This window comes from Bufo bufo, chromosome 5, assembly GCF_905171765.1.
Source record: "Bufo bufo chromosome 5, aBufBuf1.1, whole genome shotgun sequence".
Lineage (NCBI taxonomy): Eukaryota > Metazoa > Chordata > Amphibia > Anura > Bufonidae > Bufo > Bufo bufo.
In genome coordinates, this window is record NC_053393.1 from 460,740,214 (window position 1) to 461,316,929 (window position 576,716).

General features: G+C 44.6%; 2 protein-coding genes and 1 long non-coding RNA gene across 3 annotated transcripts; all 3 read left to right on the forward strand.

The window, feature by feature from the left end:
- Positions 1 to 56,298: 56,298 nt before the first annotated feature.
- LOC121002310 lies at positions 56,299 to 70,670 on the forward strand. Its single transcript, XR_005779281.1, has 3 exons — positions 56,299 to 56,441; positions 64,574 to 64,579; positions 70,660 to 70,670. It is a non-coding gene; the product is annotated as an uncharacterized LOC121002310 (long non-coding RNA).
- LOC121002305 lies at positions 58,376 to 62,205 on the forward strand. Its single transcript, XM_040433706.1, has 2 exons — positions 58,376 to 59,279; positions 61,416 to 62,205. The coding sequence occupies exons 1-2, from the start codon at positions 58,523 to 58,525 to the stop codon at positions 61,931 to 61,933; spliced, it is 1,275 nt and encodes a 424-aa protein (XP_040289640.1). The 5' UTR covers positions 58,376 to 58,522; the 3' UTR covers positions 61,934 to 62,205.
- An 81,213-nt stretch (positions 70,671 to 151,883) lies between the features above and the next one.
- Positions 151,884 to 459,894, forward strand: LOC121002307 (ATP-dependent translocase ABCB1-like). Its single transcript, XM_040433708.1, has 28 exons — positions 151,884 to 151,990; positions 175,869 to 175,950; positions 176,044 to 176,131; positions 187,732 to 187,795; positions 206,282 to 206,426; positions 223,067 to 223,118; positions 246,965 to 247,156; positions 256,029 to 256,200; positions 256,272 to 256,396; positions 261,169 to 261,346; positions 296,318 to 296,431; positions 308,724 to 308,834; positions 308,912 to 309,046; positions 319,083 to 319,286; positions 330,848 to 331,018; positions 331,108 to 331,269; positions 332,961 to 333,209; positions 336,721 to 336,870; positions 365,177 to 365,254; positions 379,538 to 379,621; positions 391,342 to 391,545; positions 400,867 to 400,967; positions 417,358 to 417,498; positions 421,992 to 422,148; positions 447,357 to 447,554; positions 452,602 to 452,808; positions 452,896 to 453,042; positions 459,405 to 459,894. Exons 2-28 carry the CDS (start codon positions 175,917 to 175,919, stop codon positions 459,603 to 459,605), a joined length of 3,864 nt encoding a protein of 1,287 aa, XP_040289642.1. The 5' UTR covers positions 151,884 to 151,990; positions 175,869 to 175,916; the 3' UTR covers positions 459,606 to 459,894.
- The last annotated feature ends 116,822 nt before the right edge of the window (positions 459,895 to 576,716 follow it).

Here is a 576,716-nt window from a genome sequence, read left to right on the forward strand (position 1 = left end):
GACAACAATGACATCACTAGTTCTGAGTATATTGTGAACAGCATGATGCAGGTGGTCCTAATTAGAGAAGAGCGAAGTATTCCAAAATTCGATTTGGCTGCTTCGCTGAACTTTAGAAAAAAAATTGCTCTGTGACTAATTACTTTGTAAGTAGTGGGTACAAGGACAGGGAACTGCGATTGCGCCACTCCCTGTCATTGTAACCCCTCGGATGCCACGTTCATACATGATCTCGTGTAAAATAAGAAAAAAATAAAAAAATTCAATCATACTTACCTCATCCATTTGCTAGCGACGGACCGGCCGCCACCATCTTAACGTAAGATCTGGCTTCAAATTTTGCATGGCCCGTGGTGACATCATACGTCACCACACCCAGGACTTTGTGCAAGATCTTCAAGCAAGTTGACGGTGGCGAGCAAATAGATGAGCTAGGTATAATTTTTATGACTTTTTTTTTTTTTTTTTTTTTTTTTTTACAAAATCGATTTGCTACCACTAATCATGAGGAAATTCTGCTTCTCGGCAAAATGAATTTTCCCTGAAATTCGGAAGTGGACTGATTCGCTAAAACATTAGTCCTGATGATACCACTGGTCAAATTCTGCAGAGGTGAGTTGTGGCCAGGAGAACTCATCATGGAGGTCTAGGCTGAATAGAGAAGAACACGGAAAGTGAACGACTGCAACCAGAGAACATATTACTGCACCTCTAGTATGCAAAACTGGTATCTGACTACTGTATGGTTACTGTATAGTAGTAGTTTTATTATTAGTAATACTGACTGGCCTTTGGATAGTGTTTTTAATTCAGTAACTGTATGGTGCTATTAAATAATTGTAATATGTGGTAAAAGTGTGGAGGTATTATTTAGTCTTTGTATAGTGGTATTATTTAAAAACATGCATGACTGTATTATTTAGAAGTATACTATTCTATATACAGTAATGTTTATGATGAGACAAATTATTTTGGGCTGGGACACATTTGTAGATGAGTGTCTGCCAACTCTAGTATTGACTATTTGGTTAATAGATTATGGACTCAAGCAGCTGAACAAAGCTTATTTTACTCCAAGAATGCTCAAAAATGTAGTGGTTACAAGAAGTACTGCTACAAGGCTTCAAAGTGAGGCAGTCACAAATGAAACTGCTTGATCGATTCAAGCTTAACAGATACCATGTCTCTCAGTTTTCCTGAGGGCACAGTGGTTGCACAATTTGACTAGAACTGGATGGTGGCTCTTTAAATTCTATGGAGATAAGTGTGATTCCTGGGATCTACTGCAGTCAGCTGCTTCCAGTCCCCTACAGTGTCCTGAACCCTCCACACCTTTCCATGACTGTTGTGTGGCCTTTGAATTGATTTATCTCTGCATCAACTCAGAAGCCACCATCCTTCTCTCATACTTTCGGACTCTTCAGGATGTCTGGCAGGAGGAACCAAAATCCTCTGTTCACAACTATGGATTCACATCCACCACACACTACTACTCTTTTGGTGGGAGAGATCCCCTTTTACAGCCCCACTAACAGCTCTGCCTCCTAGAAGCAGTTTATAGCGGCTAGTGGTCCTCCCTCCCCTATCTTACCAACTCCAACCTATTGACAGGTAATTAACTACAATCATAAAAAAATAAACAATGAACAGAAAATGTATAAACCCTTCCCAACCCATTATGTTCATCTTAAAAGGGAAAGTAACCTATAAAATGTTCCTTTTAACACATCAGTAAAGTCACAGAGCACCTTCACCAGTATAAAACGTAACCTTTAATGGTATTTGTTAAAAATACCCCAATTTGTGCCTAAAATCTCTATTTACTTAGGCTGGGTATATATGGACTATTACTGGGGAAAGGAAAAATATCTGACCCTCCAGCTTGCCCTATAATCTATTAACCCTGCCTACAAAAAAACGGAATAGCCGCCCCGATAGGGACAATCCTGTGTCAGTAACCTCCTAATCACCCTGTATAGCCCTGAAAAGGGATAGATACCACCACCTACAGAGACTCACTATACAACTGTCAGGTGTCAAATGTCAGTGGTCTAAATATATGTATTAAAAACAAAAAAGATGAATAAAGATATTTTATCAATAAATAATAGTTTCACACAAACTCCATGGATATAGTATTATATATACCAACTTACTGGGCAGTTGGTGTCCTCTAGCGGACTTCGGTACTGGACCTACGAGGTCCATAGCTATTCGCTTAAACGGTACCTCGATGATCGGGAGAGGTACCAAGGGACTGCGGAAAAGTTGCTGGGGGCTAGTTGCCTAGCAGATCGGGCAAGACTTACAGAATTCGTCCACCTCCTTAAATACATTGGCCCAGTAAAACCATTGTAGTACCCGATCTTGTGTTTTCTGCATTCCCACATGTTGGTGTGCTAACTAACACAAGTTTGCGATATGCCTGGGGCACCACCAACTGTTCAATGGGTTCACACCACGGCTGCTTTACTCGATACAACATATCCTGCTGAACCACAAAATGGGGGAACACTGACTCTGCCCCAGCTTGCTGTGGTTCACCATCTACTATTAATTCATTTTCCCAGGCTTGAAATAGAGTGGGGTCCCGGTATTGTGCAGTACCAAAATTATCCCCGGAGACTTTGAGGTCTGCCAGCTCAGGCCCCAGCGGCAAGTCCTCCACATCTCCCACCAATACACTCAGTGGGGTTGTCTCCCCCTCTTACACCGAAGTGGTGGTCACCCTTACCGCTGGCCCTTTGGCCTCGGGTTCTCAGGGTTCTGGCCTCCCCCTGGAGCAAGGCCACTCTGCTGGGGTTACCCCTGTCTCATAGGTCTCAGTCACTTTCATAGCAGACCACAGTGCCGGGAAACCAGGGAAATCTCTCCCTATTATAAGTAGTGTTCACGAATATTCAAATTGCAAATTTTTATCTCGAATATTGGCACTTCAAGAATTCGCAAATATTTAGAATATAGTGCTATATATTCGTAATTTCGAATATTTAAGATTTTTTTTTTTTTAACAGTACACATGATCCCTCTCTGCTTCTAGCTTCGTAATGCAAATCAATGAGATTGGGAAAACTCAAATCTGATGGTATATTCTAACCCCCAGGCGTAATATTCAAAAACAAGAATATATAGCAATATAGCGAATATTCGAAAAAAAACTGGCCACCGATGCTTTTAATACTGGGGAGAGAGGGGGGGTCTGGCCCCTGCTGCCTGGCAGCACCCGATCAGGGGGCTGAGATCCGCACAATTAACCCCTCAGATGCGGCACCTGAGGGGTTAATTGTGCGGATCACAGCCCCCTGTAAGAGATCGGGTGCTGCCAGGCAGCAGGGGGCAGTTATGTACACAGTTCTTACTATATTCTAACTTGAAGCGTCCTCATCACTATGGGAACGCCTCTGTGTTAGAATATACTGTCGCATCTGAGTTTTCACGATCTAACTCAAATCCGATGGTATATTCTAACATAGAGGCGTTCCCATGGTGATGGGGACGCTTCAAGTTAAAATATACCATCGGATTGGCGAAAACTCTGATCTGATGGTATATTAATAGGGACTCCTGACTTTACATTGAAAGTCAATGGGGGATGGATCTGTTTACAATTGCACCAATATTGTGTCAATGTAAACGGATCCGTCCCCATTGACTTACATTGTAAGTCAGGATGGATCCGTTCGGCTCCGCACCGCCAGGAGGACACCAAAACGCTGCAAGCAGCGTTTTGTTGTCCGCCTCCAGAGCGGAATGGAGGCGGAACGGAGCCAAACTGATGCATTCCGAATGGATCCGCATCCATTCAGAATGCATTGGGGCTAAACTGATCCGTTTGGGACCGCTTGTGAGAGCCTTGAAACGGATCTCACAGGCGGACCCTGAAACGCCAGTGTGAAAGTAGCCTTAGTGAAGTGCGCATGCGCGGCGCACAAACCAATCAGCACACACTCCACACACACACAGCAGGGATCACCCAAAGCACCGCGCCGCCAGCCAAGAAAAACACGGCGCATCACATGCAGCCCGAACAGCCCACAGCAGAGCGGCCGTCCAATCAAAGTCTCCGCCCGGACCGCCCACAATTGTGCCAGCCAATAAACACACGGCGCACCACACTCTGTACGGACCGCCCACAGCATGGAGCCATCCCATCACACTTTCCCCACAACTGCGCCGCTGGCCAATAACAGCCTCTTATGGTGTGTGGTGTCAGTTGGAACAGAGTGCATAAGAAGCGCTGCCATTACATGCACAGTGACAGAAATTGCTCTCAGATACACACTAAAGCTGCTGCCAGCAGTATTAGCCAGCACCACCAATCAGTGCCAGCAATAATTGCCAGCCATCAATCATTGCCACCAGTCACAGTAACAGCAGTCAGTGCCAGCCCTATCAGCCACCAGTCACAGTGCCAGTGGTCTCAGCACCACCAGTTAGTGCCAGCTCTATCAGCCACCAGTCACAGTGCCCGCCGTCTCAGCACCACCAGTCAGTGCAAGCTGTATCAGCCGCCAGTCACAGTGCCAGTGGTCTCAGCACCACCAGTCAGTGCCAGCCGTATCACCCACCAGTCACAGTGACAGCAGTCTCAGCATCAACAGTCAGTGCCAAGCGTATTAGCCACCAGTCACAGTGACAGTGGTTTCTGCACCACCAGTTAGTGCCAGCTCTATCAGCCACCAGTCACAGTGCCCGCCGTATTAGCACCACCAATCAGTGCCAGCTGTTTCAGCCACAGTGCCAGTGGTCTCAGCACCACCAGTCAGTGCCAGCCGTATTAGCCACCAGTCACAGTGCCAGCAGTCTCAGCACCACGTGGTACTGCCAGTCGTCTCAGCCACCAGTCAGCGCCAGCTGTTTCAGCCATCAGCTGCAGTCTCAGCACCACCAGTGTCAGCAGTTTGTGCCAGCCATCTCAGGCACCAGTCACAGTGCCCACAGTCTCAGCAACACCAGTCAGTCCTAGCAGTCAGTGCCAGCTGTATCTCAGGCACCAGTCACAGTGCCAGTGGTCTCAGCACCACCAGTCAGTGCCAGCCGTATCAGCCACCAGTCACAGTGACAGCAGTCTCAGCACCATGTGGCACTGCCAGTCGTCTCAGCCACCAGTAAGTGCCAGCTGTTTCAGCCATCAGCTGCAGTCTCAGCACCACCAGTCCGTGCCAGCCATCTCAGGCACTAGTCACAGTGCCCACAGTCTCAGCACCACCAGTCAGTGCCAGCAGTCAGTGCCAGCAATCAGTGCCAGCAGTATCAGCCACCAGTCACAGTGCCAGTGCTCTCAGCACCACCAGTCAGTGCCAACCGTATCAGCCACCAGTCACAGTGCCAGTGGTCTCAGCACCACCAGTCAGTGACAGCTGTATCAGTCACCAGTCACAGTGCAAGTGGTCTCAGCACTACCAGTCAGTGGCAGTCATATCAGCCACCAGTCACAGTGCCTGCAGACTCAGCCAAAAGTCAGTGCCAGTGACGCATATTACAGCTACATATAAGTCAGTATTACAGTAAGAGAAAATATTCTAAAATTATAAAAGTACAAGCCTATAGTACTTGGACTTTTCACTAATAACATGCCACCCAAAAAAAAGGACACATCAAGCAGGACAAAAGACACAGACAATGAAACCCTACATAACCAAATTCTCCTGGAGAAACAGTCAAGTCAGCAAGTAAAAATCAAAAAAAGAAAGGCTGAAAAACAAAGAAAAAAACTAGCAAATAGATCAATTCAAGAAAAAGAAAATGTCGCAAAAACGCTAAAAGAGAAAGATTCAGAAGAGCAAAAAGATCTATAGAAGAACAGGAAAATCAGTGTAAAAAACAATCTCTAAGAGAAAGACAAAGACGAGCAAATAGATCTATTGAAGAAAAAGAAAATGAGCGTCAGAAAAATGTGAAAGCACACAGAGCTAGGAGAGCAACACTACGTCAGCAACAAGCAATAAAAAGAGGCAGGATAACAGATCTACAAAAAGACACAACACATTTATCAACAGCCACACAGGAGAGGATAAATGATATAAGAGAAAGACAAAAACGTAAGAGACATGCTGAAAGAGAAAAAGCTAGGAGAGCAAGACTTACATCAGAAGAACGACAATTACAATGTTTGCGGCAAGCACAATTACAGAGACTGGCCCGAAGTAAACGAGTGGAAAATAACTAATCCCGGGCAACAATAGAAAGAATGGCAATGATAAATGATATAGTTAATATTAATGAGGGTAACATTATACCCCACACATGTGGAGATTTAAATCAGATATGCAATTTTTGTCAAGCAAAACATTTTGAAGGAGAAAGACCATCTGATCAAAAATTTACACAGTGTTGCTCAAAAGGAAAAGTAAATCTTCAACCAATTCAAACAAATCCGTTTATACAGCAGCTCATGATGGGTCAGCATCATTACAGCCAAAATTTCATGCAACATATAAGGTCAATAAATATTGCTCTAGCATTTCCATCTATGGGAGCTAACATTAGTCCACCTTCTGGCTATGGGCCATACTGTTTTCGAATCCATGGTTCAATTTGTCACAGAGCAGGAACACTGCATCCTCAACAGGGTGAAAACAGACAGTTGCAGAACAAAGAATACACATTTCTGCCAACTCAGGAATAAATACAGAGCTTATGCAAACATTAAGTAAATTTATGGCACTATTCAATCCTTTTGCCGAGGCCTGAAAAATGTTGTACCAAGTTGAAAAAGAATATGAAGAGAATGCCGCCAAAAATGACCATGTTATTAAGGAAGTGTCCATGACAATAGTACAAGATCACAAAAATGACCATTTTTCAAAATGATGGAGAACCACCACTTGAAAGAGATCTTCTTATACACTGCAAACCAAGTGAAGATTATACAAATAAATAAAAAAACACAAAGAATTAGTGTCCTTGATCCTAATTTGGAACCCATGGTTTATCCATTGTTATTCCCCTATGGGGATCAAAGCTGGGGAATTGACATTCCATTGCAAAACAGACCACAAGCTTTATTAAATTTACCAAACCAGTCACACAATCCTAGAGTTAGAGTCACTCAAATGCAATACTACGGTTACCGTCTTTCCATTAGAGAGGATTTTAATCATTTTTTAAATGCAGGCCGCCTTACACAGCAATATATAGTTGATGCATATGTAAAAACAGAAGCCAACAGACTCAATTATATATGTCAAAATCAGCCTAAATTGTGTGCAGAAAAATACTCTGGATTAATGGATCATTTGTTTAATGAAGCCAATGAAGCAGGCCTGAGTCCTGGAAAAATGTATATTTTGCCTTCTTCATTTGCAGGGAGCCCCAGAAACATGCAACAAAATTATCAAGATGCTATGGCAATTGTCAGAAAATATGGAAAACCAGATCTTTTTATTACAATGACATGCAATCCCAAATGGGAAGAGATTGTACATAACCTACAACATGGACAAACTGTTGATGGACAACCACATTTAGTTGCAAGAGTATTTCACCTAAAACTCAAAGCTCTAATTGATTACATCAGTAAAAAACATATTTTTGGAGTCCCAAAAGCAATGGTCTATGTCAGGCATGGCCAACCTGTGGCTCTCCAGCTGTTGTAAAACTACAACTCCCACCATGCCCTGCTGTAGGCTGATAGCTATAGGCAGTCTGGGCATGCTGGGAGTTGTATTTTTGCAACAGCTGGAGAGCCTCAGGTTGGCCATCCCTGGTCTATGTGATAGAATTTCAAAAGAGAGGTTTACCACATGCTCACATACTTCTCATTCTTAAAGAAAGCTGTAAACCAAAAAATGAAGAACTGATAGATAAAATAGTTTCTGCTGAAATCCCTAACATAGAAATCACTCCTCGCTTACATGCAATTGTAACAAAGCATATGATTCATGGACCATGCGGGGCACTCAATCCCAATTCTCCATGTATAACAAATGACAAATGCTGTAAGGATTTTCCGAAGGAATTCCAACAAAAAACTATTGCTAATAGCAATCGCTATTCAAAGTACAAGAGAAGAACTACTGGCCAAACTATAATTCTTAACGGAAAGAATATTGATAATTCTTGGGTTGTACCATATAATCCTTACTTAGCGTTGAAGTACAATTGCCACATTAATGTGGAAGTTTGTGAATCAGTGAAAAGTGTCAAATACCTTTTTAAATATGTGTACAAAGGTCATGATTGTGCAAATGTTGTCATTCAAGAACAAGGTACTTTGAATCATGATGAAATAAACACCTTTATAAATTCTAGGTATGTCAGTGCTCCAGAAGCAGCATGGCGTTTGTATGGGTTTGAAATGCATTATCAATCCCATACCATCCATAGATTAGCAGTGTTAGCAGTGCATCTGCTTGAAGAACAATCAGTTTTTTTCAACCCAAATGACATTACCACAGCGGTACAGATAGCTTTAAACCGTGATACTCAATTGACAGCTTGGTTCAAATTGAATCAACAAAAAGAGGAAGCAAAGAATATATTATATTCGGACATTCATTTGCATTATGTGTTTGACTCTCAAAATTGTTGTTTGAAATAGAGATGTCGCGAACATAAATTTTTCCGTTCGCGAATGGCAATCGCGAATTTCCGCAAATGTTCGCGAACGGGCGAACCGCCATAGACTTCAATAGACAGGCGAATTTTAAAACCCACAGGGACTCTTTCTGGCCACAATAGTGATGGAAAAGTTGTTTCAAGGGGACTAACACCTGGACTGTGGCATGCCGGAGGGGGATCCATGGCAAAACTCCCATGGAAAATTACGTAGTTGACGCAGAGTGTGGTAAGTTAAATTCGCAATGCGATTAATATAACCTGTATTAATCGCATTGCGATTACAACTTAGATCTGAGTTCCTAATGGTTGTATTGCTAGAATATAACGAAGATTGAGAATATAGTGCTATATTCGTCAATTCTAGCAATACAACCATTAGGAACTCAGATCTAAGTTGTAATCGCAATGCGATTAATATAACCTGTATTAATCGCATTGCGATTACAACTTAGATCTGAGTTCCTAATGGTTGTATTGCTAGAATTGACGAATATTGCACTATATTCTCAATCTTCGCTATATTCTAGCAATACAACTATTAGGAACTCAGATCTAAGTTGTAATCGCAATGCGATTAATATAACCTGTATTAATCGCATTGCGATTACAACTTAGATCCAGTGGCGTTGCGAGGGGGGTGCGGTGGGTACGAGCCGCACATGTGTGACACCACTCTCTGATGGGGTGTAACCCGCGGCCCGCCGGCGCAGGAGTTCTCATTCACAAGTTCAACTTCTAAACTTCGCAAGCAAGCAAGCACGTCGCGCCGTCACGTGGTAAAGGGGGGCGGCGGTGTGACTCACTGCAGCCTGGTGAGTGGTGGGGCGCCGACAGTATATTCTAACACAGAGGCGTTCCCATAGTGATGGGGATGCTTCTAGTTAGAATATCCTACGAACTGTGTACATGACTGCCCCCTGCTGCCTGGCAGCACCCGATCTCTTACAAGGGCACAATTAACCCCTCAGGTGCATAGCCCCCGGTAAGAGATCAGGGGCTGCCAGGCAGCAGGGGGCAGACCCCCCTCCCTCCCCAGTTTTACTTTCATTGGTGGCCAGTGCGGCCCTCCCCGGCCCCCCCTCCCTCTATTGTATTAATATCATTGGTGGCCAGTGCGGCCCCCCCCAGCCCCCCCTCCCTCCCTTTATTGTATTATCATTGGTGGCCAGTGTGCGCCCCCCCGGCCCCCCCTCCATCTATTGTATTAATATAATTGGTGGCCAGTGTGGCCCCCCCAGCCCCCCTCCCTCCCTTTATTGTATTATCATTGGTAGCCAGTGTGCTGCCCCCCTTCCCTCCCTTTATTGTATCATCATTGGTGGCCAGTGTGCGCCCCCCCGTCCCCCCTCCCTCTATTGTATTAATATCATTGGTGGCCAGTGCAGCCCCCCCGGCCCCCCCCTCCCTCCCTCCCTTTATTGTATTATCATTGGTAGCCAGTGTGCGGCCCCCCCGGCCCCCCCTCTATTGTTTTAATATCATTGGTGGCCAGTGTGCGGCCTCCCCTCTCCCCCCCCCCCCGATCATTGGTGGCAGCAGAGAGTTCCGATCAGAGTCCCAGTTTAATCGCTGGAGCTCCGATCAGTAACCATGGCAACCAGGACGCTACTGCAGTGTGACCGGCTGAGAGCTCCTCCTACTGGTAAGTGACAGGTCTGTGCGGCGCATTGCTTAATGATCTGTCACTTACCAGTAGGAGGAGCTCTCAGCCGGTCACAGACAGCGCAGCAGGTAAGTATGATGCTTCTAATATTGCTAAGTAACCATGGCAACCAGGACTGCAGTAGCGTCCTGGTTGCCATGGTTACCGATCTGAGCCCCAGCAATTAAACTGGGACTCCGATAGGAACTCTCCGCTGCCACCAATGGGGGGGGGGCGCACACTGGCCACCAATGATATTCAAACTGGGGAGGGAGGGGGGTCTGCCAGCCCCTGATCTCTTACAGGGGGCTATGATACGCACAATTAACCCCTTCAGGTGCGGCACCTGAGGGGTTGATTGTGCTGATCACAGTCCCCTGTAAGATATCGGGTGCTGCCAGGCAGCAGGGGGCAGTCATGTCCACAGTTCGTAGTATATTCTAACTTGAAGCGTCCCCATCACTATGGGAACGCCTCTGTGTTCGAATATACTGTCGCATCTGAGTTTTCACAATCTAACTCAAATCCGATGGTATATTCTAACATAGAGGTGTTCCCATGGTGATGGGGACGCTTTAAGTTAAAATATACCATCGGATTGGAGAAAACTCCGATCCTATGGTATATTAACTCCTGACTTTACATTGAAAGTCAATGGGGGACGGATCCATATTGTGTCAACGTCAAACGGATCTGTCCCCATTGACTTGCATTGTAAGTCAGGACGGATCCGTTTGGCTCCGCACGGCCAGGCGGACACCAAAACGACTTTTTTTTCATGTCCGTGGATCCTCCAGAAATCAAGGAAAACCCACGGATGAAAAAACGGTCACGGATCACGGACCAACGGAACTCCGTTTTGCGGACCGTGAAAAAATACTGTCTTGTGCATGAGGCCTTAATAGCATTGCGATTACAACTTAGATCTGAGTTCCTAATGGTTGTATTGGTAGAATTGACGTATATAACGAATATAGCACTATATTCTCAATCTTCGTTATATTCTAGCAATACAACAACCATTAGGAACCCAGCTCTAAGTTGAATTCGCAATGCGATTAATATAACCTGTATTAATCGCATTGCGATTACAACTTAATCAAATTTGTGACACTGCAGCTTCCGAATGAATCTAAAATGGATGCTGTCCAGGAGGTGGGAGGGTCTGGGAGGGAGGGTATGATGCTGATTGGCTGGAATGTGTCTGCTGACTGTGAGGTACAGGGTCAAAGTTTACACAATGATGATGAATAGGGGGCGGACCGAACATCGCATATGTTCGCCCACCGTGGCGAACGCGAACAAGCGATGTTTGCCGGGAACTATTCGCCGGCAAATAGTTTGGGACATCTCTAGTTGGAAATTGCATCAACGTGGTGCAGAAAAAATTATTGGACGAATGTATTCTGTCAACTTAATATCAGATGCAGAGCGTTACTGTCTGCGTCTACTATTGCTGCATGTGGCTGGTGCAGTATCCTTTGAAGATCTGAGGACAGTACATGGTAATGTCTATCCCACTTTCCAAGAGGCTGCAAAAGCAAAAGGACTTATTAATGATGACGATGTGTGGGAGAACACTCTGGAAGATGCTGTCCACTTTACATTGCCTAAACAACTTAGGGAATTATTTGCATATGTCTGCGTTTTTGCATCATTACAAAATATGAATGCACTTTTTCTAAATTATGAGCAATATCTCATTGAAGATTTAGTTCACAAACATAAACAACACGATGATTGTACAGTCATCCTGATGTTTTTTTTGGAGAGAAGTGGCTTCTTTGCTGCCCTTCTTGACACCAGGCAATCTTCCAAAAGTCTTCGCCTCACTGTGCGTGCAGATGCACTCACACCTGCCTGTTGCCATTCCTGAGCAAGCTCTGCACTGGTGGCACTCCGATCCCGCAGCTTAATCCTCTTTAGGAGACGATCCTAGCGCTTGCTGGACTTTCTTGGACGCCCTGAAGCCTTCTTAACAAGAATTGAACCTCTTTCCTTGAAGTTCTTGATGATCCTATAAATTGTTGATTGAGGTGCAATCTTAGTAGCCACAATATCCTTGCCTGTGAAGCCATTTTTATGCAACGCAATGATGGCTGCACGCGTTTCTTTGCAGGTCACCATGGTTAACAATGGAAGAACAATGATTTCAAGCATCACCCTCCTTTTAACATGTCAAGTCTGCCATTTTAACCCAGTCAGCCTGACATAATGATCTCCAGCCTTGTGCTCATCAACATGACTGTACAATTTGTCGTAAGATCGCACTTAAAGAAATAGCCAACATTCTGGTACTACATGGCAAAAACTGTGAAGATTTTGGATTGCCTTCCACAATGCCAAATACTGATCAACTTTGGAATATGTATGATAAGGAATTACAAAAATACAGAGCTGAAGAAATTGAGAAAACATTAAACAAAGTAGTTCCTCATGGTGACTGGACAAAAATTGTTGAAGCATGTATAAAGTATAATAAACTGTGGCAAAACTTCCAAATACTTAACCTTACAAACAATATCCGTTCAGTTGATACTGAATTCAGCAATTAGTTGATCCAAGTTGGCAATGGTGACACACCACACATTGACGGTTTGCCTGAAGACATAATTGAAATCCCTTCAAAAATTTTATGTACAGAAAATATTGTCAACAACTTTTTGGGAGAAAAAATTTTAGTTGCTGATGTCTCAAAGACAACAAAAAAATGTATTCTTTGCCCAAAGAACTCTGATGTTGATAGCATAAATGAAGAGGTGCTAAACATTTTGGAAGGAGATACTGTGACATTCCTTAGCTCAAACTCAATTGATGACTCAACTGAGGAAGATATGCAGAACTATCCTATTGAGTTTCTTAATGAGTTAACTCCAACAGGAATGCCGGGGCATAAACTGAACATTAAAAAGGGAGCAATAATTATGCTCCTCAGAAATATAAACACTATAAGAGGATTGTGCAATGGAACCCGCCTCTTTGTTAAAGACTTGAAAAGAAACCTCATTATTGCTCAATTAATAACAGGTTCAGCAGAAGGGGACATGGTCTTTATTCCATGTATTGATTTAGCTCCATCCTCTACTAATTTGCCATTTACCTTAAGAAGAAGAAGACAATTTCCAGTTGCATTAGCCTTTGCCATGACAATTAATAAAGCTCAGGGGCAAACCTTAGAAAAAGTTGGCATTTACTTGCCAGAACTAGTATTCTGCCACGGTCAGTTATATGTTGCATTATCTAGAGTTAGAACTTTTTCAGATGTGGTTGTAAAGGTTGTAGATGGTCCTGAACAAGGCAAACTGTTGCCAAATTCAGATAGAATATTTACAAGAAATGTTGTGTATAAAGAAATTTTATCGAAAAATTTCAAGAGGATAAAAACTACCTTTTTCCTGAATATCTGATTCAGGTATTGTATATTGCAGATTGTTACAAACTATACTTACTGTATTGTGATATATACGTTTCAATTAAATTTTTATTATTCATTTACTTTTGACTTCTTTCCAAAATATTTTTGACAAAAGAAAATAAAACAAGAAATACAATGTGGTTAAATTATCTTACTATTTAATATAGACTGTTTCTACTAATGTTTATACACTACTGTTCTAGCGCCCGTTATTATAACGGGCTTAATGTCTAGTAGCACTATATTAGCTAAATTGTTCTACATTCGTTTTTTTTTCGAATATTCGCAATATTGCTACATATTCTTGTTTTTGAATATTACGAATATTCGAAAAACTAATATATGGCAATATATCGAATATATTTGTTTTTTTAGAATATTCGTCTTTTTTTCCATCTGAAGTCATGATTCCTCCCTGCTTAAGTAACTTAAGCAGGGAGGAATCATGACTTCAGATGGAAAAAAAGATGAATATTCTAAAAAACAAATATATTCGATATAGTTTATATATTCGTTTTCTAGAATATTCGTCTTTTAAAAAAAAAAATCTGTACAGTTGTTCCACTTTGGCATACTCCTCCCCGACAAGCGTCCCCGTCACCATGGGAACTCCTGGGGGTTAAAATATACCATCGGATCTGAGTTTTCACAATCTCATTAATTCTCATTATGAAAATTCTCATCACGAAAATTCGCAACCAACACTACTCCTAACGAATTCGCAAATATTCTACTAATATTCTACGAAATATTCGCAAAATATCGCTAATTCGAATATGACCCCTGCCGCTCATCACTAATTATAAGTTCACAGTGTAAGTTTGTGGCAACCGCTACTTTGTGAGTCCACCTGCCGGCCCCCGTGGTTTGAGACACCAGGGCGGTGGGATAGTCTTTTAAGTCCCCATGAATGCACATAACCCCAACTTTCCAGCCAGTATACTCAGCGGACTGTACCAGGGGAGCCCTTACTAAGGACACCAGACTCCTTGAATCCAGCAGGGCCTCCGCTGGACTGTCTCCCACTTCCACCCGGCACAAGTGATTTAGAGTTTCTGGGGTGCCTGCTGCACATGCAGTATGCCAGACCAAACAGGGGAATTACACGTGAAGTCACGGGATGAGCAATAGGTGGGCCGAGGTAAATACAGTTCTGGTTACTCACGATTACGTCATCCCTGGGCAGGCTCGCTTAAGTGAAGAGGAGAACGGCACAAGAATTCTCTGGGGCACACTCTGGTGTAAGGGACACAGGCCAGATGGTGGTTCGAGGTGCCCTTGATGGTCTGTATTAATGTGCCTTTGGCAAGGTCCCTTGTAGTCATGACGCCAGTACCTTTTGTGGTGGTACAACCATTTACTGTAGTGTTAATTGAGGAACTGAAGACTGAGACAAGGATGGTGTAATTCAACTAATAACTTTTACTGAACGTTGCTCCTGGTAACAGTAACATCCAAGTATAGTACAGTCTCTTTAAGATGAACAGAGGTAACGCTGCTACAGGTCCACTGCTGACAGATGTAGTGACTCTCTAGCTCTTAAATAATACAGATTTATGTGCTTACTGGTAAAGGTCTTTTATGCTGGTCCTTGCTATCCTAGTGCAGACTAGTGAGGCTGCCCGAGGCTGGTGAATCCTTCAATTTTACATAAAGGTCCTAAGGCGCTTGTAAAGATGTCCGTAACCGTTTGGGGTCTCCTTTTTAGTATTCTCTGAATTAATATCCTGCTGCGTGAATGGAGCACTTCAACTCAGGGATCAAGACTCCAGACGGAACTGAACATAACTGGTCTGGAACTAACTGGCTAGGCCTGAGCTGAGCTATATATATAGGAGGTGTTATCTCCCCCTAGTGGTAGGCTCAGTGTAATGCAATCTAAATACACCTGTAAGCAGGGATTATACATAAAGATGCATTGCAGCATAAAAACAGGCTACATAAGGAATGCAAAGCAATACACAACAACTTTGCAGTACCCACGAGGGTAGTGGGACACTACATACTCTTTGTTTACCCGTGTCGCCCTCTACACGAAGATGAAGGTCTCCTGAAAAATACAAAAAGAGAACAATCCTGCAGGCATGAAGAACAGTACCGTAACCCGTAACAATACTTTTTCTTGAGATCTGAAAAGCAATTGGTTAGGCACAATTGTAAATATCAGGCAAACATCAAGAATGGTGGTAAACAAGTGAAAAGGTGCGTTGTTTCTTTCCTCTGGAGATTGATGAACAGGGGCGCTGTCTGGCACAGTGGAACAATTATAAACCAGGATAGTCCATAATGGGGAAATAATGTACAGGGATGAAGGTCAGGAGGCTCACAGGGCATGAGTCTGTTCCCTGAGCATAGGGGAAGTAAACGCTCTCAATAACGAGCAGGTGGTTGTCCCTTGGTAATCCGACTGGATCTGCGAAGTGGTAGTCCTTCTTCTGGCCTTGTCGCAAGGGGACTTGGTACTTCTGGAGTTTCTTGCACTGCTGAAACTTCTTCTTGAGGTGGTTCCTCTGGCTGACGTGACACTGGACTGACTGGAGCAGGCACAGCAATGTTTAACCATGGTGTAAGGAACCATTTTAGAGGATCTGTTTCCGTCATTAGTTTTTCAACAGTCTGCATAGGCTCTACAGACTTAACTGGTAGTTCAGGCACTTGCTAATTCTAGCAATCATATAGGAAAGTTTACTATAGAGACAGCTAAGTTTAATTCGCTATGCGATTATATTACTTTGCTTTTTTTTATAAATAGAATAATTATAATAATTATCAGGTATTATAATTATTCTATTTATTTTTTTAAAAAAACAGTCATATAATCGCATAGCGAATTAAACTTAGCTGTCTCTATAGTAAACTTTCCTATATGATTGCTAGAATTAGCGAAGTTGATGAATAGGTAGCTAAAACGAAGATGCAGAATACTTTGTTATCTTTGTTTTGTGGAATATGACGAATACATTAGTTATTTTCGTTTTGTGGAATATGACGAATACATTCGTCATATTCGCTAATTCTACCAAGCCAACCATAGTAAACCAGGTCCAAGTTGAAATCGCAATTCGATTAATTCAAGTTATAATAATCTAATTTCGATTTTAACTTAGCACTGCTATATTCCATATTAGGCTAGAATTAAATATAGCAGTGCTAAGTTAAAATTGAAATTCGATTATTATAACTTGAAATAATCGAATTGCGATTTCAACGTAATTCTCAAATCCGACAGTACATTCTAGTATATGGAGACGTTCCCATGGTGATGGGGACGCTCCATGAGCACGGAAGGCGGCAGAAGCAGCAACGGGCACTGACTGGAGCAGCCAGGAAGCCAGGAATCCAAAGGACAGGTAAGAACAACTTTAGGGAAGTGGGAAAGAAAAAAATATAACAAAAAAAAAAAAAAGAATATTCAAAATATCGAATTTTTATCACTACAGGTCCTTTTAAAAAAATTAGCATATTGTGATAAAGTTCATTATTTTCTGTAATGTACTGATAAACATTAGACTTTCATATATTTTAGATTAATTACACACAACTGAAGTAGTTCAAGCCTTTTCTTGTTTTAATATTGATGATTTTGGCATACAGCTCATGAAAACCCAAAATTCCTATCTCAAAAAATTAGCATATTTTATCCGACCAATAAAAGAAAAGTGTTTTTAATACAAAAAAAAGTCAACCTTCAAATAATTAAGTTCAGTTATGCACTCAATACTTGGTCGGGAATCCTTTTGCAGAAATGACTGCTTCAATGCGGCGTGGCATGGAGGCAATCAGCCTGTGGCACTGCTGAGGTGTTATGGAGGCCCAGGATGCTTCGATAGCGGCCTTAAGCTCATCCAGAGTGTTGGGTCTTGCGTCTCTCAACTTTCTCTTCCCAATATCCCACAGATTCTCTATGGGGTTCAGGTCAGGAGAGTTGGCAGGCCAATTGAGCACAGTAATACCATGGTCAGTAAACCATTTACCAGTGGTTTTGGCACTGTGAGCAGGTGCCAGGTCGTGCTGAAAAATGAAATCTTCATCTCCATAAAGCTTTTCAACAGATGGAAGCATAAAGTGCTCCAAAATCTCCTGATAGCTAGCTGCATTGACCCTGCCCTTGATAAAACACAGTGGACCAACACCAGCAGCTGACATGGCACCCCAGACCATCACTGACTGTGGGTACTTGACACTGGACTTCAGGCATTTTGCCATTTCCCTCTCCCCAGTCTTCCTCCAGACTCTGGAACCTTGATTTCCGAATGACGAGCAACAGTCCACTGCTGTTTCTCTGTAGCCCAGGTCAGGCTCTTCTGCCGCTGTTTCTGGTTCAAAAGTGGCTTGACCTGGGGAATGCGGCACTTGTAGCCCATTTCCTGCACACGCCTGTACACGGTGGCTTTGGATGTTTCTACTCCAGACTCAGTCCACTGCTGCCGCAGGTCCCCCAAGGTCTGGAATCGGTCCTTCTCCACAATCTTCCTCAGGGTCCGGTCACCTCTTCTCGTTGTGCAGCGTTTTCTGCCACACTTTTTCCTTCCCACAGACTTCCCACTGAGGTGCCTTGATACAGCATTCTGGGAACAGCCTATTCTTTCTGTGTCTTACCCTCTTGCTTGAGGGTGTCAATGATGGCCTTCTTGACAGCAGTCAGGTCGGCAGTCGTACCCATGATTGCGGTTTTGAGTAATGAACCAGGCTGGGAGTTTTTAAAAGCCTCAGGAATCTTTTGCAGGTGTTTAGAGTTAATTAGTTGATTCAGATGATTAGGTTAATAGCTCATTTAGAGAACCTTTTCATGATATGCTAATTTTTTGAGATAGGAATTTTGGGTTTTGATGAGCTGTATGCCAAAATCATCAATATTAAAACAAGAAAAGGCTTGAACTACTTCAGTTGTGTGTAATGAATCTAAAATATATGAAAGTCTAATGTTTATCAGTACATTACAGAAAATAATGAACTTTATCACAATATGCTAATTTTTTGAAAAGGACCTGTATATTCGAAATATTCGCGAATTAGCGAAGTGCCGATATTCGCGTCAAAAATTCGATATTCGAATATTCGCGCTCAACACTAGCAATTACCCACTCCCGACTCGGGGAAGTAGTGACGACAAAAAACAATACTGGACTCTTAAGATGCCCTGTTATTCGAATGATTATTAAAAAATTATAGGGAATGTCACTGTGATATTTTGCATTTGGAAACGTTAGCTAGGAGAGGCCCTGCTGCTGTTTGTTGACTCTAGATAACTTCTGCCTGATCGCACGTCCCTGTGACGTCAACAATCCATTTGGATATCTTCTCTATCAACTTTCGATGTTCTTTTCTGAGCCTACCATGTTGATCACGGTTATCGGCGAATCAGGGTTCCACGCCGGAGAGGGAGCGTGAGAAAGAGAGACCACATCCAAGGGAGGTTAATTGTTTTAAATTAAATATGATAGAGTGGAAATATGGGACAAAGTATTAAAGCGCAAATGTGGGACAACTTTTTAAAGTTTAAGCATTGAATGAAAGGAGGTGGCACGCACCAATTAATTAAGAAATTCTTAAATTTTATTCCCTGTCAACTATGCAGAGCAGGGGTTTCTATCCGGCAAAATTTGAAAAATGTCACCTGACAATGTAACAGACGATGTTTTAAAAATTATGTTCCAGTCACCTATGCAGAGGTGCCCCAGTGACATCCACCATCCATTTGGATATCTTCTCTATCAACTTTCGATGTTCTTTTCTGAGCCTACCATGTTGATCACGGTTATCAGCGAATCAGGGTTCCAGGCCGGAGAGGGAGCGTGAGAAAAAGAGACCACATCCAAGGGAGATAAATGTATTAATTTTTTTTGTGATCAAGTGGAAATATGGGAAAATTTATTGAGGCGCAAATGTTGGACAAATTACTGAAGCGCAAATGTGGGAAAAGTTATTGAAGTGCAAATGTGGGACAACTTGTTAAAGTTTAAGCATTGAATAAAAGGAGGTGGCGCGCATCAATTAAAGAAGAATTTCTGAAATTTTATCCCATGTCACCTATGCAGAGCAGAGGTTTCTATCCGGCAAAATTATAAAAACGACACCTGACAATGTAACAGTAGAGATGTCGCGAACATAAAATTTTCCGTTCACAAACGGCGAACATGAATTTCCGCAAATGTTCGCGAACGGGCGAACCGCCATAGACTTCAATAGGCAGGCGAATTTGAAAACCCACAGGGAATCTTTCTGGCCACAATAGTGATGGAAAAGTTGTTTCAAGGGGACTAACACCTGGACTGTGGCATGCCGGAGGGGGATCCATGGCAAAACTCCCATGGAAAATTACGAAGTTGACGCAGAGTCAGGTTTTAATCCATAAAGGGCATAAATCACCTAAAATTCCTAAATTGTTTGGAATAACGTGCTTTAAAACATCAGGTATGATGTTGTATCGATCAGGTAGTGTAAGGGTTACGCCCGCTTCACAGTGACAGACCAAACTCCCCGTTTAACACACCACAAACAGTCCATTTGCACAACCGCAAACTCCCCATTTGCACAAGGTTGGATACCAAGCTAGCCATGTCCCGTTCCTTGTCCTCACTGACGTCATTGAAGGTCTCTTCCTCCACCCAGCCACGTACACCACCAAGGGTCCCCAAAAGGTGACAACAAACCCCCTGGGACACCTGCTGTGGTTGGTTTTCCACCTCCAAAAAGCCACCTTCCTCCTCTGACTCCTCTTCTTCAGACTCCTCTCTCTCTGCGTTGCCGCAGGTCCAGCAATCAACGACGACAAGGCTGCTTCTGGTGGTGAAAAAGACCACAACTCTTCCTCTTCATGCTCATCTACGGCCTGATCCAGCACTCTTCGCCGGGCACGCTCCAGATAAAATCCATATTGGATGAGGTCGTTGATGTTGCCTTGGGTTTGACTGACCAGGTTTGTCAACTCCGCAAAAGGATGCATGAGCCTACAGCCATTCTGCATGAGCGTTCAGTAACGTGGCCAAAAAATACCCAGCTCCGCAGAGTCTGTCCTCTTTTTTTTTTTATTAAAAAAATCTGTTCTTACCAGTTTAATCTCTGTTTTGTCCCCTATTAGGGGCCAGTGTGGTGTATGGAATAGATTTTAGGAATCGGGAGATGGAAAAAGATGCTTGGTCGGTCCTCTTACTTCCAATTTGGGGCACTGCGCATGCGCCGTGCAATGTACTATGCAATCCCAATATGAGTGGTATGTTAAGTAGTACTATTCCTATCAGTTTAATCCCTGTTACGTCCCCTATCAGGGGCCGGTGTATGGAATAGATTTTAGGAACCGGGAGATGGAAAAAGATGGTTGGTCGGTCCTCTTACTTCCAATTTGGGGCACTGCGCGTGCGCCATGCAATTTACTGTGCTACCAGATATGAGTGGTATGTTAAGTAGTACTATTCCTATCAGTTTAATCCCTTTTATGTCCCCTATTAGGGGCCGGTGTATGGAATAGATTTTAGGAACCGGGAAATGGAAAAAGATGCTTGGTCGGTCCTCTTACTTCCAATTTGGGGCACAGCGCATGCGCCGTGCAATTTACTGTGCTACCAGATATCAGTGGTATGTTAAGTAGTACTATTCCTATCAGTTTAATCCCTGTTACGTCCCCTGTCAGGGGACGTGTATGGAAAATTTATGTTTTCCAGGCAGAAAGTGCACTAAAACATTTTGGCTTGAACCCTAGTTGGTGGCGGAGAAGTCACGCAAGTCATCCGGAAAGCAGAGATAAAATACAGCAGCGTGTGGACCATTTTTAGCCCAAGGCAGCTTATCTCAACACCAGGCCTTTTTTAGACAAATTTATTTCCCACTGTCAGTCCCTTTGGGATCCATGCCTCATTCATCTTAATAAAAGCTCTGCATGTCCTCCATCAACAACACGTCTGTAAAGCGTCCTGTCCTTGCCGGCGTGGTCGTGGTAGGAGGAGGATTACTTTCACCTTTTCCCCTGTTAGATTCACGTTGTGCTGTGACATCACCCTTATACGCTGTGTAAAGCATAATTTTTAACTTGTTTTGGAACTGCTGCAATCTTTCCGACTTCCGGTAATTCGGTAACATTTCACGCACTTTCTGCTTATACCGGGGGTCTAGTAGCGTGGCCACTTAGTACAGGTCGTTCTCCTTCAGCCTTTTTATACGAGGGTCCCTCAACAGGCACGACAGCATGAAAGACCCCATTTGCACAAGGTTGGATGCTGAGCTACTCATGTCCCGTTCCTCGTCCTCACTGATCTCACTGAAGGTCTGTTCTTCCCCCCAGCCACGTACAACACCACGGGTACTTGAACTTTTCCAAATTCAATGCCGCCAACAAATTGCTTCCGTTGTCACACACCACTTTGCCGATCTCCAGTTGGTGCGGAGTCAGCCACTGATCCACCTGTGCGTTCAGGGCGGACAGGAGTGCTGGTCCGGTGTGACTCTCTGCTTTCAGGCAAGTCAACCCAAAGACGGCGTGACACTGTCGTATCCGGGATGTGGAATAGCCCCTGGGGAGCTGGTGGGGTGCAGTTGATGTGGAGCAAGACGCAGCAGCAGAAGAGGACTCAGCCGAGGAGGTTAGCGAAGAGGATGGAGTAGGAGGAGCAGAGGAGATGGCAGCAAGCCTGCCTGCAAGTCGTGGCGGTGTCACCAACTACTCTGCAGAGCCACGCATTCCATACTTGGCAGCCGTCAGCAGGTTTACCCAAAGTGCAGTGTACGTGATATACCTGCCCTGACCGTGCTTTGCAGACCAGGCATCAGTGGTCAGATGGACCCTTGCCCCAACACTGTGTGCCAGACATGCCATGACTTCCTTTTCCACAATAGAGTACAGGTTGGGGATTGCCTTTTGTGAAAAGAAATTTCGGCCGGGTACCTTCCACTGCGGTGTCCCAATAGCTACAAATTTTTTGAAGGCCTCAGACTCCACCAGCTTGTATGGTAAAAGCTGGCGGGCTAAGAGTTCCGACAAGCCAGCTGTCAAACACCGGGCAAGGGGGTGACTCTGTGACATTGGCTTCTTACGCTCAAACATTTCCTTGACAGACACCTGACTGTGTGCAGATGAGCAGGAACTGCTGAAGGCGAGAGGTGGAGTGGCGGATGGTTGAGAGGGGGCAAGGAGGACAGCAGTGGTTGACGTGGCTGAAGATGCTGGACCAGGAGGAGGATGGCGGCTTTGAGTTTGTGTGCTGCTTGGGGTGGCCTGCCTCTGCCTGTCATTTTTTTCCGATTAGTTGTACTATGCGTGCAAGCTACTGTGACACCAGGTATGAGCGGCACTGGTGGCACTGTGCACTGGCAGTAGTTGGCACAGTACACGCTGTAGGTCTGACACACACGGTTGCAGGCAATTAACTGCAATTATATTACAGTCCAAAAAGTTTTTTTTTTTTAATGTAATCTACTGTGACACCAGATATGAGTGGCACTGGTGGCACTGTGTACTGGCAGTAGTTGGCACAGTACACGCTGTAGGCCTGACACACACGCTTCCAGGCAACTAACTGCAATTATATTACAGTCAAAAAAGATATATTTTTTTTAATGTAATCTACTGTGACACCAGATATGAGTGGCACTGTGCACTGGCAGTAGTTGGCACAGTACACGCTGTAGGCCTGACACACACGCTTGCAGGCAACTAACTGCAATTATATTACAGTCAAAAAAGTTTATTTAAAAAAAAAAATTAATCTACTGTAATACCAGATATGAGTGCTGGCGCTGTGCACTGGCAGTAGTTGGCACAGTACACGCTGTAGGCCTGACACACATGCTTGCAGGCAACTAACTGCAATTAGATTACAGTGAAAAAAGTTAGCTACTGTGACACCAGATATGAGTGGTGGCACTGGGAAAGTGGGCACAGTATACGCTGTGGGCCGCGTGACACACACGCTGGTAGGCAACTGCAATTAGATTACAGAGGGGAAAAAAAGCAGACTGATGTACTGGCCCTAAAAAGGGCTTTTTGGGGTGCTGTCAGGACGCTGTCCTTACAGCAGATCAGATGAGTCTTTGAGGACTGGAGTGGACACAGAACACTGGCCTAGCTATCGATTCCCCTCTTAAATTAGCAGCAGCTGCACTGTTCCTCCTCTCACTAAGACTGCAGCTTCCGAATGAATCTAAGTTGGATGCTGTCCTTGCTTTTTGCTAGGAGGTGGGAGGGTCTGGGAGGGAGGGTATGCTGCTGATTGGGTGGAATGTGTCTGCTGACTGTGAGGCACAGGGTCAAAGTTTTCTCAATGATGACAAATAGGGGGCGGACCGAACATTGCATCGGGAACTGTTCGCCGGCGAATAGTTCGGGACATCTCTATGTAACAGACGATGTTTTAAAATGTATGTTCCTGTCACCTATGCAGAGGTGCCCCCGTGACGTCCACCATCCATTTGAATATCTTCTCTATCAACTTTCGATGTTCTTTGCTGAGCCTACCATGTTGATCACGATTATCGGTATACCTGTCTACTAGGTATAGCAGTGGTACATCACACCCAAAAATTGGTGAATCTTACCCAAAAATGTAACAGACAAAGTAGTAAAATGGCATAAAATAAAATGAAATACGTACAAAAAAAAACCACATTGATTTATGAGGCGGAGTTCCATATGGAGTAGGAGTTTGAGGAGATGGTGGACGTAGTGGTGTAGGTGGAAGTGGCGGTGTAGGAGGACGAGGTAGACAACACTGGTTTTTGGTTTTAATATATATATATATATATATATTTTTTTAAATTAGGGTACACTCCAAAAGAGTGTGAAATATCCAAAATACAAGAATGAGCAAATGCGCTGTAGTATAACAATGGCTGGTTAAGGCTGGTATACATGTCTATTCTGCACAAGGTACGGACAAGTCCTGTGGGATCCATGCCTGGTTCATTTTAATGAACGTGAGCTTGTCCACATTGGCTGTGGACAGGCGGCTGCGCTTGTCTGTGATGACGCCCCCTACCGTGCTAAACACACGTTCAGATAATACACTGGCTGCAGGGCAGGCCAGCACCTCCAAGGCGTAAATGGCAAGCTCAGGCCTTGTGCCCACTTTGGAGACCCAGAAGTTAAAAGGGCAGACCCATCATTCAGTACGTGTAGGCATGTGCACACATACTGCTCCACCATATTGGTGAAATGCTGCCTCCTGCTAAGACGTTACATATCAGCTGGTGCTGCTGGTTGTTATGGCGTGCTGACAAAGCTTTTCCACATTTCGGCCATGCTAACCCTGCCTTCTGAGGTGCTAGAGGTGCCCCAGCTGCGTTGGCGACCTCTTCGTCTTCCTTCGCCTTGTGCCTCCACTGTGCCTCCGCTGTCAGGTGGGAATGCCACCAGCAGCACGTCTACCAGCGTGCGCTTGTACAAAAAGCTGTCCTCTGTGGGAGGTGTATCGTCTGTGTCCTCTGTCCAGCCACCCACCAATGATGGCCATGAGCTGGTCTGGGTGCCACCCTGCTGTGAACATGGTTCCTCCTCATCCTCCACCTCGTCATCCTCCAGAACTGTGCCCTGGCTGGGCAATTGTGTACCTTTGGTTTGTGGGTGCAGGAACCCACCCTCGGAGCCACTTGGGAATGACTGGCCGGAAACCCTACAAAATTATCCCTTTTCCACATAATCTTCCATCATCGCCAGCAGCGTTTTTTCAAGGAGGCATAGAAGTGGGATAGTAATGCTGAGAACGGCGTTATCGGCACTGGCCATGTTGGTGGAGTACTCGAAACAGTGCAACAAGGAAAACAGGTCTTGCATGGAAGGCCAGTCATTAGTGGTGAATTGGGTTCACCGCTGCAGCGTAACTTCGGCCTTCCCGCTCACCGCCTCATATGCGACGTGCCCACAAGGGGGAACTCCACCTTGCACATGCTGGCCAGACTGCCAGCATGTGCGAGTAGCAGCAGGCAATAGTGGAGTTTCAGCTGCAGCACATACGGGTGAGTCGCTCTGTGGAACAGCACCACTTCACCACCAATGACTGGGCCTCCATGCAAGACCTGTGTTCCTTGTTGAGCTGTTTCGAGTACTCCACCAACATTGCAAGTGCTGATAACGCCATTCTCAGCGTAACTATCCCACTTCTATGCCTCCTTGAAAAAACGCTGCTGGTGATGATGGAAGAGAATGTGGCACAGGAGGAGGAGAAAGAGGGATCATTTCGTAGGGTTTCCGGCCAGTCATTCACAAGTGGCTCCGAGGGTGGGTTCCTGCACCCACAAACCCAAGATACACAAAGGTCCAGCCAGGGCAAAGTTCTGGAGGATGAGGAGGTGGAGAATGAGGAGGAGAAGATGGAGGAGGAGGAACCATGTTCACAGCAGGGTGGCACCCAGACCAGCTCAAGGCCATTACTGATGCGTGGTTGGGGGTATACAGAGGACACAGACGATACACCTCCCACAGAGGACAGCTTTTCGTTGCCTCTGGGCAGCCTGGCACACATGAGCAATTACATGCTGCAGTGTCTCCGCAAAGACCGCCGAGTTGCCCACATTCTAACTTGTGCTGATTACTGGGTGGCCATGCTGCTGGATCCCCGTTACAAGGACAACGTACCGTCCTTAATTCCGTCACTGGAGCGTGATCGTAAGATGCGCGAGTACAAGCGCACGCTGGTAGACGCGCTGCTGAAAGTGGGGGCACAGTGGAAGCACAAGGCGAAGACAGAGGAAGAGTTCGCCCACGCAGCTGGGGCACCGCCAGCACCTCAGAAGGCAGGGTTAGCATGGCCGAAATGTGGAAAAGCTTTGTCAGCACGCAACAACAACCAGCACCACCAGCTGATATGGAAGGTCTTAGCAGGAGGCAGCATTTCACCAACATGGTGGATCAGTATCTGTGCACACGCCTACACGTACTGAATGACAGGTCTGCCCCTTTTAACTTCTGGGTCTCCAAAGTGGGCACATGGTCTGAGCTTGCCCTTTACGCCTTGGAGGTGCTGGCCTGCCCTGCAGCCAGTGTATTATCTGAACGTGTGTTTAGCACGGCAGGGGGCGTCATCACAGACAAGCGCAGCCGCCTGTCCACAGCCAACGTGGACAAGCTCACGTTCATTAAAATGAACCCGGCATGGATCCCACAGGACTTGTCCCTACCTTGTGCAGACTAGACATGTATACCTGCCATTGTTATACTGCAGCGCATTTGCTCATTCTTGTATTTTGGATATTTCACACTCTTTTGTAGTGTACCCTAATAAAAAAAATTAAATTAAAACCAAAACCAGTGTTGGCTATCTCGTCCTCCTCCAACACCGCTTCCACCTACACCGCTACGTCCACCGCCTCCTCAAACTCCTACTCCATATGGAACTCCACCTCATAAATCAAATTTTTTTTTTTTTGTATGTATTTTATTTTATATAATTTCACTATTTTGTCAGTTACATCTTCTGGTGAACTTAACCAATTTTTGGGAGTGATGTACCACTGCTATACCTAGTAGACAGGTAAAAAAAAATAATTGTCTGTTACATTTTTGGGTGAAATTCACAATTTTTTTGGGTGAAATATACCCCTCCTCTACCTAGTTGACAGCTTAATAAATTTCAATAATTTTTCATTTACATTTTCAGGTGACAAAAAACAGATTCATCCTTAATACATTTGGGTTACATTCAGAGATTTTAAATACCGCCATTTGATGCACAAATGTTGAATTCAGGCATACACTGTTTCAGGCCCTATGAGATACACCCTCTACATACAGGGGTTTGAATCAGGGATTTGAAATACAGCCATTTGAAATACAGCCATTTTGTGCAAGGATATATTTACTTCAGGCCTACACTGGTTCAGACCGTGTGAGATACTCCCTCTACATACAGGGTTTTGAATCAGGAATTTGAAATACAGCCATTTGAAATACAGCCATTTTGTGCAAACATATATTTACTTCAGGCCTACACTCGTTCAGTCCGTGTTAAATACCCCCTATACATACAGGGGTTTGATTCAGCGATTTGAAATACAGCCATTTGAAATACAGCCATTTTGTGCAAAGATATATTTACTTCAGGCCTACAGTGGTTAAGACCGTGTGAGATACCTCCTCTACATACAGGGGTTTGAATCAGGGATTTGAAATACAGCCATTTGAAATACAGCCATTTTGTGCAAAGATATATTTACTTCAGGCCTACACTGGTTCAGACCGTGTGAGATACCCCTTCTACATACAGGGGTTAGAATCAGGGATTTGAAATACACCCATTTTGTGCAAAGATTTATTTTCTTCAGGCATAGACTGGTTCAGGCCCTGTGAGATACTCCCTCTACATACAATGGTTTGATTCAGGTATTTGAAATATAGCCATTTGAAATACAGCCATTTTGTGCAAAGATATACAGTATTTACTTCAGGCCTACACTGGTTCAGGCCCTGTGAGATACTCCCTCTACAAACAGGGGTTTGAATCAGGGATTTGAAATACAGCCATTTGAAATACAGCCATTTCGTGCAAAGAAATATTTACTTCAGGCCTACACTGGTTCAGACCGTGTGAGATACCCCCTCTACATACAGGGGTTTAAATTAGGCATTTGAAATACAGCCATTTGAAATACAGCCATTTTGTGCAAAGAAATATTTTCTTCTGGCCTACACTGGTTCAGGCCGTGTGAGATACTCCCTCTACATACTGGGGTTTGATTCAGGGATTTGAAATACAGCCATTTTGTGCAAAGACATATTTACTTCAGGCCTACACTGGTTTAAACCGTGTAAGATACCCACTATACATACAGGGGTTTGAATCAGGGATTTTAAATACAGCCATTTGAAATACAGCCATTTAGGGCAAAGAAATATTTACTTCAGGTCTACACTGGTTCAGGCCCTGTGAGAGACTCCCTCTATATACAGAGGTTTGATTCAGGGATTTTAAATACAGCCATTTGAAATACAGCCATTTTGGGCAAAGAAATATTTACTTCAGGCCTATATTGGTTCAGACCGTGTGAGATACCCCCTCTACATACAGGGGTTTGAATCAGGAATTTGAAATACAGCCATTTTGTGCAAAGATATATTTACTTCAGGCCTACACTGGTTCAGGCCCTGTGAGATACTCCCTCTACAAACAGGGGTTTGAATCAGGGATTTGAAATACAGCCATTTGAAATACAGCCATTTTCTGCAAAGAAATATTTTCTTCAGGCCTACACTGGTTCAGACCGTTTGAGATATCCCCCTACATACAGGGGTTTGAATCAGGCATTAGAAATACAGCCATTTGAAATACAACCATATTGTGCAAAGATATATTTATTTCAGGCCTACACTGGTTCAGGCCCTGTGAGATACTCCCTCTACACACAGGGGTTTAAATCAGGAATTTGAAATACAGCCATTTGAAATACAGCCATTTAGGGCAAAGAAACATTTACTTCAGGCCTACACTGGTTCAGGCCCTGTGAGATACTCCCTCTACATACAGGGGTTTGAATCAGGGATTTGAAATACAGCCATTTGAAATACAGCCATGTTGTGCAAAGAAAAATTAACTTCAGGCCTACACTGGTTCAGACCGTGGGAGATACCCCATCTACTTACAGTGGTTTGAATCAGGCATTTGAAATACAGCCATTTTGGGCAAAGAAATATTTAATTTAGGCCTACACTGGGTCAGACCGTGTGAGATACTCCCTTTAAATACTGTTGTTCTATTCTACTATTAATTAAACACCCATTTAGGGCAAGATCCTAAATTTGAAAAATATGAGGAGAGAGTCAAATAAGGGACGTGGCCCAGGTCATGGTTCTGCTGGTGGAGCTTCTGTTGCAGGGAGAGGACATGGTGGATCTGTGCCAGCTACACACACAAGTGAAACCCCTTCCTCAGGTGCGAGTAGGCGACAAAACCTGCAGCGGTATTTGGTCGTGCCTAATGCTGCTCTACGAATGCTGAGGCCTGAACAAGTACAGGCGATAGTAGATTGTGTTGCTGATAGTGGATCCAGTTCCTTCACATTGTCTCCCACCCAGTCTCCTGCCAAAAGGCCACAGTTGGCACCTGCAGCCCATGTCCATCAGTCTTTTACCTCACCCCCTTGCAAATCAGCCAAGCAGTCTGAGCCCCAAGTCATGCAGCCGTCCTTTCTGTTTTTTGATGACTTTGTTAGCAGGGTTTCCCAGGGCCATCCACCTAGCCCTGCCCCAGAAGTAAAAGAGATTGAGTGCACCTATGCCCAACCACTTATCTTTCAAGATGAGTACATAGGAGGACCATCGCAGCACGTCTCGGATGATGACGAAACACAGGTGCCAACTGCTGGTGCTTTCGAAAGTGTGCAGACAGACAAGGAAGGCAGGGGTGAAGACTGGGAGGAAGATGATGTGGAGGACGATGAGGTCCTCGACCCCACATTGAATCAAGGTCATGCGAGTGACCAATGTAATTCGGAGGAAGAGGCGGTGGTCACACAGAGCCACCAGCACATCAGAAGAGGGAGCAGGGTGCAAAAGCGGAGTGGCCGTCCTCTAGACAGTACGCCTGCTACTGCCCACCGCAGCAAGGGACCGAGCACATTAAAGCCAGCTCCAAGGAGTTCCCTGATGTGGCAGTTCTTCAGACAATGTGCTGACGACAAGACACGAGTGGTTTGCACACTGTGCAATCAGAGCCTGAAGCGAGGCATAAACGTTCTCAACCTGAGCACAACCTGCATGACCAGGCATTTAAGTGCAAAGCACGAGCTGCAGTTGAGTAGACGCCTCAAAAACCAAGAAAGGTCTCTGGCTCCTCCTGCTCCCTCTTCTGCTGCAGTCGCGACCTCTTCATCCACCTCTGGACTTACAGTGCCACCTGGCACCTTGCAAAAAAAAGATCTGCCAGCAACACCAACACCTGGGTCACCAAGTATCTCCACAATGTCCCACGGAAGCGTTCAGCTCTCCATATCCCAAATGCTGGAGAGGAAGAGGAAGTACCCCCCCCCCCCCCCCCCCCCACGATCCCTAGCCCTGAATGCCAGCATTTCTAAATTACTGGCCTTTGAAATGCTGTCATTCCGTCTGGTGGAGACGGATAGTTTTAAAGGCCTTATGGCGGTGGCTGTCCCACAGTACGTCGTGCCCAGCCGAAACTACTTTTCAAGGCGAACCATCCCTTCCCTTCACAACCAAGTAGTGGACAAAATCAGGTGTGCACTGCGCAACGCCATCTGTGGCAAGGTGCACCTGACTACGGATACGTGGACCAGTAAGCACGGTCAGGGCCGTTATATATCCATAACAGCACACTGGGTAAAAGCAATGGCGGCTGGGCCTGAGGCTGATAGCAGTTTGGCGCATGTCCTTCCACCACCGAGGATTGCAGGGCGCTTCAGTTTGCCTCCTGTTGCTTCCTCCTCCTACTCTGCTTCCTTATCCTCTCCCAGCTCCTCATCCGGTCAGCGTAACACCTTCACCACCAACTTCAGCACAGCCAGGGGTAAACGACAGCAGGCAGTTTTAAAACTTATCTGTTTGGGGGACAAACCCCACACCGCGCAGGAGCTGTGGACGGGCCTTGAACAACAGACCGATGAGTGGTTTGTGCCAGTCAGCCTCGAGCACGGCCTGGTGGTGTGCGATAATGGGCGAAATCTCGTAGCAGCTCAGAGACTAGCCGGTTTGATGCACATCCCTTGCCTGGCGCATGTGCTGAAATTGGTGGTGCAGAGATTCCATAAAAATTACCCCGATAGCTCAGAGCTGCTGCTTAAAGTGCGGGTCGTCTGTGCGTGCTTTCGGCGTTCTCACCCTGCTGCTGCTCGCCTGTCAGCGCTGCAGCGTAACTTCGGCCTTCCCGCTCACCACTTCATATGCGACGTGCCCACAAGGTGGAACTCCACCTTGCACATGCTGGCCAGACTGTGCGAGCAGCAGCAGGCGATAGTGTAGTTTCAGCTGCAGCATGCACGGGTGAGTCGCTCGGTGGAAAAGCACCACTTCACCACCAATGACTGGGCCTCCATGCAAGACCTGTGTTCATTGTTGCGCTGTTTCGAGTACTCCACCAACATGGCCAGTGCCGATAACGCCGTTCTCAGCTTTACTTTCCCACTTCTATGCCTCCTTGAAAAAACGCTCCTGGCGATGATGGAAGAGGATGTGGCACAGGAGGAGGAGGAGGAAGAGGGATCATTTCGTAGGGTTTCCGTCCAGTCATTCACAAGTGGCTCCGAGGGTGGGTTCTTGCACCCACAAACCCAAGGTACACAATAGTCCAGCCAGGGCACAGTTCTGGAGGATGAGGAGGTGGAGAAGGAGGAGGAGGAGATGGAGGAGGAGGAACCATGTTCACAGCAGGGTGGCACCCAGACCAGCTTATGGCCATCACTGGTGCATGGATTGGGGGATACAGAGGACACAGACGATACACCTCCCACAGAGGACAGCTTTTCGTTGCTTCTGGGCAGCCTTGCACACATGAGCAATTACATGCTGCAGTGTCTCCGCAACGACCGCCGAGTTGCCCACATTCTAACTTGTGCTGATTACTGGATGGCCACGCTGCTGGATCCCCGTTACAAGGACAACGTACCGTCCTTAATTCCGTCACTGTAGCGTGATCTAAGATGCGCGAGTACAAGCGGACGCTGGTAGACGTGCTGCTGGTGGCATTCCCACCTGACAGAGGGGGCACAGTGGAAGCACAAGGCAAAGGCAGAGGAAGAGGTCGCCAACGCAGCTGGGGCACCGCCAGCACCTCAGAAGGCAGGGTTAGCATGGCCAAAATGTGGAAAAGCTTTGTCAGCACGCCACAACAACCATCACCACCAGCTGATATAGAACGTCTTAGCAGGAGGCAGCATTTCAGCAACATGGGGGAGCAATATGTGTGCACACGCCTACACGTTCCGAATGACGGGTCTACCCCCTTCAACTTCTGGGTCTCTAAATTTGGCACATGGCCTGAGCTTGCCCTTTACGCCTTGGAGGTGCTGGCCTGCCTTGCAGCCAGTGTATTATCTGAACGTGTGTTTAGCACGGCAGGGGGCGTCATCACAGACAAGCGCAGCCGCCTGTCCACAGCCAATGTGGACAAGCTCACGTTCATTAAAATGAACCGGGCATGGATCCCTCAGGACTTGTCCGTACCTTGTGCAGAATAGACATGTATACCGGCACTAAGCAGCCATTGTTATACTGCAGCGCAATTGCTCATGTTTGTATTTTGGATATTTCACACTCTTTTGGAGTGTACCTTAATTTTACAAAATTTAATTAAAACCAAAAACCTGTGTTGTCTATCTCGTCCTCCTCCACTGCCGCTTTCACCTACCTCGCTACGTCCACCGCCTCCTCAAACTCCTACTCCATATTGAACTCCACCTCATAAATCCAATTTTTTTTTTGTACGTGTTTTATTTTATATAATTTCACTACTTTGTCATTTACATTTTCGGGTGAAATTCACCAATTTTTGGGTGTATAGTACCACTACTATACCTAATAGACCGGTAAAAAAATAAATAAAAATTGTCAGTTACATTTTATGGTAAAATTAACAAATTTTTGGTTGTATAATACCACTGCTATACCTAGTAGACAGGTTAAACAAAAAAAATAAATAAATTGTCATTAACTTTTTCGGGTGAAATTAACAAATTTTTGGCTGGGTATAGTACCACTGCTATACCTATTAGGCTAGTTTAAAAAAAATATATATATTGTCATTTACATTTTAGGGTGAAATTCACCAATTTTGGTGTGTATAGTACCATTGCTATACCTAGTGAACCGGTAAAAAAAAATGTAAAAAATTGTTAGTTACATTTTCTGGCGAAATAAACAAATTTTTGGGCGTATAGTACCACTCTTATACCTAGTAGACAGGTTAAAAAAAATAAAAATTGTCAGTTAGATATTCTGGTGAAATTCACCAATTTTTGGGTGTGATGTACCACTCCTATACCTTGTAGACCGAAAAAAAAATAAAAAAATTGTCAGTTAAATTTTTTGGTGAAATTCACCAATTTTTGGGTGTAATATACCCCTCCTCTACCTAGTTGACAGCTTAATAAATTTCAATAATTAAGTGAATAAACACCTGCTATGCATAGGTGACAGGGAATAAAATGTAATAAATTGTTCAGTAATTAATGCGCACTACATTCTTTCATTCAATGCTTAAACTTTGAAAAGTTGTCACACTTTTATGCGTTAATAATTTCTCCCATATTTCAAATCTAATTTTAAAATTGAAAAAATGAATCCTCCCTTGGATGTGGTCTCTCTTTCTCACGCTCCCTCTCTGGCCTGGAACCCTGATTCCCCGCCACCCATGATCACCATGGTAGGCGCATAAAAGAACATCGAAAGTTGATAGAGCAGATATTAAATTGGATGGTGAACATCACAGGGACGTGCGACATGGTGGGGCAGTAATCGTGCACACGCCTACACGAACTGACTGACAGGGGTAAGCCCCTGCAACTTCTTGGTCTCCAAATTGGGCACATGGCCTGAGCTTGCCCTTTACCCCTTGGAGGTGCTCGCCTGCCCTGCAGCCGGTGTATTGTCTGGACGTGTGTTTAGCACGACTGGAGGGTTTTATTTCCCAATGTTTTGGGGTGTACCCTAATTTAAAAGAATAAAAAGAAATTTTAAACCAAAAAGCAGTGAAGGGTACCTCCTCCACCGCCACTTCCACCTCCACCGCCACCGTATTTTGTTATTTTAAGTCATTTCCCTATCCACATTTGTGTGCAGAGCACATGCTCTTAACCACATTTTGACGCCATTTGCAGCCCTCTAGCCCTTTCCATGACATTTTTACAGCCATTTTAGTGCTCAAAAGTTCGGGTCCCCATTGACTTCAATGGGGTTCGGGTTCGGGGTCAAGTTCGGGTCCCGAACTCGAACTTTTTTTCGGAGTTCGGCCGAACCTGTCGAACCCGAACATCCAGGTGTCCGCTCAACTCTAATCATTCCAATAACAGGGCATTGTCATGGTTTGAATCTCTTTGTGACAATGGCCACACCATCTGCCTCCAAGCCAAGCTCTTGAACTAATCCCTGCTTACCTCATTTGCATAGCCAATCAGAGGGGGTTTTACAATTTACCAATTGAAAGAGGTGTTCCAATTGTCAGTATAAATATATGTGATGCATTCAATAAAGAATTTAGTCAGTTTGAACTCCAATACAGCCTGACTGGTGTTAGTTCTGTGAGAATTAAAACGACATGAGCGGTCGTTTGAGGCCGGATCATCAACGGCGGAACGAGCAGATATTGTGGTCACTTCAGGGAGTGCCGTGAGAGCAGAATAGAGCGAGCAGGGGCTTGTTACATTGGTGGCAGCGGTGGGATTGGCTCTCCAGTTACTGGGACACTCCAAATCACAACTAGGAATGACCAGCTATGCAGCCTGCAGGAGAGACACGCTGAAAGATTTACTTGAGAGCCGAGGAGGGATCGCTGGGACAAAGAACAAAGCCACCTTGATCAGTGAGTTAGCTGAGATGGATCAGAGGGATGGTGATGCTGACCTCGGTCCGTGGAAGACTTGTTTCAGCAACGAGTTAGAGAGCGGCATTATATGGTGCCAACCCATCCGAGACCGCCATACAGAATGCCATCAGAGACATCCAGCGGCAGGATGAGCGGCAAGAGAGAGAACTAGAGCGACAAGAGAGATAATTGGAGCGACAACATGAGTGGAGAATGGCGGAAATACGGCTATCAGAGACAGCACCTAAAGATACAGCACCCTGTCCGTAAGTTGCCCTTTCGCTCATTCAAATTATTTAAAGGAATGAGAGGAGGAAATAGAAGAGTTCCTCCAGGACTTTGAGAGACTGTGCCAGATACATAAAGTGCCGTCCCAAGATCGGGTCGCCTTACTAGCGCGTAACCTAACTGGCAAAGCTGTGGATGCGTATTGGGCCATGGAGGATGAGGACGCCATGGATTATGACCGGGTAAAAGAATCCCTGCTAGCCCAATTTGCCATTACCCCTGAAGCCAGCCGGATTAAGTTTCGAGAATCCCGGAAACAAGGCAACCTAACCTACGTGGAGTGGGCACATCGTCTGCAGCGGAATCTCAAGAGCTGTTTCCAGGGAAGCCATGCTCATACCATAGAGGACATCACCCAGCTAGTTTTCTTAGAGCAGTTCTTTGACCACACCCCTCCGATAGTACGGGATTGGGTGCGAGATAAGCGGCCACAGACGGTACAGCAAGCAGCGACTTTGGCCGATGAATATCTGGACTCTTGGAGATCCATTGTAGGCCAGCGCTATCCACTACCGCGGCCCAGTTTACCGACCTCGAGCCCAACTCCAGTATCTCAGTGGGCTGCCTCTAGACCCTTAGCCCGATCAAAACCTTCTACCGGGCCTAAGTGCTATACATGTAATCAGACGGGTCATCTGCAGCGTTATTGCCCTAACCGATCCCAGAGGTACCAAGAGACTGCCCAGTTATTCAGGTCGGTGACTTATCGCCTCCAGAACGAGGCCAACCCTCTAGATGTTCAGGAAGAGTTTTGTGAGCTGTTCGAGGCTGATCCCGTCCAGGCCGCAGCTGGAGATAATTGGCAGCACCATCGTCAGGCGGTATGGGTTAATGGGCAGCTGGCCCAGGGACTTCGTGATTCCGGGGCTACGATTACCCTTATTCAGCCTCACATGGTTCCTCAGTCGGCCTGAACCGGCCAGACTGTGGCAGTCAGGGTAGCAGGGGGCAAGGTGCTGCGTTTATCCACCACCAGAGTTCACCTGGATTGGGGCTCAGGGAAGCGACAAGTGCAAGAAGGGATACTCCGTGAGTTACCCGCGGAAGTACTTTTGGGGAACGACTTGGGGTATTTGACTTCTTCATTTGCACTAGAGAACGCCATGGCCGTGACCAAACAACAACAAAGCCACCTACAAGGCAACTCCACTCCTATGGGGACCCAGGTAAGACCAAATCCTCCCACGTTACCCCGACTTGACAACCCCATGTCCTGGGATTCTCCTTCCGACGTTAGGCAAGAAACCCGGAGAGACCCTACTTTAGCGTGGTATCGGGACAGGGCGGGCAAGGATCCAGGGGGGTTAGGGGAAGACAGAATAGAGTGGGAGGGAGGGCTTCTTTTTTCGTTACACTGAAGGGGTCGGCAACGGGAAGCGTGAGGGCCCCCACAAACAGCTAGTCGTACCCCAGAAGTACAGACAGGAGCTATTGAGGCTGGCTCACGGTATCCCCTTGGCCGGACATTTGGGGATAGCTAAGACCCGGAGTCGGTTGTCTCGTGCTTTCTTCTGACCTAGGTTACATGCAGAGGTACGAGAATACTGCCGGACCTGTGAGACTTGCCAGAGGGTAGGAAAGGCGGGGGATCATCCAAAAGCCTCTCTGCACCCCATGCCGATAATTAGGGAACCCTTTAGCCGGATAGCAGTAGACATTATTGGCCCATTGGCCCGCCCCAATGCCACTGGGAAGAAGTATATTCTTACAGTGGTGGATTATGCCACCCGCTACCTGGAAGTTATTCACCTATCCAATATCCAGGCTGACACGGTAGCTGATGCCTTACTGCGGGTGTTTACTAGGGTAGGATTTCCCCAGGAGATATTGTCTGATCAAGGAAATCAGTTCACAGCTGAGCTGACCCAGCAGCTCTGGCACCTCTGTGGTATAAAAATCCTCCAGAGCGCACCCTACCACCCCCAAACGAACGGGCTGTGCGAGAGATTTAACAGGACCCTAAAACAGCTACTTCGGGCCTTCGTGGAGAGTAGGAAGGATTGGAAAAAATATCTTCCCCACCTACTGTTCGCCTACAGGGAGGTACCTCAAGAGTCCACAGGGTTTTCACCATTTGAGCTGTTGTATGGGCGAAGGGTTAGGGGACCCTTAGACTTAGTGAGGGCCCAGTGGGAAGGGGGAGAGGATCCGGAAGGCCTCCCCATCCTTAGTTACGTCTTGGAACTCAGGGATCGACTGTGGGAACTTACCAAGCTAGTCCATGAGAATATGCAATCAGCCCAGAGTCAGCAGAAGGTTTGGTATGATCTGTACGGAATCGCACTTTTTGTGTCGGACAGAAGGTCCTAGTACTAAAACCCTTGAAGCAAAATAAATTACAGGCCTCGTGGCAGGCCCCTATCAGGTGGTAAAACATCTGTGCGACACCACCTACGTGGTCGCCAGCTGTGCAGACATAACAATTAAGAGGACATTCCACATCAATATGATGAAGGCCTATTATGAGAGGGCTGAGGCAGTAGCCGCCATATGCGCTCCTGCCACCGGGGACTCTGAATACCTGCCGATGCTGGAGCTTCCTGCAATCAGTAACCGTTCTGGGGGGGTGGAAGATGTTCAGTTAGGAGATCGGTTAGGACCCCAGGAACAAGAACAGGTCAGGGAATTACTCCAGGACCGGAAAGAGATGTTCTCAACACTCCCTGGATACACTCACTTGGCAGTGCACAAGGTGGAGACCCTCGGGCAGAAGCCCCTGAGACAATCAGCCTATAGAATTCCCAGAGCTGTGCAAGAAGGGATGAGAGCAGAGATTAGGGAGATGCTTGAGTTAGGGGTGATCGAACCATCAGCAAGCACCTGGGCTTCCCCTGTAGTATTAGTCCCAAAACGGGATGGCACGACCCGATTTTGTGTGGACTATAGGCGACTGAATGACTGTACTGTGACAGACGCCTACCCCATGCCCCGAGTGGACAAATTGTTGGACAAAATAGCTCAGGGACATTATCTGACGACTGTTGACCTGTTTAAGGGCTACTGGCAGATTCCCCTGGAGGCGGATGCCATTTCAAAGTCGGCCTTAATCACCCCGTTTGGCCTTTACCAGTTCCGGGTAATGCCATTCGGGATGAAAAATGCTCCGGCTACCTTCCAACGAATGATAGATCAACTCCTCGGTGGTCTGCAGGATTTTGCATGCGCATATCTTGATGACATCGCAATCTATAGCCAGACATGGGAGGAGCATCTCAGACACCTGGGCATAGTGCTAGACAGAATCAGAGTTGCAGGCCTGACCCTGAAGCCAGACAAGTGTAATATTGGGATGTCTGAGGTACAATATTTGGGACATACAGTGGGATGTGGGAAGCAGAGGCCGGAGCCTGCAAAAATCGAGGCCATCCTAAACTGGCCGGTTCCCAGAACCAAGGCCCAGGTACTTGCATTTTTAGGGACAGCCGGGTACTACAGAAAGTTTGTACCCCACTATAGTGACATAGCCAAACCACTGACGGACCTGACCAAAAAGAATCTTCCTAGACAGGTCCTGTGGTCCCCGGAGTGCGAAACAGCATTTCAACAGTTGAAAACCACCCTAACACAAGCTCCCATACTGGCGGCACCCGATCCTAACAAACGCTTTGTCGTACATACAGACTCCTCCATGTTCGGACTGGGAGCCGTACTAAGTCAAGTTGGCGACGACGGGAAGGAGCACCCGGTGGCGTATCTCAGCCTCAAGTTGTTACCCCGTGAAGTTGGATATGCTGCCGTGGAAAAAGAATGTTTGGCTTTAGTCTGGGCTTTAAAGAAATTGCAGCCCTACGTGTATGGACTCTCTTTTAACCGTCATGGCGGACCACAATCCCTTGATATGGCTAAACCGGGTGGCGGGAGAGAATGGCCGATTACTAAGGTGGATCCTGGCTTTGCAACCCTACAATTTCACCATACAATATCGGCCAGGGCCTCAAAACGGGAATGCGGATGGATTATCCCGGCAAACGGACCTGGAATCTTAAGACTACTTCTCCAACATCCTCGAGTTGACCAGGTGAGGGTCCCACTATGGCTGTTGGACTGTTTCCTGGGAGGGGGGTAATGTCATGGTTTGAATCTCTCTGTGACAATGGCCACACCCATCTGCCTCCCAGCCAAGCTCTTGAACTAATCCCTGCTTACCTCATTTGCATAGCCAATCAGAGGGGGTTTCACAATTTACCAATTGAAAGAGGTGTTCCAACTGTCAATATAAATATATGTGATGCATTCAATAAAGAATTTAGTCAGTTTGAACTCCAATACAGCCTGACTGGTGTTAGTTCTGTGAGAATTAAAACGACACGAGCGATCGTTTGAGGCCGGATCATCAACGGCGGAACGAGCAGATATTGTGGTCACATCAGGGAGTGCCGTGAGAGCAGAAAAGAGCAAGCAGGGGCTTGTTACAGGCATCTTAAGAGTCCTGTATTATTATTTTATCGTCACTACCTCCCCGAGTCGGGAGTGGGTAATTGCCGCGCGTCACCTCCTTAACTTGGAAGCTTATGCTTCAATACTTTGTCCCACATTTCCGCTCGATTACATTTAATTTCATCCATTCACCTCCCTTGCATGTGGTATCCTTTTCTCAGGCTCCCTCTCTGGCCTGGAACCCTGATTCCCCGCCACCATTGATCACCATGGTAGGCGCATAAAAGAACATCGAAAGTTGATAGAGCAGATATCAAATTGGATCGTGAACATCACGGGGCCGTGCGATATGGTGGGGCAGTAAGTGTGCACACGCCTACATGAACTGACTGACAGGATTCAGCCCCTGCAACTTCTGGGTCTCCAAATTGGGCACATGGCCTGAGCTTGCCCTTTACGCCTTGGAGGTACTGGCCTGCCCTGCAGCCAGTGTATTGTCTGAACGTGTGTTTAGCACGGCAGGGGGCGTTATCACAGGTTATATTTCCCAATGTTTTGGGGTGTACCCTAATTAAAAAAATATATATAAATTTAAAACCAAAAAGCAGTGTAGGCTACCTCCTCCACTGCCGCTTCCACATACACCGCCACATGTACCGCCTCCCTTGTTTGCAGAGCAATTGCTCATTTTGATGCCATTTGCAGCCCTCTAGCCCTTTCCATGACATTTTTACAGCCATTTTAGTGCTCAAAAGTTCGGGTCCCCATTGACTTCAATGGGGTTCGGGTTCGGGGTCAAGTTCGGGTCCCGAACTCGAACTTTTTTGTGAAGTTCGGCCGAACCCGAACATTCAGGTGTCCACTCAACTCTAGTGGTGAAGTTGTGCTGTTCCTCAGAGCAACTCACCCGCGCGTGCTGCAGCTGAAACTCCACTATTGCCTGCTGCTGCTCGCACAGTCTGGCCAGCATGTGCAAGGTGGAGTTCCACCTTGTGGGCACTTAGCATATGAGGCGGTGAGCGGGAAGGCCAAAGTTACGCTTGGCTGTATTGAGATGCGCCAGTGGGTTGTTATTGGTGAAAGCTATTTAGGGAGTTGCTGCCAAGTAGTCCTTACATTTTTCGGTGACAGCCCACACAAGTGTGAGGAACTCTAATTTGAAAGAGCTGTAGTTCCGGTCATTTTTTTTCAGCTCCTTTCAGGGATCTGCTAGCATAAGCAATTACTCTCTCTTTACCTTCTTGCACTTGAGACAGGACAGCTACCATGCCTTTCTGGCTGGCATCAGTGTAGAGATGGAAGGGCTGTTGGTAATCTGGATATCCCAAAACAGGTGGTTCAGTCAGCTTCATTTTTAAGAGCTGGAAGGCAACTTCCCTGTCTTCATTCCACTCCACGGGTATCTGTGTCTTCTGATACTTCTTTGGGTGTCCTCTTAGGAGTTCTTGAATTGGCTCAGCAATCTGGGCAAAGTGAGGGATGAAGAGTCTGTAGCACCCTGCAAAACTAAGAAAACTTCTCACCTCTTTCACTGTGGTAGGAGTAGGCCAATTCTGGACTGCAGCTAACTTTTCCGGGTCTGGTTTAACACCTTCTGCACTGACAACATGTCCCAGGTACTTGACTTCTGGCTTCAGCAGGTAGCACTTAGATGATTTGATCTTAAGTCCATGTTTAATGAGGACTTGGAAGACTTCTGCAAGGTGTTTCAAGTGGTCTTCGTAGGATTTGGAATAAATAATAACATTGTCTAGATAGAGTAGGACAGTATCGAAGTTTCTATGGCCTAAACAGCGTTCCATTAGTCGTTGGAATGTTCCTGGTGCATTGCAAAGTCCAAAGGGCATGTAATTAAACTCGAATAGGCCCATGGGGGTTGTAAAAGCTGTTTTCTCTCGGTCTTCAGGAGCCATGGGTACTTGTCAGTATCCACTTGTCAGATCAAGAGTAGAGAAATAGGCTGATGATCCCAGTGCTGTCAGGGATTCTTCAATTCTGGGTAAGGGATAGGCATCCTTGTGGGTGATTTGATAAATTTTTCTGTAATCCACACAGAACCTGATATTGCCATCCTTTTTCCGGACAAGAACTAGGGGTGCAGCCCATGGACTATGGCTGTCTTGTATAATATTGGAATCCTTCATCTCTCGGATCATTTGTTTCACAGATTGGTACATCATTGGTGGTATAGGCCGGTACCTTTCTTTTATTGGATGGTGAGAGCCGGTAGGGATATTGTGTTTGATCCCACGGACTTCTCCATAATCCGTAGAGTGCTTACTGAAGGCTTGGTGATGTTCCTTCACAATGTTCAAAACGCCTTCAACTTGGTTTTTCATAGTAGAGCTGTCTACCACGTTAAGTTCTTCCCACAATGAGGCAGGAGGAGCAAGTTCTGGAGTACTGGAGCTCTGCGTAGATTGTTCTATTTTAATTGCGGGCACGCTGATAACATCCTGGAAAGAGATTTGCAATAACTGAGCAAAAGGATAATGTTTCGTGAAGGTAACATGGTGATCATTCAGGTTTATGAGACAGACAGGCACTTTACCTTGGCAAACAGTCACTAAGCTTCTTGCAGCTCTGACTAGGGGATGATCGTCTAGCGCGAAGGGCTCTACCATGGCTTGGTAGTCTTAATCTTGAATTCCAAGGGTGGCATGGCACCATAAGAGTGTCGGTATTTGATTTAAGGATCACAGGTTGGTTACCCCGGATTACGGACACATCAGATTTCTCCCTTCTCATTAGTGAATCTCTGTTGTGCGCTTAGCACACAGATGGTCTGTTGTATGACCCTTTTGGAGGCAGGTGAAGCAGTAGGCATTGATTGGCGTAATGCCTCAAGCATCTCAGTGTAACAATTTCTAAGGACATTTATTCCTAAGATTACTGAAGAGCCACCTTTGTCTCCATCTTGTACAACAATAATACCTTGTCGAGGTACGGTGGTTTCTCCTACTTGCAGAGTTGGCTCCCAATAACCATGTATTGGCACGGGTCTCCCGTTGCTGGCTGTAAAATCCAATCAGGATTCTGGTAGTTGCGTAAGTTGGCTCTGGTCCCAGTATTTATCAAATGCAGGCCATAGGAAGGTAGTGACCTGAGATCCGGTGTCCAGTAAGGCGACAAAGGGAATTCTGTTAATTCGGATTGCTACTTCCGGATGGGATCCTACATATCTGGGCATCCAGTTGGGATCTTGTGGACCTACTAGTTTATCTCTCAAGGGGTGGTACTTAGCTTCGAGGGTCTCTCTTTTAACCGCCAGCACATTGTTTCTGTATGTCCTGACTTATGACAGTAGGTGCAAACAGGTCGCCTGCGGACGTTGGAGTGGTCATTTGGGCACCCGCCAGGACTTCTGGGATATATATCTTTGTAGTCAGGAGGAGAAAGTTATTTTCGTATAGGTGTTTTTTTAAAACCAGAATGTTATTGCAGAATTTCAAGCTTGTATCTCACACTGAAAAACAAGGGTAAGCAGGCACACTCTAATCTGGGTACAAACAAGTATTTTATTTGTAGTAAAATAAGATGGGTCGAGATATAAAATTAGTAAATATAGAGATGGTGGAGATAAAAATATATAAAAAGATAGTCTTTTAGTAGAAAAATATATAAAAATGTAGTCTTTTGGTAGAAAAATATGAGTAGAAAAATATGAGTAGTGGGTGATCACCACTGGGTAATGAATACCCTGTAAAATATCTGGAAAAAATATATGAAGAAAAATCTGGAAAAAAGAAGGAGATCTTAAAGTCTTTCATATACTGTTATGCATATGATGGTGGCCACTGTTTTAGAGGTAAAATTGAATAAAAGATATCTTATAAGATAGCGTAGTCCTTTATGAAGGTGAAGAAACGCTGAGCAGAGGATGATGGCTCTGTATAAATAGTTTATGTAGATGTCAGTTGCCGCACAGTCCAGGATAAATATTGCACTGGTTCAATATATTTCTAATAAAGCAGCAGGCATGTATATGTAGTTGTACTTCAATACTTTAGACAATATGTACTTTGAATTTCATATGCCGAGCTGTGGAGGGAAAAAGGAGCTCTGAGCCTGAGTGCGGCGTCCCGCACTGTCTCTGGCTGCAGAGGTCACTTACCCTTCCTAGCGCTGTTTGTGTGTAATCCTCCGGCAGTGATCGGCGGTTCCTGGAAGGCTGTGTTGGTTCAGTCCTGTTCAGAGTCGATAGCGTCCCTCGTGTTGCCTAGGATGCGGGGGGGGCGTGGTTCGCGCGTCTGGTGGATGACGTCAGCGGTCCCGTGATCGCGGACTTTTCAGAGTTTGTACTCCGTATTCCTCCTGCTCTGCTTCAAGTGAATGATCCAATAATCCTCAGCTGCTTAAACGCGTTTCGGGACGCTGGTCCCTTCATCAGTAAGTGGAGGATTATGGTGGGTGCTGTAGTATTTATAGGTATCACGGTCGGCGTGGCTATCACATACGTGACACAGAGGGAGGGAACGAGGAAGGCCCTGCCCAAGTGAGAGGGAAGATGGTGACCCCTGACTCACCTGGCGGCTGGCACCTGGCTGCCCTGACGTCCCTAGACGGGTTCCTCACCCGTACGCCGATCACGTGCCTAAAGCCCTGGCTTTCCCTGAGCTGAGCCCTAGGTAGTGAACAGGGCGATGGGAACACTAGTCCGCACCACTAACTCTAAGGGAAAACACCAAGGGGAGGACAGACAACACAGACTCAACATATATTCCCAGGTGGACGACAACAGGAGACAACAATAAGCCCAACAGGGATCCGGAGGGTAGCACTCAGGAACGACAAGCAGGATTCACCACTCCAGTGGGTCAGTATAGATGTCCAGGCAGGAAGCTCTATAACTGGCAACTAGAGAAGTGTGAGGGGAGAATATAAGGAGGTAGGGAGTGGCAGACAAGAAACAGCTGAGGAGGAGAAGCTACGGATCCCTGAGAGAGACAAAAAGGATAGCAAGGCAAACACAGAAAACAATCACTAAAAAACAACGTGATCTTTAGATATAGAGCGCGCAGCCACCCGCTGCGACCTCCTGACCCCGGGTATAACGGAGTCAGACGTGGCTCTTGATACCCTCGTGACAATAGGGCAGCAATGATCAGGCTAATTATCATTACTAATAAAGTTAATGCGTTCAATTAGTTGCTTTATAGCAATCTTATTTGGCACAATTGGTTTGAAAGAGGTGAAAATGGTGAAGTGAAAAAATATAGTAAGAATGAAATGAAAATTAGACTGGAAGAGTCAAAAAATATATATAGATGTTCTGTATAAGAATAATAATGGCACAAAAACATAGGTAGAGATGCTTAATTGGGACCAATCCCTCCTTATGATGAGGTGATTGTATTTGTAAATCAGTTGATTCCATCGGTATTCCGATTTTGTCTTTATTTTACCTGTTTCGTAGGTCAAACACCTTTCTTTTGGTGGTGTCAGGGACTAATAGCTTATTTGGTTGGATATGTCTCAGATGGGTTTCTATAGTGTGGGTGTTTAATAGTATTTGTGGTACTTGTTTTAATTCCTGATGTAAACTGGGTATATGGTGTATCCTAATAGTGAGCGTGCAATGGTCCTGATGTTTCCTGGTTGTAGGTACATGGTAGGATGAGCCCCTTATGTTGCTGGTCCGTAGTGTGAAAGACCCAGCAAATCTTTTGGGTTCATCATTCCGTATGTACCAATTGGAGGAACAGCATGGGCCATAGTAAAGCACTGGAATTTAATATTGTAGATTTATGCAATGTGGAAAGATAATTTATTTATATAGATGTTCACTAGTTCTGGTAGAGAAGTAGTGGTTGTTGATACAAGCTATAATTGATAATTCACCAATGACACCGTATGTATTCATTGTGGTGTCATTGGTAAATCCTGGCGCCCCTACATCATCTATAAAAAGAACTGATAAACCCACTACATGAAACAAAGAGAGAAGTTACAAGGAGAAACTGACCTCTATTAGGACTCCAAGTTTACCACATTCAAATCACCATCATATTAACAAAGCTCCATATGCGCCAAATTTACAAAGTCCTATATGCGTCAAACTTTGGACGTTCCTATCACATTGACCCCATACTGGACCTATAGGTTAATATATGTCATAAATCAAATCAGACATCTTTCTCCCTCTCGCCGTACCCTGTGTTGCATCCTCTCCCTCCCCCCTACCCCCCTGCAAACATCCAGGGAGGGTAAATCCGGGTGGTCACTGGGTCTTTCATATTACGGACCAGTGATACAATGGATTCCTTCCACTGTGTGTCGGTGGTCGGGGGGGCGCCAGGATTTACCAATGACACCACAATGAATACATACGGTGTCATTGGTGAATTATCAATTATAGCTTGTATCAACAACCACTACTTCTCTACCAGAACTAGTGAACATCTATATAAATAAATTATCTTTCCACATTGCATAAATCTACAATATTAAATTCCAGTGCTTTACTATGGCCCATGCTGTTCCTCCAATTGGTACATACGGAATGATGAACCCAAAAGATTTGCTGGGTCTTTCACACTACGGACCAGCAACATAAGGGGCTCATCCTACCATGTACCTACAACCAGGAAACATCAGGACCATTGCACGCTCACTATTAGGATACACCATATACCCAGTTTACATCAGGAATTAAAACAAGTACCACAAATACTATTAAACACCCACACTATAGAAACCCATCTGAGACATATCCAACCAAATAAGCTATTAGTCCCTGACACCACCAAAAGAAAGGTGTTTGACCTACGAAACAGGTAAAATAAAGACAAAATCGGAATACCGATGGAATCAACTGATTTACAAATACAATCACCTCATCATAAGGAGGGATTGGTCCCAATTAAGCATCTCTACCTATGTTTTTGTGCCATTCCTATTCTTATACAGAACATCTATATATATTTTTTGACTCTTCCAGTCTAATTTTCATTTCATTCTTACTATATTTTTTCACTTCACCATTTTCACCTCTTTCAAACCAATTGTGCCAAATAAGATTGCTACAAAGCAACTAATTGAACGCATTAACTTTATTAGTAATGATAATTAGTCTGATCATTGCTGCCCTATAAATACTACAGCACCCACCATAATCCTCCACTTACTGATGAAGGGACCAGCGTCCCGAAACGCGTTTAAGCAGCTGAGGATTATTGGATCATTCACTTGAAACAGAGCAGGAGGAATACGGAGTACAAACTCTGAAAAGTCTGCGATCACGGGACCGCTGACGTCATCCACCAGACGCGCGAACCACGCCCCCCCGCGTCCTAGGCAACACGAGGGACGCTATCGACTCTGAACAGGACTGAACCAACACAGCCTTCCAGGAACCGCCGATCACTGCCGGAGGATTACACACAAACAGCGCTAGGAAGGGTAAGTGACCTCTGCAGCCAGAGTACGTGCGGGACGCCGCACTCAGGCTCAGAGCTCCTTTTTCCCTCCACAGCTCGGCATATGAAATTCAAAGTACATATTGTCTAAAGTATTGAAGTACAACTACATATACATGCCTCCTGCTTTATTAGAAATATATTGAACCAGTGCAATATTTATCCTGGACTGTGCGGCAACTGACATCTACATAAACTATTTATACAGAGACATCATCCTCTGCTCAGCGTTTCTTCACCTTCATAAAGGACTACGCTATCTTATAAGATATCTTTTATTCAATTTTACCTCTAAAACAGTGGCCACCATCATATGCATAACAGTATATGAAAGACTTTAAGATCTCCTTCTTTTTTCCAGATTTTTCTTCATATATTTTTTCCAGATATTTTACAGGGTATTCATTACCCAGTGGTGATCACCCACTACTCATATTTTTCTACTCATATTTTTCTACCAAAAGACTACATTTTTATATATTTTTCTACTAAAAGACTATCTTTTTATATATTTTTATCTCCACCATCTCTATATTTACTAATTTTATATCTCGACCCATCTTATTTTACTACAAATAAAATACTTGTTTGTACCCAGATTAGAGTGTGCCTGCTTACCCTTGTTTTTCTGTGATTGTATGCTCCTGACTGGGTGAGTCAGACTAAGCAGTTCTGCACCTCTATCATAGAGGTAGAGCCGTCTATCCCCTTGATTTACCTTGTATCTCACACTGACAGATGCAGCCAAGGCTGCAAATTTAGTATTTGGCCCAAAATGGCAGTTTTTTAAAACTCTGAATATTATTGCAGTATTTCTAGCTTGTATCTCACACTAACAGATGCAGCCAAGGCTTAAATTTTGTATTTTGCCCAAAATCAGTGTTTTTTAAAAAACAGAATAGAACACCAGTATCTAACGCGTGTATTTCACACTGACAGATGTAGCCAAAACAGCATATTTAGTATTTGGCCCAAAATGGGTGTTTTTTGGATACTGAAGCTGTCCTGAGAGCGGCTAGGGAGAAAGGAGATCCCTCTTTGGACGGTCATAAAGTGCAATTATTTCAAGATCTGGCGGCGAGCACACTAGCCAAGCGCAGGAACTTGCGCCCATTAACCGCGCTCCTGAGAGAGAAGAAATTACCAGTAAGATGGCTGTTCCCTTTTGGCCTCAGCACCGCCATAGGAGGGAAGCAATACACAGTAAGACTCCCGGAGGCCATTCTGCCTATATGGCAGGCATTGGGATCAGAAGCTCTGGACATTCAGTCATGGCTTCCTTGTAACCCGACATTAGACCTTCCAAAACTGCCGCAGGCAGAGGAATGGCGCCTGGCGCAAAAGAAGAAATCTCCGAAGAAAAGAATTCCTTAATCCATCTGGATCTATCTGAATTGAGACCCCAGAATTCGCCATAAAGGGGATCTCAGTGAACGCTATGTTCCAGCCTTATAGGATCCAGGTTTTATGTTACCCGTCTAACTGACCCTCCATTGTCCCTACTGTTTGTTTTTTCAGCTCACTTCCCTTAATCTATGTCTGTTCACCTTTAATCTTTGCTGCTTTTTCCCTCATAACTCTATTCCCCCTTCCTTTCCCTTCTCTTCTTGTCTCATCTTGTGCTCCATTAACAGGCCGTCATAGGTAATGCAATGTCTGCTGTTTGGTCGCTCATGGCTGATAGCCCTACCTCCATTTGCTCCTATGGCGCTGACACTGCGCAATAATTTAGTGAGCTTGTTACATATACCGTGTCCCTACATTGTAGAATGTTTATATATGCCCACTGTCTTTTTCTCTCCATTGGGCTTAGTGTGTGAGACCTGGCTCAAGGGTGTTTACACACTAATTTCCCCTCCAGTCGGGGTTTATAATCCCTCAGGTAGTTATTACATACTTAGTAACTGCCTCCATTTTCATTTTCATCAGATGTTTTGTTCATGTATTTTTTGTCCCATTTGTTGCCCTGTGTCGCCCTCCTATGGTCATTTAGATCTTCTGCTCAGGCTCACTCTTGTTTATAATGACTGACTTAAAGGTATTGTCTTTTAATGTAAATGGTATGAACACCCCACAGAAAAGGAGTCACGTTTATCATTTGCTCCGGAAAGAGGGAGCAGACTTAGCTTTCCTGCAAGAGACCCATTTTAGGCACTTACATATCCCAAAAACAGTTAATAAGCATTTTGCGGTATGGCATCATGCCTCCTATTCCTCAGCTGCTAGAGGTGTTTCTATAGCCCTAGGACCGAAGGTCCCATTTACTTTAGAGGCCAAATTAGCTGAGCCTGATGGTCGCTTTCTATTTTTAAAAGGTAAAGTAGTAAACACTAAGTACACTCTAGTGAATTTGTACGCTCCAAATAGTGGACAAATCACTTGGCTGCTACACACCCTGGAGACTCTAAAAATGTTTAGAGAGGGATACCTCATCATAGGAGGGGACCTTAACCTCACGCTTGATCCTCTGATCGACTCGACCTCCATAGGTCGCCCTACCTCAAGAAGACAGTTGAGGAGACTACTTATTGCTCTCAGAGACTTGGGGGTCTCGGATGTCTGGCGCCTCCTCCATCCTGAGGAAAAAGACTACACCTTCCACTCACAGGCGCAGAATTCATACCAGCGCCTGGATTATATTTTTGTTGCAAACCATCTGCTGTCCTCGATTTCTGAGGCAAAGATAGGGAACATAGTCATCTCTGACCATGCGCCTGTGAGTGTGGGGGTGAGGATTCACGCCCTACCTCCGAGATCCTGGGTCTGGAGGTTGAATGAGACGCTCCTGGAAGAGGAATCCCATAGGAAGGCAGTTGAGCTATGTCTCAAAAATTATTTTCAAGAAAATACTGGGAACCTCGCTAATGGGACATCACTCTGGGAAGCCCATAAAGTTGTAGTCAGAGGGGAGCTCATCAGCTTGGGCTCCAGTGCCAAAAAGCGTAGGCAGAAACAATTTGATTCCCTTCTCCAGCAAATCTCCACACTTGAAACCCTTCACAAAAAAAATAGGACGGAAGAGGTCCTGTTGTCACTCAAGTGCTTGAGACATAAGCTCACTGACCTTTTGAACATTAGAGCAGCAGGGGCCTTGAGGACATTGCGCTTTAAGCAATACCTTCACGGTAATAGGGGTTCCAAGTTGGTATCCAGCCTTATTAAGGGCCAAAGGAATAGGTCTTTTATCCAGGCTATCAGGTCAGCCTCGGGCCCCCGACTTATCAACACCCCAGCGATTGCCCAGGAGTTTTGCTCCTTTTATTCGAATCTGTATAACCTCCCCGTACCCCTTACTTCTCAGCAAATTGAGGCACGTACATCGGATTTCCTCAAATCCATCAATATTCCGAGACTCTCAACAGATGATATACATCGGCTGCTACAACCATTCACAATAGAAGAGGTAGAAAAGGTCCTAATGTCTATCCCTACAGGTAAGAGCCCCGGGCCTGATGGGTTCCCAATCTCTTATTATAAAAAGTATAAAGATATTTTAATCCCGCACTTTGTTGATGCATGTAATCTCCTCCTCACAGGTAATTCCCTGACCCCACAGGTCCAGGAAGCACACATAACGATCATCCATAAAGAAGGAAAGGATAAGGAGGTATGCGGTAGTTATAGGCCGATCTCATTATTGAATACTGATTTGAAGTGGTGGGCCAAGTTGCTTAATAGCAGGATGTCTAAATTGCTTCCTGGGCTTGTGGGCGAAGAACAGGTGGGATTCGTGGCGGGTAGGGAAGGTAGACATAATGTCAGCAGAGTGAAACATGCGATCACTCACTCCATCAAATTTAGGTCCCCTCTTGTACTATTAGGCACGGATGCGGAGAAGGCGTTCGATAGGGTCAGCTGGGCATATATGAGTAAGGTACTAAATGCCTTTGGTTTTCCTGAAAACTTCATTAAAGCAATTTACACCTTATACTCTGCACCATCTGCGAGAGTACTGGTTAACGGCACCCTATCGAACGCCTTCCAAATTAGAAATGGCACGCGTCAGGGATGCCCTTTGTCCCCTACTTTATTTGTACTCACCCTAGAGACGCTTCTTCTTAAGTTCCGACAATCCCCCTTGATCAAAGGTGTGAAAATAGGCAATTACACCCACAAGATGGCCGCCTTTGCGGACGACTTACTGCTTCTGATGACTAATCCTGAAGAGGCTCTACCGGAGGTTATGCAGATTTTCGAATCCTTTGGGTTATATAAAATTTTAAGATTAATCTTGATAAGTCGGAGGCCCTTGGAGTTTCCCTTTCGACTGCTTTACGTAATAAAGTCAAAGCCCTCACGCCATTCAAATGGCCTTCATAAGCAATAAAATATTTAGGGGTGATGATACTGATGGATCCCAAGCTGTTGTTTAGGCTTAACTTTCCTCCACTGCTCTCCAAAGTCACCTCTGTTCTCTCTAAGAGCAGTTCTCCTTTCCTTACCTGGCTAGGCAGGAAAAATGTTCTCACCACCTATATTCTGCCGTTGATTATGTACACCTTAAGAGCCCTTCCCATTTCAATCCCAGCTAGCTTCATTAATAAATTGCAATCCACCATGAGCAGATATTTATGGTATAAGGGCCGTCCTAGAATGTCCTTTCGCCTTCTTTCCCGTAGGAGGAAAAATGGGGGTATCTCATTACCTGATCTACCGACTTATATACAGGCTATCAGTTTGGAGAGATGGCTTAAATTGACCAGGCAAGAGACGAACTGTATGCATATAGACTTAGAATTGGCTCTGTTGGGTAAAGAATCTTTTCACAGATTGTGGACACCTGAGAGGACAGGGGAGAGACCCAAAGTGGAGAGTGAGCTAACCAGAGGAATGCTCCATGTATGTCATAAGGCTACGGCTTTAACCTCTACTCAGGGTAAGATATCTCCACTTGCTCCTATTTCAGTTATTCCCACACTCCTGTTCCCACAAATTAAGTCTCCTTCAGATATTTGGCTAGCACTTTCACATCATAGAATAGGAGACATGAAAAAGTTTCAAACCTCATCCGACTTCTACACTGCCCTCTCAGGTGACCCAGCCCCTGGCAAAGATTTCATCCAGAGAAATGACTTTGAGAGTATCTGTAGACAGTTTTTGACCTCTAAGTTCATCCCAATTCCAGATCCGTCGTGGTTGGAGAATTATGTATTACTACCAAGTTTACCCCATAAATGTACCACTCTCATTTATAGACAGATTCTATGCGCAAGAGACTCTAATGTGCCGCCATGGGTAGCCGAGTGGGGAAAAGAGCTCCAACTTAAGTTTGATGAAGCTGATATTAAGTGGATTCAAAAATCTTCGCATGGCTTCTCCAAATGTATAAAAATTCAGGAAAATTCTGTTAAGACAGCGCTGCGGTGGTATAGAACGCCCAAGTACCTTTTTAAAATCAGGATACTTTCCACGGATCTTTGCTGGCTGTGTACTGCCGCCACTGGCTCCCTATCACACATCTGGTGGTCCTGCCCGGCCATCAGACCCTTCTGGGAAGGTATTGAGTCTGCTATTAATGTAATTTGTACAATGACCCTGAAGCTCTCAGCCCAGCTGATCTTACTCTGGTTACCTACTCCAGACTTTCGTCCGGGGAAAAACAACTTGGCCACACATCTGCTCATGGCCGCAAAGCTTTTGATCCCAGTAAAGTGGAGATCAATTGATCCACCATCACTAGGGATGTGGCGCGATAGGGTCCACCAGATGTGCCAGATGGAAGAATTGATAGGTTGGACGTATCACAGCAGAGACAGATTTTTGCAGCTCTGGCAACCTTGGTTAAAATATAGATCAGATCTTCTCAACTCTCAGCAATGGGACTCTGAGTAAGATTTGTGGTAGATGGCCATTTTTTCTCCCCTCCTACCCGTTCTCTGTCCAGCCCATTATAGAGACCTACTCTGGTGACACACAGTCAATATATGTTTGTACCATACCTCAGACAATACGAACAGTCCTACCTCCACTAATGACCTGAGCGAGTTACACAATATACTTAGGGTTGACACAATGTTGGGGCTTTGTTTTTTCCCCTTCCTTTATTGATATGTAACTGTTGTTATGTATATTTGTACTGTAAGATCGATCGCTTTAAGGGCCTTTTAGCCCTAGACAAGTGGTGGTCACATCCTAGCTTGCATTGTTAGGCAATGCCTTTGATGCTTTATACCTAAATTTGATTATGATGTGATACACGCTATATTACGCTTTATACTATGTGATTATCTTTGTTTATTTGATCAATAAAAAGAGATTTCAAACAAAATGGGTGTTTTTTTTATAACAGAATAGAACATTAGTATCTAACGTGTGTATTTCACACTGACAGATGCAGCCAAGCCCGCAAATTTAGTATTTGGCCCAAAATGGGTGTTTTTTTTTAAACCCAGAATATTATTGCAGTATTTCTAGCTTGTATGTCACACTAACAAATGCAGCATAGGCCCCAGATGTAGGGTATTGGCAAAAATGAGTGTTTTTTTTAAACCCAGAAAATTTGTGAAGCATTGCAAGCTTGTAATTCACACTGACAAATGCTGCAAAGGCCCCAGATGTAGGGTATTGCCAAAAATGGGTGTTTTTTCTGTTCTGTTTCGGGTCTGGGGTCCAAAAATCCTAAAGTTTGGTACGAACCCGAACTTTACATTTCGGGTTCGCTCAACCCTACTGATAATGGTTACATTCAAGTATAAGACAGTCTCTAGTACATTTAGATATGAAATAAAGTCTCTTTAAGAGGGACAGAGGTGAAGCTGCAAGAGGTCCACTGCTCACAGGTGTGATGTCTGTCTCTCAGGCTATTAATGATATAGGTTTTATGCTTACTGGTAGAGGACTTCTACGCTGGTCCCGGTTATCCCAGTGCAGGTTAGTGAGGCTGCCGGAGGCTGGTGAATCCTTCACTTTTAACTCCAAAGGTCCTAAGGCACGTATAGCGATGGCCGTAACCCTTTGGGTCTCTGTTCCTTTAGTGCTTTCTGGATTAATATCCTTTTCTGAAGCTAAACTTCTAGCTGATGTCCACTAACTCTTAGCAGAGTTCTGAGCAGAATGTGGACCACTTCAGCTCAGGGCTGAAGACTGAAGACTACACTGCGTGCAGAATTATTAGGCAAATGAGTATTTTGACCACATCATCCTCTTTATGCATGTTGTCTTACTCCAAGCTGTATAGGCTCGAAAGCCTACTACCAATTAAGCATATTAGGTGATGTGCATCTCTGTAATGAGAAGGGGTGTGGTCTAATGACATCAACACCCTATATTAGGTGTGCATAATTATTAGGCAACTTCCTTTCCTTTGGCAAAATGGGTCAAAAGAAGGACTTGATAGGCTCAGAAAAGTCAAAAATAGTGAGATATCTTGCAGAGGGATGCAGCACTCTTAAAATTGCAAAGCTTCTGAAGCGTGATCATCGAACAATCAAGCGTTTCATTCAAAATAGTCAACAGGGTCGGAAGAAGCGTGTGGAAAAACCAAGGTGCAAAATAACTGCCCATGAACTGAGAAAAGTCAAGCGTGCAGCTGCCAAGATGCCACTTGCCACCAGTTTGGTCATATTTCAGAGCTGCAACATCACTGGAGTGCCCAAAAGCACAAGGTGTGCAATACTCAGAGACATGGCCAAGGTAAGAAAGGCTGAAAGACGACCACCACTGAACAAGACACACAAGCTGAAACGTCAAGACTGGGCCAAGAAATATCTTAAGACTGATTTTTCTAAGGTTTTATGGACTGATGAAATGAGAGTGAGTCTTGATGGGCCAGATGGATGGGCCCGTGGCTGGATTGGTAAAGAGCAGAGAGCTCCAGTCCGACTCAGACGCCAGCAAGGTGGAGGTGGAGTACTGGTTTGGGCTGGTATCATCAAAGATGAGCTTGTGGGGCCTTTTCGGGTTGAGGATGGAGTCAAGCTCAACTCCCAGTCCTACTGCCAGTTTCTGGAAGACACCTTCTTCAAGCAGTGGTACAGGAAGAAGTCTGCATCCTTTAAGAAAAACATGATTTTCATGCAGGACAATGCTCCATCACACGCGTCCAAGTACTCCACAGCGTGGCTGGCAAGAAAGGGTATAAAAGAAGAAAATCTAATGACATGGCCTCCTTGTTCACCTGATCTGAACCCCATTGAGAACCTGTGGTCCATCATCAAATGTGAGATTTACAAGGAGGGAAAACAGTACACCTCTCTGAACAGTGTCTGGGAGGCTGTGGTTGCTGCTGCACGCAATGTTGATGGTGAACAGATCAAAACACTGACAGAATCCATGGATGGCAGGCTTTTGAGTCTCCTTGCAAAGAAAGGTGGCTATATTGGTCACTGATTTGTTTTTGTTTTGTTTTTGAATGTCAGAAATGTATATTTGTGAATGTTGAGATGTTATATTGGTTTCACTGGTAAAAATAAATAATTGAAATGGGTATATATTTGTTTTTTGTTAAGTTGCCTAATAATTATGCACAGTAATAGTCACCTGCACACACAGATATCCCCCTAAAATAGCTAAAACTAAAAACAAACTAAAAACTACTTCCAAAAATATTCAGCTTTGATATTAATGAGTTTTTTGGGTTCATTGAGAACATGGTTGTTGTTCAATAATAAAATTAATCCTCAAAAATACAACTTGCCTAATAATTCTGCACTCCCTGTAAAGACACACTAACTAGGCCTGAGCTGGGCTATATATGGGATGTATTGTCTCCCCCTAGTGGTAGGCTCAATGCAATGGAATCTAACACACCTGTAGGCAGGGATTATGCATAAAGATGCACTGCAGCATTAAACAGGTTATATAAAGTGTACAAAGCATAACACTACAACTTTTCAGTACCCACGTGGTTAGTGGGACACTGCACAAGTGCCATGCTCCACATGCGCCATTGTTGATTCAGCCCTGAATACATGCTACCAGTCACCTCAATTATGCCCTTACAGAGATCCCATGAAGTCCCCTACTAGGAGCAGCTAAAGCTTGTGCTCCCATAACAAGGGAGCAGTGCCGGCCTGAGCCACCTCAGGCATTGAAAAAAATATAAGGGCTCATGCACACAAATGTATTTTCTTTCCGTGTCTATTCCATTTTTTTTGCGGACCGTATGCGGAACCATTCATTTCAATGGGTCCACAAAAAAATTGGATTCCCTTTCTGTATGTCCACATGTCTGTTCCGCAAAAAAATGGAACATGTCCTATAATTGTCCGCATTAAGGACAAGGATTTGACTGTTCTATTAGTGGCCAGCTGTTTCATTCCGAAAATACTGAATGCACATGGATGTCATCCGTATTTTTTGTGGATTTGTTTTTTGCGGAAATACATAGGGTTGTGTGCATGAGCCCTAAGAATGATGACTGCAGGATGCTAACTGTAGCTTGAATAAAGTTACAGTGTAAAATGACCTCAGTCTCTCAGGCTCCATGACACATCATTTCTAACTACCAGTTTCACATTATCACCTCTGTGTTAGGGGCTTAGCTGTGAGCGTCATCCACTGACATGTATGTATGGATACTTAATTGCTATACAGCTGACTTATTTACTAGCCTTGGAATCTAAACCCGTTCACGTGATGTATTTTGGCTCTGTTTTTCATGTGGAATCTGTGCAAAAAAGCCTCTAAAAAAACTCCCATTCATTTTAATGGGAGGTACAAGTTGCAGACGGGTCCGTTATGCTTGCCCAAAGACTTCTATTGTGACGGATCAAAACGGAATGCGTCTTAAAGGCTTCTGTTTTGCATTCCGTCCTGGAATTCCGTTATATTCCGTTATAAACTGATCCTATAATGGAATGCCATAACGCAAGTGCGAACCCTAACATGAAATAAAATGTAGTAGAAAGCCTGAACCTTAGGGTACCTACACACAATGTAGAATACCTGCACACAATTTGGATTACGTGCAGCTTTTCTGCACAGATTTGCATGCGGTGCATAATATAGTACCAGAAAAGTGAATTTGACAAATCTCATGTATACTTCGCTTTTTAAAGTCTGCAGCATGTCATTTGTTTGTGTGATTCTGCACCTTCTGTAGAGAGGTTTTCACCATAGACTTCAATGGGGTTGTTTACATAAACAGAATATCTGCGCAAAAATCATAAAAAAAAAAAAACGCATTAAAAACACACAAAAAAAAAGATAAATAGAGCAAATTAAGAGTGCACTCCACATACTGTAGCGGTGTCCGTTTTGCAGAAGGGCTTCCATGTGCTTCTGGGTCCATGTGGCCATACTGCAAAAGATAGGACATGTACTATCTTTGGCCACAATATGCTTATCTAAGACACACAGAATTCCATGTGTCCACAACGCAATGCGAAATGCACACGGTTCGTGTCTGTGTTTTGCGGATCCACTGTTTGTGGTCCGCAGAATGGGCACGGCCGTGTAAATGCATCTGTATGTGCATTTTATTGTGCGGATTTCATGCAGATTTTCTGCATACAAATCTGCACCATGTTCTGGTACACTTATGCCTCATTCACACAGTCATGTTCAGTCATTGATTTTCATCACTGATTTTGAGTCAAAACCAGATGTGGCTCTAAACACAAAACCGGTGCAGATCTTTCCATTATACCTTATGTCTGTATAGCTCAAATCCTGGTTTTCACAATCACTGATGGAAATCACTGACCAAAACACTGATGTGTGAATACCAGCGCCACAGTGTATAACGCAGGCGCGCCGGACTGCAGACACTGCTGGCAGTTTGGGAGTTAATTCCCACTGTCGTCCTGCTGTAGGAACATAGCTGGTAAGTGCTCGCTCCCCCCCTCCCTTGGGGGGGCAGGGTAATAGGTGAAGTCACCACCCCTTAGAGTTAATAAAAAGGAGGGTCATCCCTGTGTCCTGCCTCTCAGTTTCCGGCACCTCTGGAAGGAAGCTTCCTAACAAGGTATGGCCGACGACAGAGCCCTCCTGGCAGCCCTAGCTGCTAGAGTCCAGGAGAACCCAGCTTTCCTAACATCCCTCATTGCTGGCTTGCAGGAGAGCCCCCTCCTGCTATGCCTGCAGGGGACTCTTTAGTTTCTGGCCGCCCTAAACGGCGTACTAGAGCCCCAGCCAGACTCAGCTCTCCCTCCCTCCCTCCTCCACGTGTGAGAGGTTCAAAGCGGGGGGGGCGCAGCCTCCAGCGTGTGTGCAGGAGTGTTATCAGCTCGGCCGGCAGCACGTTCTGGTCTCCCGCCCCCTGCTTCTTTCATTAACCCCCGAGCTTCCTCTGTCCCCTTGCCCGAGCTAGTGCCTAGTAACAGGGCTAGTGTGCACACATCTGCTGTGATCTCTGCCCCCACTCTGGCACTGAGTGCCCAGGCATCCCAGGTCCCTGCAGCGCAGCATACAGCTGCGCTCACCTGTGTTAATGAGCGGGGTAGCGATGTTTCCAGAGAGCTGGCCGGAGTGCAGTCAGTGCTTCCGGCAGCGTGGTCTGTGGCCCCGCCCCCCTCCAGTACTCAGCAGTTTCCCGCTCCCTGGCAGGCAAGCTCCTCTCTCCGCAGCTCCCTGCTGCAGACTGTCACCCCTGGGATTATGGGCAATAGAAATTCTAATGTGTCATCTGCAGATGAGCCCAGGGATGCCCCCTCTACCGAGGTACAGGCTCCTGGGAGTGCCAACAGTTGCACTAATGCCCCTGCCAGCCCACCCCTCCAACCCCCCAATCCCTCAGGCCACCCTGCCTGACTTTATTGTAGCCAATCCCACCACTTCCTCATCGCTTATGGCACATTTAGGTCCCCCTACTGGGGTCCCTGCCGCTATTGCGCATATGGGGGAACGTCCCAATTCCAGACGGCGCTCATCTTCAAACTCACCTGATGTATCCGTCCGCCGTTACCGGCGCAGGTCGGCAGCTTGTCATCAACGTTGTTCCCGTCATCGGTCACGGTCTGCGCGGCGGTCCCACAGAAGTGCCCGCTCCAGATCGTCTCGCTGGCGGTCACCTTCATCAACGGAGGTCAGCTCCTGCAGCGATACCGCTGGCAGGTCTCATTCACAACGCAGAAGGGGTGCCCATTCATCTGCTGCACGGGCTTCTCGCGGGGCCAGCCGGGCCAGCGCGGTGCAGGATCCGAATCCTCCAATCGCCCCAGTGGAACCTCCAGGTCCTTCTACTACCGGTGAGTTGAATTTTACGGGGGCTTGGGGGGCCTCTTTGGGTCCCCAGTTGGTCCCGGTACTTAAATCTTTATTGTCGCACTTGGACGGGAGTAATGCTGCTGCAGGTAAGCCCCCTCCTGCTGCCCCGCCTAGGGCAGGTGATCATAAAGAATCGCTGTTTTGCGGCCTGTCTCCTTTGGGGGCGCACTTGGACATGGACACTAAGGAGAAAATTTGGTCTAACCAATACATAGACATCTGGTCATTAGTTACTGTAGACCAGCATACGATAGATAAAGAGCGGCTCCCCAATTCAGACAGGTTTACCGATCGCCGGCCCAAAGTGGCGCGCACCATGGGTAACTGGCTACAGGCCTTCTCGGTCTTAGGTCATGTTATGGCACAGAGGCACCCAGAGCTCTGCGGTGAATTATTTCTGTATTTGGAATCTGTTTATAGCGCCTATAAGTCCCACGGCGGTTCTGCCTGGTGGCGCTACGACGAGGAGTTCCGTAGGCGTTTGGCACTGCAGCCGGATATCGGTTGGGGTGTCAAATCCACAGACCTCTGGTTGCGACTGATGCTGTCACAAAAATCTGTGCCCTTTCAGTCAGCGGCCCCCGGCCTCACTTCCAGTGGTCAGGGGCCGGTGTCAATCCGCAGGCCAGGATCCTGCTGGCTGTATAACGAAGGCCACTGCAGGTTCTTCGCCCTATGTAAATTCAAACATGAGTGTTCCATCTGTGGGGGATCCCATTCGGCCATTCGATGCCCTAGACAGCAGCCGGCCAGATCCAATGCTTCCTCTACCGCAAAAGAGCCCAGTGAGTGTAGCAGAGATGTCCCCATGGTTAGAGCTCTACCCCAATAAAAGGGCTTCCGTCCCCTCCTTTTGATAATATCCGGGTTTCTCCATTGGGCCTGGTACCGAAGCGGGAGCCAGGTAGTTTTAGACTTATCCATCACTTGTCCTTCCCCAAAGGCGAGTCTGTTAATGACGGTATTTCTAAGGAGGACGCTACAGTCTCTTATGTTTCCTTTGACAGGGCTGTCTCTTTACTGAGAGCGGCAGGCCGGGGTGCCTTATTGTTAAAGTCAGACATTGAGTCCGCCTTCCGCCTTCTCCCGGTGCACCCGGATTGTTACCATCTGCTAGTCTGCATGGTTGATAATTGCTACTATTATGACACCCGGTTGCCCATGGGATGCGCAATGTCTTGTTACTTCTTTGAATTGTTCAGTTCGTTCTTGGAATGGGTCGTCAGGTTTGAGACGGGGTCTAGTTCCATAATTCATTATTTAGATGACTTCTTGTTCATAGCCCTCAGGTGATTCCCCCAAGTGTAAGTTCCTGTTAGACACTGTCTGTTTCCTAATGTCCAGATTCGGGGTCCCCCTGTCTCCTGATAAAACGGTAGGCCCGTCCACCAACATTGTGTTCTTAGGCATTGAAATTGATTTACTAGCTATGGTTTTCCGGCTCCCTTGTGATAAGCTTGCCAAGCTGTTAGCACTTATTGAAGGTTTTTGCTCTGTTAAATCTGTCACGCTCAAGCAGTTGCAGTCCCTACTGGGTCTCCTTGTTTTTGCGTGCCGTGTCATGCCGATGGGCAGAGTTTTTTCCAGGCGTTTGTCCTTGGCGACTCGGGGCATCACTAACCCGCGGCACCATGTACGCTTAACGCGCAAACTTAAACAGGACCTTCAGGTGTGGCGCAGTTTTCTGTTTTCTTATAACGGCCATACGTGCTGGCAGCTCTCGGAAATTTCCAGCCACGACCTGTCTCTGTTTACTGACGCGGCGGGTTCTGCCGGTTTTGGCCATCCTAGGTACCCAATGGTGCGCATCCCCTTGGCCTCAAGAGTGGCGCGCAGCGGGCCTTTGTTCCAATATTACTTTGTTGGAATTTTTTCCCATTATTGTGGCCATTGAATTATGGGGTCCCTCGCTACAAAATAGGCGGGTATGTTTTTGGACGGATAATATGTCTGTTGTTCATTGCATTAACCGGTTGTCTTCCTCATCCCCCCCTGTTTTGGCGATGTTGCGCCACCTGGTGTTGAGATGTTTGCAGGATAATATTTATTTTCGTGCCTCTCATGTTCCAGGTACCCTTAACAGTTCTGCTGATGCGCTTTCTCGCTTCCATTGGCAGGAGTTCCGGACCCTAGTGCCAGCAGCTTCACCGGACGGATCCATGGGCCCGGCCCATCTCTGGGACATCCCGCTGAACGATTGATGCCTCTCATTAGAGCCTCAGTGGCTCCTAGGACCTGGACGGGTTATGGTAAGGCCTGGGCTGGCTGGGTAGCGCTAGCAGGGACTCATCCGGTCCATTCCTCAGTGTCGGATCGGCTGCGCATAACCATCGACTTTATTTTGCAGGCAAGGGAAGCAGGCGTTTCGGCGGCGGTTATCCAACGCCGCTTAGCCGGGGTTAGCTTTTATTTTAGGTTATTGGGTTGCCTGGCGTTTTTCGGGGCTTTTCGGATAAGCGAGCTCCTCCCCCCGACCAAGTTCCGGCCAGGTGGTGTTTTGCAAGATGATGTCCTTATTACAGATTCCTTGGTGCGCATTCGCCTCCGCCGGTCAAAAACAGACATTTTTGGCCGGGGTTCTAGTGTGTCGTTATATCGCATCCCCGGCCCGGCTTGCCCAGTCTCGGCAACCTAGATCAGAGAGCTGAAACAAGACCCGGCGGTCGGAGCTTGGGTTTCCGGAATGTGGAAGTCATTTGGCGTGGCATCCGTGGCCTTCGCTGGTCGCAGGTTTTGCCGGAATCGGTTCACCTCAGCACATTGGCACGCCCCCCTGTGATCCTTGCGATCCATGCTGGGGGTAATGACCTCTGCTTGCTTATAGTAGCGGAGCTCATTACCCTCATTAGAGCAGATTTAGAAAGAATTCCAACTTTCTTTCCTGAAGTCATTATTGTGTGGTCAGAGATGATTGTCTAGAGCTATAGCTCAGTGGTAAGACACTTGCTTTGCATGCAATGTTCATGGGTTCAAAACTCCTTCCAGGCTATTAATACAATTTATCCCACAAAAAAAAAAAAAAAAAACAACCAGCGTTTGATGCGGCCCGATGGTGTGCACCTTAATGATATCGGTTTAGATATTTTCCTCCCTGCCTACAGGATGGTGTTGAGCAAGCCTTGTTTTTGTTGGGTGGGGGTCGGAGCGCCGTGTAGAGTTACACGGGCTCCTCCGTGGAGGTCGGAGGATGACAAAAGTTACAGCGGAGGGGAAGGCGGACTTGCGCACCAATGTTTGGTGTGGCATAGCGCTTCTCGCACTCCGGGGACCGGCTTTGGGCCGGGCAGTTATTGTTGGGTTATTCTTAAAGGATTGAGCTAAAATAAGAATAAAGCTGTGACCGACCTTTCACCCACAAAAACTTGGCTGTTTGTGTCGTTTTTCCAGGCAGAGAGACAGGAGTTTGTGTGAGGTGTGTCAGTTGTCTGCAGTCTACCAGCGCCACAGTGTATAACGCAGGCGCGCCGGACTGCAGACACTGCTGGCAGTTTGGGAGTTAATTCCCACTGTCGTCCTGCTGTAGGAACATAGCTGGTAAGTGCTCGCTCCCCCCCTCCCTTGGGGGGGCAGGGTAATAGGTGAAGTCACCACCCCTTAGAGTTAATAAAAAGGAGGGTCATCCCTGTGTCCTGCCTCTCAGTTTCCGGCACCTCTGGAAGGAAGCTTCCCACCCTCCCTCCCTTTGGTTATTGTTACGATGTTTTTGTATTGTCTTTTCAGTTCTGATTCAAGTCACAGCTGGAGGTCGGAGGATGACAAAAGTTACAGCGGAGGGGAAGGCGGACTTGCGCACCAATGTTTGGTGTGGCATAGCGCTTCTCGCACTCCGAGGACCGGCTTTGGGCCGGGCAGTTATTGTTGGGTTATTCTTAAAGGATTGAGCTAAAATAAGAATAAAGCTGTGACCGACCTTTCACCCACAAAAACTTGGCTGTTTGTGTCGTTTTTCCAGGCAGAGAGACAGGAGTTTGTGTGAGGTGTGTCAGTTGTCTGCAGTCTGAGGCTTTAGGCTACCTGGAAAAAGTGCAGATTTGTATGCACAATTTGCACCATAGTCTATGGGGAAACTGCTCTACAGAAAGTGCGGAGTCCTGCAAACAATTGATAGGGGATAACTATCTGATCAGTGGGGTATGACTACTTTGACCCCCGGCTATCCCAAAAAAGAAGGTCCCATTCCCTGTCTGAATAAAGCCTCTTCGACACGTACAGGGGCAGAAGAGCTGCCATTACCATGAACTGTGGTCAGTACATGCAGTTGCCTTGTCTTTGTACTTAACAAAGAACGTGTTCTTATTGCAAAGAGCCCTGTTGTCATCCTTTGATTGCCCGAGTGGGGTTCTAGGGAGGCCTCTGATTTTTGCGTGCAGTGCCACAAGGTACAATAGGGACTTAAACAGGGTTATGCTGGTGTAATAGTTATCCACATAGAGGTGGTAGCCCTGGTACAGTAGTGAGTGCACTAAGTCCCACACTATTTTCCCACCAACTTCTAGTATGGAGGAAATGTACCCAGAGGTACTCTTGCACAGTTTATACATTTTAATGCCATACAGTACTTTTGCTGGGTAGGTATTGACTATTTAGGGAATTGTATTCTCCCTTTCAAATGTATTAGGAATTCATGTACATGTACACCTGTGTTTTTTTTTTTTTGCGATTTACACCAAACTTGGTGCTAAAGTGGTCGAGAACTGTCCTAATTCTAGAAGGTCAAATCTTGGGCCATTTTGTGGCGGGCATTGTGCATCCAAAAAAATAATTGCTTTAAATTGTGCCCTGCTCATGGCTATACAGTAAATTGGAGTGTGGTAAAAAACATCTCCATATGGGATCTCTCTGGGTGTATGCCTCAGCTGTTTTCCTGGGTTGCTTTCTTGAGGGTTCCTCGTCAGTAGATGATGATGAAGAAGAGGACAAGAAGAATGCAGGATCTTCTTTTTCCTTGCTGGCTGTATCTGTACCTGAGGCAATGGAAATTTGCCTCCCCACGGATGATTGTAACATTTTGCAATGCAAATATATTAAACACATAAAGTGTGTATTACTTTTATTTATTCAGAGAAGTGTGTATATAGAGCTTCTACATGTCAATGTGTTGTAATTAATTTGACATTCAATTTAGGGGAAAGAAAAAAAGAAAAAAGATTAAGCTAAAATGTAGTTACAAATAAAAAAAAGTAGTATTTCCTACAGCAAAAAAAACCAAAAAACTCAAAAACACAGTAGATGTGTCAGTTTTGAAGTATCTTTACCTGTTTATTAGATAAGCAAGGTCAACGTTTCCTAAAGTGCTTTACATAACATGTTCAATGAGCCCACCATTGTGTCAGGTGTGTTTAATCCAGTCTTTGTGAACACGCTGAAGGACTACAGGTGATACTTCTTCACAGCACTGTAGCTTTCAGCTAGTGTTGAGCGAAGCAAGGCATTCAAAGCAGAATTCGGTCTGAAGTTTAGCAAAACTTTGATTCACAACGGATCCGAATTTTTTCACGCTTCATGGTAACAAATCAGGTTTTCCTAAAATGGCGGCTCCACGTGTTACAAAGTTAAACTAAGTGTAGAGGAGACAAGCCCGGGAACACAAGATTACCCATCATGCTATACAGCCAGCCAATCCGCAGATAGTCATCTGCTGTGATGTCACAGCCCTATAAAACCCTCATCCCGTAACGGTCTCCGCCATTGTTTTAGGGACAGTGTTGCTGAAAATTATTAATAGAACATTGGAGAGGGAGAGTGCAGGGAGACTGCAGGGAGAGTGCAGAGAGACTTATTCTGCGTCAGTTTTATTTATTCATTCCTACATTTACTTATTCCTACATCAGCCATAATGTAATGCAATACCAATAAGATGGAAGCCTTTATTATTCCACTGCCATCATGCCAACCAATACCATCCAGTCTGCACCCCTTAGGGTCTTAATGATGAACATCCTCATCTTTTGCTGACTTTGCTTCTTCCAAATCATCCTTCAAAGTCTTCATGTCCTAGAAAAGTCAGAAAGATGCAGAGAGAGGAGGAGCTGGATGTTTCTGATGACATATTCTCATTGATGTTAGATGATGTGGAAAAAGAGGAAAAGCAGATGGCAGAATAAGGGCTCCCACAGGAGGGCAGGAGAGCGCTGGGGATGGAGAAGTGTGTGTGCCAGAGCTAATTAATATTCAGTATTTACTGTCAAATAACCTACAGGAGACTGGCAGCCAGAACAGCAGTAATATGCATATAACCAGCCAAACCCCATACCAACAACAGCCCCTGTTTAAAGGTGCAGCAGCCATTAACAATGAAGAAGGACTAGACAGTGTGGCCTTAAATAAAAAGCAGCTCTGGGCTAATAGGCAATACGGTTCTTCACTGCAGCATGGCTGCAACTCGCCCTCAGCAAAGCTGCTCCGTGTGGACGTACCCTAAGGCCCCTTCCACACAAACACGAGTTTGCATGACGCGAACCCATAGCACCCGCACTGAATCCTGACCCATTTATTTCAATGGGTCTGTGCACATGAGCTTTTTTTTTCACGCATCAGTTCTGTATTGCGTGAAAAACTCAGCATGTGCTATATTCTGCGTTTTTCACGCAGCTCTGGCCCCATAGAAGTGTACGGGGCTTCAGTGAAAAACGCATTGTATCTGGAAGCAAGTCAGGATGCAATGCGTTTTTCACTGATGGTTGCTAAGAGATGTTTGTAAACCTTCTGTTTTTTATCAAGCACGTGAAAAACGCGACAAAGCGCATTGCACCCACGCAGAAAAAACTGAATGCAATCCCAGATAAAACTGACTGAATGTAAAGGGGGAATAATAATCACCAATATTTATTCAAATATCGATAATTAATATTCATAAATGGGAGGAGCCGTCTATTGATAACTCCGCCCATTTATGCCTTTATATAACAACAATACCTTCGCTATGCTTTACACTAATCACTAAGCTAGCTGCATGCGCCTTACTATCACTATACTACGGCGGCGACTACTAAAAACACCATACACTGCATTATGAACAATAAGGAATATTTATTACACAATACAATTATATCAGTCTAGCAATACGTTATATCTATATATATTCATAGATCAATGGATATGAATATATATACATATAGACGTACACACCGCAGTACAGAAACAGTACTACAATAAACACAATACAAGCCTAACTACACTACACAATCCCAAATTCCACCCCACATACTATCTATACATTACAATAATACATTCGCATACTCACAAATATCAGTAACCCACCCGCCTGACAATATACTATCCTTACGGGGTAAAAGGGGTTAAACACAATGGTGGCTCAGCAGGGGTTTATAACTGCAGGCCAAGGAACACAGGGTTCTGGGAAAGGCCGGGCAAGGGGTAACCCAAGAAAGGGTTAACCCCTGGTATGGTAAGGGTTAACAGGGCAGCAGTAGCAGGGAGGGGTTAATGGTCAGGGCTCTGCAGGGACAGGGCAATGCAGAGGTTAATGCTCTGCAGGGACTTGCAGGGCAGAGCAGGGCATTGAAGGGGTTAACAGTCAGGGCTCTGCAGGGACTTGCAGGGCAGACTGCAGGGGTGTCAGGGCAGAGCAGGGCATTGAAGGGGTTAATGCAGAATGCTCTGCAGGGACAGGACAGGGCAGACTGCAGGGGTGTCAGGGCAGAGGTTAAGGGCAACAGCAATGCTGCTGGGATTACAGGGTCCACTGGGGGACTGCTGGGAAGGGGTTAATGGCAGGGGGCAGTGAGATCCCAGGGTGAAAGGATTAGGGGTTCAGGGCAGCAAGGGTTAAGGAGGAGGCAGAACAGGGAAAGCAATACTTAGACTGTATAACTTCTGCTCTCCTCCTCTGGGCTGCTCTGGGCTCAACTGCTCTGGGCTCTCCAACTCTTCTCAGCTCTTGTTCCGGGTGCAGGGCTCAGGGCTGCCTGCTCTCTCTCTCTCCTCTCTGTGGGGGTGGCCGGTCATTTCTTCAGAGCGCAGCACATCGCTGCCTGCGCTCTCCTGTATGGAGGGGTCCCGTTCTGAGCACCGGATCCGCTCATCTTCAGGGGGGGGGGGGGGGTGCCGATCTCTCAGCGCTGGATGCGCTCACCTTCAGGGGGGGGGTGCCGAACTGCCCGAGCGCAGTGCTGCTGGGGTATTTAAACCCTGCAGTGCTCGCGCCAGTTTTACCGCCCTGCCTGTTAGGCATACCATCTCCAGCGCTGCCGGAGATGGTGACAAAGGGCAGAGAATCTTTTTGATCCTCTGTCCTTTGTAGAGGCCGACGCTGGACATAATTGTCCAACTGTCGGTCTCCTCCACCCACCCAGCAGGCGCATATGAGCGGGATTCCGGCCATATATGCCCATAGATGCTTGGGGCACATCTATAAGCATATATGAACGGACATTATTCACATAGGGGCAGGAATAAGCCCTCCTATATAACTGTATAGGGGCACATATATATAAGGAGGCACAAGCCCCTACATAAGGGGGCACAAGCACCTACATTATAAGGGGCCACAAGCCCCTACATTATAAGGGGGCACATTATTATATGAGGGGGCACAAGCCCCTACATTATAAGGGGGCACAAGCCCCTACATTATAAGGGGGCACAAGCCCCTACATTATAAGGGGGCACAAGCCCCTACATTATAAGGGGGCCCGGCTCCCAGGGGGTACATATTTCCCACAGGGGCCACCATGAGCCCCTGGGGATCACCATGGGCAGACGTGCGCAGATGCTGGGCACATTTGCGCACATCGTCCCATGATGCTGTGGTTAAGGCAGGGATGGGCAAACTGCGGCCCTCCAGCTGTTGTAAAACTACAAATCCCATCATGCCCTGCTGTAGGCTGATAGCTGTAGGCAGACTGGGCATACTGGGAGTTGTAGTTTTACAACAGCTGGAGGGCCGCAGGTTGCCCAGCCCTGGGTTAAGGTATGCACATATATACCATACATGCCCGCACGTGCAGGCATGCATGCATATATATGCATACGTCTCAACCGTTCCTCAACACTGAACTTGCTTGCAAAATGATGCATCCTGAGCCAATCCGTATCGCTCATGTGAAAGAGGCCTAAGGCAGAGTGGCCTGGGAATACCTGATTTATAGCTATTTGTGACAAGTTAATTCAGAATGAATCAAAACTTTTATAGTACTTTGGCAAAGCTGCCAAATAAAATTTTCCCAAATTTTGCTGATCTCTAGTTTCAGCATTGAAAGATGAGCCATGTTGCTCACTACCTGGGCCAAAAATTTAGCACAGAAGCAGTACAGTGATGTGCGTCACTGATCAGTGATCAGCGGCCACAGGATGCACATAGAAAAGTTGGAGGAAGCCTTGGAAAAAACGTGCATCCGCCAAAAGTGCATAGGGGGAGGGGGATGCATGGGAGAGAGGTATAGGGATATGGAATGGGATCAGGGAACCTGGAACTGCTGCAAGTGATGATCATGCCAATTTGATGTTGATTACACTGTAGCAGATCCCAGGGACAGCACAGTATAGCACAGCACAGTTTCTGTCATTTGTCATATGACTAGTTGCTTCAATGTCTAGGTTTTGATGCTTTTAAATTAATAATAAAGGCAACTTCAGTACTTGGAGTGTTACTTATTTCACTGACAGTACTGTACTTTTAACTCTTTGTTGATCAGTTTGCCTTTTGATTCATTCTAATTTTACAAACTCTGCAGTCAGCTTTCAGCCTTCTATGTTGGGTTTTGCTATGGAGCCTTTCCCAAATCTGACCGCAGATTTTACACTTTGCATTGCAAAGTCTAAAATCTAAGGCCAGATCTTAAGGAAAATTCTGCAACATATACAGCATTTGCTCTACATTTTCTGACATGGACATTGTAAATCTAAAACAGTGGCAATGTGTTTGTGTGTGTATGTATGCGGGGGGGTAATTTAATTTTTTACCTCAGGCAGCAGAAAAGCTAGGTGGACCTGTTCCAGATATAAATGTAAATCTGTTGTGTCACTTTGTGCGGTAATAACTTTGGAATGCTTTGAAAAAACATAATAACAGGACTTGAAGTTGGTCTCCCTTTAAAAGAGCAATACGTATTTGGAATTAATACAAGGAGAAGAAAAGGGGAAAAAGAAAAGGGGAGAAGCTGAAGAAAACGAGCCCTAAACAGAATAGGCGGTCAATGGACCTTTCACTGTCTAAAACCGGTCAGAGATCTGCAGAGTCCGTAAAAATTGATCAGTTATTGAAATCGCCAAATGTAAATACAAGAACAGGACAAAAAGGGAAGCAGGATGCAACATAAAAAAAAAACACTGCTGGGCTTACACCGGAAGAAGGAAGTGGATATTCCTATGGTAGACCCCTCTACATTAGAGGAGATTCTAGTCACGGTCAAAAATAATGGAAGGGTGATACAAGATATTGCATGCCAGCTGGGTGTAGTCCAGTCGGACTTGTCTTTAATAAGAGATGACATAACTAAGATACGAGATAGAGTTTTGGTTATAAAAAAATCTGTGGGCTCCCTGGAGTATGAATCAAAAGCATTAAAATCTGAAAATTGCCATTTTGAAAACAGACTATAATAACCTACAAAAAAAAGTTGTGGATTTGGGAGACAGGTCCAGACGATCTAATGTGAGAATCCTGGGGCTATCTGAGGGTGCAGAGGAAAAAAACCTTGCTGGAATGATTCAGTCTTTGATCCTTAAGAACTTTAGAAAATAACATTTCTCACCTCTGTTTTTAGTAGAAAGGACCCATCGGATTCCCAGGGGCAAAACAAATCCTGGAATGCACCCACTGGTTCTCCTGGCAAAGATTCTTGTTTCCCGGGATAGAGACATGATCTTAAAGATGGCCAGGGAGTTCCCCCTATTGTTCATAATGGTAGCAAACTGTCCTTTTTTCCGGACTTCTCGAAAGAGATTCAAGAAAAGAGATGCAGTTTTTTTGCTGTAAAAAAGCGCCTACAGGCTAAAGACATTAACTATTTGTTTCTGTATCCAGCTAATTTCCGGATAATTTTTAATGGAGTGACTCATTTTTTTGATACTCCAGCCATTGTCGCAGACTGGTTGGACTGGAATAATGTTTAAGCAGTGGCGTATTTTCTCCTGTTTATCCTTGTGATGGGGGTAGGTTAAGGATAGGGGGAGGAATGGTCTAGTTGGAGAGATCTGCTTCTTGATAATGGTGGACCATGGGGGGTTGGGGGGTAGGGTTGGTTCTTTTTGGGTGAGTTGTGATGCGTCTCTTTAGATAGATAAGTGGGGGGTTGGGGTTCAGGGGGTCCTTTATTTTATTTTTTTTCTAACAATTTATTAGCTGATTATATGTCTGTAAGAATTCTCACCTGGAATGTACGGGGACTTGGGGATAAGCTAAAAAGACAGGCTGTGTTTGACTTAGTTCAGAAACATCTACCAGTGGTTGTCTGTTTATTAGTAACATAGTAACAATTTATAAGGCCAAAAAAAGACATTTGTCCATCCAGTTCAGCCTGTTATCCTGCAAGAAACTTATTTTACTGAAGAGGCTGTAATGTGGATTAATAGAGGATGGGCCTCGCAGGCATTTCATTCAATCTTCACCAGCCACGCCAGTTTATATATAAAAAGATCAATTTTGTCTGCGAGGCGTCCTGTAATGATAAGCAGGGGAAATTTGTTTTTCTTTATGGGAAACTTGTTGGAATATCATGCATTCTAGCTTTTATCTATATTCCACCCCCTTTCTCCTTTCATGTACTTAATTGTTTATGGAAAAACGGCCAGATTGCCTTACCCTAGTAAATGGGGATTTTAATTGTGTGATCCATCCCAAGACAGACCGAACTTCTACAGGCGGAGACTCTAATCACTTTGCATCTAACCAGGGGTCCCCCTTGGCGTGATTTGTAGATGCCTGGAGTTTTCTAGGATGGGGGAGAAGAGTCTATTCCTGTTGACTAAATCTGGGAACTGCATGTCCAGGATCGATCTGGCTTTAATAAATGAAAAATATTTGAGCTATATTAAACAAATTAAATATGAAGCCAGGTCGCTCTCGGACCATGTGCCAGTATTCCTTGAGCTTTGTATGCTTGATGAAAGGCACGGGGTAGTAACTTCCTTTAGACTGAACCCCTATTGGTTATTAGTAATAGACAACCATGATTGCTTGAAACAAGAGATGGTGTATTTTTGGGATGTTAATTATAAATCAGCTATCATTTAACTGGTTTGGGATGCATTTAAGGCCTTTGTTAGGGGGCTATTTGTAAGTAGGGGGTATGGGATGAAAGAGAGGGCTTTAAAAGCTGCTGCTCTATGTGGGATGAATCAGTTCTCTAGGAATAAAACGGAGGAGAAAGGGTGCTCAGCAGAGACTTTTCTTCAAGGGACAAAAACAATTCTGTGAATCTGGTCGTCCAGGAAAACTCCTAGCTAAGGTGATATCTAATTAGGATTAAAAAAAAGAAATACTTAGTATTCATCTAACCGAGGGTATAGTTACTGATAACCAAGATAAAATAAGGGGAGCCTTTTTAAAACATTTTGCAGAAATATATAAAACTAGTAATAATACTTTGGATAAAATGATGGATTCCTGGATGGACTCCTATTTTCCCTGTTCTTACTGACACACAGAGAGAATCCCTTGAAGTATAATTCTCACTTCAGGAGTTAGAGGCCGCGATAACTTGTACGGGAAATTCTTCCCCTGGATCGTAAGTATGATGACGTTATTTTTCCAAGTTTTTTTAAGGTAATTGCTGAGTCACTGAAGGACGTTATTTTACCTGAGTCAATGACAGAAGCTGTAATTGTATTAATATTGAAAAAGGGGAAAGATTGCTTAGATATGGGGTCATATAGACTGATATCTGTCACGGCTGTATGTGAGCAACAATAGTATACACAGTAAAAGAGCTACTGACCGGACCCAAATTAGGGAGGATAAAGAGTGACCCCTGTCCGACCCTCAAAGCTCTCCCTATGCTGCTAAAGCACATGCCCGGATCCAAATGGCGGAACGAGGCATGCCCACGTGCCTAAGACTGATGACCACTGTAACCCCTACAATAGTGGAAGGGGCACGGCCACCGGTGCCCTACTCAGTATATGGAGGGAACCGTGGCAACCTCAGATCCAGTCAGAAAATAATCAGGTACACAACAATGTCTGTACACTTAGCTGAAGGTGTTGCAGCCGCAGAGAAGACGGATCCAAGGAGAGCTGGTAATATCCGGAGTGCTTGCTGCAGCAGAACACAGGTCCAGTGAACTGATAGCTACAAGTGAAGATACTAAAGCAAGAGCTACAACTGAAATTAGAACTATAATCCACGCCCTACAATAGGAGGAGGGGTGATATAAAGAGAGGGAAATCAAACGCATGAGGAACAGCTGGGAGGAAGGAAACCAAAAGTAAACAGAGCAGTGAGAACTCCTCCCAGCTCTAGTAGTGACATCATCACAGGGGTGGAGAAACAGAGCTGTGAGAACGTTCCAAAGCTCTGGTAGTGACAGTACCCCCCCCCCCCCTCTACGGGTGGACTCCGGACACCCAGGACCCACCTTCTCAGGATGAGCCCTATGAAATGCCCTGATGAGGCGAGTGGCTTTAATGTCCGACACCGGAACCCACATCCTCTCCTCAGGACCATAACCCTTCCAATGAACGAGGTACTGAAGAGAACCGCAGACAATGCGAGAGTCCACAATTCTGGAAACCTCAAACTCCAGATTGCCATCAACGAAAATCGGAGGAGGAGGCAAAGAGGAGGGTACCGTGGGCTGGACATATGGTTTTAAGAGAGATCTGTGAAATACATTATGTATCTTCCAAACCCGTGGAAGATCAAGACGGAAGGCAACAGGATTGATGACTGACAAGATTTTATAAGGCCCAATAAACTTGGGACCCAATTTCCAGGAGGGAACCTTCAGTTTAATGTTTCTTGTAGACAACCACACCAGATCACCCACATTCAGGTCCGGACCAGGCACACGTCTCTTATCAGCCACACGCCTATACCTCTCACTCATCTTTTTAAGATTACTCTGAATCTTTTGCCAAATGGTAGACAAAGACGAGGAAAATCTCTCCTCCTCAGGTAAACCAGAAAGAGCCCCTCCCGAGAATGTCCCAAACTGCGGATGGAACCCATATGCACCAAAGAATGGTGACTTATCAGAAGATTCCTGACGACGGTTGTTCAGAGCAAACTCAGCAAGAGGGAGAAATGAACACCAATCCTCCTGGTTCTCTGCCACAAAACAGCGCAAATATGTCTCCAGATTCTGATTGAGGCGCTCAGTCTGACCATTCGACTGCGGGTGAAAAGCAGAAGAGAAGGACAGCCGAACCCCCAGGCGAGAACAGAAAGCCTTCCAGAACCTGGACACAAACTGCGTGCCTCTATCGGAAACAATATCAGAGGGAATGCCATGCAATTTAACAATATGGTCGACAAAAGCTTGCGCCAACGTTTTAGCATTGGGTAAACCAGGGAAAGGTACGAAATGAGCCATCTTGCTAAAACGGTCCACCACCACCAGGATCACCGACTTCCCCGAGGAACGAGGAAGATCCGTGATAAAGTCCATGGACAGGTGTGTCCAAGGACGGGAAGGTATGGGTAACGGGAGAAGGGAACCTGAAGGCCGTGAACGAGGGACCTTAGCGCGAGCGCACGTCTCACAAGCAGCCACAAAACCCTCCACCGACTTACGAAGAGCCGGCCACCAAAATCTCCGAGCAATGAGATCTACCGTGGCTCTACTCCCGGGGTGACCAGCAAGAACCGTATCATGATGCTCCTTAAAGAGTTTGTTACGTAGCTCAGGAGGCACGAACAACTTCCCAGAAGGACAACGGGCAGGTGCCTCAGTCTGGGCAGCCTGGACCTCGGCCTCCAAATCGGAAAATAGAGCAGAAACAACTACCCCCTCCGCCAAAATGGGAGCCGGGTCCTCGGAGTTTCCTCCTCCCGGAAAACAGCGAGAGAGAGCATCAGCCTTCACATTTTTTATCCCAGGTCGAAATGTAACAACAAAATTGAATCTGGAGAAGAACAGAGACCATCTGGCCTGTCTCGGATTCATACGCCTGGCCGACTCCAAGTATGCCAGATTCCTATGGTCGGTAAAAACGGTGATAGGGTGCCTGGCCCCCTCCAACCAATGGCGCCATTCCTCGAAAGCCAACTTGATGGCCAACAACTCCCTATCTCCCACATCATAGTTTCTCTCTGCCGGGGAGAGTTTTTTAGAGAAAAAGGCACAGGGTCGCCATTTGGCAGGAGAAGGGCACTGGGACAAAACCGCACCCACACCCACCTCGGAAGCATCCACCTCAACAATAAAAGGTAAGGAAACATCGGGATGCACCAAGACGGGAGCAGACGCAAAACTCTCTTTAATCTTAGAAAAGGCTGCGAGCGCCTCCTCCGACCAAGAGGAAAAATCCCCCCCCCTTTTTTGTCATGTCAGTGAGGGGTTTGACAACAGAGGAATAATTCAAAATGAACTTTCTGTAATAGTTCGCAAAACCCAGAAAGCGCATCAATGCCTTCTGATTCTCAGGAAGCTCCCACTCAAGTACAGCACGGACCTTCTCCGGATCCATGCGAAAACCAGAAGCAGAGAGGAGAAAACCCAGAAATTGAATCTCCGATACCATAAAAAGACATTTCTCCAGCTTGGCGTACAATTTATTTTCCTGCAGAATCTGCAGAACCTGAAAAAGATGATCCTGATGGGTCTGAACATCAGGGGAAAAAATCAAAATATCATCAAGATACACCAATACAAATTTCCCCATTAAATGGTAGAAAATACTATTAACAAAATGCTGAAAGACGGCCGGAGCATTCATCAGGCCGAAAGGCATAACGAGATTCTCGAAATGCCCGTTAGGGGTATTAAAGGCCGTTTTCCATTCATCCCCCTCTCTGACCCTGACCAGGTTGTACGCGCCTCTCAAATCCAATTTGGAAAACACCTTGGCCCCAACAATTTGGTTGAAGAGGTCCGGGATCAGAGGAAGGGGATAGGGATCGCGAATCGTGATACGGTTCAGCTCCCTAAAATCTAGGCAAGGTCTCAGAGAGCCATCTTTTTGTTTAACAAAAAAAAAACCCGCGGCCACAGGTGACTTTGAGGGACGAATATGCCCCTTCTCGAGACTCTCGGAGATATAAGTTCGCATTGCGATTCTTTCTGGTTGTGAGAGATTGTAGAGGCATGCTTTTGGCAGCTTGGCGCCGGGAATGAGGTTAATGGGACAGTCAAACTCCCGGTGAGGAGGTAGCTCCTGAACACCGCTCTCGGAAAACACGTCCGAGAAATCAGAGAGAAAGGATGGCACAGTTTTAGTAGCCACCTCTGCAAAAGTCGCTGTGAGACAATTCTCTCTACAAAAGTCACTCCACTCATTTATTTGCCTTCCTTGCCAATCAATAGTGGGGTTATGTCTAGTGAGCCAGGGTAACCCCAAAACTAGAGGAGAAGGCAATCCGTTAAGGACAAAACAAGATATATCCTCCACATGAGTGTCACCTACAGCTAGCCGGATATTGTGAACAATGCCCTTCAGAGATCTCTGTGAGAGTTGAGCAGAGTCAATAGCAAAAACAGGTATATCCTTTTCTAATGTGCAAACCTGAAAACCATGCATGGCTACAAATTGAGTGTCAATAAGATTGACGGCCGCTCCACTATCGACAAAAATCTCACAAGAAATGACTTTGCTCTCTAGCGCCACCCTGGCAGACAGGAGAAAACGGGAACTGCAGGTCAGAGGAAAAGCATCAATTCCTACATCAACTTTGCCCAAAGTAGCAGATGAAGCAGAATTTGATGATTTATCTTTTGAGGTTTTTCTCTTATTATCGCTCTTAGTACAGTTCAAGAATCTCCTAGACGGACAAACATTTGCCAAATGACCTATGCCCCCACAACAAAAACACACCATACTCTGAGGACTAAATCCTCTTTTATCAGGGGCAAGTCGACCTAGCTGCATGGGCTCCTCCTCAGAGGGGAGCGAGACAGGATGAGGCCCCTGCACACTGAATGAGTCCGCACCACTGCCCCTAGACTGACAATGGCTGGACAGAGAGGTCTCGTTTCTTTCTCTTAGACGCCTGTCAAGGCGTACCGCCAATGACATGGCAGACTCTAAGGACGTTGGTCTCTCATGGAAAGCAAATGCATCTTTCAATCTCTCTGAGAGACCATGACAGAACTGACTCCGGAGTGCAGCATCATTCCAACCCGAATCAGCTGCCCATCTCCGAAATTCAGAACAATAAAGCTCCGCAGACAGTTTGTTCTGGCATAAAACACGTAAGTTAGATTCGGCCAGAGCAACACGATCCGGGTCATCATAAATCTGCCCCAGGGCCACAAAAAATCTTTCCACGGATCAAAGGGAGGGATCCCCTGATGGCAGCGAAAAAGCCCAAGTCTGAGCATTACCCCTGAGCAGGGAGATGACAATCCTCACCCTCTGCTCCTGATTACCAGAGGAGTGGGGACACAAGCAAAAATGGAGTTTGCATGCCTCTCTGAAGCGAACAAAATTCTCACTGCCCCCGGAGAACGTTTCTGGAAGTGAGACCTTTGGCTCGCAACAGACTCCATGAGCCGGAGCAGAGCCCAATGCTTGAAGCTGAGTCATAGATTGACGGAGATCCGCTACTTCCAAAGAAAGACCCTACATGCGGTCAACCAGGCCAGAAAGCGGATCCATGTCAAAAAAGGACGGTTTTGGTGGATTATAATGTCACGGCTGTATGTGAGCAACAATAGTATACACAGTAAAAGAGCTACTGACCGGACCCAGACTAGGGAGGATAAAGGGTGACCCCTGTCCGACCCTCAAAGCTCTCCCTATGCTGCTAAAGCACATGCCCGGATCCAAATGGCGGAACGAGGCATGCTCACGTGCCTAAGACTGATGACCACTGTAACCCCTACAATAGTGGAAGGGGCACGGCCACCGGTCCCCTACTCAGTATATGGAGGGAACCGTGGCCACCTCAGATCCAGTCAGAAAAGAATCAGGTACACAACAATGTCTGTACACTTAGCTGAAGGTGTTGCAGCCGCAGAGAAGACGGATCCAAGGAGAGCTGGTAATATCCGGAGTGCTTGCTGCAGCAGAACACAGGTCCAGTGAACTGATAGCTACAAGTGAAGATACTAAAGCAAGAGCTACAACTGAAATGAGAACTATAATCCACGCCCTACAATAGGAGGAGGGGTGATATAAAGAGAGGGAAATCAAACGCATGAGGAACAGCTGGGAGGAAGGAAACCAAAAGTAAACAGAGCAGTGAGAACTCCTCCCAGCTCTAGTAGTGACATCATCACAGGGGTGGAGAAACAGAGCTGTGAGAACGTCCCAAAGCTCTGGTAGTGACAATATCGCTCCTGAATACAGATGTTAAGCTCTTATCAAGGATGTTGGCCACGAGGCTCTCTAGAGTTATTTCCTCGATTATACACCCTGATCAGAATGGGTTTATACCTAATAAAGGTACTCATCACAACCTTCATAGACTTTTTGCGAATATACAGTCTTACGAGGGCATTCTCGCTCCATCCTGTCTTTGGAATCCTTTAAGGCAGGGATGAGCAACCTGAGGCTCTCCAGCTGTTGAAAAACTAGAACTCCAGCATTCCCAGACTGCCTACAGCATTCAGCCTACAGCAGGGCATGATGGGAATTGTAGTTTTACAACAGCTGGAGAGTCGCAGGTTGGCCATTCCTGCTCTAAGGCGTTCAATAGCGTGGAGTGGAAATTCCTATGGAAGGTGTTTGGAAGGATGGTATTTGGTACGAGGTTCATAAGTATGGTCAGGCTTTTGTATAATTCCACTATTGCGAAGTTGAATCTTAATGGCAGCCTTACCTCAAGCTTTATGTTGACTAGAGGTACTCATCAAGGTTGCCCACTCTCTCCGTTATTGTTTGATATTTATATTGAGCCCTTGGCACTTAGTATTAGGTAAGATAGAAGGATTAAGGGTTTTAGAGTACTGGATTAGAGGATCAGATTTCCCTATATGCGGATGATGTCCTATTCTTTATAAATCGTACAAATACAATCCTCCCAAGAATCATTCGTATAATTAACTCTTTTGGGGAAGTCTCAGGCTTAGATATTAACTGGTCAAAGACTACCCTTATGTTATTGGATAATTTTTAGTATTTGAGCGAGAAGCCCTTGACGACGTTAAAGGTGGTTGATTCATTTGAGTATCTTGGTATGATGATATCCCCTAGGATTGAAGACTTCATCCAACTTAACTTCATTCCATTGATAACTAAATTGAGATTTAAAAAATCACTATATGGCTTTGACTACTTCTAACTAGAGCTGACAGAATTTCCTTGGTTAAGATGGTGATTCTACCCCAACTTCTATATACCCTCAGAAATTCCCCAATCTGGATTGAGGACAAGTTTTGGAAAGCTATTTTCTAGGCCAGAATGGCAAGATCTTCTAATTCTATAAATTATTAAAGGGAGTCTTTCACCTAAAGTAACCATTATAGAACACTAACATCAGGATCTTCATTACATTCCCCATATTAGAATGCTACCTTCCATATTGCTATCCATCGCCGATTTTCTTAGAAAAACACTTTTATTCATTATATTTATTAGCTTCTGAAGGTGCCCAGGGGAGGTGTTCATGCAGCCATTGCCCAGGCCCCTCGTTGCTTTTCATACAAAACTCCTACCCTTTCACCCCTCTGGCCCGCCCTAGGTTCTTCTGATTACGTCGTCCTCTTAGTGACAAATCCAGTACCAGCACCGTTCAACAGATTTGCCGCACCTGCGCACTTCATTCCCCATTATGGGCAGAGGAACAAGGCCGGCTAGATCGGGATGTACGGGCTGGCACATGCGCATTAAATGCTCTTGTGCCTCTGCACATAATGTTGAATGGCTCTGGATTTCTAGGTTTTCTATTTGTCTTAAAAGCAGAGAAATTCAAATTTTGAAAAGTGAAATATTTTCAAAAATTTCTGCAATTTTTTTTATTTTTTAAACAAATGAAGGTAAAATATATTGACTGAAACCACATAACATCAGGTATGATCTGTCAAGAATAAAAACCTCAGAATGGCTTAGATAAGTAAAAGCATTCAAAAGTTATTTTTAATAAATTTTTATTTAGGAAACAACAAAGTTAAGACAAATGCATAGTTAATCAATAGCATTATATTTCTTGTCCCTCATTTTTTCTCCATTCCCAACCCACTTAACCCACAGCCGCGGGCTGTCTTCTGTACAGGTTTCCCTATCTTTCCACGGTTTGAGTAAAGTACCTCGTAGGGCCCCTGCCACCTAGCCAGGAACTTACTGTCCACGGTCGGCACCAGAACCAAAACCTGATCACCCGAGTTAAAGATCCAGACTCGGGCCTGCCGATTATAGACACGTCTCTGGCCTCGCTGAGCTGCCTCTATATGCTCCCTAACAAGAGGCTCTGTCTGATCTTGCATCTGGGTAACGTACTCAATGATACTTGTATGTGGAGTGGGTTGTTGTTCCCATACCTCTTTGGCCACGTCCAAGAGACCGCAAGGGTGTCTGCCATATAGCAGTTTGAAGGGCGAGAACCCAGTAGAGGCCTGGGGTACCTCTCACACTGCGAACATGAGATAGGGCAGAAGGAGGTCCCAGTCCTTTATATCTTTAGACACTACCTTTTTCAACATATTTTTTAATGTTTGGTTAAACCGTTCTACCAGACCGTCCGTTTGTGGATGGTAAACGGACGTCTGTAGTTGTTTTATTTGCAGCAACTTACAGAGTTCCCTCATCACCTTGGACATAAAAGGGGTCCCTTGGTCGGTCAGAACCTCTTTAGGTAGTCCCACTCGGGAAAATATCTCCATTAACTCCTTAGCTATGAGTTTGGCCGAGGTATGTCGCAGTAGCACCGCCTCCGGGTACCGAGTGGCATAGTCTAGAATGACTAAGATGTGTAGATGCCCTCTGGCGGACTTCGGTACTGGGCCTATGAGGTCCATAGCTATTCTGTCAAACGGTACTTCGATAATCGGGAGAGGTACTAGGGGACTACGGAAATGTGGCTGGAGGCTAGTTAAGTTTGGTCAAGACACAAAACTCTTTCACTTCTTTGAATATGCTGGGGCAGTAAAACTGCTGTAGAATACGATCTTGAATTTTCTGCAGCCCCAGGTGACCCCCGAGAACATGTTGGTGGGCTAGATCTAACACAAGCTTGCGATAAGCCTTGGGGACCACCAACTGTTCAATAGGCTCACCCTGTAGTTGGTTTACCCGATACAACATATCTTGATGAACCACAAAATGGGGAAACACTGACTCTTCCCCAGGTTGTTGTGGTTCACCATCTACTATAAGCACATTTTCCCAGGAGCGGAATAGGGTTGGGTTCCGACAAATTATCCCTGCAGACATTGAGGTCTGCCAATTCAGGACCCAGCGGCAAGTCCTCCACGTCTCCCACCTTCACACTTAGCAAGGGTTGTCTCCTGCTGTCTGCAAAGCCATCACAAGTTGTAGCAGCAACTGGTTAGTCTCCTGTTGCTGCTTATTAGCCTCGCATTGCTGCAGGTTTGTCTCTCGCTGCTGCAGATTAGACTCCATGAGGGCCTTCACAACAGCCTCCATTTTGTCATGGGTCACTGGTTGCAATACAGCTGGTTTAATGTCTGACATACAACTGTGCCTGAAAAATGCAGAAACCAAAAATATCAGCGTTCATGGCAGCCTCACTGCTCTTGCCCACATCCTCCACCAATTGTGGGGTTTCGCTCTGCTAGATAGGGTAAGCGGGCGCAGTACAGAGGCAAAATACAAGATCTTAACTCAAAACGTCAGTGTTTATATACACTTGAGGCAATTGCACAAAACAGTACGTAAGTTTGCAGTCTTGGTGTTAATTCACACACAATCGAAAGCTCATATAACACAAGCAGGGCCGGTGCCACCCATAAGCAAGGTACGCCACCGCGTAGAGCGCACTCTTGCTGGAGGCGCTGCCTCCTAGCTAATTTATTAACTTCACTTGCCTCTGTGTAATCTCGCACAGGCGCACTGGCAGAGGCATCGTCGAGCCAAGTGCGCATGCGCCGTCTTTCAGCGCACCTCGTTCGACGATGCCTCTGCCAGTGCGAGATTAAGGCGCTTCTCTGCAATTACACAAAGGCAAGTGAAGTAATTAAATTAGCTAGGAGGCGGCGCTGGGCGGGGAGGGGATCTGTGGATGACATTTATGGGGATCTGTGGTGGATGACACTTTTGGGGGATCTGTGGTGGATGACACTTATGGGGGATCTGTGGATGACACTTATGGGGGATCTGTGGATGACACTTATGGGGGATCTGTGGATGACACTTATGGGGGATCTGTGGATGACACTAATGGGGGATCTGTGGATGACACTTATGGGGGATCTGTGGATGACATTTATGGGGATCTGTGGTGGATGACACTTATGGGGGATCTGTGGATGACACTTATGGGGGATCTGTGGATGACACTTATGGGGGATCTGTGGATGACACTTATGGGGGATCTATGGATGACACTTATGGGGGATCTGTGGATGACACTTATGGGGGATCTGTGGATGACACTTATGGGGGATCTGTGGATGACACTTAAGGGGGATCTGTGGATGACACTTATGGGGGATCTGTGGATGACACTTATGGGGGATCTGTGGATGACACTTATGGGGGATCTGTGGATGACACTTATGGGGGATCTGTGGATGACACTTATGGGGGATCTGTGGATGACACTTATGGGGATCTGTGGATGACACTTATGGGGGATCTGTGGATGACACTTATGGGGGATCTGTGGATGACACTTATGGGGGATCTGTGGATGACACTTATGGGGGATCTGTGGATGACACTTATGGGGGATCTGTGGATGACACTTATGGGGGCTCTGTGGATGACACTTATGGGGGCTCTGTGGATGACACTTATGGGGATCTGTGGAGGACACTTATGGGGATCTGTGGATGACACTTATGGGGATCTGTGGAGGATACTTATGGGGATCTGTGGATGACACTTATGGGGATCTGTGAATGACACTTATGGGGGCTCTGTGGATGACACTTATGGGGCTCTGTGGATGACACTTATGGGGGCTCTGTGGATGACACTTATGGGGCTCTGTGGATGACACTTATGGGGCTCTGTGGATGACACTTATGGGGGATCTGTGGATGACACTTATGGGGATCTGTGGAGGACACTTATGGGGATCTGTGGATGACACTTATGGGGATCTGTGAATGACACTTATGGGGGATCTGTGGATGACACTTATGGGGATCTGTGGATGACACTTATGGGGATCTGTGGATGACACTTATGGGGGATCTGTGGATGACACTTATGGGGGATCTGTGGATGACACTTATGGGGGATCTGTGGATGACACTTATGGGGGCTCTGTGGATGACACTTATGGGGGCTCTGTGGATGACACTTATGGGGGCTCTGTGGATGACACTTATGGGGATCTGTGTAGGACACTTATGGGGATCTGTGGATGACACTTATGGGGATCTGTGAATGACACTTATGGGGATCTGTGAATGACACTTATGGGGATCTGTGAATGACACTTATGGGGATCTGTGGATGACACTGATGGGGATCTGTGGATGATATGGTATGTAGTTGGAGGGAAAAAACGTAGCCTTACCACAATGAAGGGTACAGTCTGTATAAATAGGTTGCCGACAAAAAGGGGCGTGTCAAAGGGAGTGGTCAATAGGCAGAGTCAAGGGGGGCGGAAAAATTAGCTTTTGCCTAGGGTGGCAAAAATCCTTGCACCAGTCCTGAACACAAGTCACCTTTCTGGCAGTTCTGCCTCCAGTAGTCCACAGCAGACTTTAAGGGGCCTGCTTCCCCAGCATACAGCTCTCAGCCCTCCAGCACGGCACAAAGCCTCATATTCCAAAAACAGAGACATCTCTGCTGAGCCCAGCTGCCTATTTAAGGACAGCCAGGTGCTGCCAAAACCTGGACCGGCACTTAAACTCCGGTCCGGTATTTGACCTCACCTGGCTGGAAACCAGCCCAGCCACACATTCTGGGAGGAAAATACCTGCCTTGCCAGACACAACCCCTCACTGTGTCACATTAGTTATTAATTAACATTCACCATTTGTCTACTTTATGTTGTCATCATTTTGTAAATGTCATTTTATATTTTTAGGATGTTAGAAGGCTTAGAATTTTTAAAACAATTTTCAAATTTTGAAGAAAATTTCTAACAGACTTAATTAAGGACCAAGTCAGTTAAAAAGTCACTTTAAGGTGCTTACATAATAGAAACCACCAATAATGGCACCATTTTAGAAACTAAACCCCTTAATTTATTCAAAACCACTTTTAGAAACTTTATCAACCCTTTAGGTGTTGCAAATGAATTAAAGAGAAATGGATGTGAAATTTAAAGATTTCATTTTTTTTGCAGAATTTTTATTTTGATCAATTTTTCCTGTAACATGGCAAGGGTTAACAGAAAATTAAATCTCAATATTTATTACTCTGGTTCTGCAGTTTACAGAAACAACCTATATGTGGTTGTAAACCACTGTATGGGCACAGAAGGAAAAGAGCACCATATAGTTTTTGGAGGGCAGCCTGAAGTACCCATACACTGAAAACCCTTCAAAAATTAACCCCCATTTTGGAAACTACATCCCTCAACAAATTTTTTAAGAGGAACAGGGAGTGCTTTGATCCAACATGCACGTCATAGATTTTAGAAACAATTTGCTGTGAAAATAAAAAAAATTACAATTTTTCCAATAAAATTTTCATTTTCATAAGAAGTAACATGAGAAAACGCTCCACTTCTTGTTACCCATTATGTCCTGAATACGGCCACACCCCCAATGTGGTCATAAACTACTGATTGTGTACATTGCAGGGTTCAGAAAAAAAAGAGCACCACATGGATTTGAGGCCTAGTTTGGTAATTTATACAACTCTGACAACTGCAGAGGCTTTGAAGATAAAATAAAGAAAGCCCCAAAAAACTACCCTAGAATGTATCATATGTGTTTTTCAAAAATATATTCACAGCTGATGGAGCAAATTGAACTGCAATTTTCACACAGATATGCCATTTCAGTGCCCAATATGTTGTGCCCATTGTGCGCCAGTAAGCCCTCTTATTATTATGCTGTGCTTCTTGGTTTTAGAATCACCATACACTCTAATATAATGGCTCTAATATTTTGGTGGTGACTTATGCATCTTGTCCTGACAACTATAGGGGCTCTGGAGTGATATAAGAAATGGAACCTCGAGAAGTTACCCCATTTTGGAAACTACACCCCATAAGGTATTTATTAAGGGGTGGAGTGAGCATTTTGAGCCCACAGGTGTTTTGAAAAAAATACCTCACAGCAGATGGTGTAAAGTGAAAATTGTAATATGCCATTTTTAGTGGCCAATATCTTGTACCCTTAATGTGAAAAGTAAGCCTTCTTGATATTATGCTATATTTACTGGTTTTAGAAACACCCTACATGTGGCCCTATTCTTTTTCCTGAAAGTATGAGAGGGCTCGGGAGTAAAAAAAATCACCATGCACATTTTGAAGCCCAGTGTGGTGATTTACACTGCTTGTGCTGACAATTGTAGGGGCTTTGTGATGAAATAATAAATAGAACCCTGAGAAGTGACCCCATTTTGGAAACTCTGCCCCTCGAGTGGTGGAGGCATCATTTTGTTGCTATAGTAATTTGCAGAAATGAATGCGCAGCAGACCGTGCAAAGTGAAAATTGCTAGTTTTCCACAGCTATGACATTTCACTGACCAATATGTTGTTCCTAGCTGGTGCCATGTGAGTCACACAACGGCCCTTAAGTTGGTAGATGTGTTCTAATGGATACGGAAATGCCAAAAATGTGGACATAATCTGCTGTTTGGGTATAGCACAGGGCTCAAAAGGAAAAGACCACCTTTTGGCTTTCGCAACTCAGATTCTGATGGATTGGTTTACGGGTGCCGTGTTGCTTTGGAACAGCAATGGGGCACCGGTACAGCTATTTTCTGAGAGCCACACATTTTTTATTATTCTCTCAATGGATCTGTGTAAGGGCTTATTTATTGCAGGATGAGTTTCCATTATCATTAGTACTATTTTGAGGTACATATGCCTTTTTGATCATTTTTTATTTATTTTTGGGAAGCAGGATAATGAAAACTCACCAATTCTATCACTGCTTTTTGGGTTTGTTATTGCGGCGTACAGCGTGCGTACAAATGACATGTTAACTTTATATCCGCTGGTCAGTATGATTACAGACATACCAATTTTATATATATATATATATTTTTTTTGGCTGTTCTGACATCATTTTTATGTATTTCTTTTTACGGCGTTCACCTAATGGAGTAGATCATGATATTTTTGCAAAAGTAAATGGCTTGACGGGGAAAAGCGGTGCTTTCTTTTCTTTTTACTTCATGCTTTTATTTTTATTTTTTTTAAACACTACCACTAGCGAACGTCAGATTTTTTTGTACTGCATTGAACCTAGGAGACCCAGCCTGGCTTCTACAGCTGGCAGACCCCTGAAGCCTTTGCATCCGGCTACCATGGCAACCACTGGCACCCCAGGATCCCATTGTAGAGCGCACATGGGCTTAGAGAGGGACCTCTGTAAAACCCTTAGATGCAGCGGACAGCATTGACTGCATTATCTAAGGGTTTACTCTGCTGGCATCATAATTTTCAGCTATACTGGAGGAAACAGCATAGTTCTGGCTGTCAGTAACAGCCAGACCCCTCATCCTGTAAGAACAGCGCCTGTTGCGCCAGTGTTTGCATGGGTTTATTCCGGGTTCTCTTGCTAACTGGATATGGTATATAGTAATATTATTCAGTGATACGCACCCATAAAGCTGTCTACATACCCTGAGGTCATCTTGTTAGTATTTCAAAAGTTCTCATTACAGAAAGAACACATTCTAAAGCTGGTGTAAAGGCAGATAGACAGCATTCTCTTAACCAGCAGAATGTAAGGTATTTGGGTGGTCATAGGGTGGAGTTCATGTAGGCGACTGAGCCCAAGTGAAGCTCTGGGAATCTATATCTCTTTTCCCTGCCACCCCTGGATGAACAGCTCTTACCTCAGAGAAACGTAAGTTATATCATGTCTGTGGTTTCTGTGTATGCATAATGTCTGAGTAGACTTTATATGTGTACATATAGATTGCAGCCTGTATCCCATTTACATGGGAGTCGGTGAATTATGTAGCCAGCACGTGTTTATGGATGTGTAGTATATATGAATAGGTTTCTATATGTACATGTACTAATGGGCAGGTATTGGATATGAGTTGATTAGATGTATAAATCCAGGAGATGGTATGTTGTTGGGATCTTGATATCTGCATACCTCCCAACAGTCACGCATCCGGTGGGATAGTTCCAGATTTAGGCAGGTCCTGGGGTCTTGGGACAGCTGAAGTATGTCCCACTTTCAGCTGTCTCTGTGTCCTGAGGACACAGAGACAATTGAATGCACTGGTGGAAGCAGGAAGCCGTCAGCCCCATGTTCCACTATTTACCCAATCTCATATCTCTCCCTAGCAGCAGGCACGATGAAGTAACATCATCACGCCTATTGGGCTAAGCATCTGAGCACACAAGCCAGGGAGAGAGGTCATCTCCCTGCCTGTGTGCTCTTGTGCTTAACGCAGCAGGCATGAGGATGTTATGTATCGTGCCTGGTTCTGCGGAGAGCAGGAATAGCTTCCTTCAGTGGGGGCAGTTGAGAGTTACTTTTTCCTTTTTTTAACAATGCGGGCTTCATTATTTCTAAAAGAGCATCCTATTGTGTGTGGGTAAACTAAGGAGGCATAACTACTTTGTCGGGGCAGTAAAGGGGTATAATTATTGTGAGGGGATATTAATGTGAAAGGGGGACTACTGAGCAGGTGCACTAAGGGGCATAACTACTGAGTGGGGGCACAAAGAGAAGTGTGCGGGACTGGGTATACTGTAAGTTGGCAAGATAGTTGGTTCTATCAGTTTGTGATTTGATCCACATGAAACCGAACTTTTGGTGGTTCATTTCAGGTGAACCAATGAGAGATAGAGAGAAAGAGAGCTTTGTGGGATCCTGTAATTCTCTTGTCTCACTTTCAGCTGAATGTTACTTTGGAGGTTTCTCTGGTTCATCTATTGAACCAAAATGGTGAATTAAAATTGCTGAAGGTGTTGTCTGTTTTTTGCAATACTGATGATATATCCTCAGGTGAATTGGAAGGTTCAGTCCCATTGAAGTGAGATAGCACGAGCTAGAATTATACCTATTTGCCACTGCACAGCAAGTAGGTAAACAGTAGTGTTGAGCGAGCATGCTCGGCCAAATACCTGTTCGGCTGGAGCATCGGTACATGGCGGTACTTGGCCGAGTACCGCATGCGCTTGAGCGCCATGCTCGAGTCTCCTCCCCGCACGTTTTGCAGCTGCTAAGCAGTCAATAAACATGCAGGTAAGTACTACCATCACTGTAATGCCAGTAGCCATGTTGGCTACTGGAATTACAGTGATTGGCTGGCCGTAACGCGTCATCTGGTACTATATAGCACCCGGTGACGCGGGTTCGGCTTATTGTGAGTCAGGGAGAGCTGCGCTTAGGAAGGGACAGATAGTGTAGGGAGTGTAATCGCAATATATTCAATAGAAAAATGTTTCAAAGACCCAAAAGTCCTTTTAAGGACTATTGTGTGTGGTGGCAGCAATATAATATAGCCAGAGAATTTATTTTTCCATACTTTGCAATACTTTTTCAATAGAGGGTGTCTGCAGTGACTTGTGACATCTGTGCTGCAATACCTTCTGTGTGTCAGGGCCAGAGATGGCAAAAATATAATTAAAAACAATTATATTTTTTCCATAATTTATCCACACTTTGCCAAACGGTGTCTGCAGTGAATTGTCACATCTGCGCTGCAATAGCATGTGTGTGTGCAGGGCCGGCTCCAGGATCATGTGGGCCCTTATACAGATAATACAGTAGATATCACCTGCAGTCCTATGTAACAGCATAGATAACACAGTCATGCCTATCTGAGTACAGAAAATGTAGTAGTGTTACCTGCAGTCCTATGTAAAACCATAGATAACACTAGTGCTGATAATATGGTAGTGTTACCTGTAGTCCTATGTAAACCACAGATAACACTAGTGTAGATCATGTAGTAGTGTTACCTGCGTCCTTAGTGTGCCTCCCTGTGCCTCTACCACGGACTCCATGCTGGCAGCGCTGCCTCCTCTTCCATCTTCATCTTGCCCCGCACAGAATGTCCTCATGCAGCTGTGTCAAGACAAAGGGAACACTGTGGGCATGGTGATGGTGACACACACACAGGGACAGAGACACACACAGACACAGACACACACACACACACAGGGACAGAGACACAAACACACAGGGACAGACACAGATACACAGACACAGACACACACACACACAGGGACAGACACACACACACACACAGGGACAGACACACACACAGGGACAGACACACACACACACACAGGGACAGACACACACACACACACAGGGACAGACACACACACACACACACACACAGGGACAGACACACACACACACACAGGGACAGACACACACACACACACACACACACACAGGGACAGACACACACACACACAGGGACAGACACACACACACACACACAGGGACAGACACACACACACACACACACACACACAGGGACAGACACACACACACACACAGGGACAGACACACACACAGGGACAGACACACACACAGGGACAGAGGGACAGACACACACACACACACAGGGACAGACACACACACAGGGACAGAGGGACAGACACCTACACATGGACAGACACACACACACACAGGGACAGACGCACACACAAACACACAGGGACAGACACAGACACACACACACAGGGACAGACACAGACACACACACACACACAGGGACAGACACACACACACACACAGGGACAGACACACACAGACACACACACACACACAGGGACAGACACACACACACACACAGGGACAGACACACACACACACACAGGGACACACACACACAGGGACAGACACACACACACAGGGACAGAGGGACAGACACACACACACACACAGGGACAGACACACACACAGGGACAGAGGGACAGACACACACACACACACACAGGGACAGACGCACACACACACACACACACAGGGACAGATGCACACACACACAGGGACAGACGCACACACACAGGGACAGACGCACACACACAGGGACAGACGCACACACACACAAAAAATGCGGTCGTGTGCATGGGGCCTAACTTCGTCTTTTAGAATATTACGAATATTCTAAAAAACGAAGTTATAGCAATATAGAGAATATTCATTAAATACACATATTAGCCTAGCCATAGCCATAGGAAAGTTGCCTTATACAGTTAAAAGAAAATTTGCAATACGCGAATAATTAAATCGCATATTTTTCGCGCTAAATAGAATAATGACGAATATTCGATTTCGACGAATATAAGTCGAATATTCAATCGAATATTCACGAAATATCGCAAAATCGAATATGGCAGCTCCCGCTCATCACTAGTGACAAACAGCACACCGCCACAGAGATGTGGCAGGGAATAAGAGACCAGACTGAACTGTGGCTCTCGCCACTCAACCTAGAACCAGGCATGGTTGTGTCTGATAATGGCCGTAACTTGGTGGCGGCTTTGGAGCTGGGCAACCTTAGACACATCCCATGCCTTGCCTACATATTCAACCTTGTGGTTCAGTAGTTTCTAAAAACATACCCCAATTTCCCTGAGCTACTGGTGAAGGTGCTCCGCGTGTGTGCACATTTCCGCAAGTCACCGACATCTTCAGCCGGTCTGTCAACACTGCAGCAGTGCTTGAAATTGCCAGCTCACCGGCTGTTATGCGATGTGAGCAAGCGCTAGAACTCCACGTTCCACATGTTGGCCAGGCTTTGTGAGCAGCAGAGGGCAGTTGTGGAATACCAGCTGCAACATGGTCGTCACCTTATTAGTCAGCTTCCGCTATTCACAAGTGAGGAGTGGGCATGGATGTCTGACCTCTGTGAGGTTTTACGCAACTTTGAGGAATCAACACAGATGGTGAGCTGCAATAACGCTAATATCAGCGTTACCATCCCACTACTATGTCTTCTCAAACGCTCGCTGCTTACAATTAAGTACGACGCTGTGCATGTGGAACTTCTCATTTTTCATTCCTCTGGTGGAGAGGACGAGCAAAATGGTGCAAAACCAGAAGATCCTTGTTGGAAAATTGCTCCAAAACTTTCTATCTGACAATGCTGGCAGCAGAGTCCATACTTCCTTGGCCAACAGAGGAGGGGAGACAAGGGGAACACACAGCAGTTCCAACAGACGCAGGGCAACACTCTATAAAGCCTGGGACAGTATCATTTCACCCCGCCAGCACCCTCACCCTGATGTGCGGCCTACTGCCACAAGGAGAGAAAAAGTTTGGAAGATGGTGAAGGAGTACATAGCAGACGGTGTCAGTGTCCTCAATGATCCCTCAATGCCTTACAACTACTGGGTGTCCAAGCTGGACACGTGGCACGAACTGGCGCTCTACGCATTGGAGGTGCTGGCCTGCCCTGCCGCCAGCGTTTTGTCTGAGCGTGTATTTAGTGCTGCTGGTGGCATTGTAACAGATAAGTGTATCCGCCTGTCAACTGAAAATGCTGACAGGTTGACTCATAAAAATGAATAAGGCCTGGATTGCCCCAGACTTCTCGACTCCACCAGAGGAATGCTGATGAACCTAAAGGCACTTTACATGTGTTTTTTTTATGTAGTTAATAGACTGTATTCCCATGCACCCCTTCCACCACAAACATGGCTATATGGTTGAATCTTTCTTTTCTCCTCCTCCTCCTCCTCTTCTATCATATCAACGTGTTTATTCGTCGCATATAATGCCCTTGCATATATGCCCTTTGCATATAATGTTTTACAGGGTCATCTTAGCTGCAGGCCCTCACATATAATTTTTTAGATTGTCCGCTCACCAGCAGGCCCTCAGATCAAATTTTTTACAGGTTCCGCTCACTAGCACGCCCTCACATCTAATATTTTAGAGGGTCCGCTCACCAGCCGGCCCTCACATCTATATTTTTACAGGGTCCGCTCATCAGCAGGCCCCCACATCTAATTTTTTAGAGGGTTCACTCACCAGCAGGCCGTCACATCATATTTTTTACAGGGTCCGCTCAACAGCAGGCCCTCACATATATTTTTTTACAGGGTCTGCTCACCAGCAGGTCCTCACATATAATTTTTTACAGGGTCTGCTCACCTGCAGGCCCGCAACTCAAATCTTTTACAGGGTCAGCTAACCTTCAGGCCCGCAACTCAAATATTTTACAGGGTCAGCTCACCTACAGGCCCTCACATATAATTTTTTTACAGGGTCCGCTCACCTGCAGGCCCGCAACTCAAATCTTTTACAGGGTCAGCTTACCTGCAGGCCCAAACCTAAAATCTTTTAAAGGGTCAGCTCACCTGCAGGCCAGCAACTCAAATCTTTTACAGGGTCAGCACACCTGCAGGCCCGCAACTCAAATCTTTTACAGGGTCAGCTAACCTGCAGGCCCCCAACTCAAATCTTTTACAGGGTCCGCTAACCTGCAGTCCCCCAACTCAAATCTTTTACAAGGTTAGCTCACCTACAGGCCCGTAACTCAATGTGAATGAGGCCCTCCTTTATGTGATATACAGGTTGTATCGGAGTGCCTCTTCCTTGTAAATTTTGGCAGCACTTGCACTTTATATACAAGTAAATATACAGGAAAGAATGTTTTCAATCATTTTTTCCTATAAAATCGATTGTTTACTTTGGTTTTGTGCATAAAACCTTAATTCGATTGTGGGCCTGGTGATCAGTTTAAGCAGCATCAGCAGCATGATGATAAAAATGAGTGTCAAGGTGACTGTGGAGATGGCAGCATGAGGAGGCCACATAGTGGCACAATGACTGAGTCTGGATAAAAGACTAAGGCCACAGATTGTTTAAAAAGATGCAGATGGAAAGAAATCCGTGGAGCTGTATGAAGGTCACCTGCAGAATAATGCAGACCAGGGTAGGAGCTATAGGGGAACAGTGGAAACTGCAGCTTTGGGGTCCTGACCCAGAAGGGGCCCATCCAGGAGGAGGAGGACTAAAAGATTTTGTTAGGGCCCCCTCAACAGTATTACACAATGAAATTATATACAGTGACAGTATAGACAGTGTATAAAATGGATGGAACAGCTGCCGACCCTGGTCTGACAGAGCGATCTTTACTAGCCACAGAAATGTGGGCGGCATGAAAGAAAGGGGTCGCTAAAAAATTACTGTGGGATGGAGCCCCATTCAAAAATTTGCTGTGGGGCCCAGTCATTTCTAGCTACGCCACTGATGCAGCCCACAAAAGCAAGTTAGGTTTATCGATTCCAAAACCTTAACTAGATTGTGGGCCTGGTGATCAGTTTAATGCCTTTTAAGCAGCATCAGCAGCAGCATGGTGATAAAAATGAGTGGCAAGGTGACATATTGTGGAGATGGCATCATGAGTAGTGATGAGCGGCAGGGGTCATATTCGAATTCGCGATATTTCGCTAATATTTTGTAGAATATTAGTCGAATTTTTGCAAATTCGAATATTCGTTATATTCTATGATTTTTTTACTCGAAAAATCGGCAAGGTAATGATCGTGTAATATGCAAATTTTCGTAATGCAAATTTTTATCGCGAATTTTTAAACTTACAACTATTAGACAAAGAAGATTATAGCACTATATTAGCTAAATCGCTCTATATTAGTTTTTTTTTTTGAATATTCGCTATATTGCTATAACTTCGTTTTTTTGAATATTCGTAATATTCTAAAACAAGAATATATAGCAATATAGCGAATATTCGAAAAAAACGAATATAGAGCAATTTAGCTAATATAGTGCTATAATCTTTTTTTTTTATAGTTGTCATTTTTTTCCAATCTGAACTTCAGATGAGAAAAAAATTACAACTATTAGGCCCCTTTCACATGGGCGTTGCGGATTGGGGCCGGATGCGTTCAGGGTGCGTTCAGTGAAACTCGCACCACTTTGAAAGTAAGTTCAGTCAGTTTTGTCTGCAATTACATTCAGTTGTTCAGTTTTTTCCGCGCGGGTGCAATGCGTTTTGATGTGTTTTTCACGCGCGTGATAAAAACTGAAGGTTTACAAACAACATCTCTTAGCAACCATCAGTGAAAAACGCATCGCACCCGCACTTGCTTGCGGATGCAATGCGTTTTTCACTGAAGCCCCATTCACTTCTATGGGGCCAGGGCTGTGTGAAAAAGGCAGAATATAGAACATGCTGCGTTTTTCACGCAACGCAGAACTGATGCGTGAAAAAAAACGCTCATGTACACAGACCCATTGAAATGAATAGGTCAGGACTCAGTGCGGGTGTTATGCGTTCACGTCACGCATTGCACCCGCGCGGAAATCTCGCCCGTGTAAAAGGGGCCTTAGGCTGGTTTCACACGGGCGTTGCGGATTGGGGCCGGATGCTTTCAGGGTGCGTTCAGTGAAACTCGCACTATTTTGCAAGCAAGTTCAGTCAGTTTTGTTTGCGGTTGCGTTTAGTTGTTCAGTTTTTTCTGCGCGGGTGCACTGTGTCTTGATGCGTTTTTCACGCGCGTGATAAAAAACGAAATGTTTACAAACAACATCTCTTAGCAACCATTAGTGAAAAACGCATCGCACCCGCACTTGCTTGCGGATGCAATGCGTTTTTCACTGAAGCCCCATTCACTTCTATGGGGCCAGGGCTGCGTGAAAAACGCAGAATATAGAACATGCTGCGATTTTCATGCAACGCAGAAATGATGCGTGAAAAACAACGCTCATGTACACAGACTCATTGAAATGAATGGGTCAGGATTCAGTGCGGGTGCTATGCGTTCACGTCACGCATTGCACCCGCGCAGAAAATTCGCTCGTGTGAAAGGGACCTTAGACAAAGAAGATTATAGCACTATATTAGCTAAATTGCTCTATATTATTTTTTTTTCTAATATTCGCTATATTGCTATATACAAAGTTATAGCAATATAGCGAATATTCAGAAAAAAACTGAATATAGAGCAATTTAGCTAATCTAGTGCTATAATCTTCTTTGTCTAATAGGTGTAAGTTGAAAAATTCACAATAAAAATTCGCATTACGAAAATTCGCAAACAACACTATTTCTAAAGTCAAATATACTGCAGCCTTCTCATTGGCCCACAAGCTAGAAGCAGGGAGGGATCATGTGTACTGATTAAAAAAAATGGAATATTCAAAATTACGAATATATATCACTATATTAGAAATATTCGCAAATTTGCGAAGTACCTATATTCACGCTAAAAATTCAAAATTCTAATATTCGTGATCAACACTAATCATGAGGAGGCCACATAGTGGCACAATGACAGAGTCTGAATAAAAGACTGAGGCCACAGATTGTTGAGAAAGACGCAGATGGAAACAAATCTGTAAAGCTGTATGACAGTCATCTGCAGATTAATGCAGCCATGAAAATCAAGTTGGGTTTGTCAGTTCCACCTCAGCTCACCAGCAGGCCGCACCTAAAATCTTTTACTGGGTCAGCTCACATGCAGGCCCTCGCATAGAATTTTTTAGAGGGTCAGCTCAGCTGCAGGCCCTCGCATATAATGTTTTACAGTGTCAGGTCACCCGCAGGCACTCAACTTACCGTATTTATCGGCGTATAACACGCACTTTTTCCCCCTGAAAATAGGGGGCAAATCATGTATGCGTGTTATACGCCGATATTCATTGCACTGTATGAGCCGGGAGAGAGGAGGGGCTGGAGTCCGTAACTAGGGGCGGGGCCCGGTGCAGTCACTGTACTCTTACACCGGGCCCCGCCGCTCACCAAAGTATTTATAAACGTGAATCCTTATCCTGGTTTTAAGCTGCCCTCTCCCATGTTCCCATGTCCCCCCTGTATCCCCATAGCACTTACTTAAGCTTCAATAGCAGGCAGAGCGGACGGCAGCAGTAACGTCACTCACTGACGTTGAGCGCCTGCTCCGCCCCCTTTATGAATGAAGCAGGCGGAGCAGACGCGCGACGTCAGTGAGTGACGTTACTGCTGCCGTCCGCCCTGCCTGCTATGGAAGCGTGTGAATCGTAAGTGCTGTGGGGATACAGGGGAACATGGGAAAATGGGAGAGGGCAGCTTAATAACAGGATAAGGATTCACGTTTATAAATACTTCGGTGAGCAGAGGCCCGGTGTATTGGGGGACACTGTTATGAGGGGGATCTGTGGATGACATATAGCAGTGTCATCCACAGATCCCCCCCATAACAGTTCCATCCACAGATCCCCCCACCCCATAGCAGTACAATTTGAAATGGACACTGTTATGAGGGGGATCTGTGGATGACATATAGCAGTGTCATCCACAGATCCCCCCCATAACAGTTCCATCCACAGATCCCCCCACCCCATAGCAGTACAATTTGAAATTTAATTTTTTTTCCTGAAATTTCCCTTAAAATGAAGGGTGCGTGTTATACGCCAGTGCGTGTTATACGCCGATAAATACGGTAAATCTTTTACAGGGTCAGCTCACCTGCAGGCCCGCAACTCATGCTGCCTTGCTTTGGAGTAGTAGCCATAGCCGTTTATCAGGCTCCATCTCCGAAATCGAATAATGATTCCCCGTTACCGGTGGTCACCATGCATAAAAGAACATCGAAAGTTGATAGGGAAGATATCCAAATGGATCGTGGACGTCATGGGGACGTGCGATCAGGCAGAAGTTATCTAGAGTCAACAAAGCGGCAGCAGGGCCTCTCCTGTGTAATGTTTCCTCATCCAAAATACCGCAGTGACATTACCTGTAATTTTTTATTACTCATTCCAATAACAGGGCATCTTAAGAGTCCTGTATTGTTTATTTATCGTCACTATCTCCACGAGTCGGGAATGGGTAATTTGCGTGCCACCCGCCCTGGGGCCGCTTTAAGATGTGCCTGCACTTTCGGACACATAATATTATTTCTAGCCTTGTCCTATGGCTGCGCAATCTCTAACGTAGGACAGGGTTATCGTTCAGCTGGGTGGATTGTGAGGCGGAACTGAAAGTCATGAGGATCATTTCTGCCGGAAGACATCACCGGTGCACCTTACCAATGTGAAGCCGCTGCTTTTGGTTTTCACTTACTGGATCAGTCGTGTCATCAAGCCGGCGAGAGGTGAATGTGCGTGCTGTGTGACGGGTGACGGGGCAGTGGTGTGTGAATAGTTAATAGCCGCTCCGTTATGGGGGATGGAAGGTCTTGTGTGCTGAGAGCCGGGCACCTCCTGGCAGAGAGGGCAGTGTGCAGGAGGAAGGTCACAGGAGCCAGCCTCACACGCTGGGCACACTGTCAAAGCATGGATAAGGCGGCCATAGTAATACTGCTGCCCTTCTATGTAACAGACCTCCCAGGTGGCCCTCTTTTGGACAGACAGTCCCTATTTTTGACCCAAGTCCCTCTTTTCTCCTGAAATGTCCCTCTGAGGGATAGATTTGTATTATTACATTTACAATACTGATGCAGAAAGTGTTTGTCTGGTTCTTTCTGTACATTACACCTTACGCCTTGTATATTTCATTTTGTTTTCCACCTCAGAATCGGCACCAAAAGAAGACTTCAAGCAGCATCTCATTCGCTTCAATATTGGTGCAGAATGTGCACCGAATCTCCTATGAGCTCATTTTTCTTTGCATGCTTTTTAGCAAAACCACAATTTAGAAAAAGCATCTCCAAAAAGTGTAATAAAAACACGCCTTAAAAAGCTCACTTTTAAAATGGGCATGGATTCCGCAATTTTTGGAGGCAGATTTTCAAAATCCCTCGTGTGAACGTACCCATACAGGGAGTGCAGAATTATTAGGCAAGTTGTATTTTTGAGGATTAATTTTATTATTGAACAACAACCATGTTCTCAATGAACCCAAAAAACTCATTAATATCAAAGCTGAATATTTTTGGAAGTAGTTTTTAGTTTGTTTTTAGTTTTAGCTATTTTAGGGGGATATCTGTGTGTGCAGGTGACTATTACTGTGCATAATTATTAGGCAACTTAACAAAAAACAAATATATACCCATTTCAATTATTTATTTTTACCAGTGAAACCAATATAACATCTCAACATTCACAAATATACATTTCTGACATTCAAAAACAAAACAAAAACAAATCAGTGACCAATATAGCCACCTTTCTTTGCAAGGAGACTCAAAAGCCTGCCATCCATGGATTCTGTCAGTGTTTTGATCTGTTCACCATCAACATTGCGTGCAGCAGCAACCACAGCCTCCCAGACACTGTTCAGAGAGGTGTACTGTTTTCCCTCCTTGTAAATCTCACATTTGATGATGGACCACAGGTTCTCAATGGGGTTCAGATCAGGTGAACAAGGAGGCCATGTCATTAGATTTTCTTCTTTTATACCCTTTCTTGCCAGCCACGCTGTGGAGTACTTGGACGCGTGTGATGGAGCATTGTCCTGCATAAAATCATGTTTTTCTTGAAGGATGCAGACTTCTTCCTGTACCACTGCTTGAAGAAGGTGTCTTCCAGAAACTGGCAGTAGGACTGGGAGTTGAGCTTGACTCCATCCTCAACCCGAAAAGGCCCCACAAGCTCATCTTTGATGATACCAGCCCAAACCAGTACTCCACCTCCACCTTGCTGGCGTCTGAGTCGGACTGGAGCTCTCTGCCCTTTACCAATCCAGCCACGGGCCCATCCATCTGGCCCATCAAGACTCACTCTCATTTCATCAGTCCATAAAACCTTAGAAAAATCAGTCTTGAGATATTTCTTGGCCCAGTCTTGACGTTTCAGCTTGTGTGTCTTGTTCAGTGGTGGTCGTCTTTCAGCCTTTCTTACCTTGGCCATGTCTCTGAGTATTGCACACCTTGTGCTTTTCGGCACTCCAGTGATGTTGCAGCTCTGAAATATGGCCAAACTGGTGGCAAGTGGCATCTTGGCAGCTGCACGCTTGACTTTTCTCAGTTCATGGGCAATTATTTTGCGCCTTGGTTTTTCCACACGCTTCTTGCGACCCTGTTGACTATTTTGAATGAAACGCTTGATTGTTCGATGATCACGCTTCAGAAGCTTTGCAATTTTAAGAGTGCTGCATCCCTCTGCAAGATATCTCACTATTTTTGACTTTTCTGAGCCTGTCAAGTCCTTCTTTTGACCCATTTTGCCAAAGGAAAGGAAGTTGCCTAATAATTATGCACACCTAATATAGGGTGTTGATGTCATTAGACCACACCCCTTCTCATTACAGAGATGCACATCACCTAATATGCTTAATTGGTAGTAGGCTTTCGCGCCTATACAGCTTGGAGTAAGACAACATGCATAAAGAGGATGATGTGGTCAAAATACTCATTTGCCTAATAATTCTGCACGCAGTGTAGAGGTCAGACCTCCACCAGTGATAAGGCCATGGCATATCCTAGCAATATGCCATCACTTTTAAGGGGCTATTTTTTTTTATTTATTTATTTTTTTTTTTTTTATGAAGGGCTCCTCATGGTATGAAATAAGTCAATACACACTGTGGGGAGGGAGATGCCCAGGGGGCACCCAAAACTCTCCTTATGGCCTCTGTCTAGGTACATAATGATCTGATGCTCTCAGCATTACTTAATGCTAGGAGCTTCAGGTACTTATGCACTTGGCCAGCAGCTGCGGGCGCTTTCCTGAATTCAGCCGTATCACTGCCCTCAGTATGGGGAAAGGGCAGTATTTTGTGCTGCACTGTAATAATTGGTTTTGCTAGGGAGGTATTTTGTGCTGCACCATGCTATTGCTGGCCCCACCTACTTCTGTTGACCCCACCTACTTGTAATGCCCCGCCTCCTGTCTCTGGACCCGCCTACAACTTGGGGCCACTTTTAGTTTTTTTTTCCAGGGCCACTTAAAGTTCCCAGTCCGCCCCTGTTTGCAATGGTTTTGAGCTGACAATTACATCAAAAGTTGATAGGCCAGACATCCGAATGGATCGTCGCCATCACACGGACGTGCCATCGGCCTCAGGTTAACTAGAGTCACCAAAGTGGCAGCAGGCCACCGACCATAATGTTTTAGATGGTCAGATCAGCAGGCCCTTGCCCCAAATGTTTTTGAGGGTCACCAGCAGGCCATCTATCATAATTTTTAAAGGGTGTGTATGACGCCCTCCTTTATGTGTAACTAAGGGTGTATCAGAGTGCCTCTTCCTTGTAATTTTTGGCAGCACTTGCACTTTATATACAAGTAAATATTTAGGAAAGAAAGTTTTATATCAATTTTTCCTCTAAAATCGATATTTTTTTCGGGGTTTTGTGCGTATTATTGTCATTATGTAAAAGTGGCTTACTATTCAGACAACATAGTTCCCAACCGCGACCAGCGAGTCCAAGATGCATCCATACATCCTCCCCATGCTGTTACAGAACCATTTCGGTGGTGTTACCAACAAGTTCTGACATTTTCTTATGAACCAGGCACCCTCCCTTCTTCAGAGCAGGGGGTACCTGGTTTAATGCTCCGATTCTCCCATTGACTTCCATTATACTCGGGTGCTTGGTCGAGCATCCGAATATCACGATGTGTTCGGCCCGAGCCACCGAGCACCCGAGTACTGCGGTGCTCGATCAACACTAGTAAACAGTAACGAGAACAAAGCAGCAATGTTAGCACTGCATTATTCTCACACAATGGATTGGCAGAGATGCCTTCCTACCTTTTAAACATTCATATGTAGCAAAGCTAAAAAAAAATAGCTACGCCAGCCTCACATCTACAACTAGCTCTTTCAGGACAAATCCCCTTTATCAGAGTAAAGCAGATGAGAACAATGTTTCAAGTTGCAAGTCCTTTAAAATTTAATTTGAATATGTTTCCCAGTAACCCAGAGGGGCATCATCTGGCCTACAACATTGCATACACGTACTTGGCATACTAGGGGCTCTCTAAATTGAGAAAGAGTTTCTATCTCTCTCACCTCTATCTCCCTGAACCAAATTTTTTAAAATATTTGTGAAATGAACCAAATCTTGCCTGGTTCGCTCATCTCTAATATAAATATTTCAATTTTGGTCTGCAGCACTATCATAACTCCTGTGCAACATGCCCGCTGTCTTGGGGCCATATTTGACTCTGATCTTTCCTTTGTTCCCCATCCAATCACTGACACGCTCTTGTCGTCTGCACCTCAGGAATATCGCCAGAATCCGCCCTTTTCTTACGGTGGAAACGGCAAAAACCCTTGTTGTTGCCTTGATTCATTCTCGTCTTGACTACTGCAACGCATTACTAATCGGTCTCCCTCTCAATAAACTCTCCCCCTTCAGTCTGTTCTAAATGTTGCAGCCAGGCTCATCTATCCATCCAACCGCTACACTGATGCTACTAGTCTGTGCCAGTCACTTCACAGGTTGCCCACCTACCACAGAATACAGTTCTAACTTCTCACCCTCACCCACAAAGCTCTCCACAGTGCTGCACCTCCATACATCTCCTCCCTCATCTCCTTCTACCACCCTACTTGTGCTTTCCATTCTGTTAGAGACCTAAGATTAATAACCTTTATAATTCGTACCTCTCACTCCCGCCCACAGAAGTATATGCCAATCGTCCACCAGCAAGGCAGCTGGCACTGGGATCTCCATGTTATTGGTCAGTTAATACATCAGGGACCCCCTGGCATGGGGCCTGGGCATAGCTAAGTGCACACTGGGTGATCCATAGGCAGGACCGGGTGGCTGCCCTCATCCACCAGCCCGTCCCTAATGCCAGTCAATACCCCCTTAGGAAATCTCTCATCAGATGTGAGAGCAGCAGCGATCGATCAGCCAGGATTAATGTGCACTGTGGGAGGCCCCCCCCTTAGGCAAGTGACAAACTGCCCCCCCCCTCAGTCTTAGGCAAGTGACAAACTGCCCCCCTCAGTCTTAGGCAAGTGACAAACTGCCCCCCCCCCCCTCATTCTTAGGCAAGTGACAAACTCAGCTCTGCTACATCTACAATGAGCAACTACAACAAATGTAATGCCAAACTGCAGTTCCTCTATGTGATGCCTTGGATATATTCCACTGGACCCACAGCCCGTGGGTCCAGTGGAAGCTTTCCAATGCATCACATAGAGGAACTGCAGTTTGGCATTACATTTGTTGTAGTTGCTCATTTCAGATGTAGCAGGGCTGAGTTTGTCACTTGCCTAAGAATGAGGGGGGGGGCAGTTTGTCACTTGCCTAAGACTGAGGAGGGGCAGTTTGTCACTTGCCTAAAACTGAGGGGGGGCAGTTGGTCACTTGCCTAAAACTGAGGGGGGGCAGTTGGTCACTTGCCTAAGACTGAGGGGGGGGGGCAGTTTGTCACTTGCCTAAGACTGAGGAGGGGCAGTTTGTCACTTGCCTAAAACTGAGGGGGGGGCAGTTGGTCACCTGCCTAAGACTGAGGGGGGGGGGCAGTTTGTCACTTGCCTAAGACTGAGGGGGGGGGGCAGTTTGTCACTTGCCTAAGGGGGGGCCTCCCACTGTGCACATTAATCCTGGCTTATTAATCGCTGCTGGCCTGCTGCAGTCACATCTGATGAGACTGAGATTTCCTAAGGGGGTATTGACTGGTCTGGGCTTATCACAATCTCACCGGCGCTCTGAGTCAGCCACCAGGCGGGTCAGGGGACTCACTCAGGCCAGGGACAGTCACTTACTGGACCGGACCAGGACCCCGGTCGGATGGTCCAGTAGTTTATCATGCCGCCGGCGCCACGCTCACCTCAGTATATCAACACAGTCAGTCACTGTCTCGCAGTCGCAGGATAGTAGAGAGGAGTCAGTCGCAAGTTGGCAGCACCTCTGCTTTCTCTTCCTGAACTGAAGCCGCTCCCCCTCCTCACTTCGCCTGCCCCGCACAGTCAGGGCTCGCCTCTCAGCCTCCGCTCCGCCCCCTGTGAATCTGATTTCAGTTATCAGCTGCGGGCCGCGTTCTCCTGGCTTGAGGGGGCCCCGGTCGCAATTGCGACCGCTGCGACCCCTATAGCTACGCCAGTGTGAAGCAGTCATAGTACATTATGGGGCTGCAATGGTCACTGACATCTCAGGAGTGCCCAAGATTCTTTGCCAAAACACAGTCTTAGGACACATTACTGGCCATTCAAGAAAGCCACAGCATGCAAAGGATGTCCTAACCCAACACTTTGAAACCAATTTAGTGGTACATATGCAGTCCCCAAAAAGGGCTACTGCTAAGGGTTAATTACTATTGACAGAGGTAATGCAATGTTTCTTCAGTTAAATGTTGTGATGTTGTTATGTACATGCTGTTAATGACACAGTATGGACAACATATGGTTAATAACTTGGCACAGTGACGCCCTCATTACATCCAAATACAATACTTACCTATCCCATGTTCCCACGATGAATGGTGGTTCCGCTAGGGGAAAAAAAGACAAGAAAGGCCTGAAACAACTGTCCAAACGCTGTCCAAACACCATCTAAATACATCTAGTGCTGTACAAGGCAAGTGGCAAACAGACAATAGAAGGAGCCTTAATAAGATTTAAGGTTATACCAGATTGTGGGACCACCTTTACCTTACCCGATGACAGCGTCTAAACAGCAACTGTGAGTATGAAGGACTGAATTCTGCCTTTGGCCAGTACACACCCATTTAAACCCCAGCATTGGAAAGAGTTGTCATTTAATGTATTCCTGTAACAGAAAGACCAAAAGTCCAGCTGAAGATCATAAAGGTTTGTGTCATCAGAAAAATCGCTATGTATCTGGCAGACATTAGCAATGTGCTAATGTCAGCATAACATAACTGTATGATTTTTAACTCCCTGCCTGCCGCCGTTCCCTCAAAATAAAGACTTTTATAAAATGATAATGAGCCTCTAGGTGCTAGAGGGGCGTTGCTGCAGCACCTAGAGGCTCTGTGTTCTCAGCCTTTGTCACACCGATGTCCAGTGGATTTACGTCTCTCGTCAGTGCCCCGTAAATCCTGCGACTGCGCCGTCCCGTTTAGTATTCGGCGCAGGCGCTGTGAGTGTAGGACGCTCTGCTGCTGCCAGCTTCACTCACTGCGCCTGCGCCGAATACTAAACGGGACGGCACAGGCGGTGGATTTTACAGGCACAGAGGAGAACTAGGACGTCAATCAACTGGACATGGGCGTGCCAAAGGGTGATAAGACGGAGCCTCTAGGTGCTGCAGCAACGCCCCACTAGCACCTAGAGGCTCATTAGCATATTATAAAAGTATTTATTTTGAGGGAACGGCAGCAGGCAGGGAGTTAAAAATCATACAGTTATGTTCTGCTGACATTAGCACATCGCTAGTACTCAGCTGAGCAAAGCATGTGCTCGAGCGCCATGCTCGAGTCTCCTCCCCGCAAGTTTCTTGGCTGCTACGCAGCCAATAAATGTGCAGGTGTGTGCTCCCCTCACTGTAATGCCAGTAGCCATGTTGGCTACTGGCATTACAGTGAATGGCTGGCTGGAACGCGTCATTGGGTGCTATATAGCACCCGATGACGCATGTTCGGCTCATTTGTAGTCAGGGAGAGCTGACCATAGGAAGGGACAGAGAGTGTAGGGAGTGTAAATGAATATTTTTTTGGTAACAAAATGTTTCAGAGACCCCAAAGTCCTTGTGTGTGACAGCAGCAATATACACTGCCCTTCCAAAAAAAAAGTCGCCACCAAAAATATTTTGTTGGACCGCCTTTAGCTTTGATTACGGCACGCATTCGCTGTGGCATTGTTTCAATAAGCTTCTGCAAAGTCACAAGATTTATTTCCATCCAGTGTTGCATACATTTTTCACCAAGATCTTGCATTGATGATGGTAGAGTCTAACTGCTGCACAAAGCTTTCTCCAGCACATCCCAAAGATTCTCAATGGGGTTAAGGTCTGGACTCTGTGTTGGCCAATCCATGTGTGAAAATAATGTCTCATGCTCCCTGAACCACTCTTTCACAATTTGAGCCCGATGAATCCTGGCATTGTCATCTTGGAATATGCCCGTGCCATCAGGGAAGAAAAAATCCATTGATGGAATAACCTGGTCATTCAGTATGTTCAGGTAGTCGCTGACCTCATTCTTGGAGCACATACTGTTGCTGAACCTAGACCTGAACAACTGCAACCCCAGATCATAGCACTGCCCCCACAGGCTTGTACAGTAGGCACTAGGCATGATGGGTGCATCACTTCATCTGCCTCTCTTCTTACCCTCATGCACCCATTACTCTGGAACAGGGTAAATCTGGACTCATCAGACCACATAACCTTCTTCCATTGCTCCAGAGTCCAATCTTTATGCTCCCTAGCAAATTGAAGGCTTTTTTTCTGGTTTTCCTCACTGATTAGAGGTTTTCTTACGTCTACACAGCTGTTCAGTCCCAATCCCTTGAGTTTCCATTGCATTGTGTGTGTGGAAATGCTCTTACTTTCACTATTAAACATAGCCCTGAGTTCTACTGTTGTTTTTCTTCTATATTATTTCACCAAACATTTACGTGATCGCTGATCACGATCATTCAGGATTTTTTTCCCGACACATTTCTTCCTTGAATACGATGGGTCCCCACTATCCTTCCAGTTTTTAATAATGCTTTGGACAGTTCATAACCCAATATTAGTAGTTTCTGCAATCTCCTTAGATGTTTTCTCTGCTTGATGCATGCCAATGATTTGACCCTTCTCAAACAGACTAACATCTTTTCCACGACCACAATATGTGTCTTTTGAAAAGGTTGTTTAAGAAATGAGAAGCAACTCATTGCACCAGTTGGGGTTAAATAACGTATTGCCAGCTGAAAGATAGTCTCCTATGCAGTAATTATCCAATAGGAAGCTCATAACTATTTGCTTAGTTAAATCCAGGTGGTGACTTTTTTTTGGACAGGCAGTGTATGTTTGTAGTGCAAACTGTGCTAAATTGCTCACTGTTACGGAGAGCTGTGCATAGGAAGGGACAGACAGTGTAGGGAGGGTAATAGGAAGATTTTTATACAAAAAACTTTTCAGAGACCCAAAAGTCCTTTATTGTGTGTGACAACAGCAATATATATTTTTAGCGCATCCTGCGCTAAATACCGTATAATAGGCCGCAGTTAAATTATTCACGCCACATCTACGGTGTAAAGTGTGCGTATCCCTAAATTATCAGTGACATCCAGTGCACTTTTTCCGTAGACAGTGTACACTGTGGACAGTAAAATTATCCGCGCCACATCTCCTGTTTAAAGTGTGCGCATCCCTAAATTATCAGTGACATCCAGTGCACTTTTTCCTTAGACAGTGTACACTGCGGACAGTAAAATTATCCGCGCCACATCTCCTGTTTAAAGTGTGCGCATCCCTAAAATATCAGTGACATCCAGTGTACTTTTTCCATAGACGGTGTCCGCTGCGGACAGTTAAATTATCCGCGCCACATCTCCTGTTAAAAGTGTGCGCATCCTTTGCTGTTTTCTAGTAATAGTTCATGTTGAGAGAGCAAACGTGACACTATGACTTACAATATCCTACACCCTCCTCCCCTCAGGCCCCCCCCCTTCCGATAATGTTTCCCCAAGTTCATGTTCTACCTGACAATGCGATATATCATTATCTGTATAACTAATGTATTGGTTGTTATTTAAGCATACCGATATATCTATGTTCTAGTCATTGTTAATCTTCTCACGCCTATCGGTGTATATTCATATTTATATGAAACAATAAAAACATTTTGAAGTAAAAAGTGTGCGCATCCCTAAAATATCAGTGACATCCAGTGTACCTTTTTCCGTAGACACTGCGAACAGTGACATTACCTGTGGTACCTGTCCTGTATAACGTTTCCTCATCACAAATACCTTTGTAAATTTTTTTGCGCATACACTTCCAAATTTTACGCTACTGTACGTGTGACATACTTTCAAGCCTATATCACATTTAAAATGAAGAAGGCGAACAGTAAGAAACGGGTAAGTGGCCGTGATGCTGATGGTGCACGCAGAGGCTGTGCATTCTCAATGGAAAAGGATCCGCTCAGAATGCATCAGTTTGCTTCAGTTCGTCTCCATTCCGCTTTGGCGTCAGTCTGCCGAAACTGAGCCAAACGGATCCGTTCTGACACACAATGTAAGTCGACGGATACATTTTTTATGACACAATAGAAAACGGATCCGTCCTCCATTGACTTTCAATGGTGTTCAAGACGGATCTGTCTTGGCTATGTTAAAGATGATACAAACTGATCCGTTCTGAATGGATGCAGACGGTTGTACTATCTGAACGGATCCGTCTGTGCAGATCCATGAGGGATCCGCACCAAACGCGAGTCTGAAAGTAGCCTTATGGCTGCAAAACACCAGATAGTAATTGTTTACTATATACTGTAATATATTATGTTTTATGTATCTGCTGTATGCTTCAGCAACGGTAAGGTATGGTTGACTTTAGGAATGGAACTTCATCAATCTTTTCCTCTCTTCTCTTGGTAGAAATGGGCTGTTCTGACTTTCATCTAGGAGGTGGATCTCTAGAGAGTTCAAAGGAGAGTTAGCTTAGCAAGCCTGGAGTGGGGGAGCACGTCCATCTGCCTTCACTTCAAGGTCCCTGTTACTATGAAAATAGCTTGTCTGTGAGGACCACTACTCTAGGGAGACAGCGGTGTCCCAGGCCACCAGAAGAGCTGCAAACTACAGCATTTAAGGTCTGCACTACATCTATACAGGTTCCGCTGCAAGGTGAGGGGATAACAAGTTAAGACACCTATCACCACAATTCAGGGCAGACACAGGCAAAAGCCTCCATATCACAAGTGGACACCTTATCACAAGTACCAACTTATTGCTGTTAGTAAAAGTAAATCAGGAGAGAGAGAAGAACTACTCTAGAGTGCTATTGTCTGCCATCTTTCCTGCCACAATACCTCATCACCTGCATCTTGTACGGACTACATATGGATGTACTTTAACTCATCGCTTGCACTCAGTAATGAAAGACACTTGTCTGCTTGAGCCTTTTACACCACCTTTTCATTGCCCAGAACCCCAGGGAGCAGTGGCCTGAGGGAGTACACTGTGAAACAACATCTCATCAAGGCCACTACCATTACCATCCTCTGCACCGGCTCCTCAGGGGCTCACTGCATGGCCCCTTTTTTAAATATTCTTGGAAAACCCACTTAAAGCTATGCTAAGATCAGCAGACATTAAATATCAGACATGCTCAACCTGCGGCCCTCCAGCTGTTGTAAAACTACAACTCCCACAATGCCCTGCTGTAGGCCGATAGATGTAGGCTGTTCGTGCATGCTGGGAGTTGTAGTTTTGCAACAGCTGGAGGGCCGCAGGTTGAGCATGCCTGCTCTATGTGGTTTCCTTTGAAGTTAGGAAACTGTGAGGGCAGCAAAAAGTCAAGACAGACACAGTTCAATGGTCTGTCACCCATAAACTAATATTATGCTGCTGCCAAGAACCTACTACACATTACATAATCATTGTACCCTTTACCAGGGAAAAGTCACTTGCTGTCTGAGAAGAGTCATAGTTATTCATGAGCTCCCACTCTCCCCACCCACCCACTGATGATTGACAGTTTGTTCCCAAGGCGACAGTCAGTTCATAAGTGACAGACAGTGGAAACCAACATGCCTGTCATTACTTTACCTTGAGTCTTGACGGCAGCATACAGTTGATAAGAGTTTCCCATTAGGGATTCATTTTATTTTCATTCTTTCCACCTGACACTGTTCAGTGGCATGGTTCGGAACGCTACTTTGGTAGAAAGTAATACTTTGCATCTCAAACGTTTATTTTGTGTCTTATGACACATTGTAGTGTACTTTGTTCAAACGATAGCGCCATACTACAGTATTTACATAGTTAAATAGTTACATAAATAGTTACATAGCCTTGTCGCCTCCACAGACTGAACTTTTTTCTTCTGCAAATGGAGGCAGTGCTCCTTGTCTTTTGAAAAGATTTTACATGGACCAGCTTTTCACCATAATTTTTGTATGTGCCATTTGTTCATTTGTATATGTTAATCATATCGCTTCTTAGATGCCTCTTGCCAAGAATAAATAAATGATCAGTTTAGTCACTCTTTATGGACATCTTCCATATATGTACTGCCTAGCTTGGTATCAACTGGAAAAATAGAAACAGCGCTATTAAACTCTCATACAAATAAATGGAGCAGCCAGATGTATGCCTGACCATCATTTCAATGGGGCCCTGAAAGGTGTGCAGGGCCCCATTCTTATGATTGGTGGGAGTACCAACAGTAGGACCTCCACCAATCTAATAATTATCCCCATTCTGTGGATAGGGGATAACTTAATATAACTGGAGTTCTAGATTCTTAAAGGTTCTTAAAAATCCTCCCTCTACTAGGTATTCTGTCATTGGTTCTAACATCGATCATAACAGCCGGGTCATTACCAGCCCATGCCAGTTCCCGTTCTACTACAGCAGCAAACCATTCAGTTGAGGCAGTCTTGAAGATTAATTATTCTAACCGTCTTCAACATTATAGAATCCCCTATAACTAGCTTTCTTGGTCTACCTATTCTACCATCTCTCTGGCTTCTAGTTGGACTGTCCTTCCAGCTGTTAAGAAGACTAGTATAAGTTAGGGCTTCCATTATTGACCCTAACATCCTTGCATCATTACCCATTGGCAATTTTTTTGGAAGCATAAATACAGGAGAGGCTTTCCTTTTTTAAGACCCCTTTTTACTCCCCCTGCCTACATGAAACCACTTGCCTGCTCCTCTTGATCCTTATTTCCATTCCCCATTCCTACCCCCCAACTGCATGCTTAGTGAGCATGTGTTTCTCAAAATTGTCAGTCACTATTTTTGAGTGAATCGAGCTTTAGATCAGAGAAGGTTGTAATGCTATCTCCATGTACAGCATTAAAATGTATTACCTCGTTTCTGTGTCTTTAAAAACATTTTAAAATAGCAATCCGAAGTCAGGGTTGGTAACTGCTGGTACCTCGTTAAGTCTTGCTCAACTTCGGCTGAAACAAATTTTGCCTACATGGAGGCAATACATTTTAATGCTGTACGGAGACAGCATTAAAACCGAAGTGTTTGAATAAATTCCCCCTGGATCCCCGACTCCAATTGTGTATACATATGGTAAAGTGTGCACTGAAGAGAACCTTCACATCCTGCTAGCCAATACCCAAGTTATAAAAGTTGGCAGTAGTGGGAAAGTAGAGTACTTACAGGGACTTTGACTTTTGAATTTGGCTCCTATCCTTTTTATGCCATTTTTTTTAACGACCCTAGTTAGAAGCCACTTTGCACACAGAAGACACTATAGCACCTGTGGCGATTGCCACCATCCCCTAAATAAGGTGCAGAGCAAAGGAAAACTTATTTTTTTTGGTAGTTGTACACAATCTGGATCTGTGCAAAATAAAAGAAGCTTGCTATATTCTATAAACAATCACTAAACCAGTCTACAGACGCACTCTCAGCACCAACTATGCCCTTCACATCTCAGTGCAACAAGCTCATTTGTACCATATGTTTTAGCTATGGTAAGAAGTTCTCTGCAAGGCAATTGAACTTTTTTATTTTACGCACTTATATAGTGCTACTATATTTCGCAGCGCTTTCCAGACATTAGTATCACACTGTCCCCAATGGAGTTCACAATCTAAGTTCCCTATCAGTATGTCTTTGGAGTTTGCAACAGTATGTTTCCATTTTAGGGCAGAATACAAGATGTAATTTGGTATATGTACATGGTTATTACATTTCTGTTACTATTATCATATGGGCTATGGAGGATGTAAATCGTCAGCTTACCTAGGTCAATTTTTCTTATTGGTCTGGGGTTAGGGTTGGTGATGGGAGGTTGTTGCCAGCTTGTTAGGCTGGCCAATTGTAGAGATGAACGAATTTATTGAAATACTGTACGATTCGGGTCTGATTCAAAAGAATCAGTCAGAAAATTTGATTTGAGTCAAATCGATTCAACCCAAATCAAAAGGCTCCAATTGGCCTGAAAATTGGTGAATGGCATGGTGAGATTTCTTAGGACTCTAAGAAGGATTTTATTCTCTCTTGTCTTTATATCTACCTTTTTTTTTTCTCTCTCTCGCTCTTTGTCGCAAATGCAGCAATAATAAATAATGCCAGAGTGACACTAACATATATAGCTATGGGAAAATGCATGGTTATTGTAATTGTTATGCTTTTTTTAATTAAATAATATTCCGTAAATGTCCCTTATTGGGGGCAGATGCCTGCCCATGTTTATACACACACAGTAGTATCAGAAGAAAAGGTAGATTTTTCTGAACAAGCAGTCCAAAATTATGCCTGAACAGGGGCAGATGCTTGTCCATGTTCATGTACAGTACAGACCAAAAGTTTGGACACACCTTCTCATTCAAAGAGTTTTCTTTATTTTCATGACTATGAAGGCATCAAAACTATGAATTAACACATGTGGAATTATATACATAACAAACAAGTGTGAAACAACTGAAAATATGTCATAGGTTCTTCAAAGTAGCCACCTTTTGCTTTGATTACTGCTTTGCACACTCTTGGCATTCTCTTGATGAGCTTCAAGAGGTAGTCCCCTGAAATGGTCTTCCAACAGTCTTGAAGGAGTTCCCAGAGATTCTCAGCACTTGTTGGCCCTTTTGCCTTCACTCTGTGGTCCAGCTCACCCCAAACCATCTCGATTGGGTTCAGGTCCAGTGACTGTGGAGGCCAGGTCATCTGGCGCAGCACCCCATCACTCTCCTTCATGGTCAAATAGCCCTTACTTTCAAAGTTTTCCCAATTTTTCGGCTGACTGACTGACCTTCATTTCTTAAAGTAATGATGGCCACTTGTTTTTCTTTACTTAGCTGCTTTTTTCTTGCCATAATACAAATTCTAACAGTCTATTCAGTAGGACTATCAGCTGTGTATCCACCTGACTTCTCCTCAATGCCACTGATGGTCCCAACCCCATTTATAAGGCAAGAAATCCCACTTATTAAACCTGACAGGGCACACCTGTGAAGTGAAAACCATTTCAGGGGACTACCTCTTGAAGCTCATTAAGAGAATGCCAAGAGTGTGCAAAGCAGTAATCAAAGCAAAAGGTGGCTACTTTGAAGAACCTAGAATATGACATATTTTCTGTTTCACACTTGTTTGTTATGTATATAATTCCACATGTGTTAATTCATAGTTTTGATGCCTTCAGTGTGAATCTACAATTTTCATAGTCATGAAAATAAAGAAAACTCTTTGAATGAGAAGGTGTGTCCAAACTTTTGGTCTGTACTGTATATAGCTATGGGAAAATGCATGGTCATTGTAATTTTAATGCTTTTTTAAATTAAATAATATTCCGTAAATTGTCCCTTATTGGGGGCAGATGCCTGCCCGTGTTTATACACACACAGTAGTATCAAAAGAATAGGTAGATTTTTCTGAACAAGCATTCCAAAATTATGCCTGAACAGGGGCAGATACTTGTCCATGTTCATACACATACTGTAGTATTGAAAAGGGTTGTGTTTTGTTTTGAACAAGTGTCCAAAAATTCTCCCTTTTTTGGGAGCAACAGCAGTATGGTGTGGATGTGTCACCTCAGGGACAAGACATGAGGTGGGCAGCTGTGTAAAGATTACAGTAGTGGCAGCAGCAGCAGCAGCACAGTATGGAACCTGATAGACAAGGAAGGAGATGGCTGTGTAGGGGTAATAGTAATGGCAGCTATTGCCATGGCGGAAACAGCAATACAAAATGGAACCTGATGGATAGCAGATATGAGGCTGTGTAGGGGTAGTTAGTAATGGGAGTAGACAGAGTAGCAGCTGCAGTGGTGGTAGAATATGTAACATGATGGACAGGCGGACAGCAGCAGTGGTACAATTGGAATGGCAATAACTATCTACTCCTGCAATGGCAGATATATTTATTGGCCTAAGCCAGAGGTGTGTAAAAATCCCCATTGATCTATGCCTGATTCATTTTGACAAATATGATGTTTTATACTCTTGTGGGGGGGAATTTAATCTACTTCTGTGTGACAACGTCATTTGCCATGCCAAATACTCTGGCATGTGCCAGAGAAAGGGCACAGTCCAAGTTTGACTGACCTGGTTGTTCAGGCGGTGCGTATCAATTTGCTCATGTGCGTCAGCTTAGTGCAGCATTTGAAAAAAACTGCTCCATCATGTTCATCAATCTGAATTTGCTGCTGGTGCTGCGGCTTCTGCCACTTGTCATACCAGAGGTCGATGACTCAGCGGGGTGTGGAAAGGAACCTGGTCAGACATGCGGGTGGCAGGCGTCTGTCCCGTAAAAGCTGTGGCAAGCTGTGTGCAGAGTGTATCCTGGTAATTCACCAATGTTGCCTTCCTTTCACCATCAGGAAAACATTCCCCCGTTTTGCTTTGATAGGGTCATTTTTCAAACGGGTGTAAAATAGAACTGGCTTAGTTGCTCATAGCAACCAATCAGATATAACCTTTCATTTTCCAAAGGAGCTGTGAAAAATTTAAGGAGGAATCTGATTGGTTGCTATGGGCAACTAAGCCAGTTCTACTTTCCACTAGTTTGATACGAGTGTGTTCCAGCCTGACATATTGTTGAGCATTACAGTTGCATTATATCACAATTATTGTGGAATCTGTTCATATGACCATTTAAAAAATTAAATAAATTCTGTTCATCATAGTCTGCCTGACATTTTGTTGGCTGTCAGTTATATAAATCAATTATACTACACTCTGTCCAAGTCACCATTTTTTGTTAAAGAAATGCTCAAAATTAAATAATTCAGTCGATCACATTGTGCCTGATGTATAATTGTGCATCACATTTATGTAGCAACTATCCCAGACTCTTTCAAAGTGACATTTTTCTTCTTTAAAAAAAAATCCAAATTTAATTCAATAAATTTAGTTCATCACAGTACACTAGACACTTTATGTGGCGTCACAGTCAAAAAGCATTTATACTCTATCCAACAATAACGTTCACTTTTAGTTGATAGAGTCTTCTGATCTTTTCTCTTCATAGCTAAATTAAAATATAAAATATCTGATAAAAACAGATTTATCAGAACTGGTGTAAAGGAAAAGTGTTTTTGCTGCCCATATCAACCAATCAGATTCTACCTTTCATTTTTCAGAGTTCTTTTGGAAGATGAAAAGTGAAATCCGATTGGTTGCTATGGGTAACTAGGTGGTTTTCCTTTTACACCAGTTCTGATAAATGTATCTCAGAGTGTTAATGGATGGTGTAATGTAAAACAAAACACCCCCCATGCCACATCATCCACCAGCGAGAATGTGAGTGGGCGAAGTGCAAGGAGCAGCACCAGCACTGTCGGCACCTGTTGCCTGACCAGTAGTAGCCGGACATTGTTTTGCCTCTCCTCTGGTAGTCAATGGCATATTATTGCAGAGGATGCAGATGTCATTGTGGAGTGGAGGGCTTACTTATCGCCTCAGTCACTGCAGAATTATGTTGTTACGTCTCTGACACAGTGTAACTCTGTGCTTTTAAGCCATTGTTCAGCACATTCTGCCTTCTCCTCCTCTTTTGCAGTTAATTTGAGGCCCAAATGTTTCTTTTCCATCATCTATATGTTCACTGAGTTCTCCTAGTAAGGCACCTTCTTTTCTACTAATAGAAAACAACCTGGGTGTTTCTGTTGATGACTGTCATAAGAAAGAGCTTCAGCTAGAGGTAGACACGTGATTGAATTCATAACGTTTTTGGTGGTGGCAGTAGTGGCACTTGTAGCCATGGTGGTGGTAGTAGGGAAACTGGTAGCTGTCATGGTACATGTTACAGTCTGACATAAGTGGTGCAGATGATGATGAAAATGATTGTGTGTTGGACAAAACCGGGGAACCGCATCAGGATAAAAAATAAGTAATGATGGCATCAGAGGAGGATGATGGCGGTGGCTAGGGAGGAGCAAAGTGAGCTTCAGATCCGAAGTTCGGTTTGCTCATCCCTAGTGGTGGCGATAAAGAGCTTCTACTGTAGTCAGCTCGGGAGCAGGTGATGCCATTGCTGCTGTTGGTGTAGACCCAAAAGCTGTCAAAGTTAGGGCAAGCTCAGATGGTTGAGTTGGTGGTGGCAGAAATGTTGTGAGCCGTGTTATTGGCAGCACTGTGCAGGCAGCTCCCATGTGGTATCTTTTTCTATATTGCCAGCCAACAAAGACATCACAATGTGCAAGACATGACCGTTCAGCACATAAATTAGCATTACAGGCACATGTGGGAAAATCTAACTGGCCGCAATGTGAGCAAGACTATTCTCCAACTCCTAGTAGTCACTTTAGTATACAGACCACATCCTCAAGTAGTAGTGATTGTTGTCATCAACATCAGCAGCATCATCGACTGCTTCTCCTGCTCTGACTACGCATCCTGCTCTGCTCCATCATCAGTCATACAAACTGGAACTTGTGGGCAGGAAACAATGGTACATCCCTAGTAATCCACTTGTGTGCCAACTGAACTCTCACTTGGCTAGGTTACTGGAGGTGCGCTCGCTGCTATAACACTTAGGAAACTCATTCAGCCTAAATGGAGTATATCTAGTCACCATTATCTCTCACAAATAGCCATACCTGCCTTGTAGTCTCACATTGGTGGAGAACATGAGCTGCTCCTTGAAATCTTCTGGCACTATAGATAGGTAAAGCAGTAGTTACAGCCAGGGACAGTCTTTCATAGTCTACTAGGTCAATGTTTTGTGCAGCAGTGAAGACAATGCACTACTGCATCAAGTTCAGGTGCTACTGACACCTCTATGGTTGTGCAGGTCTGGTTCCCACACCAGGCACCCGCAAATAGAGGAAGAAGTGGGCAAGGAGCTAGTATTGGAGGAGAAAAAGTAGTGGTGGAAGGGAACATGGAGGTTTCACAGTCGCAACTAGGGGACGAAGATAAGTCATCACTATCAGATTGACAAGTGTCCAAATCACGGCACCCCCGCCAATCAACTTTTTGAGGAAGCCATGGTGCTCCTTGCAGCTTTCCAAGCACAGTGTTGTCCACTGATTGGCATCTCTTCTTGGTATTTTAGATCAACCCCATTCACTTGAGAGGATAACGGCATTCGTGAAGAGGTGCTTCCTCTTTAAAATTACCTGCACTTTCTGTTTTGTTTAGGCAGTGCAGTCTAATTAAAACTGCTCTGTCCCATTCAAGTGATATGGACAAGCAGTTGTAAAGGTAATTTTATGAGCGCCGCTATTCCTTTAAACAACTGATCGGCGGGGGTGCTGGGTGTCGGACCCCTACCAATATGAAATTGATGACCAGTACTGAGGATATGTCATCATTAGTGTTGAGCGAAGAAAGCATTCAAAGCGGAATTCAATCCGAAGTTTATTCAGAATTTCCTTGCTCTTCATGGTAATGAATCAAGTTTTCCTAAAATGGCAACTCTACATGTTACAACGTGAAACTAAGTGTAGAGGAGACAAGCCTGTAAATGCACGATCTCCCATGATGCTGTGCAGCCAGCCATTCTGTGATGTATCAGCCCTCTAAAATCTTCATCCCGCGCGGTCTCCACCATTGCCCTGTGAGCTGAGCATAGGGAAAAACGTGGCAAGCGCTCATGCGCTAGGGACAGTGTTGCTGAAAATGATTAATAGAAGAATATTGGAGAGGGTGAGTGCAGGGAGAGTGTAGAGAGACTGCAGGGAGATTGCAGGCAGATTAATTCTGCGTCCGTTTTATTAATGTATTCCTACATTTACTTATTCTTACATCAGTCGTAAACTAAGATATGTAATTCAATATCAATAAGATGGAAGCCTTTATTATTCCACTGTCAGTGTGCCATCCAATTCCATCCAGTCTGCACCCCTTAGGGTGACCAGATCTTAATGATGACCATCCTCATCTTTTACTGGCTTTACTTCTTCCAAATTATCCTTCAAAGTCTCCATGTCCTAGAAAACTCAGCAAGATGTAGAGATAGGAGGAGCTGGATGTTCCTGATGACATGTTCACATCGATATTAGATGATGTGGAAAAAGAGGAAAAGCAGGTGGCAGAAGAGGGGCTCCTACCTGTAGGGCAGGAGAGCGCTGGGGATGAAGAAGTGTGTATGCCAGAGCTGATTAATATTATGTGTTTACTGTCTACTAGCAGGAGATTTCAGCACAGAACAGCAATAATTTGCATATTGTGCCCGCACCTAACCAGCCACACCCCATACCAGCTACAGCCCCTGTTTAAAGGATTAACAATGAAGACTGAGTATACAGTGCGGTCTACATTATTAAATGAAAGGCAGCTGTGGGCTAATTAGCTGATCGGTTCTTGACCGCAGCATAGCTGCAACCCGCAAGCAGCACGGCAGCTACGTGTAGCCATATCCTAAAGCAGAGTGGCCTGGGTATACCTGATTTCTAGCAATTCATGACAAATTAATTCTGAATGGATCTAATTTCTTGGCGAGCTTTGGCAAATTGAATTTTTCTAAACTTCGTTCATCTCTAGTCATCATTATTAAGCCACTGCACAACCCCTTTAAATAAGCATAAGCACAACCCTTTTATATAAGTGTGTAACGGTCAAGGTATAAAAGACTATAAGCAATTGTTCCATTAACCTGTCTCCTGTCACATCACTAAGAGGATGAAGGGGGACTGACTAAGACCCTTCTCGTACTATGAAAAACATACAGTATAAAGTCAGATTCAAAGGATCCAATCAAGATATTGAGAGAGGTCTGTTATTTGCCTATATACTGTATGTATATAATTGTTATTTTATTGTTTTTGTAACCTTCCTTTAAGTGGTTTTGTCACTTCAGCAAATAGCATTTTTTATGTAGAGGAAGTTAATACAAAGCACTTACTAATGTATTGTTATTATCCATATTACCTCCTTTGCTGGCACCCACAGTCTAGGCCATCAGAGAGGCCAGCAGTTTTTCATATAGTGTGCAAGCAGGCACGACCACCACTGATGAATTGCAGGGTGGTCATAACCATGGAAACAAGCAGTGTATAATGTTATGGAAAAATGAGTCCAGCAAAGGAAGCAATAAGGACAATCACAATATATTAGTAAGTGGCTTGTATTAACTTTCTCTACATGATAAACTCCACTTGCTTAAGTGACGCAACCCCTTTAACCCGTAGAGGACCTCCGCCGTACATGTACGGCGCTTGTGGACGTGACTTAAGGACCACCGCCATACATGTACGGAGGGCTGATCGGGCACTGACAGACAAGCCCCTGCTGCATACGCCAGCATCGGTGAAAACACTGATGCCGGCGTATTAACCCCTTGTATGCCGCTGTGAAATCTGACCGCCGCATGCAGAGAGTTTGCGTAGGGTACGGGTACCCTCTGCATCTCCATCGGGTCTCTGCACTACAGTGATGGGGACCCGATGGCAGAGAAGGCAGCCCGATGCCTTCCATAAGCATCTGGGCTTGCCTTTTACGGAAGCCTGTGAGATCCAGCCCCTTAGGCTGGGTCTCACAGGCAGGCTGTCAGCATAAAAGATGACAAGCAATGCATTGCAATACAGGATGTCTTGTTTAGCTGTTAACCCTTGCTTTATTACCAGAAAAAATTGGATTAAAATGGAAAAACTGCCAAAAAAAGTGAAATTTTGGAATTTCATCTACATTTTCCTTTAATTCTTGTGGAACACATGAAGGGTTAACAAAGTTTGTAAAATCAGTTTTAAATACCTTGAGGGGTATAGTTTCCAAAATGGGGCCATTTATGGGTGGTTTCTATTATGTAAATCCCACAAAGTGGCTTCAGACCTGAACTGGTCCTTAAAAAGTGGGTTTTGGAAATTTTCAGAAAAATTTCAAGATTTGCTTCTAAACTTCTAAGCCTTCTAACGTCTCCAAAAAATAAGATGGCATTCACAAAATGATCCAAACAGAAAGTAGACATATGGGAAATGTAAAGTAATAACTATTATATGAGGTATCACTATCTGTTTTAAAAGCAGATAAATAGAAATTTGGAAAGCTGTGAATTTGTCAAATTTTTGGGTAAATTTGGGATTAGAAAAAAAATTAATTAAGAAAAATATTGACTGAAATTTACCACTATCATGAAGTACAATGTGCCACGAGAAAACAATCTCAGAATGGCTTGGATAAGTAAAAACGTTCCAAAGTTATTACCACATAAAGTGACACGTCAAATTCCCCAAAAACGGCCTGGTCCTTAAAGTGAAATATGGAAGGGTTCTGAAAGGGTTAACCCCTTTACTACTGAATATTAAGTCTTAAAATTAAGATTTATCTCTGCTGCTCTCTTACCCACAGCTTTGAATAGTAAAAGTATTGCTTGAGGCTAGAAACCAGAATGTGGTGACAGTGTGCTGTGCGGTCTAGTATTTGGGCGTGTTTAACTTGTTTGGAGACTTGTATGAAAGGTTTGTGTAAGAATGAATGTGGGAAGCAGAGTCAAGTTACATCCAAGACCTGTGTGTAGGGAGCGGCACACGGAACATATACTATAATCGAAAGATTCAGCAAAACTTTAGTAATTTAATGCAATCATTTACATCTTATTCTGGGCTTAGAAGTCTTGTGGGCTATCTTGTTGTCAATCACTGAGTAGGACGGCCAACATGAGTCCAAAGTGGAGAAGAACGAATTTTCCAAAATTCTAATCGATTGTCCTTTTCAGTATCGAAAGTATCCCAGAATCTATGACACTATGAGGTCTCCTAGGACTGTATCCAATGCTTTTCAAGCTCTTTAATGCCAAGACAGCATTAGTAATATCAAAGTGACAGCAACATATATGGCTAGGGGTAAATGGATGTAGACTTTAGTAACAAAGAGCTCTGTTTAAAAACATATTACACTTTTGCAAACTGAAGATTCAATGGCTACACTTAGCAATTGCTGTAGATACATTTAAAACAATAAGTGACATAATATCTGCAACTTCTGTATCAGTAGGCAGTGGCACATTATCAATACCAGGATTTAAATTTAAATTAAACGAGTTATTAGCTTTTTTTATATTGATGTTGTGCTGTGTTCTCTTCTCCATTTACTTGCTCACTGTCGACATTGCACCATCCTATCCCTTTCACTTCAATGGAACAGCTCCATTATATTCACTTGAAGTGATAGGGGCACAGGATCTGTGATTTCACCTGCTCACCACTGCCATGTTGGTGGCGAACAGGTAAACAGTGAGGAGAGCACAGCACTCGTATGACATACAGTAAACAGATAATAATCAGTCAGCAACAAACGAAAACTATGAGAAACAGCTACTGAATAATGCTCATGATGAGCCTTGATGTATGGGGAAAAGGTTCTACCAAATGTCTGAGCCACGTTAAAATTATTTTCGACCCTGGAGGACTGTTTGCACCTACAGGTATGCAACTGGCTGCAGGGTTTAAACACACTCAACATCGAGCAGTTATGGTATAGTCACACAGTCAGGTTTCTACATGCAGTTTTGGAAGCCAAAATCAAGAGTGAATAAAAAAATAAAAAAAGAGAAAGGATTGCATCTTCCCGTTCTGATTCTGGCTTCCAAAACTGCATGAAGAAATATGACTGTGTGGTTGCACCCGCAGGATCAGTAAAGAAAGGCTAATGTTTCAGAGCCACTCAATGAACTTAATAGTCTGGGGCAAAAAAAAAATGAAATCCACCATGTTAGGGCTCTATTAGGGTACATCCACACTGTCGGATTTCTGCATGCAGTTTTGGAAGCCAAACTCAAGAGTGAATTCAAAAACAAGGAGAAGTGGTATCTGTCCTTTATACTTTTTCTCCATGATTCACTCCTGATTTTGGCTTCCAAAACTGTATGGAGAAACATGACCATGTGGTGGTACCCTCAGGATCAGTAAAGAAAGGCCAGTATTTCCGAGGCACTCAATGAAGTCAACTGTAACATAGTAACATAGTACATAAGGCCGAAAATAGACATCTATCCATCCAGTTCGGCCTGTTATGCTGCAAGTTGATCAAGAGGAAGGCGAAAAAACCCCTGTAGAGTACAAGCCCATTTTTTTTCCCACTTAGGGGGGAAAAATTCCTTCCTGACTCCAATCAGGCAATCAGAATAACTCCCTGGATCAACGACCCCTCTCTAGTAGCTATAGCCTGTAATATTATTACGCTCCAGAAATACATCCAGGCCCCTCTTGAATTCCTTTATTGTACTCACCATCACCACCTCCTCAGGCAGAGAGTTCCATAGTCTCACTGCTCTTACCGTAAAGAATCCTCTTCTATGTTTGTGTACAAACCTTCTTTCCTCCAGACGCAGAGGATGTCCCCTCGTCACAGTCACAGTCCTGGGGATAAATAGATGATGGGATAGATCTCTGTACTGCCCCCTGATATATTTATACATATTAATTAGATCTCCCCTTAGTCGTCTTTTTTCTAAAGTGAATAACCCTAATTTTGATAATCTTTCAGGGTACTGTAGTTGCCCCATTCCAGTTATTACTTTAGTTGCCCTCCTCTGGACCCTCTCCAGCTGTGCTATGCCTGCCTTGTTTACAGGAGCCCAGAACTGTACACAGTACTCCATGTGTGGTCTGACTAGTGATTTGTAAAGTGGTAGGACTATGTTCTTATCTTGGGCATCTATGCCCCTTCTGATGCAACCCATTATTTTATTGGCCTTGGCATCAGCTGCCTGACACTGGTTTTTGCAGCTTAGTTTGCTGTTTATTAAAATTCCTAGATCCTTTTCCATGTCAGTGTTACCCAGTGTTTTACCATTTAGTATGTACGGGTGACTTGCATTATTCCTTGCCATGTGCATAACTTTACATTTGTCAGTGTTAAACCTCATCTGCCACTTATCTGCCCAAGCATCCAATCTATCCAGATCCCTCTGTAGTAGTATACTGTCCTCTTCAGTGTTAATTACTTTACACAGTTTAGTGTCATCTGCGAAAATTTATACTTTACTATGCAAACCTTCTACAAGATCATTAATAAATATATTGAAGAGAAGTATTTTGTGGAAACAGGTACGGTATATAGAACACCTGAATCAATATTTGGTGGAAGCAGGTATTTCGCACCCCTCAATCTGTATTTTGTGGAAGCAGTTATATTAAACCCCTTAATCAGTATTTTGTGGAGACAGGTATATAGAACCCCTGAATCAATATTTGGTTGAAGCAGGTATATCGCACCCCTCAATCAGTATTTTGTGGAAGCCGGTACAGCAAACCCCTTAATCAGAATTTTGTGGAAGCAGGGATATCGCACCCCTCAATCATTTTTTTTTTTGGGGCAACAGGTATATCACACCCGTTGCAAATAGTTGATCCTATAACGCTTGTCCCTCTGTATACGTGCGGTATTGCAGCAGAACCGCACACAACTGCTGAACAACACAAATGCACTACAAATATTTTCTGTGTTAGAAAGTACTGTATATTATAGGTATATAACACTCCTCAATCCGTTTTTTTTGGGGCAATAGGTATATCACACCAGTTGCAATTAGTTTCTGCCGAGTGCTGACTCATTGACTTCAATGGCTCCATGGTCCGCTTTTGCGGCCAAGAATAGGACATGTTCTATCTTTTGCAGAAGGAACATACAGATGTAGAAAGTACATGGATGTTAACTTCATTTTGCTTGTCAGTATGATTACAGAGATGCAAATTTTATATATATATTTTTTTATTTTGTTAATTTTACATGATGCATTAAAAATTATGTTTTTTTGCCGTCTTTTTCTGAGAACCATGGGTTGTTTTTTGTGATTGTCTTGTACAAGGGTTCTTTTTTTGCGGGATGAGTTGATATTAATTTGAGGTACATAAGATCTTTTGATCACTTAATTTTATGTTTTTGGAAGGCGAGGCGACAGAAAAATGGCTGTTCCGGCATTGTTTTTTAATTTTCTTATTACAGAAATGTGTGGTCCTTCAGGGGTAATACTTTTAGACCTGGCTCCAGCTAAGTTATGTGTGGCCCTCTAATGAAGTCAGCGTTCACATCTGAGACCTCAGCATTATGCTGGGTTGACAGCCAATGATCTAGACATCTGTTGCTATAAAATGTGTATAAAGTGCTGTCAATATACATTTTGAGAAAAAGAACAATGAACATTTTGGTGAAACTTTTAGGCTCAGTTCACACCTGAGCGTTTCTGAGACGCGCGTTTCACGCGCATATTTGTCGCGCGTTTTACGCGCGTTTTTATGCGCGTTTTTTGCAATAGTAAACGCGCGTTTGACGCGCGTTTGTGTGATTGACTGCAGTGTTGTCCAATGAGCAAATATCCCTGTCTATATGAAGTTTGGCCAATCATAGGGCATTGTAGGTGTGCAATTCCATGTGTGTTGGTAGAGTGTGTGGTTTGAAGTCATGGAATGCTTTAGACGGCGACGTGTTGCGGCACTTGTTGCAGCTATCGAACTGGAACGCTTGAGGAGAAGGCGGGACAGCGGGCGACGCTTCTGGGTCCATCCTGTCATTGCCAATAGACCGGAGAGGGGCCAGTTCTGGGCACTGTATGCGAAACTCCGTGGCCATGAGGACAAGTTTTTTGACTACACCAGGATGTCCATCCACAGGTTAGTACGTATACGTTGTTGCAATGTTTTTTCAATGGTTAAGCTAAGTGTTTTGTGCTTTTTGTATTGTTAACCCTGAACATTTTATTGTTTCCCAGCTTTGACGAGCTCCTGGTGCTGTTGTCCCCTCATTTGCAGCGTCAGGACACCTTCATGCGGGACTGCATCCCACCAGTGGAAAGACTGGTCATTACTTTGCGGTAAGTCGCCTATTATTGTGGCCATTTTAACCATTTGCAGTGTGTTGTGCCAGGATCAGAGTTTCGCCGTGTTTCTCTTGTTGTTTGGGATGTATGAGTGTTTGTGCGGGGGGTATGTGATGTGTATGTTGACAACGTGTGGCATACATATCCCATACATGCATCATGTATCCACATTTGCCCATGTTTTACCCCTCACTTTCCAAAAATACTCCAAACATTTCCTTCCATTTTTTTTTCGTCGGTGAATGTATTAACATCATGCATTTCAAAATTAAACAAAGGAGCAATTTTTTGGTATCAACATAAACATATTACAAAGCATTTTCTACATATGTGACCGTTTTTGTCACCCAAACCCTTGAGGCTGAGAATTTCCCTCTTCTCATTTTCACAGGGTTTCATATTGCGGGCCAGAAAACTCTGCCTCGGGATCCCGCCGTGTCTCTCTGGCTCCGCGAGACTGATTGGCGGGTGGCATTTCAGTGGTGGTGGTGGTGGAGGTGCTTGGGCCCGTGCTTGAAGAGGGATATGGGTATGATGTGTGTTGTGTCTGCCATGTGTCAAGAGGGTGTTGTATGTTACTTTGTGTGTATGTGTGTGCTGGGTATGTGTGAGGGTGTTGTTGTGCTTGTTGGGGATGTAGTGGCCCATATTGTGGCCCATATTGTGGCCCTTATTGGGGGCAATATTGTGGCCCATATTGTTGCCCATATAGTGCTGGCTGCTGTGGGGCCTGCTGTGGGGCCTGCAGTGGGGCCTGCAGTGGGGCAGTGCTAGATGTTGCGATCTCATAAGGGATGCAATATTTGTCTATGGTCTTCGTCAACTCATCCCTTAGTTTTGTGACCATATTTCTGGGCACATGAAGCATTTTCTCCTCTAGACTGAGGAGAAAATAGGCATCCGAAGAAAGTTTTGGCACAGGATGTGCCAGGGCATCCAGGCAGCCTATTAGCCTGTCCTGTTGCCTCTCTGTTCTCCTCCTTTTATGTCTGGGCTGCTGACTTGCTTCTGGGATGGCTGGGACAGGCTGCATGGGGCTCACCAAACTCGGAGTGGGTGGGGGGCCTGGAGGACTCATTGGCCCCATAGATGGTCCGGGCTCACTGTCCATTGTTGTGCCCTCGTCCTCTTCTTCGTCAACTCGCGCCTGGCTGGGTTCCCAGCTACTATCGGTGCTGTGAAGTGGAAAATCTAGGTAAGTATGTTCCCCATATGAAATTGAATGTATGTCATGTCATACCACAGCCTCTCCTCAATGTGTATGGCCTTGACTCACCTCCGCATTTCCGTGCATGGAATCAAAAAAGACAGCTGCTGGGCATGCACGTAACTGGAGCGTGCGCTTGGGGACGATCCGCTCCTCTGCTCCCTTTGTTTGCGCCTATGGCGGATAAAGGCGTCTTTCAGGCTTTTCCATTTGCCTTTCATAGTGGTGACTTAGGAAAAAAAAATACACAAATTAATAATGTCTCTTTATTTTCTTACATTTGTTTCAGATATTTAGCTACCGGACAGTCATTGACCAGTCTACACTTCGCCTTTCTCATCGGGAAGTCCACAGCCAGTATGGTCGTCCGGGAAACCTGCGTGGCAATTTGGGACGTCCTTCATCCTGCTGTGATGGCCCAACCACAGAAGGAGGACTGGCTGCAAATTGCGGATAATTTTTTAGAATCCTGCAATTTCCCAAACTGTGTCGGCGCAATAGACGGCAAACACATCCGCGTTCAGAAGCCCATCAGGAGCGGGAGTCAATTTTTTAATTATAAAAAATATTTCTCGTTTGTTCTTTTTGCGGTGTGTGATGCAAACTATTGCTTCAGGTACATTGACGTGGGGTCCTACGGCAGCAGCTCAGACTCAGCTGTTTTCGGGCATTCTGCCTTTGGCCAAATGCTCAATAATAATGAGATGGACCTCCCGGGGAACACCACACTGCCTGGGACCACTTATCCGGCTATGCCCTTTGTTTTTGTGGGGGACGAGGCGTTTGCGCTGGGGGAGCATGTGATGAGGCCGTACTCCAGCCGGGGACTCTCCATTGATAGGCGGGTATTTAATTACCGGCTGACAAGGGCACGCAGGGTGGTGGAGTGCGCCTTCGGCATTTTAGCAAACAAATGGCGCTTTCTTCATTCTCCGATTAATTTAAAATTGGACACCGCCATCTCGGCCGTGAAGGCAGCATGTGCTCTGCATAATTTTGTACGTGTACGGGATGGCTTTAATTTTGAAGATTCCCTCAGCCATTCCTTGGAGAGTCCTAATCCGAGCGGTGTGCGTGGGAGCAGACACGGTGTGGCTGTCCGGGACCACTTCACCGAATATTTTTTATCACCACATGGGGCGTTACCCTGGCAATTGGAAGCCATCTAAGTTTATGTTAATTTATATTTTTCGTCTGAAAAGAGTGTTTCAATTGTATTTTATTTTGCATTTTGGTGGTTTATTACTATGCCTAAATGACCAAATTTGAAATGCACTTTTGTGCATTTGTGTTTTTTCACCTATATAGTGCCCCTTGTGGATGCCCCTATAGTGGCCATCAATAGTCGTCTGTTAACACTGGTAAAAAATGTGGGCGAAAACATGTGTCCCATTTAAGTGCCCCATACTCGGCCAGTAGAATATAAGCCCATGTGGGCGAAAGAACGGATTCCATCAAGGTGCCCAATACTGCCACGTTATAAACAGAAGCACCTAAAATATGCCAGCCCACCCATAGCCCACAATCTGTGGATTTGGAAAATGTACACAATATCAATAACAACTTAGGATTCCAATCCCTCAACCCAAAATTAGGCCTACATTTCAAAATGCCACTACATTTGCGGATTGAAAGAGCGCAGTCTGACACAAGACAGTGGAACCACTGCAAATTGAACATACTGGGCCATTGCATTGTACCAGAATGTGGGGGAGGGTGAACCAGGACAGTACTAAAAACTAAAGGGCTGAGGGGACACTATACAACATGTAATGTGCACATCATTCTTTGTAAACTAAGGCCACTGAGTGCCCATATACAAGAACAGGGATGGTGATGCTGTGTCCCTCTCACTGTTGCTAAAATCCAACTCCATGCATGCCTGCACAGGCTCCAGCAAGTAAAATACAGGCCAGCATTTGTGGAGGTGGCGTTTGACAACAGCTGGAGGGCTGCAGGTAGAGCTGGCCAGGGCTATTACATATAGTTGGTACACCACTGCACACAAGGAGTTTACTTTTCACATTACAACACACATGGAAATACCTTTTCCCTTTTTCACTGTCTTTGTGAAAGTTGCCCAATCTGGCCAGATTCTTTTACCTATATCCTCCCAGGCCTGCTGCCTGCTGTTCCTAATTTTATAGTTGCCATCCTGTGTGTCATACAGGCAGCGTTTGGCTTGCACCAGCCTGATCAGGGTCTCAGTGTCACATACAGACTCCTCCATTCTGGCTTCTCTCCAAAACTGTGCTTTGCACCTGGTGTTGTGCCTTTTCCAGCATGTTGCAAAATCCTAAACGCGCGTTCGAACGCGCGTTTTTGGTGTAAAAAACGCACAAAATACAAGCGTTGCGCGTTCCCATTGAAGTCTATTGGGCCAAAACGCGCGACAAACGCCCATAAAAACGCTCCCGAACTTGTGTATGCGTCTGGCGTTTTACAGCGCGTTCGAACGCGCTGTAAAACGCGAAAATGTGAACCAGTCCCATAGGGAAGCATTGCTTTGCATCGGTTATGCCTTTTACAGCGCGTTCGAACGCGCTGTAAAACGCTCAGGTGTGAACTGAGCCTTAAGACTTGATATGAGATATTTTAAAGAGTTGAGGCTTATAGTCTATACAATCCATGTATTATTCATAGTCTATTTAACATATTTTTATATTCATTTACACAAAGCATCATATATCATATGATGGATACTCTATTTACACTGGAGACTAAGCACACAAATGCCTTAAGGAAGATCATTAATATTCACTAGGCAATAAATCAGCTTTTCCACAGTTCGGCTGTGTCATGAGGTTGGAACTGGTAACAGTATTAATAGTAATAATTATACATGGTGCTCATATTGTTCATGTTCTTGTCACTAAGCAAGTATTTGATCCAACACGAACATAAAGTGCAGAGTGATGGGACAAGGGTACTGTAGCTAGTTGAGGACAGAATGGAGTAGAGATACTGTATTTGCATCTAGGTCAGGCTGTGTATGGTGCATAGACTACAGCAGGGGTAAAGTGCCAGATGCGTGCAGTGCAGTGTGTGATGATAACTTATTCCAATTATAGTTAGTGTTGAGCGAATAGAAGTATCCAATCCGGATTTCAAGAAAAATTTGATTCACAGTGAAACCTAATTTCCTTGAGCTTCATCGTAACAAATACATTTTCCCTGAAATGGTGGTAAAAACTATTAAAAATACATACTCGCCTCATCCATTTGCATGAAATGAGGTTGCCGTGGTCATCTTGATTGAAGATACAGTGCTAAATCACGGACGTGGTGTCGTTTGACATCACCATGCTGGCTGGCATGATGACATCATCATGTCACCGCTCGAGATTTCACGCTATGTCTTCAATAAAGATGACCGCGGCTGGCTCCGAGTAATCAAATTAATAAATTGAGTATTTTTTTTTCACCAGATTAACTCCTGAAAGGCCTCAATGTTAATATCAGATGCCGCTATCAGCGATGAACGCGGGGTTCAATTATGGTGGGTGGGGCCATTGCCATTTCCCGCCATTGCAACCACTGCATACAAAGAAGTAAATAGTCATAAAGCAAATTCCTTTCTGAATTTCGGCTGAGCAGCCAAATTGAATTTTCCATAACTTCGCTCATCTCTAATTATAATAAACATATAAACTTATTGACAAGTAAAGTTAACTTTTGTAGCATGTGAAACTTCAGCTCACAGTATGAATTGAACGATAGTAAGGCATGCTTGAAGCTATTGTTTCATATGTAAGCATCAACCATCATCTTGCATCAGACCAAACAAACATGAAACTAATTTATTGCAGTCACCGGCAGAACAGAAATTTACATTCAGGTGACGTTGCTCTCTTTCCCTTTTCTTTCTAATTTTGCTTAGACTATCATAATGATTCCAAGTAGTGTACATCTAGCCTCTGCAGAGTTTGTTACCTACTGTAGACAGCTTTGACATCTCACTTTTCCAGAAGGTCCTCACCATCTATACTAAGACAAGTTCCTCATGGTTCCACCACACTGTGTCTATGAAAAGAATAGCTCCACACATTTTGCTCCCTGAAATAAATAACCTACACTATGTTACCTGAAATAATCTGTATACTATGGCTAGAAAATTGCTCTATTCAAGGCTCTCATGACTGGGGCAGGACAGAAGGAATTGGATCCTATGTGAAGCCCCAGCAAAGACCATTGTAGGAAAACCTCCTACTGTATGTGAAGAAAATAATAGAGGAAACAAATAGCTCAGTTTTTATAAGATTATGTTTGAGATGAGCTATATAGAGGAAATGGCCATGGCAGTCACCCAATTAGTGATTTTATAAGCAGCAGGAAAAATGTCCCAGGAGGATGTATTTGGTTGGGTGTCATCACTATAAAAATGGTACTGAAAATCAAACCTGCTGATATTCTAGAACGATGTAGAGAGAAAACACGAGGGGGAAACAGTGACACTAAACCTCGGTTAACCCAGTCAGAGAGAACTGGAGAGGAAGGAGAGGCAGCAAAGGCCATTATGAAATTCCCTATCTCTCACCCTATCTCTCACCCTATCAGGGGCGTTGCTAGGGTCTCAAAAGATTTGGGGCACAAGCCCCAATAAATATGTTGCCCCCCCCCCCCACTTTGCTGTACTTGCTATACAGCACTACCTACCTGTCACATCCAGGGCCTCCAGGTGACGTCTCCTCTCTGTCATTATCTTCTCTGTAGATCTTCTCTCTCATCATCTTCTCCACTCGGTCTGAACAACTTCTCTCAGTCGCCTCGTCTCTGCAGAGTGTGACACACAGACATCTTAGCTTCCTCACATTCTATCATTATCCCCCAACTGGAGTCCCCACAGTGTTATCCTGCTGCTTGCTGTGCCCCCCCGCCCCCCCCCCCAATACCCCCAAATACTATCCTGAAGAAACATTACTGCCCCCTATAGTAATAGTCCTCCTCATAGTCTCACCAATTTGTAATTCCCTTCTAGAATGCCCTCATTAGTAACACTGCCCCAACCGTGATAATGCTCCTCAACAATGCCCCCATTATTAGAAGAGCCCTCCCATATTAATAATACCCTCACAGAGTCCACAGTAGAAATAAGGCCCCCTATTGTTCCCCCAGTGGTAATAAAGCTCCCTACAGACCCCTCAGTAGTAATAAGGCCCCCATAGTGCGCTTAGTAGAAATAAGGCGGATCTATATGACCCTCCTATATAGCCCCCAGTAGTAATAAGGCCGCCTATAATGTCCCCTGGATCTGCAGTGCCCCCTGCAGTTATAATCCTCCCTCCACCATACAGTCCCATGTAAATAACATCACGCCCTCCCCAGCCGCCTCCAACGCACAATCCCATGTAAACATAACCCCCTAAGGCTACTTTCACACTTGCGTTTGTGCGGATCTGTCCTGTACTTGTACAGCACGGATCCGCACCAATAATACAAATGAATACATCCGTTCAGGACCGATTTGTTTGTATTAGATTTGAATTTCTAAGTCCCAATACGGATCCGTCCTGACTTACATTGAAAGTCAATGGGGGACGGATCCGTTTACAATTGCACCATTTTGTGTCAATGCAAAGGGATACGTTCCCATTGACTTACATTGTAAGTCAGGACGGATCCGTTTGGCTCCGCAAGGCCATGCGGACACAAAAACGCTGCTTGCAGCATTTTGGGGTCCGCCTCCAAAACGGAACGGGGGGCCGTACGGAGCCGAACGAATGCATTCTGAATGGATCCGCATCCATTCAGAATGCATTGGGGTTAAACTGATGCATTTGGGGCTACTTGTGAGAGCCTTGAAACGGATCTCACAAGCGGATCCCCAAACGCAAGTGTGAACGTAGCCTAAACATTAAGTCCCATGTACATAAACATCATTCCCCCCACCATCCACTTTCAACATACAGTCCCATGTAAATAACATCACTCCCTACCCCAGCCACATCAAGCACACAGTTCCATGTCAATAACATCCCTCCCTTCAGCCCTAACATACATCCCAGTTAAATAACTACAACTCCCAGCATTGCTCTGCCTCTCCCTTCACTTACCTCTCCTCATGTACAGACATCACCATTAGGCTCCTTCTCCTCTTCACTCAGGTCCAATCCTGCTGTAATGACCGGCGTCACGCACAGGGAGGGAAAATGGAAAGCCCTGCCCAAGGGAGAGGGTAAGGTGGTGACCCCTGACTCCCCTTGCAGCTGGCACCTGACTGCCCTGATGTCCCTAGACGGGTTCCTCACCCGTGCGGCGATCACGTGCCTAAACCCTGGCTTTCCCTGAAATGAGCTCTAGATAGTGAACGGGCCGGTGGGATCGCTAGTCCGCACCACTGAACTAAGAGGGAAACACCAGGGAGAGGACAGACAATACAGACAAACACATACACCCAGGTGGGCGACCACAGCAGTCCACAAAGGTCCAACAGGGATCCGGAGGGTAGCGTTCTGGATCAACAACCAGAGAACGCAGCAACACAACTCCAGAGGGTCAGAATAGATGTCCAGGCAGGAAGCTCTATATCTGGCAACCAGAGAAGTGTGAGAGGGGAATATAAGGAGGTTTGGGAGTGCTGGACAAGGAACAGCTGAGGAGAAGGAGCTACGGATCCCTGAGTGAGCCAAAAGGGTTTGCAAAGCAAACCCAGAAAGCTACCATAAGGAAAACAGCCCTATCTTACATAGAGCGCGCAGCCAACCACTGCGACCTCCTGACCCCGGGTACAACGGAGTCAGGCGTGGCTCTTGACACCCTCGTGACAGTACCCCCCTCTCTACGAGGGGCCTCCGGACACTCAGGACCAGGTCTCTCAGGATGAGAGGCATGAAAAACCAGAACTAGCCTGTCGGCGTTTACCTCAGACGCAGGAACCCACATTCTTTCCTCGGGACCGTAACCTCTCCAATGCACCAGATATTGAAGAGAGTGGCGGACCCGACGAGAATTAATAATTTTGGATATCTGAAATTCTAGATTACCATCCACGACAACAGGAGGGGGTGGCAGCGGTGACGGTTCTAGAGGTGGAACATACTTTATGAGTAACGACTTATGAAAGACATCATGGATTTTAAAAGTCTGAGGTAACTCCAGGCGAAAAGCCACGGGGTTGATGATGGCTACAATTTTGTAAGGACCAATAAACCTAGGACCCAGTTTCCAAGAGGGAACCTTCAATTTGATATTCCTAGTAGACAACCACACATAGTCATTCACTCCTAGGTCCGGACCTGGCGACCGTCTCTTATCAGCCATGCATTTGTATTTACCTCCCATATTTTTCAAGTTAGCTTGCACCTTCTGCCATACCGATGAAAGAGATGACGAAAACCGTTCCTCTTTGTGAACCCCAGAAGACCCCCCCTCTTTGAAAGTACAGAATTAGGGATGAAAACCATATGCACCAAGAAATGGTGACTTGCCAGTGGATTCCTGACGACGATTAGTTATGGCAAACTCAGCTAATGGTAAATATGATGACCACAACTCTTGGTTTTCAGACACAAAACATCTTAGATATGTCTCCAGGTTTTGGTTGGTACGCTCAGTCTGTCCATTCGACTGAGGATGGAAAGCTGAGGAAAAGGACAAGTGTACCGCCAAACGGGAACAAAAAGCTTTCCAAAATTTAGAAATAAACTGGGTACCCCGATCCGAAACAACATCGGAGGGGACCCTGTGAAGCTTCACGATCTCACTGACGAATACCTGAGCAAGAGTTTTAGCATTAGTTAGTGCGGGTAACGCAATGAAGTATACCATTTTGCTAAACTTGTCCACTACTACCAAAATAACTGTTTTACCCGCAGACAAAGGTAAGTCAGTGATAAAATCCATTGACAGATGTGTCCATGGTCTATTGGGAATGACAAGTGGTAATAGAGACCCTGCAGGACGTGTATGTGAAACTTTTGCGCGCGCACAGGTAGAACAAGAAGACACAAAATCCAATACATCCTGACGCAACCTTGGCCACCAAAAACGACGAGACAATAGCTCCAAGGTTGCTTTACTACCCGGGTGCCCAGCAAGTGCCGAATTATGATGTTCCTTTAATAATTCGAAACGTAGGTTCAACGGTACAAACAATTTCTCTGAGGGGCAAGAGACCGGGCGTCCCCCTGGGCCTCTAACACCTTCCCCTCCAGAACAGAGTGTACCGCAGAAACAACCACTCCTCTTTGAAGAATGGGCACCGGATCACTCACATTACCCCCTCCAGGGAAACAACGAGATAGTGCATCAGCCTTGGTATTCTTTGCCCCAGGACGATAGGTAATCACAAAATTAAACCTGGTAAAAAATAGCGACCACCTAGCCTGTCTAGGGGTGAGACGCTTAGCTGATTCGAGGTACAGAAGATTTTTGTGGTCCGTAATCACAGTGACGGGGTGGACTGTCCCTTCTAAAAAGTGACGCCACTCCTCAAACGCACGTTTAATAGCTAACAGTTCCCTATTGCCAATATCGTAGTTCTTTTCTGCTGCAGATAGTTTTTTAGAAAAGAAAGCACAAGGACGCCATTTGCCAGGAGACGGACCCTGAGACAGTACAGCCCCCACTCCCACCTCTGATGCATCGACTTCAACAATAAAAGGCTGAGAGACATCAGTTTGGACTAGTACAGGTGCTGAGGTAAACCTCTCTTTTAGAGAGGAAAAAGCAACTTTAGCGGCGTCAGACCATTTAGAAAAATCAGTCCCCTTCCTAGTCATGTCAGTAAGGGGTTTTACAATAAGTGAATAATTTTTAATGAATTTCCTATAGAAATTCGCGAAGCCCAAGAACCGTTGCAGTGCTTTGAGGTTCTCAGGAAGATCCCAATACAAAATTGCCTAGGATCCATACGGAAACCTGAAGCAGATAAAAAATAACCTAGGAATTGTATCTCCTGAACGGCGAAGACACATTTTTCAATTTTAGCATATAATTTATTCGTCCGTAGGACCTGCAGTACTTGTCTGACATGCACCTCATGTGTTCTCAGATCAGACGAATAAATTAAAATATCATCTAGGTATATTACCACAAACCTGCCGATTAGATGACTAAAAATGTCATTAACGAAATGTTGAAAGACGGCAGGAGCATTGGTCAGACCGAAAGGCATAACTAGATTTTCATAATGCCCCTCAGGGGTGTTAAAAGCTGTCTTCCACTCATCCCCCTCCTTAATACGAATCAGATTGTAGGCCCCCCTAAGATCAAGTTTGGAGAACCACCTAGCACCCGCAATCTGGTTAAACAGGTCAGGAATGAGAGGAAGAGGGTATGGGTGTCGGATGGTTATCCGATTTAATTCGCGAAAATCTAGGCAAGGACGCAGGCCCCCATCTTTCTTTTTAACGAAGAAAAACCCTGCAGCCACGGGTGAAGAAGAGGGTCTGATGTGTCCCTTAGCCAAACTCTCGGAGATATAATCTTTCATGGCTTGTCTCTCTGGACCTGAAAGATTATATAACCTGGTCTTGGGTAATTTTGCGCCGGGAATAAGGTTAACCGGGCAATCATAAGGACGATGAGGTGGTAACCTCTGACAACCCTTTTCAGAAAAAACGTCCTCAAAATCCGAAATAAATGTAGGTAGGGTAGTTATGGAGGCGACTAAGCAATTGCTATTTAAGCAATTTTCTCTGCACTGCTCACTCCACTCCAATATCTCCCTGGCCTGCCAATCCACCACTGGATTGTGCGTTACCAACCAGGGAAGACCCAGCACTACCGGAGTGGGAAGCCCCTCCAGAACATAACATGAAAGCATCTCGTTATGGTGGTCCCCTACCCAAAGGTGTAAATTATGAACAATGTGGGTGAGGTTTCTCTGAGACAGAGGAGCAGAATCAATAGCAAATATGGGAATAGGTCTCTTGGGCGTACAGAGAGACAAACCCATATTGCGGGCAAAATGGGCATCTATCAAATTTACCCCTGCTCCACTGTCTAGAAAGAAAGAAATAGTCTCTGTCTTATCACCAAAAACAATAACCGCTGGCAACACAAATTGCGATGTACGAATGGAGGAAACGTATACCCCCCGGCTGACATCCTCCACACAGCCTGGGGTTAGTAGTTTTCCGACAGTCTTTTGTTTCTGAGGAAAGAAGGACAGACATTAATGAAATGACCCCTCTCCCCACAAAAAAAACAAACCCCACGCCTACGGCGAGCCTCAGGAGGGTGGACCTGACGAGTAGTTCCTCCTAGCTGCATAGGCTCGTCTAAGTCCGTACAGACTAACTGCTGCTTGGGAGGGGTTACCAATTGCTCCGGTTTTTTCAACCTGTCCCTAAGGCGTCTATCTATTCGGATAGAGAGGGACATAACCGCATCAAGGGAAAAGGGGGTCTCATATAATGCAAGCGCATCCTTAACCCTTTTGGATAACCCAGAGCAGAACTGACTCCTGAGAGCCGGGTCATTCCATTTGGTATCCGTAGCCCACCTACGGAAGTCAGAGCAATATTCCTCTACCGGCCGCTCTCCTTGTAGGAATCTCCGTAATCTTGATTCAGCCAGTGCGACTCGGTCAGGGTCGTCATATATGAGACCCAAGGCCCCGAAAAACTCATCCACTGACCGAAACGCCTGGGAATCAGTAGGTAAAGAGAACGCCCAGGACTGCGGGTCCCCCTGCAGCAGGGAAATAACAACCCCCACCTGCTGTTCTTCATTACCAGAGGAGTAAGGGTGCAGTTTAAAGTATAATTTACAGGCCTCACGGAATGTCAAAAACTTGTCCCTTCCCCCAGAAAATCTGTCAGGGAGAGGGACCTTGGGTTCCGCAACAACCTGGTTACCAGTAGCAACCGCTGGGCTTGCGGTCTGTTGTAATTTCTGCTGTTGCTGGAGGACCGACGCCTTCAATCCTGCCACCTCCAAAGACAGGCCATGAAATTGTTTGGACAGAGCAGCAATTTGATCCATACTGGATTCTAAGTAGGTAAAAAATTTAATTTTTTTATTTTTTTTACCTACACAAAAATAAGGGCCAGATATAATGTAATGACCGGCGTCACGCACAGGGAGGGAAAAGGGAAAGCCCTGCCCAAGGGAGAGGGTAAGGTGGTGACCCCTGACTCACCTTGCAGCTGGCACCTGACTGCCCTGACGTCCCTAGACGGGTTCCTCACCCGTGCGGCGATCACGTGCCTAAACCCTGGCTTTCCCTGAAATGAGCCCTAGATAGTGAACGGGCCGGTGGGATCGCTAGTCCGCACCACTGAACTAAGAGGGAAACACCAGGGAGAGGACAGACAATACAGACAAACACATACACCCAGGTGGGCGACCACAGCAGTCCACAAAGGTCCAACAGGGATCCGGAGGGTAGCGTTCTGGATCAACAACCAGAGAACGCAGCAACACAACTCCAGGGGGTCAGAATAGATGTCCAGGCAGGAAGCTCTATATCTGGCAACCAGAGAAGTGTGAGAGGGGAATATAAGGAGGTTTGGGAGTGCTGGACAAGGAACAGCTGAGGAGAAGGAGCTACGGATCCCTGAGTGAGCCAAAAGGATTTGCAAAGCAAACCCAGAAAGCTACCATAAGGAAAACAGCCCTAGCTTACATAGAGCGCGCAGCCACTACCCTACCTGCTAAATTGAATAGCTACTAAGCCCTACCTATAAACGGAATAGCTGCCCCGATAGGGGCGATCCCGCATCAGGAACCTCCTGCTCACCCTAATAGGTCCCTGACAAAGAAAAAGGTCCTATCACCAATTGTTGCATACAAAGGTCCGTCTGTCAGGTAGGGTATAGTCATACACCTTATAGTTGGCTAATATCAAAACAAAAAAGCAAAAGAACAGAACACACAAACAAATCCTCAGAAAGATATGTATAAAAATGTATCAATGCACAATTATATCTATAGTATGTCTCAATTAGGTATCAAGTCCCAACATTGCACTGGGCTGGTGGGAGGATACAGTTGTTTTCACGGATGATATATTAATATGGACCCAATTTATTCTCTTATTGGTATGCTAATGTATATTGACAATATTTTGTTATTTTGGACAGGGACTACCAGTGAATTTAAACAATTTATGGATATAGCTAATGTAAAACATGTTGGTTTGCGTTTCACATCTGAGATTAACAATTGTGAGAAGGCACAAGGTGCCATAATAGATGATAGATACGTGTCACCGAGGCGCCTGGCCTCAGTGAAATGAACCGGTAATGTTTTGTCAGTAACCCTAGGTTACTGACAGTTGCTAGAAGTAGTTTAGCTGCTAGCTGCAGCTGATCTGGGCCGGGTTTCATTGGAGTAGTCAATGAGCAGGGTGGGATGACTACTCCCACGTATCCAGGCCAGGTGTTGGCTGGCCTATTTAAGCAAGGAATCCCAAGAGAGCTGGGGGGGGGGATGATTCCTAGTCTGGAAGTGTAACAGACTGGGAGTAAAGCTGTGTGGTGTGTTGCTGTGGATAATCCTGCCATTGCCTACTCTTTTCCCCCTCTCCAGCGGGTGGTGGAACTCTGGAACTACAGAGTACTGTAAGTTGTACCATTTCATATGGACTGTGTTTCTTTGTGTTTACCCGCTGAAGTAAGCGAGCATTTGTTAAGTCTGTGTTGAACAAAATAAAAGACTATTGTTTAAATGACACCTGAAATCACTGTTTGAGCTGATCCCCACACAATGTATCGATATCATTTCTTGAACTAAAAATCAATAAGGGAGAAGACCAACAATTAAAGACCACGCTTCATCGTAAACAAACTGCAACTAATAGTTTGCTGAGGTGGGAAAGTTATCATCCTAAATCATTAAGAAAAGGCATCCCAAAGGGTCAATTTTTAAGGATGAGACACAATTGTTCCACATTGGATAAATTTGAACTCGAGGAAACAAAGCTCTTTTATAGATTTAAACAGAGAGGTCATCCTGACGATTGTTTGAAACAAGCTTGGCTTCATGCACATGAAAGTGATTGTGCATCTCTCCTTCAATCACGAGACAAGAAAGAGGACGGCCTAATACGTATTATTAGGTCTTTTGACTCTCAACATAACCAAGTTAGGGACATCCTTAACCGATATTAGGATATTAGTCCCTTCTCAAAACAGATCCTAATTTAAAAGATCATTTGGCAGACACTCCCTCTATAACGTTTCGTAGAGGAAGAAATTTCGGTGACTCCCTAGTACATAGTCATTTCGACCCCCCCCACCCAAAAAAAAAGAAACCTGGCTCCAGAACCGTAAAAACTGTACTTTTAAGTGCGGTAGATGTAAGGCTTGCCCCTTTATTAAGATAGGGGACTCCTTCAGAGATAGTATGGATACAAAAATCTGTAAAGCCCGGAGTTTTGCAAATTGTAACACCACAGGCGTCGTTTACCTAATGCAATTTCATTGCGGAAAGCTATATGTGGGTAAAATATGAATTTTAGAATATCTTGGTGACATTAGGAATAAACGTGACAAACCCACAGCCAGACTTATTCAATTATACCATCGGGGGATGTCACTGATATTTCTTTCTCGATGATTGAAGTAGTGAGATCTTCCATTTGGGGTGGCAATATCGATCGTATATTAAAATTAAAATAATCTCAATGGATTTTTCGTCTGAATACAGTCTCACAAAACGGCCTGCTTCATTTAAACTGTACCATATAATTTTTTCATTTTGTTTTGGTTGAGGTATACACATCTTTTTATTCTTTGTAATTTCATATATAATTATGTCTAAATGCCTCTCCCATAAAAAAAATAGTGTATCCTTATTTCCCCTACTTTATTTGCTATATTTATTATTTTGGCCATTTTCGATAAATAGATTGTTTAATTATTTGCTTACATCCCCCTCTTTTTGATATAATAATCTCCCCGGGTTGGTAATAAAAATGTGGTTCAGACTTCAGAGGCCATCTGGTGCTCCTGATGGGATTTAAGATAGCAACTGTTCATTTAAATAAAGCTATTCAATTCTCTGGATCATGGCTGGGCTTTGGAGCGCAACGCTGGAGGTCATGACGTCATGTCGACGCAGCGTAACGTCACTAGCCGAGTTCTCGCGAGACAAGTCCTGTGAGGGCATTTAAAAAGCCATGCTTCATTCAGTGACGTCGCTCTACACCTGCCATCCATACTGCACTCCGATGTATTGCCATCACATCGGTACCTACTCAATCCCCTTGAGGCATATTGATTGCCTTCTGCTCTCCAGTATCGCAAGTATTGGACCATGTTTTGGTCCGGTGTTAACCCTATACCTATTTATTCATCCATGCATTATTCTGTAAATTCAATTTTATTGAAATTTGTCATAGAATAATGAATAACAAATTGTATGAATACAAAGGGTACAACCAGAGTTCTACACTCCATTGAATTACAGCATATCACACCTGTATATCTGAGATTATACAACTTCAATTCAAAGCATCAACATGGTCTGTGTGAAATCATAATCATAAGATATCACATCTTTTTAAAATTTTAGTACTATTTTCTAGTTATGTCTGTACAAGACATAAAATCTTTGTGAAGGTCCATATGTATAACTAAGATTCAGTAAGCCCATATAAAGAGACCTATAAATAAAGGCATTCAAATTCAACTGTGAATTATTTTAATTAGAGCAACTGTTGAAAATCTATATATCCTGTAAATACAGGAATGAGTCTTTTATTGAATGTGTCAATATTCTTCCTGAAGATTAAGAAGGTAAGGTATTGAATGCAATTTGTTCAAACGTATGAAAGGATAACTTCCCTTCAGAAAAACTTTTCTGTGTAATCAATACAGTCTCAAATATGTCAAATATTTGATGAGTGGAGGTATTGTAAAGAAATCTGGTTGAAAGTTAGATAGGGAGAAGGGGGGGAGAAGGGGGGAGAGGAAGGAAAAAGGGGGGGGGGAGGGAAGGCGGAGGAAAAAAGGGGTGAAGTGAAGGAAAAGAAACGAAAACAGAAAAACAAACAAAACATAGTCACATGTTTACGTAGTGAATTGAAACCTAATTGTGGACGAACCCTTCAATCTAGGTATTTGTTAATTTTATCCGTTATAATATACTTGTTCCATTTGGACCAGATCCTTAGGTACCTTTCGTATTTTCCAAGTGAAGTCCACTTAATTTTTTCAAAGGTGTTCGCATTATTAATCTCATTTAACCAATCTTTGATTGCTGGAATATCTTCCTTCATCCAATATTTCGGAATTAGGGCTTTAAAAGTAGTAAGTAAGAAGGGGAAGAGCCTATCTTTGAGAATTAGATTGCTCGTGTTGTGAAGGCCAAGTAAGATTCCTATCAATTTGTACTGAGGAATCATAAATTTCTGTTATTATGGAATTAAATTTATCCCACAGTGGAGTAATTTTCCTACATTTGACCCAAATATGGGAGAATGTCCCCTCTCGTTCTCCACACCTCCAACAACTATTAGGTATGTTAGCATTAATTCTGTGTAGAACCACCGGAGTTCTGTACCACCTAGTCACAAATTTAAAATGGGCTTCTTGCAGTCTCACTGATGTGACATAAGGTATAGATTGTTGCAAAATGGATTGTTTTTCCTTCTCATTGAAGGGTTTCCCTAACTCTTTGGCGCAGCTTTCGAGGTATGGGGGAGGAGGGGTCCCCTCAATAAGAATTGCATATATAATTGAGATACTATGTGCAAGTGGGTTTTTAGAAATGGTTAATTTGGTGAGGCCTTTATAGCTTGGTGAATATAGTAAGTCACTAGATAGGCTTTGGATGTGGACAAGTAATTGTGCATATTTTTTTTTTCAGAATTGAGGGAGAGTTTGTCATACTGTGAGGGACTTTAGGTCGGTCAGTGTATTTCCCGTCAGGATATCTCTAAGAATGATATTGTTTCCGAATTTAGTGTTGTTAATTTTGCGTCGAATAGATCTAAATCTTTTGGGGATGAGTGTGTAAAGCGGTAGGTCCTTAAAGCTTGGTGTTTGACATTTTCCATTTCTTAACCTCCTGTGCCATATTTTAAGTGTGTGTGAAGTGAAGGGGGAATTCCCTATCCCCTTGATTATGTCTTGATTAAATGTGGTCTTCCAGATTGCAAGGTTGAGTTGAAAAGTTAAACAGCTTTCTTCTAGATCAACCCATAATTTGCCTAAGGGTCTGACATTCCATTCCAACACTCTTGAGATGAGGGCAGCGTTTCTATATCTCTCGAAATCCGGAAGACCAAGGCCACCTTTTCTTTTGGAATAAGTTAAAATATTATGTGCGATTCTGTTTTGACCCTTATTTCAAACGAAGGCTAGTATTGTTTTCTTCAATACCTTGAAAAAACTGCTTGGAATTTGCATAGGGATACTCAGAATAAAATAGAGGATTCTAGGTAAGACTATCATTTTAATTAAATTAACTCTACCATTCAAAAAATATATGTCGTTCCATTCGGTAAAGTCGTATTTAATTTTCTTGATAAGCGTTGTAAAGTTATATTCATAAATGTTTTTGTGTGTTGAGGCTATCTTAATCCCAAGGTAAGTGAAACAAGAAGAGGAGGTTTTAAGACTACTTAGTATCTTTACATGGTTCCAAGATTGCTCTTCAATATTTACATTAAAGATGGTGGATTTATTTAGGTTTACTTTGAAATAGAATAAATTCCCATATATTTCAAATTCCTGGAGAGTTATAGGGATTGATTCAGCTGGGTCTGAAACATATTAAAGTATTTCATCCACATAAGCGGCTATTTTATGAACTCTTTTAGGGGTCACTAAACCGTGAATATTTTCATTTTGCCTTATCTTGGATAGAAGAGGTTCTAAAGAGATGATGCAGAGTAAGGGCGATAGAGGGCAACCCTGTCTGGTACCATTTTGGATATTGAAGGGCTGAGAAAAGGCGCCATTTACTATTACTGATGCAGATGGATTAGAGTAAAGTGCTTTAACCTTGAAGTCTTCAGGAAGCCCAAATCTGGTCAGAGAAGCCAGGAGAAAGTTCCAATTTAAACGGTCAAACACTTTTTCAGCGTCCGTTGATATCATAGCAGTTTGGATACCCTTGTTTTTACTATATTCTATAGCGAATAGGGTCTATATTATCCTTGGCCTCTCTACCAGGGGTGAAACCCACCTGATCTAAATGGATAAGATCCAGTAGAATTTTTTGGAGTCTATTGGCTAGAACTTTCGTAAATATTTTTACGTCATTATTTAGAAGGGAAATCGGTCTGTAATTAGGGCATAGAGTAGGATCCTTTTCTTCTTTTGGTATTACTGTGATATTTGCAGAAAGGGTTTCGTTTCTGAAATTTAGGCCTTTACCAATATGATTAAAATATTTAGTTAAATGGGGGACAAGGATCTTTTTGTATTTTTTATAATAGGCCAAACTGAAACCATCCGGTCCAGGGCATTTACCATTGGGAAAATTATTTATGACTTCTTCTATTTCCTCCTGGTTAATAGGGGCCGATAATGAAAGTTTCTGTGTATTGTTGAGTCTGGGCAGATCTATTTTATCCAGGTAATTATTAATATCATCAATGGAAGGAATGTTGTTTGAATTATTCGCATCAATATTGTATAGTTTTTCGTAATATTTGCGAAAAGTGTTTGCTATGTTATTTGGTATTAACTCATAATTAACTGAGTCATTCCTTATTTTTTGAACTATTGTTTTTTGCCTTTGCTTTTGGACCAATCTGGCAAGTTCTTTGCCACATTTGTTTGCACTTATAAAGTGCTTATATTTATTAAAAAAAGAGGAATCTCTCCGATTCTTTATTTAAGTTGTCTTTTAGTTCGTTTCTAAGCATTATCAAATCCTTTTCCAACCCCCTTGATCTATTTAATTTATGTGATCTTTCAATTATGCGAATTTTAGTTATCAGCTCTTCAATTTTGAGTCTTTTTTCCTTTTTTTTCCTGGAGCCTAGTTGAATTAAATACCCTCTGATAACCGCTTTATGGGTTTCCCATATCGTTGCCCAATCAACTTCAATTGGTTTGTTGTCCTCAAAGAAATATTTAATTTGGGACGCGATATAGTTAACGTCTGCATCTAATTTTAAAAGTGAGTCATTCAACCTCCATGTAAATTTCTTATGAGGTTCCTGGATTATGTTTAACTTAACTATTAAAGGGGCATGGTCAGAATGTAAAAACACATCGTAATGTGCTTTCTGGAGAGATTCTAGGTTATTTTGTTTTAGAAAGATGTAATCTATCCTTGAATATTGGTTCAGGGTAGAGGAAAAATAAGAGTAGTCCCTATCTCCAGGGTTATCGTACCTCCAGATATCTATAAGTTGCCTTTCAATAAGCAAGTTTTTAATAGCCCTGAACTTCTTGTACGGGAAAGATGTTTTACCTCTTGAAGTATCTATACTCGGCTCAAGTGAAATATTGAAGTCCCCCCCTAAGAATGAGAAACCCTTCCTGAAATGAATCTAATATTTTAAAAACATGTTTAAGAAAACCTAGTTGATTAGTATTGGGAACGTATAGGTTTGCTAACATGATGGGTCTTCCGTCTAGACGGCCTTTGATAAGAAGATACCTCCTTTCCTCATCAATAATTTTGTCTGTTTCCGTGAAGTTTAGATTTTTATGTATCAATGTGGCTACACCTTTTCTCCTTTTAAGTGGAGTGTTAGAGTAAAACCAATGTGTGTAAGCAGATTTTTTAAGTTGAGGGGTATAATCTTTTTTTAAATGGGTTTCTTGAATAAATGCGATTCCCACCTTTGTTTTTCTCAGGTAGCCCAGGATCTGGTTCCTTTTTTGAGGTATGTTCATACCATTGACATTGTAGGAGGCTTTTGTCAGGTCCTGCATGGTAGTGAACCTAAAGGAGATACATAATGTGAGCATGTGACATAAAACAATAAACCAACCAATAACAGCTGAACAGTAGAAAAATAACAAAGCTTTGGTTGCTTAAAGCTGCACATCTCGTAAAAACTAGCATGAAAGTACAGCAATGAGTCAAGCAAGAAGTCGCCAGCTACACGTGGGCTAGCCCTTAGAGCCCAAAGGAACCCCGGTTTATATTTGGACTTGTAATGAAGGGGTCCTCTGGGGGGAGAAGACTTGCCCCTCAAAATAAAGTATAAGTAAGGCACAGTGCCGTCGACTAAGGAAAACCCATCGACGACATGGGGCCAAACCTGGTTTTGACTTAATCAACAAGCAGTAAAGTGGCAGGTGGACATTAGAGTCCCCAGCGCCTGCCAGTTCAAGACAATTAGATATATGTAATGAGCTGTAACAGTAACTGTTTAACAGATTGCAAAGTGTAACTAAAGTTTTAGTAAGTACATTGACCTTAAAAGTTAGAATTGACAGAAAAAATCTGAAGATACAAGAGAGTACTTGGAATAGTCAATCTCCTGGGGGGGGGGCGTGTCCGGACGCCGACAGTGATGGCTGCTTGAAGGAGCTGCTCCCGCCTGCACAGCAACTTTCTGGCCAGCGACACATCTCTCTTGGATCCTATGGGGAAGAAAGTGGCTCTGAAAAAGACCCCTAACCCTCCCCGATCCCCCTCACCTACTAGGACCCATGAGCAGTGCTGGGATTGCACTCCGGGTCCGGCGCTTCCACCTCGCAGCACCAAGGCACAGAGGGCCTCCCGCCATTCCTCCCTCCCCCCGCCGGATTCCCGTGCCCTGACCAGGGAGAAGGACACAGTGCTACTTACCCCTGCTGGATTTCTTCCAGGAACCGGGCCACCATCCACAGTGTCCACACGCGGATCCTCAGACCTGGGGCTCTCATCGGCCGCCCCAGACTTTCGGCCTGCTGCTGCTGGAAGGAGGGATCCCGCCATGATGGCTCCTGGACCCACTTCTAGGGGGCGACTGCAACTAAAGGTACTGTGGCCACTAGGGGACGGGATATTATCCCAGAGGACCCTGCATCCAGCCTTCCTGGGACCCCCCCGCATGAGCCCTGGCGAAATAAGCATCCCCAGCCACTCCATTGCTGGACCAGGGGGACAGCAGCTCTCCTCTCCCTTCTGACATCTGGGCCAGATCCCCAAGCCCTCCATCACTTGCCGTTATGGACCCCCCACCCCTGCCTGAACCTCCACAGCCCTGGGCGAGCTATTTTAGCCGCTTTCCTACAAAAGAGGACTTTCGGGTTCCTATTTCTGAAGTCACGGACACCTGCAGAGCTGAAATTGCGGCAGTTCGCACCGATATTAAACATGTGGTGGTCCGGAATAATATCCGAGTACGAGGTCTTCCGGAGGCTACCGGTGACGAAGATCTCTTTGCTATGCTGGAAGCCATCTTTAACATGATCATGGGGCAACCATCCTCGCACAAGATCAAGTTGGACAGAGCTCATAGAGCACTCAAACCTAAGGGATCTGCTGCGCGTCCTAGGGACATAATTTGTTGTGTCCACGATTTTGCCCTTAAATAATCCATCATGGCTAAGGCGAGATCTCTACGCAACTTTGACTTTGATGGCGCTCCAGTTCAATTGTTTCCTGACCTATCCTGGTTCACACTCCAGAAAAGGAGACATCTCCAGCCTCTCCTCACACTACTCAGGGACCGCCAGATCGCCTACCGCTGGGGATTCCCTTTTGCCCTGACAGTCCGTCATCAAGGAAGAACTGAGACTCTCCGTTCCTTTTCGGATCTTCGCCCTTTCTGCAAATCACTTGAAATTCCTATCCCTGACATGTCGGATTGGGAGTTTGAGTCTCCAGCGCTTCCATTTGGTCTCCTGTAACCAGGAAAAGAAGGCCTGGTCCAAGTGCGTCCTCTTCCCCGCGGTCTTTTCCGTTATCAGGACATCGCCCATCTGCTTGATCGCCAACGGCTAAGGGGACTTGGTTGTCCAGAACTTGCCCTTAACCCCTTTCGCCCTCAGGATTGATGGTCCCTGAAGGGTCCCCATATCGATCACTTATTTCCTCTGTTAAGCCAGTCATTGTTTTCTTGTTGCTACATCACGGTGCAGGCTCTCTGAAGGCTCCACCTAGTTGTAACCTGTTTTCGTTTCTCTCAGATAATTGTAGTTGGCACCCTGGTCAGCCTTATCCTGTTGGTCTCCGACACTTACACCCCCGAAGGGGCTTCTTATTTGCCCCTAGCAGGGATTACATCCCTGGGAAAAGCTGTTTATTGCTATCTGTTTGTCTGTCTTTGTGTTGTCCCGTCCTGTCTCTTCCCCCTCCCCCTTGTGTTCTCTCTCCTGCTGTAGGTGCCTGAACTTCCTTGCCTATGGAGATCATGTACCTCAGCTCTGCCTTTGATCCGTTGTCCGACTGGTGCGAACCTGCTGACATATACGGACCTCCTCGGTGAGCTGTACCCTACATACATTGTGTATCATCTCATACTCACACGATGCGGTGCATAACCTTTAATGTCAAGGGGCTTAACTCCAACGTCAAGAGGAAACTCTTGCTTTTGGAATTGAAATCCCTTAAAGTGGACATTGTGTTCTTACAGGAAATACACTTTGATGGCAGCTCCTCCTTCCGTTTTGCCTCTCACCTTTATCCTACCGCTTATTCGGCTACTCATAGCCGTCGGAGGGAGGGTGTTGCCATCTTGTGTCTGCACAGTGTCCCCTCAGGATTGAATCTTCAATATTAGATCCACAGGGCCGTTACATTATTCTCCGTGGCCGTTTGGCGGATAGACCTATCACCTTATGTAACATTTATGCACCAAACACCTCCCAGATTCGCTTTCTCGGCGGAATCTTCCGCAAGGTGTTTGGTGAGGGAGCGGACTACTCGGAGCCCCTTGTTCTCCTAGGTGGGGATTTTAATGCAGTGTTCTCTGAATCCATGGATCACCTGGCCCTTCCAGGTAGACCAATACACTCGACACAGCAGCGCTTAGCCAGAGATTTTCGTAAACTAGTGCGGAAATACTCCTGTATGACCTCTGGCGTCTCACTTATCCCACTGATAGGTCCTTTACCTTTTACTCTGCCCCACATGGTTCACACACACGTATTGATTACCTCTTTGGTACCATTTCGACCCTCAGACTATTGTAGGGAGCAGACATGGGCCGAATCACCTGGTCAGACCATGCTCCTGTACTAGTTGACATTAGTAGTGAGTCGGGCCATGTACGCCATTGCCACTGGAGACTTAATGACTCCCTCCTGAAACAACCTACCATAAGGGAGGAATTCCGCGAACGTCTGAAAACGTACTTTGACCTAAATGAGGGATCAGTAGGGGATGTCCGTCCTTTGTGGGAAGCGCATAAAGCGGTCATGAGGGGTCATTGAATTGCAATAAGCTCAAATTTAAAAAAGGACTCGACTGCCTTAGTCAAGACCCTTACGTCCCGCCTTCAAACACTAGAAGACAAGATGGCTGCTCATCCCTCACGCTGCACACTGAGACGAATTGTAGATACTAGGGCCCAATTGAAGAGTCTAGCTTTAGGTCGTGTCAGCAAGTTATTACTTTACACACGACAGCGCTATTATGCTTGGGGGAACAAACCCCACACTTTGCTGGCCAGACAGCTTAGGAACCACAGCTCCCAAATGGGGCCGAGTGCTATTAGGGGATCTGACGGAACAATCCACTATGACCCCCGGGTGATAGCGGAGCGGTTCTCAGCCTATTAGTCTTCCCTGTATAACTTACCCTCCGACCTTCCCACAGATGAGGGACTGAGAGATAGTACACTTCGGTCTTATTTGGCATCCTGTCGCCTTCCTATCCTATCGACTTCCGTCCTTGCCGCCCTTAATAGTCCGATCACGCCGGAGGAGATTGGGGAGGTGGTGGAACATCTACCTGAGGGTAAATCCCCAGGGCCTGATGGCTTTTCGTACAAATATTATAAGACCTTTAAGACTGAACTAACCCATCACTTAGTAACCCTATTCAATCATTTCCTAGCTGGCAATGCAGTACCTCCCCCAATGTCTCACTCATATCTCACAATGATTCCGAAACCTGGGAAGGATCCGCATGAATGCCCTAACCATAGGCCCATTGCCCTACTTAACTCAGACCTTAAGATTTTCACCAAAACCCTAGCTACCCGACTAAACGTCTTTCTCTCCTCCCTGATTCATAAAGACCAGGTGGAATTTGTCCCAGGCCATCAGGGGGCCGACAACACACAAAGAAACATTGACTTGATAGATGTCATATCTCGCTCGGGTGAGGAGGCGTTAATTGTTAGTTTAGATGCGGAAAAGGCATTCGACCATTTAGGTTGGCCTTTCCTCTTTGCTACCCTCCAGGCTTACGGCCTTTCTGGCCCATTTGTTAGAGCCATTCATAGTCTATACTCCTCCCCCACAGCAACGATCAGACTACCTCATGCTCAATCTTGACCTTGCCATTACAGCCCTGTATGCAGGTGCACATTGCTATGGCGAAATACAGATACAAACGCAAAAGCATAAATGCAATCGCACTCTGCAACCAGCACTCTGCCCTGCCTCTATGCTGGATGTTGAATGGGGCATTGGTGTACATTTTGGCCAAAGCGTAATAAGCCATGTGCACCTGCATACAAGGTTGTGCTGGTTGAATCCCACACATTTTTTTCTTTGTAGTATATATTGGAGGCGTGGCGATCTCCAAGCAGCCATGCACACCTGACCAGTTAGTCTGCCCTGGAGGCTGGTTTTAAAGTCAGTATAAAACTGAGTCTGCTTATATAGCACCTACCAGTAGCCATTTGGCTCCAGGAGAAGTATACACTCACCTAAAGAATTATTAGGAACACCATACTAATACGGTGTTGGACCCCCTTTTGCCTTCAGAACTGCCTTAATTCTACGTGGCATTGATTCAACAAGGTGCTGATAGCATTCTTTAGAAATGTTGGCCCATTTTGATAGGATAGCATCTTGCAGTTGATGGAGATTTGAGGGATGCACATCCAGGGCACGAAGCTCCCGTTCCACCACATCCCAAAGATGCTCTATTGGGTTGAGATCTGGTGACTGTGGGGGCCATTTTAGTACAGTGAACTCATGGTCATGTTCAAGAAACCAATTTGAAATGATTCGAGCTTTGTGACATGGTGCATTATCCTGCTGGAAGTAGCCATCAGAGGATGGGTACATGGTGGTCATGAAGGGATGGACATGGTCAGAAACAATGCTCAGGTAGCCCGTGGCATTTAAACGATGCCCAATTGGCACTAAGGGGCCTAAAGTGTGCCCAGAAAACATCCCCCACACCATTACACCACCACCAGCCTGCACAGTGGTAACAAGGCATGATGGATACATGTTCTCAATCTGTTTACACCAAATTCGGACTCTACCATTTGAATGTCTTAACAGAAATCGAGACTCATCAGACCAGGCAACATTTTTCTAGTCTTCAACAGTCCAATTTTGGTGAGCTCGTGCAAATTGTAGCCTCTTTTTCCTAATTCTAGTGGAGATCAGTGGTACCCGGTGGGGTCTTCTGCTGTTGTAGCCCATCCGCATCAAGGTTGTGCGTGTTGTGGCTTCACAAATGCTTTGCTGCATACCTCGGTTGTAACGTGTGGTTATTTCAGTCAACGTTGCTCTTCTATCAGCTTGAATCAGTCGGCCCATTCTCCTCTGACCTCTAGCTTCCACAAGGCATTTTTGCCCACAGGACTGCCGCATACTGGATGTTTTTCCCTTTTCACACCATTCTTTGTAAACCCTAGAAATGGCTGTGCGTGAAAATCCCAGTAACTGAGCAGATTGTGAAATACTCAGACCGGCCCGTCTGGCACCAACAACCATGCCACACTCAAAATTGCTTAAATCACCTTTCTTTCCCATTCTGACATTCAGTTTGGAGTTCAGGAGATTGTCTTGACCAGGACCACCCCCCTAAATGCATTGAAGCAACTGCCATGTGATTGGTTGACTAGATAATTGCATTAATGAGAAATAGAACAGGTGTTCCTAATAATTCTTTAGGTGAGTGTATAGTGGGCTCAGCATGCATGTTGGTACTTGCATCCCTGGATCCGATGAAAGCTGTAATGGCACCGGACGGGGTTAAAAGCAGAGTGTGCTTGGCGTGCATGCTGTACCTGCGCTCCCTGGACTTTGTGTGGCTGTCATGGCCCATAACAGGTAGGAACTAGTGTTAGGGACCACTCATGGAGGCGACCTTGACGTGGTGAGTGGCTTATTACGCTTTGGCCAAAATGTACACCAATGCTCCATTCAACATCCAGTATAGAGGCAGGGCAGAGTGCTGGTTGCAGAGTGCAATTGCATTTATGTTTTTGCGTATGTATCTGTATTTCGCCATAGCAATGTGCACCTGCATACAGGGTTGTGCTGGCTATATCCCCCACATTTTTTTCTTTGTAGTATATATTGGAGGCGTGGTGATCTCCAAGCAGCCATGCACACCTGACCAGTTAGTCTGCCCTGGAGGCTGGTTTTAAAGTCAGTATAAAACTGAGTCTGCTTATATAGCACCTACCAGTAGCCATTTGGCTCCAGGAGAAGTATATAGTGGGCTCAGCATGCATGTTGGTACTTGCATCCCTGGATCCGATGAAAGCTGTAATGGCACCGGACGGGGGTTAAAAGCAGAGTGTGCTTGGCGTGCATGCTGTACCTGCGCTCCCTGGACTTTGTGTGGCTGTCATGGCCCATAACAGGTAGGAACTAGTGTTAGGGACCACTCATGGAGGCGACCTTGACGTGGTGAGTGGCTTATTATGCTTTGGCCAAAATGTACATTATATTCTGTGGTTCTTTGCTGAAGAAAAGATGTAGATTTGAGAGGATGGTGACCCTAATAGATTTGTGTTCATTTTTTTTAATTAAAAGTCCCTTTTTTTTTTTTGTAAGGGTTAAAGATCTTTTAACAAAGACCCTTATGTTGTCATCAAGTAGCTAAATTCCCAAAAATGATGCTATCAATTCAGTTGTTTTGGGGATATTGCTGACCCTTTGTGTAGCTTGTTGTCACCTAATTTGATCTCCTGCACCAGTATTGATGTAGTATGGCGTTTTGGTGCCACAGATATACTTATAGATGTAAGACAGAGGCCTACCGTGTAACCGGGCTCTGTGTCTCTTTATTACAGAGTAGAAGCTTTTTGAAGGGGAGGCAGCCGAAGATTTCTTGTCTGAGTCTTAGTTTCTGCCCTCTTCTGGATTCTTGCTGGCGCACTACTGGTCTCAGCCAGCCGAGTGTGCGGCTCTGGGATCCTGTGTATAGCTCCTCTTTACTCTGCTCTGTGTTCTTAGGTCCCCTTGAGTGGTTTGTCTCAGGGTCGGGTGATCGGAGGCCTCCTTTGCCTTTGATAACACTGCGAGCGGTGCACTCGCGCCGCTCCGCTTCCTTTCTTCCGACTGTGAGTTTAGTCCGGCGCCTCAGAGCTGCATGTAGGCCTCAAATTAAAAAGTTGTCAGATCTTTGAAATTTTAGTATCGATCGACTCGGTAGGTCCTCCGGTTTCAATAAATGAGAATTTCGCCGGTCGATTAGCCAGAGTTTTAGCTGGTTATTTGAATTCAGTGAGGAGAGCTTTAGAATTTGCGTCCTCTCTGCTCTGGTGCTGACTCCGCGCCCGCCTCCCCCGCCCCCTTCCCCATCCATGCATTATTCTATCATTGAATATTTACTAGGGAGTTTATTTATGCTGGCATGTATTGATTGGCCTGTTACTTGTTTTTATTATCCTTATGTGACTGGTAGAATAGCACCATATGTTGATTGGCATAATGGCAGTATAACATCTTGAACCACTTTACTATATTTCGCATCTTTCACGAGCTATATCTCATTGTATTACATTTATGTATCTTATCCCCTGATGTGCTGGTGCCTCCTAAGGCACAGTGAAATGCATTGGGACTAATTGGGACATACTATAGATATGGTTGTGCATTGATACCTTTTTATACATATCTTTCTGAGGATTGGTTTGTGTGTTCTGTTCTTTTGCTTTTTTGTTTTGATATTAGCCAACTATAAGGTGTATGACTATACCCTACCTGACAGACGTACATTTGCATGCAACAGTTGGTGATAGGACCTTTTTCTGTGTCAGGGACCTATTAGGGTGAGCAGGAGGTTCCTGACACAGGATCGTCGCTATTGGGGTGGCTATTCCGTTTATAGGTAGAGCTTAAATAGACATAGGGTGAGAGATAGGGAATTTTTTCCTAATTTATCCTGCCTTATCTATAAAGCATTGGTAGGAAATGGCGTTTAATTATTTTATAATTGACCATACCTCTATTATGAAAGTGCAGTCTTAGAGGTAGGAGAAGTAATGTCCTTTAGGTCAAAAGAGCAGATTCAGTACAACTTACCGTACAGTATTACGTTATGTTTTATTTTAATCTCTGGAAAGATGTTATTAGCAAATATATGTTTGGAGTTTCCTTTTTTATTTTGTTTAAACAAATCCCCAGAATAAATAAATCATTTAATATATATAGTGTATCTTTGTGTGCAATGGGAGGACTTAATCATGTACAAACAAAGTGTTTGACACATTCTAATGCATTCGGTGCAAACATTCAATTTTCAACAGAAGCACAGAAGAGGGACTGAATGATTCTTTGGGATTATATTCGCTGCATCATTTTATTTAGAGGAGAAACATTACATTGAGAATGAAGAGATAACAAGGTTGGTATATTTTTGAAACATTTTTATAGTATAACACAGATAATATTGTCTCCAAACAATGTCTATAGTGCCAATGCCTGTTTCCGGGATAGTCTAGGCTGGTGGCGAGGTTAATGTCAGCTTCCCTGATGGTCTAGGTTTGTGGACTGGTTAATATCTGTTTCCCTGGTGGTCTAAGGTAGTGGAGGCAGTTAATGACTCCTGTAGGGGTCTAGAATACATTAAAGGGTTAATGTCAGTTCCCTTGCAGGTTTAACGTAGTGGAGATTAATATCTGATGTACAGTTACTGTTATTCACTCAACTCCTGAGAATCCAGCGCTGCAGCCTCTTCAGCGGCTATTGACAGAGGTTCTGGGAGTCAGACCCTCACAGATCAGATATTGATGACCTATACTGAGCATAGTTCATCAGTATAAAACAGTTGGACAAACCCTTAAATTATATGAATAGTGAATAATGAGATACACAGCTGGTCAGTAAGCAGGGAGATGCTGTGCTACTTGTTCTGCTTATTGGCCAGCTGAATTTTTGGCACCGCGACCTGTCCTTTTCTCTTGGCTCTGCTGCTTCGCCCTCCTGATACAGCTAACGTCATTATCGTTTTAAGGCCCTATTACATGGGAAGCTAGAGCAGACGATTGTCAGGAGGTGTTCCCTCCCATTAATCGCCTGCTCGCTAGAGGAGCGATTGCTAATGCATCACTCGTCCCTATACTGACTCATTTTATGCAACCTGTTAAAAGATGCTGATTACTCAATGAATGAGTGTTTGCTCTCGGCGGCAGTAAAACAATGCCAGATGATCGCTAACGAACATTTATATGAACACTCATTAGTGATCATCTTAACAATAATCTACCCATGTAATAGGGCCCTTACAAGCAGCAGGGTACTGTGATCGAGAGAGAGGGCCTGTTAAGTTCAGCAGTTCTTCAGTGCTCTGACCTCCTCCTGACCTCCCGACCACTGTGACCTGGAGACCAACTGGTTTGGAAAGTTATGTAGTGTCTAAACTTCATGAGCCATCGCAGCCATGTGGGTCCCACTTCCGAATCCCACACTCAGATGGCAAAGACACAGCAGACGGTTAGCACATTCATTGTGCAACTGTTAATGTAGTCACTCATGTAGTCACTCATATGATAACTGCTGCTTCTACTCTGCTGGTTGTGGCTAGATGTGTGATGCAAAAGTGAATTTCCTGTGTGGTTTTGTGTAGTGGACCCATAAGTGTGCCATCCACAGTGCCCCCATAACAGTGATATCCACAGCGCCCCCATAACAGTGGCATCCATAAACTGTCCAATAACAGTGACATCCACAGTGCTCCCATGACAGTGATATCCACTGTGCCTCATAACAGTGATATCCACTGTGCCTCTATAATAGTGAAGAAATGGCTGGGTTGTTATGGAAACCTAGTGTAAAACTGTGTTTATGTCAGTGAAGTGAAGGCTTAAGGACTTGTAATTGTCTATTGGCTAATGGGGGTCATGTGACTGTGTGCATATCAGTTAGTCAAATAATGAAGGACCTGTGAGCTTCTGTTGGCTGGTCTAAAACTTTTTGGTCTAAAACTTTTCTAAGCACATGAGTTACTCATTTGCCAAATTTTGCACAGATTGATCCAGTCTTTTGACTGTGCATAAAGGACAGACAACAGACAAATTGTGGACAAAATGGTGGGTATCCTTCCATTAAAGAAAGAAAAACCAACAATGGTCAATGAAATAATTTGAAATGGACAAAAGTAATAATAAATTAAAATATGCTGAAAATTAACTAATAGGAATCAGACTTTGCTTTTGAATTGTGTTTCAGCAGATTAATTTATTAAGCAACTAATGAAACTGGCCTGGACAAAAATGATGGTACCCGGGCCCTAGAAAAGATTGAAAATTATTTGACCATAGGGACATGTTAAACTAAGGTATATCCTGTAATTAGTAATGTTAAGCAAAGCGTCCAAAGCAGGATTTGGTCTGAAGTTTAGGAAAACATTGATTCTAAACTAATCTGGAATTAGTGATTTGTGAGGAGGACTATGACATAGTGGGAATAACTGAGACATGGCTGGATGATAGCTATGACTGGGCGGTTAATGTACAGGGTTAGAGTCTGTTTAGAAAGGATCATCAAAACCGGAGAGGAGGAGGGTCTGCCTTTATGTAAAGTCCTGTCTAAAGCCAACAGTCCGAGAAGATATAAGTGAGAGACATGAACATGTGGAGTCACTGTGGGTAGAAATACATGGAGGCAAAAATAATAATAAATTACTAATAGGAGTTTATTATAAGCCACCTAATATACCAGAGTCCACAGAAAATATACTACTAAATGAGATAGACAAGGCAGCAAATCATAATGAGGTGGTTATTATGGGGGACTTCAACTACCCAGATATAGACTGGGAAACTGAAAGCTGTACATCTCAAAAAGGAAACAGGTTCTTGGCAATAACGAAAGACAATTACCTTTCCCAACTGGTTCAGGACCCGACTAGAGGGATGACCTTACTGGACTTAGTATTAACCAATAGGCCTGACAGAACAACAGATGTGCAGGTTGGGGGACACCTGGGAAATAGTGACCATAAATTAATAACTTTCCAATTATACTTCAAACGAGCATTTCTACAGGGAGGAACAAAAATACCAAACTTCAAAAAAGCTAACTTTAGCCAACTAAGAGAGGCCATAGGCCGAACTAACTGGGACAAAGTCCTCAAAAATAAAAATACAGCCACAAAATGGGATATTTTTAAAAGCATCCTAAAATCTAATTGGGATAGGTACATACCTTATGGGAATAAAAGGTTAAGGAACCAGAAGAAACCAATGTGGATAAATAGAACTGTAAAGAAGGCAATAAATGAAAAAAATAAATCATTTAAAATCACTAAAACAGGAGGGTGGCGAGGAAGCACTGAAAAACTATAAGGAAAAAAATAGAATATGTAAAAAACTAATAAAAGCCGCCAAACTAGAGACTGAGAGATTAATTGCCAAAGAGAGCAAAACTAACCCTAAAATGTTCTTCAATTATATAAATAGTAAAAAGTATAAATCTGAAGCAAGGGCTGTAAAATGTAGTATTTTGTCCAAAAAGGGTGTTTTTTAAAACCCAGAAAATTATTGCTGTATTTCTAGCTTAAATTACACACTGACTAATGCTGCAAAGGTCACACACAGCCCTGTCTTTCCAAAAATTGGTAATTTCTTTAAACCCAGAATATAATTGCAGTAGTTCATGCTTCTATTTGACTGTCACAAATGCACATATGCTGTGCTTTTGCACAGAACTTGTATACAGAGCAATGAGGGGGGAGTTGCAGAGAGCGACGAGGAGAAAGCAAAGCTATAAAATATTTTTTATCCACTGTATTCACTGAGGAAAATAAAATCAGATGAAATGCAGAATGTAAAAGTAAATTCCCCATTAAAAGTGCCCTGTCTGACCCAGGAAGAAGTACAACAGCGACTTAAAAATATTAAAATAGACAAATCGCCAGAGGCAGATGGCATACAACCCCGTATCCTAAGAGAATTAAGTAATTTCATAGCCAGACCCTTATTTCTGATATTTGCAGACTCTATAATGACAGGGAGTTTTCCACAGGATTGGCGCATAGCAAATGTGGTGCCAATATTCAAAAAGGGTGCAAAAACAAACCCCGGAAAACTATAGGCCGGAAAGTTTAATATCGGTTGTCGGTAAACAGTTTGAAGGTTTTCTAAGTGATGCTTTCTTGGAGGATCTCAATGAAAACAAGCAAATAACATCATATCTAGGGTTGAGCGAACCCGAACTTTAGGATTCTTGGACCCTGGACCCGAACCCGAACATTTCAGTAAAAGTTCGGGTTCGGTGTTCGGCGAGTTAATGTCGCTTTTTGAAAGGCTGCAGAGCAGCCAATCAACAAGCGTTTAACTCGTGTACCCTTAGAAGCCATCACAGCCATGACTACTAATGGCATGGCTGTGATTGGCCAGTGCAGCATGTGACCCAGCCTCTATATAAGCTGGAGTCACATAGAGCTGCACGTCATTCTGCTCTGATTAGTGTAGGCATAGGATGCTGCTTCTGTGAGGAAGAGAATAGGACAGAATCTTTAATCAGGAGTGCTTGTTAACTCAGCGATCTACCTAGATTTAGTTTTGTGGGTGCAGTGCACAATCTTTTTACCCTGTCCTGAGATCAGTGACCCAGAAAAATAACTGTTATCCGTCTGTTAGTTAGGTGGGCGGCGACCATTTTATACAAGTTCTGTGCAAAAGCACAGCATATGTGCATTTGTGACAGTCAAATAAAAGCATGAACTACTGCAATTATATTCTGGGTTTAAAAAAATTAGCAATTTTTGGAAAGACAGGGCTGTGTGTGACCTTTGCAGCATTAGTCAGTGTGTAATTTAAGCTAGAAATACAGCAATAATTTTCTGGGTTTTAAAAAACACCCTTTTTGGGCAAAATACTAAATTTTACAGCCCTTGCTGCATCTGTCAGTGTGAAATTTAAGCGTTATATACTGCTGCCATATTCTGTTATTTAAAAAAACACCCATTTTGGGCAAAGTACTTAATATTGCAGCCTTTGCTGCATATGTGATTGTTAAAAACAAGCTTGAAATACTTCAATAATTTTCTGGGTTTTAAAAAACACCCATTTTTGGCAATACCCTCCATCTGGGGCCTTAGTCAGTGTGCAATTTAAGCTATAAATATGGCAATAATTTTCTGGGTTTTAAAAAAACACCCTTTTAGGGCAAAATAATAAATTTTACAGCCCTTGCAGCATCTGTAATTGTGAGATACACGCTTTAAATACTGCTGTGCTATTCTGTTATAAAAAAAACACACCCATTTTGGGCAAAATACTTAATTTGCGGCCTTGTCTGCATTTGTCAGTGTGAAATTCAAGCGTTATATACTGCTGTCATATTCTGTTATTAAAAAAAAACACTCATATTGGGCAAAGTACTTAATATTGCAGCCTTTGCTGCATCTGTGATTGTTTAAAACAAGCTTGAAATACATCAATAATTTTCTTGGTTTTAAAAAAAACACCCTTTTTGGGCAAAATACTAAATTTTACAGCCCTTGTTGCATCCTTCAGTGTGAAATACAAGCGTTAGATACTGCTGTCATATTCTGTTATTAAGAAAACACCCATTTTGGGCAGAAAACTAAATTAGCTGCCTTGTCTGCATCTGTCAGAGTGAGATATATACTGCTGTTCTATTCTGTTATTAAAAAAAACACCCATTTTGGGCAAAAAACTAAATTTGCGGCCTTGTCTGCGTCTGTCATTGTGAGATACACCCTTTAGATACTGTTGTTCTATTCTGTTATTAAAAAAATACCCATTTTGGGCAGGATCCTAAATTTGAGAAATATGAGGAGAGCGTCAAATAAGGGACGTGGTGCTGCTGGTGGAGCTCCTGTTGCAGGGAGAGGACGTGGTCGATCTGTGCCAGCTACACGCACAAGTGAAACACCTTCCTCAACAGAACCTTCAGCGGTATTTGGTCGGGCCTAATGCGTCTCTACGAATGGTGAGGCCAGAACAAGTAAAGGCGATAGTAGATTGGGTTGCTGACAGTGGATCCAGTTCCTTCACATTGTCTCCCACCCAGTCTACTGCTGAAAGATCAGAGTTGGCACCTGCAGCCGATGTCCATCAGTCTTTCACTTCACCCCCTTGAAAAATCAGCCAAGCAGTCTGAGCCCCAAGTCATGCAGCAGTCTCTTCTGCTTTTTGATTACTCTGCTAGCAGGGTTTCCCAGGGCCAATCACCTAGCCCTGCCCCAGAAGTGGAAGTGATTGAGTGCACCGATGCCCAACCACTTATGTTTCAAAATGAGTACATGGGAGGACCACCGCAGCACATCTTGGATGATGACAAAACACAGGTGCCAACTGTTGTTGCTTTCTGCAGTGTGCAGACCGACAAGGAGGGCAGGGATGAAGACTGGATGGAATATGATGTGGAGGATGATGAGGTCCTCAACCTCAAATTGAATCAAGGTCATGCGAGTGACCGATGTAGTTCGGAGGAAGAGGCGGTGGTCGCACAGAGCCACCAGCACAGCAGAAGAGGGAGCAGGGTGCAAAAGCCTAGCGGCCATCTTCTAGACAGTATGCCTGCTACTGCCCACCGCAGCAAGGGACACGAGCTCCAAGGAGATCCCTGGCGTGGATGTTCTGAGGACAAGACACGAGTGGTTTGCACACTGTGCAATCAGAGTCTGAAGCGAGGCATAAACGTTCTCAACCTGAGCACAGCCTGCATGACGAGGCATCTAAGTCCAAAGCACGAGCTGCAGTGGAGTAGACACCTCAAAAACCAAGAACGGTCTTTGGCTCCTCCTGCTTCCTCTTCTGCTGCAGTCTCGGCCTCTTCATCCACCTCTGGAGTGACAGTGGCACCTACCACCCCACAAACAGAGGATCTGCCAGCAACACCACCATCTGGGTCACCAAGCATCTCCACAATGTCCCACGGAAGCGTTCAGCTTTCCATCTCCCAAACAATGGAGCGGAAGAGGAACTACCCGCCTACCCACCCGCGATCCCTGGCCCTGAAAGCCAACATTTAAAAATTACTGGTCTTTGAAATGCTGTCATTCCTTCTGGTGGAGACGGATAGTTTTAAAAGCTTTATGGCGGCGGCTGTCCCACAGTACGTCATGCCCAGCCGCCACTACTTTTCCAGGCGTGCTATCCCTTACCTGCACAACCAAGTTGGGGACAAAATCAGGTGTGCACTGTGCAACGCCATCTGTGGCAAGCTGCACCTCACTACGGATACGTGGACCAGTAAGCACAGTCAGGGATGTTATATCTCCATAATAGCACACTGGGTAAATGCAGTGGCGGCTGGGACTGAGGCGGATAGCAGTTTGGCGCATGTCCTTCAACCACCGAGGATTGCAGGGTGCTTCTCTTTGCCGCCTGTTGCTTCCTCCTCCTACTCTGCTTCCTCATCCTCTACCGGCTCCTCATATGGTCAGCGTAACACCTTCACCACCAACTTCAGCACAGCCAGGGGTAAACGACAGCAGGCAGTTTTAAAACTTATCTGTTTGGGGGACAAACTCCACACCGCGCAGAAGCTGTGGAAGGGGCTTGAACAACAGACCGATGAGTGATTGGTGTCAGTGAGCCTCAAGCCCGGCCTGGTGGTGTGGGATAATGGGCGATATCTCGTAGCAGCTCTGGGACTAGACGGTTTGCCTGGTGCATGTGTTGAATTTGATGCTGCAGCGGTTCCTTAAAAATTACCCCGATATGTCAGAGCTGCTGCAGAAAGTGCGGGCCGTCTGTGCGCTCTTTCGTCGTTCTCACCCTGTTGCTGCTCGCTTGTCAGCGCTGCAGCGTAACTTTGGCCTTTCAGCTGCAGCACGCATGGGTGAGTCGCTCTGTGGAATAGCACCACTTCGCCACCAATGACTGGGCCTCCATGCGAGACCTGTGTTCCTTGTTGCACTGTTTCGAGTACTCCACCAACATGGCCAGTGCCGATAATGCCGTTCTCAGCCTTACTATCCCACTTCTATACCTCCTTGAAAAAACGCTGCTGGTGATGATGGAAAAGGATGTGGCACAGGAGGAGGAGGAGGAGGAGGAGGAAGACGGATCATTTCATAGGGTTTCAAGCCAGTCATTCACAAGTGCCTCCGAGGGTGGGTTCCTGCACCCACAATTGCCAGGTACACAATTGTCCAGCCAGGGCACAGTTCTGGAGGATGAGGAGGAAGAGATGGAGGAGGAGGAACCATGTCCACAGCAGGGTGGCACCCAAAACAAAAAAAAAAAAGAGACTTCTGCTGTATAGGAATATTTACTAGTAGTCTAATTTTTTTTCTTTTAAGTAACTGTCATGCAGCTCTATAGTGTAGTGGTTAAAGGGTTTGTCCCTGTTCAGAGCTGAATCTGGACATACCCATATTTTCACCCAGGCAGCCCCCCTGAGGCTAGCATTGGAGTATCTCATGCTAAATCGCGCAGGACAAGGTCTCTTTTGTTTTCAATAACACACTGCCGGGCGGAAAATTCCGCCCGGCAGTGTGTTCGGTGACGTCACCGGCTCTGATGGGCGGACTTTAGCGCTGCCCTAGCCGTTTTACTGGCTAGGGCAGTGCTAAATCCCGCCCATCAGTGCCGGTGACGTCACCGGGCTTTCTGACAGCCCCATTAAGAGCCCCGGTACGTCACCTGATCTCTAAAAAATGCCTTTGCCCTGCACGATTTAGCGCAGGGCAAAGGAGAGCATCAGAGTATGAACTGCTCCTATGCTCAAGTGAGGGGGGCTGCCGCAGTGAAAATGGAGGTATGTCCTGGTTCATCTCTGAACCCGGACAACCCCTTTAACATTCTGGGCTGTAATGTAGAAGGTTGTGAGTTTGAATACCATCAGAAACTTTTCAGAAATAGAGGCTAAATTTAATTTAAACATATATATAAGTTTTTAGCCATAATATGTTTAAATATATAATTCTATATTTTGAATATATAATATATTATAATATATGTAAATATATTATGGCTAAAACATCAGTAGTAGTTTCCCACATATTATGCATTCATATATATCAGAAGTATGATTTTATCTATCTATATATATATATATATATATATAAATATACACACACACTCACCTAAAGAATTATTAGGAACACCATACTAATACGGTGTTGGACCCCCTTTTGCCTTCAGAACTGCCTTAATTCTACGTGGCATTGATTCAACAAGGTGCTGATAGCATTCTTTAGAAATGTTGGCCCATATTGATAGGATAGCATCTTGCAGATTTGAGGGATGCACATCCAGGGCACGAAGCTCCCGTTCCACCACATCCCAAAGATGCTCTATTGGGTTGAGATCTGGTGACTGTGGGGTTCATTTTAGTACAGTGAACTCATTGTCATGTTCAAGAAACCAATTTGAAATGATTCGAGCTTTGTGACATGGTGCATTATCCTGCTGGAAGTAGCCATCAGAGGATGGATACATGTTCTCATTCTGTTTACGCCAAATTCGGACTCTACCATTTGAATGTCTCAACAGAAATCGAGACTCATCAGACCAGGCAACATTTTTCCAGTCTTCAACAGTCCAATTTTGGTGAGCTCGTGCAAATTGTAGCCTCTTTTTCCTATTTGTAGTGGAAATGAGTGGTACCCGATGGGGTCTTCTGTTGTAGCCCATCCGCCTCAAGGTTGTGCGTGTTGTGGCTTCACAAATGCTTTGCTGCATACCTCGGTTGTAACGAGTGGTTATTTCAGTCAACGTTGCTCTTCTATCAGCTTGAATCAGTCGGCCCATTCTCCTCTGACCTCTAGCATCCACAAGGCATTTTTGCCCACAGGACTGCCGCATACTGGATGTTTTTCCCTTTTCACACCATTCTTTGTAAACCCTAGAAATGGTTGTGCGTGAAAATCCCAGTAACTGAGCAGATTGTGAAATACTCAGACCGGCCCGTCTGGCACCAACAACCATGCCATGCTCAAAATTGCTTAAATCACCTTTCTTTACCATTCTGACATTCAGTTTGGAGTTCAGGAGATTGTCTTGACCAGGACCACACTCCTAAATGCATTGAAGCAACTGCCATGTGATTGGTTGACTAGATAATTGCATTAATGAGAAATAGAACAGATGTTCCTAATAATTCTTTAGGTGAGTGTGTATATATATATATATATATATATATATATATATTTTAGTAATTACAAATTTTTTACAATTACTAAAACAAAATATAAAATATATAAATTTAATTTAGCCTCTATTTCTGATGGGATTCGAACTCACAACCTTCTACATTACAGCCAAGAACCTTAACCACTACACTATAGAGCTGCATGGCCAGTTACTTTAAAAAATAATAAAAAAAGAGACTTCTGCTGTATAGGAATACTTACTACTAGTAAGCATTCCTATACAGCAGAAATCTCATAAAAAAATGTTTAGGTAACTGGCCATGCAGCTCTATAGTGTAGTGGTTAATGCTTTTGGCTGTAATGTAGAAGGTTGTGAGTTTGAATCCTGCCAGAAACATTTCAGAAATAGAGGCTAAATTAGATTTAAATACACTGACTCGAGCACATGCGATATTCAACCGATCATAGCGATGCTCGAACTGAACTGGTGTTCTCCCAAGCATGCTCGCTCATATTCTTTAAATATGCAACCTGACCCAAAATAAATTATTATAATTAGTTCCCTATTTTAAGTAGGCCGTTTTGTTATATGTATAGTTTCACATGAATGTGGCAGTATTGGTGACGATTTTGGTTGGTGTGGGTGTTTTTTCTTTTATGAATTTTATTCTTTTTTTAATCTTTTTTAAACTTAATTTTTAATATATTTTTGCTACATGATATGTCCCCCAAGAGGTCATAAAAAGACCTTTGGGGGACAATGAACATTCTTATTTTGCACTTTTTCCTTAAAATTTTTTATTTTATTCACATTTTATTTATTTTTATTTTAATAAATTCCTTTTTATTTTAGTTGTATTTTTTCCATAGAATTTTCTATTATTTTTTTAAATATATTTTTTCCACATATGTTCCCAAAATGGTCATAAAAAGACTGTTGGGGGACAGTAAACACTCTTTTATTTTGTACTTTTTTCCTTTTTTTATGGTATTTTTTTATAATATTCTATTTTTTTGCCACAAAATATTTTATTTCTTTTTTATTTTATTTGTATTTTATTATATTTTTTATTTAGTTTTCAATTTTTTTACATATTTTATTTTACATATTTTTTTAAATATATTTTTTCCACATAATTTGTCCCCAAGAGGTCACTGGAAGACCTTTTGGAGACAATGAGAGACTTATTTTTGTACTATAACCACTGTAACTGGGGCATCCAAAGTAGCCCCATTTACAGGGGAAACCAGCCTCCTGTGGGAGTGTATAGAAGGCAGAGCAGATCAGGGTTTCCTGACCCTGTAGCACTGCGGTCCTCTGCCCCAAGCCGCTCATCTAGCTGTTTCATGACCAATGTCACGTTTAGCCCTAACCTAACAGCTCTAGTTCTTATTGCAGGCTTCTGCTTTACTGCTAGCATTGGAGGAAGGTCTGATTCTAGCTGTTAACACTTTCATTGCTGCAGTCCATGACCATGGCATGATCAAAAGGGGCTCCCACAACATTTGGGTCACCGGGTTTCTCAATGAACAGATGAGAGACTATAAGAGCCATCTTCAGTCAACTATCAGGACCTACAAAGGACCCTGGGGCTTCTATCCAGGTATCCTGCTGTTAGGGCATACTGGTCTTGCTCTAACAGTAGCCTGTTTCATAGAGAGGAGTACTACTAATACAGTATTACTAATACATTATGTCCCAGATTTACTAATCTGTCTGCTATCAGAATCTGTCTAAAAAGTGCACAAATAGGCACAGTTTTGGAGCAATTTGGCACAACTAACCTTTCTATACCTTTTCTGAATTGCTCAAAAAGGGTGTAGTGTTTAGTGGAGATTGGGCTTCATGGCATGACCTAAAGTGAGTCATTTTGCACCAAATATGCACCATAATTCTGGCATGAAATTCTGTCCTTGAACTCATGTACACGGCTGTTGCCATTTTTTCCGTTATGCAAAACACAGATACCGGTCGTATGCATTCCGCATTTTGCGGGACGGAATATCCTGCCATCTATAAAACAGCCCTATCCTTGTCCATAAAATGAAAAGTATAGGACATATTCTATTTTTTTTTTGTGGGTGCCACGTATCGAACATACAAATTTGGACAGCACACGGTGTGCAGTCCACATCTTTTGCAGCCTCATTAAAATAAATGGGTCTGCATACGACCTGCAAATTCGAACGGATGTGGGAAAAAAACACAGTTGTGTGCATGAGCCCTTAAAGTAAGCCAAATAATAGTTGCTATACTGCCGAACAAAATTGTCTATCCCTGAGCCATTTGGTTTCAGCTAGAATCTGAATTTTATAAGACATTTCGAAACACATTCAATTTGTTTAGAATAAAATTGCTCATCTCTAGTTGTAAATAAATGAATAAAAAAAAATAAAAAAACAAAAAGACATTCTCCTCGCCCATGCTTGCTCTTTTCTGCTAAAAGCTCTGCATACCACACCAGTTCAGGGTCTCCAATGTGGTATGCAAGGCTTTTAGCAGAAATGAGCGAATGAAGGCAGGCATTCTGCATTTCAGGTGTCTATTTCATAAGGAAAATGTGAAAAAAAAAATATTGTCATTAAGGCATTTAGAGAATGTTTTTTTTTTCAAGTATACTCAAAAGTTTTGAGGGTCTATGAAACTCACTGAGTTATCAGAAATAGTCAAATTAAAAAGACATTCTGCACATTATGCCCATCTATGTTTAATCAGTTGGAACATAACTCCTAAGGCCCCTTTCACAAGGGCGTTGCGGGAAAAGGTGCGGGTGCGTTGCGGGAACATGCGAGATTTTTCCGCGCGAGTGCCAAACATTGTAATGCGTTTTGCACTCGCGTGAGAAAAATCACGCATGTTTGGTACCCAAACCCGAACTTCTTCACAGAAGTTCGGGCTTGGGATCGGTGTTCTGTAGATTGTATTATTTTTCCTTATAACATGGTTATAAGGGAAAATAATAGCATTCTGAATACAGAATGCATAGTAAAATAGCGCTGGAGGGGTTAAAAAAAAAAAAAAAATAATTAAACTCACCTTAATCCACTTGCTCGCGCAGCCCGGCATCTCCTTCTGTCTTCATCTGTGCTGTGAGCAATAGGACCTTTGATGACGTCACTACGCTCATCACATGATCCATCACCATGGTGATGGATCATGTGATGGACCATGTGATGAACGCAGTGACGTCATCAAAGGTCCTATTGCTCACAGATGAAGACAGAAGAGATGCCGACTGCGCGAGCAAGTGGATTAAGGTGAGTTTAATTTATTTATTTTTTTTAACCCCTCCAGCCCTATTTTACTATGCATTCTGTATTCAGAATACTATTATTTTCCCTTATAACCATGTTATAAGGGAAAATAATAATGATCGGGTCTCCATCCCGATCATCTCTTAGCAACCGTGCGTGAAAATCGCACCGCATCCGCACTTGCTTGCGGATGCTTGCGATTTTCACGCAGCCCTATTCACTTCTATGGGGCCTGCGTTGCGTGAAAAACGCAGAATATAGAACATGCTGCAATTTTCACGCAACGCACAAGTGATGCGTGAAAATCACTGCTCATGTGCACAGCCCCATAGAAATGAATGGGTCGGGATTCCGTGCGGGTGCAATGCGTTCAACTCACGCATCGCATCCGCGCGGAATACTCGCCCGTGTGAAAGGGGTCTAAGAACCTCACCATTCAGAATATTGAAATTCGAATGTCTTTTATTTCTTACTCACGTAGCAGTAGCTGCAGTAAGGGGCTGTGCTTTTGCAGCATTTTGATTGTCCAGCTGTAGATCATTAAAGGAGTGAATGTACTAAGTGGAGATATTTAGCGATGAGTGAATTCCTTGAAATTTATTTTGTGTCCGATTCTCAGACGTTCATCGATCACGTAGCCTAGGAGCAGTTCAGCCCCACTCAAGTGAATGGGGCACAGCTGCAATACCAAGCATAACTACTATACAATGTATAGTATAGAATGTTCACACAAACACAAAGCAATTCATATTCTGAAAGATTATATATTCATAAGGCCATTTAATCATTTCCCCACATTTTCGGTCTCAGGTGACCTTTATTAAGGGATATCAGATATGCTGGCTACCCTTTTGGCCAGACACCCCTTTTTTATGGAGCAGCAGCTGTGCAGTATGAAACCTTATGGCAAAAGCAGGAGATGTGTGCCCCCAAGGCGGCGGAGACGCTGCCAGGCGGAGCAAGGGGACCGCCATGCCAGGGACCCTGTGGTCCACACTAGTACCAGCAGCTCTGGGGCTCGTACTAGTTTTTCTGCCCACCAGGTAAGTCCACCTGAGCCCCCTGTCGGTGAACCTGTCTGGTGTACCCCAGAGGATTTTGAGCCTGTGAATCCTGATTTTGTTGGCCAACCAGGAATCCAGATTCTCACAGTGGGCTTCACTGAATATGACTATTTTTGTCTTTTTTTCATTGACCACTTTGTAAATCTGATGGTGGAGCAAACAAACTTGATCGCCCAAAAGTTCATTGCTCAACACCCAGGCTCCTTTTTGGCTAGGTCCGGTGGCTGGATTCCGGTCAGTGCAGCCGAGATGAGGACGTTTTGGGTCTCGTGCTGCACATGGGCCTAGTAAAAAAAAAAACTGTGTCAGGCTGTACTGGAGTGGGGACGTCCTCTCCCAGACCCCACTTTACAGTACGGCCATGACACGCTCCCGTTTTGAGGCCATTCGGAAATGCCTGCATTATGCAGATAATGCAGCATGTCCCCCCCAAGGTGATCCTGCCTATGACCGCCTGTACAAAATCAGGCCGGTCATCGATCACTTTGTGGCCAAATTTTTGGAGGCCTATTTACCTGGAAGAGAGATCGCGGCTGATGAGTTTAAGGGGAGACTCATTTTCCGCCAGTATGTTCCCTCTAAGCGGGCGAGGTATGGCGTGAAGCTGTACAAACTTTGTGAGAGTACCTCAGGGTACACTTACAAGTTTTGTGTGTACGAGGGGCGAGATTCCCGTATTAAACCCCCAGAACGTCCCCCCACTCTGGGTGTTAGCGGGAAACTTGTGTGGGACCTTATGCACCCACTGCTAGATAAGGGTTACCACCTGTACGTGGATAACTTTTATACTAGTATCCCCTTGTTCCAGTTCCTCACCGCCAGATATACGTCTGCGGCCTCCCTACCCACCCCCTCCAGGTACCTATCCCTAGGGGTGCGACCCGTGCCCTTTTACCAGTGGAAACCTGTTACTGGTCAGATATAAGGACAAGAGGGATGTCCTTGTACTGTCCACAGAAACGGCATCACCCCTGTCGCTGTACGAGGTACCGCGGCAACGGTCCTCAAGCCCGATTGTATAGTCGACTGCAATCGGTATATGGGAGGAGTTGATCTCTCTGATCAAGTCCTCAAGCTGTATAACGCCATGCGCAAGACCAGGACATGGTACAAAAAAGTTGCGGTCTACTTGGTACAGGTTGCCTTGTACAACTCTTTTGTGCTGTCCCGGAGCGCTGGCAACACAGGGAAATTCCTCCAGTTCTATGAAGCAGTCCTCAAGGCCCTGATCTTTTCTGACCGGGAAAGAGCAGGCTGGAGTACCTTGGGAACTGGAGGCGCCCGGATCGTCCCTGGCCAACACTTTCCAGGTGTGATCCCCCATACTGGAAAGAAGGGACGGTCCCAAAAAAAGTGCAGAGTGTGTGTCACAGGAGGGGCATACGGTAGGACACCACCACTCAGTGTGACTTGTGCCCCGATAATCCGGGCCTCTGCATTGACGGTTGCTTCAGGGAGTACCACACTTCCATTGAGTACTAAATTTATAATCCTCTTTTAATTCAATTTTTTAATTCAATTTTTTTAATCCAATTTTAATTCTATTAGCTATTCTATTTAGCCACTGACAATCGAAAAAAAAATAAACTATGGTTCTCAGACTTAAGACACCAAAAATAAAAAATACATTTTCAAAAATGATATTTTGTAAAACTAAAATAAATAAAAAAGTAGACATATAAGGGTACTTTCACACTTGCGGCAGAGAGATCCGGCAAGCAGTTCCGTCGCCGAAACTGCCTGCCGGCTCAGGCAAAACGTATGCCAACTGATGGCATTAGTAAGACTGATCAGGATCCTTATCAGTCTTAAAAATGCCTGATCAGTCGAAAAAATGCATTGAAATGCCGGATCCGTCTTTCCGGTGTCATCCGGCAAAACGGTTCCGGCATTTATTTTTTTCGCCTTTTTTTCAGTCTGCGCATGTGCAGACCGGAAGGACGGATCCGGCATTCCAGTATTCTGAATGCACTAATACATTCCTATGGGAAAAAATGCCGGATCCGGCATTCAGGCAAGTCTTCAGTTTTTTTCGCCGGAGATAAAACCGTAGCATGCTACGGTTTTCTCTTTTGCCTGATCAGTCAAAATTACTGAACTGAAGACATCCTGATGCATCCTGAACGGATTACTCTCCATTCAGAATGCATGGGGATAAAACTGATCAGTTATTTTCCGGTATAGAGCCCCTGTGACGGAACTCTATGCCGGAAAAGAAAAACGCTAGTGTGAAAGTACCCTTAGTTATTGTCGCGTCCGTAAGAATCTGCTCTATAAAAATACCTAACCCTCAGATGAACACTGTAAAAAAAAAAAAAAAAAAACGGTGCAAATAAGGTATTTTTTTGTCACCTTACATCACAAAAAGTGTAATAGCAAGCGATCAAAAAGTCATATGCCCCCCCAAAATAGTGCCAATAAAAACGTCCTCTCCTCCCGCAAAAAATAACCCCCTACCTGAGACAATCAGCTAAAAACTAAAAAAAATTGACTTAGACTATGGAGATACTAAATTATTATTTTTTGTTTAAAAAAGGATAATATAGTGTAAAACCTAAATAAATTTTAAAAAAGTAGACATAATAGGTAAGGCTGCGTCCATAAGAATCGGCTCTATAAAAATTCCCCATGACCTATCCCCTCAGATGAACACGGTCAAAAAAATAAAATAAAAACTGTGCCAAAACAGCTATTTTTTGCCAAAATTTCCATTTTAATCCATTTTTTCCAGTAACAAAGCAAGGGTAAACAGCCAAACAAAACTTAATATTTATGACCCTGATTCTGCAGTTTACAGAAACTTTCAGAATTTCAATTTTTGGTAACCTTGCCTCACAAAAATGTAATATAGAGCAACCAAAAATCATATGTACCCTAAAAATAGTCCCAACAAAACTGCCCCCTTATCCCGTAGTTTCCAAAATGGGGTCAATTTTATGGAGTTTCTACTCTAGGGGTGCATCAAGGGGGCTTCAAATGGGACATGGTGTAAATAAACCAGTCCAGCAAAATCTGCCTTCCAAAAACCACACGGCGCTCCATTCCCTCTACGCCATGCCGTGTGCCCGTACAGTGGTTTACGACCACATATGGGCTGTTTCTGCAAACTACAGAATCAGGGCAATAAGTATTGAGTTTTGTTTGGCTGTTAACCCTTGCTTTGTTACTGGAAAAAAATAATTAAAATGGAAAATTTTCCAAAAAATTTTAATTCTTAAATTTCATCTCCATTTGCCAATAACTCTTGTGGAACACCTAAAGGGTCAACAATGTTTGTAAAATCAGTTTTGAATACCTTGAGGGGTGTCGTTTCTCAGATGGGGTCACTTTTATGGAGTTACTACTCTAGATGTGCATCAGGGGGCCTTCAAATGGGACATGGTGTAAATAAACCGGTCCAGCAAAATCTGCCTTCCAAAAGCCACACGGCGCTCCTTTCACTCTACGCCCTGCCGTGTGCCCGTACAGTAGTGTACGACCACATATGGGGTGTTTCTGCAAACTACAGAATCAGGGCAATAAATATTGAGTTTTGTTTGGCTGTTAACCCTTGTTTTGTTACTGGAAAAAATGGATTAAAATGGAAAATTTGCCAAAAAGATAAATAAAAAATTCTGAAATGTTATCTCCATTTGCCATTAACTCTTGTGGAACACTTAAAGGGTTAACGACATTTGTAAAATCAGCTTTGAATACCTTGAGGGGTGTAGTTTCTAGAATGGGGTCATTTTGGGGTGGTTTCTATTATGTAAGCCTCACAAAGTGACTTCAGACCTGATCTGGTCCTTAAAAAGTGGGTTTTAGAAAATTTGCTTCTAAAATTCTAAGCCTTGTAACATCCTCAAAAAATTCAATTGCATTCCCAAAATGATCCAAACATGAAGAAGACATATGGGGAATTTAAAGTAATAACTATTTTTGGAGGTATTACTATGTATTATAGGAGTAGAGAAATTGAAACTTGGAAATTTGCAAATTTTTCAAAATCTTTGGTAAAATTGGTATTTTTTTATAAATAAAAACGATTTTTTTTTTTTACTCCCTTTTACCAGTGTCATGAAGTACAATATGTGATGAAAAAACTGTCTCAGAATAACCTGGATAAGTAAAAGCTTTTTAATGTTATTCACACATAAAGTGACACTGGTCAGATTTGCAAAAAATGGCCTGGTCCTTAAGGTGAAATATGGCCGTGTCCTTAAGGGGTTAAGCCATACACTACCAACTCCTCCTCCTCCTCTTCCAGTCATAGCTCCTCATTGCAACTTTGTCACTTTGTCCATGCAGGTCCCCAACAGCTATAAGGTGACAAACAAGATGTGGAAGTTGTCCATTTTCCATCACCCTTTGTTGCATCAGCATGATAATTTGCTGTAATTTAAATATCAGAGAGATGGCATTGGTGATGACCCTGTGGTCCCTATTCACAAAGCTTGTGGCCACTTTGAAGAAACTGAATATGGAATATGCATTCCTGATGAGCTGCCACTTCATGAGCTCAGAATAACACATGCTCACTGCTGTGGTGGTCTTGTGCATGATGTAACCATTGACTGCTTTAGGCTGCTTGTACAGGATAAACGAGGTGAAACTCCAGATCAAGAAATGTACATGCAGACTGTTGCATCCCGAGGGCTTGCTTAGCCACATTTCTCCTGAACATGGTCAATACCTGATACGGCAGCAACTGCATCTTCAGTTTTCCGGTGAGGTAGGAGTTCAGTTTGCACACATTGCTGGGCCCATATACCGTAGTTTTTTATACAGTAGTTCCTTCCTGGCCACACATTAATTTATGTATGATTGAAAATGGAGCAGAGGAGAACAAGTCTTTGAAGTAGTAACTGATGATGGTGATGATGATAAAGACACTGTACAGCTTGTGGATGTGGCCTGGCTGCCACAAAAAAAGAGATGGAGGACAATCTTATTCTGATTGCTGACCAGTTCTATTTTCCCACTGGATTTGTTGATGCAATTTCACGTGCTGTAATATAGCCGTGGTGCCTATGTGGAGAAAAATTGCCATACAGGAGATAAACACACAGAGCTAACAGTAGCCAAGCTTGGCATAGGTATGGCACATTTTGAGTCTGCACTTATGGTGTAAGCAGCATCATGTCCCAAGTGCCTCTGTCACCATTGAATTTATCTTTTGATCCCGGTAAAACAGGAGGGGAACAAAACAACACCTAATTGCCTCTAAGTGAGAAAAAAACAAACTGTAATAACCCTGTATCCATTAGAGCATGGAACATGATCATGTTTCCTGATGCAGGTTTGGAAGTCAAAACCCGTAATTGAAAAATGTGGAGAAGTAGTATCTATCCTTTATATCTTCTCAACTTTTTTAACCCCTTCCCGACTGCAATCCGTCTATATACGTGCTATTTGCACATGCCCCGTGTAGATAGCACGTGTATAGACGTCAGGCAGCTCTTTAATCCAAGCGCTGCAAAACGCTTGGATTAAAGCTTCTGCCCCTGCACTGCTGCTGTCACGGACAGCATACAGTGCAGTAATGCCAGCAAGGGACCAGAGTGGTCCCTTGCCGGCAATCAATCCGATTGGTTAGTCTATGCAGACTAACCATACCGGATCTAGGCAATGGAAAAATGCCTGTTTCAGGCTCTGATCTGCACTCTCTGATCTGCACTCTGCAGATCAGAGCCTGAAATCAGGTAGTGTCCTCGTGCCCCCCGATCTGTGCCCCCTTCCTGTGCGCCTCCAACCCCCCCATCCCCGCTTGCCCCTGATGCAGTTCCCCCCCATCCATATTCATGCAGCCTTCTAACCCCCAAAATAGTACCAATCAAACCATCACCTCATCCCGCAAAAAATGATATCCTATTTAAGACAATCTCCCAAAAAATAAAAAAGCTATGGCTTTCAGACTATGGAGACACTAAAACATAATTTTTTGGTTCATAAATGCTATTATTGTGTAAAACTTAAATAAATAAGAAAAAGTATACATATTAGGTATTGCCACGTCCGTAACGATCTGCTCTATAAAACTGTCACATGACCTAACCCCTCAGATGAACGCTGTAAAAATAAATAAATAAATAAACGGTCGGCAGAAAAATAAAAAAAACATATAGCGTTCAGAAAATGGACACACAAAAACATAATTTCTTTTTCAAAAATGCTTTTTTATGTAAAACTGTAACAAACAAAGAAAGTAAACATATTTGATATCATTGCATCCGTAACAACCTGCTCTATAAAAATAGCACATGATCTACCCTGTCAGATGAATCTTGTAAAAAAAAAAAAACGTGGCAAAACAGCCATTTTTCAGTTACCTTGCCTCACAAAAAACGTAATATAGAGCAATTAAAAATCATATGTACCCCAAAATAGTACCAATAAAACTGGCACCTTATCCCCTAGTTTCCAAAATAGGGTCACTTTTTGGGAATTTCTACTGTATGGGTGCATCAGGGGGGCTTTAAATGGGACATGGCATCTAAAACCAGTCCAGCAAAATCTGCCTTCCAAAAACCATACGGCGCTCCTTTTCTTCTGCACCCTGCCGTGCGCCCTTACATCAGTTTACGACCACATGTGGGGTGTTTCTGTAAACCGCGGAATCAGGGTAATAAATATTGAGTTTTGTTTGGCTGTTAACCATCAATGTGTTAAAGAAAAAAATGTAATAAAATGGAAAATCTGCCAAAAAAGTGAAATTTTGAAATTTCATCTCCATTTTCCTTTAATTCTTGTGGAACACCTAAAGGGTTAACAAAGTTTGTAAAATCAGTTTTGAGTAACTTGAGGGGTGTAGTTTCTACAATGGGGTCATTTATGGGGGGTTTCCACTTTGTAAGCCCCACAAAGTGATTTCAGACCTGAACTGGTCCTTAAAAATTGGGTTTTGGAAATTTTCTTAAAAATTTTAAGAATTGCTTCTAAACTTCTAAGCCTTCTAACGTCCTAAAAAAATAAAATGACATTTCTAAAATGATGCCAACATGAAGTAGACATATTAAGACATGTTAAGTAATAAATATTTTATTAGGTAGGACTTTCGGTTTTAGAAGCAGAGAAATAGAAATTTTGAAAATTGTGAATTTTTCTAAATTTTTGGTAAATTTGGGATTTTTTCATAAATAAAGGTGAAATATATTGACTCAAATTTATGACTATCATGAAGTACAATGTGTCACAAGAAAACAATCTCAGAATGGCTTGGATAAATAAAAGTGTTCCAAAGCTATTACCACATAAAGTGACGCTGTCAGATTTGTAAATTTTGACCTGGACACTGGGGCATCAATGAACCTTGGTCATGAAAGGGTTAATCTGTTCCTGACTTTGGCATCCAATGCTGCATCAGGAAACCTGACAATGTGGAAGTATCCTAACTAACTGTCCACCCCACTTGTCGCTGGGGTTATTCTCCACTGTATAGCTCCCAGGGATGGACTAGCCTTAGACACTACAGGGAAATCTCCCAGTGGGATGATGCCCAAGGAGCTTCCTGAACCCCCCCTCAAGACCACACTGTTCGTCACAGTTGCCCTCCTGAGTTCAATGGTATAGCCTTCCTCAGGACAGGGACACAGTTGAATACTACAGTGGGGGCCGAAGTATTTTCTGCTGCACTGTGGTATTTGGTTCTGCTGGGGTGGTATTTTGTGTTGCACTAAGGTATTTCTAGCCCTTGTCTACTTCTGTTGTCCCTGCCTACTTGCCTTGCCCTGGCTTCTTTCAGTTTGGATTTGCCTACAACATAAGGCTACTTTTAGGGTTTTTTTCCATGTCCTTTTTGAGCTTGCAGTGCACTCCTGATGGTGCCTACATTTTGTGTACATATACCATAAAATGACACTGGCGTACTATCTCAACCTTTTCTGTGTGTATGCTGCATACTATACATTTAATGTGGTGATTTGGCAGCATATTACTTTGAGCATAGTGTATATATACTAAGAATGTGACTGGCTCCTATGTTCCATGTGTATACAATTCATGTGTTACTGGTGGAATTCATCAGCATTTTGTTTGTATGGTCTGTGTGTGTATATTAATATGTTAGGCCGGGTTCACATTATATTTCCATTCTTCTGCTCTGTTAGAAAAAAAGAGTTCTGTCTCTTTAAAAGCTCAGGTGTCTCGTCTTGTGCAGTGCAGCACATGAAGTAATGTACAGCTCCAGCAGCCCTGACTGTAAGGCCCCTTGCAGCATTATGTCAGTGTTATCCAATACATTCCAGAACTGTAAGGCCCCTTTCACACGGGCGAGATTTCCACACGGGTGCAATGCATGAGGTGAACGCATTGCACCCGCACTGAATCCGGATCCATTCATTTCTATGGGGCTGTGCACATGAGCAGTGATTTTCACGCATCACTTGTGCATTGCGTGAAAATCACAGCATGCTCTATTTTGTGAGTTTTTCACGATACGCCGGCCCCATAGAAGTGAAGGAGGCTGCATGAAAATCGCAAGCATCCGCAAGCAAGTGCAGATGCGGTGCGATTTTCACGCATAGTTGCTAGGAGATAATCGGGATGGGGACACGATCATTATTATTTTCCCTTATAACATGGTTATAAAGGAAAATAATAGTATTCTTAGTACAGAATACTTAGTAAAATAGGGCTGGAGGGGTTAAAATAAAAATTAAAAATTAAATAATTTAACTCACCTCATCCACTTGTTCACACAGCCCAGCTTCTCTTCTGTGTTCTTCTTTGCTGTCCAGGAGGAAAAGGACCTGTGGTGACGTCACTACGCTCATCACATCACATGGTCCATCGTGATGGATCATGTGACGGACCATGTGATGAGCGCAGTGACGTCACCACAGGTCCTTTACCTCAAAGAAGAAGAAAGAAGAGAAGCCGGGCTGCGCAAACAAGTGAATTAAGGTGAGTTTAAATTTCTGTTGTTTTTTTTACCCCTCCATCACTATTTTACTAAGCATTCTGTATTAAGAATGCTATTATTTTCCCTTATAACCATGTTATAAGGGAAAATAATAAAATCTACAGAACACCTAACCCAAACCCGAACTGTGAAGAAGCCCGGGTTTGGGTTTGGGTACCAAACATGCCGATTTTTCTCACATGCGTGCAAAACGCATTCAAAAACGCATTCAACTTGCGCAGATAAATCACGCATTTTCCTGCGACGCACCCGCATCTTATCCGGCCCAAATCCATGATGCCCGTGTGAAAGAGGCCTAAGGGTTACATAGCATCATAAATCAATATAATGCTATGTGACCCCCGACAGCACTGGGAGTTCAGGCCAGGAGCAGCATGACAAACGCTCGTCTGCAAGGGGCCTAAGGCACACAGTACACAAACTGCTGCTATACTGTCCCTAATGTTAAAACTTTATTTTTTACCTAGTAATTCAATTTACCTAACTAATCATATCTTCTTCATAATCCCTAACCTGTCCCTGAAACCCCTCATATGGCTAGCTTCTTGTATGTCTGTTGCAGATAGGACAGACATGTCTTGCCCCATCTGTGGTTGATGGCACAATGGGGTGTGTGCTTCAGAACTAGCCTAGAGCCTGACAGACAAGCCGGCATCCTCCCTCCTGATTGGCTGACTGCAAAGCATTGTGGGCTATCCTGCTGGCCAGGGTCCTGGCCAACGTCATGCGATCCTCCATCTTCTTCCTTCATCTTCCCTGTTTCCCTCAGTAGTGTACTGAATTTGTAATGTAAAATGGTGTGTGCCATTTTGCATGATTAAATCCACAGAGAATCTGCAAAACTTTGAATTTGTTTGGAAATAGAATTTTGGTGAAATTAGTGACAAATCTGATTAGTTTAGTATCAATTTGTTCATCTCTAGTAGAAAGCATTCTTAATCAGTGCCTTAGTTACTGTACTTATATGAATTGGTTTTCCTATGTCTTGCAGTCATCTCAATTTTTCCACGTTTAAACCTGATTGAATCATTTCATTAGAATGGGCCAAACTCAAACAGCTGCATCTAAAACTGGTACGTTTTCTGACTTTTCTTTCCTAGTCATATTTACTTTCTGGGATTTTTGTATCTAATTTGTATCTCATCTCATGCATTTATAACCCACAGGAAAAGCTACTGATTATATTAACATCTCTGATCATCAGTGTAATGAGAAGATAAATGGGAAGATAAAAAATAGTGATGCTTCTGAAAGGTAAAACACATATATATATATACTGTATATATACACTGCTCAAAAAAATAAAGGGAACACTTAAACAACACAATGTAACTTCAAGTCAAACACACTTCTGTGAAATCAAACTGTCCACTTAGGAAGCAGCACTGAGTGACAATCAATTTCACATGCTGTTGTGCAAATGGGATAGACAACAGGTGGAAATTATAGGCAATTAGCAAGACACCCCCAATAAAGGAGTGGTTCTGCAGGTTGTGACCACAGACCACTTCTCAGTTCCTATGCTTCCTGGCTGATGTTTTGGTCACTTTTGAATGCTGGCGGTGCTTTCACTCTAGTGGTAGCATGAGACGGAGTCTACAACCCACACAAGTGGCTCAGGTAGTGCAGCTTATCCAGGATGGCACATCAATGCGAGCTGTGGCAAGAAGGTTTGCTGTGTCTGTCAGCGTAGTGTCCAGAGCATGGAGGCGCTACCAGGAGACAGGCCAGTACATCAGGAGACGTGGAGGAGGCCGTAGGAGGGCAACAACCCAGCAGCAGGACCGCTACCTCCGCCTTTGTGCAAGGAGGAACAGGAGGAGCACTGCCAGAGCCCTGCAAAATGACCTCCAGCAGGCCATAAATGTGCATGTGTCTGCTCAAACGGTCAGAAACAGACTCCATGAGGGTGATATGAGGGCCCGACATCCACAGGTGGGGGTTGTGCTTACAGCCCAACACCGTGCAGGACGTTTGGCATTTGCCAGAGAACACCAAGATTGGCAAATTCGCCACTGGCGCCCTGTGCTCTTCACAGATGAAAGCAGGTTCACACTGAGCACATGTGACAGACGTGACAGAGTCTTGAGACGCCGTGGAGAACGTTCTGCTGCCTGCAACATCCTCCAGCATGACCGGTTTGGCATTGGGTCAGTAATGGTGTGCGGTGGCATTTCTTTGGAGGGCCGCACAGCCCTCCATGTGCTCGCCAGAGGTAGCCTGACTGCCATTAGGTACCGAGATGAGATCCTCAGACCCCTTGTGAGACCATATGCTGGTGCGGTTGGCCCTGGGTTCCTCCTAATGCAAGACAATGATAGACCTCATGTGGCTGGAGTGTGTCAGCAGTTCCTGCAAGACGAAGGCATGCTATGGACTGGCCCGCCCGTTCCCCAGACCTGAATCCAATTGAGCACATCTGGGACATCATGTCTCGCTCTATCCACCAACGTCACGTTGCACCACAGACTGTCCAGGAGTTGGCAGATGCTTTAGTCCAGGTCTGGGAGGAGATGCCTCAGGAGACCGTCTGCCACCTCATCAGGAGCATGCACAGGCGTTGTAGGGAGGTCATACAGGCACGTGGAGGCCACACACACTACTGAGCCTCATTTTGACTTGTTTTAAGGACATTACATCAAAGTTGGATCAGCCTGTAGTGTGTTTTTCCACTTTAATTTTGAGTGTGACTCCAAATCCAGACCTCCATGGGTTGAAAGATTTGATTTCCATTTTTTTATTTTTGTGTGATTTTGTTGTCAGCACATTGAACTATGTAAAGAACAAAGTATTTCAGAAGAATATTTAATTAATTCAGATCTAGGATGTGTTATTTTTGTGTTCCCTTTATTTTTTTGAGCAGTGTATTATATCTGTCATGTATCTATCTATCTCTCTGTCTATCTATATCAGTGATGCCCAACCTACGGCCCGCGGGCCAAATGCGGCCTGCGAAGCCGTGTCATGCGGGCCGCGCAGCGACCGGACTTTATCAGCGCAGGGCGCGCTGCGAACGGCACAGGCAGCAAAGCGATGCTGCCTGTGCCTGCAATCTCCCCGCCCAGCGCCGCCTCCTAGCTAATTTATTCACTGCACTTGCCTCTGTGAAATTGAAGAAAAGGGCCGTAATCTGGCACAGGCGCACTGGCAGAGGCATCGAAGTGCGCATGCACCGTCTTCCTGGCCTCTGCCAGTGCACCTGTGCGAGATTACGGCTCTTCTCTTCAATTTCGCAGAGGCAAGTCCAGTGAATAAATTAGCTAGAAATTGGCTCTGGGTGGGGGGCATATCTGTGGAGGACACTGAAGGGGGGGGTTCTTTGGAGGACACTGAAAGGGGGGGATCTGTGCAGGACACTGAAGGGGGGATCTGTGGAGGACACTGAAGGGGGGATCTGTGGAGGACACTGAAGGGGGGGACCTGTGGAGGACACTGAAGGGGGGAATCTGTGGAGGACACTGAAGGGGGGGATCTGTGGAGGACACTGAAGGGGGGATCTGTGGAGGACACTGAATGGGGGATCTGTGGAGGACACTGAAAGGGGGGGGATCTGTGGAGGACACTGAAGGGGGGGATCTGTGGAGGACACTGAAAGGGGGGGGATCTGTGGAGGACACTGAAGGGGGGATCTGTGGAGGGCACTGAAGGGGGGGATCTGTGGAGGACACTGAAGGGGGGGATCTGTGGAGGACACTGAAGGGGGATCTGTGGAGGACACTGAAGGGTGGGATCTGTGGAGGACACTGAAGGGGGGGATCTGTGGAGGACACTGAAGGGGGGATCTGTGCAGGACACTGAAGGGGGGATCTGTGGAGGACACTGAAGGGGGGGATCTGTGGAGGACACTGAAGGGGGGGACCTGTAGAGGACACTGAAAGGGGGATCTGTGGAGGACACTGAAGGGGGGGATCTGTGGAGGACACTGAAAGGGGGGGATCTGTGCAGGACACTGAAGGGGGGATCTGTGGAGGACACTGAAGGGGGGATCTGTGGAGGACACTGAAGGGGGGGACCTGTGGAGGACACTGAAGGGGGGGACCTGTGGAGGACACTGAAGGGGGGATCTGTGGAGGACACTGAAGGGGGGGATCTGTGGAGGACACTGAAGGGGGGGATCTGTGGAGGACACTGAAGGGGGGATCTGTGGAGGACACTGAAGGGGGGAATCTGTGGAGGACACTGAAAGGGGGGGATCTGTGGAGGACACTGAAGGGGGGGATCTGTGGAGGACACTGAAGGGGGGGATCTGTGGAGGACACTGAAGGGGGGATCTGTGGAGGACACTGAAGGGGGGGGATCTGTGGAGGACACTGAAGGGGGGGATCTGTGGAGGACACTGAAGGGGGATCTGTGGAGGACACTGAAGGGTGGGATCTGTGGAGGACACTGAAGGGGGGGATCTGTGGAGGACACTGAAGGGGGGGGATCTGTGCAGGACACTGAAGGGGGGGATCTGTGGAGGACACTGAAGGGGGGGATCTGTGGAGGACACTGAAGGGGGGGACCTGTAGAGGACACTGAAGGGGGGATCTGTGGAGGACACTGAAGGGGGGGGATCTGTGGAGGACACTGAAGGGGGGGATCTGTGGAGGACACTGAAGGGGGATCTGTGGAGGACACTGAAGGGGGGGATCTGTGGAGGACACTGAAAGGGGGGGATCTGTGGAGGACACTGAAGGGGGGGATCTGTGGAGGACACTGAAAGGGGGATCTGTGGAGGGCACTTAAGGGGGGATCTATGGAGGACACTGAAGGGGGGGATCTGTGGAGGACACTGAAGGGGGGGGATCTGTGCAGGACACTGAAGGGGGGGATCTGTGGAGGACACTGAAAGGGGGGGATCTGTGGAGGACACTGAAAGGGGGATCTGTGGAGGGCACTTAAGGGGGGATCTATGGAGGACACTGAAGGGGGGGATCTGTGGAGGACACTGAAGGGGGATCTGTGGAGGACACTGAAGGGTGGGATCTGTGGAGGACACTGAAGGGGGGATCTGTGGAGGACACTGAAGGGGGGGATCTGTGGAGGACACTGAAGGGGGGATCTGTGGAGGACACTGAAGGGGGAGGGATCTGTGGAGGACACTGAAGGGGGAGGGATCTGTGGAGGACACTGAAGGGGGAGGGATCTGTGGAGGACACTGAAGGGGAGGGATCTGTGGAGGACACTGAAGGGGGGATCTGTGGAGGACACTGAAGGGGGGATCTGTGGAGGACACTGAAGGGGGGGATCTGTGGAGGACACTGAAGGGGGATCTGTGGAGGACACTGAAGGGGGGGATCTGTGGAGGACACTGAAAGGGGGGGATCTGTGGAGGACACTGAAGGGGGGGGATCTGTGGAGGACACTAAAAGGGGGGGATCTGTGGAGGACACTGAAAGGGGGATCTGTGGAGGGCACTGAAGGGGGGATCTGTGGAGGACACTGAAGGGGGGATCTGTGGAGGACACTGAAAGGGGGGGATCTGTGGAGGACACTGAAGGGGGGGATCTGTGGAGGACACTGAAAGGGGGGGATCTGTGGAGGAGACTGAAGGGGGGGATCTGTGGAGGACACTGAAGGGGGGGATCTGTGGAGGACACTGAAGGGGGGGATCTGTGGAGGACACTGAAGGGGGATCTGTGGAGGACACTGAAGGGTGGGATCTGTGGAGGACACTGAAGGGGGGGATCTGTGCAGGACACTGAAGGGGGGGATCTGTGGAGGACACTGAAGGGGGGGATCTGTGGAGGACACTGAAGGGGGGACCTGTAGAGGACACTGAAGGGGGGATCTGTGGAGGACACTGAAGGGGGGGATCTGTGGAGGACACTGAAGGGGGGGATCTGTGGAGGACACTGAAGGGGGATCTGTGGAGGACACTGAAGGGGGGGATCTGTGGAGGACACTGAAAGGGGGGGATCTGTGGAGGACACTGAAGGGGGGGATCTGTGGAGGACACTGAAAGGGGGGGATCTGTGGAGGACACTGAAAGGGGGATCTGTGGAGGGCACTGAAGGGGGGATCTGTGGAGGACACTGAAGGGGGGGATCTGTGGAGGACACTGAAGGGGGATCTGTGGAGGACACTGAAGGGTGGGATCTGTGGAGGACACTGAAGGGGGGATCTGTGGAGGACACTGAAGGGGGGGATCTGTGGAGGACACTGAAGGGGGGATCTGTGGAGGACACTGAAGGGGGAGGGATCTGTGGAGGACACTGAAGGGGGAGGGATCTGTGGAGGACACTGAAGGGGGAGGGATCTGTGGAGGACACTGAAGGGGAGGGATCTGTGGAGGACACTGAAGGGGGGGACCTGTGGAGGACACTGAAGGGGGGATCTGTGGAGGACACTGAAGGGGGGGATCTGTGGAGGACACTGAAGGGGGGGATCTGTGGAGGACACTGAAGGGGGGATCTGTGGAGGACACTGAAGGGGGGAATCTGTGGAGGACACTGAAAGGGGGGGATCTGTGGAGGACACTGAAGGGGGGGATCTGTGGAGGACACTGAAGGGGGGGATCTGTGGAGGACACTGAAGGGGGGATCTGTGGAGGACACTGAAGGGGGGGGATCTGTGGAGGACACTGAAGGGGGGGATCTGTGGAGGACACTGAAGGGGGATCTGTGGAGGACACTGAAGGGGGATCTGTGGAGGACACTGAAGGGTGGGATCTGTGGAGGACACTGAAGGGGGGGATCTGTGCAGGACACTGAAGGGGGGGATCTGTGGAGGACACTGAAGGGGGGGATCTGTGGAGGACACTGAAGGGGGGACCTGTAGAGGACACTGAAGGGGGGATCTGTGGAGGACACTGAAGGGGGGGATCTGTGGAGGACACTGAAGGGGGGGCTCTGTGGAGGACACTGAAGGGGGATCTGTGGAGGACACTGAAGGGGGGGATCTGTGGAGGACACTGAAAGGGGGGGATCTGTGGAGGACACTGAAGGGGGGGATCTGTGGAGGACACTGAAAGGGGGGAATCTGTGGAGGACACTGAAAGGGGGATCTGTGGAGGGCACTGAAGGGGGGATCTGTGGAGGACACTGAAGGGGGGGATCTGTGGAGGACACTGAAGGGGGATCTGTGGAGGACACTGAAGGGTGGGATCTGTGGAGGACACTGAAGGGGGGATCTGTGGAGGACACTGAAGGGGGGGATCTGTGGAGGACACTGAAGGGGGGATCTGTGGAGGACACTGAAGGGGGAGGGATCTGTGGAGGACACTGAAGGGGGAGGGATCTGTGGAGGACACTGAAGGGGGAGGGATCTGTGGAGGACACTGAAGGGGAGGGATCTGTGGAGGACACTGAAGGGGGGATCCGTGGAGGACACTGAAGGGGGGATCTGTGGAGGACACTGAAGGGGGGATCTGTGGAGGACACTGAAGGGGGGCCAGTCATTTCTAGCTACGCCCCTGATTGTTAAGATTGGGCGGGCACTGGAGCGATAGAGCGCCCTGCTGTAGGAGAAGCCGGCGGGAGATGAAAGGAGGAGGGGCCAGTTCCTGGTGGTGTCGGGCACACGGCGCAAGCATGGCGGTGGAGGATCTGACTGAAGCCTAAAGACCAGATATCAAGGTAGACCTGCAGAAGAAGGTGACAGCGCAGTATGTGATGTATACATGTGTGTAATGTATGTAGTGCAGTGTGTGATCATCACATACTGCACTACATACATTACACACATGTATACATCACATGTCCCCTCACAGTAATAATGCCAAGATATGTGCCCTCTTCACAGACTTAATGCTCACACATGCCCCCTCACAGTAGTTATGACCAGATATGTGCCCCCTCACAGTAATAATGCCAAGATATGTGCCCTCTTCACAGATGTAATGCTCACACATGCCCCTTCACAGTAGTTATGCCCAGATATGTGCCCCCTTACAGTAGTTATGCCCAGATATGTGCCCTCTTCACAGTAGTTATGCCCTGATATGAATGTGCCCTCCTCACAGTAGTTATGTGCTGATATGTGCCCTCCTCACAGTAGTTATGCCCTGATATGTGCCCTCCTCACAGTAGTTATGCCCAGATATGTGCCCCCTCACAGTAGTTATGCAAGATATATGCCCTCTTCACAGTAGTAATGCTCACTCGTGCCCCCTCACAGTAGTTATGCCCTGATATGTACCCTCCTCACAGCTCACAGTAGTTATACCCTGATATGTACCCTCCTCACAGTAGTTATGCCCTGATATGTGCCCTCCTCACAGTAGTTATGCCCAGATATGTGCCCTCCTCACAGTAGTTATGCCCAGATATGTGCCCCCTCACAGTAGTTATGCCAGATATGTGCCCTCTTCACAGTAGTAATGCTCACTTGTGCCCCCTCACAGTAGTTATGCCCTGATATGTACCCTCCTCACAGCTCACAGTAGTTATACCCTGATATGTGCCCTCCTCACAGTAGTTATACCCTGATATGTGCCCTCCTCACAGTAGTTATGCCCAGATACTGTATGTGCCCCCTCACGGTAGTTATGCCAGATATGTGCCCTCTTCACAGTAGTAATGCTCACAAGTGTCCCCTCACAGCGTTTGCATTTCTTTCTGGCAAAGCTACCTGGTTCTGGCCCGCAAAATTTATACCAAGTCTAGTGCGGCCCTCAGACGAAAAATGGTTGGGCACCACTGATCTATATAGATCAGGGATCAGCAACCTCCTGCACTACTGCTAAAACCATTGTAAGTCAATGGCCACTGGATCGGTTTTCTTTTGTGTCCAAGAAAACATATTTGGCACCATTGACTTACATTGTGTTCATGCCGGATCCGTCTTCTTCATATCCCATAACGTATTCAAAAACACTGCTTGCAGCGCTTTTATGTGCATCATGGGAACCAGGGCCGGCTCCAGGTTCATGTGGGCCCTTGGGCGAAAAATCTCAGTGGGCCCCCTTGTGGAATTTGTCAAATGCCACCAAGGCATCTGAGTGTTACAAAACTGAAGCGCAGGCTTCTTGCTCAGTCACGCCTTTCCTCAGCAGGGATCGGGGAAAAACACCCTGTTCTAAAAATGAGCCGCAGCCTGTACTAGGCTTCCAGGCTCATTATTAGTATATCCCAGTTCAGGCCACTAGGCGGCAGCACTAAACTGTTATATAGTGATTTCTATGCAGAAAAATTGAGCAATTTCCATTATTATGTATAAGTTGCAATCTGATGAAAAGTAATAAAAAAAGTAAAAAAAAAAGTTTTGAAAAAAACCTGAAAAAGTTAAATCACCCCACTTTCCCTAAAATCAAAATAAACAAAATAAATAACATTATGGGCATCGTCGCATGCAAAAACACCCATACTATTAAAATATTAAAAAAAGTTAGTGAAGGATGTAACAATAATAAAAAAAAGTCTGATTTGCCATTTTTTTCATCACTTTATGGCCTCATGCACACGACCGTTTTTTTTTCTGGTCCGCAAAAACGGGTAATGTAGTTCTGTGATCCGTGTCTGTTTTTTCTTCCGTGGGTCTTCCTTGATTTTTGGAGGATCCACGGACATGAAAGAAAGTAAAAAAAAAAAGTCATTTTGGTGTCCGCCTGGCCGTGCGGAGCCAAACGGATCCGTCTTGACTTACAATGCAAGTCAATGGGGACGGGTCCGTTTGACATTGACACAATATGGTGCAATTGCAAACGGATCCGTCCCCCATTGACTTTCAATGTAAAGTTCCTATTATACCATCGGATCTGAGTTTTCTCCAATCCGATGGTATATTTTAACTTGAAGCGTTCCCATCACCATGGGAACGCCTCTATGTTAGAATATACCATCGGATTTGAGTTATATCGTGAAAACTCAGATCTGACAGTATATTCTAACACAGAGGCGTTCCCATAGTGATGGGGACACTTCAAGTTAGAATATACTAAGAACTGTGTACATGACTGCCCCCTGCTGCCTGGCAGCACCTGATCTCTTACAGGGGACTGTGATCCGCACAATTAACCCCTCAGGTGCCACACCTGAGGGGATAATTGTGCGTATCATAGCCCCCTGTAAGAGATCAGGTGCTGCCAGGCAGGAGGGGGCAGACCCCCATCCCTCCCCAGTTTTAAATTCATTGTTGGCCAGTGCGGCCCCCCTCCCTCCCTCCCCTGTATTACATTCTTTGGTGGCCAATGCGGCCCCCCTCCCTCCCTCCACAGTATTTAATTCATTGGTGGCCAGTGCGGCCTCCCCTCTCCCCCCCTCCTAATTAAAATCCCCCCCATCATTGGTGGCAGCGGAGAGTTCCGATCGGAATCCCAGTTTAATCGCTGGGACTCCGATCGGTAACCATGGCAAATAGGACGCTACTGCAGTCCTGGCTGACATGGTTACTTAGCAATTTTAGAAGCATTATACTTACCTGTGCTGTCTGTGAATGGCCGGGCGCTCCTCCTACTGGTAAGTGAAAGGTCTGTGCGGCGCATTGCTTATAGCACAGACCTGTCACTTACCAGTAGGAGGAGCGCCCGGCCGGTCACAGACATCGCAGGTAAGTATAATGCTTCTAAAATTGCTAAGTAACCATGGCAGCCAGGACTGCAGTAGCGTCCTGGTTGCCATGGTTGCCAATCGGAGTCCCAACGATTAAACTGGGACTCGGATCGGAACTCTCGGCTGCCACCAATGATGGGGGGGATTTTAATTAGAAGGGGGGGAGAGCGAAGGCCGCAATGGCCAACAATGAATTAAATACTGGGGAGGGAGGGGGGGCCGCACTGGCCACCAATGAATTAAATACAGGGGAGTGAGGGAGGGGGGCCGCACTGGCCACCAATGAATTAAATACAGGGGAGGGAGGGGGGCCGCACTGGAAACCAATGAATTTAAAACTGGGGAGGGAGGGGGGTCTGCCCCCTCCTGCCTGGCAGCACCTGATCTCTTACAGGGGGCTATGATACGCACAATTAACCCCTCAGGTGCGGCACCTGAGGGGTTAATTGTGCTGATCACAGCCCCCTGTAAGAGATCGGGTGCTGCCAGGCAGCAGGGTGCAGTCATGTACACAGTTCGTAGTATATTCTAACTTGAAGCGTCCCCATCACTATGGGAACGCCTCTGTGTTAGAATATACTGTCGGATCTGAGTTTTCACGAAGTGAAAACTCAGATCTGAAAAAGCTTTTATGCAGATGGATCTGCGGATCCGTCTGTGTGAAAGTAGCCACGGACACGGATCACGGACGCGGATGACAATCTTGTGTGCATCCGTGTTTTTTCACGGACACATTGACTTGAATGGGTCCGTGAACCGTTGTCCGTCAAAAAAATAGGACAGGTCCTATTTTTTTGACGGACAGGAAACACGGATCGCGGATGAACAACGGTGCATTTTCCGAGTTTTCAAGGGACCCATTGAAAGTCAATGGGTCCGCAGAAAATCCCGGAAAACGGAACAATGGACACGGATGCACACAACGGTCATGTGCATGAGGCCTATCTCTCAAGAAAATTGAATAAAAAGTGATCAAGTCATACACACCCCAAAATGGTATTGTCAAAAAAGACAGATTTCCCTCAAATAGGCCCCCACACATCTCTGTAGACATAGCTATAAAAAACAGTTATGGGTGTCACCGGGGAGCAGGGGTAGTGTTAGGGTTGCCACCTTTCCCAGCAAAAAATAATAGTTATACAAATTAAAGAGGTTTGTGTGTCTATTTAAGTTTCATTAAGCCTCTATTATTTTAAATGCTTCTGCTTGGATTCAAACTCACAGCCTTCTACATTAAAGGTAATAACCTTAACCACTGAGCTATAGAACTTCGTGTTAACCTACTCTAACTATATTTTGGCTAAAAACCTCAGTAGTAGTTTCCCACATATTATGCATATATATACTGTATATATCAGAGGTATGATTTTATATATATATATATATATTTTTTTTGCAATTACATATTTATTTTGTGCCATACATTTTTTTACAATTGCTAACATTTTTTAATGATACTTCTTCTGTATAGGAATACCTAATACATGAGAAACTACTATAAGGTTTTTCTGGCATAGCTTAGCATTGAGCTCAATAGCTCAGTGGTTAAGGTCTTGCCTTTAATGTAGAAGATTGTGCATTCAAATCCCAGCAGGAGCATATTAGAAAGTGGGGGTAAGGGTCCATTCACACGTCCGCATTTTGCGGAACGGAATTGCGGACCCATTTATTTCTATTGGGCAGCATGATGTGCTGTCCGGATCCGGAGTTGCCGATCCGCAATCCCGGGTTCGCAATTCCGATCCCGAAAAAAATAGAGCATGTCCTATTCTTGTCCGCAATTGCGGAACGCACATCGCCGACGTCCGTGTTTTGCGTATCCACGGATCCGTGGATCCACAAAACACATACGGACGTGTGAATGGACCCTAATTTGACTTAAATACACAGGGATACCCCCTTCATGGTCATAGCAATGATTCCATATATGGACATATCCATATATGGAGTCAGAGCAGGGACTCCTAAGCCAGGAAGAGACCCGACTCTTCAGGATTCCCCACTGTTCAGCGACCTGAGTGGGCCCCAGCACCTGCCATGCTTTGCCGGGTGCTGACTCTGGCCCTGATGGGAACACTTAGAAATGAAACGGAATGCATTCTGGTGCACTCTGTTTCATTCAGTTCAGTTTTGTCCCCATTGACAATGAATGTGGACAAAACTGAAGTGTTTTCCCCTGGTTTTGAGATCCTATGACGGATCTCAATACTGGAAAGGAAAGCACAGATGTGAAAGTGGCCTTAAAAGAGCAGCCAAGCATGTTTGATAGATTTATATATATTTATCACTAGCTTATTTTTAATAAAGAAGCTAAATAAAATCAGGAAGATGACTTATTTGTATTGTTAATATAATTACTATTCTTATTTTAATTTATTTTAGTAAAGAAAGAAAGAATTCCCATGTCAAGGTATTCACTAAGGAGATGGTGGGAATACTCGAACTGGTCAGTTTTTCTTATCTTTATGTATTGATGAAAAAAATTTTTTTAATACAGTAAAATGGGTATTCTGTATTCAGAAAATGAAAGGGTTTATGTCACGGCCACGGTTATGGCCGTGACTCCTTGGGAGCCGCATACTGTTGCCCGCGGTTTTGGGTTGTAGTGTCAACCGCAGCTTGAGGCATAATGTTGTTAGCCTCAGGTGCGGTTGCCGCGGACAACAGCTATGTGTGCGGTTCCCTTGGAGTTATGTGCACGTTTGTATTGCACTTTTGTATGTCTGTGTGCACTCTGTTTTGTGTGTGGTGTGCACTGACATCTTCCCTTCACTGTGGTTGCCCGTGGCAACGTTTGGTTGTATGTGTACATGTGGTGGCAGTGTCCCGGCCTTCGGGCTGACTCCCAGGACACGCTTGCCACCCATGTCGTTGCCTGCGGCAACAGCCACAGTGTGTTTGTAGTTTTGACACTTCCCCTTTTAGTTATGTTTTCCTTTCTGTGGTATTGGAAGGGTTAACTCCCTTTCTGTGTGTCTGAGTCACGGGGTGTGTCTGACTGTTGGGTGTGGCCTCTTGGCCCTATAAAGCCTCAGTTGTAGGCAGTAGCCAGAGAGGGTGTTTCAGCCATGCTGGCTGTAGACATCCTCCTGGTTACTTACCAACTGCCAGTGGGGGCCAACCTTCTGGTCATAAGCTAATATATGTCCTTTGGTGTCTGAAGATGTGTTTGCTTTATGTTGTCTTATTGCACCTGTGGTCCTGGGTTCCCGTGTGTTGTATGTTTGTGTGCTGAGTCCTGCTGTCTGTGGGCAGTACACCCACATGGGTTCCAGGCTTGGTTGTCTGTGGCAGGTCAGTGTGATGTTTGTGGCAAGTACCTGCCACTGCCACAGGTTGCACTTGTTCTCCCTTCCTTGCAGCTTGGCCAGTTAGACTCCTGTTCCTCCGTATCCAGAAGGAACAGGATGTCTTACTCTGACTCCTAGCCTAGGGACCGGCGGAGGGCGAGTAGGGATCCGAGGTTCCTGCGCATGGGTCCTCCTACCTTCAAGGTCGGCCCATGCAGGTAGGAGTTAGGGTCAGGTTAGGGACGCTGTTAGGTGGTGACCTGCTCCCTAATCCTGTTCGTCCTGGTCAAGCAGCGACCATCATCCTCCGGCACACGGCTGAGGGTTTCCCCCATCCTCAGCCGTGACAGTTTATCTAATTTAGGGGGCATTCCACAGATCCACAAAACACAGATACCAACCATATCACGGTATGGATCCATTGTCTTCCACGATTCCTTAGGGTGAATGGGTTCATCTAGGAAGGAATTGCTCTTCTGAAGAGATCTTTTCTATATAACAGGTTATTAGCCCGGGGTTATTCTAGTGATGTTTTGAATGCCATGTATCATAGGGCAGAATTTCTGGATAGGGAAGATCCATTTAACCCCTTCCCGACCAGCACCGTACTAGTATGACGCTGGCTGGGTCTTTAGAGATGGAGCTTGCTCCTGAGCGGAGTACGTTCTATAGCCTCGTGGTGCCTGCTGTTTCATACTGCTGAGAATTCCGTTCATGGATATTTAACACTTCTGAAAGCGTGCAAAAGTGGACTCTCTCATAGGGCTCATGCACATGAACGTATTTTCTTTCCATGTCCGTTCCATTTTTTTTGCAGACCGTATACGGTACCATTACGTCAATGGGTCAACAAAAAAACGTAAGTTACTCCATGTGCATTCTGTTTCCATATGTCCATATTTTCGTTCCGCAAAAAAATGGAACATGTCCTATTATTGTGCGCATTACGGACAAGGATAGTACTGTTCTATTAGGGGCCAGTTGTTCCGTTTCACAAAATACCGAATGCACACGGATGTCATCCGTGTTTTTTGCGGATCCATTTTTTTCGGACAGCAAAATACATACGGTCGTGTGCATGAGCCCATACAGGTAGCTATAAATGTGGCCGACACCTTTTCCTATTGTGTGCAAACACAGCCACTGCAGCTGGATTGCAGGGTGGTCATAACCTCTGGATATGAGCAAAGTATAATGTGATAGATAAATGATAGAGTTGAGCGAACACCTGGATGTTCGGGTTCGACGGGTTCGGCCGAACTTCGGAAAAAAGTTCGAGTTCGGGACCCGAACTTGACCCCGAACCCCATTGAAGTCAATGGGGACCCGAACTTTGAGCACTAAAATGGCTGTAAAAATGTAATGGAAAGGGCTAGAGGGCTGCAAATGGTGTCAAAATGTGGTTAAGAGCATGGCAAGTGCTCTGCAAACAAATGTGGATAGGGAAATGACTTAAAATAACATAAAATACGTAAAAAAAAATAATAATAATCTTGATTTAGAAGGACCAGGTCCATATGGAGTAGGAGGTTGAGGAGGCAGTGGATGTGGCGGTGGCAGCGGCGGTGGAGGAGGAGGTAGCCAACACTGTTTTTTTGTTTTAAATTTTATTTTTAAAATTAGGGTACACCTCAAAACATTGGGAAATATAACCTGTGATAATCCCCTCCAGTCATGCTAAACACACGTTCAGACAATACACTGGCTGCAGAGCAGGCCAGCAACTCCAAAGGGTAAAGGGCAAGCTCAGGCCATGTGCCCAATTTGGAGACCCAGAAGTTGCAGGGGCTGACCCCTGTCAGTCAGTTCGTGTAGGCGTGTGCACACTTACTTCCCCACCATGTCGCACGTCCCCGTGATTTTCACGATCCAATTTGATATCTGCTCTATCAACTTTCGATTTTCTTTTATGCGCCTACCATGGTGATTACGGGTGACGGGGAATCAGGGTTCCAGGCCGGGCGAGGGAGCGTGAGAAAAATAGAGAAAAATAGACCAAATTTAAGGGAGGATCCATTTTTTCTAATTTAAAATTAGAGTTGAAATATGGGAGAAATTATTAAAGCATAATAGTTTGACAACTTTTCAAAGTTTAAGCATTGAATGTAAGGATGTGGTGCACATTAATTACTAAATAATTTATAAAATTTTATTCCCTGTCACCTATGCATAGCAGGTGTTTATTCACGTCTAAAATTGTATAATGTCAACCCAAGAATGTAACAGAAAAATTATTGAAATTTATTAAGCTGTCAACTAAGTAGAGGAGGGTATATTACACCCAAAAATTGGTGAATTTCACCAAATAATGTAACTGACAATTTATTTATTTTTTAACCTGTCTACTAGGTATAGCAGTGGTACTATACACCCAAAAATTGGTTAATTTCACCCGAAAAAGTAAATGACAATTTTTTTTTGTTTAACCTGTCTACTAAGTATAGCAGTGGTACTACAGGGAGTGCAGAATTATTAGGCAAGTTGTATTTTTGAGGATTAATTTTATTATTGAACAACAACCATGTTCTCAATGAACCCAAAAAACTCATTAATATCAAAGCTGAATATTTTTGGAAGTAGTTTTTAGTTTGTTTTTAGTTTTAGCTATTTTAGGGGGATATCTGTGTGTGCAGGTGACTATTACTGTGCATAATTATTAGGCAACTTAACAAAAAACAAATATATACCCATTTCAATTATTTATTTTTACCAGTGAAACCAATATAACATCTCAACATTCACAAATATACATTTCTGACATTCAAAAACAAAACAAAAACAAATCAGTGACCAATATAGCCACCTTTCTTTGCAAGGACAATCAAAAGCCTGCCATCCATGGATTCTGTCAGTGTTTTGATCTGTTCACCATCAACATTGCGTGCAGCAGCAACCACAGCCTCCCAGACACTGTTCAGAGAGGTGTACTGTTTTCCCTCCTTGTAAATCTCACATTTGATGATGGACCACAGGTTCTCAATGGAGTTCAGATCAGGTGAACAAGGAGGCCATGTCATTAGATTTTCTTCTTTTATACCCTTTCTTGCCAGCCACGCTGTGGAGTACTTGGACGCGTGTGATGGAGCATTGTCCTGCATGAAAATCATGTTTTTCTTGAAGGATGCAGACTTCTTCCTGTACCACTGCTTGAAGAAGGTGTCTTCCAGAAACTGGCAGTATGCCTGGGAGTTGAGCTTGACTCCATCCTCAACCCGAAAAGGCCCAACAAGCACATCTTTGATGATACCAGCCCAAACCAGTACTCCACCTCCACCTTGCTGGCGTCTGAGTCGGACTGGAGCTCTCTGCCCTTTACCAATCCAGCCACGGGCCCATCCATCTGGCCCATCAAGACTCACTCTCATTTCATCAGTCCATAAAACCTTAGAAAAATCAGTCTTGAGATATTTCTTGGCCCAGTCTTGACGTTTCAGCTTGTGTGTCTTGTTCAGTGGTGGTCGTCTTTCAGCCTTTCTTACCTTGGCCATGTCTCTGAGTATTGCACACCTTGTGCTTTTGGGCACTCCAGTGATGTTGCAGCTCTGAAATATGGCCAAACTGGTGGCAAGAGGCATCTTGGCAGCTGCACGCTTGACTTTTCTCAGTTCATGGGCAGTTATTTTGCGCCTTGGTTTTTCCACACGCTTCTTGCGACCCTGTTGACTATTTTGAATGAAACGCTTGATTGTTCGATGATCACGCTTCAGAAGCTTTGCAATTTTAAGAGTGCTGCATCCCTCTGCAAGATATCTCACTATTTTTGACTTTTCTGAGCCTGTCAAGTCCTTCTTTTGACCCATTTTGCCAAAGGAAAGGAAGTTGCCTAATAATTATGCACACCTAATATAGGGTGTTGATGTCATTAGACCACACCCCTTCTCATTACAGAGATGCACATCACCTAATATGCTTAATTGGTAGTAGGCTTTCGAGCCTATACAGCTTGGAGTAAGACAACATGCATAAAGAGGATGATGTGGTCAAAATACTCATTTGCCTAATAATTCTGCACGCAGTGTATACACCCAAAAATTTGTTAATTTCACCATTAAATGTAACTGACAATTTTATTTTTATTTTTTTTAACCGGTCTACTAGGTATAGCAGTGGTACTATACACCCAAAAATTGGTGAATTTCACCCTAAAATGTAAATGACAAAGTAGTGAAATGATATAAAATAAAACACATACAAAAAAAAAATGGATTTATGAGGTGGAGTTCCATATGGAGTAGGAGTTTGAGGAGGCGGTGGACGCAGCGGAGTAGGTGGAAGCGGCAGTGGAGGAGGACGACGAGATAGCCAACACAGATTTTTGGTTTTAATTAAATTTAGTAAAATTAAGGTACTCTCCAAAAGAGTGTGAAATATCCAAAATACAAACATGAGCAATTGCGCTGCAGTATAACAATGGCTGCTTAGTGCCGGTATACATGTCTATTCTGCACAAGGTACGGACAAGTCCTGAGGGATCCATGCCTGGTTCATTTTAATGAACGTGAGCTTGTCCACATTGGCTGTGGACAGGCGGCTGCGCTTGTCTGTGATGACGCCCCTGCCGCGCTAAACACATGTTCAGATAATACACTGGCTGCAGGGCAGACCAGCACCTCCAAGGCGTAAAGGGCAAGCTCAGGCCATGTGCCCAATTTGGAGACCCAGAAGTTGAAGGGGCAGACCCGTCATTCAGTACGTGTAGGCGTGTGCACACATACTGCTCCACCATGTTGGTGAAATGCTGCCTCCTGCTAAGACGTTCCATATCAGCTGGTGGTGCTGGTGGTTGTGGCGTGCTGACAAAGCTTTTCCACATTTCGGCCATGCTGACCCTGCCTTCTGAGGTGCTGGCGGTGCACCAGCTGCATTGGCGACCTCTTCCTCGTCCTCTGCCTTCGCCTTGGGCTTCCACTGTGCCCCCGCTGTCAGGTAGGAATGCCACCAGCAGCGCGTCTACCAGCGTGCGCTTGTATTCGCGCATCTTACGATCATCCTCCAGTGACGGAATTAAGGACGGTACGTTGTCCTTGTAACGGGGATCCAGCAGCGTAGCCACCCAGTAATCAGCACAAGTTAGAATGTGGGCAACTCGGCGGTCGTTGCGGAGACTTTGCAGCATGTAATTCGCTCATGTGTGCCAGGCTGCCCAGAGGCAACGAAAAGCTGTCCTCTGTGGGAGGTGTATCGTCTGTGTCCTCTGTATCCCCCCCATCCAACCACCAGTGATGGCCATGAGCTGGTCTGGGTGACACCCTGCTGTGAACATGGTTTCTCCTTCTCTATCTCCTCCTCCTCCACCTCCTCATCCTCATCCTCCAGAACTGTGCCCTGGCTGGACAATTGTGTACCTTGGGTTTGTGGGTGCAGGAACCCACCCTTGGAGCCACTTGTGAATGACTGGCCGGAAACCCTACGAAATGGAGCGTTTTTTCAAGGAGGCATAGAAGTGGGATAGTAACTCTGAGAACGGCACTGGCCATGTTGGTGGCGTACTCGAAACAGCGCAACAAGGAACACAGGTCTCGCATGGAGGCTCAGTCATTGGTGGTGAAGTGGTGATGTTCCGCTGAGCGACTCACCCGTGCGTGCTGCAGCTGAAACTCCACTATCGTCTGCTGCTGCTCGCACAGTCTGGCCAGCATGTGCAAGGTGGAGTTCCACCTTGTGGGCACGTCGCATATGAGGCGGTGAGCGGGAAGGCCGAAGTTATGCTGCAGCGCTGACAGGTTAGCAGCAGCAGGGTGAGAATGCCGAAAGCGCGCACAGACGGCCCACACTGTATGCAGCAGCTCTGACATGTCGGGGTAATTTTTAAGGAATCTCTGCACCACTAAATTCAGCACATGCGCCAGGCAAGGGATGTGCGTCAAACCGGCTATTTTGCCCATTATCGCACACAACCAGGCTGGGCTTGAGGCTGACTGGCACAAACCACTCATCGGTCTGTTGTTCAAGGCCCGTCCACAGCTCCTGCGCGGTGTGGGGTTTGTCCCCCAAACAGATGAGTTTTAAAACTGCCTGCTGTCGTTTACCCCTGGCTGTGCTGAAGTTGGTAGAGAAGGTGTTACGCTGACCGGATGAGGAGATGGTAGAGGATGAGGAAGCAGAGTAGGAGGAGGAAGCAACAGGAGGCAAACTGAAGCGCCCTGCAATCCTCGGTGGTGGAAGGACATGCGCCAAACTGCTATCAGCCTCAGGCCCAGCCGCCATTGCTTTTACCCAGTGTGCTGTTATGGATATATAACGGCCCTGACCGTGCTTACTGGTCCACGTATCCGTAGTCAGGTGCACCTTGCCACAGATGGCGTTGCTCAGTGCACACCTGATTTTGTCCACTACTTGGTTGTGAAGGGAAGGGATGGCTCACTTTGAGAAGTAGAGGCGGCTGGGCACGACGTACTATGGGACAGCCACCGCCATAAGGCCTTTAAAACTATCCGTCTCCACCAGACGGAATGACAGCATTTCAAATGCAAGTAATTTAGAAATGCTGGCATTCAGGGCTAGGGATCGCGGGTGGGTAGGGGGGTACTTCCTCTTCCTCTCCAGCGTTTGGGATATGGAGAGCTGAACGCTTCCGTGGGACATTGTGGAGATGCTTGGAGACCCAGGTGTTGGTGTTGCTGGCAGATCCTCTGTTTGTGGGGTGCCAGGTGGCACTGTCACTCCAGAGGTGGATGAAGAGGCCGCGACTGCAGCAGTAGAGGAAGCAGGAGGAGCCAGAAACCTTTCTTGGTTTTTGAGGTGTCTACTCCACTGCAGCTCGTGCTTTGCACTTAAATGCCTGGTCATGCAGGTTGTGCTCAGGTTGAGAACGTTTATGCCTCGCTTCAGGCTCTGATTGCCCAGCGTGAAAACCATTTGTGTCATGTCGTCAGCACATTGTCTGAAGAACTGCTACGCCAGGGAACTCCTTGGAGCTGGCTTTAATGTGCTCGGTCCCTTGCTGCAGTGGGCAGTAGGAGGAGTACTGTCTAGAGGACGGCCGCTCCACTTTTGCACCCTGCTCCCTCTTCTGCTGTGCTGATGGCTCTGTGCGACCACCGCCTCTTCCTCCGAACTACATCGGTCACTCGCATGACCTTGATTCCATGTGGGGTTGAGGACCTCATCGTTCTCCACATCATATTCCACCAAGTCTTCACCCCTGACTTCCCTGTAGGTCTGCACACTTTCGAAAGCCCCAGCAGTTGGCACCTGTGTTTCGTCATCATCCGAGACGTGCTGCGATGGTCCTCCCATGTACTTATCTTGAAAAATAAGTGGTTGGGCATCTCTTCCACTTCTGGGGCAGGGCTAGGTGGATGGCCCTGGAAGACCCTGCTAACAGAGTCATCAAAAAGCAGAAGAGACTGCTGCATGACTTTGGGCTCAGACTGCTTGGCTGATTCGCAAGGGGGTGAGGTGAAAGACTGATGGACATCGGCTGCAGGTGCCAACTGTGGTCTTTCAGCAGGAGACTGGGTGGGAGTCAATGTGAAGGAACTGGATCCACTGTCAGCAACCCAATCTACTATCGCCTCTACTTGTTCAGGCCTCACCATTAGTAGAGCAGCATTAGGCCAGACAAAATACCGCTGCAGGTTTTGTCGCCTACTCGCACCTGAGGAAGGGGTTTCACTTGTGCGTGTATCTGGCACAGATCGACCACGTCCTCTCCCTGCAACAGGAGCTCCACCAGAAACCCCACGACCTGGGCCACGTCCCTTATTTGACGCTCTCCTCATATTTTTAAAATTTATGATCTTGCCCTAAATAAGTGTTTAATTAATAGTAGAAAAGAACGACAGTATGTAAAGAGTGTATCTCACACGGCCTGAACCAGACTAGGCATCAATTAAAGATTTCTTTGCACAAAATGGCTGTATTTCAAATGGCTTTATTTCAAATGGCTGTATTTCAAATGGCTGAATCAAACCCCTGTATATATAGGGGGGAATCACACACGCCCTGAATCAGTGTAGGCCTGAAGTAAATATATCTTTGCACAAAATGGCTGCATTTCAAATGGCTGTATTTCAAATGCCTGATTTAAACCCCTGTATGTAGAGGAGGTATCTCACAGGGCCTGAACCACTGTAGGCCTGAAGTAAATATATCTTTGCTCAAAATGGCTGTATTTCTAATGGCTGTATTTCAAATGGCTGAATCAAACCCCTGTATGTATACTGTAGGCCTGAATTAAAGATTTCTTTGCACAAAATGGCTGTATTTCAAATCGCTGTATTTCAAATGGCTGAATCAAACCCCTGTCTGTATAAGGGGGATCACACACGCCCTGAATCAGTGTAGGCCTGAAGTAAATATATCTTTGCACAAAATAGCTGTATTTCAAATGGCTGTATTTCTAATGCCTGATTCAAACCACTGTATGTAGGGGGGTATCTCACACGGTCTGAACCAGTGTAGGCCTGAAATAAATATATCTTTGCACAAAATGGCTGTATTTCAAATGGCTGATTCAAACCCCTGTATGTAGAGAGGGTATCTCACAAGGCCTGAACCATTGTAGGCCTGAAGTAAATATATCTTTGCTCAAAATGGCTGTATTTCAAATGGCTGTATTTCAAATGGCTGATTCAAACCCCTGTATGTAGAGGGGGTATCTCACAAGGCCTGAACCACTGTAGGCCTGAAGTAAATATATCTTTGAACAAAATGGCTGTATTTCAAATGCCTGATTCAAACCCCTGTATGTAGGGGGGTATCTCATACGGTCTGAACCAGTGTAGGCCTGAAGTAAATATATCTTTGCACAAAATGGCTGTATTTCAAATGTCTGTATTTCAAATGGCTGATTCAAATCCCTGTATGTAGAAGGAGTATCTCACAAGGCCTGAACCATTGTAGGCCTGAAGTTAATATATCTTTGCACAAAATGGCTGCATTTCAAATGGCTTTATTTAAAATGGCTGATTCAAACCCCTGTATGTAGAGGGGGTATCTCACAAGGCCTGAACCACTGTAGGCCTGAAGTAAATATATCTTTGCACAAAATGGCTGTATTTAAAATGGCTGTATTTAAAATGGCTGAATCAAACCCCTGTATGTATAGGGGAAATCTCACACGCCCTGAATCAGTGTAAGACTAAATTAAAGATTTCTTTGCACAAAATGGCTGTATTTCAAATGGCTGTATTTCAAATGGCTGTATTTCAAATGGTTGAATCAAACCCCTGTATGTATAGGGGGGATCACACACGCCCTGAATCAGTGTAGGCCTGAAGTAAATATATCTTTGCACAAAATGGCTGCATTTAAAATGGCTGTATTTCAAATGCCTGATTCAAACCCCTGTATGTAGAGGAGGTATCTCACAGGGCCTGAACTACTGTAGGCCTGAAGTAAATATATCTTTGCACAAAATGGCTGTATTTTAAATGGCTGTATTTCAAATGGCTGAATCAAGCCCCTGTATGTACAGGGGTATCTCACACGGTCTGAACCAGTGTAGGCCTGAAGTAAATATATCTTTGCACAAAATGGCTGTATTTCAAATGGCTGTATTTCTAATGGCTGTATTTCAAATGGCTGAATCAAACCCCTGTATGTATAGGGGGGGATCTCACACGCCCTGAATCAGTGTAGGCTTGAATTAAAGATTTCTTTGCACAAAATGGCTGTATTTCAAATGGCTGTATTTCAAATGGCTGAATCAAACCCCTGTATGTATAGCGAGATCACACACGCCCTGAATCAGTGTAGGCCTGAAGTAAATATATCTTTGCACAAAATCGCTGTATTTCAAATGGCTGTACTTCAAATGGCTGAATCAAACCCCTCTATGTATAGGGGGTATCTCACACGCCCTGAATCAGTGTAGGCCTGAAGTAAATATATCTTTGCACAAAATTGCTGTATTTCAAATGGCTGTATTTCTAATGGCTGTATTTCAAATGGCTGAATCAAACCCCTGTATGTATAGTGTAGGCCTGAATTAAAGATTTCTTTGCACAAAATGGCTGTATTTCAAATCGCTGTATTTCAAATGGCTGAATCAAACCCCTGTCTGTATAAGGGGGATCACACACGCCCTGAATCAGTGTAGGCCTGAAGTAAATATATCTTTGCACAAAATAGCTGTATTTCAAATGGCTGTATTTCTAATGCCTGATTCAAACCACTGTATGTAGGGGGGTATCTCACACGGTCTGAACCAGTGTAGGCCTGAAGTAAATATATCTTTGCACAAAATGGCTGTATTTCAAATGGCTGCATTTCAAATGGCTGAATCAAACCCCTGTATGTATAGGGGGGATCACATACGCCCTGAATCAGTGTAGGCCTGAAGTAAATATATCTTTGCACAAAATGGCTGTATTTCAAATGCCTGATTCAAACCCCTGTATGTAGGGGGGTATCTCACATGGTCTGAACCAGTGTAGGCCTGAAGTAAATATATATTTGCACAAAATGTCTGTATTATAAAATGGCTGTACTTCAAATGGCTGAATCAAACCCTTGTATGTATGGGGGGGATTTTACACGCCCTGAATCAGTGTAGGCCTGAAGTAAATATATCTTTGCGCAAAATGGCTGTATTTCAAATTGCTGAATCAAACCCCTGTATGTATAGGGGGGAACGTACACGCCCTGAATCAGTGTAGGCCTGAAGTAAATATATCTTTGCACAAAATGGCTGTATTTCAAATGCCTGATTCAAACCCCTGTATGTAGGGGGTATCTCACATGGTCTGAACCAGTGTAGGCCTGAAGTAAATATATATTTGCACAAAATGTCTGTATTATAAAATGTATTATAAAATGGCTGTACTTCAAATTGCTGAATCAAACCCCTGTATGTATAGGGGGGAACGTACACGCCCTGAATCAGTGTAAGCCTGAAGTAAATATATCTTTGCACAAAATGGCTGTATTTCAAATGCCTGATTCAAACCCCTATATGTAGGAGGGTATCTCACACGGTCTGAACCAGTGTAGGCCTGAAGTAAATATATCTTTGCACAAAATGGCTAATCCAGATGTTGTAGATTGCCAAAAAAGTCTTTTTTTGGTAACAGAATATGAAAGCTGTATATATTAAACTTGAATTTAACACTTGCAGATCTGGAAAATGCTGTTTTTTGATAGAAAAAGTGTGTTTTTCAAACCTCAGAAAATGCTGGGTGTATTTCTACCTTAAATTGCACACTGACTAATACAGATGTTTTAGATTGCCCAAAAAGTATTTTTTTGCTAACAGAATATGAAAGCTGTATATATTAAACTTGAATTTAACACTTGCAGATCTGGAAAATGCTGTTTTTTGATAGAAAAAGTGTGTTTTTCAAACCCCAGAAAATGCTGGGTGTATTTCTACCTTAAATTGCACACTGACTAATACAGATGTTGTAGATTGCCAACAAAATCTTTTTTTGGTAACAGAATATGAAAGCTGTATATATTAAACTTGAATTTAACACTTGCAGATCTGGAAAATACTGTTTTTGAAAAACAAAAGTGTGTTTTTCAAACCCCAGAAAATAATGGGTGTATTTCTACCTTAAATTGCACACTGACTAATCCAGTTATGTTGTAGTTTGCCGCAAAAAAATGGTGATTTGCAATGTCCCAAAAGCTCAGATGCAGTGCTGGTGCACTGAGCATGCATAAAATGGCCGCCGCCAGCCACCAAACTAACAGAATTATAAAAGTTTTGTTTTTTTTTGGTCAATCGCCTCGGGGCAGGGTAAAACGATTGTGCCCTGCACCCACACAACTATTTGATTGTAGATCGCTGAGTTAGATTCTCTCCTATTCTCTCCCTGAAATCACAAGTCCAGCAGCACCCTCTCCCTACACTTGTAACAGCAGTGTGACGTGCAGCGCTACGTGACTCAAGCCTGGGTCACATGCTGCTCTGGCCAATCACAGCCATGCCATTAGTAGGCTTGGCTGTGATGGCCTCTTGGGGCAAGTAGTATGACGCTTGTTGATTAGGTGCTGTTCAGCCTTTCAAAAAGCGCCAAGAAAGCGCCGAACACCGAACCCGAACTTTTACGGAAATGTTCGGGTTCAGGTCCGGGGTCCAAAAATCCTAAAGTTCGGTACGAACCCGAACTTTACAGTTCGAGTTCGCTCAACACTAATAAATGAATCAAAACAGCTTCAGAATCAAACCAGCTTCTGAACCTCTGCATCATAACTCCAACCATAGTGTCATACATTGGTGTTGCAGCGCAGGCCCATTCACTTGAATGGGAATCAGCCACCCCTTAACCACCTCAGCCCCTATAGCTTAAACACCCTTAAAGACCAGGCCACTTTTTACACTTCTGACCTACCATAATTTCACCGTTTAATGCTCGGTCATGCAAATTACCACCCAAATGAATTTTACCTCCTTTTCTTCTCACTAATAGAGCTTTCATTTGGTGGTATTTCATTACTGCTGACATTTATACTTTTTTTGTTATTAATCGAAATTTAACGATTTTTTTGCAAAAAAATGACATTTTTCACTTTCAGTTGTAAAATTTTTCAAAAAAAACGACATCCATATATAAATTTTTCTCTAAATTTATTGTTCTACATGTCTTTGATAAAAAAAAAATGTTTGGGTAAAAAAAAAATGGTTTGGATAAAAGTTATAGCGTTTACAAACTATGGTACAAAAATGTGAATTTCCGCTTTTTGAAGCAGCTCTGACTTTCTGAGCACCTGTCATGTTTCCTGAGGTTCTACAAAGCCCAGACAGTACAAACACCCCACAAATGACCCCATTTTGGAAAGTAGGCACCCTAAGGTATTCGCTGATGGGCATAGTGAGTTCATAGAACTTTTTATTTTTTGTCACAAGTTAGTGGAAAATGATAATTTTTTTTTTTCTTACAAAGTCTCATATTCCACTAACTTGTGACAATAAATAAAAACTTCTATGAACTCACTATTCCCATCAGCGAATACCTTGGGGTGTCTTCTTTCCAAAATGGGGTCACTTGTGGGGTAGTTATACTGCCCTGGCATTCTAGGGGCCCAAATGTGTGGTAAGTAGTTTGAAATCAAAATGTGTAAAAAATGACCGGTGAAATCCGAAAGGTGCTCTTTGGAATGTGGGCCCCTTTGCCCACCTAGGCTGCAAAAAAGTGTCACACATGTGGTATCGCCGTACTCAGGAGAAGTTGGGGAATGTGTTTTGGGGTGTCATTTTACATATACCCATGCTGGGTGAGATAAATATCTTGGTCAAATGCCAACTTTGTATAAAAAAATGGGAAAAGTTGTCTTTTGCCAAGATATTTCTCTCACCCAGCATGGGTATATGTAAAATGACACCCCAAAACACATTCCCCAAATTCTCCTGAGTACGGAGATACCACATGTGTGACACTTTTTTGCAGCCTAGGTGGGCAAAGGGGCCCATATTCCAAAGAGCACCTTTCGGATTTCACCGGTCATTTTTTGCACATTTTGATTTCAAACTTCTTACCACACATTTGGGCCCCTATTTTTTTAGACATCTATATTCCAGACTTCTTCTCACGCTTTAGGGCCCCTAAAATGCCAGGGCAGTATAACTACCCCACAAGTGACCCCATTTTGGAAAGAAGACACCCCAAGGTATTTCGTGATGGGAATAGTGAGTTCATGGAAGTTTTTTTTTTTTTATGTCACAAGTTAGTGGAATATGAGACTTTGTAAGGGAAAAAAAATATATATACATATCATCATTTTCCACTAACTTGTGACAAAAAATATAAAATTCTAGGAACTCGCCATGCCCCTCACGGAATACCTTGGGGTGTCTTCTTTCCAAAATGGGGTCACTTGTGGGGTAGTTATACTGCCCTGGCATTTTCCAGGGGCCCTAATGTGTGGTAAGTAGGTAAATGACCTGTGAAATCCGAAAGGTGCTCTTTGGAATGTGGGCTCCTTTGCCCACCTAGGCTGCAAAAAAGTGTCACACATGTGTTATCTCCGTACTCAGGAGAAGTTGGGCAATGTGTTTTGCAGTGTCATTTTACATATACCCATGCTGGGTGAGATAAATATCTTGGTCAAATGCCAACTTTGTATAAAAAAATGGGAAAAGTTGTCTTTTGCCAAGATATTTCTTTCACCCAGCATGGGTATATGTAAAATGACACCCAAAACACATTGCCCAACTTCTCCTGAGTACAGCGATACCACATGTGTGACACTTTTTTGAAGCCTAGGTGGGCAAAGGGGCCCACATTCTAAAGAGCACCTTTCGGATTTCACCGGCCATTTTTTACAGATTTTGATTTCAAACCACTTCTCACGCATTCGGCCCCTAAAATGCCAGGGCAGTATAACTACCCCACAAGTGACCCCATTTTGGAAAGAAGACACCCCAAGGTATTTCGTGATGGACATAGTGAGTTCATGTAAGTTTTTATTTTTTGTCACAAGTTAGTGGAATATGAGACTTTGTAAGGAAAAAAATTAAAATAAAAAAATCATCATTTTCCGCTAACTTGTGACAAAAAATATAAAATTCTAGTAACTCGCCATGCCCCTCACGGAATACCTTGGGGTGTCTTCTTTCCAAAATGGGGTCATTTGTGGGGTAGTTATACTGCCCTGGCATTTTTCAGGGGCCCTAATGTGTGGTAAGTAGGTAAATGACCTGTGGAATCCTAAAGGTGCTCTTTGGAATGTGGACCCTTTTGCCCACCTAGGCTGCAAAAAAGTGTAACACATGTGGTATCGCCGTATTCAGGAGAAGTTGGGCAATGTGTTTTGGGGTGTCTTTTTACATATACTTATGCTGGGTGAGAGAAATATCTCGGCAAAAGACAACTTTTCCCATTTTTTATACAAAGTTGGCATTTGACCAAGATATTTATCTCACCCAGCATGGGTATATGCAAAATGACACCCCAAAACACATTGCCCAACTTCTCCTGAGTACGGCGATACCACATGTGTGACACTTTTTTGAAGCCTAGATGCGCAAAGGGGCCCACATTCCTTTTATGAGGGCATTTTTAGACATTTGGATCCCAGACTTCTTCTCACGCTTTAGGGCCCCTAGAATGCCAGGGCAGTATAAATACCCCACATGTGACCCCATTTTGGAAAGAAGACACCCCAAGGTATTCAATGAGGGGCATGGCGAGTTCATAGAAATTTTTTTTTTTGGCACAAGTTAGCGGAAATTGATTTTATTTATTTTTTTCTCACAAAGTCTCCCTTTCCGCTAACTTGGGACAAAAATTTCAATCTTTCATGGACTCAATATGCCCCTCACGGAATACCTTGGGGTGTCTTCTTTCCGAAATGGGGTCACATGTGGGGTATTTATACTGCCCTGGCATTCTAGAGGCCCTAAAGCGTGAGAAGAAGTCTGGAATATAAATGTCTAAAAAATTTTACGCATTTGGATTCCGTGAGGGGTATGGTGAGTTCATGTCAGATTTTATTTTTTGACACAAGTAAGTGGAATATGAGACTTTGTAAGAAAAAAAAATATAATTTCCGCTAACTTGGGCCAAAAAAATGTCTGAATGGAGCCTTACAGGGGGGTGATCAATGACAGGGGGGTGATCAATGACAGGGGGGTGATCAGGAAGTCTATATGGGGTGATCACCCCCCTATAAGGCTCCATCCAGATGTCCATATGTGTTTTGCGGATCCGATCCATGTATCCGTGGATCCGTAAAAATCATACGGACATCTGAATGGAGCTTTACAGGGGTGTGATCAATGACAGGGGGGTAATCAATGACAGGGGGGTGATCAGGTAGTCTATATGGGGTGATCACCACAGTCATTGATCACGCCCCTGTAAGGCTCCATTCAGACGTCCGTATGCGTTTTGCGGATCCGATCCATCTATCAGTGGATCCGTAAAAATCATGCGGACGTCTGAATGGAGCTTTACAGGGGGGTGATCAATGACAGGGGGGTAATCAATGACAGGGGGGTGATCAGGGCGTCTATATGGGGTGATCACCACAGTCATTGATCACGCCCCTGTAAGGCTTCATTCAGACGTCCGTATGCGTTTTGCGGATCCGATCCATCTATCAGTGGATCCGTAAAAATCATGCGGACGTCTGAATGGAGCTTTACAGGGGGGTGATCAATGACAGGGGGGTAATCAATGACAGTGGGGTAATCAATGACAGGGGGGTGATCAGGGAGTCTATATGGGGTGATCACCACAGTCATTGATCACGCCCCTGTAAGGCTCCATTCAGACGTCCGTATGCGTTTTTCGGATCCGATCCATCTATCAGTGGATCCGTAAAAATCATGCGGACGTCTGAATGGAGCTTTACATGGGGGTGATCAATGACAGGGGGGTAATCAATGACAGGGGGGTGATCAGGGAGTCTATATGGGGTGATCACCACCGTCATTGATCACGCCCCTGTAAAGCTCTATTCAGACGTCCGTATGCGTTTTGCGGATCCGATCCATCTATCAGTGGATCCGTAAAAATCATGCGGACGTCTGAATGGAGCTTTACAGGGGGGTGATCAATGACAGGGGGGTAATAAATGACAGGGGGGTGATCAGGGGCTAATAAGGGGTTAATAAGTGACAGGGGGGGTGTAGTGTAGTGTGGTGCTTGGTGCTACATATTGCTGAGCTATCTGTGTCCTCTGGTGGTCGATCCAAACAAAGGGGACCACCAGAGGACCAGGTAGCAGGTATATTAGACGCTGTTATCAAAACAGCGTCTAATATACCTGTTAGGGGTTAAAAAAAAATCACATCTCCAGCCTGCCATCGAACGATCGCCGCTGGCAGGCTGGAGATCCACTCGCTTACCTTCCGATCTTCCGATCCTGTGAACGCGCGCGCCTGTGTGCGCGCGTTCACAGGAAATCTCGCGTCTCGCGAGAGGACGCGCCGGCGCGTCCAGGCGGAATGAATCAACCACCTCCAGGACGCGTAGCTGCGTACGGCGGTCCGGAGGTGGTTAAAATCGTTATCCAAGACCAATAATTCCCCACATCCCCCAAATGCCCGGGCCCCTCACACAGATTGTACTTACCTCGCTCCCCGACAACCTCGTTGCTTCTGATGCCGGCACGACCACCGCTGCATCTACCCGTCTCGCGGATGAAAACATCTGGCGCTGGGGGGTGGGCAGTGGTGGCTATGCCAGCATCCGGTGCTGGTGTCGGTGAGCCGGACTGATGTGGACAGCACATGGATGCCATTTGTGTGCTGTCTGCATTTCTTGCAGCCCCATAAATAGTCCTGCGTGTGATCATTAAAAAATGTCTCGCCGGCCGGAAAAGAGCGGAGCGCTGTGGAGCTCACTATTTCAGTGGCTCCCATTACTGTGCATGGAAGCTACAGAAACAGCATGTGACATAACCCTTTTATGTAATTTTGTAGGTACGATATATTTTACAGTAAGGGGAAGCAAGTCAGCATGACAGGTGACAAATGTATATGAACATAAGGAACATGGGGGTCATTTATCAAACTGGTGTAAAGTAGAACTGGTTTAGTTACCCATAGCAACCAATCAGATTCCACGTTTCATTTTCCAAAGGAGCTGTCAAAAATGAAAGGTGGAATCTGATTGGTTGCTATGGACAACTAAGCCAGTTCTACTTTACACCAGTTTGACAAATGACCTCATATATCTATAAGAGTCAGAGATATAACTAAAGTTTACTAAACCCTATGATGATTTTCTTTTTGTGCTCATTTCTAGTTGCAGTATGCAGATAAATGGGATATTATCCTCATGGTAATAGGAATTGTGTGTGCTGTTGGAAATGGAGCCGGGATTCCCCTCAACACTGTTGTATTTGGACATGCGGCAGAAGGTTTGGTCGTCAGCGGAAATAACGTAAATGGTAAATTCATTTCTTTAAAACTATAGCATTAAAAGATATCATTAAGACCACTTCACCTGGTCAGTATTTGGCTAGTATTTTTCATTAGTATTTTTCCGAAAACCCGGTGTGAATCGGCAGATAAGGGGGCGGGTCCTTTATCAAACTGGTGTAAAGTAGAACTGGCTTAGTTGCCCATAGCAACCAATTGCCCATAGATTCCACCTTTCATTTTTGAAAATGAAAGGTGGAATCTGATTGGTTGCTATGGGAAACTAAACCAGTTCTACTTTACACCTGTCTGATAAATGACCCCCAAGTAGTATAAGATTTGAGTCGGTGTTGTGAACCTACACTTCGTTTTAGAGTAAAGGGAACCTGACACAAGGAATATGGTGTTTGATCTGCAGGCAGCATGTTATAGAGCAGGAGGAGCTGAGCAGATTGATGTACAATAAATATGGCAAATGAGGATGAAAATATGAAAAAAGGAAGCGGCACTCACCACTGCTGAATAAAAACCGTCCTTTATTCTTCACTTAAAAAGGCAAAGCCGAACAACAAGCAGACACTTAAATGAAAGCAGTAAGGCCCCTTTCACACGAGCGAGTTTTCTGCGCGGATGCGTTGCGGGAGGTGAACGCATTGCACCCACACAGAATCCTGACCCATTCATTTCTATGGGGCTGTTCACATGAGCGGTGATTTTCACGCATCACTTGTGCGTTGCGTGAAAATCGCAGCATGCTCCTCTTTGTGCGTTTTTCACGTAACGCAAGCCCCATAGAAATGAATGGGGTTGCGTGAAAATCGCAAGCATCCGCAAGCAAGTGCGGATGCGGTGCGATTTTCACACATGGTTGCTAGGAGACGATCGGGATGGAGACCCGATCATTATTATTTTCCCTTATAACATGGTTATAAGGGAAAATAATAGCATTCTGAATACAGAATGCATAGTAAAACAGCGCTGGAGGGGTTAAAAATAAATAAAAATCATTTAACTCACCTTAGTCCACTTGTTCGCGATGCCGGCATCTCCTTTTGTCCCCTTTACTGAATAGGACCTGTGGTGAGCATTAATTATAGGTCACGGACCTTTGATGAAGTCACTCCGGTCATCACATGGTACGTCACATGATCTTTTACCATGGTGAATCACCATGGTAAAAGATCATGTGACGTACCATGTGATGACCGGAATGACGTCACCACAGGTCCTGTTGCTGCACAGAGATCAGATGAAGCAAGAAGGAGATGCCGGGCCGCGAACAAGTGGACTTAGGTGAGTTAAATTTTTATTTTTATTTTTTTAACCCCTCCAGCGATGTTTTACTATGCATTCTGTATTCAGAATGCTATTATTTTCCCTTATAACCATGCTATAAGGGAAAATATTACTATTTACAGAACACCGATCCCAAGCCCGAACTTCTGTGAAGAAGTTCGGGTTTGGGTACCAAACACGCGCAATTTTTCTCACGCGAGTGCAAAACGCATTACAATGTTTTGCACTCGCGCGGAAAAATCGTGGGTGTTCCCGCAACGCACCCGCACATTTTCACGCAACGCCCGTGTGAAAGAGGCCTAAGGATTACATCAAACAAATACACTCAAGTCATTCCTGTCATTTAGTCCAAGAGGACCGAGTGCGGCTGCCTTCATATGGTCGGCTTTGAATTGTGGCAACGCTTGGTTTTATGTATCCTGGATTATTGGACAAGTGTCCATGTTGCTATGACAACTAAACACTTTGCCAATAAATACTGACGCACACTAGCGCAGTGAAGTCAGAGGCCAGACGAAGCGCGAGTTAGCGCGAAACAGACATTTCCGCTCTTGCATCCGTGGAGCTTGCATGTTATGCTCCTGTCGTTATTCCTTTTTAAGTGAAGAATAAAGGACGTTTTTTATTCAGCAGTGGTGAGTGCCGCCCCTTTTTTCATATTTTCATCCTCATTTGCCATATTTATTGAGACTTTAAATTTTTGGGCAGAGCACCACGATCACTAGCTGTCGCATCGACGGAGTGTTCCAGTGCCTGGTGCAAATTTACATCACACACAGCAGTGCCACCCATTTCTTCTTTTTCAATGCCATTTGCTTAAGATTAATGTACAGTTTTATGGGAAGAGATTTACTATAAGTCCTCATGCACACGGCCGTTGTGCGGCAGTTCTGTGCATTGTTGACCACAATTTCCAATGGGTCCGTGATCCATCTGCACCGTAAAAAAATAGAACATGTTCTATTTTTTTTGCGGTTCAGAGGCATGGACAGAAACACCACGGAAGCACTCCGTAGTGCTTCCGTGGGGTTCCGTGCCTCCGTTCCGCATCGCAGCTCCGGATTGCGGATTGTCGGGCAACAGCCATGTGCATGAGGCATAACTTGTATTTCATTAATTTAAAGGGGGTCTTGCACCTATCTCTAGACTGCTGGTACTAAAATGAGGATGGGGCAAGGGAAACCGGGGGGGGGGGGGGGGGAGGAAAGGAGGCCACCGGCCCTTTTAACTTCAACCAAATAAAACTCAGACAACTTAGTTTTATGAACCAATCTTTTACTGGGTGATGATCGGCCACAGCAAATTGTTTCCTTATTAACAAAAACTGTATCAAAACCCCACCTCCTCCACGAACCATTCCTCTGATGCGGTATACCACCCTGGGTCCTCAGGGCGTACGAACGCCAATAACTCTTTACCACGAGCTTTCATTTTCAAATGCCGCCAGCTGTGACTTCACTTCCTCCTTAACCGAACCTCAAAAGAGAGACATAATGAACCAAACTGGTCTTTCAACCAGAAACCACCATCATTATTCTTCTTCTTATTATTATTATTATTTTTTTTTTATATGAATTGTATAAAAATAAACCTGATATAAAATAAATCTGAAACCTAAGGGCGGGAGGGAGGGCAACTCGGCTTACCCTGTCAAGAGGAAGTGCTACACACTGCCCTCCTCTATATAAGCCTACCCTTATTTCTCCTCCCACCGTCTCACCCCTCCTTCCATACTCCACCTACACTTCTTTTAACCCCTTACCATCCTCTCAACTACCATCAACCCGGGGCCTATTCCTTAACCCCTACCCAGGGAAACATAAGGGGAAGGGGGACCAACAGTCCCTCATCACCCTCCTTACCCTGTCGGGTGCTCTCCAGAACAGAGCTTGCAAAGTGAATGAAAGCACTCCATGCATATGTAGCCGCCTTCATTCATTTCTATAGTACTGCTGAAAATAGCACTGGCTTGGCTATTTCTTGGCAACCCATAAAAGTGGCGCAGGTCTTGTCATAAATTAGACGTATCCTCCAGCAGTCAGAGCATCTTAACAGAAATCTATGACAGCTGAGAGCTGCCATACATTTTTGGCGCCTGAAAAATAAAAGAAGATACATTTGTCTCTTTTTTGGGCCACGCCCCTTTCCTGCCCTTGTCTCGCCACCCTTTAGGAAAAAAGTTTTCAAAATGTCGTATTTTAAAAAGTCACGAACACAGTTTGTGACTGTTTAAAGCCAATTTTCTGGCACAAGAGAGATGATAAAACGCTTCAACTTTACTTATTGTGTCACCCCTATCTTCTTGTACATTGTAAGGTTTTGTGAGCAGGGCCCTCATTCCTCTTGATTTAATTGTTGACTTGTTGAATATGTAAAGTATGATTTTGTTTTTACATGAACCCCCGATTGTAAAGCACTGCAGAATATGTTGGTGCTATATAATTATTATTATGTTGTGTGGTGTAGCGCCACTGTATCCACACAGAACATCGATCTAGTGAGCAGTGAAAGACTTGTAATGTCCCTGCCCATTACAGCTAGGGTTGAGCGAACCCAAAATGTAAAGTTCTGGTTCGTACCGAACTTTCGGATTTTTGGACCCCAGACCCGAACCCGAACTTTTCAGTAAAAGTTCGGGTTCGGTATTCGGCTATTTTATGGCGCTTTTTGAAAGGCTGCAGAGCAGCCAATCAACAAGTGTTTTACTTGTGTGCCCTTAGAAGCCATCACAGCCATGCCTACTAATGGCATGGCTGTGATTGCCCAGTGCAGCATGTGACCCAGCCTCTATATAAGCTGGAGTCATATAGCGCTGCATGTCACTCTTCTCTGATTAGTGTAGGGAGAGGATGCTGCTGCTGTGAGAGAGAATAGGACAGAATATTTAATCAGAAGTGCTTGTTAACTCATTGATCTACCTAGATTTAGTTTTGTGGGTGCAGTGCACAATCTTTTTACCCTGCCCTGAGCCCAGTGACCCAGAAAAATTACTTTTATCCGTCTGTTAGTTAGGTGGGCGGCGGGGGCCATTTTATGCAAGTTCTGTGCACCAGTACAGCATATGTGCATTTGTGACAGTCAAATAGAAACTTGAAATTCTGCAATTACATTCTGGGTTTAAAAAAAAATCACCCATTTTTGCCAATACCCTACATCTGTGGCCCTTGCAGCTTTTGCCTGTGTGCAATTTAAGCTTGAAATACTGCAAACATTTTCCGGGTTTTAAAAAACACCCTTTTTGGGCAAAATACTCAATTTTACAGCCCTTGCTGCATCTGTCAGTGTGAAATTCAAACGTTATATACTGCTGCCATATTCTGTTATTAAAAAAACACCCATTTAGGGCAAAATCCTAATTTTGCGGCGTTTGCTTGAAATACTTGAATAATTTTCTGGGTTTTAAAAAACACCCTTTTTGGGCAAAATACAACATTTTACAGCCCTTAGTGCATCTTTCAGTGTGAAACACAAGCGTTAGATACTGCTGTCATATTTGGTTATTAAAAGAAAACCCATTTTGGGCAAAAAACTACATTTGCGGCCTTGTCTACATCTGTCAGTGTGAGATACAAGCTTTAAATACAGCAATAATATTCTGGGTTTAAAAAAACACTGTCATTGTGAGATACACGCATTAGATTCTGCTGTTCTATTCTGTTATTAAAAAAAACACCCATTTTGGGCAAGATCCTAAATTTGAGAAATATGAGGAGAGCGTCAAATAACAGACTTGGCCCAGGTTGTTGTGCTGCTGGTGGAGCTCCTGTTGCAGGGAGAGGACGTGGTCGATCTGTGCCAGCTACACGCACAAGTGAAACACCTTCCTCAGGTGCAAGTAGGAGACATAACCTTCAGTGGTATTTGGTTTGGCCTAATGCGGCTCTACGAATGGTGAGGCCAGAACAAGAACAGGCGATAGTAGATTGGGTTGCTGACAGTTCCCTTCAGTTCCTTTACATTGTCTCCCACCCAGTCTCCTGCTGAAAGATCAGAATTGGCACCTGCAGCCGATGTCCATCAGTCTTTCACCTCACCCTCTTGCAAATCAGCGAAGCAGTCTGAGCCCCAAGTCATGCAGCAGTCTCTTCTGCTTTTTGATGACTCTGCTAGCAGGGTTTCCCACGGCCATCCACCTAGCCCTGCCCCAGAAGTTGAAGAGATTGAGTGCACTGATGCCCAACCACTTATGTTTCAAGATGAGTACATGGGAGAACCACCGCAGCACGTCTCGGATGATGACGAAACACAGGTGCCAACTGCTGTGGCTTTCGAAAGACCGACAAGGAGGGCAGGGCTGAAGACTGGGTGGAAGATGATGTGGAGGACGATAAGGTCCTCGACCCCACATGGACTCAAGGTCATGCGAGTGACCTGTGTAGTTCAGAGGAAGAGGGGGTGGTCGCACAGAGCCACCAGCCCAGCAGAAGAGGGAGCAGGGTGCAAAAGCGGAGCAGCTGTCCCCTAGACAGTACGCCTGCTACTGCCCACCGCAGCAAGGGACCGAGCACACCAGAGCCAGCTCCAAGGAGTTCCTTGGCATGGCAGTTCTTCAGACAATGTGCTGACGACAAGACACGAGTGGTTAGCACGGTGTGCAATTGCAATAAGCAGGACACCGGGTCAGTGGGCATGCTATGCAGTGGGTCAGTTTATATGTATATAAGTTTGTGATGCCAGTTGCAGCTTGTTCAGGTACTGTAGCAGGGCCCTTTAAGATCTTATGAGCTCACGTACTAGGTAAGGAATGCCAGAGGGGGATATTGTCTCTGTATAGCAGATTTGGTAGTGTCAACGGTGTCTCCTACCTGTGGTACGGCTGGACTCCTGTATCCCGGCTCACATGCAACAAAATGAGTGCTGTTAATAGGAGTAACTGAGGAATGATGGAATTCCACACAGATAATAGGGTCCAACTTGTCTTTATTTAGTGGTTTGCAGCTTTGATCCATACAGTGTACAGCTTCAGTCTAGGATCCCAGCAGGTATTGGCAATATGTGGCAGGAATTTAGTATTATGCATATGATCATACACCTATTAGAATCTGGCAGGTATCTATCTTCTGCTCTGTCTTCAGTCTGCTTGGTATGGGCCTGACTAGCTGAAGAGGTTCTTATCTTCTCTTGGTTTTGGGATCTTTACTTACAGGACTGCTCGCAGGGTATGATGGTGGCTTCCTGGAGATCTGATAGTTCTGTAGATGGCTGCTTTCTCTGTTCACCCTGAGGTAAGGGACTCAGGCTGGGAAGGTTGATCTTGGGCCTCAGCAGAGGCTTGAATCCTTGGTTGGGGTCCCTGTTTCTGGGAGCTCCTACTAACACAGCCTACCCCAGCAGGGGGGTGGCTCACACTCACTTGAACTTTCTTTCCTCTCACTGAAGTAGGATGTGGGAACATTCCACTCCTCCTCAGAAAGGGGGGAGCTATCCTGGAATGGACTATTCCAGTCTAGGTCTGTTAACTAACTATGGTCTGCTTACATATTGCTGCCACCTGCTGGTGTACATTAAGAATTACAGCAAATATATAAAATACAGGCAAAGAAATACATACATTGGTAATGCACGGTTATATTACATCAGATGGAAATACACATGTACACCTATCATGATGAAGCAGGGTGAAAGATTTTAGTGACATACTCTGGGATGTTACATACCCGCTTACTTTAAGTGAAGCCGTCCTCGGCGCATGGTAGATGGTTGAGGAATAAGCTCTGGGTACTCAATAAATACAAAGTGCTGCATGAACATACATAAAATGACGTACAAAGACAAAACATTTACCGGTTTCCTCGAGGTTCCTGCCCGCTAGCATAAGGTGTCCAACACACAGTTTACTTATCTTGGTATAACCAGGTAACCTATAACTGCACAAAGCAAACATTACTGACTGACTTTTGGGATATCGTCCACCAATATCAAAGAAAGCATGGGGGTGTCTTTACTCCGTAATCCCACCATTATGTAATGCAAAGCCCGCAAATGAAAGGGTGGCTTTATCCTGTATTCCCTTCCCTGCACCATAGCCTGAAGAAATTTGGCTTATAGCACGATCACTATGATGTCTAAGAGGAAGCTAAATATAAGGCTCTAAGGCTTGAGGTACCATACCTTAGGCAAATGCTCAGAAGGGGAGGTATTTATCTTCTCCGTGTCTTCTGTCAAGTCACAGGAGGAGGGCAGTACGTTCCCATGGATCTCCTGGAAATGAGACACCTCCGGATGGGAACAATCCGGAACATTTAACGAGCGGGAAGGAGCAGCCTAGGGCTTCTAACGATTCCCGAAGCAACAGGGTGTAACTAGACCTGTCAGGACTTACCACCTTGTCCTACCCAGGTGTAGGCCATTACTATTCAATGTCCATATGAAGACAGTCCGTATGAAGGGGGGAAAAAACAAGAGCTGTAAAAAGGCACACTTTAAGTAAATTGCGACATTTTTAGTTAAGTGCAACGGTTAAGTGCAATCATCATAAACAGTGCATAAATTCACATTGTGGCATCTAGGAGAGAATACACACAATGGGCAGGTTATCTTGAACGTTGCATAACACTTGTAAACTGGTTACAATGACATAAATTATTAAATAGCATGACAATTGAGTGCAAGCTTTTATGTTGCAAACATTTTATAAAATAGTGCAAATTTTATAAGTGCAAGAATAGGCTCAACAATAACTTGAGTCCTTATTCCTGGAAGTGCTTGAAGTTGCAGAATCCTCTGGAAACTGACAAAAGTTATTTGCAATCCACAGGGCAAAAGGGTTAAAATGTCATATAATAATAGCAACAGGCTATCAAGTAACCTGAGAAAGGGGATAAAACTTTCAACTTGGACATAAGGGGTTAAGTGCTGATGGGGGGAGTCCTAACTGGCATGACCATCTGGATGAGGACAAACAATGACAACCTGGAACAAAACGGTTAAAAGCACACAACATGCCAAACAGGTCCTCACCCGTCAGGTAGCAGTCCACGGAGTGGCTCCCAAAACAATGTCATTTGTTGGATATTCTTTGTAGTGGGGACACCTTATAAGTAGGTGTCCAGCTCCTCATCACTACTAGAGCTGCTAAACCTCATCAGAGGATGTTCTAGCCTCTGCTGGTAGCTGAGGGTAGTGTTGGTAGTGGTGCACCACTGCCCTCTACCGGTTGCTGTAGGAGTTGGCTGTGCAGACAGCCTGGTGAATGCTGCAGTTGCTTGCCGCAGACCGGAATCCACAGCCGGTGCAGGTAGTGGCAGAATCTCTGGCTGCAAAGGTTCAGGAAGGCCTGGAGCAGTTTGTGAAGGCTGCTTCCTGGGCAGCATGTAAGGTGGCATAAAACATGGCTGTACTTTAGGGTTAAACGTGAGCACACTGTTATTTATCTGTCCCTCCCTCAGGGTTGGTGGTGGTGACAGGTCCGGTATTAGTGGTGCCGGTGCAGGTTGTGCCTTTTCTTTGAATAACAAGCGGCCATCAGGGGTTTCTTGGAGGCACCTGGTCCTGCCCACAGAGCCTGGGTCCTCCTGACAGGTCTCTGGGGTGACGGCAGGGGAGAGTGGCTTTTGTAACAGGGTGACTGCCGCAGCAAAGAGTCCCTGCATGGAACGCATGGGGGTGTACTCCACCTGGTCCCCAATATACAAATTTTGCCTTTCCTGGGGCAAATAATGTCTCTTCACAGACCGGCGGCCTACAAACACCTCAGTCCCAGAATAATTGTCCTGGAGGAACCCCACACCATAGAACTGTTCCGGTTCTCCTGGCTAACTTGGGGTTCGCCTGGTGGGGGGTCATCGATCACCTGCTTCGCCCATTCCTCAACAGCCGACTTGTACTCCCACGCGGTCTGGGCAAAAGCAGTAATCTCATGTGGGACATCTGGGTTTAGGCTGCGGAGCTTGGCGTAGCTGGGCGGCGGAGTGGAATCCCAAGCCCCCTCCGCCGCACCAGTAGGTGGCTGTGGCTTTGCGGGCCTAAGACTGATGCGGGAGCTGGAGTTTCTGGACGTGACGGTGGGACGGACGCGGACCGGGCCTGGGCCTCAGGGAGCGGGGTTGCTCCTACCTGATGACGCGGCCGGGCGGCCGGTTCCGGTGTCCTCTGGTCACGGTTCTGCAACTCCATCTTCGACTGTGCCACAGTCTGGATACTGGCTTCAGCAGCGACGGCCCCTGCGGTGGATGACTCGACGTCCACTTTTATCTGTATGGTTGCGTCGCCTTCCGCGGGGGTCCTTGCGTCAGCGGAGGGATCCACGGCCTCCGGGAACTCAATCAGGCCCTGGCTCTCCACATCAGGGATCGGGGCTTCAGCGGCGGCCTTCTCCGACTCCTCTGGGATGCTAGACAGGACAGGGGATGTCGGGTCTTTGGGCACGGAGGGATCCACTGCCTCCGGCCTGGAACCAAAGGTCGACGGTCCACGCTTCTGCATAAGCTGGGAGACCTGAATCTCCAGCGGCTGTTCTGGATACACGTCCTCTCCTCCGATGGACATTTCGCTCCACCTGGGACGCGGGCAGGCCATGCTTTCTGCTCTCCTACACACACTGATCTCCAGAACTAAGGGAGGGGTGCAGAGGGTGGAGTCTTTATTACCTCGGGCCAGGTCAGTGACAAGTTCATGGAGGGCGTTCTCTATTTTTCCCGCTCCTGAAGGGGCGTATTCGACATCTTTGCGCCTTTCTTGAGGGGGTGTCGCTAGATTTTCCCGCTTCTGGGGGGCGTAGACAGCATTTTCGCGCTCCTGGGAGGGCGTTTCTTTGTTCCTTTGTTCTTTGGCATGAAGATGAAGCGCCATTTTAAAACGAATATGGCGAATTTCCACAATGTCGAATTAACTCTTTGAATGCTGTAGCGCACGTGCAGCGCTTTCTTGGCACAGCAATACAAGTAAGAAAGTCACTTTTTTAGCGACCTTTGCACAATCTTCAGCCCTTATTATACTGTGAAACATGCGGTTTTAAGTCCGTTTTTAGTGCACAATTAGATGCGGTTATGTTTTTAGGGATGGACACACAATTCAATCCGATCCTGTTCGTGACGCCACTTGATGCAATGAGCAGGACACCGGGTCAGTGGGCATGCTATGCAGTGGGTCAGTTTATATGTATATAAGTTTGTGACGCCAGTTGCAGCTTGCGCAGGTACTGTAGCAGGGCCCTTTAAGATCTTATGAACTCACGTACTAGGTAAGGAATGCCAGAGGGGGATATTGTCTCTGTATAGCAGATTTGGTAGTGTCAACGTTGTCTCCTACCTGTGGTACGGCTGGACTCCTGTATCCCGGCTCACATGCAACAAAATGAGTGCTGTTAATAGGAGTAACTGAGGAATGATGGAATTCCACACAGATAATAGGGTCCAACTTGTCTTTACTTAGTGGTTTGCAGCTTTGATCCATACAGTGTACAGCTTCAGTCTAGGATCCCAGCAGGTATTGGCAATATGTGGCAGGAATTTATAAGTATTCTGCATCTGATCATATGCCTATTAGAATCTGGCAGGTATCTATCTTCTGCTCTGTCTTGAGTCTGCTTGGTATGGGCCTGACTAGCTGAAGAGGTACTTATCTTCTCTTGGTTTTGGGATCTTTACTTACAGGACTGCTCGCAGGGTATGATGGTGGCTTCCTGGAGATCTGATAGTTCTGTAGATGGCTGCTTTCTCTGTCCACCGGCTGAGGTAAGGGACTCAGGCTGGGAAGGTTGATCTTGGGCCTCAGCAGAGGCTTGAATCCTTGGTTGGGGTCCCTGTTTCTGGGAGATCCTACTAACACAGCCTACCCCAGCAGGGGGTGGCTCACACTCACTAGAACTTTCTTTCCTCCCCCTGAAGTAGGATGTGGGAACATTCCACTCCTCCTCAGAAAGGGGGAAGCTAGCCTGGAATGGACTATTCCAGTCTAGGTCTGTTAACTAACTATGGTCTGCTTACATATTGCTGCCACCTGCTGGTGTACATTGAGAATTGTAGCAAATATATAAAATACAGGCATAGAAATACATACATTGGTAATGCACGGTTATATTACATCAGATGGAAATACACATGTACACCTAACTTGATGAAGCAGGGTGAAAGAGTTTTAGTGACATACTCTGGGATGTTACACAATCAGAGCCTGAAGCAAGGCATAAACGTTCGCAACCTGAGCACAACCTGCATGACCAAGCATCTAAGTGCAAAGCACGAGCTGCAGTGGAGTAGACACCTCAAAAACCAAGAAAGGTCTCTGGCTCCTCCTGCTTCTTCTTCTGCTGCAGTCTTGGCCTCTTCATCCACCTCTAGAGTGAAAGTAGCACCTACCACCCCGCAAACAGAGCATCTGCCAGCAAAACCACCACCTGGGTCACCAAGCATCTCCACAATGTCCCACGGAAGCGTTCAGCTCTCCATCTCCCAAACACTGGAGCGGAAGAGGAAGTACCCCTCTACCCACCCACGATCCCTGGCCCTGAATGCCAGCATTTCAAAATGACTGTCCTTTGAAATGCTGTCATTCCGTCTGGTGGAGACGGAGAGTTTTAAAAGCCTTATGGAGTTGGCTGTCCCACAATACGTTGTGCCCAGGCGCCACTACTTTTCCAGGCGTGCCATCCCTTCCCTGCACAACCAAGTGGGGGACAAAATCAGGTGTGCACTGGGCAACGCCATCTGTGGCAAGGTCCAACTAACTAAGGATACTTGGACCAGTAAGCACGGTCAGGGACGTTATATCTCCCTAACAGCACACTGGGTAAATGGAGTGGCGGCTGGGACTGAGGCGGATAGCAGTTTGGCGCATGTCCTTCCACCACCGAGGATTGCAGGGCGCTTTGCTTTGCCACCTGTTGCTTCCTTCTCCTACTCCGCTTCCTCATCCTCTACCGGCTCCTCATCCAGTCAGCGTAACACCTTCACCACCAACTTCAGCACAGCCAGGGGTAAACTACAGCAGGCAGTTTTAAAATGTATCTGTTTGGGGGACAAATCTCACACCGCGCAGGAGCTGTGGACGGGCCTTGAATAACAGACCATTGAGTGGTTGGTGCCAGTGAACTTCAAGCCCGGCCTGGTGGTGTGCAATAATGGGCGAAATCTCGTAGCAGCTATGGGACTAGCCGGTTTGACTCACATCCCTTGCCTGGCGCATGTGCTGAATTTGGTGGTTCAGAGGTTCCTTGAAAATTACCCCGATATGTCATGGCTGCTGCGGAAAGTGCGGGCCGTCTGTGCGCGCTTTTGGTGTTTTCACCCTGCTGCTGCTCGCCTGTCAGCGCTGCAGCGTAACTTTGGCCTTCCCGCTTTCCGCCTTATATGTGACGTGCCCACAAGGTGGAACTCCACCTTGCACATGCTGGCCAGACTGTGCAAGCAGCAGCAGGCGATAGTGGAGTTTCAGCTGCAGCACGCATGAGTGAGTCACTCTGTGAAACAGTACCACTTCGCCACAAATGACTGGGCCTCCATGTGAGACCTGTGTTCCTTGTTGCGCCATTTCGAGTACTCCACTAACATGGCCAGTGCCGATAACACCGTTCTCAGCGTTACTATCTCACTTCTATGCCTCCTTGAAAAAACGCTGCTGGCAATGATGGAAGAGGATGTGGCACAGGAGAAAGAGGAAGGGGGGGGAGGGATCATTTCATAGGGTTTACGGCCAGTCATTCACAAGTGGCTCCGAGGGTTTGTTCCTGCACCCACTAACCCAAGGTACACAATTGTCCAGCCAGGGCACAGTTCTGGAGGATGACGAGGTGGAGGATGAGGAGGAGGAGATGGAGGAGGAGGAACCATGTTCACAGCAGGGTGGCACCCAAACCAGCTCATGGCCATCACTGGTGCGTGGCTGGGGGGATACAGAGGACACAGACGATACACCTCCCACAGAGGACAGCTTTTCGTTGCCTCTGGGCAGCCTGGCACACATGAGCGATTACATGCTGCAGTGTCTCCGCAACGACCACAGAGTTGCCCACATTCTATGTGCACACCTACACGTACTGAATGACGGGTCAGCCCCCTTCAACTTTTGGATATCCAAATTGGACACATGGACTGAGCTTGCCCTTTACGCCTTGGAGGTGCTGGCCTGCCCTGCAGCCAGTGTATTGTCTGAACGTGTGTTTAGCACGGCAGAGGGCGTTATCACAGACAAGTGCAGCCGCATGTCCACAGCCAATGTGGACAAGCTCACATTCATTAAAATGAACCAGGCATGGATCCCTCAGGACTTTCCGTACCTTGTGCAGAATAAACATGTATACTGGCCTTAACCAGCCATTCTTATACTACAGCGCAATTGCTCATTTTTGTATTTTGGATATTTCACACTCTTTTGGAGTGTGTACCCTAATAAAAAAAAATAATTAAAACCAAAAACCATTGTTGGCTACCTCGTCCTCCTCTACCACCACTTCCACCTACTCCGCTACGTCCACCGCCTCCTCAAACTCCTACTTTATATCGACCTCCGCCTCATAAATCAAGTTTATTTTATTTTTTATTTGTGCGTATTTTATGTCATTTCACTAATTTGGCTGTTAAATTCACGAATTTTTGGGTGTGATATGCCACTGCTATACCCAGTAGACAGTAAAAAAAAATTCACTAATTTGTATGTTACATTCTTGGGTGACATTTGACCTTTTTTGCAGTGATTAAACCCCTGCTCTGCATAGGTGACAGGGAATTACATTTCAAAAATTATTCTTAAATTGATGAGCGCCGCCTCCTTTCATTCAATGCTTAAACGTTAACAACTTGTCCCACATTTGCGCTTCAATAATTTGTCCCACTTTTCCCCTCGATCATATTTAATTTCAAACAATTAACCTCCCTTGGATGTGGTCTCTCTTTCTCACTCTCCCTCTTTGGCGTGGAACCCTGATTTGCCGATAACCATGATCAACATGGTAGGCTCAGAAAAGAACATTAAAAGTTGATAGAGAAGATATCTAAATGGATCGTGGACGTCACAGCAGAAGTTATCTAGAGTCAACAAAGCGGCAGCAGGGTCTCTCCTGTCTAACGTTTCTAAATCCTAAATACCCCAGTGACATTCCCTATAATGTTTTATTAATCATTCCAATAACAGGGCATCTTAAGAGTCCTGTATTGTTATTTATCGTCACTACCTCCCCAAGTCGGGAGTGGGAAATTGCCGCGCGCCCCCTCCTTTCCTTCAATTCTTTAGTTTTAATAGCTTCTCCCACATTTCCGCTCCATCACAATTAAATTTCATCCATTGATCTCCCTTGGATGTGCTATACCTTTCTCACGCTCCCTCTCCGGCGTGGAACCCTGATTCGCCACTAACCGTGATCAACATGGTAGGCGCAGAAAAGATTATCGGAAGTTGATAGAGCAGACATCCAATAGGATCGTGAACATCACAGGGACATGCGACATGGTGGGGCAGTATGTGTGCACACGCCTATACGAACTGACTGATGTGTCTCCCCCCTGGAACTTCTGTGTCTCCAAATTGGGCACATGGCCTGAGCTTGACCTTTACGCCTTGGAGGTGCTGGCCTTCCCTGCAGCCAGTGTATTGTCTGAACGTGTGTTTAGCATGACTGGAGGGGGTTATAACAGGTTATATTTCCCAATGTTTTCTGGTGTACCCCAATTTAAAAAAATATAAATAAATTTAAAACCAAAAAGCAGTGTAGGCTACCTCCTCCACCGCCACCGCTTCAACCTACACCGCCACATCCACTGCCTCCTCAACCTCCTACTCCATATGGACCTTGAGATTATTATTTTTTATTTTTACGTATTATATGTTATTTAAAGTCATTTCCTTATCCACATTTGCTTGCAGAGCACTTGCCATGCTCTTAACCACAGTTTGCTGGCATTTACAGCGCTCTATCCCTTTCCATAAATTTTTTAGAGCCATTTTAGTGCTCAAAAGTTGTGGTCTCCATTGACTTCAATGGAGTTTGGGTTCGGGGTCAAGTTCGGGTCCCAAACCCGAACTTTTTTGTGAAGTTCGGCCGAACCCGAACATCCAGGTGTCCGCTCAACTCTAGTTACAGCTGCTCCACGTGTTTATGGTGGTGAGGACCTTGCCACACGTTGACACTTCCGAAGAGTGACCCACGTTCTCGGCCATGTGAGAGTACAAGGCAGGGATAGGTATCTTCATTGAGGTTGAGCACATGCTCTTCCGACTTCAGTATGTACACAAATGAATTGCTGGGCAGGTATTGTTGTTTCCTGCCCACACATTCTGTTATGGTTTACTGATGATGAAGCAGAAGAGGTGCAGGAGAAGTTGTAGCTGATGATATTGATGGTGATGGAGATGGAGATGACTGTTTGACCTGGCTTCTAGAATGACGAGGAGGAAAAGGACAGTTTTGTTCACGCTGCTGGCAAGTTTGATTTTCCTATGTTAGACTACTTTAACACTTGCGTTACCTGAGAAAAATGCTTTTGTTTTGTCCCCATTCATTGTCAATGGGGACAAAACTGAACTGAACAGAAGGGAATGCACCAGAATGCATTCCATTCCATTTGGTTGTGTTCCCAAACCGGAGCAAGCTGCGGTTTTCTGTTCGGCATGGGATGCGGAGCAAAACGTTTTCTCGGACACAGCAGAAATCAGATCTGGCACCCATTGACTTTCTATGGAGTTCATGATGGATCCGTCATTGCTATTTTGAAGATAATACAACCGGATCCGTTCATAACGGATGCAGGCGGTTGTGTTATCAGAAATGGAAGCGTTCTTGCTGATCCTTGCCGGATCAGGCAAAAACTCAAGTGTGAAAGTAGCCTTAGGCCTAATGCACACGGCTGTTGCAATATGCGGGCACCGGCTGTGTGCTCCCCGCATCACGGATGCAGACCCAATCCGGAGCTGCAGTATAGTCTTTTTAGAAGACAACACTAATTAAAAAATTTTGGAAAAAATAAATAAACCTTATTGCAACGTCACTCATCTCTAATATAGTATCCATTACTTAATATTTCCTCCAAAGCTGCTTCATATCAATGCTACTCTGATATCTCTAACAATGGATATTAAACCATGGGTTATTGTCACCAAGGGATACCGTAATCCTCGGTGCTTTAATCTGCATTACAACTAGGTTTAGGATTTATTTACTTAAAGGGGTTGTGTGTCCAGTACATATTGATGGGTCAGATATTGATGGCCTATCCTGAGGATACTGTAGGTCATCAATATGTACTGACTGCACATTGCCTTTAATATAATGTGGATTTATTTTAAATTATCATTATGATAATCATTATTTTTGTCTATGTGGGGAAGTCATAAAAAAATGTTCTCTAAATGGTCTTGCGTTTTTTAAATGCATACCCATGTAAAATAATACCTTTATGAGGCTTGTTAACTATGCTTAATATACGTCCTTCTTTCCTTTCAGCTTCAAGTAACATTTCTGGTTGTTCATCAGGCTTTGAAACTCAAATACCCAGGTAGGTGATGGGTGATGACTAGAGTTGAGAGAATCGAAGTTTAAAGTGGTAACGAATCAGATTTTTTCTAAAATGGTTGCTGCACGCGTTAAAAAGAGGAAATAAGAAGCTCTGGAATGAGGGAAGCTATTCTATTACACCTTGCTGCACTAATTGGGGTTAAAAAGTGTTATAATACTACAGATTTTAGGTTATTCACATTCTTTTATACATAATTCAATTCGTTTTGATTGTGTAATTGGAGTGAAATTGTAGCTTGATACTACAGATTTGATGGTGTTCACATTCTTTTATGCATAATTCAATCCTCCTTAAATGTTGAATTGGGGTGAAATTACGGTATGAGACTACAGATTTTAGGGTGTTCACATTCTTTTATACGTAAGTAAATCCATTAATCCTTAATTGTGTAATTGGGTTGAAATATTGGTCTGATACTACAGATTTTGGGGTGTTCACGTTCTTTTATACATAATTGAATTCGTTTTAATTGTGTAATTGGGGTGAAATTGTGGCGAAATTGTGGCTTCATACTACAGATTTTATGGTGTTCACATTCTTTTATACATAAATTCAATCTCCCTTAAATGTGTAATTGGGGTGAAATTACGGTTTGATGATACAGATTTTGGGGTGTTCACATTCTTTCATACATAAGTAAATCCATTAATTCTTAATTGTGTAATTGGGGTGAAATTGCGGCCTGATACTACAGATTTTAGGAGGTTCACGTTCTTTTTCACATAATTCAATCCTTCAATCCCTAATTGTGTAATTGGGGTGAAATTGCGGCCTAATCCTACAGATTCCAGGGTACTCACATTCTTTTACATATAAGTATATCCATTCATAATTGATCCTGGGGTGAAATTATGGCTTGATACTACAGATTTTATGGTGTTCATGTTATTTTTCACATAATTCAATCATTTAATCCCTAATTGTGTAATTTTGGGTGAAATTGCGGCCTGATATTACAGATTTTAGGGTGCTCACTTTCGGAGGCATCGCTAAAGGCTCCTGGGCCCTGGTGCAAGAATTCAGCTTGCCCCCCCCCCCCCCTCTTCATTCAGCACTTTGTGGCATGTGCAGGGTGCACCTAGCCTTTCTACAGCCTGAGGTAAAAATTAAAACACCCCCCCCATGCCAAATTCTCAACCTATAGGGCTCATGCACACGGCCGTTTCCGGGCCGTGGACATATTCCGCCCCGCATACGGCAGGTCCGCAATACACGGGCACTGGCCGCTTGCATCCCGCGGAGGCACGGAACGGAAGCACTACGGAGTGCTTCTGTGGGTTTTCTGTCCATGCCTCTGCACCGCAAAAAAGTAGTGCGTGCACTACTTTTTTGCTATGTGGACAGATCATCGACCCATTCAAGTTAAATGGGTCTGGATCTGTCTGCGGCATCCGCACAGTCGTGTGCATGAGCCCTAACCCATTCCCTCCAGTCCTACTGTTAAAGGTGTTGTCCTTTTTACTACTGATGACCTATTCTCAGGTCCCCCGGCACCCCAGTCGATCAGCTGCTTGGATAGGTCAGCGCTCATATCAGAGCTGCTTTTTCTGCTCTGTTTACCTGTTCGCTGCTGCAATGGCAGTGGTGAGCAAGTAAACAGAGCAGCACTCGTACGGAAAAAAAAATGAAGTGGACAACCCGTTTAAAGACATACTTGGAAAACATTACATACAGCCCTACAGAACATATAGAGTAATACATCCCCACATATGTACCTCTTACATCCAGTGACATCTCCTCTAATGTAGATATTCTTTCATTATCTTCTCCTTTCAGACCAGACTTCTTTCAGCCATGTCTCGTCTCTGCAGAGTAGTTTCCTACTTTTCCATCATCAGCCCCTCATCACCAAATCCTGCCCCCCAGTACTGTGCCTCCCAATACTATCCTGCAGAAACAGTCCCCCTGAAAATACTGGTACTGCACCAGTACATAAATACCCCTTAATATTATGCACCAGTACAAAAAATATACCTCTATGTCAGACCCCATATAAGACACCAGTTTTAGACCTCAGATCACGCCCCCATTAGATCTGTCAGACTCCAGCCCGAATATATGACCTCAGATAAGAACTCCATTAGACCTCTTAGATGCGACCCCATTAGACATTCAGACCCCCATATAAGACCCCCATTAGACCTCCAGACCCCACATCAAACCTCAGACCAGACCTCCAGACACACATTTAAACCCCCAATGAGACCTCTATTAGACTTCCAGACCCCCACTAGACCTTCAGACCACCAATCAGACCTCCAGACCCCCAATCAGACCTCAAGACCCCCAATCAAACCCCCATTAGACTACCAGACCCCAATCATACCCCCATTAGACCTTCATATCGCCAATCAGATCCCTATTAGACCTCCAGACCCCAAATCATACCTCCAGACCCCCAAACAAACCTCCAGACCACACATATCAAACTTCAGATCAGCTCACACCCCCATTAGCTCTCCATGTCAGACTCCGTCCCAATATATGACCTCAGATAAGACCCCCATTAGACCTCCAGACCCCCATTAGACCTTCAGACCCCCATATAAGACCCCCAATTAGACAGCCAGACCCCTAAATCAGACCTCAGACCAGATCTCCAGATCCCCATTAGACCATAGACCAGACCTTTAGAACCCCAATCAGACCCCTATTATACCCCCAATCAGACCCCTAATAGACCTCTAGTCCCCCATTCAGCCCCCTATTAGAGCTCCAGACCCCCAATCAGACACCCATAAGACCTCTAGACCCCCAACCAGACACCCATTAGACTTCCAAACCCCCAATCCGACCCCCATCAGACCTCCAGACCCCCAATCAAACCCCCATTTGACCACCAGACCCACATTAGACCTCCAGACCCCTAATAAGACCTCCAGATCCCCAAGAAGACCTCCAGACCCCACATATCAAGCTTCAGATCACACCCCCATTAGTTCTCCATGTCAGACTCCGCCCCAATATATGACCTCAGATAAGACCCCCATTAGACCTCTTAGATGGGACCCCCATTAGACCTTCAGACCCCATAAAAGACACTCATTAGACCACCATTCCCCCACATCAGACATCAGACCAGAACTCCAGATCCCCAATCAGCCCCCCATTAGACCTCCAGGCCGCATTAGTCCTCCAGACCCCCAATAGACCTTCAGATCCCCAATCAGCCCCCCATTAGACCTCTAGACCTGCAATCAGCCCCCCATTAGACCTCCAGACCCCCAATAAGAACCCCATTAGAGCTCTAGACCCCCAATCAGCCCCCCATTAGACCTCCAGCCTCCCAAACAGACCCCTATCAGACCTCCAGACCCCCAATCAGACCCCTATTAGACTTCTAGAACCCCAATCAGCCCCCTATTAGAACTCCACACCCCACAATCAGACCCCCAGACTCCCAATTAGACCAGCATTAGACCTCCAGTCTCCCAATCAGACCAGCATTAGACTTCCACACCCCCATTAGTTCTCCAGACCCCCAATAGACCTCCATACCCACAATCAGATCTCCAAGAAAAACCCCATTAGACCTCCAGACTCCAAGCAGACCCCCATTAGACCTTCAGACCCCCAATCAGACCTCCAGACCCCACATATGAAACCTTAGATCAGATCACATCCCCTTTAGATCTCCATGTCAGACTCCGCCCCAATATATGACCTCAGATAAGACCCCCCATTAGACCTCTTAGATGCAACCCCCATTCGATCTTCAGACCCCCATATAAGACTCCCGTTAGACCGCCATTCCCACACAGACCTCAGACCAGACCTCCAGAACCCAAATCGGAGCCCCATTAGACTTTCGGACCCCCACCAGACCCCCATTAGATCTCCAGACAACCAATCAGACCTCAAACCAGACCTCCAATCAGACCCCCATTAGACTTCCAGAACCCCAATCAGCCCCCATTAGACCTCTAGACCCCCAATCAGCCCCCCATTAGACCTTCAGACCCACATTAGTCATTCAGACCCACAATCGACATCCATACCCCTAATCAGCCCCTCATTAGACCTCCAGATGCCCATTAGTCCTTCAGACCCCCAATCAGACCCCCATTAGATGTCCAGACTCCCAATCAGACCCCCATTTGACTTCTAGAACTCCAATCAGACCCCCATTAGACCTCCAGACTCCCAATCAGACCCCCATACCCCCAAATCAGACCTCCAGGCCTCCAAGAAAACCCCCATTAGACCTCCAGACCCCCAAACAGACCTCCAGACCCCAATTATCAAACCTCAGATCACACCTCCTTTAGATCTCTGTCAGATTCCGCCCCAATATATGACCTCAGATAAGACCCCCATTAGACCTCTTAGATTCAACCTTCAGACCCCCATATAAGACCCCCATTAGACCAGCATTCCCCCACATCAGACCTCAGACCAGACCTCCAGACCCCAAATCAGCACCCCATTAGACTTCCAGACCCCCAATCAGTCCCCCACTAGACCTCTAAACCACCAATCAGCCCCCATTAGACCTCCAGACCCCATTAGTCCTCCAGACCCCCAATCATACCCCCATTAAACCTCCAGACCCCCAATCAGCCCCCATTAAACCTTTAGATCCCCAATCAGCCCCCTATTAGACCTCTAGACTCCCAATCAGACCCCCATTAGACTTCCACACCCCTAATCAGACCCCCATTAGTCCTCCAGACCCTCAGACTCTCAATCAGACCCCCATTAGACCTCCATACCCCTAATAGGACCTCCAAGCAAACCCCATTAGACCTCCAGACCCCAATTAGACCTCCATACCCCCAATAAGACCCCCATTAGACCTCCAGACTACCAATCAGACCTCCAGACCCCACATGTCAAATCTCAGATCAGATCCCACCTCCATTAGATCTCCATGTCAGACTCTGCCGCAATATATGACCTTGTTAGACCTCCAGACCCCCATTAGACCACCATTCCCCGACATCAGACCTCCAGACCCCCAATCAGACCCCCATTAGACCTCCAGACCCACAATATGCCCCCCATTAGACCTCTAGACCTCAATCAGCCCCCTATTAGACCTTGAATCAGGCCCTCATTAGACTTCCACACCCCCAATCAGACCCCCATTAGTCTTCCAGACCCCCAATCAGACCCCTATTTGGCCTACAGACTCCCAATCAGACCCCCATTTGACCTCTAGACCCCCATTAGACGTCTAGACCTCCAATCAGACTTCCAGACCCCCAATGAGACCCCCATTAGACATCCAGACCCCCAATCAGACCTCGAGCCACAATCAAGCCCCTATTAGACCTTCAGTCCCCCAATCAGACCTTCAGACCCCCATTAGACCTCTAGACCCCCAATCAAACCCCTATTAGACTTTTACACCCCCAATCAGACCCCCATTAGACCTCCAGACTTCCAGTCAGACCCCCATTAGACTTCCACTGACCAAATACTGACCGTGTGAAAGTGGATTCTCAAAAGACAGAATCTGTTTTTTTGGGTTTGTTTTTGTGATGTGTAGTGTACGGGAACTGTAATACCCGTCACTACAAAAGTGTCACTTGGTGTGCTGTCGTCCCTCCTTAATTATGGGGATGTTGGTATATGTCAGTTTTATAAAATGTCATGTAATGTAATGCTATGTATTTCCCTATTGCTGTAAGGCTTGCATGTACAGGCCTGCTAGGGGTGTCATTCCAGCTTCTAGTCACTAGAGGGAGCTAGGGAGCCCTAGTATATATAAGGCCCAGTCAGGGAAGTGAAGGGAGACGGAGTCTAGTGTCTGTAGTCTACAGTTGGAGATTAGACAATGTCAGAAACCAGTCCAGGCCTGAAGCCTGCCTTCAGGAGAAGGTCCCCCTCCTGAATTCCCTTATGCAGAAACAGGAATACTGAAGTTAAAGAGCCTGAGGAAGCTGAGAGCGAGACAGAGGCAAAGATCAAAGGGAGCAAGAGGTACTCAAGAGAACAGAGGAGGTACTCTAGAAAGCTAAAACCAAGGATATAAAGCCAGAGCTAGGTTATTGGGCCTTGGAGAAGATTTGCTATATTCCAGGATCAGTCAGAGATAGAGTGCAAGCTCCTGTACTGCAAGTCCTGTGTTTAACACTCTGTAATCACCTTGCTCAATCTGTATTGCCTGCATCAACCGTATTGCAAAATCGACTGTATGCCAAGGAACTGCGATTCCATTATTGTCTCTATGAAACCTACTAAAGTTGGAGTTCTGCTTTAACCTCACGGTGTTCCTCATTTATTCCTGCTATCCGCAAACGGCATGCCACCGTTTAATTGGCACTGGCGTCACAAACAATTTCTTACCATCACCTGCCTATGCAGAGAGTCAGCCGTCTCAGGTTAGTGTCATTGCACTACTACACCCAGAAACTCTATTACACACAACTTGAGTACGCTGCAGATGGATTAGAAGAAGGGAGAAATAAACAGTGACATCAACACAAACTTACCTCTCCACTGTGTCATGGGGCCACTACTTGTATGAACATGTAACAGAACAGCTATTGTAAAAATCTATGTGGAATCAGCTGATGATGGTGTAAACGGAGTATGTTCTTTCACTCACTTCCCGCCCACATTACACCCCTTCCCTCTATGCAAACCAGCCCCCCATCCCCCACCGACCTCGGAAAAGTGTCGTGAGTGAGGAAAAGGTGCAGGTTTTGCCGCATAACCCTTTTGCAACAAAATATGCACCTTAAATATGCAAACAAAGTGGCCTATATTTCTTTAACCGCCTCCGGACCGCCTAACGCAGGATCGCCGGCAGCTCTGCGCACAGTCACGCAAGACGCAAGATTTCGCTCAAAGCCGGCCCGCGCATGCGCATCGCGGGCCGGCAAAAGTTAGAGGGGCTTGCCAGCCAAGCTGATGATTTTAAAAAAATCAAATCAGAAGCCAGTTAAGGCCTCTTTCACACTTGCGTTGTCCGGATCCGGCGTGTACTCCATTTGCCGGAGGTGCCCGCCGGATCCGTAACAACGCAAGTGAACTGAAAGCATTTGAAGACGGATCCGTCTTCAAAATGCGTTCAGTGTTACTATGGCACCCAGGACGCTATTAAAGTCCTGGGTGCCATAGTAATAGTGGGGAGCGGGGGAGCGGTATAATTACAGTCCCGTCATCCATGCGTGTGGGGCGCCCTGACGTCATTCTGGAGCGCCCCGGGAGCCGCACGGACTGTAAGTATACTGCTCTCCCGCTCCCCACTACTACTATGGCACCCAGGACTTTAATAGCGTCCTGGGTGCCATAGTAACTATTCAGAAAAAGCTAAACGTCGGATCCGGTAATGCGCCGAAACGACGTTTAGCTTAAGGCCGGATCCGGATTAATGCCTTTCAATGGGCATTAATTCCGGATCCGGCCTTGCGGCAAGTGTTCCGGATTTTTGACCAGAGCAAAAAGCGCAGCATGCTGCGGTATTTTCTCCGGCCAAAAAACGTTCCGTTCCAGAACTGAAGACATCCTGATGCATCCTGAACGGATTTCTCTCCATTCAGAATGCATGGGGATAATCCTGATCAGGATTCTTCCGGCATAGAGCCCCGACGACGGAACTCTATGCCGGAAGAAAAGAACGCAAGTGTGAAGTATGATGTGTTAAATGGCTTCTCTGCTCCTCTGCTGGTCCTTTTCGTCGGTTGGTTCCAGCAGAGGAGCAGACATCACTGTGAGTACCCACCAACACTACACTTAGCCCCAGATCACCCCCCATCACCCCAATTAACCCCTTGATCACCCCTTGATCGCCCCTGTCAATCACCTAGTGAAAGGAAAAAAGTGATCAGTGTAAACTGTCACTTTTTTTTTCCACTGGTATTGACTGATAGGTTTTAGGATAGTTTAGGTCCCTTGGTTAGGTAGTTTAGCGTCAGTTAGCGTCCAGCCCAACGCACCGCAGTCACTGATTCGCTGATTAGCGTATCGCTAATCAGCATTTGTACTTTTATAGTATCTGTAAGTGATCAAAACTGATCACAGTCAGATCTATAATTGTATTAGTGTCACCTTAGTTGCCCTCCACCTAAAACGCAGTGTTTGCCCGATCAGGCCTGATCGGTCGCCCACACGTGCGTTCACCCACGCCCGCCCCGCCGCAGTGACAAAAAATATATATTTTTTTGATCACTGCACAATCACTTTCCAAGCGCTGCGGCGATAAAAATACAGTTTTGATATTTTTTATCAATCGCAGCGGCCTCCGGTACTTCGCTAGCCTCCCCTTTGTAAGACAGGCTTGCTTTTTTTATTGGGTAGTCTCAGGGAATACCCCTAAATTTAGTAGTCCAAATGTCAAACAGGGGGTATTCTTCTGAAGAGGCCTACAGGATTCTGACCCAGTCGGATGAGGAATGGGAACCCTCATCTGACGAATCTAGCGGGTCAGAATATGAATCTGTAGAAAGCAGTGGCAGTCTGACCCAAAGTTCGGACGAGGAGGTTGAGGTCCCTGATAGCACCAGGCGTACCCGGCCCCGTGTCGCTAGACCACAGGTTGCGCATAGTGGGGCTGGCGCTGTCGGATCACGTGGTGAGGCTGGGACTTGGTGTCACCCTTATTTGGCAAGGGGTACCATCTTTATGTGGACAATTTCTACACAAGTGTGCCCCTATTCAGGCATTTGTTCCTAGAACAAATTGGCTGCTGTGGAACCGCGCGAACTAGTCGCGTGGGCTTCCCCCAATGGCTCGTTACCACCCGTCTTGCAAGGGGGGAGAGGGCTGCCTTGTGTAACGAAGAACTGCTCGCGGTGAAATGGAGAGACAAGCGTGACGTTTACATGCTCTCCTCCATTCACGCAGACACGACAATACAAATTGAGCGAGCAACCCGTGTTTTTGAAAAGCCCCTCTGTGTCCACGACTATAATTTGCTCATGGGAGGGGTGGACTTCAATGACCAGATGTTGTTTCCGTATTTAGTTTCCAGACACACCAAACGCTGGTATAAGAAGGTGTCTGTATATTTAATTCAATTGGCTGCATATAATAGTTTTGTTCTCTACAGTAAGGCTGGGAGAACACGATCCTTCCTCAAATTTCAGGAAGAGATCATCGAGAACCTCCTGTATCCAGAAGGTTCCGTGGCCCCATCCACCAGTGTAGTTAGCCGTCTACACGAGCGACATTTCCCCAATGTCGTTGCCGGTACCTCAACCCAACCGTCACCTCGAAAAAGATGTTGTGTCTGTAGCAGGAGTGGAATAAGGCGTGACACCCGCTATTTCTGTCCTGACTGCCCTGACTACCCTGCCCTATGCTTTGGAGAGTGTTTCCGGAAGTACCACACACAGGTACACTTAGCATAGGGATTGCATCTCACAGGACAGGCACACAGGGCTATTAGGGCCCTTTCCCTTACAGCTGCTGCAAACCTCTCCTTTCACCTGGGATAAAGTGCATAATGTACTTCGCCACATCTTTGGGCGATTTGCGCTTTGCACATTGTTCCATGGGGAAGGAGAGGTTTGTCCTATAAAAGGTAAAAAAAAAAAAAAAAAACACCAGTAAGCAAAAAAGTTAACTTTCAGTTCAAAAAGTTAAATAAAGTTTATATGTTCTGTTCAAAAGTTATTATAAAGTTAATAAAATTGATTGCGTTGCGGCCTGGTTTTTTCTTTTTTGATTAGTTTTTTTTACCTTCCAGGTGGACCAACCGATCGACTAGCTGCAGCACTGATGTGCATTCTGACAGAAGCATTGCGCTGCTGTCAGATTACACACAAGTCGGTGTATGCGGTGTTGCAAGACGAGATTTCTCCTCTGCAGTAAAAGATATGTTTGCCGAGGCATATGAGCTGAGGAGGCGGCGGTGTTCATACACTGCGTGCAGAATTATTAGGCAAATGAGTATTTTGACCACATCATCCTCTTTATGCATGTTGTCTTACTCCAAGCTGTATAGGCTCGAAAGCCTACTACCAATTAAGCATATTAGGTGATGTGCATCTCTGTAATGAGAAGGGGTGTGGTCTAATGACATCAACACCCTATATTAGGTGTGCATAATTATTAGGCAACTTCCTTTCCTTTGGCAAAATGGGTCAAAAGAAGGACTTGACAGGCTCAGAAAAGTCAAAAATAGTGAGATATCTTGCAGAGGGATGCAGCACTCTTAAAATTGCAAAGCTTCTGAAGCGTGATCATCGAACAATCAAGCGTTTCATTCAAAATAGTCAACAGGGTCGCAAGAAGCGTGTGGAAAAACCAAGGCGCAAAATAACTGCCCATGAACTGAGAAAAGTCAAGCGTGCAGCTGCCAAGATGCCACTTGCCACCAGTTTGGCCATATTTCAGAGCTGCAACATCACTGGAGTGCCCAAAAGCACAAGGTGTGCAATACTCAGAGACATGGCCAAGGTAAGAAAGGCTGAAAGATGACCACCACTGAACAAGACACACAAGCTGAAACGTCAAGACTGGGCCAAGAAATATCTCAAGACTGATTTTTCTAAGGTTTTATGGACTGATGAAATGAGAGTGAGTCTTGATGGGCCAGATGGATGGGCCCGTGGCTGGATTGGTAAAGGGCAGAGAGCTCCAGTCCGACTCAGACGCCAGCAAGGTGGAGGTGGAGTACTGGTTTGGGCTGGTATCATCAAAGATGAGCTTGTGGGGCCTTTTCGGGTTGAGGATGGAGTCAAGCTCAACTCCCAGTCCTACTGCCAGTTTCTGGAAGACACCTTCTTCAAGCAGTGGTACAGGAAGAAGTCTGCATCCTTCAAGAAAAACATGATTTTCATGCAGGACAATGCTCCATCACACGCGTCCAAGTACTCCACAGCGTGGCTGGCAAGAAAGGGTATAAAAGAAGAAAATCTAATGACATGGCCTCCTTGTTCACCTGATCTGAACCCCATTGAGAACCTGTGGTCCATCATCAAATGTGAGATTTACAAGGAGGGAAAACAGTACACCTCTCTGAACAGTGTCTGGGAGGCTGTGGTTGCTGCTGCACGCAATGTTGATGGTGAACAGATCAAAACACTGACAGAATCCATGGATGGCAGGCTTTTGAGTGTCCTTGCAACGAAAGGTGGCTATATTGGTCACTGATTTGTTTTTGTTTTGTTTTTGAATGTCAGAAATGTATATTTGTGAATGTTGAGATGTTATATTGGTTTCACTGGTAAAAATAAATAATTGAAATGGGTATATATTTGTTTTTTGTTAAGTTGCCTAATAATTATGCACAGTAATAGTCACCTGCACACACAGATATCCCCCTAAAATAGCTAAAACTAAAAACAAACTAAAAACTACTTCCAAAAATATTTAGCTTTGATATTAATGAGTTTTTTGGGTTTATTGAGAACATGCTTGTTGTTCAATAATAAAATTAATCCTCAAAAATACAACTTGCCTAATAATTCTGCACTCCCTGTATGCTTTGGCAAACACTTTGTATATATAAAAAAATACCGGCAATGATTTATTCATCCACATCAATTTGATGTGAATGGAGAAATCTGGTTTGCCAGGGCATACGGGCTAAGTGGGTATGGATGTTGGGCGGAGCTCCTATGTCCTGGCAGATGCCTTTCCCCTCCTTTTTTTTTTTTTGGCTGAGATTTTTTCATCCACATTGATCGATGCGAATGAAGAAATCTGTGCCATTCATTTTTTCTTTCAGCCCAGAGGCTGAACGAAAAAAAAAAAATCTCATTACCCCGATGCTCAATATAAGGAGAATAGCAGAAATGCTGGCCATACATGTAATGATTGCGGAGACCCTCAAATGCCAGGGCAGTACAAACACCCCATTTTGGAAAGAAGACACCCCAAGGTATTCGCTGAGGGGCATATTGAGTCCATGAAAGATTTAAATTTTTGTCTCAAGTTAGCGGAAAGAGAGACTTTGTGAGAAAAAAAATAAATAAATCAATTTCCGCTAACTTGAGTCAAATTTTTTTTTTTCCATGAACTCGGCATGCCCCTCATTGAATACCTTGGGGTGTCTTCTTTCCAAAATGGGGTCACATGTGGGGTATTTATACTGCCCTGGCTTTTTAGGGGCCGTAAGGCGTGAGAAGAAGTCTGGGATCCAAATGTCTAAAAATGCCCTCCTAAAAGGAATTTGGGCCCCTTTGCGCATCTAGGCTGCAAAAAAGTGTCACACATGTGGTATTTCCGTACTCAGGAGAAGTTGGGCAATGTGTTTTGGGGTGTCATTTTACATATACCCGTGCTGGGTGAGATAAATTTCTTGGTCAAATGCCAACTTTGTATAAAAAAATGGGAAAAGTTGTCTTTTGCCAAGATATTTCTCTCACCCAGCATGGGTATATGTAAAAAGACACCCCAAAACACATTGCCCAACTTCTCCTGAGTACGGAAATACCACATGTGTGACACTTTTTTGCAGCCTAGGTGGGCAAAGGGGCCCACATTCCAAAGAGCACCTTTCGGATTTCACCTGCCATTTTTTACAGATTTTGATTTCAAACTACTTCGCAAGCATTTGGGCCCCTAAAATGCCAGGGCAGTATAACTACCCCACAAGTGACCCCATTTTGGAAAGAAGACACCCCAAGGTATTTTGTGATGGGCATAGTGAGTTCATGGAAGTTTTTATTTTTTGTCACAAGTTAGTGGAATATGAGACTTTGTAAGAAAAAAAAAAAATCATCATTTTCCGCTAACTTGTGACAAAAAATAAAAAGTTCTATGAACTCACTATGCCCATCAGTGAATACCTTAGGGTGTCTACTTTCCGAAATGGGGTCATTTGTGGGGTGTTTGTACTGTCTGGCCATTGTAGAACCTCAGGAAACATGACAGGTGCTCAGAAAGTCAGAGCTGCTTCAAAAAGCGGAAATTCACATTTTTGTACCATAGTTTGTAAACGCTATAACTTTTACCCAAACCATTTTTTTTTTACCCAAACATTTTTTTTTATCAAAGACATGTAGAACAATAAATTTAGAGAATAATGTATATATGGATGTCGTTTTTTTTTGCAAAATTTTACAACTGAAAGTGAAAAATTTCTTTTTTTTGCAAAAAAAAATCATAAAATTTCGAATAATAACAAAAAAAGTAAAAATGTCAGCAGCAATGAAATACCACCAAATGAAAGCTCTATTAGTGAGAAGAAAAGGAGGTAAAATTCATTTGGGTGGTAAGTTGCATGACCGAGCAATAAACGGTGAAAGTAGTGTAGTGCAGAAGTGTAAAAAGTGGCCTGGTCTTTAAGGGTGTTTAAGCTAAGGGGGCTGAGGTGGTTAACCACCTCCGGACCGCCTAACGCAGGATCGCGTTCCGGAGGTGGCAGCCCTGCGCACAGTCACGCATATATGCGTCATCTCGCGAGACGCAAGATTTCCTGTGAACGCGCGCACACAGGCGCGCGCGCTCACAGGAACGGAAGGTAAGAGAGTGGATCTCCAGCCTGCCAGCGGCGATCGTTCGCTGGCAGGCTGGAGATGTGTTTTTTTTAACCCCTAACAGGTATATTAGACGCTGTTTTGATAACAGCGTCTAATATACCTGCTACCTGGTCCTCTGGTGGTCCCCTTTGTTTGGATCGACCACCAGAGGACACAGGTAGCTCAGTAAAGTCCCACCAAGCACCACTACACTACACCCCCCCCCCCCGTCACTTATTAACCCCTTATTAGCCCCTGATCACCCCTGATCACCCCATATAGACTCCCTGATCACCCCCCTGTCATTGATTACCCCCCTGTCATTGATCAACCCCCTGTAAAGCTCCATAAGACGTCTGCATGATTTTTACGGATGCACTGATAGATGGATCGGATCCGCAAAACGCATCCGGACGTCTGAATGAAACCTTACAGGGGCATGATCAATGACTGTGGTTATCACCCCATATAGACTCCCTGATCACCCCCCTGTCATTGATTACACCCCTGTCATTGATTACCCCCCTGTAAAGCTCCATTCAGACGTCCGCATGATTTTTACGGATGCACTGATAGATGGATCGGATCCGCAAAACGCATCCGGACGTCTGAATGAAGCCTTAAAGGGGCATGATCAATGACTGTGGTTATCACCCCATATAGACTCCCTGATCACCCCCCTGTCATTGATTACCCCCCTGTAAAGCTCCATTCAGATGTCCGCATGATTTTTACGGATGCACTGATAGATGGATCGGATCCGCAAAACGCATCCGGACGTCTGAATGAAGCCTTACAGGGGCATGATCAATGACTGTGGTTATCACCCCATATAGACTCCCTGATCACCCCCCTGTCATTGATTACACCCCTGTCATTGATCAACCCCCTGTAAAGCTCCATTCAGATGTCCGCATGATTTTTACGGATCCACTGATAGATGGATCGGATCCGCAAAACGCATCCGGACGTCTGAATGAAGCCTTACAGGGGCATGATCAATGACTGTGGTTATCACCCCATATAGACTCCCTGATCACCCCCCTGTCATTGATTACCCCCCTGTAAAGCTCCATTCAGATGTCCGCATGATTTTTACGGATGCACTGATAGATGGATCGGATCCGCAAAACGCATCCGGACGTCTGAATGAAACCTCACAGGGGCATGATCAATGACTGTGGTTATCACCCCATATAGACTCCCTGATCACCCCCCTGTCATTGATTACACCCCTGTCATTGATTACCCCCCTGTAAAGCTCCATTCAGACGTCCGCATGATTTTTACGGATCCACTGATAGATGGATCGGATCCGCAAAACGCATCCGGACGTCTGAATGAAGCCTTACAGGGGCATGATCAATGACTGTGGTTATCACCCCATATAGACTCCCTGATCACCCCCCTGTCATTGATTACCCCCCTGTAAAGCTCCATTCAGACGTCCGCATGATTTTTACGGATCCACTGATAGATGGATCGGATCCGCAAAACGCATCCGGACGTCTGAATGAAGCCTTACAGGGGCATGATCAATGACTGTGGTTATCACCCCATATAGACTCCCTGATCACCCCCCTGTCATTGATTACCCCCCTGTAAAGCTCCATTCAGATGTCCGCATGATTTTTACGGATGCACTGATAGATGGATCGGATCCGCAAAACGCATCCGGACGTCTGAATGAAACCTTACAGGGGCATGATCAATGACTGTGGTTATCACCCCATATAGACTCCCTGATCACCCCCCTGTCATTGATTACACCCCTGTCATTGATTACCCCCCTGTAAAGCTCCATTCAGACGTCCGCATGATTTTTACGGATCCACTGATAGATGGATCGGATCCGCAAAACGCATCCGGACGTCTGAATGAAGCCTTACAGGGGCATGATCAATGACTGTGGTTATCACCCCATATAGACTCCCTGATCACCCCCCTGTCATTGATTACCCCCCTGTAAAGCTCCATTCAGACGTCCGCATGATTTTTACGGATCCACTGATAGATGGATCGGATCCGCAAAACGCATCCGGACGTCTGAATGAAGCCTTACAGGGGCATGATCAATGACTGTGGTTATCACCCCATATAGACTCCCTGATCACCCCCCTGTCATTGATTACCCCCCTGTAAAGCTCCATTCAGATGTCCGCATGATTTTTACGGATGCACTGATAGATGGATCGGATCCGCAAAACGCATACGAACGTCTGAATGAAGCCTTACAGGGGCGTGATCAATGACTGTGGTTATCACCCCATATAGACTCCCTGATCACCCCCCTGTCATTGATTACACTCCTGTCATTGATCAACCCCCTGTAAAGCTCCATTCAGCTGTCCGCATGATTTTTACGGATCCACTGATAGATGGATCGGATCTGCAAAACACATACAGGCGTCTCCCTGGAGCCTTCCAGGGGGGGGTGATCAATGACTGTGGTGATCACCCCATATAGACTCCCTGATCACCCCCCCTGTCATTGATCACCACCCCTGTCATTGATCACCCCCCCTGTCATTGATCACCCCCCCTGTCATTGATCACCCCCCCCTGTCATTGATCACCCCCCCTGTCATTGATCACCCCCCCTGTCATTGATCACCCCCCTGTCATTGATCACCCCCCCTGTCATTGATCACCACCCTGTAAGGCTCCATTCAGACATTTTTTTGGCCCAAGTTAGCGGAATTTTTTTTTTTTTTCTTACAAAGTCTCATATTCCACTAACTTGTGTCAAAAAATAAAATCTCACATGAACTCACCATACCCCTCACGGAATCCAAATGCGTAAATTTTTTTAGACATTTATATTCCAGACTTCTTCTCACGCTTTAGGGCCCCTAGAATGCCAGGGCAGTATAAATACCCCACATGTGACCCCATTTCGGAAAGAAGACACCCCCAGGTATTCCGTGAGGGGCATATTGAGTCCATGAAAGATTGAAATTTTTGTCCCAAGTTAGCGGAACGGGAGACTTTGTGAGAAAAAAATTAAAAATATCAATTTCCGCTAACTTGTGCCAAAAAAAAAAAATTTCTATGAACTCGCCATGCCCCTCATTGAATACCTTGGGGTGTCTTCTTTCCAAAATGGGGTCACATGTGGGGTATTTATACTGCCCTGGCATTCTAGGGGCCCCAAAGCGTGAGAAGAAGTCTGGTATCCAAATGTCTAAAAATGCCATCCTAAAAGGACTTTGGGCACCTTTGCGCATCTAGGCTGCAAAAAAGTGTCACACATCTGGTATCGCCGTACTCAGGAGAAGTTGAGGAATGTTTTTTGGGGTGTCATTTTACATATACCCATGCTGGGTGAGAGAAATATCTTGGTCAAATGCCAACTTTGTATAAAAAAAATGGGAAAAGTTGTCTTTTGCCAAGATATTTCTCTCACCCAGCATGGGTATATGTAAAATGACACCCCAAAACACATTCCCCAACTTCTCCTGAATACGGCGATACCACATGTGTGACAATTTTTTGCAGCCTAGGTGGGCAAAGGGGCCCATATTCCAAAGAGCACCTTTAGGATTTCACAGGTCATTTACCTACTTACCACACATTAGGGCCCCTGGAAAATGCCAGGGCAGTATAACTACCCCACAAGTGACCCCATTTTGGAAAGAAGACACCCCAAGGTATTCCGTGAGGGGCATGGCGAGTTCCTAGAAATTTTTATTTTTTGTCACAAGTTAGTGGAAAATGCAGATTTTTTATTTTTTTTTTTCATACAAAGTCTCATATTCCACTAACTTGTGACAAAAAATAAAAACTTCCATGAACTCACTATGCCCATCAGCGAATACCTTGGGGTCTCTTCTTTCCAAAATGGGGTCACTTGTGGGGTAGTCATACTGCCCTGGCATTCTAGGGGCGCAAATGTGTGGTAAGGAGTTTGAAATCAAATTCTGTAAAAAATGACCAGTGAAATCCGAAAGGTGCTCTTTGGAATATGGGCCCCTTTGCCCACCTAGGCTGCAAAAAAGTGTCACACATCTGGTATCTCCGTACTCAGGAGAAGTTGGGGAATGTGTTTTGGGGTGTCATTTTACATATACCCATGCTGGGTGAGAGAAATATCTTGGCAAAAGACAACTTTTCCCATTTTTTTATACAAAGTTGGCATTTGACCAAGATATTTATCTCACCCAGCATGGGTATATGTAAAAAGACACCCCAAAACACATTCCTCAACTTCTCCTGAATACAGAGATACCAGATGTGTGACACTTTTTTGCAGCCTAGGTGGGCAAAGGGGCCCATATTCCAAAGAGCACCTTTCGGATTTCACAGGTCATTTTTTACAGAATTTGATTTCAAACTCCTTACCACACATTTGGGCCCCTAGAATGCCAGGGCAGTATAACTACCCCACAAGTGACCCCATTTTGGAAAGAAGAGACCCCAAGGTATTCGCTGATGGGCATAGTTAGTTCATGGAAGTTTTTATTTTTTGTCACAAGTTAATGGAATATGAGACTTTGTATGAAAAAAAAAAAAAAAAAAATATCATCATTTTCCACTAATTTGTGACAAAAAATAAAAAATTCTAGGAACTTGCCATGCCCCTCACGGAATACCTTGGGGTGTCTTCTTTACAAAATGGGGTCACTTGTGGGGTAGTTATACTGCCCTGGCATTCTAGGGGCCCAAATGTGTGGTAAGGAGTTTGAAATCAAATTCTGTAAAAAATGACCTGTGAAATCCGAAAGGTGCTCTTTGGAATATGGGCCCCTTTGCCCACCTAGGCTGCAAAAAAGTGTCACACATCTGGTATCTCCGTACTCAGGAGAAGTTGGGGAATGTGTTTTGGAGTGTCATTTTACATATACCCATGCTGGGTGAGAGAAAGATCTTGGCAAAAGACAACTTTTCCCATTTTTTTTATACAAAGTTGGCATTTGACCAAGATATTTATCTCACCCAGCATCGGTATATGTAAAATGACACCCCAAAACACATTCCTCAACTTCTCCTGAATACAGAGATACCAGATGTGTGACACTTTTTTGCAGCCTAGGTGGGCAAAGGGGCCCATATTCCAAAGAGCACCTTTCGGATTTCACTCGTCATTTTTTACAGAATTTGATTTCAAACTCCTTACCACACATTTGGGCCCCTAGAATGCCAGGGCAGTATAACTACCCCACAAGTGACCCCATTTTGGAAAGAAGAGACCCCAAGGTATTTCGTGATGGGCATAGTGAGTTCATAGAAGTTTTTATTTTTTGTCACAAGTTAGTGGAATATGAGACTTTGTAAGAAAAAAAAAAAAAATTAAAATCATCATTTTCCGCTAACTTGTGACAAAAAATAAAAAGTTCTATGAACTCACTATGCCCATCAGCGAATACCTTAGGGTGTGTACTTTCCGAAATGGGGTCATTTGTGGGGTGTTTGTACTGTCTGGCCATTGTAGAACCTCAGGAAACATGACAGGTGCTCAGAAAGTCAGAGCTGCTTCAAAAAGCGGAAATTCACATTTTTGTACCATAGTTTGTAAACGCTATAACTTTTACCCAAAGCATTTTTTTTTTACCCAAACATTTTTTTTTTATCAAAGACATGTAGAACAATAAATTTAGAGCAAAATTTATATATGGATGTAGTTTTTTTTGCAAAATTTTACAACTGAAAGTGAAAAATGTCATTTTTTTGCAAAAAAATCGTTAAATTTCAATTAATAACAAAAAAAGTAAAAATGTCATCAGCAATGAAATACCACCAAATGAAAGCTCTATTAGTGAGAAGAAAAGGAGGTAAAATTCATTTGGGTGGTAAGTTGCATGACCGAGCAATAAACGGTGAAAGTAGTGTAGGTCAGAAGTGTAAAAAGTGGCCTGGTCTTTCAGGGTGTTTATGCACTGGGGGCTGAGGTGGTTAAAGGGTTTCTGTCACCCCACAAAACTCTTTTTTTTTTTTTTGGATAGTTAGATTCCTCATACCGCGATATAGGAGAATATAATAGTCTTACTTACTTTCATGCGGCCGATTATTTATAAAACGAAGTTTTATAATATGTAAATGAGGGCTCTACCAGCAAGTAGGGCGTCTACTTGCTGGTAGCCGCAGCAGAAAACCGCCCCCTCGCCATGTTGATTGACAGGGCCAGCCGTGATCTCCTCCTCCGGCAGGCCCTGTCAGTAATTCAAAAATCGCGCGCCTCTGGGCATTCGGCGCAGGCGCTCTGAGATGAGGAGGCTCGTCTCCTCAGCACTCCCTCAGTGCGCCTGCGCCGATGACGTCTTCTCTTTCGATGATGTCATCGGCGCAGGCGCACTGAGGGAGTGCTAAGGAGACGAGCCTCCTCATCTCAGAGCGCCTGCGCCGAATGACCAGAGGCGCGCGATTTTTGAATTACTGACAGGGCCGGCCGGAGGAGGAGATCACGGCTGGCCCTGTCAATCAACATGGCGAGGGGGCGGTTTTCTGCTGCGGCTACCAGCAAGTAGACGCCCTACTTGCTGGTAGAGCCCTCATTTACATATTATAAAACTTCGTTTTATAAAGAATCGGCCGCATGAAAGTAAGTAAGACTATTATATTCTCCTATATCGCGCTATGAGGAATCTAACTATCCAAAAAAAAAAATATGAGTTTTGTGGGGTGACAGAAACCCTTTAAATGCCCCCTTAAGTTATTGTATGACTTTATGGGGTCACAAAGTATAAAAAAAATTTAAAATTAAAATCACACGGATCTAGTTTATAGCCCTGCTCCCTGCGACCATAACCCATGCAACCACTTTATCAAAATGACTGCAATGAAAGGGTACATAATTTTAAAAAAGTACATTCAGGTGCCTTTTTGCTAATAAAATCAAAATGGAAAAAAATATGTGAAAATCAGATTATCTTTCATTTTTAACATAGTAACATAGTACATAAGGCCGAAAAAAGACATTTGTCCATCCAGTTTGGCCTGTTATCCTGCAAGTTGATCCAGAGGAAGGCAAAAAAAAAAACTGTGAGGTAGAAGCCAATTTTCCCCACTTTAGGGGAATAAAAAATTCCTTCCCGACTCCAATCAGACAATCAGACTAACTCCCTGGATCAACGACCCCTCTCTAGTAGCTATAGCCTGTAATATTATTACTCTCCAGAAATACATCCAGGCCCCTCTTGAATTCTATTATTGTACTCACCATCACCACCTCCTCAGGCAGAGAGTTCCATAGTCTCACTGCTCTTACTGTAAAGAATCCTCTTCTATGTTTGTGTACAAACCTTCTTTCCTCCAGACGCAGAGGATGTCCCCTCGTCACAGTCACAGTCCTGGGGATAAATAGATGATGGGATAGATCTTTGTACTGACCCCTGATATATTTATACATAGCAATTAGATCTCCCCTCAGTCTTCTTTTTTCTAAAGTGAATAACCCTAATTTTGATAATCTTTCAGGGTGCTGTAGTTGCCCCATTCCAGTTATTACTTTAGTTGCCCTCCTCTGGACCCTCTCCAGCTCTGCTATGTCTACCTTGTTCACAGGAGCCCAGAACTGTACACAGTACTCCATGTGTGGTCTGACTATTGATTTGTAAAGTGGTAGGACTATGTTCTCATCACGGGCATCTATGCCCCTTCTGATGCAACCCATTATCTTATCCTGTCGGATCCGTCCTGTCGCTTTTGTGAAAGTACCCTAATCCACATTAAAAACAGAATTGGTCGGCTCACATTCATTTGCAAGTGACTTTTCTAATTTAACAATCAATAAAACACATAAACACATTTCACATAATGCATACTTCGTAAAAATAAACTTCAAAAGTTCAAATTAGTGATCCCAGTCTTTTAAATGCGGAGCTCATGCATACATTTATTTAATCTTCTTTGATATAGTAGCAGATTTTAGTTGTACGGTTAGTCCGTGATTAATATGTTAGTGAGATATTAGTTTCAGCCACATATAGTCTGTTTGACCACATATGTCAGGATATAGTAGGGTAGTTACTGCATTTATGGAGCACTTAGTATATTCATATATCACTCGTGCTGCTCCCAACGTTTTCTGTGCGGCACTTGGCATGTGTGCCTAGCACATACTTTGTTCAGACAGCGCTCAAATTATGAATGTAGTGCTTAGTGCTACGGCACTTGTCTACCCTGAAGTTTGACAATATGTCCGTGTTACTCACTGTTCGAATATACCCATTCAGCTTACTCGCTCACGGCTCAGCTGCACAGGTCTTTGTTGAGGCGTTCCCCGCTAGACCAACATCTTCGCTGGCTGTAATCTTCTCCATCGAATTTTCCCTGGTGCATGCGACCTGAATCTTCCGGGACGCCGGTACTTGATCATAGATCATGATTATAGTCGTGCTTCTAAGTTTCCGTCCACACTGTCTTCATATAAGCCAACACAACCGCCACCAGACACGTTTCGGACAAAGTCCTCCCTTAGGCCTCCTGCATACGACCGTTGTGTGCACCCGTGGCCGTTGTGCCATTCTCAGTTTTTTTTTCACGCTGTCTGTGACCGGCCGGGAGCTCCTCCTACTGGTAAGTGATAGGTCTGTGCGGCGCATTGCCAGTAGGAGGAGCTCCTGGACGGCCACAGACAGCGCAGCAGGTAAGTATGATGCTTCTAATATTGTAATATTGCTGAGTAACCATGGCAACCAGGCATGCAGTAGCGTCCTGGTTGCCATGGTTACCGATCGGAGCCCCAGAGCGATTAAACTGGGACTCCGATCGGAATCTCTGCTGCCACCAATGATCGGGGGGGGGGGGGAGGGGAGGCCGCACACTGGCCACCAATGATATTAATACAATAGAGGGGGGCCGGGGGGGCCGCACACTGGCCACCAACTATAATATAATAGAGGGAGGGAGGGGGGGCCGCACACTGGCCACCAATGATAATACAATAAAGGGAGGGAGGGGGGGCCGGGGGAGGCCGCACACTGGCCACCAATGATAATACAATAGAGGGAGGGAGGGGGGGGCGCACACTGGCCACCAACGATAATACAATAAAGGGAGGGAGGGGGGGCCAGGGGGGGCCGCACTGGCCACCAATGAAATTAAAACTGGAGAGGGAGGGGGGTCTGCCCCCTGCTGCCTGGCAGCCCCTGATCTCTTATAGGGGGCTATGATATGCACAATTAACCCCTCAGGTGCAGCACCTGAGGGGTTAATTGTGCGGATCACAGCCCCCTGTAAGAGATCAGGTGCTGCCAGGCAGCAGGGGGCAGTCATGTACACAGTTCGTAGTATATTCTAACTAGAAGCGTCCCCATCACTATGGGAACGCCTCTGTGTTAGAATATACTGTTGGATATGAGTTTCACGACCTAACTCATATCCGACAGTATATTCTAACATAGAGGCGTTCCCATGGTGATGGGGACGCTTCAAGTTAAAATATACCATCGGATTGGAGAAAACTCCGATCTGATGGTATATTAACTCCTGACTTTACATTGAAAGTCAATGGGGGACGGATCCGTTTGCAATTGCACCATATTGTGTCAACGTCAAACGGATCCGTCCCCATTGACTTGCATTGTAATTCAGGACGGATCCGTTTGGCTCCGCACGGCCAGGCAGACACCAAAACAACTTTTTTTTCATGTCCGTGGATCCTCCATAAATCAAGGAAGACCCACGGACGAAAAAACGGTCACGGATCACGGACCAACAGAGCCCCGTTTTGCGGACCGTGAAAAAATACTGTCGTGTGCAGGAGGCCTTAGTGGTATAAAATTCTGAATTGAATAAAATACTGGAACCTAATACTAGATCTTTAAATAGTGTTAAGTAAGATCAAATATCTGGGCTGGATCACTACTAGACGGAGTATCATTACTTCCATTGTTTAATCAGGGTCTTTCATTTTTCCTTTTTCTTTGGTTCTGCATAGATTTATAAAAGATTTTTATAATAGAAATAATGACAAAAACTATAGAATAAAAACTTTAAGATAAAAAATTGAAACATAGTAACAGTGATAGTAATATGTATATAAAAATATGTCTAAAAAAAATAAAAAATAAACATTCTGGAAAACTTGTTCATTGCGTAATGTGGGCGATTATCTTTTTCAGATATCCAAGAATTATTATTTTATTTTTTATAGACATAGCTTTGTATACATATTACTATATTCTGTTTATATATAAAAAAAATATATATATATATTCTGAAGGGTGGAAGGCAGGCCAGGCACCAATTACTTGGTGAGCGTCCTCCAATCAGAAATTACCTAATTCACATTAACCTCAAAGTAATTGTTTGTGATAGATTAAGAACCCACTCCAAACAACTAGGTTACTGGAACCTATTTACTGTTTATTTTGTATTAGTAAAGAACATTTAGAATACAGCTTGTAAGATACAGTATGGTGACATCAAGTGCATACATTAGAAATGGGCCAGGAAGATTTTTTGTTTTCATGTGAAATCTTTATGCTTTACATTGATACATATTTTTATTTCTTTTTACTTTTTTAGATTTACCCAGAATTTTCTTATAATTGGTTTTGCCTCATTCATCTTCAGTTTTTTTCAAATGTGGACATTTACAATCTCTGCAACAAGACAGACTATGAGGATTCGGCAAATGTGTTTCAGTTCTATCCTTCATCAGGAAATGGCTTGGTTTGATTCATATCACATTGGGACTCTGAACAGTAGACTAACAGAGTAAGTAGGTGAAATGTTTTGGGATGTTTAGTTGTAGTTGAACAGTGTCCAACGGTATTAATATAAATGTCTCTTATAATCAATACTCTGTTGATGCACGAACCTTGTAATATCTGATCCTCAACAAGAACAGAATACCAAAAGTCAAACATGATGGTGGTAGTTTGATGGGACCAAAATTTTATTTGAGTAGCCAACCATTATAATAAGACAGCCAGTACTTATACTGAGAAACAGTACTGGTAAGGCTACTTTCACACTAGCGTTCGGAGCGGATCCGTCTGATGTTTCATCAGACGGATCCGCTCCGATAATGCAGACGTTTGCATCCGTTCAGAACGGATCCGTCTGCATTATAACTTAGAAAATTTTCTAAGTCAGAAAGTAGCCTGAGCGGATCCGTTCAGACTTTACATTGAAAGTCAATGGGGAACGGATCCGCTTGAAGATTGAGCCATATAGTGTCATCTTCAAGCGGATCCGTCCCCATTGACTTCCTTTATAAGTCTGGACGGATCCGCTCGCCTCCGCACGGCCAGGCGGAAACCCGAACGCTGCAAGCAGCGTTCAGGTGTCCACTCACTGAGCGGAGCGGAGGCTGAGCGATGGCAGGCGGATGCATTCTCAGTGGATCCGCCTCCACTGAGAATGCATTAGGGCCAGACGGATGCGTTCGGGGCCGCTCGTGAGCCCCTTCAAACGGAGCTCACGAGCGGACACCCGAACGCTCGTGTGAAAGTAGCCTAACACATCTTAGTTTTATGCAACATGCTCAACATTTGAAAGATAACGCTACATGTGATTCATTAGGAGGTAAGAGTACAGATATGTAAAAACATATACTGTGCAATGCATTCAAAAAGTCTTCAGGCCCTTTCACTTTTTCTAAGGTTCATCTCTGTGCTGAAGGAGATGTGGTGACGCCAAACTTACCAAGTTGTTCTTCGTCAGCGTCCAAAACATCACTTTTGTCACAAGGAATCGGGAATGGATCCAGGAGTATTTTCACACTCCTCTGGCTTGAGCTGATGAATAGATCTGACCTTGCTGATGGTGGCCCATCTTCCCACTGCAGCTGTCTGACTGCCTACCAGCATGTTTCATACCGTATGGCTGCTGCCACCATCAAGCCATTGTCGCTGTCTGCCTGCCTGCTAAGGCTACTTTCACACTGGTGTTTTGAATTCCGTTTGTGAGATCCATTTCAGGGATCTCACAAACGGTTCAAAACGGATCAGTTCAGCCCCAATGCATTCTGAATGGATAAGGATCCGTTCAGAATGCATCAGTTTGGCTCCGTTCCGCCGCCATTCCGCTCTGGATGTGGACACCAAAACGCTGCTTGCAGCGTTTGGATTTCCGCCTGGCGCTGCAGAGCCAAACGGATTCGTCCTGACTTACAATGCAAGTCATTGGGAGTGGATCCGTTTTCACTGACACAATATGGTGCAATAGAAAACTGATCCGTCCCCCATTGACTTTCAATGTAAGTCAGGACGGATCCGTTTTGACTTTGTTCTTCATAATGCAAACGGATCCATTCTGAACAGATACAATCGTTTTATCCGTCTGTGCCGATACCAGACAGATCCGCACCTAACACAGGTGTGAAAGTAGCCTAACATGTACTGTATGGCTGCTGGTGCTTCTACCTCTGCAACTGCTCTTCCACACTGCTAATCTGGAGTTATGTACCAAGTTTCAGGGCAATTAGAGAAACTCAGATAGAACCAATTCTTCCAAATTGTTTGAAAGACTTGGCAAATCTGAAACTAACCGAATCTCAAATCTGAAACTAACCGAATTCCTCTGCTGGGCTCAAGGAACTCCACACCAACACTGCCTGTTGGCCTACTGCATTGTCCCCCAAGTTAGTTTGAACACTGGCTTGGGATCTGGATCCAAAGAAAGTGATGGGGGAATAAAAATCAACAGAGTCACTTTTTTGAAAATTGACAAAGAGAAAAAGCAGAGCAGACACCTCGTGTGTACCTATACATCATTACTGAACAGAACTGCTTGAGAATGTAAGTTGTTAATTCAGGGACTACCACTTGGGAGTATCCATATGAGCTTCAGGAGAGTCAAAGTAAAAAGGTTCAAACTAGGGAGTTAAAACAAACATAGAAACATAGAAACATAGAATGTGTCGGCAGATAAGAACCATTTGGCCCATCTAGTCTGCCCAATATATATGAATACTATGGATAGCCCCTGGCCCTATCTTATATGAAGGATAGCCATATGCCTATCCCATGCACGCTTAAACCCCTTCACTGTATTTGCAGCTACCACTTCTGCAGGAAGGCTATTCCATGCATCCACTACTCTCTCAGTAAAGTAATACTTCCTTATATTACTTTTAAACCTTTGCCCCTCTAATTTAAAACTGTGTCCTCTTGTGGTAGTTTTTCTTCTTTTAAATATGCTCTCCTCCTTTACCGAGTTGATTCCCTTTATGTATTTAAAAGTTTCTATCATATCCCCTCTGTCTCTTCTTTCTTCCAAGCTATACATGTTAAGGTCCTTTAACCTTTCCTGGTAAGTTTTATCCTGCAATCCATGTACTAGTTTAGTAGCTCTTCTCTGAACTCTCTCTAGAGTATCTATATCCTTCTGGAGATATGGCCTCCAGTACTGCGCACAATACTCCAAGTGAGGTCTCACCAGTGTTCTGTACAGCGGCATAAGCACTTCACTCTTTCTACTGCTTATACCTCTCCCTATACATCCAAGCATTCTGCTGGCATTTCGTGCTGCCCTATTACATTGTCTTCCCACCTTTAAGTCTTCTGAAATAATTACTCCTAAATCCCTTTCCTCAGATACTGAGGTCAGGACTGTGTCAAATATTCTATATTCTGCCCTTGGGTTTTTACGCCCCAGGTGCATTATCTTGCACTTATCCACATTAAATTTCAGTTGCCAGAGTTCTGACCATTCTTCTAGTTTTCCTAAATCCTTTTCCATTTGGCGTTTCCCTCCAGGAACATCAACCCTGTTACATATCTTTGTGTCATCAGCAAAAAGACACACTTTCCCATCGAGGCCTTTTGCAATATCACTTATGAAGATATTAAACAAAATTGGTCCCAGTACAGATCCCTGTGGAACCCCACTGGTAACATGACCTTGTTTTGAATGTTCTCCATTGACTACAACCCTCTGTTGTCTGTCACTCAGCCACTGCCTAATCCACTCAACAATATGGGAGTCCATGCTCAATGACTGCAGTTTATTGATAAGTCTTCTATGTGGGACAGTGTCAAAAGCCTTACTAAAATCTAGATATGCGATGTCTACTGCACCTCCACCGTCTATTATTTTAGTCACCCAGTCAAAAAAATCTATAAGATTTGTTTGACATGATCTCCCTAAAGTAAACCCATGTTGTTTTTCATCTTGCAATCCATGGGATTTTAGATGTTCCACAATCCTATCCTTTAATAGGGTTTCCATTAATTTGCCTACTATTGATGTCAGACTCACTGGTCTATAGTTGCTCGATTCCTCCCTACTACCTTTCTTGTGAATGGGCACGACATTTGCCAATTTCCAATCTTCCGGGACGACTCCTGTTACTAATGATTGGTTAAATAAATCTGTTAGCGGTTTTGCCAGCTCACCACTAAGCTCTTTTAATAATTTTGGGTGTATCTCATCAGGCCCCTGTGACTTATTTGTCTTCACCTTAGACAGCAAACTTAGAACATCTTCCTCTGTAAAGATACATGCATCAAATGATTTATTAGTCATCCTTTCTAGTGGAGGTCCTTCTCCTTTTTCTTTTGTAAAAACTGAACAGAAGTATTCATTAAGGCAGTCAGCTAGCCCTTACACCACTCATTACTACAGCAAGAGCTTCATCTTGTTCTCAAACAGAGATATATTTACAGTAGAGGTTGAGGTGTCTTGAGCTTTATCCTATGCCCTCCTCACCGGTGAAGTAAGTGCAACTTTTTATCAAGATAACAATAGTGTATTCCACTATAACTGCACAATTTTATTAATAGCAGTGGAGTTTTTGTGGCGCCCCCTGGGTATCATCAGGACACCTGTGATACCCGGCTCACCAGCAACCTCATTCTAACTTCAGTCCACCAGTTGGTACTGAATTTCCCCCCTTTTTCTAGGGGGTCTTTGGGGAGCTGCCTATTTCTCTCCATCCTATATACATTCCTCTCAATCCTGTTCTTTTTTTTTTTTTTTTTCACCAATTTGTGGTTATCCCTTGGCGCCTTATTCATTTCCCTCTCCCTCAACCCCCCTATTTTTGTACATCTGTGCAGAATATTCCGTCTCCAAAACCTTTTTTCTCTTTTACATAAATACCCCATTGACAGGAAATATGTGACACTTGCACCAAGCCTGATTGGTCCAGTGTCTCTACTCTCTAATAAGCCAACCATCCCCACTGTCAACATGTCTGATTACAATAGTGACTAAGCGATGTCGGAAGAGGTGCTGGGTTTGCAGACAGGTAGGAACATGACACAGGCAATTCTGAATTCCTTTATTTGGGCTAATTAGCTCCTGAGAACATAATCTTCTATTTTATCAAACCAAGTGTGTTATGAGGGATCAGTACTCCATATGTGAAGGCATACTATTATGTTACTATTCTAGATCAAGCGCTGGTGGAAAGAGGGGAAACTATGAAATAAAATCATTTGGAAGATCCAATGTGGGGAAAACCTTATTCTTTTTACTAGGAATTAAAATTTAGGTGAAGGTGTGGAAGTACACAACTGTTCCCGAAATTTGAGTTTAGGCGAAGGCACGTAAGTGTGCCAAATTTCCAAAAATGTAATTTAGGCGAAGGAGCAGAAGTGTGCCACATTTCCAGAAAATTAATTTAGAGGAAGGTGCCACATTTACTACAACTAAGTAAGGCCTCTTTCACACTTGCGTTGTCCGGATCCGGCGTGTACTCCACTTGCCGGAATTACACTCCGGATCCGGAAAAACGCAAGTGTACTAAAAGCATTTGAAGACGGAACCGTCTTCCAAATGCGTTCAGTGTTACTATGGCACCCAGGACGCTATTAAAGTCCTGGTTGCCATAGTAGGAGCGGGGAGCGTGGGAGCGGTATACTTACAGTCCGTGCGGCTCCCGGGGCGCTCCAGAATGGCGTCAGAGCGCCCCATGCGCATGGATGACGTGATCCATGCGATCACATGTTCCATGCGCTTGGGGCGCCCTGACGTCACTCTGGAGCGCCCCGGGAGCCGCACGGACGGTAAGTATGCTGCTCCCCCGCTCCCGGCTACACTTTACCATGGCTGCCAGGACTTTAGCGTCCCGGCAGCCATGGTAACCACTCTGAAAAAGCTAAATGTCGGCTCCGGCAATGCACCGAAACGACGTTTAGCTTAAGGCCGGATCCGGATCAATGCCTTTCAATGGGCATTAATTCCGGATCCGGCCTTGCGGCAAGTGTTCCGGATTTTTGGCCGGAGCAAAAAGCGCAGCATGCTGCGGTATTTTCTCCGGCCAAAAAACGTTCCGTTCCGGAGCTGAAGACATCCTGATGGATCCTGAACGGATTTATCTCCATTCAGAATGCATTAGGATAATCCTGATCAGGATTCTTCCGGCATAGAGCCCCGACGACGGAACTCTATGCCGGAAGACAAGAACGCAGGTGTGAAAGATCCCTAATACGGGAGTAACTGAACCGCCAACAACTTTGTCAGGGGGAGTTCAGCTTTCCCATAAGCTGGTTGCGAATCATTTTCACAGGGCCACACATTCCTTTAAGAAAGTCTCATGAAGGAACAGAGGACGAGGAGGAAGAGGAGTCTGAGCAGGAGAAGAAGCAGCTGATGATGACAAGGACACTGTACTGCTTGGGGAGGCAAGCTGGCTTCCACAAAGAAGACCAAGAGAAGGAGCACGTGTTCTGATTGAGAATGCTGATCTTTTCTATTTATCCATAGGATCTGGTGATGTCGCCTCATGTGCTGCAATAGAGCCCTGCTACCTATGTTTGTGTTTGAACACACACATCATATTTTAATCCTGCAAATCTTGCGCACAGCGGTGGTTTTGTGTGCTGGCCTTGTGGAGAAAATAAATGCCTTATGGAAGTTGCTCGCACAGAGCTAGAGGCAGCCAAGCTTGGTGTAGGTCTGACAAATTTTGAGCCTGAGCCCACAATATCGGCAGCATCACCAGTTCCCGAGCTGACCACAATAGAAGCAGCTCTGGTCCTGCCAGTTCTTTTGGAGGTTTTGGCTATATACACTGCTCAAAAAAATAAAGGGAACACAAAAATAACACATCCTAGATCTGAATTAATTAAATATTCTTCTGAAATACTTTGTTCTTTACATAGTTGAATGTGCTGACAACAAAATCACACAAAAATTAAAAACTGGAAATCAAATTTTTCAACCCATGGAGGTCTGGATTTGGAGTCACACTCAAAATGAAAGTGGAAAAACACACTACAGGCTGATCCAACTTTGATGTAATGTCCTTAAAACAAGTCAAAATGAGGCTCAGTAGTGTGTGTGGCCTCCACGTGCCTGTATGACCTCCCTACAACGCCTGTGCATGCTCCTGATGAGGTGGCGGACGGTCTCCTGAGGGATCTCCTCCCAGACCTGGACTAAAGCATCTGCCAACTCCTGGACAGTCTGTGGTGCAACGTGACGTTGGTGGATAGAGCGAGACATGATGTCCCAGATGTGCTCAATTGGATTCAGGTCTGGGGAACGGGCGGGCCAGTCCATAGCATCAATACCTTTGTCTTGCAGGAACTGCTGACACACTCCAGCCACATGAGGTCTAGCATTGTCTTGCATTAGGAGGAACCCAGGGCCAACCGCACCAGCATATGGTCTCACAAGCGGTCTGAGGATCTCATCTCGGTACCTAATGGCAGTCAGGCTACCTCTGGTGAGCACACGGAGGGCTGTGCGGCCCTCCAAAGAAATGCCACCCCACACCATTACTGACCCAATGCCAAACTGGTCATGCTGGAGGATGTTGCAGGCAGCAGAACGTTCTCCACGGCGTCTCCAGACTCTGTCACGTCTGTCACATGTGCTCAGTGTGAACCTGCTTTCATCTGTGAAGAGCACAGGGCGCCAGTGGCGATTTTGCCAATCTTGGTGTTCTCTGGCAAATGTCAAACGTCCTGCACGGTGTTGGGCTGTAAGCACAACCCCCACCTGTGGACGTCGGGCCCTCATATCACCCTCATGGAGTCTGTTTCTGACCGTTTGAGCAGACACATGCACATTTGTGGCCTGCTGGAGGTCATTTTGCAGGGCTCTGGCAGTGCTCCTCCTGTTCCTCCTTGCACAAAGGCAGAGGTAGTGGTCCTGCTGCTGGGTTGTTGCCCTCCTACGGCCTCCTCCAAAAGTGACCAAAACATCAGCCAGGAAGCCTAGGAACTGAGAAGTGGTCTGTGATCACCACCTGCAGAACCACTTCTTTATTGGGGGTGTCTTGCTAATTGCCTATAATTTCCACCTGTTGTCTATCCCATTTTCACAACAGCATGTGAAATTGATTGTCACTCAGTGTTGCTTCCTAAGTGGACAGTTTGATTTCACAGAAGTGTGATTGACTTGGAGTTACATTGTGTTGTTTAAGTGTTCCCTTTATTTTTTTGAGCAGTGTATTTCCTCTGCTCTTTATTGTCACCGTGGTGGCATGTATTGCATCACTCCATCTGACATTGTGCTTGGTGAGGTAAGCTTTGCATGCCTATGCTTAACCATGGAAATCTAAGTCACTAAGCGTCTGGAACACAGTTTTTGTGCTGATGTTAATGCCAGAAGAGTTTTAGAACTCTGCAGTTATTCAGTTATGTAGAGCATTGGCGACTTTTATACACTATGCACCTCAGTGCTTGGCGACCCCAACCTGCTCTGTACCTTTAGAGTACATGGTCTGTCACTTCATGGTAGAGTTGCTGTGCTCCCTAAGCGCTTCCACTTTTCAATAATACCAATCACAACGGATCATGGAAAACGTATCTAGAAGAGAAGAAACTTTACAACATGACTTGTTGCAAGCATCCTATTACAGCACCATGCTCGAATTTAGTGAGCTATTTTGAACAACCCATTCTTTCACAAAAAAGGCAGTCTGCAAGGATAGATGCTGGATTTTATATACCTGTTGAAATGGGACAGAATGAAACAACCTTCAATCATTTAGAGGTGTGTCCCAGTTCTACTGTCCATAAAAGACTCTGCCTAAAACTCTTTATATGTCTGCTAAGAAATGGACATTACCACCCTGTGACATTTTATATCAGGGAAGGCCAGACGGTTACTGTCACACTCTGATATAAAAATGAAGACCATGTCATTTACATTTACTTACTTTAAAAGTGAGTACTTTCTGACTGTATACCAAACCATAATATACCATATCATTGATAACTCTTAATCACAAATGTATTGATTCATGCCTCCAAATGTAACTTCTGCAAAAACTACTTTGGCATCCCATCAGGTCAAGGACAAGATGACATATACGGGGGCACACAGGCGAAACGTTCATTCATTGGGTGAAATGATGGGAGGTGCAGACGCCTCAATCATCGTTCCCCTGCAGCAGACGGTGCTGTCTAAACAGTACTCTGTTACCCAGGAGCAATAATTTTGTATCGCTCGTTCTCATACTGTGGAGGTGATCGCTGCATGTAAGTGCAGCGCTTCACCTCAACTTAACGAACAGCTGACTTTCGGGAAGGAATGCTTCCTTCCCAACAAATGTCTTCACCTCGCTCCTTGTAAATCCGCCTTTACTTTCCAAAGTAAACTATTGCACTATTTTATAACATATAATAAATTCACAAGGTTCACCTCCTGCGCTATGCTAATTATACATTTATCTTTCCTTTTATAGGGACATTAATACCATATATGAAGGACTATCCATTAAATGGGGCATATGTGTGCAATCTATTTCGTCTGCTATATTTGGCATTTCTATAGGATTTGTCCTAGGCTGGAAACTGGCACTAGTGATCTTAGCATCTGGTCTATTAATCAGTTTTTTTATATCACTATGGATTAAGGTAAGTTTCTAAAACTCAGTAACCTAATTATTGGTGAATGGCTGCACAATTTAAAAATCTTGTTTTTGCAGCTTTCTTCAGTATTTACAATTAAAGAGTTAAAAGCCTATGGGATGGCGGATGCAGTTGCAGAAGAAATCTTGACAGCAATAAGAACAGTCGCTTCATTTAATGGACAAGAAAAAGAAATGGAAAAGTATGTCATGTTTACCTGTAGTTTGGTTTTATGGTTCCACTGCATAGACTGCATACTGGACATCTTGCCTTATTAATTTGCCATCTATAATGGAGAAAGAGTGTGATTCAGGACCATCACTAAAGTGCTGAGAGTTGTTTGAAGTCACTTTCATATATGAAGCACAAAACAGTCCAACTAGACAGTAAGAAAAAGTATACATTAACAGAATCCCACAACAAACAACTGAAATACAGACAACAAAAAGACTAAGGGTGGCATTTATTATGAATTATACTCCACTTTTTGGAGTATTAATGTCATAAATGTTGACACAATGGTCTCACACAACACTTTCCCCAAGTGCCAAGAAAATGGGGCATGGTGTGGGCGGGGAAGAGGGCGGGACCATCTCATTTATCATTTTCCATTCCAGTTTTTGGCATGAAAAATTACTTGAATCTACGCCAACAAGGGAGCTGGCATAGATTTTAGTATGTTGCACGGCCTGCTGGAGGAAGCACCACTAAAGTTATGTAGAGGCCTGTACCTCCACATAACTTTGGTGCATCCAATGGCATTGCAGAGGTACTAAGATCGGCGTCTAAATTGCTGGTCTTAATATATGTCCCCCTAAGTAACTGCAAATCCCAGGATGCTCTCAAACAAAGCCAAAGGACTAGTTTTCAAGACTCTGGAAACAAACTGAACAGAGCTATCGCTGTACCCTGAAAAGAGACACCAAAAAAAAAAAAGGCATTTAACGGCATAACAATCAAAAAGCCCCTTCCAGCAAACACCAGACTAAGCAAGTCGATAACAGAATCAGATTGAAGTGTAAGGCAGTTACATCTGACCCTTGTGGCTCATACCATATGGTTGCTTTTTTCCAAGAGTCACACTTGTCCAAAGGATGTGTGTAGTATTGCAACTCAGCCCCATTCGCTTCAGTGTAGCTGAACTGCAATACCAGACACAACCCATAGACAGAAGAAACGCGCCACACCTGAAATGGCCATAATGACCAGACTCTTTTTCGTGATTTAGCGCATAGTGGTTTAACCGTGCTAAGTAGTGTTGAGCGAACCTGAACTGTAAAGTTTGGGTCCATACCAAACTTTGAGAGTTCGGGTATCCGGACCTGAACTTTGCAGCAAAAGTTTGGGTTCGGTGTTCAGGCATTTAATACAGCTTGTTGAAAGACTGCAGGGCAGCCAATCAACAAGATTTTAAGCTGTGGAATGGCTGTGATTGGCCGTTGCATCATGTGACCCAGCCTCCATAAAAGCTGTATCACATGTAGCACCGCCCATCAGCTCTGAGTATTGCAGGAACAGGAAGCAGGCAGCTGAAGTGAGTAAAAGTGTTAGTAATCTCATCTGGCTATTTATTCTGTGGGTGACCTATAGCGATTTTTTTGTGGGTGCAATGCTCCATCTTTGTACCCCTGACACAAAAATATAGTAGTTTGTCTGTTAGTTCGGTGGGTGACATACTGTATACCCATTTTTTGTGTGAGGTACACCTGCACTGCATCCGTGACAGGGAAATTAATATAGTTAATCCATCTGTTAGTTCGGTGGGTGACATATACCAATTTTTTGCGTTAGGTACACCTGCATGGAATCGAGGTCATGCGAGTGATGTGTCCAGTTCGGAGGAAGAGGTGGTGGTCACACAGCACCAACCGCACTGCAAAAGAGGGAGCAGGGTGCAAAAGCAGAGTGGCCGTCCACTAGCCAGTTCGCCTGCTACTGCCCACCGCACCCAGGGACTGAGCACACCAAAGCCATCTCCAAGGAGTTCCTTGTCATGGCAGTTCTTTAGACAATGTGCTGACGACAAGACACAAGTGGTTTGCATGCTGTGCAATCGGAGCCTGAAGTGAGGCATAAACACCTCAAAAACCAGGAAAGATCTCAGGCTCCTCCTGCTCCCTCTTCTGCTACAGTCTCGGCCGCTTCCTCCCCCTTTGGAGTGACAGTGGAACCTGCCACCCCGCAAACAGAGGATGTGGCAGCAAAACCACCACCGTCACCAAGCATCTCCACACTGTCCCATGGAAGCTTTCAGCTGTCCATCCCCCAAACACTGAAGAGAAAGAGGAAGTACCCCCTACCCACCAGTGATCCCTGGTCCTGAATGCCAGCATTTCAAAATTCCTGGCCTTTGAAATGCTGTCATTCCGTCTGGTGGAGACAGAGACTTTTAAAAACCTTATGGCGGTGGCTGTCCCACAGTACATGGTTCCCAGATGCCACTACTTTTCCAAGTGAGCCATCCCTGCCCTGCACAATTAAGTGGCAGACAAAATCAGGTGTGCACTGTGCAACACCATTTGTGGCAAGGTCCACATATTCACTGATACGTGGACCAGTAAGCACGGGCAGGGACGTTATATCTCCCAAACTGCACACTGTGTAAATGCACTGGCGGCTGGGCCTGAGGTGGATAGCAGTTTGGCGCATGTCCTTCTGCCACCGAGGATTGCAGGACCTTTCCCATTGCCTCCTCCTCCTCCTACTCTGCTTCCTCCTCTAATGCTTCCTCATCTGGTCAGCGTAACACCTACACCACCAACTTCAGCACAGCCAGGGGGAAACAGCAAACTGTTTTAAAACTCATCTGTTTGACGGAAAAACCCCACACCGCTCAAGAGCTGTGGACGGGCATGCAACAACAGACCGATGAGTTGTTGGTGCCAATTTGACACACATCCCTTGCCTGGCGCATGTGCTGAATCTGGTGGTGCAGAGGTATCCTGAAAAATTACCCCGATATGTCAGAGCTGCTGCAGAAAGTGCGGGCCGTCTGTGCCACCCTGCTGCTGCTCTCTTGTCTGCGCTGCAGTGTAACTTCGGCCTTCCCATTCACCGCCTCATATGCGACGTGCCCACAAGGTGGAACTCCACCTTGCACATGCTGGAGAGACTGTGCGAGCAGCAGCAGGCGATAGTGGATTTTCAGCTTCAGCACGCATGGGTGAGTCGCTCTGCGTAACAGCACAACTTCACCACCAACGAGTGGCCCTTCATGCGCGACGTATGTTCTGTGTTGCGCTGTTACAAGTACTCCACCAACATGGCCAGTGCCGATGATGCCATCCTCAGTGTTACTATCCCACTTCTATGTCTCCTTGAAAAAACACTTTGGGCGATGATGGAAGAGGATGTGGCACAGGAGAAAGAGGAGGAGGAAGAGGGGTCATTTCCATGGTTATCAGGCCAGTCATTTACAAGTGGCTCGGAGGGTGGGTTCCTGCACCAACAGAGGCCAGGTACACAACTGTCCAGCCAGGACACAGTTCTGGAGGAGGAGAATGATGATGAACCATGTTCACAGCAGGATGGCACGCAAAGCAGCTCATGGGCATCACTAGGGGCATGGCTAGGGGGGTACAGAGGACACAGATGATACACATCCCACAGAGAACAGTTTGTCGTTGCCTCTGGTCAGCCTGGCACACATGAGCAACTTCATGCTGCAGTGGCTGTGCAATGACCGCCGAGTTGCCCACATTCTAACCAGTGCTGATTACTGGGTGGCCACCCTGCTGGATCCCCACTACAAGGACAATGTGCCGTCCTTAATTCCTTCACTGGAGCGTGATCGGAAGGTGCGCAATCCCACCTGACAGCGGGGGCTCAGTGGAAGCACAAGGTGAAGGCAGAGGAGGAGGAAGAAGTCACCAACAGAGCTGGGGCACTGCCAGCACCTCAGAAGGCAGGGTTAGCGTGGCCAAAATGTGGAAAAGCTTTGTCAGCACGCTACAACAACCAGCACCACCAGCTGATATGGAACGTCTTAGCAGGAGGCAGCATTTCAGCAACATGGTGGAACAGTACATGTGCACACGCCTACACGTACTGACTGATGGGTCTGCCCCATTCAACTTCTGGGACTCCAAATTAGGCACATGGCCTGAGCTTGCCCTTTATGCCTTGGAGGTGCTGGCCTGCCCTGTGGCCAGTGTATTGTACCTTGTGCTGAATAGACAAATTTACCGGCCGCACCCAGCCATTGTTATACTTCAGCGCACTTTCTCTTTGCATTCTCTTTTCTAGTTCCCAATGTTTTTGGGTCTTCCTAAAAAAAAAAAAAAACATAAAGAAAGAAAAAGAAAAAAAAAGTGTGGGCTACCTTCTCCTCCACCGCTGCTTCCACCTACACCGCCACGTCCACCGTCTCCCCAACCTCCTACTCCACTTTGACCTCCACATCCTAGTTCAAAATTATTATTATTATTATTATTTTTCTATTTTACGTTATTTTAAGTCATTTCCCTAATCACATTTGTTTGCAGGTAAACTGTCCTGCTCTTACACCCATTTTGCTTCCTTTTGCTGCCCTCTAGCTGTTGCTACGACTATTTTACAGCCATTGTAGTACACCAATATTAGGGTCCCCATTGACTTCAATGGGGTTCGAGTTTGGATCAAGTTCGGGTCCCGAACCCGAACTTTGTCCCGAAGTTCGGCCGAACCTAAACATCCACGGGTCCGCTCATCCCTAGTCCTAACCATTTTGCACTGTCAAAATCATTTTTGCACAGTTTTTCACAAGACATGTAGACACATATAATTTATCAGAAAATCATTACTTTATTACTACTTTAGTAATATTATATAGCATTTCATGTTACATTTTTGAACAATTTATTTTTTTGTAATGGCCTAAGAGCGCTCCTATTTGAGGAAACAAAAAGTCTGATGTTTATTGCCCTATATTTCTCCCACCCTTCATGAACTTAACCATCTACAGGGGACAGATTTTAATATGTATTTTAATTGCAGGTACAACACCAATTTATTAGATGCAAAAGCTGCTGGAATAAAGAAGTCTATCATTTCGGACGTGATAATTGGAGTATCAGAGCTTATGATATTTGGAGTCTTTGGCTTGTCACTGTGGTATGGAACACATTTGCTGGACACAGATCCTAAAAATTACAGGATTAGTAATGTTTTAACTGTAAGTATGTCATCCCTTGTAGTCATTTAACATCAATATTATCATGATACTATTTAATTCCTTGCTGACATGCAATGTACGGTGGATACCAGGTTGTTAAATGAATCACCAATATGCAAATGAGGCCCCAAGCACATAAGATGTGTTCTCCATCTCTGCTAGTGCCCAGGCCTTCCTGTCCAAACCATTGATAGCTCCTTCCCTCTCTACAGTCTTTCCCCAATCCCTGTGATTTGACTCATTCTCCTAAGTAAAATTTCAGGCAGGTGCAATGAACTTTAATTTCTCCACCTATGCATTACAAACACCACAGTGAGCATCAGCTTTGCAGTTTGTAATACACATGTGCTGTCAAGCAATGCACCATAGACTTTCCGAAAGAGTAGACGCTGTGAACCTTCTGCTCAGAATGGTGTTTGTAATGCGCAGGACAAATAGAGGTTTCACAGAGAGGGAAGAAAGGAAGGATGATAGAAAGAAGAGACGAGCTATAAAGTGTTATGAATGGAGCACACCTCCTAGCATTTTGGTCTCTTTTGCAAATAGATTAACGATTGTTTTCTGGTGCAAGCAAACAACACAAAGGCTAACAAAGGTATGTTTAATATGATGTTTAGGAGTACAGATGGATGGTGCTGGTAGTTCAGTGAAATAGCCAGCAAGTACATACTGTTTTACAGCTCTGATCACAAACAACTTCAAACATGGACATTTGACGCCTCAAATATCATTGACAATTGCTGTCATGGCATCTGAGAGGTCATTTGGAGCGAGGGAGCTCCCTCTGACGCTCAAACTGCTTACCAGTCATAACAGGAGCTATTTGGTTGATATTGTAGCCTGGAACCTTGTTAAAGCTCCAAGGTCTGCCATAAAAAAGTTATGGTAATAGTGATGGTTTAAAAGGTTTAAAAAAATAAATAAAAAACATTCAAATCACCCCATTTTAAACTTTTACCTATAAATATAAACAAATATAATAATTGGTATCACTGCATCTGAAAATACCCGATATAAAAAGGTGAGAAAAATTTGGTTCGATCCGAACATATTTGCAGTGAATCGCGTTAAAAAACTGCTATTTCCTGGCTGCAGAGAGCCTTTATAGTGGGGTAGAACACTCCCTTGCAGTAACAAGCATAGGGAGTCTGCTTTGGTAGTGAAATAACACTGAAACTGTATGACATGCAGATGACAGGCGTCGCTCCTAGAATCACTGCAGACTGCACTTATTTGGGCAATCACGAGGTCAAAACTGACCAAATAACTCAAGTATGAACTTAGCCTTACAGGTCGATGTTAGCGCCAAGAAGAAGCACACTCCTTTTACACCGTCGTCAGCGGATTCCACATAGAAGTCTACAGAACCTGTTCTATTAAACGTTTATACAAGTAGAGCCCCCCCCCGACAGAGTGGAGCGGGTGTCAGCAGTAAGTTTGTGTTGATGTCACTGTTTATTTTGCCCTTCTTCTGATCCATCAGAACAATAACCCACAAAAAATGGATCCTGTCTGTTCAGCATCCGCCTTTAGGCCCCTTTCACACGAGCGAGTTTTCCGTGCGGATGCGTTGCGGGAGGTGAACGCATTGCATCCGCACGGAATCCTGACCCATTCATTTCTATGGGGCTGTTCACATGAGCGGTGATTTTCACGCATCACTTGTGCGTTGCGTGAAAATCGCAGCATGCTCCTCTTTGTGCATTTTTCACGTAACGCAAGCCCTATAGAAATGAATGGGGTTGCGTGAAAATCGCAAGCATCCGCAAGCAAGTGCGGATGCGGTGCGATTTTCACGCATGGTTGCTAGGAGACGATCGGGATGGAGACCCGATCATTATTATTTTCCCTTATAACATGGTTATAAGGGAAAATAATAGCATTCTGAATACAGAATGCATAGTAAAACAGCGCTGGAGGGGTTAAAAAAAATCAAAAAATCATTTAACTCACCTTAATCCACTTGATCGCGTAGCCCGGCATCTGCTTCTGCCCCCTTTACTGAATAGGACCTGTGGTGAGCATTAATTATAGGACCTTTGATGACGTCACTCCGGTCATCACATGGTACGTCACATGATCTTTCACCATGGTGATTCACCAGCGCTGTTTTACTATGCATTCTGCATTCCCCTGCCATAGCTCTGCGATAGTGTGCAGTTTGTCACCTAAGCAGATCAGTTTAAGCACGGTCTGTTGTGGCTTCCCCACTGCAGCGCTACACTGCTTCCAGCTACTGACTGATGTCTGACTTGTGCTGCAATATGATAATTCAGAGGTGGAAGTGAAGGAGGAGGAGAAGTGGATTTGCAGCCACTAACGTAGGTGGTGGCGGAAACCCTGATGGAAGTAGGGCCAGGAATCCTTGGAGTCTGTAGCACCTGTGCCATCCCAGGGTATGACTCGCTCCCGGCCTCCACAACGTTCACCCAGTGTGCTGTCAGGAAAATGTAGCGTCCCTGGCCAAAAACCCTTGTTCATGTGTCAGTCGTTAAGTGGACCTTCCCAATAACTGCGTTGGTCAGGGCACGGGTGATGTTACGGAACACATGCTGGTATAAAGCTGGGACTGCACACCGTGAAAAATATTGGCGGCTGGGGACAGAGTACCGTGGGACAGCTGCCACCATCAGGCTGCGGAAAGCCTCAGTGTCCACAAGCCTGAATGGCAACATTTCCAGGGTCAGCAATTTGAAAAGTTGCGCTTTTAGTGCTATGGTCTGTGGGTGGGTGTCTGGGTATTTGTGCTTTCATTCAAAGGCCTAGGGTATAGACATCTGTACGCTGCGCTGGGACACAGAAGTGGATGTGCTAGCTGATGGTGCTTGCGACGGTCCAGATGCATGGCGGGAGGCATCCGGGCCTGCGTCTTGGACAGGGGATTGGCCAGCACATAACACAGGGGAAGAGTAGGCAGTGGTGTGACCCGCAGACACTGGTTGTGGACCCAGGCGTTCGGCCCACCTATTAGGGTGCTTTGATCCCATGTGGCGGATAATGCTGGTGGTGGTGAGGTTGCTAGTGTTCACGCCCCTGCTCATTTTGGTACGGCACAGGTTGCAAATGACAATTCTTTTATCGTCCGCACTTTCCTCAAAAAAGCGCCAGACTGCGGAAAACCTACCTAGTTGCGGGCCTGTTTGGTGTTGCCCGCCTTCTCCCTTTTGTGATCCCACTGCATCTTCCAGCCTGTTGCGGTGCTGCGGCTCCCCCTACCTCTGTACTGCTGTCCTCACTCGGCTTACCACCTTCCCAGGTTGGGTCAGTGATGTCATCATCCAGCACCTCCTCTTCCACTTCCTTACTCTGGTCATCCTCCTGACTTGTTGACCTAACAACAACCTCAGTTATTGACAACTGTGTCTCATCCTCATCATGAACCTCTTGAGAAGCTAATTATGGTTGACTTATTGGCAACTGTGTCTCATCATCATCATCCACCTCATGAAACACTAATTGCCGTTCCCCACAGTCATCTTTTTCTGACTGTGGATGCTCCAGAGTTTGGAAATCAGGGCACAAGATCTCCTCATGTCCCTCTTCAAGCGAGCTTGGCGAGAGACCCAAATTAAGGAATGGCAATGAAAACAGCTCCTCGGAATATCCGAGAGTGGGATCAGTTGTTTGTCATGACTCTCCATGGTGGGTGGAAGGAGTATCAGGGTGAGGATTCTGTTGACCAGACTCTTGGCTACTGAAACTGGACTTTGTGTAAGACAGGGTGGTGCTTAATCGACTGGAAGCATTATCTGCTGCAATCTAACCAACCATCTGCTCGCACTGGTCTGACTTCGAGAGTGGTGTCCTGCGCCGCCCTGCAAACTGGGACATGAAGCTAGGTATCGTGTGTTTCTTGTGCTCTGGCAGCAGACACAGTTTCACCGCTCCCAGGACCACGGCCTCTGCATGCACCATCAGCAGCACGGCCACTTCCCCGTCTCTTACTGCTCGCCTTGTGCATTTTAAATGGTATATATGCTTGCAAGTATGTCACATGTACAGCAGCGCAGGTTTTGTAAGTGTATGCGCAAATAAAGTACACAGAATGTCGCAGATATTTTTAGGATGCGCACACATTAAACAGGAGGTATAGCTCAAGTAAGATCACTGTCACCACCGCCTAATAAAAAATTACACTAAATGAATGTCACTGATATTTCGGATACGCAAATGTTATACAAGAGATGTAGTGCAGGTAATGTAACTTTCCGCAGCGGACACCGTCTACAGAAAAAGTACACTGGATGTTAGATATTTTTAGGCTACGCACACGTTACACAGGAGATGTAACGCAGATAATGTCACTGTCATGAGTGGCAAAAAAAATTACACTGAATGTCACTGATATTTTGGATGCGCTAACGTTATACTGGACTTGTAGCATAGGTAATGTCGCTGCCACCAGCAGCAAAAAAATTAGACTAAATGTCACTGATATTTCGGATACGCAAACGTTATACAGGAGATGTAGCGCAGGTAATGTAACTGTCCGAAGCGGACACAGTCTACGTAAAAAGTACACTGGATGCCACAGATATTTTTAGGCTGCGCACACGTTAGGCGGGAGATGTAGCACAGATCATGTCGCTGTCTGCAGCGGCCAAACAATTGCAATATATTTAGCGCAGGTTGCACTAAAAATATATATTGATGCCACACACAATAGTCCTTAAAATAACTTTCGGGTCTATAACAAGTATAAAAACTAAAATATTGCTATTTCAATCACTACACTATCTCTCCCTTCTGCTCTCCAGCTCTCCAGCTCTCCCTGACTAATACTGAGCCGAACACGTCATCGTGTGCTATATAGCACCCGATGACATGTTCCAGCCAGCCAATCACTGTAATGCCAGCAGCCAACATGGCTATGGCATTACAGTGAATGACAGTACTTACCTGCACGTTCAAGATAAGAAAATAATCCAGCGGCACTCACCAATCAACATTTTCATTTACTTTATTCACCACGGGTCAGGGGCAGACACTATACAGTGCAACCAAACAAACAGTAAGCAGCGACGGCCGTTTCATGCACAAAGCTCTTCCTCTGGCCACAGCTCACAAGTCAAGCACACCTATCACCTTATATAGGTAAATGCACTAGGGGCGTATACCCACTACATCACTTCCCGTCCATAACGCAGCTCAGGTGTACGGCGCTGTTGCGATCGCGCTCACCCACCTCCATCACACACGATCCAATTGAAAGTGTGTGCTTTAGTGGTGGCATGATTGCAAATTTACCGGATTAACATACACTGTGTTATAGTGGGTTCAATCCCCTGCCGTGCCATCTGCCCATCACTCTGCGATCAAGCAGTATATTTACATAAAAGACATCAGGACATACATCAGGTGATATTAACATTGAGCAAATCCCTAGTAAATAATTACAAAAATACGCTTAAATCTATTTTTTCATTTAGCCCAAGGGGGCCCATAGCATTTGACCGTAGGATCCACCTGCCTTCCCTTCTAAGAACTTCATGATCCCTGTCCCCTCTCCTCTGAGGGGTTGGGACAACCTCCAGACCTGCAAACTGTAGAACTCTACTGTCTCCGCCGTGTACCGTGCGGACATGTTCTATTAATCGTGGTACTCCTTTACCTGAGGCAATTGATCCCACGTGTTCACGGAACCTTTCAAATAGACAGCGTATGGTCTTACCAATATAAAACCTACCGCACACACATAGTACTAAATAAACAACAAAACGACTTCTACATGTTATCAATGTGTTCACTCTATGATGTAAAACTCCAAACGAGACCGAGGACCCTTGTAAGTTGAATTTACAAAAGGAGCAACTTCCACAACGTTTATTCCCCTGTGGGCGCCAACCATTCAACCATGTATCCCGTTTTTTTCTTTAAAATGGCTCCTTACTAGTTTATCCCTTAGGGTATGACACCTTCTGAAGGATGTGAGGGGTCGTGAACCACCAATATCCCCAAGACTGGCGTCTCCCTCCAACATGTTCCAATTATCCTTAATGATTTTTCTTGATTTGCTCTGCCATCGAACTGTATTTGAAAGAAAAAACTACCGGAGAAGGCTGACCCCTAATATTGGATCTTTTCTTTGCTCGTAATTCTCCCCCTCGAATAGTATTGGATGCTCGCATAATTGTGTCATTTAATAATTCCATGGGGTAACCCCTAGAAGACAACCTACTCTTCAGGTCTTTTGCTTGCTTTTGGAAGCTTTCTTCAGTGGTATTGATTTTGGCCAGTCGTGTAAACTGGCTAAATGGTACAGCTCGCTTAACACTAGTTGGATGGAAACTCAAGTGATGTAAAAGGAAGTTGGTGGCCGTGGGTTTTTTAAAACCTCTGTCACCAACTCACCTTCCTTAAAGGATACCAGGATATCCAGGAATTCTAATTTTTCACCTCCAAATACATATGTAAATTTCATATTCATCTCATTTACTCTATTGAGGCATTCTACAAAATCACTGAACGTACCTTCATCACTACTGACCCGTGGTGAATAAAGTAAATGAAAATGTTGATTGGTGAGTGCCGCTGGATTATTTTCTTATGTTGCACGTGAATTATTAATGCCTGACACCAGCTGAGCATTGCCTGACCAGGGAATACGCTTAACATTGTCCGTAGCTGTACTTGCAGGAGGAAGCGGGGTTATGTGCAGTGCAATCGGATCTGTTGTCTAACTCCATTGACTTACCAGCACGTTTATTGGCTGCATAGCAGCCAACAAACGTGCAGAGTGGAGACTCGAGCATCGTGCTCCAGCACAAGCGGTATTCGGGCGAACACCGCGATGTGCCGAGCATCGCGATGCTCAAGCCGAACTAGTGTTCGGCCGAGCATGCTCGCCCAACACTAATCTTGACAAAGGTCAGTCTCTCTACATATCGGGTGGACAGGCGAGTTCTTCTTGGGGTAACTATGCCGCACTAAACACCTGCTCTGATGCCACACTACTGGCCCGGCAGGGTCCAACAAGGTGGAGAGACATAAGTCATCCCATGTGTCTGGGTCCTCTGCCTCGTCTTCCTCATTGCACAGTAGCTCCTCTGGTTGCTCCTGCTCCTCCTCTCCTGTCCCCTATGTAGAAAAAACTATTTTCGCTACACATTGCTAGTGCTCCAATGTCCTCCTCCTCTTCCTCCTCCAGTTCAGCGCCCACAAGGCTCATGTGACCGTGAGATCTAGGCACCACATCTCCAGTCCCCTGACCAGCCAGATTTACCAGCATCTTTTCCAGGACATGAAGCATTGGAATGACATCATTCATCACATAGTCCTTGCGACTGAAAAATAATGTGGCCTCCTCGAAGGGCACGAACAAACGGCAGGTGTCACGCATGAGCTGCCACTGGCTGACATTGAAGTTACAGAGAGGAGTACACCTGTCCGCTTGAATCATCAAGAAATCGTTTATGGCCTTTCTCTGTTCGTACAATCGGTCCAACATATGGAGGGTCGAATTCAAAAGGATGGAAACATCACATATCAGCCTATGTTGGGAGATGCCGTCCTGTCGCTGCAGCTCTAGGAGGGTGTGCTTTGCAGTGTACGAGTGGATGAAGTGCATGCAAACTTTCCTGGCCATTTATAGGATGTCTTGCAGATGGGTGGAAGACTTCAGGAACCACTTGACAACCAGATTGAACACGTGTGTCATGCAAGGAGCATGGCTCAGCCCTCCTTGATGCAGCGCTGACATCATGTTGTTCCTGTTGTCAGTTAACATGTTTTCGATTTTCAGTTGTCGCGGAGAAAGCCAGGATTCGATTTCTTGCAGTTTCTCCCCTGTGTGACTCCGTCCACCCAGGCAAGCGAGGTGCAGGACAGCGTGACACCACTGTGCCCTACATATGTGGTATGCTGGAGGGGCACTGTGAATTGTCCCTGCAGTGGAGGCTGAGGACATAGTGGAGGATGACGAGGCAGAGGCGGACATTGCGACAGGACCAATGGCATATGAACGTGGAGGCAGAATCGGCGTCACCTGGCCAAGTTGCTGGTGTGGCTGTGCAGGGACCACATTCACCCAGTGGGCCGTAAAGGACGTGTATTGTCCCTGACTGTAGTTACAGCTTCACACGTAGTGCTGCCATGCACTTTGGCACACACCGACAGGCTGAAGGACTGGCCTACCTTCTGTTCTACATGTGTGTGCAGGGCTGGTACTGCCTTTTTGGCAAAGAACTGATGGCTTGGGACTCTCCTCCTCGGCTTGGCACAAGACATCAGTTTTCTGAAAGGTGCAGAGTCCACTACTTGGAAAGGGAGGGACTGCAGCACCAGCAACTTGGACAGGAGCACATTCAACTTCTGCGCCGTTGGAGGCGTGCAAGCATACTGTTGTCTCTTAGCAATCACTTCACTGATGACGGAGTGAGTGACGAGGAGAAGCAGGAGCATCAGGACTATCAGATAATGGGAAGGACAGACAGCTCCCTTCAGCTGAGGTGGTGGAGCCTTGACTGTCTGAAATCGGATACATGCCACTGCGTGATGCAGCGTTTTCTGCGGCAGGCTGGACCACCACATCAAAGCCACGTTCTCTCAGGACACTTTATGGCAACGCTGAATATGTTGATGCAGGGCCGTAGTGCCAACTTTGGCAACCTGGCCATGCTTCAACCTCTGCCCACAGATTCTACATATGGCCACTAATACACGGCAAAATGGCTATAAAACAGATAACTGCACTGCTATCCAGCAAATATATATTTTTTTTTTACGGTAATACACGCCACAAAGGGCTTTAAAAGATATCCGGTCAACCGAAAAGTCAGACAACATAAGAGAAAACATAAATATAATAAAGATTGTAATGCATAAAACCAATTTAGTATTGCCAGAAAAGATTAGTGATACATGTAATTAAAGATATGTTCTCAATGTATATGTAATAAAGATTCACTTTTCTTTATTCATTTAATGTTAAAGTTAACAAAGATTTAAGAAGGCACTTTTGTGTACATGTTTATTTTATTTTACTGCAATTTATTCTGATACATGCATCATCAATTATATTTGAAACGTAGATTATGTGTTCCCACCTCATGTGATATGAAGTAATATTACATGTGAAAAATTTAATTTTTCTGTATGTTATATTGAAATTTCTTTGAAAATTCTAATAAAAAATATTTTGTTCTAAAAGATATCTGGTAACTGCACTGCAAAACGGCAAATATATTTTGGTTTTGCCACTAATACACAGCAAAAATGACTTTAGAACTGATAACAGCACAGCTAAACGGCAAATATATTTTGGTTTTTGCCACTAATACACAGCAAAAATGGCTTTAGAACTGATAGCAGCACCGCTGAACGGCAAATATATTTTGGTTTGCTACTAATACACGGCAAAAATGGCTTTAAAACAGATAACAGCACCGCTGAACGGCAAATATATATTTTTCTTTTTACGGTAATACACGCACCAAAATGCTTTAAAAGATATAAAGTAACTGCACCGCTAAATGGCTAATATATTTTGGTTTTGCCACTAATACACAATAAAAATGGCTTTAGAACTGATAACAGCACCGCTGAATGGCAAATATATTTTGGTTTTGCCACTAATACATGGCAAAAATGGCTTTAAAATAGTTAACTGCACTGCTGTCCAGCAAATATATTCTTTCTTCTTACGGTAATAACAAACGGCTTTAAAAGATATCTCGTAACAGCACTGCTGAATGGCAAATATATTTTGGTTTTGCCACTAATACACAGCAAAAATGGCTTTAAAACAGATAACCGCACCCCTAAACGGCAAATATATTTTGTTCCCTTACGTCCTAACCAGCAGCACATGTGGGTTTTATCCGCCCCAGTGAAACTGGTAGGACAGACGGAATATTTCATGAAGTAATAAATCCACGCCCCCATTACCTCACTATAAGAGGCCAAACCCCCCCATACATCAGCGTGTTTTTTTCTGTCCTTTGGGACTGCAGGACAGACGGGGGCAGCCATTTGGCTGCCGTACTCTTAGATTACATGCTAACCTTGTGTTTTTCTTTCAGGGTTGAAGCTTATCTGATGGAAGCTGGTACTGACGTGCCAGGCAAGCTCCTGCTAAGCGCGGAGCTCCTGTAATCAGCTTCCTGTTTGGTTTCCTCACATCTCCTGCGGGAGCTTGTGTGCCAGCGCCCTCTGGTGGTCTGTCGGTGAACAACAATGATTAAAGTTTGTTCAAACCTAGCGTCTGACGTCACTTTGGGCGCCAAATTTGAATATATAAAGCCTCCAGTCCTTCCAGGCTGTGCTGTTTGCAGCCTTGGGTTGGTTACTGAGGCAAACTACTTTAGTTACCAGCATTTCCTGTGTCTGGCAGGTTTTCTGCTTCTTTGTTTGTCTAAGGGATAGACATTGTTCATTCATTATAACTTTTTCTCTGCAGATAATGTCCTCTGCCGGTGATGGGGATCGGTCTGGGCGCAAGACATCATCCAAGCGCAAGCATTTAGCGTGTAGGGATTGTGACACCCCTCTAGCAGACTCCGATGAATTTAATAGGTGTCCCTCTTGCCGTCCTCCTCCTCTGCCTCCTGATGTGGAGCCTACCATACGGGACGTAGTAGTCTGGGTAAAGGACTTAGTGGAGTCCTCAATGAACACCCTAAGGGATTCCGTGTCATCCAGAAGACCCGGTATCCGATCTCCTCTGAGACCCACTCCTATGCAGGAGGAAGCCTACCATACCGTGGACGAAGTCCATTCCTCTGAGTCTAGCGGGGAGGAAGAAGAGGCTGTAAGGTACTTCTTTCCTGTAGAGAAGATGTTGATCCTGGGGAAGCTTCAGAGTCTACCTCTAGGGGGGCCAAGGGCGTTCAAAGTGGATGAGACTCTGTCTCGGTTAATGAAGCTAGAATGGAAACATCCTGAGAAGGCACCAGTCATCTCAAAGCGCTTCAAGTCCATGTTCCCGATTGTGACATCCCAGTTAGACCAATGGGGCACAGTGCCCAAAGTTGATTTGGCAATCGCAAAATTGTCTAAGAGGACCCTTGTCCCGGCTGATGACAGATCCAACTTACAGGACCCGATGGACAGGCGGGTAGAATGCACCTTGATAAGATCTTACTCCACCGCTGCTGCTGCTGCATCTGTGGCTATATCCTCTACGGAGGTAGCCGTCTTCCTTCAAAGACACCTCCGACAGGTGCAGTCGGATATCGACTCTGGCATATCCCGTGATGACATCCTGGCGCAGTTTAAGTCCATTCTACTTGCCGTGGATTTTCTGTGTGACTCTGGCCCACAGCAGTTAAAATTAGCCTCTCAGGCTATGGCCCTCTCTTCAGCAGGTAGGAGGCCACTATGGCTAAAACCTTGGGTGGCAGATATGCCTCCAAGTATAATTTATGCAGCCTCCCTCCAGAAGAGATTGGATCCGGCGTTTATTCGCCAGTTTTCCTTGTTCCCCAAGCCACAGATGGTTGGCGCATGATCGTAGATCTCCGCTACCTCAACCAATTCATAAAGAAAAGGCGGTTCCGGATGGAAACCATCAAATCGGTAATCAGCATCCTGAGCCCAGGGGACCTGGTGGTTACACTGGATCTAAGGGATGCCTATCTTCACATCCCTGTGTGCCTGGCCCACAGGAAGTATCTATGAGTGGCAGTCAGTCTCAGGGGGACGGTGAAACATTTTCAGTTTGCCGCGCTTCCCTTCGGCATCACAACCGCGCCTTACATCTTCACCAAAGTGGTAATAGCTGTAGTAGCTCCCCTCAGATTGAGAGGCCTGGAGACCATTCCATATCTGGACGATTGGCTTCTAAAAGCCCACTCGGTAGAGACGCTTCATCTTCATCTTCTGCAGGCTCAGTCCTTCCTCCAGCGCTTGGGCTGGATTATCAATTGTCAGAAGTCTGAGATTTCTCCCTCCACTTCCAGGAGGTTTCTAGGGTTATAATAGATTCTGCCAACATGACGCTCTACCTTTCTCCGGAAAGGAAGTTACACATTTCCAAGACTGCAGATCAACTCATGGTTCCCCGCCGGGTAACTATCAGAGTATTGATGAGGATGTTAGGCCTAATGTCAGCAGCCGTGGATGCGGTTCCTTGGGCCTTGTGGCATATTCGCCCTCTTCAAGCGGAAGTTCTGAGTCTATGGGATCGAACTCCCAGAGGGCTAGAGACAAAGTGCTCACTGTCATCTCAAGCTCGCCGCTCACTGAAGTGGTGGAAACAGGACAAAGATGGGAGGTCCTTGATCCAACCTTGTTGGATCCTGTTGACGACAGATGCATCCCTTCTAGGCTGGGGTGCCCATCTAGAGGAACTTCAAGTTCAAGGATCCTGGAGCCCTCAAGAGCGTTTGATGTCATCCAATCTGAGAGAACTCAGAGCAATCCGGATGGCTCTCTTTCATTTTTTTCCCCCTTATCAGAAACAAGGCCGTAAGGGTTCTCTCGGACAATTCTACTGCGGTATCCTACATCAACAAACAGGGAGGCACCAGGTCTCAGAGTCTACTCTCAGAAGTAGGTCTAATTCTGTCTTGGGCAGAGCAGAATCTTTCCCACCTTTCAGCAGTCCACATTCGGGGGTCCCTGAATGTGGTTGCGGACCAGCTCAGCAGAGGAGTCCCAGAGGAGTCTCAGAGGAGTCTCTCTGAATCAGGAGATCTTTCATCAGATCACTCTTCGGTGGGGTCGCCCAGACATAGATCTCATGGCGACAAGATTTAATGCCAAAGTGGAAACGTTCTGTTGCCTGTATCGGGAGGACAATCCCTTGGCAGTAGATGCTCTGTCAATTCCATGGGAGTTCAGGCTGGCCTACATCTTTCCTCCCATCGCCATGATACCCAGGGTATTGATGAAGATTCGGCAGGACCAAGCCTCAGTAATAGCCATGATTCTATTCTGGCCCAGGAGGTCTTGGTTTACCCTGCTCATGCAGATGAGCCGAGGGCAATATTGGAAGATTCCCCCAATGCAGAACCTGGTGTCCCGGGGCACTCAGCTCTGCCTAGATCCATCCAGACTCAATCTGACAGCCTGGAGATTGATGAGTCTCTTCTAGAGCCTGAAGGGCTATCAGCAGCGGTCTTAAGAACGATGTCTCATTCCAGAGCTCCAGCGACTGTCAAGGCCTACGCCAGGGTAAAGCGTATTTTTCTTCTATGGTGTGCATCTCATCAAGAACCATCTCAGGATCCTCCAGTATCAGCTATTCTCCAGTTCATGCAGGATGGACTAGATAAGGGCCTCAGCCCTTCTACACTCAAGGTACAGATCTCTGCTCTGTCAGCCGCCTTTGGCAGATCTTTACATCAAGACCCTCTGATTAAGAGGTTCCTTAAAAGAGCCGTACATCTTAAGCCTAGCATTTCAAGACCTATACCGCAGTGGGATCTCTCAGTAGTGCTTAAAGGGCTGAGTGGTCCTCCCTTTGAACCCTTGGAAGAAGTGGACTTTAAGTTTTTATCCTGGAAGGTAACCTTTTTGTTGCCAAACGCATTTCAGAGCTTCAGGCTTTTTCGGCGTATGAGCCATACACTTTATTTTTACCGGACAGAGTCCTTTTATGTTTTTTACCCACCTTTTTTCCTAAGGTGCCCTCTGTGCACAACATTAATCAAGTTGTGTCTTTGCCTGTGTTATGTTCCTCTGCAGAAGAAAGTTCCCTCCATACTCTGGATGTGGCCAGATTTTTGAGAATCTACATTGAGAGATCCCAGGAGTTCAGAAGGTCAGAGAATCTTCTTATCCTGTTCTTTGGAAGGAATAAATGGAAGAAGGCCTCTAAGCCTACTCTAAGTAGATGGATCAGAGAGGCCATCAGAGAATCTTTCGCTTCCCAGAAAAGACCTCCTCCTGCCTTTGTCACTGCTCACTCCACCAGAGCAGTCTCTACTAGTTGGGCCGAAAGGTCTCTTATTCCTCTGGAACAGATCTGTTCTGCGGCCTCCTGGAGCTCACATTCTACCTTTGTGAGCCATTATAGACTCAACCTCAGGGGTTCAGAAGACACTGCCTTTGGGCGGTCTGTTTTGAATTCCATTCAGCATTGAAGTCCCTACCCTTTAGGCTAACTTCTTGCTAAGTCCCCACATGTGCTGCTGGTTAGGACGTAAGGGAAGTGTTAATTTCTTAACGATAATTTGTTTTCCCTTAGTCCTAACATCAGCACACAAATATCCCTCCCTTTATTTTTGTTTTTTGAGAGTTTCTTGCTATGACACGCTGATGTATGGGGGGTTTGGCCTCTTATAGTGAGGTAATGGGGGCGTGGATTTATTTGATTACTTTACTTCATTAAATATTCCGTCTGTCCTACCAGTTTCACTGGGGCGGATAAACCCCACATGTGCTGCTGTTAGGACTAAGGGAAAACAAATTATCGTTAAGAAATTAACACAATTTGCCACTAATACACACCAAAATGGCTTTAAAACAGATATCAACACTGCTGTACGGCAAATATATTTTTTCTTTCTACGGTAATACAAGCCACAAAAGGCTTTAAAAGATATATACGGTAACTGCACCGCTAAACGGACCCTCCTCACTAATACATCACAGACTGCAATGTAAATTGCCAGCATTCGACCCATAAGACGCAGGGGCACTTTTACCCCACTTTTGGGGGAAAAAAGTGCGTCTTATGGGGCGAAAAATACGGTATATATTTTCTTTTTACGGTAATACATGCCACAAAATGCTTTAAAATATATACTGTAACTGTACCGCTAAACGGACCCTCTTCCCTCCTCACTAATACATCGCAGACTGCGATGTAAATTGCCAGCATTCGACCCATAAGACGCAGGGTCACTTTTACCCCACTTTTGGGGGGAAAAAGTGCGTCTTATGGGGCAAAAAATACGGTATATATTTTCTTTTTACGGTAATACACGCCACAAAATGCTTTAAAAGCTATCTGGTAACTGCACAGCTAAACGGCAAATATATTAAGGTTTTTCCACTAATACACAGCAAAATTGGCTTTAGAACAGATAACTGCACTGCTGACCAGAAAATATTAATTTTCTTTTTACGGTAATGCACGCCACAAAAGGCTTTAAAAGATATTTGGTAACTGCACTGCTAAACTGCAAATATATTTTGGTTTTGCCCTTAATACACAGCAAAAATGACTTTAGAATTGATAACAGCACTGCTGAACGGCAAATATATTTTGGTTTTGCCACTAATACACAGCAAAAATGTCTTTACAACTGATAACTGCTCCGCTGACCGGCAAATATATATTTTTATTTTTGCAGTAATACACGCCACAAAAGGCTTTAAAAGATATACGGTAACTGCTCTTCAAAATGGCATATATAATTTGGTTTTGGCACTAATGCACAGCAAAAATAGCTTTAAAACAGATAACAGCACTGCTGAATGGCAAATATATTTTGGTTTTGTCACTAATACACAGCAAAAATGGCTTTAAAACAGATATCAACACGGCTGAATTGCAAATATTTTTTTTCTTTCTACGGTAATACACGCCACAAAAGGCTTTAAAAGATATACGGTAACTGCACCGCTAAACTGCAAATATATTTTGGTTTTGCCGCTAATACACAGCAAAAATGACTTTAGAATTGATAACAGCACTGCTGAACGGCAAATATACTTTGGTTTTGCCACTAATACACAGCAAAAATGTCTTTACAACTGATAACTGCTCCGCTGACCGGCAAATATATTTTTTTCTTTTTGCAATAATACACGCCACAAAAGGTTTTAAAAGATATACGGTAACTGCACTTCAAAATGGCATACCGTATATAATTTGGTTTTGGCACTAATGCACAGCAAAAATAGCTTTAGAACAGATAACAGCACTGCTGAATGGCAAATATATTTTGGTTTTGTCACTAATACACAGCAAAAATGGCTTTAAAACAGATATCAACACGGCTGAATGGTAAATATTTTTTTTCTTTCTACGGTAATACACACCACAAAAGGCTTTAAAAGATATACGGTAACTGCACCGCTAAACGGCAAATATATTTTGGTTTTGCCACTAATACACAGCAAAAATGTCTTTACAACTGATAACTGCTCCGCTGACCGGCAAATATATTTTTTTCTTTTTGCAGTAATACACGCCACAAAAGGCTTTAAAAGATATACGGTAACTGCACTTCAAAATGGCATACCGTTTATAATTTGGTTTTGTCACTAATACACAGCAAAAATTTCTTTACAACTGATAACTGCTTCGCTGACCGGCAATTTTTTTTTTTCTTTTTATGGTAATACACGCCACAAAAGGCTTTAAAAGTTATACGGTAACTGCTCTGCTAAATGGCAAATATATTTTGGTTTTTCCACTAATAAACGGCAAAAATGGCTTTAAAACAGATAACTGCTCCGCTGACCGGCAAATATATGTTTTCTTTTTACGGTAATACACGCCACAAAATGCTTTAAAAGATATCTGGTAACTGCACAGGTAAACGGCAAATATATTTAGGTTTTTCCACTAATACACAGCAAAAATGGCTTTAGAACAGATAACTGCACTGCTGACCCGCAAATATATTTTTCCTTTTAATAGTAATAAATGCCACAAATGCCACAAAAGGCCTTAAAAGATATATGGTAACTTCACCACTAAACGCTTTCAATCATATAACAGCACTGCTGACTGGCAAATGCATTTTTTGGTTTGCCACTAATACACAGCAAAAATGGCTTTAAAACAGATAACTGCACCTCTGACTGGAAAATATATTTTACTTTTGCCCCTAATACACGATAATAAAATACTTTAATTTTAGCACTTCACCACTCAACAGCTAATAATCCCTTTTCTTCCCACTAATAAAAGCCAAAAAATGCTTTAGAACATATAACTGCACTGCACAAGGGCAAATGAGATGTAGAAATATTTCCTTGTAATAAACCCTGATAATGGCTGTATCAAACAGCACTTGCACCCTAATAAGAACGGTTTGCTGGAATTACAGGGCTGTATAATGGCAATTTGGATCCCCAGTCAGTGCAGCAAGGTGCAAAAGGAATGTTCCTGTTCTCCCCTACAAAACCTTTTCAACATAAAAGCTCTGGAAAGATTCCTCCCTATTAGAGTTGAGCGAACACCTGGATGTTCGGGTTCGAGAAGTTCGGCCGAACTTCCCGGAAATGTTCGGGTTCGGGATCCGAACCCGAACCCCATTGAAGTCAATGGGGACCCGAACTTTTCGGCACTAAAAAGGCTGTATAACAGTCCAGGAAAGGGCTAGAGGGCTGCAAAAGGCAGCAAAATTTAGTTAAATCCCCTGCAAACAAATGTGGATAGGGAAATGAAGTAAAATAAAAATAAAATAAATAGAAATTAACCAATATCAATTGAAGAGAGGTCCCATAGCAGAGAATCAGGCTTCATGTCAGCCAAAACTGGAACAGTCTATTGTCAGATATTTAGGCCCCGGCACCCAGACAGAGGAGAGAGGTCCCATAGCAGAGAATCTGGCTTCATGTCAGCAGAGAATCAGTCTTCATGTCATAGCAGAGAATCAGGCTTCATGTCACCCACCACTGGAACAGGCCACTGTCATATATTTTTAGGCCCCGGCACCCAGGCAGAGGAGAGAGGTCCCATAACATAGAATCTGGCTTCATGTCAGCAGAGAATGATGCTTCATGTCACCCAACATTGGAACAGTCCATTGTCATATAATTTAGGCCCCGGCACCCAGACAGAGGAGAGAGGTCCCATAGCAGAGATTCAGGCTTCATGTCAGCAGAGAATCAGACTTCATGTCATAGCAGAGAATCAGGCTTCATGTCACCCACCACTGGAACAGGCCACTGTCAGATATTTTTAGGCCCCGGCACCCAGACAGAGGAGAGAGGTCCCATAACAGAGATTCAGGCTTCATGTCAGCAGAGAATCAGACTTCATGTCATAGCAGAGAATCAGGCTTCATGTCACCCACCACTGGAACAGGCCACTGTCAGATATTTTTAGGCCCCGGCACCCAGACAGAGGAGAGAGGTCCCATAACATAGAATCTGGCTTCATGTCAGCAGAGAATCAGTCTTCATGTCATAGCAGAGAATTTCATGATTTTCCTATTCCATGACGTAAAGTCATGATTTTATTAAAGACACAGAGGCGAGTATTGCATCAACTCTCTTTACTGTTACCATAGCAGCAAAGAATGAACAGTCAATCACAAGAAGAAAAACCATAGTAACCAAACTCCTCCCACCATCCCAGTATATAATGGCTCAGCCCCTGAGATCATCCTCTTTCTTTGTACAGCTGCTCCGAACTGTAAATCTTCCGAAACTGGCCATCTTGGACCGAAACTCTTGACCACGCAGATAGGATAACACCTTCAACAGAAAGGAAAACAAACCTTGACGGCGTAGTAACACGGGACCTGTTCTTGGAACCAAATCTGGAAACAAATCGTCGTCTCAACCTGTGGAATTGAAACACACGGCAGCGATAGAATCAAAAGGTAAAGGAATGCACCAAACAGAATTAAACTATAATTCAATTAAATAACTGAGATGAAAGAGAGACGAGGATACATAATACAATCCGAACATCCTACAATCTAAGTTAGGGAGGGTAGGGTGGGCAATACTCGCCTCCGTGTCTTTAATAAAATCATGACGTTACGTCATGGAATAGGAAAATCATGAAATTTTATGACAAGACACGGAGGCTCCTATTGCAAGTTTAAAGCTGAGAAACAACAGAAGTAAATGCATGTGACATGGAACGGAAATAAAATTCCCGAAACGTGGATACCCTGGACCAATCCGCTAAGCGCATTACATCTTCCAAACGTGCTCCAGAAACCGACATGGACGTACCGGAAGCACTACGAACCGAATGGGCCGTAAAGGTATTAGTATCAATGCCTGCCAGACCCAGAATTTCTTTAACCCAGCGTGACAAGGTGACACTGGAGACGGGGGCATAAGGTCTCCGAAAAGATATAAATAAATGCGGAAATTCTGGAGAACGCAGAGCCAAAGTACGGGACTCGTACTCCTGTAAGCAAGCAACTGGGCAAAGTTGCGGGAGCTGCCGGAAGGAAGGGTAGGATACCAAACGGATGCCTGTTTTAGTACGTCTGGAGATGTTAAATTGGACACCTTCCGGGATAAATGACCGCGCATCGTAGTCTAGGGCGCGAACATCCGAAACCCTCTTACAAGAAATGAGACATAACAAAGTTACTAATTTCGCCGATAATTGGCGTAGGGACAGTTGAGCATTAGGAGACCAAGAGGATAAGAAGTCTAACACCAATTCCACATCCCAAGTTGTAGAAAAACGAGGTCTGGGAGGACGAGATAGGTGAGAGCCTTTAAGCAAGCGACACACCAAAGGATGTTGGCCCACCGGGTATCCCTCAACACCCTCGTGTCTAGAGGAAATAGCTGACCTATAAAGGTTAATCGTGCGATAGGCCTTACCTGAATCATAAAGGGAAGACAAAAAGGACAAGACAGAAGCTACAGGGGCACGAAAGGGATCCAGAGAGTGTCCTCCGCACCAACGAGCCCAAGCGTCCCAGGCGGAACGATAAGCCTGTCTGGTTCCGGGGGCCCATGCGCTCTCCAGTAGGAAAATAGTCGTGTTTGAAACTCCAGACAGTGAGATGGGACACCCGAGATCCTGCAAGCTAGCAGTCGGAGGAGACCTGCTTGTAGAAGGGGATGGGATTCCCCCGTCGGACTCCGCAGGAGGGAGAGTTGGTCCGGAAGGAGAAGCGGAAAATCCACCAATAGCTCCAGAACCAGCGGGAACCAAGACTGTGACCTCCATAGGGGTAGGACCAAGATGAGTTCCGCTGCTTGGTATTGAACCTGTAGGAGAACTCGAGGGATCAGAGCAAATGGGGAAAAGCGTACATTAACGCTCCTCCCCAGTGTTGCAGGAACGCGTCCACTGCTTCTGCCAGAGGATCTGGACGCCAGCTGAAGAATCTGGGAAGTTAGGTATTCAAACGGTTCGCGAATAAATCCACAGAGTGGGAACCCCACCGAGATGACAAAGCTAGGAATATCCTCTCGTCTAACTTCCAATCGCTGGAATCCGAAATGTATCGTGAATTCCAGTCCGCTAACACATTGTGAAGGCCCGGAAGGTGTTCTGCCATCACCACGATACCCCTGTCGAGACAGAACTCCCAAAAGTCTTTTGCCAGGTAGGTCAGGACTGATGAGCGTGTGCCTCCCATACCATTGACGTAACGGACCGCGGAGACATTGTCCATCCGGAGCCTGATACAGGTTGTGACCGTGTCGTTGGCGAAACTGCGAATCGCCAAAGACCCTGCCAGCAGTTCCAGACCATTGATATGGAGACGAGCCTCCTCGGGGGGACCAGGGGCCTCCTGTGGATACCCCATTGCAGTGCGCTCCCCAGCCGTGCAAGCTGGCGTCCGACTCTATGACCAGATCTGGAAGAGGGCCGAATAGGGCTTTGCCATTCCAGACCGATAGGTTCTGGATCCACCATCGAAGCTCGTCCTTCGTCTCCTTGTCCAGAATGATCATGTCAGAATAGGCGGCTCCTGCCTGAATGTGGGCAATCTTGAGCCGCTGGAGGGCCCTGTAATGCAAGGGGGCGGGAAAAATGGCTTGTATGGACGATGCCAGAAGTCCTATTAGTCGTGCCAAGTGCCGTAGAGACAATTGCGGTCGAAGCAGAGCATGGCGTAGCTCCTTGCGAATCGACCGGACTTTGGATAGGGGAAGATGAAGGGTCAGGGAAGAGGAGTCTATCCTGAACCCCAGAAATTCTATCGAAGTATCTGGTGTGAGGCACGATTTCTCCTGGTTTATGATAAAACCCAGCCCTGAGAGAAGGTTGATGGACATGGAAAGATGTCTGAAGAGAAGGGACGGGCTTTGTGCCATGATAAGAATATCGTCTAGATAAATTATCATGTGTACACCCCTGCTGCGGAGCCAAGCAACAACCGGTTTCATTACCTTGGTGAAGCACCAAGGGGCGGAGGACAGGCCGAAAGGTAGGCAGGTGAACCGCCAGACTTGATCTCTCCAAAGGAAACGGAGTAGATCCCTGGATGCAGGGGCCACTGGGACTGTGAGATACGCATCTTTTAGGTCTAGTTTGACCATCCAGTCGCCGGCCAGGAGCATGTCCCTTAAAAGATGGATGCCCTCCATCTTGAAGTGACGATACTGAACTAACGCGTTGAGGGGTTTCAAATTGATAACTGGGCGCATCTGACCTCCTTTTTTGTGTACTAGAAACATATTGCTGATCACACCAGTGGTGTGAGTCGTGACACGTTCTATTGCCTGTTTGTGGAATAACTCCATAAGTTCCCTGTGAAGGTGTAATTGGAGAGCACCGGTTAGGTGAATAGGGTGGGGAGAAGGCAAGAGGTCTGGGGGGGGCTACCAAGTCTATTGTGAAACCTCTGATGGTGTTCCGAACCCACCGGTCTGAGGTAATCGCGGACCAAGCATGGAAAAAGAGACGGAGTCTGCCTCCGACACAATCTGTTGAAGAAGACAACCTGAGAGCGGGATGGAGACTTACCGACTGGACGGCGAAAGGAGGGTGCTCCTCGATAACCTCTGGAACGTCCTGGTGTACCCCGGGAGGGGAAAAAGGAAGGTTGGTGTCTGGGGTCTTGAAGGGAGGATCTGTAATTAAAAGAGCCTCTCCCCGTGCCGCGGGGATGGAAGTTAGAGCGGCCGGACAGTCGGCCCCTAGAGCTGCCGGCCCTGTTGGAAAAACGGTTATTAAATACTCTTTTCATTGAGGACTGAGCTTTGTCAAGAGCCGTGAAAGCCCCGACATATCTGCCCAATTCTTTTATAAATGAATCTCCGAATAGGAGACCCTGTGCCTCTTTGCCGGCCTCAGACAGGGCAAGGTTGGAGAGTTTTGGTTCCACTTTAATCAGAATGGCCTTCCGCCTCTCTATGGCCAACGAGGTGTTTACGTTACCCGTAATACAAATGGCCCTCTGAATCCATCCCCCTAATTCAATGGGGTCCACGGATGTACCTTCTGCTTTGGCGGACTCCGCCATGTCAAATATCCTGGCGAGTGGGCCCGTAATATCCAGGAGTTTATCCTGGACAGCTCTCAGAGCCGAATCGAACCCTTTTTTGGGGTTAAACCCCGTTTTTGCCAGGAATTGGACCATTTTAGGATCCACTGTCGGCGTCTCACACACCTTGTGGGGAATGAGAGGACGTGGGCACTCTGCTCGCAATTTGTTGCGTGACTCTTTACTTAACGGGGTGCGGATCTTAGATTCCAGATATTGCGCTACATGAGTAGCTAGGAGCCATTCTGCAGAGCGGGAGTGATGGAGCTCATCAGGGTTAAATAATGGATCGCCCAGGGGATCAACCAAAAGATTGTCCCGAGTGGGGTGCCCTTCTGGTATAGCAGCCGTTGCCGTAGTGGGGACTGGGTTAGGCAACAGGTCAAGAGGATCAAGAATCACATCCTCAAGTTCCTCATTAGAGTCATAATTGGACTCGTTCTGAGCCTCCTCTATGGATTCTTTATCAGAATCAGACAATGGCTCATAGAGGTTCTGGAGGCTGAGGGCAAGTTAGTATCAACCCCTGCATTCTGGGCAGACTGAGAGCATAAAACCTGGGAAATAGACTGTGACAGGGCAGAGGACATAGAGCCCATGGCTGCCATGATCGCATTAGAAATCGATTGTTGTAAAATGGCATTCTGCCTATCCTGTGAGGAAGTTTCTATGCGGTTGTCTACAGCAGGAGGAGTTGTAGGGACAGAGGGGTCACCCTGTCTAGGGGTCGAACTAGCACTGCGGCGGGACATAATGGGTAAAGTGGCAGGAGTAATTCACCCCAGACCACCAGAAGCTGCAGCAGAAAAAACGACCTAGGAAAGAAAGAAAGGCAATGAGGGCCTAAGGATGTAAATAAGCGCAAGTATAGGAGCATGAGGGGAGAACTTACCGAAACAAAACCGGCGTCAGGAGACTCCAGAAGGGTGCCGTGCAGTGCTGAGGAGATGGTGCCGAGATGTTGCGAGATCTCGGTGAAAACGGCGGCAAAAGAGCGCGAAATCCCGCGGGATCGCGGGGAGAGAATGAGGGAGTACCAAGATGGCGGCCGAAGTCTCGCGATAGAAGGAGTTCGGCCGGCAGAGAACGGAGAGCAAGGGGAGACGAATAGAGGGCCTAAGGGGGACCGGATCGTCTGGTGAGCAGAAACAAGGCGCCGAATAGATGTGGGGAGCTACCCCCAGGTATGCTGGCCGATATAGGGATGAAAGTAGGTTAAAGCAATGCAATATAAAATATGACCGAAATTAACCCATGGGAGAAACGGGATAACGGTACGATAATAATAGGGAATTAACCCTGAGGGAAAATAAGCAAAATCACAATGCAAGAAAACATATGATAGTAAGCATACTCATCTGCTTTGGCAGCAGCAAAGAAAGAGGATGATCCCAGGGGCTGAGCCATTATATACTGGGATGGTGGGAGGAGTTTGGTTACTATGGTTTTTCTTCTTGTGATTGACTGTTCATTCTTTGCTGCTATGGTAACAGTAAAGAGAGTTGATGCAATAGGAGCCTCCGTGTCTTGTCATAAAATCATGCTTCACGTCACCCAACATTGGAACAGTCCATTGTCATATCATTTAGGCCCGGGCACCCAGACAGAGGAGAGAGGTCCCATAACATAGAATCTGGCTTCATGTCAGCGACTCAGCAGAGAATCAGGCTTCATGTCACCCACCACTGGAACAGGCCACTGTCAGATATTTTTAGGCCCCGGCACCCAGACAGAGGAGAGAGGTCCCATAACAGAGATTCAGGCTTCATGTCAGCAGAGAATCAGTCTTCATGTCATAGCAGAGAGTCAGGCTTCATGTCTCCCACCACTGGAACAGGCTACTGTCAGATATTTTTAGGCCCCGGCACCCAGACAGAGGAGAGGTTCATTCAACTTTGGGTTGCCCTGCAATATAATGGTAAAATGAAAATAAAAATAGGATTGAATGAGGAAGTGCCCTGGAGTACAATAATATATGGTTAAGGGGAGGTAGTTAATGTCTAATCTGCACAAGGGATGGACAGGTCCTGTGGGATCGATGCCTGGTTCATTTTTATGAACGTCAGCTTGTCCACATTGGCTGTAGACAGGCGGCTGCGTTTGTCTGTAATGACGCCCCCTGCTAGCTCTGGCCACGTGGACAATTTGGAGACCCAGAAGTTGAATGGGGCCGAACCATCAGTCAGTACGTGGAGGGGTGTGCACAGGTACTGTTCCACCATGTTAGTGAAATGTTGCCTCCTGCTAACACGTTCCGTATCAGGTGGTGGTGCAGTTAGCTGTGGCGTGGTGACAAAGCTTTTCCACATCTCTGCCATGCTAACCCTGCCCTCAGAGGAGCTGGCCGTGACACAGCTGCGTTGGCGACCTCTTGCTCCTCCTCTGCCTTCGCCTTGGGCTTCCACTTGTTCCCCTGTGACATTTGGGAATGCTCTCAGTAGCGCGTCTACCAACGGGCGCTTGTACTCGCGCATCTTCCTATCACGCTCCAGTGCAGGAAGTAAGGTGGGCACATTGTCTTTGTACCGTGGATCCAGCAGGGTGGCAACCCAGTAGTCCGCACACGTTAAAATGTGGGCAACTCTGCTGTCATTGCGCAGGCACTGCAGCATGTAGTCGCTCATGTGTGCCAGGCTGCCCAGAGGTAAGGACAAGCTGTCCTCTGTGGGAGGCGTATCGTCATCGTCCTGCGTTTCCCCCCAGCCACGCACCAGTGATAGGCCCGAGCTGCGTTGGGTGCCACCCCGCTGTGAACATGCTTCATCCTCATCCTCCTCCACCTCCTCCTCATCCTTGTCCTCCTCGTCCTCCAGTAGTGGGCCCTGTCTGGCCACATTTGTACCTGGCCTCTGCTGTTGCAAAAAAACCTCCCTCTGAGTCACTTCGAAATGCTGGCATTCAGGGCCAGGGATCGAGTATGGCTAGGTGGGAATTTACGTTTTCTCTCAAATGTTTGTGAGATGGAGAGCTGAACGCTGCCGTGTGACATGGTTGAGATGCTTGGTGACGCAGGTGGTGGTGTTGGTGGTACATCCCATGTTTGCTGGGCGGCAGGTGCCAACGTTCCTCCAGAGGCGGAGGAAGAGGCTGAGGCGGCGGCAGCAGCAGAAGAGGCCGAGGCGGCGGCAGCAGCAGAATAGGTAGCACGGGGAGCCTGAGTGACTTCCTTGTTTTTAAGGTGTTTTCTCCACTGCAGTTCATGCTTTGCATGCAGGTGCCTGGTCATGCAGGTTGTGCTAAGGTTCAGAACGTTAATGCCTCGCTTCAGGCTCTGATGGCACAGCGTGCAAACCACTCGGGTCTTGTCGTCAGCACATTGTTTGAAGAAGTGCCATGCCAGGGAACTCCTTGAAGCTGCCTTTGGGGTGCTCGGTCCCAGATGGCGGCGGTCAGTAGCAGGCGGAGTCTCTTGGCGGCGGGTGTTCTGCATTTGCCCACTGCTCCCTCTTTGTCTTTTGCTACGCTGTTGGCTCGGTCTCACCACTGCCTCTTCCTCCGAACTGTGAAAGTCAGTGGCACAACCTTCATTCCATGTGGGGTCTAGGACCTCATCGTCCCCTGAATCGTCTTCCACCCAGTCTTGATCCCTGACCTCCCGTTCAGTCTGCACACTGCAGAAAGACGCAGCAGTTGGCACCTGTGTTTCGTCATCATCAGAGACGTGCTGAGGTGGTATTCCCATGTCCTCATCATCAGGAAACATAAGTGGTTGTGCGTTAGTGCATTCTATCTCTTCCACCCCTAGGGAAGGGCTAGGTGGATGCCCTTGGGAAACCCTGCCAGCAGAGTCTTCAAACAGCATAAGAGACTGCTGCATAACTTGAGGCTCAGACAGTTTCCCTGATATGCATGGGGGTGATGTGACAGACTGATGGGCTTGGTTTTCATGCGCCATCTGTGCGCTTTCTGCAGAAGACTGGGTGGGAGATAATGTGAACGTGCTGGATCCACTGTCGGCCACCCAATTGACTAATGCCTGTACCTGCTCAGGCCTTACCATCCTTAGAACGGCATTGGGCCCCACCAAATATCCCTATAAATTCTGGCGGCTACTGGGACCTGAGGTAGTTGGTACACTAGGACATGTGGCTGTGGCAGAACGGCCACGTCCTCTCCCAGCACCAGAGGGTCCACTAACACCATTACGACCATGTCAGCATCCGCGTCCCTTACTAGATGTTTTCCTCATTGTTACCGTTCACCACAATAAGAAAAATATTATTCGGGCCAATGTATTGAATTCAAATTCAGTCCATTTTTTACAGACACCTAACACTATCTGGCTATCTATTTAGGTACCGTATTACACTAATACAGGCACACCAGTAATGACAGATTTAGCTGAATATAAATTTGAGGCCTATTATTTAGGCGCTGGGTGACAGGTATACGTTTACGGACAGAATTAGACTTAGATCTGCACAGTAGCGTGTGTGTGAAGTTATTGAGAATTACCCTATCAGCACCTTGAATCTAATATACCCTTTTAGGGATAGATTTAAAGTAGGCCTGATACAGCAGAAACCACTAATTTAGAGAATTGCAAAATTGGGAATTGTATTTCAGCCCAGAACAAAAACTGTGCTTTGACGGACACTAAATAACTTGACCAGCTAAAGCAGTAATGACAGATATGGATGAATATAAATGTGAGGCCTATTTTTTAGGCGCTGGGTGACAGGTATACGTTTAATCACAGAATTAGACTTGGATCTGCACTGTAGCGTGTGTGTGAATTTTTTGAGAATTACCCTATCAGCACCTTGAATCTAATATACCCTTTTAGGGATAGATTTAAAGTAGGCCTGATACAGCAGAAACCACTAATTTAGAGAATTGCAAAATTGGGAATTGTATTTCAACCCAGAACAAAAACTGTGCTTTGACGGACACTAAATAACTTGACCAGCTAAAGCAGTAATGACAGATTTGGATGAATATAAATGTGAGGCCTATTTTTTAGGCGCTGGGTGACAGGTATACGTTTAATCACAGAATTAGACTTGGATCTGCACTGTAGCGTGTGTGTGAAGTTATTGAGAATTACCCTATCAGCACCTTGAATCTAATATACCCTTTTAGGGATAGATTTAAAGTAGGCCTGATACAGCAGAAACCACTAATTTAGAGAATTGCAAAATTGGGAATTGTATTTCAACCCAGAACAAAAACTGTGCTTTGACGGACACTAAATAACTTGACCAGCTAAAGCAGTAATGACAGATTTGGATGAATATAAATGTGAGGCCTATTTTTTAGGCGCTGGGTGACAGGTATACGTTTAATCACAGAATTAGACTTGGATCTGCACTGTAGCGTGTGTGTGAAGTTATTGAGAATTACCCTATCAGCACCTTGAATGTAATATACCCTTTTAGGGATAGATTTAAAGTAGGCCTCATACAGCAGAAACCACTAATTTAGAGAATTTCAAAATTGGGAATTGTATTTCAACCCAGAACAAAAACTGTGCTTTGACGGACACTAAATAACTTGACCAGCTAAAGCAGTAATGACAGATTTGGATGAATATAAATGTGAGGCCTATTTTTTAGGCGCTGGGTGACAGGTATACGTTTAATCACAGAATTAGACTTGGATCTGCACTGTAGCGTGTGTGTGAAGTTATTGAGAATAACTTGGTGACAGGCTCAGCTTGACCCTGATGTAGGATATAGCCAAAAAATAACCACACTATTGATGGTTAAATGCACTTTGTGACAGGCTCAGCTTGCCCCTGATGTAGTATATGGCCAAAAAATAACCAAACTATTGATGGTTAAATGCACTTGATGACAGCTTGACCCTGATGTAGGATATAGCAAAAAATAAACACACTATTGATGGTTAAATGCACTTGGTGGCAGCTTGTGCTGGCCCACCACAAGCCACAAAATGGCCGCCGATCAACCCAGAAAAAAGTGACTGAAAACGCTCTGGGCAGCCTAAAAACAGTGAGCAATTGAATAGCAGCAGTTCAATGATTCACAGCTGTAGATCGATCACTGAATGAAGTCTTTTGGAGGAGTTAATCACTGCCTAATCTCGCCCTAACGTCGCAGCTGCAACCTCTCCCTACACTTGTATCAGCAGAGTGACGTGCAGTGCTACGTGACCCAAGCTTATATAGAGCCTGGGTCACATGCTGCACTGGCCAATCACAGCCATGCCAATAGTAGGCATGGCTGTGATGGTGTCGGGATTCGAACCCGTGACCAGCCACATCCCAGGCGGTAGCCCTGCTTACTAGGCTACCGTCCTCTCTGGACATTCCTCCCTGAAGCCTATTATGTAACCTCAGTCTTGCCAAGCCTTGCTCATCACCCTTGATTCCCCACACCTGGTACTTCCCTATATAAGTCCAGCCCCTTGCACTCTAGCTTTGCTGATTATTGAGCTCCTGAGCCTTGATCAAGCTTCTCCTCATCCGCTGCTCCTGCTACAACTGAAGTCCACTGCTGACCAGGAATTGCCTACCGACTACTCTTCTGCTTGACCCCACCTACTGAACTGCTACCACCGTTGCCATCCGGATTGTCTGACTACGCTTACTGCCGCCTGCCCTGACCCACCGCCTGCCTACCGACTACTCTTCTGCTGGACCCTACCTACTGAACTGCTACCACCGTTGCCATCCGGATTGTCTGACTACGCTTACTGCCGCCTGCCCTGACCCACTGCCTGCCTACCGACTACGCCTCTGCCAGACTTCTTGCACCTACTACCTGCCTGCGGTCCTTGCCACTGGGCTCCACTCCTACCTCCAGCCAGCGGTCCTCTGACTCAGGTGAGCCTGTAGGACTGTTACAGAATAATCAGCCATACCATGGAGTCCGCAATGGCCACTCTGCGTAAGCAGGTCTCCGAACTTCAAGATTTTGGTACTACATTTCAGGAGAAATTTGCCCAGCTCCAAGGCGTAGTCCAAAGCCAACAGAGGGAGATTATTGAACTACAGAGGCAACTCCTGGACGTTCGCGGCGCGCCCGCAGACACCCGCATGCCACTCCCATCAAGATTCAGCGGCGACAGACGCCAGTATCGGGGGTTTCTAAACCAATGCCGCATCTATTTTCAGATGTACCCGGCCCCCTTCACCACCGAGAAAAAGAAGGTGCTATTCGTGGTCAATCTCCTGACGGATGAAGCATTAGCATGGGCATCACCATACGTGGAGACTAACAGTCAGCTCCTGGACAACCTAAACAACTTTATCACCGCCATGAGCCAAGTCTTCGATGACCCCAACCGCTGTGCGACAGCCGAGGCGCGACTACATGGTCTGCGGCAAGGGAGACGCTCCGTCGCCGAATACACCGCCGAGTTTCGCCGTTGGGTCACGGACACCACCTGGAACCCAGCGGCACAGAGAAGCCAATTCCGGCGAGGCCTGTCAGAATTAATAAAGGACGAACTCGCCAGAGTTGAGGCCCCGGACGATCTGGATGACTTCATTCAGTTATGCATCCGGATAGATCAAAGACTCTCCGAGAGGAAGAAAGAAAGACTCTGGTCCTCGGACCACAGACCCACTTACTCCTTCTCTTCCACCGCCCAGCGCGACCCCCAGTCAGTAACTGAACCTATGCAGGTTGACGCCCTACGTAGGTCTCTATCCACAGCTGAGAAGGAGAGAAGGCTGGCCGAAAACCTCTGCCTCTACTGTGGGGAGCCGGGTCATTTTGCCATCAAATGTCCTCATAAGATCCTAAAGACTATTGCCGTCACGGAGCTAAAGGAGCAACCACAGACTCCAACACCGCCAGCAGCCCCGGAAAATAACAACACGGCGGCTCATGGATCCCACTTCATCGTCCCCATCCTCATCGACATTGAGGGGCGACAACTCCCCTGTTCAGCGATGTTAGACTCCGGGGCGGGAGGCAACTTCATGGACCTAACCTTCGCCCGCGAAAAGAACATTCCACTGACAATCAAGGCAGCCCCCGTTGACCTGGAAACCGTCGACGGATCCCCACTCTCCTCGGGGCCGGCCACTCACGAGACCACCGAACTACAACTCCTCATTGAACCTGATCACCGTGAAAAGATCCACTTCTCTCTGATCGCCTCCCCGAAGTTCCCAGTGATCTTGGGCATCCCATGGTTGACCACCCACAACCCCTCGGTGGACTGGGAAACCCGCTGCATACGATTCCCATCCGAGTTCTGCACGCTAAATTGCTCCCACAAACCCGTCCTTCCACCCGAAGACACCACCATCTCAAAACTATCCGTCAAGGATCTGCTACCCCCTCAATACCGTGAGTTCCAGGATGTCTGCGACAAGAAAAACGCAGACAAGCTGCCACCACACCGACCCTATGACTGCCCTATAGAACTGTTGCCCGGGGCCGAAATACCCTTTGGCAGTATCTACTCCCTCTCAGAGCCTGAACTCAAGGCCCTGAAAGAGTACCTGGACGAGGACCTGAGGAAGGGGTTCATCCGGCCCTCCACCTCCCCCGCGGGAGCCCCCTTTTTCTTCGTAGAGAAAAAAGACTCCTCCCTGCGTCCCTGCATAGACTACAGAAAGCTTAATGACATAACCGTAAAAAAACGGTACCCACTCCCACTGATTTCCGAACTCCTTGAGAGACTCCGGGAAGCGAAGATCTTCACCAAACTCGACCTTCGAGGGGCCTACAACCTCGTCCGAATCCGCCCTGGGGACGAATGGAAGACCGCCTTCCGGACACGTTATGGTCATTTCGAGTACCTGGTCATGCCTTTCGGACTCTGCAATGCTCCCGCCACCTTCCAGCACTTCATTAACGACGTCCTCAGGGACATGCTGGATCTGTTTGTAGTCGTTTACCTGGACGACATCTTGATCTTCTCTGAAGACCTCGAGCAGCACCGCGAACACGTCCGCAGGGTACTGCAGAGACTCAGACAGAACTCTCTCTATATCAAGCTAGAGAAATGCGAGTTTGAGCGAACCACCACTCAGTTCCTCGGATACATCATCTCCCCAGAGGGCCTAAGTATGGACCCGGGGAAGGTCCAAGCTGTGATGAACTGGCCCATTCCGAAAAATGAGAAGGAGATACAAAGATTCATTGGCTTCACCAACTTCTATCGGAAGTTTATCCGGAACTTCTCCAAGGTCATATCACCAATCACCCAACTCACCAAGAAGGCAGTCCCCTTCTCCTGGACACCCGAGGCCCAGGAGGCCTTCACCAAGTTGAAACTCCTCTTCACTTCTGCCCCAATCCTAATCCACCCGAACCCCGAGCTCCCATTTACAGTTGAAGTGGATGCATCAGACTCTGCGGTGGGGGCAGTTTTGTCACAACGGACAGGGGAGAGGATGCTATTACACCCGTGCGCATATTTCTCCCGCCAGATGTCCCCCTCCGAGAAGAACTATGACATCGGGAACAAAGAACTGCTGGCGATCAAGGATGCCTTCTCCGAGTGGAGACACCTGCTGGAGGGAGCCACCAACCCCATAATTGTACTAACTGACCACAAGAACCTCGAGTTCATCCGCAGCGCTAAGAGACTCTCAGCCAGACAGGCCAGATGGAGCCTATTCTTTTCCCGCTTCAACTATCTCATCACCTATCGCCCTGGATCAAAAAACGGCAAGGCTGACGCCCTCTCCAGAATGTTTTCCGAGCCCTCACAGAGTAACAAGGGCCAAAATAACATCTTACCCGAGAGAAGGGTCGTAGGGGCCACCTACTCTAAAGAACTCCTGGGCACAATCAAAGAAGGATACGAAAATGACCCCTTCCTCGCCCACCCCACAAGGAATATCAGCCTTACGTTTAAGAACGGTCATTGGTTTCATCAGGACCTACAACTATATGTACCAGAAATCGCACGGCTCGAAGTGCTCAAATTCAACCATGACTCCAAGCTGGCCGGCCATTTTGGCATAAAAAAAACCCAGGAGCTTCTCTCCCGCTCCTTCTGGTGGCCAACATACAAGGAGGACATCAAGAGGTACATCTCCTCGTGCGCGGTCTGTGCCCGCAATAAGACTCTTCGTTCCTCCCCTGTGGGTCTGTTACAACCCCTCCCTATTCCCTCCCGCCCCTGGGGCTCGATCTCCATGGACTTTGTGGTAGACCTTCCTCCTTCAAAAGGGATGAACACTATCCTGGTCGTGGTCGACCGTCTCACCAAGATGGCCCATTTCATCCCCTACAAAGGCCTACCCACAGCCAAACAGACGGCCGATCTTATTCTCAGAGAGATCTTCAGGCTGCATGGGATCCCGGACGACGTGGTCTCCGACCGAGGCGTACAATTTGCCTCAAAGTTCTGGAAGAACTTCTGCCTGGCGCTCGGGGTTAAAGTGAACCTGTCCTCTGCTTTCCACCCTCAGTCAAACGGGCAGACGGAGAGAACTAATCAGACCCTAGAGCAATACCTACGCTGTTTCAGCTCCCACCTGCAGGATGACTGGCTGGATCATCTCCCCACGGCCGAGTTCGCCTACAACAATGCTGAGCACAGCTCAACCAAGCACAGCCCCTTCTTTGCTAACACAGGCTCGCACCCGGTGTTCATTCCCCACCTACCCGTCGCCTCCACCCTCCCAGCAGTGGCCGAACGCCTAACAACCCTACAGGAGGCGCAAAAGAACATTATTGATAACCTCCAGCTTGCCCAGAGGCGCTTTAAACAGGGAGCAGACAGACGTCGCAAACCCACCCCGGGCTTCCATGTGGGAGACAAGGTGTGGCTGTCCACCAGGAACCTCAGATTGAAGGTCCCCTCCAAAAAATTTGCTCAAAAATACATGGGTCCGTTCCGGATCACTGCACAAATCAACGAGGTCACTTTCCGTCTCGACCTTCCGGACTCCATTAGGGTGCACCCTGTCTTCCATTGCTCTCTCCTCAAGACATACGTGGAGAACACCTTCACAGGCCGTTACTCTCCCCCTCCACCACCCGTGAGGGTACAGGGTGAAGAAGAATATGTTGTCGCAAAGATTCTCGACTCCAGGATCCACCGGGGAAGACTACAATACCTAATTGGGTGGAAGGGTTACCCTCCTGAGGATAACTCCTGGGAGCGAGAAGAAAATGTCCACGCCCCCAGACTGGTAAAAGAGTTCCACCAACGGCACCCCGGTAAGCCTGCCCCTGCGGTGCCCGGAGGTCACCTTGGAAGGGGGGGAGTACTGTCGGGACTGGAACCCGTGACCAGCCACATCCCAGGCGGTAGCCCTGCTTACTAGGCTACCGTCCTCTCTGGACATTCCTCCCTGAAGCCTATTATGTAACCTCAGTCTTGCCAAGCCTTGCTCATCACCCTTGATTCCCCACACCTGGTACTTCCCTATATAAGTCCAGCCCCTTGCACTCTAGCTTTGCTGATTATTGAGCTCCTGAGCCTTGATCAAGCTTCTCCTCATCCGCTGCTCCTGCTACAACTGAAGTCCACTGCTGACCAGGAATTGCCTACCGACTACTCTTCTGCTTGACCCCACCTACTGAACTGCTACCACCGTTGCCATCCGGATTGTCTGACTACGCTTACTGCCGCCTGCCCTGACCCACCGCCTGCCTACCGACTACTCTTCTGCTGGACCCTACCTACTGAACTGCTACCACCGTTGCCATCCGGATTGTCTGACTACGCTTACTGCCGCCTGCCCTGACCCACCGCCTGCCTACCGACTACTCTTCTGCTGGACCCTACCTACTGAACTGCTACCACCGTTGCCATCCGGATTGTCTGACTACGCTTACTGCCGCCTGCCCTGACCCACTGCCTGCCTACCGACTACGCCTCTGCCAGACTTCTTGCACCTACTACCTGCCTGCGGTCCTTGCCACTGGGCTCCACTCCTACCTCCAGCCAGCGGTCCTCTGACTCAGGTGAGCCTGTAGGACTGTTACAGATGGCCTCTTGGGGCAAGTAGTATGATGCTTGTTGATTGGCTGCTTTGGGATTCTATACAATGCGTATTTGTATTTATGCATATGTCCTTTTTAACCATTTCCCTCCTTGTTTGATTATGTTATCTTGTCTCTTGTGCATCTTATTGGCTTATATGGTGGAGCTGTAAGGCTCTAGAGGGATATTTGAATGTATTGCGTATTTGCATGTACATATATTCTTTTTATTCCTCTGATTATGTGACCAAATTGCTGCTGTTTTGCCGCTACTGCCACATTGGTGTCCATTTAAATTCATTAATTAATTATGTATTGCAATTTTTAATATATGTATTTGAAATAAGGACGTTGTTTAATAATAAATAGTGGTGTGGTATTGTGGTGTTATATTTGATTAGGGCCACACACTGAATGTGTTATGTTTATAGTTGGTGTACTAGCTTTAGCAATAGTAAACTTTATATATGTAAAATACATAAACACACACACACACTTTTTTCCCCATTTCTTTCATGAAAAAAGTTTTTGTTATAGTTAGGGGTTGTGCAGCGATTTATATTGATCATGTGTCCTCAGGATAGTTCATCAATATCTGAACGGCAGGGGTCTTACACCCGGCAACCCCGACGATCAGCTGATTGAAGCGAAGGCGGTGCTCCATGCAAGCTGCTTCCTGTTCATTACACTGCACTACATCTCGGAAGTGTACATCTTGTAATGATGAGTACTCGCTCCATTCACTTGAATGGAGCCATTACTTATAATTACACTGTGCTGTCGCTCCACAGGAAATTAAGCTTCCTAATGAACACGACTCCTCTTCATGCAGCTGATCAGCGGGTGTCCCGATCACATATTGTATAATGACTAAATCACAGGCAATAAAATGAGATTTCTTATGCATTGATTCAATATAAAGATAGAACCCTTTGTAACTCATTTTCATATCTATTTACTTGTGCTTCTGTATCTTTCAGCATGTGTATTGGACATTGGACAGCCATGACATATCTTAATTACCTTTGTTCGTTATCTGTAATATTAACGCAGTTGTCATTTTTAAGGTCTTCTTTTCAGTGCTGACTGGCACAGTCTCATTTGGAAATGTGTTTCCATGCATAGAAAGTATCAGCAATGCAAGAGCAGCAGCCTATGAGATATACAGGATCATAAACAAGGTAATAAATGGCAGCAAAATGATGTATTGCATAGTATGCCTGGTGACAGAGAGATGAAATATCTTTTCCATGATCACTATAGGTTCTCAACTAGTTTGTGCCCAATAAACATTGTACAACAATTAGGTGTCCAAATCTTGAACTCAAGCATTGCCACTGCATGAAAAAATTCTCACCTACCACAAGTGCATACAGCAGAATTATACGATATGTACAGAGTGCTCAGTAAAACATCCAGTTCAAACATATAAAAAACATCCCCTTTCTTGATACTTGTGGCATCAGGATCCTAGAAAGAGAGTGGGGGTCACTTATTATCCACAAATACGCCTATTGTAGGCATATTTCAGGCGCAGATTGAGCACTTTGAATTCAGGTTGAATTTTTTCATACCCAAATCAAATCTTCTGACCAATGTGTTAGAATGAGACACAAATTGAATTTCAAGAAATTTGCTCACCTCTACTCCTCACTGGTTCTCCTCCTCCCCTGTCATTCTTTCCTCTCTCTGCCATGTATTTATTCTTTTCCACTAGAGAGTTTTTTACTGTCTGAGGAAGGTTCTGAACTTCTACAGAAATCCTGTGAGCAGTAAACAGGTCCAAATTTATGAAAGCACTTTCCCCATATAACCATATATCATTTAAATTGTATTATTTCATTATTATTAATTTTATTATTTATTGAGCAACACAAAAAAGTGGCATGAAATACAAAAAGGAAAAAACACTAGCCCGGCCCATATAGACCTCAATTGTATGCCTCCATACAGCTTGATGCAGACGTAGAAAACATTAGAGAAACTGAATGTTGTTAACCGTTTTGTTTCTCGAATTTATCATACATCCTCAAATCATATGTTAAAATAGCAAACAAATGTTGAAACCAAACCATCAAATATGGCTAATAGTGATGAGCGAGCACCAAAGTGTTCGGGTGTTTGAGTACTTGGTCCGAACACATAGCGATATTCGTGAGCTCGGCCGAGCACCCGAGTATAATGGAAGTCAATGGGAGACAACCAGGCACCCCCTGCTCGGATGAGGGGAAGGTGCCTGGTTCATAGGAAAAGGTCTGAAAGTGATTGAACCACCTCTGAAATCGATCAGGTATAGCAGGGGGACCATGTCTGGATGCATCTTGGACTCCAATGTCGCTGCTGGGAACGATGTTGTACACCACTTTTACAGACCGACAAAAAAACGCCCAAACCCCCCCCCAAAAAAATAAAAATATGTTTTTAGAGGAAAAATTGTTGGGAAACAATCTTTCCTGTATATTTAATTGTATATACAGTGTAAGTGCTGCCAAAAATTACAAGGAAGAAGAACTCCGATACAGCCTGTATATCACATAAAGGACTGGGGACTGCGAACCGAGGGACGGCCGCCGACATCAGGCTGCGGAAGGCTTCAGTCTCCACAAGCCTATATGGCAACGTTTCAAGGGCCAGTAATTTTGAAAGTTGCACATTTAGTGTTATGGACAGTGGGTGGGTGGCTGGGTATTTCCGCTTGTGTATGAATGCCTGGGGTTAGGACAATTGGACGCTGCGCTGGGACAGGGAAGTGGATGTAGTTGCTGAGGGTGCATGCGAAGGCTAAGATGCAGGGAAAGGGGCATCCGACCCTGCGCCTTCGACAGGGGATTTTCCAGTAGTGCGTTACACAGGGGAAGAGGAGGCAAAGTGGGGTGGCCCGCAGACCCAGATTGTGGACCCAGGTGTTCGGCCCACTGATTAGGGTGCTTGGATGCCATGTGGCGAATCATGCTGGTGATGGTGAGGTTGCTGGTGTTCGCGCCCTGGCTCATTTTGGTACGGCACAGGTTGCAAACTACCACTCTTTTGACCTGTTTGGTGTGGGCCGACTTCTCTCTTTTGCCAAACCACTGCCTCTTACAGCATGTTGTGGTGCTGCAGATTTCTCCTCGTCTGTACTGCTTTCCTCGCTGTGCTTTTCACCTTCCCAAGTTGGGTCAGTGACCTCATCGTCCACCACATCCTCTTCCTCTTCCTTATCCCCATCCTCCTGACCTGATCTAACCACAACCTCAGTTATTGACAACTGTGTCTCATTCTCATCCTCCTAGAGAACAAATAATTGACGTTCACCGCCCTCATCTTCTTGACCCTGTGATTGGTCAAGAGGTTGTGAATCAGGGCACAAAAACTGTGCCTCTTCAAGCGTGCTTGGCGAGAGGGCCAAATCTAGTGATGGCGATGAAAATAGGTCCTCGGAATGTCCGAGTGTGGTATCAACGGTTTGTCCGACTCCTGACTCTACATGGTGGGTGGAAGGAGGATCAGGGTGAGGATTCTGTGGACCAGACTCTTTGCTAATGAGACTGGTCTTGGTGGAAGAGACGGTGGAAGAATTATCTTCTGCCATCCAACCGATCACTAGTGAGCGGCAGGGGTCATATTCGAATTCGCAATATTTCACCAATATTTTGTAGAATATTCAGCAAATATTCTACGTTTTTTGCTCAAAAAACCGACAAGGTAATGATTGCGTAATATGCGAATTTTTGGAATGCGAATTTTCATCGCAAATTTTTCAATTGCCGAGCAAAAACATGATTCCTCCCTGCTTCTTGCTTGTGGGCCAATGAGTCATAGCAAATATATTAGTTTTTTTGAATATTCGTAATATTCTAAAACAAGAATATATAGCAATATAGCAAATATTCGAGAGAAAAAAAAAGAATATAGAGCAATTTTGCTAATATAGTGCTATAATCTTCTTTGTCTAATAGTTGTAATTTTTTTCTCATCTGAAGTTTAGATTGGAAAAAAATTACAACTATATTAGCTAAATTGCTCTGTATTTGTTTTTTTTTCGAATATTCGCTATATTGCTATATATTCTTGTTTTAGAATATTATGAATATTGGAAAAAACAAATATATTCGATATAGTGCTATATATTAGTTTTTTAGAATATTCATCATTTTTCCCATTTAAAGTCAAGATTCCTCCCTGCTTCTTGCTTGTGGGTCAATGAGTCATGGTTAATGTTAAATGTTTCCCAAATAGAAATAATTCTCTGCTGTAATACTGTATATACGGTTGCGGCCTAAACACACACACAGATGTGCCCAAAACTAGTTAAATTTGCCCAAAATATAAATAATTATTTGCTGGAGTACTAAATATAACAGTTGCGGATGGAACGCACACACAGATGTGGCACTAATTAGGTTAATTTCCCCAGAAAAAAATAATTCTCTGATGGTGCGGTGTATATCTCACGAGCAGGCACACTCTAGTGAATAAGCCCCTTTTTATAATGTCTGCTAAACACACTGCTTTCTGATGGCGTACTGTAGATCTCACTAATATCAAATTTTTCTGTCTTTTAAAAGCTTTTGGGTACTTAAAAAAGCTATTTTCCAGCCCTGCACTATCTGTCCCTTCCTGAAGATGCCTGTCCCTGATACTGCTGACTCTAACCCCTGGTAAAAATAAAAAATAAATGGTGCTGCATTGCTGTCAAACACACACTGTAGTCCTTAAGAGGACTGTTTGGTCTTTCAATAGTTTTTTTTTTTTTGTTAAATCTGTGAATTACCAGCAAAACGCTATCTGTCCCTGCCTACTGTCTGCTCTCTGACGCTGAATAATTTGAGCGCGGGACATCGGCTCCTATATAAACTGGTATCACGTGTTCCGGCCAGGCAATCAGTGTAAGGCTAATAGCTAACATGGCTTTGGCATTACACTAAAGGAAATTACTTACCTGAATGTTGATTGGCTGCTTAGGAGGCGCCAAATGTGCAGGAGGAGACTCGAGCAATGCGACGAGCACGGGTAGTATTCGGCCGAATACCGCCACGTGCCGAGCATAACGATGCTCGAACTGAACCGGTATTCAGCCAAGCATGCTCGCCAGGGCCAGCGCTATCATAAGGCAGACCAAGCTTCTGCCTTAGGGTGCACCCGGCGCCGCAGAAGGAATGGGCGCCGCCGCGCCAAAAATTAACCCCCTATGTTTTTTGTTAATTAAATAAAAAATTATCATAATCACCTATTGTTTTTCGAGCGGCTGCAGTGCCGCTGGGCGCCCGCCCCGCCCCCAGCCGCCTGTGTGTGTGCCGTGCGGTGCGTGTGGCCCTGAGCAGCACGGTCACATGTTCAGGGCAGGGATGCGTGACTGGCCAGTGGCGCCGCGGCAGACGGCAGCAGCAGCAAGGATCTGTCTGGAGGCGGAGCTGCTGTGTGAGCTGGCCTGTAAAAGCTGCCTCACCTGGCCAGCCGAGTACAGACTAAGCTGAGGAGTTGGGCCGACTGGAGTGGCGACAAGTGACTGACTGCAGAGCTGAGGACCCTATGGTAGGTAGGAGAATGATCAGCCTCTGCCTGCATTAATGAATGATGATTGGGGGGGGAGAGACTTTACCAGAGGCAGGGGGAGAAATTATGGAAAACAAAATGTCTGTGCCATGGAGCCTGGAGGAGAAGAAAAGAAGGGGGTGACATGATGAGGGACAATGTTGGAGTCTGTGCCATGGAGGGGGGTTACATGATGAAGGGACAATGTTGAAGTCTGTGCCATGGGGTGGTGACATCATGCCCCCCCCCCTCCATGGCACAGACTCCAACATTGTCCCTCATCATGTCACTGACATGATGAGGGACAATGTTGGAGTCTGTGCCATGGAAGGGGGTGGTGACATGATGAGGGACAATGTTGGAGTCTATGCCATGGGGGGAGGGTGACATGGTGAAGGGACAATGATGAAGGGACAATGTTGGAGTCTGTGCCATGGAAGGGGGGGGGTGACATGATGAGGGACAATGTTGGAGTCTGTGCCATGGAGGGGGTTGACATGACGGATAATATTGGAGTCTGTGCCATGGGGGGTGACATCATGTCACCCCCCCTCCATGGAACAGACTCCAACATTGTCCCCCATCATGTCAGTGACATGATGAGTGACAATGTTGGAGTCTGTGCCATGGAGGGGGGGGTGACATAATGACGGACAATGTTGGAGCCGTGGGGGGGAGGGTGACATGATGAGGGGACAATGATGAAGGGACAATGTTGGAGTCTGTGCCATGGAATGGGGGGTGACATGACGGACAATATATAAAAGAAAAATAAGGTAAAGAAACATATACCATATGCACAGGAGGTGGGTGCGGTAGGTGCACTGCAGGGTTTTGTGAGTATCACGGTCGGCGTGACTATCACATACGTGACACAGAGGGAGGGAACAAGGAAGGCCCTGCCCAAGTGAGAGGGAAGGTGGTGACCCCTGACTCACCTAGCGGCTGGCTCCTGGCTGCCCTGACGTCCCTAGACGGGTTCCTCACCCGTACGCCGATCACGTGCCTAAAGCCCTGGCTTTCCCTAAGCTGAGCCCTAGATAGTGAACAGGGCGGTGGGAACACTAGTCCGCACCACTAGCTCTAAAGCAAAACACCAAGGGAAGGACAGACAATACAAACTCAACATATAATCCCAGGTGGGCGACAACAGGAGACAACAAGAAGCCCAACAGGGATCCGGAGGGTAGCACTCTGGAACGACAACCAGGATTCACAACTCCAGTGGGTCAATATAGATGTCCAGGCAGGAAGCTCTATAACTGGCAACTAGAGAAGAGTGAGGGGAGAATATAAGGAGGTTGGGAGTGGCAGACAAGAAACAGCTGAGGAGGAGAAGCTACGGATCCCTGATTGAGACAAAAAGGATAGCAAGGCAAACACAGAAAACAATCACTAAGAAACATTGTGATCTTTAGATATAGAGCGCGCAGCCACCCGCTGCGACCTCCTGACCCCGGGTATAACGGAGTCAGACGTGGCTCTTGATACCCTCGTGACAGTACCCCCCCTTTCACGAGGGGCCTCCGGACACTCAGGACCAGGTCTCTCCGGATGAGAGGCATGGAAAGCCTGAATTAACCTGTTGGCGTTTACCTCTGACGCTGGAACCCACATTCTTTCCTCGGGACCGTAACCCCTCCAATGCACCAGATACTGAAGAGAGCGGCAGACCCGACGAGAATCAACAATTCTGGCTATTTGAAACTCCAGATTACCATCCACAATAACAGGAGGAGGTGGCAGCGGTGATGGTTCTAGAGGTGGAACATACTTCTTGAGTAACGATTTATGGAAGACGTTATGGATCTTAAAAGTCTGAGGTAGCTCCAGGCGAAAAGCCACAGGGTTAATGACGGCTACTATTTTATAAGGACCAATGAACCTAGGGCCCAGTTTCCAAGAAAGAACCTTCAACTTAATATTCCTAGTAGACAACCACACATAGTCATTCACCCCTAGGTCCGGACCTGGCGACCGTTTCTTATCGGCCATGCATTTATATTTACCACTCATCTTTTTCAAGTTAACTTGCACCTTCTGCCATACCGAAGAAAGAGATGAAGAAAACCTTTCCTCTTCGGGAACCCCAGAAGACTCCCCCTCTTTGAAAGTACAAAATTGGGGATGAAAACCGTATGCACCAAGGAATGGTGACTTGCCAGTGGACTACTGATAATGATTATTTATGGAAAACTCAGCTAACGGTAAATATAATGACCACAACTCTTGGTTTTCAGACACAAAACACCTTAAATATGTTTCTACGTTTTGGTTGATACGCTCAGTCTGTCCATTCGACTGAGGATGGAAAGCTGAGGAAAAGGACAAGTGTACCCCCAAACGGGAACAAAAAGCTTTCCAAAACTTAGAAATAAACTGGGTTCCCCGATCCGAAACCACATCGGAAGGGACCCCGTGAAGCTTCACGATTTCACTGATAAACACCTGAGCAAGAGTTTTAGCATTAGGAAGTGCGGGTAGCGCAATAAAGTGTACCATTTTGCTAAACCTGTCTACTACTACCAAAATAACTGTTTTACCCGCAGACAACGGTAAGTCAGTGATGAAATCCATCGACAGATGTGTCCATGGCCTATTGGGGATAAAAAGAGGCAATAAAGACCCTGCTGGACGTGTATGAGAGACTTTCGCGCGTGCACAAGTAGAGCAAGTAGACACGAAATCCATTACATCCTGACGCAACCTTGGCCACCAAAAACGACGAGATAATAGCTCCAAGGTTGCTTTACTACCCGGGTGCCCAGAAAGTGCCGAATTATGATGTTCTTTTAATAATTCAAGACGCAGGTTTAACGGTACAAACAATTTCTCTGAGGGGCAAGAGGCCGGGGCGTCCCCCTGGGCCTCTAACACCTTTCCCTCTAGAACAGAGTGTACAGCAGAGATAACCACTCCTCTTTGTAAAATAGGTACCGGATCACTAGCATTACACCCTCCAGGGAAACTACGAGATAACGCGTCTGCCTTGGTATTTTTTGCCCCAGGACGATAGGTGATTACAAAGTTAAATCTGGTAAAGAATAGCGACCACCTAGCTTGTCTAGGGGTGAGACGCTTAGCCGATTCTAGGTACAGAAGGTTTTTGTGATCCGTAATCACCGTGACAGGGTGGATTGCTCCCTCTAAGAAGTGACGCCACTCTTCAAGCGCCAGCTTAATCGTCAACAGTTCCCTATTTCCAACATCATAGTTCTTCTCTGCAGAAGATAATTTTTTGGAAAAGAAAGCGCAAGGGCGCCATTTGCCAGGAGACGGACCCTGAGACAATACAGCCCCCACTCCCACCTCTGACGCATCTACCTCAACAATAAAAGGCTGGGAGACATCAGGTTGAATTAGAACAGGTGCCGAGGTAAACCTCTCTTTTAGAGAGGAAAATGCATTTTTAGCGGCGTCAGACCATTTAGAAAAATCAGTCCCCTTCCTAGTCATGTCGGTAAGGGGTTTAACGATCACTGAATAATTTTTAATGAACTTTCTATAGAAATTTGCGAAACCCAAAAACCGTTGTAGGGCTTTAAGGTTCTCAGGAAGATCCCAATCTAAAATTGCCTGGACCTTCCCAGGATCCATACGGAAACCTGAAGCAGATAATAGATATCCCAGGAACTGTATTTCCTGAACGGCGAAGACACATTTTTCAATTTTCGCATATAATTTATTCGTCTGTAGGACCTGCAGTACTTGCCTGACATGCACCTCATGTGTTTTCAGATCAGCCGAATAAATTAAGATATCATCTAGGTATATGACTACAAACCTGCCGATGAGATGACTAAAAATATCATTAACGAAATGTTGGAAGACAGCGGGGGCATTGTTCAGACCGAAAGGCATAACTAGATTTTCATAATGCCCCTCAGGGGTGTTAAAAGCTGTCTTCCACTCATCCCCTTCCCTGATACGAATCAGATTGTAGGCCCCCCTAAGATCAAGTTTGGAGAACCACCTAGCACCCGCAATCTGATTAAAAAGGTCAGGAATGAGAGGAAGAGGGTATGGGTCTCGGATGGTTATCTGGTTTAGCTCACAGAAATCTAGGCAAGGACGCAGGCCCCCATCTTTCTTTTTAACAAAGAAAAACCCTGCAGCCACGGGTGAAGAAGAGGGTCTGATGTGTCCCTTAGCCAGACTCTCGGAGATATAATCTTTCATGGCTTGTCTCTCGGGACCCGAAAGATTATACAACCTGGACTTGAGTAATTTTGCACCGGGAATCAGGTTATCCGGGCAATCATAAGGACGATGAGGTGGTAGCTTCTGACAACCCTTTTCAGAAAAAACGTCCTCAAAGTCCGAAATAAATGTAGGTAGGGAAACTATGGAGGCGATTAAGCAATTGTTATTTAAGCAATTCTCTCTGCAATGCTCACTCCACTCCAATATCTCCCTGGCCTGCCAATCCACCACTGGATTGTGCGCTACCAACCAGGGAAGACCCAATACCACAGGAGAGGGAAGGCCCTCCAGAACGTAACATGAAAGACACTCATTATGGTGGTCCCCTACCCGAAGGTGTAAATTATGAACAATGTGGGTGAGGTTTCTCTGAGACAGAGGAGCCGAATCTATAGCGAATACGGGAATAGGTCTCTGCAACATACAGAGAGACAAACCCATAGTGCGGGCAAAATGGGCATCTATCAAATTTACCCCTGCTCCACTGTCTAGAAAAAAAGAAATAGACTCCGTCTTAACACCAAAAACAATAACCGCTGGTAACACAAATTGAGATGTTCGTATGGAGGAAACGTATACCCCCCGGCTGACATCCTCCGCACAGCCTGGGGTTGGTAGTTTTCCGACGGTCTTTTGTTTTTGAGAAAGGAGGGACAGACATTAATGAAATGACCCTTCCCCCCACAGAAAAAACAAGCCCCCCCCCTACGGCGAACCTCAGGAGGACGGACCTGACGAGAAGTTCCGCCTAGCTGCATAGGCTCATCTAAGTCAGTACAGACTAATTGTTGTTTGGGAGAGGTAACCAATTGCTCAGGAATTTTCGATCTCTCCCTAAGACGCCTATCTATTCTGATAGAGAGGGACATAACAGCATCAAGGGAAAGGGGGGTCTCATACAGCGCCAGTGCGTCCTTAACCCTTTCAGATAACCCAGAGCAGAACTGACTCCTGAGAGCCGGGTCGTTCCACTGAGTATCCGTAGCCCACCTACGGAACTCTGAGCAATATTCCTCTGCTGACCGATCTCCCTGTAGGAGTCTCCGTAACTTCGACTCAGCCAGGGCGACTCGGTCAGGGTCATCATATATGAGACCCAAAGCCCCAAAAAATCCCTCCACTGACCGGAGAGCCTGGGAACCAGGAGGTAACGAGAACGCCCAGGATTGTGGGTCCCCCTGAAGCAGGGAAATGACAATCCCAACCCGCTGTTCTTCATTACCTGAGGAGTAAGGGCGCAACTTAAAGTATAATTTGCAGGCCTCACGGAACGTCGCAAATTTGTCCCTTCCCCCAGAAAATCTGTCAGGAAGAACAACCTTGGGTTCTGTAACAACCTGGTTACCCATAGCAACCGCTGGGGGTGCGGTCTGCTGCATTTGCTGCTGTTATTGGAGGACAGACGCCTTCAATCCTGCCACCTCCAAAGACAGGCCTTGAAGCTGTTCTGCCAAGGCAGCAATAGGATCCATATTGGATTCTAAGTAGAGAAAAAAAAAACAACAAAAAGAAAAAAAAAAATATATATATTTTTTTTTTCTCAAAAAGTAAAGGCCAGTTATAATATCACGGTCGGCGTGACTATCACATACGTGACACAGAGGGAGGGAACAAGGAAGCCCCTGCCCAAGTGAGAGGGAAGGTGGTGACCCCTGACTCACCTAGCGGCTGGCTCCTGGCTGCCCTGACGTCCCTAGACGGGTTCCTCACCCGTACGCCGATCACGTGCCTAAAGCCCTGGCTTTCCCTAAGCTGAGCCCTAGATAGTGAACAGGGCGGTGGGAACACTAGTCCGCACCACTAGCTCTAAAGGAAAACACCAAGGGAAGGACAGACAATACAAACTCAACATATAATCCCAGGTGGGCGACAACAGGAGACAACAAGAAGCCCAACAGGGATCCGGAGGGTAGCACTCTGGAACGACAACCAGGATTCACAACTCCAGTGGGTCAGTATAGATGTCCAGGCAGGAAGCTCTATAACTGGCAACTAGAGAAGAGTGAGGGGAGAATATAAGGAGGTTGGGAGTGGCAGACAAGAAACAGCTGAGGAGGAGAAGCTACGGATCCCTGATTGAGACAAAAAGGATAGCAAGGCAAACACAGAAAACAATCACTAAGAAACAACGTGATCTTTAGATATAGAGCGCGCAGCCACCCGCTGCGACCTCCTGACCCCGGGTATAACGGAGTCAGACGTGGCTCTTGATACCCTCGTGACAGTGAGGCTGGCATTCAGGCGATTGGAGTGGGGCCCGGGTGGGATGCTGGTGTTAGGGGGAGTTCTGGAAGGGGGGGGGGGGGCGCCAAAATTTAGTTTTGCTTGTGTTGCCAAAAATCCTTGCACCGGCCCTGATGCTTGCTCATCACTAATAGCCAACCTTTGAATGCATTGTTTTCTATAACCAGTGGTAGGCAAGGCACAGAATTAGTTCATGTACAGGATGTGTAATGTAAAAGGCATATTAGACTGTGAAATCTAGGGTTTGGAGAAAAGATAAAATAAAATTTCATGGAGCTGAAAACACCTCATTGCCACCCATATAATAGCATGAAGAAGGTTAAGGACTGTGAACACAGCTGTATTTATAGCACAGACTCTTCAAGCCAGGTTTTGTGGAAGCTCCACTACTCCATATGTAGAACGTTTCAGTGTCTTATGGCGATTTTCATGCACGTTTACTGGGAAATAAAGACAGATATAATGAGTTTAAATTTAGCTAAGGAAAGTATATTGATTAATTAAATGTAGGACTAGGACACAGCAGAATCGGTAGGTTAAAATGAGGATCTTGAATTGGAATCTTTGTGTTTTACAACCAATTAAGGATAGGAATTGATGGGAGTGGCAACTAGGGATGAGCGAATTGACTTCGGATGAAACATTCGAAGTTGATTCACATTAAACTTTGTTCTAATACTGTATGGAGCAGGAGTTATTGCTTAGCGAACTCTCGCGAACTCCTGCTCCATACAGTATTAGAACAAAGTTTTATGTGAATCAACTTCGGATGTTTCATCCGAAGTCAATTCGCTCATCCCTAGTTGCCACTCCCATCAATTCCTTGGTTGTCCAACACATAAAGATTCCAATTCAAGATCTTCATTTTAACCTACCAATTATAGATTATAGATACGTTATAAGTTACACGTTATAGGTTATAGATACGCATAGTGGCTCACCTGTTCGGTAACTAAACTATGGTGCACTGTTAAATTTATATGAAGGTCTTTTTTCTTAATTGTGATCGTCACACTGATATTAACTGGGATTATTTATTACAATTTTTGTTTTTAATATATGTGTTTATTTTTAATAAACATTTGTTCTTGATACAATCTTTGGTGATTGAGTGCCTGTTATATAAATTTATTTATCTAATTTATGAAGTTATTATGCAAAGTCTCGCGAGACTTCGCTAAGCAATAGCTTTGGCTCATCGGAGCCAATACATTCTAATACTGTACGGAGCTCCTGCTCCCTACAGTATTAGAACAAAGTTTTATGCGAATCAACTTCGGATGTTTCATCTGAAGTCGATTCGCTCATCCCTAGTGGCAACATTAGAACAAGGAATGGAAGTGGAGAAGAGTCATACAGCAGAGTTTACAATAGATTAGATACCTGTTTTCTAGTAGACCACCAATGAGGGTACTGCTGTACTCTAGACAGGAGGTTATTATAGTCAGGAAGAATGTGTAGTAGCATTTTGTCTGCTGTTAAAGGATGATATACATATATTTTTTTTTTTAGCCTCGCCACATTGATAGTGGATCTACTGAAGGATACAAGCCAGACAAGTTGGTGGGAAATATTGAATTTAAAAATATTCATTTTGCTTATCCTAGCCGCCCAGATGTACAGGTATGTTTTCTATGGTTTTAAGTTATTATAAAGTCATTCAGATGTTATTACATATTGATGTACATTGATATTTTTAGGTTCTAAAGGGTCTAAACCTGAAAGTACCGGCTGGTAAGACGATAGCCCTGGTTGGCATGAGTGGCTGCGGGAAGAGCACAACCATACAGTTGCTACAGAGGTTTTATGATACCTATGATACCACAGAAGGGGAGGTAGGAATTTATTTTCTAATGGAACATGGATTTTTTTTCTATCTCGTAATGTAAAATATAAATGAATGCTAAACACATTCTCTCTAACAGAACCTTAAAGGGTTTTTTCCATCTTAACAGTTGTAGCATATCTCTAGGATATGCCACAAATGTCCAATAGGTGTGTGTTTCACCTCAGCTACCCTCTTCTATTTCCAGCCATGCATGTGCAGCCACCCTTCATTCAGCGTTATGAGAGTTCCCAAAATATCCCAACAATGGTTCTGCTATTTCCAACAATCACATAACAGTGAATGGAGTGGTGGCTGCACTTACTCGGCTTGCTCTCCATTCATCGCTATGGGACTTGCCAAAATAGGTCAGCCCGCTCACTCAGCTATTTTTTGGTAAGTCTCAAAAAGTGAAACAAGGGGCTTTGTGTATGGACTGTGTGCTCTCCTCCACTTTTAGGCACCATTCTGAAGAAAGAAATGGTCCCAGAGGTAGGACAAATACCTATGTTGAGATGAGAGAACCTCTTTAAGTTTCCAAAGAGAACACAGTGCCCCAGTGCCCATCCAGCACAAGTTGCACTGTACATGTCCTTCTGGTGTATGCACATCGCAGGTGGTTTTTCCACCAGAAATTTCGATTCAGTTTTATTTTCATTATACCAATACAGAGATGTACAGTTTAACGAAACACTATCAGGCTACTTCTCCAGTACAGTAATAGAGAATAAGTGTACAGCATTATAGAGATCTGTACCAGTCTGTGTTGTGTATTGATGTTCCAGTTAGCATTGCTGTGTGACCAATTTAACAGCTCAAAGAAAGTAAATATTTCTGAATCTGGTGGCTCTACCATTCCAGTACCGCTTTCCAGAAGGAGGAGGATGAAACAAAAATTGACTGGGGTGTGTGCAGACACCAGAAATATTACGAGCTTTCCTCAAACATCTTTTATTATAAATGTCCGGTATTGATGGTAGGGTAACCTATGAAAGTTGCATAGGATCTGTAGTGTTAGATGCATCATCATTACATTCATTACACATTACACACATACAAAAAGTTTCAGTTGATTCCAACGCCTTCTTGCTGTGTTACTTTTTTGTCAATGAGTATATGTACATATATGTGTATGTGTATATATATATATATACTCACCTAAAGAATTATTAGGAACACCATACTAATACGGTGTTGGACCCCCTTTTGCCTTCAGAACTGCCTTAATTCTACGTGGCATTGATTCAACAAGGTGCTGATAGCATTCTTTAGAAATGTTGGCCCATATTGATAGGATAGCATCTTGCAGTTGATGGAGATTTGAGGGATCCACATCCAGGGCACGAAGCTCCCGTTCCACCACATCCCAAAGATGCTTTATTGGGTTGAGATCTGGTGACTGTGGGGGCCATTTTAGTACACTGAACTCATTGTCATGTTCAATAAACCAATTTGAAATGATTTGAGCTTTGTGACATGGTGCATTGTCCTGCTGGAAGTAGCCATCAGAGGATGGATACATGTTCTCATTCTGTTTACGCCAAATTCGGACTCTACCATTTGAATGTCTCAACAGAAATCGAGACTCATCAGACCAGGCAACATTTTACCAGTCTTCAACAGTCCAATTTTGGTGAGCTCGTGCAAATTGTAGCCTCTTTTTCCTATTTGTAGTGGAGAAGAGTGGTGCCTGGTGGGGTCTTCTGCTGTTGTAGCCCATCCGCCTCAAGGTTGTGCGTGTTGTGGCTTCACAAATGCTTTGCTGCATACCTCGGTTGTAACGAGTGGTTATTTCAGTCAACGTTGCTCTTCTATCAGCTTGAATCAGTCGGCCCATTCTCCTCTGACCTCTAGCATCCACAAGGCATTTTTGCCCACAGGACTGCCGCATACTGGATGTTTTTCCCTTTTCACACCAGTCTTTGTAAACCCTAGGATATGTCACAAATGTCCAATAGGTGTGTGTTTCACCTCTGCTACCCTCTTCTATTTCCAGCCATGCATGTGCAGCCACCCTTCATTCAGCGTTAAGAGACTTCCCAAAATATCCCAACAATGGTTCTGCTATTTCCAACAATCACATAACAGTGAATGGAGTGGTGGCTGCACTTACTCGGCTTGCTCTCCATTCATTGCTATGGGACTTGCCAAAATAGGTCAGCCCGCTCACTCAGCTATTTTTTGGTAAGTCTCAAAAAGTGAAACAAGGGGCTTTGTGTATGGACTGTGTGCTCTCCTCCACTTTTAGGCACCATTCTGAAGAAAGAAATGGTCCCAGAGGTAGGACACATACCTATGTTGAGATGAGAGAACCCCTTTAAGTTTCCGAAGAGAACACAGTGCCCCAGTGCCCATCCAGCACAAGTTGCACTGTACATGTCCTTCTGGTGTATGCACATCGCAGGTGGTTTTTCCACCAGAAATTTCGATTCAGTTTTCTTTTCATTATACCAATACAGAGATGTACAGTTTAACGAAACACTATCAGGCTACTTCTCCAGTACAGTAATAGAGAATAAGTGTACAGCATTATAGAGATCTGTACCAGTCTGTGTTGTGTATTGATGTTCCAGTTAGCATTGCTGTGTGACCAATTTAACAGCTCAAAGAAAGTAAATATTTCTGATTCTGGTGGCTCTACCATTCCAGTACCGCTTTCCAGAAGGAGGAGGATGAAACAAAAATTGACTGGGGTGTGTGCAGACACCAGAAATATTATGAGCTTTCCTCAAACATCTTTTATTATAAATGTCCGGTATTGATGGTAGGGTAACCTATAAAAGTTGCATAGGATCTGCCGTGTTAGATGTGTCATCATTACATTCATTACACATTACACACATACAAAAAGTTTCAGTTGATTCCAACGCCTTCTTGTTGTGTTACTTTTTTGTCAATGAGTATATGTACATATACAGGGAGTGCAGAATTATTAGGCAAGTTGTATTTTTGAGGATTAATTTTATTATTGAACAACAACCATGTTCTCAATGAACCCAAAAAACTCATTAATATCAAAGCTGAATATTTTTGGAAGTAGTTTTTAGTTTGTTTTTAGTTTTAGCTATTTTAGGGGGATATCTGTGTGTGCAGGTGACTATTACTGTGCATAATTATTAGGCAACTTAACAAAAACCAAATATATACCCATTTCAATTATTTATTTTTACCAGTGAAACCAATATAACATCTCAACATTCACAAATATACATTTCTGACATTCAAAAACAAAACAAAAACAAATCAGTGACCAATATAGCCACCTTTCTTTGCAAGGACACTCAAAAGCCTGCCATCCATGGATTCTGTCAGTGTTTTGATCTGTTCACCATCAACATTGCGTGCAGCAGCAACCACAGCCTCCCAGACACTTTTCAGAGAGGTGTACTGTTTTCCCTCCTTGTAAATCTCACATTTGATGATGGACCACAGGTTCTCAATGGGGTTCAGATCAGGTGAACAAGGAGGCCATGTCATTAGATTTTCTTCTTTTATACCCTTTCTTGCCAGCCACGCTGTGGAGTACTTGGACGCGTGTGATGGAGCATTGTCCTGCATGAAAATCATGTTTTTCTTGAAGGATGCAGACTTCTTCCTGTACCACTGCTTGAAGAAGGTGTCTTCCAGAAACTGGCAGTAGGACTGGGAGTTGAGCTTGACTCCATCCTCAACCCGAAAAGGCCCCACAAGCTCATCTTTGATGATACCAGCCCAAACCAGTACTCCACCTCCACCTTGCTGGCGTCTGAGTCAGACTGGAGCTCTCTGCCCTTTACCAATCCAGCCACGGGCCCATCCATCTGGCCCATCAAGACTCACTATCATTTCATCAGTCCATAAAACCTTAGAAAAATCAGTCTTGAGATATTTATTGGCCCAGTCTTGACGTTTCAGCTTGTGTGTCTTGTTCAGTGGTGGTCGTCTTTCAGCCTTTCTTACCTTGGCCATGTCTCTGAGTATTGCACACCTTGTGCTTTTGGGCACTCCAGTGATGTTGCAGCTCTGAAATATGGCCAAACTGGTGGCAAGTGGCATCTTGGCAGCTGCACGCTTGACTTTTCTCAGTTCATGGGCAGTTATTTTGCGCCTTGGTTTTTCCACACGCTTCTTGCGACCCTGTTGACTATTTTGAATGAAAGGCTTGATTGTTCGATGATCACGCTTCAGAAGCTTTGCAATTTTAAGAGTGCTGCATCCCTCTGCAAGATATCTCACTATTTTTGACTTTTCTGAGCCTGTCAAGTCCTTCTTTTGACCCATTTTGCCAAAGGAAAGGAAGTTGCCTAATAATTATGCACACCTAATATAGGCTGTTGATGTCATTAGACCACACCCCTTCTCATTACAGAGATGCACATCACCTAATATGCTTAATTGGCAGTAGGCTTTCGAGCCTATACAGCTTGGAGTAAGACAACATGCATAAAGAGGATGATGTGGTCAAAATACTCATTTGCCTAATAATTCTGCACGCAGTGTATGTGTATGTGTATATATATACACTCACCTAAAGAATTATTAGGAACACCATAGTAATACGGTGTTGGACCCCTTTTGCCTTCAGAACTGCCTTAATTCTACGTGGCATTGATTCAACAAGGTGCTGATAGCATTCTTTAGAAATGTTGGCCCATATTGATAGGATAGCATCTTGCAGTTGATGGAGATTTGAGAAATGCACATCCAGGGCACGAAGCTCCCGTTCCACCACATCCCAAAGATGCTTTATTGGGTTGAGATCTGGTGACTGTGAGGGCCATTTTAGTACAGTGAACTCATTGTCATGTTCAAGAAACCAATTTGAAAGGATTCGAACTTTGTGACATGGTGCATTATCCTGCTGGAAGTAGCCATCAGAGGATGGATACATGTTCTCATTCTGTTTACGCCAAATTCGGACTCTACCATTTGAATGTCTCAACAGAAATCGAGACTCATCAGACCAGGCAACATTTTTACAGTCTTCAACAGTCCAATTTTGGTGAGCTTGTGCAAATTGTAGCCTCTTTTTCCTATTTGTAGTGGAGAAGAGTGATACCCAGTGGGGTCTTCTGCTGTTGTAGCCCATCCGCCTCAAGATTGTGCGTGTTGTGGCTTCACAAATGCTTTGCTGCATACCTCGGTTGTAACGTTATTTCAGTCAACGTTGCTCTTCTATCATCTTGAATCAGTCGGCCCATTCTCCTCTGACCTCTAGCATCCACAAGGCATTTTTGCCCACAGGACTGCCGCATACTGGATGTTTTTCCCTTTTCACACCATTCTTTGTAAACCCTAGAAATGGTTGTGCGTGAAAATCCCAGTAACTGAGCAGATTGTGAAATACTCAGACCGGCTGTCTGGCACCAACAACCATGCCACGCTCAAAATTGCTTAAATCACCTTTCTTTCCCATTCTGACATTTAGTTTGGAGTTCAGGAGATTGTCTTGACAAGGACCACCCCCCTAAATACATTGAAGCAACTGCCATGTGATTGGTTGACTAGATAATTGCATTAATGAGAAATAGAACAGGTGTTCCTAATAATTATTTAGGTGAGTGTGTATATATATATATATATATTTATATATATATATACAGTACAGACCAAAAGTTTGGACACACCTTCTCATTCAAAGAGTTTTCTTTATTTTCATGACTATGAAGGCATCAAAACTATGAATTAACACATGTTGAATTATATACATAACAAACAAGTGTGAAACAACTGAAAATATGTCATATTCTAGGTTCTTCAAAGTAGCCACCTTTTGCTTTGATTACTGCTTTGCACACTCTTGGCATTCTCTTGATGAGCTTCAAAAGATAGTCCCCTGAAATCGTCTTCCAACAGTCTTGAAGGAGTTCCCAGAGATGCTTAGCACTTGTTGGCCCTTTTGCCTTCACTCTGCACTACAGCTCACCCCAAACATCTCGATTGGGTTCAGGTCCGGTGACTGTGGAGGCCAGGTCATCTGGCGCAGCACCCCATCACTCTCCTTCATGGTCAAATAGCCCTTACTTTCAAAGTTTTCCCAATTTTTCTGCTGACTGACTGACCTTAATTTCTTAAAGTAATGATGGCCACTCGTTTTTCTTTACTTAGCTGCTTTTTACTTGCCATAATACAAATTCTAACAGTCTATTCAGTAGGACTATCAGCTGTGTATCCACCTGACTTCTCCTCAATGCAACTAATGGTCCCAAACCCATTTATAAGGCAAGAAATCCCACTTATTAAACCTGACAGGGCACACCTGTGAAGTGAAAACCATTTCAGGGGACTACCTCTTGAAGCTCATCAAGAGAATGCCAAGAGTGTGCAAAGCAGTAATCAAAGCAAAAGGTGGCTACTTTGAAGAACCTAGAATATGACATATTTTCAGTTGTTTCACATTTGTTTGTTATGTATATAATTCCACATGTGTTAATTCATAGTTTTGATGCCTTCAGTGAGAATATACAATTTTCATAGTCATGAAAATATAGAAAACTCTTTGAATGAGGTGTGTCCAAACTTTTGGTCTGTACTGTATATATATACAGTTGCAAGAAAAGGTATGTGAACCCTTTGGAATGATATGGATTTCTGCACAAATTGGTCATAAAATGTGATCTGATCTTCATCTAAGTCACAACAATAGACAATCACAGTCTGCTTCAACTAATAACACATAAAGAATTAAATGTCACCATGTTTTTATTGAACACACCATGTAAACATTCACAGTGTAGGTGGAAAAAGTATGCAAATTCCTAGACTAATAACCTCTCCAAGAGCTAATTGGAGTGAGGTGTCAGCCAACTGGAGTCCAATCAATGAGATGAGATTGGAGGTGTTGCTTAGAGCTGACCTGCCCTATAAAAAACACACACCAGTTCTGGGTTTGCTTTTCACAAGAAGCATTGCCTGATGTGAATGATGCCTCGCACAAAAGAGCTCTCAGAAGACCTACGATTAAGAATTGTTGACTTGCATAAAGCTGGAAAGGGTTATAAAAGTATCTCCAAAAGCCTTGCTGTTCATCAGTCCACGGTAAGACAAATTGTCTATAAATGGAGAAAGTTCAGCACTGCTGCTACTCTCCCTAGGAGTGGCCATCCTGTAAAGATGACTGCAAGAGCACAGCGCAGACTGCTCAATGAGGTGAAGAAGAATCCTAGAGTGTCAGCTAAAGACTTACAAAAGTCTCTGGCATATGCTAACATCCCTGTTAGCGAATCTACGATACGTAAAACAATAAACAAGAATGGATTTCATGGGAGGATACCACAGAGGAAGTCACTGCTGTCCAAAAAAAACATTGCTGCATGTTTACAGTTTGCACAAGAGCACCTGGATGTTCCACAGCAGTACTGGCAAAATATTCTGTGGACAGATGAAACCAAAGTTGAGTTGTTTGGAAGAAACACACAACACTATGTGTTGAGAAAAAGAGGCACAGCTCACCAACATCAAAACCTCCTCCCAACTGTGAAGTATGGTGCTGGGGGCATCATGATTTGGGGCTGCTTTGCTGCATCAGGGCCTGGACGGATTCCCAAGTTTATCAAGACATTTTGCAGGAGAACTTAAGGCCATCTGTCCACCAGCTGAAGCTCAACAGAAGATGGGTGTTACAACAGGACAACGACCCAAAACATAGAAGTAAATCAACAACAGAATGGCTTAAACAAAAGAATATATGCCTTCTGGAGTGGCCTAGTCAGAGTCCTGACCTCAACCCGATTGAGATGCTGTGGCATGACCTCAAGAAAGCGATTTACACCAGACATCCCAAGAATATTGCTGAACTGAAACAGTTCTGTAAAGAGGAATGGTCAAGAATTACTCCTGACCGTTGTGCACGTCTGATCTGCAACTACAGGAAACATTTGGTTGAAATTATTGCTGCCAAAGGAGGTTCAACCAGTTATTAAATCCAAGGGTTCACATACTTTTTCCACCTGCACTGTGAATGTTTACATGGTGTGTTCAATAAAAACATGGTAACATTTAATTCTTTGTGCGTTATTAGTTGAAGCAGACTGTAATTGTCTATTGTTGTGACTTAGATGAAGATCAGATCACATTTTATGACCAAATTGTGCAGAAATCCATATCATTCCAAAGGGTTCACATACTTTTTCTTGAAACTGGGTATGTATATATATATATATATATATATATATATATATATATATACACAAAACAAAAGAGTAACAATGTTTTGAACTTTCAAGCTCCATATCTAACCATCCAGTACAACTTCGAACGTCAGACTGTCATCATTTTATAGACAATCATCTTGGCTATCTCATACATAAATTGGACTTGCATCTATTTAACATATGATTAGTTATGCAGATAGAGAAATTGAAGGAACCGTCAAGTACGGTGGAGGAAGGCTGATGATATGGGGTGGTTTCACAGCCAAAGGCGTTGGATACTTGACCAGGATCTATAGTGGTCTCAATGTTGAGCTATATGCAAGTATCCTACAAGACAATTTACTTCGTACACTTGAGTACTATGGGTATGAATAGGACGAAATAGTGTTCCAGTAGGACAACGACCAGAAGCATACTTTGACAATGAAGTGGAAGTGCTGGATTGGCCCCCACAGTCCCCAGACCTCAACCCAATCGAACACTTGTGAGCAGAGTTGAAGAAAAAGCTGTATTCATACCCAAGTGAGTCGACCAGTATGCACCAACATTGGAAATGCGTAGAAGAGACCTGGGAACAGATTTTGGTCGAGATATGCTTGAATCTGATCGAGAGCATGCCCAGAAGGATTCAGGCAGTGTTGAAAGCCCAAGGTGCATTTACAAAATACTAACAAAATAATAAAATATTTAATTTTGAATTTTAGGAGCAAAACAGTAACAATGCAGTCACATGACAATAATCTGCATAACTAATCATATGCTAAAGTGTTGGAAGTCCAATTTATGTGTGAGATAGCCAAAATGATTGTCTATAAAATGATGCTATTCTCACGTTAGAAGCTGTAGTGGATGGTGAGATATGGAGCCTGAAAGTCAAAAGTTCAAAACATTGTTACCTGTTTGCTTGTCAGTATATACAGTACAGACCAAAAGTTTGGACACACCGTCTCATTCAAAGAGTTTTCTTTATTTTCATGACTATGAAGGCATCAAAACTATGAATTAACACATGTGGAATTATATACATAACAAACAAGTGCGAAACAACTGAAAATATGTCATATTCTAGGTTCTTCAAAGTAGCCACTTTTTGCTTTGATTACTGCTTTGCACACTCTTGGTATTCTCTTGATGAGCTTCAAGAGGTAGTCACTTGAAATGGTCTTCCAACAGTCTTGAAAGAGTTCCCAGAGATGCTTAGCACTTGTTGGCCCTTTTGCCTTCACTCTGCGGTCCAGCTCACCCCAAACCATCTCGATTGGGTTCAGGTCCAGTGACTGTGGAGGCCAGGTCATCTGGCGCAGCACCCCATCACTCTCCTTCATGGTCAAATAGCCCTTACTTTCAAAGTTTTCCCAATTTTTCGGCTGACTGACTGACCTTCATTTCTTAAAGTAATGATGGCCACTCATTTTTCTTTACTTAGAATTTGTATTATGGCAAGAAAAAAGCAGCTAACAGTCTATTCAGTAGGACTATCAGCTGTGTATCCACCTGACTTCTCCTCAACGCAACTGATGATCCCAACCCCATTTATAAGGCAAGAAATCCCACTTATTAAACCTGACATGGCACACCTGTGAAGTGAAAACCATTTCAGGGGACTACCTCTTGAAGCTCATCAAGAGAATGCCAAGAGTGTGCAAAGCAGTAATCAAAGCAAAAGGTGGCTACTTTGAAGAACCTAGAATATGACATATTTTCATTTGTTTCACACTTGTTTGTTATGTATATAATTCCACATGTGTTAATTCATAGTTTTGATGCCTTCAGTGTGAATCTACAATTTTCATAGTCATGAAAATAAAAAAGAAGGTGTGTCCAAACTTTTGGTCTGTACTGTATATGTATATATTATATATGCAGTTGGAGAAATATTAATTTTGATACTCCCATTTTATTCTCAATTTTTAGATTACGCTGGATGGACATGAAATACGCTCCCTCAATGTCAAATGGCTAAGAGATAATATTGGTCTGGTAGGTCAGGAACCTGTCTTGTTCGCAACAACCATAAAAGAAAACATTTGCTTCGGTAGAGATGGAGTAACTGATACAGAGATTGAGCAAGCAGCCAGAGAAGCCAATGCCTACGACTTCATATCTAAACTCCCAGAAGTAATTATGAGTGTTATTAATACCTTGTTTGTGCAGTTTTTGTTCACTATAAGTTCTAAATGGTGTTTTGTTTCCAGATTATGAAAAAATCATATTTAATAAATTAAATCTGCAAAGAATGCTTCACTGCTCTTCACTTTGATGAGAGCAGATTATAAGAACAACTGTTGGGAATGTCAAAATTTGAGTAATTTCTACGCCATTTAATTCCTATGCAGTGTGGCTTGGGCCTGCTCATTTTCCAGGTCATAAAAGGTGTCTTAGCCATTCTCTTTCTCTTACCAGTTGGGTTATCTGAGACCAGACCATCCGTTCATACTTTTATGACTTGCCTAATAGTAATATTATATGATGAATTAAGTAATTAAAAAGTAAAAAACCTAATGAAGTATTAAACACACCTTCATGAAATGTAAAGCTTCAGAAATAGATGAGTATTTAAAAAAAACACTCCCTGATTTTTTTTTCCTTTGGCTATATAGGCTTATTACAGACTAAGAGTATTGTGTGTATGCATTGTGTATATCTGTTTTATTTCATGTTTAATTTATGAGTTGTCTGCCATCTTGCTTCCTTCTTCCCCTCATATGGTTTTACTGATGAATCGTAAATTTCCCATCATGCCTGGCTTTTGCAGAGACAGAGAAACAGAGTCTCATCACACTGCAATGCTTTGAGGGAAGCCATAACATATCAGTAACACAGACCCCTCACGCAGCAGGGTCTCCCTGTTTTCCTATGTGATACAGCTTCAGCCCGTCTTCCCTCTCTTACCTGTCATTTCTCTATCCGCTGTCAGGAATTATATGCAGGAGGCTGGGAGACCAATGTGAAGCTACACCCCATAGAAGTACATTGCAGAGTCAACACACACACATAGCATACACAGTCTATGTCTTAAGGTTCATATAATTGCAGCTACTCACTGTATACACTCACCTGCTGTATATCTACACTTACAGTCCTTTAGATAGGGGAGACATTATATCTTTAACAGAATACAAGGATATACAGAGGAATATGGAGGATGGAGAGGGGAAGGGTCTGAGAGGCGACCGGAGGGATTTGATTGATGATGATGTCGTCCTGTAGTTCATAGGAAGTCAGCCACAGGGGAGAGGCCGAGTTCCTGTTTACACATTAGAGCAAGTTCTGGGCTGGTGGTCAGACTTAAGGTCTCATGAACAGATTCCTATGATCAAAAGCTTCAAAATGTATGGATGTATCTGGATTAGGGAATAACAAATGGCAGTGCAGTGTAAAATAAAAACTTCTTTAAGAGTTTTTTGTACTGATGCATTGAAGACATTAATAGGATCTATCATTAGAGTTAGCCTCCTCATATCCTGCCGAAATAACTGGATTGTTGGATCTTAGGTTAATCAATCTACACTGCTCAAAAAAATAAAGGGAACACAAAAATAACACATCCTAGATCTGAGTTAATTAAATATTCTTCTGAAATACTTTGTTCTTTACATAGTTGAATATGCTGACAACAAAATCACACAAAAATTAAAAAAGGGAAATCAAATTTTTCAACCAATGGAGGTCTGGATTTGGAGACACACTCAAAATTAAAGTGGAAAAACACAATACAGGCTGATCCAACTTTGATGTAATGTCCTTAACCACCTCCGGACCGCTGTACGCACAGACGCGTCCTGGAGGTGGTTGATTCATTCCGCCTGGACGCATATACGCGTCATCTCGCGAGACGCGAGATTTCCTGTGAAAGCGCGCACACAGGCGCGCGCGCTCACAGGAACGGAAGGTAAGAGAGTTGATCTCCAGCCTGCCAGCGGCGATCGTTCGCTGGCAGGCTGGAGATGTGTTTTTTTTAACCCCTAACAGGTATATTAGACGCTGTTTTGATAACAGCGTCTAATATACCTGCTACCTGGTCCTCTGGTGGTCCCCTTTGTTTGGATCGACCACCAGAGGACACAGGTAGCTCAGTAAAGTAGCACCAAGCACCACTACACTACACTACACCCCCCCCCCCGTCACTTATTAACCCCTTATTAGCCCCTGATCACCCCATATAGACTCCCTGATCACCCCCCTGTCATTGATTTCCCCCCTGTCATTGATCACCCCCCTGTCATTGATCACCCCCCTGTAAAGCTCCATTCAGACGTCCGCATGATTTTTACGGATCCACTGATAGATGGATCGGATCCGCAAAACGCATCCGGACGTCTGAATGAAGCCTTACAGGGGCGTGATCAATGACTGTGGTGATCACCCCATATAGACTCCCTGATCACCCCCCTGTCATTGATTACCCCCCTGTCATTGATCAACCCCCTGTAAAGCTCCATTCAGACGTCCGCATGATTTTTACGGATCCACTGATAGATGGATCGGATCCGCAAAACGCATCCGGACGTCTGAATGAAGCCTTACAGGGGCGTGATCAATGACTGTGGTGATCACCCCATATAGACTCCCTGATCACCCCCCTGTCATTGATTACCCCCCCTGTCATTGATTACCCCCCTGTAAAGCTCCATTCAGACGTCCGCATGATTTTTACGGATCCACTGATAGATGGATCGGATCCGCAAAACGCATACGGACGTCTGAATGAAGCCTTACAGGGGCATGATCAATGACTGTGGTGATCACCCCATATAGACTCCCTGATCACCCCCCTGTAAAGCTCCATTCAGATGTCCGCATGATTTTTACGGATGCACTGATAGATGGATCGGATCCGCAAAACGCATCCGGACGTCTGAATGAAGCCTTACAGGGGCATGATCAATGACTGTGGTTATCACCCCATATAGACTCCCTGATCACCCCCCTGTCATTGATTACACCCCTGTCATTGATCAACCCCCTGTAAAGCTCCATTCAGATGTCTGCATGATTTTTACGGATGCACTGATAGATGGATCGGATTCGCAAAACGCATCCGGACGTCTGAATGAAGCCTTACAGGGGCGTGATCAATGACTGTGGTGATCACCCCATATAGACTCCCTGATCACCCCCCTGTCATTGATTACCCCCCCTGTCATTGATTACCCCCCTGTAAAGCTCCATTCAGACGTCCGCATGATTTTTACGGATCCACTGATAGATGGATCGGATCCGCAAAACGCATACGGACGTCTGAATGAAGCCTTACAGGGGCGTGATCAATGACTGTGGTTATCACCCCATATAGACTCCCTGATCACCCCCCTGTCATTGATTACACCCCTGTCATTGATCACCCCCCTGTAAAGCTCCATTCAGATGTCTGCATGATTTTTACGGATGCACTGATAGATGGATCGGATCCGCAAAACGCATCCGGACGTCTGAATGAAGCCTTACAGGGGCGTGATCAATGACTGTGGTGATCACCCCATATAGACTCCCTGATCACCCCCCTGTCATAGATTACCCCCCTGTAAAGCTCCATTCAGACGTCCGCATGATTTTTACGGATGCACTGATAGATGGATCGGATCCGCAAAACGCATCCGGACGTCTGAATGAAGCCTTACACGGGCGTGATCAATGACTGTGGTGATCACCCCATATAGACTCTCTGATCACCCCCCTGTCATTGATCACCCCCCCTGTCATTGATCACCCCTCTGTAAGGCTCCAGACATTTTTTTGGCCCAAGTTAGCGGAATTATTATTTTTTTTTTCTTACAAAGTCTCATATTCCCCTAACTTGTGTCAAAAAATAAAATCTCATATGAACTCCCCATACCCCTCACGGAATCCAAATGCGTAAAAATTTTTAGACATTTATATTCCAGACTTCTTCTCACGCTTTAGGGCCCCTAGAATGCCAGGGCAGTATAAATACCCCACATGTGACCCCATTTCGGAAAGAAGACACCCCCAGGTATTCCGTGAGGGGCATATTGAGTCCATGAAAGATTGAAATTTTTGTCCCAAGTTAGCGGAACGGGAGACTTTGTGAGAAAAAAATTAAAAATATCAATTTCCGCTAACTTGTGCCAAAAAAAAGAAATTTCTATGAACTCGCCATGCCCCTCATTGAATACCTTGGGGTGTCTTCTTTCCAAAATGGGGTCACATGTGGGGTATTTATACTGCCCTGGCATTCTAGGGGCCCCAAAGCGTGAGAAGAAGTCTGGTATCCAAATGTCTAAAAATGCCCTCCTAAAAGGAATTTGGGCACCTTTGCGCATCTAGGCTGCAAAAAAGTGTCACACATCTGGTATCGCCGTACTCAGGAGAAGTTGGGGAATGTGTTTTGGGGTGTCATTTTACATATACCTATGCTGGGTGAGAGAAATATCTTGGTCAAATGCCAACTTTGTTTAAAAAAATGGGAAAAGTGGTCTTTTGTCAAGATATTTCTCTCACCCAGCAAGGGTATATGTAAAATGACACCCCAAAACACATTCCCCAACTTCTCCTGAATACGGCGATACCACATGTGTGACACTTTTTTGCAGCCTAGGTGGGCAAAGGGGCCCATATTCCAAAGAGCACCTTTAGGATTTCACAGGTCATTTACCTACTTACCACACATTAGGGCCCCTGGAAAATGCCAGGGCAGTATAACTACCCCACAAGTGACCCCATTTTGGAAAGAAGACACCCCAAGGTATTCCGTGAGGGGCATGGCGAGTTCCTAGAATTTTTTATTTTTTGTCACAAGTTAGTGGAAAATGCTGATTTTTTTTTTTTTTTTTTTTTCATACAAAGTCTCATATTCCACTAACTTGTGACAAAAAATAAAAACTTCCATGAACTCACTATGCCCATCAGCGAATACCTTGGGGTCTCTTCTTTCCAAAATGGGGTCACTTGTGGGGTAGTTATACTGCCCTGGCATTCTAGTGGCCCAAATGTGTGGTAAGGAGTTTGAAATCAAATTCTGTAAAAAATGACCTGTGAAATCCAAAAGGTGCTCTTTGGAATATGGGCCCCTTTGCCCACCTAGGCTGCAAAAAAGTGTCACACATCTGGTATCTCCGTACTCAGGAGAAGTTGGGGAATGTGTTTTGGGGTGTCATTTTACATATACCCATGCTGGGTGAGAGAAATATCTTGGCAAAAGACAACTTTTCCCATTTTTCTATACAAAGTTGGCATTTGACCAAGATATTTCTCTCACCCAGCATGGGTATATATAAAATGACACCCGAAAACACATTCCCCACCTTCTTCTGAGTACTGAGATACCAGATGTGTGACACTTTTTTGCAGCCTAGGTGGGCAAAGGGGCCCATATTCCAAAGAGCACCTTTCGGATTTCACAGGTCATTTTTTACAGAATTTGATTTCAAACTCCTTACCACACATTTGGGCCCCTAGAATGCCAGGGCAGTATAACCACCCCACAAGTGACCCCATTTTGGAAAGAAGAGACCCCAAGGTATTTCGTGATGGGCATAGTGACTTCATAGAAGTTTTTATTTTTTGTCACAAGTTAGTGGAATATGAGACTTTGTAAGAAAAAAAAAAAAAAAAATCATCATTTTCCGCTAACTTGTGACAAAAAATAAAAAGTTCTATGAACTCACTATGCCCATCAGCGAATACGTTAGGGTGTGTACTTTCCGAAATGGGGTCATTTGTGGGGTGTTTGTACTGTCTGGGCATTGTAGAACCTCAGGAAACATGACAGGTGCTCAGAAAGTCAGAGCTGCTTCAAAAAGCGGAAATTCACATTTTTGTACCATAGTTTGTAAACGCTATAACTTTTACCCAAACCATTATTTTTTACCCAAACCTTTTTTTTTTTATCAAAGACATGTAGAACAATAAATTTAGAGCAAAATTTATATATGGATGTCGTTTTTTTTGCAAAATTTTACAACTGAAAGTGAAAAATGTCATTTTTTTGCAAAAAAATCGTTAAATTTCGATTAATAACAAAAAAAGTAAAAATGTCAGCAGCAATGAAATACCACCAAATGAAAGCTCTATTAGTGAGAAGAAAAGGAGGTAAAATTCATTTGGGTGGTAAGTTGCATGACCGAGCAATAAACGGTGAAAGTAGTGTAGGTCAGAAGTGTAAAAAGTGGCCTGGTCTTTCAGGGTGTTTAAGCACTGGGGGCTGAGGTGGTTAAAACAAGTCAAAATGAGGCTCCTCCCAGACCTGGACTAAAGCATCTGCCAACTCCTGGACAGTCTGTGGTGCAACGTGACGTTGGTGGATAGAGCGAGACATGATGTCCCAGATGTGCTTAATTGGATTCAGGTCTGGGGAACGGGCGGGCCAGTCCATAGCATCAATGCCTTCGTCTTGCAGGAACTGCTGACACACTCCAGCCACATGAGGTCTAGCATTGTCTTGCATTAGGAGGAATCCAGGGCCAACCGCACCAGCATATGGTCTCACAAGGAGTCTGAGGATCTCATCTCGGTACCTAATGGCAGTCAGGCTACCTCTGGCGAGCACATTGAGGGCTGTGCGGCCCTCCAAAGAAATGCCACCCCACACCATTACTGACCCAATGCCAAACCGGTCATGCTGGAGAATGTTGCAGGCAGCAGAACGTTCTCCACGGCGTCTCAAGACTCTGTCATGTCTATCACATGTGCTCAGTGTGAACCTGCTTTCATCTGTGAAGAGCACAGGGCGCCAGTGGTGAATTTGCCAATATTGGTGTTCTCTGGAAAATGCCAAACGTCCTGCACGGTGTTGGGCTGTAAGCACAACCCCCACCTGTGGACGTCGGGCCCTCATATCACCCTCATGGAGTCTGTTTCTGACCGTTTGAGCAGACACATGCACATTTGTGGCCTGTTGGACAAAGGCGGAGGTAGCGGTCCTGCTGCTTGGTTGTTGCCCTCCTACGGCCTCCTCCACGTCTCCTGATGTACTGGCCTGTCTCCTGGTAGCGCCTCCATGCTCTGAACACTACGTTCACAGACACAGCAAACCTTCTTGCCACAGCTCGCATTGATGTGCCATCCTGGATAAGCTGCACTACCTGAGCGACTTGTGTGGGTTGTAGACTCCGTCTCATGCTACCACTAGAGTGAAAGCACCGCCAGCATTTAAAAGTGACCAAAACATCAGCCAGGAAGCATAGGAACTGAGAAGTGATCTGTGGTCACCACCTGCAGAACCACTCCTTTATTGGGGGTGTCTTGCTAATTGCCTATAATTTCCACCTGTTTTCTATCCCATTTGCACAACAGCATGTGAAATTGATTGTCACTCAGTGTTGCTTCCTAAGTGGACAGTTTGATTTCACAGAAGTGTGATTGACTTGGAGTTACATTGTGTTGTTTAAGTGATCCCTTTATTTTTTTGAGCAGTGTATAATAAGTGTTTAGGAGGTCAGAGTTAAGTAGCCGTCAGCTGGGCTGCCTGACAGAACAGAGTGAAAACAGACAGCATGCTACTAGAGATTCTCAAAACTGTACAGAGAAAAGGGCTCAAAATGTTTAATAAACACCAGTTGAAAAACAGATTTTTAGCTCAAAATAAGTACAATGCAATAATAATAAAAAAATATGCCACCGAAGGTCTATAATGTCCCTTGCATTGGAACTGAATATTTGGTGCCATGTTTCCGCAAATTATTACAACTAATCATTTGAGGACAAAGAAGCAGGAGACTCTTTAAAAAGTTTATAGTAATAATGCCCTCCAAACAAAAAAGGATTGTACAAAGTGGGCAACCACACTTTTCATATTTCAGAAGGTAATGAGCCAAATACAAGTATGGTAGATAGAGAAATTAAATTTTAAGCCCATTTTTGTTAATTTAACACAAATGTAAGATAATTAAAATAATCAGAAATTAATAAGAATTCCAGACTTTTACTCACTCCTTCAATAGCTGTTTTAAAATGTTAAAGGGAATCTGTTGCATCATTTTGATGCAACTAACAAGATTGCACAATAGAAGATTACAAACACATTTCAAACATACCTGGGTGTACTTTGTGTCTTTATTCCACGTCCAGAAAAAGATTTTTTATTCTCATGGAAAACAGCTCCCAAGTGCCCAGCAGTGCGGAGTTTGCTGTTCCAAGTGCCCAAAGCCAAACAGTCTTAAGAAGAGGGGGATGGGTTGCTTTAGCTACTCATATCTTAGCATTGGTAGCAATTAGAGATATGGGCCTGGTCTGGTTTGAAAGCATTCAGACAATAATAAAATACCCAGCATTATATCCATTACATTGGGAGATATATCTGAGTCAGAAGTGAAATCAATGAAATATGTTTTTACTTTCACATTAAACTGCATTCTCTGCCATTTGGATTTCTAACAGCTATATCTTTTGATGTAATGGATATAATGCTGTGATTCTGGTATTGTCTGAAAGCTTGGAATGCTTGGACCCATATTTCTAGCTGCCATCAATGGCAATTAAAGCAGCTCTCCCCTCTTCCTATGTCTGGTTTGCTTTGGGCACTTGGATCAGCAAACCCTGCCAAATCGTGCACTTGGAAGCTGTTTTCCAAGAGAATAAAAACACTTTTCTGGACATGGAATAAAGACACAAAGTACACAAAGGTATGAATGAATATGCTTAAATCTTCTGTGTTCGTACAGGTGAAAATAACATGACAGATTCCCTTTAAGCTCTCCAGGACCCATTAGATTGATTGTTATATATCTACAGGATAAACACAGCGCTGACATAGCATATAACGTGAATATGCCAAAACGGAGGAGGGGGGGGGGTGTTATAGGAATACCGTTCACCATATAATGTTGTGCAAGGCCGGCACAACGCTGACATAGCATTCAGTAGTAGAACATGGCTGCAGCACAGCATAGACCGAGAACGAAACAATCCCTGCTGAATCAGATGTAGTGAAATAAAAAAAATAAAAAACTTATGTAAGGATAAAATAAATGGATATTTGTAGCTATTACACAAAAAGGCAATGTGTTTTGATGTGAGCTTCACATCTTCATCAGACCATATACGACATATACACGTGTGGCCTAATGAAGATGTGATGACCACATCCAAATGTCTTGCCTTTTTATACAATTGCAATAAATATGCATATATTTTATCCTTACATCCTCAGCTGCACTGACATTTTTATTTTTTATTTGACTGCATCCACTACTAAACTGCTCAAAAAAATAAAGGGAACACTTAAACAACACAATGTAACTCCAAGTCAATCACACTTCTGTGAAATCAAACTGTCCACTTAGGAAGCAACACTGAGTGACAATCAATTTCACATGCTGTTGTGCAAATGGGATAGAAAACAGGTGGAAATTATAGGCAATTAGCAAGACACCCCCAATAAAGGAGTGGATCTGCAGGTGGTGACCACAGATCACTTCTCAGTTCCTATGCTTCCTGGCTGATGTTTTGGTCACTTTTGAATGCTGGCGGTGCTTTCACTCTAGTGGTAGCATGAGACGGAGTCTACAACCCACACAAGTCGCTCAGGTAGTGCAGCTTATCCAGGATGGCACATCAATGCGAGCTGTGGCAAGAAGGTTTGCTGTGTCTGTGAACGTAGTGTCCAGAGCATAGAGGCGCTACCAGGAGACAGGCCAGTACATCAGGAGACGTGGAGGAGGCCGTAGGAGGGCAACAACCCAGCAGCAGGACCGCTACCTCCGCCTTTGTCCAACAGGCCACAAATGTGCATGTGTCTGCTCAAACGGTCAGAAACAGACTCCATGAGGGTGATATGAGGGCCCGACATCCACAGGTGGGGGTTGTGCTTACAGCCCAACACCGTGCAGGACGTTTGGCATTTTCCAGAGAACACCAATATTGGCAAATTCACCACTGGCGCCCTGTGCTCTTCACAGATGAAAGCAGGTTCACACTGAGCACATGTGACAGACGTGACAGAGTCTTGAGACGCCGTGGAGAACTTTCTGCTGCCTGCAACATCCTCCAGCATGACTGGTTTGGCATTGGGTCAGTAATGGTGTGGAGTGGCATTTCTTTGGAGGGCCGCACAGCCCTCCATGTGCTCGCCAGAGGTAGCCTGACTGCCATTAGGTACCGAGATGAGATCCTCAGACTCCTTGTGAGACCATATGCTGGTGCGGTTGGCCCTGGGTTCCTCCTAATGCAAGACAATGCTAGACCTCATGTGGCTGGAGTGTGTCAGCAGTTCCTGCAAGACGAAGGCATTGATGCTATGGACTGGCCCGCCCGTTCCCCAGACCTGAATCCAATTGAGCACATCTGGGACATCATGTCTCGCTCTATCCACCAACGTCACGTTGCACCACAGACTGTCCAGGAGCTGGCAGATGCTTTAGTCCAGGTCTGGGAAGAGATCCCTCAGGAGACCGTCCACCACCTCATCAGGAGCATGCACAGGCATTGTAGGGAGGTCATACAGGCACGTGGAGGCCACACACACTACTGAGCCTCATTTTGACTTGTTTGAAGGACATTACATCAAAGTTGGATCAGCCTGTAGTGTGTTTTTCCACTTTAATTTTGAGGGTGACTCCAAATCCAGACCTCCATGGGTTAAAAAATTTGATTTCCATTTTTTTATTTTTGTGTGATTTTGTTGTCAGCACATTCAACTATGTAAAGAACAAAGTATTTCAGAATAATATTTAATTAACTCAGATCTAGGATGTGTTATTTTTGTGTTCCCTTTATTTTTTTGAGCAGTGTAGTTTAATTCTTATTTTACTGATAACAATGTGGCTTAAATGTTTATGACCTTTTAGTAATTTAGAGACAAGGGTTATTAGATGAAAGTGAAAGTAGTATTCACACAGCTAGACAGTTAATTCTTTGTGACAGAGCGGTTGACTATTTTTAATAAAGGCCAATTTAAAAGATTTTTATCTCAAAATGAATCAAATGTAATCCTAAAAAAATAGCCTCTACATAGCCTTTAAAGGGAACCTGTCATCAACTTTATGCTGATCTCACTGAGGGCAGCATAAAATATTGACAGAAATGCTAATTTCAGCAGTGTGTTACTAATGAGCTAAAAGTAAGTGGTTGCCGAGAACCAGCATCATAATCATTGTAGCACATGCCTTAAAAAGGGTCAAATCTACTTGAGATGCATTATGGTTATTCATAATCTCTTGCACTTCCCGCTCATTGGCAGTTTTCACCTAGAGAAAAAGGGGAGAAAACTAGGTAGAAGACTGCCAATCATCATCAGGTGGGCAGGGAGAGCAGGAATTCATGAATAACCATGACTCTTCTCAGGTGGCTGTGACTCTTTTCCAGGCCCAGTCTGCAATGATTGTGATGTTGGTTCTCGGCAACCACTTAATTTAAACTTTTAAATGACAGACCGCTGAAATCAACTCACCTGTCTCTACCAAATGCTGACCTTAGTATGGGCACCACAAAGTTGATGACAGGTTCCCTTTAAGCATTACACTATTGCCATTGAAATGGGTTTTCTGGGCAATACACTGACTTGCAGAGCAAATACTGTGTTGAAGCTGCACTTCTTTAAAAGGGTATTTGAAAATGGACTTTCTAGCCAGATAAGCTTCAACTAATGCATGTTGGTGACACATACACCTGCAGTTTTATTCGGATTTCATCTGCATCTGTTGCATCATTTCTGCCTTTTAGAAAGGTTAACAAAATGGCAAACACAATGTAAACTTTTATGGTATTCCTGCTTTTTGCAGCAATTCAACACAATGGTAGGTGAGAGGGGAGCTCAGCTGAGCGGAGGTCAGAAACAGAGAGTAGCAATTGCACGAGCTCTTGTACGAGATCCAAAAATATTGCTCCTAGATGAGGCCACATCAGCACTGGACACCCAGAGTGAATCTATAGTGCAAGCTGCCCTGGATAAGGTGACATATTTAACTCACTTTGAAATGTGTAATATTGTACATTATACAGTGTTTTTACTTAGATTTTGTAAATATTTTGTTACTTTAAGGCTAGAGCTGGTCGGACCACCATTGTGATAGCGCATCGATTGTCTACTATCAGGACAGCTGATACCATTGCTGTTTTCCACGGTGGGGTTGTAGTGGAACAAGGAACACACAGTGAGCTAATGGAAAAAGAAGGGGTCTACCATTCCCTTGTCATGCTTCAGGTAACGTATTTTTCATTGTATTGCATCTACAGAAAATGTCCCATAAACAGGGCAACAAAAAAGTAAAAAATTGTTTTCAAAATATATTTAAAAAAATGAAAAAATTTAATTCAAATCCCTCACTTAATATTTCTGGCTAGCCAAGTAGCACTCCTATAATATTTTTGTCCCTTTAAACACAAAAGTATTTAACTTCAAAAGTTTTTTTCTGGCAGTGCCACACTACTTTTGCTATACTTCCCCCACTGCACAATGCTTAATAGCTGAATATGGATAGGATGGCAATGTCATTAACAGTTCTAGTCTAAATATCAAAGTATGAATTAGCATTTTAGGGTACTTTTACTCTAGCGGCAGGGGACTCCGGCCGTGCTGCCGCCGCAACTCCGCCCCCGCCCTCATTATAGTCAATGGGGATGGATCGGCAGTCCGGGGGCACATGTTAACTACTGGCATGATGGATCCAACAGGCTGTTCACCCGCCGGAACAGCCTGGCGGAGTCCCCTGCCGCTAGTGTGAAACTAGCCTTAAAGGGACATTCCCATCCCAAAATTTAGGGCATATGCTACAGATATTAGCTAGGTGCGGGTCCCACCTCCGTGACCCACTCCTATCTCCAGAACAGGGCCCTTAAAGTGAAGGAAAGCACACTGCGCAAGCTGACGTTCTTTCCATTTACTGCTATGGGAATTCCGCAAATAGCCAAGTGAGAGCGCAAGTCCCATAGCAGTAAATGGAGAGCAATTTAGGTCACCTTTCCATTCCACCACTATGGGACCGCTGAAAATAGCTGACCCAGGGCTCGACTATTTTTGAAACTCCAATAGCAGTGAATAAAGAGTTACTTTCCCTGCACAACTGCTTTCTATTCCCTTTGGGGCACTGTACTGGAGATAGGAGCAGGTCCCAGAGGTGGGGCTCACACCTATCCTAATGACATTATGAAACAAAGGACCGGCTTTATTGAAGCATGGAGGAAACAGTGCTGATGCGACACGTGTTTCGGCTCAGGTGTGAGCCTTTGTCAAGCATAATGAATTGCTACATGAAATACATTTAAATAGACCGCCCAGTAGGCGTCGAACGTGATGAGGTCACATCACCATATAAAACAGAGATACACAAAAATGAAGTGCAACAATTACACACATTGTTGCTACAAAGTTACAATGCTTTTCAACATGCAATCTAATTACTTCATATTATCACAATCACAAAATGGGTTTCACAGAAAAGAGAAATATACAAATGGCGTGAGAAAGAAAAAATTACAATAAATACAACAACAACAAATATATATATATATATATCACAATAATTACCCTGTGAAATAAGTCTCCCACAGGTTACACATAATCTGAGAATATCAAATCCTGTTATTTTTTTCATTTGTTTCATTTCCTCTGTGACTAAACAAATGCAGAAAATATATATCTTGTATTAAAATACAATAATAAATGCTACCTATTACACGACTCTGCCAGAGGAGTGCCGACCGTCATCAATTTTTGTATCCTAATGACGTCATGAGATGTGGCAATCCTTCAAATAATTAATTGCCAGAGGCCTTTCTATAGTAATAGTCACTGGCAGTGTGAATCACAGTTTTTTTTATGTTGTAATTGCTTTCTATAAAATTGTATTACTAGCTCCCTGAAACCAATAACAAATGCATTGACACATTTTCTAGAACCAAGGCAAAGACAGTGATACAGAAAATCAAAGTACAGACAATTCATATAAATATGAAAATTCTGGACTGTATGACATGGGTGAAAAACAAGACAAAGAAGACAAATGGCCGACTTTACAAGATGTTGAGAACATGCTGGAGCCCATTAAAAATGGACGATTACGAAAAGGTTCAACTAGAAAGAAAAATAAAGAGGAGCTTATTGAAATGAAACCCAGGAACACAAATACTGGAATTCTAGATGAGGTAGGATTTAAGAAGACAATACTTAAAAGAAAGCTCTGAATATTATTAAAAGAGTGTATTACTTGGAAACAAATACATCACTAGTAAATAATGCCAAATATATCAAAATTACAGACTCTACATGATACATTTGACAAGACTCATGGCATACTGTGTCATGTACACTAGCATTTATTGGCGCCCACAATATGGTGCAATTAATAATAATAACTTTGGTGCAACCATCATGAGCTGTTTAGACTTGCCACATGGTTGCGTCTTTTAAAAGAAATCTGCTACTGTATAGGAAATATGTCCTCCTGTACAATTTTTGTTTCTAAAGGGCTGTCTACATGGCCCGATGTAGCAAGCAAAGCATTCCTTCCTGACAATTGCCTGCTCACCAGTGAAGGAGAAAGCTGCATTTACCTGCAGCAATCTCCTCCACATTATGGGGAGGGCGAATAGCTAATGTCAGCACTCATCCCCATACACAATCATTGTTTGCTGGCAGTGCTGTTTAGACTGCATGATCTGCTGCCAGCAAATGATGACTTAGGTGTCAGCATGAATGATCCTATTACCTGATGAACGAGCATTTCGCTTGATCATCTGGTAATAGGTGCCACCTATACATAGGTGAAATCTATGGGGTGCGCACCCCCTGGGGACTTCTCAAAGTAGAAAGTTTTTGTTGTGACACCAGTTGGAGTGACGCAACAAGGGAACTGGGCCCCTTTCAGTGATATGGATGGTACCCAGGGTATGAATGCTAGAGTGGTGTAGGGTGGCCTAATGTCCCTTAATGGTGTTGCACTTGTCACTGTGCTCCTACATGGATACGCTGGAACCCCAGGCGTGACCCTCCGAAACTGCAGAAAAGTGATGGTTGGTGAAGGGTATGATGAAATAAATTGAGTCCAGACCTTATAATGAAGTTGATAACAGCTGTTCTTTGCATAAACTCTTCTCCAAACAGTTTACAGGCTTTGTCTTGGCTTCCAGCAGGCTTTGGCATTAACTTTGGCAGGCAAAAAAACACATCAGTTGCTCTCTTTGGCTCTGCTGTTTAACAGGCTGGCTGTAGAACTCAGCTTCTTTGGGTGCTGCAACTTCTGACTTGGTAGTCTGTCTCTAACTTTATACAGAGAACTTTCTCCTCCTGGCTTCTGAGGCTTCAGGCTTTGGCCTCTGTGTCCAGCAGAGTTGAAGGTGCTCTCAGGAGGGACGAGCACCTGCTGCACACCCTCCCTTGGCAGGGGGAAATCTAGACTGACTCTCACTAACTAAACTCTTCCCTCTCTTGGAGAGAGCTAGAATGGAAAGAATGGTTCTATCCTAGGTAAAATAGATCTGCCAATTATGCCGCCATCTGCTGGTGAACCAGGCACATTACACTTGAACAGTTTCAAAATCAGTAATATGAATACACATTTTGCAGGATCTGAAAATTACTACATAGGATGACATGTGGTATTAGCCCATAGGAGGCAGTAGCAAGGCGCAAAGGTGGTAATGCCACTCTGGGGCGTTACACAGGCAGATTATCAAAGGCTCATTAGCCATAACTTGTTTGAATATCAGGCAGTCTAAAGGGCTCTTAAAACACAGACATACATTTTTGGGAGGCTTTCTGATGCCTTTCATTAGAGAAATGTGATCTCTTTACTGTTAGAACTTTTACAGTTGTGTTCCAAATTATTCAACCCCCAATGCTGTAAAGGGTTTTAGGGAATTTAGTGTACATTTGTAATTGTGTTCAGAATGAAATTTTACAAGGACTTTTTAAAGAACCAAATGCAACTAAAATGACATCAATTGTTTTTGTAATACAGTATTAAATGTTTTTTTGTGTGATTTCTTCATTGACACAATTATTCAACCCCTTAAAGACTACCACTCTTAAGAACAGAGGTTCATTCAAGTGTTTTCGATCAGGTATTGAAAACACCTGTGGATGTCAAGGAGCAGCAATCAAGCATAATAAGCACCAATTAGGCAGATTTAAAAGGACTGTGATATTCAGCTCCTTCTAGACATTTACTGGTGTGTTTACAAACATGGTGAAGTCAAGAGAATGGTCCAGGAAGACAAGAGAAGAGCTGATTTCTCTTCACAGGAAGGGCAATGGCTATAAGAAGATTGCAAAGATGTTAAACATACCAAGAGACACCATAGGAAGCATCATTCGCAAATTCAAGGCAAAGGGCACTGTTGAAACGCTACCTGGTCGTGGCAGAAAGAAGATGCTGACTTCGACTGCTGTGCGCTACCTGAAGCACAAAGTGGAGAAAAGTCCCCGTGTGACTGCTGAGGAACTGAAAAAAGATTTGTCAGATGTGGGTACTGAAGTTTCAGCTCAGACAATAAGGCGCACACTGCGTAATGAAGGCCTCCATGGCAGAACTCCCAGGCGCACCCCCTTGCTGTCTCCAAAGAATAAGAAGAGTCGACTGCAGTATGCCAAAAGTCATGTGGACAAACCACAAAAGTTTTGGGATAGTGTTCTGTGGACTGATGAAACAAAATTAGAACTGTTTGGGCCCATGGATCAACGCTATGTTTGGAGGAGGAAGAACAAGGCCTATGAAGAAAAGAACACCTTGCCTACTGTGAAGCATGGTGGGGGGTCAATCATGCTTTGGGGCTGTTTTGCTTCTACAGGTACAGGGAAGCTTCAGCGTGTGCAAGGTACCATGAATTCTCTTCAGTACCAGGAGATAGTGTATGAAAATGTGATGCAGTCCGTCACAAACCTGAGGCTTGGGAGACGTTGGACCTTTCAACAGGACAATGATCCCAAGCATACCTCCAAGTCCACTAGAGCATGGTTGCAGATTAAAGGCTGGAACATTTTGAAGTGGCCATCGCAGTCACCAGACTTAAATCCGATTGAGAACCTCTGGTGGGACTTAAAGAAAGCAGTTGCAGCGCGCAAGCCTAAGAATGTGACTGAACTAGAGGCTTTTGCCCATGAAGAATGGGTGAAGATACCCGTAGATCGCTGCAAGACACTTGTGTCAAGCTATGCTTCACGTTTAAAAGCTGTTATAACTGGAAAAGGATGTTGTACTAAGTACAAAGATTGAATGTCACTTGGGGGTTGAATAAAACTGATAATGATGTGAGCACAGAAAAGACATTTGTGGTTATTTCATTATAAATGTTATGTTATATTTGTCTGACTTACAAGTGCCTCTTTGATTTAATTGTAAACAAGATGACTGAAATGATCAAAATCAATGTCAAACTGGCCAAAACACTCAATTTCAGTGGGGGTTGAATAATTTTGAAAACAACTGTATATGTAAATTTGCATCTAGTGGGAATAAAGTATATTGCCTGCTATAGTGTAATTTTCCAGATCATAACCTATCTTATTAATGATAAGAAAAATGATTATAGTTAGAATTAGAATACTAAATTATCATTACTGTTACCAGCAATAGTATTAGTAGAAGTAATAATAATAATAATATTCATGCTGTTTAGCACACCTTTCACTGCTGTCTTCATCTACTGTTTCCTGCAGGAGTGTCAGAGGCGTACTGCTGCTCCTCTTCGAAGAATTCTACAGTTAAACAAACCAGAGTGGATATTCATTGTGACTGGAATGCTAGCTGCTGCAGTAACCGGGTGCATACCTCCGTTATTTGCAGCTGATTTTTCAAACATTATTGCTGTAGGTATCTAATCTCCATGTTCCTTAAAACTAGTGGAACTCATTATACTTCCCTATTTGTTCTGTCATTTACTTAATGGTTAACACTGTGATATTAGATACAGACTGTATATGTATTTTAAAGTGTGCTGTACTTGTTGTTGTTTTGCCCTATACTCCTAGCTGCTTTTCTAACAATGTACAGACATTATTAACACCAAAGGTAGAGATGAGCGAAGTTCTTAAAATTCAATTTGACTGCTTCGCCAAACTTTACAAAAAAATTCGCTTTGTGACGAATTACTTCTTCACAAAGTAGCTGGGGCAATGACAGGGAATTAGTGGTTTCTCATTAAAAAACGAAAACAAAAAAAATTAAATTGTACTTACCTCATCCATTTGAGCACGAAGAGGCTGCCGCGGCCATCTTGCTTGAAGTTCTAGCACAAATGCTAACTCACCCCATGATGACATCATCACGTCGGCCAACATCATATTACACCTCGCATGAGGCAGCAGCGGCCTCTTGGTACTCAAATGGTTAAGGTAAGTAGTTTTTTTTTAACTCCATTTCAGGGAAAATGTATTCATTATCACGAAGCACAAGGAAATTCGGCTTTGCAGTAAATCAAATTTTTCCTGAAATTCGGATCAAAGTCCACCACGTTAACTTCGATTCACTCAACACTAACCAAGGGGCTTATTTAGTAACTGATATATGCCGTATAAAACATATCAGTTGGCATTTTGGGACAAAATCTTTGACTTTTCCCCACTCGCGACACTGTTCCGACAGGTTGAGAAAAGGGGTGAGACGTGGGCGAGGAGGAGGGCAGGCCAGCAGTCCCTCTCATTCATCCTTTTCTAAGCCAGTTTCTGGCAAAGAAATGGCTTGAATGTATGCCAGTAAGGTATAAATTCAAGTTTGTTGTATGGCCTGCGGCTCCACATAACTTTTCAGTCTTAATAAATGAGCCTGAAAAAAGCATCCCGTTTTTCAGGTTCGATCTGCTGCAATTAGTTATTCCCACCATCAATTTTAGTTTACAACAACCTTCTGCAGAAAATATCCAATATGGCAGATTCCATTTCCAGATATTACATGAAAGATAAATTAAACTAACAAGTATAAGGACACTAGGATGAATGAAAAAAATCTTTATTAGATATTAAATATACTAAAACCTTGGGGTATATGACCCACAGTCAACTTCGAAAAACAGGCTACAAGAGGTTCTGATAATCTGGGTGGTATATAGATGTAGTCCAACCTCACTATAGCGATAATGTAGCAGATTGGGTACAAGTGGTTGTGAACTAATGGGATACACTCAAAATCACATACAGTGATCCCTCAAGATACAATGGCCTCAGGATACAATATTTTAAAAATACAATGGTCTTTTCTGACCCTTCATAAGTTGAAACTAGACTCAACATACAATGCCTCAGACTCAGATCCAAGGTCACTTCTTTGGTAAAATATCTGTATTAAGCCTCATGCAGACATCCGTGGAACACGGTCCGTGAGATACCGGACTGGCATCCTGCCTAGTGCAGGAGCGCACAGCATCATTGGTTGCTATGACGCCGTGCGCTTTGTGCCGCCGCTGCATTACAGTAATACACTTGTATGATCTATACGAGTGTATTAATGTACAGCAGCAGTGGCATGAAGCGCACAGCGTCATAGCAACCAATGACACTGTGCGCTCCTGCACTAAGCAGGATGCCAGTCTGGTATCTCACGGACCGTGTTCCACGGACGTCTGCATGAGGCTTTAGTTGATAGCTAGCAGCTATTTCTGACTGTTATATGTAAGGACTATCTGTCTTAGTTATCAGTCTATTTTTCCTAAATCTTCATTTTCTTTTATCTTGGATGACATTTTGGGGCTTTGGAGCCAATTACTCAACTTACAATGGTTTCAACATAAAATGGTCATCCTGGAACCAATTCATATTGTAACTTGAGGGACCACTCTATGGTTATAGAAAACCTCTTAAATTATGACATCAGAGTGCAGGCATGAGCCAAACGTATGCACTCTAGATGAAATTATCAACCCAGGTCAAGAGATAGTTTGTGCATAGATCTGTAGTCAATAACGAGTCCCTAATTCACTGCATTAGAGTAGTCGACTATATGAATAGTGTGGCATTCATGCTCACCTACTATTAATAAGTGCCCCCCTCACCCTATATGAGCTGGAAATAAAGCTCACAGAGAGGTTGCCAAGTAGTGAACTACGTGTGTTGTATGGCATATGTAGAAGCCAGCCAACATCGAGTGCCCCATTTATATAGGTGCACTAAAAGAATCTCTCAGATAGACAGCTCAATGCATTTCACCACGGGTGGAACCCCACAGATCATCAGGAGCAAGCAAGAGCTATGCGGTAATAGATACAACTAAAGCCTCATGTAGACGTCTGTGGAACACGGTCCGTGAGATACCGGACTGGCATCCTACTTAGTGCAGGAGCGCACTGCCTCATTGGCTGCTAGGACGCCATGCGCATTGTGCCGCCTCTGCTTTACAGTAATACACTCGTATAGATCATACGAGTGTGTATTACTGTAATGCGGCAGTGGCACAAAGTGCACGGCGTCATAGCAACCAATGATGCCGTGCGCTCCTGCACTGATCAGGATGCCAGTCTGTTATATCAGCGGACCGTGTTTCACGGACGTTTGCATGAGGCTTAATAGCCACCTCAGCCCCCCTAGCTGAAACACCCTTAATGACCAGACCACTTTTTACACTTCTGCACTACACTACTTTCACCGTTTATTGCTCGGTCATGCAACTTACCACCCAAATGAATTTTACATCCTTTTCTTCTCACTAATAGAGCTTCTCACTAATAGAGTGGTATTTCATTGCTGCTGACATTTTTACTTTTTTTGTTATTAATCGAAATTTAACAATTTTTTAGCAAAAAAATGACATTTTTCACTTTCAGTTGTAAATTTTTTTTTAAAAAACGACATCTATATATAAATTTTTCTCTAAATTTATTGTTCTACATGTCTTTGATAAAAAAAAATGTTTGGGTAAAAAAAAAAAATTGTTTGGGTAAAAGTTATAGCGTTTACAAACTATGGTACAAAAATGTGAATTTCTGCTTTTTGAAGCAGATTTGACTTTCTGAGCACCTGTCATGTTTCCTGCGGTTCTACAATGCCCAGACAGTAGAAAACCCCCACAAATGACCCCATTTCGAAAAGTAGACACCCTAAGGTATTCGTTGATGGGCATAGTGAGTTCATAGAACTTTTTAATTTTTGTCACAAGTTAGCGGAAAATGATTATTTATTTATTTATTTTTTTCCCTTACAAAGTCTCATATTCCACTAACTTGTGACAAAAAATAAAAACTTCCATGAACTCACTATGCCCATCATGAAATACCTTGGGGTGTCTTCTTTCCAAAATGGGGTCACTTGTGAGGTAGTTATACTGCCCTGGCATTTTAGGGGCCCTAATGCATGAGAAGTAGTTTGAAATCAAAATGTGTAAAAAAATGCCCTGTGAAATCCGAAAGGTGCTCTTTGGAATGTGGGCCCCTTTGCCCACCTAGGCTGCAAAAAAGTGTCACACATGTGGTATTGCCGCACTCAGGAGAAGTTGGGCAATGTGTTTTGGGGTGTCTTTTTACATATATCCATGCTGGGTGAGAGAAATATCTCAGCCAAAGACAACTTTTCCCATTTTTTTATACAAAGTTGGCATTTGACCGAGATATTTATCTCACCCAGCATGGGTATATGTAAAATGACACCCCAAAACACATTGCCCAACTTCTCCTGAGTACGGCAATACCACATGTGTGACACTTTTTTGCAGCCTAGGTGGGCAAAGGGGCCCACATTCCAAAGAGCACCTTTAGGATTTCACAGGGCATTTTTTACACATTTTGATTTCAAACTACTTCTCACACATTAGGGCCCCTAAAATGCCAGGGCAGTATAACTACCCCACAAGTGACCCCATTTTGGAAAGAAGACACCCCAAGGTATTTCGTGATGGGCATAGTGAGTTCATGGAAGTTTTTATTTTTTGTCACAAGTTAGTGGAATATGAGACTTTGTAAGAAAAAAAAATCAAAAGAAAAAATCATCATTTTCCGCTAACTTGTGACAAAAAATAAAAAATTCTAGGAACTCTCCATGCCCCTCACAGAATACCTTGGGGTGTCTTCTTTCCAAAATGGGGTCACTTGTGGGATAGTTATACTGCCCTGGCATTTTAGGGGCCCTAATGCGTGAGAAGAAGTCTGGAATCCAAATGTGTAAAAAATGCCCTGTAAAATCCTAAAAGTACTCATTGGAATTTGGGCCCCTTTGCCCACCTAGGCTGCAAAAAAGTGTCACACATGTGGTATCGCCGTACTCAGGAGAAGTAGGGCAATGTGTTTTGGGGTGTATTTTTACATATACCCATGCATGGTGAGAGAAATATCTCTCTAAAAGTCAACTTTTCCCATTTTTTTATACAAAGTTGTCATTATAGAGAGATATTTCTCTCACCCAGCATGGGTATATGTAAAAAGACACCCCAAAACACATTGCCCAACTTCTCCTGAGTACAGCGATACCACATGTGTGACACTTTTTTGCAGCCTAGGTGCGCAAAGGGGCCCAAATTCCAATGAGTATCTTTTAGGAGGGCATTTGGATTCCAGACTTCTCACGCTTTAGGGCCCCTAAAATGCCAGGGCAGTATAAATACCCCACATGTGACCCCATTTTTGAAAGAAGACACCCCAAGGTATTCCGTGAGGGGCATGGCGAGTTCATAGAAGTTTTCTTTTTTTTGGTACAAGTTAGCGGAAATTGATTTATTTATTTTTTTTCTCACAAAGTCTCCCTTTTCGCTAACTTGTGACAAAAAAAAAAATTTTACATGAACTCGCCATGCCCCTCACAAAATACCTTGAGGTGTCTTCTTTCCAAAATGGGGTCACATGTGGGGTATTTATACTGCCCTGGCATTTTAGGGGCCCTAAAGCGTGAGAAGAAGTCTGGAATATAAATGTCTAAAATTTTTTACGCATTTGGATTCTGTGAGGGGTATGGTGAGTTCATGTGAGATTTTATTTTTTGTCACAAGTTAGTGGAATATGAGACTTTGTAAAAAAACAAAAAAATAAATAAATAAAAAAAGATCAATTTCCGCTCACTTGTGCCAAAAAAATGTCTGAATGGAGCCTTACAGGGGGGTGATCAATGACAGGGGAGTGATCAGGGAGTCTATATGGGGTGATCACCACCCTGTCATTGATCACCCCCCTGTCATTGATCACCCCCCTGTAAGGCTAATTCAGAGGTCCGTAAAACACATATGTACGTCTGAAGGGAGCCTTATAGGGGGGTGATCAATGACAGGGGGCTGATCAGGGAGTCTATATGGGGTGATCCCCACCCTGTCATTGATCACCCCCCTGTAAGGCTCCATTCAGAGGTCCGTATATGTTTTGCGGATCCACGGATCGGATACGCAAAACACATACGGGCGTCTGAATGGAGCCTTACAGGGGGGTGATCAATGACAGGGGGTGATCAGGGAGTCTATATGGGGTGATCACCCCCCTGTCATTGATTACCCCCCTGTAAGGCTCCATTCAAACGTCCGTATGTGTTTTGCGGATCCGATCCATGGATCCGTGGATCCGCAAAACACATACGGATGTCTGAATGGAGCCTTACAGGGGGGTGATCAATGACATATAGCCCATATAGACTCCCTGATCACCCCCTGTCATTGATCACCCCCTGTAAGGCTGGCTCCATTCAGAGGTCCGTATGTGTTTTGCGGATCCACAGATCTATGGATCGGATCCGCAAAACACATACGGATGTCTGAATGGAGCCTTACAGGGGGGTGATTAATGACATATAGCCCATATAGACTCCCTGATCACCCCCCTGTCATTGATCACCCCCCTGTAAGGCTGGCTCCATTCAGAGGTCCGTATGTGTTTTGCGGATCCACGGATCCATGGATCGGATCCGCAAAACACATACGGATGTCTGAATGGAGCCTTACAGGGGGGTGAACATTGACAGGGGGGTGATCAATGACAGCGGGGTGATCAGGGAGTCTATATTGGGTGATCACCCCCCTGTAAGGCTCCATTCAGACGTCCGTATGTGTTTTGCGGATCCGATCCATGGATCCGTGGATCTGCAAAACACATACGGACCTCTGAATGGAGCCAGCCTTACGGACCTCTGAATGGAGTCAGCCTTACAAGGGGGTGATCAATGACAGGGGGTGATCAGGGAGTCTATATGGGATGATCACCCCCCTGTAAGGCTCCATTCAGACGTCCATATGTGTTTTGCAGATCCGATCCATGGATCCGTGGATCCGCAAAACACATACGGACCTCTGAATGGAGCCAGCCTTACGGACCTCTGAATGGAGCCAGCCTTACAAGGGGGTGATCAATGACAGGGGGTGATCAGGGAGTCTATATGGGGTGATCACCCCCCTGTCTAATATGGGGTGATCAGGGGTTAATAAGGGGTTAATAAGTGTCGGGGGGGGTGTAGTGTAGTGGTGTTTGGTGCTACTTATTACAGAGCTGCCTGTGTCCTCTGGTGGTCGATCCAAGCAAAAGGGACCACCAGAGGACCAGGTAGCAGGTATATTAGACGCTGTTATCAAAACAGTGTCTAATATACCTTTTAGGGGTTAAAAAAATTGCATCTACAGTCTGCCAGCGAACGATCGCCGCTGGCAGGCTGCAAATCCACTCGCTTACCTTCGGTTCCTGTGAAATCGCGTGCCTGTGTGCACGCATTCACAGGAAATCTCGCCTCTCGTGAGAGGACGCGTATATGCGTCCACCCAGAATAACAGGGCCGCCGCCAGGACGCAATCCTGCGTACGGCGGTCCTGAGGTGGATAATGACAGTTGCCTCCACGCTGCAGCATGAATTCGGTACGAAGACCGGCGCTGTAATGGCCGTGAATGCCGGGACTAAGAAGAAAATACCCCGCCCCCAGAAGCTGTGCCGGTCTGAATGCAGCCAATCAGATGGGAGGCGTGGCTCCCAATCACATCATGAGGCTTTCACGTCACGAAGTAGCGAGTGTACACACTGGGGAAGCGCAAACAGGGCATGGATCAAAAAGGGAATAATTCTGGCGGCTACATAAGAAGACGGAAGATGTAAAGAGGAAAATATATACAAAATCCAGGGAAGTTTATTATAATGATAACAATAATGAGAGAAGAAAATAAATAGTAAGTCAGCATGTTATACATTGCATGAAGAACACATACAATGTCAACAATGAAAGCTATATTGATACATAGGTACGGGAAGTAAAATATATACAGTACGCATGTAGAGAGTTGAGTTGTGTAGCAAACTGAGAAATACAAAAAAAGAAACCATGGGAGGAAGGATGTCAGAATAATATCAAATGGTCCATATGTGGGAGGAGCAATATACGCTACCTGAAACAATCAATCCCCTGAAAGCTAACCGAATCAGTCCTTCCATCATGGCAGTCCATCACATGGCGAGCTTTTGGTGTATCATTCACCTTTCTCATATCCAAAATATACAATTCTCCTCCTAAATTCACGTTTGGTTTTCCAACGTACTTTTTGCCACATTTGCATGACAAAAGTTATACCACCCCTACATTCTTACAATTAATAAATGATCTTATATAGTAGGACTTATTGGTGGTGTTGCCATTAAAGGATTTCCCTTTAAAGATGTACCTGCAGAACATGCAGGAACCACATAGAAATGTCCCCACCACTGTGTTCTGCAATTACGTTTGTTGTACAGGACACTGGTAGAAGCTATTGACAAGGCGGTCATGTAGATTTTGGTTACGACGATAGGTAATCGCTGGATGATGGGAGATCATATTGCCAACATCAGGGTCAGATAACAAGATGTCCCAGTTATCCGACAGGTCTGCCATACTTCCTTGTGGGCCTTGTCATACGTACCAATAATTCTGAACGTATCGTCCTGCTTAGTCTTAGATTTAGGGCAAAGTAATTGTTCCCTATTAGCACTCAGAGAATGTTGGTATGCTTGCCTGAGGTTATTCTGAGGGTAACCACGGTGAATGAATCTCCGCTGTAGGTCCTGTGCAGCGGATCTGAAGTCCGCAAGCTCTGAGCAATTCCTGCATTTCCTTAAATATTGCCCTTTGGATATCCCCCTCTTAAGAGCAATAGGGTGACCACTATCCCATTTAAGGAGATTATTGGTGGCGGTGGTTTTACAATATAAGCTGGTAGTGATGTGCCCAGAGTCATTATGGGCAATTGACAGATCTAAAAATGAGATCTGTCTATCATGAATTTCAGACGTTAAAAACAGACCCAACTGATTCTAATTCAAGATGGAAACGAAGTCCTGAAACTGTGCTTTACTCCCTTTTCATAGAATTATCACGTCTTCAATGTACCTAATCCATAGTGGAATCAGTGACGTGAATTGTTCCAAATCGTCACTGAAAACAACCTCTTTTTCCTACCAGCCCAGGTAAAGGTTAGCGAATGTGGGGGCACACGGGCTCCCCATTGCAACTCCCCTGAGCTGGTGGAAGAGCTGATGGTTGAACAGGATGATGTTATTCGTAAAAATTTGTTGCAACAGTTCCATGAGGAACAAATTATCTCGTCTGAGATGTTCCCGTCTCTGCTGAAGATAGGTAAAGATAGCTTTGCATCTGAGATCATGGGGGATGGAGCTATAAAGGGCTTACACATCAAGGCTGGCAAGCCATGTACCCTCATTACATTGTATCCCATTTAATCTGCACACGACATCCATTGTGTCCCTAGCATAAGAGGACAGACCAATCACAAATGGCCTAAGTATAGTATTGACATAGGTACTGACGTTTGCCATCAAGCTACCTATGCCTGACACAATTGGTCTGCCCTTAATGGCATTACAGCCCTTGTGCAGTTTCGGTAGGCCATAAAACGTGGCCAGCACTGCATATTCAGGTAAAAGGTATGCAAATTTAGATATACTGATGAGGTTGGCCTCCAGCACCTTGGATAGAATGTCAGACAATTCCTTCTTGAATACTGGTGTAGGATCCGAGGGTAACCGTTTGTATGTATGTTTATCATCGAGGATCCTAGAGCACATATTCTGATATTGATCATGCTCAAGAATAACAATGTTCCCTTCTTTGTCTGATGGCTTGATTACGATGCCCTTGTACTGCTCGAGTTGTACCAATGCTTTCCTTTCAGATGAATACATATTGTCTGGACCAGATGAATGTCCCTCAAGTGCGTGTAACTTATTAGTGACCACTGAAACAAAGGTGTCAATAGGTGTATTGTCACTAAGCGGAGGATATTTCTTAGATGGTACTATTAGGGTCGTGAAAGGGCCATCACCGAGACTATGTTGACCCTCAGTGTATAGATCAGCTAGCAGCTGTACATTAGGGAGTTCCTGTTCATTAATCCCTGAGTGGTGGGGGAGGGGGGGACAACGGCGCTGCTGGGGGGCGTAGAGTATGAGCCGAGGAGAGGCCTCGGGCACCTTACTAGCTCATTTGCATAAGGAATAAAGTGGATTTTTTCGAGATAGAAACCAAGCAGCAAGGAAAGAAAAGCACATCTGGAAAGGAGGTAGTAAGTGGTGTAAGACAATAGTTTTAGTTTAATGGTGATGATTCTGGTGACAGATTCCCTTTAAGAGGGGGATACCCAAAGGGCAATGTTTAAGGATACGCAGGAATTGTTCGGAGCTTGCGGACTTTAGATCCGCTGCACAGGACCTACAGCGGAGATTCTTTAGCCGTGGTACCCACAGAATGTCCTCAGGCAAGCATACCAACATTTTCTGAGTACTAATAGGGAACATTTACTTTGCCCTAAAGCGAAGACTAAACAGGACGATACGTTCAGAATTATTGGTAGGTATGACAAGGCCCACAAGGAAGTACGGCAGAACCTGTCGGATAACTGACCCTGATGTTAGCAATCTCCCAACATCCAGCGATTACCTATCGTCATAACCAAAATCTACATGACCGCCTTGTCAATAGCTTCTACCAGTGTCCTGTACAACAAACGTGGTTGCAGAACACAGTGGTGGGGACATTTCTATGTGGTTCCTGCATGTTTTGTAGGTACATCTTTAAAGGAAAATCCTTTAATGGCAACATCACCGATAAGTCCTACTATATAAGATAATTTATTAATTGTAAGACGGTAGGGGTGGTATATCTTTTGACGTGCAAATGTGGCAAAAAGTACGTGGGGAAAACCAAACATGAATTTAGGAGGAGAACATATTTTAAGAAACATATTTTGGATATCAGAAAGGCGAATGATACACCAATAGCTCGCCATGTGATGGACTGCCATGATGGAAGGACTTGTTTCTGTTAGCTTCCAGGGGATTGAGCAAGTAAGAAGGTCCCCGAGGGGAGGTGACACAGATTTGATTTGATTTGATTTTATTATGCAAAGAGGCACAGTGGATTTTCAGGTTAAAAACTATTGTGGAGCGCAAATATTCAAAAAGCTAATTTTTTTTGCGAATATCGGCACTTCGAGAATTTGCGAATATTTAGAATATAGGGCTATATATTCGTAATGACTAATATATATATTTTTTTTCAACACAGTACATTTCAGGTAATCATCCCTCCCTTCTTCTAGCTTGTGAGACAATGAGAAGGCTTTGTCACAGCTTAGCAACATACCTAGCAACCAATAGAAAAGTTGCCTACCCCACGCCGATATTTCGCTCGCATTACGCAAATAATACATTGCCGATTTTCGCAATCAAGAATATAATCTCTAATTCGCGAATTCACAAATATATGAAGAATATTCTACAAAATATTCGCAAAATATCGCAAATTCAAATATTGCCCCTGTCGCTCATCACTACTGAACACAGTCAAAACTATGGGCCTCAATGATGTTATTTCATATGCTCCCTTTATTTGAGGCTATTTTCAATCTTGTACTTCTTATGCGCTACTTGGGTTACAGAGACACAGTGACCCATTCCTTCTGAACCCTGGTCCAGTTAATTGTTTCAGGTAGTGTATATTGTTCCTCCCACAATTGGACCGTTTTATATCTTTTTTACATCCCTCCTCCCATGGTTACTGTTTGTATCCCTCGCTGTGCTGCACAACTCAACTCACTACATGCGTATATATTTTACTTCCCATACCTATGCATCAATATAGCTATCATTGTTGACATTGTATGTGTTCTGCATACAATGTATAACATGCTGGCTTACTATTTATTTTATTGTCTCATTATTGTTATCATTATCCATGCGCTGTTTGCTCTTCCCCAGTGTGTACACTCGCTACTTCGTGACTTGTCAGCTCCTTGATGTGATTGGGAGCCACGCCTTCCATCTGCAGCACACCTTTGGGGGGGGGGGGCATTGGCTTCTTAGTCCCGGCCTTCCCTCGGCCGTTCACAGCCATTACAGCGCCAGTCTTAGTACCGAATTCATGCTGCATCACAAAGGCAGCTGTCTCTATTAGTTGTACTGTATCTATTACCGCATAGCTCTTGCTTGCTCCTGATGATCTGCGGGGTTCCACCCATGGTGAAACGCGTCAAGCTGTCCGTCTGAGAGATTCTTTTAATGCGCCTATATAAAAGGGGCACTTGATGTTGGCTGGCTTCTACATATGCCATACAATGCACAAAGTTGACTACTTAGCCACCTCTCTGTGAGCTTTATTTCCATCTCATATAGGGTGAGGGGTGCACACATTAATAGTTGGTGAGCACGAATGCCACACTATTCATATAATCGACTACTCTAAAGCAGTGAATTAGAGACTCATTATTGGCTACAGCTCTATGCCCAAACTATCTCTTGATCTGGGTTTATAATTCCATCTAGAGTGCATACGTTTGGCTCATGCCTACACTCTGATGTCATAATTGAAGAGGTTTTATATAACCATAGGGTCATATATGTGATTTTGAGTGTATCTCATTAGTTCACAACCACTTGTACTGAATCTGCTACATTATCGCTATAGTGAGGTTGGACTACATCTATATACCACCCACATTATCAGAACCTCTTGTAGCCTGTTTTTGAAGTTCACTGTGGGTCATATACCCCAAGTACGAATGAGTGAATCGACTTCGGATGAAACATCCGAAGTCGATTCGCATAAAACTTTGTTCTAATACTGTACGGAGCAGGAGCTCCATACAGTATTGGAATGTATTGGCTCCTATGAGCCAAAGTTATTACTTTATGAAGTCTCACGAGACTTCGCATAATAACTTCATAAATCAATTTCTCCTGTGAAAAACCATTTTCCGAACTCGGGTTCGGTTCCAAATGGATGCCCTTCTGGGAGAACTATTTATATTTTATATGGCAGTAGTTGGTGGGCTAGCATTTCCGACAAGCCAGCGGTCAGCCGTTGGGCAAGAGGGTTTTCCTGCATCATCATCTTTTTTATTTCCAACATTTGGGACACGGAAGCCTGCCTTTTGCCAGATGAACGCGACGACGGCACGGTGGAAGATGAAGTGGAGGATAAATGGGAGGAGAGAGGAGAAGGGGAAGAGGCAGGACGTGAAGCGCCGGGAGTGTGACTTTGGGTTCTGACAGTGTTGCTCCCACTGGGCTCGGTGATGGGAGGCCAGGTGCCTTCTTAACCGCCTCCGGACCGCCTAACGCAGGTTTGCGTTCCGGAGGCAGTCGATTCCTCTTGGACGCGCCGGCACGTTCATCTCGCTAGACGCGAGATTTCCTGTGAATGCGCGCACAAAGGAGTGCGCGTTCACAGGAACTGCAGGTAAACGAGCTGATCTACAGCCTGCCAGCGGCAATCGTTCGCTGGCAGGCTGTCGATGCGATTTTTTTAACCCCTGAAAGGTATATTAGACGCTGTTTTGTTAACAGCGTCTAATATACCTGCTACCTGGTCCTCTGGTGGTCCCTTTTGCTTGGATCGACCACCAGAGGACACAGGCAGCTCTGTAAAGTAGCACCAAACACCACTACACTACACCCCCCCCTGTCACTTATTAACCCCTTATTAACCCTTGATCACCCCATATTAGACTTCCTGATCACCCCCCTGTCATTGATCACCCCCCTGTAAGTCTCCATTCAGACGTCCGTATGTGTTTTGCGGATCCGCAGATCCACGGATCGGATCCGCAAAACACATACGGATGTCTGAATGGAGCCTTACAGGGGGGTGATCAATGACAGGGGGGTGATTACCCCATATAGACTCCCTGATCACCCCCCTGTCATTGATCACCCCCCTGTAAGGCTCCATTCAGACGTCCGTATGTGTTTTGCAGATCCGCGGATCCGCAAAACACATACGGACGTCTGAATGGAGCCTTACAGGGGGGTGATCACCCCATATAGACTCCCTGATCACCCCCCTGTCATTGATCACCCCCCTGTAAGGCTCCATTCAGATGTCCGTATGTTTTTTGCGGATCCGCGGATCCACGGATCCGCAAAACACATACGGATGTCTGAATGGAGCCTTACAGGGGGGTGATCAATGACAGGGGGGTGATCACCCCAAATAGACTCCCTGATCACCCCCCTGTCATTGATCACCCCCCTGTAAGGCTCCATTCAGATGTCCGTATGTGTTTTGCGGATCCACGGATCCGCGGAACCGCAAAACACATACGGACGTCTGAATGGAGCCTTACAGGGGGGTGATCACCCCATATAGACTCCCTGATCACCCCCCTGTCATTGATCACCCACCTGTAAGGCTCCATTCAGACGTCCGTATGTGTTCTGCGGATCCACGGATCCGCGTATATCCGCAAAACACGGACACCGCGTATCCGCAAAACACGGACACCGGCAATGTGCTCTCCGCATTTTGCGGATCCGTACATTGCCAGAACTATATAGAAAATGCCTTTTCTTGTCCGCAATTGCGGACAAGAATAGGACATGTTCTATAGGCTCTACAAAAAACGCAGTGTTCGCCCGATCAGGCCTGATCTTGTGCGCTCACTTGCGTTCAGTCCGCCCTACCGCAGTGACAGAATTTTTTTTTTATGATCACTGCAAAAACACAGTAAAAATGCGGCGGCGCTATAAAAAGATCACTTTTGAGGGGCATGGCGAGTTCATAGAAGATTATTATTTTTTTCTTCACAAGTTAGCGGAATTTATTTTTTATTTTTTGCTTTTTCTTACAAAGTCTCATATTCCACTAACTTGTGACAAAAAATAAAATCTCACATGAACTCACCATACCCATCACGGAATTTATATTTATATTCCAGACTTCTTCTCACGCTTTAGGGCCCCTAAGATGCCAGGGCAGTATAAATACCCCACATGTGACCCCATTTTGGAAAGAAGACACCCCAAGGTATTTCGTGAGGGGCATGGCGAGTTCATGTAAAATTTTATTTTTTGTCACGAGTTAGTGGAATATGAGACTTTGTAAGAGAACAAAAAAAATAAAAAATAAAAATAATAATAATAATAAAAAAAATACCTTGGGGTGTCTTCTTTCCAAAATGGGTTCACTTGTGGGGTATTTATACTGCCCCAGTATTTTAGGGGCCCTAAAGCGTGAGAAGTAGTTTGGAATCCAAATTCGTAAAAAATGCCCTGTGAAATCGTAAAGATTCTCATTGGAAATTGGGCCCCTTTGCTCACCTAGGCTGCAAAAAAGTGTCACACATGTGGTAGCAATGTCAGCAGCAATGAAATACCACCAAATGAAAGCTCTATTAGTGAGAAGAAAAGGAGGTAAAATTAATTTGGGTGGTAAGTTGTATGACCGAGCAACAAACCGTGAAAGTAGTGTAGTGCAGAATTGTAAAAAGTGGTCTGGTCATTAAGGGGGTTTAAGCTAGGGGAGCTGAGGTGGTTAAGGCTGTCGTCCCTAGGTGAGTGTTGGGCTTACTGCAACTTAAGCATTGACAGCACAGGCTGCAGATGGCAACACTATTGTTGGCAGCTGACACGTTAAAAAAACCCACACTGCGGAGCCATGTGCCGGTGTCCTAGGAGCGCCAGATGTGACAATGTATGGTGGATGGCTCGCTCCAGATACATCTGCTTTTTGCCTCCTGTGCACTGTGAGTTCTGCCTGCTTCTCCTCCTTCTACCCCTCTCTGCTGTTCTGTCTCTCCCTCTGAACTGACCTCCGTCCTTTGGCTGATCTGGGTACTGTCGTCAGAACGCTGGGTGGCAGCCGTTGCTACCTCCTCTTCCTGATCTGATGCCAAGAATGTCTGCGTATCAGTAGGGTCTGGGAATGGATGGGAAAATAATTCCTCTGACTCGAGTGGAGGGGCTATGGTGGTGGTGGTGGTTTCTTTGGGGGTGCACACAGCAGAGAGTGAGGATGGTGCAGATACAGAGGATAAGGAGGGTGCAGAAGCGGAGGGCTGAGTGAGACACTCAGCCAAATCTGGTACATCCTTTGATGTAATCGCACGCACCTTCTACAACTTCCCACTTAGGCTCCGGCCTGGTGCACCTGCCCGACCCCTACCACACCTGTGGAATGGCCTGCCTCTTCCTCTGCCTGTCATTTTCAAAATGACCCTGTGACAAAGTCCCTATAGAAGAGCAGTATTTGTGGAAGCCGGTGTATCGCAGGCCTCAATCAATATTTGGTGAAAGCAAGTATATCAATCCCCTCTATCAGTATTTTGTGGAAACAGGTACTGTATATAGAACCCCTTTTTTTTTAACAATTTTTATTGTTTTAAAATATCCGTACAATTGAATATTGTAAAAATAATACATCTTAGTGCAAAAACACTGTAAAGTTTTAGATACAAACATTACATTTGTTTATAGACATATTGTTAATATCAATTGCAGATATTATTTTATGAGTAGAACAAAACCTGAGACTTAAATGCATGAACACCTGGATATACTGTAGATTGTAAGGTATTAAGCAAAGTTTCTATACGTTTTCCATAAAGACCAAATACGGAGGAAGGTACTTCTGGATTTTAGTTCCCAATGTGAGAGCTCTTCGAGGCAATAAAATTGGTCAACCTTAGCTTTCCAATGATCAATAGTAGGAATGTCTGGGTTACGCCAATATGTGGGGATAAGTAGCCGTGCCGCTGAAATCAGGAAGGAAAAGAGTTTTTTTTTATGAGTGTCTACCCCATGGATGCCAAAAGATAATAGGGCAATCTCGGGGGAGCTAGGGAAGTTGGTATTGCATATATTGTTGCTTAAACTGAATATTTTCTTCCACCAAGGATTTAACAGAGGACATTTCCACGAGATATGGAAATAAGAGCCTTTGTTCTTTTCACATCTCCAACATTTGTCTGGAACATTAGGATAGTACAAGGAGATCTTGTCTGGTGTTCTATACCATCTAGATAAAACCTTGTAACCGTTCTCTTGCACTCGGACACAGCGTGAGAGTTTGTGTGGGGTAGTGAAAAGTTTGGTTATGTCCGATTGAGAAAATTGTCATCCCAGGTCCTTTTCCCATAGTGCTATTACTGCCGGTTTGACACTCATAGGTGAGAGGGAAAGTTTTTTGTAAAGAGCGGATATTAACTTAGTGTGGTAGTTTGTGGAATTCAGCAGATTCTCAAACCAGTCTGAGGGTTTCTGTATGTTCAGGGATTTGGCTCTAAAGGCGATTTCTTTTCTAATATAAATGAGGAATAGGGCATGTGAGGAAGTAATATCTAGACTTTTTGAAAGAGACGTTCCAGAGAGGACACATCCGTCCTTGTCTAGTAGATCTGTTACTAACTTAGTAGATGATCTGATCCCTAGAGGGCAGGAGTACTTCAGCTCTTTTGGAGCGAATGAAATAATATCCCCTACCTGAAGGAGAGGGGAGGGCAGGGGTAAGGCACGGTAGTTGGAGGAGAACCACTCCCATACCTTCAAAGAGGTGCGAATTGTAGGGTTCGGAATAGAGGAGATGGCAGGGAGTGGACTATCCGACAACAACAGGGCCCTGATAGTGGAAGGAAAAAATATATTTTCTAACGGTAGCCATTGTTTGTGATTTAAGGGTCTGAGCCAATCAATCACTCTAGTTAAATGTATAGCTTTCATATATAGTTCAGGGTCGGGTAAACCTATCCCACCGAGGTGTTTAGGTTTCGTTAAGGTAGAGAAGGATATTCTAGGTTTTTTACCCTGCCAGATAAATTTCCGGATCTGGTAGTTCAAAGACCTAAAAAAGGACCTTGGGATAGCAATTGGGAGAACTTGCAGGAGGTAAGTGAGTCTTGGAATTACCAGGGACATCACCAAGTTTTTTCTGCCAAACCAAGACAGATATGGGTAGTCCAGAGAATCCAGATGAGCAACAATGGCCTTCAGGATGGGAGTGTAGTTGAGATGGAACAGTTCTGGGAGACGAGAAGTTAATTTAATGCCCAGGTAGGTTAGGTGTTTATTAGACCAGCTGAAAGGAGAGCTTAATTGGAGGGGAGAAATTTGGGTTGGGGATAAACTTATGTGGAGGATCTGGGATTTTTGAGGATTGATTTTAAAATTTGAGAAGAGACGAAATCTTTTTTAAGAGGGATATTGTTAGGGGCATAGACTTAGTGGGGTTTGTCGTAAGAATAAGCAGGTCGTCTGCAAAGGCCGCTAGTTTAAATTCTCGTGGGCCTAATTTTAGTCCAATGATGCCCTCTTCCTGTCTCAAGGCCTGCAAAAGGGTTTCCATCACTAAGACAATTATGAGGGGAGAGAGGGGACATCCCTGACGTGTACCGTTTTTGATTGAGAAACGGGCGGATATGAGGTTGTTGACCAGGACTGAAGCAGAGGAATTTGCGTACATTGCAAAAACAGCATTGATGTATGGGATAATAAAATGGAATTTGTGCAGGGTATGCCTTATGTACGACCAGTCTATTCGGTCAAATGCTTTTTCAGCATCAGTGCCAAGTAAAACCAAGGGCCTTTTCTTGTGAGAAGCATAGAAGAGGGGATCAAGAACTTTGGTAGTATTGTCCTTTCCCTCCCCCCCTTTCACAAATCCCACCTGATCAGAGTGGATCAGGTTAGGTAGAAAAGATTGGAGTCTAGTGGCCAACATTTTTACCAGGATTTTTAAATCTGTGTTCAGTAAGGATATGGGACGATAGTTAGCGCAGGAGGTAGGGTCTTTACCTTCTTTGGGTATTATTGTAATTAACGCATTAGTCATATCAACTGATAGTGGTTGGTTGTGGAGGGAAGAGTTGCAGACGGGGAGGAAGTAAGGGATTAGGGAGTCTTGGAAAGAGGTATAGTAAGCAGTTGGGAAGCCATCCGGGCCCGAGCATTTATCTTTTGGGGAGGCTTTAAGGGCTGCAGTTAATTCTGCCGGAGTGAAAGGTTTTTCTAGGGTATCTTGCTGATCTGGGGATAATTTAGGAAGGTTTAGTCTGTCCAGAAAGGCCTTAACTGACGCTTCTCTATTTAGAAAGATTGGGTCCTCTGTGGGGAGGTAAATTGTGCAAGGTTTCATAAAAAAGCTTAAACTGTTCAGCAATAGCCTCTGAGGAGTAAAGCTGTTGGCCCTGAGGAGTTTTGATAGAAGGTACATGTCTAGCTAGCTTTCTGCGTTTAATGCGTTGCATCATGAACTTTGAGGCCTTGTTACCATGAGCAAAGAACTTGTGTTGGGAGGATAGATAGTATTTAGCGGCTTTAGCATTTAGAAGATTTTTGAGCTCTGTTCTAAGAGCGGTGAGGTCTGATAAGTGTTGAACTGCAAGGGATCTCTTATGGAGAGACTCCAATACGTGAATCTGATCCGGAAGAGAGGAGAGATGCTTGTCTGCTTGTTTCTTTAGAAAGGACCATTTGCTAATGAAGTGGCCTCTTATAAAAACTTTGTGGGCATCCCAGAGGATCTGGGGAGAAATATCTGGATTCCTATTGAGGGAAAAGTATTCTTCTATAAGGGATTTGAAGTGTTTTTTAAGGCCATCGTTGCTCAGCACAGGCTCATTAAGTCTCCAAATAGGAGTCCTACCTGGTTCAGAAGACGGACGTATTGTACAGAAGATAGGGGAGTGATCTGATATGGTAATGTTACCAATTTTTGCATCCGAGAAAATAGGAATTTGGTCCTTCGGAACGAATATGTAGTCTATCCTGCTGTAGGAGTGACCTGGAGCGGAATAAAAGGAGTAGTCAGTGCAATTTCGGTTGAGGCATCTCCATATATCTATGAGTCCTAGATCATATAGTCTGGAATACAGCTTTCTAAGAGATTTAGCAGAGAAAGAAGATTTCTTGGAAGATGTATCAACGGGGGGCTGTAAAGCGACGTTGAAGTCACCTGCCAAGACAAGGGTTCCCTCCCGCAAGTCCTCCACCAGGATCAAAAGGTACAGTAGCCAGTCAATCTGGTCAGCGTTGGGGGCATAAATATTGACAAATGTGTACATCTTACGACCAATAAAGCCCTTTAGAATGATGCATCTGCCATCAGGGTCTTGTGTGTGTGCAGAGTAAGTGAAGGGAACATTTCTCCTGAATCCTATACTCACTCCCCTAGAGGCCGCACCCCCTGCCCCACAGTGGTACCAATTTGGGAATTTGGAAAATGAAAGATCAGGGTAGCTACCATGCTTATAGTGGGTTTCCTGTAGGAATAAGACAGAGCATCTTTCCTTCCAAAGGAGGGAAAAAATTTGGGATCTTTTAGATGGAGATCTAAGCCCCTTTACATTAAAGGACACTAATTTGAGGTCATTCATGACTCGATGATTGGGATATATTGGCGGCCACAAGAGAAGCGAGTATACCCCCAGCACTTAACAAATAGTGCTGCGGCTGATATCCAGATGTTCCACAAGTATAAAAACATAAAAGAAAAACATAAACATTAATAAAACAGTAAGGCGGCAGTGGAGAGTCAAATTGCCGCTTTAAGAACAACATGAAGCTTAATGGCTTCTTCAGAGATGGGGGGGGGGGGAGTGGGGTACAGGATCCTGCTAATATTGGGATTAAATAAGGTGTTTGAATATGTACTCCAGATAAGGGGGGGGGGTAGGAGTAGGGGAGGGGGGTGAAGGGAGGGAGTGGAGAAGGAAAGAGGTATGGTGAAGGAAGATAATGAGAGAGATGGAGGAAGGAGGACTTAGAGGAGAATAGAGACAGAGACATTGCTTATAGTATGCCAACAATATTAAAGAGAGAGAGCTATGACGAAGATCCAGTTATCCTCCTCGGGGTCAGGATGCCACTGCGATGTTTCATGCGCTGTCGCTTAGGAGTAGAAGTCTTCTCCCGGGGGGTCAGCTTCAGAAGATCTGGTAATGCGGAGATCTCAGACACTGCATCCCAACTTGCTATGTCCATTGAAGGAATGTCCATAGAAGAAAGTGCATCCTGTAGATGCATATAGGTAGATATCTTGTTCTGTTTTCCTGCGTACTTGAAGGACAGACTGAAGAGAAAAGTTCCATCTGTATAAGATATTCTTGCTGCGCAGATGATCTGTGAGAGGTTTCAGGGTTTTCCTCTTATTTAAGGTAACAGGAGAAAGGTCTTGGAATATCTTAATAGAAGAATCGCCAAAAGAGATGGCATTTGAGGCTCTAGCTGCATTGAAGATTTTTTCTTTGTCTGCATAATTTAAAAATCAGCAGATAATGTCCCTGGGAGGCTCTGTATCTTTTGGCTTCTGTCTGAGGGCTCTATGAGCTCTTTCAATAATCATGTCAGACGTGTCGCCATTTCCCAGGAGGGTTTCAGCTATTTGTTTAATGGTGGACATGAGATCATCATTAGGCACAGTCTCTGGTATGCCTCTGAACCGGAAGGTTGTTCCTCCTGCTCCGATTTTCTTGATCCTCCATGGCTGCGTGCAGGTGATTTATATGCTGCTGGCAGGAGGAGAGGGATTGAGAGACAGCGGCGCTATGTTCCAGGGTGGCCTGATGGATGTTTTCCAGTGACTCGACCCTGTGACCTATACACTGCGTGCAGAATTATTAGGCAAATGAGTATTTTGACCACATCATCCTCTTTATGCATGTTGTCTTACTCCAAGCTGTATAGGCTCGAAAGCCTACTACCAATTAAGCATATTAGGTGATGTGCATCTCTGTAATGAGAAGGGGTGTGGTCTAATGACATCAACACCCTATATTAGGTGTGCATAATTATTAGGCAACTTCCTTTCCTTTGGCAAAATGGGTCAAAAGAAGGACTTGACAGGCTCAGAAAAGTCAAAAATAGTGAGATATCTTGCAGAGGGATGCAGCACTCTTAAAATTGCAAAGCTTCTGAAGCGTGATCATCGAACAATCAAGCCTTTCATTCAAAATAGTCAACAGGGTCGCAAGAAGCGTGTGGAAAAACCAAGGCGCAAAATAACTGCCCATGAACTGAGAAAAGTCAAGCGTGCAGCTGCCAAGATGCCACTTGCCACCAGTTTGGCCATATTTCAGAGCTGCAACATCATTGGAGTGCCCAAAAGCACAAGGTGTGCAATACTCAGAGACATGGCCAAGGTAAGAAAGGCTGAAAGACGACCACCACTGAACAAGACACACAAGCTGAAACGTCAAGACTGGGCCAAGAAATATCTCAAGACTGATTTTTCTAAGGTTTTATGGAATGATGAAATGAGAGTGAGTCTTGATGGGCCAGATGGATGGGCCCATGGCTGGATTGGTAAAGGGCAGAGAGCTCCAGTCCGACTCAGACGCCAGCAAGGTGGAGGTGGAGTACTGGTTTGGGCTGGTATCATCAAAGATGAGCTTGTGGGGCCTTTTCGGGTTGAGCATGGAGTCAAGCTCAACTCCCAGTCCTACTGCCAGTTTCTGGAAGACACCTTCTTCAAGCAGTGGTACAGGAAGAAGTCTGCATCTTTCAAGAAAAACATGATTTTCATGCAGGACAATGCTGCATCACAAGCATCCAAGTACTCCACAGCGTGGCTGGCAAGAAAGGGTATAAAAGAAGAAAATCTAATGACATGGTCTCCTTGTTCACCTGATCTGAACCCCATTGAGAACCTGTGGTCCATCATCAAATGTGAGATTTACAAGGAGGGAAAACAGTACACCTCTCTGAACAGTGTCTGGGAGGCTGTGGTTGCTGCTGCACGCAATGTTGATGGTGAACAGATCAAAACACTGACAGAATCCATGGATGGCAGGCTTTTGAGTGTCCTTGCAAAGAAAAGTGGCTATATTGGTCACTGATTTGTTTTTGTTTTGTTTTTGAATGTCAGAAATGTATATTTGTGAATGTTGAGATGTTATATTGGTTTCACTGGTAAAAATAAATAATTGAAATGGGTATATATTTGTTTTTTGTTAAGTTGCCTAATAATTATGCACAGTAATAGTCACCTGCACACACAGATATCCCCCTAAAATAGCTAAAACTAAAAACAAACTAAAAACTACTTCCAAAAATATTCAGCTTTGATATTAATGAGTTTTTTGGGTTCATTGAGAACATGGTTGTTGTTCAATAATAAAATTAATCCTCAAAAATACAACTTGCCTAATAATTCTGCACTCCCTGTATGGTGAATCTCCTTGGTAAGTACTGAGATTTCTTGTTTGAGAGGTGAGAGGGCTTCAGCTAGGGCTTGTTTGATGAAACGCCTAGACACGGGCAGTGAGCGGGAGCTTACAGACTCACCACCATCGCTTTCTCCTTCAGACATGCCTCCATCAGCGTCTGCTTCAGAGCGTTCGTCTGCCGGCGCCATCTTACATTCTTTAGCTGCAGGCGTAGCGGTCTGTTTCTTCAGATATTTTGCCATTCCTGTTCCTGGGTTAGGACCTCTCGGGATCACAGCATGGTCTGTGGTCTTTTGTCCACCGATTTTCACAATTTTGGAGTACAATAGCTAACGTAGGCAAGTCCCTTTAGCAAGAGATTAAGCGGAGCTCAGCAGAGCATGTCCTCGCATCCCAGATGTTGGCTCCGCCCCTCCGTATATAGAACCCCTTAATGAGTATTTGCTGGAAGCTCGTATATCAAACCCCTTAATCAATATGTGGTGTAAGCAAGTATATTAGTCCCCTCTATCAGTATTTTGTGGAAACAGGTATATAGAACCCCTTAATGAGTATTTGCTTGAAGCGGGTATATCAAACCACTTAATATTTGGTGGAAGCCAGTGTATCGCAGGCCTAAATCAATATGTGGTGTAAGCAAGTATATCAATCCCCTCTATCAGTATTTTGTGGAAACAGGTACTGTATATAGAACCCTTTAATGAGTATTTGCTGGAAGCTGGTATATCAAACCCCTTAATCAATATTTGGTAGAGGCCAGTGTATAGCAGGCCTCAATCAATATGTGGTGTAAGCAAGTATATCAATCCCCTCTATCAGTATTTTGTGGAAACAGGTATATAGAACCCCTTAATGAGTATTTGCTGGAAACTGGTATATCAAACCCCTTAATCAATTTTTGGTGGAAGCTGGTGTATCACAGGCATCAATCAATATTTGGTGGAAGCCGGTATATCAATCCCCTCTATCAGTATTTTTTGGAAACAGGTATATAGAACCCCTTAATAAGTATTTGCTGGAAGCCGGTATATCAAACCTCTTAATGAATATTTGGTGGAAGCCGGTGCATCACAGGCCTCAATCAATATATTGTGGAAGCTGGTGTATCACACCCCTCAATCAATATTTTGTGGAAGCTGGTATATCACACCCCTCAATCAGTATTTTGTTGAAGCAGGCATATCAAACCCCTTAATCAGTATTTTGTGGAAGCAGGTATATCGCACCCCTGCCTTAATCAGTTTTTTGGGGGCAACAGTTATATCACACCAGTTGCAATTAGTTATTCCAATAGCGTTTGTCCCTCTATCTGCTGCACAATACAAATGCACTATAATATACTTTCTATGTTAGAAGGTATATTATAGGTATATCACACCCCTCAATCAGTTTTTTTTTTGGGGGGGGGGGGGCAACAGGTATATCACACCAGTTGCAATTAGTTATTCCAATAGCGTTTGTCCCTCTATCTAGCTGCAGTATCGCAGCAGAACCGCACACAACTGCTGGACAATACAAATGCACTATAATATACTTTCTATGTTAGAAGGTATATTATAGTTATATCACACCCCTCAATCAGTTTTCTTTTGTTGGGGGGGCAACAGGTATATCACACCAGTTGCAATTATTTATACCAATAGCGTTTGTCCCTCTATCTAGCTGCAGTATCGCTGCAGAACCGCACACAACTGCTGCACAATACAAATGCACTATAATATACTTTCTATGTTAGAGAGTATATTATAAGTCTATCACACCCCTCAGTATGTCACACCTATCCATAGCACACCTATACCTGTCACGCCGGTGACAGGTTTGAGAAGGTCTGAAAGAATATCTGCACATTAGTTATCTGACAGCCTCTTTTGGTTTCACTTTGTCTGTGTGTTGCTGGTATGTCCACACCCCCTTTTCAGGTGTGGATCATGTGACCTTCACCTTCCCCTATTTAGTCGGACTTTACCCATCACTCCTTGCTCTGGATAGCTTCATTTGGTTTTGGAAGAGCTGGAGTGTGGTTCATGGTGAAGTCCTGTTCGTCCATCATCCATCAGCCTCAGAAGTTAAGTGTTCCGCTTGTTGTGTTTTGTATTCCCCCCCACCTTTGTTGTTTACTAAGCCACAGCGAGACGCTGGTTCCTTCACCAGGGAAGGAGCGGGTTGTCTCTGCCCGGTCATTACTATCAGGGCAACTGAGGGTCACCAGGGTTTTCTAGGTTCCTGTGTATGGGCATCTCTACCATCGAGAGGTGCCCATACGGATAGGAGTTAGGGCCAGGAGCAGGGTTTTATAGGTGGTGACCCTTTTCCTTCCCTAGCGGTGAGGCCTAGTGTCTTTTCTCTTCCTTCTTGTTGTCCTTTGGTGTTCTCCCCTACAACATCCGTGACAATACCAGTCCTTAAAAAGTCTTTTGTGGCCCTATTTGCTAGCGTTTGGTGTCCCTAACAGTCTGTCCCTGCTCCACACAGAAACCTCTCCCTACACTGGAAAAACACAGAATGTAAAGTGGCTGCCAGATCAGGTTTATTTATAGGGTAGGGGGTGTGTCCATGTGCTGAAACGTCTTAATTGGCTGTTTTGTCCGACCTGATGAATGTGTTATGGGTCAAAGTTCTGCACAATGCAAAAGAATATGATGCTGGCGGACATCTCCATATGTTATCCTGTTTGGCGAACCGCAAAAGAGCAAAGTTCGCCGCGAAACAACCGCCAGTCGAACCGCAAGGTCCTCTTTACTCTCAATATGTCAACATGTAGTGCATTTTTTCTAGGCCTAGTTTTAATAATTGCTCACTAACTAGCTCCATTGTGAATAAAACCTGCATTTTCGAATAACTTAATAGAAAATTTCTTCATTCTGATTTTGGGACTTAATATATTTTTCAGACATTTGGTGAAAGAGACCCGATCCGAAAGGTTCAAAAGGTTAATCAAACATTACTAAGATTTGTAGTTTTGGGATTTGCCATTTTTATAGGGCGTGCCATCATGGTAAGACATATTTAAATATTAATGATTTATTATATATGATTTTCATGTAATAAAGGATGCCACAATATGCATTAATAAACATACATACAGTATATGCGTTATTCAAAGGAAATCCATAGACTTCTGCAGTATGTGTGTTTTAATTTGCTTGAAATCAGAGGTGGATTGGCAACTTATAGTGGCCCTGGAAAAAATACTAAAAGTTGCCCCATTTTGTAGGGTCTAAATTGACGGAAAGCAGGGACAACACATGTATGCAGGGCCAGCAATACCATATTGTGGCACATCATACCACCCCAATAGAGCTAAATACCACAGTCCATAACAAAATACTGCTAGCAACACAAAATACATCCCCAAAAACTTCCACTGGCTGGCTGTGGGGAGGGCTCAGGCGGCCCCCTGGGCATCGGCCCACCGGGAAAATTCCCTGTAAGGTCTATGGCCAATCCACCCCTGCTTGAAACTGTCAACTCCCACTATGGATATGATTTTAATAATGCAGTACAAAAATGTTTTCATGTCGACAGTCAGTTCTTCCTATACAGTTATGACGTACAGTTTCTTGTCAGGAATAGTCATTTGACTAATGCCTTTAAAAGTCTGAATTCAGAACAGCGTTGTCATTGCTGGCTGCTAACTGGAGTAGAAAACTACAAATTCCGGATCCGCTGAATGACACTCAGTGGGCCCCATTGACTTACGGTATTACTTGTCTGTTTGTCAGTCTTTAGTACCATATGTTTCTGACACAAAATGGGGGTGATATATCAAGACTGGAGCATCCATCCGCCAGTCTTGATCTTTCTGCACTGCCATGAGTTGAAAATTCCTAATAAACTAGGCACATTTCTGCCCTGCTGTGCCACAGAAACTGAAGTCTATGCCAGCTACAGGCTGACATAGACTTCAGCTATAGTAAAAGTGGGGGGCGTTGCAAAGCCACACTCATTTTTCTTACCACATTGGAAAAGTGTTGAAAATCATAAAAAGTCGCAAATTATGGCTCACATATGGTGTGCACCATAATCTATGACTTTTTTAGACCACATTAGTGCCGTAATTAGCTTAGTAAATGTCCCTCATTGTCCTTTAGAGTTGTCCCCTGACAGCTTACTTAAAGGGGTTCTCTGGGAATTAAGAAAATGAAAATACTTAAATATTACTTCATGATAAATATATTCCCAAATACCTTTTATTAGTTATACTGGCTCATTTTGTCTAGGGAGCAATCATTAGGAGAAAAAAATGACGCCATCCTATTAGCACACACAAAACCTGTCCTAATCACACAGGAGGACAAGTTACTTCACAACACTGAGATAAAGGGCTGCCTCATTCTCCTCTCTGCTCTGCTTGTCAGGGATTATGATCCTGAATACAGTTTAATAAACTCATAAGCTGAATCTCTGTAGGAATGGAGTTCATGAGCAGATGAGGCTAATGAGCAGCAGCACTTGTATTCACTCTCGATTACCATAGTCTGTCCTGTCCATCCTATTTGTACTTCATGTCTCCTCATGAACTCCATTCCTACAGAGATTCAGATGAAGATCTTATCAGCTGTATTCAGGACCATAACCCCTGACAAATTGAGCAGAGAGGAGGATGAAGCAGCTCTTTACCTCAGTGTTGTGAAGTAACTTGTCCTCCTGTGTGATTAGGACAGGTTTTGTGTGCACTAATAGGACAGCGGCCATTTTGTTTCTCCTAATCATTGCTAGACAAAACAAACCATTATAACTAATGAAAGGTATTTGGGAATATATTTTTAATAAAGTAATATTTACATATTTTCATTTTCTTAATTCCTGGAGAACCCCTTTAAGTTGTGCTTGCACGTCCTCCATGGACCGTTTGGAGAAAGCACAGCATAAACACTACAAGTGAATGGGACTTATATCTGACAGCAGGGTCACCGCTATTAAACCAACCATAATGTCTGGTAGGGCTAATCCCACTGATTAAACACAAGCCTTTCTTTCCACGATCTGCTGCTGCATTTAGGAGACGTGTTTTTTTTTTTTTTTTAAATCTGCAAATTAGAGCTTAAATACAGTACACCAAGGGTTGGCACTAGCAACTCTGTCTGCCATAACAACTCTTCTCTTCTTCCCTTGAAACTCCTCTTCCACGTAATCCACAGGGTTAGGCATCCAATAGAGAGGACAGTATCCAGGGAAGTTGAGAGGAGAAGCTAGGGTGCACATAAACCCTAATTTGCATAACTTTTACTTCTCCTGAACACAGGAGCAGGTTGGGGGAAGAAAGGTATGTTGTTATTCAGAAGGGGCCATACCAGGCAATATGGATGGCTTAATAACATTGATGCTGCTGACAGATGCCCTTTAAATGAAGATGCCTCCTGCCTCCTGTTCAAATTTAGGAGAGTAAGCTAAAATAATCCCAGAGGAATTAGAATGTGACTGAATATGCAAACCGATGGAAAAGAACACTTCACTCAAAATAAATTATTATTTATTTTCTGCTCAAATACATTCCAATACAGGAGACAAAAAAAAAAATAGTACAAGGAGTAGATTTTTAGGTACTCACTTATCATCAGACATCAGCATTAACAATTTGTTTCATGAAAAATGACTTACCGTATGTTATATTTCGAGCAGTTTTTTTTACAATTACTGGAAATGTTTTGTACATTTACCGTATATCAATTTTGCTGTACTGTAATTTATCCCAATACACAGAACTCCACAGAATTATTTCAAGATCATATAATTTCACCTCGGAAAACAATCATCTCTGGATAAACTGCGGCAGGACAGTGCTAGACTTTCTCATTTATTGTATTTTTCAGGGTTTCATGTTTGGAAAGTCGGGGGAAAATCTAACAATGAGGCTGAAATCCTTGTCATTTAAAGCATTGCTCCGACAGGTAAAGCAGTTAACAGCTGTTTGTATTATTCTTCTTGTTACTATAGAATACTTTGCTTGCATTTTTTGTCACCCAGGCTCAGTTCATTTTGCTGTTTTTGCTATCCTGTAAGAGTTTGCAGTATTTTTCATCATGGCAAGAATAGTGCAGTGAAAGTACTATTCTTGCTGTCAAAATAATCAGAACCCTGCCAATAATGAAACTCTTTGTAAGCCTGAATTTACACTTCAGTTATTTGGTTGGTTATTTCCATCAGCTATTGTAAGCCAAAACTAGTACTGAAGGCTAAACAGAGATAACTTATAATGGAAAGATATTCATCTGTTTCTGTGTTTTTGACCCACACCTGGTTTTGGCTCCCAATAACTGATAGAAATAACTGACCAAATAACTGAAGTGTGAACTTAGCCTACGTCAGTAGGGTTCCTTATGATTTATTGGTGTCCATTTGCTCCATTGTAAACAGAAGCTATGTTGATTGTGTGAACTGAACTTTACTTGGTCATTGATTATCTTTTTAATGGGGTTGTCTGGTAAACTAATAGAGCAGTGTTATGTTGTCTTTTTAGAAAACTCCTACCAATCGGATGTTATTTGGCTTTGACCCTTGCTGCTTGCAATGGTTACCTGAACAGAAAATGCAGTATTCTATGGTTTGCAGCAAAATGTCCATGTGATCTTCCCTCCTGCAATTTGACAGGAGCAGGCTGTGGAATGCAAGAAGATAGAAGCCTTCTTCTGCCTTCTTTTCTCAGTATGTTGTGCTGTGCAGTGAATACAATGCAAATAAGAGAAAGAATACATTTAAAAAACCTTCACCACTGAAACTATTCCCATAATTGCCTGTTCACACCAATATATGCATATTATACACAAAACATGTCTCAGGCAGATATGTTAATGTTTACAGGTGTGGTCTGATTAGACACTTGATCTTGCCAGAAGAGGACACAAAAAAAGTTCTTTCCCTGCTACCCTATAAACAGGTTCTCAGAGCCTACTTTAGGGTAGCATACCTCTTGGTGAGAGATTTTTGTCTGCTAAGGATGCCTCTATGATGCACCCAAAGATATTTTTCTCAGTTGACAGACTCTGAGGTGGGCATCAATTTGTCTGAGAGACGTTGGTAATTTCAACAAATTGCCTGTCATGTAGGTCATTACGACCTAGCTGCTGTGGTCTATGGCCTTTGCTATAGACACCAGTGGTGAGCAGGAAGAGAGAAGGGAGACTGCGTGTGTGCACTGTGTGCACCATCTCCTCATACAGCTGATCAGTGCAGGTGTTGGGTGTCGAACCCACGCCAATCTGATACTGATGACCTATCCTGAGGCTAGGTCATCAATAATAAAAGCCTGGACAACCCCTTTTACTTCCTCTACATAATAAATGCTATTTGCTGAAATTAGACAATCCCTTTAATACATGACAGTTGCTTCCTGCTAACCATAGAAGCAACTGATTGACATTGCATGTTGTTATTTAATCTATGATCTACAAGTACACTAAATTTCTTCTCTACAAATGACATATGATGCATGTATATTATTATTACCCAGATACATAACTTTACATTTATTCACATGGAACCTCATTTGTTAAGCTGCTGCCCAAACACTCAGAGTGTTCAAGTTAGCCTGTAGTTTTTGAACGTCTTCGTTAGGCTGTACAGTACTACATAGCATAGTGTCATCTGCAAAAATAGAAATGGTTCTATTAATTTCATCCTCGATATCATTAATAAATTTGTAAATTAAAGAATAGGGGACCCAACACTGAACCCGGGACCATTCAGGATAGGAATCATTGACCACAACTCTCTGTACATGGTCCTTCAGACAGTTTTCAATCCAATTACAAACTATACTTTCCAAGTCTATGAGGGACAGTATCAAATGCCTTTGCAAAATCCAAGAAAACTACATCCACAGGCCCCCCTCCTTTCACGCTTCTAACTTATCTCCTCATAAAAACAAATCAGGTTAGTCTGACAACTTCTGTTTCTTCTTAGTAAACCCATGCTGGTTATCACTTATGGTACCATTAACAGTCACATACTCCTGTATATAGTCCCTTAAGAGTCCTTCAAACATTTTTCCCGGAACAGAATTCAAGCTTACTAATTTATCCTCAGTATTATGTGATAGTAGCTGCTCCCAGTCTATGCCCCAAAATACTGTCCTCCACCCAGGGAAATTGGCCTTTTTAAAATTCAGTGTTTTTGCTCTCCCAACCAGAGTTTGCTTTTTACAGTTCAGGGGAAATATAATTATATTGTGGTCACTATTACCTAGTGTTTCACAAACAGTAACATTTCCAAGAAGCTCTGCATTGTTAGAAATTACTACATCCAACAGAGCATTGGCCCTAGTGTGATCTTCTACAAACTGGCCCATAAAGTGGTCCTGCAGAAATTTGGAGAATTTTCTCCCCTTTTCAGTTGAGGCAGAACCATTACCCTAGTCAATATCTTGGAAGTTAAATCTCCCATTATGACAAATGCCCATCCTGTGCAGTCCGCTCTATTTGGTTATACGGCTGAACTTCTATTTCCTCTGTGATGTTAGGGGGTCTATAGATTACACCAAGTATTATTTTTTCCAAGTTTATTTCCCTTTGTAATTCCACTCATAAGGCTTCAACAACCTCAACCACAATTGCCTCTTTCACACTTGCTTTTATAACACTCCTCACATTCAGTTACACGCCACTGCCTTTTCTATTAGCCCTGTCTTTGACGAGTGTAAAACCCCATATATTATCAGCCCAGTCATGAGAAGAGTCCAGCCATGTCTTAGCCACACCAACAACATATACTGTATGTGTTCCTCTAGTACCGTAGATTCTAGCTCCACCATTTTACTTGTTTTTGAATGTTTTAAGTTACTATTTAATTTCCCACATTCAGTTCCCAGAAAGTAAATGTCTGAGATTTTTTGGGTAACTTGATTTATATTGTTGTTTTGTAATAGGTTCATGTTACCAGTAGCTTTGTTTTTCATGGGTATACACTTATTTCCAGTCACTAACCTCAGCCTCCATTAAATCCCCACTGTCCCCTCCTATATTCCAATACAGCTTTTTTTGCCAAAACACAGAAATTTGGCATTTTTCAGCATATTACAGTGTGACAGAAAGGCGTTAGATACTCCAGTTACATTGTCTGAGTAAAATGACAGCATTATTTGCCAAAACACTCAAATTTGGCATTTTTCAGTATATTACAATGTGACAGAAAGGTCGTAGATACTCCAGTCACATTGTCTGAGTAAAATTACATATTTTTTTGCCAAAACACTCAAATTTGGCTTTTTTCAGCATATTACAGTGTGACAGAAAGGCGTTAGATACTCCAGTTACATTGTCTGAGTAAAATGACAGCATTATTTGCCAAAACACTCAAATTTGGCATTTTTTAGCATATTACAATGTGACAGAAAAGCCGTAGATACTCCAGTTACATTGTCTGAGTAAATTTACAGCTTTTTTGCCAAAACACTCAAATTTGGCATTTTCAGCATATTACAGTGTGACAGAAAGGTCGTAGATACTCTAGTTACATTGTCTGAGTAAAATTACATATTTTTTTGCCAAAACACTCAAATTTGGCTTTTTTCAGCATATTACAGTGTGACAGAAAGGCAGTAGATACTCCAGTTCTATTTTCTTATTCAAATTACATTTTTTTTTGCCAATAAAACTTAATTTGGGCATTTTTCTGGCTTTTTTAGGCTGAATTAGAAGCTTTACGTACTACTCTTATATTCTGTTAGTAACAAAAACGATCCTAAATTTGCAGAGAATGAGTATAGCGTCAAATATGGATGTGGCCCCGGTCGTGGTGCTGCTGGTGGAGCTCCTGTTGCAGGGAGAGGACGTGGTCGATCTGTGCCAGCTACATGCACAAGTGAAACGACTTCCTCAGGTGCGAGTAGGTGACAGAACCTTCAGTGGTATTTGGTCAGGCCTAATGCCGCTCTACGAATGGTGAGGCCAGAACAAGTACAGGCGATAGTAGATTGGGTTGCTGACAGTGCCTCAAGTTCCTTTACATTGTCTCCCACCCAGTCTCCTGCTGAAAAATCTGAGTTGGCACCTGCAGCCCATGTCCATCAGTCTTTCACCTCACCCTCTTGCAAATCAGCGAAGCAGTCTGAGCCCCAAGTCATGCAGCAGTCTCTTCTGATTTTTGATGACTATGCTATCAGGGTTTCCCAGGGCCATCCACATAGCCCTGCCCCAGAAGTGGAAGAGATTGAGTGTACCGATGCCCAACCATTTATGTTTCAAGATGAGTACGTGGGAGGACCACCGCAGCACATCTCGGATGATGACGAAACACAGGTGCCAAATGCTGTAGCTTTTGAAAGTGTGCAGACAGACAAGGAGGGCAGGGGTGAAGACTGGGTGGAAGATCATGTGGAGGACATTGAGGTCCTTGACCCCACATAGAATCAAGGTCATGCGAGTGACCTGTGTAGTTCGGAGTAAGAGGCGGTGGTCGCACAGAGCCACCAGCACAGCAAAAGAGGGAGCAGGGTGCAAAAGCGGACCGGCCATCCCCTAGACAGTACGCCTGCTACTGCCCACCGCAGCAAGGGACCGAGCACACCAAAGCCAGTTCCAAGGAGCTCACTGGCGTGGCAGTTCTTTAGACAATGTGCTGACGACATGACACGAGTGGTTTGCACACTGTGCAATCAGAGCCTGAAGCGAGGCATAAACGTTCTTAACCTGAGCACAACCTGCATGACCAGGCATCTAAGTGCAAAGCACGAGATGCAGTGGGGTAGACACCTCAAAAACCAAGAAAGGTCTCTGGCTCCTTCTGCTTCCTCTTCTACTGCAGTCTCGGCCTCTTCATCCACCTCTGGAGTGAAAGTGGCCACCCCGCAAACAAAGGATCTGCCAGCAACACCACCACCCGGTTCACCAAGCATCTCCACAATGTCCCACGGAAGCGTTCAGTCCTCCATCTGCCAAACACTGAAGCGGAAGAGGAAGTACCCACCTACCCACCCGCAATCCCTGGCCCTGAATGCCAGCATTTCAAAATGATTGGCCTTTGAAATGCTGTCATTCCATCTGGTGGAGACGGAGAGTTTTAAAAGCCTTATGGCGGTGGCTCTCTAACAGTACGTCGTGCCCAGGCGCCACTACTTTTCCAGGCTTCAGCTGCACCACACACGGGTGAGTCGCTCTGCGGAACAGAACCACTTCACCACCAATTACTGGGCCTCCATGTGAGACCTGTGTTCCTTGTTGCGCTGTTTCGAGTATTCCCCCAACATGGCCAGTGCCGATAACACCGTTCTCAGCTTTACTATCCCACTTCTATGCCTCCTTGAATAAACGCTGCTGGCGATGATGGAAGAGGATGTGGCACAGGAGGAGGAGGAGGAAGAGGGATCATTTCATAGGGTTTCCAGCCAGTCATTCACAAGTGGCCGGAAGTGCACCCACAAATGCCAGGTACACAATTGTCCAGCCAGGGCACAGTTCTGGAGGATGACGAGGTGGAGGATGAGGAGGAGGAGATGGAGGAGGAGGAACCGTGTTCACAGCAGGATGGCACCCAAACCAGCTCATGGCCATCACTGTTGCGTGGCTGGGGGGATACAGAGGACACAGACGATACACCTCCCACAGAGGACAGCTTTTCGTTGCCTCTGGGCAGCCTGGCACACATGAGCGATTACATGCTGCAGTGTCTCCGCAACGACCACCGAGTTGCCCGCATTCTAATTTGTGCTGATTACTGGGTGGCCACGCTGATGAATCCCCGTTACAAGGACAACGTAACATCCTTAATTCCGTCACTGGAGCGTGATCGTAATATGCGCTGGTAGACGCGCTGCTGGTGGCATTCCCACCTGACAGCGGGGGCACAGTGGAAGCACAAGGCGAAGGCAGAGGAGGAGGAAGAGGTCGCCAACGCAGATAGGGTACTAACAGCACCTCATAAGGGAGGATTAGCGTGGCCAAAATGTGGAAACGTTTTTTCAGCACGCCACAACAACCAGCACCACCAGCTGATATTGAACGTCTTAGCAGGAGGCAGCATTTCACCAACATGGTGTTGCATTATGTGTGCACACGCCTACACGTACTGAATGACGGGTCTGCCCCCTTTAACTTCTGGGTCCCCAAATCGGGCACATAGCCTGAGCTTGCCCTTTACGCCTTGGAGGGGGGCGTTATCACAGACAAGCGCAGCCGTCTTTCCACAGCCAATGTTGTCCACGTTCATTAAAATGAACCAGGCATGGATCCTACAGTACTTGTCCGTACCTTGTGCAGGATAGACATGCATACCGGCCTTAACCAGCCATTGTTATACTACAGTGCAATTGCTCATTGTTGTATTTTGGATATTTCACACTCTTTTGGAGTGTACCCAAATTTTTAAAAAATGTAAACCAAAGACCAGGTTGGCTACCTCCTCCTCCTCCACCGCCGCTTCCACCTACACCGTTACGTCCACCGCCACCTCAACCTCCTTCTGCATATGGACCTCCACCTCATACATAAAGATTATTTTTTTTGTACGTATTTTATTTTATGTCATTTCACTAATTTGTCTGTTACATTTTCAGGTGAAATTCACCAATTTTTGGCTGTGATATACCCCTGCTCTACCTAGTATACAGGTTAATAAATTAACTAATTTTTCTGTTACATTGTCGGTGACATTCACAAATTTTTGCCTGTGATATACTAGTAGACAGGTAAACAAATTTAACTAATTTGTCTGTTACATTTTCGGGTGAAATTCACCAATTTTGTTTGCTGTGATATACCCCTGCATTACCTAGTAGACAGGTTAATAAATTTCACTAATTTTTCTGTTACATTGTCGGGTGACATTCACCAATTTTTGGCTGTGATATACCCCTGCTCTACCTAGTTGACAGGTCAATAAATTTTACAAATTTTTCTGTTACATAGTTTGGTGTCATTCACCAATTTTTGGCTGTGATATAACCCTGCTCTACCTAGTAGACAGGTTAATAAATTTCACAAATTTATCTGTTACATTGTTGGGTGACATTTTACCATTTTTGCCGTGAATAAACCCCTCCTCTGCATAGGTGACAGGGACCGAAATTTTTAAAAATCATCTGTTCCATTGGTGGGTGACATTAACCTATTTCTGGCGATGAAAACCCCCTGCTCTGCATAGGTGACAGGGAATTAAATTTGTAAAATGCATCTTTAATTGGCCCTTTCATTCGATCCTTCAGCTTTATTAACTTGTCCCACATTTCAGCTTGATCACATTGCAGCCATTGACCTCCGTGGAACCCTGATTCGCCGATAACCCTGATCAACATGGTAGGCTCAGAAAAGAACGTCAAAAGTTGATAGAGAAGATATCCAAATGGATCGTGGACATCACAGGGACGTGTGATCAGCCAGAAGTTATCTAGAGTCAACAAAGCGGCAGCAGGGCCTCTCCTGTCTAACGTTTACAAATCCAAAATACCCCAGTGACATTCCCTATAATTTTTTTATTAATCATTCCAATAACAGGGCATCTTAAGAGTCCTGTATTGCTATTTATCGTCACTACCTCCCCGAGTCGGGAGTGGATAATTGCCGTGCGCCCCCTCCTTTCCTTCAATTCTTATGTTTTAATAGCTTCTTCCACATTTCCGCTCGATCACAATTAAATTTCATCCATTGATCTCCCTTGGATGTGCTATCCCTTTCTCACGTTCCCTCTCCGGCGTGGAACCCTGATTCGCCGCTAACCGTGACCAAATGGTAGGCGCAGAAAAGAACATCGAAAGTTGATAGAGCAGATAGCTTTTCAGAAATTGGTGGACTAATTTATGTTAATAAATAAGTTAATTCAATCTATGGTCTGTTATTTTTGGCCCCTTTAGCCTGCCCTATTTTCAGCAGTTCCGTCACTCACACAACTGCTTAGTAAGGTAGAATAGGATAGGTACCAACGGTAGCCGATCCGAGCACAAAGAGGAAAAAAGAAAAATACATTTGCCGTTCAGTGGTACAGTTATATGTTCTAAAGCCTTTTGTGGAGTGTATAAGGGGAAAAAAGAAAAATATATTTGCCGTTCAGTGGTGCAGATATATGTTCTGAAACCTTTTGTGTCGTGTATAAGTGGGAAAAAATAAGAGCCAATTTGCTGTTCAACGGTGCAGTTATATGTTCTAAAACCCTTTTGTGGAGTGTATAAGTGGAAAAAAAATATGTATATATGCCATTCATCGGTGCAGTTATACACTGCATGCAGAATTATTAGGCAAATGAGTATTTTGACCACATCATCCTCTTTATGCATGTTGTCTTATTCCAAACTGTATAGGCTCGAAAGCCTACTACCAATTAAGCATATTAGGTGATGTGCATCTCTGTAATGAGAAGGGGTGTGGTCTAATGACATCAACACCCTATATTAGGTGTGCATAATTATTAGGCAACTTCCTTTCCTTTGGCAAAATGGGTCAAAAGAAGGACTTGACAGGCTCAGAAAAGTCAAAAATAGTGAGATATCTTGCAGAGGGATGCAGCACTCTTAAAATTGCAAAGCTTCTGAAGCGTGATCATCGAACAATCAAGCCTTTCATTCAAAATAGTCAACAGGGTCGCAAGAAGCGTGTGGAAAAACCAAGGCGCAAAATAACTGCCCATGAACTGAGAAAAGTCAAGCGTGCAGCTGCCAAGATGCCACTTGCCACCAGTTTGGCCATATTTCAGAGCTGCAACATCACTGGAGTGCCCAAAAGCACAAGGTGTGCAATACTCAGAGACATGGCCAAGGTAAGAAAGGCTGAAAGACTACCACCACTGAACAAGACACACAAGCTGAAACGTCAAGACTGGGCCAAGAAATATCTCAAGACTGATTTTTCTAGGGTTTTATGGACTGATGAAATGAGAGTGAGTCTTGATGGGCCAGATGGATGGGCCCGTGGCTGGATTGGTAAAGGGCAGAGAGCTCCAGTCCGACTCAGACGCCAGCAAGGTGGAGGTGGAGTACTGGTTTGGGCTGGTATCATCAAAGATGAGCTTGTGGGGCCTTTTCGGGTTGAGGATGGAGTCAAGCTCAACTCCCAGTCCTACTGCCAGTTTCTGGAAGACACCTTCTTCAAGCAGTGGTACAGGAAGAAGTCTGCATCCTTCAAGAAAAACATGATTTTCATGCAGGACAATGCTCCATCACACGCGTCCAAGTACTCCACAGCGTGGCTGGCAAGAAAGGGTATAAAAGAAGAAAATCTAATGACATGGCCTCCTTGTTCACCTGATCTGAACCCCATTGAGAACCTGTGGTCCATCATCAAATGTGAGATTTACAAGGAGGGAAAACAGTACACCTCTCTGAACAGTGTCTGGGAGGCTGTGGTTGCTGCTGCATGCAATGTTGATGGTGAACAGATCAAAACACTGACAGAATCCATGGATGGCAGGCTTTTGAGTGTCCTTGCAAAGAAAGGTGGCTATATTGGTCACTGATTTGTTTTTGTTTTGTTTTTGAATGTCAGAAATGTATATTTGTGAATGTTGAGATGTTATATTGGTTTCACTGGTAAAAATAAATAATTGAAATGGGTATATATTTGTTTTTTGTTAAGTTGCCTAATAATTATGCACAGTAATAGTCACCTGCACACACAGATATCCCCCTAAAATAGCTAAAACTAAAAACAAACTAAAAACTACTTCCAAAAATATTCAGTTTTGATATTAATGAGTTTTTTGGGTTGATTGAGAACATGGTTGTTGTTCAATAATAAAATTAATCCTCAAAAATACAACTTGCCTAATAATTATGCACTCCCTGTATGTTCTAAAGCCTTTTGTGGAGTGTATAAGTGGAAATAGATAAGGGCCTATTTGCCGTTCAGCTGTGCACTCATATGTTCTAAAGACCTTTTGTGTAGTGTATAAGTGGAAAAAATAAGGGCCTAATTGCCGTTCAGAGGTGTAGTTACAGTTGGGTCCATAAATATTGGGACATCGACACAATTCTAACATTTTTGGCTCTATACACCACCACAATGGATTTGAAATGAAATGCACAAGATGTGCTTTAACTGCAGACTGTCAGCTTTAATTTGAGGGTATTTACATTCAAATCAGGTAAACGGGGTAGGAATTACAACAGTTTGCATATGTGCCTCCCACTTGTTAAGGGACCAAAAGTAATGGGACAATTGGCTTCTCAGCTGTTCCATGGCCAGGTGTGTGTTATTCCCTCATTATCCCAATTACAATGAGCAGATAAAAGGTCCAGAGTTAATTTCAAGTGTGCCATTTGCATTTGGAATCTGTTGCTGTCAACTCTCAAGATGAGATCCAAAGAGCTGTTACTATCAGTGGAGCAAGCCATCATTAGGCTGAAAAAAAATAAAATAAAAACATCAGAGAGAAAGCAAAATCACTAGAAGTGGCCAAAACAACTTTTTGGAACATTCTTAAAAAGAAGGATCGCACCGGTGAGCTCAGCAACACAAAAGACCCGGAAGACCACGGAAAACCACTGTGGTGGATGACCGAAGAATTCTTTCCCTGGTGAAGAAAACACCCTTCACAACAGTTGGCCAGATCAAGAACACTCTCCAGGAGGTAGGTGTATGTGTGTCAAAGTCAACAATCAAGAGAAGACTTCACCAGAGTGAATACAGAGGGTTTACCACAAGATGTAAACCATTGGTGAGCCTCAAAAACACAAAGGCCAGATTAGAGTTTGCCAAACGACATCTAAAAAAGCCTTCACAGTTCTGGAACAGCATCCTATGGACAGATGAGACCAAGATCAACTTGTACCAGAGTGATGGGAAGAGAAGAGTATGGAGAAGGAAAGTAACTGCTCATGATCCTAAGCATACCACCTCATCAGTGAAGCATGGTGGTGGTAGTGTCATGGCGTGGGCATGTATGGCTGCCAATGGAACTGGTTCTCTTGTATTTCTTGATGATGTGACTGCTGACAAAAGCAGCAGGATGAATTCTGAAGTGTTTCGGGCAATATTATCTGCTCATATTCAGCCAAATGCTTCAGAACTCATTGGACAGCGCTTCACAGTGCAGATGGGCAATAACCCAAAGCATACTGCAAAAGCAACAAAAGAGTTTTTTAAGGGAAAGAAGTGTAATGTTATGCAATGGCCAAGTCAATCACCTGACCTGAATCCGATTGAGCATGCATTTCACTTGCTGAAGACAAAACTGAAGGGAAAATGACCCAAGAATAAGCAGGAACTGAAGACAGTTGCAGTAGAGGCCTGTCAGAGCATCACCAGGGATGAAACCCAGCGTCTGGTGATGTCCATGTGTTCCAGACTTCAGGCTGTAATTGACTGCAAAGGATTTGCAACCAAGTATTTAAAAGTGAAACTTTGATTTATGATTATTATTATGTCCCATTACTTTTGGTCCCTTAACAAGTGGGAGGCACATATGAAAACTGTTGTATTTCCTACACCGTTCACCTGATTTGGATGTAAATTCCCTCAAATTAAAGCTGACAGTCTGCAGTTAAAGCACATCTTGTTTGTTTCATTTTAAATCCATTGTGGTGGTGTATAGAGCTAAAAATGTTAGAATTGTGTTGATGTCCCAATATTTATGGACCTGACTGTACATGTTCTAAAGCTCTATTTGTCGTGTATTAGTGCCAAAAGAAAAATATATTTGCCGTTCAGGGGTGCAGTTATATGTACTAAAGCCCCTTTTGCATGTATAAGTGACACAAAAAAAAAACATTTGTCGTTGTGTGGTAAAGTGAGAAAATTAAAGCCCTTTTTGGCATGTATTAGTGGGAAAAAAGGGCTTATTAGCCATTGTTTGGTGAAGGGAGAAAATTACAGACTTTTTTGGGGTGTTTTAATTTCCTTTTTATTTATTTATTTAATCTAACAGTATGTCAGACAAAGAAGTGCCAGGCCCTGCACAGGAGAGTGGCAGAGGCCTAAATGTTTCTGGTGCAAGCACAGGTCGCAGCAGAGTAAGGGGGCGTGGCAGCAGGAGTCGAAGCGAGAGGCCTGAGCTGCCGGTTTCATCTAGCAGTCGTGTCTTGACCAGCAACACAGCAGTTCTTGAATGGTTGACATGGCCATCCACTTCGTCCCAAGTGACATCAGACACCCCCAGCCAAGAGTCGGTTGTTTCGTCAGACACAACCCTTAGTTCGCATGGCCCTGGAGCAGGCCCTCAGCCCTCACCTGTGCTCAACCTGCCTCTGTCCTTTCCTGTTCCCTCAGCCAGACAATATTATATGCTGTGGGCTCAGCCCCACTATACAGCAAGGGCGAGCTACTAGAGGACAGTCAGCAGCTACTGGCCAGCCAAGATGTGGAGGAGACATACACCAATCCTCCTAGGCGGGCAAGTAGTGATGAAGAGAGTGGCGTGGGAGTTGGTGTTGCGAGCGCTGAGGTTCATGACCCAGAGACTGTTTAGGAGGACATCAGTGACGTGCAGACATTACTCGATGATATTGTTGTAGCTGATCGCACTTGGGAGCCGGGTGAATTAGGGGCTTCATCATCATTGCGAGAAGAGGGTGGCAGCTTGCCCATGAGGCAGTTGCGGAGCCAGCAAGTTGCTAGCGTGACTGGGAGTCAGGGGGGTGGCAGCAGTGGGAGTTCAGTAGGTCTCCTGATGCTGCTGTCACCTCCACACTGTCATTGTGCCACTCTGTGGCCTCCCCCTGATGCTGCTGCTGCTGCCACCTCCACACTCTGTCATTGTGCTACTCTGTGGCCTCCTGATGCTGCTGCCACCTCCATACTCTCTCACCTTGCCACTTTGTGGTCTCCTCATTCTGCTGTCACCTCCACACTTTGTCACCTTGCCACTCTGTGGTCTCCTGATACTGCTGCCACCTTCACACTATGTCACCTTGCCACTCTGTAGTCTCCTGATGCTGCTGCCACCTCCCCACTATGTCACCTTGCCACTATGTGGTCTTCCGATGCTGCCGCCACCTCCATACTCTGTCATTGTTCCACTCTGTGGCCTCCTGATGTTGCCACCACCTCCACACTGTCATTGTGCCACTCTGTGGCCTCCTCCTGATGCTGCCACCACCTCCATACTCTGTCATTGTTCCACTCTGAGGCCTCCTGATGCTACCACCACCTCCACACTGTCATTGTGCCACTCTGTGGTCTCCTCTTGCTGCTTCCACCTCACCACTATGTCATAGGGCCACTCTGTGGACTTCTCATGCTGTTCCCACCCTCCCCACATCATGACTGGGCCACTATTTTGCCTGGCTGACATCATCATTTATTTGACCCTTCTTCTGATCTGTCCAAAGGAAGGAAAAATGAGACGCACAACGGATCCTGTCTGTGTAGCAGCTGTAAGGCCTGTATGGTCCCATCAGAATTAGCTTGTGATTTGGTAGCCAAAAGCAGGAGTGGGTACAAAACAGAAGACATGCAAATATTCCATTCACGTGTCATCTCTGTTTTGGATCTACTCCTGTTTTTTTGGGCATTAGCAATACTGGTGGATTACTAACCAAATGCTGACCGAGTGAAGGCGGATGCTCCACAGACAGGATCAGTTTTTTGGGGGTTATTGTTCTGAGGGATCAAAGGAAGGGCAAAATAATCAGTGATGTCAACACAAACTTACTGCTGACACCCTCTCCACTCTGAGCTCAATTGACCTATTGACCGTGCACCCGGACTTTAAAGTAAGCACAGTGCCGTCCTTTTTCTTTTGATTCAATACCCTCTCCACTCTGTCGGGGAGGGGGGCTCTACTTGTATAAGTGTTTGATAGAACAGGTTCTGTAGACATCTATGTGGAAACAGCTGACGATGTTGTAATAGGAGTGTGCTTCTTCTTGGTGCTAATATCTACCTGTAAGGCTGAGTTCATACTTGAGTTATTTGGTCAGTTTTGGCCCTGTGACTGCCCAAATAAGTAAAGTGAGCAGTGATTCTAAGAGTGACGCCTCTCATCTGCATGTCATACTGACTCACAGTAATATTTCACTACCACAGCAGACTCCCTATGCGTGTTACTGCAAGGCACAGTGTTCTACACCACTAAAAAAGGCTCTCTGAAGCCAGGAAATAGTCGTTTTTTTAATGCGATTTGCCGCAAATAAATTCGGATTAAACCCATTTTTTTTTATTTGCTCATCTCTAGTGGCAGCCCTACTCCTGGCTAAATCTAAAAACACCAAATTTTCACTTACATTCACCCTGTTGATACAGAGCTCTGCTCCTGCAATCTTCAGGAATGCTCATGAAATAATTATCTAAAATAATGTTATCTTCAATCCCTAATAGGACATGGCCTATTTTGATGACAAACAAAATGCTGTGGGTGCCCTTCTTGCAAGACTTACAATAGATACTTCTCAAATTAAAGGGGTGAGTATAAATTTATTTAAGCTAAAATGGCATATTTGAATTATACATTTTAATCTCACTTCTTGAGCTTTTTAAAAGTGAGAAGTACAGTATTTTTGTTGTTTGTCACTCAATGTATTTCTCGGGGGGGGGGGACAAAGTTAGATCATCATCTCCTAAAAATATGAAATAAAAACTGAATTACTGCTATATTTCCTATTTGAAAATTAGAAGCTTTTAATCATGGTCATATGTTTCTGGCTCATCCACTCTGCCTCTTCACATACTGTATATCTTCCCATAGTGTGGGCTTCAGGACTTCACATAAAGTCAAACCCTTTTCTCTTATTTTAGTGATCCTTTCTAAACAAACTGTAACCTTGTTAGCTAACCAGCCATAGCTAAACTACATCTATGTCTCAGTAAAGCTATGTTCACATCTCCTCTAAAGATAAGAGGAACATACTACTGGAGCTACTGGCAGTTTCTGCTGCTGGCATATGATTTAGGTGCCTGCCCAAACGAGCATATTACCCGATATGTGTGGGCTGGCATGAGGAAATTCAATTAAACGTGGTCATCACAGGTGTTGAATTCCTCCGAGATCCATGCCTCTTACATTTTTAGAAATGTGAGGTAGTCCACACTGTCGTAATCGTAATTAAGTAATTGGCGGCAACTTTACATGGCCAGATAATCACTAACGAGCTCTCGATAGCGATTATCTGATGGATTCTCAACCTGTGTAAAGGGGCCCCAAGACAGGATCCACCATTCCCAATAAGTGATTGTCATAGCTTATCAACTCCAACCTGATCTCTGCACAGGTCACAGGGCATGTCTAGAAAACTGTCCTATAGAAGTTCAAGAGGTTCCCTTCTGTCCATTATGTCTATATCCCATGTGGCTGCTGTAAAGATATTCTCTAAATGCTCTATAAATGCTGTTAAGAACAGAACAGGAAAGATGGCCCCCTGCAGGGGTAATATATAGAATTTTCTTTCCCTGTAGTAAAATGCCTCCATATATTTAATGTTTTCCCCCTGAAGTCTAATGCCCCGTTTATGTAATGCTCTCCCCTTGTAGTATAAGGCTTCTGTTTATATAATGCTCTCCCTGCTTAGTATAATGCCCTTGTATATATAATGCTTCCCCCTCTTAGAATAATGCCCCTGTATATATAATGCTCTTCCCCATAGTACAATGTGCTCCCCCCTTTAGTATAATGCCCCTGTATCCAGTGCTGCCTATAATTATTCATACCCCCGGCAAATTTTGACTTAGGCCTCCTGCACACGAACGTATTTTTTTTGCGGTCCGCAAAAACGGGTCCCATTTTTCCGTGATCCGTGACTGTTTTTTCGTCCGTCGGTCTTCCTTGATTTTTGGAGGATCCACAGACATGAAAAAAAAGTCGTTTTGGTGTCCGCCTGGCCGTGCGGAGCCAAACGGATCCGTCCTGAATTACAATGCAAGTCAATGGGGACGGATCCGTTTGACGTTGACACAATATGGTGCAATTTCAAACGGATCCGTCCCCCATTGACTTTCAATGTAAAGTCAGGAGTTAATATACCATCGGATCGGAGTTTTCTCCAATCCGATGGTATATTTTAACTTGAAGCGTCCCCATCACCATGGGAACGCCTCTATGTTAGAATATACTGTCGGATTTGAGTTACATCATGAAACTCAAATCCGACAATATATTCTAACACAGAGGCGTTCCCATGGTGATGGGGACGCTTCAGGTTAGAATATACTAAAAGAACTGTGTACATGACTGCCCCCTGCTGCCTGGCAGGTGCTGCCAGGCAGCAGGGGGCAGCCCCCCCCTGTAGTTAACACATTGGTGGCCAGTGTGGCCGGCCCCCCCCTCCCTCCCCTGTAGTTAACTCATTGGTGGCCAGTGTGGCCGGCCCCCCCCTCCTCTGTAGTTAACTCATTGGTGGCCAGTGCGGCCGCCCCCCCCCCTCCCCTGTAGTTAACTCATAGGTGGCCAGTGGGCCCCCCCCTCCCCTGTAGTTAACTCATTGGTGGCCAGTGCGGCCGCCCCCCCCCTCCCCTGTAGTTAACTCATTAGTGGCCAGTGCGGCCGGCCCCCCTCCCTCCCCTGTAGTTAACTCGTTGGTGGCCAGTGGGCCTTCTGCCCTCCCTTCCCCTCCTAATTAAAATCTCCCCCCTATCATTGGTGGCAGCGGAGTCTACCGATCGGAGTCCCAGTTTAATCGCTGGGGCTCCGGACCGGTAACCATGGCAACCAGGACGCTACTGCAGTCCCGGTTGCCATGGTTACTTAGCAATTTGTAGAACCATTATACTTACATGCGAGCTGCGATCTCTGCGTCCGGCCGGGAGCTCCTCCTACTGGTAAGTGACAGGTCCGGCCGGGAGCTCCTCCTACTAGTAAGTGACATGACCTGTCACTTACCAGTAGGAGGAGCTCCCGGTCGGACCTGTCACTTACCAGTAGGAGGAGCTCCCGGCCGGACCTGTCACTTACCAGTAGGAGGAGCTCCCGGCCGGACGCAGAGATCGCAGCTCGCAGGTAAGTATAATGGTTCTACAAATTGCTAAGTAACCATGGCAACTGGGACTGCAGTAGCGTCCTGGTTGCCATGGTTACCGATCGGAGCCCCAGCGATTAAACTGGGACTCCGATCGGTACACTCCGCTGCCACCAATGATAGGGGGGAGATTTTAATTAGGAGGGGGAGGGAGGGGAGAAGGCCCACTGGCCACCAACGAGTTAACTACAGGGGAGGGAGGGGGGGGCCCACTGGCCACCAACGAGTTAACTACAGGGGAGGGAGGAGGGGGCCCACTGGCTACCAACGAGTTAACTACAGGGGAGGGAGGGGGGCCGGCCGCACTGGCCACCAATGAGTTAACTACAGGGGAGGGGGCCACACTGGCCACCAATGTGTTAACTACAGGGTGAAGGGCTGCCCCCTGCTGCCTGGCAGCACCTTCCAGGCAGCAGGGGGCAGTCATGTACACAGTTCTGTTAGTATATTCTAACCTGAAGCGTCCCCATCACTATGGGAACGCCTCTGTGTTAGAATATACTGTCGGTTCTGAGTTTTCACGAAGTGAAAACTCAGCTATGAAAAAGCTTTTATGCAGACGGATCTTCGGATCCGTCTGTATAAAAACTAACCTACGGCCACGGATCACGGACACGGATGCCAATCTTGTGTGCATCCGTGTTCTTTCACGGACCCATTGACTTGAATGGGTCCGTGAACCGTTGGCCGTGAAAAAAATAGGACAGGTCCTATTTTTTTTACGGCCAGGAAACACGGATCACGGATGCGGCTGCAAAACGGTGCATTTTCCGATTTTTCCACGGACCCATTGAAAGTCAATGGGTCAGCGAAAAAAAACGGAAAACGGGAAACGGCCACGGGTGCACACAACGGTCGTGTGCAGGAGGCCTTAAAGTTACTTTTATTCAACCAGCAAGTAATTGTTTGACAGGAAATGACATAGGTGTCTCCTAAAAGATAATAAGATGATGTACAAGAGGCATTATTGTGGGGAAAAAAAACATTTCTCAGCTTTTATTTACATTTGAGTAAAAAATACAAGATGTTCCTCACTGTGGAAAATCTCAGAGGATGTGGTCGGAAGCCAAAAGTGACACCTGTGCTGGCCAGGAGGATAGTTAGAGAGGTAAAAAAGAATCCAAGGATCCCCACCAAGGCCATCCTGGTGAATCTGGGCTCTGCTGGTGGCAATGTCTCAAGGCAGACAATCCAACGGACACTGCACACTGCAGACTGCTGGGAGACCAAGGAGGACTCCACTTCTCCAGATATGGCACACAAAAGCTTGCTTGGCCTTTGCAAAAGCTCATCTGGACAAAGAAGAAAACTTCTGGTCTTCTGTGTTATGGTCAGATGAAACAAAAATGTAATTGTTTGGTCACGATGATGTTTCCTTCATTTGGCATAAAAAAGGAGAAGCCTTCAACCCAAAGAACACCATCCCCACTGTTAAACATGGTGGTGGGAACCTAATGCTTTGGGGGTGTTTTTCAGCTAATGGACCAGGGAACCTAATCACAGTAAACGGCACCATGAAAAAAGAACAATACATGAGGATTCTCAACGACAACATCAGGCAGTCTGCAGAGAAACTTGGCCTTAGGCACCAGTGGACATTTCAGCATGACAATGACCCAAAACACACAGCAAAGTGGTGAAGAAATGGTTAGCAGACAACATTAACGTTTTGGAGTGGCCCAGCCAGAGTCCAGACTTGAATCCAATTGAGAATCTGTGGAGGGAGCTAAAGTTTAGGGTGATGGCGAGAAGACCCTCCAACCTGAAAGTTTTGGAGCTTATTGCTAAAGATGAATGGGCAAAAATACCTGTGGAGACATGCAAAAAGCTGGTCTGCAATTATAGGAAGCGTTTGATTGCTGTAATAGCCAATAAAGGCTTTTCTATTGATTATTGAGAAGGGTATGAATCATTTTGGACTGGACACTTTTTGCTAAATAAAAGCTGAGAAATGCTTTTTTTCCCCCACAATAATGCCCCTTGTACATCGTCTTATTATCTTTTAGGAGACACCTATGTCATTTCCCGTCAAAAAATGACTTGCTGGTTGAATAAAAGTAACTTTAAGTCAAAATTTGCCAGGGGTATGAATAATTATGGGCAGCACTGTATATAATTTTCCCCCCATAGTACAATGTGCTTCTCCCTTTAGTCCTGTATTATATTGCCTCCATTTATATAATGCTCCCCTGTAGTATTGTGCCCCCATTTATATAATGCTCTTCCCCTCTAGTATAATGCCCCCAAATATAATGCTCTCCCCCTCTAGTATAATGCCCCCATGTATAATACGCCCCCCCCAACCACCACCCGGTATTTCCCCCTGTAGTGCTATATATTGTAAGAAGGAACAAGGGGCCATCATTGACGGAAGATACGTGTCACCAAGGTTCCTGGCCTTCGTGAGGTAAGAACCGGGTTTTTCCCTGAAGTGTCAGTTTTGCAGTTGCAGTCTGACACTTCAGCTGTTAGTATGGCTGTAAAGCCGATCCGGGTCGGTTCTTATTGAGAGCAGCCAAAGAGCAGGGTGGGTGGCTGTTCTCTACGGTTCCAGGCCGGGTTTTGGCTGGAATATAAAAACCCAACCAGCATGTTCAGCTGGTGTGGATTATCCTCCATGACAGAGAAGCTGGGGAGTCTGTGTCTTGAGACACTGAGGCCATCTATTTGTGAGAGCCGCATGCTGGGAAAACAGGCCTCTAAAAGCCCTCTCTGCAATTCGGGTTTGTAAAAAACAAAAAAAAAAAAAAAAAGAAGGTTTTAAGGGCTTGTGTTGCTGGAGTGGGGAGAGAATGCTGGCCCCCCACTCCATTCGGACAGTCCGGGTTTTAGGCTGTCAGGTAATCACTACTCAGGTGTGCTAGCCTGATATAAGGCTGAGAATGGAGACACGTGTCTCTCTCTCTCTCCGCCTGGGGACAGAACTGCTTGGAGTCTCTGTGAGTATAGCAGGTGGTACAAACAATAGGGTTATGTTTGGTGTCCAGTGTTAGGCTGGCACCAGGCTAGTCAGGAGTTCCTCATTGTATAGTTAGAGCCGGACAGGCATACAATTTTGTTTGTTTATTTTATGTACCACCCACTGGCAATAGATCTGGACAGTTGATGGAAAACTGAGGTTGCCTGGAATCTGTGCTCAAGAGAGTGTGCACATCGACCACCCAGCTACCTAACTCTTAATATAGATATCTCAAAGAAGAGGCAGCACTCCAGGATAAAGTGAAAAACGACCCGCTTTATTTCCCCTGTGCAACGTTTCAACTGCTCATTGCAGTCTTTCTCATGCTTGAGAAAGACTGCAATGAGCAGTTGAAACGTTGCACAGGGGAAATAAAGCGGGTCGTTTTTCACTTTATCCTGGAGTGCTGCCTCTTCTTTGAGATATCTACAACTATTTTGACCGAACAGCATAAGGTCAGAGGATTTTGCACCCGGCTTCATCTACAAGTAGTGCTGCTGCCCTTTCTTTGTATTATAACTCTATATATATATAATATATATATATATATATATATATATATATATATATATATATATATATATTCAAAGAATGAAGAGGCAGCACTTCCAGTTGTTAGGTGATAGGGTGACGACCCCAAACTTTATTCCAGCTACGTTTCTGCCTTCTCAATGAGGCCTTTGTCAAGCTACAACAGTGCTACACTGTGGGGTTTATATACCCACAATCCAATACAAATTGGTGCAATTAGTGAAACCACATGTTGACAATAAAATCACATGATCCTAAAAACGTCACATCTCACATGACTATTTGTGTAAACATATTCTACATGTCAAAAATCTTTATACAAAAGTGGTAACATATTCAATAGTGAAGCACCTACATAATAGGTTCTATACATATCATACATAGTGTTCCAATGTGCTGTATCAATATCCCTCGTGTCCAGCTTCTAATTACACATATGTGAGTAAAAGAGTGCTCCATCCATTAAGGGGTAAAATCAAATACTCGATGCAGCTGCATCATATTAAACTTTAAAAACTTTTTGGGACTAACCGTCATTGATCAGCCCGGCGCGCTGGCATCAGCGTCCCTCCGTTCGCCAGGCGCATGCGCCGCGTCATGCGTCATCCGTCCACCTCCCCACGTCATCATGCACGCACCCTGGAACGCAACTTCGCCCAGTGGAGCGCACAGTGAACATAGCGGCGGCGGGGGGAGGGAGAGAAAAGACACATGACCGGACACACTGCCGAGGCGTCGAGGGGGCGTGCCTGTAGCCATGGTGACACAGTGGAAATCAATACACAACAAGAAGAGAGGAACATCAAGGCAGTCACGAGCGCATAATTACCTAGCCAACCTGCATATTGATGTGCAAATGAACCCAGGAGTGGCAACCACTACAGCATCCGTACACTGACCTGACGCAGTGTGCCCCCTAGGTTAATATGCACATCCAGAGTGAAAAATCTGTGCAGTTACAATGGGAGGGATCCATCCCATCTCCATGCACATAAAACTTGGTATACATATAGCCAACTTCTAGCTTATAGATTCCCGGTCAAAGCTGGCATCTAGTACCATTTTAGTAAAAATTGATGCAGGTCGGGTTGTCCTAACGTGCTACGCATGACTTGTCATCAACGCCCCTCCTCAGCATAAGCCACTGGTCACCATTATGTCAGCGCACCGGGGTGGTCCATACACGGAGTAGTCCAATCATGAGACAAAGGTTCATTATATTCTTCAAAACTTCCATCTATAAATAAACCAAAGGTATATGAGTGTATTTATCATACAAAAGATTACAAATAGCACTGTTGTATATCCTCCCCATTCGACTCAACGAATAATATCACCTCCACGTCTGATGAGCAAATAACACATTACCTATCCACATAATTCCCATCTGCATTCAGCATTAAGACCATCAGGTCTAAGTGTGCGCAATTTATGTATCCACATGATCTCACGTTGTTTCAACTTTTTTTCCCTCTTACCTCCCCTTTTAAGTGGGGGAATAAAATCTATCACCCTGAACTTGAGATCCTTTTCCCTGTGTCCAGCTTCTACAAAGTGTTTGGACACCGGGAGATCTCTCCGTTTCTGACGGATGGAGTACCTGTGATAGTTCATTCGCGTCTTCACATCACACGTAGTCTCCCCAACATATAGGAGACTACAGGGGCATGTCAATAGATAGACCACGAATGAACTATCACAGGTCAAGAAATGTCTGATCTCAAACACTCTATTGGTCACTGGGTGTGTAAATGTTTCTCCCTTCAACATATAGTTGCAGTTTACACAGTTCAAACATGGATAGCTCCCAAATTTTTTTCGACCCATGTATGTCTGAACTGCGGTTTTATCACCTGCCACCTCTGCTCTAACCAATTTGTCCCTTAGACTGTCAGTTCTCCTGTAAGACATCAAGGGGGGTGTAGAGAATTCTTTCACATGGCCAAAATTGCTACTCAGTATAGGCCAGTGTTTCCTAATAACCTTTGCTACCTGATCACTTCCTTCAGTGTAGGTGGAAATGAATGGTATTCTAGCTTGTTCAGTCACTCTCTTGGGGTTCCTAGGTTTCAGATCATCCAGATGTTTCTGTATTAATCTCTTGGGATACCTTCTATTTAGAAATTTCTCGGCCATCTCAGACAGTCTTTTATTTTTTAAAATAGGATCTTTTACAATGCGCTGGATACGGAGGAACTGGCTCCGTGGTAAAGACTTGACCATAGGCCGCGGGTGGCAGCTCTCAAATCTCAAGAGCTTATTGCAATCCGTTGGTTTAATGTACAAGTCAGTTACCAGCCTCTTGTCTTGTTTCCTCACCATAGTGTCCAAAAACTGGACCTGCTCGGTGGAGTGCGTCAGAGTGAACCGGATTTCAGGATCCATGTTGTTCAAAAATTCATGGAACTGGGTCAATTCACCCTCAGTGCCCTCCTAGATGACGAACACGTCATCTATGTATCTCCACCACCCCAGCACATGGCTGAAGGTCATGTGCTGGGGTGGTGGAGAAGGTCCAGTTTTTGGACACTATGGTGAGGAAACAAGACAAGAGGCTGGTAACTGACTTGTACATTAAACCGACGGATTGCAATAAGCTCTTGAGATTTGAGAGCTGCCACCCGCGGCCTATGGTCAAGTCTTTACCACAGAGCCAGTTCCTCCGTATCCAGCGCATTGTAAAAGATCCTATTTTAAAAAATAAAAGACTGTCTGAGATGGCCGAGAAATTTCTAAATAGAGGGTATCCCAAGAGATTAATACAGAAACATCTGGATGATCTGAAACCTAGGAACCCCAAGAGAGTGACTGAACAAGCTAGAATACCATTCATTTCCACCTACACTGAAGGAAGTGATCAAGTAGCAAAGGTTATTAGGAAACACTGGCCTATACTGAGTAGCAATTTTGGCCATGTGAAAGAATTCTCTACACCCCCCTTGATGTCTTACAGGAGAACTGACAGTCTGAGGGACAAATTGGTTAGAGCAGAGGTGGCAGGTGATAAAACCGCAGTTAAGACATACATGGGTCGAAAAAAATTTGGGCGCTATCCATGTTTGAACTGTGTAAACTGCAACTATATGTTGAAGGGAGAAACATTTACACACCCAGTGACCAATAGAGTGTTTGAGATCAGACATTTCTTGACCTGTGATAGTTCATTCGTGGTCTATCTATTGACATGCCCCTGTAGTCTCCTATATGTTTGGGAGACTACGTGTGATGTGAAGACGCGAATGAACTATCACAGGTACTCCATCCGTCAGAAACGGAGAGATCTCCCGGTGTCCAAACACTTTGTAGAAGCTGGACACAGGGAAAAGGATCTCAAGTTCAGGGTGATAGATTTTATTCCCCCACTTAAAAGGGGAGGTAAGAGGGAAAAAAAGTTGAAACAACGTGAGATCATGTGGATACATAAATTGCGCACACTTAGACCTGATGGTCTTAATGCTGAATGCAGATGGGAATTATGTGGATAGGTAATGTGTTATTTGCTCATCAGACGTGGAGGTGATATTATTCGTTGAGTCGAATGGGGAGGATATACAACAGTGCTATTTGTAATCTTTTGTATGATAAATACACTCATATACCTTTGGTTTATTTATAGATGGAAGTTTTGAAGAATATAATGAACCTTTGTCTCATGATTGGACTACTCCGTGTATGGACCACCCCGGCGCGCTGACATAATGGTGACCAGTGGCTTATGCTGAGGAGGGGCGTTGATGACAAGTCACGCGTAGCACGTTAGGACAACCCGACCTGCATCAATTTTTACTAAAATGGTACTAGATGCCAGCTTTGACCGGGAATCTATAAGCTAGAAGTTGGCTATATGTATACCAAGTTTTATGTGCATGGAGATGGGATGGATCCCTCCCATTGTAACTGCACAGATTTTTCACTCTGGATGTGCATATTAACCTAGGGGGCACACTGCGTCAGGTCAGTGTACGGATGCTGTAGTGGTTGCCACTCCTGGGTTCATTTGCACATCAATATGCAGGTTGGCTAGGTAATTATGCGCTCGTGACTGCCTTGATGTTCCTCTCTTCTTGTTGTGTATTGATTTCCACTGTGTCACCATGGCTACAGGCACGCCCCCTCGACGCCTCGGCAGTGTGTCCGGTCATGTGTCTTTTCTCTCCCTCCCCCCGCCGCCGCTATGTTCACTGTGCGCTCCACTGGGCGAAGTTGCGTTCCAGGGTGCGTGCATGATGACGCGGCGACGTGGGGAGGTGGACGGATGACGCATGACGCGGCGCATGCGCCTGGCGAACGGAGGGACGCTGATGCCAGCGCGCCGGGCTGATCAATGACGGTTAGTCCCAAAAAGTTTTTAAAGTTTAATATGATGCAGCTGCATCGAGTATTTGATTTTAACCCTTAATGGATGGAGCACTCTTTTACTCACATATGTGTAATTAGAAGCTGGACACGAGGGATATTGATACAGCACATTGGAACACTATGTATGATATGTATAGAACCTATTATGTAGGTGCTTCACTATTGAATATGTTACCACTTTTGTATAAAGATTTTTGACATATAGAATATGTTTACACAAATAGTCATGTGAGATGTGACGTTTTTAGGATCATGTGATTTTATTGTCAACATGTGGTTTCACTAATTGCACCAATTTGTATTGGATTGTGGGTATATAAACCCCACAGTGTAGCACTGTTGTAGCTTGACAAAGGCCTCATTGAGAAGGCAGAAACGTAGCTGGAATAAAGTTTGGGGTCGTCACCCTATCACCTAACAACTGGAAGTGCTGCCTCTTCATTCTTTGAATATATATCTTGGAGGACAAGCCAGCCTCTGTGAGGATTTCTTGCACCCAGAGCTCTACATCTGACTGTGCTGCTGCATTATTTGTGGTATTTATATATATATATATATATATATATATATATATAAAAAATGTATTATTATTATAAATATATATATTTTTTTTAAACAAACATTATACTAAGTGTGTCTCATTCTCCGCCAGGTTTATTATTACCTGTGGTCTTGGATGATGCTTTCCTGCAAAAGGCAACATGACCTAATACACCAGGTCACAGGTGGAGCAATGATGTGGTCACGTGCCCACGTTATCAGGCCAACTGTGACCTGGCACAGGAGGTCACAATGATGTCATCGTGACCACCTGCGCGGTTCTACTTCTTCATAGGTTTCAGGCCTCCCTTGCTCAGTGGCAAACTGCCGCCCAGCTGAGAGACGGGTTGACTGCTGCCTGAGGCGAGATTCTCAAATTGCTTCATGGCAGAAACGGGCCTGCACATCAATCAGCTGTTTGAAGAAAATGCAGCGCTCCTAAGTGAATAGTAGAGAGACATCCTATTGAAGTGAATGATATAGTGGAACGGTAATTACACCTGCTCACAGCTGCAATGTCGCCACAGAGGAAAAAAAAACACAGGCTCATACGTTCCTTCAAACAGATGATCGGTGGAGATTCTGGTAGTCGGGTTTCCGCTGATCGGATATTGATGATCTATACTGAGAATAGGTCATCAATATAAAAAAAGCAGAGAACCTGTTTGAACCCTATTAATACCACTGAAAGATTTAAGATTCAGCACATTTCATCACTGACACAAGACAAGACATTGTCCTCAAGATTTCTTCACTTCAAAAATTTTACTCTTTCTGTCTTCTAGCTTACTGGAAACCGGCTGGGAGTGCTGACAATGACTGTGACAACTTTGCTTGCTATAATCTGCATTTCGTTTGCATATGGCTGGCAGCTGGCCCTACTCATCTTGGCATTTGTTCCCATTCTCGCCGGAGCCCTGCTGATTGAAGCGATGATTATGGAGAATCAGGCATTCAAAAACCAAAAGGCCCTGGAGGAAGCTGGAAAGGTATATTTATTTAATTCTTAGGCTAAGTCTACACGACGACATTTGTCGTTCAACATTTTGTCGCACCAATGTTGCGCGACAATTTTTATAATGATAGTCTATGGTTTTGCACTGCGACTGCGATGCGAGAGTTGCAAAAAATCTATTTGAAATGGATTTTTCTGCGACTGTTGCAGTTGCGACACCATAGATTATCATTATAAAAATTTGACAACTTATTGTCGTCGTGTAGACCTAGCCTAACACTTCAGTCACGGTGTATAAAATCAAATTTTCTAGGTAATTAATATAAATGCTTCCAAAAATGTGTAATGTAAATTTTAGTGGCTCACATAGCAGTAGTGTATGTGCAAGTGCATGTGCCAAGTGTCTATGCCGTACCCTAGAGCAGCTAGTATCTGCAAATGGTTTGTTAATGTTAATGCAATTTGATTCTATGTTATCTATACCTAGCATAGCCTGACATGGCTAGCTGGCATGGCCAGGGTTTACAATTCTAGATCATGCCTGTTAGGAGGTTAGTCCCACCCCCAACTTGGGATTGTCTAAATTGGAGTTAAGGAAGGAAGCAAATTCCATGTGCTCCTTCTCATCAGGCCTCGTATTCCAGATCTCTGTGTGATTTACTTTAAGCTCTGCAGAAAGAGAGAAAGGCAAAGGAGGGAAAGAGGAGAACTTAGAGTTTGCATGGTCAAGCATAGGAGAACCAACTATTACAGTCATTCAGACCCTGCTACTGTGAGGGACAGTGTTAGGACACACTTCACATCTGGACACTTTCTGACCTTAAAAACCCTGTTTCCCGCAGTGGACACAACAGCTATTGTTGGAAGAAAGGGTGAACCCTACTTTCACTGTACTGGCCCTAGGGAGCAGCGGTGGGAGGGAAGCCATTGTGATAGACTGTGGTATAGCAGGAGCCACTGCCAATAGTAGCATGGGTTCCTCAATCCCTGGTTGATCTTAGTTATTATGAGGACTAGGCAGTTAGTTATTTACTGTAGCCACAAAGGTTGAAAACAGTTTTGCCTCTCTTACACGAAAAACATATAGTCAGGCTGGTGTTGCTATGGATTATCTTTGGACACTGTTGTGGTGGCAATAACACCTAAGATTATTTTTGAACAAATATATTGGAAACAGGCATTGCCTTGTCTGAAACCCCAAAGTCACACTAAGACAGAAAAAGAGGTGGAAGACTGCTCTAAGGGACAGTGGATCCCCCCATCTACGCAGTCCTTCTACTGTAGCTATATACTAGGAGAGGAAGAATGGTGTATGATCTACAGCCAGAGGAGCTATGGTCACCAGGATGGAAAAGTATTGGAGAGGCCAGACAGTGACTGAAAAGATTTCATCTATGTGTTACCTATTTTCCCCATATACCCATATACAGATCATTAATGACAGTCATTTAATGGTAACAGCCCATGCTCGACTGTTACCTGTGATCATATATATGCAGATAACATGCAGATCACATCTGCTTTGCAAGCATCCAAGGCCATTGTGAACACTGTGTTCAATGGTTTTCTGTGACAGGGAAGTGATTATTTCATTTCCATGTCACAGTAGAGGAGAGGGCTCTGTGATAGCTCAATTCTGCTGATAGCATTATGTATAGGAGCATATTATGTATAGGAGCATGCAAAGCTATTAAACTCACCACATAAATTAACTGGCGGCAAGCACATGGACTAGAATAGGGGTTAAAAACAGGAGTGAGAAAGTGTGATGTTATGAACAGCACTGTGTAGTATGTATTATGCACTGAATATGATTAATGCATTGATGGCAGTGGAAAGTGTTAACTTTTAAGACCCTAGCAAATGGCTGAATTGAGTCGGACGCCATGCATCAGGCAGTGGTAATAATGATGTAGTATGGTTGTGTCAGTGTCCTACCACAGGCTGTCGCTCCCTGGGGTACATTGCAGTGAAAGTTATAGCATTGAAGAATGAGGTTTCAAGGACGTACCGAGACATACGGATGTACCAGCGACTGGTGGCAGGAGATCTGTGAGACTGGCATCACGTGGTTTGATCTGACATGTTTTCCTGTTAATTCAAATGATGTCTGTGTTGTTACCGGTGCTTGCCACACCTTCTTTCCCAAGGTGTTGCTATTGAGGTCATTTTACCTTCTCTATTTATTGTTTCTCCCACTATGCTATGCGGTTTATAGCTTCCTGTTCCTGGTGCTATCAAAGCTTCATTGAAGATAAGTGTTTCCGTTCCCTTTTGTATTTTGTTTTGATATGTGTGTGTTGCCTTTCCCTGTTTGTCATTAGGCCTGAGGGAGACTTCTGTTCGTCCTTCCCTTTGGAGGAGCAGGTAGACTCAGTCCTGACATTAGTTCCAGGGTCCTACAAGGTGAGATAGTATTCTAGGTACTATCGTGCGGAGGTAGCTGACCTCCACACAACCGTCTTACAGATCCAGAGACCACAGGCTGCTGGTCCTAGTGGTGATAGTGGTTACCAGGCCTGTCTCGAGCCTAAAGTTGCCCTCTCGGACAGATTCTCTTGGGGAAGTGAAAATTTCATTTTGTTTAGGGAGGTGTGCAAATTTTGTATTTTAGGCTACGTCCACATTCATCTGGGGATGAGAATAAGAGAGTTGGTGTAGTTATTTTGTTGCTTAAGGGTTTTTTCTCTGCTGACCGGAATGCAGTCTCTCCGGTCGTTGGATGAATTTTTTAAAGCTCTGGGTCTCATCTATGATGACCCGGAGTGGACCTCCTTGGCCGAGACCAAGCTACATGGCTTTCATCAGGGAGAGTGTTCTGCTGAGATCTATTGCTCTGAGTTTAGGAAGTGGGCTATGGATACTGAGTGGCACGATCCGGCTTTCCGTAGTCAGTTTTGTCAGGGACTATCGGAGAGGCGGAAGAACGCTTCTGGCCTTTCATGAGAATCCTGAGTCTCTGGAAGTCGCTATGTCTCTTGCAGTATGCATTGACTCCCGGATCCACTTTTAAGCATTCTGGTCATAGGAAGGGAGTTTTTTTTTCTGCGGACAGAAAGGACATTTTATCGATGTATGTCCAGTCTCAAAAAGAAAAAAAAGGGGACGTTTAATTCCCATCTGACTCTTGGAGGGGTGGGAGGAGAGTCAGAAAATGTGCATTTGTCTTTGCCTGGTAGTACCCGATTTATCCTGTCTGCTGAGGTGGCGCTAGAGTCCAAGACTGTATTGTCTGTATTGAGGCGTTTATTGACAGTGGGGCAGGGGTGAACCTGATTGATGCTCAGTTTGTCTGTATCCATGGGTTGTTTTCAAGTGCATTAGAGAAAAACCTTTCCATTTTTGCTATTGATTCTGCACCTCTAACTCTGAAGTGTTTATCTTAGATCGTGCATGACATCCGATTAAGAGTGGGTGACTTTCATCATGAATTCGTCTCGTGTTTTTTGTTGGAGTGTCTCCCTGCTTCGTTGGTTCTGGGTTTACTGTGGTTAAGCAAGTACAATCCAACCATCGATTGGCAAGCTAGACAAATTCTGGATTGGGGTGATTATTGCGTTGACAATTGTCTATATACATCTTTTTCTGCTTTAACCACTAAAACATTACCCTCTTTTATATCTGATTTTGCCTATGTATTTTCTGAAAGTGGATGCCAGGATTTACCTCCACATCGGGAATATGATTGTCCTATCAACCTTATTCCTGGAGCTAAGTTGCCCAAATCTAGGTTGTATAACCTTTCTGGACCTGAAAGAACGGCCATGAGAGAGTCTATTACCGAGAATTTGGCTAAAGGACACATAAGACCTTCCAAATCTCCAGTGGCAGCAGGGTTTTTCTTTGTTAAAAAAAAATGGATGGAACTCTTAGGCCATGCCTGGAATTCTGTGAGCTCAATCGGATTACTGTCTGTGATCCTTACCCCCTTTCTTAGATTCCTAATTTGTTTAACCAGATTCTTGATGCCAAGGTGTTTTCCAAGTTGGACTTAAGGGAGGCATATAATCTGGTCTGGATCAAGGAAGGGAATGAATGGAAGACAGCTTTCAATACTCCTGACGGTCACTTTGAGAATCTGGTTCATAATGTGTTTCACAAATCTATGTTGAAGAGATGTTAAACATTTTGGAGTCGTCCCCCTTGCCAACCGGTCCTGTCATGGTGGATGGCAGTTTGGAATTCCAGATCGCCAAGATTATTGACTCTCGAGTTCTCCGTAGATCTCTTCAGTATCTTGTTCACTGAAAGTGTTATGAACCAGAGGAGAGGATGTGGGTACCGGCATCTGACGTGAACGCCACGTTTGGTGAAAGCCTTTCACAGGTCTCATCTGGATAAGGTTGGTCCTGGGTGCCCGGAGGTCTCTCATAGAAGGTGGAATACTGTCACGGACGTACTGAGACATACGGACGTCAATAGGCATGCTGCCCAGGGGTGGTCTGACAACTCATGGGGCCCCCGGGCAATAGGAGATTATGGGGCCCCTGTGTCCCCGCCCACCCTCAAGCACAGACACACACACACAGCCCCACCAACATCACTTATACTTGGTACAGAATTTCTCTTCACTATGTTCAAAATAAATCTTTACTAATTAAAAAAGAAAATCACGCCCTCCACCACAGCACAAGCGTATCTCAGACTCAGTGTATCGCATAGCTCCACAGCAATACAACTCACAGTAATGTGCGATGTGCAAGTACATCACAGATCACCTCAGCAATAAAATGCATAGAAAAGTGCAGTGTGTGAGTATCGCAAGCTCTACAGCAATATGTCACAGGAATGTGCAGTTTGTGAGTGTATTACAGATCACCTCATCAATACAATGCACAGGAATGTGCAGTGTGTGAGTATATCATAGCCAACCCACTGCTTTCCCATAGGGAAGTATTGGGAGGCTATTGCGCATGCGTGGCTTTTTAAAGATGCTTTCAATCAATGAATTTCTATGAGCAGTGTTTAGCGTGAATGCCAGTGTTGCACCTCTAGTGGCTTTTTAAAGATGCTTTCAATCAATGAATTTCTATGAGCAGTGTTTAGCGTGAATGCCAGTGTTGCACCTCTAGTGGCCGTCTGATGCCTTGGCAGTAATGTAAATACTGCCTTTTTTTCTGAAAAGGCAGTGTTTACATTAAAAGCTTGCAGAGACTTGCTATAGACACCAGAACTACTACGTTTAGCTGTTGTGGTTCTGGTGACTATAGTGTCCCTTAATAAGGAGAATAAAAAGAATCAGCACAAAAGTATCAAATAAAATGGCTGTATCACTATTCTAAAAATTAAAAAAAAAGCACAACTTCTGACACAAATATATAGTATTTTGCAGATTACTTTTTTTTTTTTTTACAATGTGCAGATAGTACTGTATCCCTCCATCCTTCCCTCCCCCTTCTCCAACCACCCAGCACCCGTACTCACATAAAACAAGTAATATACATAATATAGCTTACAGAGAATTACTATAAATACTTACATATCTGTAAAGAATAAATCAAGGCAACTGGACGTACTGGACAGTTCTGAAGACTCCAGCAGGCTAAGGATCAGTGCTCTGGGCAGTGGGCAGCTGGTCTCAGGGCTGGAAGTGGGCACCGCTCTGCAGTTCAGGAAGGAGACCTATAAGACGCACCTAGGTTTTAGAGGGGGACAATAAGAAAAAACTTTTTTCATTACACCTCAGGTCAGACCACCAATCAGACCCCCAATGTTAATCAGACCTCAGCTGACAGCCCCAATCAGACCCCCAATGTTAATAAGACCCCAATAAGACCTCAAATCAGACCTCAGCTCAGACCCCAATGTAAATGATCTCCAATCAGACCTCAGATGAGAGCCCCATGCCTCTCATCACCCCCATATCAGCCCCCATGCCTCTCAATAGCCACCATTATCAGCCCTTATGCCTCTCATCAGCTACCATTATCAGCCCTTATGCCTCTCATTAGCCCCCATTATACCACTTTTAGCCCCCATTATGCGCCTCTCAGCCCTATTATGCGCCTTTCAGCCCCCATTATGCCTCTCAGGCCGCATCAGAATGGCCATTATGCCCCCAGCAAAAATAAATAAAACACTTACCTCTCCTGCTACTGGACTTCGTTGCTCCTCACCGGCACCGCAATCTTCTTCCTCCTGCTGTCGGCTGGCGCGCACAGTGTGACGTCACATAGTGACTCACGTGGTGTGCAGACCTGCACAGCCAACAGCCGAGGACCAGAAAGTGGTGAGTACCGATCCTTCACCGCTTCCCGGTCCTCCGGTGCTAATCATTGTTTCCAAAATGGAAGCACTGATTAGTATTCACGGTGAATCCTTGACTATGCGAGCCATGCCGCTCGCAAAGTGAAGGATAGTATCTTGGGGACACATAGAGCCGGCGGAGTGGAGGCAGCGGCCAGCGGGCCTGAAGGGCCCCCTAGTGGCCGCGGGCCCTTGGTCCATGCCCGAGTGTCCGAATGGTCAGTCCGCCCCTGATGCTGACATCACACAGCCCAATGAGCAACTTTTACCCTCACCTGTGTCTTTACCCTTTCCCTTGTAGATTGCAATTTCTCGTGGCAGGGTCCTCTCTCCCACTGTGCAAGTTTGTTAATAGTTTCATGTGGATTGTATTTGTGTTTTTATATTATGTATGTGTGACCCTTTTTAGATGTACAGAGCCATGGACTTAATGGTGCTTTCAGATAAATCATAATAACATTCTCTGCTTCCTTATCTACAAGGAACCAGTGAGTAACAGACTGGGTTTTGTTCTGACTCAATACCTAGGCTGAAATGTGAGGCTTATGAGACAATATGGCTATGGTTGTCTTTATTGATAACTTCATCTAATACCTATCAGATACCATTCAATTCCACTGCAAGACATGTATGAAGAATCCAGATAGGGTTTATTTCCAGGTTAAACTGTTGTAATTATGCACAAACAATAGGTGAAAAGATTTTTTATTTTTTTTGCCCGGTTCAACCAGACATATTGACAGTACAAAACATATATAAAAAATGGCAGCCAGGCACAGGTAGAAAGGTGGAAATCACATCAACAGCAAACAAACTGAAATAACAGCTATAAGATATAATAACTTAAAGGGGTTGTCTCATCTCACCATTACTAAGGCGAGATGAGACACATTCCTGACCACCTCCCACGCATAGCCATTAGAGCTACTGAAACAGCATAGTTCCAGCCGGGAGGTTGTCAGGACTGTGTCTCATCTTATCTTAGTAACAGTGAGATGAGACAACCCCTTTAAATTACATACAACCATGAAATATGGAACTTGACATTCCCCATATGAAATGTTTACATTTTATAATCAACATTAACAATAATGTTCCTGCGTGAAGTCTCGGTAGTAGATTTTGAGACTTGATACTGTAGATGAAAAAGACGAAAACATGCAAAGATGTAACTGCAAAAAACAAACAAACAGTTATAACATTAGTCCAGGTCCTGTGGCTGAAGGTCCTAAGGAATGTAATCCACAATCGTAGAGAACAGGGGGAGGCTGTGACTGCCAACACTTCTACCAACCCAGAGTATACTCCAAATGGTGTCATTTTACTGAACACCCACAGTCTTCTTTTGAATGCATTAGTGATCCATACACTCTCTTTTATTGGTAACAGGAGCACTGTGCTGTAAGAATCACTAGATCAGGAGCAGAGTTGTAACTAGAAAAGGCTGGGCCCTATAGCAAACCTTTAATCTAATTTGTTAGTAGTAATTGAATGTAATAAAAGGAGAGGTAAGTTGTAATGTTGTCACAGTAATTGACCACCAGCTCAGTTTTTGTGCATTTCAATGTATTTGCTTTAAATATCTGCTTATTAACAGTGTTGATCGAGAATATTTTAATCGCAAATTTTGATCGCGAATATCGGCAATTCAAGAATTTGCAAAGATTTTGAATATTGTGCTATATATTCGTAATCACAAATATTCGAGAACCTCAGTTCTTGCTTGTGGGCCAATGAGAAGGCTGCAATATCTTTGTCAGAGCTTAGTAGCATCCCTATCAACCAATAGGAAAGTTGCCTACCCCTTACTATATAAGAACCTCCCCAGCAGCCATTTTCTGCAGTTTTTTGCAGTTGTGAGAGAGACAGCAGTGTCATTACTGTGCTCTGTGCTTTGCTGAGTCATTTACATTGCTGAGTCAATTACATTAGATAGTTAGTTAGCTTATATATATATAATACAGATGTCACGGATGAAGTTGCAGATAGCTGGAAGTTATGAATAAAAGTCCGACTGGCTTGATCCCAAACTAAGGAGCATATAGGTGACCCCTATAAAACCCTAAGAGCTCACCCTGACTGCTAAGCACATACTAGGGTCTCAAAGGTAGACGATTGTATGCCCTCGTACCTAAGACTTTGTGAAACCTGAAAACCCTATAATAGTGAGGGGACACGACCACCGGCTCCCTGCACTTCATACGGAGGGAGTCAGGGTCACCTAGAATCAAGCCAGCAAGGAAACACAATACATGAAAGGACTTATCTGAACAAGCAGCAGCAGAAGACTCCAGCAGTGAACACTTCAATCCAGGAAGTAGTATAAACCGCAAAGTGAGGCAGTATGGGAGGGAATATAAAGGAAAGAGGATTAGTCTAAATAGGTGATACCTGGGAGAAGAAAATGAGATGAGAAAGTGAAACCAAAACAAAGAACATCATGCAAGAGGTAGAGAAGGACGTCTGTCAGACCTTCTCACAGAAGTGGCGGTGACAACAGATAGTTAGTGGGAGATAGTCAGTGTAGGTTAGATAGGGATATGAGTGTAGCTGATAGGTTCCAGTGCAGGGTGTTAGGTAGTGTGATAGGAATTACTGTTTCTCTGCTGTCCATACATGCATGCTACAGACATAGTGCTGTGATGTCACAACAATACTTAGTGCACCAATCAGTCATATCTACTCAGACCTGATAGAATGTGAAGTTGCATGTATTGAGCCAAAACTATGCGCATCATTAGTGCCGATTTCTGCAATCGTGAATATATTGGAGCAGAGTGCTGTAATGTAAAATTACCTACAGTGATCAGGAGTCATGAAAGTTGCTGCCAACCATTTTCTCCAGTCTCAGGAAACTTCTAGCAGCTTGAAAAATGTAACAAAAGTGAGCCACGCCTGTATTGCGCGCGCAATATGCGCATATTACATTGCCGATTTTCACAATCAAGAACATAATGACTGGAGATCACGAATTTGCTAATTTATGGCGAATATTAGGCCAAAAATTCACAAATTATCGCAAATTTGAATATTGCCTATGCTGCTCATCACTATTTGCAATTAATTTCATTTTTTTTTTTCTATAAACACTTTTCTCACTAATCTTTAGATATCAACAGAAGTTGTTGAAAATATCAGGACAGTAGTGTCATTGACCAAAGAAGATGTTTTTTATGAAAAATATAATGCCAGCTTAACAGGATCATACAGGTAAGTCATACAATGTGTGTCGACATTACTGTGCTGCCATTGAATACTATCATTATGTAGCATAGTCATACAAAATCTTTTCTGATGTACTTGTTTGTTGGTTTGACTTGTGATTATCTGACACAACTACTCCTCTGGATTCATTGCCTATCATTTTGACACTTTCTCATCCTTCTTGGTTATTAGAATCAGCTCTGACCCTGACTATGTTTGGATTTGCTTCAAGCTCTGAGATTTATCTCTCATTACCAACCCCTTGCTTGTCTGGTTCTTCTTATACCAATTTGCATGAACCTGGGAATTTTCAGGAGCCAAATCATATCCTCCTTGTGGTGGGAAAGGATGAATTCATGAAGTCTCTTGCACTCTGTTAACCAGAATTGTCAGCATAAAACCTGACTTTGGAAGTGCAGTTGTTAAACAGGTTATTTTGTATAGTAACACAACAGAAGTACTACTACAGATCAGAAAGGAGTTGATCAAATGCAAGATCTTGAACCAAAAACTTGCATTTCCAAGGAGGCCACCACAGTCTCAGCTCAATTTGCTAGACCATATTTCTGGGAATTGTAGGGAATCTGTAATGCTTCATGAAAGCTATAAATTGTACTTTAAATTACTGCTGTATTCATCTGGAACTAGACAACATCATATGGGGTTGGTCATGTTAATAGCCTACCTCCTGATAAACCTATACTGATTTGCACCGCTCCGAATTGTAAAAGTAAATACAGAGAGCTTGGATTTGGTTTGTATTGTGGATAATCTGGTTATTAATCAAGTCCTGTCTAAGCACCAGTCCAGCTACAGGAAAACACAAACACTTAGGTATTTCCTTTTCATTCTGATAACATACTGCTACCTGTACAACTGTTTTAAAGAGAACATTCTTTGTGGGCTAAGGCATTTATTGACTGCAAAGAACCGCTAATTTCATCTATGCCAAAATTGTATAATTGATGAAGATACCTTTGCTTAGACTGTCTAAGGCTATCAATGTCACTACAGTGGACAGTACCCTTCTTCCTCAGGATGTGGTTCATTTTGTTGCCCCAGAAATTTCTAATTTGCTGGGTTATTTACATTTTGAGTCCTTGTCTTTCTTTGTTCTGGAATAATTGTCTGAGACTTGATGTCTTGAGTGCTTTGGTTACTGTTATGTAATTCTCTAAACTGATTGGCACTCGGATGACATTTCTAAGAGGAACCTTGAGTGTCATGCTGCTTGTCTCTCCTTGCACTTGAAATCTTTTGCAACATCTATTGTTGAGGTGACAAATCATTTCTGATTTATTTCTGAAACCATGCTAAAAGCTACCTGACAGAAGTTATCATTGACTTATTGATTTTATTGTGGACTCTTGTTTACCTAAGTGCAGAATATGAAATCATTCCGGTCCACAGAGACAGTTATGATAGTAACTGAGCACGAACAACCTGCTCAAATGGGTCGTGTTCCTCTCTGCAAATCTAAATTAATAACCATAAGCCAAAAAAGGACTCAGAGCACAACAGGTGAACCTACAAATCCCAGCACACCACCGTTAGCATAAGTTAAAAAAGGACTGTACATTGGTAGTAATGGTCAGCAGTGTCCAATGTCAATGTGCAGGATCAGGATCATAAAAATAAAACAGCCTGCTGTGCTTATTCAGAATACTGACAAGATGAACATCTTGTATAAAACATGTAGTAAAATAGTAGGAATCATCTCAGGATGGAGCTCACAAGTGTTCAACTTGTTTTGCCTCCCAAGACTTCTTCAGGGGTTCCTATTCTGAGCTCCAGGCGACATCTTTAACTACAAACGTGCCAAAATTCCTCTGTAAAAAGTCACTTCACTTACAAACATCACTTAAGAACATCATAAGAATTTATTCACACTGTGCAGCTCCAATTGCAGTAGCAACACATCAGTATATTATAAGCACCCAGCAAACCCATGAAATGAAATCTCAATGTTAAAAAGGGAAAAAACTGTTAAAACTGCACTGAACACAACATAAAATTGTGAGATCCAACTATCAATGTCAACTTCATTATTTCACCTACTTGGGCAAAGGTTATTCACTTGGTTTAAATACAGGGATAGATTAAAAGTCATCAAGCCTCTATTCATATATCTAATATATTAAATCAATCATACTGGTATATTTACCCTGCATGGCTCTAACCTGACCCTCATTACAATAGCAGCCCACAGGGGGTGTGAGGAATATGGATTATTATTTACTTGCAGCCCTGATTGTCAGTTGATTCACCTTTTGGCTTGTACACAGTCAGTGTACATGCAAAATATGTTCCCACCCCCCAGCCATCTGATTGCCAGCTAGCAAGGGAGAAAGCCCCAGGGGTACAGGCTTCAAGGAGGCCCCAGGTGGATAATGTCACACCTCAATAAGCCAGTTTGGAGGCAACCAAATCTGCAGGAAAACCCCCAGCAGGGGGTCTCAGCTCTTGCCAAGATCAATGATACCTCCCAGACATGTTGGCACCTACATTTCATAAGGAATTATGAATCGCCCTGCCATCGCAGGCGCAAACCGGATACATATTTGTGTCCCGGTGGCCACGGTGAACATGCCCATATGTTTTGTTTGATGGTGGCATGCCAGGGATAGGAGATATCCATATCTCCCCACATAAACCCAATAGTGGCACCATGTTTGGACTCTAGTTATATCTGGAACCCAGGCGGATCCGTTGGTCCCAGAACCATCTCGCTGTGACCTTCTGGACTGGAGCTATAAACCCTAAAGGGTTGTGTGGGTCATTTGCAGCCAGTCCAGCAGAGGGGGGTGGACCCCTCCCAAAGGCCAGGAGGGGCCAGCTACAGGTTAAAAGGCTTGTACCTGCAAGCGGGCGTGTCTTTCTCTGAAGAAGGATCACATTGTGTATTGTGTTTAGGCGGACCCAGGAAGATTTGTAACAGGGTTGATGTTCCTGGAGGGATACACCAAATGGAAAAGGATTTAGGAAAACTAGAGGAATGGTCAAAAATCTGGCAACTAAAATTGAATGTTGATAAGTTCAAGATAATGCACCTGGGGCGTAAAAACTCAAGAGCAGAATATAAAATCAGTGATACAGTCCTAACCTCAGTATCTGAGGAAAGGGATTTAGGGGTCATTATTTCAGAAGACTTAAAGGTAGGCAGACAATGTCATAGAGCAGCAGGAAATGCTAGCAGAATGCTTGGGTGTAAAGGGAGAGGCATTACCAGTGGAAAGAGGGAGGTGCTCATGCCGCTCTACAGAGCACTAGTGAGACCTCATTTGGAGTATTGTGCGCAGTACTGGAGACCATATGTCCAGAAGGATATTGATATTTTGGAGAGAGTTCAGAGAAGAGCTACTAAACTAGTACATGGATTGCAGGATAAAACTTACCAGGAAAGATTAAAGGCCCTTAACATGTATAGCTTGGAAGAAAGACAAGACAGAGGGGATATGATAGAAACTTTTAAATACATAAAGGGAATCAACAAGGTAAAAGAGGAGAGAATATTTAAAAGAAGAAAAACTGCTACAAGAGGACATAGTTTTAAATTAGAGGGGCAAAGGTTTAAAAGTAATATCAGGAAGTATTACTTTACTGAGAGAGTAGTGGATGCATGGAATAGCCTTCCTGCAGAAGTGGTAGCTGCAAATACAGTGAAGGAGTTTAAGCCTGCATGGGATAGGCATAAGGCCATCCTTCATATAAGATAGGGCCGGGGGGTATCCATAGTATTCAGTATATTGGGCAGACTAGATCGGCCAAATGGTTCTTATCTGCCGACACATTCTATGTTTCTAGTTGAGATCTCTGCCTTTCATGTGACTACAGCAAAGAACACACCACAACCGAAAGGAACTTTCATCTAAGGCTACTTTCACACTAGCGTTCAGAGAGGATCCGTCTGATGTCTGCACAGACGGATCCTCTCCTATAATGCAGATGTTTTAGATCCGTTCAGAACGGATCTGTCTGCATTATAGTTTAGAAAAAATTCTAAGTGTGAAAGTTGTTCAGACGGATCCGTCCAGACTTTACATTGAAAGTCAATGGGGGACAGATCAGTTTGAAAATTGAGCCATATTGTGTCAACTTCAAACGGATCCGTCCCCATTGACTTACATTGTAAGTCTGGACGGATCCATTTGCCTCCGCATGGCCAGGCGGACACCCGAACGCTGCAAGCAGCGTTCAGGTGTCCGCCTGCTGAGCGGAGCGGAGGCTGAACGCTGCCAGACTGATGCATTCTGAGCGGATCCGCATCCACTCAGAATGCATTGGGGCTGGACGGATGCGTTCGGGGCCGCTTGTGAGAGGCATTAAACGGAGCTCACAAGCGGAGCCCCGAACGCAAATGTGAAAGTAGCCTTACCCGGTAACTGACTTTTGCTCTGCTTAACCCTGCTGTACCCATATAACCTGTATCTGTAACCTCAGACCACTGTATATTATCTCTGTGTATATTGTGTTATATCTAGTGTGCCCTAGTCTGTGTTTCGGCCTAGTTATAAGCTACCGCGAGTTGGTTTCTCACCCTGTATAATCCCGTTAGTGGACCGGGCTTATATCAAACAAGAAGCTGGTGGCAGATACCTGGGCTGAGCCAGAGCTGTTTTCACTGCAGCAGTGAAAAGGCTCTCTCAGCCTGTTGCCTCTGTGCCCGCGTGGACAGGAGGTGTATGTGTAAACCGTATCAAGCTGACCTTACCTGCTCCTCTGGAGGGCGTAACGTCACGTTCTTGGTAACCTGTGACCATAACGCTTCTCGTGAGCTCGACGTAGGCGACGTCAAGCGGGCACGAGGTCTGGTATTCGTCACAGGGGGCATCAAGTGAACTACTTATCCAGAGGATCCCAGCCAAAGACGTAGAAAAATAAAGGCTTCAAAATGGCACTGCTTGAACATAGTCCAAAGACTCAAGTAAAGCAATTAATGTCAATTTCCAAATGGGTTTCATCAGAAAAATATATTAAGTTTCTTTTTGTCACAAAGTTTTAATGATTTCACCCCCTCTCCAATGCGAGTCTACCTGACAAATACCGATAACTTTCAAGCCTTCTAAACTTTTAATTCTACCCCTCCATAGGATGAAACAGTTTAATCTATGTAACGACACCAAAGTAACAATTCAGCTGGTGGTGTCCCATAGACAAGTGACTCCTCCCACAGCGACATATAAAGGTTTGCATAGCTGGACGCAAATTTTGATCCCATAGCCACACGCACCTGTTGAAAATAAAAATCACTCTCCACCAAAAATGGTTGTGCCATGTTTTAATTTCTATCTACAATTGTCTGTATCACCTTAACCCCTTCATCACGTGGAATCACATTATACAATGATGTCATATCAGCTGTATGTATTTAAGCTGTGGAATGACATCAGTGGAATTGCGCAAAAAGGAAGGCATAGGCAACATACTTTTGGAGAGAAAAAAATACACATAGTTGCCTAGATGCCAGAGACTATAGGTCTGGGAGGTGAATGCTGCTGGTTTTTGTGCACTTTTGGCAGGAAGTATATAACTGGTATCTTTGGGGACATTTTATAGATATGTTTTGTATTCCTTCCAACTTTTTGCCATCATCCAGAATTATCAATATCTCTTTTAGATATTTTTGTGTGGGGTCTAATCAAAGTTTTTATGCGTGTTTTCTTCTAACATCTGATTCATCTTCACTGTATAATGTTCTGGCTTCATGAAAACAACCCCTCCCCCCTTTCCTGGTTTCAGAACTACACTGTTATCTTTCACAAATTGTTTTAGTGCATTTTTGTCTTTGATACTAAGATTGTGTTTCCTCATTTGTTAATGACGACATTTCTAAAAACCTCTATGGTAGCCCCATTACAGGAGGATTAAAAGTAGAGGGGCTACATATATCTGTATAGGAATTTATCACCTACAACATATTTCAACCTTTTTTGAATTATAATGTCTTATTTTGGTATCCCTATAGTTGAAAACATCCATGCTGCTCATATGTTTTACCTAGAAGAGTGCACAATAAATGAAAACACAAAAATGGTAAAAACAAAGAGCAAACAACCTGATCAAACCGGTCAAACTGGTTTTCGAACAACCTCCTTATTAGTAGAGGTATTGATTATTGATGTATGTCCAAAAGCTGTATTAGACCTTGGGCAAGCGTAAATGATGGGAGCGGTGGTGGTTAAAATTATGCTGGTGGGGGGCTTTGTATGGGTATGTGATAATTTTTCTCCACAGTGCTGGCTGTTATTGTATTGGATTCCGTCCAGCTGTGATTATTTTATTTTTTTACAAAAAAAACTTTTTTAGTAATTTTTTTTTTTTATTATCTTGTCCTTAACCCCTTAAGGACTCAGCCCTATTTCACCTTAAGGACTTGGCCTTTTTTTGCAAATCTGACCAGCGTCACTTTAAGTGCTGATAACTTTAAAACGCTTTGACTTATCCAGGCCATTCTGAGACTGTTTTTTTTATCACAAATTGTACTTCATGACACTGGTAAAATGAAGTAAAAAAAATTCATTTTTATTTATAAAAAAATACCAAATTTACCAAAAAAAATTGCAAATTTCCAAGTTTCAATTTCTCTACTTCTATAATACGTAGTAATACCTCCAAAAATACTTATTACTTTACATTCCCCATATGTCTACTTCATGTTTGGATCATTTTAGGAATGATATTTTATTTTTTGGGGATGTTACAAGGCTTAGAAGTTTAGAAGCAAATCTTGAAATTTTTCTGAAATTTTCAAAAACCCAATTTTTAGGGACCAGTTCAGGTCTGAAGTCACTTTGCGAGGCTTACATAATAGAAACCATCCAAAAATGACCCCATTCTATAAACTACACCCCTCAAGGTATTCAAAACTGATTTTACAAACTTTGTTTACCCTTTAGGTGTTCCACAAGAATTAATGGAAAATAGAGATACAATTTCAAAATTTCACTTTTTTTGCTGATTTTCCATTTTAATAATTTTTTTCCAGTTACAAAGCAAGGGTTAACAGCCAAACCAAACTCAATATTTATGGCCCTGATTCTGTAGTTTACAGAAACACCCCATATGTGGTCGTAAACCTCTGTACGGGCACAAGACAGGGCGCAGAAGGAAAGGAATGCCATACGGTTTTTGGAAGGCAGGTTTTTCTGGACTGTTTTTTTTTTTACACCATGTACCATTTGAAGCCCCCCTGATGCACCCCTAGAGTAGAAACTCCAAAAAAGTGACCCCATTTTAGAAACTACGGGATAGGGTGGCAGTATTGTTGGTACTAGTTCAGGGTACATATGATTTTTGGTTGCTCTATATTACACTTTTTGTGAGGCAAGGTAACAAGAAATAGCTGTTTTGGCACTGTTTTTATTTTTTGTTATTTACAACATTCATCTGACAGGTTAGATCATGTGATATTTTTATAGACCAGGTTGTCACGGACGCTGCGATACCTAATATGTATACTTTTTTATTTATTTATGTAAGTTTTACACAATGATTTCATTTTTGAAGCAAAAAAAATCATGTTTTAGTGTTTCCTTAGTCTGAGAGCCATAATTTTTTCAGTTTTTGGGAGATTACCTTTGGTAGGATAGGATTTTTGCGGGATGAGATGACGGTTTTATTGGCACTATTTTGGGGTGCGTGTGACTTTTTGATCGCTTGCTATTACACTTTTTGTGATGTAAGGTGACAATTTTTTTTTTATTTTGCACAGTTTTTTTTTTTTTTTTTTTTTTTTTTTTTTACGGTGTTCATCTCAGGGATTAGGTCTTGTGATATTTTTATAGAGCCGGTCGATACGGACGCGGCGATACCTAATATGTATACTTTTTTATTTATTTATGTACCGTATTTTTCTCCCTATAAGACGCACCGGCCCATACGACACACCTAGGTTTTTTAGGAGGAAAATAAAAAAAATATTTTGAACCAAAAGGTGTGCTTTTGGTGGGCTTTGAACTAATGGTAGCCTGTGAATGACACTATTATGGGGGTCTGTGGATAGCACTGTTATAGGGGTCTGTGGGTGGCACTGTTATGGGGGTCTGTTGATGGCACTGTTATGGGGGTCTGTGGCTGACACTGTTATGGGGGTCTGTGGCTGACACTATGGGGGGATCTGTGGATGACAGATAAATAGCATCTTATGCTATTTGACATCCACAGATCCCCCCCATAACAGTGTCAGCCACTGTGAATGACCCCAATACAGGGGGTGGGGGCTGGCATCTACACTAGTTTTTAAATGGCAGCGGGGGCCCAGTGCAGTAATTGTATTACATTGCACCGGGCCCCGCTCACTGTACTAATGCTATCTACTGTAACTGCAGGCATGCATGGTTAACTATAGATATGTTTGATCCAGCGCTGAGCAGCCTGTACTTACGATCATAGCAGGCTGAAGGCTGGAGACAGGAGGCGGGCGGGCGGGCACTGGCAGCGTAACTTCCTACGTCACGTGCTTGCGCCGCCTGCTTCATTCATAAAGTGGGCGGAGCAGGCACGTGACGTAGGAAGTTACGCTGCCAGTGCCCACCCGCCCAGCCTCCTGCCTCCAGCATCCAGCCTGCTATGATCGTAAGTATAGGCTGCTCAGCGCTGGATCGAACATATCTATAGTTAACCATTGCCTGCCTGCAGTTACAGTAGATAGCATTAGTACAGTGAGCGGGGCCCGGTGCAAAAGAATACAGTGACTGCACTGGGCCCCGCTGCCATTACAAAACTAAAGGCCGGCACCCAGCCCCTGCTCCCCCCTTGCTGATACACACACTGGCCGCGCTGTGCAGCTTGCGGTCGGCGGTGTATCAGTGTAAAAATGGCAGCCTTCGCCCCGTAAGACACACTGCCATTTTCCTCCCACTTTTGGGGGAAAAAAGTGTGTTTTATAGGGCGAAAAATACGGTAAGTTTTACACAATAACAGCTTTTTTAAAACAAAAAAATGATGTTTTAATGTCTCCATATTCTGAGCCATAGTTTTTTCAGTTTTTGGGTGATTGTCTCAGGTAGGGGCTCATTTTTTGCGGGATGAGGTGATGGTTAGATTGGTACTATTTTGGTGGGCAAACGCCTTTTTGATCGCTTGCTGTTGGACTTTTTGTGATGTAAGGTGACAAAAAAATGGTTTATTTAGCACAGTTTTTATTTTTTACGGTGTTCCTCTGAGGGGTTAGGTCATGTGATATGTTTATAGAGCCGGTCGATACGGACACAGCGATACCTAATATGTATACTTTTTTTTTTCCCTATTTTTTTTTTTTTAACTTTTTTGGGGGAAAATGACGTTTTTGTTTATTTTTACTTGAAACTAAATTTTTTGGGGGGAAAACTTTATTTTTTCAACTTTTTTTTCACTTTATTTTTTGTCCCACTTTGGGACTTGAACTTTTGGGGGTCTAATTCCCTTTACAATTCATTCCAATACCTCTGTATTGGAATGCATTGGCTGTGTGTATTACTCATACAGCTTCCGGCCTGTGAGATCCAGGGGGCTAGATCTCACAGGCTCGTCACCGGAAGGCAGCGCAATGCCTCAGGAAGGCATCGCGCTGCCTTCCATGCCATCGGGTCCCCCCTACAGCCCCATGGGGACCCGATGGCACCACCGCCGCCGCACCAGGTAAAAGCCACAAACCGCAGGTCTGAATTGACCTGCGGTTTGCGGCGATCACCGATGCGGGGGGGTCACAAGACCCCCACCCCGGCGTTGTGACAGGATGCCCGCTGAATGATTTCAGCGGACATCCTGTTCTGATTAACCGCCGCCGCCCTGCAATGTAGTTTTAAACTTAGGACGTACCGGTACGTCCTGGGTCCTTATTGACTCGGCAAACATGGCGTACCGGTACATCCTAAGTCCTTAAGGGGTTAAGTTCCATCTTGTCTTCTTCAAAATTGTTTAAAATGGTCTTGCCTTTCATTATTTATACAAAAAAAAAATCTTGTAGCATGGCAGGAAATTTGGGACACTCCTTTGAATTGCCACGCTACCACAAGATGCCACCACTGACTCATAGAGCAGCTGTTAAGGACAGGGAAAGTTCATCTCTTTCACGCCCCCCTGGGTCAATGTTTTGCAAGGCAGCAATGAGGCCAGGTTCTTGTTGATATCTCTACTTTTGTGTCGGTCCGGTTCCCATATCAGGAGCTTATCCGCCTCCTCCACTCCCTACTCAATGACATCTTCCTGTCCTCAACACAAACATGAAAGAGCATTTCTTTAACTCTATCTCTCTACAGTGTTGCCATGGTGTTTTAAAAATTATTAGCCCTGGTTAGAGAAGCCAAACAGCAGATCAGTTGCTAATCTTCATCACGCGGCAAATATATTCGCCAACCATAACTGTCAGTGACAATGGCAGAAGAATTGTGGCTGTGCTACATTTGTGGGAAATAACACATTTTCCATGCATGGGATACATAATAAATTTAGTGGTGCAATAATTTTTTTAAAAGGATTGTGGCTTGCAGAAGGTAATCCCACGTCCAGAAGAGTGTCTGCACATTTCATCCATTTTTATGTGGCTACGAAGGTCCCTGTGGACTTGCAGCGACAGTACTGTCTGCCTTTGCACTGCTTGACCTGCGCTATTCTAACTCACGGGAATTCCATCTTGCATACTGTATGCTAGAGCATCTGTACGAGCACCATAAAGTGGTTAATGATTTCATCATACATCCGACCACCACAGCATAGATCATGTGTTGTTTTGAGGTCACGCAGGACAGGAAAATAAGAATATACCTTCCAGGATGACTCTTCTCTCATTAGGGAACCAAATTCAACAGCTCACGATCCCTTTGTCACTGCACGGGAAAAGGGGCAATTCCCACAGCAAAATTCCATTAATTATCCCCAGCAGACGTACTTGCTTCAACCTTGTATTTTTATTCTAGAAAAAATGTCCATCAACAGGATGCGTTTCAGCTCATGTAGCCTTTCTCAACGGTACAGTTGAGAGGCTACATGAGCCGAAATGCGTCCTGTTGATGGACATTTTTTAAGGAATAAAAATACAAGGTTGAAGCAAGTATGTCTGCTGGGAATAATTAATTGGACTTCTCTCATTGAGACACGATAACCAGAATATCTCTTTATCATTAGGGAGATGAAAAAAATGGTCATGATTAGAGTTGAGCGGACACCTGGATGCTCGGGTTCGGCTGAACTTCACAAAAAAGTTCGAGTTCGGGACCCGAACTTGACCTGAACTTGAACCCGAACCCCATTGAAGTCAATGGGCACCCGAACTATGAAGCACTAAAATGGCTCTAAAGGTCATATAAAGGGCTAGAGGGCTGCAAATGGCAGCAAAATGTGGTTAAGAGCATGGCAAGTGCTCTGCAAACAAATGTGGATAGGGAAATTACTTAAAATAACATAAAATACATACAAATAAAAAAATAATAATCTTGATCTAGGAGGACGAGATCCATATGGAGTAGGAGGTTGAGGAGGGCAGTGGATATGGCGGTGTAGGTGGAAGCGGCGGTGGAGGAGGAGGTAGCTAACACTAATTTTTGGTTGTAATTTTTTTTCTTTTTTGGTTTAAATTAGGGTACACCCCAAAACATTGGGAAATATAACCTGTGATAACCCCCTCCAGCTGTGCTAAACAAACGTTCAGACAATACACTGGCTGCAGGGAAGGCCAGTACCTCAACGGCATAAAGGCCAAGCTCAGGCCATGTGCCTCATTTGGAGACCCAGAAGTTGAAGGGGGCAGACCCATCAGTCAGTATGTGTAGGTGTGTGCACACATACTGCTCCACCATGTTGCACGTCCCCGTGATGTCCATAGGATATCTGCTCTATCAACTTTTGATGTTCTTTTCTGCGCCTACCATGTTGATCACGGTTAGCAGCGAATCAGGGTTCCACAATGGAGAGGGAGCGTGAGAAAGGGATACCACATCCAAGGGAGGTCAAATTAAATGTGATTGAGCGGAAATGTGGGACAAATTATTGAAGCCGAAGCTTCCAAGTAAAGGAGGGGGTGCGTGGCAATTACCCACTCCCGACTCTGGAAGGTATTGACGATAAATAACAATACAGGACTCTTAAGATGGACTGTTATTGGAATGATTAATAAAAAATTATAGGGAATGTCACTGGGGTATTTTGGATTTGGAAACGTTAGACAGGAGAGCTTTGTTGACTCTAGATAACTTCTGCCTGATCGCATGTCCCCGTGACTTCCACGATCCATTTGGATATTTTCTCTATCAACTTTTGATGTTCTTTTCTGTGCCTACCATGTTGATCACGGTCAACAGCGAATCAGGGTTCCACGCCAGAGAGGGAGCGTGAGAATACCACATCCAAGGGAGATCAATGTATGAAATTAAATGTCATCGAGCGGAAATGTGGGACAAGTTGTTAAAGTTGAAACATCTAATGAAAGGAGGGGCGTGTGTCAATTAAAGACAAATTTTTGAAATTTAATTCCCTGTCATCTATGCAGAGCAGGTGTTTTTCATCGCCAAAAATGGGTTAATATCACCCACCAATGGAATAGAATATTTTTAAAAATTTCGGTCCCTGTCACCTATGGAGAGCAGGGTTTTATTCACATCAAAAAAATGGTAAAATGTCACCCAAGAATGTAACAGACAAATTAGTGAAATGTATTTCCTTGTTCACTAGAAATTTGGGAATTTCACCCGAAAATGTAACAGACAAGTTAGTGAAATGACATATAAAATAAAATACGTACAAATAAAAAAAAATAATCTTGATGTATGAGGTGAAGGTCCATATGGAGTAGGAGATTGAGGAGGTGGTGGGCGTAGTGGTGTAGGTGGAAGCGGCTGTGAAGGAGGATAAGGTAGCCAACACTTTTTTTATTTTTATTTTTTTATTTTATTTTTTATTAGGGTACACTCCAAAAGAGTGGGAAATATAAAAAATACAACAATGAGCAATTGCACTGTAGTATAACAATGGTTGGGTAAGGCCGATATACATGTCTATTGTGCACAAAGTACGGACAAGTCCTGTGGGATCCATGCCTGGTTCATTTTAATGAACGTGAGCTTGTCCAAGTTGGCTGTGGACAAGCGGCTGTGCTTGTCTGTGATAACGCCCCCTGCCGTGCTAAACACACGTTCAGACAATACACTGGCTCCAGGGCAGGATAGCACCTCCAAGGCGTAAAAGGCAAGCTCAGGCCATGTGCCCAATTTGGAGATCCAGAAATTGAAGGGGCAGACCCATCATTCAGTACGTGTAGGCGTGTGCACACCTACTGCTCCACCATGTTGCTGAAAGGCTGCCTCCTGCTAAGATGTTCCATATCAGCTGGTGGTGCTGGTTGTTGTGGCTTGCTGACAAAGCTTTTCCACATTTCGACCATGCTAACCCTGCCTTCTGAGGTGCTGGTGGTGCCCCAGCTGGTTGGCGACCTCCTCCTCCTCCTCTGCCTTTGCCTTGTGCTTCCACTGTGCCCCCCGCTGTCAGGTGGGAATGCCACCAGCAGCGCGTCCACCAGCGTGCGCTTGTACTCGTGCATCTTACGATCACGCTCCAGTGACGGAATTAAGGATGGTACGTAATCCTTGTAACGGGGATCCAGCAGTGTGGACACCCAGTAATCAGCACAAGTTAGAATGTGTGCCAGGCTGCCTAGAGGCAATGACCAGCTGTCCTCTGTGGGAGGTGTATCGTCTGTGTCATCTGTATCCCCCCAGCCAATCACTAGTGATGGCCATGAGCTAGTCTAGGTGCCTCCCTGCTGTGAACACTGTTCCTCCTCCTCATCCTCCACCTCCTCATCCTCCAGAACTGTGCCCTGGCTGGACAATTGTGTACCTGGCGTTTGTGGGTGCAGGAACCCACCCTCGGAGCCACTTGTGAATGACTGGCCTGAAACCCTTGTAAATTATCCCTCTTCCTCCTCCTCCTGTGCGACATCCTCTTCCATCATCGCCCGAAGCGTTTTTTCAAGGAGACATAGAAGTGGGATAGTAACGCTGAGAACAGCTTTATCGGCACTGGCCATGTTGGTGGAGTACTAAAAACAGAGCAACAAGGCACACAGGTCTTGCATGGAGGCCCACTCATTGGTGGTAAAGTGGTGCTGTTCCGCAGAGCGACTCAACCGTGCGTGCTGCAGCTGAAACTCTATCGCCTGCTGCTGCTCGCACAGTCTGTTTCGGCATCATCCGAGACGTGCTGCGGTGGTCCTCCTATGTACTCATCCCGAAACATAAGTGGTTGGGCATCAGTGCACTCAATTTCTTCCACTTCTTGGGCAGGGCTATGTGGATGGCCCTGGGAAATCCAGCTAGCAGAGTCATCAAAAATCAGAAGAGACTGCTGCATGACTTGGGGCTCAGACTGCTTGGCTGATTTTGCAAGGGGGTGAGGTGTAGGACTGATGGACATGGGCTGCAGGTGCCAACTCTGATATTTCAGCAGGAGACTGGGTGGCAGACAATGTAATGGAACTGGAGGCCCTGTCAGCCACTCAATCTACTATCGCCTGTACTTGTTCTGGCCTCACCATTCATAGAGCCGCATTAGGCCTGACCAAATAACGCTGAAGGTTTTGTCGCCTATTCACACCTGAGGAACGTATTTTACTTGTGCGTGTAGCTGGCACAGATCGACCATGTCCTCTCCCTGCAACAGGAGCTCCACCAGCAGCACCACGACCGGGGCCACGTCCCTTATTTGACACTCTCCTCATTCTCTGCAAATGTATTTTGCCCAAAATGGGTGTTTTTTTATAACAGAATATAACAGCAGTATCTAAAGCGTGTATTTCACACTGGCAGTTGCAGTAAAGGCCCCAGATGTAGGGTATTGCCAAAAATGGGTGTGTTTTTTTTTAAACACAGAATATCATTGCAGTATTTCAAGCTTGTATCTCACACTAACAAATGTAGCAAATGCCCCAGATGTAAGGTATTGCCAAAAATTGGTGTTTTTTTTTTTAAACACAGAATATCATTGCAGTATTTCAAGCTTGTATTTCACACTGACAGATGCAGCAAAGGCCGCAAATTTAGTATTTTGCCCAAAATGGGTGTTTTTTTAAACCAAGAATATTATTGCAGTATTTCAAACATGTATTTCACACTGACAAATGCTGAAAAGACCCCTGATGTAGGGTATTGCCAAAAATTGGTGTGTTTTTTTAAACCCAGAATATAATTGCAGTATTTCAAGCTTTTATTTGACTGTCACAAATGCACATATGCTGTGCTCATGCACTGAACTTGCATTAAATGGCCGCCAATGCCCACCTAACTAACAGACGGCTAAAAGTTATTTTTCTGTGTCACTGGGCTCAGGGCAGGGTAAAAATATTGTGCACTGCACCCACAAAACAAAAAACTAGGTAGATCGCTGAGTTAACAAGCACTTCTCATTAAAGATTCTTTCCTATTCTCTCCCTCACAGCAGCAGCATCCTCTCCCTACACTAATCAGAGCAGAGTGACATGGAGCGCTATGTGACTCCAGCTTATATAGAGGCTGGGTCACATGCTGCACTGGCCAATCACAGCCATGCTGTTAGTAGGCATGGCTGTGATGGCTTCTAAGGGCACACGAGTTAAACGCTTGCTGATTGGCTGCTCTGCAGCCTTTCAAAAAGCGCCATTATCTCGCCGAACACCGAACCCAAACTTTTACTGAAAAGTTCGGGTTCGAGTCAAGGGTCCAAAAATCCAAAAGTTCGGTACGAACCTGAACTTTACATTTCGTGTTTGCTCAAATCTAGTCATGATGAGTATTATATGTCAGGCAACACTGCTCTTGCTTGTGTTGAGTATTATATGTCAGGCAATACTTCTAGGAAGAATATAAGCCTTCTGGAAGAAAGCTATCTTGCATGTCTTGTTGAGCAAAGTGTAATCCAGGGTATGAGATTCTAGTTCTGTTTTGCTTTTAGATGGAGAATTGGCTTGCCTGTCTCACTTTCAGTAGAATATTACCTTTTTTGTTTTTCATTTTGTGTCATAGGTTTTCCATGCATGATAGAAAGCTATAAAATCTTGAAAGAGTGTATTTATTATTTTATTTCATTTTGTCATGTAGAAAGGGAATCTACTAAAGTGTTTTGTATGTCAGTAATGGCCTGTTACTTTGTCCTCATCGAGGTAGCACAGCATCTGTGGAAGTCCGATCACAGAGACGTAAATTTATGAATGGTACATGTGCTGAAGGATTCAAAAATAACATTGGCAAGAATTTATTAAGACTGGGGTTCACATACCGCAAGTCTTGACACCCTTGCACTAGAATAAGATGCACCTAATTTATTAAAAGGCAAATGCTTTAGTCGCATCTCTGGCACTCATTGCGCCAATGAGCAGTTCAAATGCTGTTTTTATGTAGTTGCTTGTCATAAAATAGATTTTCTAACATTCAGTACTTGTGTTTTTTTTCAGGAATGCATTAAAGATCGCACCTTTTTATGGATTGGCATGCGCTATAGCAGAAAGTTTGCAATTCCTTATATGTGCACCGGTGTTTAGCCTCGGAGGATGGCTTGTTGCACACTGCTATATATATATTGAAAATGTTTTCCTGTAAGTATTTGAATTTCTTTTTTGGATGTCACATATTAAACAAATATGTTTTAATAATATTTACGACTCATAATACGGTCCCTTTCATGCATCCTCCAGCCCAATAACACCCTACAACTGACCAAAATGTTGTTAAAGTATCGCATCTTCCATTTTATCACTTTCCTTTAATTATTACTAATTTAGAAAGCATTATCATATTCATTAAAAGTATCCTCTTGAAAGTATTGCAAAACTTGTTTAGCACATGTCTTACCGTGTTTCTCAAACTGTGAGGCATGGCTCAATATCAGGTGAGGAGCTGGTCCTAGTCCTAATTTCTGAATAATCCATCCAGCGGCACAGAAGCAGGCAAAGCAGCTATCAATGTGAGCAAGTTCTGGGGCCTACACCTCTCATCCCACTTCTAGAGTGAGTGTGGGGTTGGTGCTGTGTGCCTACATTTCACTTCCATAGCCTCCTCCGCCGTCTCATTTTTGGACAGATGGAGGAGAAGGACGAGGAGGACAGAATGTGGCAAGTGACACTCCACAACGGAGGGACAGCCTGCCTCAGCGGAAGGGCATGCAACAGAAGACAGTCCAAGCTGCTGTCCACCAATATTGGCAAAATCTTTTTATTATGCAGTACTTCACAAAACCTTTAGGAAGGTGTTGAAAAATGCTGCAAAGCATTCTTAAAAATATTGACACGTTAATAGTTTATTTTTATCAATTAACAAAATTCAAAGTGAATGAGCACTGTGTACAAGAGTACCTAGAAGAATTGATGGTGTTTTGAAGGCAAACGGCCACACCAAATATTGATTTGATTTAGATTTCTCTTTTGTTCATTCACTTTGGATTTTGTAAATGATAAAAAGAAACTATTAAAACTTCTATTTTTGAAAGCATCCTTACCTTGCAGTATTTTCCACACCTACCTAAAACCATTTTTTTGTGCTGCACTTGGTATTTGGTTACTGCTAGTTTTTTTGCACTGCATTGTGGCAGGTGGTGCTGCTGGGGAGGTATTTTGTGCTGCACTGTGGTATTTATTGCTAAATAAATCAACTTGCTGAAAAGAAATACCATTATTTTTACTGTTGGTGAAGTGCATCATCCTCAACTTTCACTTGGACAAATTTAAGGAATAAGACACCTGACATTGTGTCTTCCAAGGCACAGAAAAGACCAACACAAAGTATCACATTATGAGCAAAAGAGCCAAAAAACATGTAGTTATGTGGATTTATGTGGAAGATTAATCGAGAATGAATGTTCCTGCGAATGCTCATTCCCGACAATCTGCCCATTTAAAGCTGCAGCTGGTCACCCTATGAACGGGTGAAATGCTCATTCATCGGGTGAAACTGACATTAGTGCAGGCAAGTAAATTATCGTTTCTGGGCAAAAGATCCTGCTGTCTAAACAGCACTTTGCTGCCCATAAAAATATAGCTGTATGAGAACGAGTGATCATAGTAGTGATCGCTCCTTCTCATACTGTGGAGGTCATCTCTGCATGTAAATGCACCGCTAACCCTACACTTAACAAGCAGCCGTTATAGGGAAGGAACACTTCCTTTCTGATAATCAACTGCTCCTTGGCATATGTAAATACACCATTAGTCTTCCCGGATGCCAAGAAAGCGGATAATGTTATGGTGAGACCTGTCCTCCAAATCAATTACTGCACTCTCATTCTCCTCATCATTTGTATTATCCACTAATTCACTGTTAGCATTAGCAAATTCTTCTCCAAGTACACGCACCAGTATCTTTATATCCTTTTGCAGTGGTATAAGGAGTGAATATCTGCTTATAATGATAACTGCAGGTTTCCTAGTAAAGCTCTCAGAGTAGCCTCAGTAATAGGTTTATCCGGCGAATTAGAAGGGATAGCGTGATTTGCATGAGATAGCAAAAAAACAGAATCATGCTGTTGCATAGCTTGCTCATGGACAAAGGACTGACCATTTGTGCCTACCATATGGTAGCTCCCACAAATTTCTCTCCATCCATTTCCCAAACATGGGGCAGGTAACATGCATGAACCTTTACCCTGTCATGTCAGTGTGTATTCACCGAGCATGTAGAGTTAAGGGTGTATTGACAGCCAGATTTTCTGGCAGATAATCACTAACAATCGTTCCTATGAACACTCGTTAGCAGTCACCTGGCAGTCTAAGGCTACTTTCACACTAGCATTTCTGATGGATCCGGCAGGGTCCAGAAAAAATGCTTCCGTTACTGATAGTACAACCATCTGCATCTGTTATGGATGTATCTGGTTGTATTATCTTTAACATATCTTTAACATAGCCAAGACGATCCGTCATTAACTCCATTGAAAGACAATAGGGGACGGATCCGTTTTCTATTGTGGCAGAGAAAACAAATCCATACCCATTGACTTGAATTGGGGGTAATGCCGGATCCGTCTTGCTCCGCATCCCAGGACGGAAAGCAAAATACAACATGTTGCGGTTTGCTCTCCGGTATGGGAATGCAACTAAATGGAACGGAATGCATTTTGGTTATGTTCAGTTAAGTTTTGTCCCCATTGACAATGAATGCGGACAAAACTGAAGCGTTTTTTTCCGGTATTGAGCCCCTATGACGGAACTCGATATCGGAAAACTTAAATGCTAGTGTGAAATACTGCCTCTAATTGCCTGATGAACAAGCATATGCTCGTTCATCGGACAATTGTTATTTTTAAGCATGCGTAAAAATCACAATGGTCTCGCTTGCAGATCACGCTAATAGCGATCTGCTGCCGGAACACCACTGTCCTGCATGGGGACGAGCGATGGCATATCGATCACTTCTCCCCATGCCACGGAGGACATTGCTGCATGTAAAAGCAGCTGTGTCCTCCAATAGCTATCTGGTGATTGCTGGAGGGAACACTTCCCTCCTCACAATCGTCCGCGGCATTGGGGTGTCTAATACACCCTTAAGTTACAGTGTTTGAATGCTGTGTATCAGCAGGGTTAATAAGTGAGGTGGAACCAAAGGTCAGGAGACAGTTGGGGAAGGTTTTTAAGCCTAGACAGGAAAAGGCCTGACAGTGTGTTAGGCAGAGAGTCCTGTGAGCATGTGAGTCCTGGACATCAATAAGCACAATGTCATCATTGCACCAGTCAGAGGGATAGCAAAAAGCTCATGGGCCCTGGTGCAAGAGTTCAGCTTGGGCTCCCGTCCCTCAGTGCTTGTTGGCAAGGGGCAGGGGAGCACATATCCTTCCTGCTGCCTGAGGCAAACATTGAAAGGGCACCCCTCATGCCAAATTCTTAACCTAACCCCTTCCCTCCAACCAGAGGTGTAAATTGACCAGGATGCACTTTCTATAATGCCAGTGTCTTATGTGGCACAAGGGTCTTTGGCCCCCCTCAGGCTCCTGGCCCCGGTAGCTACTGCTACCTCTGCACCCCCTATAGCTACGCCCCTGGCGCCAGTGGAACTGATGACTGATGTTTTCTCAGTGGGAGAAGTTCAGATACTACAAGAAACTAGTTGGCATATTAAATGAGCTGATGTAAATAAAGGGGTACCAAGGAACCTTTTTGTTCAGTCAAAGTGAGACATTTCTTGGCAGGTTTGTGTAATGTGAAGTGATACCAGCTGACATAGGACTACTGTGCTCACATGCCAATATGGGAAGGCTGGTGGCAGCTGTTATAAGAAGCTTTAGATGACATTATATGCTACTATGTTTCATTATTTTATACGTTTCCTGTTTTATACTTATTCTTTTATGTAAAGTTGTAAATTATTTAATGATCATTTAACTATTTATAGGGAGTCTTTCACCAATCCTGACCATTAGAGAACACTAACACCATTATCAGCATTATGGTCCCCATATTGGAATGCTACTTACTGTTTAGCTGCCCGTCGCTTATTTTCTTCAAAAAACACTTTTATTCAATATGCAAATTAGGTCTGAAGGTGTCCAGGGGCAGTTTTCAAGCAGCCAGTGCCCACACCCCTCGTCGCTATTCGTATGAAACCCCTCCCCTTTTACCTCTCTGGGCCTCCCTAGGTTCTTCAGAAATCCAGCACCAGTGCCGTTCACAAGATTTGTCGCGCCTGCGCACTTCATTACCCATTTCGGCACAGGCGCATTAAACACTCTTGTGCCTCTGCCCATTATAGGGAATGAAGTGCGCAGGGGCGGCAAATCTTGGGAACGGCACTGGCGCTGGATTTCTGAAGAACCTAGAGCGGGTCAAATAGATAAAAGGGGAGGGGTTTCATATGAATAGCGACGAGGGGCCTGGGCACCGGCCGCTTGAACTCCGCCCCTGGGCACCTTCAGACCTAATTTGCATATTGAATAAAAGTGCTTTTTGAAGAAAATAAGCGACTAACAGCTAAACAGCAAGTAGCATTCCAATATGGGGACTATAATGCTGATAATGGTGTTAGTATTCTATAATTGGTCAGTATAGGTGAAAGACTCCCTTTAAATTATTAATTAAATTATTTCTGATGTGTCTTCTTTTAGAACATTTTTCATGATTACATTTACTGCTCGTAAAGTGGCGCATCCAGATTCCTTCACATTAAATTTAGGAGCTGCAAAATTTTCAGCTGAACGCATTTTTAAACTGGTGGATAGAATTCCAGCTATTGACATCTACAGTGAAGAAGGACAAACTTTGGTAAATGTATATTTCTCCTTTTTTACACAGTGTTTAGTACATTTGTTAGAGAGACTGAAGTGGGTGGAAAAATGCTCTGTAATGCGTGATATTAATGCGCTAAAATTCCAATAATGGACGACAAAGGTATTGGATTATCGACTACTAATGGCATTTGAGAGTTTGGCCTAGAGATGAGCGAATAAAAAAAAAATTTGATTCGGCCAGTTTGAGACTAATTTGGTTTGAGACTAATTTGTTCATTGCGAATCACGTTAAAAACGACTATTTACTGGCTGCAGAGAGCCTTTATAGTGGTGTAGAACACTGCATTGCAGTAACAGTAGGGAGTCTACTGTCATAGTGAAACAATACTGTGAGTCAGTATGACACGCAGATGACAGGCTTTGCTCTTATAATCACTGCACACTTCACTTATTTAGGCAGTTACGGAGCCAAAACTGACCAAATAACTCAAGTGTGAGCTCAGACTTAAAGATCAATGTTAGCATCAAGAAGAAGCGCACTCCTTTTACACTGTCATCAGCTGATTCCACATAGATGCCTACACAACCAGTTCTATTAAACGCTTATACAAGTAGAGCCCCCCCCGACAGAGTGGAGTGGGTGTCAGCAGTAAATTTGTATTGACATCACTGATTATTTTGCCCTTCCTCTGATCCGTCAGAACAATAACCCCCAAAAACGGACCCTGTCTGTGGAGCATCAGCCTTCACTCAGTCAGCATTTGGTCAGTAATCCATCAGTATGGCCAAAGCCAAAGAAAACAGGAGTGGATCCAAAACAGAGATGACACGTGAATGGAATATTTGCATGTCTTCTGTGTTTTGTACTCACTCCTGCTTTAGGCTACCAAATCATAAGCCAATTCGGATGCAAAATAGGCACCATGTCATGCAGGCCTTACAGCTGTTACATAGACAGGATCCGTTGTGCGTCTCATTTTTCATTCCTTCTGACAGATCAGAAGAATGGTCAAATACTGTAAATTATTATGTCAGCCAGGCCGAAAGGCAAAATAGTGGCCCAGTCAGGAAGTGGGGAAGGTGGGAACAGCATGAGAAGTCCACAGAGTGGCCCTATGACATAGTGGTGAGGTGGAAGCAGAATGAGGAGACCACAGAGTGGCACAATGACAGTTTGGGCCCCCCTGGTCAGACGTGCGAGAGGATGGACGATGGCGCAGATAGGCAGCCACACACTGACTACATAGGAAGTCTCTAAAAAATCCCCCCTATTTGGACCGGTAGCGAAGGCCCAACAAGGTGGAAAGCCAAAAGTCATCCTTCTGCCGAATGGTGACAATTAGAGATGGACTTCGCATGGCGGTTGTTTCGCGGCGAACTTTGCTCGTTCACGGTTTGCCAAACGCGCAAACATATGGTGATGTCCGCCAGCACCATATTCTTTTACATTGTAAAGAACTTTGACCCATGACACATCAATCACGAGGTACAGGACCGCCAATTGAGACGTTTCAGCACATGGACATACCCCCTACCTAATAAACCCGATCAGGCCCCCATTTTATATCCAGTCTTTTGCTAGTGTAGGGAGAGGTTGCTGTGTGGAGCAGGGACAGACTGTTAGGGACACCAAACGCTAGTTAATAGGGCCACAAAAGTCCTTTTAAGGACTGGTATAGGTGTGCTATCGATAGGTGTGACTTAATGAGGGGTGTAATATACTTATAATATGCTTTGTAACATAGAAAGTATATTATAGTGCATTTGTATTGTGCAGCAGTTGTTTACGGTTTTGCTGCATTACTGCAGCTGCACATAGTGACAATCGCTATTGGAACAAATAGATTCTCCTGGTGTGATATATCAGTTGCCCCCCAAAAAAACTAATTGAAGCAGGGGTGTGATATACCAATAATATACTTTCTATATAGTGCATTTGGGTAGTGCAGCATTTGTTTGCCGTTTTGCTGCGTTACCGCAGCTACAGAGAGTGACAAACGCTATTAGAACAAATAATTTCTATTGGTGTGATATACCAGTTGCCCCCCAAAAAACTGATTGAGGCAAGGGTATTATATACCTTCTTCCACAAATACTGCTCTTCTATAGTGACTTTTGTCACAGGATCATTTTGAAAATGACAAGAAGAAGAAGAGGCAGGCCATTCCGCAGGAATGGTAGGGGTCGGGCAGGTGCACCAGGCTGGAGACTAAGTGGGAAGTTGCAGAAGGTACGTTCAATTACATCAGAAGGACGGACCAGACTTGGTTGAGTGGCTTACTCAGCCTTCCGCTTCTGCACCCTCCTCATCCTCTCTATCTGCACCCTCTTCACTCTCTGCTGTGTGCACCCCCAAAGACACCACCACCACCACCATATCCCCTCCACTCGGGTCAGAGGGATTATTTTCCCATCCATTCCAAGACCTTACTGATGCGCAGCCATTCTTGGCATCGGATCAGGGAGAGGAGGTATAAGCGTTCGCCACCCAGCAGTCTGACGACAGTATCCAGATCAGCCCAAGGAGGGTGGTCCCCGCTGTTGCTGCCTACTCTGAGATCTCTAATGTCAGTGGTGGTGAAGGCGCCGATCATGACGTGTCTATGGACGTCACATGGGTGCCCACAAGAGAGGAAGAGGAGGGAAGTTCAGAGGGAGAGACGGAGCAGCAGATAGCTACATATATGGCCACGTTCAGCGGCAAGTGAATGTATCTCTGGCACACAGTGTCGGTGCCAAGATATATCTGACCACAGACACGTGGTATAGCAAACACAGGCAGGGAAGGTACATAACTTTTACTGCCCACTGGTGGAACATTCTGATGGCCATCAAGCATGCGTCCTCCTCGACTGACTCCTCCTTTTCCACTGCTACTGCCTCTTCCGCTGCGCCACCCAGAACCTATTCTACGTGCCACGTGAGACGGCATACTGTGATGCTGCTGTTGTGCCTGGAAGCCAAAAGCCCCACCTCAGCACTGTGGTCACAGGCCGATCAGTGGCTAACCCTGCTCAATTTGACAGTTGGTAAAGTGGTGTGCGACAACAGTGCCAATCTGCTGAGCACGCTGAAACAAAATGACACACGTACCGTGCATGGCACACGTCCTGAACTTAGTCGTGCAGCGATTTGTTGCCCAATACTCCGGGGTCCAGGACGTCTTGCGGCAGGCCAGAAAAATCTCTGGCCATTTTAGATGATCTTACACCACCTGCCCGTAAGACGTCTGATTTGTGACTGCCCGTCGCGATGGAACTCCACCTTGTATACGCTTGTTAGGCTGCTCCAGCAGAAACGCGCAGTTAACGACAACCTACACGAACTCTGCGGCAGGACAGGTTCTGGGGAGCTTTTTTTTTTCACCCCGCCAGTGGCTGCTCATGTGCAACGCATGCAGACTTCTGCGGCCATTTGCTGAGATCACCAAACTGGTCAGTCGCAGCCAGGGCGCCATCATTGACATCGTACCTTACGCCTTCTTTCTGGAGAGTGCATTGTGCCATGTCATTAATCAAGCAATCGAGGAACAGGAGCAGGAAGATGAGGAAGTCGCAATGCTGAATGAATTTCCAGGGGGCTACTCCATCAGAGACAAGTCAACAGGAGTCTGAAGAGGAGTCAGAGGAGGATGGTGCCGCGGAGGAGGAGGAGCAAGAAGAGCATGCTTTAACCTTTTATGGGATCCCTGGTGTTGTCCGTGGCTGGGGGGAGGAGACCGAGGATGACATTATCCTGGACGATGAGCAGGAGCCAGGCCACTCCACTGCTTCCAGTTTAGTGCAAATGGGGGCCTTCATGCTCCAGTGTTTGAAGAGGGACCCCCCCATATAAAAAGCATAAAGGGCAAGGACCAGTATTGGGTGGCAACGTACTTAGACCTCCGGTACAAAAATGAAATGGCTGACATGTTACCAGTTACCTGTCAGAATGCAGCACTTCCAGGCCTTGCTTCGAGAAATGCTGCATTCTGCTTTTGCGGGCACTGGCAGAGGATTTTCCACACAGAAAAACTGTTGTGGGTACCAATCCAACAGCGCATGCAAGAAGAGGGCGGTTTGAAAGATGTGTTGGTCACTTCGGATATAAAACTATTCGTCATGGATCTCGGAGGAATTCAACACATGTGACGAGGTGACCACATGTAATTGAATTTCCTCATGACAGCCCACAAATATCTGCCACAACCCAGAACAAATAATGGTTTGTGTCTTAGGTAAATACAGCTTTCTGTCCGTTAAATGCCTAATGTTTTGGGCCTCGGAAGAATTCAACAGCTGTGATGACCAAGTGTTTCAATTATTATCATTAGGGTTTTTTTTCAAGAGGGGGGATTTCGTTTCCCATGTTTTTAATTCAATTTTATATTTTTAGTTCTTCTAAACATATGCATTTGACCTGTATTTGTACTGGCCTTCAGTAAAAATGATATCCATTGACCGTCTAATAGACTTCCAGCCACATAATCACTTGATCTTTTCTGTACGGTGAATGCATAATTTTTAGGGCCTATAATACACTGGCCTGCTGTAAAATTGACATCCAATGATCGTGTAATCTACCTCCTGCCTCATACTTGTTGTTTTCTGTACGGTGAATAAATAATTGTTGGAGCCTCGGAGGAATTCAACACCAGTGACGACCACGTGTTATCGAATTTCAACTATTATCATTAGTTTTTTTTTTAAAGAGGGGGGATTTTGTTAGCCATGCTTTTAATCCAATTTTATATTTTTAGTTCTTTTAAGCATATGTATTTGACCTGTATTTGTACTGGCCTGCAGTAAAATTGATATCTATTGATCGTGTAATATACCTCCGGTCACATAATCATTTGATCTTTTCTGTTCGGTGAATGCCTAATGTTTGGGGTCTGCAGTCCAGTGACCTACAGTAAAATTTTTATCCATTGACCGCATAATGTACCTCGAGCCACATAATCAGAATCACTTTTATATCAGGTGAATGCCTAATTTTTAAGGCCCATACTCCCGTGGCCTAAAATAAAAAAAATCTAGTCTCCGACTGTCACGGCCTCTGTGTTGTACTCTGTGACACCTTTGCTGTACATGCCGGTTGCTAGGGGCAACACATGGTTGTCTGCATGTGTGTCCTTTGCTCCCCTTCTCCTGGTTCCTCTTCTGTCTGATGCTGGAAGGGATAACTTCATGGCTGGGTGTGGTCACTTGGATTTTATTACCTGTGGCTCCCTGGCTGGAGTCAGTTGTACTCCAGCCGTCGTTGGTGCTGGAGCTCTGCTTCAGTCCAGGGTGTTCTGTCTGCCAAGTCCTTGAGGGCCACCTAGTGGGACATTAATGTCTCCTGCAATGTCTCTCCGTTGTCATCCCTCTGCCCTCCCTTCACTACCTTCGCATATGTTTGGTGATGTTTATGTATGGGTGGTTGTTGTCTTGTCTAGTGGGTGTTACATGTCTGGTCCCTTGGTGTTTGTAGTCCAGCATGTTTGCTAGACTTGTTCCTGGGTTCTGAACCTCCGGAAGGGGGCTGGTTTCCCAGAGGGGTGAACCATAAGCCTGTATACAGCGCTGCCTGGGGCTGCCGTGCACCTTGTGGCATGGGGTCCAGGCAGTATCTGGTGTGCTGGATACCTGTGTGTGGGTGTTGTTGGCACGGTGTCCTGTTTAGTGTGTGGGCTCCTGTACTTATGCATGGGTTCCAGTTATGGTGGCTGCGGCAGGTAAGTGTGTTGCTATGTACTTACCTGCCGATTTTGTTACTGTATACAGTCTCCTACTTTTTGATATTAGGCCAACAAGACTCCTGTTCTTCAGTGTCTTGGAAGAAAAGGTTGTCTCTCCCCTGCTCCTATGAAAGGGATTTTTAGGGCCAAAGGTATCCTGGGTATGGGCCGTCCTACCATGCTGGTCCGCTCATACGTTGAGTTAGGGTGAGGATTAGGGACGCTTTAGGAGGTGACCTGATCCCGGTGTCCTGGCCTAGCTTCTTCCCCTTTATTCCTGACATTGTACGGTGGGGGGTTTCCCCCACTCCCCACCGTGACACCGACAGGGCACATTTCAGAGAATATCCCTTCAAGATGCATAAAAATGTCCCCTGATTAAGACGAACTTTTTTTTTGTTGGAATTTTTGTCATTGAACCCCCTCTAGTATGTCACTGTCCATGTTGTGGGACAATTTGTGCACTTCTACTAAGTATTTGGTGGCTGCAAATATGACTTGAAGGTTTTTCAGGTTCGCCTGCCATTAAAGTGAATAGGGCCCGCCGTGAACTTGCGGTTTGCGAACATTTGATCGCGATCACATTCGCAAACCGCCCTGGCCAATGTTCGTCCATCACTAGTGACAATTCGGCTGTCACTACGCAAGCAAGTGAGCATGCATCGGGCCATTTGTGCAAGAGACTCGGATGGACTCCCTGCCTCCATCTCCACTGCATACTGTAATGGTGTGTCTGGGTCCTCTGCCTCGTCTTTCTCCTCGCCCTGTAGCTCCTCTGGCTACTCCTGCTCCTCCTCTCCTGTCACCTGTGTAGAAAAACCACCTATTTCACTACACATTGCTTGTGCTCCAATGTCTTCCTCCTCCAGTTCAGCCCCCACAGGGCTCATGTAGCCGTAAGATCTAGGCTCCACGTCTTCATTCCCAGGACCCACTAGATTTAGCAGCATCTCTTCCAGGACATGAAGCAGTGGAATGACGTTGTTCATCCCGTAGTCCTGGCGACTAACAAATAAAGTAGCCTTTTTAAAGGGTATGAGCAAATAGCAGGTGTCACGAATGAGCTGCCACTGTCTGACATCGAAATTACACAGGGGAGTACTCCTGTCAGCTTGGATCATTAAGAAATTGTTTATGGCCTTTCTCTGTTCGCATAGTCGGTCCAACATATGGAGAGTGGAATTCCAACGGGTGGAAATGTCGTTCTGCCGATGTAGCTCAAGGAGGGTGTGCTTTGCAGTGTTCGAGTGGCTGAAGTGCATGCAAAGTTTCCTGGCCATTTTTAGGATGTCTTGAAGATGGGTGGAAAACTTCAGAAACCACTTGACAAGTTCAACCAGATTGAACACGTGTGCCATGCAGGGCGCGTGACTCTCCCCTCCTTGACGCAGCACCGACATCATGTTCTTCCCGTTGAAGGACATGCATTGTCCCTGACTCTAGTTACAGCTCCACACGTCGGCGCTGCCGCGCACTTAGGCAGACACAGATAGGCTAAAGGACTGGCCCACCTTTTGTTCTAAATAGTGATAGACTAACATTGGCCGGGACGGTTCGCGAACGCAAATGTTTGTTTGCGCTCAAATGTTCGCGAACCGTGTGTTCACAGCGGGCCCCATAGACTTGAATGGCAGGCGAACCTGAAAAACCTTCAGGTCATATTTGCCACCAAAGAAGTGCACAAATAGTCCCACAACATGGACAGTGACATACCAGATGTATTATTCAAATTTGCGATCTACATTCATAATTTTTTTCAATGCAAAATATCGGCAATGTAAGTTTCTCGTATGCCTATGCGCAAAATAGGCGCGGCCTACTACAGCAACTGGTTTCCACCAGACCGAAGTTGGATGCGATCAGAAAAGATGGTTGGCAACAATTTTTGCGACGTTGAGGAAGAACTTCTCACTGTAAGTAATTTGACATTAAAGCAGTGCATTTGATTACATTTCACATGCATGTTAGAACAATCGTTGTATATGCAGACAGAGTGTTTAAAAAAAAAAGCGCCATTGCAAAAATCCCTAATGATGCGATTTTATTTTATTTATTTTTCGCGGTACACACAACTTCACATTTTATAAGGTCTCATGAGATATTAGTGATTGGTGCACTAAGTATTGTTGTGAGAACTTGCCACTCCAGTACAGGCCCCAAAAATTAGCCAATAGGCATTCACCTGACAGCAAACAACTTTGTAGGATTCTGTGGCTGGAGGGACATTAGGCAGTCACAGGATAAAAATGTAAATCTCAACCAGTACAGGCCCCAAAAAATAGCCAATAGGCATTCACCTGACCGCAAACAACTTTGTAGGATTCTGTGGCTGGAGGGACATTAGGCAGTCACAGGATAAATATGTAACTGTCGGCCAGTACAGGCCACACAAATTAGGCATTCAACGGACATAAAAGGCCTCTTATGCCGCTGTATTTACCTAAAACAGGGACCAGGATTTGTTGTGGGTGGTAGCGGATATTTGTGGGCTGTCATGAGGAAATTCAATCAAACGTGGTCGACTCGTCACATGTGTTGAATTCCTCCGAGATCCATGCCTCATTCATTTTTAGAAATGTGAGGTAGTCCTCACTGTCATGTTGTGCCAGCTCTGGCCACAGGTCAAGCCTGCACACCTAGTAGATAAGGGGTTTATCGCTTCTCAGAGCATGCACATCGGCTGTTAACCCGATGTAATCGGACACCTTGCGGTCTAGGCGTTCCCTGAGGCTGGATACGGAGGACGGCTGTCAATGGGTTGGCTGCAAGGATGATCTCATATCCGAAGTGACCAACACATCTTCAAACGCCCTCTTCTTGCATGCGCTGTTGGATTGGTACCCGCAACTGTTTCTCGCAAAAGCAGAATGCAGCATTTCTCTAAGCAAGGCCTGGAAGTGCTGCATTCTGACAGCCCTCTGTGATTATGGTATCATGTCCACCATTTTGTGTTTGTACCGGGGGTCTAAGTACGTTGCCACCCAGTACTGGTCCTTGCCCTTTATGCTTTTTATACAGGGGTCCCTCTTTGCACTAAACTGGAAGCGGTGGAGTGGCCTGGCTCCTGCTCATCATTCAGGATAATGTAATTCTCGTTCTCCTCCCCCCAGCCACTGACAACACCAGGGATCCCAGAAAAGTTTAAAGCATGCTCTTCTTGCTCCTCCTCCGCCCCGGCACCATCCTCCTCTGACTCCTCTTCAGACTCCTGTTGTTGACTTGTCTAAGAGTAGCCTCCCCGGAAATTCATCCTGCTCCTTGACGGCTTGATCAATGACACGGCACAATGCACGCAACAGAAAGAAGGCATAGGGTGTACGATGTCACTGATGGCGACCCGGCTGCGACTGACCAGTTGGGTGATCTCATCAAATGGCTGCAGAAGTCTGCATGTGTCGCGCATGAGCAGCCACTGGCCGTTGAAAAAAAAAAATCTCCCCAGAACCTGTCCTGCCGCAGAGTTCATACAGGTAGTCTTTAATTGCACGTTTATGCTGGAGCAGCCTATCATTTATATACAAGGTGGAGTTCCATCGCGTAGGGCAGTCACAAATCAGACGTCTGACGGGCAGGTAGTGTCGCCGCTGAATGTCAGCAAGGCGAGCCATGGCCGTGTAAGATCTAAAATGGCCAAATATTTTCCTGGCCTGCCGCAAGCTGTCCTGGGCCACGGGTTATTTGGCAAATAATCGCTGCACAACTAAGTTCAGGACGTGTGCCATGCACGGCATGTGTGTCATTTTGCCCTGTTTCAGCACGCTCAGCAGACTGGCACCGTTGTCGCACTTTACCAACTGTCAAATTGAGCGGAGTTAGCAACTGATCGGCCTGTGACCGGTGTGGCTCTTGGCTTCCAGGCACAACAGCATGGCAACGTCTTACCTGGCACGTCGAATAGGTTCTAGGGAGCTTGGAAGGGTGAAGCGGAAGAGGCAGTAGCAGTGGAAAAGAGGGAGTCAGCCGAGAAGGAGACGGAGGATGGAGTAGGAGGAGGAGAAGAAGAGGCAGGCCTGCATGCAATTCGTGGCTGTAACACCAAATCTACACGGGTGCCATGGGTTGCATGCTTGATGGCCGTCAGAAGGTTTACCCAGTGGGCAGTAAAAGTTAGGTACCTTTCCTTTAGTTGTCTGATGTCACTTGAGATGAAGTGGATGACCGAAAATTTAAGAACCATTTAAGATCCGCTGGGTTGCTGGTCAAGACACGACCAGTAGATGACACCGGGAGCTCAGGCCTCTCACTGTGACTCCTGCTGCCACGCCCACTTACTCTGCTGTGACCTGTGCCTGCGCCAGAAATATTTAGGTCTCTACCACTCCCCTGTGCAGGGCCTGGCACTTCTCTTTCTGACATACTGTTAGATTAAATAAATAAATAGGAAAATAAAACATCCCAAAAAAAGTCTGTCATTTTCTCACTTCACCACACAACGGCTAATAAGCCCTTGTGTTTTTCCACTAATACATACCACATAAGTCTTTAGAACCTATAACTGCACCGCTGAACTGGAAATATATATATTTTTGCCACTAAGGCCTCTTTCACACTTGCGTTGTCCGGATCCGGCGTGTACTCCACTTGCCGGAATTACACACCGGATCCGGAAAAACGCAAGTGTACTGAAAGCATTTGAAGACGGATCAGTCTTTAAATTGCGTTCAGTGTTACTATGGCAGCCAGGACGCTATTAAAGTCCTGGTTGCCATAGTAGGAGCGGGGAGCGGGGGAGCGGTATACTTACAGTCCGTGCGGCTCCCGGGGCGCTCCAGAATGACGTCAGAGCGCCCCATGCACATGGATGACGTGATCCATGCGATCACGTGATCCATGCGCTTGGGGCGCCCTGACGTCACTCTGAAGCGCCCCGGGAGCCGCACGGACGGTAAGTATGCTGCTCCCCCGCTCCCCACTACACTTTACCATGGCTGCCAGGACTTTAGCGTCCCGGCAGCCATGGTAACCATTCAGAAAAAGCTAAATGTCGGGTCCGGCAATGCGCCGAAACGACGTTTAGCTTAAGGCCGGATCCGGATCAATGCCTTTCAATGGGCATTAATTCCGGATCCGGCCTTGCGGCAAGTCTTCAGGATTTTTGGCCGGAGCATGCTGCGCTATTTTCTCCGGCCGAAAAACGTTCCGTTCCGGAACTGAAGACATCCTGATGCATCCTGAACGGATTTCACTCCATTCAGAATGCATTGGGATAATCCTGATCAGGATTCTTCCGGCATAGAGCCCCGACGACGGAACTCTATGCTGGAAGAAAAGAACGCAAGTGTGAAAGAGCCCTAATACACGCCAAAAAGGGTTGTAATTTTCTCACTTCACCACACAACGGCAAATATATTTTCTGTGCCACAAATACACGCAAAAAGGGGCTTTAGAACATATAACTGCACCGATAAATGGCAAATAATATAAATTTTTTTGCCACTAATACACACCAAAAAGGGCTTTAGAACATATAACTGTAACTTCACCGCTGAACGGAAAATATATATTTTTTTGCCACTAATGGATGCCAAAAAGTGCTTTAGAACATATAACTGCACTGCTGAATGGCAAATATATATTTTTTGCCACTAATACTCGCCAAAAAGGGCTGTAATTTTTTCACTTCACCAAACAACGGCAAATATTTTTGGGTGTGCCACTGATACACGCCAAAAAGGGCTTTAGAACATATACTGTAACTGCACAGCTTAACGGCAAATAATATATATTTTTGTGGCACTAATACATGCCAAAAAGGCTGTAATTTTTTCACTTCACCACACAACAACTAATAAGCCTTATATTTTCCCACTAATACAAGCCCAAAAATTATTTAGAACATATAACTACACCGCAAGACACTCAACAGCCATTTAGGAAAAAATGTGATTCGTTACCACGAAGCATGAGGAAATTCGGATTCAGTGCGAATCAAATTTTTCCTGAAATTCAGATAGATTTCCACTTCGTCAACTTCGATTCGCTCATCTCTAGTTTGGACAGTTAAAAAATAGGACTAATTACCTATTTACTCAGCCCCCATACAAAGGCGTACAGCTTGTCTGCTTTGGACAATTTCTACGAAGTTCTTTCAAGGGTCTTCTTGACAATAAGCAGTTGACAAGGTATCCACTTGCTGTTAATTGTGCAGCACCTCTAGATAAGTGTTGAATGTCTTTGCAGAGTCATCACAAGTAAAATTATTTATTTTACAGTGGCCTTTCAAATCAATGGGTTATTTGTGTAATGCAGGTCAGGTCCTCTAGAGCAGTGTTCCTCAACTCCAATCCTCAGGGCAACCTACTGGTCATATTTTCAGGATTTCCTCAGTATTGAGCAGGTTATATAATTAGTGTCAATGTATCAACACTTAATACAGGTATTCATTCATGGGATAATCTCAAATCATGACCCACAGGTAGATTCTGAGGACTGGAGTTGAGGAACACTGCTCTAGAGAGATACATGATCTTTCTAGACACTTCTCATTTAATAAGATTAGGATTCTCCATATGGGACCTGCTCTATTAACCACCAATATGCCTTTTCACAGCAATCACTAAGGGGACTTAGGCCAAGCACTGCACATGAGAGACTCGCTCCTACTCTAAGGCCTCTTTCACACGGGCGTTGCGGGAAAATGTGCGGGTGCGTTGCGGGAACACCCGCGATTTTTCCGTGCGAGTGCAAAACATTGTAATGCGTTTTGCACTTGCGTGAGAAAAATCGCGCGTGTTTGGTACCCAAACCCGAACTTCTTCACAGAAGTTCGGGCTTGGGATCTGTGTTCTGTAAATAGTATTATTTTCCCTTATAACATGGTTATAAGGGAAAATAATAGCATTCTGAATACAGAATGCATAGTAAAACAGTGCTGGAGGGGTTAAAAAAAAATAAAAATCATTTAACTCACCTTAATCCACTTGCTCGCGTAGCCGGCATCTCCGTCTGTCTCTTTTACTGTATAGGACCTGTGGTGAGCATTAACTATAGTTCAAGGACCTGGGATGACGTCACTCCGGTCATCACATGGTACGTCACATGATCTTTTACCATGGTGAATCACCATGGTAAAAGATCATGTGACGTACCATGTGATGACCGGAGTGACGTCATCCCAGGTCCTTGAACTATAGTTAATGCTCACCACAGGTCCTATACAGTAAAAGAGACAGACGGAGATGCCGGCTACGCGAGCAAGTGGATTAAGGTGAGTTAAATTTTTTTTTTTTTTAACCCCTCCAGCGCTGTTTTACTATGCATTCTGTATTCAGAATGCTATTATTTTCCCTTATAACCATGTTATAAGGGAAAATAATAATGATCGGGTCTCCATCCCGATCGTCTCCTAGCAACCGTGCGTGAAAATCGCACCGCATCCGCACTTGCTTGCGGATGCTTGCGATTTTCACGCAACCCCATTCATTTCTATGGGGCCTGCGTTACGTGAAAAACGCACAAAAAGGAGCATGCTGCGATTTTCACGCAACGCAAAAGTGATGCGTGAAAATCACCGCTCGTGTGCACAGCCCCATAGAAATGAATGGGTCGGTATTCAGTGCGGGTGCAATGCGTTCACCTCCCGCATCGCATCCGCGCGGAATACTCGCTCGTGTGAAAGGGGCCTAACAGCCTGGAGTGGCAGAAGCGTCAAGCTTGGCTGTTTAACCCCTTACATGCGGTGGGCAATGGCCTGCCACATGTAAGCAGTTACAGAGGGAATAGACTCCCTCTGTCTCCCATCGGCACCCTGTAAATGAGATAATGGGGTACCAATGTTTATTTGCAGGTTGGAGTTGCAGTATAAGCCAAGCCTGCCTTGAGTGTTTTAGAAGCAATCATTAGATTACCTGTTATAGTCCCCTTGTGGGGCTATTAAATGGTAAAAATAAATAAAATAAATAAAACAGCAAGAATAAAATCTCCCCTAAATGTCTGGTATCGATACGTCCGTAACGATCCACACTACACAAAAATATCATATAAATTATCCTGTATGGTGAACACTGTAAAGAAAAAAAAATTCCAGAATTGCTGCTTTTTGCTTAGTCGCCATAAAAAAAAGGAATAAAAAGCAATCAAAAAGTGTTATGTACCCCAAAATGATAGCAATCACAAGTCATCCTGCAAAAATCAATCCCTCAGACAGCTCCGTAGAAAGAAAAATAAAGAGTTAGGACTCTTTCACACGAGCGTGATGGATTGGCTCCGAATGCGTTCAGGGTGCGTTCAGTGAAACTCGCACAATTTTGCAAGCAAGTTCAGTCAGTTTTGTCTGCAATTGCGTTCAGTTGTTCCGTTTTTTTCCACGCGAGTGCAATGCATTTTGATGCGTTTTTCATGCGCGTGATAAAAAACGGAAGTTTTACAAACAACATCTCTTAGCAACCATCAGTGAAAAACGCATTGCATCCGCACTTCCGGATGCAATGCATTTTTCACTGAAGCCCCATTTACTTCTTTGGGGTCAGGGCTGCGTGAAAAACATGCTGCGTGAAGAACATTCTGCGTTTGTCACGCAATGCTGAACTGATGCGTGAAAAAAAATGGCTCATGTACACAGATCCATTAAAATGAATGGGTCAGGATTCAGTGCGGGTGCTATGCGTTCACATCACGCATTGCACCCGCGCGGAAAACTCGCTTATGTGAAAGGGGCCTCATGGGTCCTGGGATGCGGAGATGCAAAAAGATTCTCTTCTTTTAAAAAAAAAAGGAGTTTATTGCACAAAAGTAGCAAAATGAGTGCTTAACCGCTTGCCGCCACGCTAACGTCGAAAGGCGTCATTTCTGCGGCGCTCCCAGGTCACACTAACGCCAATAGGCGTCATCTCGCGTGAGCCGAGATTTCCTGTGATCGCGCGCACACAGGCGCGCGCGCTCACAGGAACGGAAGGTAAGAGAGTTGATCTCCAGCCTGCCAGCGGCGATCGTTCGCTGGCAGGCTGGAGATGTGTTTTTTTTAACCCCTAACAGGTATATTAGACGCTGTTTTGATAACAGCGTCTAATATACCTGCTACCTGGTCCTCTGGTGGTCCCCTTTGTTTGGATCGACCACCAAAGGACACAGGTAGCTCAGTAAAGTAGCACCAAGCACCACTACACTACACTACACCCCCCCCCCCTGTCACTTATTAACCCCTTATTAGCCCCTGATCACCCCATATAGACTCCCTGATCACCCCCCTGTCATTGATTACCCCCCTGTCATTGATTACCCCCCTGTAAAGCTCCATTCAGACGTCCGCATGATTTTTACGGATCCACTGATAGATGGATCGGATCCGCAAAACGCATCCGGACGTCTGAATGAAGCCTTACAGGGGCGTGATCAATGACTGTGGTGATCACCCCATATAGACTCTCTGATCACCCCCCTGTCATTGATTACCCCCCTGTAAAGCTCCATTCAGACGTCCGCATGATTTTTACGGATCCACTGATAGATGGATCGGATCCGCAAAACGCATCCGGACGTCTGAATGAAGCCTTACAGGGGCATGATCAATGACTGTGGTTATCACCCCATATAGACTCCCTGATCACCCCCCTGTAAAGCTCCATTCAGATGTCCGCATGATTTTTACGGATGCACTGATAGATGGATCGGATCCGCAAAACGCATCCGGATGTCTGAATGAAGCCTTACAGGGGCATGATCAATGACTGTGGTGATCACCCCATATAGACTCCCTGATCACCCCCCTGTAAAGCTCCATTCAGATGTCCGCATGATTTTTACGAATGCACTGATAGATGGATCGGATCCGCAAAACGCATCCGGACGTCTGAATGAAGCCTTACAGGGGCATGATCAATGACTGTGGTGATCACCCCATATAGACTCCCTGATCACCCCCCTGTAAGGCTCCATTCAGATGTCCGCATGATTTTTACGGATGCACTGATAGATGGATCGGATCCGCAAAACGCATCCGGACGTCTGAATGAAGCCTTACAGGGGCATGATCAATGACTGTGGGGATCACCCCATATAGACTCCCTGATCACCCCCCTGTAAAGCTCCATTCAGATGTCCGCATGATTTTTACGGATGCACTGATAGATGGATCGGATCCGCAAAACGCATCCGGACGTCTAAATGAAGCCTTACAGGGGCGTGATCAATGACTGTGGGGATCACCCCATATAGACTCCCTGATTACCCCCCTGTCATTGATTACCCCCCTGTCATTGATTACCCCCCTGTAAAGCTCCATTCAGACGTCCGCATGATTTTTACGGATCCACTGATAGATGGATCGGATCCGCAAAACGCATCCGGACGTCTGAATGAAGCCTTACAGGGGCGTGATCAATGACTGTGGTGATCACCCCATATAGACTCCCTGATCACCCCCCTGTCATTGATTACCCCCCTGTAAAGCTCCATTCAGACGTCCGCATGATTTTTAAAGATCCACTGATAGATGGATCGGATCCGCAAAACGCATCCGGACGTCTGAATGAAGCCTTACAGGGGCATGATCAATGACTGTGGTGATCACCCCATATAGACTCCCTGATCACCCCCCTGTCATTGATTACCCCCCTGTAAAGCTCCATTCAGATGTCCGCATGATTTTTACGGATGCACTGATAGATGGATCGGATCCGCAAAACGCATACGGACGTCTGAATGAAGCCTTACACGGGCGTGATCAATGACTGTGGTTATCACCCCATATAGACTCCCTGATCACCCCCCTGTCATTGATCACCACCCCTGTCATTGATCAACCCCCCTGTCATTGATCACCCCCCTGTCATTGATCACCCCTCTGTAAGGCTCCATTCAGACATTTTTTTGGCCCAAGTTAGCGGAATTATTATTTTTTTTTTCTTACAAAGTCTCATATTCCACTAACTTGTGTCAAAAAATAAAATCTCACATGAACTCACCATACCCCTCACGGAAACCAAATGCGTAAATTTTTTTTGACATTTATATTCCAGACTTCTTCTCACGCTTTAGGGCCCCTAGAATGCCAGGGCAGTATAAATACCCCACATGTGACCCCATTTCGGAAAGAAGACACCCCCAGGTATTCCGTGAGGGGCATATTGAGTCCATGAAAGATTGAAATTTTTGTCCCAAGTTAGCGGAACGGGAGACTTTGTGAGAAAAAAATTAAAAATATCAATTTCCGCTAACTTGTGCCAAAAAAAAAAAAATTCTATGAACTCGCCATGCCCCTCATTGAATACCTTGGGGTGTCTTCTTTCCAAAATGGGGTCACATGTGGGGTATTTATACTGCCCTGGCATTCTAGGGGCCCCAAAGCGTGAGAAGAAGTCTGGTATCCAAATGTCTAAAAATGCCCTCCTAAAAGGAATTTGGGCACCTTTGCGCATCTAGGCTGCAAAAAAGTGTCACACATCTGGTATCGCCGTACTCAGGAGAAGTTGGGGAATGTGTTTTGGGGTGTCATTTTACATATACCCATGCTGGGTGAGAGAAATATCTTGGTCAAATGCCAACTTTGTATAAAAAAATGGGAAAAGTTGTCTTTTGCCAAGATATTTCTCTCACCCAGCAAGGGTATATGTAAAATGACACCCCAAAACACATTCCCCAACTTCTCCTGAATACGGCGATACCACATGTGTGACACTTTTTTGCAGCCTAGGTGGGCAAAGGGGCCCATATTCCAAAGAGCACCTTTAGGATTTCACAGGTCATTTACCTACTTACCACACATTAGGGCCCCTGGAAAATGCCAGGGCAGTATAACTACCCCACAAGTGACCCCATTTTGGAAAGAAGACACCCCAAGGTATTCCGTGAGGGGCATGGCGAGTTCCTAGAATTTTTTATTTTTTGTCACAAGTTAGTGGAAAATGATGATTTTTTTTTTTTTTTTTTTTCATACAAAGTCTCATATTCCACTAACTTGTGACAAAAAATAAAAACTTCCATGAACTCACTATGCCCATCAGCGAATACCTTGGGGTCTCTTCTTTCCAAAATGGGGTCACTTGTGGGGTAGTTATACTGCCCTGGCATTCTAGGGGCCCAAATGTGTGGTAAGGAGTTTGAAATCAAATTCTGTAAAAAATGACCTGTGAAATCCGAAAGGTGCTCTTTGGAATATGGGCCCCTTTGCCCACCTAGGCTGCAAAAAAGTGTCACACATCTGGTATCCCCGTACTCAGGAGAAGGTGGGGAATGTGTTTTGGGGTGTCATTTTACATATACCCCTGCTGGGTGAGAGAAATTTGATTTCAAACTCCTTACCACACATTTGGGCCCCTAGAATGCCAGGGCAGTATAACTACCCCACAAGTGACCCCATTTTGGAAAGAAGAGACCCCAAGGTATTTCGTGATGGGCATAGTGAGTTCATAGAAGTTTTTATTTTTTGTCACAAGTTAGTGGAATATGAGACTTTGTAAAAAAAAAAAAAAATATATCATCATTTTCCGCTAACTTGTGACAAAAAATAAAAAGTTCTATGAACTCACTATGCCCATCAGCGAATACCTTAGGATGTCTATTTTCCGAAATGGGGTCATTTGTGGGGTGTTTGTACTGTCTGGCCATTGTAGAACCTCAGGAAACATGACAGGTGCTCAGAAAGTCAGAGCTGCTTCAAAAAGCGGAAATTCACATTTTTGTACCATAGTTTGTAAACGCTATAACTTTTACCCAAACCATTTTTTTTTTACCCAAACATTTTTTTTTTATCAAAGACATGTAGAACTATAAATTTAGAGCAAAATTTCTATATGGATCTCGTTTTTTTTGCAAAATTTTACAACTGAAAGTGAAAAATGTCATTTTTTTGCAAAAAAATCGTTAAATTTCAATTAATAACAAAAAAAGTAAAAATGTCAGCAGCAATGAAATACCACCAAATGAAAGCTCTATTAGTGAGAAGAAAAGGAGGTAAAATTCATTTGGGTGGTAAGTTGCATGACCGAGCAATAAACGGTGAAAGTAGTGTAGTGCAGAAGTGTAAAAAAGGGCCTGGTCTTTAGGGGGGTATAAACCTGTGGTCCTTAAGTGGTTAAATGGATGAGGCAAGTATGATTATTTATTTTTATTTATTTTTACCGCCGTTTCAGGGAAAATTGATTCGTTACCACAAAGCACGAGGAAATTCGGCTTCATGGCAAATCGAATTTTCCCTGAAATACAGATCGAAGTCCACTGAGGATACTTCGATTTGCTTAAGGCCTCATGCACACGACCGTATTTTTTCACGGTCCGCAAAACGGGGTTCCGTTGGTCCGTGATCCGTGACCGTTTTTTCATCCGTGGGTCTTCCTTGATTTTTGGAGGATCCACGGACATGAAAAAACTGTCGTTTTGGTGTCCGCCTGGCCGTGCGGAGCCAAACGGATCTGTCCTGAATTACAATGCAAGTCAATGGGGACGGATCCGTTTGACGATGACACAATATGGTGCAATTTCAAACGGATCCTTCCCCCATGACTTTCAATGTAAAGTCAGAAGTTAATATACCATAGGATCTGAGTTTTTTCCAATCCGATGGTATATTTTAACTTGAAGCGTCCCCATCACCATGGGAACGCCTCTATGTTAGAATATACCATCGGATTTGAGTTAGATCGTGAAACTCAGATCCGACAGTATATTCTAACACAGGCGTTCCCATGGTGATGGGGACGCTTCAAGTTAGATTATACTGAGAACTGTGTACATGACTGCCCCCTGCTGCCTGGCAGCACCCGATCTCTTACAGGGGGCTGTGATCCGCACAATTAACCCCTCAGGTGCTGCACCTGAAGGGGTTAATTGTGCATATCATAGCCCCCTATAAGAGATCAGGGGCTGCCAGGCAGCAGGGGGCAGACCCCCCTCCCTCCCCAGTTTTAATTTCATTGGTGGCCAATGCGGCCCCCCCCCCTCCCTCCCACTATTGTATTATTTTCATTGGTGGCACAGTGTGCGCCCCCCCCCGCCCCCCCTCCCTCTATTGTATTATTTTCATTGGTGGCACAGTGTGCGGCCCCCCCCGCCCCCCCTCTATTGTATTAATATCATTGGTGGCCAGTGTGCGGCCTCCCCTCCCCCCCCCCCGATCATTGGTGGCAGCGGAGAGTTAGAAGCATCATACTTACCTGCGAGCTGCGCTGTCTGTGACCGGCCGGGAGCTCCTCCTACTGGTGAGTGACAGGTCTGTGTGGCGAATTGCTTAATGATCTGTCACTTACCAGTAGGAGGAGCTCCCGGCCGGTCACAGACAGCGCAGCTCGCAGGTAAGTATGATGCTTCTAACTCTCCGCTGCCACCAATGATCGGGGGAAGGGGAGAGGGGAGGCTGCACACTGGCCACCAATGATATTAATACAATAGAGGGGGGGTGGGGGGGTCCGCACACTGTGCCACCAATGAAGATAATACAATAGAGGGAGGGGGGGCGGGGGGGGCGCACACTGTGCCACCAATGAAAATAATACAATAGAGGGAGGGAGGGGGGGGGCCGCACTGGCCACCAATAAAATTAAAACTGGGGAGGGAGGGGGTCTGCCCCCTGCTGCCTGGCAGCCCCTGATCTCTTATAGGGGGCTATGATATGCACAATTAACCCCTTCAGGTGCAGCACCTGAGGGGTTAATTGTGCGGATCACAGCCCCCTGTAAGAGATCGGGTGCTGCCAGGCAGCAGGGGGCAGTCATGTACACAGTTCTCAGTATATTCTAACTTGAAGCGTCCCCATCACCATGGGAACGCCTCTGTGTTAGAATATACTGTCGGATTTGAGTTTTCACGAAGTGAAAACTCAGCTCTGAAAAAGCTTTCATACAGACGGATCTTCGGATCCGTCTGTATGAAAGTAACCTACGGCCACGGATCAAGGACGCGGATGCCAATCTTGTGTGCATCCGTGTTCTTTCACGGACCCATTGACTTGAATGGGTCCGTGAACCGTTGTCCGTCAAAAAAATAGGACAGGTCATATTTTTTTGACGGACAGGAAACACGGATCATGGATGCGGCTGCAAAACGGTGCATTTTCCGATTTTTACACGGACCCATTGAAAGTCAATGGGTCCGCGAAAAAAAACGGAAAATGGCACAACGGCTACGGATGCACACAACGGTCGTGTGCATGAGGCCTAACACTAATCACTGTAATTGTACTAACCCAGAGAATAAAGTTATTTTTGGAGAAATATGAACGCCGAAAAATTTCTAACATAAAAGTCAGCGGCTTTATTGCTGTTTTTTCCCATTTCCCTCCCAGATAGAGTTAATAAAAATTAATCAGCAAGTTATGTATACCTCAAAATGGCTCTATTAAAAATTACTTGTCCTGCAAAAAAAAAATAAAAAAAACCTTCATACAGGTACATAGACGGAAAAATATAAGTTGTAGCTCTTGGCGACAATGAAAAAGAAAAAAAAACGCTTGGTCAGTAAGGCCATAAACAGGCTGGTCGTCACTAACGGGTTAAAGGGTGTTTTCAGGTTCAATATATTGATGGCCTATGCTCAGTACAGGCAATCGATATCAGGTCAGTGGGGGTGGGTCCAACTCAGCATGCAGCCTGTTCAATGTTTACATGGGTCCATCTACCTGCACACCAACTACTTAGTAAAGGTAGTTTAGGATAAGGCTACATTCACACAAACGTTGTGTTTTGCGGATCCGCAAAACTCGGATACCGGCCCATGTGCATCCTGCAATTTGCAGACCGCACATGCGGCAGCTATCATAGAAAATGCCTATTCTTATCTGCAATTGCGGACAAGAATAGGACATGTTCTATTTTTTTAGCAGGTCCGCGGCACGTAGCAACTGATGCGGACAGCACACGGTGTGCTGTCCGCATATTTTGCTGCCCCAAAAATATGAATGGGTCCGCACCCGTTCCGCAAAATTGCGGAACGGATGTGAACTCATTTATACGGTCTTGTGAATGTAGCCTAATGTAGCTTCATCCCATTCAAATGAACAGCATGAAGCTGCAATACCCACTACTAAGTAGACGGATTACAGGTAGACTGATCCATGTCAACAACGAAAACACCGCACTGCGGACCCATCAAGCATCTGATTGAGCTGATCTGCAGGAATTCAGCCACAGACATTGTATAGACATAGTCCCAGCCATAGGCATGCATAGGCTTGTCCCCAAAACGCCACTAGTAAAATATAAATGTAACGTAAAACAAATCAAACTGGCAGATTTTCCATTTTTTGTTGATTCACCTCTAAAAGTTTTTATATGCACCCCAATATGGTATCAATCAAAAGAACAAATTGCCCCACAAAAAAATGAGCCTTCTGTAGACTTGCAAAGCAAAATATATATATATTTTTTAAAGTTTTAGTTTTAAAGAGGACCTTTCACTAGAATAAAAAATCTAAACTAAGCATACAGACATGGAGAGCGGCGCCCAGGGATCTCCCTGCACTTACTGTTATACCTGGGCGCCGCTCCGTTCTCCCGGTATAGGCTCCGGTATCTTCATATGTTCGGCTCCACACAGTTGAGCCTGCCGGGGTCTCCTTCTCCCATGCTGTAGCGCTGGCCAATCGCAGCCCTCAGCTCATAGCCTGAGAGGTTTTTTTTTCTCTCAGGCTATGAGCTGAGCGCTGCGAATGGCCAGCGCTACAGCCTGGGAGAATGAGACGCCGGCAGGTTCCCCTGGGTGGAGCCTAACTATGAAGATACCGGAGCCTATACCGGGAGAACGGAGCGGCGCCCAGGTATAACAGTAAGTGAAGGGAGATCCCTGGGCGCCGCTCTCCATGTCTATGCTTAGTTTAGATTTTTTATTCTAGTGAAAGGTCCTCTAAGTATTAAAACACAAGAAAAACTATAGAAATACAAAATCGCTGCAATTGTAATGACCTGGAAAATGAAGGGAACAGGTCAGTTTTACCGCATGAGAAACCCCAAAAATTTGTGGTGGAATTGTGTTTTTTTAAAAAAAAAAATTCACCCAATTTGGAATTGTTTCCTGTTTCCTACTACATTGGGATAATACATGGTACTATATGAAAGTAAAACTTGTCCTGCAAAAAACAAGCCCTCATATGGCTATATGAGTGCATTCACACAATCGTATTTATTTTGCAGTCCGCAAAACATGTACCTGCAAAAATGCGAATGAGGTCCGTGTTGCATCCATTTTTTTTTGTGGTCCCAATGTAACAATGCCTATGCTTGTCCGCAAAATGGACAAGAATAGGACATGTTTTTTCTTTTTTGCTGGACAGTGGAACGGACATATGGATGCGTACAGTGCACGATGTGCTGTCCGTATTTTTTGCAGACACATTGATATGAATGGGTTCACATTCAATGCTTGAACAATTCAGATCAGATGCGGACCAAAAATACAGTCGTGTGAATGGGGCCTATGTGAAAGCAAAAATTAAAAAGTTATAGCTGCGGGAAGGATGGCAGTAATAAACCCTCCCTCCCAGACCCTCCCACCTCCTGGACAGCATCCATTTTAGATTCATTCGGAAGCTGCATTCTTAGTGAGAGGAGGGACAGTGCAGCTGCTGCTGATTTAATAGGGAAATCGATATCTAGGCCAGTGTATTCAGTGTCCACTACAGTCCTGAAAGACTCATCTGATCTCTGCTGTAAGGACAGCACCCCAAAAAGCCCTTCTTAGGGCTAGAACATCAGTCTTTTTTTTTTTTCCTGTGTAATCTAATTGCAGTTGCCTGCCTGCCAGCGTGTGTGTCAGGCTCACGGCGTACACTGTGCCCACTTGCCCAGTGCCTTCAATGACATCAGTGAGGACAAGGAACTGGACATGGCTAGCTTGGTATCCAACCTTGTGCAAATGGGGAGTTTGCGGTTGTGCAAATGGACTGTTTGCGGTTGTTTCGGTGCGTTAAACGGGGAGTTTGGTCTGTCACTGTGAAGCGGGCGTAACCCTTACACTACCTGATCGATACAACATCATACCAGATGTTTTAAAGCACGTTATTCCAAACAATTTAGGAATGTTAGGTGATTTATGCCCTTTATGGATTAAAACCCGACTCTGCGTCAACTACGTAATTTTCCATGGGAGTTTTGCCATGGATCCCCCTCCGGCATGCCACAGTCCAGGTGTTAGTCCCCTTGAAACAACTTTTCCATTACTTTTGTGGCCAGAAAGAGTCCCAGTGGGTTTTAAAATTCGCTTGCCTATTGGAGTCTATGGCGGTTCGCCCGGTTCGCCAGTTCGCGAACATTTGCGAAAATTCGCGTTCGCCATTTGCGAACTGAAAATTTTATGTTCGCGACATCTCTAATTAAGAATGCTATTATTTTACCTTATAACCATGTTATAAAGGGAAAATAATACAATCTACACAACACCTAACCCAAACCCGAACTTCTGTGAAGAAATCCGGGTTCGGGTCTGGGTACCAAACATGACAAATTTTCTAACGCGCGTACAAAACGCATTAAAATTTTTTGCACCTGCGCAGAAAAAAACGCAAACACAGTGAAAACTGACTTGTTTTAGTGTCAAAATCACACCATTTTCCCTGAATGCATCCGGCCCCAATCCGTAACGCCCATGTGAAAGGGGCCTTAAGGGTCAGTAATCTGTTATCCCTGATTACAGACATTGCATAAGGAGGTCAACTGGGTAATGCAGCCATCATCTGCCAACTATGGCACCAGCTCGGTCCTCATTCACATTTCTGTGTCCGTTTGACGTCCGTAAAAAAAAAAATCAGTATGTGTTTCATCCACGAAGATGTCCGTGAATGATCGCTGTTTGGTTTGGTTTTTCCCCTCTGTTTGTCATCTATAATATATTTCACGGGCACTGCTCAGCTGAAAATGACTTTCATAGCATACTGATTCCTCAGTGGTTGCCCCACTAAGGAAGGGGTCAGTGTCTTAAATCCCCGAAACGCGTCTGGTATTAATCCCCCCACCAAGAAAAAGGATATTGCTAGACTGAGGAGGCCTGGACACCACCATATAATCAGCGAATTGCCAAAGAAAAAAAACACTATCACACGAAAGGTATCAAGACCACGTGTAGCAAACAATTCAATTGGCGCCAAATTCGAATTTGAACAACAGCCCTTGAGACCGGAATCCAAAAGGAAAACACGCCGAGTCGAGGGCTTACTGTCCAGTGTAAAGACCTTCTGGTAAGATTACGCATATCCTATTCAAGCGATCGCTTTCTAAACAAATACAGCGGGACGCCGCTGTGCGTACGAGCAGCTGAAATATTGTTTGGATAAACTACCTAAGGCTGTATACGCTTGGAACTCTGGCTATTACAACCAATGTGTGTTAAAGGACTGGCCACAAGCCGATCATTACATTCGGCAGCAAGCGACTATTTGCATTACTGAAATTTCGCATTGGATTAATGTACTAAAGTATTACCAGTGAATAATATTTGTACGATCATCCTCTTGAGTACTATCGAATATCCGAATTTTTTTGCCTTTTTATTCGCATATAGGAATAACATTTTATGTTACACAAAGCAAGATATTTAAAGCTGTTTCCGAAAACTGTTGTTATAACACAGCCTGTGAGCACTGCATCTCTGTATAACCTCTCTCTATATATTTATTTTAAAAGAAACAAATGGAGGGAAATCTGGAGTTTAAAAACATCCAATTTGTTTATCCAACAAGACCCAATGTTCAGATTCTTCAGGGACTGAACTTGAAAGTTTCTAAAGGCCAGACTCTCGCACTGGTTGGAAGCAGCGGCTGTGGAAAAAGCACAGTGGTTCAGCTTTTGGAGCGTTTTTATGACCCTGGAGAAGGACAAGTGGTAATGTTTTTGCTATTCTATATGTAACATGTAATAGAACAATACTCTGGTCATAGATCTATGTATAATAGATGACAAGCAACCTGCAGTATACTTTATGTATGATTTATAGATTGGTGTTCCAGGTTTGGACTGCAGAGGGCCATTGTGCAAGAACTGGAGTGTGCATGGGACCCTTACTACTTCAATAGTCCATTGTAGAGCAATGGAATGTGTTATAGAGCAGGAGGAGCTGAGCAGATTGATGTATATTTTGGTGGGAAAAGATTCAGTAACACTTGTAATTTATACATTTATATCTTTACTTTAGCTAATTTAAAGAGTTTTCAAAGATCTTTTTACAAATGACTAGGCTCGAGCGAATCATAGATCCAAAGTTGATTAGTTCAAATACTTGGATTTTAAGGCTGTTTCCGTACCGCATTAAAATGTATTGGCTCTGTGGAGTCAAAGTTCGTTTTGCCCAAAGTCACGCAAGACTTTGGTGAATTCTTACTGTAATCATATCTGCATATTGAAAACCTGTTTGAAATAGCGATCCGAACTGGGCTTTGGTACTGCAGTTCGGATTGCTCTTTTTAATTGTTTTAAAATACGCAGATATGAATACAGTAGGAATTCACCTATGTCTTGCACGACTTTGGGCGAGAAACAGCATTAAAATCAAAGTATTTGAACTAATCGACTTTGGATTTATGATCTGAAGGTTGATTCGCTCAAGCCTAGTAATCACCTATTCTCCGGATAGGTCATCAGTATCTGATTGGTAGGGGTCCGACACCCAGGACCCCCACAAAACAGCTTTTTGAGAAGGCTCCGGTGCTCACATTAGTACTGCAGCCTTCTCCCTGCTCACCAAACACAGCACCTTCCATGTGATAGTGGCTGTGCTTGGTTTCGCAGCTCAACGTCACTTGAATGGGGCTGATCTGCGCCTAGGCCATGTGACCGATGAACAGGACGCCTGGTGCCTTCTCAAACAGCTGATTGGTGGGGTTACCGGGTGTTGGCTACCCACCGATCAAATATTGATGACCTTTCTAGGGGATAGGTCATCAGTAAAAAAAAGAGTTTGGAAAACACCAGCCCTGTAAACAGCCGTTAGTACACAGGGGAAGTGTTATCAATGATTAATAGCATTTCTTATATACATAGGAGGCTGTCACTTTCCCTATGTAATGAGAGTTGTTAAAATAGACCAAAGATATAGGTGGTCATTTACCATTTAAGTTTGCCGTTTTTATGTCAGTTTTAAGTCTGGCCGTGCTTTGTGTGCCTGCACCAAATTTATGAACTGGAGCACCCACAGCAGTGAGCAGGTGTAACTATACCTTAGTATGGATGAGCAAACCCATGGAAGTTCGGGTTCGCCGGGTTCAGACGAACTTTAGGTCAAAATTCGGGTTCGGGACCCGAACTTAACCCGAAATTCACCCTGAACCCGGACCCCATTAAAGTGAATGGGGACCTGAACTTCACTTTATTATTTTCCGTTATAACATGGTTATAACGGAAAATAATAGCATTCTTAAGACAAAATGCTAAATAAAATGGCCATTGAGGGGTTAAAAATAATAAATAAATAAAAACTCACCTCATCCACTTGATCGCGCAGCCGGTAACCTCTTCTTTCTGCAGGACCTGCAAAAGGACCTGCGATGATGTCACCGCAATCACCACGTGGTGATTATTATTATTATTATTATTATTTTTAACCTCTCAATGGCCATTTTATTTAGCATTCTGTCTTAAGAATGCTATTTTCCGTTCTAACCATGTTATAATGGGAAATAATAAAATCATCCAAACACCGAACTTCAGTGAAAAAATCCGGGTTCGGGTACCCGAACTCGCAAAGTTCGGGTTCGCTCAACCCTACACCTAAGACGTCCCATTTATTTCAATGGGACTGCTCCTTCCTATACACTTACTGTATATAGAAACAAGCCGTCCCATTGAAATCAGTGGGATGACTTAGGTGTAATTACACCTGCTCGCCACTGCACATGCGACGGCTAGTAGGTAAAGAATGAAGAGGAGGCAGCACTGGCAGAGCACACACCTTCTCTTCAAACAGCTGATCAGTGGGGATGCCGGGTGTTGGACCCCCGCCAATCTGATATTGATGACTTATCCTGAGGATAGGTCATCAATAAAAATAACTTGGACAACCCCTTTAAGTTTGCCATATATCTACAGTGCATTTTCCACTGTCCCCTGTAGATTGTGCTGCAGATTTACCTCCGAGCCGTTATACAAGTCATCTCATTATCATCATCACTGGTAGGATTAAAATGACAGGTAACACCTAAATAAAGATAATCACACAAGTCAAAATAGGCAATGGTCATAGCTCACCTTTTCCTACTGCCGCATAGTGACCCCGCATATGTCACAGATTATGCCCAGTACACTCTCCAATGGAAGACAATGAAGATCTTCAGACTAAAGGATTCCGTGATCCATGTGACTTCTGTAAATTATATCTGTGAATGCTGTTAACAGCAGGTCATGTAATATAAGTATTTAAAAAAATCTGTAATCACAAACCAAAAACAAATTAGAAAGAAGAATGTTTCAGCACCTGGTTTTCATTTGTAAAAAATATAGGTGATGTATTCCCTTTAAGTAAAATGTGTATAAGGCCCTGGCATACCACCCATAGAGGCAGACCACGCACTTGCGATGGGGCCCGTCAGTCTGGGGCGCCCAGAGAGGCTGAATAGCTCCGCCCCTTTTCTGACTGGAATACCTGCCTCCCTTCCTCCTTGCCTCTGCTGCTGCCCACCAACTGCATCATCTCTAATTTTATTGGTTCCTCCATGGTGCCTGGGATATACAGCTGGTCAATAAGCAGGAAGATGGTTTACTCTCTGCACTGCTTATTGGCCTGCTGAATTTTAAACTCCGCCTCCTGATCTTGTTCTGGGCTCTGCTGTTTCACCTGCCTGCGTATCTGTCACCATTGCAGAGTGTAACGGACCGTTTCAGCAGACAAGGGGTTAAAATCCATTTGGGCGATATGCCCCTTTCTGAGAGACAGGCACAGCTACTGCAGAACACCAAACTCCCGAACTAGATACAAAATAGCACTCCAAACTGGAACCTCACGAATAGCTTCTAGCAGACGAACAGGAATCAGCTTACACTCCTGGCAATCAGTCTCTAACAGCATACAGTGGATTCCCCCAATAACGAGACAAGGCTCCGTGTTGAGGGTCAAGCAGTGGTCTGACTGTACTTCAAGTACAGCCTCTTTTATTCATAAACCACAAACACAGTACTGCCCACAGGGTTTTGAAATACAACCAATCAGTAATTTACAACACATACAATGTAAGTACAGCAACCAATCGTTCACGCCCCCAGAGGACCAGAAGGGAGACTGCGACACAGGACAGATACAACATATCCCCACAATGCATCATGGTTTCCTCCTCTCTGTCCCGGAGACAACCGAGGAGCAATCCAATTATCTCTCAGGACAAAGGGAAATCGCCAATACACATGTGGATACAACAGGACAGACATCACCATTTAAACACACAATGGGACAATGGCACAATAGAAACACACCCAGCATATTCCTCCCAAGCTGACAAGTTACACTTATTATAAATTGTTACAACTTTGTGAGTTTACATTGTCCATACATATAACTTACATCAATTTAAACAGTATAACTTGGGGATAAACCTATCCAAAATTCACTTGAATAGGTTCAGGGGTTTAAAAGTTAGTATGGGCCATAATCCTGAGGCAAGAGGCTTTTAAACAGGCCTCTCCAAAACCCAGTGGCGAGGTTGGTTTCGCAACACAGAGAATAAGCAGCAGAGCCCTGTGAAGAGAGAAATAGAGGACCCACGTCACATCCAGCAAAGCTCTGCTGCTCTGACCTCCTCCTGACTCTTGACCTCCTGACCACTGTGATCTGTAGCCTGGAAACTGGACTGGAGACATCACAAAAAGAAGCCATCAGAAGCACAGGTCCTACTCCCAGAGCCCTTCCTCAGCCAGCACAGATGGGGCAGACAGCCATTATTTCTGTAAGTGACTGTTAGTGTAGTCACACACACTGTCCTGTCAGTGTCAATTTACACAGTCACTAAATGTGCTGGCTGCTGCCTCTGCTGACTGAGCATGTAATGTGTGATACAGTATATTAATACACACATACAGTATAGGGCATATACAGTATACATAATAACCCCCCCCCCCCCCATATACACCCTTGTATGGTCAAGTTGAGAGGTTCAGTTCCTGCCTTTTATAGCCCTATTAGTAATATCCTATTTCTAATAGGACACTGAGAGGCAGGGACTGCTCCCTAGATGGGTAGCACAGTTATGGAGTTGAGACTGTGCCATTAACTGTTGGTGTCAGCTATAACCTACAGCTGACACATAGGTTAAGCTGGCAGGACTGGAGCAAGTGCCAATTCTGCCATTTTAACTCTATAGATGCAGCATGCCGATGTTACAAAAGTTATGCACATAGTTATGCCTAAATTAGGCGTATTTCAGGTCCAGATGGCGGTGCAACAGTTAGTAGCGCCACTATCTGCAACTTTTCCCTGCTCACGCCAGGTCTAAAATTGTAGGTGTGGCGTGGGTGGGGAAGGGGACAGGCATAGAAAATGGTGTAAATGTAAGACAGCTCGGAACCTGGTGCTGGATGCGCCAAAGTTATGGAGAGGCCGGTGCCTGTACATAACTTTAGTGGAGCCACCACCAGCTGTGGGCCTTTATAAATGTTAAATTATGATACATTTTCAGCGGAGCATTGTCTGTGGAATATGGATGACACGCGGAGGGCAAAAAATGAAACCACATGCACTAAACACAGATGCTTCACAGACATTTTCACAGATGAAACATGGATGGTTGTTTTAACGTCAAATGGACATGAAAATGTGAATGAGGCCTTACTGTGGGAGGAGAGGGGGCCCAATTCTGAATTTGCCCTGGGGCCCCATGATTTCTATGTACGCCCCTGGTACAAGGCATTTGTAATGGTAACTGTACCTATTATATTTGATATATTTTAGCTTGCTGATGGGATCGACATCACGTCTTTACATCTGAAGTGGCTGAGGTCGCAGATAGGCATTGTGTCACAGGAACCAATCCTTTTTGACTGCAGCATCAAAGAGAACATTCAATATGGAGACAACAGTAGACTTGTTCCACAGGAAGAAGTTATAGAGGCAGCGAAAGCAGCCAATATCCACACATTCATTATGAACTTGCCACAAGTAATTTATTAAGATTATATTACTTATATTTAAAGTGTTGACCGTTTGCTTCCCAACTGAACGTTTTCTGCCTTTTTGATATTGAAGGGATATAACACTCGTGTTGGAGATAAGGGAGCTCAGCTTTCAGGTGGACAAAAACAAAGGATCGCCATTGCACGCGCTCTTGTACGGAAGCCAAAAGTGTTACTCCTGGATGAAGCCACTTCTGCTCTAGATACCGAAAGTGAAAAGGTAATGGGAATTAAAATAAAACAATACAAAGGGAAAATATTGCCATTTAATTGAGCAAAGATCTTTTGCTTGCGCCTTTTTAATTTAAGGGTATGTTTACACATTACAAATTTATTGTGGCCCTGTGCGACCTTCATTATATAGAGGCAAACAGAGTTTTTTTTCTCCTATATTCCTACAGAGGTGCCATATGCAGGCAAATGTGCTTGCAGGATCTGTAGGGACTTCACTGTCACTATAATTGGTCTCTGTACATGTGTTTTTTGTATGTATGACTTCTAAGCTACCTTTTCTGTGTTGTTTTCTTATATTTACCTGTACTTTACATTATAACTTTTTTCTTTGGAGCTATACTTAAAGGGGTTATCCCATGAATAATGTAAGAAATTAAAATCACACATCATATAGTACATGACAATCTCTTTCTAACAAATCCAGAACCAGCCCAGTACCTCACATGGATCCAGAGATCTCCATATTCATTGCTCTAATAGATTTATATCAAGCTGGTAGCTCAAGGGGCGTGTCTTTTCTCCTGCAGATCGGGGGCGTGTCCATGCTCTCCCTATCACAGCTTTAGAGGCAGTTGAAAGATGAAACTGAGCATGTGCGGCCATCTCAGTGAGCCAAAGACATAAGAAATTAAGTGCCGCTATACAGATACATTTTATTGAATAACTCAGTAGCTATACAAAACTTTTAATTACATGCAAAAACTGTACAATACTTTTCGTGGGACAACCCCTTTAGTATTAAATGTTAAAAACTGTCAGTTTCTCTCCATTTCAGAAAGGGGAAGTGTAAAGACTATGTAAACTTTTAAAAACACATTTTTATTGCCTCAATACACCTAAAATGAAAATTAAGTGGCTTTAAATATGGCCTTAACCCGTAGTGGACCCTGCTATAAATGTACATGTTCATAAGTGCCCGCATTGCTAAGAAAAATAAAGATTTAATATATGCAAAAAAGCCTCTAGGAGCTATGGGGGGGGGGGGGGGTTCTGATACACATTAAGTGTCATGGTCCCTCCCATGACAGAGGTGAGAAGATCAGAGAGACTGGTGGCACGTGAGGTTATCTGACAGTCTCTCTGTTCTCACCTTGCAGTGTTGTTGCTTTGTAATGACCACACCTCCTGTCAGGTGCATCTTGTGGTCATTGCTGAGGCTCTGTTTAGTCCTGACTCACACTGCTTACCATACGGTTGATATTTCCTGCTTGGTGTTGGTTGAGCTGGTGTGTTATTCCTTTGGATCTCCTGCTCCTCCATTCTTCTTTAAAGATTAGTGCATTTAGTTTTGCATTTTGTTGTTTTCTTGTGTGTGTTGTTTTTTAGACCTCAGGGAGACGCTGGTTCCTTCATCTGGGAGGGAACCAGTAGTCTAATTCCCTGCCACCATTCCTAGGGCTTCCAGAGTCTCCAGGGCTAAGGTTCCGGTGTATGAGTATTTCCACCTCCGGGTTCTATTCATACTGGCAGTAGTCAGGGAGAGATCTAGGGATTCCTAGGAGGTCACCTTCCCTCTTCCTTAGCTTTGAGGCCTAGACTCTGGTCTATTCCCTTTTGTGTGTATTCTGGTGTTATCCCCTCTTTATTACGTGTGACATTGTCAACTGTCCAAAAACTGTCATTTTGTTTGTGTCAGTACAGCGATGGATACTGTTTCTGCACTGGTCAATAGTATGCAGGGACTGTCTTTGGAGGTGGCTGACCTCCGCATGGCCGTCTCGCAGTTTCAGAGACCACAGGTGGCTGGTTCCGGCAGCGGGAACCAGGCCTGCTTTGAACCTAAGGTCGCTCTCCCGGATAGGTTTTCCGGGAGAAAGTGACAACTTTATTCGGTTCAGGGAGTCGTGCAAACTATATTTTAGACTACTTCCTAACTCTTCTGGGGACGAGAGTCAATGAGTTGGGATTATTATTTCGTTACTGAAAGGCGAAGCTCAGTCTTGGGCTTTTTCTTTGCTGACTGGATCACAATCCCTCTGGTCGGTAGATGCAATTTTCAGAGCTCTGGGGCTTATCTATGCGTTATCTTATCTATACCGTTTTCTGTGGTAAAGGGGGACATTTTGTTAACGTATGTCCTTATGTTAAACGCCAAGGGGAAAAAGAAAGAAAAAAGACAAATGTGTTTAGTCCTCTTCTCACTCTTGGTAGTGTGGGTGGGAAATCTGAGAATGATTTTTTTATTTTTTTTTATTTACCGGTAGTGCCCGATTTCTCCTGCCTGCCACGGTGCCGCTAGACTCCAAAACTGTCGGAATTGAAGTATTTATTGACAGTGGGGCAGGGGTTAACCTAGTGGATGGCCAGTTCATCCGTATGCATGGTTTGACAACAAGCGCATTAGACAAAAATATTTCGGTGTTTGCGATTGATTCTGCTCCACTCTCACAAAAATGTTTGTCACAAATGGTGCAGGACATTCGCCTAAAGGTGGGAGATTCTCATCAAGAATCTATTTCATGTTTTGTGCTGGAGGGTCTGCCTGCTCCTCTGGTGCTAGGTTTACCGTGGTTAACCAAACATAACCCCCCAATCGATTGTCAAGCGAGACAGATTCTTGATTGGAGTGATTTTTGCATAGACATCTGTCTTAGCACGTTGCTTTCTGTTGTAACCACTAAAATAGTACCTTCTTTTATTTTTCTGATGTATTCTACGAAAGTGGAGACCAGAAGTTGCCTCCACATCGGGAATATGATTGCCCCGTCAAACTTATTCCCAGAGCTAGGTTGCCCAAGTCTCGGTTGTATAATCTTTCTGAACCGAAAGAGTAGCCATGCGAGAGTACATCACAGAGTTTGGCTAAAGGTCATATTAGACCATCCAAATCACCAGTGGATGCAGGTTTCTTTTTTGTTAAGAAAAAGGACGGAATTCTTAGGCCATATTTGCGCTTTCGTGAGCTTAACCGCATTACTGTCCGTGATCCCAGATTTATTAAATCAAATTGTCGGTGCCAAGGTGTTCTCTAAGTTGAAATTGAGGGGGGCATATAATCTGGAAAGAATCAAGGAGAGGGACGAATGGAAGACTGCCTTTAATACCCCTGAAGGTCATTTCAAGAATTGGTCATGACTTTTGGGTTGACCAATGCTCCTGCTGTTTTTTAACATTTCATCAATGACATCTTTCATCATCTGGTGAGCAGGTTTGTGGTGGTGTATCTGGATAATATTCTAATTTATTCCCCTGACATGGAGACGCATCAGGATCACGTGAGACAGGTTTTACAGTTCCTAAGGGAGAATAAATTGTATGCTAAGATGGAGAAGTGTGTATTTGCGGTCCCGGAAGTGCATTTCCTTGGTTACCTACTTTCCTTCGGTTTTTCGTATGGATCTGGAAAACGTCCATGCTGAACTGGGATTGACCTGAAAATCTGAAAGCGCACATGCGATTTTTGGGGTTCACCAACTACTATCGTAAATTTTTATTTTGAATTACTTGACTGTTGTTAAACCATTAACTGATATGATTAAGAAAGGTGCAGATTTCTCAGTCTGGTCTGATGAGGCATTACATTCCTTTTCAGCGGTAAAGGAATGTTTTGCTTCTGCTCCTATACTGGTGCAACCTGATGTGTCACAGCCATTCATTGTGGAAGTTGAGGAATCCGAGGTGGGTGTTGGAGCAGTCTTGTCGCAGGGTCCTTCTCCTAGCAAATGGCGCCCATGTGCTTTGTTCTCTAAAAAATTATCTACTGCTGAAAGAAATTATGATGTAGGTAATACATAGAGAGAGTTTCCGGCCATTAAGTTGTCTTTTGAGGAATGGCGTCATTGGCTGGAAGGAGCGATTCATTCCATTACGGTTATTACTGATCACAAAAATCTGGCTTATCTGGAGTCGGCTAAACATCTGAACCCAAGGCAGGCCAGATGGTCGCTGCTTTTTACCAGATTTAATTTTGTTGCCACCTATCGCCCTGGGGTTAAGAACGTCAAAGTGGATGCTTTATCACATAGCTTTCCCGGGGGTTGGAGGGGGTGATTCGGAGGATCCTGGCCCGATATTAGCTGATGGGGTGGTTGTATCCGCCCTTTATCCTAAACTTGAGGCAGAGGTGTTGAAAGCCCAGGGAGATGCACCTGATTCTTGTCCTCCAGGGAAGTTGTTTGTTCCTTCGGAACTACGGCACAAGGTGTTTGAAGAACATTACAGTACTGTTCTTATAGGACACCCTGGGAGCAGATCCACGGTTGATCTAATTTCCCGGAGATTCTGGTGGCCAGGGTTGCGTAAATGTGTTGAGGGCTATGTGTCAGCTTGTGAGACTTGTGCGCGTGCCAAGCAGACACATACTCTGCCTTCAGGATCTCTACTTCCCTTGTCTATCCTGTCCCGAACGTGGACTCATTTGTCCATGGACTTTATCACAGATTTGCCTAATTCCTCAGAGAAAACTGTGATTATTGTAGTTGCTGATTGCTTCAGCAAGATGTCGCACTTTATAGCATTACCAGGTCTACCTAATGCTAAAACTCTCGCACAAGTGTTTGTCGATAACAACATCGTGAAACTACACGGTATCCCCTCTGATGTGGTGTCTGATAGGGGGACTCAGTTTGTTTCCAGACTCTGGATGGCGTTCTGTACTCGCCTGGGAGTCCAGTTGTCCTTTTCTTCGGCCTTTCATCCTCAGTTGAACGGACAGACTGAACGCACTAACCAGAATCTTGAGACTTATTTAAGATGTTTTGTCTCTGAGAATGAGGAAGAGCGGTCTTCATTTTTGTCTTTCGACGAGTTTGCCATAAATAACCGTAGACCGGAATCCACTGATAAGTCGTTGGTTTTTGGAGAATATGGGTTTCATCTGCAGTTTGGCACATTTTCTGGTACTAAGACTTGTGATATACCAGAAGAGGAAAGATTTTCCTCTCTGTTGTCATCTATTTGGCAGAAAATTCAAGACAATTTAAATATGGGCAGAAAGTATAAACGTATGGCTAACAAGAGGCGTATGAGTGGTCTGGACCTGAGTGGGTGATTCTGTGTGGCTGTCCCCAAGAAACATTAAGTTGAAGGTGTCTTCTTGGAAGTTGAGGTCGAGGTTTATTGGGCCATATAAGATCTCTGCCATTATTAATCCAGTTGCCTTTCATCTTGAACTTCTGCAGGCTTTATACATTCATAATGTTTTTCACAAATCATTGCTGAAAAGATATGTCGAACCTGCTGAACCGTCCTACTTGCCTCCCGCTCCAGTCTTGGTGGACGGTACCATTGAATTTCAGATTGCCAGGATAGTGAACTCACAAATTCTCCGTAGATCTCTTCAGTACCTCGTGCACTGGAAAGGCTACAGTCCTGAGGAAAGAATGTGGGTTCCTGCGACCGACGTTAATGCCAGTCGCCTTGTGAAGACCTTTCACAGGGCACATCCTGATAAAGTCGGCCTTAGGTGTCTGGTGGTCACCCATAGAGGGAAAGGGGGGTACTGTCACGGTCCCTCCTATGACAGAGGTGAGAAGATTTGAGAGACGTGAGGTTATCTGACAGTCTCTCTGTTCTCACCTTGCAGTTTTGTTGTTTAGTAATGACCACACCTCTTGTGAGGTGCAGCTTGTGGTCATTACTGAGGCTCTATTTAGTCCTGACTCACACTGCTTACCATGCAGTTGATATTTCCTGCTTGGTGTTGGTTGAGCTTATGTGTTGTTCCTTTGCATCTCCTGCTCCTCCATTCTGCTTTAAAGATAAGTGCATTTAGTTTTGAATTTAGTTTTCTTGTGTGTGTTGTTTTCTAGGCCTCAGGGAGATGCTGGTTCCTTCATCTGGGAGGGAACCAGTAGTCTCATTCCCTGCCACCATTCCTAGGGCTTCCAGAGTCTCCAGGGCTAAGGTTCCGGTGTATGAGTATTTCCACCTCCGGGGTCTACTCATACTGGCAGGAGTCAGGGAGAGGTCTAGGGATTCCTAGGAGGTCACCTTCACTCTTCCTTAGCTTTGAGACCTAGACTCTGGTCTATTCCCTTCTGTGTGTATTCTAGTGTTATTCCCTCCTCATTACATGTGACATAAAAGTTCTGTTTTCTCTGCAACCCTGTCAATTAAAATGAAGAGGGTGTGGCAGTTGCAGAGAGAGCAGAGCGTCAGTTGCTCCTAGAGGCTCAGTTACATATATTAAAACATCATTTTTCTTAGCAGTGCAGGCAAATATGAACATAGGAGCCTACACATATGTCTTCAGCTGTCAATCACACATGCAACAGGTCAGCCAGTTTCATAGGTACAAATCTGCTGACAGATGCCCTTTAAGGGCAGCCCTAATACAATTTGTTTTCTTGTGTAAACTACACACTACTTGATTTATTGCAATTATGAACCAACTTTCATATTTTACAGATTGTGCAGCAAGCTCTGGATAATGCCAGGCAAGGACGGACATGCATAGTGATTGCTCATCGATTAAGCACCATACAGAACGCTGACATTATCGCAGTGATTAAGAACGGGAAAGTGGTGGAATACGGCACTCATAACCAGCTATTGGCTAACCAAGCTGATTACTATGCTCTTGTGAACGCACATGACTCCGACACTTAGGCCTTATACACATGGCAAAGCCTTACAGTAATAGCTTAAAGGTCTATATTACAGATCTTCTAGGTACTCAATGTGCCTCTGTGAGGTGGTGTATTCTCCCGTTAAGCAAACATTCCAGGGAAGAATATAGCTATATAAATCATTGTGGAAAAAACACTAAGGTGAAGATTTATCATCTCCCTTGCGCTTGCGTCTCAACATAAATTTGGTGCATCCTCCAGCAGTGCAGGGGATACCAAGATGGGAGAAAAAGCAATGGTCTTGATAAATCTGCCCCGTGTGTATTAAATAGAGGCACACAAATAGCCACAGATATACGGGATAGGCCCACAGATTTCTTGAGGTGCTATACTACAGTTCTATACTACTCTGGCCTGTAATACTTTTTGTGTATGAGGTCTGAAATTTCATAGATCTAGGTAAAGGATTATGTATGATGAGGAGCATTCACCATACCCACCAATATTGTAAAATAAAATATAAAAGTTCATAAAATCTGGCATCAGTTTTAACCCCATGGTAATAAATAAAGTCTGTCTAATATTTCATCATAACATAATTTCTTTACCAAAAGAAATCTTCAAAAAATGTAAATGTGAACAAACCTGAACAGTCAAGATGAATCCTGACGACAATGATATTACTAGTTCTGAATATATGGAGAACAGCATGATGCAGGTGGTCCTAATTAGAGATGAGCGAAGTATTCCAAAATTTGATTTGGCTGCTTCGCTGAATCTTACAAAAATAATTGCTCTGTGACAAATTACTTTGTAAGTAGTGGGTGCAATTCTTTGTAAGTAGTGGGTACAAGGACAGGGAACTGCGATTGCGCCACTCCCTGTCATTGTAACCCCTCGGATGCCACGTTCATACATGATCTCGTGTAAAATAAAATAAAATTCAATCATACTTACCTCATCCATTTGCTAGCGACGGGCCGGCCGCCACCATCTTGATGGAAGATCTGGCTTGAAATTTTGCACGGCCCGTGATGACATCATACGTCACCATACACAGGATTTTGTGCAAGATCTTCAAGCAAGATGACGGTGGCGAGCCGGCAAGGTAAGTATAATTTTGATGACTTTTTTTTGCTTTTTACAAAATCGATTTGCTACCACTAAGGCAAAAGTGTGCTTCCCATTGCCGTATTGCGGACCGCATTTGCGGATCCGTAATACACTGGTGCCGTTCCGTGGGCATTTCGCATCACGGATGCGGAGATGCTGAATGGTGTGGAATGGAAGCATGGAACGGAGCCCTACGGAAGCACTACGGAGTTCTTCCGTGGGGTTTTGTCCCGTACTTCCGTTCTGCAAAAAGATAGGACATGTTCTATCTTTTTGAGGAACGGCCGGATCGCGGACCCATTCAAGTGAATGGGTCCGCTGTGGCTGCCCCACGGACTGTGCACAGGGTGTGCAGGGGGCCAAAGCATGAGGAAATTCTGCTTCTCGGCAAATTGAATTTTCCCTGAAATTCAGAAGTGGACTTTAATTCGCTAACATTAGTCCTGATGATACCACTGGTTAAATTCTGCAGAGGCGAGTTGTGGCCAGGAGAACTCATCATGGAGGTCTAGGCTGAATAGAGAAGAACACGGAAAGTGAACGACTGCAACCAGAGAACATATTACTGCACCTCTAGTATGCAAAACTGGTATCTGACTACTGTATGGTTACTGTATAGTAGTAGTTTAATTATTGGTAATATTGACTGGCCTTTGGATAGTGTTTTTAATTCAGTAACTGTATGGTGCTATTAAATAATTGTAATATGTGGTAAAAGTGTGGCGGTATTATTTAGTCTTTGTATAGTGGTATTATTTAAAAACTGTCATGACTGTATTATTTAGAAGTATACTATTCTATATACAGCAATGTTTATGATGAGAAATTATTTTGGGCTGGGACACATTTGTAGATGAGTGTCTGCCAAGTCTAGTATTGACGCTTTGGTTAATAGATTATGGACTCAAGCAGCTGAACAAAGCTTATTTTACTCCAAGAATGCTCAAAAATGTAGTGGTTACAAGAAGTACTGCTACAAGGCTTCAAAGTGAGGCAGTCACAAATGAAACTGCTTGATCGATTCAAGCTTAACAGATACCATGTCTCTCAGTTTTCCTGAGGGCACAGTGGTTGTACAATTTGACTAGAACTGGATGGTGGCTCTTTAAATTCTATGGAGATAAGTGTGATTCCTGGGATCTACTGCAGCCAGCTGCTTCCAGTCCCCTACAGTGTCCTGAACCCTCCACACCTTTCCATGACTGTTGTGTGGCCTTTGAATTGATTCATCTATGCATGAACTCAGAGGCCACCATCCTTCTCTCATACTTTCGGACTCTTCGGGATGTGTGGCAGCAGGAACCCAAATCCTCTGTTCACAACTAGGGATTCACATCCAGCACACACTACTACTCTTTTGGTGGGAGAGATCCCCTTTTACAGCCCCACTAACAGCTCTGCCTCCTAGAAACGTCACTACAAGCAGTTTATAGCGGCTAGTGGTCCTCCCTCCCCTATCTTACCAACTCCAACCTATTGACAGGTAATTAACTACAATCATAAAAAATAAACAATGGACAGACAATTTATAAACCCTTCCCAGCCCATTATGTCCATCTTAAAAGGGAAAGAAACCTATAACATGTTCCTTTTAACACATCAGTAAAGTCACAGAGCACCTTCACCAGTATAAAACGTAACCTTTAATTGTATTAGTTAAAAATACCCCAATTTGTGCCTAAAATCTCTATGTACTTTGGCTGGGTATATATCTACTATTGCTGGGGAAAGGACAAATATCTGACCCTCCAGCTTGCCCTATAATCTATTTACCCTGCCTACAAAAATTAATTAGCCGCCCCGATAGGGACAATCCTGTGTCAGTAACCTCCTAATCACCCTGTATGGCCCTGAAAAGGGATAGATACCACCACCTACAGAGACCCACTATACAACTGTCAGGTGTCAAATGTCAGTGGTCTAAATATATGTATTAAAAACAAAAAAGATGAATAAAGATATTTTATCAATAAATAATAGTTTCACACAAACTCTTTTTATATCAGTCTGCCCAGTAAGTTGGTATATATAATACTATATCCATGATGTAACAGCCTACGTCCAGACACGTTTTCCTGATACGCTATACAGGTATCAGTTCATCAGGGGACTAACCATACATTTTTATCCTTTCCGATTCAATTCAGCAAAAATAAAAAAATCCATTTATATATATGAATATTATTTTAGTGGATAATTGCCCATAAAATCATTGGTCACATATATTAACCAGAAAGAACCATCCCTTGAGAAAGCGACCGCGAAACACGTGTCGGGATCCAGGACTGTCTTGGTCTGTATACCTTACTGCATTTTCTCCCATTATTTATTCTGAGGCACTATGAACTTTATTCATTAATCTACGGCTGGGGCTCATTGACACCCACGGCTTGGGTGAGTAATTTACTTGGGGAGTAAATGTACTAATATTGACAGATCTGTGGATAATATTCCTGTGTGATTTAATACTGCTAATATATATGTGATCTCAACAAATGTTTAAAGGGATTCTGTAATGAGATTTGAGCCCTATAAGCTAAACATATGGCCAGGTCCGTACTAATAACATGAATCCTAAACTGCCCCTATTAAACCTGCTTGTGGCTCTATTAGCCCAAAAAACTGGTTTTTATAAGCTGTCACCCACCTACCTAAGGTGCCCAAGGGGTTTTACGTTAACCCAGGGTACCCATCCGCACCCCTCGCCGTCTGGTGCCCAGCGCCGCCTTCCTCACCTCAGCCCCGCATCAGGCGGCGCATGCGCACTTCGCTCAACGAAGCCGCTGCCAGGAGTCCGTGGCGCATCAGGCTGAGCCTAGTGCGCAGGCGCCGGATCTAGCAGAGGGACGGGAGGATTGCGGAGGCGGGGCTGAGGTGAGGGGTGCAGATGGGTACCCTGGGTTAACGTAAAACCCCTTGGGCACCTTAGGTAGGTGAGTGACAGCTTATAAAAACCAGTTTTTTGGGCTAATAGAGCCACAAGCAGGTTTAATAGGGGCAGTTTAGGATTCATGTTATTAGTACAGACCTGGCCATATGTTTAGCTTATAGGGCTCAAATCTCATTACAGAATCCCTTTAAACATTTGTTGAGATCACATATATATTAGCAGTATTAAATCACACAGGAATATTATCCACAGATCTGTCAATATTAGTACATTTACTCCCCAAGTAAATTACTCACCCAAGCCGTGGGTGTCAATGAGCCCCAGCCGTAGATTAATGAATAAAGTTCATAGTGCCTCAGAATAAATAATGGGAGAAAATGCAGTAAGGTATACAGACCAAGACAGTCCTGGATCCCGACACGTGTTTCGCGGTCGCTTTCTCAAGGGATGGTTCTTTCTGGTTAATATATGTGACCAATGATTTTATGGGCAATTATCCACTAAAATAATATTCATATATATAAATGGATTTTTTTTATTTTTGCTGAATTGAATCGGAAAGGATAAAAATGTATGGTTAGTCCCCTGATGAACTGATACCTGTATAGCGTATCAGGAAAACGTGTCTGGACGTAGGCTGTTACATCATGGATATAGTATTATATATACCAACTTACTTACTTACTCAAATCTCATGACAGAATCCCTTTAAAAAACTATATGTAAAATAAAAAGTATTACTTTGTGCTATACAACTGCTGTCCTGATTTCTAGTTTTTGGGTATTAATCAGAAAGAACCACTGTAGCAATAGTTAATTTACCATAATAAATAACTCCAATAGATCTACAGCCAGCCAGTCGCAGGGGGTAACACATGAGGTTCATGGTAGACCGATGAGGGGTCAAATGGTATAACACACAGTTCATCAGTTTACTCACGGTTAGCAGATAGCCTCCCTGGGCTGGCAGCACAGTGTTGAGGTGGACAGCACGAAATCCTCCGGGGCACTGTCTGTGGTAGGAAGCATCAGCCAAGATGGTGATTGAGGTGCCCTTAATGTTAAGGGTGCTTGTTGCGGCTGAGTTCTTTGATTAAATTTGTCGTGACGCCAGTACCGTTAATGGTGGTACAACCATAGGTAGTAATAATGAGGTAGACAGTGGTAAGATGCAACTTACAACTTTTACTTTATTGGATTTTCAGTTGCTGTGGTACACTTATGCAGTCTTTAGATGGTACAGAGACGATACTGCAAATCCACTGTTTAGGGCTTGTCAGGTGCTTGGTTGGTTTTGGAGCAGTGGGTTAGGTGTACCTGATTCCTTTAGATGCCTTGAATCCTATTCCTTGACTTTCCCTACAAGCTAAGTATGTGGAGACAGGAAAACTCAACTGTCCCTCAGAAGGTTGGTGTTGCTGCCTGAAGCTATAAACCTCCACCATGCAAAGGTGTCTGTGGCCCTAAATAATGGCTCTTATCACCGATGAATTCCTAGGATTGCTTGTTTCTTTTCCAGGGAGGCAAACTCTTCTCCTACTGGTCGGGGATGCAAGTCTATAGTCCAGCTACAGAAGGAAAACGCTCTTCTGCGCCTAAACATCTGAGTAAACACCTTCTAGCAAAGTTGGCTCCACTCACTAATCTGTGTTGCGAAGTCTTCACTCTATCTTTCCTCCCACTAAGTTGATCTGACTACCTCAGATCTGCTCTCTGCTGACTACATCCTAGTTAATCTGATCTGCCTTGACTAATCTGTCTCACTAGGCCTGACCTGAATATATATCGGACCTGCACTTTATCCTCATCTAGTGGTGGGATGTATAAATTGCCCCTAATAGGCCTGTTAACAGGGATTTTGCAGTCACAACAAATGCGAAGTTACACATAACAACCAAATGCTTTTAAGCAGTGCCCACACACACGTAGTGGGACGCTGTATACACCCATGGTAAAATGGAAGTCGCCCTTGACGTTGGTATAGTCTGAAGCTGTGGATCTCTAAGCCGTGTCCTGAAATACACCAAATACACTCCACCAAATATGCACATGTGAATATAAACATTGTAATGCATTATCATGACTTTTCAATAACCTCCTGTAAATAAAGGGTTATGCACAAAAATACATTCTAGGCAAATATATAAAAATATGCCACATACATTTTTCTCTTTATGGTAGATGTGTTACGGCCAAAATGGTTATAAGAGAATGATCTCACATAAGAGGCACATAAAGTCCTTTCCTAAAATGGGGTATAAAACATGTATAAAACATTTTTAACCACCTCCGGACCGCCTAACGCAGGATCGCGTTCCGGAGGTGGCAGCGCTGCGCACAGTCACGCATATACGCGTCATCTCGCGAGACGCGAGATTTCCTGTGAACGCGCGCACACAGGCGCGCGCGCTCACAGGAACGGAAGGTAAGAGAGTTGATCTCCAGCCTGCCAGCGGCGATCGTTCGCTGGCAGGCTGGAGATGTGTTTTTTTTAACCCCTAACAGGTATATTAGACGCTGTTTTGATAACAGCGTCTAATATACCTGCTACCTGGTCCTCTGGTGGTCCCCTTTGTTTGGATCGACCACCAGAGGACACAGGTAGCTCAGTAAAGTAGCACCAAGCACCACTACACTACACTACACCCCCCCCCCATCACTTATTAACCCCTTATTAGCCCCTGATCACCCCTAATCACCCCTGATCACCCCATATAGACTCCCTGATCACCCCCCTGTCCTTGATTACCCCCCTGTCATTGATCAACCCCCTGTAAAGCTCCATTCAGACGTCCGCATGATTTTTACGGATCCACTGATAGATGGATCGGATCCGCAAAACGCATCCGGACGTCTGAATGAAGCCTTACAGGGGCATGATCAATGACTGTGGTGATCACCCCATATAGACTCCCTGATCACCCCCCTGTCATTGATTACCCCCCTGTCATTGATTACCCCCCTGTAAAGCTCCATTCAGATGTCCGCATGATTTTTACGGATGCACTGATACATGGATCGGATCCGCAAAACGCATCCGGTCGTCTGAATGAAGCCTTACAGGGGCATGATCAATGACTGTGGTGATCACCCCCCTGTCATTGATTACCCCCCTGTAAAGCTCCATTCAGATGTCCGCATGATTTTTACGGATGCACTGATAGATGGATCGGATCCGCAAAACGCATCCGGACGTCTGAATGAAGCCTTACAGGGGCATGATCAATGACTGTGGTGATCACCCCATATAGACTCCCTGATCACCCCCCTGTCATTGATTACCCCCCTGTCATTGATTACCCCCCTGTAAAGCTCCATTCAGATGTCCGCATGATTTTTACGGATGCACTGATAGATGGATCGGATCCGCAAAACGCATCCGGACGTCTGAATGAAGCCTTACAGGGGCATGATCAATGACTGTGGTGATCACCCCATATAGACTCCCTGATCACCCCCCTGTAAAGCTCCATTCAGATGTCCGCATGATTTTTACGGATGCACTGATACATGGATCGGATCCGCAAAACGCATCCGGTCGTCTGAATGAAGCCTTACAGGGGCATGATCAATGACTGTGGTGATCACCCCCCTGTCATTGATTACCCCCCTGTAAAGCTCCATTCAGATGTCCGCATGATTTTTACGGATGCACTGATAGATGGATCCGATCCGCAAAACGCATCCGGACGTCTGAATGAAGCCTTACAGGGGCATGATCAATGACTGTGGTGATCACCCCATATAGACTCCCTGATCACCCCCCTGTCATTGATCACCCCCCTGTCATTGATTACCCCCCTGTAAAGCTCCATTCAGATGTCCGCATGATTTTTACGGATGCACTGATAGATGGATCCGATCCGCAAAACGCATCCGGACGTCTGAATGAAGCCTTACAGGGGCATGATCAATGACTGTGGTGATCACCCCATATAGACTCCCTGATCACCCCCCTGTCATTGATCACCCCCCTGTCATTGATTACCCCCCTGTAAAGCTCCATTCAGATGTCCGCATGATTTTTACGGATGCACTGATAGATGGATCGGATCCGCAAAACGCATCCGGACGTCTGAATGAAGCCTTACACGGGCGTGATCAATGACTGTGGTTATCACCCCATATAGACTCCCTGATCACCCCCCTGTCATTGATCACCCCCCTGTCATTGATCACCCCCCTGTCATTGATCACCCCCCTGTCATTGATCACCCCCCTGTCATTTAGCACCCCTCTGTAAGGCTCCATTCAGATATTTTTTTGGCCCAAGTTAGCAGAATTTTTTTTTTTTTTTCTTACAAAGTCTCATATTCCACTAACTTGTGTCAAAAAATAAAATCTCACATGAACTCACCATACCCCTCACGGAATCCAAATGCGTAAAATTTTTTAGACATTTATATTCCAGACTTCTTCTCACGCTTTAGGGCCCCTAGAATGCCAGGGCAGTATAAATACCCCACATGTGACCCCATTTCGGAAAGAAGACACCCCCAGGTATTCCGTGAGGGGCATATTGAGTCCATGAAAGATTGAAATTTTTGTCCCAAGTTAGCGGAACGGGAGACTTTGTGAGAAAAAAATTAAAAATATCAATTTCCGCTAACTTGTGCCAAAAAAAAAAAATTTCTATGAACTCGCCATGCCCCTCATTGAATACCTTGGGGTGTCTTCTTTCCAAAATGGGGTCACATGTGGGGTATTTATACTGCCCTGGCATTCTAGGGGCCCCAAAGCGTGAGAAGAAGTCTGGTATCCAAATGTCTAAAAATGCCCTCCTAAAAGGAATTTGGGCACCTTTGCGCATCTAGGCTGCAAAAAAGTGTCACACATCTGGTATCGCCGTACTCAGGAGAAGTTGGGGAATGTGTTTTGGGGTGTCATTTTACATATACCCATGCTGGGTGAGAGAAATATCTTGGTCAAATGCCAACTTTGTATAAAAAAATGGGAAAAGTTGTCTTTTGCCAAGATATTTCTCTCACCCAGCATGGGTATATGTAAAATGACACCCCAAAACACATTCCCCAACTTCTCCTGAATACGGCGATACCACATGTGTGACACTTTTTTGCAGCCTAGGTGGGCAAAGGGGCCCATATTCCAAAGAGCACCTTTAGGATTTCACAGGTCATTTACCTACTTACCACACATTAGGGCCCCTGGAAAATGCCAGGGCAGTATAACTACCCCACAAGTGACCCCATTTTGGAAAGAAGACACCCCAAGGTATTCTGTGAGGGGCATGGCGAGTTCCTAGAATTTTTTATTTTTTGTCACAAGTTAGTGGAAAATGCTTATTTTTTTTTTTTATTTTTTTTTCATACAAAGTCTCATATTCCACTAACTTGTGACAAAAAATAAAAACTTCCATGAACTCACATTGCCCATCAGCGAATACCTTGGGGTCTCTTCTTTCCAAAATGGGGTCACTTGTGGGGTAGTTATACTGCCCTGGCATTCTAGGGGCCCAAATGTGTGGTAAGGAGTTTGAAATCAAATTCTGTAAAAAATGACCTGTGAAATCCGAAAGGTGCTCTTTTGAATATGGGCCCCTTTGCCCACCTCGGCTGCAAAAAAGTGTCACACATCTGGTATCTCCGTAATCGGGAGAAGTTGGGGAATGTGTTTTGGGGTGTCATTTTACATATACCCATGCTGGGTGAGAGAAATATCTTGGCAAAAGACAACTTTTCCCATTTTTTTATACAAAGTTGGCATTTGACCAAGATATTTATCTCACCCAGCATGGGTATATGTAAAAAGACACCCCAAAACACATTCCTCAACTTCTCCTGAATACAGAGATACCAGATGTGTGACACTTTTTTGCAGCCTAGGTGGGCAAAGGGGCCCACATTCCAAAGAGCACCTTTCGGATTTCACAGGTCATTTACCTACTTACCACACATTTGGGCCCCTAGAATGCCAGGGCAGTATAACTACCACACAAGTGACCCCATTTTGGAAAGAAGAGACCCCAAGGTATTCGCTGATGGGCATAGTGAGTTCATGGAAGTTTTTATTTTTTGTCACAAGTTTGTGGAATATGAGACTTTGTATGAAAAAAAAAAAAAAAAAAAAAAATCATCATTTTCCACTAACTTGTGACAAAAAATAAAAAATTCTAGGAACTCGCCATGCCCCTCACGGAATACCTTGGGGTGTCTTCTTTCCAAAATGGGGTCACTTGTGGGGTAGTTATACTGCCCTGGTATTCTAGGGGCCCAAATGTGTGGTAAGGAGTTTGAAATCAAATTCAGGAAAAAATGAGGAGTGAAATCCGAAAGGTGCTCTTTGGAATATGGGCCCCTTTGCCCACCTAGGCTGCAAAAAAGTGTCACACATCTGGTATCCCCGTACTCAGGAGAAGTTGAGGAATGTGTTTTGGGGTGTCTTTTTACATATACCCATGCTGGGTGAGATAAATATCTTGGTCAAATGACAACTTTGTATAAAAAAATGGGAAAAGTTGTCTTTTGCCAAGATATTTCTCTCACCCAGCATGGGTATATATAAAATGACACCCCAAAACACATTCCCCACCTTCTCCTGAGTACGGAGATACCAGATGTGTGACACTTTTTTGCAGCCTAGGTGGGCAAAGGGGCCCATATTCCAAAGAGCACCTTTCGGATTTCACAGGTCATTTTTTACAGAATTTGATTTCAAACTCCTTACCACACATTTGGGCCCCTAGAATGCCAGGGCAGTATAACTACCCCACAAGTGACCCCATTTTGGAAAGAAGAGACCCCAAGGTATTCGCTGATGGGCATAGTGAGTTCATAGAAGTTTTTATTTTTTGTCACAAGTTAGTGGAATATGAGACTTTATCAGGAAAAAAAAAAAAAAAAAAAAAAATCATCATTTTCCGCTAACTTGTGACAAAAAATAAAAAGTTCTATGAACTCACTATGCCCATCAGCGAATACCTTAGGGTGTGTACTTTCAGAAATGGGGTCATTTGTGGGGTGTTTGTACTGTCTGGGCATTGTAGAACCTCAGGAAACATGACAGGTGCTCAGAAAGTCAGAGCTGCTTCAAAAAGCGGAAATTCACATTTTTGTACCATAGTTTGTAAACGCTATAACTTTTACCCAAACCATTTTTTTTTTACCCAAACATTTTTTTTTTATCAAAGACATGTAGAACTATAAATTTAGAGCAAAATTTCTATATGGATGTCGTTTTTTTTGCAAAATTTTACAACTGAAAGTGAAAAATGTCATTTTTTTGCAAAAAAATCGTTAAATTTCGATTAATAACAAAAAAAGTAAAAATGTCAGCAGCAATGAAATACCACCAAATGAAAGCTCTATTAGTGAGAAGAAAAGGAGGTAAAATTCATTTGGGTGGTAAGTTGCATGACCGAGCAATAAACGGTGAAAGTAGTGTAGGTCAGAAGTGTAAAAAGTGGCCTGGTCTTTCAGGGTGTTTAAGCACTGGGGGCTGAGGTGGTTAAAGTGCAAAAATTTGGTTGTAAAACAATCGAGCACAGAAAAGTCCTTCTGGGTACTTCACTTTAAACGTTGCATTAAAAAAAATCCCTTATTACCTGAAAATGGGGGTGAAAAGGGTTAAGCATGGCAAAAATATACAATCAAAGTGCAACATTCTTGAGGTAGATGGAGTTCTTGATGGAGTCCTTGCAAAAGAATTTAGAGAGGGGCTCAATACAAACAGGAAGAGAAGTCCTCTCAAACAATAGCAGCTCCTGCTCCATAATAATGATGAAACGGCCTACTTAATTTTAGGGATCCGAGCAGGAAGACACACTTGTCGGAATAGGGCTCCCAGAATCCCAAGAATCAGGAGATGATCCTTCTGGACGTCCCTCCCTTACTTTCCGTTTAGGGGTAGCTGGCAAGTTGAGGTCTTGCTTGACTTTTTCAAAGACAGGAGGCGGTTCCTTTTTCTCTTTGCAAACCAGCCCAGTAATAGGGTAACTCCTGGTCACAGGATTGGTATTCCTTTCTAGTATTAAGGGACCAGCCGGTTCCCCTCCATAAAGTGGGATTATGATTATTTGTGGGGTCTGTACAGCTAGCTGCTGAAACAACATTTCACAGTCCTCTGCAGTAGTATTGAGGGTTGGTGGCTCGGGCCTTTTTCTTCTAACCCTCTCCCTTTGGGGTTTGGTGTCAGGATCTTTGATGACAATGGCAATGACCACAAGGCAGTCCTTCTCTCATCCCATTGCTGGAATAGTTAAAGGCATAAGACTCGGTGCTGCAGCAGTTGGTATTGCGCTGGGACCGGCTTCGGCTGCCGCAGTGGGTCCGCGGAGGTCAGCCTGCACGTTATCTTCCTGCACAGACATGTTGACAATAGCTTAATTATAGTCAGATAGGTTAATTGTGGCTTGCAATACTCTTTACTTAACGTTGCTATGGGCGACCGCGATTTTCCCGGTGTATGGCCCTTTAAATGTGCAATGTCCGCTAAGTACTGTACTCAGGCAGCGCTTATTCAGATTCCTAGTGGCGCTCCTGGTTATCGATGCTTCACATGGAAGTGCCGAGAGTAAATTACAGTCTGTCTGCGGTAGTTACTTGGGGGCAGACAGGCAATGCGATGCGATCCGGCGGCTTACCGGTGTAAGTCTCGCGATACCTTGGGGATGCACGCACGTCACACCGTCCTCCCGTGCGCGGCGTCTCCCTTTGATGTGGCCACAAGCAGAGGAGGCGGCACTGCGCTTGCATACAGGGCCCGCCTCTCAGAACCCACACTGTACAGGTAGGATGGGCTTGAATCGGACAACTTTGCATAAAGGGGCGGCACACTGGTTTTCCCGCTCTGCAGCGGGTGGCCCAGTGTTATTTTTCAAATCCGAGCTCCGGCGGCCATATTAGTTTTCACAGTAACAGTCTATTTACTGACAGCAAGCAGTTATAGTGACACACAAATGTTGAATTTTTTCACTTTTGACACTGCGATTTGGATGACTGAGGACTAGTATAGCACCTCCATATACTTTGCAAACGCTTTGGACAGTTCTGGACCCCAAAACAGCGCACAATAAGCAAAAGTCCCTCGATATGATAAAGGGGCCTATTCACATGCGACAGTCTTTCAAATATGGCGCAAGGGTTAATTATCCTGTTCGTAACGCCAATAAAAAGTTATGTAGCCAGCCAGTCGCAGGGGGTACACGTGAGGTTCACGGTAGACCGATGAGGGGTCAAATGGTATAACACACAGTTCATCAGTTTACTCACGGTTAGCAGATAGCCTCCCTGGGCTGGCAGCACAGTGTTGAGGTAGACAGCACGAAATCCTCCGGGGCATGCTCTGTGGTAGGAAGCATCAGCCAACATGGTGGTTGAGGTGCCCTTGATGTTAAGGGTGCTTAGGGTGCTTGTTGCGGCTGAGTCCTTTGATGAAATTTGTTGTGACGCCAGTACTGTTAATGGTGGTACAACCATAGGTAGTAATAATGAGGTAGACAGTGGTAAGATGCAACTCACAACTTTTACTTTAGTGGATTTTCAGTTGCTGTGGTACACTTATGCAGTCTTTAGATGGTACAGAGACAATACTGCAAATCCACTGTTTAGGGCTTGTCAGGTGCTTGGTTGGTTTTGGAGCAGTGGGTTAAGTGTACCTGATTCCTTTAGATGCCTTGGATCCTATTCCTTGACTTTCCCTACAAGCTAAGTATGTGGAGACAGGAAAACTCAACTGTCCGTCAGAAGGTTGGTGTGGCTGCCTGAAGCTATAAACCTCCACCATGCAAAGGTGTCTGTGGCCCTAAATAATGGCTCTTATCGCCGATGAATTCCTAGGAATGCTTGTTTCTTTTCCAGGGAGGCAAACTCTTCTCCTACTGGTCGGGGATGCAAGTCTATAGTCCAGCTACAGAAGGAAAACGCTCTTCTGCGCCTAAACATCTTAGTAAAAACCTTTGAGCGAAGTTGGCTCCACTCACTAATCTGTGTTGCGAAGTCTTCACTCTATCTTTCCTCCCACTAAGTTGATCTGACTACCTCAGATCTGCTCTCTGCTGACTACATCCTAGTTAATCTGATCTGCCTTGACTAATCTGTCTCACTAGGCCTGACCTGAATATATATAGAACCTGCACTTTATCCCCATCTAGTGGTGGGATGTATAAATTGCACCTAATAGGTCTGTTAACAGGGATTTTGCAGTCACACAAATGCAAAGTTACACATAACAACCAAATGCTTGTAATAATATAAAAATCTTAAAAACTCGATTCGGCGGGTTCGCCAAATTTTTCTAAAAGATTTGCTTCGATCCAAATTTATTTGTGGGAATTTTTTTTTTTTTAAAAACGTCCATTTCCGGGCTGCAGAGAGCCTTTGTAGGGGTGTAGAACACTGTGCCTTGCAGTAGCACGCATAGGGAGTCTGCTGTGGTAGTAAAATAATACTGCAAATCAGTATGACATGCAGATGACAGGGGTTGCTCTTAGAATCTCTGCATACCTACTAAATAACTGAAGTATCAACTCAGCCGTATAGGTCGATGTTAGCGTCAAGAAGAAGCGTAGTCTGTTTACACCCTCGTCAGCTGATTCCACATAGATGTCTACAGAAACGCTTGTACAAGTAGGGTGTCAGCAGTAAGCTTGTGTTGTAGTCACTGATTAATTTGCCCTTCACCTGATCCGTCAGAACAATAACCCACAAAAAACGGATCCTGTCTGCGGAGCATACGCCTTCACTCATTCAGCATTTGCTCAATAATCCATCAGTATTGCTAATGCCAAAAAAACCAGGAGTGGATCTAAACAGAGATGAAACGTGAATGGAATATTTGCATGTCTTCTGTGTTTGGCTACCAAATCATAAGCCAATTCTAATGGGACCATACAGGCCTTACAGCTGCTACATAGACATGATCCGTTGTGCGTCTCATTTTTCCTTCCTTCTGACAGATCAGAATAAAGGTCAAATAAATGATGATGTCAGCCAGGCCAAAAGCCAAAATAGTGGACCATTCATGAAGTTGGGAGGGTGGGAACAGCATGAGAAGTCCACAGAGTGGACCTATGACATAGTGGTGAGGTTCAAGCATGAGGAGGTGCTGGCAGCAGCATCAGGAGAAGGCCACTGAGTGGCCCAATGACCGAGTCTGGAGTTGGCAGCAGTATGAGGAGGCCACTGAGTGGCACGACGACAAGAGATTTTGGAGGTGGCAGCAGCATGAGGAGGCCACAGAGTAGCATGACATCGAGAGATTGTGGAGGTAGCAGCAGCATGAGGAGGCGACATAGTAGCCTGACGACGAGAGATTGTGGGGTGTCAGCTGCATAAGGAGGCCATTTCGGCTCTGCACGATTTAATAATACACATTCTCCGGCACAAAAAGCTTGGCAAATTGATTGTCCGGGAATTTCCATCATAGATTGGAATAATATATTGACGAATTTAGGTTTAGTTTCAAATAATTTTAATAAAGTTTTTTGGTCCCATTTAATATTAAATATTTAATAAATGTAATAAAAAAATTTAAGTGTTGCCTAAGACAGGAGAGAATAGGCCAGTCTTATGGTTATTCGACGACGTGGTTGCGATGGAGAAAGCATTCCAAAAACAATTTCTCTCCACCTGGAGACTAATCCTGTCAAGATTGATGCAAGTGCGGTATGGGCTTCTCATCGAGCCAAATACTTCTGGGGGAACCCAGAATATATATATTTTTTTGTACTGAAATAGGCCACTATGCGATTTTACCACAAATAACTGCAACAGCGAAGTGCGTATATATTTTTCTTGTTCTACTGAAATACGCCACTAAACGCTTTCACCACATATACCAGCAGAAGTGAACTTCGTAAATATTTTTCTGTTTGTAATGAAATAGTCCGCAAAATGCTTTCAACACATATAACTGCAGAAGTGAACTGAGAATATACTTTTATTTTTGTACTGAAATAGGCGACTAAACGCTTTTACCGCAAATAACTGCAACAGTGAAGTGCTTATATATTATTCTTTTTGTACTGAATTACGTCACTAAACGCTTTCACCACATTTAACGGCAGAAGTGAACTGCATATATATTTTTCTGTTTGTAATGAAATAGGCCACTAAATGCTTTCAACACATATACTGTAGCTGCAGAAGTGAACTGTGTATATATTTTTCTGTTTGTACTGAAATACGCCACTAAACTTTTTCACCACATATATTTCACGGTAGGCGAGTGTAGGGAAGCAAACCAAACACAACAAATTTAAACAAAACAGCAGGCTAGGCCCCACAGCTAGGAAACAGGGAAAGGTCATCTCCTGACAATCCCTGAGCATTTTTCCTGACTGCTATCAACATGAACAAATCTCGATGGCACTTCAACCAGCCCTGCTGAAACTGACACAAACCCTCAGCTAGGGAGCTGTCATGCCCCACTCTGACGATGTGCGGAGGTCAGCCAGGATTGCAGCACGAGTCTAGTATTTGTTTTGATGCTGTGCTGGATCCGCCCCGCATCAGGTGCACTGGGTGGAGTCATTAGTTTAAATAGTCTCCAGCTAAAGTGCTCTGAGCGGATTATACTCATCATTTTGGTCTTGGAAGCTAGGAAGGAAGGTTGGCTATTTGTTCCTGCTCTCAGCAGATAAATGTCTTTTCTTGTTTGGTTGTTTATGTCATCTTACCCGTCCAGGTTCTGTGCGAGCTGGCAGCTCCTTTCTCCCCACTTCACCATCTCAGGGAGTTCAGGGTTCTGTTAGTATAGGCTGGTGGACACAGCAAATCTACCATCAAGATTTGTCTGTGGGCTGAGCATTGTAAGGAAAGAGGTCAGGGATAAATTAGGAGGTGACCCTTTCCCTGTCTCTCGTCCAGAGCCTGGTTGGTGTGTTATCTGTTAACTGTGCACGTCCGCCGTGACATTATAATCCGCCATACTGTGACTGCCATTGCTCAGCGTTTATGTGATGGCGTCAATTGATGCACTGGTTGACCGCATGCAGGGTTTGTCCCTGGAGGTTGCGGATCTGTGTAGTACGGTCACACAGTGTCAGAGGGTGTTGGCTTCAGGTACAAGTCAAATTGTTGGGGAGCCTAAAGTCGCTCTTCTGGAGAAATTTGCAGGGGGTACTAATGATTTTTTCAGTTTCAAGGAATCATGTAAGTTGTACTTTCGTTTGTGCCCATTTTCATCAGGTGATGAGGATCAGAGGGTGGGTATCGTCATGTCTTTGCTGAAAGGGGACGCGCAATTCCGGGCTTTTACCCTGCCGCCCGGTTCTCTGGCTCTCCGGTCGGTGGAGGAATTTTTTAAAGCCCTGGGATTGATTTACGATGACCCAGATCGAGTTTCAATGGCAGAGTCAAAATTACGTAACTTACTACAGGGTAAACATACTGCTGAGGTTTACTGCACAGAGTTTAGGAGGTGGGCTACTGAGTCGGGGTGGAACGACCCCGCGTTACGTAGCCAGTTTTGTCAGGGGTTATCTGAAAGGTTGAAGGATGCTCTGTCTTTTCATGAATACCCTGATACTTTGGAAAATGCAATGTCTTTGGCGATACGTTTGGATAGACGTATCAGAGAGAGGGGTAAGTGTCCCTCTGTGCAGGGGATTCCTCCCGCGTGTAGTTTTGTTCCACCAGCTGCCCAGGGAGATATTGCTTGTTATTCTGGCCTAGGAGAGGAACCCATGCAGTTGGGTCAGATATCTTTCCTTTCGGATAATAGAGACTTTCGTAAAGCGCACAATTTATGTTTCTTTTGTGGAAAGAGGGGTCATTTTGTTTTTTCTTGTCCGTATGTTGAACCATAGAGGAGAGTGATAAAGAAAAAATTAAAATAAAAAAAAACCTCCCTCACACTTGGTAGTATGAATGGTGTGGTAGAGCAGACTGGTATGCAAGTTCCCTGCAGTTCCCGTTTTCTCCTTTCAGCTATGGTGGCGCTAGAGTCTCGAAATGTGTTTGTTGATGTTTTTCTTGATTGTGGTGCTGGGGTAAATTTAATTGACTTTCTGTTTCTTGAGGGTTTGGGACTAAGTATTTGCACGTTAGAGAACGAGATTCGTGTTTTTGCCATTGATTCTTCCCCTCTTTCTCAAGGGAGCCTTACTCACGTTGTTCATGATATTCATTTAAGGGTGGGTGATTCACATGCTGAGATTATTTCCTGTTTTGTCATGAAGGATTTGCCAGCTCCAATAGTTTTGGGGTTGCCATGGTTGTCTAAACATAACCCAACTATAGACTGGCAGGCGAGACAAATCATTGGTTGGAGCAAGTTTTGTTCGGATAATTGTCTTGTCACATCTATTTCTGAAGTGTCCGTTACGGCCTTGCCTCAGTATCTCTCAGATTTTTCGGACGTGTTTGCGGAGGGTGGGGCTCAGGAATTGCCCCCTCATCGTGACTATGATTGTCCTGTGAATCTCATTCCGAGGGGTAAGTTGCCTAAGTCTCGGCTCTACAACCTCTCTCAACCCGAGAAAGAGGTCATGCGAAAGTATGTCGCCGAGAGTTTGGCAAAGGGTCATATTAGACCATCTAAGTCTCCAGTGGCTGTAGGTTTGTTCTTCGTGAAGAAGAAAGATGGATCACTGAGACCGTGTTTGGATTTCCGAGAGCTGAATCGTATTACAGTCCGGGATCCATATCCCCTGCCTTTGATCTCTGATCTTTTTGATCAGATTGTTAGAGCCAAGGTGTTCTCCAAGTTGGATTTGAGAGGAGCATACAATCTGATCAGGATCAAGGAGGGGGATGAGTGGAAAACGGCCTTCAATACGCACGAGGGTCATTTTGAGAACCTGGTAATGCCTTTTGGGTTGACGAATGCGCCAGCGGTATTTCAGCGATTCGTCAATGATTTCTTTCATCATTTGGTGGGGAGGTTCGTAGTAGTCTACCTTGATGACATTTTAATTTATTCTCCTGATCTGAAGACCCATCAGGATCATGTGAGACAGGTTTTGACGATCCTGCGGGAGAATAAGTTATACGCCAAATTGGAGAAATGTTTATTTGCGGTGCAAGAGCTTCCATTTTTGGGATACATGCTTTCTGATTCTGGTTTTCGTATAGACCCCGAAAAGGTCCGGGCGGTTCTGGAGTGGGACCGACCGGAGAATCAGAAAGCTTTGATGCGATTTTTGGGGTTTACGAATTATTATAGAAAATTTATTTTGAATTATTCCACGCTAGTCAAACCTCTTACTGATATGACCAAGAAGGGCGCTGATGTCTCTGTCTGGTCGGATGAGGCATTGCAGGCCTTTTCGGCTATTAAGGAGCGTTTTGCGTCTGCTCCCATTCCGGTGCAGCCGGATGTATCTCAGCCTTTCGTGGTCGAGGTCGATGCATCAGAGGTGGGGGTTGGGGCGGTGCTTTCGCAGGGTCCTTCTCCTGGCAAGTGGGTCCCGTGTGCCTTCTTCTCCAGGAAGCTCTCGGTCGCTGAGAGGAATTATGATGTTGAAGATAGGGAGTTGTTGGCGATCAAATTGGCCTTTGAAGAATGGCGTCACTGGTTAGAGGGGGCTTCTCACCCCGTTACTGTGTATACAGACCATAAGAATTTGGCTTACCTGCAATCTGCCAAGCGTCTAAACCCTAGACAGGCCATTGTTTTTTACCAGGTTCAATTTCGTGGTTACCTTTCGCCCAGGGGTCAAGAACGTCAAGGCAGATGCCTTGTCTCGCAGCTTCCCTGGGGGAGGTGATTCAGAAGATCCAGCGCCGATTTTGGCGGATGGAGTGGTGGTCTCCGCTCTGTACCCTGAATTGGAGATGGAGGTGTTGGGAGCTCAGGAGGGGGCTCCTGGTTCGTGTCCCCCAGGGAGGTTGTTTGTTCCTGAGGGCCTACGATACAAGGTGTTCAAGGAACATCACGATACTGTTCTCGCTGGACATCCTGGTGGTAAGTCCACCTGTGATCTGGTGTCCCGGAGGTTCTGGTGGCCAGGTTTGCATAAGTGTATTGAGAATTACGTGGCAGCTTGTGAAACCTGCGCTCGGTCTAAGGTTGCTCATACTCGACCGCCTGGTTCACTTCTTCCATTGTCTATACCATCTCGTCCTTGGACACATTTGTCCATGGACTTTATTACGGACCTACCGAGTTCCTCCGGGAAAACAGTGATTTTGGTGGTAGTCGATCGTTTCAGTAAAATGGCTCACTTTATACCACTAACAAGTCTGCCTAACGCTAAGACTCTTGCGCAGATTTTTGTGGATAATATTGTTAAATTGCACAGTATTCCTTCGGATATTGTCTCTGATAGGGGCACGCAGTTTGTCTCCAGGTTTTGGAGGGCGTTCTGCTCTCGACTTGGCATTCAACTTTCTTTCTCGTCGGCTTTTCATCCACAGTCGAATGGTCAGACGGAGCGTACCAATCAAAACCTGGAGACCTACTTGAGGTGCTTTGTGGCTGAGAATCAGGAGGACTGGTCCTCATTATTGCCCTTAGCAGAATTTGCATTGAATAACCGTAGGCAGGAGTCCACGGGTAAGTCGCCATTTTTTGGCGCATACGGTTTCCATCCTCAGTTTGGTACCTTTTCTGGGTCTGGTTCCTCCGGGATGCCAGAGGAGGAGAGATTCTCTTCTGCCTTATCCTCTCTCTGGCGGGGGATTCAAGGGAATTTGGAGAGGATGGGTGAGAGGTATAAACGAATGGCTGACAGGAGACGTGTGACTGGTCCGGACCTGTGTGTGGGTGATTTGGTGTGGTTGTCCACTAGGAATATCAAGTTGAGAATGCCATCTTGGAAACTGGGTCCAAGATTTGTTGGTCCATATAAGATTTCTGCTGTGATCAATCCTGTGGCATTTCGACTTGATCTGCCGCAGACTTGGAGGATCCACGATGTCTTCCACAAGTCTTTACTAAAAAAATATGTTAAACCGGTGGTACCATCGCCATTGCCTCCTCCTCCTGTTCTGGTCGAGGGAAACTTGGAGTTCGAGATCTCCAGGATTCTCGACTCAAGAGTTCTGCAGGGTTCCCTCCAGTACCTGGTTCACTGGAGGGGGTACGGTCCTGAGGAGAGGATGTGGGTTCCGGCGTCAGATGTCAACGCCGTCTGGTGAGGGCCTTTCATAGGTCCCATCCGGATAAGGTTGGTCCAGGGTGTCCGGAGGTCACCCGTAGAAGGGGGGATACTGTCATGCCCCACTCTGACGATGTGCGGAGGTCAGCCAGGATTGCAGCACGAGTCTAGTATTTGTTCTGATGCTGTGCTGGATCCGCCCCGCATCAGGTGCACTGGGTGGAGTCATTAGTTTAAATAGTCTCCAGCTAAAGTGCTCTGAGCGGATTATACTCATCATTGTGGTCTTGGAAGCTAGGAAGGAAGGTTGGCTGTTTGTTTCTGCTCTCAGCAGATAAGTGTCTTTTCTTGTTTGGTTGTTTATGTCATCTTACCCGTCCAGGTTCTGTGCGAGCTGGCAGCTCCTTTCTCCCCACTTCACCATCTCAGGGAGTTCAGGGTTCTGTTAGTATAGGCTGGTGGACACAGCAAATCTACCATCAAGATTTGTCTGTGGGCTGAGCATTGTATATAAAGAGGTCAGGGATAAATTAGGAGGTGACCCTTTCCCTGTCTCTCGTCCAGAGCCTGGTTGGTGTGTTATCTGTTAACTGTGCACGTCCGCCGTGACAGGAGCAGGCGAAAAGACAACCGGTTCCTTGCACAAGATGAAGGAACCAGCGTCTACCTAAGGCTTACCCAGTACAAACAACAGAAGGGAAGGAAGGAGGACTTAACTGAAGACGAACTGGAAGCAGGAGATCCACCAAACACCAGCAGAGAACTCCAGGAGAAACTATAAACCGCAAGGGCTATACTGAGAGGCAGGTATAAATAGCATAACTAACTAATAAGCAGAACCTGTGAGGGGGTGAGATCCTGCCCAAAGCCACAATAAAGCAATCTGCCAGATAGATTCACGTGCAGCAAGTCTGATATATCTGCTCAGATCCCTCACAGGGCAGGGCGTGACAGTACCCCCCCCCCTCTATGGGTGACCTCCGGGCACCCAGAACCAACTTTTTCCGGGTGTACCCTGTGAAAGGCTTTCACAAGGCGGCTAGCATTGACATCGGTAGCCGGAACCCACATTCTTTCGTCAGGACTGTATCCCCTCCAATGCACCAGGTACTGAAGGTAACCCCGAAGAACACGCGAGTTGAGTATTCTGGAGATTTGAAACTCCAGACTACCATCTACCTAGACAGGAGGAGGAGGCAAAGGAGATAGTTCAGCAGGTTCAACATACTTCTTCAACAAGGATCTGTGAAACACATTATGGATCTTCCAGGCCTGCGGAAGTTCCAGACGAAACGCCACCAGATTAATAATGGCCGAGATTTTGTAAGGACCAATAAATCTTGGGCCCAACTTTCAAGGGGGTACTTTCAACTTAATGTTCTTAGTGGACAACCACAGCAAATCTCCCACACACAGGTCCGGACCAATCATACGTCTCTTGTCAGCCATCTGTTTATATCTTTCGCCCATCTTTATCAAATTAACCTGAATCTTCCACCAGATAGAAGACAACGAAGATGAGAATCTCTCCTCTTCAGGTATACCAGAAGATTCAGTCCCAGAAAAAGTACCAAACTAAGGGTGAAAACCATATGCGCCAAAAAATGGTGACTTACTGTATCAGTTGAATCCTGTATATGGTTATTCAAGGCAAACTCAGCCAAGGACAAAAACGAGGACCATTCTTCCTGATTCTCAGCTACAAAACACCTCAAATAAGTCTCCAGGTTCTGATTAGTGAGCTCAGTTTGTCCATTCGACTGAGGATGGAAAGCTGAAGAGAAAGACAACTGAATACCCAGACAAGTACAAAATGCCTTCCAAAACCTGGAGACAAATTGCGTCCCCTTATCAGACACCACATCAGAGGGGGTGCCGTGTAATTTCACGTTGCTATCAATAAACACCTGAGCGAGAGTTTTAGCATTGGGCAAACCTGATAATGGTACAAAGTGAGCCATCTTACTGAAGCCGTCCACCACCACCAAAATCACAGTTTTCCCAGAGGAACTTGGTAAATCAGTGATGAAGTCCATGGACAAATGCGTCCAAGGAGAAGATGGAATGGACAAAGGAAGAAAAGATCCTGATGGCCGAGTGTGAGCAACCTTAGAGAGTGCACAGGTCTCACAAGCTGCTACATAGCCCTCAACACATTTACGCAAACCTGGCCACCAGAATCTCTGGGAAATAAGATCCAACGTGGATCTACTCCCAAGGTGTCCCGCAAGGACAGTATCAAGATGTTCCTTGAACACCTTGTGTAGCAGTTCTGAAGGAACAACCAACTTCCCTGGAGGACAGGAATCAGGTGCGTCACCTTGAGCCCCCAACACTTCCGCCTCTAGCTCGGGATAAAGAGCGGATACCACCACCCCAACAGCCAAAATCGGAGAGGGATCCTCCGAATCTCCCCGCCCCCCAGGTAAGCTACATGACAAAGCATCCGCTTTGACGTTTTTGATCCCAGGATGATAAGTTATACAAACTGAAAAGACTAGCGTGGTATTAGCAGGAGGTGCTCAAACCCACATGCAGTCGTGCATATATATAGGGGAGCAAATCCTGCACTTGTGGCCCGTTGCTAATGGCGATCCCCAGCAAAAATGCATACGGTGGAGGATGCCTGCAGCGAACCACAAGTACCACAATAGACATCCTACACAAGGTAGCAATTGTGTGGATGTCATAATCAATATAACAAATTAATAGCAAAGACAGGTGCACTCTGCGGTCTTACTAAACCCTCAAACTGATTTTAAAATTGAGAGATTAGTCAACATGTCCTACGGTGTAGGACATGTCTAAGCCCGGGCACCACGCCAAGGTTTCTCAAGTAGCCCGTGACCTAACACTCTCCTAACTGAGCCGTATGGGCAATACCAAAAGCCAGTGGGCAAATTACAGGAGCATGAGGCTGACTCACAAACAACTCACCAGTTACCTCCAGCATGTAACCATGCTTGCAGTGGGAGGAGTCTGCGAGTGCCACTCAAGACTGGCTGATATGGCCCAGGCCTCACAGGTGCACCTAAATGTGACCTGTAGATGGAAAACAGGCACATTTAAATTGGAGTTTATACACCTCCAGGAATCTCAATATATACAAACTGAAAAGACTAGCGTGGTATTAGCAGGAGGTGCTCAAACCCACATGCAGTCGTGCATATATATAGGGGAGCAAATCCTGAACTTGTGGCCCGTTGCTAATGGCGATCCCCAGCAAAAATGCATACGGTGGAGGATGCCCGCAGCGAACCACAAGTACCACAATAGACATCCTACACAAGGTAGCAATTGTGTGGATGTCATATCAGCCAGTCTTGAGTGAGACTCGCAGACTCCTCCCTCCTCCCACTGCAAGCATGGTTACATGCTGGAGGTAACTGGTGAGTTGTTTGTGAGTCGGCCTCATGCTCCTGTAATTTGCCAACTGGCTTCTGGTATTGCCCATACGGCTCAGTTAGGAGAGTGTTAGTTCCCGGGCTACTTGAGAAACCTTGGCGTGGTGCCCGGGCTTAGACATGTCCTACCGGCTAATCTCTCAATTTTAAAAACAGTTTGAGGGTTTAGTAAGACCGCAGAGTGCACCTGTCTTTGCTAATAATTTGTTATATTGTTATATTGATTATGACATCCACACAATTGCTACCTTGTGTAGGATGTCTATTGTGGTACTTGTGGTTCGCTGCGGGCATCCTCCACCGTATGCATTTTTGCTGGGGATCACCATTAGCAACGGGCCACATGTGCAGGATTTGCTCCCCTATATATATGCACGACTGCATGTGGGTTTGAGCACCTCCTGCTAATACCACGCTAGTCTTTTCAGTTTGTATATATTGAGATTCCTGGAGGTGTATAAACTCCAATTTAAATGTGCCTGTTTTCCATCTACAGGCCACATTTAGGTGCACCTGTCTTTGCTATTAATTTGTTATATTGTCAGGATGATAAGTTACCACAAAATTAAACCTGGTAAAGAAAAATGACCATCTGGCCTGCCTAGGGTTCAGACACTTTGCTGATTGCAGGTAAGCAAGATTCTTATGGTCAGTAATTACAGTAATCAGATGAATCGCTCCTTCTAGCCAATGATGCCATTCCTCAAAGGCCAATTTGGTGGCCAACAACTCTCTATTCCCAACATCATAATTTCTTTCGGCAGCAGAGAGTTTCTTAGAGAAAAAAGCACACAGACGCCATTTGCTAGGAGAGGGACCTTGCGACAAAACTGCTCCGACTTCCACTTCTGACGCTTCAACCTCCACAATGAAGGGTTTAGACACATCGGGTTGCATCAGAATAGGAGCGAAAGCAAAACATTCCTTAATTGCAGAAAAAGCCTGTAATGCCTCTTCCGACCAGACTAGCTTCAAGTACTACAGTAAGTACTAGTAAAGAGATATTGCAGGAGATAGTCAGGAGGTAGGCTGGAAGGTGGAAACAATACAAAAAAAAAAAGGTAAGATTTGTTTGATTTAAAGTTACAAATTTATTTTTTTATTTTTTTTCTCCTCTTTAAAATGGCAGACTTGGTTCAGTGCAGGAATTGTTGTGCATTTATTTCATGTTCCACTCTTTGGAGATTCGGATGCTGTCAGATCTGTAGACAGTTCTCCTTACTGCAGCAGGAAATTGCATTTTTGAAAGCTGAAATATTTAAATTATCTGTTAAACAAACTCCAGCTAGGACTGCTGCAATGCCACTGCCACAGAGGACCCCCAGAAATGGCAGATGGGTTAATGTAGGTTCTGGAAGTCTTAGAGTGGTGGATAGAAGACATGTCCCACAGTCGGTGGTTCTCCATAATTCATTTGCAGCACTCTCAGAATGTAAGGTCAACATGGATATGGACTCAAGCACAGAGGGTGAGAAACCATCGACTCATATGTCTAATGTATGCAACAAAAAAGATAAAGTGAAGTCTCAAAGGATGCAGCTGTTGCTGGGTGATTCAATCATAAGAAGTGTGGAGCTTAAAGAAAATGCTTTTGTGAGATGTCTCCCTGGGGCTACTGCTAGAAGAGATAGAAGACGTATTATTAATATTGTTAAGCAAGCAAAGCAGGAAGGGGACGTGGATGTTCTTGTCCATCTAGGGACAAATGACCTGGCTTGCAATGAAGTGTCAGAGGTGAAAAAATCTTTTATCACACTTGGTAATGACGTACAGGATTTTGCATCTACCATTTCATTTTCTGAAGTTCTGCCTGTGCATAATGTTCAGAATGATAGGCAGAGGCGCATAAAGGAGTTCAACATATGGCTTGGTAAATGGTGTCAAGAGCAAGGATTTGGCTTTGTTTCTCATGATAGCTCTACTTGGAATAGAAAGGAACTGTACAAAAAAGATGGTTTGCATCTTTCTCTCAAAGGAACAAATGTACTTAGTGAACAGCTCCAAGAATTTGCGAAAGAGTATTTAAACTAGGAAGGGGGGGCAAAAGAGTGAAAATAAAAGAGTCCAATTGCCCCCCGAAACAATGCCAGAACAGGTCAGAAGCACAGAGGTTAAGAAATGATAAGCTCAGAGTCCTGTCTACAAATGCTCGCAGTTTAGGTAAAAAAATCAATGAACTTGGGTCAATAATGGCATCTGAGAATGTAGATTTAGTGGCTGTTACGGAGACATGGTTTAATGAAAGAAATGACTGGGACATAACCATACCAGGGTACTCTTTATACAGAAGAGACAGAGAAGGCAAGAAAGGAGGAGGAGTGGCCCTGTATGTGAAAGATAGCATTAAATCTAACCTAATACAAGTTGGTGAGGCCAACATAGAGTCAGTTTGGGTTACGTTGCAGTTTGCTAACCATGCAGTAACTCGTGTAGGTGTGATATATAGACCACCTGGTCAAGTTAAAGAACTAGATGATCTACTAGTTGAAGAAATAGCTAAAATGACAATGAAAGGAGAAGTTATCATTATGGGAGATTTCAATCTTCCAGATATAAACTGGAAAACCAAAATAGCAAGTTCTACCAGGAGTACAGATATTCTAAATTCCCTACTGGGGTTATCTCTACAACAAGTGGTTGAGGAGCCAACCCGGAGGGAGGCCATTTTGGATTTGGTATTCACAAACGGGGATTCGGTATATGATGTCATTGTAGGCGAAACCTTGGGATCTAGTGATCACCAGTCAGTGTGGTTTAATATAAGAACTGCGAAAGAGTCCCACCACACAAAAACAAAAGTTTTAGATTTTAGAAAAACAGACTTTTCAAAAATGAAATTAGTCATAAATGAGTCCTTATCAGACTGGAACGGATTACATGGAGTCCAGGAGAAATGGGACTACTTAAAAGGTGCATTATTGAAGGCAACAGAAAATTGCATTAGACTCGTCAGTAAAAGCAAAAAAAGGAGGAGACCAATGTGGTACTCAGCAGAAGTGGCCCAAATCATTAAAAATAAAAAGCTAGCATTTTGTATTTATAAAAAAACCCAGAGCAATGAAGATAAGGAAATCTACAAGATTAGGCAGAGAGAGGCCAAGCAAGTTATAAGAACTTCTAAAGCGCAGGCAGAAGAAAAACTAGCTCAGTCTATGAAAAAAGGGGATAAGACATTCTTCAGATATATAAATGAAAAAAGGAAATTAAAACAAGGAATAACTAAATTAAAAACAAAGGACGGAAGGTATGTAGAAGAGAATAAAGGGCTAGCCGACTGCCTTAATGAATACTTCTGTTCAGTTTTTACAAAAGAAAAAGGAGAAGGACCTCCACTAGAAAGAATGACTATTAAATCGTTTGATGCATGTATCTTTACAGAGGAAGATGTTCTAAGTTTGCTGTCTAAGGTGAAGACAGATAAGTCACAGGGGCCTGATGAGATACACCCAAAATTATTAAAAGAGCTTAGTGGTGAGCTGGCAAAACCGTTAACAGATTTATTTAACCAATCATTAGTAACAGGAGTCGTCCCGGAAGATTGGAAATTGGCAAATGTCGTGCCCATTCACAAGAAAGGTAGTAGGGAGGAATCGAGCAACTATAGACCAGTGAGTCTGACATCAATAGTAGGCAAATTAATGGAAACCCTATTAAAGGATAGGATTGTGGAACATCTAAAATCCCATGGATTGCAAGATGAAAAACAACATGGGTTTACTTCAGGGAGATCATGTCAAACAAATCTTATAGATTTTTTTGACTGGGTGAATAAAATAATAGACGGTGGAGGTGCAGTAGACATCGCATATCTAGATTTTAGTAAGGCTTTTGACACTGTCCCACATAGAAGACTTATCAATAAACTGCAGTCATTGAGCATGGACTCCCATATTGTTGAGTGGATTAGGCAGTGGCTGAGTGACAGACAACAGAGGGTTGTAGTCAATGGAGAACATTCAAAACAAGGTAATGTTACCAGTGGGGTTCCACAGGGATCTGTACTGGGACCGATTTTGTTTAATATCTTCATAAGTGATATTGCAAAAGGCCTCGCTGGTAAGGTTTGTCTTTTTGCTGATGACACAAAGATATGTAACAGGGTTGATGTTCCTGGAGGGAAACGCCAAATGGAAAAGGATTTAGGAAAACTAGAAGAATGGTCAGAACTCTGGAAACTGAAATTTAATGTGGATAAGTGCAAGATAATGCACCTGGGGCGTAAAAACCCAAGGGCAGAATATAGAATATTTGACACAGTCCTGACCTCAGTATCTGAGGAAAGGGATTTAGGAGTAATTATTTCAGAAGACTTAAAGGTGGGAAGACAATGTAATAGAGCAGCACGAAATGCCAGCAGAATGCTTGGATGTATAGGGAGAGGTATAAGCAGTAGAAAGAGTGAAGTGCTTATGCCGCTGTACAGAACACTGGTGAGACCTCACTTGGAGTATTGTGCGCAGTACTGGAGGCCATATCTCCAGAAGGATATAGATACTCTAGAGAGAGTTCAGAGAAGAGCTACTAAACTAGTACATGGATTGCAGGATAAAACTTACCAGGAAAGGTTAAAGGACCTTAATATGTATAGCTTGGAAGAAAGAAGAGACAGAGGGGATATGATAGAAACTTTTAAATACATAAAGGGAATCAACTCGGTAAAGGAAGAGAGCATATTTAAAAGAAGAAAAACTACCACAAGAGGACACAGTTTTAAATTAGAGGGGCAAAGGTTTAAAAGTAATATAAGGAAGTATTACTTTACTGAGAGAGTAGTGGATGCATGGAATAGCCTTCCTGCAGAAGTGGTAGCTGCAAATACAGTGAAGGGGTTTAAGCATGCATGGGATAGGCATAAGGCCATCCTTTATATAAGATAGGGCCAGGGGCTATCCATAGTATTCAGTATATTGGGCAGACTAGATGGGCCAAATGGTTCTTATCTGCCGACACATTCTATGTTTCTATGTTTCTATGTTTCTATGTAAGTCAGCGTCCTTCCTAGTCATATCAGTCAAAGGTTTGACAATAGTGGAATAATTCAGGATGAACTTCCTGTAGTAATTAGTAAATCCTAAAAACCGCATGAGAGCTTTCTGATTCTCCGTCCGGTCCCATTCTAGTACCGCACTGACCTTTTCGGGATCCATGCGAATACCTGAGGCAGAAAGTAAGTAACCCAGAAACTGCAGTTCCTGAACAGCAAACACACATTTTTCCAACTTGGCATACAATTTATTCTCCCGAAGGATCAATAATACTTGTCTTAAATGATCCTGATGAGTCTCCATATCGGGTGATTAAATCAGTATGCAATCGAGGTAAATAACAATAAACCTCCCCACTAGTGATGATCGAGCATGCTCGGCCGAGTACCGTTTTGGCTCAAGCATCGCTATGCTCGGCTGATCCGAGCGCTCTGCCGAGTACCACATGTGTCTCGAGTCTCCTCCGCGGACGTTTGGCGCCCTCTAATCAGCCAATATGCTGGTAAGTATTGCCATCACTGTAATGCCATTAGACATGTTTTCTACTGGCATTACAGTGATTGGCTGGCCGTAACACGTCATCGGGTGCTATATAGCACCCGGTCACGCGGGTTCGGCTCATTGCGAGTCAGGGAGAGCTGCTGTTAGGAAGGGACAGAGCGAGTGTAGAGCGAATTTGATCTCAAACCTTTCAGAGACCCAAAAGTCCTTTTAAGGACTATTGTTAGAGGTGGCAACAAGATTTATTTTGGGGGAATTATTTTTTTGTGTCAGGGCGACCGTTAGTGACATTCATTTTCTGCATTCTACAAACGCTGCTTGCTGTAACCAGTGAGAAGCAAATCAGCACTGATATCTAGGCCGTGTGGGACGCCTATATTTAATCCAAATTGCAGTTACAGTCAGTTTCTGTATTATACAAACTCTGCTTGCTGTGACCAGTGAGAAGCAAATCTACATTTACTTCTAAACAGTGTGTGAGGCCTATATTTAATCCAAATAGCAGTTACAGTCAGTTTCTGTATTGTTCAAACTCTGCTTGCTGTGACTAGTGAGAAGCAAATATACACTGATATCTAGGCCATGTGTGACGCCTATATTTAATCCAAATTGCAGTTACAGTCAGTGTCTGTATTATACAAACTCTGCTTGCTGTGACCAGTGAGAAGAAAATCTACATTTACTTCTAAACAGTGTGTGAGGCCTATATTTAATCCAAATAGCAGTTACAGTCAGTTTCTGTATTGTTCAAACTCTGCTTGCTGTGACCAGTGAGAAGCAAATCTACACTTATTTCTAGGCCGTGTGTGAGGCCTATATTTAATCCAAATAGCAGTTACAGTCAGTTTCTGTATTGGTCAAACTCTGCTTGCTGTGACCAGTGAGAAGCAAATATACACTGATATCTAGGCCGTGTGTGACGCCTATATTTAATCCAAATTACAGTTACAGTCAGTGTCTGTATTATACAAACTCTGCTTGCTGTGACCAGTGAGAAGCAAATCTACATTTACTTCTAAACAGTGTGTGAGGCCTATATTTAATCCAAATTGCAGTTACAGTCAGTTTCTGTATTGTTCAAACTCTGCTTGCTGTGATGCAGCGTACTCAAGTTAGGTGTAGAAATGTTCCTGGGTGTTGTAGTGCAATTGTGACACTAACCTGAGACAGCTGACTCTCTGCAAGGGCAGGTGATGATAAGTAATGTTCGTGACGCCAGTGCCAATTAAACGGTGGCACGCCGTTTGCTGATAGCAGGAATAACTGAGGAACCACGTGATGTTAAAACAGAACTCAAACTTTAGTAGTCATCATACATGGACATAGATGGAAGCGCAGTTCCTTTGCAGACAGTTGGTTGCAGTACATTTGATGCAGGCAATATATATAGCAAGGTGACTTCAGAGTGTTAAACACAGGACTTGCAGTACAGGCGGCTTGCACTCTATTCCTGACTGATCCTGGAACATAGAAACTCTTCTCCAAGGCCCGATGACCTAGCTCTGGCGTATATCCTTGGTTTTATAATTATCAAGTACCTCCTCTGTTGTCTTTAGTACCTCTTGCTTTTCTGGACTTGCCTCTGTCTCTCCCAGTGTCCTCAGGCTGATTAGCTGTGGTGTTCCTGCTTCTGCATATATAAACTCAGGAGGGGAACCTTCTCCTTAGATTTGGAACCCGGTTACAGGGACTGCAATACCCTCTCCTGGTCTGCAGGCTTCAGGCCTGGACTTGACTCAGACATAGTCTAATCTCCAACTCCAACTCTTTAACTCTAGACTCCAACTCCAGACTCCCCCTCCTTACCCTGACTGGGCCTCATATAAACTAGGGCTCCCTAGCTCCCTCTAGTGACTAAGAGCTGGAATGACACCCCTAGCAGGCCTGTACATGCACATTTTACAGTAACAGGGAAGTACATAGCATTGCATTACATTACATTTTATAAAGATGACTTATACCAACTTCCCCATAAATAAGGGGGGGACAACAGCACACCAAGTGACCTTTCTGTAGTGACGGGCATTACAGCCCCCGTGCACTACATACCCCACTGCTTTAAGCTGAGTACAACCTCGTACTCCATCAGGGCCCGCCCAACTGGAATTTCTACCTGAAACAGAAAAAGACACATGCAAGCATACATATATGTCATTCATATCAGGTCCAATTGGCAAAGGTGAAGGGTGGTGACAAGGGGCGTCGTTCTCTTCTCTCAGGATAGTGAATGGAACTGGGGCGCTGACCTGGCACAGCGTAACATTATTACCAGTATAGTCCATATGTGCAAATTGTCCTTAATAGAACAGCAAGAAAAGATAAAACAGTATAAAAGTTCTTGGAGGCTCAAAGAACAAATATGAGTCCGTACCCAGGTTACTTTCCTATAAATCACAGAGGCTCTCATGCGGTGGAGTCCTTCTCTGGGCACATTCCTTTTAAAAGAGTAAGAATCTCAGAGGCTCAGGTACTTTTGAGTCTATCACTGGGCACATATCCTTGGAATCCAGTTGCACAATAAAAATGACAGCTAAAAACAAGTGCTGTAATACCCCTGATCAACCTGAAAAGGGGGTAAAGGGTAAAAGGTGCAACAACGGAACAGGCACAACGTGGTGTGGGATAGCAAAAGCAGGCAGGAGATCCTGGAAACAAACTTGGCTTGTTGACCTTAATATTTCAGTGGTTGACACCTACCACTGAGCCGTGGATGAACTGGCAGCAGCAACAAAAGACCAGGAAACATAGGACTCCTGTCCTGGAAGAGTTAAGTTCTCAACATCATTCTTCAGCAAAATAAATCAAAGGCCTAGCAGGCTGATTCACAGAGGCATGTCGTAATCACCCGGCTCTGCTGGCAAATATGGCCTGTAGTAGTCCTCTACAGGAGGATGTGCCCACATTACAGTATTAGGGGGCAGCTGCAACGTGAAGGGACCCCTAATAGGTATTGGCCCCATAGGCCTAGGGGTAAACACACTGGTGGACCGTACCAGTCCAGGCATAATGATTGTGGGTTGTGCTGCATTGGGTACCGCCGCCGTAAGCGGTCCGGTGGGCTCTGTGCAGCAATTCACAGCAATAGTGGGTCTTCTTTGGGGCCTTGACGGAGCAATATTAGCAGAAGGTGGTTTACGGGTGGTGACAGGCACCCTTACCTCGTCCTTCTCAGGCGGCGTCTGGATCCTGGCGGTGGCAATCTTGCACAGCTCCCGCAACTTTTCCTCCAGCCGGACGATCTGGTCACCGATGCTTTCCGTGTCGGAATCGCGGTCCTCTGCTGGCGCCGCCGGCGCAGGTACAGTCAACGATGCGTCGGACGTGGCCGCTGCAGGCTCCGGTGGCGCATCGGGTCTCCTACCCTTACGGATATTCTCCAGGGTAACACGGAGTCCCTTGAGATTTTCCAAGTCCTGGATTGTCTTCACCCGACGAGGCAGCTCGGGGGAAGGATAGGGGCTCACCCATTTTTCCAACACGGTTGGCTGCCAGAATACATTAGGACCAATGAAAGAGCCCCGCTCCTGGAACGTGTGATGGGCTGGTTGTTCTGGAGAGCGTTCAGGTTCCCGCTCGCAGCCAGAATAGTCCTCTTCTGCCTCCCAGTCCTCCGGTTCTCTCTTGGGACGGGTCACGGCAGTTGCATATGGGCCTCTCAGGCTCTCGGCAGGGGTGAACTCCACCTCCTCTCCCTCGCGGAGGCTATGTTGATACGAAGGGAGGTAGTCTCTCTTGACAGATCTCCTGTTGACGTATAAGTCTCTGCCCGTTAGGTAGTCTTGTATGAACCCGTAGCCACGGGTTTTGTCAAAGGACACCACCAACCCCTTTCTCCTTTCCAGGCGGGGTTGGGTACTGGTGTGGCGCTCATGAATAGTCTTGGTTAGTTCCTCATAGTAAATTTTAGTTTTGGTGTTCCTCTTTATAGCGGCCTCCCGGATCTCTGCCATTAATGAGGACCACTTGAAAGAGGGCTGAAAGAAGTCTCTCCAAGAGCCATAATGGTGCTCTGGTTCTTTCCCCAGTGGCGGGCAGGCGGGTCTCTCCGGTCCCGAAGAGTAGGCCGGTGGAGCGTCCTCTGGCTCTACACCGATATCAGTCATTTTTGGTAACTCCGGCGCGGACGTTGTAGCAGAGCAGTCCTCACTCTCCAACATGCTCGATCCTTCTCTGTAGAGCGACAGGGTGGCGCCAATCAGTTCAGCCAGATCCTCCCATTGCACTGGGAGGCCGCCCCCCAGGTATTCCAGTATGGGGAAGGCGGAGTCCATGCTGGCAGACATGCAAATGTCCAGACAGGCAGTGGCGCCTGACCTTGAACCTTTTCCCGCTTTTTCATCAAAAAGGCGCCAACTTTTCCCGCCTTTTCGGGATGAAGATGACGCAGCAGCAATTTCAGCAAGCTCAGCGGCCATCTTTGGTAGAAACGCTGTCTATTCACTGACAGCAAGCAGGATGATGAAAAGTCCACCAAACCACACTCCGATGTGGCGATTTCCTTCCTCTTGATAGCGCAACACTGCACAGCGCTTTTTGGAGGTTTTAGGGACACTTTTGGTATATTTTTCAGTCCACAAAGTCCACTTTAATAAAACAGGCAATTTGTCACTTTGGTCACAGGGCAACTGTATAAGGCACAAAGTTCACGCTTCTTGCACTAGAAAGCGTGCGTATCCTGTTCGTGACGCCAAAAGAGAGGTGCAGCGTACTCAAGTTAGGTGTAGAAATGTTCCTAGGTGTTGTAGTGCAATTGTGACACTAACCTGAGACAGCTGACTCTCTGCAAGGGCAGGTGATGATAAGTAATGTTCGTGACGCCAGTGCCAATTAAACGGTGGCACGCCGTTTGCTGATAGCAGGAATAACTGAGGAACCACGTGATGTTAAAACAGAACTCAAACTTTAGTAGTCATCATACATGGACATAGATGGAAGCGCAGTTCCTTTGCAGACAGTTGGTTGCAGTACATTTGATGCAGGCAATATACATAGCAAGGTGACTTCAGAGTGTTAAACACAGGACTTGCAGTACAGGCGGCTTGCACTCTATTCCTGACTGATCCTAGAACATAGAAACTCTTCTCCAAGGCCCGATGCCCTAACTCTGGCGTATATCCTTGTTTTTTTTTAATTATCAAGTACCTCCTCTGTTGTCTTTAGTACCTCTTGCTTTTCTGGACTTGCCTCTGTCTCTCCCAGTGTCCTCAGGCTGATTAGCTGTGGTGTTCCTGCTTCTGCATATATAAACTCAGGAGGGGAACCTTCTCCTTAGATTTGGAACCCGGTTACAGGGACTGCAATACCCTCTCCTGGTCTGCAGGCTTCAGGCCTGGACTTGACTCAGACATAGTCTAATCTCCAACTCCAACTCTTTAACTCTAGACTCCAACTCCAGACTCCCCCTCCTTACCCTGACTGGGCTTTATATAAACTAGGGCTCCCTAGCTCCCTCTAGTGACTAAGAGCTGGAATGACACCCCTAGCAGGCCTGTACATGCACATTTTACAGTAACAGGGAAGTACATAGCATTGCATTACATTACATTTTATAAAGATGACTTATACCAACCTCCCCATAAATAAGGGGGGGGTACAACAGCACACCAAGTGACCTTTCTGTAGTGACGGGCATTACAGCCCCCGTACACTACAGTGACCAGTGAGAAGCAAATCTACACTTATTTCTAGACAGTGTGTGAGGCCTATACAGACATCCCAACCTGCAAAAACTCATTTCAGGGAGGTGCACTTCTCATTTCAGGGAGGTTTTCTTTTTTTTTTCTTTCACAAACTTTTTATTACATTTTCCAAACATATGCAGTATCTATGGTGTGGAGGACTGGGCTCATTACCCTGCCCCAAATTATCATATTTATGTATATGATTAAAGGCATTCTGTCACCACCTATAAGCCCTGTGAGCTAAACATATGCCCATGTCCAGGGTAGCATTCTGATTTCTAAGGTGGCCTTATAAAAGCTATTTGTGGCTTTATTCTGTGGAAAAACAGGTTTTACTAACCTGTCAATCATTGAATTAAGGTGCCCAAGCAGGGGAGGTCTGTGGATGCATGGTGCCCGGCCGCAAGCTTTGCCGTTTGTGCCCAGTGCCGCCTTCTACTCCTCAGTGCCGCCTCTCCCTCCTCCCGCTTTGAGGTCCTGCGCGTGCGCACAGGCTCAGCCTGATGCGCCGTTGCGGACTGCTGGCATCGGCTTCTTCTTGCACTCTGCGCACGCGCCGGGAAGGGGACACTGCTACAGGTTGCCGGAAAGATTTACTGCGAGTAAACTAGAGATGGGAAGTTCGGATCTTTCACATGAATCGGTTCATTTGAATCAGTTCATTCAAATGAACCGATTCATGAATCGAATCTTCGGTTCATTCGCTGAGCTGACAAGAAGCAAGTGAACCGAAGCTTAGGTTGCACAATGCGCATGCGCGGATGCTTCCATTCACTTGCTGACTCGCTGACTCGGCTCTTGGTCTGAGTCAGGAAGTTTATTCTTTAAAACCCTGTGTGTAATTATCTACCCCACTGTAAGGAAAAAATCAAGCATCCAGGGGGTGTTAATTTAACACTGGGGTAAATAATATAATTAAAATGGAGGGTTAAATGTGTATTTAAAAAAAAATACATCTCTCTCAATAGTTATATAGCTACTAATTGAGACAGAAGAAGGGATGCCTTTAACATATATATCTCCTTGAGAAGCCAATTTGACCCTAAAGGGTTAATTTAACCTGTAATCTAAACTCTGTCCTGTCACTTCTCTTATCTCTCTGCTGACTGCCCGTCTGTCCCTTAACCTTATCACTGCTGCAGTCTGGTCATCAGCCTCAGTGTAAACTGTTCCAGTGACTCACAGCTCTTTTAACTCAAAGAATCAAATGAGTCTCTAACTAAGTCGCATCTTTACATTCTTTTAACTTGTGACTCATTCCATTCTTAGACTCCCTCCTGTACAGTGTGTGACTCAGAGCTGCTTGCCTGAGCTTTGATTGGTTGCAGGCCGGGGTGGGCGGAGAGGAGAGGGGCTGGCTTCCACTCTAGGATCAGATTACACTCCTCCCTCCCTGCTGCCAGCGTCTCTGCTCTGCTATCTGACTGAGCTGTTTCACACTGATCAGCTCAGTCAGAGGAATCGACTCCTCCGGTTCAGTGAACTGAATCGATTCAAAAGAACGATTTGTTCATAAACCGGACATCACTAGAGTAAACCTTCTCGGGATATATTGTTTCACATGCGGGCGTCAGGGAGCCGCTATCTAATAGCGGGAGACTCCCTGAACGTCCGGGAGACTTGAGATCCCTGCCTATATTTAATCCAAATTGCAGTTACAGTCAGTTTCTGTATTGTTCAAACGCTGCTTGCTGTGACCAGTGAGAAACAAATATACACTTATTTCTAAACAGTGTGTGAGGCCTATATTTAATCCAAATATCAGTGACATCCAGTGTCAATATGAAGAAGGCGAGTATTAAGGGATGGGGAAGTGGACGTGATTCTGATGGTTCACGCAGAGGCCGTGGCTCAGGGCCTGTTGCAACTGTGCCTGCTGCCAGAGCATAAGGAAAACAGTCATCCACGATGCCTAGCTTCATGTCCCAGTTTGCAGGGCGTCACAAGACACCACTCTTGAAGTCAGACCAGTGCGACCAGGTGGTCGGTTGGATTGCAGCAGATAATGCTTCCACTGGGTTAAGCACCACCCTGTCTTCCACCAATTCCAGTCTCAGTAGCCAACAGTCTGGTCAACAACACAATCCTCACCCTGATCATCCTTCCTCCCACCATGTAGAGTCTGGCCAAACAAGCAATCCGGAACTCGGATGTTCCGAGGAGCTATTTTCACCCCCATCATTTAATTTGGCCCTCTCCCCAAGCACTATTTAAGAGGGACATGAGATCTTGTGCCCTGATTCTCAACCTCTAGAGCCTTCACACTCACAAGATGATGTGTTTAAGGAGGTGGATGATGACGAGACACAGTTGCCATCAAGTCAACCACAATTACTGTCTGCAGAGGTTGATGTAGAGGATGATATACCGTTGTCAATCACTGAAGTTGTGTTGGGGTCAGCAAATGAGGAGGATGATCAGAGTGGGGAAGTTGAAGAGGACTTGGTGGACGATGAGGTCACTGACCCAACATGGGAAGGCAGAAACGCAAGCGAGGACAGCAGTCCCGAGGGGGAGCGATCTGCAGCACCGCAACAGGCTGTAAAAGGCAGTGGGGTGGCAACAGGGAGAAGGCGGGCCCCGCAAGTGTTCCACGGAGCACCCCCTTGTGGAAATCTCCCTTGCCAAGGGGTAAGTGTTCCGCGGTATGGCACGTTTTTTGCGGAAAGTGCAGACGACAAAAGAATAGTAGTTTGCAACCTGTGCCACACCAAAATGAGCCGAGGTGTGAACAGTAGCAACCTCACCACCACCAGCATGATCCGCCACATGGCAGCCAAGCACAGCAATAAGTGGGAGGAATGCCTGGGTCCACAATCTGTGTCCGCGGGTCACACCACCGCCTCCTCTTCTCCTATGTAGGAAGCGTCAACAGGCCGTGCTGAAGATGAGACCAGACTGAGCTGTGGCTCTCGCCACTCAACCTGAAACCAGGCATGGTTGTGTGTTATAATGGGCGTAACTTGGTGGCGGCTTTGGAGCTCGGCAAGCTCACACACATCCCATGCCTAGCCCACGTCTTTAACTTAGTGGTTCAGCGGTTTGTGAAAACCTACCCCAATTTGCCCGAGCTGCTGGCGAAGGTGCGCCGCGTGTGTGCACATTTCCGCAAGTCATCAACAGCTTCAGCCGGTCTGTTGACGCTGCAGCAGCGCTTGAAATTGCCAGCTCACCGGCCGTTGTGCGACGTGAGCACGCACTGGAACTCCACGTTCCACATGTTGGCCAGGCTTTGTGAGCAGCAAAGGGCAGTAATGGAATACCAGCTGCAGCACGGTCATCGCCTTTCCAGTCAGCTTCCGCTCTTCACAAGCGAGGAGTGGGCAGGGATGTCTGACCTCTGTGAGGTGTTAAGAAACTTTGAGGAATCGACACACATGGTGAGCGGCGATAACGCTATTGTCAGTGTAACCATCCCACTTCTGTGTCTACTCAAACGCTCGCTGCTCACAATTAAGGCCGACGCTGTTCGTGGGGAAGAGTTGGAAATGGGGGAAGAAGACATGACCCTGGGTGATAGCCAGAACACCCTCAGTTTGTCTTCTCAGCGCGTATTGGAGGAGGAGGAGGAGGAGCAGGGGACGGTTGCCTCCGCTACACAGGGTAGTAGCCATGAAACTTTAATTCCATCTGTTCAGCGTGGGTGGACAGAAGAGGAGGAAGAGGATGAGGAGATGGACAGTCATCCTCCTGATGACGACAGCGAAGTCTTGCCCACTGGTACTCTGGCACACATGGCTGACTTCATGTTAGGCTGCCTTTCCCGTGACCCCCGTGTTATACGCATTTTAGATAACAGGGATTACTGGGTGTTCACCCTTCTGGACCCCTGATACAAAGAGAACTTCTCATCTCTATTTCCTCCGGTGGAGAGGACGAGCAAAATGGTGCTATACCAGAAGTTCCTTGTTGACAGATTGCTGCAAAAATTTCCATCTGACAGCGCTGGCAGCAGAGTCCGTACTTCCTTGGGCAACCGAGATGGTGAGACAAGGGCAACACACAGCACTTCCAACAAAGGCAGGGCAACACTCTCCAAGGCCTTGGACAGTTTTATGACACCCCGCCAGCACCCTCAACATGATGCACGTCCTGGTGTCACAAGGAGGGAAAAGGCTTACGTAGCAGACCGTGTCAGAGTCCTCAGTGATCCCTCAGTGCCTTACAACTACTGGGTGTCCAAGCTGGACACATGGCACGAACTGGCGCTCTATGCCTTGGAGGTGCTGGCCTGCCCTGCCGCCAGCGTTTTGTCTGAGCGGGTATTTAGTGCTGCTGGTGGCATTATAACAGATAAGCGTATCCGCCTGTCAACTGAAAATGCTTACAGGTTGACTCTTATAAAAATGAACAAGGCCTGGATTGACCATGACTTCTCAACTCCACCAGAGGAAAGCAGCTGAACATAAAGACACTTTAAATGTTTTGTTTATAATGTACTGAATATTCTGCATTCCCATGCACCCCTTTGACCACATAAAAGGATATATGGTTGAATCTTCCTTTTCTCATCCTCCTCCTCCTCTTCAATCATATCAACATGTTTATTCGTCACATAATGCCCTCGCATATTTGCCCAGCCTGTATTGTTTTAAAAGGTTAACTCAGCTGCAGGCCCTTGCATATCATTTTTTAAAGGGTCAGCTCAACAGCAGGCCCTCGCATATCATTTTTCTAGAGGGTCAGCTCACCAGCATGCGCTCGCATACAATGTGTTACAGGGTTAGCTCACCAGCAGGCCCTCGCATATAATGTTTTACAGGGTCATCTAACCAGCAGGCCTTCACCTACAATCTTTTACAGGGTCAGATCACCTGCAGGACCTCACCTAATTTTACCTTATAGGTAATTTGCGCGCATGCTGCCTTCCTTGGATGTGGTAGCTGTTTCTAAGGCTCCCTCTCCGGAATCGAACCCTTATTCCCCGTTTCCTGTAGTCACCATGGTTTGCGCTGACAGTAACATTGAAAGTTGATAGGACAGACATCCGAATGGATCGTCGCCGTCATGGGGACATGCGATCGGCCCCAGGCCCTTGCTCCAATTGTTTTTGAGGGGCACCAGCAGGCCATCAATCATATGTATGATGCCCTCCTTTATGTGTAACAAAGGGTGTATTGTAGTGCGGGTTCCTTGTAATTTTTGGCAGCCGTTTCACTTAATATATAGGCTGAGTGTAGGAGTCCCACTACCTGAACAATTGTACCACAATGTGAAAGATGCCCTCCTTTATGTGATTTACAGGTTGTATCGGAGTGCCTCTTCCTTGTAATTTTTGGCAGAACTTGCACTTTATATACAAGTAAATATACAGGAAAGAATGTTACCTAACAATTTTTCCTCTAAAATCGATTTTATCTTCGGTTTTGTGTGTATTATTGTCAGTCTGTAAAAGTGGCGGACTACTCGGACAACATCGTTCCCAGCAGCAACCTGGGAGTCCAAGATGCATCCAGACATCCACCCCATGCTGTTCCGGGTCCATTTCGGTGGTGTTTCCATCGATTTCTGACCTTTTCCTTTGAACCAGGCACCCTCCCCTATTTAGAGCAGGGGGTGCCTGGTTTAATGCTCGGGTTCTTCCATTGACTTCCATTATACTCGGGTGGTCAGTAGAGCACCCGAGCATCCCGATGTGTTCGGCCCGAGCCCCCAAGCACCCGAGCACTATGGTGCTCGATCGACTCTACTAGGGAATGAAATAGTAATATTTTATTGAAAAAACTTGTTAGAGAACAAAAAGTCCTTTTAAGGACTATTGTTGTATCTGGCAGCAATATATATTTTTAGCGCAACCTGCGCTAAATAGCTTGCAATTATTTGGCCGCTGCAGACAGCGACATTATCTGCGCTACATCTCCTGTGTGACGTGTGCGCAGCCTAAAAATATCTGTGACATCCAGTGTACTTTTTCCCTAGACAGTGTCCGCTGAGGACAGTTACATTGCCTGCGCTACATCTCCTGTATAACGTTTGCGTATCTGAAATATCAGTGACATTCAGTCTAATTTTTTGGCTGCTGGTGGCATCGACATGACCTGCGCTACATCTCCTGTATAATGTTTGCGCATCCTAAATATCAGTGACATTAATTCAGTGTAATATTTTATTAGCCGCTGGGGACAGCGACATTACTTGCGCTATGCCTCCTGTTTAACGTGTGCGTATTCTAAAAGTATACTAAAATTAACTTTGACATTTAGTGTACTTTTTTCATAGAAGCTGCGGACAGAGACATTATCTGTGCTACATCTCCTGTTTAACGTGTGCGTATTCTAAAAATATCTGTGACATTCTGTGTACTTTATTTGCACATACACTTACAAAACCTGCACTACTGTACGTGTGACACACTTGCAAGCATATATACCATTTAATATGCGCAAGGCGATAGGGAAGTGACCGTGCTGCTGATAATGCACGCAGAGGCCGTGGTCCTGGGCGCGGTAAAACTGTGCCTGCTGCCAAAGCACAAGAAACACACTCATCCACGATACCTAGCTTCATGTCCCAGATTGCAGGGCGGCGCAGGACACCACTCTCGAAGTTGGACCAGTGCGACTAGGTGGTCGGTTGGATTGCAGCAGATAATGCTTCCAGTCGGTTAAGCACCACCCTCTCTTCCACAAAGTCCAGTCTCAGTAGCCAAGAGTCTGGTCAACAGAATCCTCACCCTGATACTCCTTCCACCCACCATGGAGAGTCTTGGCAAACAAGTGATCCCACACTCGGATATTCCGAGCAGCTCTTTTCATTGCCATTCCTTGATTTAGGCCTCTCGACAAGCCAGCTTGAAGAGGGACATAAAGAGATATTGTTCCCTGATTCCCAAACTCTTGAGCATCCACATTCACAAGAAAATAACGGTGGGGTACGGCAATTAGTGTTTCATGAGATGGATGATGATGATGAGACACAGTTACCAATAAGTCAACCGCAATTACTGTCTCAAGAGGTTGATGATGAGCTCTCACAAGCGGCCCAAAACGGATCAGTTTAGCCCCAATGCATTCTGAATGGATAAGGATCCGTTCAGAATGCATCAGTTTGCCTTCGTTCAGCCTCCATTCCGCTCTGGAGACGGACACCAAAACGCTGCTTGCAGCTTTTTGATGTCCGCCTGACGATGCGGAGCCAAACGGATCCGTCCTAACTTACAATGTAAGTCAATGGGGACGGATCCGTTTTCACTGACACAATATGGTGCAATTGAAAACGGATCCGCCTCCCATTGACTTTCAATGTAAGTCAAAACGGATCCGTTTGCATTATCATGAACAAAAAAAATATATATATATTATTTTTTTTGTTGTTCATGGCAATGCAAACGGATCCGTTCTGAACAAATACCAGCGTTTTCATTATACACTCACCTAAAGAATTATTAGGAACACCTGTTCTATTTCTCATTAATGCAATTATCTAATCAACCAATCACATGGCAGTTGCTTCAATGCATTTAGGGGGGTGGTCCTGGTCAAGACAATCTCCTGAACTCCAAACTGAATGTCAGAATGGGAAAGAAAGGTGATTTAGGCAATTTTGAGCGTGGCATGGTTGTTGGTGCCAGACGGGCCAGTCTGAGTATTTCACAATCTGCTCAGTTACTGGCATTTTCACGCACAACCATTTCTAGGGTTTACAAAGAATGATGTGAAAAGGGAAAAACATCCAGTATGCGGCAGTCCTGTGGGCAAAAATGCCTTGTGGATGCTAGAGGTCAAAGGATAAAGGGCCGGCTGATAGAAGAGCAACGTTGACTGAAATAACCACTTGTTACAACCGAGGTATGCAGCAAAGCATTTGTGAAGCCACAACATGCACAACCTTGAGGCGGATGGGCTACAACAGCAGAAGACCCCACCGGGTACCACTCATCTCCACTACAAATAGGAAAAAGAGGCTACAATTTGCACGAGCTCACCAAAATAGGACTGTTGAAGACTGGAAAAATGTTGCCTGGTCTGATGAGTCTCGATTTCTGTTGAGACATTCAAATGGTAGAGTCCGAATTTGGCGTAAACAGAATGAGAACATGTATCCATCCTCTGATGGCTACTTCCAGCAGGATAATGCACCATGTCACAAAGCTCGAATCATTTCAAATTGGTTTCTTGAACATGACAATGAGTTCACTGTACTAAAATGGCCCCCACAGTCACCAGATCTCACCCCAATAGAGCATCTTTTGGATGTGGTGGAACGGGAGCTTCGTGCCCTGGATGTGCATCCCTCAAATCTCCATCAACTGCAAGATGCTATCCTATCAATATGGGCCAACATTTCTAAAGAATGCTATCAGCACCTTGTTGAATCAATGCCACGTAGAATTAAGGCAGTTCTGAAGGCAAAAGGGGGTCCAACACCGTATTAGTATGGTGTTCCTAATAATTCTTTAGGTGAGTGTAGGTGCAGATCCGTCTGTGCAGATACCAGACGGATCCGCACCTAACGCAGGTGTGAAAGTAGCCTGAGGTCAACAAGTCAGGAGGATAACCAGAGAGAGGAAGTGGAAGAGGAGATGGTGGACCGCTACAAAGAGAACTACTTATCTCTTATTCCTGTGGTGGAGAGGACGAGTAAAATGGTGCAATACCAGAAGGTCCTTGTGGAAAAAATTGCTCCAAAAATTTCCAGCTGACAACGCTGGCTACAGAGTACGTAGTTCCTTGGCAAACTGAGGAGGGGAAACGAGGGGAACACGCAGCAGTTCCAACAGAGGCAGGGCAACACTCTCCAAGGCTGGGACAGTTTTATGACACCCTGCCAGCACCCTCAACCTGATGCGCTGTCTAGTGTCACAATAAGGCAAACATTTTGGAAGATGGTGAAGGAGTACGTAGCAGACCATCTCAGCATCCTCAGTGATCCCTCTGTCCCTTACAGCTATTGGATGTCCAAGCTGGACACATGGCACGAACCTGCGCTCTACGCCTTGGAGATGCTGGCCTGCCCTGCCGCCAGCGTTTTGTTAGAGCGTGTATTTAGTGCTGCTGAGGGCATAATAACTGATAAGCGCATCCGCCTGTCAACTGAATATGCTGACCGGTTAAATCTTATAAAAATGAACAAGGCCTGGATTGCCCCTGACTTCTCTACTCCACCTGAGGTACAGTGTTCATTTTAGGACATGGTCAGATATCATAGTCAGGTATCAAAATAATGCCAATGTGACCCCTGGCACCTGACCCTGACACCTGACCCTGACACTGACACCTGACCATGACAACTGACTCTGACACCTGACTCTGACACCTGACATCTGACTCTGACATCTGGCTCTGACATCTGAGTTTGACTTATGCTCTTCATAGGTCAGGGTCAAAGTCAGAATGAGTTATAGATATACTATGTATTTGTTTGCTAAATCACACAACCAAAGAGCATTTATTGCTGAGCTCATAGCTCTGTGCCTAAAATGCTGTAAGCTAACACATTACAGTGTTATATGAGCGCATAGCTGATAGCTCAGTGGTAAAGCAATTGCCTCATATCCAGAATTTCGGTGTTCAAAACCCCTTTCAGCCTCTAAAACATTTTACATTTTATTAAGCCCTAGATAAGAGGCAAATTCAAATGATGTGTGACTCTGATATCTGACTTCCTTCACTTGTCAGGGTCACAAAGACTATTATATTTACTGTGTTTTTGGTATACAACATCTCTTAGATAAAAAAAAAATCACCACCTTTGGTGTCTAAAGCTATAATTCAGTGGTAAGACACTTGCTTTGCATGTAGTGTTTGTGGGTTCAAAACCCCTTTTGCGGGGGGAGCGGGGGGCGCTCAGAATATTCAGCTCTGCCTCTGAGTGCTCAAATTGCTTATTTACATATGAATAAAAACACAAATATCTCTGCAGCTATTTTATCATACATAATCAGCAAAATGACCCCTACCAGGCAGTATGTATGGTCTAATAGGGTTGATTCTGGTGACAGAGCCTCTTTAACCACTTACGGACACAGGGCATACCTGTACGCCCTGATGTCGGACAGGTATGCCCTGTGTATTTCCGATCACCGCTGTGCGGCAGGCGGTGATCGGAACGGTGTGCCTGGTGAACTCATTCGAAAGGCACCCTGTGACCCCCCCGTATCAGCGATCGCTGCTAACTGCAGGTCAATTCAGTTAGAACCGAAAAAGAAGAAGAGGCCTCCCTACGATACCATAAATGAGGGCAACCAGAACCAATCATATAAACCTAAAAATGTTGCTAGAAGAACAACCATAGAATGCCCAATAAAAATATAAATATTTTATTAAATCATCAATTGATCAAAAATTATTTAAAGACATTTTCACAGAATTACTATGGAGAAAAATCAGCAAAACAACCTGGATACAGTAGTCCCCCCTGTCGGTGCCTCAAAAGCCCGCCAAATAGATGATATACATGTCCATGCAATATGCAGTGAGGTAATTCACAAGCAGCAAATATCAGGTAAATACCTGCTACAAGTGACTGTGATATTCACCTCACTGCACAGCCCAGTAGAGAGTAGTGTGTACTGATGAGGCCCTAAATGGTAGTATTCTAGAGCACATAATCACATACCATCCGTTAAATAATTTCAAATGAATATACCCCTAAACAACAGGTCATGGATAGCAGACTACAAAATAACAAGCTATTACACAGAAGTACCCACTGGGAACGTGAACATACCCATAGACATGATGAAGGGCTGAGACACCGAACACAGGGCAGGCAAGAACCCCGACGCGCGTTTCGCCTCAGCTTCGTCAGGAGGTTTGCAGCATTTCCGGGTTATTCGGGTCACCGGTGACCCGATGACCCGGAAAAGGAGGGTGATCGCCTGTGATTGGCTGGAGGGACTGACCTGGAGATAACGTCCTGGAGCTCTGCTCTCCCCACCCACAGACTTCTGTGTGAGCAAGTAGAGAAGAGCCCTGTGTCGGATCTGAGGGTGTCTGGGGTCCACAGCACCCTGTGCGACCCCCGTCCCCCCAGGGGTGCTGCAGCTTGCCCCCCCCACACATATTTTGGGGCGCAAGCGCATTTTTTTTCTTTTTGTAGGTGCGCTGACTGTGGCCGGCACTCTTAGCCGTAAAAGAGCGCCCGGACACTGTTAGCGCATCGCCCACCCCAGTTTTTGGGGTGTGAGCAATTTTTCGGGAATTCTGTTAGGTTAGGGTGGGTTAGGGTAGGGTATACATAAAAACACACCGCCCCACCCCCCCACACATACACACTAAATAAAGTTTTACACACACACGCACTCCCCTTTAGCGTTCTAAGATGGCCCGCCAGATGCTCTTGGCCGAGGAGGCATACGCCCAGCTGCTCTCCAACTCCGAGAGCCCCAGTGATGACGAGGATGACCCCACTTTCCTGTTGTAATCCTCGTTCTCCTCATCATCTAGTGATGATGATGAGCCCCGAAGGCGGTAAAGACGCCGCCAGGCGGAGCCAGGAGCCCCCCATGCCAGGAACCTTGTGGCCCACACTAGTATGAGCAGCCCTGGGACTCGTACTAGTTTTCCGGCCCACCAGGCAAGTTCACCTGAGCCCCCTACCGGTGAACTTGGCTTGAGTCCTCCAGAGGATTTTGAGCCCTTAATCGTGACTTTGTTAGTAACCAGGAATCCAGATTCCCACAGTGGGCTTCACTGAATATGACTTTTTTATTTATTTTTTTAGTGACCACTTTGTGAATCTGATGGTGGAGCAAACAAACTTGTTCGCCCAACACTTTATTGCTCAACACCCGGGCTCCTTTTTGGCTAGGTCCGGTGGTTGGATTCCGGTTAGTGCAGCCGAGATTAGGACGTTTTGGGGCCTCGTGCTGCACATGGGCCTAGTCAAAAAAAAAGTGTCAGGCAGTACTGGAGTGGGGACATCCTCTACCAGACCCCACTTTACAGTATGGCCATGACACATTGCCATTCTGAAGCCATTCAGAAATGCCTGCATTATGCAAATAATGCAGCATGTCCTTCCCTTCCTGCCTGTGACCGCCTATACAAAATCAGGCTGGTCATCGATCACTTCGGGGCCAAATTTTTGGGGGCCTATGTACTATGCCTATGAGTTTTCACCAGTACATTCCCACTAAGCGGGCGAGGAATGGTGTGAAGCTGTACAAACTTTGTGAGAGTACCTCAGGGTACACTTACAAGTTTCGTGTGTACAAGGGGTGAGATTCCCGTATTGAACCCCCAGAATGTCCCCCCACTCTAGGTGTTAGCGGGAAACTTGTGTGGGACCTTATGCAACCACTCCTAGATAAGGGTTATCACCTGTACATGGATAACTTTTATACTAGTATCCCCTTGTAGTGTTGATCACGAATATTCGAATTGCGAATTTTAATCGCGAATATCGGCACTTCGAGAATTATCGAATATTTAGAATATCCCAAAATATATTCGTAATCGCGAATATTCGATTTAAAAAAAAAAATACCAGTTCATGCGAAAATGTTTATGCGAATTTTATGCGAATTTTTCGCAATCAAGAAAATATTGCCTGGAGATCACGAATTCGTGAATTCTCGAATATATGGAAAATATTCGCCCAAATATTCGCGAAATATCGCGAATTCGAATATTGACCCTGCCGCTCATCACAATCCCCTTGTTCCAGTCCCTCGCCGCCAGATCCATGTCCGCTTGTGGGACCATGCGGAAAAGTCAAGGAGGCCTTCCTACCCACCCCTCCAGGTACCTATATCAGGGGTGAGACCCGTGCCCTTACCAGTGGAAACCTGTTGCTGGTCAGATATAAGGACAAGAGGGATGTCCTTGTACTGTCCACAATTCACGGTAACAGCATCACCCCTGTTCCTGTGCGAGGTACCGCGGCACCAGTCCTCAAGCCCGATTGTATCGTGGACTACAATCGGTATATGGGAGGAGTTGATCTTTCTGATCAAGTCCTCAAGCCATATAACGCCATGCACAAAACCCGGGCATGGTACACCCATGGTGCCAGAACAGCAAGAAACCTCCACATGGCACACAATTTAGGAAACAAGACCCCACAAGGTACATAACACCCCACAGGAATTTTGCACAATGTTGTTGGACAACAAAATGAGTTGGACGTCAAAATGAAAAATGTGATTTTTTACATTAAATTGCTAGTGTTACATCAAATTTTTCATTTTTACAAGGGGTAATAGGAGAAAAAGCACCCAAAAATTTGTAGCCCCATTTCTCCAGAGTAAGGACATACCCCATATGTGGACGTAAAGTGCTCTGCAGGCGAACTACACGGCTCAGAAGAGAAAGAGTGCCATTGGGATTTTGGTTGTCCATTTTCTGACTCGGGAGAAATTGGGCTACGAATTTTGGGGTGCTTTTTCCTAATGGCATCAAAACGGCAACGTGTCATGGCTATACTGTAAAGTGGGGTCTGGTAGAGGATGTCCCCACTCCAGTACTGCCTGACACAGTTTTTTTTGACTAGGCCCATGTGCAGCACACACAGTCAGGAATCAAGGGCTCAAAATCCTCTGGGGTACTCCAGCCAAGTTCACTGGTAGGGGGCTCAGGTGAATTTACGTGGTGGGCAGGAAAACTATTACGAGTCCCAGGGCTGCTCATACTAGTGTGGGCCACAGGGTCCCTGGCATGGGGGGCTCCTGGCTCCGCCTGGCATAGTCTCCGCCGCCTTTGGGGCTCATCATCATTACTAGATGATGAGGAGAATGAGGATGACAACAGGAAAGTGGGGTTATCCTCGTCCTCACTGGGGCTCTCGGAGTCGGAGAGCAGCTGGGCGTATGCCTTCTCGGCCGAGAGCGTCCGGCAGGCCATCTTAGAACGCTAAAGGGGAGTGCGTGTGTGTGTAAAACTTTATTTAGTGTGTGTGTGTGGGGGATGGGGGGGCGGTGTGTTTTTATGTATACCCTACCCTAACCCACCCTAACCTAACAGAATCCCCGAAAAATTTCTCACACCCCAAAAAAAGCATTACCAAGCTGATCAGCGGTGGGGTGGGCGATGCGCTAACAGTGGCCAGGTGCTCTTTTGCCGGCCACAGTCAGCGCACCTACAAAAAGGAAAAAAATGCGCTTGCGCCCCAAAATATGTGGCGAGGGGCAAGCTGCAGCACCCCTGGGGGGACTGGGGTCGCATAGGGTGCTGTGGACCCCAGACACCCTTAGATCCGGGTGCTGCACACAAAAAAAACATTTTTTTTCACTATCCCTGCCTAACCTAAAGCTCTCCCTAAATGTTTATATGCCAGATGGCACTTTATGGGGTCTCAGGGGCCACGGATGGTGGCTGATCGTGTGGGATGCAGAGGGACCGACACAGGGCTCCTCTCTCCTTGCTCACACAGAAATCTGTGGGTGGGGAGAGCGGAGCTCCAGGACGTTATCTCCAGGTCAGTCCCTCCAGCCAATCACAGGCGATCCTAACCCTCATCCTCACACTCCGTCACCGCCACCTCACAGGATCTACGGTGATTGGTGGTGACAGGGCTAGACAGCAGGCTGATGTCACAGCACCACTGGGACCCGATGGACACCCTACACCCGGCAGGATACCGCACGTGCAGCGGTCAGCGATGCCGGTGCATACAGCAGGGGTCCAACTATCAGTGACTGCCGGACCCCTGCAGCTGATCGGGTGGGAGTAGCTCCTGTGGCCGCCTGATCAGAGCGCTGTACAGGGTGTCGTTAGGTCAAAACATTTGGGGCTTGAGCCCCAGATGTTTTCACCAGTGCCTCGAATGTTATGCTGGCAGGGCCGGCCGCTCTGACTCTCCTGCGCTGCGCAGCGCTACTCTACACCGGCACCGCCATCCTAATCTGTATCCTGCAGTACATGAACTTTAAATCAGCATTCATCTCATTACTATCTTATACACACTCAGCTCCGGAAACATGCAGTGCGGGCGGCGCTCGCTCACTGACGCCACGCGCCTGCTCCTCCCACTAGGCGGTGCAAGCACATGACATCAGTGCGTGAGCGACACCCACACTGCCTGTTACTGGAGCTGAGTGTGTAAGTCAAGATAGTAATGAGATGAGCGCTGATTTAAAGTTAAGTTACTGCAGGATACGGATTACTGAGGGGATGATCTGTGGGGTTGCCCAGACGGCTAGGCCCTTCACAGAAGTTATTAACCCCTTTCAGCAGTCCCCCATTCACTGAAGGGGGGACTGCTGAAAGGGGTTAATAACTACTGTTAAGGCGGGACTGCTGAAAGGGGTTAAAGTACAATGGGGGTGGGGGGATGATCTAGGCCCTTCACAGTAGTTATTAACCCCTTTCTTCAAGTCCTCCATTCACTGAAGGGGGGACTGCTGAAAGGGATTAATAACTACTGTGAAGGGGGGACTGCTGAAATAGGTTAATAACTACTGTGAAGGGGGGGACTGCTGAAAGGGGTTAATAACTACTGTGAAGGCCCCCCAGGCGATGGGGGCATGGCTTCATGGGGGCGTGGTACAGTGGGCTTGTGCCCCGGATGTTTTCAAACCCTAGCAACGCCCCTGGCGCTGTACCTGTACGGCGCTGGGATTTGTCACCGTGTTTCCAGCGACATACATGTACAGTGCTGGTATCCTACGGGTTATAAATCACAGAAAAATGCACCAAACAGATATGCCACTGACTATACTGGCTAGTCACAAATGCAGATATTAAAAGCTGAGACTTTCGCCAATATATTCCTGTCAGGAAAATATCGGAGCCCTTCATGCACCACGTCACGGTCACTCAGCATGGCAAAGGGTCCTACCACTACGCTAACTATGGTGTGAACAAGGTCTGAAGGTGATGTAATCCAGCTCACAGCCAGGCTTCCACACAACGCCTAGCAGGACAACCAGTGCGATGTGAACAAAGCCAGACTGTAAGCCACACCCATATCAGACCATGTGATGGAGGTTACCAGGTGCAAAAGAGTGTTTGAATGCCAGGTAAAGGCACATACACAACATATAAAACAAGACAAAAACACAGAAATATAGTGGCAATTCTGGAGAAGCTGCTCAACCCCTAACACTGTAGCGTGTTTTTCATTGGGGGAGCAGCCCCACCGCATGTGGACCGCAGCAAACGACTATCCCCAGCAGAAAATGCATTTATGACTAGCCAGTATAGTCAGTGGCATATCTGTTTGGTGCATTTTTCTGTGATTTATGATTATATTTTCATCCGCACAATGCTCCGTTTTGTGTAGGATGCCCTTGTGGTGCATGTGGACCGCGCCGACATCCTCCACCGTATGCATTTTTTGCTGGGGATAGTCGTTTGCTGCGGTCCACATGCGGTGGGGCTGCTCCCCCAATGAAAAACACGCTACAGTGTTAGGGGTTGAGCAGCTCCTCCAGAATTGTCACTATATTTCTGTGTTTTTATCCTACGGGTTAACAACATATTTTTTATTATAGTAGATGCTATTAAAGAAAAAAACATATGTCTTTCTGGGGATTTTAACCTGGGATATCTACATGCAAAGCCATTAATGTAACCTCCAAGCTATAACATTACCACAGAGGGACATTACCACATGGTTTTTCTATACTTAGAAGCTATCACATAGTACTGCGATCTGTATGATCATAAATTGTGTAGAGATATCACAAACTATTCGCCGGCGAACAGTTCCCGGCGAACATAGCTTGTTCGCGTTCGCCGCGGCGGGCGAACATATGCGATGTTCGGTCCGCCCCCTATACATCATCATTGAGCAAACTTTGACCCTGTACCTCACAGTCAGCAGACACATTCCAGCCAATCAGCATACCCTCCCTCCCAGACCCTCCCACCTCCTATCAAAAAGTAAGGACAGCATCCATCTTAGATTCATTCTGAAGCTGCAGTGTCACAAATTTGACTAAGTTGTAATCGCAATGCGATTAATACAGGTTATATTAATCGCATTGCGAATTCAACTTAGAGATGGGTTCCTAATGGTTGTATTGCTAGAATATAACGAAGATTGAGAATATAGTGCTATATTCGTTATATTCGTCAATTCTAGCAATACAACCATTAGGAACTCAGATCTAAGTTGTAATCGCAATGCGATTAAGGCTGAGTTCACATGGTCGAGATTTCCGCGCGGGTGCAATGCGTGAGGTGAACGCATTGCACCCGCATTGAATCTGGACCCATTCATTTCTATGGGGCTGTGCACATGAGCTGTGATTTTTTTACGCATCACTTATGCATTGGTGAAAATCGCAGCATGCTCTATATTGTGCGTTTATCACGCAAAGCAGGCCCCATAGAAGTGAATGGGGCTGAGTGAAAATCGCAAGCATCCGAAATAAAGTGCGGATGCTGTGCGATTTTCACGCATGGTTGCTAAGATAACAGTCTATTCACTGTATTATTTTTCCTTATAACATGGTTATAAGGGAAAATAATAGCATTCTTTAATACAGAATGCATAGTAGGTGGTCAAAAAGGGTTAAAAAATTAAAAATAATTAACTCACCTTCTCCTCTTGATCGTGTAGCGGCTGGTCACTCCTTACTTCTTTAATCATGAGCTGCCGGCTAAAGGACCTGTGGTGACGTCAGATCACATGGTCCAATCACATGATCCATCACCTACGCGATCAAGAGGAGAAGGTGAGTTAATTATTATTTTTTTTTAACCCTCAATTGATCACCTACTAAGCATTCTGTATTAAAGAATGCTATTATTTTCCCTTATAACCATGTTATAAGGGAAAATAATAACATCTACACAACACTGAACCCAAACCTGAACTTTTTGGAAGGCAGATTTTGCTGGACTGGTTTATTTACACCATGTACCCTTTCAAGCCCCCTGATGCACCCCTAGAGTAGAAACTCCATAAAAGTGACCCCATCTAGGAAACTACGGGATAAGGTGGTTGTTGTTTTGGGACTATTTTAGGGGTAAATATGATTTTTGGTTGCTCTGTATTACACTTTTTTGAGGCAAGGTAACAAAAAATGTAAATTCTAAAATTGTTTCTACATTCGCAATTTAGTTTTGTGGAACACCTAAAGGGTTAACATAGTTTGTAAAGTAACTTTTGAATACCTTGAGGGGTGTAGTTTCTTAGATGGGGTCACTTTTTTGGAGTTTCTAGTCTAGGCTACATCAGGGGGGGGCTTCTAATGGGACATGGTGTCAAAAAAAAAACATTCCATCAAAATCTGCCTTCCAGAAACCATATGGAGTTCCCTTCGTTCTATGCCCTGCCGTGCGGCTATATAGCCATTTACGGCCACATATGGGGTGTTTCTGCAAACTACAGAATCAGGGCAATAAATATTTAGTTTTGTTTGGCTGTTAACCCTTGCTTTATTACCGGAAAAAAGGATTCAAATGAAAATTTTGCCCAAAAATTTGTGTTTTGGCACCGTTTTTATTTTATATTTTTAACGCTGTTCATCTGAGGGGTTTGGTCAAATGTTATTTTTATAGCGACGACTTTAAGTGGCAGGGGGGGGTCTGGGGTCTGAAAGATGGAACAAAGAAAGTTTCGATAAAAGGTTTTTTTTTTTTTTCCTAACTAACTTTTCCCTTCTTTCCCTGCCTAACGGTGCCTCTCTCTCACTGACCCTAACCTACCTGGAGGGCGATAGGTGCAGGAGGGTGATGGATGGCGATTAGGGGGACTCAGGAGCTGGTGCTGGACGGTGCTGCAGGGTGCTCGTGCAGAACAGGAAGAGGAGGGGAGAGAGGAGCGCAGGAAGTTTGAATCTCGCGCCTCTCTCCCCTGCACCAATCAGCACCCTGGACAGCAGGCATCAGCACCATGGCCAGCACCGCCTCTCCAAATGCACGGACTGTGATTGGTGGTATGTAATCACGCCACCGATCGGTCTTTTTCCGGTTCATCGGGTCACCGGAGACCCGAATGGACCGGAAACGCAGAAAACCGCAGGTCTGAATTGACCTGCGGTTTTCTGCGATCGCCGATACGGGGGGTCAAATGACCCCCCCCTGCGTTGTTACAGGATGCCGGCTGAATGATTTTAGCCGGCATCCTGTTCCGATTAACCCCCGCGGCGCGGGAATCGCGATTTAAAGCCATGACGTACCGGTACGTCATGGGTCCTTAAGGACTCGGGAAACATGCCGTACCGGTACGTCATGCGTCCCTAAGGGGTTAATCAGTTTCTATGAGGAGGTAAGTTCTAGACTTGACAGCGGCGAATCAATGGATGTAGTATATCTGGACTTCTCCAAAGCATTTGACACTGTACCACATAAAAGGTTAGTATATAAAATGAGAATGCTCGGACTGGGAGAAAATGTCTGTAAGTGGGTAAGTAACTGGCTCAATGATAGAAAACAGAGGGTGGTTATTAACGGTACATACACAGATTGGGTCACTGTCACTAGTGGGGTACCTCAGGGGTCAGTATTGGGCCCTATTCTCTTCAATATATGTATTAATGATCTTGTAGGAGGCTTGCATAGTAAAGTATAAATTTTCGCAGATGACACTAAACTGTGTAAAGTAATTAACACTGAAGAGGACAGTACACTGCTACAGAGGGATCTGGATAGACTGGAGGCTTGGGCAGATAAGTGGCAGATGAGGTTTAACACTGACAAATGTAAAGTTTTGCACATGGGAAGGATTAATGCAAGTCACCCGTACATACTAAATGATAAAACACTCGGTAACACTGACATGGAAAAGGATCTAGGAATTTTAATAAACAGCAAACTAAGCTGCAAAAACCCATGTCAGGCAGCTGCTGCCAAGGCCAATAAGATAATGTGTTGCCTCAGAAGGGGTTTATAGATGCCCGTGATAAGAACTTAGTCCTACCACTTTACAAATCGCTAGTCAGACCACACATGGAGTACTGTGTACAGTTCTGGGCTCCTGTAAACAAGGCAGACATAGCAGAGCTGGAGAAGGTCCAGAGGAGGGCAACTAAAGTAATAACTACAGTACTCTGATAGATTATCAAAATTAGGGTTATTCACTTTAGAAAAAAGACGACTGAGGGGAGAGCTAATTAATATGTATAAATATAACAGGGGTCAGTACAGAGATCTATCCCATCATCTATTTATCCCCAGGACTGTGACTGTGACGAGGGGACATCCTCTGCGTCTGGAGGAAAGAAGGTTTGTACACAAACATAGAAAAGGATTCTTTACGGTAAGAGCAGTGAGACTATGGAACTCTCTGCCTGGGGAGGTGGTGATGGTGAGTACAATAAAGGAATTCAAGAGGGGCCTGGATGTATTTCTGGAGTGTAATAATATTACAGGCTATAGCTACTAGAGAGGGGTCGTTGATCCAGGGAGTTATTCTGATTGCCTGATTGGAGTCGGGAAGGAATTTTTTATTCCCCTAAAGTGGGGAAAATTGGCTTCTACCTCACAGGTTTTTTTTTTTGCCTTCCTCTGGATCAACTTGCAGGTTAACAGGCCGAACTGGATGGACAAATGTATTTTTTTGGCCTTATGTACTACAGTATGTTACTATGTTACTAATATTCCTATAGTAAACTTGTGAATTAATGATAATCAATGTCATCTATCAATGCTGACCAAGTTATGTATAAAAAACCAAAACAAGTGTAAGGGGAGGGATCAAAGGGGAGGTGATGCTGACATACCCATCGGGTGAGGCACGCTATCAGTCCACCATCACGGCGTTGTGCATCTTCAAGTGCGCCTGCCCAGAGGAGTGCCAATCAGGGGATACACAAGCGGCTGAATGCGTCATGCGTCAGACAACTCCCGGCGCATGCGCATTCCTACTCCGCCATGCCGTTCTCAGTCATGGTAAGTGTGATGTTCTTCGCATGGCCAGTATACTCCATGCATGCACGCGCCATTTTGATTGTTGGAAAACTGCCCCAACTCAACATGTTATTACTAATATCATCAAAGAACCAGCTACATAGTCGAGTATGATGCCGCAAGGTAGTAGGGACAGTCCCCTTCAAAGGGCTGTAACCCTGCCATTTCGGGAAGCTCCCCACGGACCACCACTATTCACGTGGCTATCGATGGGGGGCTCACAAAAGGTTATGCGGACCTCTATACACTCGTAAGGGATCTCCTCAGGCCGGTAAACATATATGTATACACACAGAGCAGTAAAGAATATGCCAATTGAACCACCAGGGCCGTTAACAATTAGCCCTTTGGCACTCCACACAAAAAGGCAGTGTATATTTTATAAAGTATAACTAAAATGGTGCCAAATTCCCGACGGATATGTCCGCCACCACTCGACCTTCTTGTCCATCCTGTTCATTCTTCATATTGTGTGAGTGTTCTAAAAGAAAAGAAAAAAGTTTTCTTTTAGAACACCCACACAATATAAAGAATTAACAGGATGGACAAGAAGGTCGAGTGGTTGCGGACATATCCGTCGGGAATTTGGCACCATTTTAGTTATGCTTTATAAAATATACACTGCCTTTTCTGTGGAGTGCCAAAGGGCTAATTGTTAACGGCCCTGGTGGTTCAATTGGCATATTCTTTACTGCTCTGTGTGTATAAATATATGTTTACCGGCCTGAGGAGATCCCTCGCGAGTGTATAGAGGTCCGCATAACCTTTTGTGAGCCCCCCATCGATAGCCACGTGAATAGTGGTGGTCCGTGGGGAGCTTGCGGCATCATACTCGACTATGTAGCTGGTTATTTGATGATATTAGTAATAACATGTTGAGTTGGGGCAGTTTGCCAACAATCAAAATGGTGCGTGCATGCATGGAGTATACTGGGCATGCGCTGAACATCGCACTTACCGTGACTGAGAACGGCACGGCGGAGTAGGAATGCACATGCGCCCGGAGTTGTCTGACGCATGACGCACTCAGCCGCCTGTGTATCCCTTGATTGGCACTCCTCTGGGCAGGCGCACTAGAAGATGAACAACGCCATGATGGTGGACTGATAGCGTGCCTCACCCGATGGGTATGTCAGCATCACCTCCCCTTTGATCCCTCCCCTTACACTTGTTTTGGATTTTTATACATAACTTGGTCAGCATTGATAGATGACGTTGATCATCATGAATTCACAAGTTTACTATAGGAATATTGCAGAGAAATATATGTCACGATTATTGTATAATGACTGAGTTCTTTTGTAATTTGTACTGTATCTTTTGCACGGTTTTTTGTTTTGTTTTGTATGCTAATTATACCAATCCCCACTGATGTGATTGGGTCACATGATCTTGATGTGTGGCGTATTGCCTATATATACTCACCATATGTATTTGTTCTTTGCTTGAGAAAGGCTCTAGTGCTGAGCCGAAACGTTGCTACGCACGGATGATTAAAGGAGTTTTTTTTATTATCTAAAGGAGTTCTGTTCTTTTTCTGATCTATATATATATATATATATATATATATACATATATACACTGCTCAAAAAAATAAAGGGAACACAAAAATAACACATCCTAGATCTGAATTAATTAAATATTCTTCTGAAATACTTTGTTCTTTACATAGTTGAATGTGCTGACAACAAAATCACACAAAAATTTAAAAATGGAAATCAAATTTTTCAACCCATGGACGTCTGGATTTGGAGTCACACTCAAAATTAAAGTGGAAAAACACACTACAGGCTCATCCAACTTTGATGTAATGTCCTTAAAACAAGTCAAAATGAGGCTCAGTAGTGTGTGTGGCCTCCACGTGCCTGTATAACCTCCCTACAACGCCTGTGCATGCTCCTGATGAGGTGGCGGACGGTCTCCTGAGGGATCTCCTCCCAGACCTGGACTAAAGCATCTGCCAACTCCTGGACAGTCTGTGGTGCAACGTCGCGTTGGTGGATAGAGCGAGACATGATGTCCCAGATGTGCTCAATTGGATTCAGGTCTGGGGAACGGGCGGGCCAGTCCATAGCATCAATGCCTTCGTCTTGCAGGAACTGCTGACACACTCCAGCCACATGAGATCTAGCATTGTCTTGCATTAGGAGGAACCCAGGGTCAACCGCACCAGCATATGGTCTCACAAGGGGTCTGAGGATCTCATCTCGGTACCTAATGGCAGTCAGGCTACCTCTGGCGAGCACATGGAGGGCTGTGCGGCCCTCCAAGGAAAAATGCCACCCCACACCATTACTGACCCAATGCCAAACCGCTCATGCTGGAGGATGTTGCAGGCAGCAGAACGTTCTCCACGGCGTCTCCAGACTCTGTCACGTCTGTCACATGTGCTCAGTGTGAACCTGCTTTCATCTGTGAAGAGCACAGGGCGCCAGTGGCGAATTTGCCAATCTTGGTGTTTTCTGGCAAATGCCAAACGTCCAGCACGGTGTTGGGCTGTAAGCACAACCCCCACCTGTGGAAGTCGGGCCCTCATATCACCCTCATGGAGTCCGTTTCTGACCGTTTGAGCAGACACATGCACATTTGTGGCCTGCTGGAGGTCATTTTGCAGGGCTCTGGCAGTGCTCCTCCTGTTCCTCCTTGCACAAAGGCGGAGGTAGCGGTCCTGCTGCTGGGTTGTTGCCCTCTTACGGCCTCCTCTACATCTCCTGATGTACTGGCCTGTCTCCTGGTAGCGCCTCCATGCTCTGGACACTACGCTGACAGACACAGCAAACCTTCTTGCCACAGCTCGCATTGATGTGCCATCCTGGATAAGCTGCACTACCTGAGCCACTTGTGTGGGTTGTAGACTCCGTCTCATGCTACCACTAGAGTGAAAGCACCGCCAGCATTCAAAAGTGACCAAAACATCAGCCAGGAAGCATAGGAACTGAGAAGTGGTCTGTGGTCACCACCTGCAGAACCACTCCTTTATTGGGGGTGTCTTGCTAATTGCCTATAATTTCCACCTGTTGTCTATCCCATTTGCACAACAGCATGTGAAATTGATTGTCACTCAGTGTTGCTTCCTAAGTGGACAGTTTGATTTCACAGAAGTGTGATTGACTTGGAGTTACATTGTGTTGTTTAAGTGTTTTTTTGAGCAGTGTATATATATATATATATATATATATATATATATAGTATGTGAATTCCGGCAGCACTCACTCAAGAGATTATCCGGTGCAAGCGTCTCGCCTTTGACAACAGGCTTGTATATTCATAGAAAATCAACGCAGCACTCTTCTTTTAAAAAAACGCAGTGTCTTTATTCACACATGTGACACAAAATAGGCAACGTTTCAATCCCCTTCCGGGATCCTTCTCAAGCCAAGTGCACAGACCAACAACATGCTGGCATCTAAATACATATCCAGCTTTTCAATACATGTGTACAACATCATTTAATCAAGTAATTACAATTAGTGACAGCTGATACAAAATCAAGTGTTCTTTTTTTTTTTTAAATCGATCCATTCCATTCCACTATTTCCAGTGTCTTCTTGTATTGTGATCTTGGTATATATTCTCATACATCTATATATATAAAGTGCTTGTGCCGATAAGGTGTAGCTTCACATTGAAGTATACATAAACAATCGCATATTATAAAAAGTGCAAGTGCATTTTAAAATCACAATAAAATCACTTTGGCTATAATAAATTCATCAATTCATCAGGATAGAGAGACGCGTGCTGCAATTGAATGCAATTCACCCAACTGCAGGGTACAATTTTTTTATTTTTTTTTTATATCAAAGCTCATGCCGATGTTATCTCTTGAGGTGCGGACCAGTCCGCACAGTACTCTAGTAACGTGAGATCGTGTGGCGCATAAATTGCGCATAAGATGACCATTTCTCCCCCCAGGAAAAAATTATTATTTGGAATTATCTTCTATTCTTCTATTCTAATAAATTATATCTTTCTATTGCACTACACCTCAACGCACTAATAATTCATGTGCAGTCACTCATCCACATCACATAGACAACGCTTCCCCACAAACAAATGCATGATTAAGAGTCGGTGTGAATTACCGTCAATACCCGCATGCGGCATTGTGTATACTTCCCGTCTAAATCAAGTGTCGCATAAAAAAATTTTTGGCCATATTTATCATCCTGCAGGACGCCTCTCTTATCCCATGAAACTCCATATCTGTAATACAGAAAAAATATCATTTTTTTGCAAAAATTCATAACTGGTCTATACATTCAATGTAATAATGTGTCCGGAAATCATGCAATCGGGAGCCAATACCCTCTATCTCATACCCACTGTAACACGATAATCTATATTTAAACCGTGCGGTTTCAATGTACCAAGGCGATGTATCCATTTTAATTCACATTTTTTCAAAAGAGTAGTTCTATCCCCCCCTCTTTTTAACACATTAATTCTTTCTAAGATTGCAAATTTCAGATTTTTGTCCTTATGCTGTTTGTCCGAAAAATGTTTAGCCACAGGCAGATCTTTCCTTTTATCTCTAATAGACTGTCGATGGTTATTTAGTCTCGCCTTGAAATCACACGTAGTCTCCCCTACATAGAGTAAGTGACATGGGCACCATAAAACGTATACTACCCACGACGAATCACAAGTCAAATATTCTTTAATCTCAAAACGTTCCCCAGTCTGAGGATGTGTGAATTCCCTGCCCTTCTGCAGATACTTGCAATTCACACACCGCAGACATGGGTAACAACCTGTCCTCTTGGACTTAAACAAAGTCTGCTGGACCAGTTTTTTCTGTCCCTCTACCTCAGTTCTCACCACTCGGCCTTTGATGTTTCTGGAGCGTTTATCAAAGGTGGTGCAGCGAAGGCCGAAATCACCGGGAATCCGCTCCTTAATGCACCCCAATGTGAACGCACAATCCGCTCCTCTGCCGGACTTAGCTCATTGAATGTTGTTACAAATGGTATCCTCTCTGTATTAAGTTTCATTTTGCCCTTCAACAAAGTATCACGAGTTACTTGATCAGCTTTCATCCTATTCTCCTGAATAACCTTTTTAGGATAACCTCTTATTTTAAATGAATTTTCCAATTTTTTTAAGGCGCCTTTCGCGTGCTCTTCATTATCTACAATTCTTTTTACCCGCAGCATCTGGCCATATGGTAATGACCAGATTGTTTTTCGTGGGTGCCCGCTTGCAAAATGTAAAATCTTATTTTTATCTGTAGCTTTAATGTTTAAATCTGTATGTAGGCTCCTATTATCCACATAAACCTGTGTGTCTAAGAATTGCACCCGTTCACTCGAGGCTGTTAACGTAAATTTTATATTGGTATCCATTCTATTCAAAAAGTCGTGAAATACATGTAGCGAATCGCTGGTACCATTCCAAATAATGAACACGTCATCTATTAATCTCCACCACCCCAGCACATTGCTGAAGTGGGGAGAGTCATAGATGACGCGTTCCTCCAATGATCGCACAAAGATATTTGCATAGGTGGGCGCGACGTTGGAACCCATCGCCGCACCCACCCTCTGCACGTAATACCTGTCCTGAAAAGCAAAGTAGTTGCCGCAACGTGATCTCCAGCATATCAAGCAAAAAACTTTTCGCCTGTTCCGTATATTGGGAATATTGTAACATTTTACGTACCGCTTCAAGTCCCTGTTCATGCCCTATTGATGTGTATAACGAGACAATGTCAAAGGACGCCAATATCACACCCTCTGTAACTGAAATCTTTGCAATCTTCTGCAAAAAGTCTCCAGTGTCCCTGATATAAGACCTTGCTTCCATCGCAAACTGTCTCAATGCTCTGTCCAAAAAAATTGCAATATTGGGCAAGATTGATCCCCTGCCCGAGATGATCGGGCGACCCGGGGGATCAATCAGGCTCTTGTGGATTTTTGGAAGGCCGTATATCAAAGGAGTCACTGGGGACTACCAGAAACTGTGCCAATTGTGCATCTATTATGCCTTCATTTAAGGCCCCGTTAACTTTCTCCTGAATGATTTTCATGATCTCAAATTTGGGATCCCTTGACAATGCCTCATACGTATCATTGGCAGACAGTTGTCTGTTGATCTCCTGGATGTACTTGGGGTTGTCCATCACCACGACCGCACCCCCCTTGTCAGCGGGTTTAATGGTGAGGTCGTGGTTTCTGGACAACCGTTCCAATGCATCCATTTCAACTTTAGAAACATTAGGTTGTGTCAAATTTTGACCACATACGTTATCTTTGAGCTGTTCAATATCCCTTTTCACTGACTCCATAAATGTCTTGAGAGCATGTGAATTAATTACAGGTGAAAAATCGCTCTTTATAAACAAATCAAATTGCTTCAAAGTCAAATTCGACTGTACGTTATTATCTACATCATGGGGTCCCATGGGTCTGGAGTCACACCACACCCTCAGCTTCAATGTTCTGAAGAGGTAGTGTAAGTCCAGATCCAACTGGAACCAGTCCATCTTTGCCTGTGGACAAAATGTCAAACCTCTATTCAAAATTTTGAGTTCATATTCATCAAGTATATGTGAGGATATATTTACCACTATATTGTTCATTTCTTCCTCGAGACCTTGGACGTCGTATTGCGAGAAGTCCTCTGTGGCTTGCTGCTTTCTGGATCTTCCATGTCGGCGCCCACCTCTTCTTGTGTTTTTGAACTGAGGGGAAGCGCCATAGCGCCTCCTAAAAAAGGCTGGTTGTTATCCACCTCGTACTTCGTTTTTTCCTTTTCGGTTTTATTCCTACTTGGATCCTGATTCTTTCTGTTATTAGATTTCTTTATAGTGGATCTCCCATTCACATTCTCTATGTTCCAATTATACGTATGTCCAATGGTGTAATCTTGCTGGTCACGATACCATTTACTTCTTTTAGTTTCTTCCAGTTCACCCCTCATTATTTTCAGAAAGACATTCTGTTTCTCAAGAAAAGCACTACAATCTTCCATTAACATTGCGTTTTTCAAGGATTCCTCTACATGTATCATTTTAATTTTCAATGCTCGCAGATCCTTTTGCAAATGTTTGATATTCAGAAGAATAAGATCAAGTGCATATTTATTAGAGATCGCCTCAAAGCGTGCTCTATATTCGACATCTTGAGAATATGTGGTCGGTTTTAAGCGCGTTCTCATCCCTCTTGGTATGCGATTTTCTTTATGGTATTGTACCAATGTCAGGAGATGCAATTCAAGAGATATGGAAGATCCAGAAAGCAGCAAGCCACAGAATACTTCTCACAATACGACGTCCAAGGTCTCGAGAAAGAAATGAACAATATAGTGGTAAATATATCCTCACATATACTTGATGAATATGAACTCCAAATTTTGAATAGAGGTTTGACATTTTGTCCACAGGCAAAGATGGACTGGTTCCAGTTGGATCTGGACTTACACCACTTCTTCAGAACATTGAAGCTGAGGGTGTGGTGTGACTCCAGACCCATGGGACCCCATGATGTAGATAATAACGTACAGTCGAATTTGACTTTGAAGCAATTTGATTTGTTTATAAAGAGCGATTTTACACCTGTAGTTAATTCCCATGCTCTCGAGACATTTATGGAGTCAGTGAAAAGGGATATTGAACAGCTCAAAGATAACGTATGTGGTCAAAATTTGACACGACCTAATGTTTCTAAAGTTGAAATGGATGCATTGGAACGGTTGCCCAGAAACCACGACCTCACCATTAAACCCGCTGACAAGGGGGGTGCGGTCGTGGTGATGGACAACCCCAAGTACATCCAGGAGATCAACAGACAACTGTCTGCCAATGATACGTATGAGGCATTGTCAAGGGATCCCAAATTTGAGATCATGAAAATCATTCAGGAGAAAGTTAACGGGGCCTTAAATGAAGGCATAATAGATGCACAATTGGCACAGTTTCTGGTAGTCCCCAGTGACTCCTTTGATATACGTCCTTCCAAAAATCCACAAGAGCCTGATTGATCCCCCGGGTCGCCCGATCATCTCGGGCAGGGGATCAATCTTGTCCAATATTGCAATTTTTTTGGACAGAGCATTGAGACAGTTTGCGATGGAAGCAAGGTCTTATTTCAGGGACACTGGAGACTTTTTGCAGAAGATTGCAAAGATTTCAGTTACAGAGGGTGTGATATTGGCGTCCTTTGACATTGTCTCGTTATACACATCAATAGGGCATGAACAGGGACTTGAAGCGGTACGTAAAATCTTACAATATTCCCAATATACGGAACAGGCGAGGAGTTTTTTGCTTGATATGCTGGAGATCACGTTGCGGCATGACTACTTTGCTTTTCAGGACAGGTATTACGTGCAGAGGGTGGGCGCGGCGATGGGTTTCAACGTCGCGCCAACCTATGCCAATATCTTTGTGCGATCATTGGAGGAACGCGTCATCTATGACTCTCCCCACTTCAGCAATGTGCTGGGGTGGTGGAGATTCATAGATGACGTGTTCATTATTTGGAATGGTACCAGCGATTCGCTACATGTATTTCACGACTTTTTGAATAGTATGGATACCAATATTAAATTTACGTTAACAGCCTCGAGTGAACGGGTGCAATTCTTAGACACACAGGTTTATGTGGATAATGGGAGCCTATATACAGATTTAAACATTAAAGCTACTGATAAAAATAAGATTTTACATTTTGCAAGCGGGCACCCACGAAAAACAATCAGGTAATTACCATATGGCCAGATGCTGCGGGTAAAAAGAATTGTAGATAATGAAGAGCACACGAAAGGCGCCTTAAAAAAATTGGAAAATTCATTTAAAATAAGAGGTTATCCTAAAAAGGTTATTCAGGAGAATAGGATAAAAGCTGATCAAGTAACTCGTGATACTTTGTTGAAGGGCAAAATGAAACTTAATACAGAGAGGATACCATTTGTAACAACATTCAATGAGCTAAGTCCGGCAGTGGAGAGGATTGTGCGTTCACATTGGGGTGCATTGAGGAGCGGATTCCCGGCGATTTCAGCCTTCGCTGCACCACCTTTGATGTCATATAAACGCTCCAGAAACATCAAAGACCGAGTGGTGAGAACTGAGGTAGAGGGACAGAAAAAACAGGTCCAGCAGACTTTGTTTAAGTCCAAGAGGACAGGTTGTTACCCATGTCTGCGGTGTGTGAATTGCAAGTATCTGCAGAAGGGCAGGGAATTCACACATCCGCAGACTGGGGAACGTTTTGAGATTAAAGAATATTTGACTTGTGATTCGTCGTGGGTAGTATACGTTTTATGGTGCCTGTGACAAACTCCCCTCTTTTGAGGTTGCCACGAGTGCTTGGAGAGGACTACTTGCCCGCCTCTTACCATGAGATTATGGTCCCATGTTGTATGCACCGGTTTTGTGCAGAAAAGTCATGAGTACAGCCAGGCCAAAGAGACTTGTACTAACTTTTGAATTCCTGGTTTAATTTGTGTCATTTTGGGATGTGTTAAATGTCTATGTGTATTGTAAAGGGTGGGACATTGTATGTTTGAGTAAGTAATGTCTGTTCCATTGTCTCTCTGTGTGTATTGGCGATTGTCCTCTGTCCTGGAGACAACCGAGTTGCAATTCGATTGTCTCTCACGACAGAGGGCAATGTGTATTCTCCTGCCTGTGTTGATTATGTTAACCATGGTGTCTATGTGGGTTGTAACCATTGTGTTATGGGTTAATGTATGTTTGTTGTGGGTGTCTCCCTTGCATGGGAGCAGGAGATAAAAGCTATTGTATTTTTCAATGTGAGGCCTTCCAGTAAAGTATTTCTAGCATTCAGCTTGGGCTAATGTATAGACTTATTTGGCGATACCGGCGATACCAGCGAAACTAGCGATTTATTGCTCTGTGGATTACTTGGCGGTGCTATTTCAAGTGGATTACTTGGCGGTGCTATTTCAAGGGGAGAAGGGAATACTAGACGGTGACACGGATGATACCGTCACAACTGGTGGCAAGCAGCGGGATTTTCCCTTCTTTTTCCCTGCACAGAGGATTCAAGGAAGGCACTAGTGTATGGTGCATGGAGGGCAACGCTGGCACTCGTGTAGCGACCCTGGCTTTGAAGGAGCTCAAGGGACAGAGCTAGCTACCGGGCAGCGTTCCTATCCACAGCAACATGGAAGAGGAGTTTAACTAGAGGTTGCAGCAGTACTTGGCCCAACAGGATGGGCCTTTATCAGAGGAGGGCATACTGGACTACAGAGATGCCACTCGAAAGGGGCTGTGGTATGACGCTTTGGAGGAGGTACAGCGGCAGCGGAGAGAGAGTCTTCCCAGTGAGGAACAGAGGCTCCAGGTACTCGTGGCCCTGCGGTCACCCTTCCTAGGAAAGCAACCCTTGGCTGAGTGGGTGACAGAACTGTGGACCCTGAGTTGGAGGGAGTTGTGGCTGGACAAAGCGTACTGGGCACTAAAGTGGTATGCCACCCAGCGCAACCCATGGATGACTAACCACTATCTGCCAGAGGGAGAGGATTATAATGGTCCGGGCTTACTGTGGGAAGCCTTTGATGAGGGCGATGACTTTGGATGCCCCACAGAATGTCGGTTCTGGGACATCCACGACATCAGGGAAACCGAGCTGGACCTTCCCCGAGCGGACGACCTTGGGCCAGACCTGATTCATCTAGTCACCATGGAGTGGGAGCTGGAGCAGAGCTACCGTCAACTGTTCAACCTAGCTCAACCACCATCCCTCAGCCCAGAGGATTGCCTGAAAATTATACCCTCTTTTGCCCAACCAACCTCAGAGGTGAGCAACCTCATAGACTTGTCCTGGGAGGACCCACAGATGGCAGGTGGAGATGGGACCGAGGTCTCTCTACCAGCCCTACAGGGATGCTGGGCCGCCTGCCCAGATCTCCAGCGGCAGTGCATATCGCAGGGAGAGGAGACAACCGGTCTCTTTCCCCAGCGGCAACCTGAGTTCCAGGGGGAGGAGATGCTGGGTCCCTCTGCCCTACAGCAACCAGAGTCCTGGGGAGGAGAGGCAACCGGCCTCACCTTCCAACAGAAGCCGGAGATAATGGGAAAAGGGGAACACAAACCCCTCTACATAGGCTCAGATGAGACCGCGGGCTCTGTGCCAGTCCTACAGGGATGCTGGATGGTCGGTCCAGATCCCCAGCCATCTCCGCAGGGATACCAGGAGGAGATGGTAAGCGAGCCCTCCCCTTCCCATCTACTTCCCAACCGAGTTCTGGGGGCAGGGGATTAGCCTGCGATGCCCACTGATCCCTCCAGCCGAGTTCTGTTGGCAGGGGATGAGCCTGCGATACCCACTGATCCCTTCCCAGCAGAAGAGCTGGCATCAGGGCAGAGCGCCGCTAGCCTCTGCTCCACCGACCCCCTTGTTACAGGACTGGCTTGCACCCCCTTCGCCCCAGCAGACTGCTGGTATCCAGGGTAACAGGGGGAGGGGATACCACCTTTAACTCACCCTTGGCCCCTTTACCCAACCTTGACCCATAACAAAAGACACGACAACTGTATCACTTTATTGATGGATGGTGATCGGCCACAGCTTCTTTATTAAAGCGGCAAACCTTAATAAACCATAATATCGGAACGGTATGCCAAAGGCTGGACTCCCAGCGGGCAAGTTAAACCGTAATCATCAGAGCTGTCTGCCAACCGCTGGACTCCCAGCGGGCAGTTACTCCATCTGCAACCACCATATCTCCGCTGTACTCAAATGCCGCCACGGAGGAGGCCCGTTCTCCCAACGGGGCTCCGACCACCACCCAGCATAACCGAGTCTGTTTTAGCTCACGTACAGGCCAGAAAAGGAATTGTCCAAATTAACACCCAAAAGGAAGACACCATCAGGTCCCATTAAAAACCAAGGCCAATAAGGCCCGTGATGAGAGCATAGTCCAACCACTTTTCAAATCACTAGTCAGACCACACATGGAGTACTGTGTACAGCTCTGGGCTCAGAGGAGGGCAACTAAAGTAATGACTGGAATGGGGCAACTACAGTACCCTGGAATTTTGGCAAAATAAGGTTTATTCACTGTAGAAAAAAGACGACTAAGGCGATAATAACTGTGTATAAATATATCAGGGGTCAGTACAGAGATCACTCCCCTCATCTATTTATCCCCAGGACTGTGACAAGGGGAACATTCTCTGTGTCTGGAGGTAAGAATGTATTTTCACAACATAGAAGAGGATTATTTACGGTAAGAGCAGTGAGACTATGGGACACTCTGCCTGAGGAGGTGGGTGAGAAAGGGATAATCATATGTCAGGACACATGAGGTCCAGAGCTCTGGAATAGCAAAGGTGCATTACCACAGCGCGGGTCACCAGCATCACCGCGCCTCCAGCGGAACTCTATACCAACCACCTCTGGAAGGAGTTATGACCACCAGAATTCCAGGATCCCCGTCCAAAAGACTTCCACCTCTCGAAAAACCAAAGAGCGCCCACCAGCCTCTGTTCCTCTCTCCGCACTGCACAGAAGGTGCAATTAGCAATTAGCCCGAGCCACAACACGCAAAAGAGGATCGCACAACTAGACACAGAATAGTTATATTTCATCCAAAAAGTATTTTCTTTTTTGTTATTATTATTATTATTATTTTATTTTTTTTAAAGACCAAGGTAAATTGTCAAACCATAGTGCACTTGGAAAGAGTAAACGGATGGCTCACTGTGAGTGATCACGCTAGGTGCTCTGGACGAAGAGAGCCACCCCATGCTCTGGAGAAGGAAAGATACATGCATAAAATTAAAAAGCAACTAACAAAACAATATCCTTAATCGATGAATACTCGATTTTCCTAGAGACCTAGATGTTTCTTCACAATTAAAGTCCCAGTGTAATAAGCCCATATCATATGGGTGAGTCCCAGTGGAGATGATAAAAGCTGTGTCCCAGTAGGAGTAATCAGAATTGTATCCTCAAAGCTCTATATAGAGAACAGGGTTGTGCCTATCCAGACTGGCATAGATAATAAATGCAACCAGATTTATTTTATTTTACCGTACCCGAACAAACCAGTCCGGGTACACACCCCCCCGGGCGCCCCGAGCGCCGGCCAAAATCACCCACAAATTGTCAAACCGCAGGGGGAAAACCTAACCTAAAGGGAAAAACAATTGGAGCCCCACCCACCCCTATATATTAACTGGATCGACATGTATAGACGGACCCCAATCCCGAGTACTATTACCCCATACAAAAATTCTGGAATAACAACCCCCCGCGCAGTGCGGCCTTGAATGAAGAGACAAACACCTTGGAGAAAATATCAATCAACCAGAACAGAAGGCTGAAGCAGACGGGACGTGACTATCCAAACTAAATACTCCTTAACTATACCGGTATCGCCTACCATACAATGAAACGATACATGAAAATAATGCTTCGAGGGTCACCATGCCGACCTGTGAAGTCCTGTCAAGAGGACCTGTCAGTGGGTCTGACCCGCATCACAACCTAGATCCGAACGGGGAATGAAAGGCTGCAGTTTAACAGTGTAACTCCATGAATGGTGTTATATCAAGGCTCCCCCTGAGCGATGTCTACGAATGGACCTGGTTATCCGCTACTGGCTTACCATCTAGTTAAACCTGCGATTACTGATTCCGCCATATCCACTCAACAAGGGGCAGCCCTGCTTCGTACAAACCATGTGGCACCAGAATACTAATACCGCCCTCACGGCAACCAACCCAGCTGGACTAGAAGAAAGTCTCATGAACTGCTAACATCGTGTACATCTCCCCTGGATTGACCCAACTGGATCCCACCGCACTGTAACTCCTGTAGCACTGGACATGAGGAAAGTGCATCACCACCAAGCTGCCCGCCTGCACAGACATGTTATAAGCTCAGCAGCAGTGCCCAGGTATCAACCATACCAACGGAACCTTGGGCCGGTGACCCGTACCGTAGACTGCAGAAAGAGAAAACCGTAATTGCGGCTGTGATGATATGAACTCACAACCATTTACATTAAAGGAAGGTCCATAGCCACGAGCTATAGAGCTGAATGCTAGAGGGATTACTACTTCTGCGTCTCGCCTCCGTATATATGTACTAACCATGTCCTGTATGTCATTGTTGAAAGGCCAAATAAAACGCTTATATATTTTATTTTTTATTTTTTTATTTTTTTTATATACACACGGCCTAGTGCCCGCAGATAGGAGCATAACAGGCAGTACTACTTTTTATTTTATTTATTAATTTTTTTAAATACTACACTCCATGCTGAAAGGGAAATTGGGAGAACACCCGACAGGACTGATCTATCCTGAAAAACATCCGCAAAAAAGGCCAGCCAATGAACAAGACACAAGATAGAAGCAAGGCTTCTCATGCAGGAGAATATAAACATACATAATAAATATATACATCGATCAAACCTGTTTATTTATTTATATATGTATTTATTCTTTTTTTAATTTTTTTTATTTTATTTTTTTTATACCTTTATCGTAATATATATATTCCATTTATTTTTTTTATTTTTTATCCATAAAATTACATTGTTAAATCATTTATTATTAGTAATATTTCATTCTTTTTAATCACGTTTTATTAAAATTTTTTTTTTTTTTTTATATAATACCTAGAAAAAAAATTACTAACCGAATTAATATATTATAGGCATTAAAATATACAAATGAATAACAAAGGGTATTATAAAAAAAAATAAAAAAATAATAAATAATGGAACTGAGTATATATATATATACTCAGTTCCATTATTTATTATTTTTTTATTTTTTTTTATAATACCCTTTGTTATTCATTTGTATATTTTAATGCCTATAATATATTAATTCGGTTAGTAATTTTTTTTTATTTATTTTTTTTAAAACGTATAGACAGAAAAAACCTCCATATATGCTAATGATATCCCGTTGCTCAGGGCTGCACCTGAGTTGCCCAATTTCCAGGAAAATATGTGCGGGTAACCTACAGGCTCTGTAAATCCACCCTGAAGCCATTAAGCGACCATCGAGATTGTTTTTTTATTTTCAATTTTTTATTTATTAAGGCAGGGACACCGCCTCTACCAGTGATTCTAACTCTGCACAAGAACCATCCACCCCGCAGTACTCACCAGTCACAGAGAGGAACGGAACCTCCAAAGGAGCGGGTACGGGCTGCAGCGACCAGGCCGAGCCCTGGAGTGACGGTCAGGCAACAGCCTCGATACGGTGATTGTATAACCAGACTCCTCCGATGCGCCTGACATCCGTCCTAAAGACGATGATAAGCGCCACCTGAGGATCTGGAGCGCCCATTTCTCCCTGAAACCCAGGAACGGCGACAGGACTGGCGCATGTGGAATCCATTACGGCCATGCCTCCAGGCAACCTAAGGGAAGAAAAAACCGCACCTGTGCCTGCGTGAAGGGGAGGAAGGAGGGGGGGGGTGTCGCTATAATGGCTGCAAATAAGACCCAGAGAGTCTCATTGTACGGAAGGGGCTCTGATCGCAAAGCTGGGACAGTAGGAATACCCCTTAGAAGCCATAGGCACAGGTGCACCGAAATCGGACATGGCAAGCACGAGGGGTTAATCTATAATACTGGACAGGAGACTGGGGGAAGCTAAAACAAGCAGCACATATGAAAACTCGCCTGCCCAGCGGTGCCCATTACGGGACCCGGTAAACGCTGCAGGGGAAGGGGGGCGGGGGTTAGGCGAAGCGACCTAGCTTGCGCCATGGGAGCTAAAGGAGGCCGTCCAAAGCAGCAGGGGGGGGGGTGAGGACCCCATATTGCCCTATATTAACGGGGAGACCAACAATCCCGCCCGGCTTGCTTAGCCCTAACGCCATTGAACAGAAGCTGGGAAGGGGGGGGGGGCATTGACACAGCGCAGCACCACAGACATCACAGGATGGGTCGAAAGAAATGGCGCACACACGCGGGAAGCTGGGGGATAATAAAAGTCGGGGGGGTTAGGAGGAACGGCGAGCAGACAGCCGGACCTTCGCTGAAGCGCTGGAGCTGCATGTATACCGCAGCAGCAGCTGCACAAAGCCCCAGAAGCAGGCACAGGGGAGGAGGATGGCAGGGTAGAGCTCAAACTGCTCTAACAGAGCACAGCTAACCCTCCCCTCCTCATGTAACTCACCAGGAAGCAGCCAAAGGGCAGAACCACCTGTGGACTCCTGATGTGGACAGAGCAAAGGGGTATGTCCATGCCAATCTGCTTCCACTTGCAAGAGGAAGTGACCAGGACAGAGAGGAGGTATATGTGACCTTCAGGATTTCCTGCACCGCCCCCATCCTGTCTAAGGAGGTTCCCCAGTGATTAACCCTCAATGACCCTAATCTGCAACCTACTTAACCATTACTGAGCGGGGCCAGATTCCTAAATGCCCCTAAGGGGAAAAGGGGGGAGAGGGAGGACCATCAGTCCCTAAGCACCCTCCCTATACAGTCAGGCGCTTTCCAGAAGTGCTGGCATCAGTGCAGAACACCGCTGGCCGCTTTTCCCCAAGTAGCCCCAGCGGTTTGCCTAGCTGCACCAGGGAGACGGAGGATGGGGAACTGTTTTACCACAACCTGGGACCTACAGACCAGTACTGTCCCTGGTGGGTGAGCTACCCTGTTAACTATTTACCGTGGGTGGGCAACTCTGCTAATGTTTTTGTGTGGGTGGGCTTCCCGACTAATCTAGGTACTGACCGACAGGAGGTCAGATACCTGTTTAGTCTTAACCCCAAAGGGAAGATATGTGACAAACTCCCCTCTTTTGAGGTTGCCACGAGTGCTTGTAGAGGACTACTTGCCCGCCTCTTACCATGCGATTATGGTCCCATGTTGTATGCACCGGTTTTGTGCAGAAAAGTCATGAGTACAGCCAGGCCAAAGAGACTTGTACTAACTTTTGAATTCCTGGTCTAATTTGTGTCATTTTGGGATGTGTTAAATGTCTATGTGTATTGTAAAGGGTGGGACATTGTATGTTTGAGTAAGTGATGTCTGTTCCATTGTCTCTCTGTGTGTATTGGCGATTGTCCTCTGTCCTGGAGACAACCGAGTTGCAATTCGATTGTCTCTCAGGACAGAGCGCAATGTGTATTCTCCTGCCTGTGTTGATTATGTTAACCATGGTGTCTATGTGGGTTGTAACCTTTGTGTTATGGGTTAATGTATGTTTGTTGTGGGTGTCTCCCTTGCATGGGAGCAGGGGATAAAAGCAATTGTATTTTTCAATGTGAGGCCTTCCAGTAAAGTATTTCTAGCATTCAGCTTGGGCTAATGTATAGACTTATTTGGCGATACCGGCGATACCAGCGATACTAGCGATTTATTGCTCTGTGGATTACTTGGCGGTGCTATTTCAAGTGGATTACTTGGCGGTGCTATTTCAAGGGGAGAAGGGAATACTAGACGGTGACACGGATGATACCGTCACAGTGCCCATGTCACTTACTCAATGTAGGGGAGACTACGTGTGATATCAAGGCGAGACTAAATAACCATCGACAGTCTATTAGAGAAAAAAGGAAAGATCTGCCTGTGGCTAAACATTTTTCGGACAAACAGCATAAGGAAAAAGATCTGAAATTTTAGAAAGAAACTTAGAAAGAATTAATGTGTTAAAAAGAGGGGGGATAGAAGTACTCTTTTGAAAAAATGTGAATTAAAATGGATACATCGCCTTGGTACATTGAAACCGCACGATTTAAATATAGATTATCGTGTTACAGTGGGTATGAGATAGAGGGTATTGGCTCCCGATTGCATAATTTCCGGACACATTATTACATTGAATGTATAGACCAGTTATGAATTTTTGCAAAAAAATGATATTTTTTCTGTATTACAGATATGGAGTTTCATGGGATGAGAGAGGCGTCCTGCAGGATGATAAATATGGGCAAAAATTTTTTTATGCGACACTTGATTTAGACGGGAAGTATACACAATGCCGCATGCGGGTATTGACGGTAATTCACACCGACTCTCAAGCATGCGTTTTTTGTGGGGAAGCGTTGTCTATGTGATGTGGATGAGTGACTGCACATGAATTATTAGTGCGTTGAGGTGTAGTGCAATAGAAAGATATAATTTATTAGAATATGAGAATAGAAGATGATTCCAAATAATAATTTTTTCCTGGGGGGAGAAATGGTCATCTTATGCGCAATTTATGCGCCACACGATCTCACGTTACTAGAGTACTGTGCGGACTGGTCCGCACCTCAAGAGATAACATCGGCATGTACCCTGCAGTTGGGTGGTGTTCACACCATGCGTTTTTTCAAAAAAACAAGTTGGATGAATTGCATTCAATTGCAGCACGCGTCTCTCTATCCTGATGAATTGATGAATTTATTATAGCCAAAGTGATTTTATTGTGATTTTAAAATGCACTTGCACTTTTTATAATATGCGATTGTTTATGTATACTTCAATGTGAAGCTACACCTTATCGGCACAAGCACTTTATATAGATAGATGTATGAGAATATATACCAAGATCACAATACAAGAAGACACTTGAAATAGTGGAATGGAATGGATCGATTTAAAAAAAAAAAGAACACTTGATTTTGTATCAGCTGTCACTAATTGTAATCACTTGATTAAATTATGTTGTACACATGTATTGAAAAGCTGGATATGTATTTAGATGCCAGCATGTTGTTGGTCTGTGCACTTGGCTTGAGAAGGATCCCGGAAGGGGATTGAAACGTTGTCTATTTTGTGTCACGTGTGAATAAAGACACTGCGTTTTTTTACAAGAGTGCTGCGTTGATTTTCTATGAATATATATATATATATATACAGTTGCAAGAAAAAGTATGTGAACCCTTTGAAATAATATGGATTTCTGCACAAATTGGTCATAAAATGTGATCTGATCTTTATCTAAGTCACAACAATAGACAATCACAGTCTGCCTAAACTAATAACACACAAAGAATTAAATGTTACTATGTTTTTATTGAACACACCATGTAAACATTCACAGTGCAGGTGGAAAAAGTATGTGAACCCCTAGACTAATGACATCGCCATGAGCTATTTGGAGTGAGGTGTCAGCCAACTGGAGTCCAATCAATGAGATGAGATTGGAGGTGTTGGTTACAGCTGCCCTGCCCTATAAAAAACACACACCATTTCTGGGTTTGCTTTTCACAAGAAGCATTGCCTGATGTGAATGATGCCTCGCACAAAAGAGCTCTCAGAAGACCTACGATTAAGAAGTGTTGACTTGCATAAAGCTGGAAAGGGTTATAAAAGTATCTCCAAAAGCCTTGCTGTTCATCAGTCCACGGTAAGACAAATTATCTATAAATGGAAAAAGTTCAACACTGCTGCTACTCTCCCTAGGAGTGGCTGTCTTGTAACTATGACTGCAAGAGCACAGCGCAGACTGCTCAATGAGGTGAAGAAGAATCCTAGAATGTCAGCTAAAGACTTACAAAAGTCTCTGGCATATGCTAACATCCCTGTTAGCAAATCTATGATACGTAAAACTCTAAACAAGAATGGATTTCATGGGAGGATACCACAAAGGAAGCCACTGCTGTCCAAAAAAAACCCATTGCTGCACGTTTACAGTTTGCACAAGAGAACCTGGATGTTCCACAGCAGTACTGGCAAAATATTCTGTGGACAGATGAAACCAAAGTTGAGTTGTTTGGAAGAAACACACAACACTATGTGTGGAGAAAAAGAGGCACAGCACACCAACATCAAAACCTCATCCCAACTGTGAAGTATGGTGGTGGGGGCATCATGGTTTGGGGCTGCTTTGCTGCGTCAGGGCCTGGACGGATTGCTATCATCGAAGGAAAAATGAATTCCCAAGTTTATCAAGACATTTTGCAGGAGAACTAAAGGCCATCTGTCCACCAGCTGAAGCTCAACAGAAGATGGGTGTTGCAACAGGACAACGACCCAAAGCATAGAAGAAAATCAACAACAGAATGGCTTAAACAGAAGAAAATACGCCTTCTGGAGTGGCCCAGTCAGAGTCCTGACCTCAACGTGATTGAGATGCTGTGGCATGACCTCAAGAAAGCGATTCATACCAGACATCCCAAGAATATTGCTGAACTGAAACAGTTCTGTAAAGAGGAATGGTCAAGAATTACTCCTGACCGTTGTGCACGTCTGATCTGCAACTACAGGAAACGTTTGGTTGAATTTATTGCTGCCAAAGGAGGTTCAACCAGTTATTAAATCCAAGGGTTCACATACTTTTTCCACCTGCACTGTGAATGTTTACATGGTGCGTTCAATAAAAACATGGTAACGTTTAACTCTTTGTGTGTTATTAGTTTAAGCAGACTGTGATTGTCTATTGTTGTGACTTAGATGAAGTTTAAATCACATTTTATGACCAATTTGTGCAGAAATCCATATCATTCCAAAGGGTTCACATACTTTTTCTTGCAACTGTATATATATATATTAGCAGAAAGAGGTGGCTTTGCACGGGTATATTTCATCTATTTAATTTAATGTTTCTGTGTGTCGTTAAAAGATATCGACAGTATCCCCCATAACAGTGACCTCTACAGTACCCCACCCCACTGTCTGCTGAGCTATGTATCTAATCATATCCTATGTCATACTGTCAGCTGAGCTGTGTATATAATATCCTATCCTGTATGATACTGTCTGCAGAGCTCTGTATCTAATCTTATGTTGTGTGATACTGTATGCTGAGTTGTGTATCTAATCCTATTCTGTGTGATACTGTCTTTTGAACTATGTATCTAATCCTATCCTGTGTGATACTGTCTGCTGAGCTGTGTATCTAATCTTATTCTATGTGATACTGTCTGCTGAGCTGTGTATCTAATCCTATCCTGTGTGATACTGTCTGCTGAGCTGTGTATCTAATCCTATCCTGTGTGATACTGTCTGCTGAGCTGTGTATGATACTGTCTGCTGAGCTGTGTATCTAATCCTATCCTGTGTGATACTGTCTGCTGAGCTGTGTATGATACTGTCTGCTGAGCTGTGTATCTAATCCTATCCTGTGTGATACTGCCTGCTGAGCTGTGTATCTAATCCTGTCATATGTGATAATGCCTGCTGAGCTGTGTATCTAATCCTATCATGTGTGATACTATGTGCTGAGCTGCGCATGTCGTCGTGTAGCCCTAGCCTAAAGCTGACTTACAGCAGTGAAGAAAAATGGCTGGGTTATTAAGGGAACGTGGAGTAAAACTGTGTGTATGTGGAGACTAAGAGCCTGCGAGCTACTATTGGCTGATAAGGGACATGTGACCGTGTGCTCGGCAGTTGGGGGCTTATATTAGCTAATGCAGGATATTTTTGGGAAATATATCAGAAACGGTACGTCCTAGAGAGCTGAGACCTTCCCACACACCTGATGTACCTGTGTGCCAAATTTGGTGAAGATCGGTCCAGTCATTTGGTCGCACATAAAGAACAGACAGACAGATGTCCAGACAGACAGAAACTCATTTGTATATATATAGTAGCAGAAGGACCCGGCTTTGCACGGGTATATTTAATCTATTTCATTTTATGTTTCCGTGTGTCGTAAAAAGATATTGACAGTTTCCCCCATAACATTTACCTCTACACTACCCGCCCCTTTAACATTGACCTCCACAGTGCCCGCCCTTTTAACAATTACCTTTACAGCACCAGCCCCTTTAACAGTGTCTGGCCCTTTAACAGTGACCTTCACAGTGTCCACCCCTTTAACAGTGACCGCCCCTTTAGCATTGACCACCCCTTTAACAGTGACCTTCATAGTGGCCACCCCTTTAACAGTGACTTCCACAGTGCCCGCCCCTTTAACAGAGACCTCCACAGTGCCTGCCCCTTTAAAAGTGACTTTCACAGTGACCATCCCTTTAACAGAGACTTTCACAGTGACTGCCCCTTTAACACTGACTTTTACAGTGACCACCCCTTTAACAGTGTCCCCCCTTTAACAGTGACATTCACAGTGACCGCCCATTTAACAGTGACTTTCACAGTGACTGCCCCTTTAACAGTGACTTTCACAGTGGCTGCCCCATTAACTGTGACTTTCACAGTGACTGCCCCTTTAACTTTGACTTAACACAGTGCCCGCTTCTTTAACAGTAGCCGCCCCTTTAACAGTGACTTTCACAGTAATTGCCCCTTTAACAGTGACTTTCACAGTAACCGCCCCTTTACCAGTAACTTTCACAGTGACCGCCCCTTTAAAAGTGACTTTCAGAGTGACCTCCCATTAAACAGTGACTTTCACAGTGACGACCCCTTTAGCAGTGACTACCCCTTTAACATTGACTTTCATAGTGGCCGCCCCTTTAACAGTGACCACCCCTTTAACAGTAACTTTCACAGTGGCCACCCCTTTAACAGTGACTTTCACAGTGACCGCCCCTTTAACAATGACTTTCATAGTGAACGCCCCTTTAATAGTGACTTTCTCAATGACCGCCCCTTTAACAGTAACCACCCCTTTAACCGCTTGCCGTCAGGCGTGAGTGTGGCGGCTGTCTCAGGTCACACTAACGCCGAAAGGCGTCATCTCGTGAGACCCGAGATTTCCTGTGAACGCGCGTTCACAGGATCGCGCAGTTCAGAAGTTTATCTACAGCCTGCCGGCAGCGATCATTGGCTGTCAGGCTGTAGATTTTTAACCAGCTCCCCTAGCTTAAACCCCCTTAATGACCAGACCACTTTTTACAATTCTGACCTACACTACTTTCACGGTTTATTGCTCGGTCATACAACTTACCACCCAAATGAATTTTACCTTCTTTTCTTCTCACAAATACAGCTTTCTTTTGGTGGTATTTGATTGCTGCTAAGATTTTTTGTTTTTCCGATATTAATCAAAATAGGCCGCAATTTTCTCAAAAAAAGTGTATTTTTAACTTTCTCTGGTAAATTGTTCAAATATAATTACATTTCTATACAAGTTTGTGTCAGAATTTATTGTGCTATATGTCTTTGATAAAAAAAAATCCAATAAGTGTATATTTATTGGTTTGCGCAAAAGTTATAGCATTTACAAACTATGGTACAAAAATGTGAATTTCCGCATTTTGAAGTAGCTTTGACTTTCTGAGCACCTGTCATGTTTCATGAAGTGCTAGAATGCTAGGATAGTATAAATACCCCCAAATGACCCCATTTTAGAAAGAAGAGATTCGTGGAGGGGCATGGTGAGTTCATGTATGATTTAATGACACTTTCTGAGAAAAAAATAAAATAAATAAAGTTTCCATTTCTGCTAACTTGTGGCAAAAAAAAATAAAAAATCTCCCACGGACTCACTATGACCCTCAGTGAATACCTTGGGGTGTCTACTTTCCGAAATGGGGTCATTTGTGGGGTGTGTTTACTGTTCTGGCATTTTGGGCGGGGCTAAATTGTGAGCAACCCTGTAAAGCCTAAAGGTACTCGTTGGACTTTCGGCCCATTTACGCACCTAGGCTGCAAAAAAGTGTCACACATGTGGTATCGCCAGACTCAGGAGAAGTAGGGCAATGTGTTTTGGGGTGTATTTTTACATATACCCATGCTGGGTGAGAGAAATATCTCTGTAAATTGACAACTTTGTATAAAAAAAATTTGGAAAGAAGACACCCCAAGGTATTCCGTGAGGGGCATGGCGAGTTCCTCAAATTTTTTTTTTTTGAACAAGTTAGCGGAAAATGATTATTTTTTTTATTTATTTCTCTTACAAAGTCTCATATTCCACTAACTTGTGACAAAAAATAAAATTTTACATGAACTCGCCATGCCCCTCACGAAATACCTTGGGGTGTCTTCTTTCCAAAATGGGGTCACTTGTGGGGTATTTATACTGCCCTGGGCCCTAAAGCGTGAGAAGTAGTACCTAACCAGTGGCTAACTAACAGGCGGTGATAAAGGACCCTTAGGCCCCATTCACACGTCCGCAATTCTGTTCCGCATTTTGCGGAACGGAATTGCGGACCCATTCATTTCTATGGGGACAGACTTTGTCCCGCTCGGATCCGGAATTGCGGATCTGCACTTCCGGGTCCGCACTTCCGTTCCGCAAAAATATAGAACATGTCCTATTCTTGTTCGCAATTGCGGACAAGAAAAGGCATTTTCTATATAGTTCTGGCAATTTGCGGATCCGCAAAATGCGGAAAGCACATTGCCAGTGCCCGTGTTTTGCGGATCCGCGGATCCGTGGATCTGCGGATCCGCAAAACACATACGTACGTCTGAATGGAGCCTTACAGGGTGGTGATCAATGACAGGGGGGTGGTCAGGAAGTCTATATGGGGTGATCAGGGGTTAATAAGGGGTTAATAAGTGACAGAGGGGGGTGTAGTGTAGTGTGGTGCTTGGTGCTACTTACAGAGCTGCCTGTGTCTTCTGGTGGTCGATCCAAGCAAAAGGGACCACCAGAGGACCAGGTAGCAGGTATTTCAGACGCTGTTAACAAAACAGCGTCTGATATACCTTTCTGGGGTTAAAAAAATCGCATCTACAGCCTGCCAGAGAATGATCGCCGGCGGCAGGCTGTAGATAAACTTGTTTACCTTGCGATCCTGTGATCGCGCGCTCCTGTGTGCGCGCGTTCACAGGAAATCTCGCGTCTCGCGAGATGACGCGCCGATGCGTCAAGGAGGAATAACCCTGCCGCCCGCAGGACGCATCCCTGCGTTAGGCAGTCGGGAGGAGGTTAAAAGATCCAATCAAAGAGGTATGTCAGACGCTATTTACAAAATAGCGTCTGATATACCTGCTACCTGGTCCTCTGGTGGTCCCTTTTGCTTGGATCGACCACCAGAGGACACAGGCAGCTCTGTAAGTAGCACCAATCAGCACACATACACTACACCCCCCCTGTCACTTATTAACCCCTCATTAACCCCTGATCAACCATATTAGACTCCCTGATCACCCCCTGTCACCCCCCTGTCATTGATCACCCCCCTGTAAGGGTCCTTCATCACCGCCAGGTAGTTAGCTACTTGCTAGGTAGTAAGCGCCCAGCCCACCACACCGCAGTCACTGATTAGTCGCAGATTAGCGTCATCGCTGTCGCTAATCAGCACTAGTACTATATAGTATCTGTAAGTGATCAAGACTGATCGCAATCAGTTCTATATAAGTACATTAGGGTCACCTTATGCTCTACAAAAAACGCAGTGTTCGCCCGATCAGGCCTGATCTTGTGCGCACACTTGCGTTCAGTCCGCCCCACTGCAGTGACAGAATTATTATTTTTTTTGATCACTATATTTCTGTGTTTTTGTCTTGTTTTATATGTAGTGTATGTGCCTTTACCTGGCACTCAAACACTCTTTTGCACCTGGTGACCTCCATCACAGGGTCTGATATGGGTGTGGCTTGAAGTCTGACTTTGTTCACATTGCACTAGTTGTCCTGCTAGGCGTTTGTGTGGAAGCCTGGCTGTGAGCTGGATTACATCACCTTCAGACCCTGTTCACACCATAGTTAGCGTAGTGGTAGGACCCTTTGCCATGCTGAGTGACCGTGACGTGGTGCATGAAGGGCTCCGATATTTTCCTGACAGGAATATATTGGCGAAAGTCTCAGCTTTTAATATCTGCATTTATGACTAGCCAGTATAGTCAGTGGCATATCCGTGTGGTGCATTTTCTTGCTATATGATTGTATTTACATCCGCACAATGCTCCGTTTTGTGTAGGATGTCATTGTGGTGCATGTGGACCGCGCCGACATCCTCCACCGTATGCATTTTTTGCTGGGGATAGTCATTTGCTGCGGTCCACATGCGGTGGGGCTGCTCCCCCAATGAAAAACACGCTACAGTGTTAGGGGTTGAGCAGCTCCTCCAGTATTGCCACTATATTTCTGTGTTTTTGCACTGCAAAAACACCGCAAAATCGCTGCGCCACTATAAAGATCACTTTTGAGCTTTTTGGATCTTTATTATCGATCGCAGCTTTACTTCGCAAGCACTCCTTTTTACTAGGTAGGTTTGCTCTTTTTCCTGGGTAGTCTCAGAGGAATACCCCCTAAATTTAGTGAGCCCAAAATGAAGAGGCCTACAGGATTCTGGCCCTGATGGATGAAAGCGATGGGGACGCCTCATCCGCTGAATCCAGTGGTTCAGAATATGAACCTGTCGACAGCAGTGGCACTCTAACCGCTAGCGAAGATGACGAGGTTGAGGTCCCTGCTACGGTCAGGCGTACCCGATCCCATGTCAGTGTTCTGCATACCCCGCATGATGAGCCTCATTTGCAGCAGAGTGGTGCTAGCGCTGATCTTTTTTATGGTGCGCCATACACCAGCAGCGCAGAACATCCTGGACCTTCTACCAGCACTGCCGTATTCCCTGGTGAAGTAGCGAGCAACAGAAGGGCAGTTCAAGCTGGTACGGTGGCACGTGCAGTAACTCCCCCGTCACAGCCACCACGTTCACTGGCCGTAGAGCCCTTAGTCTCCCAGAGGTGCTGGCAAATCCTAATTGGCACTTCCCTGCTTCCGCCGCACCCGTATTGCCCCCTTTCACCGCCCAGTCTGGAGTTCGCGTGGAGACAGCTCATTTAGGAACACATTGCCCAAAAAAATATTCTAGGAACTCGCCATGCCCCTCACGGAATACCTTGGGGTGTCTTCTTTCCAAAATGGGGTCACTTGTGGGGTATTTATACTGCCCTGGCATTTTAGGGGCCCTAAAGCGTGAGAAGTAGTTTGGAATCCAAATGCGTAAAAAATGCCCTGTGAAATCCTAAAAGTACTCATTGGAATTTGGGCCCCTTTGCGCACCTAGGCTACAAAAAAGTGTCACACATGTGGTATCGCCGTACTCAGGAGAAGTAGGGCAATGTGTTTTGGGGTGTTTATTTTTACATATACCCATACTGTGTGTGAGAAATATCTCTGTAAATGACAACTTTTTAAAAAAATTTATACAAAGTTATCAATTTACAGAGATATTTCTCTCACCCAGCATGGGTATATGTAAAAATACACCCCAAAACACATTTCCCTACTTCTCCTGAGTACGGCGATCATGTGTGACACTTTTTTGCAGCCTAGGTGCGTAAAGGGGTCGAAAATCCAACGAGTACCTTTAGACTTTACAGGGTTGCTCACAATTTAGCCCCGCCCAAAATGCCAGAACAGTAAACACACCCCACAAATGACCCCATTTCGGAAAGTAGACACCCCAAGGTATTCACTGAGGGGCATAGTGAGTCCGTGGGAGATTTATTATTTTTTTTGCCAGAACTTTTTTTTTTTCTCAGAAAGTGTCCGCTAACTTGTGAAATAAAATTAAATCATACATGAACTCACCATGCCCCTCTGAAAATACTTTGGGGTGTCTTCTTTCTAAAATGGGGTCATTTGGGGGGTATTTATACTATCCTGGCATTCTAGCACCTCAAGAAACATGACAGGTGCTCAGAAAGTCAGAGCTGCTTCAAAATGCGGAAATTCACATTTTTGTACCATAGTTTGTAAATGCTATAACTTTTGTGCAAACCAATAAATATACACTTATTGGATTTTTTTTTATCAAAGACATATAGCACAATAAATTCTGACACAAACTTGTATAGAAATGTAATTATATTTGAACAATTTACCCAGAAAAAGTTAAAAATACACCTTTTTTGAGAAAATTGCGGCCTATTTTGATTAATATTGGAAAAACAAAAAATCTTAGCAATCAAATACAACCAAATTAAATCTGTATTTGTGAGAAGAAAAGGAGGTAAAATTAATTTGGGTGCCAAGTTGCATGACCGAGCAATAAACCGTTAAAGTTGTGAAGTGCCGATTTGTAAAAAATGGCCTGGTCACTAGGGGGGTATAAACCTGTGGTCCTTAAGTTGTTAACAGTGACTTTCACAGTGACCGCCCCTTTAACAGTGACTCTCACAGTGACCGCCCCTTTTAACAGTGACTTTCACAGTGACCGCCCCTTTAACAGTGACTTTTACAGTGCCCACCTCTTTAACAGGGACCTTCATAGCGCCCGACCCTTTAATAACAGTGACCTCCACAGTGCCCCGCCTATTTAATAACAGTGATCTCCACTGTGCCCGCCCCTTTAAAAACAGTGACCTCCACAGTGCCCGTCCCTTTAGGCAGTAAAGAAAAATGGCTGGGTTGTTATTGAAACCTGGAGTAAAACTGTGTTTATGGCAGTTGGGATTTGAAGAGAAAGACTTGTAGGCTTGTATTGGCTAATGTGGGTCATTTTCTGGGAAAGGAGGCTGAGACCCGGTATCTAACCTTCCCGGACACCTGATCTGTGCCAAATTTGGTAAAGATTGGTCCAGTCGTTTGGTCGCGCATAAAGAACAGACAGACAGAAAGAAACTCATTTTTATATAAATAATATATATACAGTACAGACCAAAAGTTTGGACACACCTTCTCATTCAAAGAGTTTTCTTTATTTTCATGACTATGAAGGCATCAAAACTATGAACACATGTGGAATTATATACATAACAAACAAGTGTGAAACAACTGAAAATATGTCATATTCTAGGTTCTTCAAAGTAGCCACCTTTTGCTTTGATTACTGCTTTGCACACTCTTGGCAATCTCTTGATGAGCTTCAAGAGGTAGTCCCCTGAAATGGTTTTCACTTCATAGGTGTGCCCTGTCAGGTTTAATAAGTGGGATTTCTTGCCTTATAAATGGGGTTGGGACCATCAGTTGCGTTGAGGAGAAGTCAGGTGGATACACAGCTGATAGTCCTACTGAATAGACTGTTAGAATTTGTATTATGGCAAGAAAACAGCAGCTAAGTAAAGAAAAACTAGTGGCCATCATTACTTTAAGAAATGAAGGTCAGTCAGTCAGCCGAAAAATTGGGAAAACTTTGAAAGTAAGGGCTATTTGACAATGAAGGAGAGTGATGGGGTGCTGCGCCAGATGACCTGGCCTCCACAGTCACCGAACCTGAACCCAATTGAGATGGTTTGGGGTGAGCTGGACCGCAGAGTGAAGGCAAAAGGGCCAACAAGTGCTAAGCATCTCTGGGAACTCCTTCAAGACTGTTGGAAGACCATTTCAGGGAAGCTCATCAAGAGAATGCCAAGAGTGTGCAAAGCAGTAATCAAAGCAAAAGGTGGCTACTTTGAAGAACCTAGAATATGACATATTTTCAGTTGTTGCACACTTGTTTGTTATGTATATAATTCCACATGTGTTAATTCATAGTTTTGATGCCTTCACAGTTATCAAAATAAAGAAAACATTTTGAATGAGAAGGTGTGTCCAAACTTTTGTTCTGTACTATATATATATATATATATATATATATATATATATATATATACTGTAAATAATGTAAATATTAGGATTATGTTAGAAAGTATCATAGATGTAGCATCACTGTATTGGGCCTAGGGATATACAGGGAGCTGATCATTATCACCCACAAAACCAGTTCTTCTGTCAAATATCCTAAGAAACAATATCAGACTTGGTGGGCTGGGAACAGGAAAACTAATAGAATCACCAATCAGGTTTAGCCACAATGTGGTCAATGGCTAAAATGTGTACAAAGAGATTGTTCAGAAGATGGTATTGCAAGTCAAGAACCAAGCAAGGATAGGAGGACGGAGAAGAAACACTACACAGTTTGGTAGGAAAGATTGGTGAATGCCTCATGATCATATCAATTGATTAAGTGTGCACTCATCTATCTATGTGTCCTTTATATGTTTTAATTAGTCTTCTTTATTTCATGGTGGGTTTAGTGTAATATTGTGTTTATTGGCTTGCTAGGATGCTCATTTAAGAACCTAATAAGGATGCATAGCTGTATTTACCATCTGATCTTTATTTGACCTTTCGATGTCAAGTCAAATAAGGTTGTCAGCTGGAGCTAATTGATGTGGTTCTGAATCTTTCATATTCAGATATACATGTAGGTATCTATGTGTATTAGATAACCTCTTCCAGACACTGCTAGTTTGTCACTGTATGTGCGAATAACTTTAGATTGCTTTTAATGATCCAAGCGATTCTGAGATTATGTTTTTTTAATTTTTGTACTTCATGTTAGAGGTAAATTTGGGTCAATATGTTTTATCTTTATTTAAAAAAATGTGAAAAAGTTAGCAATTTTCTACATTAGAGTTTCGCTGCTTCTAAGGAGGCATTCCTACGAACGTATGTATTTTGCAGTCTTGTGAGAGGGTTCTTTTTTTGCTGGATGAGTTGATGTACCGTATTAATGTTTATAAATTTGAGGTACATAAGATCTTTTGATCACTTGATTTTATGTTTTTGGAAGGCGAGGTGACAGAAAAATGGCTGTTCCAGCATTGTTTTTTCTTTTCTTTTCTTCTTACAGAAGTTCTCAGCTCCCTCTAAAATAGCAAAGACATTGTGTGGTCCTTCAGGGGTAATACTTTTAGACCTGGCTCCAGCTAAGTTATGTATAGCAGTGATTACATCTGAGACCTCAGCTTTAGGCCTCTTTCACACTGGTGTGTGCACCCCGTGGTCATGCTGTGGCCCGCAAAATGCAGGCCGCAATGCATGAGCACAGTCCGTGGGGAAGCCGCAGCGGATTGCAGACCCATTCACTTGAATGGCTCCGTGATCCAACCGTTCCGCAAAAAGATAGGACATGTTGTAGTGCTTCCATAGGGTTTCGTTCCGTGGTTCCATTCCGCACCATTCCGCATCTCCGGATTTGTGGACCCATTGAAGTGATAGGGTCCGCATACGTGATGCGGAATGCCCACGGAGCGGCACACGTGTATTGCGGATCCGCAAATGCGGTCCTCAATACGGCAACGGGGCGCACACGCCCGTGTGAAAGAGGCCTAATGCTGGGTTGACAGCCAATGATCTAGACGCAGCCCTGATACACCATGATACTACCACCATCCTGTTTTACAGATGGGAGGAGGTTTTCATGCTGGAATGAATTGTATCCCTTTCTCCAAACATAATACTTCACATTTAAAACAAAAAGTTTTATTTTAGTCTCATCTGTCCACAAAACATTGTTAAAATGACCTTCTAGCTTGCCCAGGTAATAGCAAGCGCAGATGGGCAGTAATGTTCTTTTTTTCTTTCTTCTTGCAGTCCTACTATGCACACCATTGTTGTTAAGTGTCCTCCTGATAGTGGGGCCATAACCTCATTAAAGGCGTATTCCCATCACAGACAATGAGGGCATATTGCTAGGATATACCCCCATTGTCTGATAGGTGCGGGTCCCACCTCTGGGACCCACACGTACACTGGGAACGGAGCGGGGATAAGTGGTGGAGGACGCACACTCCATTAATTTCTATGGGGCTGCCGAAATTAGCTGAGTGCTGTAAATATAAGATGGGTATCAGTGGTCTACCTCTTAACTTCACCTTCATTGAACTTGCTTGTCCACCACACCCCAGCACATTCATTTGCATTCCTGTGTCTGCCTGGGGGGAAAGTAGTCAAGAAATACTGGAATGGGCAGAAGTCACAGACCAACCTTGGTAGTCACTGAATGAAACAATTAGTACATGAAGTGTTAATATTAACATTATGTTAGAAGTATCATAGATGTAGCATCACTGTATTGGGCCTAGGGATATACAGGGAGCTGATCATTATCACCCACAAAACCAGTTCTTCTGTCAAATATTCTAAGAAACAATATCAGACTTGGTGGGCTGGGAACAGGAAAACTAAGGGTATCACCAATCAGGTTTAACCACAATGTGGTCAATGGCTAAAATATGTGCAAAGAGATTGTTCAGAAGATGGTATTGCAAGTCAAGAACCAAGCAAGGATAGGAGGAAGGAGAAGAAACACTACAAACTAGTAGTTTTACCAATCAAAAACTCCTGTTTTACCAATCAATCAAACAAAGAAACCTGTTGACCAATAAACAAGTTAACCACTTCTTATCTGGGCCATTTGCCCCGTTCCTGACCAGGCCTAATTTAGCAAAACTGACATATCTCATTTTATGTGGTAATAACTTTGGAACGCCTTTAATAATCCAAGTCATTCAGAGATTTTTTTCTCGTGACACATTGTACTTCATGATAGTCATAAATTTGAGTCAAAAATCCCAAATTTACAAAAAATGTTGAAAAATTTGCAATTTTCTAAATTTCTATTTCTCTGCTTTTAAAACAGAAAGTGATACCTCATAAAATATTTATTACTTAACATTCCCCATATGTCTACTTTATGTTGGCATCAATTTTTAAATGTCATTTTATTTTTTTAGGATGTTAGAAGGCTTAGAAGTTTAGAAGCAATTCTTCAAATTTTTAAGAAAATTGCCAAAACCCACTTTTTAAGGACCAGTTCAGGTCTGAAGTCAGTTTGTGGGGCTTACATAGTGGATACCCCCATAAATGACCCCATTGTAGAAACTAAACCCCTCAAGTTACTTAAAACCGATTTTACAAACTTTGTTAACCCTTTAGGCGTTCCACAAGAATTAAAGGAAAATGGAGATCAAATTTTTAAATTTCACTTTTTTGGCAGATTTTCCATTTTAATCCAATTTTTTCTTTAACACATTGATGGTTAACAGCCAAACAAAACTCAATATTTATTACCCAGATTCTGCGGTTTACATAAACACCCCACATGTGGTCATAAACTTCTGTATGGCCACACGGCAGGGCGCAGAAGAAAAGGAACTCCACATGGTTTTTAGATGCCATGTCCCATTTGAAGCCCCCTGATGCACCCTTACAGTAGAAACTCCCAAGAAGTGATCCCATTTTGGAAACTAAAAAAAAATTGGTTGTTTTAGCACAGTTTTTATTTATTTTATTTTTACAGCGTTCACCTGAGGGGTTTGGTCAAGTGACATTTTTATAGAGCAGATTGTTATGGACGTGGCGATACCTAATATGTATACTTTTTCTTATTTATTTAAGTTTTACACAAAAATATCACATGACCTAACCCCTCGGGTGAACACCTTAAAAAAAAAAAAAAAAAACGGTGTCAAAACAAGCAATTTTTGTCTCCTTACAGTGCAACACCAAGTAATCAAAAAGGCGTATGTCCCTCAAAATGGTACCAATAGAACCGTCACCTCATCCCTCAAAAAATAAGCCCCTACATAAGAAATTCTCTCAAAAAATAATAAAACTATAGCTCTTAGAACATGGAGACACTAAAACATCATTTTTTTTGTTTAAAGAATGCTTTTATTGTGTTAAAGTGAAATAAAAAAAAAAAGTATACATATTAGGTATTGCCGCGTCCGTAAAAACCAGCTCTATAAAAATATCACATGATCTAACCCCTTGGGTGAACACTATAAAAAAACAAAAAGAAAACTGTGTCAAAACAAGCAATTTTTGTCACCTTACATCACAAAAAGTGCAACACCAAGTGATCAAAAAGGCGTATGTCCCACAAAATGGTACCAATAAAACCGTCACCTCATCCCGCAATAAATGAGCCCCTACATAAGAAAATCTCTCAAAAAATAAAAAAAACTATAGCTCTCAGAACATGGACACATTAAAACATAATTTTTTTTTTTCAAAAATGCTATTATTGTGTAAAACTTAAATAAATAAGAAAAAGTATACATATTAGGTATCTCCACGTCCGTAACAATCTGCTCTATAAAAATGTCACTTGACCAAACCCCTCAGGTGAACGCTGTAAAAATAAATAAATAAAAACTGTGCCTAAACAACCAATTTTTTGGTCACCTTGCCCCATAAAGTGTTATAATGAATGATCAAAAAATAATATGTACCCAAAAATAGTACCAATAAAACTGACACCTTATCCCCTAGTTTCCAAAATGGGATCACTTCTTGGGAGTTTCTACTGTAAGGGTGCATCAGGGGGCTTCAAATGGGACATGGCATCTAAAAACCATGTGGAGTTCCTTTTCTTCTGCGCCCTGCTGTGTGGCCATACAGAAGTTTATGACCACATGTGGGGTGTTTATGTAAACCGCAGAATCTGGGTAATAAATATTGAGTTTTGTTTGGCTGTTAACCATCAATGTGTTAAAGAAAAAATTGGATTAAAATGGAAAATCTGCCAAAAAAGTGAAATTTAAAAATTTGATCTCCATTTTCCTTTAATTCTTGTGGAACGCCTAAAGGGTTAACAAAGTTTGTAAAATCGGTTTTAAGTAACTTGAGGGGTGTAGTTTCTACAATGGGGTCATTTATGGGGGTATCCACTATGAAAGCCCCACATTACTCATTCCCCTGCAACCAGCTCAGCACTCGGCGCTCGGACTCCTTACAGTTGCCATGGAAGTGGAGGACGCAGACTGCGCTAAGGAGGTGAGTGCGGTCGGATCCTCCCCGCCCCAGTTGCTGTGGAGATGAGGACGCATCGTACGTCCTCACTCCGTACTAGCCGCAAGGCGCCGGAGGCACTGAGGAGGGGGAATGTGAAGCCAGTTCCTCGTGACACGTATGTTCCTTCTGCAAAAGATAAAACATGTCCTATTCTTGGCCGCAAATGCGGACCATGAACCCATTGAAGTCAATGGGTCAGCACTCGACAGAAAAAAAATGGATGCCACACATGCGTCACACAGACATCATCTGTATTTTTTCGCATCCGTATTTTGCAGACCGCAAAATACATACGTTCGTGTGAATGCCCCTTGCTTTTTTGCTGTGAGAACCGTTGGATGCGGATCACAGACCCCATTCAAGTGAATAGGTTGGCGATCCCCATGCAGCTGCCCCACGGTCGGTGCCCTTGCATTGCGGACCAAAATTTGCGGTCCGCAGCACGGGCACGGAGCCCTTACGTTTGTGGGCATGAGCATTAAACCATCCTGTCGTCCAAATAAGAGGACTGTTCTTTGTAGTTTAACCACCTCCCGTCCGCTCAGTGACATTAAACGTCCGGGAGGTGGTTCTCTATTTCTGAATGGACGTTCCAGAACGTCCGTTCAGAAACTGCAGCTGCACGCTAATTGTGCAGCTGCTGATCGGGTTGCCCGCTGTCAGTGACAGCAGGACCACCCTTAGAGAAGGCAGGGACAGTGCCCAGGTGTCCCTGCCTTCTGGATCGCTGCATACACAGCGCTCACCGAGCGCTGTGTATGCAGAGAAGGAAGCACTATGCACTTCCTGTTCCAGCCCGGCGGTCATGTGATTGCCGGGACCGGAGAGTGCAGGAGCTGTGTGAGGTCTTTCAGAGACCTCGATCAGCCCTGCACTGAGGCTGTACAGTGCTGTATTGTGCTGTACAGCCTCTCTGGGGGGTGTATTTCTCATGTAACTGGGGCTATATCAGCCCCAGTTACAGGAGAAATCAACAGTGAAAAAAAAATGAAAAAGTGAAGTAAATATCCCCCAGAGGTCTTGTATGACCTTATGGGGGACGAAAAGTGTAAAAAAATATATATATAGTACAGACCAAAAGTTTGGACACCTTCTCATTCAAAGAGTTTTCTTTATTTTTATGACTATGAAGGCATTAAAACTATGAATTAACACATGTGGAATTATATACATAACAAACAAGTGTGAAACAACTGAAAATATGTCATATTCTAGGTTCTTCAAAGTAGCCACCTTTTGCTTTGATTACTGCTTTGCACACTCTTGGCATTCTCTTGATGAGCTTCAAGAGGTAGTCCCCTGAAATGGTCTTCCAACAGTCTTGAAGGAGTCCCCAGAGATGCTTAGCACTTGTTGGCCCTTTTTCCTTCACTCTGCGGTCCAGCTCACCCCAAACCATCTCGATTGGGTTCAGGTTCGGTGACTGTGGAGGCCAGGTCATCTGGCGCAGCACCCCATCACTCTCCTTCATGGTCAAATAGCCCTTACTTTCAAAGTTTTCCTAATTTTTCAGCTGACTGACTGACCTTCATTTCTTAAAGTAATGATAGCCACTCGTTTTTCTTTACTTAGCTGCTTTTTCTTGCCATAATACAAATTCTAACAGTCTATTCAGTAGGACTATCAGCTGTGTATCCGCCTGACTTCTCCTCAACGCCACTGTTCACCCGAGGGGTTAGGTCATGTGATATTTTTATAGAGCTGGTTTTTACAGACGCGGCAATACCTAATATGTATACTTTTTTTATTTATTTCACTTTAACACAATAACAGCATTTTTGAAACCAAAAAAAATGATGTTTTAGTGTCTCCATGTTCTAAGAGCTATAGTTTTTTTAATTTTTGAGAGATTTTCTTATGTAGGGGCTCATTTTTTGCGGGATGAGGTGATGGTCTTATTGGTACCATTTTGTGAGACATACGCCTTTTTGATCACTTGATGTTGCACTTTTTGTGTTGTAAGGTGACAAAAATAGCTTTTTTTGACAGTTATTTTCTTATTTTTTTATGGTGTTTATCGGACTGGGTCGATTATGTGATATAATTATAGAGCCGACCGTCATGGACGCGGCAATACCAAATATGTCTATTTTATTTTATTTTTTCTATTTTTAATTTTTTTTTTTATTCCTTACTTGGGTCATTTTATTTTTTACATGTGAAACCTTTTTTTTTTTTTTTTTTTTTAACACTTTATATATATACAGTACAGACCAAAAGTTTGGACACACCTTCTCATTCAAAGAGTTTTCTTTATTTTCATGACTATGAAAATTGTAGATTCACACTGAAGGCATCAAAACTATGAATTAACACATGTGGAATTATATACATAACAAACAAGTGTGAAACAACTGAAAATATGTCATATTCTAGGTTCTTCAAAGTAGCCACCTTTTGCTTTGATTACTGCTTTGCACACTCTTGGCATTCTCTTGATGAGCTTCAAGAGGTTGTCCCCTGAAATGGTTTTCACTTCACAGGTGTGCCCTGTCAGGTTTAATAAGTGGGATTTCTTGCCTTATAAATGGGGTTGGGATCATCAGTGGCATTGAGGAGAAGTCAGGTGGATACACAGCTGATAGTCCTACTGAATAGACTGTTAGAATTTGTATTATGGCAAGAAAAAGCAGCTAAGTAAAGAAAAACGAGTGGCCATCATTACTTTAAGAAATGAAGGTCAGTCAGTCAGCTGAAAAATTAGGAAAACTTTGAAAGTAAGGGCTATTTGACCATGAAGGAGAGTGATGGGGTGCTGCGCCAGATGACCTGGCCTCCACAGTCACCGGACCTGAACCCAATCGAGATGGTTTGGGGTGAGCTGGACCGCAGAGTGAAGGCAAAAGGGCCAACAAGTGCTAAGCATCTCTGGGAACTCCTTCAAGACTGTTGGAAGACCATTTCAGGGGACTACCTCTTGAAGCTCATCAAGAGAATGCCAAGAGTGTGCAAAGCAGTAATCAAAGCAAAAGGTGGCTACTTTGAAGAACCTAGAATATGACATATTTTCAGTTGTTTCACACTTGTTTGTTATGTATATAATTCCACATGTGTTAATTCATAGTTTTGATGCCTTCATAGTCATGAAAATAAAGAAAACTCTTTGAATGAGAAGGTGTGTCCAAACTTTTGGTCTGTACTATATATATATTTTTTTACACTTTTCGTCCCCCATAAGGTCATACAAGACCTCTGGGGGATATTTACTTCACTTTTTCATTTTTTTTTCACTGTTGATTTCTCCTGTTAGCCCCAGTTACATGAGAAATACACCCCCCAGAGAGGCTGTACAGCACAATACAGCGCTGTACAGCCTCAGTGCAGGGCTGATCGAGGTCTCTGAAAGACCTCACACAGCTCCTGCACTCTCCGGTCCCGGCAATCACATGACCGCCGGGCTGGAACAGGAAGTGCATAGCGCTTCCTTCTCTGCATACACAGCGCTCGGTGAGCGCTGTGTATGCAGCGATCCAGAAGGCAGGGACACCTGGGCACTGTCCCTGCCTTCTCTAAGGGTTGCCCTGCTGTCACTGACAGCGGGCAACCCGATCAGCAGCTGCACGATTAGCGTGCAGCTGCAGTTTCTGAACGGACGTTCTGGAACGTCCATTCAGAAATAGAGAACCACCTCCCGGACGTTTAATGTCACTGAGCGGACGGGAGGTGGTTAAACTACAAAGAACAGTCCTCTTATTTGGACGACAAGATGGTTTAAGGCTCATGCCCAAGAACGTAAGGGCTCCGTGCTGCGGACCGCAAATTTTGGTCCGCAATGCAAGGGCACAGACCGTGGGGCAGCTGCATGGGGAACGCCAACCTATTCACTTGAATGGGGTCTGTGATCCGCATCCAACGGTCCTCACAGCAAAAAAGCAAGGGGCATTCAGACGAACGTATGTATTTTGCGGTCTGCAAAATACGGATGCGAAAAAATACAGATGATGTCTGTGTGACGCATGTGTGGCATCCATTTTTTTTCTGTCGAGTGCTGACCCATTGACTTCAATGGGTTCATGGTCCGCATTTGCGGCCAAGAATAGGACATGTTCTATCTTTTGCAGAAGGAACATACGTGTCACGAGGAACTGGCTTCACATTCCCCCTCCTCAGTGCCTCCGGTGCCTTGCGGCTAGTACAGAGTGAGGACGTACGATGCGTCCTCATCTCCACAGCAACTGGGGCGGGGAGGATCCGACCGCACTCACATCCTTAGCGCAGTCTGCGTCCTCCACTTCCATGGCAACTGTAAGGAGTCCGAGCGCCGAGTGCTGAGCTGGTTGCAGGGGAATGAGTAATGTGGCACTGGCCACGTCACATGACTCCTCTTGCTGGGAATGAGTCATGTAGCGCTGGCCACGTCACATGACTCCTCTTCCCCACTATATATACAGGCAACCTGCTGGCCACAGGTTGCCTGTGAATAAGGTCCTATCCAGTGTTCCTTTGTGTGATTCCGTGGCTTTTAACTCCCGACTTGTTGATTGTCTCCGTCCTTGCTTGCTCCTTGTGTCTGCTTCGCTTCTACTGGTTTTTGACTTTGGCTTGTTTTTGACCCGTCTTTGCTAATCCTCTTGTACTGTAGTTACCTCCTGGTTCTGACTCGGCTTGTTGACCATTCTATGTTTGTTTGTCTTGTTTGTCCCTCCGCACTTATCAAGGCTAGGGAACACCACCCAGTTGTGCTCCTTTAGGGATGGATAGTGCAAGTAGGCAGGGGCAGGGGTGTGGGTGGAGTCAGTGGTGCACCATCTCCTCCCCCTCTTTGTGACAATACGGATGTGGAAAGTACATGGATGTTAAGTACAAGAATCAAGTCAAGTCAAGAACCAAGCAAGGATAGGAGGAAGGAGAAGAAACACTACACAGCTTGGTAGGAAAGATTGCTGGATGCCTCATGGTCATATCAATTGATTAAGTGTGCACTCATCTATCTATATGTCCTTTATATGTTTTAATTAGTCTTCTTTATTTCATGGTGGGTTTAGTATAATATTGTGTGTATTGGCTTGCTAGCATGCTTATTTAAGAACCTAATAAGGATGCATAGCTGTATTTACCATCTGATCTTTATTTGACCTTTCGATGTCAAGTCAAATAAGGTTGTCTTCATGTTAGAGGTAAATTTGGGTCAATATGTTTTATCTTTATTAAAAAAATGTGGAAAAGTTATCAGTTTTCTACATTAGAGTTTCTCTGATTTTAAGGGGGCATTCACACGACCGTATGTATTTTGCGGTCTGCAAAATATGGATGCGAAAAAATACAGATGATGTCTTTGTGATGTACGTGTGGAATCCATTTTTTTTTCTGCCGAGTGCTGACTCATTGACTTCAATGGGTCCATGGTCCGCATTTGTGGCCAAGAATAGGACATGTTCTATCTTTTGCAGAAGGAACATACAGATGTGCAAAGTACATGGAATTTAACTTCATTTTGCTGGTCAGTACGATTACAGAAATACTAATTTTATGTAGGTTTTTATTTTATTTTGTTAATTTCACATAATGCATTGAAATTCATGTTTTTTTGTGATTGTCTTGTGTGAGGGTTCTTTTTTTGCGGGATGAGTTGATATATTAATTTGAGGTACATAAGATCTTTTGATCACTTGTTTTATGTTTTTGGAAGGCGAGGTGACAGAAAACTGGCTGTTCCGGCAATGTTTCTTTCCTTTCATTCTTACAGAAGTGCTCAGCTCCCTCTAAAATAGCAAAGACATTGTGTGGTCCTTCAGGGGTAATACTTTTAGACCTGGCTCCAGCTAAGTTATGTGTGGCCCTCTAATGAAGTCAGTGTTCACATCTGAGACCTCAGCATTATGCTGGGTTGACAGCCAATGATCTAGACATCTGTTGCTATAAGATGTGTATAAAGTGCTGTCAATATACATTTTGAGAAAGGAACAATGAACATTTTGGTGAAACTTTTAAGACTTGATATGAGATATTTTAAAGAGTTTAGGCTTATATTATATATAATTCATGCATTATTCATAGTCTATTTAACATATTTTTTATATTCATTTACACAAAGCATCATATATCATATGATGGATACTGTATTTACACTGGAGAATAAACACACAAACGCCTTAAGGAAGAACATTAATATTCAGTAGGCAATATATCAGCTTTTCCACAGTTCCACAGTTAATAGCAATAATTATACATGGTGCTCATATTATTCATGTTCTTGTCACTAAGCAAGTATTTGATCCAACACGAAACATAAAGTGCAGAGTGATGGGACAAGGGTACTGTAGCTAGTTGAGGACAGAATGGAGTAGAGATACTGTATTTGCGTCTAGGTCAGGCTGTGTATGGTGCATAGACTACAGCAGGGGTAAAGTGCCAGATGCGTGCAGTGCAGTGTGTGATGATAACTTATACCAATTATAGTTAGTGTTGAGCGAATAGAAGTATCTAATCCGGATTTCAAGAAAAATTAGATTCACGGTGAAAACCGAATTTCCTTGCGCTTCATCGTAACAAATTAATTTTCCCTGAAATGGCAGTAAAAACAAATAAAAATACATACTCACCTCTACCATTTGTATGCAAAAAGGTTGCCGTGGCCATCTTAATTGAAGATACAGTGCTAAATCACGCACGCGGTGACATCACCATGCTGGCACCCCAGCACATTCAGTTGCATATATATATATATATATACACTGCTCAAAAAAATAAAGGGAACACAAAAATAACACATCCTTGATCTGAGATAATTAAATATTCTTCTGAAATACTTTGTTCTTTACATAGTTGAATGTGCTGACAACAAAATCACACAAAAATTAAAAACTGGAAATCAAATTTTTCAACCCATGGAGGTCTGGATTTGGAGTCACACTCAAAATGAAAGTGGAAAAACACACTACAGGCTGATCCAACTTTGATGTAATGTCCTTAAAACAAGTCAAAATGAGGCTCAGTAGTGTGTGTGGCCTCCACGTGCCTGTATGACCTCCCTACAATGCCTGTGCATGCTCCTGATGAGGTGGCGGACGGTCTCCTGAGGGATCTCCTCCCAGACCTGGACTAAAGCATCTGCCAACTCCTGGACAGACTGTGGTGTAACGTGACGTTGGTGGATAGAGCGAGACATGATGTCCCAGATGTGCTCAATTGGATTCAGGTCTGGGGAACGGGCATCAATGCCTTCGTCTTGCAGGAACTGCTGACACACTCCAGCCACATGAGGTCTAGCATTGTCTTGCATTAGGAGGAACCCAGGGCCAACCGCACCAGCATATGGTCTCACAAGGGGTCTGAGGATCTCATCTCGGTACCTAATGGCAGTCAGGCTACCTCTGGCGAGCACATGGAGGGCTGTGCGGCCCTCCAAAGAAATGCCACCCCACACCATTACTGACCCAATGCCAAACCGGTCATGCTGGAGGATGTTGCAGGCAGCAGAACGTTCTCCACAGCGTCTCCAGACTCTGTCACGTCTGTCACATGTGCTCAATGTGACCCTGCTTTCATCTGTGAAGAGCACAGGGCGCCAGTGGCGAATTTGCAAATCTTGGTGTTCTCTGGCAAATGCCAAACGTCCTGCACGGTGTTGGGCTGTAAGCACAACCCCCACCTGTGGACGTCGGGCCCTCATATCACCCTCATGGAGTCCTTTTCTGACCGTTTGAGCAGATACATGCACATTTGTGGCCTGCTGGAGGTCATTTTGCAGGGCTCTGGCAGTGCTCCTCCTGTTCCTCCTTGCACAAAGGCAGAGGTAGCGGTCCTGCTGCTGGGTTGTTGCCCTCCTACGGCCTCCTCCACGTCTCCTGATGTACTGGCCTGTCTCCTGGTAGCGCCTCCATGCTCTGGACACTACGCTGACAGACACAGCAAGCCTTTTTGCCACAGCTCGCATTGATGTGCCATCCTGGATAAGCTGCACTACCTGAGCCACTTGTGTGGTTTGTAGACACCGTCTCATGCTACCACTAGAGTGAAAGCACCGGCAGCATTCAAAAGTGACCAAAACATCAGCCAGGAAGCATAGGAACTGAGAAGTGGTCTGTGGTCACCACCTGCAGAACCACTCCTTTATTGGGGGTGTCTTGCTAATTGCCTATAATTTCCACCTGTTGTCTATCCCATTTGCACAACAACATGAGAAATTGATTGTCACTCAGTGTTGCTTCCTAAGTGGACAGTTTGATTTCACAGAAGTGTGATTGACTTGGAGTTACATTGTGTTGTTTAAGTGTTCCCTTTATTTTTTTGAGCAGTGTATATATATATATGATGACTTTACATTCCCCATATGTCCACTTCATGTTTGTAGCATTTTGGGAATGATATTTTATTTTTTGGGGATGTTACAAGGCTTAGAAGTTTAGAAGCAAATTTAGAAATTTTTCAGAAATCTCTGACCAGTTATGCACCAGTTCAGGTTTAAAGTCATATTTTGATGCTTAGATAATAGAAACCTCCCAAAAATACCCCTCAAGGTATTCAAAACTGTTTTTACAAACTTTGTTAACCCTTTAGGTCTTCCACAAGACTTCATGGCAAATGGACATAGAATTTAAGAATTTAGATTTTTGGGAAAATTTTCCAACATAATCAATTTTTTCCAGGAATAAAACAAGGGTTAACTGCCAAACAAAACTCAATATGGGTTGCCCTGATTCTGTAGTTTGCAGAAACACCCAATATGTGGTCGTAAACTACTGTTTGGCCAAAACGGGAGGACATAGAAGGAAGGGAACACCATATGGGTTTTTCAAGGCAGATTTTGCAGGACTGGTTTTGTTTATACCATGTCACATTTGAAACCCCCCGTTGCACCCCTAGAATAGAAATTTAAAAAAGTGACTCCATCTAAGAAAGTACACCCCTGAATGTATTCAAAACTGGGTTTACAAACTTTGTTAACCCTTTAGGTGTTCCACAAGAGTTAATGGCAGATGGAGAAACAATTTAGAAATTTAAATTTTTTGGAAAATTTGCCAATATAATCCATTTTTTCCAGGAATAAAACAAGGGTTAACTGCCAAACAAAACTCAATATCGGTTGCCCTGATTCTGTAGTTTGCAGAAACACCCCATATGTCAGGGATGGCCAACCTGAGGCTCTCCAGCTTTTGCAAAACTACAACTCCCAGCATGCTCATACTGCCTACAGGTATCAGCCTACAGCAAAGCATGGTGGGAGTTGTAGTTTTACAACAGCTGGAGAGCCACAGGTTGGCCAGCCCTGCCATATGTGGTCGTAAACTACTGTTTGGCCAAACGGGAGGACATAGAAGGAGGGGAACACCATATGGGTTTTGCAAGGCAGATTTTGCAGGACTGGTTTTGTTTATACCATGTCCCATTTGAAGCCCCCTGTTGCACCCCTAGAATAGAAATTTCAAAAAAGTGACTCCATCTAAGAAAGTACACCCCTCAAGGTATTCAAAACTGGGTTTACAAACTTTGTTAACCTTTTAGGTGTTCCACAAGAGTTAATGGCAGATGGAGAAACAATTTAGAAATTTCAATTTTTTGGAAAATTTTCCAATATAATCAATTTTTTCCAGGAATAAAACAAGGGTTAACTGCCAAACAAAACTCAATATGGGTTGCCCTGATTCTGTAGTTTGCAGAAACACCCCATATGTGGTTGTAAACTACTATTTGGCTAAACGGCAGGACATAGAAGAAGGGGGACGCCATATGGTTTTTGGAAGGCAGATTTTGCTGGACTGGTTTATTTACACAATGTACCCTTTCAAGCCCACTGATGCACCCTTAGAGTAGAAGCTCCATGAAAGTGACCCCATCTAGGAAACTACGGGATAAGGTATTTTTTTGTTTTGGGACTATTTTAGGGGTAAATATGATTTTTGTTTGCTCTATATTACACTTTTTTGAGGCAAGGAAAAAAAAATTTAATTCTAAAATTGTTTCTACATTCGCAATTTAGTTTTGTGGAACACCTAAAGGGTTAACATAGTTTGTAAAGTAACTTTTGAATACCTTGAGGGGTGTAGTTTCTTAGATGGGGTCACTTTTTTGGAGTTTCTAGTCTAGGCTACATCAGGGGGGGCTTCTAATGGGACATGGTGTCAAAAAAAAAACAGTCCATCAAAATCTGCCTTCCAGAAACCATATGGAGTTCCCTTCGTTCTATGCCCTGCCGTGCGGCTATATAGCCATTTACGACCACATATGGGGTGTTTCTGCAAACTACAGAATCAGGGCAATAAATATTTAGTTTTGTGTGGCTGTTAACCCTTGCTTTATTACCGGAAAAAAGGATTCAAATGGAAATTTTGCCCAAAAATTGGTGTTTTGGCACCGTTTTTATTATATATTTTTAATGCTGTTCATCCGAGGGGTTTGGTCAAATGTTATTTTTATAGCGACAACTTTTACGCACGCGACGATGCCCAATTTGTATGGCTCTCAGACTTTGGAGACACTAAGCAGGCATCCTAAAACTGCGGCCCTCCAGATGTTGTAAAACTACAATTCCCACCATTCCCTGCTGATGGCTGTAGGTTGTCTGGGCATGCTGGGAGTTATAGTTTTACAACATCTGGAGGGCCGCAGTTTGAGGATGCCTGCACTAAAACTAATATTTTTTTGGGGAAAAAAAATTGTTTCCGTGTCTCCAAAGTCTGAGAGCCATAGTTTTTTATGTTCTCTAGTGGACTGTTGGGGATTATAAAAATTTAGTACTCCATGGAAGTGTGATACTCCCTGAAGCAATCGATAACGCAGAGGCCCGGATGATCGGGGCAAGTGTCACATTGAGTGGTGGTGTCCTTCCGTATCCCCCTTTTGTGACATACTCTGCATCTTTTTTGGGTTCGTCCCTTCTTTCCAGTATGGGGGACCACACCTGGAAAATGTTGGCCACGGACGATCCGGGCGCCTCCAATTCCCAAGGTACTCCGGCCTGCTCTTTCCCGGTCCGAAAAGATCAGGTCCTTGAGGACTGCCTCATAGAACTGGAGGAATGTCCCTGTGCTGCCAGCACTTTGGGATAGTACAAAAGAGTTGTACATGGCAACCTGCACCAAGTAGACCGCAACTTTTTTGTACCATGTCCGGGTTTTGTGCATGGCGTTATATGGCGTGAGGACTTGATCAGAGAGATCAACTCCTCCCATATACCGATTGTAGTCGACGATACAATCGGGCTTGAGGACCGTTGCCGCGGTACCTCGCACAGGGACAGGGGTGGTGCTGTTACCGTGGATTGTGGACAGCATAAGGACATCCCTCTTGTCCTTATACCTGACCAGCAACAGGTTTCCACTGGTAAGTGCACGGGTCTCACCCCTGTGGATAGGTACCTGGAGGGGGTGGGCAGGGAGGCCGCGTTGATTTTTCCGCACGGTCCCACAAGCGAACGTGGATCTGGCAGCAAGGGACCTGAACAAGGGAATGCTGGTATAAAAGTTATCCACGTACAAGTGGTAACCCTTATCCAGCAGTGGGTACATAAGGTCCCACACGAGTTTCCCGCTAACACCCAGAGTGGGGGGACATTCTGGGGGTTGAATGTGGGAATCTCGCCCCTCGTACACACGAAATTTGTAAGTGTACCCTGAGGTACTCTCACAAATTTTGTATAGCTTCACGCCATACCTCGCCCGCTTTGTGGGAATGTATTGGCGGAAACGGAGTCTCCCCTTGAACGCAACGAGAGACTCATCAACCGCGACCTCCCTTCCAGGTACGTAGGCCTGTTCAAATTTGGCCCCGAAGTGATCGATGACCGGCCGTATCTTATACAGACGGTCATAGGCAGGATCACCTCAGGGGGAAAATGCTGCATTATCGGAATAATGCAGACATTTCCTGACGGCCTCAAACCGGGGACGTGTCATGACCATACTGTACCGTGGGGTCTGGTATAGGACGTCCCCACTCCACTATTGCCTGACACTGGGTTTTTGAACTAGACTCATATGCAGCACGAGGCCCCAAAATGTCCTCATCTCGGCTGCACTGACCGGCGTCCAGCCACCGGGTCTAGCCAAAAATGAGCCCGGGTTTTGAGCGACGAACTGTTGGGCGTACAGATTCGTCTGCTCCACCTGCAAGTGGCAGGGAGGGGTCTGGGGTCTGAAAGATGGAACAAAGAAAGTTTAGATAAAAGTTTTTTTTTTTTTTTTCCTAACTAACTTTTCTCTTCTTTCCCTGCCTAACGGTGCCTCTCCCTCACTGACCCTAACCTACCTTTCGGGCGATGGGTGCAGGAGAGTGATGGATTACGATTAGGGGGACTCTGACTGGAGCTGATGCTGGACGGTGCTGCAGGGTGCTCGTGCAGAACAGGAAGAGGAGGGGAGAGAGGAGCGCAGGAAGTTTGAATCTCGCTCCTCTCTCCCCTGCACCAATCAGCACCCTGGACAGCAGCGTTCAGCACTAGGGCCAGCACCGCCTCTCCAAATGCACGGACTGTTATTGGTGGTGTGTAATCACGCCACCGATCACAGTCTTTTTCCGGTTCATCGTGTCACCGGAGACCCGAATAGACCGGAAACGCAGAAAACCGCAGGTCTGAATTGACCTGCGGTTTTCTGCGATCGCCAATACGGGGCCCCCCCTCATTGTTACAGGATGCCGGCTGAATGATTTCAGCCGGCATCCTGTTCCGATTAACCCCCGCGGCGCCGGAATCACGATTTAAAGCCATGACGTACCGGTACGTCATGGGTCCTTAAGGACTCGGGAAACATGCCGTACCGGTACGTCATGCGTCCCTAAGGGGTTAATAGCGGTATGGTCAATTATAAAATCATTGAACACCATTTCCTACCAATGCTAGATATATAAGGCAGGATAAATTAGGAAAAAATTCCCTATTTGTCGTTTTAAGCCATACCTATAAACGGAATAGCCGCCCCGATAGGGGAGATCCTGTGTCAGGAACCTCAGGTCCCATCACCAATTGTTGCATGCAAAGGTCCGTCTGTCAGGTAGTCATACACCTTGTAGTTGGCTAATATCAAAACAAAAAAGCAAAAGAACAGAACACACAAACCAGTCCTCAGAAAGATATGTATAAAAACATATCAATGCACAACCATATTTATAGTATGTCCCAATTAGGTATCAAGTCCCAACACATTTCTCTGGGCTGGTGGGAGGATACAGTTGTTTTCACGGATGATATGTTTATATGGACACAATTTATTCTCTTATTGGTACGCTATATTGATGATATTTTGTTATTTTGGACAGGGACTACCAGTGAATTTGAACAATTTATGGATATACTTAATGTAAACCATATTGGTTTGCGTTTCACATCTGAGATTCACAATGTATAGATATCATTTCTTGACCTAAAATCAGTAAGGGAGAAGACCAACAATTAAAGACCACGCTTCATCGTAAACAAACTGCAACTAATAGTTTGCTGAGGTGGGAAAGTTATCATCCTAAATCATTATGAAAAGCATCACAAAGGGTCAGTTTTTAAGAGTGAGACACAATTGTTCCACATTGGATGAATTTGAACTCGAGGAAACAAAGCTCTTTTATAGATTTAAACAGAGAGGTCATCCTGACGATTGTTTGAAACAAGCTTGGCTTCATGCACATGAAAGTGATTGTGCATCTCTCCTTCAATCACGAGACAAGAAAGAGGACGGCCTAATACGTATTATTGGGTCTTTTGATTCTCAACATAACCAGGTTAGGGACATTCTCAAAACAGATCCTGATTTAAAAGATCATTTGGCAGACACCCCCTCTATAACGTTTCGTAGAGGAAGAAATATCGGTGACTCCCTGGTACATAGTCATTTCGACCCCCCAAAAAAGAAACCTGGCTCCAGAACCGTAAAAACTGTACTTTTAAGTGCGGGAGATGTAAGGCTTGCCCCATTATTAAAATAGGGGACTCCTTCAGAGATAGTATGGATACAAAAATCTATAAAGCCCGGAGTTTTGCAAATTGCAACACCACAGGCGTTGTTTACCTAATGCAATTTCATTGCGGAAAGCTATATGTGGGTAAAGCATGCAGGGAGTTTAAAACATGAATTTTAGAATATGTTGGTGACATTAGGAATAAACGTGACAAACCCATTGCCAGACATATTCAATTATACCATCAGGGGGATGTCAGATATTTCTTTCTCAATGATTGAAGTAGTGAGATCTTCCATTAGGGGTGGCAATATTGATCGTATAGTAAAACAAAAAGAATCTCAATGGATTTTTCATCTGAATACAGTCTCATCAAACGGCCTGAATGAAAATATAGATTTTACATGCTTCATTTAAACTGTACCATATAATTTTTTTATTTTGTTTTGGTTGAAGTATACACATCTTGTTATTCTTTATAATTTCATATATGATTATGTCTAAATACCAAATATAAATCTAAATACATTGTTTAATTATTTGCTTACATCCCTTTTTTTTTTAATATAATAATCTCCCCGGGTTGGTAATAAAAATGTGGTTCAGACTTCAGAGGCCATCTGGTGCTCCTGACTGGATTTAAGATAGCAACTGTTCATTTAAATAAAGCCATTCAATTCTCTGGATCATGGCTGGGATTTGGAACGAAACGCTGGAGGTCATGACGTCATGTCGACGCAGCGTAACGTCACTAGCCGAGTTCTCGCGAGACAAGTCCTGTGAGGGCATTTAAAAAGCTGCGCTTCATTCAGTGACGCCGCTCCACACCTGCCATCCACGCTGCACTCCGTCGTATCGCCATCACAGCAGTTCCTACACAATCCCCCTTGAGGCATATTGATTGCCTTCTGCTCTCCAGTATCGCAAGTATTGGACCCTGTTTTGGTCCGGTGTTAACCCTATACCTATTTATTCATCCATGCATTATTCTATCATTGAATATTTACCAGGGAGTTGATTCATGCTGGCATGTATTGATTGGCCTGTTACTTATTGTTTTTATTATCCTTATGTGACTGGCACAATGGCACCATATGTTGATTGGCATAATGGCAGTATAACATCTTGAACCACTTTACTATATTTCACATCTTTCACAAGCTATATCTCATTGTATTACATTTATGTATCTTATCCCCAGGATACAATTTTTGTTAGTTGTCTCCTGATGAGCTGGTGCCTCCTAAGGCACAGTGAAACGCGTTGGGCCTTGATACATAATTGGGACATACTATAGATATAATTGTGCATTGATATGTTTTTATACATATCTTTCTGAGGATTGGTTTGTGTGCTCTGTTCTTTTGCTTTTTTGTTTAGATATTAGTCAACTATAAGGTGTATGACTACCTGACAGACGGAAATTTGCATGCAACAATTGGTGATGGGACCTTTTTCTGTGTCAGAGACCTATATTGGGGCGGCTATTCCGTTTATAGGTAAAGCTTAAATAGACATTGAGTGAGAGATAGGGAATTTTTTCCTAATTTATCCTGCCTTATCTATCTAGCATTGGTAGAAAATGGCATTCAATTATTTTATATTTGACCATACCTCTATTATGAAAGTGCAGTTTCAGAGGTAGGAGGAGAACCGGGTAATGTCCTTTAGGTCAAAAGAGCAGATTCAGTACAACGTACCATATGACGTTATGTTTTATTTTAATATCTGGAAAGATGTTATTGGCAAATATATGTTTGGAGTTTCCTTTTTATTTTGTACAAACAAATCCCCAGAATAAATTAATCATTTAATATATATATAGAGTATCTTTGTGTGCAATGGGAGGACTCAGTTGTGTCTTTCAGGATTCAGGAACAAAAAAAATAATAATGTAAATCATGTACAAACAAAGTGTTTGACACATTCTAATGCATACGGTGCAAACATTCAATTTTCAACAGAAGCACAGAAGAGGGACTGAATGACTCTTTGGGATCATATTCGCTGCATCATTTTATTTCGAGGAGAAACATTACATTGAGAATGAAGAGATAACAAGGTTGGTATATTTTTGAAACATTTTTATAGAATAACACAGATAATATTGTCTCCAAACAATGTCTATAGTGCCAATGCCTGTTTCCAAGATAGTCTAGGCTGGTGGCGAGGTTAATGTCAGCTTCCCTAATGGTCTAGGTTTGTGGACTGGTTAATATCTGTTTCCCTGGTGGTCTAAGGTAGTGGAGGCAGTTAATGACTCCTGTAGAGGTCTAGAATACTTTAAGGGTTAATGTCAGTTCCCTTGCAGGTTTAACGTAGTGGAGATTAATATCTGATGTACAGTTATTTACTCAACTCCTGAGAATCCAGCGCTGCAGCCTCTTCAGCGGCTATTGACAGAGGTTCTGGGAGTCAGACCCTCACAGATCAGATATTGATGACCTATACTGAGGATAGTTCATCAGTATAAAACAGTTGGATAACCCCTTAAAGTATATGAATAGTGAATAATGAGATACACAGCTGGTCAGTAAGCAAAGAGATGCTGTGCTCCTTGTTCTGCTTATTGCCCAGCTGAATTTTTGGCACCGCGACCTGTCCTTTTCTCTTGGCTCTGCTGCTTCGCCCTCCTGATACAGCTAACGTCATTATCGTTTTAAGGCCCTATTACATGGGAAGCTAGAGCAGACGATTGTCAGGAGGTGTTCCCTCCCATTAATCGCCTGCTCGCTAGAGGAGCGATTGCTAATGCATCACTCGTCCCTATACTGACTCATTTTATGCAACCTGTTAAAAGATGCTGATTACTAAGTGAACGAGTGTTTGCTCTCGGCAGCAGTAAAACACTGCCAGATGATGGATAGCAATCATCTGAACAATAATCTACCCATGTAATAGGGCCCTTACAAGCAGCAGGGTACTGTGATAGAGAGAGAGAGGGCCTGTTAAGTTCAGCAGTTCTTCAGTGCTCTGACCTCCCGACCACTGTGACCTGGAGACCCACTGGTCTGGAAAGTTATGTAGTGTCTAAACTCCATGAGCCATCGCAGCCATGTGGGTCCCACTTCTGAATTCCACACTCAGATGGCAAAGACACAGCATATGATGACTGCTGCTTCTACTCTGCTGGTTGTGGCTAGATGTGTGATGCAAGAGTGAATTTCCTGTGTTGTTTTGTGTAGTGGCCTCATAAGTGTGCCATCCACAGTGCCCCCATAACAATGATATCCACAGCGCCCCCATAACAGTGGCATCCATAAACTGTCCAATAACAGTGACATCCACTGTGGTTCCATAACAGTGACATTCACAATAACCTATAACAGTAGTGAGAACAGTGACATCCACAGTGCCCCCATGACAGTGATATCCACTGAGCCTCATAACAGTGATATCCCCAGTGCCTCTATAATAGAGAAGAAATGGCTGTGTTGTTATGGAAACCTAGTGTAAAACTGTGTTTATATCAGTGAAGTGAAGGCTTAAGGACCTGCAATTGTCTATTGGCCAATGGGGGTCATGTGACTGTGTGTATATCAGTTAGTCAAAGAATGAAGGACCTGTGAGCTTCTATTGGCTAATATGGGTCATGTAATATGTTATATTTGCATTTTTGTGAATATACCAAGAGTGGTGGGATCTAGAGAGCTGAAAACTGGTCTAAAACTTTTCTAAGCACATGATTTACCCGTTTGCCAAATTTTGTGCAGATTTATCCAGTCTTTTGACCGTGCATAAAGGACAATTGTGGACAATTTTGTGGGTATCCTTCGATTAAAGAAAGAAATACCCACAATGGTCACTGAAATAACTTGAAATGGACAAAAGTAATAATAAATTAAAATAAACAGAAAATTAACTAATGAAAATCAACCTTTGCTTTTGAATTGTGTTTCAGCAGATTAATTTATTAAACAACTAATGAAACTGGCCTGGACAAAAATGATGGTCCCCGGGCCCTAGAAAAGATTGAAAATTATTTGACCATAGGGACATGTTAAACTAAGGTATATCCTGTAATTAGTAATGTTAAGCAAAGCGTCCAAAGCGGGATTTGGTCTTAAGTTTAAGAAAACATTCTCAACTAATCTTAATTTCCTTGCGCTTTGTGGTAACAACTCTGTTTTCCTAAAATCGCAGCTGCACATGGCAGAAAGTGAAAGTAAGTGTAGAGAAGACAAGCCCGGGAATGCAAGATCACCCATACTGCCGTCAGCCAGCCTATCCGCAAGTAGCCATCCCCCTGTGATGTCATAGCTAGGCAGATCCCTATATAACGCTGATCCTGCTTGGTCGCCGCCATGTTACAAAGGAACGGGCAGTGGCAAAAATAAAGCTGTGCCCGGCACAAGTAGCAGCAGAAGCAGAGGTGGGGGCAGCCATAGCAACAGGCAGAGCTGCCACTGTCATCCAGCAGTCGTGTTCTGACTAACAATCCAGCTGTACTGGAATGACTGATTCATTCTTCACAATCACCTCAAGTTACAACAGATACACACAGCCAGAAATCGGTGGGTTCCTCTGAGTGACAATGACCTTTGTGAGGATAGTAAGCAGTTACAGGCCAGCCCAGACTGAGAGGAGAGGTCCGCAGCAGACTTCTCTAGGCGTGCAACTAACGATGATGACAGTCGAGTGAGAGCACATGTTGCAAGATATCAGGGACATGCGCAAGAAATGTAGTGTCCCACTACGTAAAGGTGGGCACTACTAAGGGTTATGTTGCTCCCACCTCCTGTGGGAGAATGGTGTTTTGTATTGCATTGTAATGCCATGTTAATTCCTGTGTACCAGGCCTGTTAGGTGTAGTTTCTCTTCCCAAGCTGTAGAGGGAGCTAGGGCACCCCCTATTATATATAGTTAGGCCCAGACAGGAAAGGGGCAGTGCAGTATATTCCAGGAGGTTAGTGAGTACAGTCTAGCCTGCCTGAGAGTCCTGAGCAAAGGAAGCTCAGAAGTTGCACCAGGAGAAGAGTCTGCCTCCTGAGAAACTAAGTTCCTATAAAAGTACAGTGCAGAGCCAAGTTTATTCCAGCCAAACAGAGAGCTGAAGGGCAGAAGGATATATTTACAGTAAGGAGACATATACCAGAGGAAGTTTTCCCTACCCAAGGATAAAGCCGGCAATAGGGCATACGGGCCTTGGAGAAAGACAGACAGGATCCTGAGGAAAAGTGCAGCCTGATCTGTAAGTGTTTAACCCTCTGTGTATCTTGCAAGAACATTGCCTGCCATTTGATATCAAGCCTGCCTGTCACAACCCTTTTACATGTGGAACTGCCTAAAGACTGTAAATAGTTAAACTGTTCAGTAAAAGGAAGTTTTGGTTCACTGCAATGTGTGTTCCTCAATTAGTACTACAAGAAATTGGTGTGCCACCGTTACCGGCACTGGCGTCACTAACTTTAAGGGATCTTGCCACAGGCACACTAAACCTACAACACCTAGGGCATTTCACCTACCACCTGGCCTGGTCCCTATACACAGAGAGTGCCCCAGAGGATCCATGTGCCAACCTCTCCATAACTGCTGTACGCCTGCCCAGGGTATATAAAAACTGTGAGTACCAAGAGCAACCCTCGTTCTGCCTATTAACCGTGACCTCACATTCGCTCACCCTGCAGGGCTGTGTACTCCAGAAACAGGTGAGGGTGATGCAAGTAACATACATAGTAACATAGTATACGAGGCCGAAAAAATACATTTGTCCATACAGTTCGGCCTGTTATCCTGCAAGTTGATCCAGAGGAAGGCAAAAAAAAAACTGTGAGGTAGAAGCCAAATTTCCCCACTTTAGGGGAATAAAAAATTCCTTCCCGACTCCAATCAGGCAATCAGAATAACTCCCCGGATCAACGACCCCTCTCTAGTAGCTATAACCTGTAATATTATTACACTCCAGAAATACATCCAGGCCCCTCTTGAATTCTTTTATTGTACTCCCCATCACCACCTCCTCAGGCAGAGAGTTCCATAGTCTCACTGCTCTTACTGTAAAGAATCCTTTTCTATGTTTGTGTACAAACCTTCTTTCCTCCAGACGCAGAGGATGTCCCTTCGTCAAAATCTCAGTCTTGACGATAAATCGATGATGGGAGAGATCTCTGTACTGACCCCTGATATATTTATACATAGTAATTATGTATAAGTAAGTGAATAACCCTAATGTTGATAATCATTCAGGGTGCTGTAGCTGCCCCATTCCAGTTATTACTTTAGTTGCCCTCCTCTGAACCCTCTCCAGCTCTGCTATGTCTGCCTTGTTCACAGGAGCCCAGAACTGTACACAGTACTCCATGGGTGGTCTGACTAGCGATTTGTAAAGTGGTAGGACTATGTTCTCATCACGGGCATCTATGCCCCTTTTGATGCAACCCATTATCTTATTGGCCTTGGCAGCAGCTGCCTGACACTGGTTTCTACAGCTTAGTTTGCTGTTTATTAGAATTCCTAGGTCCTTTTCCATGTCAGTGTTACCCAGTGTTTTACCAGTGACTCGCAAACATATGTAGATGATGTAGCCGATCGCATATAAGCTAGTTGAAGAGGGGACATGAGGTTGGCAGCATGCCCGTGTGCCCATGAGACAGCAGGGTGAGATCTGGAGCCAAATGTGGTAGGTTACACCATCTGCTACTCGGGAGAGTACCTGTGAGGAACACAATGGTAGTGCACTGGTTCATAAAAGCAGCAGCAAGCAGGTATCATGCAGTGGTGGAGAGAAAATGCAATTTTTCACAAAGTCACTGGAGGACAAAAGCATGGCGCTATGCAGTGTGTGTAGGCAGAAGGTGAGGATCAGCCAGGGTGCTAATGTTGGCACGATGGCCCTACTTTAACACATGGAGCATCACCATAAAGTGGCGTGGGAAAACGTGCCACTTATTTAGTCTTACAGCCTGTCCAACTAGTCCTATCCTACTCTGTTAGTCCTACTGTGCATGCACTTCAGCCACTCTTACTGTGTAAAACACTCCCTACTTGAGCTGCAAATGCAAAACGGTCAACAATTTCTTAATGCAGCAGAAGGACAGGTCTACTCCCCAGTGTAACTTCCATCTTAGCCAGTGGCAGCTCAGTAATGACACATGCTGTTTGCTCAGGCCATTTGAGGAGGCCACTTTATTTGTGGTCAGAACCTATACGAGTAGGAGTTGCCCAACCACCACCCCCCTACCTAATTGGCCTGAGGTGTGCCTTGGCCTCACTAGGTCGGTATGCCTGAAAAAGGGGGCAAAAACCAACCAGTGAGGGAAGGATTGGCCTGACGTGTTACTCTGCCAACGTACTGAATGCTTGGACCAGCTCCGCCTGTGGCTCCGGGATATACCGGACAAAGCACCCCGAACGCCAGCGTCCCAAGTGTTTGATGATGTGCACTGGGACCCCGTGCTTGGACGCGCGGGATTTAACCCTACATTGGTCAACAGGATGCGGATGTGTTTGATGAACTGGCTAGATGTCAGTGGACCAACAGGAAATGGGAGTAACAGGTCGGTGGGGCTGTGAAGGCTAAGGGCCAGCAAGAGGTTGTCCAAGACTGTCACTGGACACCATGCGTTAGTGGTCTGGAAGAAGTTTACTAAGTGGCCGGGACCTACCTGCCTGGTTTTGTTGTGAGGCAACTGCAAATGAAAGTTACTGCCCACCTTGACTAAATCTCCCTTGCGGAGAGCCACCGCCCCTTGTCTAGCCTATGTCACTTCACCTGGTCTCAAAAACCCGTAAAATGCTAAGTACATTGCTGCTTTGATCACCAGGCTGGGAAGGACTCCGAATGGTGACAATGCGAGAACTTCCGACAGACTGCGAAATGTGTCCCCCGTAATAGGTCGACGGACCAACTTGACCGTGACCTGACTTTTCTGAATGCCTCTGAGGATGGCCTTGATTGGGTGAGCCGAAAGTATAGAAGGTCTGTCCGGCTCTTGAAGTGCCAAAAAATGCTGCACCCCTGCCAAATTTCGTCTAATCGTATTGTAGGATAGAGCCAATACCGAATGACAATACGACACAAAGGCCACCATATACTTGACCTGACCAGTGTCACCCCTAGGATATGCCAACTGAAAGTTTAAGAAAACCACCCACGCTCGGTGGTACGACCTCAACGTACTGGCCGACAAAGACTTTGTAATGAGTGAACTGGCGACCACCATCAGAGAGTCTAATCCAAGACCAGCAGCCACCAGTCCGGTACCGGGGTGCCCACTGAGTCTGCTTCTGGGTTCTGTAAGAAAAAGCGTGAAAAATCAAAACGAGATAAAGCATCAGCTGCAACATTGCTCACCCCGTCCAAAAACAGGGCATGAAAATGAAACCCCTGTTCCAGAGGTATCCAGGTCAATCTACGCATGAAAGACATAATGAGTAAAGACATAATGAGTAAAGGCCCTTCTGTTTTGTGGTCAGCCACCGGAATGTTTAACTCCTTGAAAACTTGCAAGAGAACTTGCAAGTCAACAGGCGCCTGTGAGGGTCCTTCGATCAACAGAAAATCATCCAGGTAATGAATGACATTCTGGCAACCCCGTACTTCCAACAAAATCCATTCCAGTGCCTGCGCTAACTTGTCAAACAGACTGGGGCTGCTCTTGGAACCAAACGTCAACTTGGTGGCGAGATAATATGCATCTCTCCATTTGATGCCATGCCACTGCCAGAGAGATGGGCTAATGGGCAGCAATTTCGAACGCATCAGAGACATCTGCTTTGGACAGCCAAGCACCCTTGCCTGTCTGGAGAATGACCTGGATAGCCTGGTCCACGGAAGTATACTTCAAAGAAAATTCCTCTTACGGAATCACGAGTTTAGACTTGGAACGTGGGAAGAATGTGGAGCAGACAAATCATAAATCAAACGAAATTTATTTGAATATTTTTCCTGCACCACCCCCACCGGGCTCACCCTCCATGTGCAAAAAGGAGGGGACTGGAAAGGACCTATGACGAAGCCCTTGTCCAGCTCACTTGCCAACAGTAGATCCACCAGACCAGCATGTCTGGAAGCAGACTGTAGGTTGCGGCATTCATGAGTCTGCTGTAGCAAGGTGATGAGCCCAGTGTGGAACCCCCGTGAAAACCCTTCCACCAGGAATGCGCGGAACGGCTGAACCGGATGAAGCCGCAGCAGCTGGTCTAGTAACTTCACATTCACCCGGCTCAGTCATGCCGGCTTCAAGGTGCAGACCGTGACCGGATGTGCCCTGAAACACGTGGCACAGACATGCAGTAGCCTGCACTGGCTGAAATTGCAGATGGCATAGTTAAAGTTATTGCAGAGCTGGGCTTTCCCTAAATGGTGAATGGGTCTCCCTAGCTTGTCAAACTGGGTTGACAGCTGACTAGGACCCGGGTTTATCCCAACTCTGGAGGTACTGGGAGCAGCTGTGAGGTCAGCCAATGGGCACCAAGCGGTAGTATGAGCAGGAGACTGACATGTGGCGCACACCGGGGACTTCAAACTGGCGAAGTGCCTACAAAATAGTTCCATGTCAATATTGCTCCAGTCTGTGACTACCTGGAACTGGGCCCAAATGGCTGCCGCTTTGGCCGAGAAGGACCTATGATAATCATAGAATGCCGAACCCCCGTACTTGTGCGCCAAATCTACCACCCTGTAGAGGTAAATGTCCAGCTCTTCTCTTCTGTTAGGGCTGGCAGAACACAACACGTCTCTGAACAGGCTGAAGGCCAGGACGAATTCGGCCAGTGTCAGTTTGCGACTGAGCCTGGGGTCCTTGGTCTTAAGTACCACCGACAACTCGCTACAGCCGAAGGACTTGTTTTCTGTTACGTCATGGGAAGTTATTAACAAGGATGCCAGGTTGACATCCTTGCCCTCCAAGATGTCCTTTTTTATGCTAGGCCTGACAAAATATACTGACGCCACTGAAGGTACTCCCCCGCCCTGTGACAGGTTAGCTGTCGATAGTAGAGTAGGCACAGTACCTGCCACCACAGCCGGAGGTGCCGCGCCACCGGCTGGCCCAACTGCTAGGGGGGGTCGCGACGCTGCTCCATCACCTCCACCCGGGCTTGTAAATCCTGGATGGAACTCGTGAGTGTATTCAACACCGTGTGTATCTGCACCAACGAGTTGTTGATGGTGGTGTTGTCGCTGGTAGCAGCAGGCCTGGCCTGTGGTGTAGCGGGGAAAAGAAGTCTAAACAGTTCCGCCTTTCTGGCTGTAGCCGCAAACGGAATGCCTCTCCTGAGAAGTTCGGACGTCAGTTTAGGCACTGTCCAAGACCTGAGAGATGGAGTGCTACCGTGTTCGGACCCTCTTGGAGACGGAGGCAAGGACACAAACTCCTCAATATCTGAAGGCTGAGACATGACCACTGAAAACAACACAAAAAAAAAAAAAACAAAGAAAGAAAAAGAGAAGAGAAAAAATAAATAAAAACAACCTGTTAACGCTACAACCTGCTGCCCGTAAGCCAGCAGACAAGGTGACAGACTCTAACCCCCCCTCTTTTCCCCCCAGCAGCGTGAAACGAATGAACGAGAAGCCGGCGAGGCTGACAGGGAGTATGATAGTCGTTTCCACTGACGTATGAAGCGAGCCCGAGTTTATCTGAATCTGTGACGTGGCAGATTAATTAAAAACGAACACTGCGGGCTAACGAACCTACAGACGTGGTAGGTGATGTATGTAAGTATAGGATTTGTGGAAAACAGACCGTATGACGTATGACAGTAGTCTACGAGATGATACGGGGTGTATCTGTCTGTCGTGCGAGCGTGTGGCTGAATCAGCGAATGTACCTATGCTAGTGGTGTATGCATGAAGTTTGGTGGAAACAACCCCCCCTTTGCCCCAATTATTATATTTTTTCATCAAAGCTGCCTAATGTGCGGAACTACGTGTTTAAGGTATGTATGTAGTGTATGTCATAAGTGTCAAACATGTGCACAACCAGAACCTTGCAAGCAACCAACACAGGTAATGGCACCAGGACCCAGTTACCAGAGCTTAGTCATGCTGTGCCCAGGTGACTCGCAGATCCATGTGTGAACTTAGAAATTCAGAATGTGCTGCAGGTGCTGAGCAGGCAATGAGCTTAAACATGTAGCAATGCTGCCCCCTGGTGCCAAGTCTCGAACTGCATGTGCCTGATCGCAATGAGGAGAAGCAATCCTCCCGAACACTTCCCCCTTGCCTCACCCTCCTACCCTCCCTCACGTTCCCACACTCCCTGAACAAACCAGCAATCCAAAAATGATTTGTGGCAGCTTGCAGGCTGAAAGGAAAAGGCACCACCCGGCGTCTCTGAGCTCCGACTCGTGCGGGACGCTTGATGATGACGTCACACCCGGAAGTAGCAGACGTCCGAAATGCCGACGTGCTGCCTGAGTGAGCCGGAACGCTTAAGACAGGTACCGGCCCCTCCTACAAATCCAGGCTAGCTTCAGCTAGCCTTAACACTTGTCAGTTGGCAGAACTACAGGATGAATGATGTCATTCCACTCCTTCACATCCTGGAGAGGATGCTGTGAAATATGATTGGCGAGGGGACAGTAGACATGGCACCTACATTTCATAGCCACCTGAACCCTGAGGAGAATGAACTGACAAGAGAGGAGCATGAGGAGCTGGAGGACGAAGTAGATGACCCAGACAGACCGTGGCGGTTTGCAGTGGAGATGGAGGCAGGGAAGCCCTCTGAGTCCCTTGCACAAATGGCCATATGCATGCTGTCATATTTGCATAGAGAAAGGCACATTGTCAGGATTCAGAAAAAGGGTGACTACTGGCTATCCAGATTGTTAGGCCCTCGCTACAGGTCAAAAGTGGGTGCATTTTTTAGACCTTCTGAGAGGGATGCAAAAATGGGGTACTATAGAGACATGCTATTCAGTTGGTCGCTGCCTACGAGCGCCATCTGCCGTCCTCAGGAAGGTCTGACGGGGGCACTCTGTCTCACACTCCACTGATGTGACTGGTTCAGGAGCAGCACCAGCTCTATAAGCAGCAAGTTAAGTCTGATGACCAGTTTTCTCCAGCCACCTTCTGAAGAAACCACCCAGTATCAGCAGCAGTGGGACATCCAGCAGAACTGCCTGATGTAACAGAATAGATCATTCTGCCCCTTATGATCGTACTGTAGTGTGCTGGCACACTGGAATATTGTGCAAAATGGGCTGTTACTTCTGGCCACGTTCTGCTGCCACCATTCTAAAGCAGCCACCCGCCTGATGCCACCCACCTGCTGCCTCTACTGCTATTCCTACAATGAGGCTTCTCAGCCTACTGATACTGATATATACATGTTACATTTTTAAAAGCATATGCATGCCACTGGGCCTTGTCATCACATGTTGTCATTGGGTTCTGCTACTACTGTGATCTGCCACCATCTTGTGCTGTATGCCACTGCTGCTGCCACCCTCCCCACTCTGTCATGGGGCAACTAGTGTCACTGTTACTGCTACTGCTTCTGCTGCTGCCATCCTCCCCACTCTGTCATGGGGCCACTACTTGATTCTTAGTGCTCTGTACAGTTACAGTGTATGTACGGAGATAAATTAGACCTTCATGTAACAGTGATCTGTAACACTGACAGCACAGTAATTGTACAGCTAAAAGAAGGGATTAGCTATGAATCTTGGTGCACTGCACACTTATGTACACGGCAATGAATTAGACCTGTCTGTAAGGGCTCATTCAGACAGCCGTATGCTATCCGCAAAAATGCGGATCAGTTTTTTTGCGGATTAGATGCTGACCCATTCACTTCTATGGGACCCTTTTCTATTCCACGGTTC

Bases quoted from the DNA above. Each gene is read 5' to 3' on its own strand.
- LOC121002305 (XM_040433706.1), top strand. From the start codon at position 58,523: ATGAGCGGGGTAGCGATGTTTCCAGAGAGCTGGCCGGAGTGCAGTCAG. The intron at 59,280-61,415 runs GTGAGTTGAATT...TTCCATTGGCAG, and splicing joins TCCAGGTCCTTCTACTACCG to GAGTTCCGGACCCTAGTGCC.
- LOC121002307 (XM_040433708.1), top strand. From the start codon at position 175,917: ATGGGCCAAACTCAAACAGCTGCATCTAAAACTG. The intron at 261,347-296,317 runs GTAAGTATGTCA...GTCATTTTTAAG, and splicing joins GGATTAGTAATGTTTTAACT to GTCTTCTTTTCAGTGCTGAC. The intron at 308,835-308,911 runs GTATGTTTTCTA...TGATATTTTTAG, and splicing joins CTAGCCGCCCAGATGTACAG to GTTCTAAAGGGTCTAAACCT.